At 46.6% G+C, this 554296-nt stretch overlaps 27 protein-coding genes, 3 long non-coding RNA genes, 5 other non-coding genes and 2 pseudogenes across 77 annotated transcripts; 25 read left to right on the top strand and 12 right to left on the bottom strand.

The window, feature by feature from the left end:
* The first annotated feature begins 3778 nt into the window (after window positions 1-3778).
* LOC126063087 (c-Myc-binding protein-like) lies at window positions 3779-4088 on the top strand (annotated as a pseudogene).
* A 73189-nt stretch (window positions 4089-77277) lies between these two features.
* TNFSF12 (TNF superfamily member 12) lies at window positions 77278-85774 on the top strand. Of its 2 annotated transcripts, none has more exons than XM_049860629.1 (7): window positions 77278-77654; window positions 77779-77829; window positions 78379-78460; window positions 79081-79131; window positions 79218-79253; window positions 84712-84836; window positions 85037-85774. In XM_049860629.1, exons 1-7 carry the CDS (start codon window positions 77496-77498, stop codon window positions 85286-85288), a joined length of 756 nt encoding a protein of 251 aa, XP_049716586.1. In that variant the 5' UTR covers window positions 77278-77495; the 3' UTR covers window positions 85289-85774. The 2 variants fall into 2 exon arrangements, with proteins under 2 accessions (XP_049716586.1, XP_049716587.1); XM_049860630.1 differs by having other exon boundaries at window positions 77280-77654; window positions 77782-77829.
* Window positions 85775-86527: 753 nt separating this feature from the next.
* Window positions 86528-89418, top strand: TNFSF13 (TNF superfamily member 13). 2 transcript variants are annotated; one of them, XM_049860628.1, is made up of 7 exons: window positions 86528-87114; window positions 87457-87535; window positions 87661-87708; window positions 87846-87964; window positions 88156-88294; window positions 88528-88651; window positions 88804-89418. In XM_049860628.1, exons 1-6 carry the CDS (start codon window positions 86866-86868, stop codon window positions 88635-88637), a joined length of 744 nt encoding a protein of 247 aa, XP_049716585.1. In that variant the 5' UTR covers window positions 86528-86865; the 3' UTR covers window positions 88638-88651; window positions 88804-89418. The 2 variants fall into 2 exon arrangements, with proteins under 2 accessions (XP_049716585.1, XP_049716584.1); XM_049860627.1 differs by having other exon boundaries at window positions 86529-87114; window positions 88528-89418.
* Window positions 89419-89831: 413 nt separating this feature from the next.
* Window positions 89832-98349, top strand: SENP3 (SUMO specific peptidase 3). Its single transcript, XM_049858776.1, has 11 exons — window positions 89832-90074; window positions 90898-91614; window positions 92392-92631; window positions 92729-92840; window positions 93205-93352; window positions 93482-93529; window positions 93968-94045; window positions 96037-96174; window positions 96352-96435; window positions 96550-96600; window positions 97222-98349. The coding sequence occupies exons 2-11, from the start codon at window positions 90909-90911 to the stop codon at window positions 97330-97332; spliced, it is 1716 nt and encodes a 571-aa protein (XP_049714733.1). The 5' UTR covers window positions 89832-90074; window positions 90898-90908; the 3' UTR covers window positions 97333-98349.
* A 320-nt stretch (window positions 98350-98669) lies between these two features.
* On the top strand, window positions 98670-104927 carry EIF4A1 (eukaryotic translation initiation factor 4A1). 2 transcript variants are annotated; one of them, XM_049858780.1, is made up of 11 exons: window positions 98670-98719; window positions 100124-100172; window positions 100545-100677; window positions 101119-101258; window positions 102164-102332; window positions 102677-102786; window positions 103216-103359; window positions 103449-103586; window positions 103735-103824; window positions 104068-104147; window positions 104257-104927. In XM_049858780.1, the coding sequence occupies exons 1-11, from the start codon at window positions 98697-98699 to the stop codon at window positions 104399-104401; spliced, it is 1221 nt and encodes a 406-aa protein (XP_049714737.1). In that variant the 5' UTR covers window positions 98670-98696; the 3' UTR covers window positions 104402-104927. The 2 variants fall into 2 exon arrangements, with proteins under 2 accessions (XP_049714737.1, XP_049714736.1); XM_049858779.1 differs by lacking the exon at window positions 98670-98719 and adding an exon at window positions 99289-99409.
* Window positions 100701-100824, top strand: LOC126063358 (small nucleolar RNA SNORA48). The gene has a single exon (XR_007514298.1). It is a non-coding gene; the product is annotated as a small nucleolar RNA SNORA48 (small nucleolar RNA).
* LOC126063357 (small nucleolar RNA SNORA48) lies at window positions 101528-101671 on the top strand. Its single transcript, XR_007514297.1, has one exon. It is a non-coding gene; the product is annotated as a small nucleolar RNA SNORA48 (small nucleolar RNA).
* Window positions 102459-102596, top strand: LOC126063370 (small nucleolar RNA SNORD10). Its single transcript, XR_007514310.1, has one exon. It is a non-coding gene; the product is annotated as a small nucleolar RNA SNORD10 (small nucleolar RNA).
* Window positions 103871-104012, top strand: LOC126063348 (small nucleolar RNA SNORA67). Its single transcript, XR_007514288.1, has one exon. It is a non-coding gene; the product is annotated as a small nucleolar RNA SNORA67 (small nucleolar RNA).
* An 818-nt stretch (window positions 104928-105745) lies between the features above and the next one.
* CD68 (CD68 molecule) lies at window positions 105746-107819 on the top strand. Its single transcript, XM_049858784.1, has 6 exons — window positions 105746-105867; window positions 105954-106393; window positions 106570-106689; window positions 106833-106905; window positions 107020-107190; window positions 107501-107819. The coding sequence occupies exons 1-6, from the start codon at window positions 105819-105821 to the stop codon at window positions 107632-107634; spliced, it is 987 nt and encodes a 328-aa protein (XP_049714741.1). The 5' UTR covers window positions 105746-105818; the 3' UTR covers window positions 107635-107819.
* Window positions 106849-108675, bottom strand: LOC126061923 (uncharacterized). The gene is made up of 2 exons (XR_007513937.1): window positions 108304-108675; window positions 106849-107919 (listed from the first exon to the last, which is right to left on the bottom strand). It is a non-coding gene; the product is annotated as an uncharacterized LOC126061923 (long non-coding RNA).
* Window positions 108676-109511: 836 nt separating this feature from the next.
* On the top strand, window positions 109512-114225 carry MPDU1 (mannose-P-dolichol utilization defect 1). Of its 2 annotated transcripts, none has more exons than XM_049858787.1 (7): window positions 109512-109760; window positions 111844-111909; window positions 112089-112221; window positions 112707-112792; window positions 112924-113042; window positions 113153-113263; window positions 113412-114225. In XM_049858787.1, the coding sequence occupies exons 1-7, from the start codon at window positions 109601-109603 to the stop codon at window positions 113535-113537; spliced, it is 801 nt and encodes a 266-aa protein (XP_049714744.1). In that variant the 5' UTR covers window positions 109512-109600; the 3' UTR covers window positions 113538-114225. The 2 variants fall into 2 exon arrangements, with proteins under 2 accessions (XP_049714744.1, XP_049714743.1); XM_049858786.1 differs by having other exon boundaries at window positions 112707-112811.
* On the bottom strand, window positions 114225-116175 carry SOX15 (SRY-box transcription factor 15). Its single transcript, XM_049858792.1, has 2 exons — window positions 115191-116175; window positions 114225-114517 (listed from the first exon to the last, which is right to left on the bottom strand). The coding sequence occupies exons 1-2, from the start codon at window positions 115709-115711 to the stop codon at window positions 114361-114363; spliced, it is 678 nt and encodes a 225-aa protein (XP_049714749.1). The 5' UTR covers window positions 115712-116175; the 3' UTR covers window positions 114225-114360.
* Window positions 116176-117166: 991 nt separating this feature from the next.
* FXR2 (FMR1 autosomal homolog 2) lies at window positions 117167-131986 on the bottom strand. Its single transcript, XM_049858774.1, has 17 exons — window positions 131490-131986; window positions 125718-125770; window positions 125266-125359; window positions 124767-124838; window positions 124504-124652; window positions 124203-124296; window positions 123426-123542; window positions 121344-121514; window positions 121067-121145; window positions 120576-120685; window positions 120075-120161; window positions 119540-119762; window positions 119133-119330; window positions 118839-119039; window positions 118649-118744; window positions 118410-118510; window positions 117167-118112 (listed from the first exon to the last, which is right to left on the bottom strand). The coding sequence occupies exons 1-17, from the start codon at window positions 131568-131570 to the stop codon at window positions 118017-118019; spliced, it is 2022 nt and encodes a 673-aa protein (XP_049714731.1). The 5' UTR covers window positions 131571-131986; the 3' UTR covers window positions 117167-118016.
* A 10495-nt stretch (window positions 131987-142481) lies between these two features.
* Window positions 142482-144219, bottom strand: SAT2 (spermidine/spermine N1-acetyltransferase family member 2). Its single transcript, XM_049858793.1, has 6 exons — window positions 143905-144219; window positions 143692-143743; window positions 143393-143476; window positions 143191-143292; window positions 143008-143048; window positions 142482-142855 (listed from the first exon to the last, which is right to left on the bottom strand). The coding sequence occupies exons 1-6, from the start codon at window positions 143968-143970 to the stop codon at window positions 142688-142690; spliced, it is 513 nt and encodes a 170-aa protein (XP_049714750.1). The 5' UTR covers window positions 143971-144219; the 3' UTR covers window positions 142482-142687.
* A 1891-nt stretch (window positions 144220-146110) lies between these two features.
* SHBG (sex hormone binding globulin) lies at window positions 146111-148789 on the top strand. 4 transcript variants are annotated; one of them, XM_049858790.1, is made up of 7 exons: window positions 146111-146154; window positions 146333-146522; window positions 146825-146986; window positions 147278-147377; window positions 147495-147631; window positions 148185-148392; window positions 148641-148789. In XM_049858790.1, exons 1-7 carry the CDS (start codon window positions 146126-146128, stop codon window positions 148787-148789), a joined length of 975 nt encoding a protein of 324 aa, XP_049714747.1. In that variant the 5' UTR covers window positions 146111-146125. The 4 variants fall into 4 exon arrangements, with proteins under 4 accessions (XP_049714747.1, XP_049714746.1, XP_049714748.1 ...); XM_049858789.1 differs by having other exon boundaries at window positions 147218-147377; XM_049858788.1 differs by lacking the exon at window positions 146111-146154 and having other exon boundaries at window positions 146386-146484; window positions 146879-146986; window positions 147218-147377.
* Window positions 148790-163502: 14713 nt separating this feature from the next.
* Window positions 163503-169992, top strand: ATP1B2 (ATPase Na+/K+ transporting subunit beta 2). The gene is made up of 7 exons (XM_049858785.1): window positions 163503-164185; window positions 165984-166112; window positions 166441-166545; window positions 166653-166858; window positions 167304-167360; window positions 168141-168239; window positions 168346-169992. Exons 1-7 carry the CDS (start codon window positions 164074-164076, stop codon window positions 168508-168510), a joined length of 873 nt encoding a protein of 290 aa, XP_049714742.1. The 5' UTR covers window positions 163503-164073; the 3' UTR covers window positions 168511-169992.
* Window positions 169993-175891: 5899 nt separating this feature from the next.
* Window positions 175892-187950, bottom strand: TP53 (tumor protein p53). Of its 2 annotated transcripts, XM_049858782.1 has the most exons (12): window positions 187867-187950; window positions 183007-183113; window positions 182281-182382; window positions 182085-182106; window positions 181734-181994; window positions 181101-181287; window positions 180906-181018; window positions 180542-180651; window positions 180085-180227; window positions 179909-179982; window positions 177471-177577; window positions 175892-176873 (listed from the first exon to the last, which is right to left on the bottom strand). In XM_049858782.1, exons 3-12 carry the CDS (start codon window positions 182352-182354, stop codon window positions 176792-176794), a joined length of 1173 nt encoding a protein of 390 aa, XP_049714739.1. In that variant the 5' UTR covers window positions 182355-182382; window positions 183007-183113; window positions 187867-187950; the 3' UTR covers window positions 175892-176791. The 2 variants fall into 2 exon arrangements, with proteins under 2 accessions (XP_049714739.1, XP_049714738.1); XM_049858781.1 differs by lacking the exon at window positions 183007-183113.
* Window positions 187951-188005: 55 nt separating this feature from the next.
* On the top strand, window positions 188006-203254 carry WRAP53 (WD repeat containing antisense to TP53). Of its 2 annotated transcripts, none has more exons than XM_049858777.1 (10): window positions 188006-189944; window positions 190077-190175; window positions 190594-190705; window positions 200921-201009; window positions 201200-201290; window positions 201398-201530; window positions 202089-202297; window positions 202489-202592; window positions 202739-202876; window positions 202998-203254. In XM_049858777.1, exons 1-10 carry the CDS (start codon window positions 189544-189546, stop codon window positions 203242-203244), a joined length of 1623 nt encoding a protein of 540 aa, XP_049714734.1. In that variant the 5' UTR covers window positions 188006-189543; the 3' UTR covers window positions 203245-203254. The 2 variants fall into 2 exon arrangements, with proteins under 2 accessions (XP_049714734.1, XP_049714735.1); XM_049858778.1 differs by having other exon boundaries at window positions 202739-202883; window positions 202998-203229.
* A 1624-nt stretch (window positions 203255-204878) lies between these two features.
* On the top strand, window positions 204879-210244 carry EFNB3 (ephrin B3). The gene is made up of 5 exons (XM_049858783.1): window positions 204879-205499; window positions 207665-207957; window positions 208116-208208; window positions 208320-208424; window positions 208828-210244. The coding sequence occupies exons 1-5, from the start codon at window positions 205378-205380 to the stop codon at window positions 209235-209237; spliced, it is 1023 nt and encodes a 340-aa protein (XP_049714740.1). The 5' UTR covers window positions 204879-205377; the 3' UTR covers window positions 209238-210244.
* Window positions 210245-216571: 6327 nt separating this feature from the next.
* Window positions 216572-354431, top strand: DNAH2 (dynein axonemal heavy chain 2). 8 transcript variants are annotated; one of them, XM_049859277.1, is made up of 88 exons: window positions 216572-216903; window positions 219380-219634; window positions 223672-223733; window positions 227319-227489; window positions 235447-235675; window positions 236227-236337; window positions 236499-236737; window positions 237346-237486; window positions 238117-238283; window positions 238769-238856; window positions 239170-239375; window positions 239823-239952; window positions 240228-240410; window positions 241256-241470; window positions 264010-264156; window positions 266157-266313; window positions 266548-266787; window positions 267059-267247; window positions 267461-267608; window positions 268170-268362; window positions 269820-270020; window positions 270121-270277; window positions 270660-270834; window positions 272331-272494; window positions 274083-274244; window positions 274348-274451; window positions 282661-282817; window positions 282966-283048; window positions 283163-283343; window positions 283720-283858; window positions 289025-289242; window positions 289500-289601; window positions 289949-290074; window positions 290379-290489; window positions 291224-291412; window positions 291853-291956; window positions 292053-292242; window positions 293144-293324; window positions 294305-294432; window positions 295024-295176; window positions 295452-295577; window positions 300711-300929; window positions 301181-301298; window positions 301509-301645; window positions 302195-302332; window positions 302419-302577; window positions 307687-307839; window positions 308018-308109; window positions 308442-308640; window positions 308796-309020; window positions 310512-310616; window positions 311418-311606; window positions 312025-312110; window positions 313590-313720; window positions 313878-314027; window positions 314393-314560; window positions 314797-314957; window positions 315630-315769; window positions 316398-316530; window positions 316653-316792; window positions 321248-321458; window positions 321798-321914; window positions 322106-322247; window positions 323313-323482; window positions 323630-323746; window positions 330324-330488; window positions 331048-331173; window positions 331323-331471; window positions 331545-331611; window positions 331835-331985; window positions 332216-332364; window positions 332552-332685; window positions 332802-332946; window positions 333068-333267; window positions 335492-335618; window positions 337131-337317; window positions 337534-337682; window positions 337829-338012; window positions 338213-338403; window positions 350775-350966; window positions 351143-351327; window positions 351571-351799; window positions 351875-352026; window positions 352147-352261; window positions 352926-353102; window positions 353201-353275; window positions 353488-353638; window positions 353760-354431. In XM_049859277.1, the coding sequence occupies exons 1-88, from the start codon at window positions 216693-216695 to the stop codon at window positions 353912-353914; spliced, it is 13788 nt and encodes a 4595-aa protein (XP_049715234.1). In that variant the 5' UTR covers window positions 216572-216692; the 3' UTR covers window positions 353915-354431. The 8 variants fall into 8 exon arrangements, with proteins under 8 accessions (XP_049715234.1, XP_049715233.1, XP_049715232.1 ...); XM_049859276.1 differs by having other exon boundaries at window positions 237295-237486; window positions 238117-238274; XM_049859275.1 differs by having other exon boundaries at window positions 237295-237486.
* Window positions 232954-233320, top strand: LOC126062144 (cytochrome c oxidase subunit 7C, mitochondrial-like). The gene has a single exon (XM_049859301.1). It carries the CDS (start codon window positions 233025-233027, stop codon window positions 233214-233216), a length of 192 nt encoding a protein of 63 aa, XP_049715258.1. The 5' UTR covers window positions 232954-233024; the 3' UTR covers window positions 233217-233320.
* Window positions 324707-325168, bottom strand: LOC126062145 (cytochrome c oxidase assembly protein COX20, mitochondrial-like; annotated as a pseudogene).
* A 98-nt stretch (window positions 354432-354529) lies between the features above and the next one.
* KDM6B (lysine demethylase 6B) lies at window positions 354530-376282 on the top strand. 15 transcript variants are annotated; one of them, XM_049859299.1, is made up of 24 exons: window positions 354530-354669; window positions 361426-361544; window positions 366409-366501; window positions 366778-366923; window positions 367015-367156; window positions 367382-367480; window positions 367595-367814; window positions 367900-367992; window positions 368077-368238; window positions 368327-368506; window positions 368596-368946; window positions 369053-371208; window positions 371315-371441; window positions 371564-371669; window positions 372465-372670; window positions 372793-372857; window positions 372936-373007; window positions 373120-373268; window positions 373441-373555; window positions 373641-373828; window positions 373993-374134; window positions 374527-374653; window positions 374731-374901; window positions 375013-376282. In XM_049859299.1, the coding sequence occupies exons 5-24, from the start codon at window positions 367020-367022 to the stop codon at window positions 375034-375036; spliced, it is 4890 nt and encodes a 1629-aa protein (XP_049715256.1). In that variant the 5' UTR covers window positions 354530-354669; window positions 361426-361544; window positions 366409-366501; window positions 366778-366923; window positions 367015-367019; the 3' UTR covers window positions 375037-376282. The 15 variants fall into 15 exon arrangements, with proteins under 15 accessions (XP_049715256.1, XP_049715255.1, XP_049715254.1 ...); XM_049859298.1 differs by having other exon boundaries at window positions 372933-373007; XM_049859286.1 differs by lacking the exon at window positions 354530-354669 and adding exons at window positions 356687-357701; window positions 357862-357934 and having other exon boundaries at window positions 372933-373007; window positions 374731-376282.
* LOC126062143 (uncharacterized) lies at window positions 354665-356663 on the bottom strand. The gene is made up of 2 exons (XM_049859300.1): window positions 356260-356663; window positions 354665-354823 (listed from the first exon to the last, which is right to left on the bottom strand). The coding sequence occupies exons 1-2, from the start codon at window positions 356509-356511 to the stop codon at window positions 354788-354790; spliced, it is 288 nt and encodes a 95-aa protein (XP_049715257.1). The 5' UTR covers window positions 356512-356663; the 3' UTR covers window positions 354665-354787.
* A 247-nt stretch (window positions 376283-376529) lies between the features above and the next one.
* On the top strand, window positions 376530-377577 carry TMEM88 (transmembrane protein 88). 2 transcript variants are annotated; one of them, XM_049859969.1, is made up of 2 exons: window positions 376530-376773; window positions 376973-377577. In XM_049859969.1, exons 1-2 carry the CDS (start codon window positions 376564-376566, stop codon window positions 377198-377200), a joined length of 438 nt encoding a protein of 145 aa, XP_049715926.1. In that variant the 5' UTR covers window positions 376530-376563; the 3' UTR covers window positions 377201-377577. The 2 variants fall into 2 exon arrangements, with proteins under 2 accessions (XP_049715926.1, XP_049715925.1); XM_049859968.1 differs by having other exon boundaries at window positions 376931-377572.
* Window positions 377578-378144: 567 nt separating this feature from the next.
* NAA38 (N-alpha-acetyltransferase 38, NatC auxiliary subunit) lies at window positions 378145-379081 on the bottom strand. The gene is made up of 3 exons (XM_049859345.1): window positions 378869-379081; window positions 378486-378669; window positions 378145-378331 (listed from the first exon to the last, which is right to left on the bottom strand). The coding sequence occupies exons 1-3, from the start codon at window positions 378947-378949 to the stop codon at window positions 378219-378221; spliced, it is 378 nt and encodes a 125-aa protein (XP_049715302.1). The 5' UTR covers window positions 378950-379081; the 3' UTR covers window positions 378145-378218.
* A 112-nt stretch (window positions 379082-379193) lies between these two features.
* Window positions 379194-381189, top strand: LOC126062160 (cytochrome b5 domain-containing protein 1). Its single transcript, XM_049859344.1, has 4 exons — window positions 379194-379746; window positions 379836-379912; window positions 380032-380250; window positions 380779-381189. Exons 1-4 carry the CDS (start codon window positions 379326-379328, stop codon window positions 381007-381009), a joined length of 948 nt encoding a protein of 315 aa, XP_049715301.1. The 5' UTR covers window positions 379194-379325; the 3' UTR covers window positions 381010-381189.
* A 653-nt stretch (window positions 381190-381842) lies between these two features.
* On the bottom strand, window positions 381843-409068 carry LOC126062163 (uncharacterized). The gene is made up of 3 exons (XR_007513984.1): window positions 408943-409068; window positions 407050-407142; window positions 381843-381930 (listed from the first exon to the last, which is right to left on the bottom strand). It is a non-coding gene; the product is annotated as an uncharacterized LOC126062163 (long non-coding RNA).
* Window positions 408578-433819, top strand: CHD3 (chromodomain helicase DNA binding protein 3). Of its 9 annotated transcripts, none has more exons than XM_049859339.1 (40): window positions 408578-408863; window positions 413375-413487; window positions 413932-414102; window positions 414354-414478; window positions 415749-416032; window positions 416281-416411; window positions 416559-416709; window positions 416897-417072; window positions 417393-417626; window positions 417831-418034; window positions 418542-418753; window positions 419453-419584; window positions 419952-420051; window positions 420477-420668; window positions 420857-421057; window positions 421464-421601; window positions 421876-421997; window positions 422150-422323; window positions 422461-422602; window positions 422834-422965; window positions 423617-423734; window positions 423956-424080; window positions 424270-424501; window positions 424816-424982; window positions 425474-425651; window positions 426118-426183; window positions 426685-426770; window positions 426926-427059; window positions 427630-427774; window positions 427940-428102; window positions 428226-428347; window positions 428451-428586; window positions 428702-428803; window positions 428991-429122; window positions 429528-429636; window positions 429831-429963; window positions 430208-430449; window positions 431467-431630; window positions 431871-431997; window positions 432529-433819. In XM_049859339.1, exons 1-40 carry the CDS (start codon window positions 408593-408595, stop codon window positions 432767-432769), a joined length of 6327 nt encoding a protein of 2108 aa, XP_049715296.1. In that variant the 5' UTR covers window positions 408578-408592; the 3' UTR covers window positions 432770-433819. The 9 variants fall into 9 exon arrangements, with proteins under 9 accessions (XP_049715296.1, XP_049715294.1, XP_049715295.1 ...); XM_049859337.1 differs by having other exon boundaries at window positions 414357-414478; window positions 416879-417072; window positions 432529-433818; XM_049859338.1 differs by having other exon boundaries at window positions 416571-416709; window positions 416879-417072; window positions 432529-433818.
* On the top strand, window positions 427199-427337 carry LOC126063363 (small Cajal body-specific RNA 21). Its single transcript, XR_007514303.1, has one exon. It is a non-coding gene; the product is annotated as a small Cajal body-specific RNA 21 (non-coding RNA).
* A 1705-nt stretch (window positions 433820-435524) lies between the features above and the next one.
* RNF227 (ring finger protein 227) lies at window positions 435525-436531 on the bottom strand. Its single transcript, XM_049860684.1, has 2 exons — window positions 436015-436531; window positions 435525-435913 (listed from the first exon to the last, which is right to left on the bottom strand). The coding sequence occupies exons 1-2, from the start codon at window positions 436529-436531 to the stop codon at window positions 435858-435860; spliced, it is 573 nt and encodes a 190-aa protein (XP_049716641.1). The 3' UTR covers window positions 435525-435857.
* Window positions 436532-441724: 5193 nt separating this feature from the next.
* KCNAB3 (potassium voltage-gated channel subfamily A regulatory beta subunit 3) lies at window positions 441725-448190 on the bottom strand. 2 transcript variants are annotated; one of them, XM_049859870.1, is made up of 14 exons: window positions 447949-448190; window positions 446421-446464; window positions 446293-446330; window positions 445975-446054; window positions 444375-444419; window positions 444246-444290; window positions 444031-444074; window positions 443732-443818; window positions 443370-443455; window positions 443108-443228; window positions 442928-443022; window positions 442709-442829; window positions 442431-442519; window positions 441725-442148 (listed from the first exon to the last, which is right to left on the bottom strand). In XM_049859870.1, exons 1-14 carry the CDS (start codon window positions 448188-448190, stop codon window positions 442071-442073), a joined length of 1215 nt encoding a protein of 404 aa, XP_049715827.1. In that variant the 3' UTR covers window positions 441725-442070. The 2 variants fall into 2 exon arrangements, with proteins under 2 accessions (XP_049715827.1, XP_049715828.1); XM_049859871.1 differs by lacking the exon at window positions 443732-443818.
* A 984-nt stretch (window positions 448191-449174) lies between these two features.
* On the bottom strand, window positions 449175-450890 carry TRAPPC1 (trafficking protein particle complex subunit 1). The gene is made up of 5 exons (XM_049859712.1): window positions 450838-450890; window positions 450630-450728; window positions 450406-450476; window positions 449869-450007; window positions 449175-449574 (listed from the first exon to the last, which is right to left on the bottom strand). Exons 2-5 carry the CDS (start codon window positions 450726-450728, stop codon window positions 449446-449448), a joined length of 438 nt encoding a protein of 145 aa, XP_049715669.1. The 5' UTR covers window positions 450838-450890; the 3' UTR covers window positions 449175-449445.
* A 118-nt stretch (window positions 450891-451008) lies between these two features.
* CNTROB (centrobin, centriole duplication and spindle assembly protein) lies at window positions 451009-476327 on the top strand. 3 transcript variants are annotated; one of them, XM_049860578.1, is made up of 19 exons: window positions 451010-452169; window positions 453223-453307; window positions 453543-453624; window positions 454279-454435; window positions 455358-455474; window positions 455691-455807; window positions 456133-456231; window positions 457273-457509; window positions 457826-457972; window positions 467372-467505; window positions 468031-468156; window positions 468380-468542; window positions 471668-471926; window positions 472977-473113; window positions 473385-473448; window positions 473593-473763; window positions 473897-474029; window positions 475484-475556; window positions 475804-476327. In XM_049860578.1, the coding sequence occupies exons 1-19, from the start codon at window positions 451897-451899 to the stop codon at window positions 475927-475929; spliced, it is 2700 nt and encodes an 899-aa protein (XP_049716535.1). In that variant the 5' UTR covers window positions 451010-451896; the 3' UTR covers window positions 475930-476327. The 3 variants fall into 3 exon arrangements, with proteins under 3 accessions (XP_049716537.1, XP_049716535.1, XP_049716538.1); XM_049860580.1 differs by lacking the exons at window positions 475484-475556; window positions 475804-476327 and adding an exon at window positions 474618-475108 and having other exon boundaries at window positions 451009-452169; XM_049860581.1 differs by lacking the exons at window positions 451010-452169; window positions 453543-453624; window positions 454279-454435 and having other exon boundaries at window positions 453224-453307.
* A 12648-nt stretch (window positions 476328-488975) lies between these two features.
* On the top strand, window positions 488976-503207 carry LOC126062721 (uncharacterized). Its single transcript, XR_007514123.1, has 3 exons — window positions 488976-489059; window positions 490620-490700; window positions 502450-503207. It is a non-coding gene; the product is annotated as an uncharacterized LOC126062721 (long non-coding RNA).
* Window positions 503208-534868: 31661 nt separating this feature from the next.
* Window positions 534869-552411, top strand: GUCY2D (guanylate cyclase 2D, retinal). Its single transcript, XM_049860506.1, has 19 exons — window positions 534869-535731; window positions 535813-536117; window positions 539262-539613; window positions 539914-539998; window positions 540251-540353; window positions 540739-540831; window positions 542386-542466; window positions 544170-544376; window positions 544462-544618; window positions 545267-545416; window positions 546086-546234; window positions 546730-546893; window positions 546975-547167; window positions 547637-547811; window positions 548075-548173; window positions 548307-548401; window positions 548535-548620; window positions 548792-548901; window positions 549333-552411. Exons 1-18 carry the CDS (start codon window positions 534996-534998, stop codon window positions 548883-548885), a joined length of 3324 nt encoding a protein of 1107 aa, XP_049716463.1. The 5' UTR covers window positions 534869-534995; the 3' UTR covers window positions 548886-548901; window positions 549333-552411.
* Window positions 552412-554296: the final 1885 nt, after the last annotated feature.

Here is a 554296-nt window from a genome sequence, read left to right as displayed (position 1 = left end):
AAAGGATTTGGGAATAATTTGATGTTTTTAGTGGTCTGGTTCATGTTTTCCTTCATTAGCACCTTCTTGTGGATGCCAACTTTGTACGCTCTCTGCAAGAGTTATTTCTGCTCTCCTTTAGATATTCTTAATTAATATTCGTATATTGCAGAAAATAGTCCAGAAAACGATATGGACAGCATCTGTTTATGACTAATACAGAGGATAGCATTTTGCTATATTCAATCGAAATCTTAAATTGTTTTTGAGAGAAGTGACTTCTGGTTTTTTTAATTAAAGAATTTTTTGTTGTTTTGTTGAAAATATACGCAGCAAAGCATACACCAACTCACCAGTTTCTACATGTACCGGAAACCCTGGTGGCACGGTGGTTAAGAGGTACAGCTGTTAACCAAAAGGTCAGGAGTTTGAACCTGCCATGCTCCTTGGAAACCCTATGGGGCAGTTCTACTCTGTCCTATCAGGTCGCTTTGAGTCGGAATCGACAGGAACGGGTTTTTTTTTTTTCCTACGCGTAACATTTAGTGACGTTGATGATATTCTTTGAGTTGTGCAGTCATTCTCACCCTCCTCTTCTGAGTTTTTCCTCCCTCGTTAATATAAACTCACTGCTCCCTAAGGTTCCGATCTAGTCTTTCGCGTTGCTGTTGTCAGTTTGATCCCATATAGTTATTAAAAGAGCATAAGGCTCAAGGCAGACCTTTTTTCACCAGCTAAGCTAAACTGTTGATCGGTTTTAAGACTTCAGGGGATATTTTTGGTTCACGTTTCAAAGATTATCTCAGGGCAATAGTTTCAGGGGTTTCTCCACTCTCCACGGCTCCAGAAAGTCCATGAGAATTAGAAATTTTGTTCTGCATTTTCCCTCTTCTGGTAAAGATTCTTCTATGGAAACGTGATCAAAATGTTCAGTAATGGTAGCCAGACACCATTCAGTTCTTCTGGTCTCATGGCAAAGGAGGCAGTTGTTCATGGAAGCAATTAGCCACATTCCATATCCTCCTATTCCTGGACTTCTGTTTTATAAAAAGAACATATGTTTATTATAAAAAATTCAAGCACTGTGGAAAGTACAAGGAAAAAAAAATCTCTAAATCCTACCACCTAGAAACTAGTGTTAGTTGGTGAACATAGTTCCTGAAATCTCATTGGAGGACATAGAAAGGTAGAAATTTTTATAAGGGGTTTTTCTTTACACGTTAGTTGCCGTCAAATTGCTCCAATTCATGATGACCGCGTGTACGACAGAATGAAACGTTGCCCAGTCCTGTTCCATCTTCACGATTGTTGGTATGTTCGAGTCCATTGTTGGGGCCACTGTGTGTTTTGAGTGACTCCTAACCTAAGGAGTTCATCTTCTAGCACTCTACTGGCCAATATTCTGTTGTGATTCATACAGTTTTCACTGGCTGATTTTTTGGAAGTAGATTGCCAGATATTTCCAATCTGTCTTAGTCTACAAGGTCCATTGAAGCCTGTCCACCATAGATGACTCTGCTGGTATTTGAAGTATTTTATGACACAGCTTCCAGCATCATAGCAACACACAAGCCACCACAGCACAACAAACTGACAGGTGGTGGGTTCTTTACATACTATTTAATAAAGTTCAGTAATTTTAAGAAGAAAACAATTAAGCTGGTGAACTTGCTGGATGTCATATCAGTGCTTTTTGTCTGTAAAAAATATTCCTAAGAGGTCCCACTCACTAAGAACCACCACTTGTCAGCATTTCTCAGTAAAATGAGAAATTTCAAGCTGAAAATACTAAAAAATTCAAGCCTCGAGTTGCAATACGGAAGGATTCTCTGGGGAAAATATTAAAAGACACAGGAAGCATCAAAAGATGAATACAGAGTCACTCTGCTAAAAAGAATTGGTTGGCATTCAACCGTTTCAGGAGGTGGCATATGATCAGGAACCGATGGTACTGAAGGAAGAAGTCCAAGCTGCACTGAAGGCATTGGCGAAAAACAAGGCTCCAGGAATTGACAGAATACCAACCGAGATGTTTCAACAAACGGATGCAGCAAAGCGCTCACTTGTCTATGCCGAGAAATTTGGAAGACAGTTACCTGGCCAACCAGCTGGAAGAGATCCATATTTATGCCTATTCCCAAGAAAGGTGATCCAATCGGATGCAGAAATTATAGAACAATATCATTAATATCACATCCCAGCAAAATTTTGCTGGAGTTCATTCAAAAACGGCTGCAGCAGTATATCAACAGGGAACTGCCAGAAATTCAAGCCGGATTTAGAAGAGGACGTGGAACCCGGGATATCATTGCTGAGGTCAGATGGATCCTGGCTGAAAGCAGAGAACACCAGAAGGATGGTTACCTGCGTCTTATTGACTATGCTAAGGATTCGACTGTGTGGGTCATAACAAGTTACGGATGACATTGCAGAGAACGGGAATTCTGGAACACTTGATTGTGCTTATGCGGAATCTGTACATGGATCAAGAGGCAGTCATTCGGACAGAACAGGGGTTACTGCATAGTTTAAAGTCAGAAAAGGTGTGCGTCAGGGTTGTATCATTTCACTATACCTGTTCAATCTGTATGTGAGCAAATAATCCAAGAAGCTGGACTATATGAAGAAGAACGTGGAATCAGGATTGGAGGAAGATTCATTAACAACCTGAGTTATGATACAACCTTGCTTGCTGAAAAGTAAAGAGGACTTGAAGCACTTACTGATGAAGATCAAAAGCCCCAGCCTTCAGTATGGATTACACCTCAACATAAAATCCTCATAATTGGACCAATGAGCAACATCATGATAAATGGAGAAAAGATTGAAGTCAAGGATTTCAATTTACTTGGATCCACAATCAACACCCATTGAAGCAGCAGTTAAGAAGTGAAAGGATGTGTTGCAAATCTGCTGCAAAAAAGTGTTAAAAAGCAAAGTTGTCACTTGAGGACTAAGTGCACCTGACCCATGCCATGGTATTTTCAATTGCTTCATATGCATGCGAAAGCTAGACGAGTAAGGAAGACCAAAGAAGAACTGATGTCTCTGAATTATGGTGTTGGCGAAGAATATTGAATATATCATGGACTGCCAGATTAATAAACAAATTTCTCTTGGAAGAAGTACAGCCAGAATGCTCCTTAGAAGCAAGAATGGCAAGACTTCATCTCACTTACTTTGGACATGTTATCAGGAGGGACCAGTCCCTGGAGAACAACATCATGCTTGATAAAGTAGAGAGTCAGCTAAAAAGAGGAAGACCCTCAATAAGATGGATTGACGCAGTGGCTGCAACAATGGGCTCAAACATACCATTGTGAGGATGGCACAGAACCGGGTAGTTTCGATCTGTTGTACGTAGGGTCAGTAGGAGTCGGAACCAACTCAATGGCACCTAACAACAACAACATTAAGAAAAAACCAACCCATTGCTGTCGAGTTGATTCCGACTCATAGCGACCCTATAGGACAGAGTAGAACTGCCCCATAGGGTTTCCAAGGAGCGCCAGGCGGATTTGAACTGCTGACCCTTTCGTTAGCAGCCGTAGCGCTTAACCACTAGCCACCAGGGTTTCCACATCAAGAAAGAGATAATGAAAACTCAAGAAGTTGGCGACATTATGCTGTTTTATTTAAAGTTTAAGTAATATGAATTGATTTGCTACAGGATTCTTATATGCTCCTATCCTTTTTAAAAAAATTTTTTTTGTTTAATGGGGTTTAAAAGATAATAAAACGGGTGATCAGAGCCTGCCAACCAGTCTCGGGCACCAGCTACGCTGCTGCCTCTGTCACTATGGCCAGTTACAAAGCAGCCACCTCAAGGAATGACCAGTTCTGGAGGTACTTGGAGAAGCTGGGGGTACTGGACTCACTGACCAAGGTGTTGGTAGCCTTATGTGAAGAACCAGAGAAACCTAAAAGTGCTTTGGATTTTCGTAAAGCATCGCTTAGGAGCTGCAACCCCAGAAAATATAGAAATAGAGCTACTTTGCCTAGAATTGGCAGAAATGAAAGAGAAATATGAAGCTATTAGAGAAGAAAATAAACTGAAAGCAAAGTTGACTCAATGTGAACCACTTCAGGAGGAGAAGCGTGCTGAATAGGATTCTTCTCAGTTGAAAAGACACTGAAAAACGCTTCTGTATGACTTGGAAAGGTTGTAGAGTATGTAATTTTTTCTAAACAGATCCTATAAAACTCAATATGTTCAATTTACTTGTCACTTTAGAAACACATACTTAGGACCATCAATAAAAACTCAATATAACTTTTTTTGCAAGAATCCAGAGTAAGTCCTGAAAAAGCTGAAGACAGCCATCTAAATACTCATTACCTTACAGGACGTTCTGTTTGCCAGTCTAGTTAGGAATGCTGGTACTGGTTGTATTTTAACCAGGGCTTTGAACCGGTTCGTTCCGGCTCGAGCTTCTGCGGAGAATTTGGATTACCATCCCAGACATACTGAATCAGAATCTGCATGTTAGCAATATCCCCAGGTGATTCCTATGTATAATAGATTTTGAGAACCGCTGTTCTACTAATGGTTCTCAGAACTGGTCCCAAACCATCAGTATTAGCATCGCTTGTGAACTTGTTAGAAATGCAAATTCTCAGCAGGGGCTCGAACCAGAATGAAGCCCTGGTGGTAACCAAGGAAGTGTAGCATGGCGCTGTTCCTTGGTTAGGTTCAGGATGTGAGCACAGGTACAGTCATTGTTTAAAATGAAGATGGCACTTGTTTATATTCCCTGCAGGCAGCTGGAGAGATCTGTGTGACATAAGATGCTTTTGTACAAGTTCCCATAAATCCCCTGCTCTTGTTTACACAATGCAGATGGAACGAATAACTCTTCTCTGCCACCACTTTGCCTTAGGTAACTGTGTGTGCTAGTTTGAACTCTGACTGACCCCACGTTTCCCTTCTACACAATCACGCCCTATGTGATAATGTTGCCTTGTTTCGCTCTGTGCTTCAGTGGGTCCTAGTTGCACATTGGCCTTTCTGTGTTATTTTTTGAATTCGCTATAACAGCTGTTACCTGGATTGTAATTTTTTTTGGTGGGGACATTTTATTGTTGTTTAGGTGAAAGTTTACAGAGCAAATTAGTTTTTCATTCAACAATTTAAAGACAGTTTGTTTCATGACGTTCGTTGCAAACCCCTGAATGTGTCGGCACTCTTCCCCCTTCCTCCCTGGGTTCCCCATGTCTGTTCACCTGACTTTCCTGTCCCTACCATCCTTCTGAACTTGGCTTTTGAGCAAATGCTGCCCTTTAGGTCTCCTATAGTTGCTTGTTCTGAGGTGTACATTCCTCTGTGGTGTTACCGTTCATTTTATAGGCCTGTCTATGGTATGGCTGTAATGTGATCTTTGGAAGTGATTTCAGTACCAAGTTTGAAGGGTGTCTGAGGGCTATAGTCTCGGGGGTTTCACCAGTCTCTATCAGACCAGTAAAATCTAGTCTTATTTATGAGTTTGAATTTTGTTCTGCATTTTTCTCCCACTCTGTCCATGATCTATTATTGTGATACAGGTCAGAGCATCAGAGTGGTCTGTAGTGGTAGCGGGGCACCATCTAGTTATTCTGGTCTCAGGCTAGTTGATGCTGTGATTCCTGTGGGCCATTAGTCCTTTGGACTAATTGGTTCCTTGAGTCTTTCATTTTCTTTGCTCTCCTTTGCTCCCAAAGAGACCAATAGTTGTGTTTCAGATGGCTGCTTGCAAGCTTTAAAGACCCCAGTTGTTATTCACCAAGATAGGATGTAGAACATTGTCTACATGGGTTATTATATGCCAGTTGACCTAGATGTCCCTTCAGACCATGGTCCCTAGTCCTCAAGCCCAGTATCTTAGTCCCAGGTGTATGGTGATGGCTAAGGAGTCTTCATGACTCGTGTCCCCTGTGCACACTATTGCATTTATTGTTGTTGTTAGGTGCCATTGAGTCAGCTCCAACTCATAGTGACCCTACATACAACAGAATGAAACACTGCCCAGTCCTGCACCATTCTCAGAATCATTGTTATGCTTGAGCCCATTGTTGCAGCCACTGTGTCAATCCATCTCGTTGAGGGCCTTCCTCTTTTTCACTGACTGTCTACATTACCTAGCCTGATGTCCTTCTCCAGGGACTGGTCCCTCCTGATAACATGTCCAAAGTATACATACATGGGCGTATTTGCAACATGTACACATACCTGTGTACATGAGTGTACTTCCGTATGCTCTCCCATCCCTGTTCAGCTTACATATCTGCCTATGTATCCACTGGTACATTATTGTTCACTATTACTGTTGTTGCAGGATTGTATACGTATTAGTATTTACCGTTGTTGCCTTTTACTCTTGTGTACCTTTCTGTGTCTTCCTTTACCTTGATTATATTGTGCTGACTTCCCCCATATTGTGTTCTGTCTCTTTTCACCAAAGTTAGTATATGTCTACTACCTAGTTGGTGGTTGTAGTTAGTAGTCCCCACCCCCCATCCCTGGTATCCATCAAATAATGTTTTTGTCTGTATGAAAATCTTTTCTTGACTTTTTTTTTTTAATTTTTATTGTGCTTTAAGTGAAAGTTTACAAATCGAGTCAGCTGACTTTTTATAATAGTGGTCTTATACAATATTTGTCCTGTTGTGATCGACTTCTGTCACTCAGTGTGATGTCCTCCAGGTTCATCTATGTTGTGAGATGTTTCGTTATTCTTTAAGTCGTGTGGTATTCCTTTGCGTGTATGTACCACAGTTTTTTTATCCATTCCTTCATTGATAGGCACTTAGGCTGTTTCCATCATTTTGCTATTGTGAATAATGCTGCAGTGAAGGTGGGTGTGCATATGTCTATTTGTGTCATGGTTATTCTTTCTCCAGGATATATGTCTAGGACTGGGATTGCTGAATCATACGATATTTCTATTTCTAGCTTTTTGAGAAAAATGCCATATCATTTTCCATAGTGGTTGTACCATTTTACATTCCCACCAAAAGTGTATGAGAGTTCCAATCTCTCCACAGCCTCTCCAACATTTGTTATTTTTTTGATCAGTGGCGTTATTCCTGGTGTGAGATGGTATCTCATTGTAGTTTTGATTTGTATCTCTCTAATGGCTAATGGGGAGCCCTGGTGGCACAGTGGTTAAGAGGTACAGCTGCTAACCAAAAGGTTGGTAGTTCAAATTCACCAGCCACTCCTTGGAAACACTGTGGGGCAGTTCTACTCTGTCCTATAGGGTCGCTATGAGTCAGAATTGACTCAGTGGCAACAGGTTTGGTTTTTTTGGTTTTAACGGCTAATGATTGCGAGCATCTCTTCATGTATTTGTTGGTTGTCTAGATGTCTTCTTAGGTGAAGTGTCTGTTCATGTCCTTTGCCCATTTTGTAATTGGGTTGTTTGTCTTTTTGTTGTTGAGTTGTTGGATTTTTCAGTAAATATTAGAGGTTAGCCCCTTGTGAAATATGTCATAGCCAATTTTTTTTTCCCAGTCTGTGGGTTCTCTTTTTACTGTTTTGGAAAAGTCTTCTGATGAGTGTATGGATTTGATTTTCAGGAGGTCCTAAGCATCTAGCTTATCTTCTGCTGTTTGTGCTTTTTTAGTTATGTTTGATAGTCTATTTATGCCATAAATTAGGGTTCCTAAGTTTGCCTGTATTTTTTCTTTTATGATCTTTATGATTTTAGGCTTCACCTTTAGGCCTTTGATCTACCTTGAGTTAGTTTTTGTGTATGATGTGAGGTATGGATCCTGCTTGATTTTTCTGTAAATGGATATCTAGTTTTGCCAGCACCATTTTTTTTTTTAATATTGTTTATTCTTCAGTTTTATTCACAGTTTTCAAGTAGTGGTTCATTTTGTATATTAATGAATTCATCTTTTTTGGCTTGTATAAATTGGAGGAAAATTTTTTAAATTGAAGAATCAAGAAATAAATTCCCAATCTGAGCCACAGAAAACTCACCTAAGAATTATTTGGGAACTCTTTTTTTTTTTTTTTTTATTGTACTTCAGATGAAGGTTTACAGAACAAACTAGTTTCTCATTAAACAGTACACATATTGTTTTGACATTGGTTAACAACCCTACAACATGTAAACACTCTCCCTTCTAGACCTTGGGTTCCCCATTACCAGCTTTTCTGTCCCCTCCTGGCTTCTCATCCTTGCCCCTGGGCTGGTGTGCCCCTTTAGTCTTGTTTTGTTTTATGGGCTTTTCTAATCTTTGGCTGAAGGATGAACCTCAGGAGTGACTTAATTACTGAGCTAAAAGGGTGTCCGGGGGCCATACTCTTGGGGTTTCTCCAGTCTCTGTCAGGCCAGTAAGTCTGGTCTTTTTTTCTGAGTTAGAATTTTGTTCTACATTTTTCTCCAGCTCTGTCTGAGACCCTCTATTGTGATCCCTGTCAGAGAAGTCAGTGGTGGTAGTCGGGCACCATCTAGTACTGGACTCAGTCTGGTGGAGACTGTGGTAGCTATGGTCCATTAGTCCTTTGGACTAATCTTTCCCTTGTGTCTTTAGTTTTCTTCATTCTCCCTTGCTCCCAAAGGAGTGAGACCAGTGGAGCATCTTCGATGGATGCTCACAAGCTTTTAAAATCCCAGAACAACGAAAGAATTTTAAGTCCGCGTTGATTTTTTTTTTAGTTTCTACATAACAGCTACATCATGTACAAATAATGGCAAGTTTGTTTCTTCCTTTCCAATTATAGCTTTTATTCCTTTGTTACTGTACTCCTAGGACTTTGAGTAAGTTGTCGAATAGGAGAATGAGAATAGGAGAATGAGCTATCATTCTCCTATTCGACAACTTACTCAAAGTCCTAGGAGTACAGTAACAAAGGAATAAAAGCTATAATTGGAAAGCTCATTCCTGTGGGCTCCTGATTTTAAAAAAGAATGCTTTTATTGTTTTGCCATTAATTATGATGTATGCTATAGATTTTTGTTTTTGAAATAAACTTTTATCAGGTTAAGGAATTTTGCTTAGTTTGCTAAGAGATCTTATTATGAATAAGTATTAAATTTTTAGGCTTTGTTAGCCTCAAAAGGTGTTTGGGATCGTTCCGTCATCTTCCATTCTTTGGCAGAGTATGTGTAGGACTGGGATTATCTGTTCTCTGAGTACTTGGTAATACTCATCGGAACTGCTTGGGGCCAGACGCGAGGTGTTTTCTTTGTGGAAAGATAGTAATGCACTGATTCAATTTCTTTAATGGTATAAGACTAGGCATGTTTTTGAAGGAGCCCTGGTGACACGACGGGTAAGCATTCAGCTGCACACTAAAAGGTCCAGAATTTGAACCCACCAGTCACTCCTTGGGAGAAAAGACCTGGCCATCTGCTCCTGTACGGAGTTGCTATGAGGTGGAATCAACTCCACGGCACACAACAACAAAGGAATGTTCTATATTTCTTCTTGACTTAGTTTAAGTAAATTGTATTCTTCTAGGAAATTACTTTCTAATAAAGTTGTTCGGAACCACTACCAGTTGCTTGCTATCAAGTTGGTCCCAAATCATGGTGACTCCATGTGTTTTAGAGTAGAACTATGCTCTTCAGGGCTTTTTTTCCTTCCTTTTGTTTAACAAATACATATTTTTATTTCATTAATTTTGTTGTTGTTGTTGAGAATAGACACAGCAAAACGTACACCAATTCAGCAGTTTCTACATGTATAATTCAGTGACATTGATTACATTCTTCAAGTCGTACAACCATTGTCACCCTCCTTTTCTAAGTTGTTCCTCGCCCATTAACATGAACTCACTGCCCCCTAAGGTTCTTATCTAATCTTTTAAGTTTCTATTGTCAATTTAATCCCATATAGATAGTTCTTAAAAGTGCATAATGCTCAAGACAGACCTTTTTTACTAGTTCAGCTAAACTATTCTTTGGTTTTAAGAAGACTTCAGAAGGGCGGGGGGCAGGAAACAGGCAACCACAGTAAATACTACAGCATATAAAACCCTACAGTAAAGACAAATAATAACTTACATGCACATACACGGGCAGATATGTATGCTGAATAGAGGAAGGAGGGGGTATAGGAGTATATTCACATACAGATACGTTAGGCTGTGGGTATTTTTACATATACATTTGTATGTACAGCATGTATATTCATGTCTATAAGAGAGCACAAAGGGCCCACAGTCACAGAAGCTTCTTAGACTCATCCAAACATCTTGAGGGACCAAGTTATGGGGCTGAGGGCTGGGGACCATGGTCTTGGGGACATCTAGGTCAGTTGGCATAATGTAGTTCATAAAGAAAATGTTTTACAGCCTACTTTGGTTCAGAGCATCTGGGGTCTTAAAAGCTTGCAAGTGGCCAACTAGGATACATCTATTGGTCCCATCCCATCCAGAGAAAAGGAGAATGAAGAAAACCAAAGACACAAGGAAAATATTAGTCTAAAGGACTAATGGACCACACGAACCACAGCCTCCATCAGAGTGAGCCCAAAAGAACTAGACAGTGCCCGGTTACCATCACCAACTGCTATGACAGGGATCACGATAAAGGGTCCTGGACAGAGCAGGAGAAAAATGCAAAACAAAATTCAAATTCACCAAAAAGACCATATTTATTGGTCTGATGGAGACTGGAGGAACCTCTGAGACTATGGCCCCCGGACACCTTTCTAACTCAGAACTGAAGCTACTCCTGAGGATCACATTTCACCCAATGATTAGACAGGCCTATAAAACAAAACAGTAACACATATGAGGAACGTGCTTCTTAGATCAATCAAGCATACGAGATCAAATGGGCAACACCTGCCCAAAAGCTAAGACAAGAAGGAAGAGAGAGACAGGAAATCTGGACAAATAGAAACTGGAAACCCAGGGTACAAAGGGGTAGAGTACTGACACATTGCAGGGATTGCAACCAATGCGATAAAACAATTTGTGTGTAAATTTTTGAGTGAGAAAAAAAAAGACTTGGGGATATTTTTGGATGGAGGTTTAAAGATTATGTCAGGACAATAGTTTTGGGGGTTCATCCAGCCTCCGTGGCTCCAGAAAGTCTAGATTCCATGAGAATATTAAATTCTGTTCTGCAGTTTCCCCCTTTTGATCAGGGTTCTTCTATAGAATCTTTGATAAAGTGTTTGATAATGCCAGCCAGGCACCATCCAGTTTTCCTGGTCTCATGGCAAGGAGGCAATTATTCATGGAGGTAATTAGCCACACGTTCCATATCCTCCTCCTCTTCCTGACTCTCCTTCTTCCTCTGTTGTTCAAGGTGAATAGAGACCAATGGTTGTGCCTTGGACGGCAACTTGCAAGCTTTTGAGACTCCAGGCCCTGCGCAAGGAACTAGGAGGTAGAACAGAAGCACTAAATGCGTTATTAGGACAATTAACTGGGTGTTCCATGAAACCATGATCCTAAAACTTCAAACCAAGGAACCGAATTCCATGAGGTATTTGATTGTACATAAGCAGCCTCAGCAGCTACTTTTTTTCGTTGTTGTTGTTGTTATAAATAGATCTATCACACAACTTTTGCCAATTCAACTTTTTACTGTTGTACAACTTATTAACAGCAATTATAATAATTGTCTGTACAACTCTACCCTTAATCAGTGTGATATTTCCCTTTTCCCCCTCCCTACCACCCCTGGCAACCACTAATAAGCTTTGATCTCTATATATTTGCCTTTTCTTGTCTTTTTATATAAGTGAGGTCATACAATATTTGTTCGTTTGTGACTGGCTTATTTTGCTCAGCATAATGTTTTCAAGCTCCATCCATACTGTAGCACGTATCAAGACTTTATCCAACTGGCTGAGTAGTATTCATAACTTATTGTATCCTTATCACATGTCCTTTTCCTCCAAATTTTGTAGACATTGCTTGATTTTTTTCTTGCATCGAACATTGCTTTGGAGAAATGTGAGACCATACTGATATTTTTCTTTATTTTTTCTGCCTGGATATTTGAGGATTATTTCTATATCCTTGAAGTTCAATAACTTAGCCAGACAATATTACATTAGATATCTATTGCTCTGTAACAAAGTGTCCCAAAATCTAGTTACTTAACAACACAATCTGACTTAACTCAATACTGGCAGGGGGTAGTATTACCCGGGGGTAGTATTACCCTGGGGTAGTTTCTGTGAGTCAGAAATCTGGGTGTTTTTGCATGGACCTTGACACAGTAAATTCTAAAATTTGTAGGGAAGAGAAAAGGGCCAAGAAAAGCCAAGAAGCTTATGAATAGAAGAGTATGAAAGGTGAGAATATTAAATATCAGGATTTATTATCAAAATATTATAATTAAAATGGCATAGTAGTTTCAAAGAATTAGACATACTGAACAATGGAATGGAATAGAGAGCCCAGATATGGAATGAGGTTCCTGGGTGGAGCAAGTGGTTTGTGATTGACCACTAACCTAAAGCTGGTGATTTGAACCCTCCCAGTGGCATCATAGAAGAAAGGCTTGGCAATCTGCTTCCATAAAGATTACAGTCAAGAAAACCCTATGGAGCAGTTCTACTCTGACACATATGAGGTCGCCATGAGTTGGAATCAGCTCAACAGCAATGGGTTTGTGTCTCAGTCATCTAGTGCTGCTGTAACAGAAATACCACAAGTGGATGGCTTTAACAAAGAGAAACTTATTTCTTCACAGTAAAGTAGGCTAAAAGTCCAAATTCAGGACGTCAGCTTCAGGGGAAGGCTTTCTCTCTTTCGGCCTTCTAATCAGTCTTCCCCTGGAGTAGGAGCTTCTCTGCGCAGGAACCTCGGATCCAAAGGATGTGCTGTGCTCCTGGCACTGCTTTCTCGGTGGTGTGAGATCCCAGCCTCTGCTCACTTCCCTTTCCTTTTTATCTCTTGAGAGGTAAAATGTGGTGCAGGCTACACCCCAGGGAAACTCCCTTTACATTGGATCAGGGATGTGACCTGGGTAAGGGTGGAATTACAATCCCACCCTAATCCTCTTTAACATAAAATTACAATCACAAAATGGAGGACAACCACAGAATGCTGGAAATCATGGCCCAGCCAAATTGATACACACATTTTTAGGGGGACATAATTCAATCCATGACAGTTTGGTTTTTGTAATATATGTGGAATTAACATACATGATAGTACTGGAGTGAGAGATCAGTGGGGAAGGGAGGAACTATTCAGTTAATACTAATAAATTATAATAAAATGTGGAAAGATCTGGAATTAGTAAACCAAAAGGGAAGAACATGCTGGACGTTTTTTAAGCTAAAAGAACTGAAGAAAAAATTCAACCCTCAGGTTGCAATTATTGAATGATTTTATACGCAAAAAATTGAATGATGCAGGAAGCATCAAAAGAAGATGGAAGGAATGCAAAAGTCACTGTACCAAAAAGAACTGGTCAAGGTTCAATAATTTCAGGAGGTAGCATATGGTTGGGAACCAATGGTACTGAAGGAAGAAGTCCAACTTACACTGAAGGCATTGGCGAAGAACAAGCCTCTAGAAATTGGTGGAATACCAGCTGGCATGCTTCACCAAACAGATGCAATGCTGAAAGCACTTATTTGTCTGTGCCAAGAAGTTTGGACGATAGCTACCCGGCCAACCGACAGGAAGAGGTCCATATTCGTGCCTGTTATGAATTGAATTATGTCTCCCCAAACTATGTGTTGTAAATCCTAACCTCTATGCCTGTGATTATAATCCCATTTGGGAATGGGTTGTCTGTTACATTAATGAGGCAGGATTAGTGTAGGGTATATCTGGAGTCACTATCTTTTGAGATATAAAAGAGGTTAAAACAAGAGAAAGAAGCAGAGATGAGGGAAGACAGATGCCAAGCCACATGAAGATCACCCAGGAGCAGAAGCTCAAAGAGTCAGGGACCTTCCTCCAGAGTCATCAGAGAGAGAAAGCCTTCCCCTGGAGCTGGCACCCTGAATTTGAACTTCTAGCTTCCTAAATTGTGAGAAAATAAATTTCTGTTTATTAAAGCCATCCACTTATGGTGTTTCTGTAATAGCAGCAGTAGATAACTAAGAATCTGGTACAGAAAGAAGGGGGTGTTGCTCTAACGGATACCTAAAATGTGGAAGCGGTTTTGGAATTGGGTAATGGGTAGAGGCTGTGTTAAAATGGCTTGGCAGAGGCTGCATCTGACCTCCAACTTCTCAAGGGGGAAGGGGAATCAATATCAATAGCCCAAGGCTGATTCCTATGAGGTGGAGGTCAGACATGCCTCCATCCTCCAACCTTTTTTACCAATTCTGACACAAATCATCCCTCCCAGGCCACTTCCTACTTCTCTACTGTGTTCAGTAAATTGTTGCAGTGGCCGCACAGAACTCACAGGCAGTACTCAAAATTTTTGGGTTTGTTAGGGAAGTACTCACTGGTGTTGAGTTGATTTCAACTCATAGTGACCCTATAGGACAGAGTAGAGCTGCCCTATAGGGTTTTAAAGGTAAGGCTAGTGAATTTGAACTGCTAACCTTTTGGTTAGCAGCTGAGCTCTTAACCACTGCACCACCAGGGCTCCATATTAGGGAAGTAGCAGGTTATAGTTCAGGTTCAGGAATGCTCGGGATACGCTTCTTCCATCAGGACAACCTCTTCTCAGCTGTGCCCGTAGGTATATGCTTCTCTCTGGCCCCTTAGCTCTGTCCTGCTTGGGCAAGTGTTATAAAGCTCTTTTAGCTCTGTTGACATATGTCCCGAGGCACCCCACTCCACCGGTAAGCCTTTGCCTGAAGGCACCCAGCTCTAGCCCTATGGGTTGGCATACCTAGCTCCACCAAGTACTTGGAGGCACCCTACTCTGCCAGCAAGCCTCTTGACTGAAGGCACTCAGCTCTCTCATTCCGTGGGCCAGAAAGCTCACTATGTCATCTTCTGCTGGTCTCCTGTCTCTGCTGCCACCATTTCTCTACCACTGCTTCTCGTTATCTTCAGTATTACTGTTCTCTCTCTTGGTTTCCTGGTTCCAGGAACTTCTGAGCACAGGGATTCCAGGTACAAAGGACACACTCCACTCCTGGCTCTTCTTTCTTGGTGGTGGTGAGATCCTCCCTCCCCACCTCTGGGATGGCTCATTTTAAGCCTAGCGGGATGGTAAAACTGACCAATCTTCTTGTTAGGGTTCCATACACCCTATTTGGTCTCACCCACAAAGGTGCCATGCACCTTATGTACATTATTAACAAGCTATCCAATCCCCTTTGGTGGACCACAAGCACCTCACTTGTATAGTACCATCCAGCCATTTGGTGGGAATTACAAAGACTATGGTTAAAAGGGCCATATTAAGTAATTCACTGCATGCAGGTTGGAAGAGTTTTAAGGTATCTAATGGTAAAATGCTTTGAAGAAACTGTTGATAGAAATTATGGACATCAAAGTCAATTCTGGTGACAGCTTAGAAGGAAGTGAGGAGAGATATAGAGAAAGTCTCTGCCATAGTCTTAGAGCAAACATATGCCGCCAGCAACAGAATGTTGCCAGAAATGTGGACGTTAAATGTGCTTCTGGTGAGACTTTAAAAGAAAATGATGAAAATGTGATTGGACGATGGAAGAAGAGTGACCTTTTCATTCAGAGGCAAAGGACTTGTCTGAATTATGTTCAAACGTTTGGTGGAAGGTAGAAGTTGTAAGTGATGAACTTGGATATTGGCTGAGGAGATATCTAAGCAAGATCTTAAAGGGGCCTCGTGGTTATTCCTTGCCTCTTGTAGTAAAATACGAGAGGAAAGAGATGGACTTAAAAATGAACTGTGCAAAATGAAAAGAAAACTTAAAGATTTGGAAAATTCAATTGAACAAACTAAGGACAAATGCCCTAGGCTTTTCCCAAGGATGTGTCTACACAATCTTTTATTAAAGAGATTAAGCGTGTGACTGATGGATCTAACCAACTACTACAGGAGAAAACCCATCAGCTTAGACTGAAAGGGACAGAAAAATAACAAAAGGAAAGAAGGCTGTCTGCCTCTTGGAATTCTACAGGCAGGAGGCAGGCAAAAGGAGATACATCAGTTGTCCTCCAAGAAAAGAAAAAGACAATACATGGGGCAATTTGGAGATAGAACTGTTGGAAGGAGCACAGGAAGCAGGACTGCCTCAATTTCAAAGGGTGGAACCATGGCTTGCTGGGTTCCAAAGGGTGGGGCCATGGCCTCCTAGGTTTAAAGAGTTGATCTTCACCATCTTGGTTCCAGAGTATGGGGCTGCTGCTCATGAATGGCAGGGGGATGGGGCCTCTGGTCAGAGCTGAGGGGGCTGGGCTGCCATGCCCAAGGGACAGATGAATGGGGCCTGCTAGGACCAAAGGGGTGGAGTCACCACTCAGATGGACTAGGAGAATGGGGCTGCCCAAAACTGAGGGAGCAGAATTACTATCCTAGTGAGCCTGGAAGGTGGACTTGAAGCCCAGGGCTGAGGGGCCTCCACCCAGAGTCCAGCAGGTATGACCAATACACCCAGAGTCTGGAGGACAGGACCATTGCCCAGATGGTCCCAAAGAACAGAGGATTGTTTTCAAGTCTTGAGAGCTAATGTAAATTGTTCTGTTGGGTTTTGGACTTGCACGGTGCCAGTTATCCCTTCTTTCCCTCCAATTTCTCCTATTTGTAACTGAAATGTCTACATTGTTCTTATTCCACCATTGCACTTTGGAAACAGATAACTTGTATTCTAGATTTCATAGGTCCACAAATGAAGAGAAATTTTGCCCCAGGATGGAATATGCCTAAAGTCTCACCCATATTTGATTTAGATGATTCTTGGGACTTGAGATGAGACGTGGGACTTGGAGTTGATTTAAGACTTTTGGGATGATGTGATGGGGTCAATGTGTTCTGCATGTGGCAAGGACAAGAATTTTGGGGGGGCCAAAGGGTGGAATGTTATGGATTGAATTACGGCTCCCAAAAATATGTGTTGTAAATCCTAACCTCTATGCCTGTGGTTATAATCTCATTTTGGAATGGGTTGTCTTTGTTATGTTAATGAGACAGGATTAGTATAGGGTGTATCTTGAGTCACTATCTTTTGAGATATAAAAGATTAAAACAAGCAAGTGAAAGAAGCAGAGATGGGGGAAGAGAGATGCCAAGCCATATGAAGATCACTCAGGAGCAGAAGTTCAAAGAGACAAAGACCTTCCTCCAGAATCCTCAGAAAGAAAAAGCCTTCCTAGATTTGGCACCCTGAATCTGAACTTCTAGCCTCCTAAACTGTGAGAAAATAGATTTCTGTTTTTAAAGCCACTCGCTTGTGGTATTTCTTTCTTTCTTTTTTTTTTTTGTTGTAATTTAGATGAAAGTTTACAGAGCAAATTATTTTCTCATTAAACAGTTAAAACGCATATTGTTTTGTGACATTGGTTGCCAACCCTGAGACATGTCAACACTCTCCCCTTCTTGACCTTGGGTTCCCCATTTCCATTTTTCCAGCTTTCTTATCCCCTCCTGCCTTCTTGTCCTTACCTTTGGGATGGTGTGCCCATTTAGCCTCATATACATGGCTGAGGTAAATGTATTATTGTTTGTTTTATGGGCCTGTCTAATCTTTGGCTGAAGGGTGAACCTTAGGAGTAAATTCAGTACCAAGTCAAAAGGATGTCCGGGGGCCATACTCTTGGGATTTCTCCAGTCTCTCTCAGACCAGTAGTAAGTCTAATCTTTTTTTATGAGTTTGAATTTTGTTCTACATTTTTCTCCAGCTCTGTCCAGGACCCTCTATTGTGATCCCTGTCAGAGCAGTAGGTGGTGGTAGCCTGGCACCATCTATTTGTGCTGAACTCAGTGTGGTGGAAGCTGAGGTAGTTCTTTTCCATTAGTCCTTTAGACAAATCTTTCCCTTATGTCTTTGGTTTTCTTCATTCTCCCTTCCTCCAGAGAGGGTGGGACCAGCAGAGTATCTTAGATGGCTGCTCATCAAAGTAGGATGTAGAACGTTTTCTTTATAAAATATGTATGACGGTTAAGGTTATGTGTCAACTTGGCTGGGCCATGATTTTCAGTGGTTTGGCAGTTATGATGTAGTTTGGCAGTCATATGATGATGTGATCACTTCCATGATGAGATTTGATATAATGTTATCACCTCCATGATGGGATCTGCTGTGAGTAGTCAATCAGTTGAAAGGAAGTCTCTTTGGGGGTATGGCTTGCATCAAACATGTAAGTGGACTTTCTGGTAAGAGTTGTGGACTTTTGCTCACTCTGGATCTTGCAGCTGGCTTCTGTTCATCTGACCTCCAGTTCTTGGGACTTGAGCCAGCAACTTACATGCTGTCCTGCCTGCCGATCTTAGGATTCATCAGTCTTCACAGCCTATGAGGAAGAGCCCTGCTGTCTGACCTGCTGATCCTGGGTTCACCAGCCTCTGTGGCAATGTGAATCAGGAGAAGCCTCCATCCTGACCCATGTACTTGATGTGTTCCAGCCTATACAATTGCATGAGTCATTTCCTTGATATAAATCTCTCTCTATATATACACTATACACTTTACTTATTTGGCTTGTCTAGAGAGCCCAGCCTAAGACATTTCATACCAAGAGTGGGGTCTAGAGAAACAAAAGTGTAAGGATGAGTTTTCTAAATTGGTTCTCAAGTCTGGTTAGTCTTAAAGATGTTGATGACTCTTCTTCTAGTGGTAAAGAGGGCACTGCTAATCCATGGCATGAGGTAGCAATACAAATATGCAAAATATTGCCACCAATAGGTAAGGTATTGGTGAAAGACAAGGCTCTGGGGTGACTGCATGTGTGATACCTTTCTACAATTTTGTCATAATGAGAAGTATAAGGAAGCTGGTTGGTTGGCCCTACTTCACTAGACAAACTGGTGAGAAAAGAGATGAGCTCAAGTGCTGCATAAACAACTACAAAGTTTCCACTTGTACCTTGAAAGAAAGCCTTATTTCTTGTAACAACAGAGTTGATCTTGCCGAAAACCAAACCTAGAGTTTTATCGTAAGAGTGGCTGAATTACAATGCCAACTCAACTACCAACCTCTAGAGGTGTCTGAAATTAACGTGAGGGCATGGAAATGAAATGAGATCCTGAAGCTTGGGATGGGGACATATGGGTAGGTAATCAGGAAGCTGGAGATACTGAGCCCCTAAATTTCATTGAATCACTCCTGCCAACAGAACCAGTCCTCTCACTTCCATCTGAAGAGATTACTCCATGTTTGTCTGCTAAGCCACCTTCCCCAGTAAAATCATTAGCTCCTCCACTCCCATCTAATGAGATTAATCCAGCTGTGTCTAAAGAGCCTTTGTCTGAGCCATTGCTGGGGCATTGCCTGAGGCAGATGCCTTACAAGACAATGCTTAATGTCTTCAGAGCACACCTTTACCACCGATTTGGGCTTCTATACCTACAACTAGACTTAAGACCCAGCAAGCCCCAAAAGGTGGAGCACAAAATGTAACCCGGGAGGTGGTAGGCTACAGTCCAAAGAACTGCTTGACTTTTCTAAAATGTACAAATCAAAACCTGGGGAATATATGTGGGAATGACTATTAAGGGTATGGGAAAATGGTGCAAGGAATATAAAGATGGATAAGTCTCAGTTTATTGATATGGGCCCAATAAGTGCAGATTCTTCATTCAATGTTTCAACTCGAGAGGTTAGGAAAGGGTCGAATAGTTTATTTGGTTGGGTCACTGAAGCATGGATTACACAGTGACCTACATTAAATCAAATTGAATTACCCGACCTGCCTTGGTAGACTATAGAAGAAGGTACCCAAAGGCTTAGGGAAATTGGCATGCTAGAGTGGATTTATCAGGTTAGATACACAGACCCACACATGGGGTGCCCGGAAGACACACCTTTTACCACAATGGTGAGCAACAAATTTGTGAAGAGAGCCCCAGCATCCTTGAAGACTGCTGTGATTACTATTTTATCTAAGTCAGATTTGACAGTGGGAACTGCCCTAACTGAATTAAGGCACCTAATTACAGTGGGGTTGATTGGACCCAGTGGTAGTAGGGGTCAAGTGGCAGCACTCAATCGACAAAGACAAGGTGGGCATGGTTACCGTAATGGGAGTCAAAGCAGCAACCAGAATGGTCTGACTTGTGTGGACTTATGGTGTTGGGTACTTAGTCACGGTGTCCCTAGGAGTGAAGCAGTTAGAAAATCTACTAAATATTTACTTGGTCTGTACAAGCGGATAAATTCTAGGACAAAGGAACAGCAGTCTAACTTGAATCACCAGAAGAGAGAGTCGTGGCCCCACAATCAATTCCTAGACTTGAGCGAGTTTAAAGACCCACAACCCCTTGGATGAAGGGGAGACCAGGTCCCCTTGAGGAAGGACTCCAATACACTGCCCAAAATTTATTCTGTTAATCTTTCTGCTAGCCTTTCCCAAAAGGATCTATGGCTTTTTATGAGAGTGACTGTTCATTGGGGAGAAAGAAATAATCAGATTTTTCGAGGATTACTGGATACTGGCTCTGAACTGACACGGATTCCAGAAGACCCAAAACGTCACTGTGGCCCACCAGTCAGAGTGGGGGGCATATGGAGGTCAGGTTATTAATGGAGTCTTAGCTCACGTCCATCTCACAGTAAGTCTCGTGTGTCCCCAAACCCATCCTGTAGTGATTTCCTCAGTTCCGGAATACGTAATTGGAATAGATATACTCAGCAACTGGCAGAGCCCCCACATTGGATCCCTGACAAATGGAGTAAGGGCCGTTATGGTAGAAAAAGCCAAGGGGAAGCCATTAGAACTGCCTCTACCTAGGAAAAGTGTAAACCAAAAGCAATACTCCATTCCTGGAGGAATTGCAGAGATTACTGCCACCATCAAAGGCTTCAAGGATGCAGGGGTGGTGATTCCCACCACATCCCCATTCAACTCACCTATTTGGCCTGTGCAAAGAACAGATGGATCTTGGAGAATGACAATAGATTATCAAAAGCTTAACCAGATGGTGACTCCAATTGCAGCTGCCATTCCAGATGTAGCTTCACTGCTTGAGCAAATTAATACATCTCCTGGTACCTGGTATGCAGCTATTGATCTGGCTAATGCCTTTTTCTCCACACCTGCTTCGAAGCAACTTGCCTTCAGCTGGCAAGGCCAACAGTATGCCTTCTGTTGCCCACCTCAGGGTTACATCAACTCTGTAGCCCTGTGTCATAATTTAGTCCACAGAGACTTTGATTGCCTTTCCCTTCCACAACACGTCACACTGGTCCATTACATTAATGACATTATGCTGACTGGACCTAGTAAGAAAAAAGTGTCGGTGACTCTGGACTTGGTAAAACATTTGCGTGCTAGAGGGTGAGAAATTAATCCCACAAAAATTCAGGTGCCTTCCACCCCAGTGAAATTTCTAGGGGTCCAGTGGTGTGGGGCATGCCAAGGTATTCCTTCTAAACTGAAGGATAAGTTATTGCATCTGGCCTCTCCCACAACTAAAGAGGAGGCACAACACCTAGTGGGACTCTTTGGATTTTGGAGGCAACATATTCATCATTTGGGTGTGCTATTTCGGCCTATTTATTAAGTGACTCGAAAAGTTGCTAATTTTGAGTGGGTCCCAGAACAAGAGAGGGCTCTGCAACAGGTTCCGGCTGCCGTGCAATCGGCTCTTCCACATGGATCATATGATTTGGCTGATCCAATGGTGCTTGAAGTTTCAATGGCAGATGGAGATGCTGTTTGGAGTCTCTGGCAGGCCCCTATTCGTGAATTGCAGCACAGACCCTGAGGATTTTGGAGCATAGCCCTGCTATCCTCTGCAGATAACTACTCTCCTTTTGAGAAACAGCTTTTGGCTTGTTCCTGGGCCTTAGTAGAGAATAAATGCTTAACCATGGGCCACCAAGTCACCATGCAGCCCGAGCAGCCCATCATGAACTGGGTGTTTTCTGATCCACAGAGCCATAAAGTTGGACGTGCACAGCAGCACTCCATCATTAAATGAAAGTGGTATGTACGAGATCAGGCCTGACCAGGACCTGAAGGTAAAAGTAAGTTGCATGAGGAAGTGGCCCAATGCCCATGGCCTCCACTCCTGTCACATTACCTTCCATATCCCAGTTTGCACCTATGATTTCATGGATAGTTCCTTATGATCAGTTGACTGAGGAAGAAAAAACTTGCACCTGGTTTACAGATGGTTCTGCGTGATGTACAGGCACCACTTGAAAGTAGACAGTGGCAACACTCCAGCCCCTTTCTGGGACCTCCCTGAAGGACAACAGTGAAAGGAAATCCTCCCAATGGGCAGAACTTTGAGCAATGCTCCTGGTTGTTCACTTTACTTGGAAGGAAATGGCCAGATGTGTGATTGTATACTGATTCATGGGCTGTGGCCAGTGGATTGGCTGGATGGTCAGATACTTGGAAGGAACATGATTGGAAAATTGGTGACAAGGAGGTGTGGGGAAGAGGTATATGGATAGGCCTCCTTAATGATCCAAAGAAGTAAAGCTATTTGTGTCTCAGGTGAATGCTCACCAAATGGTGACTTTGGCAGAGGAAGATTTTAACAATCAAGTGGATAGGGTGATACACTCTGGAAAACAGTCGTCCTCTTTCCCCAGCTACTCCCGTCATTGCCCAATGGGCTCATGAAGAAAGTGGGCATGGTGACAGGGGTGGAGGTTACGCATGGGCTCAGTACATGGACTTCCACTCACCAAAGCCGTCTTGGCTACACCCATTGCCGAATGCCCAATCTGCCAACAGCAGAACCAACACTGAGTCCCGAGTATGGCACCATTCTTCAAGGTGATCAGCCAGTAACTTTGTGACTGGTTGATTACACTGTACTGCTTCCATCATGGAAGAGGCAGCATTTCTTTTTTATTGGGATAGACACTTACTCTGGATATGGATCTGCCTTCCCTGCACACAATGCTTCTTCTAAAACTACCACCTGTGGACTCACACAGAATGCCTTATCCACTATCATGGAATCCCACACAGCATCACCTTGGATCAAGGGACTCACTTCACAGCAAATGAAGTGTGGCAATGGGTCTATGCTCATGGAATTCACTGGTTTTACCATGTTCCCCATTATCCTGAAGCAGCTGGCTTGATAGAACAATGGAATGCCCTTCTAAAGACACAATTACATGCCAGCTAGGTGGCAATACCTTGCAGGGTTGGAACAATGCTCTAAACCAGCATCCAATATATGGTGTTGTTTCTCCTATAGCCAGGATTCATGTGTCCAGGAGTCAAAGGGTGGAAATGGGAGTGGCACCACTCATTATCACCCCTAGTGACCCACTCACAAGAATTTCCCTTCCTGTCCCCACAACCCTATGCTCTGTAGGTCTAGAGGTCTTAGTTTCAAAGGGTGGAATGCTCCATCACTGATTCCATTGAACCGGAAGCTAAGAATGTCACTTGGCCATTTACGGTTCCCTTATGCCTCTGGATCAACAGGCAAAGAAGGGAGTTACCACTTTGGCTGATGTGATTGATCCTGATTACCAAGAAGAAATTGGGATTGATATTACATAATGGAGGTAAAGAAGAGTATGCCTGGAATGCAGGAGATCCCTTAGGGTGTCTCTTAGCACTACTATGCCCTGTGATTAAAGTTACTGAGTCACTCCAGCAATCCAACTCCAACATGACTACTAATGGCCTGGACCCTCCAGGAATGAAGATTTCCACCACCCCGCCAGGCAAAGAACCATGACCAGCTGAGGTGCTTGCTGAGGGCAAAGGGAATGCAGAATGGGTGGTAGAAGAAGGTAGTTCTAAATACCAGTTACGGCCACATGACCAGTTGCAGAAACGAGGAGACTGTAATTGTTTTGAGTATTTCTGCTTCTATGTTGTTGTTGTTGTTAGGTGCCATCGAGTCGGTTTTGACTCACAGCGATCCTATGCACAACAGAACGAAACACTGCCCGGTCCTGCGCCATCCTCACAACAGTTGTTATGCTTGAGCTCATTGTTGCAGCCACTGTGTCGATCCACCTCGTTGAGGGTCTTCCTCTTTTCACTGACCCTGTACTCTGCCAAGCATGATGTCCTTCTCCAGGGACTCATCCCTCCTGACGACATGTACAAAGTATGTAGGATGCAGTTTCGCCATCCTTGCCTCTAAGGAGCATTCTGGTTGCACTTCTTCCAAGACAGATTTGTTCGTCCTTTTGGCAGTCCGTGGCATATTCAATACTCTTCACCAACACCACAATTCAAAGGCGTCAACTCTTCTTCGGTCTTCCTTATTCATTGTCCAGCTTTCACACGCATATGATGCGATTGAAAGTACCATGGCTTGGGTCAGGCGCACCTTGGTCTTCAGGGTGACATCTTTGCTCTTCAACACTATGCGTGCATCAAATATTTTTGTTTTCTGCACTTATGAAATGTAAGATGTAAACAGTGCTTTTGCATATTTGGTGTGTTCATTGTATCATGTTAGGTGCAAGTATGACTTCATAATTGTCTTTATTCAGAGATTATGTATGATTTAAGGAGATGTGTACAGGTGCCAAGTTGACAAGAGGTGGCCTGTGATCGTTAAGGTTGTGTGTTAACTTAGCTGGGCCATGATTCTCAGTGGTTTGACAGTTAAGATATAGTTTGGTAGTCGTATGATGACGTGATCATTTCCATGATGAGATTTGATGTAATGCAGTCACTTCCACGATGGGATCTCCTATGAGTAACCAATCAGTTGAAAGAGATTTTCACTGGGGATGTGGACTGCATCGAATATACATGTGGAGTTCTGTCAAGACTGGTGGGCTTTCGCTTGCTCTGGATCCTGCAGCTAGCTCCTGTTCATCTGATCACCAGTTCTTGGGACTTGAGCTAGCAGCTGACCTGCCGTCTTGCCTGCCGATCTTGGGATTCACCGATCTTCACAGCCTATGAGCGTGAGCCCTGCTGTCTGACCTGCTTATCTTGGGGTCATTAGCCCCTGCAGCTACGTGAATCAGGAGAAGCTTCTATCCTGACCCATGAGCTTGGGACATTTCAGCCTCTACAATTGCGTGAGCCATTTCCTTGATATAAATCTCTCTATATACTTTTTTTTTTTTTCTATATATACTTATATCCTTTATTGGTTTTCCTTCTCTAGAAAACCCAGCCTAAGGCACTATGTCATGTCTGTTGACATAGAGCTAGGTGTCCCCGAAGACCATGCTCCCCAGCCCTCAGCCCACTTATTCAGTCCCTCAGGGAGTTTGAATGTGCCTGTGAAGCTTCTATGACCTTGCCTTGGTCAAGTCGTGCTGACTTCACCGGTATTGTGTACTGTCTTACCCTTCATCAAAGTTACCACTTCCCCTTCCTCATAACCATCAAAAAATGTTTCTTTGTGTAAATATTTTCATGAATTTTTAAAATAGTGGTCTCATACAATATTTGTCCTTTTGTGATTGACTTATTTTCAGCATAATGCCTTCCAGATTCATTCGTGTTGTGAGATGTTTCACAGATTCATCGTTGTTCTTTATCACTGCAGAGTATTGCATTGTGTATGTACCGTAGTTTGTTCATCTATTCATCTGTTGATGGGAACTTAGGTTGTTTCCATCTTTTTGCTATTGTGAATAATGCTGCAGTGAACATGGGTGTGCATATGTCTATTCATGTGACAGCTCTTATCTCTCTAGGATATATTCCTAGGAGTGGGATTGCTGGATCATATGGTATTTCTATTTCTAGCTTTTTGAGGAAACTTATCATTTTCCAAAATGGTTGTACCATTTTGCATTCCCACCTGCAGTGTCTAAGAGTCCCAATCTCCCCACAGCTTCTCCGACATTTGTAATTTTCTGTTTTTTTGATTCTTGCCAGTTATGTCGGGGTGAGATGGTCCCTCATTAAAGTTTTGATTTGCATTCTTCTAACGGCTAGTAGTCTCAAGCATTTCATCATCTGCCTGTTAGCTGCCTGAATGTCTTCTTTGGTGAAGTGTCTGTTCATATCCTTTGTACTTTTTTTTTTTTTGGTCATTCTCTCATGTAAAAATTTATATACACCTTGCTATTTTTTTTATATAGTCCTAGTTGCTCTTCCCCCAATGAGACAGCACACTCCTTCCCTCCACTTTCTATTTTCATGTCCATTTGGCCAGGTTCTGACCCCCTCTGCCCTCCCATCTCCCCTCCAGACAGGAGCTGCCCACACAGTTTCATGTGTCTACTTGATCCAAGAAGCTCACTCTTCACCAGTATCACCTTCTATCCCATAGTCCAGTCCAATCCCTGTCTGAAGAGTGGGCTTTGGGAATGGTTCCTGGATTGGGCTAACAGAAGGTCTGGGGACCATGGCCCCTGGGGTCCCTCCAGTCTCAGTCAGACCAGTAAGTCTGGTCTTTTTACGAGAATTTGAGGTCTGCATCCCACTGCTCTCCTGCTCCCTCAGGGGTTCTCTGTTGTGTTCCCTGTCAGGGCAGTCATTGGTTGTAGCTGGGCACCATCTAGTTCTTCTGGTCTCAGGCTGATGTAGTCTCCTATCTGTGTGGACCTTTCTGTCTCTCGGGCTCATAATTACCTTGTGTCTTTGGTGTTCTTCATTCTCCTTTGCTCCAGGTGGATTAAGACCAATTGATGTATCTTAGATGGCCGCTTGCTAGCGTTTAAGTCCTTTGTCCATTTTTTAACTGGATTAGTTATCTTTTTGTTGTAGAGGTATTGGATTTTCCTATAGATTTTAGAGATTAGGCCTTTACTACATATGTCATAGCCAAAATTCCTTCCCAATCTGTAGGTTCTCTTTTCGCTCTTTTGGTGAAGTCTTTTGATGAGCATAAGTTTTTAATTTTTAGAAGTTCCCAGTTATCTGGCTTACCTTTTGGTGTTTATGTATTTTTAGTTATGGTTTGTACCCTATTTATGCCATGTAATAGGGCCTCTAGCTTTGACCCTATTTTTTCTTCTATGATCTTTATAGTTTTTGGTTTTATATTCAGGTCTTTGATCCATTTTGAATTCACTTTTGTGTGGTTTGAGATATGGGTCTTGTTTCATTTTTTTACAGATGGATATCCAGTTTTGCCAGCCCCATTTGTTAAAAAGGCTGTCTTTTACCCTTTTAATGGACTTTGGGCCTTTGTCGATGATCCGGTCACCATAGGTGGATGGATTTACATCTGGGCTCTTGATTGGTCAGTGTGTCTGTCATTGTACCAGTACCAGGCTGTTTTGACTACCGTAGCTGTATAATAGGTTCTGAGGTCAGGTGGTGTGAGGCCTCCTACTTTATTCTTCTTCTTCAATAGCACTTTACTTATCCGGGGCCTCTTTCCTTTCCATATAAAGTTGACGATTAGGTTTTCCATCTGGTTAAAGAATGCTGTTGGTATTTGAATAGGGATTGTATTGTATTTGTAGATTGCTTTGGGTAGAACTGACATTTCACAATGTTGAGTCTACCTATCCATGATCACGGTATGTTTTTCCATTTGTGTAGTTCTCTTTTGGTTTCTTGCAGTAGTGTTTTGTAGTTCTCTTTGTTTAGGTCTTTTACCTTCTCTATTTGTTCCTAAGTATTTTATTTTTTTAGGGGCTGTTTAAATGGTATTGCTTTCCTGATTTCCTTTTCATAGTTCTCTTTATCGGCGTATAGGAGTCCAACTGATTTTTTATGTTTATCTTGTATCCTGCTACTTTGGTGAATCTTTCTAGTAGTTTCTGTAGTTTTCTTGCAGAGTCTTTTGAGCTCTCTATGTATGGTATCATAAAGCATCTGCAAATAGGGATATTTTACTTCTTTCTTACAATTTGGATGTACTTTATTTCTTTTTCTTGTCTTATTGCTCTAGCTACGACTTCCAGCACAATGTTAAATAGGAGTGATGATAAAGGCATTCTTGTCTTGTTCCTGTTCTGAGGGGGAATGTTTTCAGCATCTCTCTGTTGAAAATGATGTTAGCTTGTTGGTTTTGTATAGATGCGTTTTATTATGTTGAGGAATATCCCTTCTATTCCTATTTTATTGAAAGATTTTTTTTTAATCAGGAATGAGTGTTGTATTTTATTGAATGCTTTTTCTACATCAGTTAAGAAGATCATGTTATTATTTTATTTATGTGGTGGATTATGTTGATTGATTTTCTAGTGCTGAACCTCCCTTGCATACCTGGTATGAATCCCACTTGGTTGGTGTGTATTATTATTTTTTATATGATGCTGAATTCTATCACTTATGGTATTTCTGTTGTAGCAGCACTATATAACTAAGACAGAACTCATTCCAAAGAAAGGTGATCCAATGGAATATGGAAATTATCAAAGAAAATAATTTCACATGCAAACAAAATTTAGCTGAAGATAATTCAAATTTGGCTGCAGCCGTACATCAACCAAGAACTGCCAGAAATTCAAGCTGGATTCAAAAGAGAATGTGGAACAAGTGATAGCATTGCTGATATCAGATGGATCTTGGCTGAAAGTAGAGATTGCCAATGTGATGCGATGAATCACTTTATTTTATTTTATTTAAAAAAATTTTTTTTTATTGAGCTTTAAGTGAACGTTTACAAATCAAGTCAGTCTGTCACATATAAGCTTATATACACCTTACTCCATACTCCCACCCCCTCTCCCCCTAATGAGTCAGCCCTTCCAGTCTCTCCTTTCGTGACAATTTTGCCAGTTTCTAACCCTCTCTACCCTCCTATCTCCCCTCCAGACAGGAGATGCCAACACACTCTCAAGTGTCCACCTGATACAAGTAGCTCACTCTTCATCAGCATCTCTCTCCAACCCATTGTCCAGTCCCTTCCATGTCTGATGAGTTGTCTTCCGGAATGGTTCCTGTCCTGGGCCAACAGAAGGTTTGGGGACCATGACCGCCGGGATTCCTCTAGTCTCAGTCAGACCATTAAGTCTGGTCTTTTTATGAGAATTTGGGGTCTGCATCCCACTGATCTCCTGCTCCCTCAGGGGTTCTCTGTTGTGCTCCCTGTCAGGGCAGTCATCGGTTGTGGCCAGGCACCATCCAGTTCTTCTGGTCTCAGGATGACGTAAGTCTCTGGTTCATGTGGCCCTTTCTGTCTCTTGGGCTCATAGTTGTCGTGTGACCTTGGTGTTCTTCATTCTCCTTTGATCCAGGTGGGTTGAGACCAATTGATGCATCTTAGATGGCCTCTTGTTAGCATTTAAGACCCCAGATGCCACATTTCAAAGTGGGATGCAGAATGTTTTCATAATAGAATTATTTTGCCAATTGACTTAGAAGTCCCCTTAAGCCATAGTCCCCAAACCCCCGCCCCTGTTCCTTTGATCTTTGAAGCATTCAGTTTATCCCAGAAACTTCTTTGCTTTTGGTCCAGTCCAGTTGAGCTGACCTTCCGTGTATTGAGTATTGTCCTTCCCTTCACCTAAAGTTGTTCTTATCTACTAACTAATCAGTAAATAACCCTCTCTCACCCTCCCTCCCTCCCCTCCTCGTAACCACAAAAGTATGTGTTCTTCTCAGTTTATACTATTTCTCAAGATCTTATTATAGTGGTCTTATACAATATTTGTCCTTTTGCCTCTGACTCATTTCGCTCAGCATAATGCCTTCCAGGTTCCTCCATGTTATAAAATGTTTCAGAGATTCTTCACTGTTCTTTATCAATGCGTAGTATTCCATTGTGTGAATATACCACAATTTATTTAACCATTCATCCGTTGATGGACACCTTGGTTGCTTCCAGCTTTTTGCTATTGTAAACAGAGCTGCAATAAACATGGGTGTGCATATATCTGTTCGTGTGAAGGCTCTTATTTCTCTAGGGTATATTCCGAGGAGTGGAATTTCTGGGTTGTATGGTAGTTCTATTTCTAACTTTTTAAGAAAACGCCAGATAGATTTCCAAAGTGGTTGTACCATTTTACATTCCCACCAGCAGTGTATAAGAGTTCCAATCTCTCCGCAGCCTCTCCAACATTTATTACTTTGTGTTTTTTGGATTAATGCCAGCCTTGTTGGAGTGAGATGGAATCTCACTGTAGTTTTAATTTGCATTTCTCTAATCGCTAATGATTGAGAGCATTTTCTCATGTATCTGTTAGCTGCCTGAATATCTTCTTCAGTGAAGTGTGTGTTCATATCCTTTGCCCACTTCTTGATTGGGTTGTTTGTCCTTTTGTGGTTGAGTTTTAACAGAATCATATAGATTTTAGAGATCAGGCTCTGGTCGGAGATGTCATAGCTGAAAATTCTTTCCCAATCTGTAGGTGGTCTTTTTACTCTTTTGGTGAAGTCTTTAGATGAGCATAGGTGTTTGATTTTTAGGAGCTCTCAGTTATCTGGTTTCTATTCTGTTTGTGCCTTGAATTAGGGCTCCTAACGTTGTCCCTATTTTTTCTTCCATGATCTTTATCGTTTTAGTCTTTATGTTTAGGTCTTTGATCCACTTGGAGTTAGTTTTTGTGCATGGTGTGAGGTATGGGTCCTGTTTCATTTTTTTTGCAAATGGATATCCAGTTATGCCAGCACCATTTGTTAAAAAGACTATCTTTTCCCCAATTAACTGACAATGGGCCTTTGTCAAATATCAGCTGCTCATACGTGGATGGATTTATATCTTGGTTCTCAATTCTGTTCCATTGGTCTATGTGCCTGTTGTTGTACCAGTACCAGGCTGTTTTGACTACTGTGGCTGTATAATAGGTTCTAAAATCAGGTAGAGTGAGGCCTCCCACTTTCTTCTTCTTTTTCAGTAATGCTTTACTTATCTGAGGCTTCTTTCCCTTCCATATGAAGTTGGTGATTTGTTTCTCTATCACATTAAAAAATGTCATTGGAATTTGGATCGGAAGTGCATTGTATGTATAGATGGCTTTTGGTAGAATAGACATTTTTACTATGTTAAGTCTTCCTATCCATGAGCAAGGTATGTTTTTCCACTTAAGCAGGTCCTTTTTAGTTTCTTGCAATAGTACTTTGTAGTTTTCTTTGTATAGGTCTTTTACATCTTTGGTAAGATTTATTCCTAAGTATTTTATCTTCTTGGGGGCTACTGTGAATGGTATTGATTTGGTGATTTCCTCTTCAATGTTCTTTTTGTTGATGTAGAGGAATCCAAGTGATTTTTGTATGTTTATCTTATAACCTGAGACTCTGCCAAACTCTTCTATTAGTTTCAGTAGTTTTCTGGAGGATTCCTTAGGGTTTTCTGTGTATAAGATCATGTCATCTGCAAATAGAGATAATTTTACTTCCTCCTTGCCAATCCGGATGCCCTTTATTTCTTTGTCTAGCCTAATTGCTCTGGCTAGGACTTCTAGCACAATGTTGAATAAGAGTGGTGATAAAGGGCATCCTTGTCTGGTTCCCATTCTCAAGGGAAATGCTTTCAGGCTTTCTCCAGCGTTGAATCATTTTTATATGGTCTCTCTGGCCTTGATCTTGTAACTTCCACCAAATGACATGGCAGAACTATGCAGATGAGGTTCTTGTGGCCCATCAAGGGGACTGGACAGCTTGCTAATAATACAAATAAGGTGCATGGCACTCTTATGGGGGCAGGACAATGCAAATAAGGTGTGTGGAACCCTAATGAGGGGATTAGTCTGTTTTGCAATGCATCTAGGCTTAAAATGAGCCATTCCAGAGGTTGAAAGCGGAACCTCATTACTAAAAAGAAGTGAAGGGAACAGAACGTCCTTTGGACCCAGGGTCCCTGCACTGAGAACCTCCTAGACCCAGGAGGCAGAGACAGAAAGAGCTGTAACAACAGAGATGGCACAAGATGGCAAGAAGCATCAGCAGAGAAGTGGTGGCAACAGAACAAGGAGACCAGTGCAAGACAGCACAGTGGGCTTCCTGGCTCACAGAGCAAGGCAGTTACAGTGGGTAGCATGCTGACTCACAGAGTGAGACAGCTGAGAGCCTTCGGGCAGGAGGCTTGCTGGCAGAGTGGGGTGCCTCTGGGCACTCACCAGTGGAGTTAAAATGCTTTGTTAACACTTGCCTGAGCAGGGCTGAGGCAAGGCCAAAAGGTCAAGCCAAAGGACCTAGAGGCCAAGGGCAAGTGAGAGGCCTACCTGCAGGCATGGCTGAGAAGAAGCTGTCCTGATCAAAGAATTATATCCTGAATCATTCCTGATCCTGTCTTGTAACCTGTTACTTCCCTAAAAAACACCATAATCATTAGTACTGTCTGTGAGTTTTGTGTGGCCATTGCAACAAATTCTCAAACCCAGCAGAGAAATAGAGAGTTCCTGGGGATATACGGCTGGTGTCAAAATTTAAAAAGGTTGGGGGGTGAAGGTATGTCTGACCTTTGTCTCATAGGAATCAGCCTTGGGCGGTTGAAGGTGATAATGATTTTCCCCTCCCGTGAAGTCAGATGCTCCCACCATGCCATTTTCAGAACAGAAATACGTTTACCTGTGTTTTATTGCCTACACAAAGGCATTTGACTGTGTGGACGATAACAAATTATGGGTAACATTGGGAAGAATGGGAATTCCAGAAAACTTAATTGCGCTCATGTGGAACCTGTACATAAACCAAGAAGCAGTCATTTGAGCAGAACTAGGGGATACTGCCTGGTTTAAAATTGGAAAAGGTGTGCACCAGAGTTGTATCATTTCACCACCTATATTCAATCTGTATGCTGAACAAATAATCCCAGAAGATGGACTATGTGAAGAATACAGCATCAGGATTAGGGGAAGACTCATTAACAACGTGCAATATGTAGATGACACAGCCTTGCTTGTAGAAAGTGAAGACAACTTGAAGCACTTACTGATGAAAATCAAAGACCACAGTCTTCAGTATGGATTACATCTCAACATAAAGAAAGCAAAAATCCTCACAATTGGACCAATAAGCAACATCATAATACATGGAGAAAATATTGAAGTTGTCAAGGGTTTCGCTTTACTTGGATCCACAATCAACAACCATGGAAGCATCAATCAAGAAATCAAAGGATGTATTGCATTGTGCAAATCTGCTGCAAAAAACCTCTTTAAAGTATTAAAACGCAAAGATGTCAGTTTGAGGACTAAGTTGTGCCTGACTCGAGCCATGGTATTTTCAATCACCATGTATGCAAACACAAACTGGACAAGGAATAACGAAGACCGAAAAATTGATGCGTTTGAATTATGGTGTTGGTGAACAATATTGAATATACCGTGGACTTCCATAAGAACGAACAAATCTGTCTTGGAAGAAGTACAGCCAGAATAGAATGCTTCTTAGAAGTGAGGATGGTGAGACTTTGTCTTGCTTACTTTGAACATGTTATCAGGAGGGACCAGCCCCTGAAGAAGGGTACCGTTCTAGGTAGAGGGTCAGTGAAAAGAGAGGAAGACCCTTGACAAGATGGATCAACACAATGGCTGCAACCACGGGCTCAGATATACCTGCAATTGTGGGAATGGCATAGGACGGAGCAACATTTCCTTACTGGTTAAAAGTTGGAACCGACTCAACGGTCCCTAACAAAAACTACATTCAGCTAATGAGGTGGGGGGAAAAGGTTAACCAAATGAACAACTACAACCAAAAAATACTTGATTCTTATCTCGTTATCAAACATCAATTCCAGATGGCTTATGAACTTAAACGTCAAAAGAAAAAACTTAAAAACTTGTAGTAAAAATAGGTTAATTTTTTTTCTGAGTTTGGGCTAGGCAATAATTTATTAAATAAAAAAGTGTTACTAGTAAAAGAAAATATTGACAGATTTGAAAAAATAGAACTAAGAACATCTACTCATCAAAAGATACCATTGGAGAAAGTGGAAAAAAAAAAGGTTACAAACTGGGAAAAGATATTGGAAGCACATATAACTGACAAAGGATGAGTATAAAAAATATACAGTGAAACCTGTGAGAGCCAGAACTCCGTGGTACTGACTTGTTTTTCCAGGTCTTTCCGCCTTTGACAGGGTGCACTATTATCACTTTTCTATCACTCATTTTAGTGGAAAACATTTGAGTTTTCCTTCTCTGACAGGTATCCTCATTACATGGGTTCTGGATTTCCCAGCTTTTACTGTAAATAAATTAATTTTAAAAATGAAATAAAATGGAATATATAAAATAAAGTAAAATAAAATAAAACAGGGTCATGCATGGAACGACAATGATATTAACGAAGAAATGTGATAAATCCAATTTTGTGCACCCCCACTATGTTAGGCTGGGTTCTCTAGTGAGGCAAAACTAGTGAAGCATGTATATATATTGTTGTTGTTAGGTGCCGTCGAGTTGGTTCCAACTCATAGCAACCCTGTGTACCACAGAACAAAACACTGCCCTCTCCTGTGCCATCTTTACAATCGTTGTCATGCTTGAGCTCATTGTTGCAGCCACTGTGTCAATCCATCTCGTTGAGGGTCTTTCTCTTTTCCGCTGACCCTGTACTTTACCAAGCATGATGTCCTTCTCCAGGGACTTATCCCTCCTGACAACATGTCCAAAACATATAAGACGTAGTCTCGCCATCCTTGCTTCTAAGAAGCATTTTGGTTGTACTTCCGAGACAGATTAGTTCGTTCTTTTGGCAGTCCACGGTATATTCAATATTCTTCGCCAACACCACAATTCAAAGGCGTCAATTCTTCTTCAGTCTTCCTTATTCACTATACAGCTTGCACATGCATATGATGTGATTGGAAATACCATGGCTTGGGTCAGGCGCACCTTAGTCTTCAAAGTGACATCTTTGCTTTTCAACGCTTTAAAGAGGTCCTCTGCAGCAGATTTGCCCAATGGAATGCGTCTTTTGATTTCTTGACTGCTGCTTCCATGGCTGTTGATTGTGGACCCAAGTAAAATGAAATCCTTGACAACTTCAATCTTTTCTCCATTTATCATTATGTGGCTTATTGATCCCGTTGTGAGGATTTTTGTTTTCTTTATGTTGGGGTGTAATCCATACTGAAGGCTGTGGTCTTTGATCTTTTTCACTTTCAGCAAGCGAGGTTGTGTCATCTGTATAACACGGGTTGTTAATGAGTCTTTCTCCAATCCTGATGCCCCGTTCTTCTTCAGATAGTCCATCTTCTTGTATTATTTGCTCAGCATACAGATTGAAAGGATACAACCCTGACACACACTTTTCCTGACTTTAAACCACATGGTATCCCGTTGTTCTGTCGGAACAACCGCCTCTTGATCTATGTAAAGGTTCCTCACTAGCACAATTAAGTGTTCTGGAATTCCCATTCTTCACAATGTTATCCATAATTTGTTATGATCCACACAGTCAAGTGCTTTTGCATAGTCATTACGACACAGGTAAACATCCTTCTGGTGTTCTCTGCTTTCAGCCAAGATCCATCTGACATCAGCAATGATATACTTGGTTCCCTGTCCTCTTCTGAATCAGGCCTGAATTTCTGGCAGTTCCCTGTCCATATACTGCTGCAGCCGTTTTTGAATGATCTTCAGCAAAATTTTGCTTGTGTGTGATATTAATGATACTGTTGTATAATTTCTGCATTCAGTTGGATCACTTTCTTGGGAATAGGCATAAATATGGATCTCTTCCAGTCAGTTGGCCAGGTAGCTGTCTTCCAAATTTCTTGGCATAAATGAGCAAGCACTTCCAGCACTGCATCCATTTGTTGAAACATCTTAATTGATATTCCATCAATTCCTGGAGCCTTGTTTTTCGCCAATGCCTTCAGAACCGTTTGGACTTCTTCCTTCAGTACTATCGGTTCCTGATCATATGCTACGTCTTGAAATGGTTGAACGTTGACTAATTCTTGTTGGTGTAATGACTCTGTATTCTTTCCATACTTTCTGCGTCGTTTAATATTTTCCTCATAGAATCCTTCACTATCGCAATTCGAGCTTTGACTTTTTTCTTCAGTTCTTTCAGCTTGAGAAACACCAAGTGTGTTCTTCCTTTCTGGTTTTCTATCTCAAGCTCTTTGCATATGTCATTCTAATACTTTACTTTGTCTTCTGGAGCTGCCCTTTGAAACCTTTTGTTCAACTCTTTTACGTCATCATTTCTTCCTTTTGCTTTAGCTGCTCAACTTTCTAGAGCAAATTTCAGAGTCTCCTCTGACATCCCTTTTGGTCTTTTCTTTCTTTCTTGTCTTTCCAACGTGTATATATAGAATGAGATTTATCTCAAGTAAATCGCTCACACAATTGTAGAGGCTGGCAAGCCCTAAATCTGTGGGTCAGGTGTCAGATGGTAGGCTGCTGGCTCACGGCTGTGAAGGCTGATAAATCCAAGGTTGGGAGGTAAGACGGCAGGCAGACTGCTGGCCCAAGTCCCAAGAACTGGAGGTCAGATGCTGACGAGTCGAATGCAGGATCCAGAGCAGAGCAAAAGCCAGCGAGGTGTGCCAGAAAGTCCACATATATGGGATGCCAGCCACAGCCCCAAGAAAACTCTCTTTCTACTGACTGGCTACTCAAAGCAGATCTCATCATGAAGGTGATTATATCATTATATGACTTCCAGACTACACCAGAACCACCAATCAAGGCCCAGCCAAGTTGACACACAACCTTAATGATCACATCCAACTAATGTCAAAAACAAACTTTAAAAATGTAATTCACCACCTTAAGATTAAAGTAGAAAAATCAAATGGTTGCATCAATAAATGCAGAAAGGGCATTTGATGAATTCTGATATCCATTCATGATTAAAAAAACAAAACAAAACAAAAAAATACTATCAACTAGAATAAAAAATACTTTCTTTACCTGATAAGGAGCATCTATCAAAAGCATAGGAAATGTCATTCTTAATGGTTGTCTTAGTTTTCTAGTTATGCTATAGGAGAAATACCACAAGTGGGTGGCTTTAACATAGAGAAACTTATTCTCTCACAGTTTAGGATGTTAGAAGTCTGAATTCAGGGCACCCACCTCCAAGATGAAGGCTTTCTGTCTCTGTCGGTTCTGAGGGAAGGACCTTGTCATCAATATTCCCCTGGTCTAGGAGTGTCTCAGTGCAGGGACCCCAGTCCAAAGGACATGCTCTGCTCCCAGTTCTGCTTTCTTGGTGATAGGAGGTCCTCCTGTCTCTCTGCTCGCTTCTATCTTTTATATCTCAGAAGAGATTGACTCAAGATACAATCTAATCTTCTAGATTGAGTCCCGGTTCATTAACAGAACTGCCTGTAACTCTGCCTCATTAACATCATAGAGATAGGATTTACAACACATAGGATAATCATATCAGATGACAAAATGGTGGACGATCACACAATACTGGGAATCATGGCCTAGCCAATTGACACACATGTTTGGGGGACACAGGGCAATCCATAACAAGGGTGAAGCATGAGAAACATTCTTTTTAAGGTCTGGAATGAGATGACGATGACCTCTAGGGCCAATTTTCTTCATCTCTGTACTGGAGGTCCAAGAAAGGAAATCTGATCATTTTTGCAGATGACTCCTACTTTGGACAGCAGAGACAATCCAAAGGCAAGAATCACACAGACTTGAAGTGCCTTGGCTGCTTAAAAGTCTAAAACATATTCAATTTGTGAACTGCACGAAGCACCATTTGAATCTTAAAAAGCAGAGGGGCAACAACTGGGAAAGCCACACAGCCTGTCAGGATTGCCACTGACAGGTTCCCACACCTGGCTCCGTAGCATTACAAGTTCCCGCACCACCCACGAGCCCTCCACTGTTTGTAAATTCTGACCTGTCCTTTAATACAGAGTAGGATGATGGTAAACCTTGAGAAAGGGCCTATGTTTTCCACATTTGCGATGGCAGATTATCAGCTTTTTCTGGTGTAGAAACACATCTCAGAACATGCAGTAAAAACCCCAAGAATTTGCTTTGTCTGCTTTGTCTCAATACTTTCAAAATTGCCACACCCTCAATGAATCATTCTTGGAAGCAGAAAAAAGAGTCTTTCCTGGTTCTAAGTTCTGGCTACAGTTTTTAACCTTCAAGGAGAAAGTACAGTCCATGATCAAAGGCCCCCCAAAGTTTACAAAGCCCAAGCAATGAGAAGGATTGCCTTCTGAAACAAAAGCTGGTGTTCAAACTTCAGCTCTGCTGAGATTAAGAGGTATAGCATCCATGGACACCGAGCAACACTAACCCTCAGCCATCATCTGTCGGGACTCAGACTAGGTCTTCCACTCTGATTTGCAGCTAGGGTTCTGGATGAAAATTAAATTTACCAATATGTTGTCGCTGCAGACATGTTGCCTCCAGCTCATGGTGACCCCACGCACAATGGAGCAGTCTTGTACCACGGGGACCAGATTGTTGAGATCCATAGGGTTTTCATTGGTTGATTTTTCAGAAGTAAATCACCAGGCCTTTCTTCCTAGTCTGTCTTAACCTGGAAGCTCTGCTGGAGCCTGTTCAGCAACACAGCAGAGGGGTGATGGCCAGGAATTTAACCCAGGTCTCCAGCATAGCCGGTGAGAATTCTATCACCGAACAATAACTGCCCGCATCTACCAAGTATCCACCATCAGCTGCGATTGAGTTGACTCTGACTCATGGTGACCCCACGTGTGTCAGAGGAGAACTGCTTCACAGGGTTTTCAACGGCTGATTTTTCAGAAGTAGATGACCAGGCCTTTCTTCAGAGTCAGCTCTGGCTGGACTTGAACTTCCAATCTTTTGGTTAGCAGCTGAGCACGTTAACCATTTGCACCACCCAGGGACTCCTATACCAAATATGTTATTGTTGTTGGCAGGTGCCGTCGAATTGGTTCCGACTCACAGCGACCCTGTGCGCAACAGAACGAAACGCTGCCCGCTCCTGCGCCATCCTCACAATCGTTGTTATGCTTGAGCTCATTGTTGCAGCCACTGTGTCGATCCACCTCGCTGAGGGTCTTCCTCTTTTCTGCTGACCCTGTACTCTGCCAAGCATGATGTCCTTCTCCAGAATCTGATCCCTCCTGACAGCATGTCCAAAGTACGTAAGACCCCCGTCTCGCCGTCCTTGACTCTAAGGAGCATTCTGGCTGCACTTCTTCTAAGACAGATTTGTTCGTTCCATTGGCAGTCCATGGTATATTTAATATTCGTCACCAACACCACAATTCAAAGGCGTCAGTTCTTCTTCGGTCTTCCTTATTCACTGTCCAGCTTTCACATGCATATGATGTGATTGAAAATACCACGGCTTGGGTCAGGCGCACCTTAGTCTTCAGGGTGACATCTTTGCTCTTCAACACTTTGAAGAGGTCCTCTGCAGCAGATTTGCCCAATGCAATGCGTCTTTTGATTTCTTGACTGCTGCTTCCATGGCTGTTGATTGTGGATCCAAGTAAAATGAAATCCTTGACAATTTCAATCTTTTCTCCGTCTATCATGATGTTGCTTATTGGTCCAATTGTGAGGATTTTTGTTTTCTTTATGTTGAGGTGCAGTCCATACCGAAGGTTGTGGTCTTTGATCTTCAGGTCCTCTTCACTTTCAGCAAGCAAGGTTGTGTCATCTGCATAACGCAGGTTGTTAATGAGTCTTCCTCCAATCCTGATGCCCCGTTCTTCTTCATTTAGTCTAGCTTCTCATGTTATTTGTTCAGCATACAGATTAAATAGGTATGGTGAAAGAATACAACCCCGACGCACACCTTCCCTGACTTTAAACCAATCAGTATCCCCTTGTTCTGTCCAAACAACTGCCTCTTGATCTATGTAAATGTTCCTCATGAGCACAATTAAGTGTTCTGGAATTCCCATTCTTCGCAATGTTATCCATAATTTCTTATGATCCACACAGTCAAATGCCTTTGCATAGTCAATAAAACACAGGTAAACATCCTTCTGGTGTTCTCTGCTTTCAGCCAGGATCCATCTGACATCAGCAATGATATCCCTCGTTCCATGTCCTCTTCTGAAACTGGCCTGAAATTTTGGCTGTTCCCTGTCGATATACTGCTGTAGCCACTTTTGAATGATCTTCAGCAAAATTTTGCATGCATGTGATATTAATGATATTGTTCTATAATTTCCACATTCGCTTGGATCACCTTTCTTGGGAATAGGCATAAATATGGATCTCTTCCAGTCAGTTGGCCAGGAAGCTATCTTCCATATTTCTTGGCATAGACGAGTGAGCACCTCCAGCGATGCATCTGTTTGTTGAAACATCTCAACTGATATTCCATCAATTCCTGGAGCCTTGTTTTTCGCCAATGCCTTCAGAGCAGCTTGGACTTCTTCCTTCAGTACCATCGGTTCCTGATCATATGCCACCTCTTGAAATGGTTGAATATTGACTAATTCTTTTTGGTATAATGACTGTGTATTCCTTCCATCTTCTTTTGATGCTTCCTGCATCGTTTAATATTTCCCCCATGGAATCCTTCACTATTGCAACTCGAGGCTTGACTTTTTTCTTCAGTTCTTTCAGCTTGAGAAACGCCGAGAGTGTTCTTCCCTTTTGGTTTTCCATTTCCAGCTCTTTGCATGTGTCATTATAATACTTTACTTTGTCTTCTGGAGAGGCCCTTTGAAATCTTCTGTTCAGTTCTTTTACTTCATCAATTCTTCCTTTTGCTTTAGCTGCTCGATGCTCAAGAGCAAGTTTCAGAGTCTCCTCTGACATCCATCTTGGTCTTTTCTTTCTTTCCTGTCTTTTCAGTGACCTCTTGCTTTCTTCATGGATGATATCCTTGATGTCATTCCACAACTCGTCTGGTCTTTGGTCACTAGTGTTCAATGCGTCCTATCTGTTCTTCAGATGGTCTCTAAATTCAGCTGGGATATACTCAAGGTCATATTTTGGTTCTCATGGACTTGCTCTGATTTTCTTCAGTTTCAGCTTGAACTTGCATATGAGCAATTGATGGTCTGTTCCACAGTCGGCCCCTGGCCTTGTTCTGACTGATGATATTGAGCTTTTCCATCGTCTCTTTCCACAGATGTAGTCAATTTGATTTCTGTGTGTTCCATCTGGTGAGGTCCATGTGTACAGTCACCGTTTATGTTGGTGAAAGAAGGTATTTGCAATGAAGAAGTCATTGGTCTTGCAAAATTCTATCATTCGATCTTCGGCATTTTTTCTATCACCAAGGCCATATTTTCCAACTACTGATCCTTCTTTGTTTCCAACTTTCGCATTCCAATCACCAGTAATTATCAATGCATCTTGATTGCATGTTTGATCAATTTCAGACTGTAGCAGCTGATAAAAATCTTCTATTTCTTCATCTTTGGCCCTAGTGGTTGGTGCGTAAATTTGAATAATAGTCGTATTAACTGGTCTTCCTTGTAGGCGTATGGATATTATCCTATCACTGACAGCGTTGTACTTCAGGACAGATCTTGAAATGTTCTTTTTGATGATGAATGCAACAGCGTTCCTCTTCGAGTTGTCATTCCCAGCTTAGTAGACTATCTGATTGTCCAATTCAGAATGGCCAATACCAGTCCATCTCAGCTCACTAATGCCTAGGATATCGATGTTTATGAGTTCCGTTTCATTTTTGACGATTTCCAATTTTCCTAGATTCATACTTCGTACATTCTAGGTTCCGATTATTAATGGATGCTTGCAGCTGTTTCTTCTCATTTTGAGTCGTGCCACATCAGCAAATGAAGGTCCCGAAAGCTTTACTCCATCCGCGTCATTAAGGTCGACTCTACTTTGAGGAGGCGGCTCTTCCCCAGTCATCTTTTGAGTGCCTTCCAGCCTGGGGGGCTCATCTTCCAGCACTATATCAGACAATGTTCCGCTGCTATTCATAAGGTTTTCACTGACTAATGCTTTTCAGAAGTAGACTGCCGGGTCCTTCCTCCTAGTCTGTCTTAGCCTAGAAGCTCAGCTGAAACCTGTCCTCCATGGGTGACCCTGCTGGTATCTGAATACCGGTGGCACAGCTTCCAGCATCACAGCAACACACAAGCCCCCATAGTAAGACAAGCTGACAGACACGTGGGGGCTACCAAATATGCCCACTTCCAAAAGTTTATGCAGAAGTGAGGCTAGGCCATCTGTGACATTTGGCTATAGCTGCCAGCTGGCAATGTCATGGATATGGGAGGCTTTTCTCCATCAGCATCCAGTGGTAAGTTGCCTGCCCTCTGGTTAGGAAGCAGCCTGGAATTCTCTTTCTTGCCTGCCCCAGTCAATTTCCTTCAAAAGGTACCCACTATTCTGACCTCTATCACCACAGATTAATATTGCCTGCTTTTGAACTTTAAATAAAAGAAATCACATAGAAGTTTGTTATGAAAAATATCAAATATACAGAAGAGTTAAAAGTATTATACAATCAGTACTTACATATCCAACATCTAGATTTGCACCACCCAATAGCTGCTAGCTACCTGTGGCCACTGACCACCTGAAACGTGGTGAGTCAAACTGAGATCGGCTGCAATAATAAAATAAGCACTGGACCGCAAGTAGTATAAAAAAAATGTAAAATATATCATTAATTTTCTTGGAATGATTACATGCTGAAATGATAAAATTTGGGTGTGGTAAGTTTGACACAAAGGGGGTCTAAGGGTGCCTTTCAAGGTCTGTGAGGAATGGCCCAAGGAAACGAGACTCAGGCAGGAGGGCCAGAAAACAAATAGAATTTAGTACTCACAGGCCCCAGGGGAACCACAGCACGCCTGGAAGCAGGGCTGCACAGGGAGTTGCCCCTAGGGAAAAGGCAGCAAGTCGGAGCTGTAGGAGAGGGTTTATGCAAGGCAAGTAGGGTGGGGTTAGCTGGATTGCATGGGCTGAAGTCTTATTGGTCAGTGTACTGCATTAGCAAGGAAAAGGGAAAACTTTTCATTACAGGCGCCCACATGGGTCATGGCTGGGTGGGGCAAGGACTAACTACAACCGTTGAGAGACTAGGTTATAAGATAAGTAACGGGTTCTTATCATAGGAAACTATATGGGGCACTGCCAGGCGAGCCCCACAGCTGTTGAGAGGCTGGGTGAAAAGATAGGAACGGCATGTCAGAAACTAGGTCAAAGAGCAACTAGGAGGAATTAATAGACGGCAAGGCAGCAAACTATGTAAGCCACAAATAGGCCCTATGACAATGGGATACCAAAAAAAAAAAAAAAAAAAGACAATGGGTTAGGTTGGGTTAAATAAAATATATTATTGAAGTTAATTTTACCTGTTTCTTTTTTGCTAAATGTGGCTACAACTCCAGCCACACTGGCCTTCCTCCAGTTTCTCAAGGGCAGGGGACCCCGTTCACACCTCCAGGCCTTTGCACACACCACCCCTTCTGCCTGGAGAGCTCTTGGCCCTTGCTTCTTGCTAATCTCTCCTCCTCTCCTGCCTCCTCCCCTCCCTTTCCCCTCTTCTTCCCTGTTCCCCTCCTCTTTCTTTTCCTCCCTCTCCCTGTCCTTCTTTTGTTTTATTGAGATATAATTCACATAATAGACAATTCTCCTACTTAAAGGGTACACTTCAGTGGCTTTTAGCATAGTCACAGATTTGTTCATCCATCACCACAGTCAAGTCCAGAACATTTTCATCACTTCAAAAAGAAACTCTGTATCCCTAGGCAGTCACTCCCCATTTCCCCACAACCACCCCAGCCCTAGGCAACCACTAATCTATTTCTGTCTCTATGGATTTACCTATTCTAGACATTTCACATCAACAAACAAAAAAACCAAACCCATTGCCATCGAGTCATAGTGATCCTACAGGACAGAGTAGAACCGCCCCATATGGTTTCCAAGGAGCACCTGGTAGATTCAAACTGCTGACCTTTTGGTTAGCAGCTGTAGCTCTTAACCACTGCGTCACCAGGGTTTCCTTCATATCAATAGAATCATAAACTATGTGGTCTTTGGTGACTGGCTTCTCTCCTTTAGCATAATGTTTTCAAGATGCATCCACTTTATATCATGTACTTTATTCCTTTTTATTGCAGAATAATATTCCACTGTATTGGTATGTCACATTTTGTTGATCCACTCATTAGTTGATGGTCATTTGCGTTGTTCCTACTTTGTGGCCATGATGAACAATGCTGCTATGAACATTCTTATATAGGTTTTTATGGAGACGTGTGTTTTCAGTTATCTTGGGTATATACCCAGAAGTTCAATTCCTAGGTCATACGGTAACTCTTAGTTGAACATTTTGAGGAACTGTGCTTATTGGCCATTTGTATACCTTCTTTGGAGAAATGTCTATTCAAATCTGTCCATTTATGATTGGTTTGTCTTTTTATTGTTGTGTTGTAAGAGGTTTTTTTTTTTTTTAAATATATTCTGGATGTTGTTCTTAGTTTCATCTCATAGCGACCCCATGTACAACAGAACCAAATACTGCTGGGTCCTGTTTCATCCTCACAATTGTCGTTATGCTTGAGCCCATTGCAGCCACTGTGTCAGTCCATCTCCTTGATGGTCTTCCTCTTTTTCGCTGACCCTCGACTTTACCAAGCATGGTATCCTTCTCCAGAGACTGGTCCCTCCTGATAACATGTCCAAAGTACGAGATACCAGACGAGTTGTGGAATGACATCAAGGACATCATCCATGAAGAAAGCAAAAGGTCATTGAAAAGACGGAAAGAAAGAAAAGACCAAGATGGATGTTGGAGGAGACTCTGAAACTTGCTCTCAAATGTCGAGCAGCTAAAGCAAAAGAAAGAATTGAGGAAGTGAAAGAACTGAACAGAAGATTTCAAAGGGCGGCTCAAGAAGACAAAGTAAAGTATTATAATGACATGTCCAAAGAGCTGGAAATGGAAAACCAAAAGGGAAGAACAAGCTCGGCTGAAAGAACTGAAGAAAAAATTCAAGCCCCGAGTTGCAATAGTGAAGGATTCTATGGGGAAAATACCAAATGACGCAGGAAGCATCAAAAGAAGATGGAAGGAATACACAGAGTCATTATACCAAAACGAATTAGTCGATGTTCAACCATTTCAAGAGGTGGCATAGGATCAAGAACCAATGATACAGAAGGAAGAAGTCCAAGCTGCTCTGAAGGCATTGGCGAAAAACAAGGCTCCAGGAATTGATGGAATATCAATTGAGATGTTTCAACAAACAGATGCAGCACTGGAGGTGCTCACTCGTCTACGCCAAGAAATATGGAAGACAGCTTCCTGGCCAACTGACTAGAACAGATCCATATTTATGCCTATCCCCAAGAAAGGTGATCCAACAGAATGTGGAAATTATAGAACAATATCATTAATATCACACGCATGCAAAATTTTGCTGAAGATCATTCAAAAGTGGCTGCAGCAGTATACGGACAGGAAACTGCCAGAAATTCAGGCCAGTTTCAGAAGAGGACATGGAACCAGGGATATCATTGCTGATGTCAGATGGATCCTGGCTGAAAGCAGAGAATAGCAGAAGGATGTTTACCTGTGTTTTATTGACTATGCAAAGGCATTCTACTATGTGGATCATAACAAAGTATGGATAACATTGTGAAGAATGGGAATTCTAGAACACTTCATTGTGCTTACGGGGAAACTTTACATAGATCAATAGGTGGTTGTTTGGACAGAACAAGGGGATACTGATTGGTTTAAAATCAGGAAAGGTGTGCGCCAGGGTTTTATTCTTTCACCATACCATTTCAATCTGTATGCTGAGCAAATAATCCAAGAAGCTGGACTAAATGAAGAAGAACGGGGCATCAGGATTGGAGGAAGACTCATTAACAACCTGCATTATGCAGATGACACAACCTTGCTTGCCGAAAGTGAAAAGGACTTGAAGCACTTACTCATGAAGATCAAAGAACACAGCCTTCGGTATGGATTGCACCTCAACATAAAGAAAACAAAAATCCTCACAACTGGACCAATGAGCAACATCATGACAAAGGGAGAAAAGATTGAAGTTGTCAAGGATTTCATTTTACTTGGATCCACAATCAACAGCCATGGAAGCGGCAGTCAAGAAATCAAGAGATGCATTGCATTGAGTAAATCTGCTGCAAAGGACCTCTTTAAAGTGTTGAAGAGCAAAGATGTCACCTTGAAGACTAAGGTGCGCCTGACCCAAGCCATGGTATTTTCAATTGCATCATATGCATGTGAAAGCTGGACAATGAATAAGGAGGACCGAAAAAGAATTGACGCCTTTGAATTGTGGTGTTGGCGAAGAATATGGAATATACCATGGACTGCCAGAAGAATGAATAAATCTGTCTTGGAAGCAGTACAACCAGAATGCTCCTTACACGCAAGGATGGCGAGACTGTGTCTTACCTTCTTTGGACATACTGTCAGGAGAGATCAGTCCCTGGAGAAGGACATCATGCTTGGCAAAGTACTGGGTCAGCGGAAAAGAGGAAGACCCTCAATGAGGTGGATCGACACAGTGGCTGCAACAATGAGCTCAAGCATAACAACTATTGTGAGGATGGTGCAGGACAGGACAGTGTTTCATTCTGTTGTGCATAGGGTCGCTATGAGTCGGAACTGGCTCGACAGCACCAAACAACAACAACAACAACTTCCATGGGTGTTGATTGTGGATTCCAGTACAGTGAAATCCTTGACGACTTCAGTATTTTCTCCGTTTATCATGATGTTGCTCATTGGTCCAGTTGTGAGGATTTTTGTTTTCTTTATGTTGAGGTGCAATCCATACTGAAGGCTGTGGTCTTTGATCTTCATCAACAAGTACTTCAAGTTTCTTTGCTTTTAGCAAGCAAAGTTATATCATCTGCATATTGCAGGTTGTTAATGTGTCTTCCCTCAGTCCTGATGCCACGTTCTTCATATAGTCCAGTTTATCAGATTATTTGCTCAGCATACAGATTGAATAAGAATGATAAAAGGATAGAACCATGATGCACACTTTTCCTGACTTTAAACCACACAGTATCCCCTTGTTCTGTTTAAACAACTGCTGCTCTTGGTCTCATGAGCACAATTAAGTGTTCTGGAATTCCCATTCTTCCCAATGTTATCCATAATTTGCTATGATCCACACAGTTGAATGCCTTTGCATAGTCAATAAAACACAGGCAAACATTTTTCTGGTATTCTCCGCTTTTAGCCAAGATCCACCTAACATGAACAATGATATCCCTTGTTCCACAACCTCTTCTGAATCCAGCTTGAACTTCCGGGTCCCTGTCAATGTGCTGCTGCAACCTCTTTTGAATGATCTTCAGAAAATTTTACTTGTGTGTGAGATACTGGATACAAGTCCCTTATATGTGATCTGCAAATATTTTCTCCTTTCTCTGGGTTGTCTTTTCACTTTCTCAATGGTGTCCTTTGAAGTATAAACATTTTTAATTTTGATAAAATCCAATTTATCTATTTTTTCTTTGGTTATTTATTTGTCATATCTAAGAAATCATTGCCTAATCCAAGGTCACAAAGATTTAGGCCTATATTTTCTTCTGAGAGCTTTAAAGTTTTCGCTCTTACAGTTTGATCTATGAACTTTTTGAGTTGACTTTCACATATAGTGTGAGGCAGGAGCCCAACTTCACTCTTTACATGTTGTGCCAGCACCACTGGTTGAAAAGACTGTTCTTTCCCCATTTACTTGACTTGGCACCCTTGTCAAAAATTGGTTGACCATTGTCTTAGCTTGCCAGGGCTACCATAAAAAAATACCACAGAGAGATGACTTTAAAGAACAGAAATATATTTTCTCACAGTTCAGGAGGCTGGAAACCCAAATTCAAGGTGTTGGCCCTAGAGGAAGATCCTTCTTTGTCTCTTTCAGCTTCTAGCAGCTGCCAGCAGTCCTTGGCATTTCTAAGCCTGTAGATGCATCTCCCTCCATCGTCAGGTGCTGTCTTCCCCAGCATGTGTCTATGTCTGTGTCTGCACTCCCCTTTATAAGACACCACTCAAAAGAATTAGGTTTAGGGCTTACCCTACTCTGGTATGACCTCATTAACATAACAAAAGAAAACTCCTATTTCCAGTCAGGATCACACTAACAGTTACAGGGGTTAGAGCTTCAGCGTATATTTTTGGAGGACACAATTCAATCCGTAACAACCATAGTTTAAGGGTTTACACTTTGCTGTGTCTTACTCATCCTTCATGCCTTCCCTGACCAGTCTCCTACCCCTAGTGCCTGATTAGATAGGGCCCCTGGAATATGATCCCCAAATCCCCATTCATAGGCCTCTGCATACACATATCATTCTGTACCTGATTTTTGCTTCATATCTGTCTCTGCAGATTCCAGCTCCCATTGACAAAGATTCCATTTGCAGCCACTGTAGAATTTGAGTCCCCTACACCTGGTATACCATTCCTGGGCTCCCTGGAGCTCCCTCTCCCCCCTTTTTTGGTGTTTATGGGTGATTTTTTTTCCTCTTAAAAATTGTCTTTTTCAAACAACCCAATCAAGAAGTGGGCAAGAGATATGAACACGCACTTCACTAAAGAAGATATTCAGGCAGCTAACAGATACATGAGAAAATGCTCTCGATCATTAGCCATTAAGAGAAATGCAAATCAAAACTACGATGAGATTCCATCTCACTCCAACAATGCTGGCATTAATCCAAAAAACACAAAATAATAAATGTTGGAGAGGCTGCGGAGAGATTGGAACTCTTATACACTGCTGGTGGGAATGTAAAATGGTACAACCACTTTGGAAATCTATCTGACATTTTCTTAAAAAGTTAGAAATAGAACTACCGTACAACCCAGAAATCCCACTCCTTGGAATATACCCTAGAGAAATAAGAGCCTTCACACAAACAGATATATGCACACCCATGTTTATTGCAGCTCTGTTTACAATAGCAAAAAGCTGGAAGCAACCAAGGTGTCCATCAACGGATGAATGGTTAAATAAATTGTGGTATATTCACACAATGGAATACTACGCATCGATAAAGAACAGTGAAGAATCTCAAACATTTCATAACATGGAGGAATCTGGAAGGCATTATGCTGAGCGAAATGAGTCAGAGGCAAAAGGACAAATATTGTATAAGACCACTATTATAAGATCTTGAGAAATAGAAAAAACGGAGAAGAACACATACTTTTGTGGTTACAAAGGGGGGAGGGAAGGAGGGAGGGAGAGGGTTTTTTATTGATCAATCAGTAGATAAGAACTGCTTTGGGTGAAGGGAAAGACAGCACTCAATACAAGGAAGGTCAGCCTAATTGGACTGGACTAAAAGCAAAGAGGTTTCCGGGATAAAATGCAAGCTTCAAAGGTCAGCGGAGCCGGGGCTGGGGTCTGGGGAACATGGTTTGAGGGGACTTCTAAGTCAATGGGCAAAATAATTCTGTTATGAAAACATTCTGCATCCCACTTTGAAATGTGGCATCTGGGGTCCTAAATGCCAACAAGCGGCCATCTAAGATACATCAATTGGTCTCAACCCACCTGGAGCAAAGGCAAAGGAAGAACACCAAGGTCACATGACAACTAAGAACCCAAGAGACAGAAAGGGCCACATGAACCAGAGACCTACATTATCCTGAGACCAGAAGAACTAGTTGGTGCCCGGCCACAATCGATGTCTGCCCTGTCAGGGAGCACAACAGACAACTCCTGAGGGAGCAGGAGACCAATGGGATACAGACCCCAAATTCTCATAAAAAGACCATACTTAATGGTGTGACTGCGACTAGAGGAATCCCGGAGGCAATGCTCCCCCAGACCTTCTGATGGCACAGGACAAGAACCATCCCCGAAGACAACTCATCAGACATGAAAAGGACTGGTCAGCTGTGGGGAGAGAGATGCTGATGAAGAGTGAGCTAATTAAATCAGGTGGACACTGTAGAGTGTGTTGGCAACTCTTGACTGGAGGAGGGGATGGGAAGATAGAGAGAGAGGGAAGACGGCAAAATTGGAATGAAACGAGAGACTGAAAGGGCTGACTCAATGGGGGAGAGCAAGTGGGAGAAGAGAGTAAGATGTATGTAAACTTACATGTGACAGACTGATTGGAACGGTAAATGTTCACTTGAAGCTTAATAAAAATTAATTAAAAAAAAAAAAGTTAGAAATAGAACTACCATACAACCGAGAAATCCCACTCCTTGGAATATACCCTAGAGAAATAAGAGCCTTCACACGAACAGATATATGCACACCCATGTTTATTGCAGCTCTGTTTACAATAGCAAAAAGCTGGAAGCAACCAGGGTGTCCATCAACGGATGAATGGTTAAATAAATTGTGGTATATTCACACAATGGAATACTACGCATTGATAAAGAACAGTGAAGAATCTCTGAAACATTTCATGACATGGAGGAACCTGGAAGGCATTATGCTGAGCAAAATTAGTCAGAGGCAAAAGGACAAATATTGTATAAGACCACTATAATAAGATCTTGAGAAATAGTATAAACTGAGAAGAACACATACTTTTGTGGTTATGAGGGGGGGAGGGAAGGAGGGTGGGAGAGGGTTATTTACTGATTAGTTAGTAGATAAGAACGACTTTAGGTGAAGGGAAGGACAATACTCAATACACGGAAGGTCAGCTCAACTGGACTGGACCAAAAGCAAAGAAGTTTCTGGGATAAACTGAATGCTTCAAAGATCAGAGGAACAGGGGCAGGGGTTTGGGGACTATGGCTTAAGGGGACTTCTAAGTCAATTGGCAAAATAATTCTGTTATGAAAACATTCTGCATCCCACTTGGAAATGTGGCATCTGGGGTCTTAAATGCTAACAAGCGGCCATCTAAGATGCATCAATTGGTCTCAACCCACCTGGATCAAAGGAGAATGAAGAACACCAAGGTCACATGACAACTATGAGCCCAAGAGACAGAAAGGGCCACATGAACCAGAGACTTACGTCATCCTGAGACCAGAAGAACTGGATGGTGCCTGGCCACAACCGATGACTGCCCTGACAGGGAGCACAACAGAGAACCCCTGAGGGAGCAGGAGATCAGTGGGATGCAGACCCCAAATTCTCATAAAAAGACCAGACTTAATGGTCTGACTGAGACTAGAGGAATCCCGGCGGTCATGGTCCCTAAACCTTCTGTTGGCCCAGGACAGGAACCATTCCGGAAGACAACTCATCAGACATGGAAGGGACGGGACAATGGGTAGGAGAGAGACGCTGATGAAGAGTGAGCTACTTGTATCAGGTGGACACTTGAGACTGTGTTGGCATCTCCTGTCTGGAGGGGAGATGAGAGGATAGAGAGGGTTAGAAACTGGCAAAATTGTCACGAAAGGAGAGACTGGAAGGGCTGACTCATTAGGGGGAGAGTGGGTGGGAGTATGGAGTAAGATGTATATAAGCTTATATGTGACAGACTGACTTGATTTGTAAACGTTTACTTAAAGCTCAATAAAAATTATTTAAAAAATTGTCTTTTTATTGTGGCAAATATATGGGTAAATAGACATAAGCCATTTCAACACTCTTCACACGCATAAATTCAATGACATTAATTACGTTCATCATGTCGTTCAGCCATCACCCTTAACCGTTCCCAAATTCTTCCATCACCCTTAACACAAGCTCAATGTTCCCTAAGCATTGTGTCTTCCTTTCTCCCTCTCTCCCTGGTAACCAGTGATGAACTATGATCTCTATGCATTTGCCTGTTCTACATGTTTCATGAAAGTGTGATCATACAATATATGCCCTTTTGTGGCTGACCTATTTCATGCAGCATAATGTGTTCAAGGTTCATACATGTTGTAGCACGTAACAGGACTTCATTTCTCTTTATGGCTGAGCAATATTCCGTTATATGTATGTACCACATTTTATTTATCTACTCATCTACTGATGGACATTTAGGCTGTTTCCATCTTTTGGGTATTGTGAATAGTGCTGCTGCAATGAAAACTGGTGTACAAGTATCTGCTTGTGTCTCTGTTTTTAATTCCTGGGTAGTGCAAAGAACTTCTGCTCCACTCCTAACCTGAAAGTCGGCAGTTTGAACCTACTCAGTGGCACCGTGGAAGAAAGACCTGGCAACCTGCTTCCATAAGGATTATAGACAAGAAAACTCTACGGAGAAGTTCTACTCTGTAGCACATGGGGTGGCCATGAGTCAGAATCAACTTGCTGGTCATGGATTTGGTTTTGGTCTTTTGTACACCTAGGACAGGAATTGCTACGAGTTGGAACCGACTCGACGGCACCTAACTAACAACATGGTAATTCTATGTTTAACTGTTTTGAGGAACTGCCAAGCTATTTTTTATACCGGCTATACTATTTTACAATCTCCCCAGCAGCAGATGAGGGTTTCAGTTCATCTACATCCTTGCCAACAGCTGTTGTTTTCCGTTTTTTAAATCACAGCCAGCCTGGTGGTAGAGAAGTGATATCTTATTGTGGTTTTGATTTGCATTTTCCTAAGAACTAATGACGTTAAGCATCTTGTCATGTGCTTGTTGGCCATTCAATATCCTCTTTGTTGAAATGTCTGCTCATGTCCTTCGCCCATTTTTTAAATTGGTTCATTTGTCTTTTCATCATTAAGTTATTGAAGTCTTGTATATATTTTGGATATTAGCCCCTTATTGGGTATATGGTTCCTGAAAATTGTCTCCCAATCTGTAAGTTGTCTCTTCACTTTTTTGATAAAGTAGAACTGAATTCTTGATCTTAGTCCCGAACCTGTTCCTTCCTGGTCTTCCCATCTCAATATATGGAACACACACCCATCCAAATGCTCAAGCCATTCTGGCTGCCCTTGGTTCCTCCTCTCCCTTGGCTCTATTTCCAAATTGTATTGCTGTTCTGCTTTATGAACCCGTCTCAGGTCCTTCCACATCTCTACGTTTCCACCAGCTCCTCCCGAAGTCATCATCATCTCTCGCCTGTACAGCTGCAGAGGCCTCCAACCAGACTCCCTGCCTCCTCTGTTGCTAAAACCCAAGTTTCTTTCTAAAACCCAAAGTCTCATCTTTCCCCTGCTTAGCCCAGGTCTAATGGTTCCCCTCTACACTTAGGATAAACTCCAAACGTTCAATATGGCATCATCGGGGCCACTGTCCCCTCCTTACCATGCTCTGCAAGGCCTTTCCACCCCTGAGCCTTCATCCAGGGATACTGTCCCTCTGGCTAACTCCAACGTGCATTTCTCTGTATAAATGACCCTTCTCCAGGGAGGCCTTTTCTGAACCCGTCCACACCCCCATTGCCCTGTGACATCCTCTTGTGGCCAACTCAGTACCACCTCCCCTCATGGCCCTTGACACAAGTGCAGTTAGGTTTTTGTTTTATTATTAGAATTTTACTGTGGTAACTCTTGCGAAGGGTAAGACAGTATACAATAGTGGGGAAGCTAGCCTAACTTGTCCAAGGCAAGATCATGTGAACGCCATAGACCATGGTCTCTGGGAACATCTAGCTCAATTGGCTTAACATAGTTTATAAAGAAAATGTTCTACATTCTACTTTCGTGAGCAGAGACTGGGGCCTTAAAAGCTTGTGAGTGGCTGTCTAAGATATTCCACTGGTCTCACCCTGTCAGGAGCAGAGAGAATGAAGAAAACTAAAGACACAAGGGAGAGATTAGCCCAAAGGACTAATGGACCACAACTACCACAGCAGACTGAGTCTAGTTCAACTAGATGGTACTTGGCTACCACCACCGACTGCTCTGATAGGGATCATAATAGAGGGTCCTAGACAGAGCTGGAGAAAAATGTAGAAAAATTTCTAACTCACAAAAAAAGACCAGACTTACTGGCCTGACAGAGACTGGAGAAACCCCAAGAGTATGGCCTCCAGACACACTTTTAGCTCAGTAATGAAATTACTCCTGAGGTTCACCCTTCAGTCAAAGATTAGACAGATCCATAAAACAAAACAAGACTAAATGGGCACACCAGCCCAGGGGCAAGGATGAGAAGGCAGGAGGGGACAGGAAACCTGGTAATGGGAAGCCCAAAGTCAAGAAGGGAGAGTGTTGACATGTCGTGGGGTTGGTAACCAATGTCACAAAAGAATATGTGTACTAATTGTTTAATGAGAAGCTAGTTTGTTCTGTAAAACTTCATCTAAAGTACAATAATAATAAAAAAAAAATTTATGATGGTAAAATATATAAAAGTTTCCCATTTTAAAGTGTATAATTCAGTGCCGTTAATTACATTCTTCATGTTGTGCTACTGTCACCCCATCCATTTCCAAAAGTTTTCATCACCCTAGAGACTCAGTACCCCTTCAGCAAATTTGTCCTTTTATATCTGACTTAAGGAACCCTGGTGACACAGTGCTTAAAGTGCTTGGCTGCTAACCGAAACCTCATCAGTTTGAACCCACCAGCTGCTCTGTGGGAGAAAGATGTGGCAGTGTGCTTCTGGAAAGATTACAGCCTTGGAAACCCTACGGGGCAGTTCTACTCTGTCCTATAGGGTTGCTACAAGATGGAATCGACTCAACGGCAGTGGATTTAAAATAGGTCTGACTTATTTCACTCAGCATGTTTTCAAGGTTCATCCATTTTGTAGCATGTATCAGAACTTCATACTTCTTCATGCCTGAATAATATTCCATTGTATGATTGCATGTATAGACCACATTTTGTTTATCCACCCATCAGTTGATGGACATTTGGGTTGTTTCCACCTTTTGGCTATTGTGAGTAGTGCTGCAATGAACATTAGTGTACGTGTATCTGTTTGCGATCCTGCTTTCAAGTCTCTTGGGTATATACCCAGGAGTGGAATTGCTGGGTCAAATGCAGTTTGGTTTTTATTTGTCGGGTGTTTACCATGGAGGAGTCCCTTGGTGGCACAAATGGTTAAGTGCTTGACTACTAACTGAAAGGTCAGTGGTTCGAATCCATCCAGAGTAGCCTCAGAAGAAAAAGCTGGTGATCTGCTTCCAAAAGTCATAGCCATTGAAAATTCTGTGGAGCGAAATTCTCCTCTGCAACACATGGGGTTGCCGTGAGTATGAACCAACATGAGTCAGAACTGACACGAGTTAGAATCAACTTGACAGCAACTTTTCTTTTTTTTTAACCATTCAGTGCAGGAGCCTATCTTGGTCTCTCTGTAGCATCAGCACCTAGCACAGCACCTGGCACGTGGTGGGCCTCTGGACAGTTTCGTTGAATGAACGAGTGAATGAAATTGACCAAATGTTAGGTAAATAGGTGAGACGGTGAACACAGAGGAATTTAAAGGCTAATGGTCAGGCAAAGGTAGGGTCTAACCTCATTCCGGAAGGCTAGGTAGGACTTGAAGAGGAAAGTAGTTAGGGAAGGGTTCCTAGCTGGAAGAACAGCATATGCTCAGAGCTTCATATACTGAGCATCAGCTGGTGGCAGCCTGTCTAGAGCAGGGGCTGGTGCGGAGAGCAGGGGCTGGTGCAGAGAGCAGGGGCTGGTGCGGAGAGCAGCGGCCCAGAAGCTGGGTGGACCTAGCCAACACGAGGCACGAGATTCTAGACACAAGGATGAGGGGAACCAGCAAGGAGTTGGAACCACCTTGTGATATGATGAAAAGGCTGTTTTGGGAAGCCTCGTTTGGCATCAGGGTGCAAATGGATGTGAGCTGGGGGAGATACTGGAGATGCAGAGGGCAGCTTGGAAAACTCTGCTGACTGTTGGAGCCCCACAGCCTCCTCTTCCACACTCTGAAGACAGAAGCTCTTGGTTTAAGTGCTCTATCTTTCAGCCTTTTGCTAAGAACCTTTTGCTGTTGTTAGCTGTCATCGAGTTGGCCCTTGACTCATGGTGATCCCATACACAACAGAATGAAAGGTTGCCAGGTCCCATGCCATCCCATGATTAGTTGCAGATTGCACCATTGTGAGCCGTAGGTTTTCCACCGGCTAATTTTCAGAAGTAGAGCATCAGGTCTTTCTTCCTGGGCCACCTTAGTCTGTAAGCTCCTCTGAAACCACACAAAAACCTTCACCGACAGGTGGTGGCTGTACCTGAGGTGCCCTGGCCAGGAACTGAACCTGGCTTTTCTGCACGTTGGTGTTGTTAGTTGCTGTGGGGTCAATTCCGGCTCATGGCGACCCCATGTGTACATTGTAGAGCTGCTCCATAGGGTTTTCAAAGCTGTGACCCTTTCAAAGCAGGTCACCAGGCCTGTTTTCTGAGGTATCTTTGGGTGGTTGGAACCACCAGCCTTCCGGCTAGTAGTAGAGCATGTAACCATTTGTGCCGCCCAGAGAATTCCACCACTGAACCACCACGCCTCACGAACCTCTTAAGCAGAACTCATTAGCCTCTGCTCAGCTGCCTGGTGTCCACCTGTTTGCTGTGCTTGGCGCATAGGTGGGTTTGGCAGTGCACATGTATACCTGCTTTGTCCTCTTCATCCTGTGTCCCCACAAGCACATAGCCTGACACAGAGTAGGCTCTGCACTGACTGGTTGGGTGACTGAATGCTTTAATACAGACATTCTTTCTGCTGTCTGAGAAATGGGGCCTGCTCCTCCACCATAGTTCAAGACAGAAGCCCTTTACATTATCTCAAAATAATGCCTAGTCAGATAGAACACAGAGCACATCCAGACACAATTTCCTCTTTATATAATGAAAGTTGCTTTGCACAGTCTCTTGCATACAAGTGGGAGTGCAATAAATATTTGTTATCCATGAACAGATATCAGTGACTCAATAATTGTTGACTGGCCAACCCAAACATGACTTAAGAATACACAAAATATAAACAAGCCTTAGGATTCACCAAAGACCAAGGACAAAGCTGCCACTGCTGTGGCAGCTGGTGTCATTTGGCTGCCCAGGATCTGATCCCCATGTCTGGGGAGTTTTTATCATATGCGTGTTGGTAGGCGGTAGAGCTTCTGTACACTGTAGAGGCTCCTGGAGCAGACATTCACTGTTCCCAACATCTCTTGCAGCTGATGGGGGGCCATGGGACCCAGGTTAAGCCAGGTGGACCACTGCCTCCTCAGACTTTGATTTGAGGGCTAGCAAGGCAAAGCACCAAGATCAGCAGAGCATCCATCCTGGAGGCAGCAGCACCCCCAGCACCCAGGGCCATTGGTACGGGCTGTGTGTCTGTGTCCCGTGGGCCTGTGGCAGGCCTGTCGTCATCAGGGCAGATCCTGCAGTGTGTTCTGGCCCTGGGCCATGCTGCAGTTGCCTCAACCTGGCTTGTTTCCTGAGCCTGGTTATCCAGTCTTCCTGGTGATTCTGAGAGCTACCAATGGCCTTCCAATAAACTCCTTTTCTATTTAGTCATGCTATGAGTGGTTTTTATTGCTTTCAATTAAAACTCCTAAGGGCTCAGCCACAGACAAGGTCCCTGCCTGTCCGAGGGCCCTGCCTCAGCTTCAGGCCCAGAATCTGCCCAGCTGACTCTTTTAGCTGGCTTGAGGCAAAGGGACTGAGAACACTGTCCCTGTGGCAGAGGTCCCCAGGCCAGCCACAGCAGCACCTGAAATGCAAATTCTCCTCTCCAGATCCACTGAGTCAGATTACTCTGGGATAGATGGGGCCCAGGAATCTGTGTTTTATCAAAACCTCCAGTATTCAAATGCCCCCTAAAGTTTGCCCTAGAGCTTCAGGGAGGATCTATTTGTAGCAGAAGAAGCAACAGAGAGAAATCAGGAGACCCAGGCTCTAGCTCTTTGACTCGTTAGCTTGGAATCAAGAGTGCTTTACCTCTCTGGGGCTAGGTTTTTCCAGCTATAATATCACCATAGAAGTTTGTTGTGAGGATTACATTTAATAATACTGTTATGGATTGAATTGTGTACTCCCTAAAATATGTATTGAAATCGTAATGCCTATGCCTGTAAATATGACCCTGTTTGGAAACAGATTTTTTTTTTGTATGTTTTATGTTAATGAGGTCATACCAGTGAAGGCTGGATCCTAAACCTAATCACTTTGGAGTTATAAAAAGACCAGGATAGACACAGAGAAGGAAGAGGAAGACAGTTGACACAGACGTATCTATAAGTCCGAGGATTGCTAGTAACTACTAGAAGCTGCAAGAGACAAGGAAGGACCTCCCTCTAGGGCCGTGCCCTGAATTGGACATCTAGTCTCCTGAACGGTGAGAAAAATGCATTTCTGTCCTTTAAAAGGAAACCCTGGTGGCATAGTGGTTAAGTACTACGGCTGCTAACCAAAAGGTCCGCAGTTTGAATCCACCAGGCGCTCCTTGGAAACTCTATGGGGGCAGTTCTACTCTGTTCTATAAGGTCGCTATGAGTTGCAATCGACTCAGTGGCAATGGGTTTGGGTTTTTTTGGTTGGTTCTTTAAAGCTACCTGCTTGTAGTTTTTGTGTTATAGAAGCAAATAGCTTACTAAGACAAACGATATCCATTCAGCAACAAGCATGGTCCCTGGCACAGAGTAGAGGCCCAGTGAATGAATGACAGCCATCTCCATTAGGACTGTGGGCTGTTAGTAAACAGTTGTGTAAACCTGGGCATGGCTTCTACTTTCTCGGCTTCATTTTTTTTTCTGTAACATGTGGGTAACAGTCCTTCCCTCCCAGGCTTGTTTGGAGAATCAAGGAAGATAAAAATATAAAAGGGTTTAAAAAATATTTGACCTAGACACCAACGTGAGGTGAGAAGAGAGGCTCACTTGTTGGCTTGTCCACTTGGCAGACACTGGGTGCCTGTGTGGGCCAGCCACTGCCTCAAACAGCGGGGATTTGGCGGTGACCCAGACAGACACATTCTCTGCCCTTGAAGTTGCTCATAATTTAACTTTTCAAATCAATCAGACTTCAGTAAATTGCTCATATTTCTACAGTGAAACACACACATATACATGTATACACAGGAGTCCCTGAGTGGTACAACAGGTTAAGTTCTGGGCTACTAGCTGAAAGGTTAGTGGTTCAAACCCACTCAGAGGTGCCTTGGAAGAAAGGCCTGGCAATCTACTTCTAAAAGGTCACAGCTGTGAAAACCCTATGGAGAACAGCTGTACTCTACATGGAGCCACCATGAGTTGGAATTGACTCGACAGCAACTGGCTCTCTATGTATAGTAAAACCAAACCAAGCCCATTGCCATCGAGTTGATTCCAACTCACAGTGACCCCATGTGTTGCAGAGTAGAACTGAGCTCCATAGAATCTTCCTGCTGTAATCGCCATGGCACCAGCAGGTGGCTTGAAGTGGTTTAAACTGCTAACCTTTCGGTTAGTAGACAACCGCAAACCGTTTGTGCCACCCAGGGACCTTGTTATATGTATACATACACACATATACATATATATGTTAAATACATATGCATATAGATTTGAATTTAGAGTGAGGTGTTTTGAACACCCCCTTCTTAAAAATGTGTTGATAGTTCCCTTCTTTCTTGTAAAATGTTTACTTATTTATTTAGAATAAAAGGAACATGCATATGGGAAGAAGAGTATATGGTGAAAATGCCCTTTCTCGCCACAGAACCCCCAGACACCAAGTCCCCTGTCCCGGAGGAAACCACTGGCACCAGTTCCTTGTGTCACCTTGCAGAAGTACAGGCTGTGTGTACGTGTGCATGTGTGTATATATGTTTTGCATCTTGGTTTTTTCACTTAACAATATATCCTAGAGCTTGTTCCTTAAATGGTTGCATGATATTCCACTGTATGCATTAGGCTTTGTCTAATATTTTTGTACCACAAATAATTCTACCATGAAAAAATACACTGCTTTAAAGTGTGTCACAACGTGACCCCCAAGTCTCCAGTCCAGCAGGATCCCCCCACCCAGGCCTGATTTTTCTTGAGCCTATTTTCCCATTTGTGACCTAGAGATCTGGGTGGCCCATCCAAGACCAGATGGGCCAGAGGCTCGTGGAGACCGGAATTGAGATTTCTCATTTCCCAACCTACCATTGGTCAAGGACCTAATGGCTGTTGGCAGATGCTATATATATATATTTAAATGTGAGAATCTACATTTGACTCCCCAAAAGGATCTGAGATGGCTGCCATTGAGGTATCAGGACTTGTGTTTACTTTTACCACAGTCTCTCCTGCTTGGAGGGAGGCCAGATGGTCTGATCCATCACAGCTAAGCCAGAACTGAGTCAAACTGCAGCTCAGGGCCAAGGCTGAGGCAGGAGCCAAGGGCCAGGGGCCAAGCCAGAACCTATCACATTAGCCTTCAGGCAATGTGCCATGTTGACAAGAGAGCCAAGCCTAAGCTATATGCCAGAGGACCAGGCCAAGTAGGGGCTGCCCAATACACACACCACCCAGGGGAGTAAATATAGATTGTGGTCAGTGCAATGATGGAAACACACAAGGTGATGTGACTGAGAATAACCTGGGGGGATACAAATGTGGAATGGGGAAGGTGAGGAAAAACACCTTGTTGTCTTAGACCAAAATTAGAGAGAACTTGAATTTATTATATAATATTTACATATCCTAGCTTTGTTGAACAAAAAAAAAAAAAAGGTCTAAAAACAGTGACATTCCCAGTAATACTGAGCTTAACTAGTGCTTAGATCTTGGTTTCTAAATACCCTTCTCCATGAAAGGAACCAGAGTTCTTTGAAAAAATGACTGCTGATTGCAGGGCTGGGGCTGCAAAAGTACAGGTGTGCTTGAAACAACTTGTGCCAGGGAGAAAGGGCTCAAAAACTGAAGGAGACACTGGTGCCAGATTGAAAAGTCTCCCTCTGGACAAATCAGGAACAATGAATGAAAAATTTCTTTTATAAGGTTCAGCACAAAGTTGGTTCCTATGAGGCAGAGGTTAAAGATGCCCCAAATGTCCAACTTGTCCAAACTGCTGTCCCACTCCATCATCTCTCACATCAGCTACTCCTCCTCCCCTCAGTACTCTCCCTCCTGTCTTTGGGTTCCATAATTCACTGCAATGTCTCACAGAACTCACGAACTGTACCTCGAAGAAATGTCTCTCACAGTTGCGGAGGCTGGCAAATCCCAAATTCTTGGGTCAGGTGTGTCAGCCCAACTCACCTGGCTTCAGGGGCTGATGAACCCAAACAGGCAGCTCAGATGATAGGCCGCTGGCTCAACGGGCTGAGGAACCTGGCAAATCCCAGAATGGGCAGGTCAGGTGGCTGGCTGCTGGTTCAAGGTCCAAGAACCGAAGGTCAGGTGATCACAAGATGGATGCAGGATCCAGAGTGAGAGAGAGAGAACTTCCACAGAGCATTCATATACATTTGATGCTGACCACACCCTCAAGAAAATTCCCCCTAGTTGAGAAGGCTGTGACTGGAGAAAGGGTGGTGAGTTGAGTCATACCCTCTAGTAAAGTGGTGATTCAAGATACATCCCTAATCCTGCCTCATTAACACAATCTCAAGCTAGGATTCACAACACATCACAAAACATCAGATAATTACATCAGATCACAAAATGGAGGAAAAAAGCCCAAACCCATTGCCATCGAGTAGATTCTGACCCATAGTGACCCCAGTGGACAGAGTACGTCTTAGGCTGGGTTCTCAAAACCAATAAAGCATATAAATATATATATATAGAGAGAGAGAGAATTATATCAAGGAAACAGCTCACACGATTGTAGAGGATGGAACATCCCAAGTCTGTGGATCAGGATAGAGGCCTCTCCCAATTCACGAAGCTACAGAAGCTGGCGAACACAAGATCAGCAGGAGGCTGTGAAGATCGAGGAATCCCAAGATTGGCAGGCAAGACTGCAAGGTTGCTCCTGATTCATGTAGCTGCAGGGGCTGGAGAACCCAAGATCGGCAGGTCGGGGAGCAGGACTCTTGTTCTCAGGGTGTGAAAATCGATGAATCCCAAGACTGACAGGTAAGCTGCTGGCTCAAGTCCCAAGAACCAGAGGTCAGACAGCTGCTGGATCTAGAACAAGCCAAAAACCTTGCAAAGGCCAGCAAGAAGGGAATCAGGCAGCGGAGGGCGGAGAGATGAAGGCTGAGCGGGGCAGTGAGCCACCACAGGCCCCGATCTCACCGGTACCAACTCAGGAGATTCCATCATGGGGGTGATCACATATCAAATTTCAACAAGGAAGTGATCATAACATTATACAACTGCCAAAGCACTGAGAATCATGGCCCAGCCAAGCTGACAGACAATCTTAACCATCACAGAGTAGAGCTGCCCCGTAGGGTTTCTAAGGAGCAGCTGGTGGATTTGAACTGTCTATCTTTTGGTTAGCAGCTGAGCTCTTAACCACTGTGCCACCAGGACTCTCAAAATGGAGGATAACTTTACAATACTGGGAATCATGGCCTAACCCAGTTGACACATAGCCTCAACAATCATCGCAGGTTCCATACACCTTATTTGCATAGTCCCACTCAGTCACTGTGTGTGAGTCACAAAGGCTATGGCTAGAGGGCCACATTAAGTTATTCACTGCACTGCAACAACTTAAGCAATAAAATGGATAGTGACTTAATAGGTTATAATACACTAAATAAAAAACAATAATAATAATTCTAGAACACTTAACTGTGCTCACGAGGAACCTTTACATAGATCAAGAGGCAGTTGTTTGGACAGAACAAGGGGATACTGATTGGTTTAAAGTCAGGAAAGGTGTGCGTCAGGGTTGTATTCTTTCACCATACCTATTTAATCTGTATACTGAGCAAATAATACGGGAAGATGGACCATATGAAGAAGAATGGGGCATCAGGATTGAAGGAAGACTCTGTAACAACCTGCGTTACGCAGATGACACAACCTTGCTTGCTGAAAGTGAAAAGGACTTGAAGCACTTACTCATGAAGATCAAAGACCACAACCTTCAGTATGGACTGAACCTCAACATAAAGAAACCAAAATCCTCACAACTGGACCAATGAGCAACATCATGACAAACAGAGAAAAGACTGAAGTTGTCAAGGATTCCATTTTACTTGGATCCACAATCAACAGCCATGGAAGCAGCAGTCAAGAAATCAAGAGACACATTGCACTGCGTAAATCTGCTGCAAAGGACCTCTTCAAAGTGTTGAAGAGCAAAGATGTCACCTTGAAGACTAAGGTGCGCCTGACCCAAGCCATGGTATTTTCAATCACATCATATGCATGTGAAAGCGGACAATGAATAAGGAAGACCGAAGGAGAGTTGACGCCTTTGAATTGTGGTGCTGGCGAAGAATATTGACTATACCACGGACTGCCAAAAGAACGAACAAATCTGTCTTGGAAGAAGTGCAGCCAGCATGCTTCTTAGAGGCAAGGATGGCGAGACTGCGTCTTACATACTTTGGACATGTTGTCAGGAGGGATCAATCCCTGGAGAAGGACATCATGCTTGGCAGAGTACAGGGTCAGTGGAAAAGAGGAAGACCCTCAACAAGGCGGATTGACACAGCGGCTGCAACAATGAGATCAAGCATAACAACAATTGTAGGGATGGCTCAGGACCAGGCAATGTTTCGTTCTGTTGTGCATGGGGTCGCTATGAGTCGGAACAGACTCGACAGCACCTAACAACAATACATGCGTAATGAGTACCTGGTTGTACTAAAAATAAAAACAAGAAAGAAACAAAGAAGGAAGGCAAGCTCATTCTTACAGTAGGATGTAATTAATAAATAGAGAGGGAGAAGGTAGAAAATCAGTGTTCTGAAACCAACATAGTAATAACTGATTCAGGTAAAAATCAATAGATACTAAAGATCTGGATGAAAGTTTGCTGGGAGACCGGATATCTATAGAGTCTCACAATATCTTTCCACAAAGATAAAAAAGGTAACTCTGTTGCCAGTATAGTAGAGAAGCTTGGCAACATGACTTTAACCAAGCCGTCAAAGTGAACATCACGAAGAATGGGACGAATTGACATCACGTGGCTCCTGGTGCAGTGTACCAAGAAGAACACAACGTCCTTTCTATGATATTCTTGCAAGAAATGCATAACCTGAATTTACTCCTGAGAAAAAAATTAAGCCCAAATTTAGGGTCATTGTATAAAACAACTGGCCTATACTCAAAAATATCAATGTCATGAAAGAAAAAGAACTGTCCTGGATTGTGGTTCTATTTTGTTGCTGTTGTTAGTGGCTGTTGAGTCGCCCCATGCACAATGGAATCGGACTGTTGTGATCCATAGGGTTTTCATTGCCTGATTTTTTGGAACTAGATCACCAGGCCTTTCTTCCTAGTCTGTCTTAGTCTCGGAGCTCCTCAGAATCCTGTTCAGCATCATAGCGACCACTGACAGCCACTGGCCGGGGAATCAAACCGCAGTTGCCAGCATGGGAGGCGAGAATTCTACCACAGAACCACCACTGCCCTCTGCTCTAGATTGAGAGAGCCTAAAGGCGTAATGACTAAATACAATATGCGACCCTGGACCTGAAAAAAACAATTGATAAGAGGACATTTTTGAGATAACTGGGGAAATCTAAACACAGACGGTACACTAGATAATGGTATCATATAGAAGTTAAATATCCAGAATTGGATAACTGTATTATCATAAAGTAAGAGAAAACTCTTGTTCTTGGGATATAAAGTATTTAAAGATAAAAGGTCATGATGTCTGCCATTTACTCTCGCATGTTTCAAAAATAGCAATGTGTATATATACGCACTATACTTGCAACTTTTCTGTAGGTTTAATTTTTTTCAAACTAAAAAGCTTAAAACATTCAAAATTTAAAATACTTTTGCGTGAATTCAAAGATCAATTATAGAATTTCTGTATAAACTATATAAAAAACCAAACTCACTGCCATCCAGTTGATTCCTACTTATGGCGACCCTATAGGACAGAGTAGAGCTGTCCCCACAGAGTTTCCAAGATTTGAACTGCCGACCTTTTGGTTAGCAGCCATAGCTCTTAACCACTACACCACCAGGGTTTCCATATAAATTATATAGGTGATAACAAGTTTGGTAAAATAATGAATGAACCAACTTGAATATAGTACATTTATGTTCTTAAAATAACTAGTAGAAGGAACCAGAAGCCAACGAGGTGGAAGGCCAAGGAAAGCGAGTTTCAAATGGGAGTGGGGAGCAATAAGAGATGCTGCAAAGGAATGGGCCAGGGGAGAAGAAGAGTCCACTGGCTTTAGTGGAGGGAGGCCTCTGAGACTGTGAGGAGCACATTGCAGAGGACAAGCCCAGAGCGCAGGACTGAGATGTCCGTGGGTAGGCACTGAGCATCACCAGTGACTAGATGGTAGTTAAGGCCTGGGGGGAGGAGAGCAGCCGTGGAAACAGAAAAGGGCCCAGGACAGGGCCTTGAGGAATTCACTTGTTTTATTTTAATTTTTTTTGAAGTTCAAATAATGTTTACTAGTCTTGATAAAAAATGTGTGTGGTGGTGGCTTGTGAGGTGGGACGCTGGAAACCCAGCCCTTCCCTGGGTTTGCTACCAACTCGTCCTGGTTTGTCCGGGACTGTCCCAGTTTGGTAGTCCCTGGTGGGTGCAAACAGTTAATGCATTTGCTGCTGACTGAAAGGATGACGTTTCGAGTCCATCCAGAATCATGTTGGAAGAAAGGCCTGTCGATCTACTTCCAAAAAATCAGCCACTGAAAACCCTATGAAGTACAGTTCTACTCTGACATGCATGGAGTCGAGTCGATGGCAACTGGTCACTGGTCCTCGTTTTAGTGTGGCAAGTCCTGCGTCCTTGAAACCTCAGTTCCAGCAAACTGGGATGGTTGGGCACCCTAGATCTGGTTTCTGTCCCCTCCCCAGCTGCTACTGCCATTCAATATGCATTAGCCACTGCCAACCCAGAGAGGTTCAAAGAAAAAAAGCAGTTGTCGTTGAGTCAACTCCGGCTCAAGGCAACCTCGACTCGTGTGTCAGGGAAAAACTGCGCCCCATAGGGTTTTCAATGGCTGATATTTCAGAAGTAGAAAGTCAGGCTTTTCTTTGGAGGTGCTTCTGGGTGGACTGGAACCTATAACCTTCCTGTTAGCAGCTGAGCATATTAACTGTTTGCACCACTAGCTTGCTGGGCAGTGAGATACAATGTGAGAACGTACACACCCCCTACATTACAGACTCCATGAAATCCCTTGTTGGCATGTAAAGAATATTCATCGTAACTGGGCCTTTGAAGGAGCCCTGGTGGTGCAGTGGTTAAGAGCTCAGGCTGCTAACCAAAAGGTTGGCAGTTCAAGTCCACCAGCTGCTCCTTGGAAACCCTATGGGGCAGTTCTACTCTGTCCTATAAGGTCACCGTGAGTCAGAATTGACTCGATAGCAACAGTTTCAGGTTTTTTTTTTTTTTGTGGTTGGGGGCTTTGTAAAAACAACAACAGAAAATCTTATTTCCTTTCATTATTATGGTAGAAAATTTGAGAAGTAAGAAAAGTGTAAAAAGGCAGGAAAAAAAAATTACACTGGCATATTTCCTTTCAGTACTTTTCCTGCATATTTCCCAAGTCACTTCCGATCACTGTCCAAAAAAATGCAAGTTAATTTTAATTTTGGCCACAAACCAAGAACAAAAAGGCTAAGGGTGTTGAAGAAAGTTTTCAAGCCAAAGTTAAGGGATTTGAGGATGAGCTGCTGTCTCCAAGGGTCCCCTCCCTAGTTTTTTCCATTAGCAGGTGTGATCACAGGCCTGAGAAAAGCAGCTTAGGGCTTTCTAGCTCCTCACCAAGGCATCCTGCTTTACAATTCTTTCAACAAATAAAAATGCTGCATTCACCTGATAACACATCAAACAGAACAGAGGTGATTACAGTGAAAAACAATAGTACTTCACTCCTTCCCATCCTATCCCAACTCACCCTTCTCCCGTGACCTAGAGGCAACCCGTTTTAACCGGGTCTGGTTTTAGTTTTTCTGAAAGTTCTTTCCAAAATCCTCGTGAAAATGCTCATATATTTCTTTACATATGAACTTTAGTTAACATTGATTTTTCAAGATAAAACATGAGGTGTTTGGCCCACTTATGCTCCCTCTTACTCTCCTCTCAAAAATATTGTTTTTGTTTCTCTATTAATTATTTTGCTCATATAATTAAGCCCTTAGTGTTCCATCTACTTTAGTCACTGTCTCTTGCCTCTCTCCACCTTCTAATTCCTTTTTCTCTCCCCACTTCCATAGGCAACTTTTTCTCAGCCTCCCTTTCATAAAATCAAGACTGTATATACATTCTTCCCTGCAACCACAACCAAGTCTTCTGGACTTGCCTACAGGCTGCTTCTAAATAAAAGGTATTTACATTTTTATGGCCATGTGAATATTGGGTAAGATTAGGCCAAATGGTGAGCTATGGCTATACTTTCTTCTCTATGCACTCAATCTCACAATCCACATGTCACTCCAAGGAGAATGTTTCAACCATTAAGGTCATTAATTGATGCTGTGTCAATTAAATACAATCATGGTATAGCTTATTTTTCATTTAAGTCACGAATTTCTTCTTCAGTTTTAGAGTATTCCTAGAGATTCTAGTTGCTTTACCTTTTTTTTTCTTTTTTGCACTTTACCTGTATCTTTACTTTTTTTTTCAAATTATCAATTGTACCATTTATTTAATTCAAGCCCTGTTTTTCTCCTTTAATTAGAATGGTTATTCCCTAGGACTGCTCTATAGCTGTTATGTGACAGTTCCGTTCACTGATATTCTGCGTTAGAGCCACTGCTCTGGAATATTATTTGTCTTCTTCCACATTTTCTAGAATACCCCCTCAATTTCCTAAGAAAGGGTGTGTGGAGGCCAAGTTTGCATGTCTGAATAGGTCTTTATCCTGCCTTCACATTTGTGGGACAGTTTGGCTGGATATAGAATTCTAGGTAGAAGTTCTTTTCCCTCAAAACTGTGCAGGCACTCCTCCATTCAGTCATCTAGCAACCAGTTTACTGAAGAAAAATTTGTAGTCATTTTGATTTATGTTCTTTTGGAGATAAATTTTTTTTTTCTTTCAAAACTTTTAGAATATTCTCTTTATTCTTGATGTTCTGATATTTCATAAAATGTCTAGGTATGAATGATTTTTTATTCATTATCTTGGGCACACAATAAACTCTTTCAGAATGAAGATATGCCTTCCAGTTCTGGAATTTATCTTCTATCCTTTCTAAGATAGTTTCCTTTCCTCCATTTTATTCATTCTCATTTTCTGGGATTCCTAGTAATCATATATATAGTCCTTTTGGATTGCCTCCTGTGTTTCTTATCTTTTCTTCCTGATCACCATTTTTTCATCTTTGTGTGCTATATTTTTTAAGATTTTTTCCCAAACTCTATTTTTTAATCCTTCAATAGAACATTTTATTTTGGCAACCACATTTTTAGTCTCTGAGGAATATTTCTTGTTTTCTGATCATTCCTTTTAATACAGCCTCCAGTTCTTATTTTATGAATGCTTTGTCTTTTTAAATTTCTCTCTAAGTATTTTAGGTAGTTCTCTTTGTGCCCTAAACTGTGTCTGTCTCCTCTAATGTCAGTTTTTCTGGTGGTTTATCTTGATCTTTTCTATGCTGCTGGTTCTGCCCATAGGCATGGTAATTGTGATGGTTAAAGTTGTGTGTCAACTTGTTGGGGCCATGATTCTCGGTGGTTTGGCAGTTATGATGTAGTTTGGCAGCTATGATGTAATCACCTCCATAATGAAACCTGATATAATGTAATCACCTCCATGATGAGATCTGTTATAAGCATCCAGTCAATGGAAAGGGAGTTTCCTTGGGAATGTGGCCTGCATCCAGTATAGGTGGATTTTCTGGCCAAGCTCCCTGGCTTTTCATGATCTGGATCCTGCAGCTAGGTCCTGTTTATCTGACCTGTGATTCTTGGTACTTGAGCTAGCAGCTTACCTGCCGATCTTGGGATTGGTTGGTCCTCACAGCCTGTGAGCCAGAGGCCTGCTGTCTCATGCAGATCTTGGGCTCACCAGTCCCTGCAGTTACATGAGTCAGGAGAAGCCTCCAGCCTGAAGCACAGATTTGGGACTTTTCAGCCTCTACAACAGCGTCAGCCATTTCCTTGATAGAAATCTCTCTATACGTGTATTTTATATGTATATTTATACACTTCACTGGTTTTGCTTCTCTAGACACCCCAGCCTAAGATAGTAATCATTGGTAATATTTAATAAAGAACTACAGAGGTGTCCTGGATTTCCGCTGCTGGTATGTAAATTGTACTGTTTTTCTTCTAGGATTCTTGCCTGGTGGAAATTCTACCTACAAACTCTTTTTGGATCAGGATGGGCCATGCCTACTGAAAGGCTTAAATTTGGGTGGAAGAGAACTGATGGTAAACTGTCAGACTGTGGGCCGCACCAAATGCAAGAATAAGGAACACTTAGAACTATCAACAACAACCAGCATTTTTTACGTTTTGTTTTACATATTTTATTGTGTTTTCGGTGAAGGTTTACACAGTTGTTTAGGTTCACATTCAACAATTCCTACAGCAATCGTTCAGTGGCATTGGTTACATTCTTCACAGTGCGTGACCATTCTCATCATTTCTGTTCTAGATGCTCCATTTCCATTAGTCTAGTTTCCCTGCCCCCTTACATTCCCATCTCTGTTTTAAAGTAATTGTTGAGCATTTGGTCTCAGGCAGGATTTTTTTAAAGGAGCACAGTACTCATTATTTTGTGAGCCGTATGTTACTTAGCTAAAAGGTGATCTCAGGGTTAATTTTGGTCCAAGGTTTGAGGAGTATCTCAGGGCAATAATCTGGCTGAGTTCTCAGGTCTCAACAAGTTCAGTAAATCTAGGTATTTTTTTAGGAATTTGAGGTTCTGTTCCACATTCTTCTCCCATTCTCTCAGGGTCCATTTATTGTGGCCCTGATTCAGGACCACTCTTTTTTTTTGTTTTTCTTATTGTACTTTAGATGAAGGTTTACAGAGCAAACTAGTTTCTAACCAAACAGTTAGTACACACATTGTTCTATGATATCGGTTAACGACCAACATTTATACTAGGAACTTGGGCATCCCTCAGACAGTTGGTTCAGTTTCTTTGGAGAAGAGATGTCTGATGCTTTGCCTGAGGGTAAATGCCACCTGGGGAGGAAGGGATATGGGATCACCAACTGGTGCTGTTGTCCTATCTTTCAGGCCTTCATTCAACTCCAAGTTCTCTGTTTTACTTCTCCCACTTTGCTCTGTTTGCATACCAAGGACATTGCCTCTTCTTAGCAGCCCTACTTGGGGTATTTCAGACTTTGTTGGCACAACCCACCCTATCTTTGCTCTTTCATTTCGTATTGTATCTGTTATCTTTATTTCAGTGGGATCAGAGGAGGGATTGGAGGTAAAGGAGTATACCTGGTCTTGAATTAGAAATCCTGTTTTGTTTTCTAATTCTTCCACACATCCAGTGTCAAGATTGAAAGGGCACATGGTAATGGCTCAGTCATCAAGCTCAGTGGAAATCTAAGGACTGTTTACTGAATATCAGGGACATGTCTCAAACACAGAACTTGTGTGTTTATCTCTAGCCTCAAGGACCCTGGCCTCAGAGCTGAAGAGGGAGCTGGTAAACTGAGGAAGGAGGCTGAGTTACATCAAGGAAGACAAGCATTGCCTTTGTGTGGGTCAGGCTTTTCCAGGTGGGGAGTTGTCTGGTCACCTGAAAGAAGAAGGTTTATGGCAGGGACGATACTCATGGCTGAAAAATCAAGGCCTTCTGCTGTCCCAGTCCTCATGAGAAGCCAGAGCTAGCATCCCTCAGGGCTGTACATAAGCTTTCCTCTGCGTTTCTTCAGCTCTTCACCTGGCTCAGACAGTAGTCTTTGGTACCAAGCTGCATCTCACTGTTCTTTCCCTGATTTCTTCTACCTCTTGTCCAGTAACCTCAGAAAATCTTTCCACTCCATCATCTCTTTCTTCATTTCATTTGTATGCACCCAAATAGCCTTAACTATCTGCCAGGCGCTCCTTGGAAACTCTATGGGGCAGTTCTACTCTGTGTTGTAGGGTCGCTATGTGTCGAAATCAACTCTACGGCAGTGGGTTTGGTTTTGGGTTTATGAGTTGGAATTCACTTGATGGCAACAGGTGTTTTTGGTATGTCCGTATCTAAATCTATAGCTATCTGTACAGCTATAGCTATATCTATACTACCTATCTGTCTAATTTTGTTAATCCATTTGAGAATTACTTGGAAGAATTTTTTATAGCTAGTAAGCACAGAATCGTGCTAGGGAAATCCTTGTATCAAGGGAAAAGTCAAAGTCACAAGTTAGAAGTAAAATAACATTTAAGTCAGTACCATTAAGCTATATATCCTGAAGATGACCAGAACTTCTCCTGGGCTTTCCACCAAAGTCTCTTGTGCTTCTTCCTTTTCCACGTGTTAAATATCAACCACTAGAATTCCAAATAAAGTATTCATTCACTCAAGATATACTTAGTAACTGCTTTAAATTGAAAAAAATATATATTTATTGAATGCTCCCTGCTTGCCAGACACAGAGCTAGGCACTGAGCATAAAAGGCAAAGAAAACATATGTGGTCCCTGTCCTCTTGGAGCTTTCAGTTTACTGAGCATCTAATAGGTTGTAAGCACTGCTATAGATTGAGAACTGAAATCATCTACCCTCACACAGCTTACTGTCTACATTCCACTACTATTCTATTGTCTCATCGGCATAACTCTTGCTCATGAAGATGAACATTGCAATTAACTATTGCTTATGCCAGGAGCTTCGTGAAAGATCTATCAACTCTTCAACAGAAAGCATCAACTGACAGTTTGCACCCTGTCTTAGTTACCTAGTGCTGCCATGACAAATATGCCACAAATGGGTAGCTTTAAAGAGTAGAAATTTATTTTCTCACAGTTTCAGAGGCTAAAAGTCTGAATTCAAGGCATGGTTTTAGGGGGTGGTCCTTCCTTGTTGGTAGCTCTGGGAGTTCCTTGGTGGTCCTTGGCTTCTAGAGTATTCTCACCTAGTATCTATCTCCCCTCTGTGTGTGTGTCTCTTCTGCTCTTTTTATAAGATAGCCCTCAGAAGTAATTAGATTTAGGACCCACCCTACTCTGGTATGACCTCATTAACACCAGAAAACCCCATTCCCAAACAGAGTCATATGTACAGGTATAGTGGTTAGAATTTGAACACATATTTTGAAGGGACATAATTCAATCCCTAACACACCCTAAAACTGTTTGAATCCCTCACCTTGAAGCAGGCAGTCATGAAAGGGTCATCAAGGGTTATTAACCATCCCGTAATAGTTGTTTTTCAGGAAAGTTTACTCTTGCTACATTTTGTTACAACTTTTGCAGCACTTCACCATGATTGGTTGAATTACCAGGTTTCTAGTCTTCTCCTGGCAGGATGCCGAGACACAGGCACACTGACTCTGAATCGACCTGCTGTATGACCTTTCTGGGGTGGCAGTGGCCAGCTGTCACCATTTTTTCAGGGTTGTGTGCAGCATTTTTAGAGCCATGCACAAAAACCCATTCACTAAAATTACAGACTCTGCATGCCCCACAAGACTGAAGATCCTCCCCTCACTGTTCGTGTGTATGTATGTCACTCCCTGTAAAAGTAGCAAATCTACCCTGGTTAGGGAGCTGGCAGCCTTAGGTCACGAAACCCTTCGTATCTCCCAGTTTGCAAACTGTGAATAAACCTTTCTGTTCTTCCAACCCTGTGTCTGGCTGACTTCAATTCGCTAGTCTGCTTGGCAAGAACCTATTAGTTGATGGTTTCATTTGGCATCCCAGATGGGACTCAGAAGAGACTCCTGAAACCTCCTCCAAAGGGTGCCCTCAACCCTCCATTGGGTGGGGAGGACTTTCCAGGCAGCACCAACCCCAGCATGGACAACCTGTGAGTCCCCAGTTGGAGAACAAAAACATTCCAACAGCTCCATGAAACAGGTACCCATTTTAAGTTTCATTTTAGAGTAGCTACTAGGTGGTGGGTTGTGTCCTCAGTAAAGGGTGTTATTAGACTTTGTGGTGATCTTGTTGTGTCCTGGGGCTAAGTCCCCACCTGCATGAGGGCACAGGTGTCCATCTGGTCTTTTGTCTCGATCCCTGCATGGTTTTTTGGCCGGAATCTGACTACAGGATCTGGTTAATTGTCGTTGTGTTTTGGGCCCCTGTTTGTCTCGTGTTAGCTTGGAAGACTCGACTGGCTCGAGTCCAGGACCCTCCCTGCACAGGATGATTTTTATCTCTTTCTCTTCCCAGGGGTGTACTGAAACATTCTTTCTAATTTTAGATACTGAGTCTTGTATAAGACATTTACTTGGAACAAAATACACTCCTTAAAAATATTGGCTCTGGAAGATTTGGTACTTGAATTGTGCCGCCTGAGATTATTTATCAAGTAACCAAGCTCTGAACCTCCATATAGCCAAGGGCTTCTCGAACACATCCTTCCTCTGGCTTACTAATAGGAGGGATAAGATCTATGAACAAGATGGGCGAAGGTCAGTCTACCCTTAAACCTTCCCCCTTAGAGTGCATCTTGACCCATTGGGATTTTTTTTTTCCCAAACTGGTGACACCAGGAAGATGCATCTGAGGTTCCTCCGTGGCACAGCTTGGCCTCAATATAACTTAGAAGATCAGGAGACGTGGCCAGCCGAGGAAAGTTTGAATTATAATATCATTTTGCAGTTAGATTTATTAAAAAAAAAAAAAAAGTAAGTGGGCTGAGGTACCTTATGTTCAAATGTTCATGACTTTGTATCATAATCAGGGATTAGAAAAGCAGTGCAAATTAATGGTTCAGGTTAATCAGAAGTCTAAACAAGCTCTCAAGGCAGAGTCTGAGGTTGTGGCGAGACTGCCACCCCCACATAATCCTGTTTACCCTCAGATTCCCTAATGGTTCCAGCCAACCCCGGCCCCAGGGCCTCGGGAGTGGCCCCTGCCGATCCTGGGACTTCAGGAACAAGAATGGTCTCCCCACCTCACACCTGAAGTGGTGCTACAGTTGGCCAGGGACAGTCCGTTTCCTCAACTAGCCAGAGCACTGACAAGGAGGGTGATCCAAAAGTGGGCCAATTCCCTTTAAGAGAGGCACCAGCCAGAACAGGAGTGGATGGGAGAATTAGGAACACTTTGGCGCATGTCCCCTTCACCACTTCAGATTTGTTTAACTAGAAAAATAATCTCCCAACATACCATCAGAACCTTCAAAAGATTCATGACCTGCCTACAAGGCCCTGGCCAAGGCTAAAACCTGTGCAGGGACTGATTCCCAAGCCAACGGGCCAGGGCGTTCCAGGCAGGTAAATCATATCGGGGATTTCTATCCTATACAGAGGCTTCCAGTGGATCTTGAATGAACTCTTCACATTCTTTTATCACCCCAATCCACAGGGGCAATTGAGCACTTCAATGGACAAGTTTAAATGGCTGATGGGAGGGGACAAGACAACCCCAGACTGGACCATGCACCTCAGGCAGGCAGTCAAGGGTCTCAATGCAGCAGTTCCCTGCAAGGGCACTTCTTATTTGTCCCGTATGTTTGATTAACTGCCTATTCTATAAAATCTGTTTCTTTGGTATATGACTGTTCCTGACAAAAGATCTGAGTTCCCACAGAGGTCACTGGGTGGCTATACCCGGGCAACCCTCACCTCAAGTGCCATGGAACAAATAGGGGAGGCATTGGGCACTTAGCATTTTGTACTTGACTTGGCTAACTCTTTCTTTAGCATCCCTGTACACCCAGACAGCCAGGACCAATCTGCTTTCAGTTGAGAGGCGAGAGAGTAGACCTTCACTGTGCTCCCGCAGGGATACCTGCATAGCCCCACCATACGCCATGGCATGGTTGCTGCTGACCTCAAGTGGTAGACTCCCCCTACCAAGATGGCCATATTCTACTATAATGATGATGTCATGCTGACCTCTGACTCTGGCTCGTTTGCTTCTTTGCAGACTGCAGCTGGTGAGAGTCACAAACCTCCAGTCGCAGGGATGGGCGGTGAATGAAGGAAAAGTACAGGGGCCTGGCTTGTTGGTCAAATACTTGGGTGTTATCTGGTCAGGTAAGATGCGAGTGATGCTTGAAGCGGTGATAGAAGTCCAAGCCTACCCCCGCCAGAAACTGTGAAACAACTACAGACATTTGTCAGGCTCCTAGTGTATTGGTACCCCTTCATACCCCAGGTAGCCCACACCCTACAGCCCCATGTAGTTTAGTGAAAAAAGGAAGTAAAACTGAAGGGAAGAGAAACAAAAAGACTGGGTGAGAAAGTGATACAGGGGTCTAGAGAATGAGGGAGAGAAACAGGAAAAGATGAAGACTAGAGAGAGAGCGAGAAGGTGAGACTGGAGAGAGTTCTAGAAAGTGAGGGTGTGAGAAGAGAGCACCCATAAGAGAAGAGAGACAGAGACACAGAAAATGTAAAGAAAGGAACAGTGTGAGATTGAGAAACAAAAGATGGGGAGGCCAAGCTATTTGGTGGGCAGTGCTGGAGGCACTCCTGTCTATTACTTGGTTTCTACCCTTTTTGGGTCCTCTAGTTGCTAAACTTCTGATTTTTGAAACTTGTCTCCTGAAGGTTCTGATAAAGTTTGTGTCCTCTAGGTTACAACAATTCCAGGATGATGCAGGGTTTCCAGCCCATTCCTGATAGTGAGGCCGCCCACCCTTACAGGTCTTTAGGACAGAGGGATTTTTTACTGGGTTAGACAGGCCAGCGCCCACTGACAGCTTGAAGAAGTTACAGAAGAATGACCTTTGCCCCTATTCCCTTTAAGATTAAAGGGACCAGTGTTAGAGGAGGGAATGAAGCAGGCAAACATGAAAGGGTTATCAAGCATCCCATAATAGTTGTTTTTCAGAAAACTCTACTCTTGCTACATTTTTGTTGCAACTTTTACAGCACTTCACCATGATTGGTCCAATCCGCAGGAGGCCCAGGCACACTGACTCCCAATCTCCCTGCTATATGACCTTCTTCGGGTGGCAGTAGCCAGCGGTCACCATTTTTTTCAGGGCTGTGCACAGTAGTTTTAGAACCATGCACAAAAACCCATTCGCTAGAATTACGCAGCATGTGCACGCATGACAAGACTGAAATATCTGCCTGTCACTGTTCATGCATATGTTGCCCCTATAAAAGGAACAAATCTGCCCCGGTTCAGGGAGCTGGCAGCATTAGATCACAAGACACTGCCTATCTCCAGGGTTGTGAACTGTAAATAAACCTTTCTGTTCTTCCAACCCTGTGTCTGGCTGCTTGACAAGAACCTACTAGTTGATGGCTTCAAGCTCAAAATCCTCACTTCATTGTGTTCATCTTAAACTATTTTACCATGACCCTTACCCAATCCTAATCACTCTCTGCCCCTGCCCTGGCATTGAAAGACCCGCCTTAAACTAGACCTCATACTCTCAATAAATATCATGGCCTCGCCCTTCTCCCTATGCGACATTAACAGACTCTGTCGAGGGGTAAGGAGTCAACTCAGCTTTGTCTTATCAACAGGCTGTTCTAGCGATATTTTGGAGACCCAGCATTTCACAAGGAGTTGGGAGATGTAATGTCCTCCTAGAGTTTACATTCTAGAAACAGGCAACGAGGCACATAAATACAGTATTTTACAGTGTAGTTAGGGAGACAATACACAAGTAACCAAATACATCATTACAGTTTGTGATAAACAACTAAAAAAGAAATAAAGTGTACTGGGATAGAGAATGAGGGGTGTTTTCTACAAAGAGGACTTAAAACACCCCCTCTGAAGTGACTTAACCTGGAGGTGAGGGTGATTAGAGACTTCCAAGTAAGGGGAATACATGTACAGAGACCCTGCAGGGAGAAAGTAGTTCAGCAGGTTCCAGAAGCAGGAAGTCAGCAAAAGTGGAGTGGTATGAGAAAGAAGGGACAAGACTGAGCATAGGGACACAGGCAAGTGGCTCACAGCCTACTTTCCTTATTCAGTACTGCTGCTTTACCCTTTTAGTTTATTATTCCTCTTGCAACAGAATTATCTTCTAATACTTTCACTGCAAACGTGCAGAAGTGAGCATTAGAGGTTAAATGAACTTAAGAGGGTCGTAACTTTACAGAACTGTATCCATGACCAAAAAAAAAAAAAGCGCTCCATCTCTTACCAAGTTCATTTATGGAGAATTTGAGCTCTCTTGCACCCTGTCATTAGCTGAAGTGGCCCCCCTGTTTCCAGAGAAGTACATTCTGTGAATACATTGCCTGAGGATACCCTGGGAATCTAGCCCACAGGCCGCGCTGTAGTTGTAGGGCATTGAAGTTTAAATCAAGGACTAACTGGTTTGTGGAAAAAAATGAAAACATGACCCACGTTAATGAATGTCTTCATGCTCTTTTCTAGTTACTTCTAGGGAAGTTTTTTCTTGTGGGGCAGCTGATAAAATGCAAATGTTTCTAAAGATGACTAAGAAGACGGTGCCTTGGCCCCAACCATGTTGATGGAGCCACACGGCGGTGGGTTAGTTTGTCCCGGAGCCCTGAATAAACTCTCCGGCTTGAGTGGGACAGATCTGCAGCAGCAGGAGGCTCTCCCAGGCTCTGTGCGCTGCACCCCGGCCTGGGTCGAGTTCATGCTCTTTTCTGCTCTCCTCCTCCCTTCTGCTTGAACTCCCATCGGGTGTGCACACTCCCATCTCACCGGGTGCATGCTCACACAAACATCCGCTCCTGTCGTACACGCCCGGGCGGCTGGGGGCCTCTTCCCCGGGTCTCGCTGTTTTGGGCTCTCAAATCTGGCGCACGCTCCCCTCCCAGGCCCCGAGTTCATCTCACGATCGTCGTCCGGCTTCCTGTCCTCCGCCCCTCTCGCCCCGCTTCCCTGGCCCCTCCCTCTCCCCAGCCGGCCCGTCCGCCCGCCCCCCTCCCCGATCCCTCGGGTCCCGGGATGGGGGCGCGGTGAGGCAGACACAGCCCCCCGCCCCCATGGCCGCCCGTCGGAGCCCGAGGTGGAGGGGGCGCCGGGGGGCGCCGGACACCGCCCTGCTGGCCCAGCTCGCGCTGGGCCTGGGCCTGGCGCTGGCCTGCCTCGGCCTCCTGCTGGCCGCCGTCGGCCTGGGGAGCCAGGCGGCGCCGTCCGCCCAGGTGAGACCCTGCTGCACGCCTCCTGGGCACGCGGGGAGGAAGGCTGCGAGGAGGGAGGGCGCAGGGTGGGCAGAGGGCGAGCTGTCAGGTGGAGAAGGGTAGGGTGACACTGCCTCCTTCCCAGCAGGAGCCTTCCCACAGGGAGTTGATGGTAGAGGAGGAAGAGGACCCGCCGGTGAGTGGCTGTGGATGCTGTTGAAGGCTGCTGGGCTTTCGAGGTGTGTGTGTGAAGGCAGGTGTACATGACAACCACAGTGCGTGTGAGGATATGTGCCAGTTCTGTGTGTGTGTGTGTGAGACAGAGAGAGTTGTGTTAAGGGGTTTGTGTCACTTTGTATCAAGTAAATATGAAGCGTTGATTCACTGTAGGTGAAGCAGGAGTGTGAATATGTGAGCTAGCGTGGAAGAGGGCTGCTGGTGTGTGCACAGGGTGTGGAGCGTATGTAGTCTGTCAGTTGAGCACAGGTTATGAGTGGGTTCTGTTGGAAGTGGGGTGCGGGAGGGATGTGGCTGACCTGGGGAAGGGGTTGAAGGCTGAGACCTGACCCCAGGACCTCGCCTTCCCTTTGCCCCAAGTTGCACTTGGATGAGGGCTGCCTGTCTCCCTAAGATTTCTGAGCCTCTTGCTGGGTGGTGGCTCTCCTCTAAGCCTTGGTCTGTCTCAGTTTATATCCTTCAGGGGCCTTGACAAGATGCTGGTTTAACCTTGCCCTTAATCCCCTAGGAACTGAATTCCCAGGCAGAGGAAAGCCGGGGCCCCGTGCCTTTCCTGAACGGACTAGCTCGGCCTCGGCCTCGCAGAAATGGTGAGCGTTCCTCCTCCCCAGGCTCAGGAATAATCACCGTGATTGATCTATGGCTGCTTCTGGATTCATTATTGTTTTTGTTTATCATAGTAGTCCTGTGCAACAGGCAGAGCACGAACCACTATTCACCCTTCTGGATGGAGAAACTGGGGCTCAGAGAGTGAAGGGGAGGGGGCTCAGAGTCATGCAGGTTACCAGCAGAGATGGGGAGCAAGGGATTCTGACCCTCCCTCTGAAGCTCCTTCCACCACATGGACTTGTTTGTCACTTAAACCCCACCCTAACCATGAAGGGGGTGGCCAGGAATTAGGGGAGCCCTTGGGTCCTAATGGAGACAAGTTGGGGGAGTCAGAGGCCTGGACCCCAATAAACAAAGAGATGTATGCATAAGATGACCACGTGACCATTTATGCTGGTTTGCTGGGACTGTCCTGGTTTATATCCGTTATCTGGTTCACGTAGACACTTTGCTTATGGAGGACGGTGAAGTTATGAGGGCACAAATCTGGACAAAAACCCAGGTGCTAGGGTCCTGAAAGGGGAGTGGGGCTGGAAGAGGGGGCTCCTGGGCTCCCTGGAGGGCACTGTGTTGTCCATCTGTCTTTCCTTGACTCTCACAGCTAAAGGCCAGAAAACCCGGGCTCGCAGAGTGATTGCAGCCCACTATGAAGGTGGGTGATGGTGAGCCATGCCTGGGAGGAGGGGTGGCAGAGGGGCTGGGGGGCAGGCCTCACCAACCATTTCCTGCATCTTACAGTTCACCCACGGCCAGGGCAGGACGGAGCACAGGCAGGTGAGACCCTTTGCCTACCTCTAAGCTCCCTGTGACCCCCACAACACTGGTTTCCTGGGAAAGCAGCCCCACAAGACCTTTGGCTCCCTCCCTTTGGCCTGCAAAAGCCAGTTCATGAAGTCTTAAGGGCTTGGTTCTCTTAGCTCCCAAATCCGGTCTGTCTCTATGGCCCAGGCTTGAGGCCCCAGGAGGATCCCTCCCCTCCCCAGGACGGAGATTGGAGGTTGATGCCTCCACCAAACCACCTGCCCCACCTTTCACTTTCAGCCCTCACCTTTCTCCAAGAAGTACCTTTGGTTCTTTTCTCTTCTTTTTCCTCCATATTCTATTAGTTTTCAGGTCCTGTTCACTTTTTCTTGAAATGTTTCTAGTCTCTGCTCTTTTCTTATCCCTATCTTACACCTCCCCCGACCCCCCACCACCACCTCAGCACCATGCCCTTGGAACCTCAAACCCAGCCTCTAACCCCTTCCCCATTCCAGGCTCTCTCCAAGCCTTTGCTCTGTCCACCTGTGCTGCCAAGCTAAGCTCCCCTAACGTCTCAGCTCCCTGAAAATCTTCACATTGTCTGCACTTGTTGGGCTGACCTCCTCAACATGCCTCTGCTGGACTTTGTGCTTACTATTCTCTTACCTGGAATGCTCTGCTGTTGTAATAGATCAGTAGGCAGGACACGATGGTGGCTTGGTCTAAGGTGTTAGCAGCAGAGATGAAAAGCAGTAGATAGATTCAGCAGGTGTCTTAGAGACAGGGCTTGCTTGTGAGTTGGATGTGCAGAAAAGAAAAAGGGAACAAATGACTTCTAGATTTTTAACTTGGGCATCTTTGGGAATAACGATGTCATTTTTTGCTAAGATAGGACTGACCAAGGAAGAAATAGGTTGGCAGGGATGAATTAATACTTAAATTTTAGATGCCTAATAATAAACAAGTGCATTCCACAAATAGATAGCTCGACATACGAGCCCAGCTCAACGGCTAGGTCAGGACCTATGAAGTCAGGAGTCATCGCCATATAGATGGTATTTAAAACTATAGGATTGGATGAGACACCAGGGAAAAGTCTGTAACTGGCAAAGGAAGGGCCCGAAGAACAAAGCCCTGAGGCTCTTGGACATCTTGAAGGATAGTAGAGCAGGAGAACCCAGCCAAGGAGACTGAGAAGGAACAGCCAGAGAGAGGGGAAGAAAGCCAAGGGAGGACAGTGTCCTAAAATCTAAAAGACAAGGAGAATGTGACTCTGTTGAATGTGGCTGAGAGGTCACATGAGATGAGAACAGAGAAGTGACCACTGAGTTTGGTAGCATAAAAGTCAGCTGATGACCTTGACACAGGCAGTTTCAGTGGCAAGTTAGGGTGGGAGCCAACTTATATCGAATTGGGAAGAGAATGGGAGATAAGGAATTGGAGACCATGATAAGTCTTTCCAGAAGGTTCTCTCTGACAGGAGCAGAGAAATGGGTACAGGGGGATGGATGTAGGGTCAAGGAAAAGTTTTGTCCTTTTAGGGACAGGCAGTGCTGCATTAATCTCAGATGTCATTTATCTAGCACTCAGGTCTTCTAGTGCCTGCAAACCGTTAATGCACTCAGCTGCTAAGCAAAAGGTTGGAGGTTCAAGTCCACTCAGATGTGCCTCAGGAGAAAGGCCCGTCTATCTACTTCCAAAAAATCAGCCATTGAGAATCTTCTGGAGCAGAGTTCTGTTCTGACACAACATGGGGTCGCCATGAGTCTAAACTGATGCTGTGGCAACTGGTTTTCAGTGGCACCTGTTCTACCTCATCTAATCTTCACAACAGAAGAGAGTCTGATTTCCTCCATTTTACAGATGAGAAATGAAGCCCCGATGGCGCAATGTTTAAACGCTTGGCTGCTAACTGAAAGGCTGGTGGTTCAAACCCACCCAGCTGCTCCACGGGTGAAAAGACCTGGCGATCCGCTCCTGCAAAGGTGACAGCTTAGAAAGCCCCACGAGGCAGTTCTACTCTGTCAGTGTGAGTCGCTATGAGTAGAAAAAGGACTCGACGGCACGTAACAACAACAACAGATGAGGAAGTCAAGTCTCAGAGAGGTTATGTAACTTGTCCAAGGTCACGAAGAGTCAGTAACGGAGCCAGGATTTGAAGCCAGCTAGGGTGTGCTTGTATACCGGACATGGTTGGCATGAGAGGCGAGGCTGCTGGTGCAGGGGTGGGGGGTACCTGCAGGGGCATTGGCCAAGGTGGGAGGGGATGGGATCCAGAACCATCATTACAAGAGGGTCAGAGGAGAAGGTGAGAACAGGTGGGTTTGTGATTCGGTGAGGAGAGATGAGGTAGCCCTTGCTTTGTGACAGTTAAGTCCTCTGGAGAACTGGGGGGATGGGGCAGGAGATCTGAGGAGAAAATGTTCCAAATGCTTGTCTTGGTAGGCACAGAAGCAGGCTTGGGGGAAGAAAGTAGAAATGTAGCCAGGGAGTATGGAATTGTCACTTGAGGTATGTGGTTGTGAAACCGCAGCGACCCCACGTGTGTCCCAAGCACACCACGTTGTCAGAATAGAAGAGGTGTCTTCTGCCTCCACCTGCCTTTGCTCAGGCTGATTCAGTAGCCAGGAATGTCCTCCCTCTCTGTCCCAGGCCAGTCTTCCTCCCCTCAGTATGTACCACTTATTTAGCAGCTCCCCAGACATTCATTCAGTCATTGACTCAGCATATATGTCACATGCACTGAGACCCTGCTGCGTGTCAGGGACTGGGTAGGTCCCCATGGTGAGGAATACCCAGACCTATTCTCAAAGAGGCTAGGAGAGGAGACATGTATATAAATTTGCAATCACAGGACAAGATGACAAGTACAAAAATTAAAGTAGCCAAAGATACATGGTGGTCTAGAGGAGGACAAACTTAACTTTCCAGTGAAGTCAGGGACCCCTTCCTCAAGAGGATGTGGCTTTCCTGGGCCTTGAGCATGAGTTCAAGATGGACAAGGGGTGAGGGGCGTCCCAAGTAGAAGGAACTACTTGTATAAAAGCCCTGAGTTTACCAAGAGTCTGGAGGACTGCGAAAAGTTCTGTGTGGCTGAAGCAGAAAATGCTAGAAGGGCAGGATGGGGCATAAGGCTGGAGAAGAGGACAGGAGCCAGGTCACAGGTGGGATATGAAGTTAATCTAAGGTGAACCATTCGAAGGATTAAAGCAAAGAGAAGCAGCTCAGATCACTCTGACTGTGTGTAAGGAATAACCAGGAGGAGGTAAGGTTGGAAACAGGAAGTCCCAGTGAGAAATGGCAGGGACCAGGCTGGCAGGGGGGATGGGGCAGAGTTATGTAGGGGGCAGGATTGATAGGAGCTGGAGATCAATGAATAAAGTTGGTAAAGGAGAAGGAGGCTTGGGTACCCGGTGGGTGGAAGACTATGAGCTCGAAGTGGAATACAGACAGTAAAGCAAGTTTGAGGGGGATGGGGAGGAGACAAGTTCAGTTCGGGTCCAGATGAGTTTGAGGAGCCCATGGCTAGTCAGTTGTATGTAGCCTGTTGTACATAGGGTCTCTGTGAGTCAGAGCTGCCTCAAAGGCACCTAATAGCAACAACAACGTGGCTAGTCAAATGGTGGTATTAGCAGGAAGAGAAAGAACAAGAAATAATGGAGTTAGGCATCTGGAGTCTGCACGATGTAGATCATGGTAAACCCATGGGTGGGAATGAAAATGTCCAGTGAGAGTACCTGGCTTGAAAACATGTCAAGGACAGAGCCCAGGGGCTGGTAGAGGGAGAGGGGCTGGAGAAGGCAACTGCAGAGACTCCTTGAGGCCCAGCCAAGGAGAACCGGGAACAGGCTGTGGCCATGTCCAGCATGTTCCTAGCAGTGTTTACTGCGTGCCTACCTGGCGCCTTAGGGTAGACAGTGGTGAATAAGACAAGGTTGTCCCTGCCCTATGAGTCTGAATTGACTTCATGGCAGTGGGTTTGGTTTTTTGGTTTTGTCTCTGCCCTGGTAGGGGAATCACATCCCAACTGAACACATACATAAATGAAATAATTTCTGATGTTGATGACTGAGCTGAAACAGGGTGATGGGAAGAGATTAATGGAGGCAGGAGTGGGCCTGGCTATTTTATACTGGTGGCCACAGAAGGTCTCAGACCGGCTGACACGTGAGGGATAGAAGGTGCCAGCTCAGGGAAGAGTGATGTGGGGAGAGGGGAGAGTAGTAAGAAGCTCATTAGGGAGAATGGGTTTGGTGTCTGGCAGGTACAGAAAGGCGGCCAGAGTGTCTGGGCTATCGTGAATTGGGAAGTGTGTGAGATTGAACTGGAGAGGCTGAAAAGGGTGGACCATGGAAGACCTGGGAAGGCACTTCTTTTCTTGTAATTTACAATTACCCTAGCTCTAGATTTTTTTTTTTTTTTTTTTTTTGGGTGAGAGCTTTATTGAGAGAGAATTCATATCCCACACAGTTCACCTATTTTAAGTGTATAATTCAGGGGTTTTAGTTTTTAGTATAGTCACAGAGTTGTGCAACCATCACCACCATCAATTTTAGAACATTTTCTTCACCTCAAAAACAATCCCCATACCCTTTAGCTAGAGTCCCTGGGTGGTGCAGATGGTTAAGTGCTTGGTTACTAACCTAAAGGTTGGCGGTTCAAATCATCCCAGAGGCACCTCAGAAGAAATGTCTGACAATCTACTTCTGAAAGATCACAGCCATTGAAAACCCTATGGAGTGCAGTTCTACTCTGACACACATGGGGTCGCCATGAGTCAGAATTGACTTGACGCAGCTGGTTTGGTTTTTACCCTTTAGCTATCACCGTCCAATTCCCCTATTCCTCCCTACCCCAGGCCTACTTTCTGTCTTTAGGAAATTACCTACTGTGGGCATTTCGTACAGATGAAATCATACAACGTGGCTTTTTGTGACTGGCCTCTTTCACTCAGCATATTGTTTTCAAGGTTTACCCACGTTTGTAGCGTGTGCCAGTACTTTATTCCTTTTTATGGATGAATAATACTGTTTTCCACTGTATGAGTTTTTGACATTTCATTTATCCATTCATCAGTGGCAGACATTTCTGTGTCATTTTATTTGTAATTCTAATAATTCAAATAACGTATGAATATAATTTCAAGGTAAAAAGGCAAGCAATGTAGACATAGATGAGGTAAAATATAAAAGTCAAGTATTAACTATAAAAGTCCCCCCTCTTCTTCAATCCTACTCTTCTCCCCAGAAGTGACCACTGACGGTAACTTGTTCTGTATCTTTCCGGTCCTTTCGTCTGCATGTTCAATCATACACACGTTAGATTTCTACACAGAACTATTATACTTTGGGCTCCATGGGAATTGGCTCCTCCTTTTGCCCTGGGTGATCTTTTTATCTTCTGGGTAAAGTGGGCCCCAAATGTTTATAGAGTCAGCGGATCCCTGGGGAGTGTGGGGGAGCTTTCCTCATCTCTGAACATCGATGTTCAGGTGTGGACGGGACGGTGAGTGGCTGGGAGGAGGCCAAAATCAACAGCTCCAACCCGCTGCGCTATGACCGGCAGCGTGGGGAATTCAGAGTCACTCGGGCTGGGCTCTACTACCTGTACTGTCAGGTAAGCCCCACCTGGCTCCATGGCCAAAGCAGTAAATGAGGGAGAAGGTTTGGTTCCGGAGAGGGGGGGTAAGCTAGAGGCTGGAGAGGGAGAGCTTGGGGCTGGAGGCGGGGATGGGCTACCTGGGTCTCTCAGGAAATTTGAAACTGAGCTGAGGGCAAGCAAAGGCCTGGACTCTGCCTGCCCTCCCCCTGCCCCAGGTGCACTTTGATGAGGGAAAGGCTGTCTACCTGAAGCTGGACTTGCTGGTTGATGAGGCCCTGGCCCTGCGCTGCCTGGAGGAGTTCTCCGCCACCGCGGCCAGCTCCCTTGGGCCCCAGCTGCGCCTCTGCCAGGTGTCTGGGCTGTTGCCCCTGCGGCCAGGGTCCTCTCTTCGGATCCGCACCCTCCCCAGGGCCCATCTCAAGGCTGCCCCTTTCCTCACCTACTTCGGACTCTTCCAAATTCACTGAGGGGCTCTGGTCTCAAAGTTCTCCCAGGCTGCTGGCTCCCCACAGCACTCCAGCCCCAAACTGCTCCTCACTCCAGACCTCCTCCCTCTGGAGGCCTCGGGCTTGTTCACTTGTTGCCATCCCACATACATAGCCCCATTCTTCCCTTACAGTCTCGGGCTCTCCACCTCACAAAGCCCTGGCCTTTCTACTCCCCCATTTATCTCCTGACTCCCACCCTGACCACGGCCCCCAGGACACTGTGTTTACTGTACTCTCTGGGCAAAGATGGGTCCAGAGGACCCCTCTTCAGGCACTAATCGGGGCTGGACCTGGTGGCAGGAAACCGAAGCGACTGGGACAAGGCCAGGTGTCCCCAAATGTGAGGAGTAGGAGACCAAGACCAGCTCCACCTTGATGTGTCCCTGTGGATTTTTAGAACAGATATTATTTTATTATTATTGTGACAAAATGTTGATAAATGGATATTAAAGAAAATAAGTCATAGTCTCTCTCTTTATTGGGGCCTTGGGGGGGTATTCTAAGGGTAGCCGAAGACCATGGGAAGCGGTCTGGACTTCGGGGCCTACATGCCTCCTGCCCTGAGGCTTGAGCCAGAAGAAGAAAGGCCAACCGCCTAGGAAGAAATCACTCTATGCCAAGGTGCTGCCAAACTGGCCTCATTTGCCTAGGAGGCGGGCTTCCTCCTGCGGGGGAATCCCTGGCTGGGAGGAGCAGGGCCCTTCCTCTTGGCCATCTGGGGACCTTTGGCAGAAGCTGGCGAAGGTCCTGGCTGGGATTTGGGGTGGGAGCAGGCCTGAAGGGGGCCCAGGACACAGGCACACGGACCCTGGGTCCAGAGAGGAAGCCTACAGTGGCTGGAGTGCTTGTGCCTGTCTGTTTCTCTTTCTCTTTTCATCCATAGCATTATGTAAGAGTTTTTCTCAGGAAACAGGAAGTCTCTTGCTTGCCAAGTTCAGCACAGGGAGCAGTACAGGCCTTATTCCAACACACCCGGCCCGGCCTTAACCCCAGGGCTCAGCCAGTCTCTGGCTTTCGCGACCCTGGTTCTCCTCCCCACCCACCCATACCCCTCCTGCCCCACCTCAGTCACCTGTAGAAACTTCCCCAGAGATCTCCCCCACACCTTAGCCAGATGGTCTACTGTCCTCGCCCCTGACCCTCAACACTGCCAACTTGTCCCTCCATCCCTCCTCCTGGCACCATGCCCCAGAGCCGCCAGCCCTCCCTCCCCCACTTCTGGGGCCGCCCCGGGCTCCTGCGCTCAGGCCGCTCCCCCTGGGTGTCACTGGCAGCCCTGTCCTTCCGAGAGAGACCCACTCCAGATTCTCCTCAGGCTGGGGGAGGGGGATAGGGGTCTGAGAGGCAACACTGGCCCCACAGAGGGGTGCCAGGCGTACCAGACAGTACCCCTAGCTTGCTTTCCTCTTCCCTCTTTTTATCCTCACGTTGTTTTTATTTCTCCTTTGCGTAACACCCTTCTTCCCTTCTGCACCGGTGCCCGCACCCCCATCCTCGCTGTCACCTCCCTGCCACCCCACTTCTGAGGCCACGGCTGTCAGCAGTATCCCCAGCTCATGCTGGCCTCGTCTCCTTCCTCAGTAGCCCCCCGGGGCGACACGGGCGGCCCAGCTCGAGACCCGGCACTCTCAGTTGCCCTCTGGTTGAGTTGGGGGGCAGCTCTGGGGGCTGTGGCTTGCGCCATGGCTCTAATGATGCAACAAGCAGAGCTGCAAACCCTAAGGAGAGAGGTGAGCCGGCTGCAGAGGACCGGAGGACCCTCCCGGAAGGGGGATGGGCAGGCCTGGCAGAGCCTCTGGGAGCAGGTGAGTGAGGGGAGAAGGGTGTCTGGGAGAGAAAGATGGGTGGCAGAGGGTTTCCGGGCTTCTTCAGTCCTGTCTCCTGGTCTGCAAAGCTACAAGAGGGTGTAAGAGAGGGTCCCGGGTCTGGAAGTCAAGGGAGTGGCCATTCCAGGAAAGGAAACTGTTAAAGATTAATGGTTCTCATACCTAACAGATCCTGGAGGACAGCCAGCACCAAGACTTAGGGTGCTGGGGAAAGGTGCATGAAAGAAGTGAGGCATTCGTGGGGTGGGAGGGAGGGCTGGAAGGAAGGCTGGCTGGGACCCTTGCATCTTTGTCTAACCCTGACCCTCTTTCCATGAACAGAGCCCTGAGGTCCTGGAAGCCTGGGAGAATGGGGAGCAATCTCGGAGGAGGAGAGCAGTGCTCACCCCAAAACAGAGGAGTGAGGCCCCAGGGGTGCCGCAGGGGTGGGAGGTGATCAAGCAGCATGGAATGGGGAGAGGGGAGAATGAGAATAGGGCAGCAGGGGTAAGTGGGCCCTGCTGAGATTTCTTCTTCTCTCCTCAGAGAAGCACTCAGTCCTGCACCTTGTTCCCGTTAACATCACCTCCAAGGGTGAGCACTGTTTTAAATAATGGCTTTGCGGGAGAGGCAGGAACTGGGGGATTTGGGGCTGGCATCTGGGTCCAAGTGAATCCATCAAGTGTCTGAGACTGCACAGAAACCCTGACTGCCACACTTCTCACCTCCAGAGGACTCTGATGTGACAGAGGTGATGTGGCAACCAGCTCTCAGGCGTGGTAGAGGCCTGGAGGCCCGCGGATATGTGGTCCGAGTCTGGGAGGCTGGAATTTATCTGCTCTATAGCCAGGTAACTGGCATACCCTGTACCTCACCTGGGGATCCGGAGGTCTCTTCCCTGTTCTCCCACAGCCTGGATGGCCCGGTCCCTTTGTCCATTCCAAGCTTAGAAGACCGTTCTTCATTCCTTGCCTCAGGGCTCCTGAGACCTCCTAGACCTGGGCCATGCCATTCCGTTTTATCTCCTCCCTGCCCTACCAGGTCCTGTTCCACGATGTGACTTTCACCATGGGTCAGGTGGTATCTCGGGAGGGCCAGGGAAGGGAGGAGACTCTATTCCGATGTGTACGAAGTATGCCCTCCAACCCTGCCCGGGCCTACAATAGCTGCTACAGTGCAGGTGAGAAGCATGCAGGCAGGGGAGTGGATGAGAGGAGAGCGGGACAGGTCTCTGATCTAGTGGGACTGATGCAGGGCTCTATGATTGGGGTGGGAGCCCTAGGTGGAGAGGCAGTTGTGAGGTTCTTGCAGGAAGCAGAGGAAAGGTGGAGCTGCAGAAGGGAGGGGGAGACATCAGACCACATGGAACGATGGCTGTGCCTCACTGAGCATCATTTTTCTCCCCTTTCTTAGGTGTCTTCCATTTATACCAAGGGGATATTCTGAGTGTCATAATCCCCCGGGCAAGGGCCAAACTTAGCCTCTCTCCACATGGCACCTTCCTGGGGCTTGTGAAACTATGATTGTGTTATGAAAGGTGGGTCTGAGCTTGGAAGACCAGGGTGGGTATATGCTGGAGATAACCAAGAGCTGACCAGAGGACTGGGAATGAGCAGGAACAGAGGCCTTTTCCTGACTGTGACTTCATGACTCTCCGGTCCTCCCTTTTCCTTCCTTCCCCACTCCCAGGCCTATGATTTCTTGGATATTAAAGAGCTAGAAGATCTTGCTTTTATGCCCCGTCCAGGGGGGAAAGGGGTCAATCATTGTCCTGACCTGCTATGGGTCTCACTGGATGCTTCCGGAACGGCACCACCATCTAGCGGCAGTTTGAGGGAATCATCCTGCCTGTTGGTAGAGGTCCACGAAGCCTCTCTCCCAACACTTAGGAAAGCCCCTGGTGCCCTATGCCACACCCCTTTCGAGGTATCCTGCCTCTTCGCACCGTAAGAAGCCTCGTCCTTACACTACCGGCTACTACGTTCCATACACTTTCTCCTCTCCATCTACTGAGCATCAGTTTCCATCCCTATCTCCAGAGGTGCATTTCTTATGCACTCCTTTGCTGGGGGTACCCGACGACGGTCCCTTCGCAGCCACATTACTTTTCGGGTCCCAAATTTTAGCTTTCATGCTCTCCACTCCCTTGGCGTGACAGGCCACTCCAAGCCCCTTTGGCCTAGGGTGGGTCCCTGGGGAGCCCTGGATGGATCGCACGGCCGGGTGCTGGTCTTGCCTTACTCCTCGGAGCGGTTCTTTCTGCTCAAGCCTTGCTCAAAGTTAAATAAAAGACAATGAATGATAGATACCCCGGATTCATTTCCCCCACTGCCTCGCCTCAGTCCTATTCCTGTACCGGCATTTCCCTGTCCTCCCAACTTTCCTCTCGCGCGCCCTACTGGACGAAGGTATTGGGGGCCCCCAGGATCAGAACCCCACCAGCGCAGACAAAGTAGGGGTAAGTAGCGGGTCGTGAGGCGGTTTCTGGCACGCAGACGCAAAAGGGGGCGTGGGGAGCGGGTGCAGGCCGCCCAAGTCAGCGGTTGTGCGCAGGCGCAACCCTGGGTCGAGGCTCGGGAGCAGGACGGTCCCTTGGCGTCTGCATCCTTGGTAGGCGGGACTAGACGCGTGGTGCTCGCGCCGGCGCCGTTCGCCGGGTGTGACGTATTAATCGTGCGCCGCCACTGCCGGTGGGCCTGGGGCTCGCGGGAGGGGAAGGAGGAGGAGGAGGAGGGGGAGGCATTGGCGGTGGAGGCTGAAGCAGAGCAGGAGGCGGCCGCGGCGGGGCGGCTGGGCTGCGCGGCGCGCGGCCAAGGATCGTTGGAATCCTGAATTGAGGCAGCTGCGCCTGAAGACAGTAGGAGTGGCGGGAGCGCCACCGTCACCGGAGAGATGAGCCGGGAAGCCTGAGGCCGGAGACGCCCGCCCTCCGGCCATACCCCCCGGCTTCCCCGCTCCCGGTGAGGACGCCCCTCCCCCTCCCCCCATCCTTGCCGCGCGGCCTCTCCCATTCTGATACCTCGTTTTCACCTAACCAGGGTCTAGGAGGCCCGCGAAGGGGCTTCTTCAGGCCCTTGTGCTCCGAGCCGTCCTATCCTGTAGGACCGTACCGGTGCTGGGACGCATGCGGGGACGGGGCAAGAGGGGGGCTGCGCCAGCCTGGCTGGCACGCCTCAGTTCTGCTCCATCCCCTGCTTCTACTGCCTTAGCACCGATTCGGTTCCCTTTCAGTTGCCTTCAGAATCCTTCCGTTTTCATCAGACTCCATCCCCTGAACCATAGCCCTGGCATTCTTAATGCTTCCTGAAAGTACCTCAGCATGCCCACACCCCCCATTCATCCCAGGGTGGTATAGAGCTCTCTTCCCACTGTAGCCCATGGTCTCCTTCTCGAAGTTGGGTTTGTACATCTGTACCGCATCAAGATTCCCAGGCTGAGACACCCGAGTAAAGACATCACCCTTATTAGGCTTTCAGAGGTCATGGGTGGTGCTGTTAAAACAGAGCTAGGAAATACTGGGTTTGACTTAGAGATCTGAGAAATAAGACCTCTGAGGCTTGCTGCATAACCATCCTCCTTTGCTTCTACCTGGATAGAGGAGAATAATGGCAGTCTCTACATGACCCTTTGTGGAGTATGTTAACTGGAAAATCTGGAGTTACTTCGAATTTTTTCCTTCCTTAGTTTATTTGTATCCAAATATAGAGAAGGCACACTGAAGAAGAGAGGTTGGATCCAGGAGGCAGGATATTTGATTCTGAGACTGTAACCTTTGTTTTACAGGCTATTGGAAGATGAAAGAGACTACACAAGGGACTGGGTCTTGGGGGCCTGACCCTCCTGGACCTGGCATAGCCCCAGCTTACTCAAGTCCCAGGAGAGAACGTCTTCGTTGGCCACCGCCCCCCAAGCCCCGACTGAAATCAGGTGGAGGCTTTGGGCCAGATACTGGGGCAGGGACCACAGTGCCAGCCAGATGCCTCCCTGTCCCTCGGCCCTCCTTTGATGCCTCAGCTAGTGAAGAGGAGGAGGAAGAAGAGGATGAAGATGAGGAGGAGGAAGTGGCAGCTTGGAGGCTGCCTCCCAGATGGGGTCAATTGGGAGTTTCCCAGCGGCCTCGCCCTCCCCGCCCCAATCATCGAAAAACCTGCGCACAGCGCCGCCGACGAGCTATGAGAGCCTTCCGGATGCTGCTCTACTCAAAAAGCACCTCGCTGACATTCCACTGGAAGCTCTGGGGGCGCCACCGGGGCCGGCGGCGGGGCCTCACGCACCCCAAGAACCATCTTTCACCCCAGGAAGGGGGCGCAACACCACAGGCGCCATCCCCCTGTTGTCGTTTTGGGTCCCCCCGGGGGCCGCCCCCACCCCGGCTGGGTCTGCTAGGTGCTCTCATGGCTGAAGATGGGGTGAGGGGGTCTCCACCAGCGCCCTCTGCATCCTCCATGGAAGAAGATGGACTCAGGTGGACTCCAAAGTCTCCTCTGGACCCTGACTCAGGTAAGATGGGAAAGGAGATGGAGGGGAGAGGGAGGAGAGCTAAGAGCCTGAAGCAGCAGGGTCCTCTTGCTGGGGTGAGAACTGATCCTGAGTAATGGGGTCCAGGATAGCTATGAAATGTCTTAAGTCCCACTTGGAGCAGGAATTAAACCTGGGGTAGCACAACCCCTCAGCAGAGGTCCTATGGCCTAGGACACAGATGAGAAAGGGTGGTTTTGAAAAATCAAACAGTCTTGTCCACTTGAAATACCCTTCAGCCTCTCTGGACAAGGGCCCTTGTGTGTACATCTCCAGAGGGCACCAGTCACTTGGTCTGTGGGTGGGATCGCGCCTAACAGTGCAGTACACAACTTGTATGGTTGTGCATGATATTCTTCTCAGAGCACTTCTTTTTCAGAGAAACCCAACCGAGCGTAACATCAGGCCCTTTACGTCTTTATTAAGTATCCGAGTACCCGCACAGCCTTTACTATATACCAGCCACTATGCTAGGTGGTGGGCATACAACGCGATAGAGAGTTCTGAAACTTAAATCTCTCTGAATCCTAAACTTTTCTTGCTTTCTTCCTGTCTGTGGGTCGGTAACTCTTTACTCTTTCTTTTCATAATCTCTTACACATACTTATTTCATGTTTTGGGGCTTCCATTCCTTACAGTCTGTATTTTTACACTTCATTTTTCTTGTGGTTTTACGATACGTGTGCACCATTTAATTCTCCCATTGTCTCTTGCTCTTGGTATATTTCTCATCCGCATCCTTTTCTCCCTTTCCTACAGGTCTCCTCCCGTGTACTCTGCCCAATGGCTTTGGGGGACCACCTGGGCCAGAAGGGGAGCGCAGTCTGGCACCCCCTGATGCCAGCATCCTCATCAGCAATGTGTGCAGCATCGGGGACCACGTGGCCCAGGAGCTTTTCCATGGCTCAGATATGGGCACTGCGGAAGAGGCAGAGCGGCCTGGGGAGAAAGCTGGCCAGCACAGCCCCCTGCGAGAGGAGCATGTGACCTGCGTGCAGAGTAAGGCGCCCTAGAGGACCTAGGCTCTCTCCCTCAGCGGACTCCTAGATCAGAGTCTGGAGGCCTCACCCTACTCCTCTGTCCCTCCTCCACTCAGGCATCTTGGATGAATTCCTTCAGACGTACGGCAGCCTCATCCCCCTCAGCACTGATGAGGTAGTAGAGAAGTTGGAGGACATTTTCCAGCAGGAGTTTTCTACACCTTCCAGGTGAGGCTTGAAAGACAAATGCCCTTCAAAAACAGGCTGGAGGAAGGAAAGAGAATGCGGCTGCCTTTTCCCCATAGGGAGGTACTTGGGGAAGATACAGCTTGAGCCGAAGGGGAGGACTCTGCAGGCAAGGTACCAAGTCACTATAAGCTTATTGAGAGGGTCTTTACGTGGGATCATGAAATCCTGTGTATATCTAAGTATTCATGTGTTTCTTTCTGGAGAGTGAGCTTTTAGCAGTCCTTTAAAAGGACTTATAATCAAAAATCAATGAATCAGTTTAGACTCTTATTCTAGGCAGTAGAAGGTACTTTGTGTCCCAGCTCCCTCCTCTCTTGTGTGACTCCACCCTCGGCCTACTCAGGAAGGGCCTAGTGCTGCAGCTGATCCAGTCCTACCAGCGGATGCCAGGCAATGCCATGGTGAGGGGCTTCCGAGTGGCCTATAAGCGGCATGTGCTGACCATGGATGACTTGGGGACCTTGTATGGACAGAACTGGCTCAATGACCAGGTGAGAAGGGGTGGAGAAACAGCCCAAAGAGGGGATTCAGGGAGCAGGGTGTCTGGGGCCCTCTGCGTGGGGGAGCCCTGTGCCTATGCTGCACTCTCCATGGCAAGTTGTCTCCAATCTTCTCCCCAGGTGATGAACATGTATGGAGACCTGGTCATGGACACAGTCCCTGAAAAGGTAGGCCCAACCAGGACCTTCGGTCCCAGGACCTTTTCAGTTCTAAGTGCTTTTTCAGTCCTTTTTGTCTCTTCCATTTTACGTAACAAGAGCCTTGGGTTTGTTTTGTTTTGGCAGGGGGACGGTGGGAGATGGTAATTTGTTAAATTCAAAGCTGTAATCTTGATCCTGAATTTCTCAATTCTATTCTTTTTCCCTAGTCTTTAGAGTTCTTTTCCTATGGCTAACCCCAAGAGTTGGGATAGAAAGCTTTAAGATTAAAAGCAATCACTTGTTTTTCATTCTAAGTGAACTGGAGTCAGGGTTGTTGAAACCAATCCTCAGAGCCATGATGAAATGGAGTGGGCTGTTTGAAGGAGTGGGAGGTGTGGGTGGGCGATTTAGAGGGAGGGGCTGAGATCTTTTAATTCCATCAGCTCTTTTGTGTCATTGGGACAGGTGCATTTCTTCAACAGTTTCTTCTATGATAAACTCCGCACCAAGGGTTATGATGGGGTGAAAAGGTGGACCAAAAATGTGAGTTTTTAATTGATATCTACTTATATAACGTTTTTTCTTCAAAGAATTACAGTTTTGTTCTTTATGATCCCTTCCCCTGACCCCATTCATTCACTTTCAAATGTTAATTGAACGTCCTGTGTGCCAGGTGGAAACCCCGGTGGCATAGTGGTTAAGAACTATGGCTGGTAACCAAAAGGTCGACAGTTCAGATCCACCAGGTGCTCCTGGGAAACCCTATGGGGCAGTTCTACTCTGTGCTATAGGGTCACTGAGTCAGCATCAGCTTGACAGCAGGGGGTTTTGGTGCGCCAGGCACTATTCTAGGCACCAGGGACACAGTATTAAATAAGGAAAATTCTTTTCTCTATGGAACAAAAACAAGTAAACTAAAACAGAATAATGTAGTAGAGTGACTGGGAGGAGGGTGCTTTAGATTGGGTGGCCTAGAAAGGCCTCTCTTATGATGAGGAGCCAGCAGATCTGGGGGAAGAGTGTTCTAGGCGAGGGGAGCAACAAATACATGAGACCCAAGGTGAGAAACAGCATGCTTGAGGAACAGAGTGCCCACGTGGGTGGCCTGTGCGACTGCAGCAGAGCGAGCAAAGGGAGAACGGTAGCCATCAGGGCAGAGAGCAGATGACATACAGCATGTAGGGTAGGCTCAGGGGGTGAGTTTTATTCTATACGTACCAAGAAGCCACTGAGGGGTTTTAAGCAGGCCAGGAAGTGACTCATGTTTTAAACTCCTGTTTCAATAATAGAAGCAAAATGGGAAGTAGGCACACTGACTAGGAGGGTAGCACAGTAATCCACTAGAGAAACGGGGACCAGAGAAGTGGTTTTGTCTAGGACAAGTTTTGAGGGTAGAACTAATAGAACTTTCTGATGGATTGGATGTGGGGAATGAAGAAAAGATAGGAAGCAAGGATGATCTCTATATCTAGACCTTTGGCCTGAATAACTGGGGGAAGATTGAAGGAAGAGTAGATCTGGTGAGGAAAGGCAAGAGTTCTTTTCTTCCCTGGTTTCCCTGTCTTCTAGTTCACAGGCCAGGGAATTTCTACAGTGGGTAATACCATTGGCTCCAGCATCTGCTAATTTGTCTCCACGTTTGAAAGTTCATACCCTCGGGCAGGCCTGCTTCTAGTAGAGGTGGGGGTAACATACAGTGGAAAGAGCTTGGTCTTTTGTATGTCTGGATTTGAATCCCACCTCTGCCATTTCTTTTCTGAGCTGCAGTTTCCTCATTCGTTAGGTTGAAAGTGAGAGTTCTCATAGGATTGTTGTGAGCATTTACTTCATGCCAGAAGTTCTAAATGCATGTGCATATTAATTAGTTTAACACACTATCAAACATGAGGTAGGTACATTGATTTTCCTTATAGAGGAAAAAAGGAGCCCTGGTGGCACATGGTTGCTCAGCTCCTAACCAGAAGGTCCGTGGTTTGAACCATCAGCCACTCTGGGAGAAAGATGTGGCAGTCTGCTTCTGTAAAGATTACAGCCTAGGAAACCCTGTGGGGCAGTTTTACTCTGTCCTATAGGATTGCTGTGAGTCGGAAGTGACTTGATGGCAGTGGGTTTGGTTTGTTTTTGTTATTAGAGAAGGAAACTAAGATATAAAAGGTTATTAAGTAGCTTGCCCACAGCTGTAAACCAGTAAATGGAGAAGCTGGATTTGAACCCTGGCAGTTTGAGCCTGGGCTCCTATCTACTTGTCATTCTCCCTTTGCTCACTCTGCTCCATCAACGCGGGGCACCCACATAAGCACTTCTACTTTTCATGTGTGAAAAGCGCCTGGCCTGCCGTGGGCTTTCAGCGTTGTGTTCTGTTACCACCTCTTCCATCCTGCCTTTCTCCCTTACGAGAGTCTAGACTTCCAGATACTGAGGTCTTGTATTTTCCTACTCGGCTCCTTTGCTTGCCACTCCGTTCCTCTCAGAAGCCTCATGGCAGTAAACAGGAACCCTGTGCATCTTACCTGGCTCTGGCGCTGCCTCCCTAGGTGGACATCTTCAATAAGGAGCTGCTGCTGATCCCCATCCACCTGGAGGTGCATTGGTCTCTCATCTCTGTTGACGTGAGGCGACGCACCATCACCTATTTTGACTCGCAGCGCACCCTAAACCGCCGCTGTCCTAAGGTTTGAGGTGGAAGGGGAAGACGGACAAAGTGGGGAGAGCCAGTGGCAAAACATCCCAGGAAGAAGGGTGGGATCTGGGTCTCTGAGGAGTGACCTGGGTATGGTACCTACAGCCAGTATACCCTGGGGTCAGTTGGGAAATGAGCGTCACCTCTCTCCTTTTCCCCATCCACATAGCATATTGCCAAGTATCTACAGGCAGAGGCAGTGAAGAAAGACCGACTGGATTTCCACCAGGGTTGGAAAGGTTACTTCAAAATGGTGAGTTTACACAGGGTGTAAAGAGTGGCAGTGGGGGTAGTGGTAGGCGGCAGAAGTTGAGCCATGCCCCAGCGAGTCTCCAGATGAAGGGCCTACCTTCTTTCTGTTGTCTAGAATGTGGCCAGGCAGAATAATGACAGTGACTGTGGCGCCTTCGTGTTGCAGGTAAGCAGATGATTGGGGACCTTCCCTTCCGACTCTAGAGGCAGTTTGGGGCAAGGGATAGGAGGTAGGTGGGAGGCCGGATATTCCGCATTCCTCATTTGACTCATAGTTGTGGAGCAGAGAGTAACCTAATGTGTTAGAATGCAGAAACCCTGATTTCACTGTTTCTCTCCTGGCTTCGGGGACCTTGTGGTGCAGTGGTTAAGTGTTTGGCTGCTAACCAAAAGGTCGGCAGTTGGAATCCACCAGCTGCTCCTTGGAAGCCCTATGGAGCAGTTCTACTCTGCCCTACAGGGTTGCTATGAGTCGGAATTGACTCGATGGCAACAGGTTGGGTTTTTTGTTTTTTTTTTCTCCTGGTCTCTGGTCTCTGACTCTGATACAGCTCCCTCCCATCCCCTCTTAAACACTAGATATACCACACAGCAAGTAAGAGCACTAGCCTAGGTCAGACTTTTTTTTTTTTTTTAATCCTAACTTATGTGATCTTGGCTCCCTTTGTATGTGAAATGGGAAAATGCTCTGAAAGATCTAATACAGTACATCTCACATAAAATACATAGTATAGGCCTGGGGGATGCTCAGTGAATGGTTCTCATGGCCTGCTTTGTTAACACCCAGTACTGCAAGCACCTGGCCCTGTCTCAGCCATTCAGCTTCACCCAGCAGGACATGCCCAAACTTCGTCGGCAGATCTACAAGGAGCTGTGTCACTGCAAACTCACTGTGTGAGCCTTGTACCCCCGGCCCCAAGCCCTTTATTGGGCAGGGGGACACGGGAAAACCTTCCTTCCCAAGAAACTCCAACTCCTTTCTTGCCTTTCCCAACCAGTCTCCTTGGTTTTTCATATTTAAATGTTTTAATTGATTTCTGTATTTTTTTTTTTTTTGGAGAGAATACTTGTTGATTTCTGATGGGCAGGGGATGACCATGATAAAGCCCTTTTTTTCCTCTGTAAGGGAGTGTGTGGCCTTGTGGCCTGGGTGGGGCAGTCATCCCCCTTCCATGTGCAGGGGCAGGAATATAAGTGCTGGGGGAGGGGGGTTGGGCGGGCAAAGGGATTACTGCCTGCCAAATCTTCAAACTTTTTTTTTTTATATATATATATATATATATAAATGCCACGGTCCTGCTCTGGTCAATAAAGGATCCTTTGGAGATATGTAAGTGGTGGTCTTCCTTAAGGGGCCTCAAAGTATCTCAGGCCTTTCTCTGAGTGTTGTTAGCTAGCCTTTTTTGGGTCTTTAAACTTCAGGGGCCAGCTCCCCATCTCTGGCTCAGGTAGTGCCAACACCGAGTTTTCACCATCCAAGTGAATCGCCCAGTCAGGGGAGCAAAGGGCCCAGACGAGGAAAAGTAGGTACGGTACGCCGGAAAAACAAGGAAGCCTGAAAAGTGCTGAACCTGGGGAACTGAGAACTGAAGGAACTGGGGTGGGGGATGGCCAGGATTCATGACACCTACATAAACCGCTCTTAAGCCCAGCAGTAGCTTCTGCCATCCTTCCTCCTCCTTCTAGTCTTAGAAATTGTTTAGAACAGGACCTCCTCCCACCTTCTTGGGTATGGCTCTTGATGGGTACACGCGGAACACGTCGGGGCGGTATGGGATTTATCTATGCTCCACAGGGGAGAACATAAAATCTGGGTCCAGTGGAGACCTGGAGCGGACGTAAAGGGAAGTTGTAATCCCGGGAGCCCGGAAGTCCCTGGAGACTGAGACCTCGCCCCCCCCTTGCGTGATAGGACCTACTAGGCCACATGACTCAGGCACCATTGCCTCCCCACGTGTAAGGGTACAGGGCCCCAAGATGGCTGCCAGGCCTCGAGGCTTGACTTTTGTACGTCACTTCCGTACCGGCGAGAAGGGCGGGCCCTTCAGCCAATGAAGCCGCGGGGCGGGTCTTCTCCTTGACGAGCATATAAGTTGCCCAGTGGAGGCTGGGTACCAGAGCGACTACGCCCTAACGTCACGCTGAGTTGCTGAGCGCCGACAGGCGGGGCCGAGGCGGCCAAGCCAATGCGATGGCTGGGGCGGGGCCGAGCGCTCTATAAGTTGCCGATAGGCGGGCCCTCCACCCTAGTTCCTAAGGATCATGTCTGCGAGTCAAGATACCCGGTAAGAGAGACATCTGCAGGAGATTGTGGCTACTTACCCTTTCGTTATCTTCCAAGGGCCCCGCCAGGGGGAGCTGAGGCCCATCACCCTAGGTCCCCCGGGGTGGAGGGGGAAACCAAGCCGGGAGAAGCCGTCCGGGGGGGAGCCACTGAGAAGGAAGATCCGCGGCCGATGCTACCACCCAGGGCCTAGTCAGGACGGAGGGACAGGCCGGCTTTCGAGGCCTAGCGTGTGAGCTTCGTTAAGAGGCCGCGGGCCCGGAGCGGTGCCATGCTCGAACCCTCGGTGCTGAGTGATGAGACTAGGTCGCGACCCAGCGTGGGAGAAAGGAGGCGGCGCAGCCCTGCGTGGCTGGAGTCGGCCAGTCCAGTTGCCTCACTGCCGGGGGGAGGGCTCGCGCGCGTCTGCTGTTCCGCAGGGTTCTGACGGTACCACTCGTTAAAGGTGGGGGTGTCTGGGTCCTCAAGTCCAGGTGCTTCGCGGGGGAAATCTGGGTCGGGGGGAGAAGAAGCCAGCCGTTCAGTGTGCTGGTTTTCTTGACGGCCAGGACTGAGCCTAACCCCGAGGAGCGGTCGAGTGAGGCGCCAGGAGCCCACCCGGCGCCGGGCGGGCGGGTCCATTTTGCCGCACAAGCCGGGCAATTGGCAAACTGCGGATGGGCAGGTCCACTTCGGGGGTGAGCGGCTTGAGGTATGGGAGGGCGGCGCCATTCCGCGACGGGGGCGGGCGGGGTGTGGATTGTTCCGTGGAGGGGGGAGACGCCGCCGGGTGGTCGAGGGAGCGAGCACATGGCTGCCTGAGGCGTTCCCCTCCCCCAGTCTGCTTCGCTTCTGAGTGTTGTGCAATCGCCCCTTCTCGCCCGCTCGGCTGGGGCCTCATTGTGCGCGAGTCCGCCACCGCCCGCGGCCTCCCACATCCGGGCACCGCCAGGAGGGGGGTCGGCTGGAGGGAGTGGGGGAGGGCGCGGGCCTAGTGACGTGGGGAAGGGGGTGTCCTACTCCAATCTGGGAGGTAGAAGGCGGGACTTCCGGCGTGCTCATGCCGCGGTGGGAGGTGCACGCGCTTGGGCTTGGAGCAGGCCGGGCCCGGGACACGTGGACCCGGCGGCAAGCACCCTATTCGGGCGCTGTCAGCACGGCGGTGCGCATTCTAGCCTCTGGGTTTTCAAGGAGGGATACCCCACCTTGTGGGGGCGGCCTCGTGTGAGCCGCTCCCGGAATGGGACATAAACCTGACTCAGTTTTCAAGCATTGCCTCTGAGTCGTTTGGGAACTGGTGGGGTTTGGGTCGGGGAATGAAGACTGATAGCGTCATGCAGGGCCAGTTGCTCGTAGAAAGACCCCCAACTGTTGGAATTTCTGACCTGGTTCCGGCAGGGGACAAAACGTACCCTTTAATCGACAGATCCAGAGACAATGGCCCCGATGGGATGGAGCCAGAAGGCGTCATTGAGGTGAGACTGAATCCCTGCCATCACTTTTCATTTCTGAGAAAGGCAGTGCGTGGTCATTGAGTAACTTAAGTTTAAACTAAAACCAGAAACAGGGGATCGATGGAAGTACTTAAGTCCCATTCCAAGGGACGTCTGATTTTTTACAGTGGCCTGTTTAAAGTCTTGTGTTCCTAAGGGTATGCCATTCTAATTGGGTCCTGTCCTCTCTTGTTACAGTCCATATGTGGCTTTCTAGATTCTCAAGGCCAGGTGGTTTTCTTGGATGGACGAGGGGTTGTGACTCTGTATTGTCAGAGTGGACATGAGGTCTTTGCTTTAGTGCTGCTCCACCTTTTATTTATCAAGATTTTTTTTCCTTGTTGTTTTCTACAGAGTAACTGGAATGAGATTGTTGACAGCTTCGATGACATGAATCTCTCAGAGTCTCTGCTTAGAGGCATCTACGCCTATGGTTTTGAGAAGCCCTCTGCCATCCAGCAGCGAGCCATTCTTCCTTGTATCAAGGGTGAGTCTTAGAGCAGATTCTTGATTCCCCTCCCTGAACTGAGTGGTACCTGGTTGGGGATCCTTACATCATCTAGAGAAAAAACAGCTCCTTGTTTATCCCAGCTTGGTTTTTGCTCCATGCCTGGTTCATGCTGTAGACACATGGGTTGCAGGGGTTCTTGGCAGGGGGGGTCCCAATAAAGTTGTAGTTTAGCTCGTTTGTTTTTGTAGTAATACTTGTAGCCCAGCTCGGTACAGTGTTATGTAACCATGCTTCCAGACCTGTTGCCACTGTGCAGCTATCTTGTAGTGAGGTGAAACTTTGCAAAGTATTTAATGCTTGGCAGGTAGTTCCATTTATTGGTTGCTTGAATTCATTAAACAGGTACCAGGACTTTGAGTGTCCTGTGATCTTAAAACGTGCGCCCTGTACTACCATGTTCAATTCTATTTTGTCTAGGTTATGATGTGATCGCTCAAGCCCAATCTGGGACTGGGAAAACTGCCACTTTTGCCATATCAATTCTGCAGCAGATTGAATTGGATCTAAAGGCCACCCAGGCCTTGGTCCTAGCTCCCACTCGAGAACTGGCACAGCAGGTGAGAGGATGGCTTTTTCTCTTTCTAAAGGACTGATTTAGAAATGATTAGCGTAACCCAGAATGCAGAGAGGTGTGTTCCCAACTACCACCACCTTGGGACCCAGAACTGTAGGATAGCTGAGGTGAGGGAAGACAAGGGGACCTAACCTCAGGAAAATGGGTTGTCAGGTTAGTGTACCACTTTCTCCACCCATTTCCTGAGTCAGATGGGACAGCTGCTAGGTAGAGTCCAACTGGCTGGACAAGTTTAGTGGCTGTTCATGAACAAACCCCTGGCTATGGGCAAAGAGACACCTGATTGGTGGTGGTGCTCTTATATCAGTCAGGGGCAGAGCAGACTGGCAGTCCTTTGTTCATCCTAGCTTGATGCCTGGGTTGTGGCCAGAGCTGTTTCATGCCTAGGGCACATAAAATCCTAATACCAGACTCTTTATTTTCTGAGCAAAGATAATCAGGAATTTTTGATAGAACTCTGTTCTAGGGCTCTTGTGTCTATAAAGTGTGCTTTTTGAGAGAGAATATGTCACCTAGCTCAGGTTTTGTGGCTGGGGTGCAGTAGAACGTGGAAATATCATTTTAAGACTTGTTACTGTGTGGTAGATAAATGTATCACAATTGGCTTTCTGGAAATTAATTCAGGGGCCCAATTTTTTGCCTGGCATAAAAAACCATTAAGAGTTTTTCTTAGGTGTTATTCTAAATTTGGAATCAGAATGAGCTCAAATCACATCTGTGCTAGTTACTTGTAGCATGTCTATAGTGGATTTAATTTGTTTCCATTTCTCACGTGTAAAATTAATAGTGTTCATCTCAGGGTCGTTGGAAGGAATAAGTGAGAAACGCTTAAATGGGGCCTGGCACAGTTGTGGCTAATACTACAAGCACTTCTTTCTCTGGGTTCAGATACAGAAGGTGGTGATGGCATTAGGAGATTACATGGGTGCCTCCTGCCACGCCTGCATTGGGGGCACCAATGTGCGTGCTGAAGTGCAGAAGCTACAGATGGAGGCTCCCCATATCATCGTGGGTACCCCGGGCCGTGTGTTTGATATGCTTAATCGAAGATACCTGTGTGAGTACCTTCCAGATTTTCCAGTCTCCATAGTCACTTCCCCGTTTGTGAATCCTTTCCAGTCTTTCCCACCTTTGCCACAGTTACAGTCCCGAGGATGCTAGTTTTCCTTTCTCTGAAAGAGCTGCTCTGTGATGAACCCCATGCGTGTCATCTGAGCCTGGCATCCCTGTTGCCTCAGCCCAGGTAGTGTTCTACTTTCCAGGGCTGTTGTCTGACTTGGCAGGGGTCAGGGCAAAGGATCAATCTTTACGTTCTGAGAGCACACCACCACCTGTTCCCTCGTTTTTTGTTTGAAGTCAGGAAATGATATGTTTTATGTAAGTATTCCTTGTTTCTTCTAGCTCCCAAATACATTAAGATGTTCGTACTGGATGAGGCTGATGAAATGCTAAGCCGTGGATTCAAGGACCAGATCTACGACATATTCCAGAAGCTGAACAGCAACACCCAGGTGAGAAGGACCTTTATGAAGATGGGCATGTGTAGCCGATGAGTCCTATGCAGGTAATGGTGTGGTTGGGGTAAAGAGAGCACAGAAGGAACAGTGAAGAGTTCTGGAGTCTCACTTTAAGCCCTTATGTGCCCTGACTTCTGTTTTGTGTGTGACTAGGAAAGGGAGAGGGAGCCCTAGTTGTGCGGTGGTTAAGCACTTAGCTGCCAGCCGAATGGTGTTTGCAGTTTGAACCCACCAGCCACCCCGTAGGAGAAAAGACCTGGTGATCTGCTCCCATTCAGATTCTAGTTCGGGAAACATGGAGCAGTTCTACTCTTTTGTAGGGAGGGTTGCTGAGCTGGAATCTACTTGGCAGCACATGACAGGAAAAGGAAACAGACATCACATACTGTCTCCCAACCCCAAAGATGATCTTTTTTCCGACAGGTAGTTTTGCTGTCAGCTACAATGCCTTCCGACGTGCTTGAGGTGACCAAGAAGTTCATGAGGGACCCTATTCGGATACTTGTCAAGAAGGAAGAATTGACCCTGGAGGGTATCCGCCAATTCTACATCAATGTGGAACGCGAGGTGGGGCCTAGTACAGGAGGCGGGCCTGGTGATAGGTTGTTGGGTATAGCCCCTGACTGATTTTCTTCCCTCCCACCCCCACCCCCCAGGAGTGGAAGCTGGACACATTGTGTGATTTGTATGAAACTTTGACCATCACCCAGGCAGTCATCTTCATTAACACCCGGAGGAAGGTTGATTGGCTCACCGAGAAGATGCATGCCCGAGACTTTACTGTCTCTGCCATGGTCAGTTTTTTTCTGCCATGTCCTGGTTAGCACTTGGCAGATGTGTGTCTTTCAGTTTTCATATGTATCTGTCCCAGGGTCCCACTTAAAGCCAGTTTTCCCAGAACCCATGTGCCTACCTGCTACATCCTTCTCTCTCCTATTTTAGCATGGAGATATGGACCAAAAGGAACGAGATGTCATCATGAGGGAGTTCCGTTCTGGTTCTAGCAGAGTACTGATAACCACTGACCTACTGGTGAGTAGAGGGGAATCTGGAGAAGCCTGAGAAGGAAGAAGAGAGAATCCAAGGTGATTCCCTCTCCAAGGGGCCAGCTAGTGCCCCTCTCAGGAAAGTAGCAACTTGGAATAAAATCGGGCATGCCCAGGGTCTTCCGGGGAGAAGGGGATGTGTTTCCTTTTGCCTCCATTTGGCTGCCTACATAGATAACAAAGTCCTTTGCTCGTCCACATGCTGAAGTTGTCCTCTGCCTTGATTTAGGCCAGAGGGATTGATGTGCAGCAGGTTTCTTTAGTCATCAACTATGACCTTCCCACCAACAGGGAAAACTACATCCACAGGTAAGTGTAGATCTGAAATACGCAGCCCCTCATCTGTCCAGTTCTCCCTGGCCTGAAGCATCTGATTTTCCCACACATAACATCCTGAGGTGTCCTTGTTGACTTCCAGAATTGGTCGTGGTGGACGTTTTGGCCGCAAGGGTGTGGCTATCAACATGGTGACAGAAGAAGACAAGAGGACTCTTCGAGACATTGAAACCTTCTACAACACCTCCATTGAGGAGATGCCCCTCAATGTTGCTGACCTCATCTGAAAGAGGAGCTGTCTGCCCTGCTGCCTCGTCCTGGCCAGGCTTCAGTCCTGGGGGGCTGAGGAAGAGCAGGAGGGGGGAGGGAAGGGATCCAAGGGATGGACATCTTGTTATTTTTTTTTTTCTTTCTTTTTTTTTTTTTTCTTTGAATAAATGTCACTTTTTGAGGCAAAAGAAGGAACCGTGACCATTTTAGACACCCTTTTCTTTGGGGTAGGCTTTTGCCCCAGGCGCCGTCTATTCCCCCAAAAAACACTAATCCATTTCCTGAACCTAGTCACCTCCAGACTCCAGAGGCTCTCCCCACCTGAGCCAAATTCCTCTGAAAATGACTCAAGGGGCTATGTCATTCAGCCCCTGTTGCTGGACCAAATCTGGAGGGTGAACCCTTGAGTGAGGTGGCCCAGGGTTCTGTTCCTAGGTGGGGGGAGCAGGGGAGAGAACGGTAGCCATTTTTACATTGTTTTGTATAGTATTTATTGATTCAGGAAACAAACACAAAATTCTGAATAAAATGACTTGGAAACTGCCTGCTTGGGCTTCTCATTTCTTACCTCCCCTTCCCTCCCCCACCAGCTACTGGGTACATCTCAGTTCTCCCTTTCACCAGATAGTTTGATGTGTTATTTTGTTACCACCTGAGGTAACCAGACGAATACAAGACTGTTTTTTTCTCAGCCCTTAGAAAATGGTGATGTTAGCTCATAGGATAAGGTGATAACCCTTAAGGGGTTGGTTGAGCACTGTATGTAACATCTAAAGAGAAGCAGCAGATGGAGAATAATCAGTTTAAGGGAGGAAAAGAGTAGTTATATCCAGGGCTCGGAACTGGTTTGTTCTGACTGAAACCCCTCCTGAGAATTTGCAGCTCTAACAAGTCCCCAACTAATGCTGCTGGTTAGGGACCAATTCTAAGAACCACTAGGAGAGCTGTGGTTCCCAAAGTTCATTTTACAGTGAGAATCACTTGGATCTTGTTAAGATGTAGATTCTGATTCAGTATATCTGGGGGGAAATGCAAATCTCAGCTGGGTTTTGAACTGGAACCCCTATTGGAGAGGGCTCTTAGATTCTGAACTGCTCACCCTCACAACTACTGCACAAGTTTTGCTGAGGTAGACATTGGTCCCCAAGGACCAGCTGCCCAAAAGCTTTCTCTGTCGTATTTTATACCCATATGATACTCTCGACCCATTTTTGAAGCCAGGGCCAATCATGTAATTTAATGACTAAGAGATTGGTGGCTGGAGCTGAGGTGTCTGAGTCAGGTTTGGGGGTTGGTATTTTTTCAGTTACAGGAAGTAAGACTTTCATTTCCTCCTTTCCCAAAGAAGGCAGGGGGAATAGGGTTGATTGAGCAAACGACTAGTACTGGCAGAAGCTAGTTGGACTTTTGGACTTTGGGTGAGGCGGTTCTGCCATGAGGCTGGCGGTGTTTTTCTCTGGGGCCTTGCTGGGGCTACTAACAGGTAAGAAAGGGGGCTGAAGGGAGGGAGCGCCTGGGAAGGCATCTGCCTGTGGGTTGCTAACCAGCCTCTCCCCTCCATGCCGAAAGCCAAAGGATCAGGGAATGACTGTCCTCATAAAAAGTCAGCCACTCTGCTGCCATCCTTCACGGTGACCCCTACAGCTACAGAAAGCACAACAAGCCTTGGAACAACCAGCCACAGAACTACGAAGAGCCCTGAAACCACAAGTCACAGGACAACTACCACAGGCACCACCAGCCATGGACCCACCACTGCCACTCACAATCCTGCTACCACCACCAGTCATGGAAACACCACAGTTCATCCAACAAGTAACAGCACTGCTACCAGCCCACGAATCACCACTTCCCCCCACCCGGGACCACCTCCACCCTCTCCAGGGCCTAGCCCAGGCTCCAAGGAAGCTATAGGAGACTACACATGGCGTAATGGTTCCCAGCCCTGCGTCCGCCTCCAAGCCCAGATTCAGATTCGTGTCTCCTACCCAAGCCAGGATGGAGGAAAGGTAATGCTAGAATAAGGTGGGGGACGTGCGGGGAAGGTGGCAAGTCTTTCTGCTGTGGTTCAGAGGAGAGGAGGAATAGTAGGAAAAGAGACAAATAGAGGGTGGGGATGAGAAAATAGGGAACCACGGACAGCACGGCCATGTAGTCTCATGACACCAACCTTTAACTTCCGCAGATGTGGGGCATCTCTGTACTGAATCCCAACAAAACCAAGGCCCAGGGGAACTGTGAGGGCGCCCATCCCCACCTGCTCCTCTCATTCCCCTATGGACATCTCAGCTTTGGTTTCAAGCAGGTACAGCTCTAGGACTCCACCCTCATCCCCCACTCTGACCCTCCAAGCACCCATCCCTACCAACCCCTTACTGTGCTCCTTACTATGTGGACATGGGTATCATTCCCCACTGCTGCCCTGAGCCTCCCTGTTCCCCTCCGCAGGACTCAGTACAGAGTGTTGTCTACCTGAACTACCTGGCTGTGGAATACAATGTGTCCTTCCCCAAGGCAGCACGTGAGTAACCCTCCTTCCCTTCCTCACCGCTTGCACGAGATGGCTGCACTCCTGAGGGACCTAAGATGGGGGATACAGAGGGGATCTGGATCTGACCCCTCCTTGCCCTTTCAGAGTGGACATTCTCAGCTCAGAATTCATCCCTTCGAGATCTCCAAGCCCCCGTGGGCCAGAGCTTCAGCTGCAGAAACGCGAGCATCACTGTTTCACCAACTCTCCACCTTGATCTGCTCTCTGTGAAACTACAGGCTGCTCAGCTGCCCCCCACGGGGGTTTTTGGGCCAAGTAAGACCTACTATGTTCCTCCAAGAACGCTCTTCTTCACTGAAAGCCCCTTCTCCAGACCCATAAGCCAGTTGCCTCCATTCTTATACCCCTAAGTTCCCATGGCTATAGGGCATTTGCCTTCCCCTTTTGCTACAGCAGGCTCTGCCCTTCTACTTACTGCTCTGAGTCATCTTGGTAAGCTCCTTACCAATCTCATGCACACCCCTCCCAGATCCCTACCTCCCAACACCACCTACATTCCTCTCTCCCACCTCTTGAACCCAGACACAAACCTTTGCAGTGCTTACTTGCCCTGTCTTTCTGCTAGGTTTCTCTTGCCCCAGCGACCAGTCCATCTGGCTGCCTCTCATCATCGGGTTGGTCATCCTCAGCCTTCTCATCCTGGTGCTTGTTGCCTTCTGCATCATCTGGAGACGCCCGTCCACCTACCAGCCCCTCTGAGCATCTGCCCAACCCTTCCATTTCCTCACCATACAGCTGACTCAAAGACAAAGTCATCCTTCTTCCCTGTTTTGAGCAAAAATGGAGATAATGCAACTAGGAGGGGTGTGGGGATTTTTATTAAATATGAGAAATTTCCCCTTCCCCACCCCCAGTAGGAGAGTAATAAAACCTACTTAAATCTTTGTCCTTGGTTTCTCTTGTCCTGCCAAGATTAAAGGCCATGAGTTTCTTGTCACATCTTTCTGTGCCTTCCACAGTTAAGTCTCAGGAAGCCAGGAACTGCTGGTGAAGAGAGCTGAATATGTCAGTGTGTGACCAAATGCCCTCATGGGTCTGCCACCACTGGTGTTGAATCTGCCACACCTCCCCCCTTCCTTCTTCTTCTACTTCTGAGGCCACTGGCTGCTCCAGTTCACCCCACCAATCCAGTGGAGCCAGCCATCTGGGCAGCCTTCCAGACTCTCACATACAGCACAGGATGCAGCAAGCAGCAATAAGCGTGGGTGGGAAGGCCACAGCTGTGTCATTTCTTTTCCAAAGGTAGCACCAGCAGCCCCTGAGCCACCAGAATGCCCTGTCCATTGTGTCCGGGGCTAACTGAACAGCCTGACTAAACCATTGTTGCCCCCGGGATGCTCCTACCCCACGTGCAAAAGGTTTCATTACCTCCATACACACTTAGCCTCCGTGCTCCAGGGAACAGCATGCCCTCAGCCTGGGCCACCCAATGAGTCAGTCCCAATGCTCCCTGTACCTGGCAGAGGTAGGATGGCACCCTTAGGCAGTTTGTGTCCAGGTCCTCTCTAGAAAGGGCCTCCTGGACTGAGGGCCAGTAGTAGGCCGTGAGGCCATCGTTGGGGGCCACGATAGGGTGTGCAGGCATTCTAACAGCCCAGCGAGAGGCTACAGAAAACCACCACTGGGGCCAAACAGTTTGCACGTGACGGGGGGCCACACCACCGCCTCGAAAACATCTGTATGACGTTACAGACTGCGGGGTGGGAGGCACCAAAGTTGGGAACGACAGCGTCGAACTCGCAGCAGCCGTGATGGCTAGTCGCGCCTCCACCGCGATGGCGCTCCGCCTGTCGGTGTCCCAGAGCAGCGCTTCCACCCGGTAATCCAAGGTTGCCCTTCCCCCAGCGGGACTGTTCCACCCCTCGACTTCGCTCAAGTCCTTCCTCAGCTCGCGGTCCCAAAAAGCGCAGGAGCATGCCTTGGCTCACAGGCGGCGCCCTTGGGCCAATGGGGTGGAGACCGAACCCCGGGGCCGCCGCCGAAAAACTGGTCCGCTCCTGGATTTCACGGATGCTGCCAGCCCCGGACGTGGGGTAGTGACTCAGGGACTGGGCCCTGCAGGGGGCTGAGGGGACTTGGGAGGGCTGTCCTCCCCAGAAGCTAGGCTCTCCTGCCCCTTCTCATCTTCTGCACCACTGTCCTGGACCCCGTAGTTGGTGGCGCACCCACACTCCAAGGCCTGGGCGAACCAGAGGAGGGAGAAGCGTAGGGCCCTGCGCACAGCCCGGCGTCCATGGAGGGCTTCCCGGCGCAGACCGTCCTGCTCTCGCCGGTGCCATTCCCTCTGGAGACGCCGAGAGGACAGAAGACAGTGCCACAGCGCCCCCATCCAATGCCATTTTGGAAACTTATGTTCCTTCTCTCTCAACTTCGAAAGATATAAAGTTGGCTGAGAGAAGACAAGATGGCGCCGAGCCGGAGAAATTAGGAAAGGCAGGGGGATACATTATGCTTCGGAAATGAAAGCGTAAACAAAGGCACGAAAGGTGTAACTGCGCAGCCCTACAGCTTTGGCACGATTTAAAACTCCAACAGCAGGCTGCGGCCAAAACAAGGTCTCTCGAAGAGACCTACGCTATTCAAGGCGGGTGGTGGAAGACAGAACGGCAAATCAAGGTCTGCCCAGCTAAGTTGCGGGAAAAGAAGAGGCGTGCCCAGGGCGCGCATGCGCACAATAAGTCGATGGCGTTCTGGAGAGACTGGCGGAAGCAAGCTTTGCAATATGGCGGCCGAGGTGGATGGGGCGCTGAAACGAGTTCTGGTGCCGATTCTTCTACCTGAGAAATGCTACGACCAACTTCTCGTCCAGGGGGACTTGCTTCACGGTGAGTTCTATTCAGCATCAGATCAAAGCTCTGCTCGAGCGACCTTGGACCATAAATGGGGGAATGACTAGGGACCAAGTGACCGTGGACGCTGCTGCCATGCCGTACTGGGAGGAAGTCGCTTTCGAGAGGGGCGGAAGTATCTCGGCTCCACCGACGGAGGACGCCATAATTGAGCAGGAGGAGGAGTCACCGGGTGGGAGTGCTTCTTTGTGATGCTATTGCTGCTCTTTTGGTCTTTAGCAACAATGAAAAATGAAAAGATCATTCTACAAAACAAAGTACAAATCTGATCAAATCATTCCAAGCGTAAATCGCTAAACCTTAAGGAGCAAGATTAGATTTAATTCAAAACCTTTGAGGGGACCGTGGTCTCGGGGAACATCTAGCTCAATTGGCATAACAGTTTATAAAGAAAATGTCCTGCATTCTGCTTTAGTGAGTATTATCTAGGGTCTTAAAAGCTTGCGAGCTGCCATCTAAGATACTCCACTGGTCTTACCACTTCGGGAGCAAAGGAGAATGAAGAAAACCAAAGACACAAGGGAAGGATTAGTCCAAAGGACTAATGGACCACAAGTACCACAGCCTCAGTCCAGCCCAACCAGGTGATGCCTGGCTACCACCACTGACTGCTCTCACAGGGATCACAATAGAAGGTTCCCAACAGAGCTGGAGAACAATGTAGAACAAAATTACAACTCATAAAAGACCAGGTTCACTGGGCTGACAGACTAGAGAAACCCCGAGAGTATGACCCACAGACGCCCTTTTAGCTCAGTGATGAAGTCACTCCTGAGGTTCATCCTTCAGCCAAAGATTAGACAGGTTTTTTATAAGACAAAATGAGACTAAAGGGGCACACCAGCAGAGGAGCAAAGACTAGAAGGCAGGAGGGGACAGGAAAGCTGGTAATAGGGAACCCAAGGTCAAGAAAGGGAGAGTGTTGATATGTGGGGTTGGTAACCAGTGTCACAAAACAATATGTGTACTATTTAATGAGAAGCTGGTTTGTTCAGTAAACCATCTAAACTACAATATAAAAAAAAAGTTAAAAAAAAAACACAAAAACTGGTGAATCAAGCCTTAAATGGCGATGTCAAAGGCTCCAGCTACCCCGATCACCTTCGTTTAAACATCTACATTTGCTCATGGTCTAACTTTGGAATAACCTGCCTTCCTCTTTGTATATGCGAGGCAACTTAACAGGAAGGCTCACCTCAAACATCAGCCCCTTTAGGAAGCCTTTACAGTCTGCCCTTGTCACTTCATGGTGCCTCCCCTATGCTTGGGAAACACTAGCTGCATTCATGGTCCGCTGGAGTCTGATTCTCACTGGGTCAAGCTCATTGGGAGGAACGCTTCAGAGCTACAAGTATCGGGCGTGGAAATGTAGGGTTAAGTCCCTGAATAGGGGCCCGGGACAGACCCAGGCCTCTGATGGTGGAGGCTGGGGTTTAGGAATGAACAATACCGAGACCTGTCCTTCGGGAGAGAAGACATGTGAAATCAACCACCTAGTTGCTCAGTGAAGGGAAATAAAGGAGGGCCCTTGGGAATTGTACATGCCAAGGTGGCACCAACTGTTTGGACTCAACTACTAATCTGAAAGTTAGCAGTTTGAACCCATGTAGCAGTGCTGCAAAAGAAAGGCCTGTCTATCTGGTTCCATGAAGATTACAGACAACAGAACCCTATGAAGGAGTTCTACTCTGTAACACATGGGGTCACCATGAGCCAGAATCCACTTGATGGCATTGGGCTTCCCCCCGGCCTTGGGAATTGCTCGGCTTTATACAAGGTAGCAATTGAAGGCTTAAAAGTCAGGCCAAGGAGTTTAGATATTATCCTATAGGCAATGGAGTGTTGGGTGGGAGGGAAGGCATGGTGAAAACTTGTGACTGTGAGAGGATTTGGAGCATCAGGACTTTTGCCCTGCCCTGAGACCACCCAAAGCCTCCTTGAGTGGGTGTGTCAGGCCTCAGGGAAGGGTGGCCACCCATAGGAGTACTTAAGACCCATATCCCTGGGCTGCCTCCTCAAAGCCTGGAGGTCTCCTCCCTGTTTACCTTTTTCTTTTCAGTACCCTGCCTCAAGATTCTCCTCAGCAAAGGCCTGGGGCTAGGCATTGTGGCTGGGTCACTTCTGGGTATGTATCTTATCTTCTTTTTCTCCTGTTAAGATAGGGCGGGGTGCTGAGAGGCCATAAACTGGGTGGGTCATTTAACTGGAAGTGGGATTAGCATGCTCCCCAATTAGTTGTGTAGTTGTGTTGGGCTACCAATGGATGGAAGCACCTCAACCCTTCCCTTCTCATCCTTTCTTCAGTAAAGCTGCCTCAGGTGTTTAAAATCCTGGGAGCCAAGAGTGCTGAAGGGCTGAGTCTTCAGTCGGTAATGCTGGAGCTAGTGGCCTTGACTGGGACCATGGTCTACAGTATCACCAACAACTTCCCCTTCAGGTGAGGGGCCCACCTTCTGTCCCAAAGGGTAAATAACCAAAACCCTGCTGGCATAGTGGTAAAGAGCTACAGCTGCTAACCAGAAGATCGGCAGTTCGAACCCACCAGGCACTCTTTGGAAACTCTATGGGGCAGTTCTGCTCTCTCCCGTAGTGTCACTATGAGTCGGAATTGACTCAATGGCAATGAGTTCGTTTTGTTTTGTTTTGTTTCTCTAGCAGGGGTAGGGCGAGGGAGGTAAAAGGGTCAGAAAGCTTAAGCCCTTCTGGAAATCCAGTGATGGGGAGTTCCTTCCTATGGAGGCAACGAAAAGAGGTCAGCATCCCAAGATGCCCAGGATGCAGAGTGAGTCAATTAGGGGTGGGGGCTGCTGAGGAACCAGCAGGGCTGTGGAGGACCGCGCAGTCAGAATTGTGTCCCCAGATAGCGGAGGCTCTTCCTGCCCCTTTCCAGGCTGAGCTTTCTCCTAATTCTTGACTCTGCAGCTCTTGGGGTGAAGCCTTGTTCCTGATGCTCCAGACAATAGCCATCTGCTTCCTGGTCCTGCACTACAGAGGACAGACTGTGAAAGGTGCTGAGGATTTACCCGAGTAGGCTGCAGCTCTCGGGAGCCCTGGTGGGAACCCAGGCCTGGGGAGGCTGAGAGCTGGAATGGAGGACACTGACAGGTTGATCAGGACTCCTTGTCTCCCTGGCCCCCAGGTGTTGCTTTCCTAGCCTGCTACACCCTGGTCCTGTTGACACTGCTCTCACCGCTGACGCCCCTGGCTGTGGTCACCCTGCTCCAGGCCTCCAATGTGCCTGCTGTGGTGGTGGGGAGGGTGAGCAACGGGGGCAAGGGAGAGGGTGGGGGGGTGCTGGCTGAGGGGCATGAGCAACAAGAACATGGAAATTCAGATGAGGAAACCAACGGTCTCCACTCCACCCCTAGCTGCTCCAGGCAGCCACCAACTACCACAACGGGCACACAGGTCAACTCTCAGCCATCACAGTCTTTCTGCTGTTTGGGGGCTCTCTGGCCCGGATCTTCACCTCCATTCAGGTGAGTGTACCCTTTCCCTCTAGAGGGCACTAAAACCTCATCTTACCTACCCCAGCAAAGGCAATACCCTCTCTGGAACCTTTGTCCTCAGGGGAACCCTTCTTGGGTTATGCTGAAGGGTGACCTTAGCTCTGTCCTTTACACCTAGGAAACTGGAGACCCCCTCATGGCTGGAACCTTTGTGGTTTCCTCCCTCTGCAACGGCCTCATCGCAGCCCAGCTCGTCTACTACTGGAATGCAAAGGCTCCCCACAAACAGAAAAAGGAGCAGTAGGGCTGAGTCCATTCCATTCACCCATCCAACCTTAGGGTCTTCCGCGCAGCCCCCTCAACCACAATCAGAGCCAAGTCTGTGGGTGTGGTTTTTAAACACCCACCCACATACCCACACCCACACCCACACCCACACACAATTGCAGTGTCTTGGGCCAGGATTTGTTTTTAATGGAAACACACAGTTGGTGAGGCCAGATCCTTAAGAAGGAGAGGCTGGGGGTCAGGTGTTTCAAGCTGACGTTTTGACAGTTACTGAGTGCTGCTCCAAGCGCTGAACGTGCACTATTAACTCATTGAATCATTTGGCTGAGATTCCCCCTTTAGCAGCAGTTCCCAGCTACTTGGTTCTTCTGGACAAATGTCTTACCCTGGCCCCACACCTCCCCCTTCCCTTCTGGCCCCAGAGGGACTGAGGGCTTGCAGCTGCCTCCCTCCCCCATCCTGGCTGTCTCCTGGACCCCAGCGCTGGGCAGGAGAAGGGGGGACAGAAGATGACTAAGGCAGGGCCCCAGGGTGGGGTGAGGAGCTTCCTGCTGTGGCAGGTCCAGGCGGAAGGGAGTGGAGATGGCACTGGTTCCCATCGCAGTGAGGGGTGCAGAGATGGAATAAAGACTCAGAGACAGGATTTAATCATACAAAACTGTGTTCTTCATACAAAAAGCAGGACCAAGTGTTGTGTTGTTCCCCCAGCTTGGGAGGACGCAGCCTCCCTCTGAACTGTGCGGTCCGATGCGGGAAAGGTTTGCAGCCTCGCGGTGGGGAGTGGCTCTGGGTGGAAAAGGAGGGTGAGGCCCTTCCTGGGTGGTCCATGTCCATGGGAGTTAGAGGTAGGTTAGGGGAGGGCTGTAGGCAGTGGGAGAGCCTGGGGGTCTGTAGGAACGATAGGGGGTGAACAGCTCACCCTGGAGCATGGTGCCACTCTGAGATAGGGAGCATGCTGAGGGGGCCTCGGGGGCCTCAAGTTTGCAGTGGGAAGAGCTGAAAAGAGAGAAATGGGATTAGAGGGTAGGGTCCCCAAGACCATGTAGGGGGCAGGTCTGACCAGTTCTGGGCAGACAGGTGAAGCTTGCCGCCGCCCCCCTGGCTGTCACTCTGGATACAGTCAGGTATGGAACCAGACCCTGAGACACTTAGAGGCAAGCCCGTGTAGCCTTGTCGGGGCACGCTCGAGCAGCTTGTGTGCTGTGAGGCTGTTTTCCTCTTTTGGGTCGGGCGGCCAGGAAGGGGTAGAGTTGGGCTTGGCCTCTCCTTGCCCTGGAGGCTGGGAGAGGAAGCAGGGTCACATTTGGGCCATAGCAGGGGGGAACAGGGCATCCTGATAACTAGAACGTGGTCATATCCCGGAGGTCTGTTGTCTGCCCCTGAAGGGCCGTTACCTCCAGGCTGAGATAGAAATGGCCTCAAGGAAAACACTGAGCCATCAGAACCCTCCCGCCCCACCCTTCACAGGGGCACTGGGAGCCAGGGACATGGTGCCCTGACAGTCCTCAGCTGCAGCCCTCTGCCCCCAGACTCAGCCCAGTGTGGCCTCTGCTTTGGGTGGGCTCCGGGCCCCTGCCAGCCAGGCCCTCTGATATCTCCCCCCCGATCCAGGCTCCAGGAGGGGAGCACAAGCGTCTTCTCCCTCACCTGACACCCCCAGCCCACTCACCTGTAGCCACCAGGCAGGTAGGCTGTCGAATAGTTGGGGGGCTGATACCCAAAGCCTCTGGTCCCTTGGGTGGTCGCGTAGACCGGTCCGCCACCAGCCACGCCGCTGCCTCCCTGGCTGAAGTGGGGTGGCCTGGTGCCTGGGCTCTTGGTCTTGCGCCGGGGCCGGTACTTGTAGTCGGGATAGTCACGGAGGTGCCGGGCTCGGAGCCGCTTAGCCTCTTCCACGAAGGGTCGCTTCTCGTCCTCGCCTAGCAGCTTCCACTGTGCGCCCAGGCGCTTGGAGATCTCAGAGTTGTGCATCTTTGGGTTCTGTTGCGCCATCTGGCGGCGCTGGGCAGAGCTCCACACCATGAAAGCGTTCATGGGCCGCTTTACTTTCTCCAAGGGAAGCCCGGTGGAGGCCACAGGACTGCCCACACCCTCAGGCGCCTGAGACCCCAAAGACAGGGAGGAAGGGGCCATGGGAGCGGGGGGTTCCAGGCTCCAGGCCTGGTCCTGTGAGGAACCCGGTAGCGACATGGTGCACTGGGAGGAAACTTAAGAGGGTGTACTGAACGCCCTCCCCTCCAAAGTGAACCGTTGATCCCAAAATCCAGTATAGAAGTGTCTTCCTACTCTGGAGTTGTCACGGAGAAATTCGTGTCTTTAAAAAAAGTCCTCAAGTCCAGAGTCCTTAAAATGTAGCCCCTGCTGCCAACTAACCAGCCCACTGTGAAGAGCAGGATTCCAAGTCTGGTACCCTGAGGTGGAAGAGGCTCTGCTCTCCTTGTGTTCTCGCCTCTCGGATCTCCCAATCCACAGTCCCTCTCCTTCTACTCCCTGCTGGCGACCCGGCCTACCTTCAGGGAGGTGGTCAACCTTCCCTCTCTTGGTCTGGAGTTCCTGCAGCTGTGGGCGATGCAGCCCAGGGGCCACAATTCTCTCTGGGCTCAACAGTCTGAGGCTGGCAAACCAGACCTGGGAAGAGCTTTTAAAGAAAGACTCCTCCCTAGTCCCTCCCAGAAGACCACACCTCCTTAAGGGCGCCAACATTCCCTCCTCCCCTAGGCAAACCCAGGTGTCCTGTTCTTCCCAGTCCCCAACACTTGTCCTCAGGGTACCACGCCTCTCCCCACCCAACACCTAAATGTCAGGCCTTCCAGCACTGGTCTGGTCGCTAGAAATGTCTTCTCCTCCCTTCTCACCCATTGCCACGGAGTTGATTCCAATTCACAGCAACTCTGTGAGACAGAGAACTGCCCCATAGGGTTTCCAAGGCTTGTAATCTTTAGGGAAGCTGACTGCCACATCTTTCTCCCACGGAGCAGTTGTTGGGTAGACCTTTCTTGGCTAGCAGTTGAGCATTTAACTACTGCACCACTAGGGCTCCTTCCTCCCTTCTTAAGCATTGGCAATTTAAGTCAATTCCTTTCCACAATGAACTGAGGAACATCAGCCACTCACACTCCAACCCCTTTAGTGCCTATGGCTCCTCAAACCCCCGACCTGACCCTGGGGCTAGAAAGTTAAGCAATCAGGGAGGTAGGCCATTTTTGTTTCCTGAGTCATCCCAGCAGGTGCCTGGGAAGTGATTCAACCCCTCTCCAGGTGAGAAAACCCAAGCCTTCCTGGCTCCAGCCCCCAGACCTAGGTTTCTCCACCACCAAGGCATCCAATTATGGCCAAGTTTCTATCTCCAAACCTTGGAGTCTGGAGGCAGAGAGCCAGAAACCCCAGGAAAACTCCGAAGAGCTGAAAGGCAGGTGATGTGGCTGCTGGAAGAAAAAGCCAGAATCCAGAGAACCAGCAGGGAATGAGGGCTGGATGCCTGGCCAGGGTTGTCATGAGGGAACCCTGCTACCACTCTGCCCAAGCTCCAGCCCAAGCCTCAGGCCTCAAGTCATGGATTAAGCAGCCCGCCTTGGCTCTCACTCTGCAGGAAGAGCTCCAGCTTTGAGCAGCCCTACCTAGCCCATGCTGTGACTCAAGGTTTAGGAGTGGCCCATCTTGGGGGAGGAGAGGCACAAGCCACCATCCTCTGGACCAGGAAGGTACCTGGGCCTGGGGAATTTAGGAATGTCAGGAATTCCTAGAAGCTGGACCATCTTTGGGACACCAGGGAATAACAAGAAGCCAGGTGTGGGGGAACAGGAAACAAGAGCCAGGGCCCAGGATAGGTCAGTCCTAGAGAAACAAAAGGACTGACTGAACTGTAGACAAGGCAAGCACAGAACCCAGGAAGCCACTTGGATTTTTTTTATTCTCTTTTTAAATACTGTACAGTGAAAAATAAATACGCCTTCTCATCCATCAGACAAGGTTGGTCCCCCCTCCCCCTAGGGGACCTTGTCACCCCCCTTCGTACACACCCCTGGTTCTACTTGAAGACCTTCCCCATGCCTCCCACCCACTTATACCCTTACTATCCCCGTCTTCCACAGTGATGAGGCCCCAGAGACGGGGGGTACAGGATGGGAGGAGGGATAGCAGGGGAGCCCCCCTGAACTGTCAAATATGGGTGGGTCAAGGAGCACGCCCCCCCAACAGGCAGAGATTAGGGGTGTTCAGAGAGAGATTGGGGCGTTAGAGGATAAAGGCACATCCAGTCTGATGGGGAAGGAGAGGCTCCCCTCACCCTGGGGGCAGGGTGGACAAGAGGGAGGAGGGTATGACCCTGTTACACACCACTCCACCAGCTCCTGGAGGTTGGGGGGACCCAAGCTGCTGTGCCACCCCCCCACCCCCCTAGATAAGAGCAGCTCCAGCGCAGGTCAGTCAGGCCTGTGAGGGCCATGGTGTTGGGCAGCAAGCGAGATGGAGAAGGGAGGGATGCGAGCTGGAGGTTTTATGAAACCCCATTCACCAAACTACCCAACTCCAGGGGGGTGGAGAGCTCCCCATTCTCCGAGGGGCCCTTAGGAAGCTTGCTGACAGAGTCGCCCTGAGGGGGAAGTGGGAAAGAAAAAACAAAGCAGTAAGCAGACATTCAGGTGTATGACATGCCCTGCTATTTAAGCTCTCTTGGCATCTGGCTATGTGTCTCTATAGTGACTCTTACTGAGAGCCAGAAAATTCAAATCAAATCTTTCTCTCGACCACAACTCCAAATGCAATCTAAACTCCATCAGACACAGCCTTCTCTGCAATTCAGTATGAGATTTCTTTGAGAATTTTTTTGAAGCCCCTGGCCCCAGAATACAACAAAAAGGGGCAAGGGGTAAACATTCTGCCTGCCTACCTTCTGTCCTGAAAGAGAGTCTTCTGAGGGTTTAGTGCGTTCCAGGGCTGGCCGCTGGCGGCTCTGTGACTCTGCACGTGATATGTAGTCAGCCACAGTCACTGGGGGAGGCGGAGGCCAAGAGTTGGGTATCCAGCCCCTCGACGGCCACTCAAGCCCAACCCCTGGTTTCCAGAGGGAAGGAGGCAGCCCGCTCTCTCAGCTCTGAGGACGGACTCTGGCACTCCATGCTAGCTCACCTGGCTGGCGGTCTCCACTGATAGAACCATCAGTCCGATTACCACGGTTACGGCGACGGCGGCTCCGGTTACGACGCTGGGGTCTCGACTCATCTTCTATACAGGCAGGGAAAAATGAGTCATGCACCCAATCTCCCATCCCTCAGTTCTTGCCATCTCTAATTTTTCAGGCCACAGGCACAACCCTCACCCAAGCCATTCTCTGTCATGTTGGGCCCATCAGATTCCAGGCCTCCATCCATGACAGTCCTATCTTCGTCAGTACGGCGGCGGCGAGAACGGCGGCGCCTGGCACTTGCTGGGGGCGGCTCCCCCGGCTCTGAGTCAGCTGGGGGCTCTGGTTCAGACGTGTCCAATAGGCTGTAGGGGTTACTGTCTGGATCCTTCAGCACTGGTTAGACAAAGAAAGGAGCTGGGAGTCAGGTGTCCACCCTGCCCTCAACCGTCCTCTTGGCCCACACTCCTGAACCCAGCTGTCTGGTACCTGAGCTAATGGATGAAGAGTTGTATCTCGAGGTGGGCCGGGGGGCAGGTGGAGGTCCCCGACCCCGGCCCCCAGTTGGCCGCCGCCGGCTTTCTTCTCCCCGGGTTGGGGGGTCTCGGTCACCAGGCCCAGCTCGGTTGGGCTCCTCTCTCTTCTCTGACTCTGTCTCAGAAGCTGTGGATGGGTCTGAACCGGGGCCTGAAGAACACGATGAGGCTCCGTCAGGTCCACTCACGCCACCCCAGGATCCACCACAGGCCCCAACTTGGAAGACTTCTCCCACTCACTCAAGTCCCCCAGCCAAATCACCTCTTCGTCATATCCACTACCCTTTTTCCCAAGCCCCCACCCAGACCTCTCCGCACTAGCCTGCCTCTCTTCGCCTCCCCCTCCCATAGCAGCCTCACCATAGGCAGAACCGCCTGTCCTCCGGCCCCGGCCCCGGCCCCCATAGCTGCCCCCGTAGGTTCGAGTGGTGTGGAGGGAGGAGGAGGAGCTCTCATCAGTGGTATATCCAGCCTTGTCACTGCCACCGCTGCCCCGCCCACTCCCGGGAGGGCGAAAACCCAGCCCAATCTGCCGAAGCTGCTCATCAATTTGCAGCCTCTCCAAGCGGAGCTGCTCCACCTCCTGGTTGAGTAGAGGACAGAGGAAGGTAAAGAGGAGGATTAAGTATGGGATCTGCCGACAGTCCCCTTTCTTCCTGCTTTTCCATCTCGACCATTCCTACGTATCTAAGCTCTCAGAACATACACAGAAGAAAAATACCGGCTTAACAGGGAAAATTCTGGGATTCAGCCCCATAGCCCCTCATCTCCACCCCAGTTCTTGTTCTACTCAGAGAGACAAATGGGAGCCAGGTCTCCTAACTTTATGCACCAGCAGTCTTAGTCCCCTTGCTACAGCCCCATCTTTTCTCTCCCAGGCTTCGAGCTTGGGTACCTGCAGGTAGGAGAGGTGATATTCCAGCAGAGCCTGCGCATTACTGATATTCTCTCGGGTGCCAACAAATATGAAGGGAACCATTCCCTGGAGAACAGAGGGAAGGAAAGATGGATTAGGAAAGACAGTCAAAGGGAAGAATAACCCCCACCTTGTCTCCTAGGGGAAACCCTGGTGGCTTGGTAGTTAAGGGCTACAGCTACTAACCAAAAGGTTGGCAGTTTGAATCCACTAGGTGCTCCCAGGAAACTCTGTGAGGCAGTTCTACTCTGTTCTCTGGGTTGCTATGAGTTAGAATCAACTCAATGGCAACATGGTTGGTTTTTTTTTTTTTTGGTTTGTCCCCTAAGAGAGCCCGACCCCCACAATGGGCTCTAAATCTACTAGGACAAACAAAGTTTCCATGCCCTACCCCTTAGAAATTCCAGCCCTCTGAGAATGACTTTGAGAACAATCCCACCTACTCCTGAAAGCCATTCTGTAGGCCTAGGTTCCCCATACCTCCTCCCTGGGGTTCTTCTTGTCATTATCACCTTCCACTCGAACCCTCACCACACCAGATTTATCCACAATCTCCTGGATCACTTTCCCATTCTTTCCAATCACTTTGCCTGCATCGATAAAGAAGAAATTAGGCTTTTTTTAGTTTGTTTTGTTTTTAAATGAAAGAAAAGTATAAAAATAAAGTCTTCCAACCCCATCCCCTGTCTATGGAAGGATTCCATTTAATTCACCCTCCTGCTTCTAGGTTTCTGATGAATTTTCACAAGACAAAATATTACAATCCCTAGATATTTTTCTTCCATTTTTACTAATCCTATTACAGACTTTTTTTTAATTATTATTATTATACACTATTTGCTCAGTCCTTGTGAAACTTGAAGTCCATAGGGAGGTGCCAAATCCTGGCTACAAGCCTAGAATCACTTTAGAAACTCTCACATCTGGCCCCCAGCTGTATTCTCTCCTATACATACACACTGCCGACTCACCAACCATGTTCCTGGGCACTTGCACTGAGTCCTCAGAAAACTCGAGGTAGCTTCGGGCCTGCCGGCATGCCTCAGGAGTCTAAGGGAAGAGGAGTAGGAAGTAGTTACTAAGAGCACTTGGATCTCAAACACTGATCTACCTGACACTCATGTTTCTGGGAAAATATGCTGCCATCAAAGTCAGAGAGGAAGGTCAATGTAATTCAGGTTTCCTATCTACTCTGGCCTCTCTTCTCTCTATCGCCTAAGGGACCAACAACAGGCATCTTTTGCTGACCTCCCCGTAGATGCGGAAGGTGCAGGTCTCTTCGCCCAACTCAATGGCAGTCACCCCAGGTACTTTTCGGGCCTGCTGGATGTTGGCACCGTGAGTCCCAATTGCCAGCCCCATCAGGTCCTCTCGCACTGTGAACTCCTCCTGGAATGCTGCTGCCAACTGCTTGCTTGTCTGAAAGGAAAAGGCATGGTAGGAATCGCTTGGGTGGATGTGGGGGGAAGGGCAAGTCTAAATTTAAAAACACCTGTCCCAGGTACCTAACCCTTTGCATAACTTAAATACGGAAAAATGGATGAAAGGAAGCCAAGACCACCCTGGAGCCTGCTGACCACTAGGACCCGTGTGGAAAATTCAGGGACTTTTAATTCCACTCCTCCGTCTTCCAAATACCAATGGCTTGGATGGGGGTAATGAGGGCAGAGTTTGGGCTATGAGCCACCAAAGTTCTGGACTTGGCTCTCACACTGCCCGGCTGTGTGATCCTAAACAAAACATACTCTCTATTTTTCTGTTCTGTCATCTGCTGAATGATTCCATCTGGCCTAACTCATCCTCAGCACTATCAGGAGGATTAAACAAGGCTGGTATGAAAGCACTTTCCACAAAGTAAAATGCAAGTGTAAGGAAAACATCATCTTATTCAAACTAGTATCAACTCCTCCCAAAATAAAACCCAGGTTTCAAAAAATTGAATAGAAAGAACGGGATTAAGAAAAGTAGAAAGCAAGCCTCTAGAACACCGTAGGTAGATCCACTTCATTTCTCAGCCATTCCTGAGAGACTCCCTGTGCTCAGGGGCAGGAAGACATGAAAGATTCTGGAAAGTGAGTCCCAGATGGGAAGCACCAAATAGAAGGATATCTGAGGTGGACAGTGACCGACTGCAATCCACTACTTTCTACTTCCATGATGGATGGGGTTGAATTACGGCAAGGATTTACACAAGGCAAGAAGAGAAAACTGGAAAAAAAGAAGCTGGGTGTTCAAAATAACTGAGTAGGGGGGCGGGGGGGGAAACACTGTAACGATCTGCAAATGTTTTCTAGAAAAGGGGTTAAAAACAAAGGTAAGAATAATATTTATTTCCTAAATGACCCAATGGGTACAAAAACATTTGTTACAGTATTCTTTAACTTTATACACACTTTGTAACAATTCTTTTGTATTTATTAAACGTCTAATACTTCCTTTTAATGAAAATAAAAGCAGCTAAAGTTAAGACTTTTTGAAAAAAGACACGCCTCCATCCTTAAAACCTTGCACCTCTGGCTAACTTGGCTTATCTGGTACACTTAGCCATACAGATCACTACAGCCAAGTCCTAGAAGAGCTGACTGTTCTACCTTTGTCATCAGGAAACCTGCTCATCGGGAACTGGGGCAGACAGTTTGTATCATCTGGGGGTAATGGTGAATTTGTAACTGCCAGTGCACTGAGCAGTGTCCCTGGAGAAGTGAAAGATTACCACGATCCAGAATTTGCACAGGCTCAGAGAAAAGCTCCAGAAACAGATTGGTTCACTTGGTAATGTTCCAACATACACACACACAAAACCTCTACTCACTTAGAATGACATAAAACCTAGAAAAAGGGGGCCAATCATAGAATCTCAGAACTCAGAAAGACCTCACAGAAACTTCCTAGTCTAATTATCTCATTGCCATGGATGAAGATAAGATTTTCCAAAGGGTAATTATTTGACAAGACAAGACTTAGGATTCCGACTCCAGTGGTCTTTCCAGTATACAAATGGTTCTCAAACACCCTACAAAGCCCTCTGGCTTCCAGAGATGATCCGGAGGTAAAAGCCATCCCCCCTTCCACTTTAAAACAGCCGCTATGATTGATGTGCCTTACGCATTGTATAAGTAAAACAGCACTTGATTGAATGGTCCCGTGGCTAAAAAAAATTTGAAAATCATGACACTATAATGTGAAGAAGTTCTGCCACCTGAAAAAACCAACCAACCCAGGTTTAATGGCCCAGAAAGACTTTATAGGCTTCTGGCTCAGTAAACAAGAGAGTATGGACGGAGGATGTGGTGGTAAGAAGGGCAAACAACGATACCAGCCAAAACTTACCTCTAGGTGCTTGGTAGCCTCTTCATTGCGGGACATAAGTAGCAATTTGGTGCGTAGGCTCCGAAAATGCATATCACCCAGCAGAGATGCCCGCTTCACAGGGGCTTCGGTGGTTGACTGAGAGGAAACCAAAGGGTAAGTCATTCAAATTGCTTTGAATACACACCGGGGGAGAACCCACCCATTAAAAAAAAAACACTGCCGTCAAGTTGATTCCAAGTCATAGCAACCTATAGGACAGAGTAAAACTGCCCCACAGAGTTTCCAAGGAGTGCCTGGTGTATTCGAACTGCTGACCTTTTGGTTAGCAGTTGTAGCACTTAACCACTACGCCACCAGGGTTTCCGGGGGAGAACCCAGGGCCTGGGAATCAAGGGTGGGAGGTAAAAAATGAAGCCAGGGAGGAGGAAAACCACTACCAGTTTCAAAAGACCCTACTATCTGGGTGCCTAAGGGAAGTGGTTTTAGGGTGCAAGCAAGGAGCAAGTACAAGGGGAGAGCTATATTGTCTATTTTTGAGAATATAAAAATCCAAGGGAGGGTCCTCAGCCCAGACTGCAATATGGCTACAACCTAATAAAAAAATTACAGTCATACTTGAGGAAGTCAAAGGAAAAGTAGGACTACCTGGGTCAGTAGGGATCAGGAGCAATAAAGCTCTTTCTGACAAATAAATGCAAGTATGTTGTAGCTCCTCCCTTTCTGAAAAGGGGCTTAAAGGGAAAAAAGAAAATTTGTTGAATGGGCTTGTGTGAAATTCAGTCAGAATAAGCTTACCAGAATGAACAGCTCGCTATTCGTGATGTTGAGAAAGATGCAGTTAGCTCCCAGAGCTTTTTTGAACTCTTTATGGACGTTTTCGTTGGAGCAGCTGCAGAGAAGGAGTACAGTGCTCAGAGGGGAGTGGAAGGTCCAAGGGATAAAGGATAAGAAAATAAGAAAAGAGGAAGGGCTGCAGAAAAAGAACAGGGACAGGGAAAATGGAAGAACTGAGTGTACTGAGCAAGAAGGTCAGAGATTGGGAGTGTGAAGTGGGACAGTCGAGAGAGCCCCTGCTCCCAACATCCCCAAGACTCACGCTTCTCTCAGATCCTCGGGAACAGCCATGGTAACCTTGAAGAAGCTGCCTTTGGTTGCAAGGGGATTGGGATTGACTGGCCGAAGCCGCTCCAGGGTGACAATCTCGTTGTAAGTAGCATCACAGGCAGCATATTCAATGACATAGAACTGGCAAAGGGAAAGAAAGGAGAAATTGTAAGTGATCTGAGCTTCTATCTCCTACCTTTCTATGACCAGAAGATTTGCTTCAAAAGTTCTCCAAAGGCCTTCACAGTCACTCACGTCTCCCTTCATCATCCGCACCCGGGCCAGCCACCAGCCACAAGGTTCCTGCTCATTGGCTCGAGAATAAACCTGAAGAGAAGTTAAAAATAAAAGTGATACTGAGGACCATCTAAAGACATCAAGAATGGGATAAGCATTAAGATACCTGAGACCCTCCCTAAACCCAGGATAAAGGACACCAGAGGAAGGAGCTGCTAATTAAAAACCAGAAACCGTTGAACTCTAAATGCTGTTATCATAAATGGAAGAAAAGTGAATCCTCTGAAACTACGGTCACAACAGTGGTGGAAAGGGAACAGGTACGTGGACACTGAAAATCTGTCTGATCCGCACTTCACTTTTCCGTAGGCCACACTGCTGGGTGCGACAGCTTAGCTGGGGAACAGAGAAGTGTGAACCAACCAGAAAGGAGCCTAGGATCTAGGTTTTAGGGTAAGGGAGATGTAAAATCCTGGGGAAGGTAGCATACAGAAAGGGTGCCCTCCACAGCCCTCACCTCCACCTCATCCCCTTCCGTTATCTCCTTATTATAGTCAGCTGGAGGTGGCAGCCGGACATCCCCAAATGGAATTTGTCTCTCACTTTGCCAGCTGCAAGGAAAACAGTGATATGAAAGCTGTTCAGATTGATGGGGTTACCCATTTCTTCAGGAAGATGTCACTGCCTCAGCTGGGCAATCCCCACCTTTCCTGGTAATGAGAGTCTAAACCCCAGCTAGCTCCTTAAGGGTATCTTCCTTCTTTTGCTGGAATCTAAAGGCTGGGTGAAATTGCCCCCATTCTCATCAACTTCTCAGGCCCTTTCCTCTTCTGGGATCCTTCATAAGTTGCCCACCCAGCTCTCAGCTTTCCCCCACCTATTACGTGCCTCATAGGACTCAGCTGCCCCCCCTTGTCCACTCTCCTTCTAGGACCTAGTATGCTGGATTCTCTATTCCCAAGGTCTTACTTGTTTTCAAAGAAGATGGTGACAGAATCTTCATGGACATCCTTCACAAAGCCCTAGAATGCATTTTAGAAAAAAGGGGGAAGAAAAAAAAAAGTAAATGATTTACCACTACCTCAGCCATCCAGGGAACAGAGACATTTGGAAAACTAGAGTTTTAGATGGGGACACAAGCAATCTGAAGACAGGGCCAGGAAGGCTGTATTGTGGTAAGAAGAATACGAATGTTGAGGTAGAGAGAAGAGAAATGATAATGGCATGGAAAGAGATGCAAAAAAAAAAAAAAAAATCCAGAAATAAGATGGGACAAGAACTAACTAGAAGGGGAAGCATAACCTGCATCAGAACACCCTGGAAATTGGGGGGGCCTACTCTGGCTCTGACAGGGCCTCCCTATCTGTCTGCCTCCTGTTGTGCTGAGCAGCCTGCCAGAGTTCAATTAAAATACCAACAGCATTCAGCAAGGCTAAGAATATCCCATGAGACAGGGTGAGGCTGTCCTGGAACACCTAGAGGACAGGAGGAGCTGCCAGGAGAGAAAAGGGTCTAGCTCCCCATCGCAGCAAGAGACCTGAGCAAACTTGGTAACCTGATGCCTGAGTCCTAAGAGAGTCCTAAGAGAATAGGAAGTTCAAAATGAATACAACCTACAGAAGGAAAAATCAAGACTTGAGATGTCAGATGTCTACACACTAGAAAAACACTAGCTGAGAATTTGAAGAGGAGAATAAAATGTATAGAAGACTCCAATCCTGAAATCATGCTAAGGGGAGGATGAGGAATAAATAAAGGGCTGGGCCAGCCTCACTGAGGAGGCAGAGCTGTCCCCATCCCTATGTTGCCAATTTTTCTACCTTCTCTCCCTATTTTTTATACAGAATGAGGGGTTTCTAATTTTGATAAAGTCCAATTTATCAACTGTTCTTTTATGGATTGTGCTTTTGGTTTCACATCTAAGAAATCTTTGCGTAATCCAAGACCACAGGTTTTCTCCTAAAAGCTTAATAGCTTTTTGTTTTACATTTAGGTCTATGATCCATTTTGTGTTAAACTTTGTACATGGTGAGAGGTATGGATCAAAGCTCATTTTTATAAATAGGTATCTAGTTTTTGGCATCCAGTTTTTACAGTGCCATTTGTTGAAAAAACTATCCTTTCTCCACTGAATTGTTTTTCACCTTTGTCAAAAATCAGGAAATGCAAACCAGTGTATTATGACAGAAAGCAGATCACTGGCTGGTGGAAAGACATTTGGGAGTGATGGAAATGTCCGTTATCTTAATTGTGGTGATGGTTTCACAATTCTATACGTATGCCAAAACTTTATCAAATTGTGCATTTTAAATATGTGTACATCATTGTATGTCATACCTCAACAAAGCTGTTTAAAAAAAATTAGGGGTTTCAATACAAGGAACTATTCTTGAGCTTTGCAACTAGGGGCAAAAACCGAGCTTAGGAGAGAAAACACCAAAAACGTCCTCAAGAACACACTTTTGTTGCTTCCACCTCCCAGTATTGGTAAATCATAAACAATTACTATACTGTTGTTTCCTTATGTTGGAAAAACCTAAACCTAAATTTAACTCGTTACAAACCGTCTTCTCTTCTTTAGGGATAGGATCTTGTTATGAAGGCCCAGGTCTTTCTTAGAGCCTTACCACTGCACAACACATCAGTACTCCTGGTTCTTCCTGGCCTCTTTCTTACTCATGCTTTATCTCTCTGTCACTCTCTTCCCCAGGAATATTTTCTCTACTCTTCATTCAGATTTAACACCCATCCCTACTATTCCCAACTAAACCCTTCTGAAGCATAAAACTGCTCACTATTGCCTGAGTCCCTCTTTCCTTTTGAATTCTTCCCTTAGCTTCTTCTGAAGTGTCCTCCTCCCACAACCACTAATACTTTATCCCTTCCCTCTTCTCTCTCCCTTTCTAAGGGTCTGCTGGATTTCTAGGAACAATTCAAGCAGCCTCTTCATATGACCTTATTCTTTACCCAAAATGTCCATCTCCAAGCTTTAGAAATAGTTTATCAAGACAGAGTTAGCTATCCTCAAAATATTTTCAGGATGAGATAAAAGGAAGTGAAGAGACAGATGAAGAAGAAAAGCACTTGCCTGCCTCTTTTGTGAAGAGATTCCCACTCCTAAATACACTCGTTCACAAAAGCTCTAATCCGATTCTCCTCTAATATGTCAGGGTTGGCCCTAAGGGTGAGGTATCAATAGTACCCTGGTTTTTCTAGCAAGGCAGGAATGCAGAGCTCAGAATGGAGTTATCCCTGTCATTTCTCAGCAGTTCAACCATCACCTGCCCTTTTACCTCCAGGGTCTTTTTCTTTCAAATATCCTCCAAAAGGAGCTCTCTCTCCACCTGCACTTTCCAATCCAGTCACTGTTCCTTAATTCCATCTACATCACCCCAGAAACTATTTTTTCCTCCAAGGATACCAGTGGTGGAAAGTGAGCTCCTAGTTCTGCTCAGTCCATGCTCATTGGGAAGATGAACAGGTGAGGGCAAGACCAGGTGAATGAATCTGTGAGAAAGCCAGAAGCCAGGGAGCCAAAGGATGACTTGGTTCAGTGACCATGGGATACCCTGGCTTTGGCTTCTGGAGCCTACGACCCAGGAGAGGCAGAGAAGGGGAGAGAGGGAGAGAGTCCTAGGTTCCTTCCATTTGGTACTTCAGTTTCTTCAGATTAGAATATATGAAATTAGTCCCCACTTTCAACTTATGTTCTAGTCCTGCAGTCTCAAAAAAAAGAAGGGGAAAGTGCATATATAAAAATGGTTGAAATGGCAAATGTTTTATTATATATATTTTGCCACAATAAATTTTTTAAAAAGAAAGAAGAAAGTTCTAGGAGAAAAGCAGGGAGAGTCTGGGTAAAAACCATGTGTTGAAGCTCAGTATGCCATATTCTTTAAAAAAGGAATGGGAGTTAGCTTAACTAGTAAAAACAGGTCTGCCTTGAGCATTAGGATCTTTTAAGAACTATCTACGTGGGATTGGACTGACAACAGCAACTCCAGCGACTGGATAGGAACCTTAGGGGGCAGTGAGTTTCCGTTAATGCGGAAGGACGGCTCAGAGAAGGAGGGTGAGAATGGTTGCACAACTCGAACAATGTAATCAGTGTCACTAAACTACACATGTAGAAACTGTTGAATTGGTGTATGTTATACTGCATATATACTCAACAACAAAATAAACTTTAGAGAAAAAAAACAGAATAGGAATTAAGATATCAAGGCAAGATCTGGAAAGTTGAATGGCTATGCCCTGGAAGGTGAATAGGTATCTTATTTGGAAGAGTACAACTTTAAGAATAAAATACACTAAGTTCTGACAGAACAGGAAGGGTTGGTGGGATAGCTACAAGATAACTTAGATCCTAGATCTGACATTTGCGGCTCTATCTTTCTTAGAAGAGAATCAAAACAGTAGGACCCAATTCTTAAAGAGGAAAAACGGACCTCCCTAAGTTTATAGCTCTAGAAAAAGTGTAAATACTCCCTGACCCACACAAAAGTTTGCTGAGTCATGAATATTAAATCAGTAGCAAGGTCAAAATGGATAAGCATCTATATGGCACTGAGAACTGAGGAAAGATTAGTCTGAATTTAGGGATTTATTGTTTTTAACTGAGGCCTTGGGGCAACAAATGCTAAAGTAGCCACATCACCTGACTTCTAGCTCAAGTCCAAATTCTACTCTCTAAATCAAAGTATCCTGTCCCTAATTCACTCAAAAAGCCTGTCATTCCCATAGCCCACAGAAGAAGTGGGAAAGATCCAGAGACAGACTCTCTGTTGAACACTTGTATGTGGAAAGTGAAATATCTCCCTTTCCAACAATGTCATACAGTTAATTTGAACTGGATACTCAATCTTTCCCAGCTGTGCTTGGCTCCCACGCTTCCTAGAACAGAAACAGACATCACAGCTTCATCTCAGACTCAATTTAAGAATCACCTTTCTTGGAACCCAGAAAGGACCCAGATGAATGACTAGGGGAAGTGAGGCTAACATCTAATGAGGAAGGGTATTTCGGCAACGGTAATATGAATTCGGGGGAAAGAATATAAGAGGCAAGTATGCTCTATCAGAACCAGACAGAAATGAGAGACTTTCTGCCAAGGAAAACAGAAACGCTATTACAGGGGCAGGCTTGAAGAAAATGTCCCAAGAGTAGGCAAGTATGGAGAAAAAGATGACAGAAGAGATCAGCTGGAGCTTCCTTCCGCTGGCTAGGAATAAGGTGGTTCCTGAGGATAACGGAGGAGTATAGAAATGTTACAATAAAAGTCAAAAAAGTGAATTGAGAAAGTTAAGATAGACAAATAGGGGTACCCACAGTTACTGGATATAAAGAAATCTGGTGAAGGGAGTAAGGCAGAAATGGATAGGCATTTAGAGTGGGGACGTAATGAGTACACTGAACCTATCAATTGAAGTTGGGGCAGAAACCATCCACTCCAAGGGCAAATATGAGACCCTTTCCAGTTATAGTGAGATATGACTTCACAGAGGAGTTGGAGAAAGTCATTTCCAAGGGCATGAAGGTATAGATGTCTACTGTGGGAGAAAAGATTTGAGGGAAAGTGGAGCAAAAGAGGCTCTTTTCACTACAAGCGATGTCCTGAGAAGATATCTCTTCCCAGCTCTTCAGGGCGACATGAAAGATACAGACAGGAATCAGGGAAGTCTCTAGACAATCCCAGGCGTAAGGTCCAGAGAGGTTCAGAATAACAATGGTTACACAAAGAAAAATTCTTGGGAAGCAAAAAGGGTCTCCCTCTGGCTTAGTCTAAATGGGAAAAACTGAAAATTCAGAACTTCTGTGGAATCAAACTCTGGAAGAGGGGGAGTGGACTGAAATAAGCAAGGGTCTTTGAAAGCTAGTCCCCTTCTCCTTCCCAAAAAGACTGCTGTCAGATTCTCAAATTAGGAGAGCTGGCCAAAAGTCTTCTAAAAGTGGAAATCTTTAAGAAGAGGATAAACAGAAGGGACCCTTTTAGTGTTCATGAAGATGGAAAAACTACGGATGATCTAAACATACGTAAGGTCAAAGTGAAATAACTAATGCAAGTTAATTCCTGGTAGAAGAGTAGACCAACTGGCCCTAAGATAAATGGGTGGGGTGAGAGGCCTGGGAAAAGATGCCACCTTATGGCTGGGGGGCAACTGGATTGGAATAATCCAGAGTTCCTGAGGTCAAAGATGCCAAATACCATAAATGAATTTTGACCGTTTCTCCTCAGGCTGGCAACAGGAATACAAGGTGAAAATGGGTTGGGTTTCCCAGAGCCAGTGGGCAGAGGTCTCTCAGAGGAAGATGAAACGATCTAATATGGGACAGCCTTCCCATGGGGGAAGGAGGGAGAAGAAAGAGAATTCTACATGTGCTCAGGCTGTGGAGAAATGCTATTCTAAGGTCTGTCTTCTACTGTGAAACAGAAAAAGTCAATAAGCTGGGTAAACGGAGTTGTTTTCTGGGGGGAGGAGAGAGACACAAATTCAGACACAACAATGCCCTGACAGTCATTCTCTCTGACATGAGATAAAAAGCGGGTGTGATAGAGGGTCAAAAACAAGAGGAAGAGGGTTAACTCCCAGAGGTCTCCCCCTGAGAGCTGAGGGTGGGAGCGTGAGTCTAAGGTTCTAGGGGTCAGGACTCGGCTCCAGAGCTCGATCCCGCCCTGCTCTTCCCTGCTCTGGCTGGGGGAGGGGGTACAGGCAGGTGTCCCCGATCGGCGCGCCGCCTCACCTTGTAGAAGGCCCCGTTGGAGCCACGCACCTCGACGGGCAGTCCCGGCTCCACATCCCCCCCAGAGGCCAGGCCGCCCATGGCGCCGCCACCGCCTCCGACTGCCCCGGCGGCGGCTGCAGCAGTGGTCTGAGTCCGGGCCGGGCCGGGCCCCCGGCGTCTCCCCGGAGGAGGAGCCGGAGGGGGAGCCGCGGGGGGCGGGAGCCGGGCCGGCCCCACGGCGGCCCTGCCACAGCCAACGAGCAGGGGGCCGGGGCCGGGCCGCTCCCCGTCCGCCGCCGCCGCCTTGGTCTCCGCCACCGTGAGGGAAACGGCTGCCGCCGCCGCCGCCGCCGCTGCCTTCGTCACCTCAGCTTCCGCCCGCCGCCGCCCCCGCTGCCGCCTCAGTCCCGGGACCCGCTGTTGCCGCTGCCGCTCCACGGCCTCCACCTCCCTCTGCCGCCGCCGCCTACTGCGCAGGCGCACCGGGCACCCGCCCGCCGCGCGCGGGGCCGGGAGGGCCACGGCGCAGGCGTCAAGGCTGGCGACCCCGCTCGCGCTCGCCAGCGCATCGGGACTTCCACACTCCCTTTCACTCTCTCACGCCCCCTCCTGGTCGCTGACTTACGCTTGCGCAGAACGAGTTAAGCGTTCTTCACTGTCCCCGCCCCCCTCTCTTCCACACTCCATCTCTTCCTTTCCCCGCCCCACAACACTGAGAGCTAGCCAATCATGGGAAGGGAGGGACCAAGCTCACTCAGTCGGATTGGATTTCTGCTGGTTCTGGTCATACCACAGCCGCTTCACCACTAGGAGCCCCACTTGGCTTGGCTATGTTAGAGTTGGGCATGCGCCTGAATGACTGCTTGGTCATTTTCCCCACCTTTTGTCTTTCTTGGTGCGCACGCTCCAAAGGAAGAAAAAAAAAAAAAAAAAAAAAATGGGTCGGAATGCCAAAAAGTGCCTGATGCGCGTGCGCTGTCCACAAGCGTGTTTTGAATTTCTTTTACGCTCCTACAACTTTGTGCTATAGGAGACTTAAGAGTTACGGTTCTTGCCTTGAGAATACAAGGAGATCCTGGTCATGCATATAATGAAAGATTACAGAATAATTTCAGGGCAACACTGGGAAATGGAACTTAGATTGGCACAAAATCTTATATCTAAATGCTGAGAAAATTCAAAATAGGAAGAATTGCCGGGGAGTAAGGGTTTTTTTTTTTAAGGGTAGAATGAGGAAAACTTCGGATTCTTGAGCTGAGACAAGTGAGAAATTTAGGTAGAAGTGAGTTAAAGAGCACAGAAATTAGAGTCGTGCGTTGTGCACTTCATTATTTAGTGAACATTTATTTAGCCCCCACTGGGCAGTTCTACTCTATCTTATAGGGTCGCTATGGGTCCGAATTGACTCCATGGCAACGGGTTTTTCCTTTTTTTTTTAATGTATTGGAGCCCTGGTGGCACAGTGGTTAAGAGCTCGGCTGCTAACCAAGAGGTCTGCGGTTTGAATCCACCAGCCGCTCCTTGGAGACCCTATAGGGCAGTTCTACTCTGTCCTATAGGGTCACTATGAGTCGGAATCCACTGGACGGCAACAGGTGGTGTGGGTAAGTTTGGTTTAAGGTGGTGCTGTGGCTAAGCTTTCTACTGCTAACCAAAAGAGCAGTGGTTCAAACCCATCAGCCGCTCTGCAGGAGAAAGATGTGACAGTCTGCTTCAGTGAAGATTACAGTCTTGGAAATCCTATCCGGCAGTTCTACTTTGTCCTATGGTTGCTATTTGTCAGAATTGACTCAATGGCAACGGGTTTTGGGTTTTGGATGTTCAGTCTGTGCTCAGACTAAGCTAAAGGTTGATGATTCAAGCCCACCCAGCAGTACCACGGAAGAAACAGCCTGGCGAACGGCTTCTGCAAAAATTACAAAAGATAAAAAATTGCCAGTGAGTCAATTCTGACTCATAGCGAGCCCCAAGGGATATCCAAGGCTGTAGATCTTTACCAAAGCAAACTGCCACATCTTTCTCCCGCAAAACAGCTGGTGGGTTCAAACCACTGACCTTTCCCTTAGCAGCTGAGCATTTTAACCACTGTGCCACCAGGGCTCCCGTTACAGCTCTCTATCTCTGTCTCCTGGATCTAGGAGGTTCTCAGTGCAGCGGTCCCAGGTCCAAAGAACACACTCTACTCCTGGCTCTTCTTTCTTGGTGGTGGTGAGATGCTTCCTTCCCACCTCTGGGATGGCTCATTTTAAGCCTGGCAAAACTGACCAATCCCCTTGTTAGGTTTCCATACACCTTATTTGCATGGCCCCACCCACCACAAGGGTGCCATGCACCTGACTTAGTTATTAGCAAGCTATCCAATCCCCTTGGTGGGCCACAAGCACCTCATTTGTCCTCACCCAGTAATTTGGTGAGAGTTACAAAGACTATGGCTCCTCAAACTGATTCTTATCAATAGTGACCCTGTAGGACAGAGTAGAACTTCCCCATAGGGTTTCCAAGGCCATAAATCTTTCCAGAAACAGATTGCTACATCTTTCTCTTGTGGAGTGACTGGCGGGTTCAAACTGCCAACTTTTAGCAGCCTTGTGCTTTAACCACGGCACCACCAGGGCTCCTTCGGACTGTGGCTAGAAGGGCCATATTAAGTAATTCACTGCGCTGCAGACAAATATTTAAACAAATGCACAGAATGTGATTGAAGATGTGATAGAGATGAGGACTAGGTATAGAGGGAAGCCCCAGGAGACAATGGTCAGTTGTTCTTAAGAGTTGTCAGGGCAGACCACACAGAGGAGGTGATGCAAATTGAGATTCGAGGCATGAGTAGGAGTTTGCTAGAGGAAAAGTGTGTTAAGGGTATTCTTGACAGAATAAAGAATACAATGTGCAGAGGAGCAGAAAGAGCTTGTCCTTCAAGTAGCTTAAACTAGCATTTGGCGTGAAGTAGGGAACTGCAGGAAGCTATGCTGTAAAGGACTTGTAAGTCAGATTAAGGAGAACAGCTTTTATTTTATCAATAATGGTAGCCATTGAAAGAATTTAGGCGGTAGCATCAGGGCCGATTATCCAATAAGCAAGGTAAGCATGGTGCTTACCTTACCGACCAGATCATCTGTAGTGAACAATCTCACATGGGTTTCTCCACATTTGAATCTCATGTGAGATTGTTCACTATAGATTAGTAAGCAAGCACAAGTAAGCCCGTGCTTACCTTGCTTACTGGGTTATGCACCCCTGTCAGGGATTGTAATTTAAAAAGAGGCTTTGATTCTGTACAAAGTGCTGTGGGGTTGGGAGACAGATGCCAGCCATACCTAAAAGCAGACTCTTTGATGTGGCGAAAAAATGTAAAATTGTTCACTAAAGACGATCTGGTAAGGAAAGCAACACCATGCTTACCTTGTGTAGTCCACCCCTGAGTAGCATTATATGATAAGATTTGCATTTTACAACTGTGGTGAATGAATTGAAGTGTAAAGGTGGTCCTGAAAGCCCTGAGACCTGGAAGGAGCTGTTGCCAGTAAGAGTGATGAAGAAGACCTACCTGGATTAGGGCTATGGGCAACAGAGGTACAGGCTGTTAGGTACAACCTGTTAGATTTGAGGTAGAATCAACAAGAATTGGTGATGGAAGGTGGAGTAAGGTGTGGTCAGTGAAGAAGTGGCAGGAACACAGGACGAATCTCAGATTTCTAACTTGGGTTACATGCTGAATAGTGATGCCGACCACAGAAAAGAGAACACAGAGGCATTGGTTTGGAGAAGAAGGTGATGAGTTTAATGAATTTGGCTTTGAACTCCTTAAGTTTGAGCACCTGAGGGCCATCGAGGTAGAGATGTTCCCTTACCTTCAACAAATTTCTCTTTCAGATACCAGCTTAAATATAATTTTCTTAGCCTTCCACTATTGCCCACACTAGGTTAGGTCCCCTGTTTTACACTGTCGAAACATCCTGTACTACTTTATGGCACTCGTCATGGTTGTAATGTAATAATTTGGGCATTATTTCAGTCTCGTCTTTCTTCAGCCACCACACTGTAAGCTCTATGAGATCAGAGACTGGGTTCTATGTCTATTTGTCCCCACCATTGTATACCCTGTACAGGGAATCAATGTCCTGCAGGTAGACCTGGACTAGAGAGGTAGATGTGGGAATCATCACCATATTAGTCATAAAGTTGTAGGAGAAAATTAAAGTGCTTTCAGAAAGCACGGACTTCTAAATACATTTCAAGCCCTCCAAGCTCTAGTTCAAGCCAATCTTAACCATGCTTCCTCTCCAAGTCTGTTGCAGCCACATCAGATTCTTTTCAGTACCTCAAACGCACTACATACTGCCCTCTAGGCCTTCTGCACATGCCAGGCCCCTGTCTGAAATGCTGCTCTCCTTTTTCCCCACTCCCATCCTTTACCTGAATGAACAAAGACTAGAGCAGATAGAGGAAAAGTCAAACCTGAGAGGACCATTGGTGCCAGAGGCTTGGAAGTTGGCACTTGTGAAATTTCTATAACAAAATTCAGTCACTCCTTACTGCTTAACAGTCAAACCCAAACTCTTTAGTCTGACAGCCAGCACTCTTCTCTTGATAATCTGCCCCATTTAACTTCTCTAACTCCTCCTGCTTCTTATCAGAATCACTGATGACAGTCTTCTTACCATTTCTATCACCCTAGTTTCTGCTGTTCCTCCTCAGTTGCTCTCAGAAGCACCTCTTCTTTTGCCAAGCCTTTAAATACTGGTATAGTTCAGAGTTCCAACATGGACCCTATTAATTTTTCAGTCTATACACACACACAGTTTCCAATCAGTACTTTAGTGTTCTATTTTAAATACGAGCAGACAACTGAGGATTACCAGACATGAGAGGCCAAAATAAATAAAGAGAGAGGGAGAATAACTTAGAAGAAACGTAGACTATGCAAGGAGACTATGTAGACTATCATAAACATCCTCAGAAAGATAATAATGTATATCCATGAAACAAAAACAGAGTGTCTTAAAATGCAGAGAGCAAAAAAGAGCCCTGAGAAATTAAAAATATAAAAGCAGAAGTGAAAAAAATCTATAGAAGGGCTGAGAAATAAAACAGAAGAAATTTCTCAGAAAGTAAAGCAAACAATGAAGGAGAGAGAAAATATAAGAAAATTAAAGGACTAGTGTATGGGGTTCAACATCTGAATAACAAAAGTTTCAGAAAGAGACAATATAGATAATGGAGGGGAGAAAAATCATTAAAAAAAATAAACAAACTCAATTTCCCATAAATGAAGGACATTAGATTCCAGATTGAAAGGACCCACTGAGACCACACTAAGACATTTCAAGTAAGATTTCAGAATGCTAGGGAACAAGAGATGATCCTAAAAGCTGTGGTGGAGTGGGCAAGGAAAATAAAAACAGGCTTCAATCGAAGGATCCAGAATAAAAATGGTTTCAGGTTTTTTAACAGCAACACCAGAAGCTAGAAGGCAATGGAGGAATGCCTTCAAAATTGTGAGGGTAAGTAATTCTAGTATTTTATACCCAGCCACACTGTCATACAGTGTAGAATGAAGACATTTTCAGACTTATAAGTTCCCAAGAAATTAACCTCCCAGGTACCCTTTCTCAAGAAGCTCCATCAAAAGAAGAGTATACACCAAGAAAGATGAAGACATAGATTCCAGAAAACAGGAGATCAACGTAAGAGTCAGGCAAAGGGAATCTCCGGGATGGAAGTAAAGAGCGATCCCAACAGTGCAGAAGGCCTAGCAAACTCTCTGGACTGAAGCAGGTCTAAAGCCTTTGGGAGAGATGTCTTCAAGATGAAATAGATACAATTCCTTATGTGTCTGTATATTCTGAAAAGAAATTAACACAATTGAGGGGGAATTTTCAGACAAATTAGAATACTGTGCATAGAAAACTAAGCAAACAAAGAAGACAAGTATTAATTGCAGGAGAAACAAAAATAGTGCAAGAAAAACAAGCATAATCTACCACATGGCTCAGCCATAAAGAGTATATAATCATAATAAGGTAAACACTAAACACAGATCCAATTAGATCCAATTGGAATTATGACATAATACTACTGGAAGTACAGTAGAATAAGGAGCCCTGGTGGCACAGTGGTTAAAGCTCTTGGCTGCTAACTGAAAGGTTGGTGGTTCAAACCCACCAGCTGCTCTGAGGGAGAAAGATGTAGCAGTATGCTTCTGTAAAGATCTACAGCCCTGGAAACCCTGTGGTGGTTCTACTCTGCCCTACAGAGTCAGGATCGACTCCACGGCAACAGGTTTTTATTGTAGAATAAGAGGTGGGCTCAGGTGATGGGGGCATTAAAAGAGAGCTAGGACATCATGCTTGGTAAAGTAGAGCATCAGCAGAAAAGAGAAAGACCCTCAATGAGATGGATTGACACAGCGGCTGCAACAATGAGCTCAAGCATAACAACGGTTGTGAACATGGCGCAGGACCGGGCAGTGTTTCATTCTGTGGTATGTGGGGTTGCTATGAGTCAGAATCGACTCAAGAGCACCTAACAACAACAACAGCAGCTCGTTTTCAACCACGGGAAGTCAATAGCTAACACCCAAACCAGAAACATCAAGAAACAGCATTATTGCACGATACTTTGAGTTTGATATATGGAGGTAACTACAAAATAAAACATAAAAAAAAAACTTAATTGAAAGTGATTGTCTTTTAAGAGTGAGAGGAGTTGGGGGAGTACTGCTTTTTTATACAAGCCTTGTAGAACTATTTGACTCTTAAATAATATAATGCATATCTATAACTAAAAAAAAAAACAACAACACGGAAGGGGGAGTTATGGGAGGCTAGGAGATCCATTAGAAGGCCGTGGTAATTTTCCAAGAGAGGTGAGAGTGGAAACGGGGGTAGAGAGATATGGAGAAATTGTAATTGCATTTTCTTTTTGTTGTTGTTAGTTGCTGTGGCGTCAGCTCCAACTCATAGCTTCTCCGTGTACAACAGAATGAAATACTGCCTCGTCCTGCGCCATCCGCATAATGGTTACTATGGTTGAGCCAGTTGTTGCAGCCACTGTGTCAATCCATCGCATTGAAGATCTTCCTCTTTTTGGCTGACCTTCTACCTTACCACACATGACGTCCTTCTCCAGGGAATGGTTCCTTCTGATAGATAACATGTCCAAAGCTCGTGGGACGAAGTCTCAGCATCCTCATTTCCAAGGAGCACTCTGGCTGTACTTCCTCGAAGACTGACTTGTTCGTTCTTCTGGCAGCCCGTGGTATGTTCAATATTCTTCACCAATGCCACAATTCAAAAGCATTAAAAGCCTCCTTCCAGACCTCCCCTCTGTTCTCCCTACAATTGACAAAACCCTTATCACCCCGTACCAATCATGCCTGACACCTAATAAAAAAAAATAGAATCCCCTTATAGGAGGCTAATGAAGTGATCAGTGGACAGAAGCCTAAGGATGTGGACTAGGGAGATGTTGGAGTGCAAAGACGCCGAGAAAAGCTGGTAAAATCTGGGGCTAAGGTGAGAGAACTAACATAAGGCGTAAACTCTGAAAACCAAAGATAAAACAAGGTGGAGGCAAGATATAGATCTTGGAAATACTGTTTCCTAGTTTATATCCTTATCTTCTGCCTTAGTGTTTAAAGTTTTATTTATTCATATTTTGAAGAAACAATACATAGACATGGCACAAAATTCAGAAGGCCCAAAGTGGTATTTGGGAAAAGTAATCTCCCTCCTTCCCCTGTCCCCTGGCCACCCAGTTCCTGTCACCGGAGGTAACTTCTATCTCTTCTGTTTCATGCATCCTTTCAGAAAGTCTACTCTGCATTAAATTTTAAACTAAAAAAGTCCCATCACTAGATATATTATTCATGTTTAGAAGATATCAATCCCTGTCAGATTAGGATGAGTTGAGGGCATGAGTGAGACTGAATGTACCTCTGGCTTCTGCCTGGGGAAAAGGGCTCACCAGTCTGTCTCTCGATCAAGATGGTCCTAAAGGCTCATCAGCAGTAAATTGGTATCAAGGGTCAAACACTGGCAACATCAGGAAGAATTTGGGCCTCTGATGTGTTCTGTTTGGTTGACACTTTGCTTTTATTTTTAATTTGAATTTTAAGGTAGGCCTTCAGCTCTCTAGCATCTAGACTTCCACAGGTTCTTGTTTTTTTCTAATAGTACTTTATTGAGGTATAATTTCATACAATGAAAAGGCAGAAATCTTGTATACAGCTTGATCAATTTTGACAGATTATGCACTCATGTAACTATCACCTTCATCAAGATTGAAGTCAGATACAGGATTGGATTGTCAAATCAGGTGCAGAGATCTTACTCAGTGTCAAACTTTACCACTAATTTCAAGGACACAGGCACTCAAGAGGTTCAGATGGAACAAAGAGTTCTGAACATCAAGGGTAGACCCCAGATCCTGCCTTTCCACATCAGACGTGACCTCTGGTAACATTCACACAGCAATTATGACATATCTCATCTCCATTTTATATCCCAGAGAGTTGTGTATGTGACATTTTCCTGGATTCTTTGTCTCATAAATCCATAAATCATGAGTTCTTTTCATTGTAACTAATCCTTCAGACAGAAGCATCCTGCTAAGGGCATTTCGGAGATAAGTTCTCTTCTTCTTAGCAAAAACTCTAAGCAAATTACTAGAGGTCTAGTTGACAAGATTAGACTGGGCACCTGCCTTTTATTCTTCTCCCTGGAGGATTACTCTCTTTCTTTCTGTGAAGAGAGTAAATGGATTACTGGTTAAAGATATAGACCACTTCCTTCGACCCCAGAAAGTTCCCTTCCAGCTGATTCTCCCTTCTTCCCACCCAGGGCAATCACTATTCCATTTTATATCACCCTAGTTTAGTTTTCCTGGTCAAGACTTCATGTAAATGGAATCACATGACAAGGACTCTTCTGTGTTTGGCTTCATTTGCTTAATACAATGTCTGTGAGATTTATCTACGGCATAGGTTCTATTTCTTACAATTCACACGTTGTGTTACCTGCCTGTCCTCTTCCACTGTGCGAATTTTCTTCCCGCTGATATGACTATTTAATCAATTGTTAGTCCACGAAAGAAACAGTATTTCACCATTAAAAACAATGACATATATACTCAACAGCATGGGCAGATGTTTCTCACACACCGTTAAACAGGCTGCAAGAGTATGATCCCATAACCAAAACCAAACCAAACCCGTTGCTGTTGAGTCGATTTCAATTCATAGCAACCTTATAGGTGAGAATAGAACCGATCCCATAAGCCATATATATATGTATATATACATATATATAGTGAACCTGTGAGAGCCGGAACACGACAGGTTGTTGTTGTTAGGTGCTGTCGAGTCGGTTCTGACTCATAGCTACCTTATGCACAACAGAACGAAACACTGCCCGGTCCTGCGCCATCCTTACAATCCTTGTTATACTTGAGCTCATTGTTGCAGAGCTGTGTCGATCCGCCTCGTTGAGGGTCTTCCTCTTTTCCGCTGACCCTGTACTCTGCCAAGCGTGATGTCCTTCTCCAGAGACTGATCCCTTCTGACAACATGTCTAAAGTATGTAAGACGCAGTCTCGCCATTCTTGCCTCTAAGGAGCATTCGGGCTGCACTTCTTCCAAGACAGATTTGTTCGTTCTTTTGGCAGTCCATGGTATATTCAATATTCTTCGCCAACACCACAATTCAAAGGCGTCAACTTTTCTTCGGTCTTCCTTATTCGTTGTCCAGCTTTCACATGCATATGATGCGATTGAGCTGGAACATGACAGGTGTGCCTTGTTCTTCCAGGTCTCACAAAGTTTTCTGCCTTTGACAGGGTGCGATCTGACCACTTTTCCATTGCTCATTTAGTGAAAAATATTTGAGTTTTCTTCTCAGACAAGTTGTGCCTTACACAGGTTCCTGCTTTCGCGGGTTTTAGTGTGTGTGTTTGTGTGTCTGTGTATATGGCTTTTGGGGGATATATATAAAACCTGTTGCCATCGAGTCAGTTCCTACTCATACAGACCCTACAGGAGAGAGTAGAACTGCCTCATCCGGTTTCCAAGGAGCAGCTGGTGATTTGAACTGCCGATCTTTTGGTTAGCAGCTGAGTTCTTAACCACTGCAACACCAGGGCTCCATATACATATATGTACATATATATACATAAAACATCTTAAGAATCAATACCAAAGGGTTCATTCATAGTGATTATGTAAGTAAGGCTATGGACTCTATGTGTATGTTCTAATGTTTCTACAACAAACCTGCATTACTTGTACAATAAAATATCATGAAAGTTGGGAGAAAATGAACCTGTTTCTCTCTTTGTCTTCATGGATCCTAAGAGTTTGTTCTGGTTTTGTCGAACTATTTTTTTGTGAGGCATGTCACACTGTAAATAAAGACTTCGCGACACTGGGAAAGTCTTTATTGATTTTTAAAGTTGTGGTAATTGCTCCTTCCCAAACTCAAAAACCAAATCCATTGCTGTTGAGTTGATTCCGACTCACAGCGGCCCTATAGGACTGAGTAGAACTGCCGCAAAGGGCTTCCAAGGAGCAGCCTGTGGATTCGAACTGTGGACCTTCTGATTAGCAGCCAAGACCTTATCCACTGTGCCACCAGGGCTCCTTCCCAGTGCCCCTGAAATGCTACCACTAGGTGGCAGTCTGTTCTATTTAGTCCTCTGCCTGCCTTAGTCCTGGATCCAGGCACAACTCGATTCAGACACTGGATGCCTTTGTAGAGTTTCAAGCATGACAGATAAGGCTTATGTGCCAAGCTAGGCCCCTCTGGGGCTCTCCAGGCTCAGTCCATTCAGCTTTTCTTTTCCTTACATTTAACTGGTCAGAGCCAAGACTCTGAGCCACTAAGGTTGAAAGTCAAGTTGGGTCCAGCCTCACCCCCCAAGAGCAACAGTCACTGGTCAGAACACTCAGAAAAGGACTTGAAGTGGCTGATGCTTACCATTTCATCAACCCCTCTAGCCAACACCACAAGAGGACACAGCAATTATCATTTATTTTTCACTCTCAACAAAAAGGTGGAAAAGCCTCTCCCTCAATTCTGGTCTTTGAGTGCTTGAGGAATATTCACCCCCAACCCTCCTCCGTCTAGGGAGGTCGCTGACTGTGGAGATAATATCTGAGGACTCCTTGAGCTGGCGGGAAAGGAGAAGCTCAAGTAGAGAGAGCTTCCCAAGCGATGGCATCAATTTCCTGCCAACGCCCTCATAGCCTCTCTTTCAAAGCAAAAGGAGAGCCAGCCTTCCACTTCAGTCAGATTTTGGGCTCCTAGAGCCTTGTATAGTTCCATGGCCCTCTTGTTTGTGTCCAGTACTGACAGGCGAAACTGGGCACAGCCATTATCCAGGGCCACCTGTGGGAGAAGACATCATTCACTTTTCTGGGGTCAAAAAAAGGAAAAAGTTTTCTCATCCCTTTTAATCCAGGTGCCCCATATACACCCTTGCTGCTCCAGAGCCTAGCTTGCAACCCCCACCCTAGCCAGACCCACAGTGTCTTCCTCACCTTAGCCACCTTTTTGATTATTTTGGAACCAATCCCCTGACCTGTTGTGGGGAGAAAGAGGTGAAAAGAGTGGTGGTTTGAGTTGGAAGTGATCAGAAAAGGCCATAGGCTGGGATTAGGGGGAGGGGGATTATGGTGGGGTCCATGGGTTGCTTTGCTCCCACCACTGCTTCTGCCCAGTACCCCGATATTCTGGAATCACGTAGATGTCTTCCAGATACACACTGCGTCCCTTCCACGTGCTGTACGTGAAGAAGTACAGCCCATAGCCCACCACACGAGGCCCTGAGAGAGAAAGATAAAAGGGTAAGTCCTCCAGGAGTGTGGGTGAAAATGCCTCTGAGGCGCCTGGAGAGGTGGAGGTCTGAGGGTCAGGTGCTCCTACCTTGTGGCTCACCGTTAGCTGGAAGAATCTCTACCACCATACAGTGAAAGAAAGGATTCTCTCTAAAACCGTCTGCTCTCAGGTCTGTGCAATGGAGTTGTGACGAGAGAGAAACAGGAACTGAGTGTGTGCCCGCCCTGGAGTTGCTGACCGCCCTGGGGCTGCTGACCGCCCTGGGGCTGCTGACCGCCCTGGGGCTGCTGACCGCCCTGGGGCTGCTGACCGCCCTGGAGCTGCTGCCCGGAGAACCGGCCCCGACTTTCTCCCCGACCTCCTTGAGTACCCAGCTGTGCCCCCACCTTCTTCACTGATCTTCACCTGATGCGAGAGGTTCTCGTACTCAGCCAGTTCCTATGGCGTGGGGACAGAGGCTAGATGAAGGCAGCAGGTCCCAGCTGATCCCCGAGCGGGACCCCAAGGCCGCCCCTCTCCCCCCCTCCCCCTCCCACCCCGTCTCCAGCCGCGCTGCTCTGCCCCCCTCTGGGACCCTGGCTTCCGCCTGCGGCTTTCACCCGAATCATCCTCAAAATGTCTCCACAGTCTCCCTCCTCGGCCTCTCGGATCCGCACTGAAGCCATCCCGGTCCCCGCGATCGGAACCAAAGTCCAAGACCCCCACTTCCGTTCTACGGGATTGAGCGAAGGGCAACTGAGACCCTTTACAGCGCTGACGAGCTCGTAACCTGCAAAAGCCGGAAGGGGTGGGGGTGGGCGGGGCAGTGGGGCCTTCTCGCCCTGAAAAGTGGGGCGGCGGGCGGAGGGCGTGGCCCCGCGAGTGGGTCTCGGCCATCTCGGCCTCTAATTCTGCCCCTGCGGGCACACTCCCGCCTGTCCATCAGCTCGCAGGCTGGGCTCCTCCCGTCCCAGGCGCCGCCCCCGATGGTCTGGTCTTGTGACCCGGTCCGCTGACAGTGACCGAGGCTGGACTGACTACCGAGATGTTTTTGCTGTCGCTGTCTGTGCGTACCAACCTCCATTGGGGACACCCCACGGCTCGAAAGTCACCTCTGCCCCATCTTTTTTAAAATAATTTTTTTTTTTTTTTTTTGGTGATGAAGATATACACACCTAAGCAGTCACCGGTGCAACTTCCACATTTACAATTCAATGATACTGATGACATTTTTCATGTTGTGCCAACCATTACAGCTATTCTTTTCCAGAATATCCCACCACCATGAACATAAACTCAAGGTCCCCCAAACAAAACCCCCCAACCTTCTTTAATTGAAGTAAGCGGTGGATACCTGCTTTTCTCTTTCCTCTAACTCCCCCACCCTCCCAGGCCAGGGATGGACTCTAGGACCCTAGCCCCGAAAACCTTTTCCTCAGCTTTTTGTGTAGACCAAAGTGTGACCTCCCTGGGGGCCGTTTGCATTTTTAAACGGGTCAGAGAGGGAGTAATAGACTTCTAGTAGACTGTTAGCCCTTGTAACAAATGGATGGAGCCCTGGTAGCACAGCGGTTAAGAGTCTAGCTGCTAAGCAAAAGGTCAGCAGTTCAAATCCGATAGATGTAAAAAGAAAAAAATCAAACCTGTTGCCATCAAGTGGACTCCGACTCATAGTGACCCTATAGGAGAGACTAGAACTGCCCCATAGAGTTCCCAAGGCTGTAATCTTTTCCGAAGCTGACTGCTACGTCTTTCTTCTGTGGAGCTGCTGGTGGGTTTGAACTGCCCACCATTCCTTTAGCAGCCAAGAGTTTAACCACTGTGCCACCAGGGCTCCTCAACAAATGGATAAGGAAAGATAATTGGGAGTGGGGAGAAGGGGCAACAAAGTATCCACTGAATTGTACACAGAGAACTACTTTCCTGTGAAGCAAGCCTCAGAGGCCTGGGAAAACGCTGAGGGAGGCCCTCAGATCAGATACTAGGCACTGAGCCTGTATTATCTCAAGCCTCATTCCCAGTAACCCCATAAAGTAACGAATTATTTTCCCCATTTTGCAGACAAAGACTCTGAAGCACAAAGGTCACATGACTTGCTCAAGGCCACCCAGCTAAATGTTTGGGAATCCATGTCTCAACTCTTGCCCTGATGGATGTTACTTGGGGAGCAGGGCAGGACTGTTTGCTGACCTCAGGCCCACGAAGACAGCCTCCCCAGGTGACCAGAGGGCTTGGAGGGCCCTGGTCAGGTTCTAGAGGAGGGGAGGGGTAGCGGGGTGTCTTCCCCCAGCTCATAAACTTTCCCCACAGTGGGGGAGGATAGTGGAGGAATTCTGTTCCTCGCTCATCTGTCCCCAAAGGGGCTATGGGGTCAGTGCCTCTATCTCCTGCCCCCCTCCTTCCCCCGGGGCAACATTTAATCCTCCACCACTCCTTTGCACAACTGCCTGTCCCTACGCATTCTTCCTAGCATTGTGTGAGCCACAGAGAACAAAGCAGACTATGGAGGGCAGAGGCGCACAGGCCTTGGCGCTGCCGCATCAGCTGCTGTCGCTGCTGCTACTGCTGCTACCTCACACTCAGCAGGGACTGGCTGTCCCCACCCAGGTACAGGGGTGGGATAGGGCTCGCAGCCTCTGCTTGTGTTTACCTGAGCTGTGCTTCAGCTCTGCCCTCTTCTCTTCTCTCCTCTCCTCCTCTGGCCCTGTAGCAGGGCCTCCCCTTCTATCTGTCTGTATGTGTCCTTGTTCCAGCTTTTTTATTTTCTCTTTCCGATAGAGGCCCCAGGACTCTCCTGCCCTGCACCTCTGCAGTGGTCTGGGACAAGAACCTGTCACCGTGATGACTTTTGACGTCACCAAGATCACAAAGTATGGAGTCAACCCAACCCCCGACCCAACCCTCCGACCCTTCGACCTTATGCTGTTTCTCCATCAGCTCTTCTTTCCCTGTCTCCCTGTCCTTCTTTCTTTCTTTCTGAACTCCACCTCCCCAACCCCACATTTACCCTTGAAGTGCATACCCATACTTTCTTCTGTGCCCTTCCAGAACCTCCTCCTCCTTTGAACTTCAAACATGGGATCCAGAGGGAGTGATTTTTTATGGGGATACCAACCCTAATGATGACTGGTTTATGCTGGGACTTCGGGATGGCAGACCTGAGATCCAATTGCACAATCACTGGGCCCAACTTACGGTGGGCACTGGGCCCCCGCTGGATGACGGGAGGTGGCACCAGGTAAGCCAGTACTTATCCTAAGGGGAGTGGTGTCTTGAGCTGATCCAGCGAAGGAGAATGGAACCGAGTTATTAGGCATTCCTTTATCATTGACTTCTAACTTAAGCCGCACGATGCCCCCGTGAAGTAGCAACTCTTGTCCCCATTTTTCAGATAGGAGCTCTGAGGCTCAGTCTGCATGTAAGTGAGCCAAGGGTGCCAGCTGACTCTTAAAGAACATATTCCTTCTACAACACTAGGCTGCCTGGAAAGAAGGTGGTAGGGCCGGTCCCCTGATTCTGCTTCCGTCCCCCTTCCTGCAGGTGGAAGTGAAGATGGATGGGGACTCGGTGGTGCTCCTGGTGGATGGGGAGGAGGTGCTGCACCTGAGACAGGTCTCTGGGCCCCTGGCCAGAAAACCCCAGCCCATCATGAAGATTGCGCTGGGGGGGCTTCTCTTCCCCTCCTCCAACCTCCGGCTGCCGGTAAGATAACTGCGTCACAGGGGTGGGAACCGTGGCCAAGGCCGGCAATGTGTCACCCAGTGGGTGGCTGTGGGGGTCCTCATCCACATTTTGAGAAGAGGGGACGGGATGAGAGCTAGGTGGGCAGACACAAATGCTTGCATCTCTGAGGGCAAGAAACAAGATGGGGAGGCTGGGACTGGGCTCAGATGCCCAGATTCCAACATCCCCACACCTCCCCTCCTCCTCCAGCTGGTCCCTGCCCTGGATGGCTGCCTGCGCCGGGATGTCTGGCTGGACCGGCGGGCCCAGATTTCAGCCTCTGCCCCCACTAGCACCAGAAACTGTGCTGTGGAGTCCCAACCTGGGGTATTCTTCCCTCCAGGGACTCATGCAGAATTCAGCCTCCAAGGTAAGGGGCATTTTCCCCTCCGTGGCAAATTCCATGTCTGCCTTCCCCCATCCCCCTCCACTGCTAGCCCCCTCCCTCCATGAAGCCTCAGCCTGGAGGATCTTTTCTCCCCCGCAGACATCCCCCAGCCTCATGCAGAAACCTGGGCCTTCTCTCTGGAACTGGGGCTCCAGCTGGCAGCAGGCGCTGGTCGCCTCCTTGCTCTTGGGACCCTAGCGAACTCTCCTTGGCTCAGCCTCCACTTCCAAGATCAAGTAAGAGGGAACTGTGCCTGCCTTCAGTGGAGCTGGGAGGAGTGGGCGGAAACTGGGCCTCCAAATTTCAACACCGGGAGGGCTTAAGGGTGGCACCCTGGGGGCAGGTAAACATCTTGCAGCTACACAGAGCAAGCAAAAAGCTTTTACTTAGATTGTGTATTTACTTGGTGTCAGCGTGGTTTTATAGAGCGTGAATCAGTTGCTATCTAGCTGATTCTGACTCATGACGCCCCCTTGTGTCTCAGGGTAGAACTGTGATCCTGAAGGTTTTCAATGACTGAATTTCCAGATGTAGATTGCCAGGTCTTTCTTCCAGAGTACCTCTGGGTAGACTTGAACTTCCAACCGTTTGGTTAGTAGTCAAGTGCATTACCTGTTTGCACCACCCAGGGACGGTGAAGCCGGGGAAAATTGAGGCGGGATTTAGGTGGTGGGAATGACCAGTAGGTAGAGGATGTGGCTCAAGGGGTGATTAAGGCAGCTGGGGTGGGGCCATGATGAGAGGGCATGGCTCATTCTTTCCTTCCTCACTCTCCCCCACGATCTGCAGAAGGTGGTCCTGTCCTCTGGGCCTGGGCCAGGGCTGGATCTCCCTCTGGTCTCAGGACTCCCTCTTCAGCTGAAGATGGATTTGTCCAGGGTGGTCCTGAGCCAGGGGCTGAAGGAAGAAGTCCTTGCTCTGCCTCCCCTGGGTCTTGACCCTCTCTCCAACCTCTGGGACCAGACTCAGGGGTACCTCTTCTTGGGGGCTGTACCAGGTAAGAGAGGGTGATGTTCAAGGTCTTTAGCACACCATTGGAAACAGCTAAAGGGAGATGAGGAAGTGGGAAGGGGAGCATTTTGAGGGAAAGGGAACCTCTGAGTGGGAAGAAGAAAAGGCCACAAGAAAGGTAGCATGCAGGGGCAGTTGGAGGAAGGAGGCTGAAAATTTAGTTCGGGAGAACTGGAAAAGTGGGGAGGAGCTTTTGGCTGACCCTAATGCCACTTCCGTCCTACCTCCCTCTAGGACAGGCCTCTTCTTCCTCCTTTTGCCTGCATGACCTTTGGGCCCAAGGCCAGAGGCTGGACATGGACCGGGCCCTCAGCAGAAGCCAGGACATCTGGACTCACAGCTGTCCCCAGAGCTTAGGCAATGGCACTGACACCTCCCATTAAATCTCTACCTAAAAACTACTTTGACTATCTCTCATTTATTCAACAAATATTTACTGGGCACCTGGGGTAAGCACTGGGGTTATACAGATGAGCAAAACCAACCCTAGTTCCTGCCCTCTTGGTGCTCACAATCCCATGGGGGAGGCAGGCATCCACCCAAGACTAATAAAGAAGTGTGTAATTGGAAACTCTGTTAAGTGTGAGAGCTCGGAGATTAGGAGGCCCAGAACCTAGTCTGGTGTCAGAGAAGGCTTTCCTGAGGACATGGTAACTTCTCAGGTGAGATCCCAGCACACATGGACACAAACACACACCAACCCATTACCATTGAGTCAATTCCACCTCATGGCGACCCCATGTGTTACAGAGTAGAACTGCTCCATAAGGTTTTCTTGGCCGTAATCTTTATGGAAGCAGATTGCCAGGCTTTTATTCCACCTGAAAGTGTTTGAACCACCAACCTTTAGGCTAGTGGTTGAGCGCAAACTGTTTGTGCCACCCAGGAACCTTACACACACACATTCATATCAGATACAGGTCACTTCCTGGGAGCCAGGAGCCCACCTCCTTCCCCAGCACCCACTCCCTTTGGGACTCCAGCTTCCTTCCTCCAAGGCTGGTCCCAAGAGATTAGGAGGGAGGGGAAGAAATGGATTTTGTTGTCTCAGCTGATCTAGCCCTTTGAACTGGCCATTGCTGTCCAGAGAAGGAGCAGCAGGGGGCGTGAGAGGGTCATGGAGATATGGGGGCAGGGGTTCTGGGAAAAGGGGCGGAGGCTGGAGGGAGAAAGAAAAAGGGAGGGGAAAAGAGGGAGAAAGCTGCCTCTATCCCTCTCTCGGTCCACTTGCTGCATTCCCAGACGGATTTGTCTCTACTCCATTAAACAAGAGCTGGCTTGTGCTGGTCACAGCTGGGAAGAACTGACAGATTCTGGAATATGCCTGTCTTCAAAGAATACGGCGAACCAGCCCTCAGCCACCAGACCCCTGGAGAATCCTGGTGCCCTAGCCCTTCCCCCGGTAATCCATTTGCCTTATCCCCGAGCCCCCTGGGAAACCCTCATGTCCAAGCCCCCAGCTCCCAGCTCCCAGCTCCCAGCTCCCAGCTCAGTCCTCAGACCTCTTAGGAACCCTGGTGTCCTAGCCCAAAGCTCCCAGCCCCATAGGGAATGCTGGGGTTCCAGCCCTCAGCTCCACCTCTCAAATCCTCAGCCCTCTCAATAACTGTTAACCCCTTCTCCAGTCTCCAGCCTTCTCCTAGCTTCTTACAAAGATCTTCCCTACCAGAAACCCAGGCAACAGGGTGAGTTACTCATTGGACCTTCTGTCCCCTTCTGCAGAGATCAGCCAGGACCTAAATGACCCCAGAATAAGGAGGCTGCAGAAGACTCTCTGGAGTGGAAGACACAAGTCCCAGGCCTCTTTTTGTACTCTCCCAATCTCAAGTCTGCAGAGTCTACAGCTGCCTCCACTCAGGCAGCAGGGTTTTATAGAACAGTCTTCAGCATGGCCAGGGAGCCCAAACCCAACTCCGGACCCTAGGCAATGTTTAGTAACAGCCTAGGCTGCCTGGATATATTCATTCAACTGATCTTTACTGAACACCTACTATGTACCAGGCACTGTTCTTGACACGGAGGGTACATTGGTGAAAAGGGCAGACATACTCCCTGCTGTAATGGAGCTCTCAGTATAGTGGAGGGGATTGGGCAAACAGACCATAAACAAGAAAGGAAATAAATAAGCAGGATAAAGTCAGTAGCAGTTAGAGCTATAAAGGGAATAATATCTATAAGAGAGGGTGGTGGGGAAAGGGGCAATATTAGATGCATGGTAGGGCAGATCTCTCTGAGATAGCCTCTTTTGAACAGAGACATGAATCATGAAAAGAAGCCAGGCATGTGGAGTCCAAAAGAGGGTGTGAGCCAGTGGGGAGGGAGGCTAAAGGCCTGGAGGTACCAGGGTATCCACCAACGGGTTGTTAAGAGGGGCAACTTCCTGACCTTGTGTTTCCCAGGAATCTCCCCAGGCTGGCTTTGCTCTTCTTCCATCCCCCTCTTCAGGACCCCACTCCCAACCTCTTTTTCTCCAGCCTGCCCTAGATTCCAAGCTTCCTGATTACCATCCAGAGCTGTCTACACTCTTTCATTAAGATTGACTTTGCCTTGACACAGACTTTGCTGGACTCCCACCAAGGGCACCTATGATGCCTGCATAGTGTCCCTTGCCTCTCCGACATCCCCCAACATTTTTCCAGAGCTTGGCAACACACCTTGAAGCCTCCAGGCCTCACTCCACCATATCCACTGGCCCCTTATCTCTCCTGGTTTCTTTTTTTTTTTTTTAACTAACATTTATTGGTTACTGCTCAAAAAAAAAAAAAAAATTTTTTTTTTTCGTGTTAGGCAGTCCATAAGGACTCTAAAGAGGAATAAGACTTGGGAAAATTGAGGTGGGATTTAGGTGGTGGGAATGATCAGTAGGAAGAGAATATAGCTTAAGGGGCGATTAAGGCATTTAGGGAGAACTGGGGTCTTGGGAGAGAAGTCTGGTTGTTGTTAGGTGCCATCGAGTCAGTCCTGACTCATAACGACCCTGTGTACAACAGAGCAAAACACCGCCTGGTCCTGCACCAACCTCGCAATTGTTGCTACATTTGAGCCCATTGTTGCAGCCACTGTGTCAATCCATCTTGTTGAGGGTCTTCCTCTTTTTCAATGACCCTCTACTTTACCAAGCATGATGTCCTTCTCCAGGGACTAGTCCCTCCTGATAACATGTCCAAAGTATGTGAGACATAGTCTCGCCGTCCTTGCTTCTAAGGAGCATTCTGGTTGTACTTTCTTCTGAGACAGATTTGTTCATTGTTTGTTTGTCCATGGTATATTCAGTATTCTTTGCCAACACCGTAATTCAAAGGCATCAATTCTTCTTTGGTCTTCCTTATTCATTGTCCAGTTTTTGCATGCATATGAGGCAATTGAATATATCATGATTTGGATCCGGCGCACCTTAGTCCTCGAAGTGACATCTTTGCTTTTTAACACTTTAAAGCGGTCTTTTGCAGCAGATTTGCCCAGTGCGATACGTTGTTTGATTTTTTGACTGCTGCTTCCATTGGTGTTGATTGTGCATCCAAGTAAAATGAAATGCTTGACAATTTCAATATTTTCTCTGTTTATCATGATGTTCCACCATGTGTCTGTCAGTGTGTCGAACGGGGTGGCTTGCAGTTTGCTGTGATGCTGGAAGCTGTGCCACCAGTATTTCAAATACCAGCAGGGTCACCCATGGTGGACAGGTTTCATCAGAGCTTCCAGACTAAGACAGACTAGGAAGAAGGACTTGGCAGTCTACTTCTAAAAACAACTGTCTAGTGAGAACGTTATGAAAAGTAGAGGAACGTCATCAGATACAGCGTTGGAAGATGATTTCCTCAGGCTGGAAGGCACTCAAAATACAGCTGGGGAAGAACTGCCTCCTCAAAGTAGAGTCGACATTAATGACGTGGATGGAGTCAAGTTTTCAGGACCTTCATTCGCTGGTGTGGAACGACTCAGAATGAGAAGAAACAGCTGCAAACATCCCTTAATAATCAGAACGTGGAATGTACAAAGAATGAATATAGGAAAGTTAGAAGTTGTCAAAAATGGAATGGATAAAGAGCGATATCCTATGCATCAAACAGTGAGCTGAAATGGACTGGTATCGGCCATTTTGAATCAGACAATCATATGGTCTACTATGCCGGGAATGACATATTGAAGAGAAATGGCGTCACACTCATCGTCAAAAAGAACATCTCAAAATCTATTCTGATGTACAACACTGTCAGTGATAGGATAATATCCATATACCTACAAGGAAGACCAGTTAATGACTATTATTCAAATTTACATACCAACCACTAATGCAAAAGATGAGGAAACTGGAGATCTTTACTAACTTCTGCAGTCTGAAATTGATCAAACATGCAATCAAGATGCATTGATAATTACAGGTGACTGGAAAAAAAGAAGGATCTGTAGTTGGAAAATATGGTCTTGGTGATAGAAACAATGCCAGAGATCGCATGATAGAATTTTTCAAGACCAAGGACTTATTCATTGCAAATACCTTTTTTCAACAACATAAATGGCGACTATATTTTTTTTATACATGTGGACTTCACTGGACGGAAAACACAGAAATCAAATTGACTACATCTGTGGACAGAGATGATGTAAAACTCAGTATCATCAGTCAGAACAAGGCCAGGGGCTGACTGCGGAACAGACCAATTGCTCTTATGCAAGTTCAAGATGAAGCTGAAGAAAATTAAAACAAGTCCATGAGAACCAAAATGCAACCTTGAGTATATCTCACCTAAATTTGGAGACCATCCCAAGAATAGGTTTGACGCACTGAACACTAGTGATCAAAGACCAGACGAGTTGTGGGATGATGTCGTACATGAAGAAAGCAAACGGTCATTAAAAAGACAGGGGAAAAAAAAACAAACAAAATGGACTTCAGAAGAGACTATAAAACTTGCTCTTGAATATAGAATAGATAAAGTGAAAGGAAGAAATGATGAAGTAAAAGAGTTGAACAGAAGATTTCAAAGGGTGGGTCAAGAAGACAAAGTATTATAATGAAATGTGCAAAGGCCTGGAGCTAGAAAACCAAAAGGAAAGAACACACTTGGCATTTCTTCAGCTGAAAGAACCGAAGAAAAAAATTCAAGCCTTGAGTTGCAATATTGACGGATTCTATGGGCAAAATATTGAATGATGAAGGAAGCATGAAAAGAAGATGGAAAGAATACACAGTGTCACTGTGCCTAAAAAAATTGATTGACATTCAACTATTTCAGGAGGTAGCATACGATCAAGAACCAGTGATACTGAAGGGAGAATTCCAAGCTGCACTGAAGGCATTGGCGAAAAACAAGGCTTTAGGAATTGACAGAATATCAATTGAGATGTTTCAACAAACAATGCAGTTAGAGGTGCTCACTCATCTAGGCCAATGAATTTGGAAGGCAGCTACCTGGCCAACTAACTGGAAGAGATCCATATTTATGCCCATTCCAAAGAAAGGTGATCCAAAAGAATGTGGAAATTATCAAACAATGTCATTAATATCACATGCAAGTAAAATTTGCTGAAGATAATTCAAAACGGTTGCAGCAGTACATCTATCTATAGGGAACTGCCAGAAATTCCAGCCAGATTCAGAAGAGGATGTGAAATGTGGGATATCATTACTGATGTCAGATGGGTCTTGGCTGAAAGCAGAGAATATCAGAAAGATGTTTACCTGTGTTTTATTGACTATGCAAATGTATTTGATTGTGTGGATCATAACAAATTATGGTTTACATTGAAAAGAATGAGAATTCCAGAACACTTAATTGTGCCTAGGCAGAACCTGTGCATAGACCAAGAGGCAGTCATTCGAACAGAATAAGGGAATACCCCGTGGTTTAAAATCAGAAAACGTGTGTATCAAGGTTGTACATTTTCACCATACTTATTCAATCTGTATGCTGAGCAAATAATCCAAGAAGCTGGACTATACAAAGAAGAATGCAGCATCAGGATTGGTGGAAAACTCATTAGCAACCTGCGTTAAGCAGATGACACAACTGTGCTTGCTGAAAGCAGAGGACTTGAAGCACTTACTGTTGAAGATCAAAGACTACAGCCTTCAGTATGGATTACACCTCAACATAAAGAAAACAAAAATCCTCACAACTGGACCAATAAGCAACATCATGATAAATGGAGAAAAGAAAGAAGTTGTCAAGGATTTCATTTTACTTGGATCCACAATCAATGCCCATGGATGCAGCAGTCAAGAAATCAAAAGACACATTGCATTGGGTAAATCTGCTGCAAAAGACTTCTTTAAAGTATTGAAAAGCAAAGATGTCACTTTGAGGACTAACGTGTGCCTGACCCAAGCCATGATATTTTCAATTGCCTCATATGCATGCAAAAGCTGGACAATGAATAAAGCAGACAAGAATTGATGCCTTTGAATTATGGTGTTGGCAAAGAATATTGAATATACAATGGACTTTCAGAAGAATGAACAAGTCTGTCTTGGAAGAAGTACAACTAGAGTGCTCATTGGAAGGGAGGGTGTGAGACTTTGTCTCACATACTTTGGACATGTTATCAGAGCGGACCAGTCACTGGAGAAGGGCATCATGCTTGGTAAAGTACAGGGTCAGCGAAAAAGAGGAAGACCTCAGTGAGATGGATTGACACGTGGCTTCAACAATGGGCTCAAACATAGCAACGTTTGTAAAGATGGCCCAGGACTGGGCAGTGTTTCGTTCTGTTGTACATGGGGTTGTTATGAGTGGGAACATACTCGAGGACACCTAACAAGAACAATCATGATGTTGCTTATTGGTCCATTTGTGAAGATTTTTGTTTTCTGTACAGTGAAGTGTAATCCATAGAAGACTGTAGTCTTTGATCTTCATCAGTAAGTGCTTCAAGTCCTCTTTGCAGTCAGTAAGCAAGGTTGTGTCATCTGCATATCACAGGTTGTTAGTGAGTTTTCCTCCAATCCTGGTGCAGGTTCTTCTTCATATAGTCCAGTTTCTTGGATTATTTGCTCAGCATATGGATTAAATAAGTATGGTGAAAAGATATAACACTGGCACACACCTTCTCCGATTTTAAATCATGGGGTATCCCCTTGTCTATGTACAGGTTCTGCGTGAGTACAATTAAGTGTTCTGGAATTCCCATTCTTTGCAATGCTGTCCACACTTTGTTATGATCCACTCAGTCGAATGCCTTTGCATAGTCAAAGCAGACATGCAAAATGCTTTAATAGAGTTATCCATAAGTGGCAGGGAACCTGGTTGTTAGTTCTGTCAAGGATCATCAGGAAGAAGCAAATTATTAGACATGTAAACTTGAACAAATGACTCAAACAAGTTGCCGTCAAGTCGATTCTGACTATCGGCCACCCCATGGATGTCAGAGTTGAACTGTGCTCCATAGTATTTTCAGTGGCTGAGTTTTTGGAAGTAGATCAACAGTCCTTTCTTCCAAGGCACTAGCCAAGGGTACTAACTGTTTGCAGCACCCAGGGACTCTGAACAAATGACTCTTTAACGTTCAGTTTCCCCATCTGCAAAATGGGGATGTTGCCCTGCCCACAGGGTTGTTGGAAGGATTTGAGAAATCCTGTGTGCAAAATGTGTAGCACAGTTCTTGGCATATAGAATGTTCAATATATGAGAGATATCGTTATTATTATTAACCTCATGCTCAGTTCTTGAAATACAAGCCTGAGCTTGCCAGGTATAAAAGATGAGGATAGGCATGTGATGTGGCTGAGCCATGGGCAGGAAGGGATGGAATGAGGGCAGATGGGGAAGCTCCTGTGGCCACATGGTGAAAGGGCTTGTGTGTCTTTGGGCTTGATCTGGTCAGTGATGGAACATCTCCATTCCTGAGCTCTCTTCTTTGTTCTTCCTCTAAGTATTAGTTTCCTAGAGCTGTTGTGATAAAATACGACAAACTGGGTGGCTTAAAACAACAGAAATTTATTGTCTCATGGTTCTGGGGGCTAGAAGTCTGAATTCAGGATGTTGGCAGGTCCATGCTCTCTCTGAAGGCTCTAGGGAAATATCGTTCTTTGTCTTGTCTAGCTTCTAGTGGTCCCAGGCATTCTTTGGCTTGTGGTGTTGTTGTTGTTAGGTGTTGTCGAGTTGGTTCCGACTCATCGCGACCCTATGCACAACCAAACGAAACACTGTCCGGTCCTGCGCCATCCTTACAATCATTACACTTGAGCTTATTGTTGTAAACACTGTGTCAATCCACCTTGTTGAGCGTCTTCCTCTTTTCTGCTGACCCTGTACTTTGCCAAGCGTGATGGCCTTCTCCAGGGACTGATCCCTCCTGACAACATGTCCAAAGTATGTAAAATGCAGTCTCGCCGTCCTTGCTTCTAAGGAGCATTCTGGTTGCACTTCTTCCAAGACAGGTTTGTTCGTTCTTTTGGCAGTCCATGGTATATTCAATGTTCTTCACCAACACCACAATTCAAAGGTGTCAATTCTTCTTCAATCTTCTTTATTCATTGTCCAGCTTTCACATGCATATGCCATTGAAAATACCATGGCTTGGTCAGGTGCACCTTAGTCTTCAAGGTGACATCTTTGCTTTTCAACACTTTAAAAAGGTCTTTTGCAGCAGATTTACCCAATGCAATGTGTCTTTTGATTTCTTGACTGCTGCTTCCATGGCTGTTGATTGTGGATCCAAGTAAAATGAAATCCTTGACAACTTCGATCTTTTCTCCGTTTATCATGATGTTGCTCATTGGTCCTTTTGTAAGGATTTTTGTTGTCTTTATGTTGAGGCGTAATCCACACTGAAGGCTGTGGTCTCTGATCTTCATTAGTAAGTGCTTCAAGCCCTCTTCACTTTCAGCAAGAAAGGTTGCGCCACCTGCATAACGCAGGTTGTTAATGAGTCTTCTTCCAATCCTGATGCTCCCCCCCCCATTCTTCTTCATACAGTCCAGCTTCTCGGATTATTTGCTCAGCATACAGATTGAATAGGTATGGTGAAAGGATACAACCCTGACACACACCTTTCCTGACTTTAAACCAATCAGTATCCCCTTGCTCTATCCAAACAATTGCCTCTTTTTTTAATAAATTTTTATTGTGCTTTAAGTGAAAGTTTACAAATCAAGTCAGTCTGTCATACAAAAATTTATATACACCTTGCTCTATACTCCTAGTTGCTCTCCCCCTAATGAGATAGCACACTCCTTCTCTCCACTCTATTTTCATGTCCATTCGTCCAGCTTCTGACCCCCTCTGCCCTCTCATCTCCCATCCAGACAGGAGCTGCCCACATGTCTCATCCGTCAATTTGATCCAAGAAGCTCACTCTTCACCGGTATCACCTTCTATCCCATAGTCCAGTCCAATCCCTGTCTGAAGAGTTGGCTTTGGGAATGGCCAAACAACTGCCTCTCGATCTATGTAAAAGTTCCTCATAAGCATACAATGAAGTGTTCTGGAATTTCCATTCTTTGCAATGTTATCCATAATTTGTTATGATCCACACGGTTGAATGCCTTTGCATAGTCAATAAAACACAGGTAAACATCCTTCTGGCATTCTCTGCTTTCAGCCAGGATCCATCTGACATCAGCAATGATATCCCTAGTTCCACGTCCTCTTCTGAAACCAGCCTGAATTTCTGGCAGTTCCCTGTTGATATATTGCTGCAGCCATTTTTGAATGATCTTTATCATTTATGCCTATTCCTAAGAAAGGTGATCCAACCGAACGCGGAAATTATAGAACAATATCATTTATATCACACGCAAGCAATATTTTGCTGAAGATCATTCAAAATGGCTCGTGGTAGCATAACTCCAATCTTTGTGTCTGCCTTCACATATAGCTGTCTTCCCTGTGCATCTGTCTCTGTGCCTCTTTTCCTCTTTTTATAAGGACACCAGCCATATTGGATAAGAGCCCAACCTACTCCAGTTTGATATCATGCTTTTTCAAATAAGGTCACGTTCAAAAGTACTTGGGGTTAGGACTTCAACATATCTTTTTTGAGGGACACAATGCAACTCATAACACTCTGCAAAGACCCATCTTCTTGGGAACCCAGACAACTCCATCCCTGGTACTGTGTGGATTAGAGGTGGGGACCAAGGAGTACAGACCTCATGACTGTCTCTGCATGTGGGAAAGAGGGTGTGGGGGCTCTTGTCCCCTTCCTCCTTTCTAGAGATGCTAGTGGGGAGAGCTGGGTTCCTAAAACAAGTTGGAAGTTTGTAACAGCCCTCTGCCCCCATGCCCACAACAGACTTTTCCAGAATTCCCCTTCCTCACTTAAATTCCTCTGCTGCATTTAAGTGGGCTGCCCCCCTCCATCCTACCTGCCAACCTCCTCATGCTGATCCTATTCTACAGGAGAAGATGGCAAGGAGGCAGCAACAAGTGTCTCACCCTTACCTCGTAGCCATCCTGTAAGGCACAGAAGACATTCTTTGTTTCCTTTTTAAGTGAGTCTGGGATACGGGACAGAGATTGAGGCAGCAGGCTGGAGGCCACCCCCAGGCCTGGGTCTGCCAAGCTGCATCTGGAAGGTAGGTTCCAGATCTCATCTTCCTAGATCAGAGCTGGCCCATTTTGGTGCACTTCGCCTGATGAAGGAAAAGGTAAGTTGCCTCCCCAAGGTTTCTTGCTAAAGAGCCACATTACCTTGTAGCCAAATTCAGCAACCAGGCTTTATTATCTTCATAGCTCTGTGGGCTTGCCTGTGTATGGAGGATATACAAGAAGTATAAAACAAAGGCTGCTCTCAAACTTCTTACAATGCTGTTGAAAAAAATAAAACACAATTCAGTTTCTCAAGACAAAAACTTAGGCACCAGCCTTGATCTCTCTCTTTATTCCAACCTCCATGTTGACTCCACTCTACTTCCAAAATAGATCTGGAACCCAGCCTTTTAGCTCCACCTTCAAACCTGCTATCCTGGCCTAAGTCGTCCACATCTCTTGCCTGGACTGTTGCAGCTGGTCTCCTTGCTTCCCATGGCCCACCCTCCACACAGCAGACAGTGATTTTCATAAGATTTAATCATGTTGCTCTCCTGCTTAAAACCCTAGAATTTCTTTCATGATCGTTAGGTTAAAATCCAAACTACTCTCTTGGGTTTACAAGGACCTGTATGATTTGGTCCCTGCCTACCTCTTGGAAGGACCCTGGTGCCTCAGTGGTTAAAGCACTTGACTGCTAACAGAAAGATATATTGGTCTGCTTCCGTACAGATTTACAGCCTTGGAAGCCCTATAGGGTATGTATGTATGCTGCCTCTTGGAGCTCACAATGTATTAATCTTTTCTTCTCTCAGTAAATACCCCTAGGTGATAGAAATGGTTTGCACTTGACTACCAACCCACCCAAGAAGCCCTGGTGGCACAGTGGTTAAAGGACTTGGCTGCTAACCGAAAGGTTTGAACCCACCAGCCACTCCACAGGAGAAAGATGTGACAGTCTGCTTCTGTAAGGAATACAGTTTTGCTTACTGGCCTGACAGAGACTGGAGAAACCTCAAGAGTATGGCCCCTGGACACCCTTTTAGCTCAGTAATGAAGTCACTCCTAAGGTTCACCCTTCAGCCAAAGATTAGGCAGGCCCATAAAACAAAATGAGACTAAAGGGGCACACCAGCCCAGGGGCAAGGACTAGAAGGCAGCAGGGGACAAGAAAGCTGGTAATAGGGAGCCCCAGGTCAAGAAGGGGAGAGTGTTGACAGATTGCGGGGTTGGTGACCAAAGTCACAAAACGATATGTGTACTAACTGTTTAATGAGAAGCTAGTTTGTCCTGTAAAACTTCATCTAAAGTACAATAATAAATAAAAAAAGGGATTACAGCTTTGGAAACCCTATGGGGCAGCCCTGCTCTGTCCTACAGGGTCACTATGAGTTGGAATTGACTCAGTGGCAATAGTTTTGGTTTGCTTTGGGTACCAACCCACCCAGTGGTACCACGGAAGAAAAGGCCTGGCCATCTGCTTCTGTGGAGCAGGTCTACTCTATAATACATGGGGTTACCATGAATTGGAATTACCTAGATGGCAATGGTTTTTTTTTTTTTTTTGGCGGGGGGTGGCTCCCTCATTAAATCCCAGACTTTCCTTGTGCTATTCCTTGTTTCTGGAAGGCTCTTCTTCCACATCTCCCTATCACTCCTTCTGGTCATTTACCAACCCCAGTGCTGTCAAGTTGATTCTGACTCATAACAACCCCATAGGACAGAGTAGAACAGCCCTGTAGGGTTTCCAAGGAGCAGCTGGTAGACTCGAACTGCCAACCTTTTGGTTGGCAGCTGAACAATTCCGGTCATTTAGGTCTCACATTAAAATTCATCTCCTCAGTAAGACCATCCCTGACCTCCCAGGCAATCTCTATCTTATCACCTTGTTTTATTTTCCTGCATAATATTAACATTATTTTATTAGTTTTTAAAATTTTTGTTGTCTACTGAAACGGGAGCCGCAGAAGCACCGGGACCAGAATAGTGCCTGGCACTAATGAAATGCTCATTAGACATGCACCGGATGAATGAGCAGGGGTTGGGGCTGGACTCCGAGTGGCAGGTAGTCTTCCAGGATAGGGGGATGAAATGGACTAAGGTGTGAAGTCAGGAGCAATCACAGCTGCTCCTGGCTGACTCAGCTCTGACCAGGAAGTGATGGGGGAAAAAAAGGAGGTTGGAAATGTAGGCTGGGTCTATATCATGGAGTACCCTGAAGGTTAGACCAAAGAAGAATCAGGACTCCATCCGGCAGGGTAATGGAAGGCCATTGAAGACTTTTGAGCTGAGGAGTGGCTTAATTAAAGCTGTATTTTGAGAAGATTAACTCAGAGTCTGCTGCAGAATAGACTGACCCGATCCAGGGCCAACTGCATAATTTGTGGGACCTAATGCATTTTTTTTTTTTTAATGCAAAATGCAGAGCCCTGGTGGCACAGTGGATAAGAGCTTGGCTGCTAACCAGAAGGCTGGCAGTTGGAATTGACCAGCTGCTCCTTGGAAACCCTATGGGGCAGTCCTACTCTGTCCTATAGGGTCTCTGTGAATCGAAATTGACCTGATGGCAATGGGTTTTGTTTTGTTTTATGTCTCTCGTTAGATTTATTCCTGAGAATTTTATCTTCTTGGGGTCTATTATAAATGGTATTGCTTTGGTGATTTCCTCTTCGAAGTTCTCTTTGTTGGTGTAGAGGAATCCAACTGATTTTTGTATGTTTGTCTTGTACCCTGATACTTTGCTGAAGCCTTCTATTAGTTCCAGGAGTTTTCTTGTGGATTCTTTGGGGTTTTCTGTGTATAAGATCATATCATCTGCAAATAGAGATACTTTTACTTCTTCCTTACAATTTGGATGCTCTTTATTTCTTTTTCTAGCCTAATTGCTCTGGCTAGGACCTCCAGCACAATGCTGAATAAGAGTGGTGATAAAGGCCATCCTTGTCTGGTTCCCGTTCTCAAGGGGAATGGTGTGATGGTGTTTTTTATTTGCTATTTAATGTGCCTGTAAGTAAAGACCTATGGTTGCCCCATCTTTCCCTTTCCTTCTCTGTCATTTCCAGAATAAGTGGTTGGCTAATACAGGGAAGTAACATGACCAAAAAAGGATATGACAGGGTGTCTTGATCATCCGTGTTTCTCAGAATGCCCTTGTCTTCTTTCTGTGTCCAAAGCAAATTCTGGTTCAGATGGAAAGTGTGGCTTCTCGGCTGTCAGCAAGCCTACTTTTTCATTTGCAGACATTATGTATTTACCTTGAACTTGCTTTGGGTCTCGTTGAACGCCCAGCGTTCTGTGTTCATGGAGCATCGCAAACACTCTTTGTGAACGAGACAACATATTGTGCATATCTCCTTTGCTCACATGCATGCTCTATTGTCTCACTGGACTCCACTTAGAAAATCAAGTTCAAAGATAAACATACTACAAATTTCAAGGCAGCAACAGCAGAGCATTAAACCAAGCAGAGGGCCGTTCTGAGCACGGGGCCCTGTGCAACCGCACAGGTCACCCACCCATGAAGCCGAGAGAGACAGAGTTTGAACACTAGGGTGATAGTCTAGATGGAAATTATTGAGACTAGGGCCAAGGAGTTAGAGTGAGAGTTAAAAGGCCAAGAAAGGCCTCTCCAAGGAATAGTGACAAGAATAAAGAGAGATAGAATGATTCTTAACACATGGCATTTAGAGACTCTTCTACTCCCTACTAGACTGTGGGTCTCTTGAACCCTGTGAGAGCTCTGACCTTTGTCCCATGGATTTGCTAGACACGTGGTCTCTAATAGATGTTCAGTGTTTGTTGACCCAAATGAGGAGGGAAATTCAGACATGGAGAGGGTGGGGGGCAGGCAGAACACAGAAGCAGACCTGGCTGCAGGGCCAGGGTCTCAGGGCATTGCTGGCACTGGGAAGGTGCTGCTGGGAGGGCTTCACCAAGAGAGGCCTGGGAAGCCTTGCATCAGGATGAGAAAAGGTGGGAAAGCGCCTGGGTTGCGCTGTGTAGAGGACCAGGTGGTGAGAAGGGGCTGTGGGACTGCAGAAGGTGGTGGAGGGAGGACTGGTAGCAGCTCCTATGACAGGAATTTCCCTCTTGTGGTGGATCTGCCCTCTCGGAGATTCCTCCCTGCCTGCCTGCTCTAGCCTCCTCCTGCATCCAGGCTGGTCTCTTGGCTCCCAGTCTGTCTTGATCTCTGGCTCTTCTCTATTCCTCTCACATTCTTGTCCTGCCTGTCTCCCGGACTCCTTCGCTGTAGCTGTGTTGTCTCTTCCCAACTCCCTGCCTGAGGCCTCCCACCTGTGAGCATATATCTGCTTCCTCCTGGGTTTCTGAGTCTTTCTGGGATTATCTTTCCCTCTACTCCGCAGGACACGCCCTCCGCCTTCTCCTCCCATCCCGATGCAGTTCAGTACCTGGGGCGAGGGTAAGAGAGAGACTGCCTAGTCCCGAAGAGGCGACAGGGGGCGGGCCCAATGGTTTTCTCCATATCTGCATATGTATGAGGTCGCCTGGGCCAGCGACGGGGAGGCGGGGCTTCTGGGGGTGGGAAGGGGGCGGGCACCCCCAGAGCTGCCGACTATAAAGACAGCGCGCCACGGCAGCCGGCCCCGCACTGCTGAGGAGCGGAGCCTCGGTTTGGGGACCCCCATCCTTGGCTGTCCCCTAACTGCGCGTCTCCACCCCACCCCCGCAGCCGAGCTGTTGCGGTGGTCTCGGATCGGCGGAGGAACCTTGAGCAGTGGCTGGCCCCACTCCACAGCCTCCTTGCATCTCGGAATTCAGGGCGTCCCCCTCCCCCACCTCTCCCCGCCTCTTTGCACCCCGCTTTTTTCTTCGTTTCTCTCTGGTTTTGTAGCCGTCTATTTTTGCACCTTTTTACGTTTTGCTTCTAAGCTATTTGGGGGTGAAGCTGGATTCGTACCCCTATCCCTTTTTTATCCTTCCTTGCTCTGACAGCCCCCCTTTTCATTGCAGTCGGGGGGCCTAGGATCCGTGCATCCTCCGCGGCGCTGCCAGCACCCTGCAGCGCGTGGCTGTGCACCTCGGAATTTGCAGCAGCCGCATATCTGAGAGGGTCTCCCTCTCTCCCACCGCCTTTGCTCTGCGCGCGTTCTGGTGCGTGGGGGTCTTCAGCGCGCGGCGCTCCGGCTTCTCCGCAGCCCCCCGCCCCGCGCCAGGACTCGCCCCGCGCTGTCAAGATGGTCATCCGGAAAGAGAAGAAGAGCTGCGGGCAGGTGGTTGAGGAGTGGAAGGAGTTCGTGTGGAACCCGAGAACGCACCAGTTTATGGGCCGCACCGGGACCAGCTGGGGTACGTGGGGCTGGCGCGCGAGGGCCGGGGGCGCCGGGCCACGCCTCGTGGGCGCAGGGCTCGGTTGGCGCGGCCTCAGCGCCACTCCTGGGTCCCGGCGTCCGGCCCCGCTGCCGGGCTCTGGGCTGGGAGGGGGCCGATCACCAGTCTAATCTCCCAGGCTGGCCGCTGCGGAGGCGGAGAAAGTAGGTCACGGCCGCCTTCCCGCCCCCCGCGGAGCCCCTCGGGCGGGGGGTCTCCGGCTCTGAGCGCGTGTCCGCGCCGCGGCGCTCGCGTTCCCTCTCGGGGTCGGACAGCTTCACACCGTCGTCCCGGCTCTGAGAGCTCCCCTTATCTCCCCCCTGGCTCTGGATAGCTCGCCAACCCCGTCTATTTTTAGCTGGTGCCCACCCTCTGGACCCTGGGAACATTCACGAAGGGGCGGGTTTTGGAAAGGTGGGAGGCGGGATGCTGGAGGGGTAGCTGGTCAGTTGTCTGTGTACCACCGCTGAGCATTGGGAGCCCTCTGGCTGCTTTGTGGTGGCGGGCTGGTGGGGAACGGGGGCACTGTGTGGTGTCGGCGGCGGAGGGAGGAGTGGTCAGTGGTGGTGAGATGTGCACATCATCTGGCGGGTGTGTCTGTGGAGTTGGGGTGGCTCGTGGCTCAGGAAGTTCCCCACCCAATACCATGGTGGGACTCAGGGCATGTGGAGCGACTTGTGCGTGGCCTGGGGTCTGGGGATGGGCAGCAGTGCAGGGGAGAGGTGGAATTCTTTCAAAAGGGCTTGTCAAGCTGGAAAGCGGAAGCATAGGGGATACAGTGTGACATAGTTTACAACTCATCCAACTCTGAGGGAACACTGCCCTCATCAGCCCACCCATCTAGGAACCTGTAAGGCAGGTCCAATGTGGTGTTTGCCCTTAATCCAGCCCCTGGGATCTGAGAATGCTTGGGAGAACCTGAAGAGGCTTCCTGGAGGAAGTGTCTTCTGAGATGGAAGGAATGGGGGTCTGAGGTGGGAGAGAGGTGGAAACCGCAGGCACTTCCACCAGACTGAGTGAGTGGTGGAGTCATGGTGTCAAACGTCCATCCACAAGGACCTAACTAGATCAGGGAAGGCCTGTGGGAGATTCCACAGCATTCCCTGCCTCTGCCCTCGGTGCTGTGTGTGAGTTGGGGTGTGACTGTTGACGGTACTTGATAGCCATCACTCTCAGATTTTGTAACCAGTCTGGAGTGTAAGGTCCTTCATTTCATAAGCTCTGTTGAAGGTTTGATGTCTGTGGGGAACCAGGAGAGAGAAAATTTTGCTATTTAAGTGTGGTGTACAAATCCATGCTGTGAGGGTCCGGGCTCTGAAGGGGTGGTATAAATAAGAGCTTGATTGTGAATGGTGGCCAGTGCCAGCATAAAAAGTCACTAGGGTAGGAGTTTTAAGTGTGAACACCAAGGTAGTGGTAACAGATGTTGTGCCTATTTCAGGGCTACAGATGGTGAAGTTCGGAATGTGATTTGAGGCAAAATTACTTCAGCCTATACTTGGGGTTGTCCAAGCAACGAGAGTTTAGGTCTCTCATGACCACCATACAGTTGCGCTTCACTGTGCCCTAGGACCACGAGGGGGCTGGGAATCATGGCTGGAATCCAGGCACAACTGCCTCTGTTTCCAGCTTCTCATTTTGCTCCCAAGGGAGGGCTTTAGGACATCCTTGTGGACATCCCAGAGCAGAACTTCTGAGTGGGTAGAAGGGTGAATGGGTGTAGGTGAGGTCGTGGTGGGAGACTTGAAATTTACTGACCTTATTTCCTCTTCCCTAGCCTTTATCCTTCTCTTCTACCTCGTCTTCTATGGCTTCCTCACAGCCATGTTCACCCTCACAATGTGGGTGATGCTACAGACTGTTTCTGACCATACTCCCAAGTACCAGGACCGACTAGCCACACCGGGTGAGTGAGGAGGTGCCCTCTGCCAGCCACGCTAACCACTGTCCTGCCCCCCAAAAGGAACTCACAGGCTAGGAAAACTCACAGGAAGGTGTATGGTTCTGATGATCCAATTGCCTGTGCTGGGAAATTCTTTTTGAAGTTTTCCTTCCTTTCCATTGCCTGCACCTGAAAGCTGTGTTCTGGGGAGACAGCAGATGTTCATAGAAATCTCCCTCCTGAAGATCTTCACCCCTTCCCTCACTCTGGTTGGTGTTCCCTATCTCCACCTTCCTTCCTCTGTGTGTGGTCTCTCAGTTCACATATACCCCATGCCCCTACCCTTGTCTAGGCTTGATGATTCGCCCCAAGACTGAGAACCTTGATGTCATTGTCAACATCAGTGACACTGAAAGCTGGGATCAGCATGTTCAGAAACTCAACAAGTTCTTGGAGCGTGAGTGTGGGGCTCACTATGTAACTGTTTAAGGACCTTGAGCAGGGGATTGGGGTTCCTGGGGGCAGGACATCAGGCCTGTGACTCTCTCTCTCCCACCCTCATAGCTTATAATGACTCAATCCAAGCCCAAAAGAATGACATCTGCCGCCCTGGACGTTATTATGAACAGCCTGATAACGGAGTCCTCAACTACCCGAAACGTGCCTGCCAATTCAACCGGACCCAGCTGGGTGACTGCTCTGGCATCGGAGATCCCACTCACTATGGTTACAGCACTGGGCAGCCCTGTGTCTTCATCAAGATGAACCGGGTACACATGACCTTGGTCCTCAGGGAGAGCAGAGAAGAGGACTCTGCTCACAGTTGCTTCTTTTCCCTGGGGCTAATGAGGATTAGGGAGTCCATGGGTGGTGCAAAGGGTTAGTGCACTTGGCGGTTAACCGAAAGATTGGAGGTTCCAGTCTACCCAGAACATGCCCTCGGAAGAAAGCCCTGGTGAGCTACTTCCCAAAAATGAGCTATTGAAAACCCTGTGGAACACATTCTACTCTAACACACATGGGATTGCCGTGAGTCGGAGTCAACTCAAAGGCAGCTGGTTGGTTAATGAAGGTTAGAGAGATTTTTGGATATTTGAGCGAGAGAACAAGAGAGGTGGGGCCATTGGAGGATAAGGCCTGTAGCTAGAAGATTGGATACCTGTGTCTTTGACGACTTCTTCCTCTAACCCTCACCACCCTCCTTCTTCACTCCAGGTCATCAACTTCTATGCAGGAGCAAACCAGAGCATGAATGTTACGTGTGCAGGGAAGGTGAGTTTGGGGACCTTGTTCACCTGTCCATCTATATGCCCTTCATTGTTTCCATGTAATTCACTTGTCTCGCCTTGTCTTCTTTGGTCCCAGAAGCCACGTCACTATAGGGACAAGGGGGTAAGAGTGGGTTCCCATAAGACTTGAACTCCAACGTGCTCCCACCCCTCTTGACTCTCTCTAGGATACAGAAGCCTGCTCTGGTGTGGATAGAGACACCTCCCTCTCCTCCTCCACCAAAGCCCTGGTGTCTGGCGTGTCTCCCTAACCCTTCCACCTTCTTTATTCCCTGGTCGTCCATGTCTTCTGCTCTACCTTCCGCATCTCACCTACTCCTTAGTTCTCTTTAGGTGTCTGGTAGCTGCTGATTTGTTAGCACCTGCCACCAGTGAGAGGGCCTTGGAGCCCTGCTCCCCCAACCCTGTTCTCTCTAGGAATTTACTTCCCTCTGTGTTCACAACCCTTCTTGCATCCTACTGAGACCTTACTCATGTTATCTGTTCTCTCTTGGCTCTGCTCCAGAAACTGACTCTTGACAATGGGGTAAGAGCTTGGGGTGGGAGTGGTGTAGGAGGTTTAGTGTCATTAGCGCCCTTCAGGAGTTCCTAGTCTGATGAGACAGACAGGACATTTCCCCCCCTGCACACACACAGATCCACAGTTCAACAGGCAGAAACAATTTAGGAGTGAAGGAAGAGCAAAGGGAAGCCTGGGGAACGCTGAGCTTCTGGGCTCCTGCCCATAACATTCTCTCTTTCCTACCCTTCCGCATCCCTACAGCGAGAGGAAGATGCTGAGAACCTCGGCAGCTTTGTCATGTTCCCTGCCAATGGCAACATCGACCTCATGTACTTCCCATACTATGGCAAAAAGTTCCACGTAAGTCCCATGGGAGGCTGAGATAGTGGATCCTTGAGGGGAGCAGTTCTTGGGGAAGAGATTGAGTTGCCATAGCCTAGACCTTCACTCTCCCTCTCTGGCCCAGGTGAACTACACGCAGCCCTTGGTGGCTGTGAAGTTCCTGAATGTGACCCCCAATGTGGAGGTGAACGTGGAATGCCGCATCAACGCTGCCAACATCGCCACAGACGATGAGCGAGACAAGTTCGCTGGCCGCGTGGCCTTCAAACTCCGCATCAACAAAACCTGAGGCCCCTTCCTTCCACCCCTACCTCTCTCCCGTGGATGCTTCTGGAATGTCCCTGACCCTGCCTGATCCCTCCCTCACCCACCCCAAAGGTATTTTTTATAACAGAGCTATGACTTATCTAAGTCTCGCCCCTTTTCCTTCACTTGCCAGTCCAGCCCAGTGTCCATTGTGATTCCCTGGCTACACACGTGTTCCAGCCTGTTCTCCCAAATCTAGCTCCGTCAGATGGCCACAGAGGAGTTAGAAGCCTTTCTCATTCTGACTTAGCTGTGAGTGGAATGTCCTCACAGCTACCCACCTCTCCTGACCTCCTATTCCCAGAGAGCTGTGAAAATGCCCAGCCTTTGGCTTCCCAGAGATGAATGTAGTATCCGTACTTCCATTCCTAAGCTTCAGCCTCTGTTGCCTTTCTGTTCCCTCACGCTTTCACCCTTACCTACACAGTGGCTATCTTGATGGCTTCTGACTTAACTAGCTCCTCTGGCAAGTCTTCGCTTCCTCTCCCTCCGTAGTCCCTTCCCTGAAAAGAAACCATTTTTAATTGAGGACAAGGTGGTTCTGTGGCCTTTTCCCTATTTCCTCACATATTCCTTTTCTGCTTCTCACCCTGTGGTGACTGCATGAGCTGGGAAATGAGGTTTTCTCCCACGGGAGAGAATGGAAGAGAAGGCCGAGTTGATTCTTCTGGAACATCCTCTAGTGGTCCCCCACTCCAATTCCTTCTTGATCCTTCCCATCCCCCATTTAGCCACTACTCAGAGGGGTGGAGTTGATCTAGGCTGAATATTCACTTTGTTTCTACCAATGTCTCCCTTCCCCCTGTTAGCTTTCCCAGAATATCCTTCAAGTTCTACTTCCCAGGGAGCGCTGGGGGAGGGGCAGCCATTTTGGCTCTGTCCCCGGTGGCCACCTTGGAAACATCAGCTGGCTATGGGACTATTCCACCTTCTTCCCCTGGGCCCAGCTCTGCCTCCACCACCCTCTCTCTGGCTTCTCTTAGCCAGTTACCAATGAATCACTAACTCCGTCTCTTTCCTCCGCATGCCAGCCTGAAAGTTTCAAACACCCACCCGATGGAGGCTCTGAATTTCTTGGCTCCATCTCCATTTCTTTCAGACCCCTCTGCCATTTTTTTTCAAAACCCCAGGATGCCCATAGAATGTTAAATGAGGGGCCTTCCTGCTCGGAGTATGCTTTAGTTATAGAGGCATTTTAACTCTTTCTCCTCCGGTTTCCCTTCACGTCCTCACCCTCTCTTCCCTCCCTTTTAAAATGCTGCAGCAGCCCCCCACCCTGTCCACAGAGACCCTGCCCTTTTCTCTCTTGCCGGCTCTGTGTCTTTTCCCTTTGGGCCCCCCAGTTTTCCTGCTCCCTTTCCCCCCAGGAGTCTCTCTCTGCAGTTATTTAATGCCTGTGTCAGATCTACTGTAAAAAGAGGATAAAGTACAATAAAATGAGAGCAATTATATATATAAATATATATCATACACAGAGCCCTGCGTGCGGGTTGTTCCTTTCCCAGCACTTGGAAGAGCCCTGGGAAGGGGGTGGGTGGTGGATTTGGCTGATCCTGGTTTTTTTTCCTTTGGGGGTTACTCAGGTCTTGGGGATGACTCCCCACCCTTGATCTCTTCCTTCCAGAGTCTAGGTAGCTACCCCTTAGCTTACTCCTTTGATTATACTAATTTAATGCCTACCATCTTGAGATCGGAAACCCTGGTGGTGTAGTGGTTAAGTGCTACCTACGGCTGCTAACCAAGAAGTCAGCAGTTCGAATCTGTCAGGCGCTTCTTGGAAACTCCATCGTGCAGTTCTACTCTGTCCTATAGGGTCACTATGAGTCGGAATCGACTCGACAGCAGTGGGTTTGGTTTGGTTTTTGGGTATCTTGAGATCAGGAAACCCTGGTGGCATAGTGATTAAGAACTATGGCTACTAACCAAAAGGTTAGCAGTTTGAATCCACCAGGCGATCCTTGGAAACTCTATAGGACAGTTCTACTCCGACCTATAGGGTCGCTATGAGCCAGAATCAACTCGACAACAACGGGTTTGGTTTTGGTTTTTTGGTATGTTGAGATCAAGGAGCCCTGGTGGCGCAATGGTTAAGTGCTCAGTTGCTAACCGAAAGGTTGGAGGTTCAAACCCACCAGTTGCTGCACTGGAGAAAAGGCCTGGTGATTTACTCCTATAAAGATTACAGCCTAGGAAACCCTATGGGGCAGTCCTACTTGGCTCTATAGGGTCACTGTGAGTCAGAATTGACTTGATGGCCACACAACAGCAACAATATCTTGAGATCAGGAGTCCCTGGGCCCCACAGATGGTTAATCAATCAGCTACTGACTAAAAGTTTGGGGTTCGAATCTACCCAGAGGTGACTTGGAAGAAAGTCCTAGCAATCTACTTCCAAATGGTCACAGCCATTGAAAACCTATGGAGCGCAGTTCTACTCTGAAACACATAGAGTCACCGTGAGTCGGCATCAGAATTTTTTTTTTTAAATCTTGAGATCGCTCAATATGGGAGAGGCAGAAGGCCTGCATTCGTTTGTACATGTACAGTCATGCTTATAAAATGCCTACTATGTGCATTCTAGGCACCAGGAGGATACACTTATGAAAGAGACAGAGTTCGTGCCCTCAAGGAGCTCCCAGTTTAACAGGAGAGGTGAGGAGCACACAGAAACTCTCATACAAGGTAGATTTACACCTGCTTCAAGAAAGGGGGAGAAAGCTGTAGATGACAAAATTGAGAGTGGTCAGCCAGTTTCTGTTGGGGGTTCAAGGGGAAGACTTCTTAGAGGAGGTAGCATTTAAATTGGGGTTTAAAGGATGGGGTGGTTTCGGGAGAGAAGAGCGTCAGCAAAAGCCTAGAGACAGATGAGAAAACTTGAAGTAACATAACAATGTGAAATGTAAGATCCTGATTTGGTGGTAAAAAAAAAGTACACACACACACACACACACACACACACACACACAGAAAAAAGGATGGATGGGTATATACCGCGATGTTTATTTGTTTATGGGGGAAGAGGATGTATAGCTAATTTTTATTTTCTTCTTGGGGCTTTTTTCTTTTTTAATTTTTATTGTGCTTTAAGTGAAAGTTTACAAATCAAGTCAGTCGCTCATACAAAAATTTGTATACACCTTGCTATATACTCCTAGTTGCTCTCCCTCTAATGAGACAGCACACTCCTTCTCTCCACCCTGTATTCTCATGTCCATTCAATCAGCTTCTGTCCCCATCTGCCTTCTCATTTCCCCTCCACACAGCAGCTGCCCATATAGTCTCTTGTGTCTACTTGATCCAAGAAGCTTACTCCTCACCAGTATCATTTTCTATCTTATAGTTCAGTCTAATCCCTGTCTGAAGAGTTGGCTTTGGGAATGGTTCCAGCCCTGGGCCAACAGAAGGTCCAGAGACCATGACCTCTGGGGTCCTTCCAGCCTCTGTCAGACCATTAAGTCTGGTCTTTTTATGATTCTTGAGGCTTATTTCTCTTTTTTGCAATGAGTTTGTCTTAGAATTTGTCTTAAAACAGTTGTATTATATATGCATACATATATATACAATTTTACCACAAATGCAATATACACACACCCCACCATACACATAAGGATCATTGTTTTTTGGTCATTGTTATACCAAAATTTGATATTATACACTTTTGTGCATCATGCTTTTCTCAATAATTTCTTGTGCAAGTACTTTACCTGATAGAGCTCTATTTCGTTTCTTTAATGACTATATAATATTCCATTTACCCGTTGTTATTCCCGTCTTGTTAATTCGTTAGAGCTCCTTGACAATGGTAGAACTGTTTTCTGCATTGCACAGTTTCCCCCATGCTGTTGTTTGCCTCTTGATTTTGCCATTTAAAAAGCCTTTGTTTTCATATAGTCGAATACACTTAGTTGTTCTTTTGTAGTCTCTGGATTTCTGGTCTGGATCGGAAGATCCTCTTAGTCACTAGGATATACTCTTATTTTCTAGACTTTTTTGCAGGATTTAAATTTCTTTTAATTTTTTTAACAGACTTTATCTGCCTTATTTTTTGATGTGGTGTACACTGGGATACAATTTTATTTTTCCAGTTGTGCTAGCTTCATTTATTTAAAAAAAAATTATTCCTGCTGAAACTGAAATGCCAACTTTGTCCATAAATAAATTCTCCTATATACTAAAATCTATTTCTGGATTCATTCCTTGCTTTTCCTAGTTTGTCTACCATTCTGCTCCACATACCAAGCCATATTGATCTGATCCCAGTAGTTTTATAGTATGTTTTCTGATATCTAGCAAAGCAGGTAGGGTCACCGATTCTTTTTCTAAACAATTATTGGTTATTCTTGGGCATTTATTCTTCTCTATAAAATGTATTATGATTTTATCCAATTTATAAACACAAAAACACCAAAGCTTGTTCGATTCTAATGGGAACTGCATTATATTTATATATTTAGTTCAGGAAAATTGACTTTTTTAGGATATGAAGTTTTCGCATCTGAGAACACAATCTTTCCTTTTGTTTGGATCTTGGCTTATGTCCTTAAATAAGGTTTTACAGTTTTCTTTGTATAGATTATGTACCATTCTTACTTAGTCCTAAATATTTTGTTGCTTTTGTCATTATTGCAAATGGAATTTTTTTGCATTCACTTTTCTCAGTGCTTTTGTTAGAAAATAAAATTAATAGTTTTGTGTTTATCTACTACTATTCATCTGGCTTGGAAACCCTGGTGCCATAGTGGTTAGGAGCTATGGCTGCTAACCAAAAGGTTGGCAGTTCGAATCTACCAGGTGCTCCTTGGAAACCCTATGGGGCAGTTATACTCTGTCCTATAGGGTCGTTATAAATCAGAATTGACTCCACGGCAATGGCTTTGATTTTGGTTTATCCATCCATCTTACAAATTCTCTTAATTTCATAAAATTTGGATTTTAGGTACAAATAATCATATGAACAGCAAAAGATTTTTGCATTAGAACCACTAACTGTGATAGTGGACATCCCAACTAGGTCTTGATTTTAATTATCTTAGTGTTTTACCATTTAGGAAAATATTGACTTACTGGTATTCCATTACCAGCCTATTACTGTTTTAATTATTTTTAAGGGCTGATGAAATTTAATCAAATTCCTTTCAGCATCTATTGATATGGTCATATAATTTTTCTTCTTTGTTAATGTAATGGATTTTGCTTATAGATTCTCTGCTGTAACCAGCTTTGTGCTCCTGGAATAAGCCCCACTCAGTCATAGTGTAATTCATTGGTGCATTCTACTTGATAATAGTTTGAGATTTTGCAATTATATTTAGAAATATGGTTTACAGTTTAAAACAAGATCCCTGATGGCACAATGGTTAAAGCGCTTTGACTGTTAACTGATAGGTCAGCAGTTTGAACCCACCAGCCCCTCTGTGGGAGAAAGATGTGGCAGTCTGCCTCTGTAAAGATCAGTCTAGGAAACCCTAATGGACAGTTTTACTCTTTCCGATAGGATTACTGAGTCAGAGTTGACTTAAATGCAACTTAAAAAAAAAAAGTTTAAGATATATCGGGTTTTAATATTAATGAAGCTGGCATAATTTTAGATTTTATATAAATTGGAGTTTTTCCTTTTCCCTTTTTAAATGTACCTCATTTTTTTTTTTTTTTTTTAAGTCTCTGCTTTTGGATTTATTATTGTAACTGTTTTTCTTTTTCAATCATTTCAGTTTGTGTCTTAATTTTTAGAATGCATCCTAGGTTTCTTCTCTCATGTATTTTTAAATAAAAACACTTAAGCCTATACACTTTCCTCAGAGTACAACTTTTGCTGGGGCTTCATAGGTTTTGAGACCTTGTTCTTGAAATCAGGAAGAAAAATAATTAACTAAAAATATGACTTAAGGTTGTGGATTCCAAGCTATGAGAACATTAGGAGAGATGATTCCAGATGTCATGGGATAGGGCTTCGGCTGTGTGACCTTGAGGGCAGGGGTCAATCCGTCAGGATGCCTGGCACAGGGTCAGGTGCCAGGGAATACCCATTGACTAGATGGAAGTGAGCAAGTGGAACCAGAGAGATAAAGTACACACTGAAGGTCATGCAACTCACAGCAGAGCTGGGACCAAAACCAGCCCTCATAATTCTCAGCCTAGTGATCACCTCACAAAGAAGTGATCAGCAGAGCCAGAATGAATCTTTCTGGAGTACAGCAGAAATAAAAACAGAACAAGGGACACAACCTAGGGAAATGTTGAGGGTGAGGGGGTGTTGGACACTGGCCAAAAAGGGAACTCCAAGGTGACCCATCTACAAGAGCTGGGAGGATTGAGTTTCAAGAACTTTGGTTTGCCAAGGCCCCAGTGGGTGAAGGGAGATGGCTAAGTTAAAGGACCTTGAAGGAGGTGGTTCCAGGTCTTCTGGGGAGAGCGTTTGGCCAAGAAAGAGAAAAAACATAGTTGAGGCCAGGGAGGCTGATGGCTTCCCAGCCCTCTGGGATCCTTGAGGCAAGGCAAGGAACTCTCACTGGCATTTAAACGTGCTTGATTGGCTGAGATGACAGTGGCCTCAGAAGCCCCCCTGGACTTTACCATCTCCTCCTCCCCCACAGGGGAGGAGGCAGGATAGGCCATGTCCCCTGTCTGGTTGTCCCTCCGAGCGCTGGTGCAGGCAGCTGTGGGTGATGGGGAGAGCCTGCCCCCACCCCTCCTCCCTGGGAGCCAGCAGTACTGAAGAAGAGGATAAGGCGGGGGTGTGCTTAGGCCCCCAACTCTCTTCCCTACCCCAAGAAACCCTTTGAAAGGTTTTCCTGGCAGAGTTTAATGCTTCAATTCATTCAACTACCTGGCACAAGGCCTAGGATGAGAGGATGCTGGGAAGGCCCCAGCCTCACATCCTGGCCCTCACCTTAGCCACCCCCACTTCCCTGGAACCCTTACTGGCAGGCCTCCCTCTTCAACCAATAGTACCCACTCCTTTTCCCTTTGGGGACCCAGGTATCCTGTCCCTCTCCCATGGAGCAGATGGCCACCCCAGCAGCTGAGGCTTGCTAAATCAGACATTTAAATCCCATAATCCTTGGTGAGAGGGGGCAGCCACCCGACCCAAGCAGCAGAGGCGGGAGAGAACCTCATGCCAGCCCTGGCAGGAGGGGAGGAGGGACAGTTGGTTCCCGAGTTATGAATGGAGTCACCCCCCTCCCTTGTTGTCATGCAGCCTGCAGACTGACCCAGTCTCCAGCTTTTGTTCCCCTCCCGGAACCCAGGCATTGGGCCCCCAGCCCACACTCCCTGGAGGCTCAGGGGCTGCCTCCCAAATTCACCTCCTTAGTTACTCCTGCACCTGTGGGCCAACACTGGTACCCATTCCTCAGACACAGAGATGATAGCAAAATTTTATTGTAAAATAAGAAAGGTATAAAAATGGGATATAAAAAGGGAAGAGGGGAAGGCGTACAGGTGAAGAACACAGATGTGCCCTCCAGAGCGCAAAAGAAATTAGACCCTGAGCACCTGGGGGCAGTAAAACAGATGGAGGTGGATACAGACCCCACTAGGAGCCGGAATCCTCCAGCGAGAGTGATGGGGTGAGGTTTCCTTTAAGGTGCTGAGGTTTACCGACAGGCTAGACAGGAGCTGGCTAGGCCAGCAAAAAAGGGACTTGGAAACTCCCTCCCCTTAACCAGTTACCCCGTCAATCCACCAACCAACAGGGACAGGGGACTAGCACCCCCAAGGGGCCAAGGCCCAGATGCCATGTAACCTGAGGGTTCTAAGGCCAGGCAGGCTGATGACCTCCCAGCCCTCTGGGATTGTTGGGTCATAGATACATCATTTCATTAACCTCACAGCAAGCACCGTGAGGTAGGTATCAGCATTTTATAGATGTGTACATTGCTTTCAGGAGAAATTAAACACCTTGAGATAGCTTCCCTGGCTAGTCTGCTGGTGCTCTGGGCTTCCAACCCAGGTATGGCTGGTTCCATGACTGATTTTAAAATTTAACTCTTACATGCTGGAATATTATCCTATCTCTCCCAAGCATTCCTTATAGTAAAAACCTTAAAAATAGAAGCTGGAGTGTCCCAGCTGCCCTCACCCCATAAAAAACACCAGTGCAGGCCAACTTCTTTAGTAGAGGCCCAGGCCAAGGTAAATGATAAATTCCTGGGTGTTTCGGAGGCACACCTGTATGAAACCGGGTTCAAGCACCTGAGTTTCAAAATAGTAGGAAAGGAGGACAGGGGTGGGGTGTGTAAATGGGGGACAGGAAGGGAAGGACTTCAGTCTGAGTCAGGTCCCTCTCTCTTGAACATTGGTTTTTTATGGCGGGAGGTAGACTGTCCCTTCTTAGACTTCGAAGGGCTGTAGAGGAGAGAAAAAAAGGCGGGGGGGGGGGGTTCGGTGTGTGATGGCACATCATACCAGTGAGAGGGTTGGGCCCTTAGAACAAGGCTTTGAAGGGCCTCAGGCTGGAGCAAGAGGAATTGAAGTTACAATCGTAACCACCACCTGCAGCCACTTTTACTGAGTACCTTAGGGTACTCATGCATATTAATCTCTTAATCTTCACGTACCCCATTTCACAAATGAGGAAACTGAGGCAGAGAGGAGTACTGAAGTCACACAGGACTTGCCAGTACTCTCAGCTCTTCCTGACACTTTCACACTTATTAGGCCCCTACTTGAGACCCCCCAGCTCTGAGCTAAGGGTTTTTGGGAATGGCAAAGACCCACCCGCTACCATCCACGGGCTTGAAGGGTTCGTGGACCCCCTAAGGCAGGGAGGTGGCTGTATGATACAGGTGGAAGAAGAATTTAAAGGGATGTGCCAGTAGGCTGTGGACCCAATGGCTAGGGTTAGTTGTCTTTTACCATAAGGGTAGGATTTGAAATTGAATCTCATGGATTTCCAGCAAAGGAAGATAGGGCAGTGGCTGGGAGGGGGCCCAGGTCACTCACCTGGAGTGAGCCCGGCTCCCCTCTGGCTCCTTCCCAGCCTGGGCATCCTTCAGCTCCAAGGCCTCATTTAGCTCTAGGAACATCTTGAAGCGTTCACGCCCACGGATCTGCAGGTGTGAGGGAGGATAAAGAAGTATTGGCCCTCGGATTAAAAAAGTCAATATGGCCTTTTGTCTCTGGTTTCTGAAAATAGCCCTTGGAATCCCGGGCAATCAAGATGTCTTTTGTTTTCTAAAACAGCCAGGCAACACTTAAACATGTGCACATAATTGGGAGCCCCAAACTCTACCCTGACCACAGACCTCAGAAAGGGAGGGGGCATGATACAGTCAATCATGTATATTTATCAAGTCAAACATATGCATTAGGCCACAGTGACTCAGGTACCCTGAACCTGGGAGCTTCCTCTTTTGGGGCTTCCAGGAATGGGGAGAACTTCCATGCACAGGTGAGTGTGTCCCTTCATGGGGACAGTGGAAGTCTTGTGCAGTGAACTCTCCCATTAAAAAACAAAAACAAAAACATTGCCATGGAGTTGATTCTAACTCATAACAACCCTATGGGACAAATAACACATCCAAAGTATGTGAAATGAAATCTTGACGTCCTTGCTTCTAATGAGCATTCTGGTTGTACTTCTTCTAAGACAGATCTGTTCGTTCTTCTGGCAAGTTCACGGTATATTCAACATCTTCAGCATAACCATAATTAAAAGGTGTCAATTCTTCTTTTGTTTGCCTTTTTCATTGTTCAGCGTTCACATGCATATGAAGCAATTAAAAACACCATGGCTTGGGTCAAGCACACCTTAGTCCTCAAAGTGACATCTTTGCTTTTTAATACTTTAAAGAGATCTTTTGCAGTAGATTTGCGCAATGCAATGCATCTTTTGATTTCTTGACTGCTGCTTCCATGGGCATTGATTGTACATCCAAGTAAAATGAAATCCTTGACAACGTCAATCTTTTCTCCATTTATCACGATGTTGCTTATTGGTCCAGTTGTGAGGATTTTTGTTTTCTTTATGTTGAGGTGTAATCCATACTGAAGGCTGTGGTCTTTGATCCCCAACAGTAAGTGCTTCAAGTCCTCTTACTTTTAGCAAGCAAGGTTGTGTCATCTGCATATTACAGGTTGTTAATGAGTCTTCCTCCAATCCTGATACCACATTCTTCTTCACAGAGTTCAGCTTCTCGGTTTATTTGCTCAGCATATAGATGAATGCAATAGAATTGAAAGTCCAGGAATAAATGCATATATCTACGGTTAACTGATTTTCAATTAGGGCACTAAGTCCATTCAACAGGGAAGGAAGCGTATTTCTTAACTGATTTAAAAAACAACTCTATAAAACAATACGTATACAATTATATTGCTGGGTCCATAACATAGAAATATATTTGACAATAACAGCACATAGGAGGTAGGTGGGAGGCAAAGTTGTATTACCTGCTGCTGTCGAGTCAATTCCCACTTACAGAGACCCTACAGGACAGAGTACTACTGCCCCATAGGGTTTCCAAGGAGTGACTGGTGGATCGAACTGTCGATCTTTTGGTTAGCAGCCTAGCTCTTAACCACTGTACCACCAGGGCTCCTGAACTCTCCCAGACCTTCCCTTTATTCTTTCTGGTTATAATAAATGGGTAATTTTAAGTATAGGTAATAGTCTCTGAATTTTGTGAGCTGTTATATAGAATTAATGAACCTACCACAAGGGGCAGTGGGACTCTGACTTAGCTCAGGGTGGCTCAATTCAGAGAAAGGCTGTAAAGGCAGACAATGAAAAAAGACAGAGTCCTAGCTTGTGACCTAGCCCCAGGGAGCTGGGGCAGGAGGAAACGACAACTGCTAGTCTGAAGTGCAGGGAGTTGCACAGACTCCTGAGCCTATGGGTACCTGATGACCTGGACCTTGGTTGCTGGGGATGAAATCTGACCTAACCCTGGTGGTTAGGGTCAGGGAGAGGAAGTGCACCGAAGTGGCCAGTGATGACGAGAGATAAAAGTAGGGTTTACCCCTTTAGTAGTGCATGTAGCCAAGCACTGACAAAGTCATAGAACTATTTTAGCGATCTCTTAAACAAGTTTCTTTCTGAAAGGTGGTTCTCTAAAATGTACAATTGTACAAGCTGATATTCTGAAGTTATGACCAAAAGCCATTGTCTCTGAGCCACCACTGCCCCCTGATGGTAAGTACCCTAATTGCAGGCAAAGCAGCCAAGAAGAAAATAGCATTTTGTGTGTCAGACTTGAAACTTAAATCTTTTCCACTTTACAAAGTCAGAGCCATGAACAGAGAAAAGAGAGGATAGAGAAACTGCATCTAACAAAGAACAGTCAAACCTCACAGTCCCTATGTTTATACCTTTTCTGCCCTTACCCAATCCCACTGAGTAGGGATAAGAGATGACTATCTGTCTCCCCCAAACTTGGTACCTGAAGGGTGAAATATTCTTCATCCAGTGGCTTCTTCTTTGGCTGGGTAGAGGAGCTGGTGTTGGTGGGCAGTGCTGGGGAAATAGGCAAGGGGTGGTGAGAAAGGTACAGAGTGAATTCTGGACAGAATCGCACCATCTCGGTCTCTTCCACCTTTTCTTCTCCTGTCTGCTTACCTCGCTTAGTGCTCCTCCCAGGGGGTGGCGGCTCTGGGCAAGGCTCTCCCTTCTTGTGGAAATTTTCTTCTTCTGTCCGTCTGTCTCTTCCAGGACAGGCACAAATGCGCACCTCAAAGCTGTTACGTCCCAGCAGATTACCACTATCCAGGGTAAGAGGGAGGTAGGAGGCAGTAAGGAAGTTGGACCCTATGTTCTGCTGCAAACCAGGCCCCTCCTACTCCCAACTCCCCTCATCCTATCTGGGGCCTATGCTCCAGCTCCAGGCATATTGAGAAGCCATAGGCAAGAGAGGTTCCAAAGCCAGAGAAAAGAAAACTGGGAGGGAGCATATGGGTAGAGGGAAGAACGGGTGGTAGTCTGGGAGAAAATGGTGAGGGAGGGGCTTAGGGGACAGAGACAGACAGAAGGCTGGGGAGGAGTGTGCCAGCATGAAGGGTGGCATGTGGGTCCCCACCTGGAGTCTTCCAGTGTGATGATGGTGAGGATGGGCCGCCGGTTCATGCCCCCCATGCAGGAGCTGTTACACATGAAGTTGAAGTGGATGGTGGTACAGTCAGACCCGACCTGGGAGAGAATACAGGCCCAGGTTGAGGTTACCCAAACCTCAGAAGACCAGTAGCAACCAGGGGAGGCTTCTAGCCTCTGTAAGCCTCAGTTTCCTCAACTGTGGAATGGGAATAACCCACCTTCTCTGCATACCTCATAAGGTTGTAGGGAGGTCAAGTAAGAAGCAGGAGAAAGCCTCTGCCCCTACTGGATGGACCCTAACACCCCTTTCCGGGTCCCCTTTCCCAGAGAGCCCCATTGCCAAACCAGACCTCGGGCGGCTCGTAGGGCACCACCACACTGTGTCGGAGAGTGATGCTGTCCTCCAGATACTCAGCACGCAGGTTTCCTTCCACCCGGATGAGGTGCTGAGGAGGGGCCAGGCCTAAGAACAATTACAGAGAAATTAGGGGTTATGGGGCCCTGGGCAGCCACCCCTGTCCCATCGCCAGCCCCTGACCCCTCACCATCGCTAGAGTCAGAGCAGCGCTCATGGTGGGGGCAGCGCTTGACGACCTCCGTCATATGCTCTGACTTCTTGTAGATGGCCATGGTGCGAACACGGGTGCCGGGCGGGGGTGGTGAGGCGACCCACAGCTGCACTGGGCAGGTTTTTGCCAGCTGGCAAAACAGCTTGTTAAGGTCAGGGGAGTACTGTAGGAAAAAGAAGGAGTTGAAGGTCAGGGGGCAAGTGCCCAGGGGTCAAATGAACAAGCACTGCTGAAGCACCCACTGAAAGCCATGTACTATGTTGGGAGGGTAGCCCAGAGATGACAGGGTTGGGGTCTACGTCATAGCACCTTATATTCAAAAGGAAGGGAATAAATGTGAGAGAAGGAGGCAATTTTCCACATCCCTGTAAGAGACCATGCAACAGATATTTTGAGTATGATGAAATGGATGAAAGCCAAAGGTCAGCAGGGGAAATTCAACTTTGGGGTATGGGTCAAGGGTCATAGACTAAATGGGTGAAATTTAGAAAGATGGACAAGAAGCCACAGGCTGGAAAAGAAACCTAAAGTTCTGAACAACAAAACCCAGGGGGAAGATGGCCAGGTATCAAGAAGTCATGTATAAAACAGCCCCTCAGGACCACTGACCGTGCAGGTGACGGACTTGGCTGTCCCAGAATGTAGGAAGCCCAGACGGAAACCATAGGTGCCAGGGTAGGTCTTTTGGGAAGGGACGGAAGATGACAGGGTCCAGGAGGTGGCTGGTGCGGGGGCCACCGGTGTAGGGGTGGCTGGTGCAGGGGTTGTGGACATTCCCTGAGCCTCAACTTGGCTTTCTAGCCAGTTTGCAGTGTCTTCTGAGAGTAGCAGATCGTCCATGACCTCCACTGCCGGGGGTAGTGTGGGGGACTGCAATTGGGAGAAACGAGAATCAAAATGGCCAGGCTGCTAGCCCACTGGCCCTGCAGCCCCTGGTTCCTTCCCACCCCCAGTTCTTACCAGAACCGGATTCTCAGGAAGGCTGAAAGACAAGAGCAGAAAGTCAGTACTGGTTTTTGATAACTGATTACGACTCTGCTTCACACGCTTCTGCTAGGAGGCTGGGGATGGATGGGGTGTGGTGGGGTAGGCAGGATGGGGACAGCAACTGCAGGCTGGGCAGTGAACCTGGCCTTCCCACCAGGCCTTCACTCACAGTTCCCATAAGTATGAAAACGTCTCTTGACTCAGAGGGAGCTCGGTGCTGAGATCTGACTGGGGCTCCTCCATTGCAGCTCCAGGGAGGGCAATCTGGCCCCTATGGAGGAATAAGGGAGGGTCCAACATTAGACACGCCCAAACCCAGGTCCCCCAGCTGGGAGGGATCCCTCCCCCAACACCATCCAGGGTCTGAAGCACAGCCTATGGATCTGCTACTGGGCTGGGATACAGTGGGCTCCCCACCCGACTTCCTGGGGAGCAAGACTGCCTTTTCACATCTCCTCTCCTCAAACCTTTCACCACAACCCAGGCTGCTCCTGTCCCCCCGACCCCAGCTGATGACCCTGCCACTCCCTTCAAGGAAAACCTAGAGAGGGACTTCCAACCTCCCTACCACTAAATCTATAAGCCTCCCAGAATTTACACCTTACTTCTGCCCTCCTTCCCGTTAACAAAGATGAAGCAGCCCCAGCCCATAAGTCCCTGGGTGTTATAAATGGTTAACGAGCTTAGCTGCTAACTGAAAGGCTGGAGGACCAAGTCCACCCAGAGGTGTCTTGGGAGAAAGGCCTGGTGATCTACTTCAGAAAAACCAGCCATTGGAAACCTCATGTAACACAGCTCTAGTCTGCCACATGGGGTCACCGTGAGTTAGCTGGGACCCACTCAGTGGCAACTGGTGGAAGGGGTACATTAGTCTAAGGCTTTCCCTCTTACGTACCTAAGAGTTTGTAAAATCCTTTCACAGCGATTATCTTATTTGTCCTGAAAGCCACACCTGCCACTTTACAGGTAAAAAAGGTGAGACTCGGAGAAGGTTTAAGTGACCTGCCAAAGGTACACACAGGAGGGGAATGAATTTTATAAAAAATGACGCTTCAAATATCAAAGAGTGAGATGTTTACTTCTGTACAACCTACTCTGCAGGACTCTCTTTGTCATCAGTTAAGGCCTAAGGTGTAAATCTTAGCCAATAAGTTCTTCCAACTGAGGTTGTTTGGCAAAGGGTCAGTTATCACAGCCTCCACACAGTGCCGAGTAGAACAGGAAGAGGGCATGGACCACGTGCATGCATGGAGGGAGGCAGGAGAAGCAATCCCAAACATTTGTCTTGGGGAGAAAAACCAGGGTCCCTCCAGATCAATGACCAAAAAAAGACTTTTATGGCAGGGAGGGACTCAGAAGGCAAAAGCCCTAGATTAAAAAAAAAAAAAAATTTTTTTTGCCCATGACCTTAGACAACATACTTCATTTCTCTGGGTCTCACTTTTCCTCATCTGTAAAATGGAAACAATCACAATACCTATACTACAGGAATAATTTTTTGGCTTCCTCACTCACAGAACTTAAACTTTACTCATCTTTGTGGTTTCAGTGCAAAGTGCTCAGGAGCTGGGAAACACGGGCAGCCCCTGGGTGCAGGGGCTCTGAAGCAGGCAGGCTAGGCCTGCATCCCAGTCTAATAGCTATGTAACTTTAGGAAGTAACCTAACTTCGCTGTGCCTTAGTGTCCTTCACTCTAAAATGAGAATTAAAGTACCTACTTTATTCCGTTATTATGAGGAATAGAAAGAGTTGAGAAAAGTGCCTGGCACACAGTAAGAGCTCAATAACTATTCCAGCACCACCAGCTGCCATCAAGTTGATTCCAACTCGTGGCAATCCCACGTGTATCAGGGTAGAACTGCGCTCCCTAGGGTTTTCAATGGCTGATTTTTCAGAAGCAGATCACCAGGCCTTTCTTCCTAGATACCTCTAGATGGACTTGAACTTTCAACCTTTTGGATAGCAGTGGAGTGTGTTAACTGTTTGGACTACCCGGGGACTCCTCAATAACTGTTAAAACCCATTAACCCGTTGCCATCGAGTCAATTCTGACCCATAGCGACCCTATAGGACAGAGTAGAACTTCCCCATAGGATTTCCAAGGAGCAGCTAGTGGATCCCAATTGCCCACCTTTTGGTTAGCAGCCCGAGCTCTTAACCACTATGCCACTGTTTATATGATAATGATCCTTATTCTAGAATGAGAACTTTGTCATGGTGGGCTAGTGGGGCTTTTGCAGTACTGCCCCCACCCTGTTAATTCAAGTTCACCTCCTTCAGGGACCTGTTCAGTAAACACATCAGGAAGGGCTGTTCTGGGATGGGGGTGCTCAAGGTCTCAATTCCACTCAGAGATATACAACCTCATAGGAGGGCCCAAGCCAAGCCCATTGCCTTTGAGTTGATTCCAACACTTTAGTCCTCAGTAGCAACTGAATCTGCAATGTTTCTTTCTCTAAAGAGCAGGCCATCACTAGCAAACTTTCTCAGAGCAGGTATTCTCCACAGGTACCAGTGAGGTGGCCACGACACAAAATGTTCAGAAGTTGAAGAGGACTTTCCAAAGGGCTGGGGAGGCCAGACATTTATATGGGGGAGGAAATCAACACTGCTGGGACTCCAGGGAGGGGCAGGCCCCATGATAACAATGGCTGTTGTTTACAGGCACCCTCCAGGGCCCACTGCTTTCTGTGGCTTAAATCCTCTCAGAAAGCCCTTAAGGTAGGTATTATCACCAGATGAGGGGACCGAGGGTCAAAGGAATTAAGTCACTTTCCCAGGTTCATAAAGCTCCCAAGGGGCAGGGCCAGGGATTTGAACCTGGGCTGTCTGAAACCACATCCAAGATCTAATAATTATGTTGCTCAAGCTTCACCCAGAAGCTGGCACTTTTTTTTTTTTTTTTTTGCTGAAAGTTATTTGATTAGGAAAACAAAAAAGAAAAATCGATTCTGGAAAGGATCTGAAGCAAAGTACCAGTATCTGGAAAGATTTAAAATGCACACACCTTACTATTCAGCAAAATCACTCCTGGATCGACTCCATAAAATATATTTGCATGTGAGCAGCAAAAAGGAGTCTTACAAAAAATGTTCAGTGCTGTTCCTAATGGCAAGTGGCAGGAGACACATAATATCCATCAATAGAATGGCTAAATAAACATGGCATATTCACAAAAGAAGCTTACTGCAGTAGTTTACAGAAATTAATATATCTGTATGTATGTAAACGTATTATCTCAAAACAGATTGGGTGATAAATAAAATTTGTAGAAAAAAGCAAAACACAGTATTGTCAGAATCAAGTCGATTCTGACTCATGGTGATCCCACGTGTGTCAGTGTAGGACCGTGCTCCCTAAGGTTTCCAGTGGATGATTTCTTGGAAGTAGACTGCCAGGCTTTTCTTCTGAGGTGCCCCTGGGTAGACTTGAACTTCCAACATTTTGGTTAGCAGCCCAGCTTTAATGGTACCACCCAGGGACTCCATGTATCACAAACCACAAGGCAAATTAAAAGAAAAGAAAAAAAAAAAACACAAAACGACTATTTATTGCCTATAAACATATGCATGTAAAAGTGCGAAAGACAGGCCACAATTAACATTGACAACATTTTTGCTATGATCGCAACAGTTTCTGGGAGACAGGTATGTGTGCTCATGGGATTGGGAGTGACAGTCAAAGGGAGGTTTATGTATACTGCTGTTGCCACCCGTTACCCTGCTGTATTTATTAGCACTGGTAGCTTTTCATGAATTTTCTATGAGGATTTCTTATATACACAAAACTGGCTGTGAATAAAGCTATTTAAGTTCTTCTTTTGCAATCGCTATGATTTTTTTTTTTTTTGCTTGGTTAGGACTTTGTTATATCGCAGAAGCGATGCGAGTGGAATCTTTTCCTAGCTCCTGATTGTGGAGGAAAAGCATTCAGACTCTCACTATGATGTGTGCTGTTGATGGTAAACCGTCGTGGATTCCCTTTATCCGACTGAGGACACTACCTTGTTCTGTTTTTTCACATTTTTCTTTTTTTTTTTTTTTTATTGTGGTGCCCAATATAGCTACTTTATTCGTAAAAATAAACGTGTTTCCAACTCAATGGCCACCAAAAAGAGAATGGGTAAACGGTGAAATATATAAATAAAAATACTGAAACACCACTGATAAATGCAATGGATGAATTTCACACACATCATGCTTTAGGAAAGAAGCCGGGCATAAAAGAGTACATCCTGTATGACTCCATTTATGTGGAGTTCTCGAACAGGCAAAACTAGTCCATTATGGCAAAAATAAAAATAAAGGTGTGTGTGGAGGGTCCGAGATTGAGGAGGAAGAAGCATGAGAAAACTTTTCTGGGGTGATGAAAATGTTCTATATTTTCATGGACGTATGGGTTACATTCATCTTCCTGTACACTCGAAGTTGCACTATGTGTAGCTGCTACAAGTAAAGAAAACAAGAAACACATTAAATACCGCGCACAGTGCCTGTTCGTAGCAGGTGCGTGGTAACTGCTGAATGAACCAAGACCCTACGTGATGGAGATGCGGGAGAAATGGACTCTCTTTGGGCTTCAAGCGGGTCGCACCGCCTCCCTCCCACCAGCAAGAACCAGCAGGGTCCGAAGGGCTGGACTTGGGACCTCGGAGCCCGCCCTTCCCCTAGGCCCGCCCCTTCCGCTTTCAGGACGTTCAGGCTGCGTCCGAAATTGGAATTGCTTAGCCCAAAGCCAGGTAGAAGATAGATTGTTTCTCAGGCACAAACCAACGGCCCATTATTGCCACTTTTTCGCCCTTGATTTTCAAGTGTAAGCCTTCTCGGAAATATCCAGGTTTGCACTCTGCATTTTTATTTTTTAACCCATCCCACGCAGTGGTCTCGTCCGCCTCGATCGCAGGCGACCGGGGGTGGGGCACACCATTCAAGAGGGGGAGGGACTGAGCTTTGCATCAAAACAAATACCCCTTTTTTTTTTTATACAAAAGAGGTAACTAATAAGTCCTGGGAAAAAAGAAAGGGAAAAGAAAGAGCAGCGTTCCTCCGCAAGTAATACGAACTAGTCTGAAGTACATTTTCTGTTTCCTTCTACTCCCCTCCCATCGGGTGACTAGTGAGCTGCTCCGATTAAAAGAAACCGGAAATGCTATGCGAGCGGCAGAAATGCAAATGTAGAGCCAAACAATAACAGGACTCTCCTAACAGTCTTTAATTGAATTATCTCCACCTAGCAGCGCCGGGGCTGGCTGGAAAGACCACGCCAGGAAGGACAAAGGTCCGGAAGTTATGGACCCTTACCAGTTCGGGCTTGCTGTTATCACCTCAAATAATCTTTTGGGATGGAGCCTGAGAGTCCACCAGGATGCCATGGGCTCTAGTCTCGAGCCATGAATTCCCAATGTTCCGAGATCGGACAGACTCAGACCCCAACTCGTTGAGCGTCTTATTTCAGGATTCCCATACCTGGTACTTGGATAGGAAGGTAGGGTGGGGAAGAATCTCTTAGGCCGGCTCAAGTTTCCCCTAAAGCCCCACTCTCCCGCCCAGGTGTTAAAGCTCTAAATCTGCTGGTACTAACATCCTTTTACTCTACCCCCAGGGCTCGAAACATTGCACTCCTATGTTGATCCGTCAGCCAAACTCCAAAACTCGCTAAATCTCCAATGCCCCACCCCCAGCCCCTGCGATCTCCGAGCTGAAAATGCACGGAGCCGAAAGCTTAGAGAGGACTCATCAGGCTGTCAAGAGCTTACCCGAACCTCAGGCGAGCGTGTAACCGTCCTTGGAAGCACGCTCCGAGCCCGGACACCAGGTACCGCCAGAGCCCAGCAGCTAGCTGCAACCAGGATGGTGGCTTTGGGCTTTTGAAGAGCTGAAAACTTTTAGCGCCAGTGTGAGCACATGGGAAGGGAAACTCCCAATCCCAGCAACCACCGCGAGGCTTCTGGCACAAAGCTGGACAGTCGCCATGACAAGTAAGGGCAAGTAATTTGCCTGTAGGCAGGGGCGAAGCGGATAAGGAGTGGGAGAGGAGGGAGCGAAGAGAACCAGGATTTTGTGGTGGGGAAGTTCTACAAACTAGAGCTGCAAGAGTAGAATTGATGGAAAACATTTTGGAGTATTCAGGCCATTGTGTCAAATATGCAGTGTGGAAAAAAAAGAAAGCCTTTGTACTTGCTTTTCCTTCTCCCTAGAACGCTTCTCCAGGTAGTTGGATAAATTTCTTCTCATCAGCTAAAATGTCACCTGTTACGGAGGCCGTCTTTGATATCCCCATCTACCCTATTCTTTCAGATAATTTCCTTCACAGCCCTTGTCACTATCTGAAAAGATTTGTTCATTAACTTCAATACACAGCAACGTAAGCCTTTTAAGGGCAGAGACTTCGTCTACTGATAGAAAGTTAAAAAAAAAAAAAGCCAACAAGTAAAAACAAACAAACCTGTTGCTGTCAAGTCAGTTCTGACTCATGGCCACCCCATGTGTTGCACAGTAGAACCGTAGAACTGCTTCATCGGGTTTTCTTGACTGTAATCTTTACGTGGAGCCCTGGCAGTGCAGTGGTTAAGAGCTGACCGTCTAACCTAAAGGTTGGCAGTTCAGTTCCATCAGTCGCTCCTTGGAAACCCTATGGGGCAGACTTATAGGGTCGCTATGAGTTGGAATCAACTCCACGGCAACAAATTTGGATTTTTTGGTTTAGTGTTTATGAAAACAGATAGCCAGGCCTTCCTTCCATGGCACCACCGCTGGGTAGTTTTGAACCGCTAAGGAGCACAAGTTTGCACCACCCAGGGACCTGGGTAGCAAGAATATTTTTTTGATAAATGAAAAAAGAGGGAGGCTTGCGGAATTTGGCGACTGAGACGCAAAAGAGGTTCAAAAACTGTAAAGTCAAATACAGTGCTGGCGCCCACTGCAGATTACGTGGGTAAGCGCTTTAGTCTTTACGAACGACCGCTGGAGACGGCAGGGGGAGCTCGGGTACTTTCGCCGAGGCAAAAGCGTTCAGCCTACAACTCCCAGCAGCCATTGAGGGTCCCAGAGCTTAATGGGAACTGTAAACGGTCTGACGTACATCACCGCCCCGCTCCGCCCCTCCTGTGGGTCTCCCGGGAAATCTGATCTGGGATGCGGAGGCCCAATCGGAAGGTGAGGCCAAATCCCGCGAGAGCAAGTGGCGCGTAGCGACCCACGGAGCTAAGGAACGCTGTGGTTTCCACTTTGGTGTGCCCAGTTCGTCTCGCTTGCTGGAGATCTGCCCCCTCTCGGGAGAGGAAGGGAGGCACAGGTGGGTTTCTCCGGTCCTCGGTCCGGATCCCTGCGAAGTCTGAAGCTGCCCCGGCCGCTCTGCGAAGTAGGCAACCAGTAGCCAAACGGAAGAGGGTTGCCCGGCCCGAGGCCAGTGTCTGTCGCACTTTCTCTGCAGTATGCAGACGCCGGAGGCGCAACCGTTAGCTCCAGACTGCCTTCCTTCAGTCCAGGCCCCAGCTCCAGCCACTCTCTCGCCCCAGGCTTCCCCGATGGATAAAAATACGGACCCTGAACTAATACTGCTGCCACCCGAAGGGGCTGATCCGTCCAGGATATCCCCAGATCCCGTGGCTGTCTCAGCTGTGTCCCAGGAACTGGGTGAGGAGGGCCCAGCTTCTCTCTCCACTCTCTCGGAAACGGGATTTGGTACCCCTGGGGAGTTGAGTCCTCGAATCGAGGAGCAAGAACCTGAAAATGCGAGCCTTTCTGCAGAAGAAACGAACAGACCGGAGTTGGGGTCTGGAGAAGCCATGGAAGGTGTGTCCAAAGAGCCAGCTTTAGAGGATGAGGGAAACACGTAAGTTGACTCTGGGATCAGGAGTTTGGAAGTGTGAGATGTATGGTATCCTCCAGCCCTCACCTACTTCTCCAGCCCCATTTCCTCTTCGCTTTGGCGATCCAGATTTGTTGTCTCCTATCTTCCTTCCAGCACTTGGAATTACAGCTTCTCCCAGCTGCCTCGATTTCTCAGTGGTTCGTGGTCAGAATTCAGCACCCAACCCGAGAACTTTCTTAAAGGATGTAAATGGTAAGTAAGGATAATGAGACAGGGTCACTTGAAAACACCCCAGGTATATTAGTCCTGGTGGCACAGTGGTTAAGATCCCAGGTTGCTAACCAAAAGGTCGGCAGTTTGAATCCACCAGCTGCTCCATGGAAACCCTTTGGGGCAGTTCTTTTCTGTCCCATTGGATCACTCTGAGTTGGAATTGACTGACTGCAGTGGATTTGGTCTTGATTATCTGGGAGAAGGACCTGGTTGAGACAGAGATGGGGGAAAGAATAAGAATCCCTCTTAAGATTGAGCTTAAATTCCATGCAGGGCTTTGGGTCCTCCACTTCTCTCAAGAACTTAGAGTGCTTACCTATCCCAGAGGTAGGCTCAGCCGTAGCTTTACAGTTGGAAATCATGTGTCTGCCCAGCCTTGTAACTCTTTTGCTTTTAGGGCCCCTGACGGTTCCTGCATCTTGACCAATAGTGCTGATAACATCTTACGGATTTACAACCTGCCCCCAGAGCTGTACAGTGAGGAGGAGCAGCTGGAATATGCAGAAATGGTAAGGGCAGGGGCTAACTCTACCCCTTCCTCAGATACCTTGCATTTAACTCTTTGCACTTAGATGGAGAAAACATAGTCTACATGTCTCCTATTCACAAACGGGACCCTTCTGCACCATGAATTCCAGGCAGCATTTTCTGCCCTGAATTCTGAAGTATTTGAAGAGATCTTTGCCTCTTCTTCAACCAGGAATATATTTTTTATGAAAAATTAGTGGGTTTCTTGTGGTAGTATTTAATTTATCTACGGATATTTGTTGAGTGACTAACCAGTATGCCAGTCACAGTGTTTGGTGCTGGGATGAACTGGTGAACAAGACAGATGAAAAGCTGATTTCCTTTCTTGAGTGTGAGATAGACAGCAAACATGTAAACCTATAAGTAATCAGGATCATTACAGGTTATATATATGCAATGAAGGAAATGAACAGAACGAGAGACTAACTGGAGAATACCATTTTAGCTAAAATGGTGAAAAAGGGACTGTTTGTAATGGAGATGCTTGAGCTGAGACCTGAAGCCTGATAATGGGCCAGTCATGTGAAAAGCCATGGACAGTGCATTCTAGGAAGAGGCAATGACATTACAGAGATCAAGGACTAGGAAAGACTTCTGGGTGTTTAAAGAACAGAAGGTCAACATGGCTGGACTGAGGCAAGTGAGGGGAAAAGTGGGGTGAGGATGGTGGGTAACTAGGAGCCATGTCATGTAGAATCTTATTTTCTTTTATAAGGATACTCCTCATGATTGGATTAGGACCCACCCTATTCCAGTATGACGTCATGCTAACTCATAACAGTAGGGTCTTCAAAGACCCTAATTCCCAACAAGGTCACAGTCAAATGTACCAGGGTTTAGGATTTCAGTGTATCTTTTTTGGGAACTCAATTCAATCTACAACTGCCTCCACGGAAAGTGAGACCAGCAAGTTTAGTTTTTCTGTGTGTGAAATGAGGATAATAGTAGCACCCACCTCACAGAGTTGTGATAATTGGAAGAATTAAAAATAAATTAATGTAAAGTGCTTAAAACAGTTCCTGGCATATTGTAAGTGCTCAATAAACGCAGGTAGTTATCAGTGTTAGCTGAGTGAAGACAGGGAAATAGGAAGATAGTCCGGTTGGGTTTTGCCAAGAGAACAGCAAAGTTCACCAGGATTGTTGAGTGTGTCTGGAGGAAAATGCTTATACTGATGGATCAGAATCTAAGCTGAGTAAGGAGATGAATTGTAAATATGTTTTTTGTGGGGGTGAGAGTGAAAATATACACAATAAAACATTCTTCAATTTGATAATTTCTATATGTATAATTCAGTGGCACTGATTGCATTCTTCATGTTGTGCAGACGTTATGGCTGGACCTTTTCCACATTACTCCACCACCACTGACAAACTCAGTGCCCTCTAAGCAAAAATTCAGTCTCTTCCCATTCCTCCCACTCCTGGTAACCACTAATAATCTTTGGTTTCTATATATTTGCTTATTTGTAGATATGTTTTTGATGAAGCTGAATAGTTGTAGTGGGAATGGCTGAACAAATGAATTGCGTGGGGTCAGAGATGACTGTCAGAAATTGAAATTGAGGTGCACCCTTGCTGCTGATGTCCAGGCCCAGGACACAACCATGGCAGTGGGTGACAGGTAGAGTCATGGCAATGGTTGTGGGTGCTGAGGGGGGAGTCAAGGAATGAGAGAGGCCAGGGCGCTGGACAGGTGCATTCATTCTTTCATTGTCTCGTTCATTCAACAGATTTCTGTTGAGCACATTCTTACCTGCCAGGCACTGTTTTAGGTCTTGGGAATTAGTCAGGAACAAAACGTACAAAAGTTCCTGTCCTCATGAAGCTTATATTCTCATGTGGGGAGCAAGCAATAAAGAAATAACCAAGTATTTTAGTCATCTAGTGTTCCTGTGACAGAAATACCACAAGTGCATGGCTTTGACAAACAGAAATTTATTCTCTCATAGTCTAGTAGGCTAGAAGTCTGAATTTAGGGCACTAGCTCCTGGGGAAGGCTTTCCCTCTCTGTCTAGCTCTGGAGGAAGGTCCTTGTCAATCTTCCCCTGGTCTAGGAGCTTCTCAGTGCAGGAACCCTGGACCCAAAGGATGTGCTGTGCTCCTGACACTACTTTCTTGGTGATATGAGGTCGCCCTGTCTCTGTGCTTGCTGCTCCTGTCTCTGTTTTATATCTCAAAAGGGACTGTCTTAAGATGCAACCTAATCTTGTAGAAAAAGTCCTGCCTCATTAACATAACAGCCTCTAATCCTGCCTCATTAACATCATGGAGGTAGGATTTACAACACATAGGAAAATCACATCAGATGACAAAATGGTGGACAATCATACAACATTGGGAATCATGGCCTAGCCAAGTTGACATTTTTGGGGGACACAATTCAGTCCATGACACCAAGTAAAATGTCTGTCTGACCAGTGCCAGGGAGAAAAAGCAGAGAAGAGGATTAGGGGAGCAAGTTGCAATTTTAAAAAGGATGGCCAGGGAGGACTCACTATTAAGGTGACATTTGAGCAGGAATCTAAGGAAGTAAGGGAGAGAGCTGTGCAGATATCTGGGGGAAGTACGTATTGGCCAGAGAACAGCAAGTTCAAAGCTGTGTGGAAGTGTAAGATAGGAGATAATAGATAACAGGATGTTAACAAAAATGGTAATAAGAGTATCGGCGGGGAGAGATGTTGAACTAGGAGAGAAGGTCTCAGTGAATGAGGGAGGGTGACAAAAAGGGGAAAGCTGGTCTGATGGCAAGAGCTACAGAGGAGCTGCAGTCTTTGGAGATGAAAGATCTGGAAGTGACAGTGGGGAACAAAGTTGACACCCACCTATGTCCTGTCCCTGGGGTGCTGGTGAGGGAGAGTGAGGAGGAAGCCATCTTAGCCTGAGAGGACCGCAGGGGACAGCCAGACCCAGGCACGCCCAGGTGGGTGAATGGAGCATTCTGAGAAGAGGATAAGAAACAAGAGAGGCTTTGCTCCTAGAGTAGGAGTCTCACAGGTTGAGTTCAAGGATGTGGAGAGTAGGCAGTGTGTGGGGGGTTGAGGCAGGGTAGGGGATGTATAGAGTGATACACAGGTCGTGGGGAAAAGGGGTGACCCAGAAGGCAGGGACTTATAGTGCCTGAGGTCAGCTGGGATGAATCTTGATGGCTTACCCAAAGAAGAAGGATGACCAATTCTGGGGATGGCCTTGAACCTAACATGCAGCTCCTTAGATCCGAGGCCTGATCAGCTGCAGACATGAGTTCTCTGTACAGGAAATAAGGACTGTAAGCTCTGGTTCCTGGAACAGGAATCAGCTGTGCATCAGGGCCAGCTGGGCACGGTGCAGCCTTCCTGAGAGCTCAGGAGCAGAGGGGCCCTCTTGGGCACGGGTAGTTAGAGGCGGCTCTGGGAACGTGGGAGGCTCAGTATTGATTGCGCAGCTGCATTTAAGAGAAATGGAACATTAAAAGGGAAAAAGTCATCATTGCCTACCACTTTACAAAATTCAGCCTTTTGAGTTTTTCTCCACTTTTTCCAAGCCCTGTTCAGGTCCTAAAAGCTTTTTATGTGGTTGTAATCATATAGTGGATGGTTTTATATGCTGCTTTTTTCCCTTAACGGTGCCGTCCTAAATGCTTTTCACGGCGCTCCAGGCTTCAGAGTTACCAGGTTTAATGGTGTGTAAGGTTGCACTGAGTGCCTATGATCATTTTCTTATCTACTCCCCTCGTTTGGACATTTGGGTGGTTTCCAGGTTTTTTACATCATAAATTAATCTTCAGTGAACATCATGTATTTTGAGCGTTGGTTCTTTTTGAGAAATTTTATAGGAAAGAAATAATCTGGGATATTGTATGCTCCCACTTACATGAAACAGACAAATGTGTAGAGACCAAAGCAGTAAAACAATGAAAAGAAAAGAAATACCCTGGGTCAGACAATATCTGTCAATGTTTTTGAGACCTTGGGATATAGATAATCAACTTGTTTTCAAAGCTGTTTTTTTTTTTTTTTCTTCGCACCTGCATGAGTGTTTCAGTTCTATCACGACCTCACTCATAAGGCGTTTTCATTTTGAATATCTGCAAGTTTAATATTGGGAAATGGATAAAATTTATATAGACGGGGGAATTAGGGAGTCATTTTAGAAGCTATTTCCCTATGATGCTTCTCCCCAACTCCTCTTTTCCCTTCTCTATCTTCCACAGAGCTTTCTGGAAACCTATTTCTTTTGTTTTTTTAAAAATAGTTTTATTGTGATAAAAAAATATATACAACAAAACACTTACCAATCTACCATCTTTTAATGTGCAATTCAGTGACATTGGTTGTGTTCATTGTTTTGTACAGCCATCACCACTATTTGTTTCCACATTTTTCCGCCACCATTAACAGAAACTCAGTGCCCTGGAAGCTAAGACTCTCCTTTTCACCTCCCTCCCACCTCTGGTGGCCACTAGTGAACTTTGGTCCTATACATGGGAACTCCTATTTATAACTCCTCAGCCTGTTCCCTGAGTACTCTCCCTGCCCTGCAGCCCTTACCTGACGCCTTCACTTCCCTCCCTCTCTTTCCATCCAGCGGAGCCTTTGCATCCCCTGGGCCCTACATAGCTCAGGTTGAGGAGGAGGGCTCTTGTCCTCATTCCGAAATGCTATATCCAGACAGTTGCTTTTTCACCTTTGTGGAAACTTTTCCTTCAAGGTTATGCCATCTGATTCTGCTTCACTCACAGCCTTCCTGTGTGCCCCAAGTCCTTCCATCTTGGTGACCTCAGGCATTCAGACCAGAAGCTAGGATCTCATCCTTTAATCTTTTCCTTAAACCCTTCACATCCAATTAATTGCCAAATCCTAACTCATCCACCTAATCTAATTCATCCACTTCTCTCCATTCTGCTGCCTCTACTTCAATTCAAGGTACTGTTATTTTTTTTGGGTCTAATGTTACTGAAACAGTCTCCTATCTTTATTTGTTGATGAAAAAATTATTTGTTGACTATTATATATTTTTTAGGTGTTGTGGAAACAGTGGTGAGCAAGACAGACATGATTTTTGCCTCCTCAGACAGGTCGGATGCGATGAGTAGCACAGAGGGCTATAGGAACATCTAGCAGGGGCGCCTTGCTCAGCTTAGGGGGTTGGGGGAGACTTCCCAGAGGCAGAGGCTTCTAAGAGACCTGAAGGATGATTAGGATTTAAGCAGGAGGAGTTGCTGGGGGAGGTGAAGGAAGACTATTCCAGACTTGGAGACTAATACATTTGAAAACTTGCAGGTTGAGGGTAGGGTGAGTTGGCACCTTCTGGAAACAGAGAGTTAGAATGGTGGGATATAGAGGCTTTCAGGAGGTAAGTAGAGAGAGATGAGCCTTGAGAGGTTGGTAGGGAGTAGGAGCTCGGTGATGGAAAGCTGTGTAAGGAGTTTGGGTTTTATACTGAGGGTTACGTGGAGTCATTGGATGTATTAAGCAGGAGAGTGACACTGTACAGATTTTCAGTTTAACAAGGTCTCTAGGGCCTCAGTGTGGCTTCAGTGTGGAGAATAAATGGGTGGGTTAGAGTGTTGGGGAGCAGGGAGGCCCGAAGAACATGTAGAGTGTTGTAGAAATGCTGGCATGAAGGCAATGGCCTGTAACAGGGTCTTAGGAGTGGAGGCAAGGGGAGTGGGCAGATTCAAGAGAAACCTACAAGGTAGAATTGGCAAGACTTGGTGTTGGGTTGACCAGGAGGAGGGAGGTGAAGAGTATTAGTCAAGGCTGCTGTTAAAGTTTCAGGCTTGAAAATTGGATGTGGAGCCCAGGAAGAACAACAGGTTTGAGGGTGGAAAATGATAAATTGTTATGGAAAAATTAAGTTTGAGGTGCCTGTGGGACATCCAAGTGGAGCTGTCCACCAGGCCGTGGGATATTTGGATTTGGAGTGTAGAGGTGAGAAGTCATGGGTGGCTGGCACCACCCTGAGGATCTAACAAATAACCAACAAAGGATTGGTATCCACCCTATCTGAAGATTTTTTGCAAGTCAGTAAGAGAAAGATAACCAGTAGAGAAATGGGCAAAAATTATAAAAAGGTGTACTTACATTGCTAGCATACAGAAGAATGTTTAATCTCACTAGTAATGAGGGGAATAAAATTTATACCCTAACGAATACCATTTCACATCCTTCAAATTGAGAAGAATTTAAAAGCCCGGCAATACCAAGAGGGTACAGAGAACAGGCACTCTTACACCCTGCCGATGGGAGAGTAAATTGGAATAAGCACTTTGGAGAAAAATTTGACATTATCTAGAAAAGTTGGCAAAATGCATACCATACACACAGCCCAGTAATTTTCTCTTTAGCAGAGTCTGTAAAGAAACTCTACCACACGGATATAGAATGTTAAAGCACACTAACCCGAAATGGAAAAGCATGAACAACTGTGTCTTAGTTACCTAGTGCTGCTGTAACACAAGTACCACAAGTGGGTCGCTTTGTTGTTATTTGTTGCCATCGAGTCAATTCCAACTCATGGTGATCCTATGTGTGCTAGTTGAACTACTCCGTAGGTTTTTTTTTTTTTTTTTAATAATTTATTTGATTTTTTGTTGAGAATACACATAGCAAAGCATATACCAATTCAACAGCTCCTACACGGACAATTCAGTGACATTGGTTACATTCTTCAAGTTGTGCAACTGTTCTCACCCTCCTTTTCTGAGTTGTTCCTCCCTCATTAACATAAACTCACTGCCCCCTAAGGTTCCTGTCTAATCTTTTGAGTTGCTGTTGTCAATTTGGTACCATGTAAGATAGATCTTCAAAGAGTATAATGCTAAAGGCAGACATTCTTTATTAGTTAAGCTAAACTATGGTTTGGTTTTAAGAAGACTTCAGGGGATATTTTTAGTTTCAGGTTTAAAGATTATCTCAGGGCAATAATTTTTGAGGTTGTTCTAGTCTCCATGGCTCTAGGAAGTCTGGATTCCATGAGGATTTGAAATTCTGTTCTGTATTTTTACTCCTTTTGATCAAGATTCCTCTATAGAATCTTTGATCAAAATGTTTGGTAATGGTAGCCGGCACCATCTAGTTCTTCTGGTCTCACAGTAAAGTTCATGAAGGCAATAAACCACACATTCCATTTCCTCCTCCTATTCCTGACTTTACTTCTTCCTTTGTTGCTTCACGAAAATAGACACCAACAGTTGTGCCTGGAATGGCCATTTGCGAGCTTTTAAGACACCAGGTGTCATGGATTGAATTGTGTTCCCCAAAAATATCTGTCAACTTGGCTAGGTCATGATTCTCAGTATTGTTTGATTATCTACCATTTTGTCATCCTATGTGATTTCCCTATATGTTGTAAATCCTATCACTGTGATGTAATAAGATGGATTAGTGGCAGTTATATTGATGAGGTCTGCAAGATTAGTGTCTTTTTTTCTTTTTTAACTTTTATTGTGCTTTAAGTGAAAGTTTACAAATAAAGTCAGTCTCTCATACAAAAATTTATATATACCTTGCTATATACTCCTTATTTCTCTTTTTTAATGAGACAGCACACTCCTTCTCTCTACCTTGTATTTCCATGTCCATTCAGCCAGCTTCTATCCCACTCTGCCTTCTCATCTCCTCTCCAGACTGCAGCTCCCCACATAGTCTCATGTGTCTACTTGATCCAAGAAGCTAACTCCTCACCAGTATCATTTTCTATCTTATAGTCCAGTCCAATCCCTGTCTGAAGAGTTGGCTTTGGGAATGGTTCCTGTTTTGGGCTAACAGAAGGTCTGGGGACCATGACCTCCGGGGTCCTAGTCTCAGACCCTTAAGTCTGGTCTTTTACGAGAATTTGAGGTCTCCATCCCACTGCTCTCCTGCTCCCTCAGGGGTTCTCTGTTGTGTCCCCTGTCAGGGCAGTCATTGGTTTAGGAAGCATCTTAACCCAATCTCTTTTGAGATATAAAAGAGAGGAGTGAGCAGAGAGACGTGGGGACCTCATACCACCAAGAAAGCAGCGCTGGGAGCAGAGCGCATCCTTTGGACCTGGGGTTCCTGCGCTGAGATGCTCCCAGACTAAGGGAAGACTGATGACAGAGACCTTCCTCCAGAGCTGACAGAGAGAGAAAGCCTTCCCCTGGAGCTGGCACCCTGAATTTGGACTCGTAGCCTACTGGACTGTGAGAGAATAAATTTCTGTTTGTTAAAGGTGTCCACCTTTGGTATTTCTTTTACAGCAGCACTAGATGACTAGAACACCAGGCACTACACAACGAACTAGGGGGTAGAACAGAAGCACTAAAGACATTGTTAGGCCAGTTAACTGGGGTGTCCTATGAGACCATGACCCTAAACCTCCAAAGAAGGAACCAAATCCCATGAGGTGTTCGGTTGTACCTAAGCAGCCTCAGCAGCTGCTCCCTTTTTGTTGTTGTTTTTGTAAATCTATCCATCATACAGCGTTTGCCGATTCAGATTTTTGCAAGTGTACAACTTGTTGACAGCAATTATATTAATCAGCTGCACATCCATAGCGTTTTCAAGACTATGACCTTTCGGAAGCAGATCCTCAGGCCTGTCTTCCAAGGCACCTCTGGGTGGGTTCTAGCCACCAACCTTTCAGCTAAAAATTTATTTTCCCATGGTTCTGGGGGCTAAAAGTCCAAGCCATGATCTCAGTTATGTCAATTCCTTCCTTGTCGGTAACCCTGGCCATTCTTTGGTTCTTTAGAGCTCTTGGCTTGTTGATAATCCTCACATGGTGTCTGTCTTCCCCCATGTATCTGTCTCCCTGTCTATTCTGGCGTTTTTATAACTCAAAAGTAATTAGGTTTAAGATCTGTCCTACACTGGTGTGACCTTGACTGATTGAGTGATTGTAGTATGGAAAGCAATTACATTACATTAGATAACAGTATGGAGGGCGATTACATTACATTAAATGGCATTATGGAAAATAATTACATTATGTTATGGAAGATAATTTGCACTATTCATGGCCAACTAATTTAATCACATGTAGCTGCTCCCTGACAACAATTAGACTAGTGTTTGGCCAAACATTTGCAAACCACAGCCTAGCCTACTTGATGCATAAAATTAACCATCACAGATGGTCAAGAGAAGGATAGACCAGTCCAGATACATTCACAAGTGGAGTTGTGTCCAGCAGTTGAAAATGCATGCCATAGAGCTAAGTGGATCAATATGGTTGAGTCTCACAAGTACAGTTGCAGAGGGGCACATTAATACAAAGTTTGAAGACATGCAAGATAATGCTGTATATATTTTTTCTCTGAATATATTCCTAAGGAAATCCATGAGAATGATAAGTTCAGGACAGTGTTTATCTCTGAGGGAGGATTTCTGTAGGGAAGGGATTTTAATTGTTTTGTATAATACTTTAAGGAACCCTGGTGGTGTGAATGGTTAATCAATTGGCTGCTAACCCAAGAGTTGGCAGTTCAGACCCACCCAGTGGCTCCATGGTAGAAAGATCTGGCAATCTGCTTCTGTAAAGATTATAGCCAAGAAAATCCTATCGAGCAGTTCTGCTATATCACACGGGGTCGCTGTGAGTGGAAATCAACTTGACGGCACTGAACGACAATAACAATATAATACTTTATTAAGCTGGGTGGAAGGGTCATGGGCTTTTTGGTTTTGTTTTTTTAAAAAACATTTCATTTGTTTGAATTGTCGACTAAGTTTTTAAAGGATCATATGGCGCGCCTACTTGGTGCTCAGTAAATGCTCGTTTCATAGGTTGGCTCTTTATCTCTGGTCTGGATGTTGTTTTGTTTCTTTCTCGCTGTTTAAAAAAGATGAGTCTATTTGGCGCCCTGATGGCGCAGTGATTAAGAGCTCAGGCTGTTTACCAAAAGGTTGGCAGTTCAGATCCACCAGCTGCTCCTTGGAAACCCTGTGGGGCAGTTCTACACCATTCTGTAGGATTGCTATGAGTCGGAATCATCTTGATGGCAACAGATTGGGTGTTTTTTTTTTTTTTTTTGGTTTATATGGCTTTTGGTGGCCTAAATTTGACATTAAAGTCTGAGTTGACCCTTGAACACTGAGATAAAGATTCTGTTCTTTGTATTTACCCCATCTGCCGTCTCCTTCCTGGTTAAATGCCTACAGTCTCCATCTCTGCTGTAAAACTACTAGAGACGTGCGCTTCTGACTCCTTTTCCCTCTTAGTGACCTAGGCATCCCCCCCATCTCTTTCCAGGCCCCTGTTCTTCGAATGGTGGAAGGTGACACCATCTATGACTACTGCTGGTATTCTCTGATGTCTTCAACCCGGCCAGATACCTCCTAGTAAGTAATGTCCTTCGAGCCCCTCACAGTTCCAGGGGGGCCCTCTTCAGAGGACAAGTCAAGGGCAGCCAGGGGTCTTGAAGAGAGGGAAGCTGGTGTGCCCTTCAAGTGGGAGCTGAGAGGGCTGGTCAGTTGGCTTCCTTCCCTTCCTTTGACAGCACTGGGGCCTCAGTATCCATGTCTCTCTCAGCGTGGCCAGCAGCAGCCGGGAGAACCCAATTCACATCTGGGATGCATTCACTGGGGAGCTCCGGGCTTCCTTTCGTGCCTACAACCACCTGGTATGGACCTGCCAGCTCAGCCCCAGCTCTCCTCCTGGCCCAGCTTTACTCCCCTGAGGATGGCTGGGGCCTCGAGAGGCCTGTTTTGAGCCCTTTCCTGCCCCCAGGATGAACTGACGGCAGCCCATTCACTCTGCTTCTCCCTGGATGGCTCCCAGCTCTTCTGTGGCTTCAACCGGACTGTGCGTGTCTTCCATACGGCCCGGCCAGGTCGTGACTGCGAGGTCCGGTCCACGTTCGGTGAGCATGTGTGCATCCAAAGGAGGATGGGGAAGGGGACTGCCACTTGCAGAGGGGCCTTCTGGGAGCCAGGTGCCACCACACATGGGGTTCCATTTCTTCCTCAGCACGACATGGGGAGGCAATTTGATGTACAGTTGGCAGAACAGAAAACAGACTGAGAGAGGGGAAGAAACTTTCCCAAGGTCAACCAGCTGGGTAGAAGAGTTGGTTTACTCTGTCAGCGGTGTACCTTTTGGCCTCCGAATCTTAGTATCTCTGGGAAATATGAGGTGAAGCTGATTTCATTTTCCTGTAGGCATTCAGATATCCATCCCTTCGAGGAAAAACTGAGATTTGAAAGGGAGGAAGCAAGACTTGGGCATTTAGTCATTTTGGGGGGAGGAAGGATCTGGGGAGCAACAGATATCTTTATGCTGCTTGTGGTGAATGGGGTGGGGGAGACTTTGAGGCACAGCATATTGGCTTGGGGACAGGAGACAACAATATGCCTCTGAATAGCCTGGTTGATGCCAGGTCTCCTTGCCCTCTCCCCTACCTTGTTCCTTCTCTCTCCAGCAAAGAAGCAGGGCCAGAGTGGCATCATCTCTTGTATAGCCTTCAGCCCCACCCAGCCCCTCTATGCCTGTGGCTCCTATGGTCGCTCCCTGGGTCTCTATGCCTGTGACAGTGGCTCTCCTCTTGCCTTGCTTGGGGGGCACCATGGGGGTATCACCCACCTCTGCTTTCATCCTGATGGCAACCGCCTCTTCTCAGGAGCCCGCAAGGTAGGAGGGCTCGTCCTGAGATCCTAAGGCAGGTAGGCAGTTGGGCAGGAGTGGAGGTGTAGTCTGTGATGTGTTGGGGGACAGGGGGTGGGAAAATCAACCCCAGCCAGAGGAGTGCCTGTAAGCCTTGAGGGGAAGCAAGGCTGTCTAGGGGAGTAGGAGGACTTCAGTTCCCCATTCGGTGTCTTCAGGATGCTGAGCTCCTGTGCTGGGATCTCCGGTGGCCTGGTCATCCACTGTGGTCCCTGAGTCGGGAAGTGGCCACCAATCAGCGCATCTACTTTGATCTGGACCCGTGAGTGGCCATGACTTCTTCCTCCCCAGGGCCCTGATGCCCCGAGGAATGCCAGAGCCCAGCTATGGGTCTCAGCCTTTGAGGCGAGGGGTTCCTGCCGCAGGGGTGATGCCTCTATGCTAGCAGGCCTCTCCTCTCTCTGCCAGGACTGGGCAGTTCCTCGTGAGTGGCAGCACTGGTGGAGCCGTCTCTGTGTGGGACCTTAGTGGGGCTTTGGAGGACAGCGGGAAGCCAGAGCCAGTTCTGAGTTTTCTGCCCCAAAAGGACTGCACCAATGGAGTGAGGTCATCAGTTCAGTTCCACAGATCTAGGGGCTTGGGTTGGGGAGGGAGCTGACTTCCTGAGGGAGTGAGCATCTCTGGGAGGGGGAGGTTGCCAACACACCCTGTCTACCTTTCCCTTCAGCCTGCACCCCAGCCTGCCCCTGTTGGCCACTGCCTCTGGTCAGCGTGTGTTTCCGGAGCCCATGGAGAGTGGGGACGAAGGGGAGCAGGAGCCGGACCTTCCCCTGCTCTCCACGCGCCACGCCCACCTTGATTGTAGGCTTCAGCTCTGGTGGTGTTGGGGGGGCCCAGACGCCAGCAGCCCTGAGGATCACCAGGGTGAGAAAGGACAGGGAGGACCAGAGTGCGGTGGGGATGAGTTTATATAAAAATGTTTTATATGGTACTGGAGTCTGTGTGTCTCTTTGGGGAGGTGAATGATGGAGGTGGGGGCAGGGGAGAGGGCTAGCGGGATCTCTTTTCCATCAGCAGTGGGCACTGGAATATTGTTTCTGAAACCAGGGTTTGAGAGGTGGGACTATGCAGGAGCCAATGGGGCAGCTGAGCTTGGTGTGAAGTCAAGTGGGGGGGGGTGGGGCTTCATGCCATTGACTGGCTGGTTGCTAGGCAACTTGGTAAACTGAAGGGGGAAACCTGTTTGAAATCTCACTCCCCAGGTGGGGGTAGCCACAGGGGTCAGGGTGAGCAGGGCTGAGCAGTAACGGCAGGAGCTCTGTGTCAGACTGTTGGGTGTGACTGTGTGAGACTGTGCAGTGACAGACAAGACACCCGCTCGGCTCAACACTATTTACCATCACCCAGCAGCAGAGGACCGTCACTCAGCTCTGGGGGAAGGCGAGCAGGGACACTCGCCTCCCCTCCCCTGGACTCCCCCAGGAGGCAGGTGGCTGAGAGTAGCCAGAGTCAAGGACACACATGAAAGAGTAAAGGTGCCCCAAAATGCAGACATCACATTGAGTTTACTGTTAGGTGCAGGACAAGGGTGAGGGGCTTATTCGCTCAGCAGCTGTCGTTGCTTTCCTTGTTTCTCCATTTATGTCTGCTCTTTGGTGGTGGTGGTGGTGGGGGTTGTTATTTAGAGCAATGACTCCTTCCCCCACCACCTTGCCAGACACTGAGAAGGAGGGCTTTGAAGAGACCCAGCTGTCAGGGGAGGTGATTTTGAACGTTACAATCAAAGGGAAGGGATAGAAGGCCTGCGGAGGCATGAGAGGGAATGAGGAATGTCACCTCTGCCCAGAGGTGCTGAAAGCCAGGGTTCTTACACCCAACAAGGCAAATCCTCCCTTCCCCCAGGATAATTGGAAACAGCCCTTCCGGCCTAGTGAGGTTTGGGGCTTTCCTTTCCCACCCCACTTCTCTCCACAGCCATCCAAGAAGGGCCTAAGTTTACCCCTAGTCTCTTGCTTTCACTCAACCGCCAGAATCAGTGAAGGGTCAGGGAGGCTATGACAAAAGAGACCCAGGATGGGAGTTCAGCAGGCTAGGTTTAGTTGCAGGCTTTATCCCAGACTTCCTGTGTGACCTTGGGCAAGTCACTGGGCCTCCCTGACCCTTAGTTTCTTCGTCACTGCAGTGGGCATCGTTAGTTAGCTCTGCCCCTCCGACTTCACACAGGTAGTCGTGCCGTTCGACTCGGCTGCACTTTGCAAAGTGCGAAGCTTTCAGGGTTATTGCTATTCTCTCTAGACCTCAGGGGAGCCGCGGTGTTATTTGGGGATGGAGGGGGAGGAGGCTGCGGGAGCGAAAGGGGCTTGGTTCCGCGGGTGGAAAGGGCGAGCACCTTTCTGAAGGATCTGAGAGAGGAGGATGGCAGCCGCTCAGGCGATCTGAGGGCAGCAGGGGTGACGGGCCGACACTAGGGCCGAGATAGAGACTCGGAGAGACAAAGGGGCGTGAGAGCCGGCGCGAGGGCGTGCGTCGGGGCGGCGGGCGAGGCCGCGGCGGCGGCGGCGGCGGGAGGTGCGGAGGTGAGGGAGGTGTGGGGGGCGTGGGCTGGGGACGCGGCCGCCCGCTCCCGCTCGGGCTCCAGCTCCGGCTTTTCCCTCCACCAGCCTCTCCCCCTCCCCGCCTCTCCTTTAACTCCCCCTCCTGAGCTCCGGACTGGTTTCCTCCCTGAGCCCGCTGCCCTCAATCCCGGCGAGGCTGGGGCTCCGGCGCGGCGTCCCCTTCCTCGGTCCCTCGTCCCGGTCCCCATGCCGCCCCCACCTGGCCTCCGGCTCCCCCATTCCCCCACCTAGGCCCCCTCCCAAATTCCGGGGTGCTGGAGCGTGGGCCGGGAGGTGCAGGGCGCTTGCAGACGGCCCCTGCAAGGGCTCTCGCGGGTCTGAGCTCTTCATAGCCGGGGCGCAGGCAGAGCAGGAAGGGGGTCCGCGTGGGAGCGGGGACGTCAGCCACTGGGGTGGTTGGGGCGGAATAGCCAGGGGAGCCAAGGCAGTCACCCCAGAAGGTGAGCGACTTTGGGGGAGTTGGTGCCCCGCCCCCTAGGCCTTGGCGGGGTCATGGGGGCCCCCCATTCTGGGCCGGGGGGTGTGCGAATCGGGGCCCTGCTGCTGCTCGGCTTTTTGGAACTGGTGTCTGGGCTCAGCCTAGAGCCTGTCTACTGGAACTCGGCGAATAAGAGGTGAGCGGCCTGGGGAGACCCCACACCCCAGGGAAGCGTTGGGGGCTTTGAGGGTTAGGTTCTCAGCAGGGAGGAGACTGGAGGGAGAGTGCTGGCTTCCTGATGGGAGTTGATGGATTACCAGACAGCGGTGGTCTTGGGACTGGGTAGTCAGACTCCTGGGTCCCACACACGTGGGTGTTGATGTTGAGGTGTTAGGAGTTTGAGAGACCCCAAAGGGGCAAGGATAAGAAAGTTCACGGGTAGCTGGGGAGGGCGTTGGAGTGGTTATTTGGATTTGTGGGAGATTTGTATGGGGGCTGGGCTTGGAGGGAGCCTGGTTAATGTCAGCTCTCAGGAGAGGGCCCTTGAGTAGGTGCTGCTGAGGCGCTGAGGGGAAGGCAGGGTTCCTCCCAACCGAGAACGGACTCAGTGTTGGAGATAGGAGGGAAGGGGGCCCAGTTTGGGGGCCCCCAGGCTTCTTGACCCTCCTCACAGTCTGTGTCTCAACTCTTGCCCATAGCAAGAGGGTCAGAGAGTCCTTGGCTGAACAATTTTCCAACCAGAAGACACTTTTCTATTCCTGCCTCCCTGGCTTGGGCACTTCTTTCTGGAGGAAACCTTGAGCCCCCTGAAGCCTCCTTTCCCTCTTAGATCTGGAGTCCTGAGAACCCTTCCTCCCTCTGCCCTCACCCCCCCCCCCATCCTTGCTGCAAGATTTTCCATGGCCCTCCGTTCCCTGGCATGCTTGCTTTGCTCTGAAAAGAGGCCAGGGGTCAGATGAAACTTCAAGCCATGCAGGCTAGGACAGAACCTCTGAGAGGTCATCTGGGTCCCTTGCCTCCATGTCTGTCCCACCCCCCACCAGCAAAAGAGTTCTGTGGTTTGAAAACTTCCTACTTCTCTGGGAGGCTGTCTGTCGGAAGCCATGGGAAGAGGGTGGGCTTTGGAGTTCATCAAATCCTAGGTTCTCATCCTAGCTCTGCTGCTTTCTGCTGTGTGGTCTTGGGCACATCACTTAACCTTTCTGGGTTGATATCCTTTTGCCTTTGTGGGGATTAGAGGTAAGGCGCTTGAACAAAGTATATGTTCACTAAAGGAGAGCTAGGATGATTGTTCTTCCTCTTGACTTCACACCCTCCCTCACACATCCTTGTCCTTGCATCCCTTCCTCCCATAGCTCTTTGGGCAACATCTCAATGTCTTTTCTGTACTCAGCCCCCCACCCGCCAAGCCCAGCTGCAGTGTGAGTATCAGGTATAGCTTGAGGATGTAAGTTAGGCTTGTTCTGATAGGGTGGAGAAAAGGGAGCCTGGGTGTTCTGGGGGCTCTCTTGAATGTTGGATGGGAGGGAGTGAGTCATTTGGGCTCTGTTGAATGTTAGGTGGGAGGGAGTGGGTCAGAGCAGCAGCAGTGCCCAGGGAGGGGCTGCAGGGGCCATAGTGGCTGAGCCAGTGGAGTGGGGCCAAGGGAGATGTGGAATGGTGCGTGTTGTGGTCAAAAAAGTCAACTCCTTCAATTGCAAAGCTATAGGGTACTTTCCCTAGGAAGCCTGAGGCCTGGGGTGAGGGGACCGAGCAGGGGAATGATCGGGGCAGCTGGCGCTCAGACCCTGGTTCCCAGTAGCCCCATTTAGGACCATTTTCAGACCTGTCATATTGCCAGGCTAACTTCGGACACTGGCCTGGCTCACCTTTCCCAGCCCCTCCTCTGCCCCATGGCACCCTCTTAGCCCTGAATCCCCTGAAATTCAGTGGTGGTCTGGAGGAGTGAGGGCTTTGCCCCCTGGTTGACTGCCATAGAATGGTGAAATCACCTGGGAGGGGTGGGCTGTGTGGTTCCAGAGAGGCCAGCTCCTTGGTAACTGGCATCCTGTTGCCATGGCAACGGGGCTGGTGATGGAGCCAGAGATGGCAGTGTACATGTGGTGAGGGCGGGCTGAAGAGTGCATTTGGGCACACCAAGGGGCAGGAGACCTCTGAGCCTGGCTTCCTGCTGTTTCCCATGTGAGCTCGTGGAGTCCTTGGTGCAGCTCTGGAAGAACGGACTTTTTACTCAGACAAAGGCAGGCTGGCCGAGAGCTGAGAATTCCTGACCTGGAGGGATATGGGGCTAGTGGGGGGAAAGCTCTGGGGCTGACCTCTGACACCTCATCCTTCCTGTCTACCTTGCTCTCCTCCCCATAGGTTCCAGGCAGAGGGGGGTTATGTGCTGTACCCTCAGATCGGGGACCGGCTAGACCTGCTGTGCCCCCGGGCCCGGCCACCTGGTCCCCACTCCTCTCCCAATTACGAGTTCTACAAGCTATACCTGGTAGGAGGGGCCCAGGGCCGGCGCTGTGAGGCACCCCCTGCCCCAAACCTCCTCCTCACTTGTGATCGGCCAGACCTGGATCTCCGCTTCACCATCAAGTTCCAGGAGTACAGCCCTAACCTCTGGGGCCATGAGTTCCGCTCGCACCATGATTACTACATAATTGGTACTGGTGGGCAGGCCAGGCTAGAGCGGGGAGGTCCTCTGGGATCGAGGGCTGATGAGGGAGGGGGACCACTTGGGCCCGGAGGCAGACCCCTATGCCCTCAGGTGGTGGTTGGGCCAGGACACAGGGACAGGATCCCTTTGGCTTCTCTCTCCCAGCCACATCGGATGGGACCCGGGAAGGCCTGGAGAGCTTACAGGGAGGTGTGTGCCTAACCAGAGGCATGAAGGTGCTTCTCCGAGTGGGACAGAGTGAGTGAGGTTGGGGGACACCTCCAGGAGCTGAGGGAGGTTGGGGCAGTGGGTGGCATCATGGTCGGGGACAGCTGTCTCAGCCCCCTCTTGGGTCTCCCCCATCTCCAGGTCCCAGAGGAGGGGCTGCCCCCAGAAAGCCTGTGTCTGAAATGCCCGTGGAGAGAGACGGAGGGGCAGCCCACAGCCTGGAACCTGGGAAGGAGAACACACCAGGTAGGTCCAGCCTCCCACCTTCCCCAGCCTTCTCTGCTCTTGGACGGCAGCTGCCCTGCCTTCACCCTCTCCCCTCCCTCTTGAGTATAGGGGGTGGCGACACAGGAAAGAGAAGAGTGGATGGGAGGGTGGGAGGGGAATGGAAGCCAGATGAGGAAAAGGCTCAATTAGAACTAATTAGCCAAGTCAGTGCTTCAATCAGCGCTGTCAGAGAAGTGGGAGGACTTGGTGGCAGGGAGCTGGAGGGCTGGACACCTGGATTCTGAGCCAGGCTTGGAGGGTAAGGAAGGTAGGGTTTCCAAGGGGCCTGGGCACTGGTGGGGAAGCCTGTGGGGACCCTCAGATGCCCAGGTGGCTCCTTCAGCCCCTCCCCCTCTTTCCTCCTTCACCCCTTCCCTGCCAGGTGACCCCACCAGCAATGCAACCTCCCGGGGTGCTGAAGGCCCTCTGCCCCCTCCCAGCATGCCCGCAGTGGTCGGGGCAGCGGGGGGGCTGGCGCTGCTCTTGCTGGGCGTGGCAGGGGCTGGGGGTGCCATGTGTTGGCGGAGACGGCGGGCCAAGCCTTCGGAGAGTCGCCACCCTGGTCCTGGCTCCTTTGGGAGAGGAGGGCCTCTGGGCCTAGGGGGTGGGGGAGGGATGGGACCTCGGGAGGCAGAACCTGGGGAGCTAGGGATAGCTCTGCGGGGTGGTGGGGCCGCAGATCCCCCATTCTGTCCCCACTATGAGAAGGTGAGTGGCGACTATGGGCATCCTGTGTACATTGTGCAGGATGGGCCCCCCCAGAGCCCCCCAAACATCTACTACAAGGTATGAGGGATCCTCCCATCAGCTCTCCTGGATCCAGCCCTTCGTGGGGTGGTCCCTCCAATTGAATTTGTGGTTTGAGGGCTGCCTCCAGCATCTCCTTGGCCCCCTTTGCCGCACCACCTCCATTGTCCCTCCTGGCTATTCCCCTGTTCTCCACTTTTAGGATTCCTTAAGGCTCCCACTGAACCACCTCCTGCCCTCCTGTCTGGCCATGTGTGCCCCTCTCTGTGTCTGTATTCCTGGGTTCTGTTCCCTTGAGGAGGGGAGCAGAAGCTCAGCCTCCACTTCTGATCATGACCCAGGTGTCCTAGCCTCCCTCATCCACTGAGAGTTGGGGTAGGAACAAGTCTGTCTTTTGGTTGGCATCTCTTTCTGCCTCTCACTGTTTTTCTCTTCTTTTTTCTCCCTCTCTTTCTATCTCTTGTTCTCTTTATCTTTCTTCTGTCTCTAGGTCTGTTCCTCTTCCTTAGCACCCTCCTCCTTCCATCTCCTTTTACCTTCTTGGCTTCTTATCCTGTGCCTCTCTCATTTCCTGGGTGGGGACATCAAGCCATGTCTCCTCTCAGCTCTTGGCCCCTCTTCCGACCTCTCTTACCAACCACTCCCCTCAGCCCGCCAAAAATGGGGGCCTTACGGGGAAGGCTCTGGCTCCATCTCAGTGCAGGGCACGGGCAGCAGGGCCTCCTCTGCCCTGCCCCAGGCCTCTCCATACTTGCTCCATCTATCTGGGGTGGTTGGGTCACAACAGCTACCATGAGAAGTGTCCCATTCTGTCCAGGAGTGGCCAATGACAAGATATGAACCAGTCAGGACATGTATGGACTTGGTCTGATGCTGAATGGACCACTTGGGACAGGAAGTGACTTGATCCAGACAAGAAGTGACCAGGCTGGGACAGAAATGGCCTGGAAAGTGGCAGAAGCAGTGCAGCAGGAACTGGAAGTGCCTTCATCCAGGACAGGAAGTAGCACTTCTGAAATAGGAAGTGGTCTGGCTGGAACTCAAGTGGCTTAGTCTGGGTGGGTGGGTGGGGTGGGAGGTGGATGGTTCTTACTCTGTGGAGAAGGGAACAGGAAGAACTTCCTGTTTCGGGAGGAAGCTGGAACTTACTGACTGTAAGAAGATAGAGGTGGACTGAGGAGGACTTTCCTAGTCTTCAGTGGCACTTCCCAAGATTTCCCTTCCCTTGTGCTCTGTGCTGCTTTTAGGACAGCTAAAATGACCGCCATCTACTGTGGCAGACCCAATATGTCTTGTACTTCTTCCCTTCCTATATCCAAATATTATCTCTGTTAATCAACAGGATTACCCCAAGAACCCATGTGTTCTTCCCCAGTAACCCAGATGACTGTCTTGTTCATCGCATCCTCCATTCCCTACTCCCTTCAAACTCAACACAACTCCCTTCTTAGTGACCAAAATGGTGGCCTACTGACTGGTCTAGTTGACAGTGGTACTTAGCAACTGCCACCGTTTCCATAGTGACCAGCTTATACCTCTTCCTGCCCTCTAGTGCACAAATGGGTGTTGCCTCAGTTCCCTCCCAGCTCAGTTTCATTAGATCAGAGCTGCCCTTGAGCACCAAGTTGGCCACCTCAATTACCAGCCAAGATGGTTGCTTTGTCCACCAGAGGCCAAGTCATCTCTCTGGTACTGTAGTTCCCAGCTCCTTCCTGATTTTTCTAAACCCTCCTTCCAGGGAACAGGAAGTTGATATTGCCATGGGGAAGATGGCGGGGTATGGCCGTCACCTCAATAGTTTTACTGTAAAAGGGAAATTTGAACAACAAAAACCAAAAAAAGAATAAAAAACTTCAAAAGTTGTGGAGAAGGCTGGAGAATGACTGGACATGAATTGGGAGGGAAAGAACTGGCTTTCAAGCTGAGGGCTGGTGGACTGAGAAAACCAAGGGGAATGGGTAGGGAGAGGGTTGGTTCGGAATGATGAGGTGGGCAGAGCATGAGGAGGGGATAATGGGCTCTTGAGGAGGCTGGAGAAGGTGGAAGCTCCACTAGGCAATCCCCTGCGGTGGTGGGAGGAGAGAGGAACCCAGGCAAGAATGGGAGTTGCTAATACATTTAAATGACTAGAAGGTGGCCACATGTGGGAAAAGTTGGAGTGTCTATTGCTAAACTAAAGCGCCTGTGTGTCAGGCAAGTCACAGTCAGAAACAGAGTGGTGAGAACATGTGCATGTGTTAAAGTGTACTCCCTAGCACCCTACCTAAGACACCTCTGGCTTGGGGAATTCTGCTGTTTGGTACTCAAGTGGGAAAAGAGATGTGATTGACCAGAAGAAAGAGGAAGGACTGAGGGAGTCAGGCGTTAACTCCCTGTGCAGGGGCTCCCTGTAGACCCACAACCCAGGCTCCTCTCCCCTCAAAAGCCCAGGTGCCCAGCCCCCTAGACTCAGCCCCATTCTCCATCCACAAAGGCAGCCATCAGGAGCATCACTGGAGCAAGTCAGCAAGGGTCACAACCTCTGCCCTGCCCGCCCCTCCCTGACTTTAGGTCCTCTCCCGCTGTCTCCCATTTGCCTAGAGGTCAAGGGGTCCCCCCCTTCTCCTCTTCTGTCCGCAAGGACCCTCCCCCTCCGCCAGCCTGAGCGAGATGCCTGGGTCCTGGGAGGTGCAGGCACTGGGAGGGGAGAGGGGGGGTTGAAAGCTGGGAAGCCAGGTGCTGGACTGTCTTCTGTCCTGGAATTCGCTCCTGCTTTCCGAACCGGCACTGGAGCTGCCCAAGGTGGGGAGGGTTGAGGGGGGTTGAAGGGCTGGTCCCTGCCCCTTAGTGGGGGTTGGTTGACATGGCAACATCCCCTTCTCCACACAATGGGAAGCCCCTCTCAGCCTCCCGCGTGGATGGAGCCGACAGCCCCATCGCTGGCTATCAGCCTCAGGGACTTGGCAACCGTCACTATAGCAACTCAGAGCCCAGCAACAGGGCCCACCGAGAAAGGGAGGGTCCAAGACTAGGGTAGGGCTGTGTATGTGAGGGGGCAAGGGAGCTGAGGGAGACTTCCCCGCTACACATACATCTAGAGGCACAGGTGGAGAGACAGGAACGAAAAGAAGTGGAGATAAATACTCTCCGTGACAAACACCTCACCAAAGCCGCCAAGATGTTAGAACATGCTTAGAGACAGGAAGACACCTGGGGACAGATGCCCAGCTGGGGAGGTGAAAGGCACACACTACAGAGCACCCTGGGACACACCCCCTCAGAGCACTGGCATCTCTAGACGCCCACCAACCTGCAACAGGAACAACACAAAACCTCCAGCCTTTCTCAAGTGTAGCGATTTATGTGCCTATTGAGCTATTTGAAAGCCCCGGTGATTTCCACACAGAATAACACAAGCCATCCGTTCACTCCTAGGGTAACAGCTACAACAAAACTCACAAAGGGGCCGAAGACACTCGTTTGTTCACTTGTCCGTTCATTCACTCATTCACTCAATATCATATTAAATGCTTACCTTGTGCCAGGCACTGTTGCAGGCATTAGGGGTATAGGGTAAGTAAGGCAAAGTCCCTGCTTTCATGAAGTCCACGTTTTGGTGGCGAAAAACATCATAACATTCTAGATAGCGACAGGTCATATGAAAAAAACAGAGAAGATTGAGAATCACAGGGTGATGCTTTAGAGTAGGAGGTCAGGAAGGTCCCTCTGAAGAGATGATATTTGAGCAGAACCTTGAATGAGGATTAAGCTATGTCATGGTGAAGGGCATGCGAGACAGAGGGAACGGTAAGTGCAAAGCATAGAGGTGAAGTCTTGTGTTTGGAAAGAGCAAGGCGTGCTTCCTAACCACACCTATGTTCCAGATGTGTCCTGTCCTTCCCCAGCCTCAGCCTGTAGGAAAGCAAGCACTTAGGGTCTAGAATCCACATTTAGGAAGATGATCTAACTCAGTCTTCCATTCTTCCTCGTTTCTTGTTTTGTATGTATGTGTGGTTTAGGTATATGTGTGTCTTCAGCTAATCATAAGCTCTGGAGGGCAAGGGTGACACCGTGAGTTCTTTGGGGCTGTGGCACGTCTGCTGGCACAGAGCCTAGAGCACTCAGGCAGAGCTGAAGTAAAGGATCTAAGAGGCCTGGGGACCACAGAAGTAAAGCTGCCCCCCCTCTGCCGCCACCTCGATTGGCAAAGGAAAGAGGCTATCCTGTGGGCCGTGCTACAGACAGAAGCTCAGACTTTACTATTCTTCAGAAGCAGCTGAGGGATACAAATTAGACCTGATTTGTGTGTGTATGTGTGGTTTGTGTTGGGCATTTTGAGGAAAAGGGAGTGGGAGAAGGGATTGCAGTGGGAATTCCTGGTAGGGGAATGGTTGATGTCAACAACTGGAATTTCAGTTGGAATAAAAACTGGAGCTTCCTGAGAGGCAATGTTGGAAGCCACGGATGTGGGGGTCCCACATCCCCTGGGGAGAGTTTCAAGATCTGTAGGCAGGCTCGGAGAAGTGTTGCAGGTTGGTTTGGAGTCAGGGGACTGGCTGGGAAGGGCCCAGAGATTTGGGTGGGGGTAGGAAAAAGGCTGCAGAATAAAAGGGAATGAGAATTAGGTAGCGGGAGAGAGACGTTTGGAAGGTGGAGTCCCGAAGGTAGTTCTGAGGGGACCAGGGGTACCCCTTGATTCCACAGGGAATGGAACCATTTGGTTTCCTGGTTTTCCCTCATCCCTCAGTTACTGTCAGAAACCCAGGCATCAGCTCCCCGACCCCAGTGGCTGGTAGGGGTGGGGAGAGGATAGAGAAGCCTCAGGGGGCAGCAGCTGGTGAGTGGGGAAGAATCTGTGTGCTCAGCAAACAGCAGCCTCAGTGCCCAGTGGCTGCCTCCTCCCTCATCAATCAGCCCCAGCCAAATGTCCTTGCATTCCCACCACCCCAAGGGGACTGGGGCTGGGCCAGTGTCCCCAGCAGAGTGAGATGGGGATGGGTGGGGGGAGATGGGGGTGGTGCTTGGCTTCCCATCCCTTGGCCTCTGTTCTCTCCCCTGGAAGCTCTCAGCTCTTGGTGTCATGGAATGACTCAATCCTGGCCCCTACAATCGTGGGAGCATCAGCTACAAATCACCTGTGGGGGTCTGTTGGGGGATAAGAGGGGAAGAGGGATGAGTCAGGGCTGAAGAGGAATTCACTCTGGTTCTCACGGGATGGCTCAGGGCACGGTCAGCAGGGAGTATGCTGGCACAGAGGTCGCACCCCCCTCCCCCCCGCCCACCGCTGGGATTTCTGTCCCTGATGGATGCTTCGGACAGGAGACTCAGACCTCGAGCCCCTGAAACGTTCTCTCTCTTTCCATTTTCTCCTAGTCCCCAGGCCTCATCTCCTACCTCCTGCCACCCCAAGAGGTCTGGTCCTCAGCTCACCCCAAATCTTCTGCTTCCAGTTGGGGATCAGATCGAGGCCTCTCGACCTCAGCCTCTGGTTCGCTCTCCCCCTCCTCAGCCCCTGCTCCCCTCGGGGACCCAGGCGTCCTGCCCACTCCCTTCACCATAACAACCATTCTTTTGGAGTTGCTTAAGACTTTAATATCATTTCATTAAGTCAGCAAATTCAGAGAAGGTTGGGGGCACAAAAGAAACTGCGGGGTGGGCAAAGGAGGGCCAAGGTGGGGGGCGGGAAGCAAAGGAAGAGGCCCCCACTCTCCTCTCCGTGGAGATGGCTCTGAGAAATCAAATATTGACAGTGAGAGAACAGAACTTATTAAATCCGGGACAGGGGTGTGTGTGGGGAGCTGTGGGAATGGCCGGATGCCTGGGTTCTGAGAGTAATGAAGGTTCTGAGAGGAGGGACAAGCCTGGGGCCGGGAAGACCCTGTGAGGCTAAGGGTCTTGAGGGTACAACTCTTCTGCCTCTTCCGTTTGAGATGTGCTGAGTCTTGGTACCCTGGCTGTTTCTCAGCTGTCCCCTTGAGCCCCTGGGGACCAGACCCCCATCACAGCTGTGGTTGCCTCCCCATCCCTTCCTCCTTCCTCCACCTCTGTTGATGAGCTTCAGCAGCGTTTAATCTGATCGAGCAGTAATTAGCAAAGCGAGAGGTTTGATTACCTATTTAGCATAATGTAGGGGGCTGGGATCCCCAGGCACAGCCAAGGTTGTGTGTGGGGGCGAGTCAAAAAAGAATGGGGTCTGGGAACCCTTCTTTTCCTGAGGGAAGCCATGAGCCCTGCCCAGGAGACTGTCCACCCCATGCTAGCTCTCAAATTTCCACTTCTTTGGGGCTTTCCCCTGGGGGTTCTGACCAATCACCTGGCCTCTCTCTGCCACCCACAGCCTATTTGGTTAGAGGATCACTCACATGTCCCGGCTTAGCCCTACCTGTCAGGCAGCTGGCTTTGCGGCATGGTAGGACTCCCTCTCCTTCAGTTTCCGTCCCTTGGACGGGGGTCTTGGGCTGGGCAGCAGGCCACAGGTTAGAGCCCAGAAGCCCACCTTAATGATAATGGAGGAAGAAGGGCAAGAGCAGGGTGCCACCAATTCTGGAAATACGGGTAGGAATGGTGGGATGGTGAGGTCAAGGTTGGGTCAGAGCGTGGATTAATTCGCCAGCCCTTCAGGAGTGCCAGGGACTGCCATTCCTCACAGGGCCAGACTGGCATAACAAGACCTGCCAGGTGTGAACACCGACCAAAAAAGGGGGAGCAGAGGAGGCAGCTTCTCCCCTCCCATCCAGCAAAGAAAATGTCATCAGTTTAGCTCCTCATGGAAATGTAATCAGTGGGCTCGCTGCTGGCTTTGTCTTAATTAGGCACTATTGATGGAAGCAGGGAGGGCGCCTCCCCAAATCCCTCACTCGGCTTCCTCCCAGTATTTCCCAGGCCTCCCCGGAGCTTCTCCCCGCCCATCTTCCAGACGCCTAGTCTTGCGTCCCCGGCCGGTGGCGCCCCCTAGCACTCTTTGAGGTCTGCCCCTCCTCTAGTACCCTCTTCTCTCGCTCTCCCAGAACGCAGTCTTTGTTCCTATGGAGAGTGAAGCCCCTCCCCAGCCTAGTCACCTTCCCCAGGGAGTCCCCATCTTCTCTTCCCCCCAAAACGAGCGACGCTCTCCAAAGCCAATCCTCAGATTCCAAAAATTCCAGTTCCGTTCTTCCCTCCCTTCCCCCGCCCCGCGCAGCCGGGAATCCTAGATCCCAGTCCGAACTAAAAAGAGGGAACAAGCGGGAGGGCAGGGGTGTTCCAGCCCCGGTTTTCTCCCCCGCCCCAGCTGCAGCCCCGGCTGCCTCAAAATCCTGGAGCGCCTTTTAGATCTCGAAGGAGCCGCGCAGGATGGACCCTGCAGGCCCGGGAGCGGGGGTCGGGCGCTTGGGTTCCGCCTGCCTTTTCCTGGGAGCGCAATGCTTCCAGCCCCAGCCTTTCCAGCGGGGTCCTCAGACCAGGCCCCCGCACTCTCCAGCTCGCCAGACGGAGTCCGCTTCCCCTTTGCTCCCAGCCCTCCTGCCCCCCGGCGCTGCGGGGGTGATGGGGCGGGATGGGGCAGCAGAGCGGGGCTTCCAGCGCCTGCGCCCAGAAGGCTACTCCGCCGGCTCGCGCAGCGGCCGCTTCCCCCTTCCCTGCCCAGGGTTGCTGTGGCGACGCGTGCAGGCGCGGGCCCCAGAGGGCCACGCGGGGCAACTCCTTAGCTGGAGTGGCCCATCGGTCGGCCTAGGGAGGAGAGGGTCGCCGAGGCGAGGTGTGTGTCGGGGGCAGAGGGAAGGAGGGAAGGGAGGCTGAGCCAAGTGGGAAGCTGCGGGGAGAAGGGGCAGCAGTGAGCGGGTAGAAGGGGACAGTTGTGGGAGCGTGGGGGAGAAGAAAAGTGGTCGTGGCCGAGGGGAGGAAGGAACAGTTGTGGGGGGAGGGGAGAAGGGGCAGTTGTGGGGGAGGGGAGAAGGGGCAGTTGTGGGGGGAGGGGAGAAGGGGCAGTTGTGGGGGAGGGGAGAAGGGGCAGTTGTGGGGGGAGGGGAGAAGGGGCAGTTGCGGGGGGAGGGGAGAAGGGGCTGTTGTGGGGGGAGGGGAGAAGGAGCAGTTGTGGGGGGAAGGTAGAGCAGGGGGCAATTGTGGAGGGAGAGAAGGGGCAGTTGTGGGAGGAGGGGCAGAAGTGGTGGGAGGGGATGGAGCAGTTGTGGGGGCAGGAGAAGAAGAGACAGTTGTGGGACGAAAGGGGAGAAGTAGGGGCAGTTGGGGGTGAAATGAAGAAGAGAGGACAGCTGTAGGGCGAAGCTGTCGGGAGGGGAAGTTTGCCCACTGGTAACCGCCTTGAGGAAACCCTGGTGGCGTAGTGGTTGAGTGCTACGGCTGCGAACCAGAGGGTTGGCAGTTCGAATCCTCCAGGCGCTCCTTGCAAACTCAATGGGGCAGTTCTACTCTGTCCTGTAGGGTCGCTCTGAGTCGGAATTGGCCCGACGGCGCTGGGTTTGTTTTTTTTTTTTTAACTGGTTTGAGGAGAGAGCTCGGCCCCTGTGGTGTTTCCTGAGTAATAGAGTGAGTCCCAGACTAGCAGACAGGCCCTCCTGGGGTCTGCGGTGAGATCTTGGGGTGAACCTGGTGGTGAAGGCCCCCCTTCCCCTGCCAGCGGGATGCTCCTGAGGCTGCAGTTTGAGGCGGCCTGAGCTGGTGCTTCCCTGGAGACTCCTGGGGGAAGCCATGCTGCTGAAGTTGGTTTTATTGATGTCTTGGCCTAACAGAATGCTTTTCCTTGGAGCAAAGTACAAATCCTTCAAGTTGGAAATTCATAACAAATGATCAATGCCTGTGGCAGCCTGTGGGGATGAAGAAGGAGAGCCACAGGTGGCCGTCAGGCACTAGCTGAAGGAAGAGGGAATGCCCAGTGAATTAAAGTTGTCAGAGATGCCCCTGCTTCTAGCCATCCTGCTTTTCTGAGACAGGCTCCACGGTGGCTTCACATATTCCCCCATTTCCTTCTCCCTGAGACACAATTCAAAATTCATTATTGAATGACTTGTGTCCTTCCTGCTTTGGGTCTGTTTTCAGGGCATTTGGGGTCAAATGATGCTGATTTTCTTAATCATTTAGCACCATGTTACTCAGCCAACTATGCTAAGAGATCTTTTCAGTCCACACAAAGCAGGGTTCCTGTCCCTCAGGAATGAAAAGCTATAAAGTCAAGTGGCAAATACTGTTTTTTCTTTGTTTAAGGAGGTTGCAGATTTTAGTATGGGTAGGAGTAAATTTTAGGGAGTAACTTGGGAGGAGAAGAGCTGCATAGACAATTCATCTTTGTTTACCTCAGCGACTTGACACAGTGACAAAGGGTGGGAACCTGGGACAGTCTTCCCTTCCCTGAGCCTTTTCCCATTGGTCCATAGCCATATGGAGTAGAGTGGCTGAGGGTCTGGCCAACTGCACCTCAGCTTGGTAGATCTTTTCCTGATTATTTTAAGTTCTCATACCCTCGGGAGGGATTAAAAAAAAAAAAAAAGTTGCCGTCAAGTCAACTCCGACTCGTGGAGTCCCCATGTGTGTCAGAGTAGAACTGTGTTCCATGGAGTTTTCAATGGCTGGTTTTTCAGAAGCACATCTCCAGGCCTTTCTTCCGAGGCATCTCTGAGTGGACGCAAACCTCGGACCTTTCAGTTAGCAGCCAAGCACATTAACTGTTTGCACCACCCAGGGCAGAGATAAGGGGTTCCTAAACCCTCATAAGGTCCCTGGGTGGCACAAACAGTTCACACTCAACTGCTAACCTAATGGTTGGCTGTTCGAACCCGCTGGACAGTAGCATGGAAGAAGAGGCATTGGTGATCTACTTCCATTAAGATTGCAGCCAAGAAAACCGTATGGAATGGTTCTACTCTGTAACGCATGGGGTCACCATGAGTCAGAATCAACTCATGGCAGCTAATAACACCAAAGCCTCATTAATGAGTCTGTGGGGCCACCACCTTTACCTTCTATTTCTTCCTAATGTCATGAGGGAATGAATGACTTTAATTTTTAACCAGTGCCCTGAAGGAAGTGTGGTATCCCAGAGAGAGCAAAGACTCCGAGGCACCTGTTGGACACAGGTACCTTGTGATTAATGGAGCAGGGAGTGGGCACCCCCAGATAAGATTATGATATCAGGGTTCTCTGTCAATTTGTGAATTCCAAAGAGATTACACGTATCAGGAAGCTGGGTTGGGGACTCCCAACTTTTAGTGTCTCTTCAGGTGTTGCCTACACCATGTCCAGCAAAGCTGAGAAGAAGCGGCGAGTGAGCAGCCGGCAAGGCACCCGGGGAAACCGGGCAGGGCGAGCCGCTCAGGCTGCTCAGGCTGTGCTGGCTGCACAGGCCACCGTAGAGAGCACCCTGCCCAGTGAGCAGGAGCAGGAGCAGGAGCAGGAGCAGGAGCAGGAGCAGGAGCAGGAGCAGGAGCAGGAGCAGGAGCAGGAGGCGGAACTGGAGCCTCTCAAGGAGGAGCTTGGTGGGTACATGCTGGAGGAGGGGATGCTTAGAGATGGAGAGAGTGGGGAAAGCAGGAGGGGCTTGGAGGCTGAATATTTGTGTATTTAAGGAGAGCCTCAAGGCTGAGGGGTAGGTTCTTTTGGTTCTGGGCAAGAAGCAGGTGGTAAGTGACTTCCGTCTTGGGGATCCAGCAGTCTCAGGCCTGCTCAGGGTCACTTTTTTATGTCTTGCTCCTGGCTAGCCTCATACTTGTCCTTTCTGTCTTAAAATTTCCCACCAGTGCATCCAGAGTTCATCAGCCAATCCTTGCGCTAGCCCCTTCCTCCTCTTTTCAAGTGTTCTGGTTGCTCCTTTCCCACTTAAGAGGGTCTGATCTCTTCCTTTTTCCTGTTTTCTCCCTGGGTGGCAAAATAAATAGTGTTTTTCTCCCATTAAGCACATCACCATGGAGACTCAGCCTGCTTTGCCACCCTTTGAATCCTAAGCCCGACTGATGCTCTCTGCCATCTGTTTAAGGCTCTTGTGTCTCCGCCCTCATTTGGCAGGAACTTGGTAGGCTAAGGAGGTCCAGGTTCAGGGCCACAGGAGAAGAAGCCTGACATCTTACATTGAGGGAGAAAAGAGTTGAAGGAGGCTGTCTTGTGTGGCTTTGATCGGCAGGATTCCTTTCCTGTGGATGAGTGGGAGCCCATAGGGTTGGAAGGTTTTTGGTAGCTGTTCCTGTCACTGGACTGTCCCTTTAGTGCACAGGCAGAGTGGACATGGCTGTGAATTATGTGTATACCCCCTCTTCCACCTGGGGCTTCACTGTGAGCAGCCGGTCAACATGGAGGGCGATAGAACCCCCTTTTAATATTAAAGACTGAGAGATGAAGTGTGGGTGTGGAGAAAGGTCCAGGGTACGTAGGATCCAGGATACTAGAAAACATGCAAAATTTTTTTCTTCTAAAGGGAACTCATTGCTTAGAAGACAGTGAGCTTCTTTCTGTTAAGGGTGATGGAAAAAATTGGAAACGAATAATGGTGATTGTCGTACAACTTGATGAACACCATTTCATTAAATTGCACATGTGAAAAATGTTGAAATGGCAAATGTTTTGTTACATACATATTTACCACAATTAAAAACAAAAGACTATTGTCTTGGTCCTCTAGTGCTGCCATAACAGAAATACCACAAGTGGATGGCTTTAACAAGGAGAAATGTATTTTCTCACAGTCTAGTAGGTTACAAGTCCAAATTCAGGGCGTCGGCTCCAGGGGAAGGCTTTCTCCCCCAGTCGGCTCTGGAGGAAGGTCCTTGTCCTCAATCTTCCCCTGGTGGAGGAGCTTCTCAGGCGCAGGGACCCCCAGGTCCAAAGGATGCACTCTGTTCCTGGTGCTGCTTTCTTGTTCGTATGAGGTCCCCAACTCTCTGCTTGTTTCCCTTTCCTTTTTATCTCTTGAGAGATAAAAGGTAGTGCAGGCCCCACCCCAGGGAAACTCCCTTTACCTTGGATCAGGGAGGTGACCTGAGTAAGGGTGGTGTTACAATCCCATCCTAATTCTCTCAGCATAAAATTACAATCACAAAGTGGAGGACAACCACACAATACTGGGAATCATGGCCTAACAAAGCTGACATATTTTTGGGGGGACACAATTTAATCCATGACAACTGTATTAATTTTTTTTTCTCCTGAGTTCTCCAATGCTCAGTTGAAAGCAGTTTAAAATGGGACTGGTTCCTAGGAGCTGGAAATGGGGAGGGAGAGGGGAAGGCTGTGAGGTATAGCTTGGAGAATCTTCTGGGAAGAAAGGGAGGCTTCAGAATGAACACATTGGCCTCCCAACGCCAAGGATCTCTGTCTCCCCCAGCTGTAAACCTTATTATTGTTTGATATGGCACCCTCCAGCTGACCTGTAATCAACCACGCAGCCTTGAAAGAACAATCTCTGTAATCTTTGGAATTGGGGACGGAGTGAGGCCTGTCTTACGGAAGCCAAACCAAAACCAAACCCTTTGCAGTTGAGTCAATTCTGACTCATAGTGACCCTATAGGATAGGGTAGAACTGCCCCGTGGAGTTTCCAAGGAGCACCTGGTGGATTTGAACTGCTGACCTTTTGGTTAGCAGCTGTAGCCCTTCTTCACCACTTCGCCACCGGGGTTTCCAGAGTAAGTGTATATGCCGTATAATATATAGCATATATAGCTGTTGGAGCCCTGGTGGCATAGTGGTTAAGAGCTTGGCTGCTAACCAAAAGGTCGGCAGTTCAAATCCACCAGCCACCCCTTGGGAGCCCTATGGGAAAGTTCTACTCTGTCCTATGGGGTTGCTATGAGTCAGAACCCCTTGATGGCACCTAACAACAACAGCAATATATATACCTGTTACTGGCAGTTGATTCTGACTCATGGCAACTCCACGTGTGTCAGGTAGAACTGTGCTCCATAAGGTGTTCAGTGGCTGGTTTTTTGGAAGTAGATGCCAGGCCTTTCATTAGAGGTGCCTCTGGGTGAACTCAAACCTCCAGTCTTTTGGCTAGCAGCTGAGCAATTCGCAACACCCAGGAACTCCCCATACCATATATACTCTATTACAATTCTAAATTCTGAAATATTCCTGACCCCAGGGGTTTTGGATAAGGGATTGTAGACCTGTATTTCAGGTAAAACAGAAAAATATGGAGCATAATACAATGTAATGAAGGCCCATGTACCTACCACTCGATGTAAAAAATAAATCCTGATAAATGGATCCCTCTGGCCCCCCAATCCCTTCTCTCCTCCAGAGGGCACCACTGTCTGGAAGTTGGTGTTTATCATTCTCAAGCTTGTTTTTATATTTTCACTACATGTATCCATAAACATCATACACTAGTATCTTACTGCATGTTTTTAGACTTTATGTAAATTGTCTTTAGAAGACACACCCAGTTTACTCTTGAAACATCTCAGTCTTTCTCCTCCCTCCCCTGGCCTAGTTCCTGTCTGAAATCTTGAATGCCAACACTTTTCTCAAGGAAGTGATCTTTCTTACCACTAAGCTCCTGGAATTGACTATTATTACATCTCCTTGCCCACCCAACTTTTTATGATTTCCTTCCTCGACCTCTGTGCCTCGCTCCCGTCTCATTTTTTCTTCCTGCTCCCAAGGTCTTTTGGTTCAATGTCATTTGTTCCTTCCTCTCTTCGGGCCATGGGGGATGGGAAGTCTACTAGTTTTACTCCAGTCTCCCGTGTGAGCAGCAGATCAGGAGGGAGAGAAACAGACCCTCCTGGGTTTTACAGAATCCACAGTGGGTGTAGTAGAAATGAGTCCCCAGCAGCCAAGTTCTCTTGAGAAGGGCCTATTGCTGTAGGCCTCAGCTGCTCCATGTGCTAAGAGGATTGGAGGATGAATGGAGACCAGAGTCTGAATGCCTAGAATAACCTTAGTACAAACTGCTTTTATTTTTTCCCTCCAGTCAGTTTTTCAAAAAATTGAGATATGATTCACTTACTATAAAATTTCCTTTTAAAATGTATAATTCAGTGGTTTTTAGTGTATTCAAAAAGCCGTACCACCATCACCACTTCTAATTCCGGAACATTTTCAGCACCCCGGAAAGAAACTACGTACCCACTAGCAGTCGCTTCTTTTTTCCCCTCAACGTCCTCAGCCCTAGGCAACCACTAATCTCCTTTCTGTCTCCATGGATTTGCCTATTCTGTATTATACAGTATATGGTCTTTTGTGACTGGCTTCTTTCACTTAGTATAATGTTTTAAAGGTTCATCTATGTTATAGCATGTATTGATACTTGATTCCTTTTTATGGCTAAATAATATTCCATTATGTGGATATATGACATTTTGTTTATCCATTCATCAGTTGATAGACATTTGGATTGTTTCCCTTTTTGGCTATTATGAATAATGCTGCTATGAACATTCATGTACAAATTATTGATTGAACACCTCTTTTCAGTTCTCTTGGGTATATACCTAGGAGTGGAATTGCTGGGTCATATGGTAACTCTATGTTTAACTTTTTGAGGAATGCTTTCAATTGTGTATCTTTATTCTCCCCAGAGACAGTATCTGAGGAACCTGAAGAACCGAAACAAGAATTAGAGGCTGCTGAGGGGGATGTGGTAGGTTTGGGTGTTCACTGAGAAACATTCCTTCCCAACAACTGGTGAATCGAAAGATAAGTTGCAGAATGGTATACCAGGAATTCTCTCTAATTTGTCACTTCCTTCTACTTATTCTCTACTGGTAGCCTGCTCAGTAAGAGTCCAGTTCATTGAGTAAAGGACAAAGTCACCCGGGTCCCTCTCCTCCAGGAGAGGAGGGGTTTAAGTGAGGACCAGGTCTCCCAGCTGTCCCCCCCTTCCCTTGGGTCAAACTGCGACAAGCTTTGTCAGTTGTATTGGCGAGCATCTGAACAAGTTGGCAGCTGTTTTCCTAACTGAATACTAATTTCTCAGACTTTCACTTTCCTCCTTTCTTTCATCTCTGTCTTTTGGCTGAAAATGTTACAGAAACCACCTTGAGAAATTGGCACTAGATGACTCCTACACCTTTACTTCCAAGTTGCATCACAGCCTAGCCATCCCCACAGTTACCTGGGTTAGAAGAGTAGAGCTGTGACCTTGACATTTAAAAAAAAGGGTGGGCACTTTGAAATGTGGCGTCTGGGGTCTTAAATGCTGACAAGCGGCCATCTAGGATGCATCAATTGGTCTCAACCCACCGGGAGCAAAGGAGAATGAAGAACACCAAGGTCACACGACAACAAAGAACCCAAGAGACAGAAAGGGCCACGTGAACCAGAGACCTACATTATCCTGAGACCAGAAGAACTAGTTGGTGCCCGGCCACAATCGATGACTGCCCTGACAGGGAGCACAATAGAGAACCCCTGAGGGAGCAGGAGATCGGTGGGATGCAGACCCCAAATTCTCATAAAGGGACCATACTTAATGGTCTGGCTGTGACTAGAGGAATCCTGGCGGTCATGGTCCCCAAACCTTCTGTTGGCACAGGACGGGAACCATCCCCGAAGGCAATTCATCAGACATGAAAGGGACTGGACAGTGGGTGGGAGAGAGATGCTGATGAAGAGTGAGCTAATTATATCAGGTGGACACTTGAGACTGTGTTGGCATCTCCTGTCTGGAGGGGGAATGGGAGGATAGAGAGAGTTGGAGGCTGGCAAAGTTTTCACGAAAGTAGAGACTGGAAGGGCTGACTCATTAGGGGGAGAGCAAGGGGGAGTAAGGAGTAAGATGTATATTAACTTATATGTGACAGACTGACTTGATTTGCAAACGTTCACTTGAAGCTCAATAAAAGTTAATAATAAAAAGAAAAAAGGGTGGGGAAAGGGGAGAGAAAAGTAACAACTACTCATTAAAGAAAAATTGGAAGAGGCAGAAAAGAAAATGAAAAAGGGGAAAATAAAACTCATTGCATTATGACCCAGACACAAACAATATGAATATTTTGGTAAATGTCTTTCCTGTCAGTTCATAGGTTTGGGAGTTGTTTATATTTATATATATATATATATTACAATTTTGTATTAAGCTTTTTCACAAAACATTTTATCATTCTTCATGTTAGTATATACTTTTTGTAAACACAATTTTTAATGGCTGGTGTTCCACTAGATCTATGTTAAACCATTACTCTTGGGCATTTTGCCATTTCTAATTTTTCACTCCTATAATAATATGTGAAGGAGCCCTGGTGGTACAATGGTTAAGTACTTGGCTGCTAGCCCAAAGGTTAGTGGTTCAAACCCACCAACCTCTCTGCTTCAGTAAAGATTTACAGCCTTAGAAACCCTAGGGGACAGTTCTATTCTGTCCTATAGGGTTGCTATGAGTCAGAATTGACTCAGTGACGGTGAGTTTTTTTTTTTTTTTTAGTTTTTATTGTGCTTTAAGTGAAAGTTTACCAATCAAGTCAATCTCTCACACAAAAACTTATATACACCTTGCAACATACTCCCAATTACTCTCCCCCTAATGAGACAGCCCACTCTCTCCCTCTGTTCTCTCTTTTTGTGTCCATTTCGCCAGCTTCTAACCCCCTCTACCCTCTCATCTCCCCTCCAGGCAGGAGATGCCAACATAGTCAGCAACAATGAGTTTGAGTTTAGTTTTTGGGTATAGTAATACTGTGATGAATATTATAAATAAAACTAACATTTTAAGATAGATTCCTATACATGGAGTCACTGAATCAAAGGGTAAAGAACATTTCTAGAGGAGAATGAAGAACACCAAACACACAAGGTAATTATGAGCCCAAAAGACAAAAAGGGCCACGTAAACCAGAGACAACATCAGCCTGACACAAGAAGAACTAGATGGCACCCGGCTACAATCGATGACTGCCTTGACAGGGAACACAACAGAGAATCCCTAAGGAGCAGGAGAGCAGGGGGATGCAGACCTCAAATTCTTGTAAAAAGACCAGACTTAAGGGCCTGATTGAAACTAGAAGGACCCCAGAGGTTATGGTCCCCAGGCCTTCCGTTAGCCCAAGACAGGAACCATTCCCAAAGCCAACTCTTCAGACAGGGATTGGACTGGACTATGGAATAAAAAATGATACTGGTGAGGAGTGAGCTTCTTGGATCAAGTAGACATATGAGACTATGTGGGCAGCTCTTGTCTGGATGGGAGATGAGAGGGCAGAGGGGGTCAGAAGCTGGACTAACGGACACAAAAATAGAGAGTGGAGGGAAGGAGTGTGCTGTCTCATTAGGGGGAGAGCAACTAGGAGTATATAGCAAGGTGTATATAAATTTTTGTATGAGAGACTGACTTGATTAGTAAACTTTTACTTAAAGCACAATAAAAATTAAAAAAAAAAAGCATTTCTAATACTTTGGGTACATAATGCCAAGTTGCTTTCCAAATGAATTGTACTTTTTAACATTCTCACTGGGAACAAGCCCTTTCCAGGACTGGGTGTTACAAATTTAGCAAGGACTTAAAAAAATTACAGACATAATTTTTTTTTTGTTATTTTTATTTGCATTTCTTAGATTTCAAGTGAAATTGGCCTTTTTTTCACATTTGCATTTTCTCTTTTTTTTTAACGACATGACGTGTATTCATATCCTTTTGTCCCTTTATGTACTGGAGTCTTAGTGTTTTTCTCATTGGTTCATCTATGTCTTTACATAGGAAAGATTTTAGATCACCGTCTCTTATTATTTTCTTGACCTGGAAACTTTCAATAAGAGATTCCTTCTTTTCTTCCAGGAATACTGGGGGAAGGACAGGTTGACTTCTCAAGTTCACTGGGCTATATTTTTTAGTGTCCTTAAGTTATTTAGTAGAGTACTACAGGATTAATTTTTTTTTTTTTAGCTACCAGTTATAATTAATCTTCCACCTAACTGATTTGATATTGAAGGTTGGCTGAAAATACATGTTTACAACCACACGTGTAAATGAAATGTCTTGGGAAGATTATACCTATAGTTCCCCTCTATGATCGTCTTTCTTTTACTCTTAGAGCCAGGAGAATCTTACAGTGTTGTCCTTCAAGTCTGGAAGCCTATCTATCAGTTCATACTCAGCTTTCTCTTCACCATCCTGAACCTATCTGGTTACTAGTCTCGTCTCCCTTGTCCTCACATGCGATCGTGGGTGGGAGCGGTGACTCATCCTCACAGCCGTAACTACTTTGGCTCTTTGTCTGCTCTCCTTCTGTAGAAGCCCCTTTTCATCTCTCGAACTGCACTGACGGGACTGGCGGGTGCCACATGGACAGAGGAGCATGATGCCATTCTGGAACGCTTTGCCCAGGACCCTTCAGAGCCCATCCTCACCATCTATATCGACCCCTGTTTTGGGCTGAAGTTAGATATGGGCATGCCTGTGCAGGTGGGTACTCCACTTTCCCAGACTCAAAGGTGGTCTCTCAGGCAGCTGAGGGTTGTGTGCATTTCTGTCATCCTCAAGACTTGTTACCTCCTGTCCTCAAGGCCTGTTGAGTCCCACAGTGTGTCAGGGACTGCACTTGGCAGCACAGATACAGAGAATGATGATATAGGGTTTTGCTTTTGGTGATCTCAGTCTGGTGGGGAACAGACATATAAACAAATATTTATAATATACTGTGATGCCTGGGTAGAGCTTTGTGGGAGCAGCTAATGTAGCCCGTGGAACTCTGAAGGTTTTGTGGGGGAGGTGACATCTGAGCAGGGATAAAGGGTATGCAGAATTTCATCACGGCTGGGTAAGAACTATTCAGGTGAAAAGCATTTATATATAAAGAAAAGAGGAATAATGGGAAATGACACTGAAAATGTAAGTTGTGGTCAGCTTGTAAAGGGCCTTATATGTTATGCTAAAGAATTTTGCCTCTATCCCAGAGGGGGCTATTGAAGACTTTTATGCTTTAAATTGGTAAGTATTTCAACCATGTGGAGGATACGTTACCACTAACACAAGTTGCCATTGAGTCGATTCCAACTCATGACAAACCCCATGTGTGTCAGAGTAGACTGTGCTCCACAGGGTATTCAGTGGCTGATTTTTTGGAAGTAGATTGTCAGGGCTTTCTTCCAAGGTGCTTCTGAGTGGACTCAAACCTGCAATCTTTTGGTTAGCAACTGAGTTTCTTAACTCTTGCACCATCCAGGGAGTCTGGAGAATAAAAAAAAAAATACGTTAGAGTAAACCAAGGGTAGGGAGAGAGTTAAAAGACATCTATATAGTGAGTTGTTAACGGTAGAAGTTGGGTGGTGGGTTTTCAGGTGAATGTTGTAAAATTCTTTTCACTTCTCTGTCTGTCTGAAAATTTTTCAAATAAAATGTTGGAAAAGAAAAAAGCAAGTGCTTTGTGCTCATTGGCAGCACAAATACAGAAATTGGAATGCTAATGAAGATTTGCATGGCCCAACAGTGACAGTTTGTGAGGCATTCCACGTTAAACAAAAAAGATTTCATTTGCAAAAGAGACAAAATTTGCAAAAAATATGCAGGATTTATATGAAGGGAAACAACTTGCAGGCCATGAGAAAATATTTGAGTAAATGGTGAACCAGTTTCTGGGCAGGAATCTTAATATTATAAAGATAAGTTCCTTTAAAAAAAAAAAAAGTATCATTTTAATGAAACTTGAGTCAAAGTGCCCACATGCCACAGACCCTAAATCCCTTGTGTAAAGGGTTTAAAATATATCCAGAGAAATGCCTAAAAATGGCAAAGAAAATGATGAAGAAAGAAAATAATGGAGGAGACTTGTCAATATGAAAATCTTTTATTATCCTATAGTGGTTAAGACGTGGTGGTACTGGGGAGGGATATACAGTATAAAGAACCAAATAGAAAGTACAAAACCATACATGTAAGCATTTTCTACAAAAAGTGACCTTTAAAAATCTGTGGGGAAGAATGATTATTCAATGAATAGAACTGAGAAGCATATGGAAAACAAAGTTTTTTTCCATAGGGAAAAAATCTATTCAGCATGCTGGAATGCATTCTAAATAGATTACAGACTTAATTGTATCCTTCTGAGTTAAGATGGCCAGGTGAAACTTCCTCAAAGAATTATTACCCTTCAATATCTGATAAGATGAACAAAAAATAGAAAACAAAAACAATAGTAAAACAAGGAAAGAAACAATTCTTCTAATAAATTTTCTCAAAGCGAATGATCAGTGAAAGGCCTATATACACTGAACCAAGGAAACCATCCCCCAACAGTACTGGTGCACCTAGGTCTAGGTGAAGTGAGTCATATATATTGTAGAGCATCTAACAAAATCTCAGAAGAGAGAAAAGAACCCGGGTATTATAACAAAGATTTTACACTGCCTCAACGTAGTCTTACCCACCTGCCCATCCCTCATTCTTAGGCTAGAGAAAAGTGAATAAAACATAAAATACCCAAACTTTTCACTTTGGCTTTGAGGGGAAAATAAACTGGTCTCTCACAGTGGGATGTTGCGGAGTTACCCACACTACATCAGAACAAAAAAGGATGAATTCACAGAGCCACAAAGCAAGAACAAAATGAAAAGAAATTGCATGACAACTGCAAGCATATTACCAAAAAAAAAAACCAGGCCCACTGCCGTTGTCGAGTTGATTCCGACTCATAGCAACCCTGCAGGACAGAGTAGAACTGCCCCATAGAGTTTCCAAGGAGCACCTGGTGGGTTCGAACCGTCAACCTCTTGGTTAGCAGCCGTAGTACTTAACCACTACGCCCCCAGGGTTTCCAAGCATATTACATCAAGGGGGAAAAAAAAAAAAGGAACAAAGCATGCAAAAGAGGAAAACATAACGGAATGAACAGAAGGAAATTCCTCATAACAGCATCGTACTATAGTACAGCTTAATAAGAAGGAAATTTAATTTTTTTAAAAAGCTGAACAACGAAATGATAAGACTACAGAATGAGATAAAGGGGAGATTGCAGAGTAAAGGAAACAAAGCAGCATATTACAAAACTAGTAGATTAGAAACAGCAAGGAACTGAACAGCTATCACTGAAAATCTGATCATTGATATAGAGGACAATCTTGAGATAATCACAATGTGTGCAGAAGAAAAAACCAAAGACATTAACACAATTAGAGAGAAGCTAATAGATACGAAAGACAGACATAGATGATTTAGTATAGAGACCCCCCCTATCAAAAATAAAGAAAATAAATATAAACTTAAAAATACAAAGAATTTCCCTGAAATGAAGAAGAAACTGATTTTGGGAATTAAAAAGCAAAATTTGTTATACAATGTCTAACATCAATACACATTTTGGTTAAGCTACTGAATTAAGAAAATTAATTCTTTCAAAACATCACATGTAGCATCCCTGCCAAGAATATTTAACTTGAATCTAATAATGAGGAAACAATCAGACAAATCCAAAATTGAGGGATATTTTGGAAAGCAAGTGGCCTAGACTATTTAGGAATAGCAATGCTGTGACAGAGAGAGAGAGAGAGAAAGAGAGCTAGATAACTGTTCTAAATTAAAGGAAACTAAGGGGACATTTTTTTTGACTCCATGGTTATGTGTAATCTTGGATTCACTCCTTTATGAGGAAAAAAAAAATAGCTATAAAGGACATTATTTGGGCAACTGGAAAAAATTGAATGATGGACTATAAATTATGTAAAGTATTATATTAAATTAAAATTTCTGAGTATGATAATTATAGTGTGGTTATGTTGGAGAATATCCTCCTTTGTTAGGAGACATATGCTGAAGTATTTAAGGATGTCGTATCATGATGCTGGTGTAGAATATAGAATATACCATGGACTGCCAGAAGAGAGAATAAATAAATCAGTCTTAGAGGAAATACAACCAGAATGCTCCTTAGAAGTGAGGATGGTGAGACTCCGGGTTACTTACTTTGGACGTATCATCAAGAAAGACCAATCACTTGAAAAGCACATCATGTTTCATAAAGTAGAGGGTCAGCAAAAATGAGGAAAGTCCTCACTGAGATGGATTGACACAATAGTCAGTTAATGGACTCAAACATACCAAAAATCATGAAAATGGCAGAGGACCAATGTTTCATTTTGCTACATATAAGGTCCCTATGAGTCAGAGCTTGATTCCATTATGACTCGATGGTACCTGTGATCATTAAGATTGTGTGTCAACTTGGCTGGGCCATGATTCTCAGTGATTTGGCATTTATGATGTAGTTTGGCAGTTGTATGATGATGTGATCACTTCCATGATAAGATTTGACATAATGTGACCACTTCCATGATGGGATCTGCCATGAGTAGCCAATTAGTTGAAAGGGTGTTTTTCTTGGGAGTGTGGCCTGCATTGAATATAAGCAGACTTTCTAGCAAGGCTTGTGGGCTTTTGCTCCCTCTGGATTCTGCAGCTGGCTCCTGTTCCCCTGACCTCCAGTCCTTGGGACTTGAGCTGGCAGCTTACCTGCCATCTTGCTTGCCAATCCTGGGATTCATTGGTCATTGCAGCCTGTGAGCAAGAGCCCTGTCTGTCTGATCTTGGGTTTGACAGCCCCTGTGGCTATGTGAATCAGGAGAAGCGTCCAGCCTGACCCATGTTCCATTCTCTAGAACCATGTGAGCCATTTCCTTGATATAAATCTCTCTGTTATATATATACTTATACAGTTTACTGGTTTTGCATCTCTAGAGAAACATATCCTAAGACGGCACCTAATAACAACATGATGTCTGCAACTAACTCTGAAATGTTTTAGCCTATTGATAGATAAAAAAATTGATAGATAAAGAGAGAGTAATTAAAACAAATGTAGCAAAATATTAATAATTAGTGAATCTAGATGAGGGATATGTCATTATTCATTGTACTTTTATTGCAACTTTTCTATGGATTTGGATTTTTTCCCAAAATAAAAAATTGGGAAAAAATTCATTAGTCCTTTAGTCAGAAAAGGCAAATTACTTACAAGGGGAAACATCAGGCTGGTCTCATACTTCTCTGAACTCTCAGTGAAACCATACTTACAGAGTCCACTGGGAAAGGTAATGAGACCATAATTATTATTCCCAACTAAGATGTTGTTCAATTATAAAGGCAACAAATAGGCAGTCATTTCAATCTTGGAAGAACCCTACTTTAAAAACACGAAACCAAAAATAGCAGCATCAAGTGAAACCCATCAATCAAGAAACGAATCAGACTCCAAGGTACAACTGGTCTCTATTTGCTTGGAGCAACAGAGGAAGAAGGAGAGTCAGGAATAGGAAGAGAAAATGAAATGTATGGCTAATTGCCTCTATGAACAACTGCCCCTTTGCCATGAGACCAGAAGAACTGGATGGTGCCCAGCTATCATTACTGAACATTTTGATAAAAGATTCTATCGAATTCTTTTATAAAGGGATAAAAATACAGAACAGAATTTCAAATTCTCTTGAAATCTAGACTTTCTGGAGCCATAGAGGCTGGATGAATTCCTGAAACTATTGCCCTGAGATAATCTTTAAACCTTAAACCAAAAATACCCCCTGAAGCCTTCTTAAAACCAAGCAATAGTTTAGGTTAACTAATAAAGAATGTCGGTCTTGAGCATTGTGTTCTTTTAAGATCTATATGGTATCAAATTGACAACAGCAACTCAAAAGATTAGATAGGAAATTTAGGGGGCAGTGAGTTTTTGTTAATGGGGGAGGAAAAATTTGGAAAAGAAGAGTGAGAATGGTCGCAAAGCTTGAAGAATGTAATCAGTGTCACTGAATTGTACAGGTAGAAATTGTTGAATTGGTGTATGTTCTGCTGTGTGTATTCTCAACAACAACAAACATAAAATAAACTCTATACATATATATATAAAAGAAATGAATCAGACACAGGGAAACTAGGTCACGAAAGCAGGAATTGGTGCTGCCTATTTCTTCGGCCTTTGATGTCTGTGCCATTTACAGAATTTCCAACAGCGCCATGTTGGGGGAGAACATCGGGAAGTTCACCACATCTGTGGTCTGTAGGAGTTACTGTGAGGAGGGCCCAGGGAAGAATTTGCCATTTTCAGTGGAAAATAAGTGGCGGTTACTAATTATGATGACATTGTACTTTGGGTCTGGATTTGCTGCACCTTTCGTTATAGTAAGACAACAACTGCTTAAGGAATAAGGATCTTTAAGTTCATCTGTGAAACAGATAAGAAGAGCTTTTTAAGAAGGCCAGCCTCTGAGAAATGGATCAAACTCTGTTGAACTCATATAGCGTGCTAGATATCTTCCTAAATAAACTTATTACGTGTCCAAGAAAATAATTAAAAAAGAAGAAGAAATGAATCAAATGACCATCTCAGGAATAGAGAATCTATGATCATTCAACTCATTTAAATAAACCGCCATAGGAATTATAATTATGCTATAGAATGTGAATATTACAAACCTGGGCAATATAAAAACATTATAACAGAAATTAGGCAGTGGCGGGGAAATGAGAAACGAGTATGAGGACATCAGTGCTCTTGTCTTTCGATATCTAATCTTTCAATAGAAGTTAAAATTGAAATGTAGTGATAAAACTAACCCCTTATTTCTTTATTTTTAATAATTTCTCTTTTTTATAACCTTAGTGATCTTTACTCTCGTGGGTGAAGAAACATTTATTTGAAACTCCACAACTCCTTTATACTCATTGTAATTTTTTAAAATTCTATTAACTTCAAGTAAAATTAAATTTAATAGTTTTAATTAAAATAACACAGTCCTATTTTAAAAGGACTATTTAAATATATGTATATATTTACAGAAAGATGTCTGGAATAATGTTTTCTCTAGTGTTAAGGACAATAATTTCTGGGTGGTGGGATATTTTTACTTCCCTCTTTATACTTTTCTGCAGTGTTTCAAGGATTTACAGTAACATGTATCATTTTAACAAAAATAATAGTTGTTAGTATTTTAAAAAAATGGACACAAAATGCCAAAATTTAATTCTGGATAGTGGGAAGATGGATGATTACTCACTTCTTATTTGTGCTTTATTTTCAGTTTTTTAAATTAAATAAATTGTAAACAGTAGTTACAAAAGTACTAACGAAAAAATAGGTGAATTTGATTTTAGGTTGGGAATGGCCTTTCCAAGCATGTAGGAGTCAGAAACCTTAAATTTAAAAAGTCTGGGATTTAACTACATGAAAGTTACACATTTATGAATGTAAACAACAACAAAAATTCACAAGTAAATGAAAATCAGGGAAAAGGTGTAAGTATAGATGTATATATATTTTATATATATATATAGTAGTAAGTTGTATATACTTACACCTTTTCCCTGATTTTCATAAGTATATACAACTTAAGGATTTCATTTTACTTGGATCCACAATCAGCCATGGAAGCAGCAGTCAAGAAATCAAAAGACACATTGCATTGGGTAAATCTGCTACAAAGGACTTCTCAAAAGTGTTGAAGAGCAAAGATGTCACCTTGAAGACTAAGGTGCGCCTGACCCGAGCCACAGTATTTTCAATCACATCATAAGCATGTGAAAACTGGACAATGAATAAGGAAGACTGAAGAAGAGTTGACGCCTTTGAATTGTGGTGTTGGCGAAGAATATTGAATATTCCATGGACTGCCAAAAGAACGAACAAATCTGTCTTGGAAGAACTGCAGCCAGAATGCTCCTTAGAGGCAAGGATGGCGAGACTGCGTCTTACATACTTTAGACATGTCGTCAGGAGGGATCAGTCCCTGGAGAAGAATATCGTTCTTGGCAGAGTACAGGGTCAGCGGAAAAGAGGAAGACCCTCAATGAGGTGGATTGACACAGTGGCTGCAACAGTGAGCTGAAGCATAACAACGATTGTAAGGATGGCGCAGGACCGGGCAGTGTTTCGTTCTGTTGTGCATAGGGTCGCTATGAGTTGGAACCGACTCGGCGGCACCTAACAACAACAATATACAACCTAAATGGGAAACTCTGGACAATTCTGTCTTACTTTCAGTCCTTCTCCTTTCTGCTTTCCCCATAACTGAAGTGCTTCATCCACTCCATCATTTTCATTCCATCCATCATCCATCCAACATTTATTGAGCATCTGTTATATGCCAGGCACTGTGCTAGGCTCTGTAGCCAAGTTGGACAAAATAAACAATCCCTACCCTCAAGGCATGCTCCCTACATTTCCTCCCCCCATCTCTGCATATGGAATCTATTTTGTCCCTGAAAAGGACAGGAAGAGCCTCATGGCACTTACTTTTGCAGAATGATCAGAATATGCTAAGGGAATATGCCAAAGATCTCAGCTCCCACCTGAGCCAGTCTTTCCTGCTTAGAGTCTCAGATTTGTTTGGGTCTCATAACTGGGCCTGGAGACTGAACTGATCTACTGTCTTTTGTGCAGACCCAGAACCAGATTGTCTACTTCATCCGCCATGCACCAGTTCCCATCACTCCAGAGAATTTTCAGACAACCGTACAGTTTGGGACAGTGCGGGGTGCCTACATCCCAGCCCTGCTCCGGCTGCTCAGTGGGGTCTTCGCCCCTCAGATCTTTACAAACACCACCTGGCCTGAGAGCATTCGAAACCATTTTGCTTCTCATCTGCACCGGTTCTTGGCCAGTCTGACAGGTGAGCAGCAAGGCTTGAGTGCCTGGTTTCCCCTCCAATCCTGCACCCGCAGTAGTGGGGCAGGTGGGAGATTCCTTCTCGGTGCCTGCATCGCCCAGCCTGGGTAGGTCCTCAGTGTGTTTGCTGACTGAGCGGATCAAGGTGCCGAATCCGCTTTTGAATGCAGATACAGCTTTCTGCTGGTAGAACTGATCGGCCAGACCTGTTCAAGGTGGAAATTTCTGAGTAATGTGGAGTAAGGGGAAGTGTAGGTGGCGTGGGGGCCCTAGACGGGTTTGCATGTATCATAGTAGAGAGCGTTGAGGGCACGGTATGGATCTTTGAGCTTATTCTATGACGAACAATCTCTTGTTCTACTGTCATGAGGTTTCTCTCTTGCCGTCTGAGTTTTTCCTCTTGACAACAAAAAAGAATCCAAATCATAGCTTCTCCTGCCTGCCCTCCTGGAGTGCATATACTTCCTGGGCCCCGATCGTCAACCACGATTGGAACTGGGGTGGCAAAAACTCATCCCCCTTCTGTGAACTTCCACGGACCTTTCCTTTCCTTAGATACTCGGTATAAACTGGAGGGGCACACCGTTCTTTACATCCCTGCGGAGGCCATGAACATGAAGCCCGAGGTGGTGGTGAAGGACAAGGAGTTGGTGCAGCGACTGGAGAGTGAGTGGCTGGCATTGCCAACATCTAGTGGGATGTTGAGAGGAAAGGGGCAGCCTGGAGGCTAAGAAGGGAGTTGGGTTAGAAGGGCCGTGTAGGGGGAGGGAAGGACAGATGGGGAGCAATGTAAAGACTTGCAAGAGGTTTTACACTCTCGCCTGCAGCCTCCATGATCCACTGGACCCGGCAGATAAAGGAGGTGCTCAGCGCCCAGGAGACAGTGGAGACAGGAGAAAGTTTAGGCCCTCTGGAGGAGATTGAGTTCTGGCGCAATCGATGTATGGACCTGTCTGGCATCAGTAAACAGCTGGTGAAGCAAGGAGTGAAACATATTGAGAACATTCTGCACCTTGCCAAGTCATCCTACTTGGCGCCCTTTATGAAGCTGGCCCAGCAAATCCAGGTTTGTGAGTAGATCACCAGATGGAGGCTTAGCAGAAAGTGGGCAATGGTTGGGACAATGTAGGAGGCTAAGAGCTCAGTAATTAAGGACCTTGAACCACAGATAGGTGGAGAATTCTGAAAAGCTGGGTGAGAACAGGGCAGTGAAGAGGATTGGATGGAAAATCTGGGAATGAGTGGGAGTAATGCCTAGTCCTGTGACCAAGAACTGTTGAGTACCCATGTAGGGCAGAGTTGTGAATTCAGATGGAGAAAACAGAGGAATAGACACATATGGTGGATCCGGGGAGTTCCCAGTCTAATTGGGCAGATGAGACTCACATGAGAAAAGACATGAAAACACTTTCACAGAAACTAGTAAATGAACACAGGTTGGCATGTGCAAACTCTGGTCTGAGGGGTCACAGAGATCTGAAACGGTTGGAAACGGGTGGGGTGAACTGGGGAAGCTTCCTATCACAGGTGAGTCAAGATGGGATTCAAGATGGATAAAATGTACTAGCTTTGAGCTACATCTTTCTGCTGGTTAAGTCTGCTCCTGGTTTTCCTTCCTGCCAGGATGGCTATTGTCAAGCACAGTCAAACCTGACCTTTTTGTCAATCCTAAAGGAACCTTATCAGGAATTGGCTTTCATGCGGCCTAAGGACATCTCTAGTAAGCTCCCTAAGTTGATCAGTCTCATCCGGGTCATCTGGGTCAACTCTCCCCACTACAACACTCGGGAGAGACTGACCTCCCTCTTCCGCAAGGTGCGTGTGGGCAGAGGGTGAGGCAGAGGGTTTAAGAAGGTGGCCAAGTTGACAGACCTCAGGTTTTTTGAAGAAGCTGGAATTCACTTAGAAGCCCTGCGGGTAAAAAGAGAGTGAGGCTTGCCCCTCAGGTACCTGCATTGTCAGCTTTAGCTGTGCCCTGAGGTGGTGCTGGGCTGGACTTTGTCTCCTGAGGGAAGGTGCTCAGGCAGGAAGAGGGGCTTTGAGAAGAAGAGTTGATAGAACTTGGGGAGGGAGGCAGAATGGCGGACTCCCAGGCTGAGGTGTACAGAGAGGGGAAGACCCTCTTTTTCTCATTTCCAAGGGTGGACATTGAAATGGGGAGGGGGGAGTTAGGAAGGGACTGGTGCGTTTTATTTGGGATAACAGCCAAAGAGTGGGCGAAGGGGCGGAGCTGAGAGCTCACTGGGAGGTGCAGCTGTAGAGCCCGTGCTGAGGCAGAGTAAGGGGCCACCTAGGTTGAGGAGGTAAGGGTAGACGACAGAGGTGGGTGACAGGAGTCAGAAGGAGGAGTAGGAGGCAGAGACCTGAGGTGTGTCAGGGAGATTCTGAGAAGGGACTGGGTGTAAATAAGGGTGTGGATTGAGGCTGTTGGGATGGCTTCCGTAGATGAGCAATGAGATCATCCGCTTATGCTGCCATGCCATCTCTCTGGACCGAATCTTTGAGGGCTATGTTGCCTCCAGCAAGGAGGATCTACAAGGCTGCATTTCCTGTTGTCATGCCTGGAAAGATCATTACCTGCGGGCCGTGCAGATGCATACCCAGTACGACAGGTCTTCCCTAACGTCCCAACCCTGATAGTGGCCCCTGCCATTCCTTAGAGGGGAGGCTGTCACTGACTCCTTTCACTTGAGCTCTGCTTTTTTTTCTTTTAAACCTATAGTTTATATTTTTCTAGACCTAGGAGTTTCTACATTGGGCCAAGTTCTCTCTCTGGACGGTATTCTAGCTTCTAGCCCTAGGTCTCCTTACTGTAATAACCTCTTACTGATACCAGGAATCCTTCCCGGTCTTTTCCTCCTATCTTGGCCCCAAAGTCTAAAATTCAATTATGTTTAAACCTAGAGCTTAGATGCTATGTCTCCTCTCTGGTTCTTCTCATCTTGAGTTTCTTCCCTCAGAGTTGGAGGAAACTTCTTGGGGTCTCATTTTTCTAAGGCTCTCCTGGAACGCAGGAGTCAGGGTTCTAGCTTTGCATAGGCAGCTTCATACCTAGTATGCCCACTTTTTGATTCAGTTAATTTTTCTGCTAACACAGGTTCTCCAGCCGGGGCTGGGTCCTAGACCAGACCAGCATATTTGCTCAGGTCGACGCCTTTGTGCAACGCTGCAAGGATCTTATTGAGGTGGGAAGACTGGCAGGGATGGAGAAACAAAGTCCACAGCAGACCCTCCGAGTCCCCATCCAGGAACAAGGGAGATGGGGCAAAGGCTCCTATTAAGAGACCAGAGAATGTACCCTTTTGCCACTCCTGTTCTTTTCTATTTGTGCCTGTTATTATTGCCTTCGTAGCTCATATTTCACTCAAATTCATCCCAGTAACCCCCTGCATCTGGCTGATCCTCCCCAGGTTTTAGAGATTTTAAGCTAAACCAAAGAGCTTAGGACTTTCAAGTTCAGAAGGGGAAGCAGGAGCCCTCACGCTGAGTTCTTTTTAGGTATGTGACTGTCAGTACCACTTTGCCCGCTGGGAAGATGGCAAGCAAGGTCCCCTTCCTTGCTTCTTTGGCGCTCAGGGGCCACAGATAACGCGGAACTTACTGGAGATCGAGGACATCTTTCATAAAAATCTGCACATGCTGCGAGCTGTTCGAGGGGGCATCCTGGATGTCAAGAACACGTCTTGGCATGAAGACTACAATAGGCAAGAGAATCGTGGGTCCAGCAGGGAGGGGAGCAGAAAAGGAACAGGGTGAAGTGGCAAGAGTATGTCAAGGACTCGGCCAGAATCAGGGTGGGGAGGGGCAGGGGAGAGTGAAAGAGAGGGAGGTGGCTGGCCGGATCAAGACTTCCTAAATTAGACTTTCAGGGTTTGAACCCTGATCCTGTCATGTACTAGATTTGTGACTTAGGCCAAGCGCTCTACCAGTCTGCACCTCAGTGTCCTCACCTATAAAATGAGGTTAGTAATAGAGCCCATCTCATTTGCTTGTTCTGAGGATTAAATGAACGAATGTGTGTGAAGCACTCAGTCAAGTGCCTGGCCCCTAGGAAGCCCTCAGTACATAATAACACATGATTTCTGTATGGGGATGTCCTTAGGGGCTGGTGAGGGCAGTTGCAACTTCAACATACTTCCCTAATGGCACAGGTTTCGCGCTGGAGTCAAGGACCTGGAGGTGATGACTCAGAATTTGATCACCTCAGCCTTCGAATTAGTCCGAGATGTTGAGCATGGAGTGCTTCTGCTGGACACTTTCCACAGGCTTGCAACCCGTGAGGTGCTGGCTCATTCAGCTGCTCCCTCAACCCCTGGTTCTCTTTGGCTTTCTTTCAGTTCCTCCTATTGCTTCCCATCTTACCTCTATCCGTGCTTTCTGCCACGTCCCAAGTCACCAGTGCCTCTTTTCTTCCTCTGTTGCCTTAGTTTCAAGATCGCTAAGGGGCATGACTCCCACTGTAGAGGTGTGAGGTGTAGCTTTCCTCTAGGATGAGGAAGTGGAGGGAACTGGAGGGAGTGGGCATCCCTGGGGCATGTCTTCCACTTCTTCCACAGGCTATAAAGCGAACATATGACAAGAAAGCGGTGGACCTCTACATGTTGTTCAACAGCGAACTGGCCCTCGTGAACCGTGAGTTAAACAAGAAATGGCCATACCTGGAACCCTACATGGCCAAGTATTCCGGACACGCTTACTGGGTTCGGATCCTTCGGCGTCGCCTCGATAGAGTCATGAATGTAAGTGGCTAGCCTTTTCCAGAATTTGTCGTCCGTGGGATGTCAGGCTTTGCAGGCTGTGCCCCGTGCTGGAAGGGATGGCAGTCCCTCCAGAGAGTTTCCCTAGAGAGTTTTAATTATCAGAGGCTAGTCGGACCAGGGGAGTGGCAGATTCCTTCTGTGAGGTAGGCCAAGGCTTTGGACCTGAGAGACGGTGAGTGTGGCGGCAGCACCTGAGTCATTGTAGGAATTCCATGTTAAGGTGAAAGAGAGGAGGAGTAGGGCCAACACCCAGGAAGTGGGGTCAACAGAAAAGTAATATAACCTCATCATCCAGAGACCCGGATGGGTGAGGTCTTTATAGGGCCTGGTCTCCCTGGAAAAACAGGTACAAAGAAACAGAAAAAAAAAAAAGAAAATTAACTTTTGGGGAACGTAGGTCTTAAGCTATTGAGGTATGCACTAACCTGCTGTCATCTAACCGGCTCTGGAAGGGGATGAGGCGGCCTCCAGATAGCCGGAAGCCTATAAAGAACCAGCGACTAAGACTGAGGCTGATACTAGTTTTTAACACTGAATCTCTTAAATCCTTTGGCTCCTATAATTTACTTTCTTCTCCAAGCTTTTTTTTTTTTTTTTTGTCTTGAGCTGAATCTTTGTGCTTCTCTTTCTTCATTTTGACCCCCTTTCTCAGTGTGCCTTATTCTTGCCCTCTCACCTTTCTATTTGGCTTCACCTTCCCTGTATGTCATCAAATCAATCACCCTCCATAGCAACATGTTTGGGGGGTATGTGTCTCCGGGAGATGGGAGCATGGGGGAATGCATCAAGGAGGCTCTACCCATCTGCGGTTCTTTGCCCCTCAGTGCCTTTCTAATGCTCACTTCCTGCCCCATATTGGCACTGGAGAGGAGACTGTGCACACCTATCAGCAGATGGTTCAGGCCATTGATGAGATGGTTCGAAAAACCTTCCAAGAGTGGACATTGACCCTGGACAAGGACTGCATCCGGCGGCTGGATACTCCGTTGTTACGTATCAGCCAGGAGAAGGCGGGCATGCTGGATGTCAACTTTGACAAGTACAGGACCCACCCCGACTCCTTCTTTCCATACTTGTTCTATCTCTGGTGCCATTCCCTTCCCCCTTTCTCCCGAGATCTTAACTCCCGTATCTTTGTCCCTCTTTCCATTCTTCTCCCTAATTCTTTCTTATGTTGTAATTTATTTGTTATCACTTCTTAATTTTCATTTTACAGCCTGTCCTTTAAAAAAACTGATTAAAAAAAAACCTACTAACCCACTGGAGTCCCTGGGTGGGGCAAACAGTTAATGTGCTCTACTGCTAAAAGAAAGGTTGGTGGTTTGAGTCCACCCAGAGGCCCCTTGGAAGAAAGGCCTGGTGACCTGCTTCCAAAAAATCAGCCATTGAAAACTCTGTGGAGCACAATTCTACTCCAACACACAGGATGACCAAGAGTCGGACTGGACTGGTTGGTAACTGGGGGTGCGGCGGTAACCTACTAAACCAGTGGTTTAGGTGTTCTGCCACTAGATGGCTGTGAAAAAAAATGAAGGCTCAGCTAAATCCTCCAAACCCGGGACCATGGTGTGAGCCTCCTTGAGATTTGGCGGGGCTGTTGGATCCTGTTCTCTCCTACAGCTTTATGGTGACTTTTTCATATTATAACTATTTAAAATCTAATTAATTCTTTACTAGTTTATTCAACAAATATATTAAGAGTGCCTTCTGTCTTAGGAACTGAGACAGACACAGGGAATCCCTAATATGGCGCAGTCCCTGCCTCCAGGAGGCGAGCGAGGTCTGACTACTGTCTGTGAACAGGTCTGCCATTGGAGCAGCAGAAGAGAACAACAAGGAAGGAACTATGTAAGGCATCTGTTTGCAGAGATTACAGACCCTCTGGTGACAGTTTTTTCCGAATCAGAAGGAAATAGCTTTCCACTTGATTGGCTTTGGTTCCCTTTTGTCTTCAGCTATGGCCTGTAATGAGAATTGCTTCCCATGCTTCTTGTTACTCGCATTGGCTTTGAGTCATAAAAACTCCGTGTCTGTTGGGGCACGTGTAGAAGGGGCTTGGCCAGAGAAGGCCTGTTTGAAGATGTGGGGTCTCAGGGACAGAAGAGACTGAGTGTGTCCAGGGTAGCGAAGGCAGCCTCACCAGGGGAGACAATTATGGCTGAGGAAGGGAGTAAAAGAAACAAGATGGAGGAGTAGTGCTGGGTGTCAGATAAGAGGGGTGAGGTGGAGGCGTTAGTGAGAGGAAAGACATGTTAGAAACCACACAGATGATGAAGCACTTGAAGAGCAGAGTGTAAAGGAGGTGAGGGTAAGAGTTTTGAGATAAGGCTTTGGCCAGTGAGATGCTGGAGTGCAGCTTTGGCAGGGCTTGTGGTTTTGTGAGGTATGGCTTGAAGGAGCCAAGCAGGACCATACAAAAACTGTTTCATGAAACCTGGCGAACACAATATTTTAAAAATAAACTTAGTAAGGTGGTATAACTGTTTTAGTTTTTTTTTTTAATACTAACCTTTTAGAAGGGGTTACATGTATACATGGTACGAAACTCAAAAGTTACGAAAGGATAGAGAATGAAAAGTAGGCCTCCTTTCTACTGCTATCCCCCAGTGGCCCAGTTTTTGTCTGAAGGACTAGTGTTAGAAGTTTCTAGAAGTACCATTCTAGTCATTCTATACACCTATAAGCATATATGGCTGTGTAAGTATTCTTTTTTTATATAAATAGTAGCACACTGTACACACCATTATATACCAAGTGTATAAATGATACACTTACTTTATCATTTTAGAAAATGTACAACACGCAGAAAGTAGAAGGGAGAAAAAAATTCCCCATAAGATAACCACTTTTAATGATTAAGAATTTCTTTTTGGAAGTCCAAATATGTGGTTTATTAATGCATATAAAGTTAAATTTACTTTTACCAATTGACATTTTAGTGAACAGTTATTTTATTATTGTGCTTCAGATGAAGGTTTAGAGAACAAATTAGTTTCTCGTGAAACAATTGATACACATGTTGTTTTGTGACATTGGTTGCCAACCCCGCGATGTGTCAACATTTCTCCCCTTCTTGACCTTAGGTTCCCCGTTACCAGCTTTTCTGTCCCCTCCTGCCTTCTCATCCTTGCCCCTGGGCTGGTGTGCCACTTTAGTCTTTAGTTTTATTTTATGGGCCTGTCTAATCTTCAGCTGAAGGGTGAACCTTGGGAGTGACTTCGGTACTGAGTTAAAAGGCGTCCAGGGGCCATACTCTCAGGGTTCCTCCAGTCTCTGTCAGACCGGTAAAACAAAACAAAACACAACACAACACAACACCAAACCCATTGCCGTCAAGTTGATTTCTACTCATAGCAACCCTATAGGACAGGGCAGAACTGCCCCATGGGGTTTCCAAGGAGCACCTGGTGGATTTGAACTGCTGACCTTTTGATTAGCAGCCATAGCTCTTAGCCATTATTCCACTAGGTTTTCATCAGACTAGTAAGTCTGATCTTTTTGTGTGAGTTGGGATTTTGCTCTACATTTTTCTCCAGCTCTGTCCGGGACCACCCTCTATTGTGCTCCCTGTCAGAGCAGTCAGTGGTGGTAGCCGGGCACCATCTCATTGTGGATTTGGAGTATTTTTTTATAATTATTTTTTCCTGTTTCATATTGTTGGTTTTTTTTTTTTTTAAATCGTTTTCATCTTTACTGGGGTATTTTTAAATTACAAAAGTAGTAAATTCTCATTGTTAAAAAAAAAAAAGATTGATACAGAAGTTTATGAAGGAAAAAGTGACAGTCCAGCGCACAGCTCCGCTCCCTAGAGGTAACCATGATTACCATGCAGTCAGAAATATACATTGCACACATAAAATTGTAAACATGGTTTTGCAACTTGCTTTTTTTAAGGTTAATAATATGTGTGGCAGATTTTCTACTCTGTACGTACCAAAAAAACTCATTGATTTCAACTCATAGTGACCCTATAGGTCAGAGTAGAGCTGCCTCCTAGGGTTTCCGAGCAGGAGCTGGTGGGTTGGAGGATTTTTTGGTTAGCAGCCAAGCTCTTAACCACTGTGCCAGCAGGGCTCCTCTGTATGTACAGAGCTACTTAATTATACTACTCCATAGTATGGCTGTTCCGTAAATCTGTCCACTACTGATAAACTTGTAAGTTGTCCAGTTTCTGTAAGGTTTCTGCATATTCCATCCCGGAGGATTTAAACTAGACTTAGTGCACCTTGCTCCTGTCCCTCTACTAGTTAACTCCAACTCATGGAGACCCCTGTGTGTCCAAGGAACTGTGCTCCATATGGTTTCCAATAGCTGATTTTCCAAAAGTGGAACGCCTGACTTTTCTTCCAAGGCGCCTCTGGGTGAACTTGGACCTCTAACCTTTCGGTTAGCAGCTAAGCACGTTACCTGTTTGCACCACCGAGGGACTCTTCTCCCTCTAGTTGTTGTTGTTAGTTGCCATCCAGTTGATCCTGACTCATGGCAACCCCATGTGTGCAGGCGTGTGGAGAGTAGAACTGCTCCAAAGAGTTTTCAAGGCTGTGACCTTTTAGAAGCAGATTGCCAGGCCTGTCTTCCGAGGCGCTTCTGGGTGGATTTGAACTGGCAACCTTTTGGCTAGCAGTCAGGTGTGTAACCATTTGTGCCACCCAGCTGCCTTGAGGTATGCTCATCTCAAGTTAGAACACAGTGTCCATCTATTTAGGATAAATGTACGAAACAACCTTTCTGCCTACTGCCATCATCTGTTGTCGAGGAACACATTAAATATTTATCTGGAGTACCTTTTACATAATCTTTACGCTAGGGCTTGATAAGGCAAATTTGGGCCAAGTGTTTATGGCCTAGATTTATCCGAACCTCAAATAATGGCTATACACTTCTTCCAGATAGAGGAGGTGGGCCTGTCCTTTGGCACTTGTTTTCTGGAGAAATATGTTTTACATTTTTTTGGTTTTAGATAAAACTGTCTCCATCCAATCAATAATGGGTGGGAAAGAACATGGTCATAGTGAAGGATTTTGAAAAGTCTGGGCTTATCAAACCAGTAAAGAAATCCAGGACAGTTTTACCTTTTCCAAAACTTCTAAACACTCCAAGGAGGGGCAGATAACTTTATCAGGTTTCCTTTTATGTTCAAGGTCTGGTTAAGATCTTGAAAGAAGCATACTTTTTGAATGCCCTGATGGTCCTCAGAATTACCTGACTCTCTCTGAGTTCTGGGAGCCTTCCAGTCCCTAATAGCACCTATTTTATCCCACGAGGGGCTTTGGTGTCCTTATCCCACCTTGTATCCAAATATTTGAACTCTGAAATCTAAATTGACTTTTACCAAGTTTTACTGCCAGACCGGCTTTACAGATTGCACTTAATACAAACATATTCCAGATGTTGTCTATGCCCTGGCTGAACAGAGCTGTTACCAATCTGTGCAGAGAAAATTCCTCTGTGTAGTGGAATTTCCGCACAGCAGAATAGGGACGCTAATGCCTCTTTATGTTTTGTTTCTAGGGCTTTCTCCTCGTTCTTGTCCTCCAATCAGAAGGTACTTTCCCCACTGGATCAGTTTCCCTTGGGCTGTTAGCTCCTAACTCAGCTAGCCTCACTTTTCCTTTCCCACTGCCTGACCACTTGTTTGTGGTTAAGTTTTTAAAATTTTACAAAGTAATTTCCCAAACTGGTTTCTTTCTTTCTTTTTTTAGAAATCATGTTTGTCAATAAAATAAAATTTGCATTCCAAAAATTTATTGACAAACTTCTGGCAAAAACTGAACATCGTGAGAAAGGCTCCTCATGGGAGTTTTAGCTCAACATCAGAAAAATGTCTGACCGACAAGTTAAAATTTGATAATTTGCCTTAAAATTATTTTGAAAATCTTGTCAAGATGAAAAAATGAAGAAACCTTTTGGTGCAATGTGGGTACCAAGTGGGCTGGCCCAAATGTTTAGGAACAGAGACAAGTTCAAGGCCTCGAGCTTGAAGAACATGTATGTTTATATTACTAGAAATGTTGCTGTATTCACACCCTGCCACCCTCCCAGTGCAGCTATAACACAATTTTGATTTAATCAGTATTCAGTGTTTACCTTATTACCATTTTGTTAGTACTATTTACTGCTTGTACAATGTTTTGTTCTTTTGGGGATTAATAACTTCCTCACTACTTTTGTTAGCATACTATTCACTATCATTAATTCTTCCAAACCAGCCAATAAAGCTTTCCTTACTATCTGACATATCAGATATGTTATCAGTTTCATGTTTTTCTTGGAGATACTCTTCCAGGAGCACTCATCCTTCTGTCTGGGGAGATCAGGTGGGTTTCCAGACCTCCCACACAGCTGTCACGTAGAACTTCTCTGAGCCTCTTTTCTTGTTCCACTCCTTATTTCCTTTTGCCTTTTTTTATTTCTTGGTTTATGCCCTTGTTTTGGTGGAGTGCATCCTGTAGTAGTTTTCTGAAAATGATGCATAGAAGGTATACTTTTTTAGCTCTTGTATGATTGACAACATCTGTTTTCTGCCTTCCACCGTTGGGTATTTGGCTGGGTTTGTAACTCTAGGTTGGAAGTAATTTCCCCTTTGTTTCTACCTCAGAGGCTTTCCTTAAATGTCTGGTGATCCATTGCTCATTCCTATTTGCGAGAGGCTTATTTACATGGAAGAATTTTGACCCAGTTTTAAAAATACCACATACTTTAGTGGAGACCTTCAAGGTTTGAAAAAGCAGCATTTCTTCTTCCATGATCTCTAGAGCCTGTATCACAGATACACGAGAGCTTGAAAATAATTTCCTTCATTGAAAGATTCCTCCCCAATAAAGAAGGTGAAAGTATAATCCTTTGCAGAACTCAGAATGTGATATTTTCTCCTAATTGTTAGTTCAGCGCTTGCCTACAGAACACACAAAAAATATCCTGGAATTTTCGCCCTAGTATCCTTTCCCAGTGACGTTTCAGGATGCGGTTTCATGAGAGCCTCTCCAGGTTGTAGGAGCTTTTGTGTGTGTGTGTGGTGAAAATATATACAATAAAATATACAGCAATTCAACAACTTCTGCGTGTGTAATTCAGTGACAGTGATTGCAATCAAGTTGTTCAAGATCCTCACCACCTTTTCCAAAGTATTCTACCACCGTTGATAAACACCCAATGAACCCTCAGCAAAAATGCCTTCTTTCCTCCTCCTTCCTATCCCTGTTAGCCACTAATAATCTCTGGTTTCTATGTAGTTACTTATTTCATATAAGTGAGATCACACAGTATGTATCCTTTTGTAACTGACTTATTTTGTTCAGCATAATGTTTTCTAGGTTCACCCATGTTGTTGGACGTTTCATTCTTTGTGATTGAAAAGTACAATTTCATAGAAACTTTCCTAGCTTTTGCAGTTTTGAGAATACGTCCTAGTACACTTCCACTTCATAGGATGCGGAAAATCATACTTTCCTTGAAAAAAAAAGTCACAGATTTAAAAAAATGGTTCAAGTGATTTGATTCAAGTTTTTTTTTTTTTTTTTTAGTTTAGAAAAAAATCTTCCGTATTTTCTTCCGATATCTTCATGACTTTATCCTTTACATTTAGATCTTTGATCCATTTGGAATTTATTCTGGTGTAGGAGAGATGTGGAGAAGCAACTTGAGTTTTTTCTCAGATGGCTAGTCACTTGACCCAACCTCATTTTTTGAATTGCTATCTTTATCATATAACAAATTCCCAAGTGTGTTTGTGACTATTTTGGGACTCCCTATTCTGTTCTGGTCTGTCTGTCTATTCATGCGCAGGAACCACACTGTTTCGTTATTGTCCTCATTACTCTCCTTTTTCAGAATTTTCCTGGTTATTCTTAACATTTATTTCCCATAAGAACTTTAGAATAAACTTGTTTAGTTCCAAAAATAGCCCTGTTCTTATTTTTATAGGAATAGGGACTGGGTACAATTTATAGGTTAATTTAAGAAGAATAAACATCTTTGTAATTTTGAGTCTTTTTCTCAAAAAATAGCATTTTTCTTTCAATTCATTTAAATGTTGTTTTATGTCCATGTGTCATTTTTTTCCATACCTGTGTATGTGTACATAAAGATATAACCAAAACACCAAACCCATTGCTGTCGAGTGATTGCAACTCATAGCGACCCTGTAGGACAGAGTAGAACTGCCCCATAGGGTTTCCAAGGATAGGTTGGTGGATTCGAACTGCCGACCGTTTAATTAGCAGCCGAACGCTTAACCACTGTACCACCAGGGCTCCACATAAAGATACGCACACACGTGCACACACACACACACACACATACGCATGCATATATGATTTCTTGTTAATGTTGGTATTTTATTTTTATTGTTTTAATTATCATTGGTCTCTTTTCTTCCACTGTAATGTCTAATTGGTTATAATTTTTATATTGGAAAGCTTTGCTTTTCGTAAATTAATTTTGTACACAGCTACTCTTACAAATAATCTTATTGTTTAAAATAGTTTTACCTTTAAAAAGTGTTTTTATTATGAAACATATGCACAGAAAAACACATAAAGCTTATATGTTCGGTTTAACAAAAAGTTCTAAAATAAACACCCTTTTAACTATCAGGTCAAGAGATAGAACATTGCCAGCAGTCCAGAAGTTCCCCATCCCCCATAATTATTTTTTAAATAAATTAGTTGTCAACATTTAAAATTCAGGAGATTTTATATAAAAATTGATTTCCTGGCTTCTCTTGAAAAATACAAAAATGTGGTAACATTGGGCCCACATTCCCACACGGCACCATTATCTGGAACTTGGTAGCAGTTGGCTTTTGAGATGGATCAGGTACTCTTCAGCTCAACTTTAGGCTAAGTGTCAGTTGTCATTTATCATCACACTTAAACTACGCTTGCCTTGGAGATAACCGAATTTATGGTTTTGAATGTAAAACCATAAGGAATTGGTAGTCGGTGAGATGTTGAAGAGTAAACTGAGGAAGGATACTTAGTTCTGGTTTAGGCAATGGGATGATGCTACTCCCTGTGATAGGAGCTCTAAGTTTGCAGACAAGACGATGAATCCATTTTTGGACACATTGAGCTTGAGGAGTCTGTGGGACAACCAGGGGGAGATGTCCAGTAGACAGTTGGACATACAAGTCTAGAACTCAGATTAGCAATTTATGTTTGGGAGTCTTCAGCATATAGGAAGCAACTGAAGCCTTGAGAGTGAATGAGATCACCCACGGAGAGGCGTGCTGGGTGAGAAGAACCTTGAGGAACCAGCATTTAAGGGACCTGCAGAGAAAGCAGGTTCTTTATTGTGTTTCTGGTGTCTAGCTGAATGAAACTTCCAAGGAACAATGGAGAGAGAAGGATATTTCTACTGAAGGGAAGGCTAGAGAAGAGGAAAATTGTGGTCCAGCATCCAGGGACAGTGTGTCTTAAGGAGGGGAGTAGTTCACCATATTAAAATCTAGAGCGATCAAGGGGGATAAGGCCTGAGAAGTGTCCACTGCATTTAGCTATAAGAAGAGCTTGTAAAGAGCAGTTTTAGAGGTGAGGGGGTGAGGGTAGGGGGTGGAAGTTGGTTTTTCAGAGATTGAGGAGTGAATGGAAGAAAGGAAGTGAAGGGAATTTTTGAGAACAATCCTCTGAAGAAGATAGGTTGTGAAGAGGAGGACACAGTATGGTACCTGTAGAAGGATTTGGAGTCAGGGCAGGACTGTTTTTATTTCTTTTTAAATTGTAGAGACCTGGGCACATTTAGGAAGGAAACCCTGGCGGCGTAGTGGTTAAATGCTACAGCTGCTAACCAAAAGGTTGGCAGTTCAAATCCGCCAGGCGCTCCTTGGAAACTCTATGGGGCAGTTCTACTCTGTCCTATAGGGTGGCTGTGAGTCGGAATCAACTCGACAGCAGTGGGTATGGTTTTGGTTTGGGGCACATTTAGATGTTGATGAGAAGGAACCAGTAGGTTGGAGGTATAGGAGAGCAGGAGAGACAGTATCTGAGAAAGCAGGAGGAAACAGTATCAGAACATAGAGCCTAGGAAGAGGGTTTAGCTTTAGTGGGAGGAGGGACTCTATTATCATAAATGGAGGAAGCATAGGTGTGGAGACAGGTAAGTTTATGGGTTTTATAGCAGGAAATAGACAAGTTTTCGTATGATGGCTTTTTTATTTCTGTGATGTAGGAAGGTAAGGCTTTTTGTTGAAGGAGAAGACCAGGTTTGAGAAAATAGAGGAGATTTACCTGTAGTCGCTGTGAGGACAGGAGAGAAAGCAGGTTAGGGAAACCCCAGGAGTGTGGCGGGGGGCCCAGTTGAATTCATAGTGGTTGCGGGATTTTCTCCAGCCTTGCCTTGCTGCCTTCATATTATATGGGCTCCGCAGGCGGTCGGTTAGATTAGCCAGGGTCGAGGTTTTGCCAGGTGGTTTAGACAAAGGAATGAGGCAAGAGAGTGAGGATTGGCAAGAGAGAGGTACACGTGAGGACTGTAGCGTCTGCGGAAAAGGAAGTGAAAGTGGAGGGGACGGAGCAGGAAGAAAGACCAGGGTCAGTGGCCTGCAGGGCCCATGAGGTCAAAGAACAGGTAGATTGGGAGAACAGAACATGAGTGCAAGTGCTGGGATGGTGGGTGGAAAGCTGGGCTCGGGGAGTGTGCCGTCTGAGGGGTTATTTCAGGTGTGGAGACTTTGGGCTGGCCACAGGCTCCTGAGTGAGTTGACCACAGGTTCCCAAGTGTGCATGGAAGCAATGCTGAAATGCAAAGGAGGAGAATGTCACTGGGTGTGAGGTGACAAAGAACACTTAAGATGAGGGCCACATAAGTAATTTAAAATTTTCTGGTATCCACATTTAAAACAAGAAAAAAGAAACAAAGGAAAGTAATTTTGACATTTTACCCAACAGCCAACAACCAGTTGCCATGGAGTCAATTCCAACTCAGTGACCCTGTAAGACAGAGTAGAACTGCCCCATAGGGTTCCCGCAGGTGGCTGGTGGACTCGAACTGCCAGCCTTTTGGATGGCAGCTGTAGCTCTTAACCAGAGCGCCACCAGGGCTCCATTATTTTACCCAGTATTCCCAAAATATTATCGTTTCAGCATGTAATCAATATGGAATTGTTAATGAGGTATTTCCTATTCCTTTTTTCATACAAAGTTCTCTCTACCTTCCATCTTTGTGTCTTTTCTCTACTTTCTGAGAGATTTCTGCCAACGTTAACTCATATCTTTCTTTTATTTAACTTCTGCTATCATTGTTAACTTCCAAGAGCTCTTTAGTGTTCCTTGGTAAAGCATTTTGTGCTTGGTTCATGGACGTTCTTTTGATTCTCTTATTTTTCGGAAGATATTAGTCACCAGTTTGTTTGTTTGTTTTTCTTATTGTCTTTTTTTTTTTTTTTTTTTCATTCCTGCCTGGCATCTGTTCCCCCTCTTTCTTTTGAGTTGCTTTTTCCTTTTTTTGGCTTCCATCTTCTGTGTTAGGAAAATAGAGACCAATGTGTCTTGCTCCTTGGCTTTCTATTTATAGTTTCAAGAGGGAGCTGGAAAGCTGACTGGAAGCTGTGGTGAGCAGGTCAGTGGACTTATCCACTATGAGCCTCGCTGTAGGGTTATCTCGTGGACAATTTTAGGGGGAACTCCAGATGTCATTACCATTAGGACTATTCTTAGGCTGGTCAGAAGCCACAGAAAAGGATCATTCAAAGTTCCTCCTGACAGTGTAGATCCAGTGGCTGGGGTTCTGGTTTCTGGGTGCGAAAAGAAAGCTGGGCTTTTAACATCCTCTATGTATATGGTCACCTAACCCCCTTGCTCTCAGTACATTAAACTGGACCAGGGATCCACAGTCTAAAGACCCTGTCTTCTCTCTGTGTTGCCTTCTCCAGACGGTAAGCCTTTGGTCTTTTGCTGGGGTGAGAAAAGGTGTCTTAGTTACCTAGGACTGCCATAACCCAAATACCACAAGTGGGTGGTATTAAAGAACAAGAGTTTATTTTCTCACAGTTGTGGAGGCTAGAAGTCCCAATTCAAGGTGTGACTCTAGGGGGAAGTCCTTCCTTGTGTGTTTCAACTTCTAGTGGTTGCCAGCTTATGCCTTAAACCAACAAAAAAACCCTTTACTGTTGTTTTAGTAGTTTTGGGGGGGAATAAAAGTAACTGTGTTCAATAACTAATGTCACTGAATTACACATGTAAAAATGGCAAATGTTTTGTTTTATGTGTGTGTGTGTATATATATATATATTTTACCACAATAAAAAAAAGTGCTTAAGGATAAACAAAACAGAACTCTGGAGAGTTACCTGGTCATTTGTTCCACAAGTGCCTCTGGCACAAGGGTCATGATCAAAACCTACCTTAATATTCTAAACTCTCTTCTCACAGATACCACCTGTGGTATATTGAACTACTTAATATAGCCTTTGTAAGTCCCACCAAATGACCGGGTAGGACTATGCAAATGAGGTGCTTGTGGACCATCAAGGGCATTGGATAGCTTGCTAAAAATGTAAATAAGGTATATGGCACCCCTGTGGGGGTGGACCATGCAAATAAGGTGTGTAGAGCTCTAACACGGGGATTGGTCAGTTTTGCCATCCTGCTAGGCTTAAAAGAACAGTTAATCCCAGAGCAGGGGGAGGGGTGGCCTACCACCACCAAGAAAGAAGAGCTAGGAGTGAAGGGTGTCCACAGGAACTGGAACCCCTGTGCTGAGAACTCCTAGACCCAGGAGACAGAAAGAGAGAGAGCTGTAATACCAGAAACAGTGAGAAATGGTGAGAAGTAGCAGCAGAGAAATGGTGGCAGCAGAGGCAGCCGAAACAGGAGACCAGCAGGAGATGGTATGGTGGGGTTCAGCTTCCTGCCCCACAGCGCAAGGCGGTTACAGTGGATATGCTAACCCATGGAGCAAGAGAGCTGAGCGCCTTCAGACAAGAAGCTTCCTGCCAGAGTGGGGGTGCTTCCAGGCACTCATTGGCAGAGCTAAAAGAGCTTTGTAACACTTGCCTGAATAGGGCAGAGGCTGAGGGTGCAGAGAGAGGTGTGCCTACTGGCGCAGCTGAGAAGAGGCTGTCCTGATTGAAGGACATTGTCTGATACGTATCGGAGGATAACCCCCCAGGTTGGAAGGCACTCAAAAGATGACTGAGGAAGAGCTGCCTCCTCAAAGTAGAGTCAACCTTAATGACGTGAATGAAATCAAGCTTTGGAGACCTTCATTTGCTGATATGGCACAACACAACTGTATTCTGAGTGCTCCTGAACCCGAATTGTAACCTGTTACTTCCCTAGTAACCCCGTAATTGTGAGTATTGTCTGTGAGTTCTGTGTGGCTGTTGCAACAAGTTATGGAACCCAGCAGAGAATGCCATGGGAAGGACGGTTGATGTCAGAACTGGTGAAAAGGTTGGAGGGTGGAGACATGTCTGACCTCTGCCTTATAGGAATCAGCCTTGGGCTGTTGATCTTGATTCTCTTCCCCGCTTATGAAGTTAGAGGAGGTCAGACGCTGCTGCCACACCATTTTACCCCTTCATTGGATCCAATAGCAATGAAAGCCACTTACATTTATAATCCTTTGTGGTTCCATGATGTTTATCTCAGGTATTGTCATGCATTGAATTATGTCCACCCAAAATATGTGTCCCCCATGTGTCTGTCAGTTTGTCATATTGTGGGGGCTTGTGTCTTGCTGTGATGCTGGAAGCTATGCCACTGGTATTCAGATACCAGCAGGGTCAGCCATGGTGGACAGGTTTCAGCTGAGCTTCCAGACTAAGACAGACTAGGAAGAAGAACCTGACAGTCTATTTCTGAAAAAAAAATAGCCAGTGAAAACGTTATGAATAGCAGTGGAACATTGTCTGATACGTGTCGGAAGATAACCCCCCAGGTTGGAAGGCACTCAAAAGACGACTGAGGAAGAGCTGCCTCCTCGAAGTAGAGTCAACCTTAATGACGTGAATTGAATCAAGCTTTGGAGACCTTCATTTGCTGATATGGCACAACTCAAAATGAGAAGAAAAAGCTGCAAACATCCGATAATAATTAGAACGTGGAATGTGTGAAGTATGAATCTAGGAAAATTGAAAATTGTCAAAAATGAAATGGAATGCATAAACATCGATATCCTAGGCATTAGTGAGCTGAAATGGACTGGTATGGGCCATTTTGAATCAGACAGTCATATGGCCTACTATGCTGGGAATGACTACTTGAAGAGGAATGGCATTGCATTCATCGTCAAAAAAAACATTTCAGGATCTATCCTGGAGTACAACGCTGTCAGTGATGAGATAATATCTGTATGTCTATAAGAAAGACCAGTTAAGATGACTAGTATTCAAATTTACGCACCAACCAGTAAGGCCACAGACGAAGAAATTGAAGATTTTTACCGGCTTCTGCTCTGAAACTGATCGAACATGCAAACAGGATACATTGATAATTATTGGTGATGGGAATGTGAAAGTTGGAAACAAAGAAGGATCGGTAGTTGGAAAATACGGCCTTCGTGATAGAAATGACACTGGAGATTGCATGACAGAATTTTGCAAGTCCAATGACTTTTTCATTGCAAATACCTTGTTTCGCCAGCATAAATGGCCACTGCATGCATGGAGCTCACCAGATGGAGTACACAGGAATCAAATCGGCTACATCTGTGGAAAGAGACAATGGAAGACCTCAATATCATCAGTCAGAACAAGGCCAGGGGCTGACTGAGGAGCAGACCATCAACTGCTCAAATGCAAGTTCAAGTTGAAACTGAAGAAAATTAGAACAAGTCCACGAGAGCCAAAGTATGACCTTGAGTATATTCCACCTAAATTTAGAGACCGCCTCAAGAATAGATTTGATGCTTTGAACACTAATGACCAAAGACCAGACGAGTTGTGGAATGACATCAAGGACATCATACATGAAGAAAGCAAGAGGTCATTAAAAAGACAGGAAAGAAATAAAAGACCAAGGTGGATGTCAGAAGATACTCTGAAACCTGCTCTTGAACGTCAGGTAGCTAAAACAAAAAGAAGAAATGATAAAGTCAAAGAACTGAACAGAAGATTCCAAAGCGAGGCTCGAAAGAAAAAGTGTTATAATGACATGTGCAAAGAATTGGAGATAGAAAACCAAAAGGAAAGAACACACTCGGCATTTCTCAAGCTCAAAGAACTGAAGAAAAAATTCAAGCCTCGAGTTGCAATAATGAAGGATTCTATGGGGAAAATATTAAACGACGCAGGAAGCATCAAAAGAAGATGGGAGGAATATACGGAGTCAATACACCAAAAAGAATTGGTTGACATTCAACCATTTCAAGAGGTACCATAAGATCAGGAACTTATGGTACTGAAGGAAGAAGTCCAAGCTGCCCTGAAGGTGTTGGTGAAAAACAGGGCTCCAGGAATTGATGGAATATCAATTGAGATGTTTCAACAAATGGATGCAGTGCTGGAGGTGCTCACTCGCCTGTGCCAAGAAATATGGAAGACAGCTTCCTGGCCAACTGACTGGAAGAGATCCATATTTATGTCTATTCCCAAGAAAGGTGATCCAACTGAATGTGGAAATTATTGAACAGTATCATTTTACAGGCAAGTAAAATTTTGCTGAAGATCATTCAAAAGCAGCTGCATCAGTATGTTGACAGAGAACTGCCAGAAATTCAGGCCAGATTCAAAAGAGGACTTGGAACCAGGGATATCACTGCTGATGTCAGATGGATCCTGGCTGAAAGCAGAGAATACCAGAAAGATGTTCACCTGTGCTTTATTGACTATGCAAAGGCATTTGACTGTATGGATCATAACAAATTATGGATAACACTGTGAAGAATGGGAATTCCAGAACACTTAAATGTACTCGTGAGGAACCTGTACACAGTTCAAGATGCAGTCATTTGAAAAGAACAAGGGGATACTGATTGGTTTAAAGTCAGGGAAGATGTGCTTCAGAGTTGTATCCTTTCACCACACCTATTCAATCTGTATACTGAGCAAATAATCCAGGAAACTGGACTATATGAAGATGAATGGGGCATCAAGATTGGAGGAAGATGCATTAACAACCTGCGTTATGCAGATGACATAACCTTGCTTGCTGAAAATGAAGAGGACTTGAAGCACTTACTGATGAAGATCAAAGACCACGGCCTTCAATATGGATTATGCCTCAACATAAAGAAAACAAAAATCCTCACAACTGGACCAATAAGCAACATCATGATGAATGGAGAAAAGATTGAAGTTGTCAAGGATTTCATTTTACTTAGATCCACAACCAACAGCCATGGAAGCAGCAGTCAAGAAATCAAAAGACGCATTGCATTGGGCAAATCTGCTGCAAAAGACCTCTTTAAAGTGTTGAAAAGCAAAGATGTCACCTTGAAGACTAAGGTGCGCCTGACCCAAGCCATGCTATTTTCATTCACTTTGTGTGCACGCAGAATTCTTTGTATGCACAAAGAATAAGGAAGACCGGAGAAGAATTGATGCCTTTGAATTGTGGTGTTGTCGAAGAGTATTGAATATACCATGGACTGCCAAAAGAAGGAACAAATCTGTCTTGGAGAAAGTGCAGCCAGAATGCTCCTTAGAAGCAATCATGGCGAGACTGCGTCGTACATAATTTGGATATATTATCAGGAGGGATCAGTCCCTGGAGAAGGACATCGTGCTAGCTAGAGTGTCAACGAAAGAGAGGAAAACCCTCTGCGAGATGAATTGGCACAGTGGCTGCAACAGTGGGCTCAAGCCTAACAATGATTGTGGGGATGGCGCAGGATCTGGCAGTGCTTTGTTTTGTAGTACATAGGGTCGCTATGAGTTGGAACCGATTCGGCAGCACCTAATAATAATAAAACATGGTCAATTTGGCAAGGCCATGATTCCCAGTATTGTATGATTGCCCACCATTTTGTCATCTGATGTGATTTTCCTATGTGTTATAAATCCTACCTCTATGATGCTGATGAGGCAGGATTAGAAGAAGTTATGTTAATGAAGTAGGACTCAATCTACAAGATTAGGTTCTGTCTTAAGTCAATCTCCTTTGAGATATAAAAGAGAGAAGTGAGCAGAGAGACATGGGGATTTCATACCACCAAGAAACAGGAGCCAGGAGAATAGCTTGTCCTTTGGACCCAGGGTCCCTGCACTGAGAAGCTCCTTGACTGGGGAAGATTGATGACGAGGACCTTCCCCACGAGCCTACAGACAAAGCCTTCCACTGGAGCGGGCACCCTGAATTTGTACTTCTAGCCTCCTAGATTGGGAGAGAATAAAGTTCTCTTTGTTAAGCCATTCACTTGTGGTATTTCTGTTATAGCAGCACTAGATAACTAAGGCAGGTATCGTTACAGAGATAGAAACAGGTTGACGGAGGTCTTGGGTCTGATCTAATGCCACATAGCTATTAACTAGAGGAGTCATCATTCGAAATCAGGTGTTCTGGCCCCAAACCCAGGATTTCTTTCATGCTATCTGCTCTAAAGTGATACATATTTTATAAAAAGAGCTTTGCAGTAATCTAGACTTCAATATTAGTTTTCTGTAAAATAGAGAATTTTTAGAGAGGTCATGAGTATGTATGGTACCAGAGATTTGTCATTTCAGTAAATTAAAGGAATTATAGAGGATTCCATTTTTATATACTGGAAGGATTTAGGAAATTCAGGTAATCACCGTCAAATTATAAAAAAAGCAATATTTAATTGTAATTTTATAAAAAACAATTAAACTTGAAAATGAAGCCTTTCATAGCCTTTTCCACTGCACTGTCTTTGATATATTTTTATGCCTACTGAATGTAAAAATGGTGGAGTGGTATCATCAGACCTCCTCATCTAACTTTACAAAGAAGGAGGAGAATCAAGATCTGCATCAGCCCAAGGCTGATTCCTATCAGGTGGAGGTTAGACTTACCTCCTTTCTCCAGCCTTTCTACCAATACTGACACCAGCTGTCCCTCCTACAGTACTCTCTATAACTCTCCTGGGTTCGATAATTTGCTGCAACGGCCACACAGAGCTCACAAACAATACTTACAATTATGGGGTTTATTAGGGAAGTAACAGGTTACAACTCGTGATCAGGATTAACAGGCTACACCTTGGGATCAGGATCAGGAAGCATGTAGGCAAGGTCTCCCTTCAGTTCAGGACAGCTCTCTTGGCCCCCTGAAGACAGGCCTCTTCTTTCGGCATCAGCTTGGGCCTAGCATCTGCCCAGCTCAGGCAAGTGTTACAAAGCTCTTTAGCTCCACAGATAAGTGCCCAGAAGCACCCTACTCTGCCAGGAAGCCTCCCACCCGAAGGCTCTCAGCTTTGTAACTCCATGGGTCAGCACGCCCACTGTAGCCACCTTGCTCTGTGGGCTGGGAAGCCTATCGTGCTATATCACGTTGGTCTCCTGGTTCTGATGCTGTTTCTTTGCCACTGGTGTCTTGCACCTTCTCCGTTGTTACAGCTGTCTCTCTGTCTCCTGGGTCTAGGAGCTTCTCAGCACAGGAACACAGAGTCCAAAGGATAAGCTCCACTCCTGGCTCTTCTTTCTTGATGGTAGTGAGGTCCCTTCTCTGCTCTGGAATTGTCTCTCTTTTTAAGCCTAGCAGGATGGCAAAATTGACCAATCCCCTCATTAGGGTTCCATATTTTTTATACCTTATTTACATGGTCCCACCCCCATAAGGGTTCCATGTGTCTTATTTCCATTGCTAGCAAGCTGTCAAATCCCCTTGGTGAGTCACAAGTGCCTTATTTTCATAGTCCCACCTAATCATTGTCGGGGGGGTTACAAGACCATGCATGGCTAGTAGGGTCATATTAAGTAATTCACTGCACCACAGGCTACCCTCTGGCTCTTCTAGCCATTGGCCTCCTCTCTCAGCCCTCTGCCACTAGCCCCCTTTAGGCCTGGCCTCTCTGGCTCGGCCAAGTGTTACAAAACTCTTTAGCTCCACCAATAAGTGCATGTCAGAAGTGTCCTATATAAAACTTATAAAATCAGTATTTGTTTAAAAAAAAAACGAAACGAAATTGTTCAGTCTGCCTTCTTTACCTGGAAATCTTCGTTTCTTTTTTAATTTAGTTTTATTGTGCTTTAGGTGAACGTTTACAGTACAAATTAGTTTTTCATTCAAAAACTTATACAGAAATTGTTTTGTGACGTTGGTTGCAATCTCTGCAGTGTGTCAGCAATCTCCCACTTTCCCCTTCCACCCTGGTCCATGTTCATTTGCCCAGTTTTTCTGTCCCTTCCTGCCTTCTAGTCTTTGCTTTTGGGTGAGTGTTGCCCATTTGGTCTCGTATACTTGATTGAACTAAGAAGCCCATTCCTCACGTGTGTTATTGTTTGTTTTATAAGCCTGTCTAATCTTTGGCTGAAAGGTAGACTTGGGGAGTGGCTCCAATTCTAAGTTAGTACAGTGTTCGGGGGCCATAGCCCTGGGGGTTCCTCCAGTCTTTGTCAGACCAGTAAGTCTGCTCTTTTTTTGTGAATTTGGATGTGATTCTACATTTTTCTCCCGCTCTGTCTGGGACCCTCTATTGTGATCTCTGTCAGAGTGGTTTTTGGTGGTAGCCAGGCACCATCTAGTTCTGGGCTCAGACTGGTGGAGGCTGTGGTTCATGTGGTCCATTAGGCTTTTGGACTAATATTTTCCTTGTGTCTTTAGTTTTCTTCCTGTTCCTTTGCTCCAAAAGTGATGGGACCAGCAGATATATCTTAGGTGGCCGCTTGTAAGCTTTTAAGACCCCGGATGCTATTCATCAAAGCAGGATGTAGAACATTTTCTTTATGAACTACATTATGCCAATTGACCTAGATGCCTCCCGAGACCATGGTCTCAGCCCTCAACCCCAGTAACTTGGTCCCTCAAGGTGTTTGGACGTGTCTACAAAGCTTCTATGGCTTTGCATTTGTCAAGTTGTGCTGACTTGCCCCGTATTATGTGTTGTCATTCCCTTCACCAAAGTTAATACTTGTCTACTATCTAGTGATTTCCCCTCCCTATCCCACCCCTTCTTCATAGCCATCAACGATTATTTTTTTCTGTGTGTAAACCTTTTCTTGTTTTTTTTTTTTTAATAGCAGTAGTCTCATACAATATTTGTCCTTTCGTGATTGACTTATTTCACTCAGCATGATGCCCTCCAGATTCATCCATGTTGTGTGATGTTTCATGGATTCATCATCTTAGTTACCTAGTGCTACTATAACAGAAATACCACAAGTGGTGGGTTTTTTTTTTTTTAATTGTGCTTTAAGTGAAAGTTTACAAATCAAGTCAGTCTCTTCTACAAAAATTTATATACACCTTGCTATAGTTGCTCTCCCCCTAATGAGACAGCACACTCCTTTCCACTCTCTATTTTCGTGTCCATTCAGCTAGCTTCTGACCCCCTCTGCCCTCTCATCTCCCCTCCAGACAGGAGCTGCCTACATAGTCTCATGTGCCTACTTGATCCAAGAAGCCCACTCCTCACCAGTATCATTTTCTATCCCATAGTGCAGTCCAATCCCTGTCTGAAGAGTTGGCTTTGGGAATGGTTCCTGTCTTGGGCTAACAGAAGGTCTGGGGACCATGACCTCTGGGGCCTTCTAGTCTCAGTCAGATCATTAAGCCTGGTCTTTTTACTAGAATTTGAGGTCTGCATCCCCCTGTTCTCCTGCTCCCTCAGGGGTTCTCTGTTGTGTTCCCTGTCAGGGCAGTCATAGGTTCTAGCCGGGCACCATCTGGTTCTTCTTGTCTCAGGCTGCTGTCTCTAGTTTATGTGGCCCTTTCTGTCTCTTGAGCTCATAATTACCTTGTATCTTTGGTGCTCTTCATTCCACAAGTGGCGGTTTTAACAAACAGAAGTTTATTCTCTCACAGCCTTGGAGGCTAGAAGTCCAGATTCAGGGTGCCAGCCCCAGGGGAAGGCTTTCTATCTCTTTCGGCTCTGAGGGAAGGTCCTTGTCATCAGTCTTCCCACTCCCCTCCTGGTTCTTTATTCTTGGTGGCATGAGGTCCCCCTCTCTCTCTGCTGGCTTTTCTGTTTTATATCTCAAAAGAGATTGAGTCAAGATATAACCTTATCCTGTAGATGGAGTCCTGCCTCATTAACATAACTGCCTCTAATTCTGTCTCATTAACATCGTCGAGGTTAAGACTTACAACATATGGGAAAAGCACATCAGATCACAAAATGGTGGACAACAACTCAATACTGGGAATCATGGCCTAGCCAAGTTGACACACATTTCTGGGGGACACAATTCAATCTATAACATTCATTATTGTTCTTTATCGTTGTGTAGTATTCCGTTGTGTGTATATACTGTAATTTGTTTATCTATTCATCTGTTGATGGACTCTTAGATTGTTTCCATATTTTTGCTATTGTGAATAATGCTGCAGTGAACATGGATGTGCATATGTCTACCCGTGTGATGGCTCTTATTTATCTAGGATATGTTGCTAGGATTGGGATTGCTAGATCATACGGTATTTCTATTTCTAGCATTTTAAGGAGGCTTCATATTGTTTTCCGTAATGGTTGTACCATTTTCCATTCCCATCAGCAGTGCGTAAGAGCTCCAGTCTCCCCACTACCTCTCCAACATTTGTTACTTTCTGTTTTTTGATTAGTCCTAGTAATGTCAGGGTAAGATGTAGCTCTTTGTAGTTTTGAGATTTCTCTAATGGCTAATGAGCCCGAGCATTTTCTCATGTCTGTTAGCCACCTGAATGTCTTCTTTCGTGAAGTGTCTGTTCATATCCTTTGCCTATTTTTTAATTGGATTATTTGTCTTTTATTGAGGTGTTGAAGTATTCTATAGATTTTAGAGATTAGACCCTTGTCAGATATGTCATAGCCAAGCATTTCTTCCCAGTCTGTAGATTCTCTTTCTACTCTTTTGGTGAAGTCTTTTGATGAGCATAAGTGTTTAATTTTTTGGAGCTCCCAGTTATCTAGTTTATCTTCAGGTGTTTGTACATTGTTAGCTGTGGTTTATATTCTCTTTATGCCATGTGTTAGGTCCCCTAGTGTTGTACCTATTTTTTCTTCCATGATCTTTATAGTTTTAGGTTTTATATTTAGGTCTTTGATCCATTTCAAGTTAGTTTTTCTGTATGGTGTGAAGTATGTGTCCTGTTTCATTGTTTTACAGATGGACATCCAGCCTTGTCAGCATCATTTGTTAAAAAGACTGTCTGTCTTAGTTATCTAGTGCTGCTGTAATAGAAATACCACAAGTGGATGGCTTTAACAAAGAGAAATTTATTTTCTCATAGTCTAGTAGGCTGGAAGTCCAAATTCAGGACGTCAGCTCCAGGGGAAGACTTTCTCTCTCTTTTGGCTCTGGAGGAAAGTCCTTATCTATCTTCCCCTGAACTAGGAGCTTCTCCATGCAGGAACCCCACATCCAAAGGACATACTCTGCTCTTGGTGCTGCTTTCCTGGTGGTATGAGGTCCCCCTGTCTCTCTGCTCGCTATTCTCATTTATATCTCAGAAGAGATTTCCTCAAGACACAAGCCAATCTTGTAGATTGAGTCCTGCCTCACTAACGCAACTGCCGCCACTAACACAACGTCATAGAGGTAGGATTTACACCACATAGGAAAATCATATCAGATGACAAAATGGTGGACCATCACACAATACTGGGAATCATGGCCTAGCCAAATTGGTACACATATTTTGGGAGGACACAATTCAATCCATGACACTGTCTTTTCCCCATTTAATGGACTTTGGTCCTTTGTCAAAGATAAGCTGAACATCCCCTGTTGCCATTGAGTCAATTCTGACTCATACAGGACAGAGTAGAACCACCGCACAGGGTTTCTAAGGAGTGGCTGGTAGATTCAAACTGCCGAACTTTTGGTTAGCAGACAAACTCTTAACTACTGCACCACCAGGTCTCCCAGCTGACCATAGGTGGATATATTTACATCCGGGTTCTCAATTCTGTTCCATTGTTCTATGTGTCTGTGGTTGTACCAGTACCAGGCTGTTTTGACTACCGTGGCTGTATAATATGTTCTGAGATCAGGTAGTGTGAGGCCTCCTACTTTGTTCTTTTTCTTCATTAATGCTTTGCTGACCTCTTTCCTATAAATTCGATTATTTTTTCCATCTCATTGAAGAATGCTGTTGGTATTTGTGTCGGGGTTGCATTATATATGTAGATCAATTCGGGTAGAATTGACGTTTTCACAATCTTGAGTCCTCCTGTCCGTGAGCAGGGTATGTTTTTCCATTTATGTAGGTCTCTCGGTTTCTTGCAGTAGTGTTTTGTAGTTTTCTTTGTATAGGTCTTTTACATCCCTGGTTAGATTTATTCCTAAGTATTTTATGTTTTTAGGGGCTATTATAAATGGTATTGTTTTCCTGATTTCCTTTTCTAAATTCTCTTTTTTGGCGTATAGGAATCCAACTGATTTGTGTGTGTTGATCTTGCATCCTGTTACTCTGCTGAAATCTTCATTTTTTATCTCTAAATTTCTTCTTGCTTTCTAGCCCCAGACCTCTTTTCTGTTTTTGATTTTATTTTATCCCCTTGAGCAACCCCCTTAACTGCTTTAATTTTCTTTTTCTCAAAGGTTCCTGCTGATTCTTTTCGTGGAGATTGACTACTGGGAGCGGCTGCTGTTTGAGACACCCCATTATGTGGTGAACGTGGCTGAACGGGCAGAAGACCTGCGCATTCTTCGTGAAAACTTGCTACTTGTTGCTCGAGACTACAATAGGTAGGTTTCCAGTCCTCACTGCATCCCTTCTACATGCTGTTTTTCTTCTTTGTCTTACCTACCCCATGGTATTGTCTGTTTCCTACACTATTCATCCTTTATGTTAGTCCATTCCTAGCAGTGGTTTCGAATACTCTTTCCTGTGGCCCTACATGTATTCTTGACCCGTGTGTTTTTTCTTTTTTTAGATTGGCCCAGTTTATTTTTTAATTTTTTTAGTATGCTTTAATTTCTCTTGGGTATATACCTTGGAATTGCTGGGTTATATGGTAAATTCATGTTGAATTTTTTTCTTCCTGTAACCAAGTTGAGATTTTTTTCTTTTTTTTTTTTAATTGTACTTTAGATGAAGGTTTACAGAACTAGCTTCTCATTAAACAGTTAGTACACGTATTGTTTTATGACATTGGCTGACAACCCCACGACATGTCAGTACTCTCCCTTCTTGACCTTGGTTTCCCTATTACCAGCTTTCCTGTCCCCTCCTGCCTTCTGGAACTTGCCCCTGGGCTGGCATGCCCCTTTAGTCTTGTTTTGTTTTATGGGCCTGTCTAATCTTTGGCTGAAGGGTGAACCTCAGGAGTGACTTCATTACTGAGCTAAAAGGGTATCTGGGGGCCATACTCTCAGGGTTTCTCCAGTCTCTGTCAGGTCAGTAAGTCTGGTCTTTTGTGTGTTAGAATTTTGTTCTACATTTTTCTGCAGCTCTATCAGAGACCCCCTATTGTGATCCCTGTCAGAGCAGTCGGTGGTGGTAGCTGGGCACCATCTAGTTGTGCAGGACTCAGTCTGGTGCAGACCATGGTAGTTGTGGTCCATTAATCCTTTGGACTAACCTTCCCCTTGTGTCTTTAATTTTCTTCATTCTCCCTTGCTCCCGAAGGGGTGAGACCAGTGGAGTATCTTAGATGCCTGCTCACAGACTTTTAAGGCCCCAGAAGCTACTCACCAAAGTAGAATATAGAATACTTTCTTTATAAACTATGTTATGCCAATTGAGCTAGATGTTCCCCGAGATCATTGACCCCTGTATTTTTGTCTTATAGCTTCAGGGTAGAGAGTAAGAGCAACCCAATCTACCTACCCCACAGGGCGCTTGGACTGTATATATTATAGGGCTGGACTCTTTTCTAGGAATGAAACTGAGTAAAGTTAAGATTATTGGCAAACAAATAACACCAGATCATTGAACCAGGGCCAAGCTGGCCCACTATCTCTGAGCTCTCTTGGTACTTATCTCTGGAGGAGGCTCTGTTCTATTCTTTCTTATCCCAGTTAAAGCCCATGGGGTGGAACCAACACTCTCATTTGGGTGTCTGAAACTGTATTGTCCATTTTATGGTAGCTACTAGCTACATCAGCTTATAGAGGGCAACTGAAGCAATGGGAGTGAATGAGATCACCCAAGGAGAGTGGTGCTGTGTGAGAAAAACTTCGAGGAGTTCCAGCATCTAGGGGACCACAGAGGAAGCAGGTTCTTTACTGTATCTCTGGTACCTAGCTGAATGAGACTTCCAAGGGATGTTGGAGAGAGACGGATACTTCTATTGAAGGGAAAGGCAAGAAAGAGAAGAATTGTGGTCCAACGACCAGGCACAGAGTAGTCCACCATGTTGAAATCTAGAGAGATTAGGAAGATAAGGCCTGAGAAGTGTTCATTGCATTTAGCTATAAGAAGAGCTTTTTGAGAGTAGTTTTCGAGGTGAGCAGTTTTAGCTGCATGTGGGTATTTCAATTTAAATTATAAAAATTAAATAAAATTAAACACCAAGTTACTTATTTGCACAGGCCACATTTCAAGTGCTCCATAGCCACATGTGGCTGGTGACTATGTATTGGACAACACCAGTTGTAGGACATTTCCATCATGGCAGAGAAGTTTTACCAGACAGCACTAATCTAGAATAGTGAGCTTTCGGATTTCTCCATGAAGTTTTTTGGTGGCAAGGAGAGGTCTTCAGAGCTTGTCCCACCAGCGACCAGTCCTCTCTTATACACAGGATTATAGCCATGCTGTCCCCAGATGAGCAGGCCCTATTCAAAGAGCGAATCCGGTTCCTGGATAAGAAGATACACCCTGGACTTAAGAAACTGCATTGGGCCTTGAAAGGGGCCAGTGCCTTCTTCATTACAGAGTGTCGCATCCATGCCAGCAAGGTGGGCCACAGTCATTAGACCCTGAAGGCTGACCAACAAGCTGGCGTGTGGTAAAGAATACCTGAGTCTTAGGTAGAGGTGGGAAAACCTGGGAGTAGTATGACAGAAACTAAGTGTGCTTGGGGAAGGACTTTATGTTGGTCACTCTAGCTGGAAGACAGGTGGGAGGGTAGAATTAGGCCCAGGGGTTTCTTCCCAAACTGAAACTTTCCCACGGGTGGGGCCTGACTCCAGGTGCAGATGATTGTGAATGAGTTCAAGGCCTCCACCCTTACCATTGGCTGGCGAGCACAAGAGATGTCAGAGACACTGTTGGTACGCATTAGTGGCAAGCGAGTATACCGGGACTTGGAATTTGAGGAGGACCAAAAGGAGCATCGGACAGCTGTGCAGCAGAAATTGATGAGTCTGCACCAGGATGTGATTGACATCATGACCAACTCCTATGAGGTCTTCAAGAACGATGGTTCTGAGGTACAGGTCCTACGCCTGGGGCTTTGTGGTTGGACAAGCCCCTAGTTCCCAATTCCGTTAGACTGTTCTCTTGCTCTTTTCCCTTTCCCCCCAGTGTGTGCTTCTCAAACATCCTGCTGTCCTCTCAGGTTCAGTCACCCTTTGGCGTTTCAGACCTTTCTTCAGGACTCAGGCTCTGCCTCTCTGTTTAACCAGCCTGTTCCTTTACTGTTGGCTGGTTCCCATCTCCCAGGACCCACCTTGTCTCTTTCTCCCCATCTCTTCCCTCCAGATTCAGCAGCAGTGGATGCTGTACACAATTCGGTTGGATCACATGATGGAGGATGCCCTGCGCCTGAATGTGAAGTGGTCATTGCTGGAACTGTCCAAGGCCATCAATGGAGATGGGAAGACCACGCCAAACCCACTCTTCAGAGTCCTTGTCATTTTGCAAAATGACATGCGGGGGTGTGTGGCACAGGTCAGGACTACTTTGCCCCTAACACTCCAAAACTATCACACCCTATTTATCAGTTTCCCTCAATTCCTAAGCTTGGTCCTTGGCCCTGACTTTATCCTAAAGCCTCCAGGGCTTTTCTCAAAGCTCTGGTCCTAAAATGTCCTACGTTACCATTCCTGAGACTCATCTCCTCCATGGCCTGTGCTAAAGCCTTTCCCACTGTGTTCTCCACAGGTGGAATTCTCACCCACCCTACAGACTTTGGCAGGTGTAGTCAATGACATTGGCAGCCACCTTATCTCCACCATCTCTGTCTTCCGCCACCTCCCTGAAATTCTCATCAAGCGCAAGTATCATCGTGAACCCATCCATGTACTTGTGGGTGAGTGGTCAATGGGGAGGGCACTCGATACATCGTTATCAGAGACTTAGGAGTGGGCAGAGCTAGGAGGAGAGACTAGGGCTGCTATTTCCAGACATTCTGTGCCAGTCATCTCCATTACTGGTAGAAAACACAGGTTGAGGGGCTAGCTTGAGGGAGGGAGCGAGGGGACAGGGATGGCTGTTGAAATTAGGTGACTGATACTCAAGAGCTTTGGGGCTTGAGGTGTGAGACTAGGGTTAAGAAAGACAAATTTGAGACTGGGCTGGGATATAAGAGGCCTAGATACCTATAGGGTCGCTGTAAGTTGTAATCAACTTGACGGCAATGGGTTTGGTTTTTGGTTTAGATACCAACAGGTGAGATGTCTGAGTCCTATGGAAGAGACGCTAAGAGTTCTACTTATATTTTCTGCCACCTTTATTTTTGTATCCTCATGTTTGAGCTGCATCCTTTAGGGATCGGGTGTTGTAGTGGAGGGTTTGGGGTAGCAGCCAGGAGCTAGTGTGAAGGTTGGGTTGGGGTGGAAGTCAATGGGAAGCATTTGCTGGGTCCTTGAAGAGCGAGATGAGGACATCAAGAAGATCCAGGCCCAGATCAGCAGTGGTATGACAGCCAATGCAAGCCAGCTGCAGAACTATCTCAAGACCTGGGATATGTATCGCGAAATCTGGGAGATCAACAAAGACTCTTTTATTCGTCGCTACCAGCGCCTCAACCCTCCTGTCTCTTCCTTTGATGCCGACATTGCCCGGTAGGTGGTAAAGGTATATATGAAGGTCTGTCTCTAAAAGGTATAGAGTTCGAGGAGGAGGTCTGGGCCTAGAGATTTGGGAAGGGAGGATGGGGGTACACAAAATGTGGGTCCTAGGCCCTAGGAAAAGAATAGGACCTAGGTGGGGCATTGGGCCTTTGTATCTCAAAGGGATAAATATCAGATAAGAGCTGGACAAGATTTAGGGAAAGAGCAGTCATTTTCAGGAGTACTACAGAGTTCTGTTGGGAAAAAAGAAATGCTACGGATCTGAAAGATGAGAGGTGAACACTTTGATTTTAAGAAGGCAGGTTGGAGTTAAATTATAGAAAATTTCAGTGACCTTGACATCTTGAGGTGGGTTGAAACCCAGGTCCACCACTTACTAGTTGTGTTATCTTAGGCAGGTTACTTATATTCTCTGGGCCTCAGTTTCCTGTAAAATGGCTATTGTAATACCTACCTTATAAGGCTGTGAGATTATTTCATATATGTGAAAGCACTTTGTAAAGTATAAAATACTGAGCTAATGTACTTATTATACAAGCTTCGATGTGATAAGTATCATGATGAAGCTATACAAGGTACCAGGGGAATTCAGAAGGAAGGGGAATTTCTCGCTGGGAACATTAGGAAAGGCTTCATGAAGGAAGTGACATTGGGGCGGGGCTTTACAGGATGGTTAGGAATTCAAGAGGCTGAGATGGGGAGTGGGGAAGGCAGTCCAGATGGAGGCAATAGCATAGCAAAGGCTTAAAGATGGGAATGCATGAGCATGTTCACCAGATACAGAGTGGTCTAGAACATAGGTACAGGAAAAGAAGTGTGCAAGCTAACTTAGTTCTCCCAACAACCTTGTGAGGTAACCTCTATTATTATCACCATGTTACGAGTGAGGAAACCGAGGCTCAGGACCGTTAAGTAGCTTGCCTGAGGTCACAGGGTTAGTAAGTAGCCCTTCAGTGTGAACCCAACCCAGATCTATGTGACTCTAAAGCTTCCAATGCCAAGCTAAGGGATTTGGCTGATATCTCGTAGGCAGGCAGTGGTTGGGAAAATGATGTGATCCAGCTATAGTGCTTGGGATGGATGGAAATGGAAGACACCTGAAAGTAGAGGAGCCACTTAGAGCTGCTGCACAGGATGGTGGAGGGAACAAGGACTTGAGCTGGGCGGGAGGCTGTGGGCAGGTGTGAGAAGGAAAAAAATACATCCTAGTAGGGATATGGAATCCCTGGGTAGTGCAAACGATTAATGCATTTGGCTGCTAACCTAAAGGTTAGAGGTTCAAGTCCACCCAGATGTGCTGTGGAAGGAAAGTGATCTACTTCTGAAAAATCAGCTATTGAAAACCCTGTGGGGCACAGCTCTACTCTGACACACATAGGGTTGCCATGAGTTAGAATCTACTTGACAGCCACTGGATTTTCTTGAATGAGGATCTCTGGTCCTTACAGCTACACAGAGGTTGCCAATAACGTGCAGAAGGAGGAGACCGTCCTCAACATCCAGTTTGTGCTGCTGGACTGTTCGCACCTCAAGTTCTCGCTGGTGCAGCACTGCAATGAGTGGCAGAACAAGTTCACGACGCTGCTTAAGGAAATGGCGGCCAGGCGCCTGCTGGAGCTGCACACCTACCTGAAGGAGAATGCAGAGAAGTACGGGGTGTTCAGTACAGACTGGGGGGAGTACTGGGAACCAAGCGTAGTCTGGGGGGTGCATCCTTTCCACTACAGCCTTCTCTCTGCCCATCTTCAGAATTAGCCGCCCACCTCAGACGTTGGAGGAACTGGGGGTCAGTTTGCAACTCATGGACACCCTACAGCATGACCTGCCCAACCTGGAGAACCAGATCCCCCCCATTCATGAACAATTCACCATCCTTGAAAAGTACGAGGTGTCGGTTCAAGACAGTGTGAGTCCTAGTGGTGTTGGGTCCACCCAAATTGGGCCATGCTAGCATCAGATTGTGGGGGGGAACTGACTTCCCACATGGTAGACCCTTGTGTTGTCAGGGAGGAAGAGCAAAGAGAGACAGGGAGAAGACTCAAGGCTCAAAAGACTTGGCTTTCCAGGCCCCTCTGAAAGCCAGAGCTAGTTCAGATGATATTTCAAGTCAGCTGATGGACAGGAATTTCTTTCGGGCCCAGCAGCCCACTGCTTGGTTTCTTTGGGCCTCATCACTTGTAAAACTTGCCAGTGGACTCCGGCCTGGAGGATCAGGGTCATTGGAAGCACTGTTGAGGAGGCCTAGATATCCTACTCATAGGGCATCCTTCCCTCTTTGATGTCCCCAGGTATTGGAGATGCTTGACAGTCTAAATGGGGAATGGGTCGTTTTCCAACAAGTTCTGTTGGAGAGTGAACAAATGCTGAAGAAACACAAGGAGAAATTCAAGACAGGTCTTATTCACTCAGCCGACGATTTCAAGAAGAAAGCACATAATCTTCTAGAAGATTTTGAATCCAAAGGTAGCCCTTTCTCAACATTTTCCCCTTCTGTAGCCTTTTGTGTGTGCATGTGTGTGTAGTTTTATATATAGATCTATATATATAAAACATAAAATTTGCCATTCTAATCATTTTTAAGTGTACAGTTCAGTGGCATTAATTATAGTCACAACCTTGTACCCCTATCAGCACTATTTGTTTCGAAAATTTTTCATAACAAAAAACAGAAACTGTATCCATTAAGCATTAACTCTCTGCCCTAGTCCTCTAGCACTGCTATAACAGAAATACCACAAACAGATGGCTTTAACAAAGCCAAAACAAATTCTCTCCCAGTCTAGGAAGCTAGAAGTCCAAATTCAGAGCACCAGCTCCAGGGGAAGGCTTTCTTTCTCTGTTTGCTCTCAGGAAAGGTCCTTGTCATCAATCTTCCCCTGGTCTAGGAGCTTCTCAGCCCAGGGACCCCAGGTCCAAAGGTCGAGCTATTCTCCTGGCTCTTGTTTCTTGGTGGTATGAGGTTCTCCTGCCCCCACTGCTGGCTTCTCTGTTTTACATCTCAAAAGAAATTGACTCAAGATAGAACCTAATCCTGTAGATTGAGTCCTGCCTCATTAACATAATTGCCTCTAATCCTGCCTCATTAACATCATAGAGGTTAGGATTTACAACACATGGGATAATCCCATCAGATAACAAAATGGTGGACAGCCACACAATACTGGGAACCATGGCTTAGCCAAGTTGATACACATTTTTGTGGGACACAATACAATCCGTAACACTCACCGTTACCTCTTCCCCCCAGCCCCAGGTAACCACTAATCTTTCCATCTCTATGCATTTACCTATTCTATATATTTCATATAAGTAGGATCATACATTTGTCCTTTTGTGTCTGATTTATTTCACTTAACATAATGTTTTCAAGGTTCATCCCTGTTGTAGCATGTAGTAGAACCTCATTTCTCTCTATGTCTGAATAACACTCTATTGTGTGGATATACCCTATTTTGTTCATCCATTCATCTGTTGAGGGACACTTGAGTTGTTTTTACCTTTGACTGTTGTGAATAATGCTGCAGTGAACACTGGTGTACTTTGTTTTGACCCAGTGTTGCCAGAATTGGAACAAGGACCAAAGGTATGGGAAGGTGAGGACAAAGACAAGGAAGAAGGGTGGGTACTGGGGAAGGGTGTGAGCTGTGGCACTTGGGGTTTCTGTGAGAAACAAGGAAGATGAGTGCAGTGTTACGGGCTATTTTCAGCGTGAAGGCAGCAGTCCCACTCACATTTCCAGTTTTCTTATACCAACTTCCCATGTCCCACCTATTGCTGATTCTTGAACCACATTTAGTAGTTTTTGCTAAGATTAACCATCATTCTTTCTAGGGAATCTCTTTTACTCTTCTTCCCTTCCCTTTCCCACACAAAGAGGTTGGGGAGTCATTATAGTCCTCTCAGGAGACCCTGCACGTGACTGCAAATCTGAGCTTCACTTTGCCTTGAATTCCCCACAGGTCCTTTCACCAGCAACGTGGGGCATGTGTCTGCCCTAGATCAGATCGCACAAGTGAGGGCGATGCTGACAGCCATGCGGGATGAAGAAAACTCTCTCCGTGCCAACCTGGGCATCTTCAAGATTGAGCAGCCAGCCTCCAAGGACCTTCAGAACCTGGAGAAGGTGGCCTACTGAGCCAGGCCCCCGTGTAGCCAAGGCTAAGGGGCAGGGAACAGGAGAAGGGGTCCTGAGGGCCTGGGAAAAACAGCTGGGACCAGAGAGGTGGGCCCTGAGGAGCTTTTCTTTTTAAAGTGAGTCCCAGGGGTGTTGGGTCCAGCCAAACTGGGCCCGTGCTAGCGCCAGATTGTCGGGGGGAGCTGACTTCCTACATGGTAGACCCTTATGCTGTCAGGGAGAAAGAGCGAAGAGAGATGGGGAGAAGGCTGGAAAGACTTGGCTTAAATATATTTTACCACACAAGATAAAATTAACAATTTTAAAATGTGTAATCCATCAGCATTATTATATTCAAAAATGTGCAATCATTACCGCTGTCTAGTTCCAGAGCGTTTTCATCAAAAGAAGACCCCATAACCATTCAATACGCATTTCCTTTTCTGCCCTCCTCCCTGCCCTGGCAACCACTAGTCTGCTTTCTGTCTCTGTGGATTTGCCTATTTGGACATTTCACATAGGTGGAATCATACAACATGTGTTCTTTTGTGTCTGACTTCTTTCACTCAGCGTAGTCTTCAAGATTCGTCCATGCCGTAGCATGTATCAGAACTGTTCTTTTTTATAGTGAATAACGTTCCATCCTATGGATACAGCCTATTTTGTTTAACCGTTTATCAGTTTATGGGTACTTGGGTTGGTTCTACCTTTTGGCTATTGTGAATAGTGCCGCTATGAACATTGGTGTACGAGTACCTATTTGAGTACCTGCTTTCCATTCTTTTGGGTATATACCCGGGAGTGAAATTGTTAGGTTATATGGTAGTTCTACATTTAACTTTTTGAGGAGCTGCCAGACTATTTTCCAAAGTGGCTGCACCCTTTTACATTCACACACACATTGTGTAAGGGATCCAATTTCTCCACATCCTTACCAAGTCTTATTATTTTTTGTTTTTCATTTACTATAGCCATCTTGTAACCCATTGCCGTCGAGTGGATTTCGACTTATATTGACCCTATATGACAAAGTGGAAGTGCCCCTTTGGGTTTCCAAGGCTGTAATCTTTACAGAAGCAGTCTGCCACATCTTTCTTCTTTTGGTTAGCAGCCAAGCACTTAAGCATTGTGCCACTAGGGCTCCATAGCCATCCTAAAAAAAAAAACCCAAAACCAAACCTGTTGCCGTCGAGTCAATTCCGATTCATAGTGACCGTATAGGGCAGAGTAGAACTGCCCCCATAGGGTTTCCAAGGAGTGGGTGGTGGATTTGAGCTGCCAACCTTTTGATTAGCAGCTGGTTAGCAGCCAAGCTCTTAGCCACAATGCCACCAAGGCTTAGTGGGTATAAAATAGTATCTCATTATGCTTTTGATTTGCATTTCCTGAATGACTAATTATGTTGAGCATCTTTCTGGGTGCTTTTGCTTCAGGAGCTTTTAAGGCAAGGGAGTGGAGGAGAGTTGTGAACAGACAGCTCTATTATCTGGAGGGAAGAACTCAGAATGAGAGGAACTAATTGCCAGAGCATCTGTCAGGGAGAAAAAGGACAAGAGCCCTTAACTGTTATCTCACCTTTCTCCTCTTGCCCACGTAGGAGCTTGATGCTCTCCAGCAAGTCTGGGAGATCACACGGGACTGGGAGGAGAACTGGAACCAGTGGAAGACTGGCCGGTTCCTGACCCTACAGACGGAGGCCATGGAGACCATGGCCCATGGGTTGTTCCGTCGCCTCACAAGACTAGCCAAAGAGTATAAGGTATGTGGAGAGTGAAGGGAGTCAGCAGGAGATAAGCCTATTGAGGAAGGGGCACCATGGAGAGGAGATTTCGGGTCTTCTGATGCTGCCCACTTTTGCTCAGGACCGAAACTGGGAAATTATTGAAACCACTCGATCGAAAATCGAGCAGTTCAAGAGGACCATGCCTCTCATTGCAGACCTGCGGAATCCAGCCCTTAGGGACAGGTAAGGCTGTTCTTCCGCTCCTGGGGGGTGACTACTTTGTCTGCCTTGGCCTGCACCTTCACCTGGCTTTTCAGCCCCTTCTAGTGTTCATAGCTCTCTCTTCCCCTCTGTCCACAAACGAGCCTTGAAGAAGCCTTCCCTAGGGCCTGCTCCCGTCCCGTTCCTTGCACTGTCATAGGCTATCCTGCCTTTCTGATGGCTGCTCTCTGCCTGCCTCTGTCTGTTCTGCCTTTATGTTGTCTATGATAACTAAAATCCCTAGGTGGTGCAAACGGTTTACACTTGATTACTGATCCAAAGGTTAGCAGCTTAAACCTATGCAGCGGTGCTATGGAAGAAAGTCCTGGCTATCTGATTCCATAAAGATTATAGCCAAGAAAACCCTGTGGGTCTCAGTTCTACTCTGTAACGCATGGGCTCACCATGAGTCAGAATCGACTCTACGGCAACAGGCTTATGATGGCTGAGCTTTGTGTCTCGTCATATGGAAGTGTTCATTTTGCTATAGTCAACAGTATAACTTTCCTTCTTTACAGCCTTTTGCTTTTGTGCCCTGTTTAAGAAGACCTTTCCTATCCCAAGGAGCCCTGGTGGCACAGTAGTTAAGAGCTCGGCTGCTAACCAAAAGGCCAGCAGTTTGAATCCACCAGCTGCTCCTTGGACACCCTACGGAGCAGTTCTCCTCTGTCCCCTCTAGGGTCGCTGTGAGTCAGAATCAACTCGACAGCAACGGGTTTGGTTTAGCTTGGTTTCCCTGTCCCAAAGCTATAATGACGTTCTCTCAATACTTCCTTCTAGTATTTTATAATTTTGTTTTTCAAATTTAATTCTTTCAATGCCCATGGAATTTATTATATGATAGAGGGGGCATTTCAAACCATTGGAAAATATCAAATAGAATCAACTGCTTTATAGATGGTTTTTTTTTTTTTTTAATAACTTTTATTAAGCTTCAAGTGAACGTTTACAAATCCAATCAGTCTGTCACATATAAGTTTACATACATCTCACTCCCTACTCCCACTTGCTCTCCCCCTCTTGAGTCAGCCCTTTCAGTCTCTCCTTTCTTGACAATTTTGCCGGCTTCCCTCTCTCTCTATCCTCCCATCCCCCCTCCAGACAAGAGTAGCCAACACAATCTCAAGTGTCCACCTGATATAATTAGCTCACTCTTCATCAGCGTCTCTCTCCCACCCACTGACCAGTCCCTTTCATGTCTGATGAGTTGTCTTCGGGGATGGTTCCTGTCCTGTGCCAACAGAAGGTCTGGGGAGCATGGCCGCCGGGATTCCTCCAGTCTCAGTCAGACCATTAAGTTTGGTCTTTTTATGAGAATTTGGGGTCTGTATCCCACTGATCTCCTGCTCCCTCAGGGGTCCTCTGCTATGCTCCCTGTCAGGGCAGTCATCGATTGTGGCCGGACTCCAACTAGTTCTTCTGGTCTCAGGATGATGTAGGTCTCTGGTTCATGTGGCCCTTTCTGTCTCTTGGGCTCTTAGTTGTCGTGTGGCCTTGGTGTTCTTCCTTTTCCTTTGCTCCAGGTGGGTTGAGACCAATTGCTGCATCTTAGATGGCCGCTTGTTAGCATTTAAGACCCCAGACGCCACATTTCAAAGTGGGATGCAGAATGATTTCATAATAGAATTATTTTGCCAATTGACTTAGAAGTCCCCGCAAACCATGTTCCCCAGACCCCCGCACTTGCTCCGCTGACCTTTGAAGCATTCATTTTATCCCGGAAACTTCTTTGCTTTTGGTCCAGTCCAATTGAGCTGACCTTCCATGTATTGAGTGTTGTCTTTCCCTTCACCTAAAGCAGTTCTTATCTACTGATTAATCAGTAAAAAACCCTCTCCCACCCTCCCTTCCTCCCCCCCTCGTAACCACAAAAGTATGTGTTCTTCTCAGGTTTACTATTTCTCACGATCTTATAATAGTGGTCTTATACAATATTTGTCCTTTTGCCTCTGACTAATTTCGCTCAGCATAATGCCTTCCAGGTTCCTCCATGTTATGAAATGTTTCAGAGATTCGTCACTGTTCTTTATCGATGTGTAGTATTCCATTGTGTGAATATACCACAATTTATTTACCCATTCATCCGTAGATGGACACCTTGGTTGCTTCCAACTTTTTGCTATTGTAAACAGAGCTGCAATAAACATGGGTGTGCATATATCTGTTTGTATGAAGGCTCTTGTATCTCTAGGGTATATTCCTAGGAGTGGGATTTCTGGGTTGTATGGTAGTTCTATTTCTAACTGTTCAAGATAACGCCAGATGGATTTCCAAAGTGGTTGTACCATTTTACATTCCCACCAGCAGTGTATGAGAGTTCCAATCTCTCCGCAGCCTCTCCAACATTTATTATTTTGTGTTTTTTGGATTAATGCCAGCCTTGCTGGTGTGAGATGGAATCTCATCGTAGCTTTAATTTGCATTTCTCTAATGGCTAATGATCGAGAGCATTTTCTCATGTATCTGTTGGCTGCCTGAATATCTTCTTTAGTGAAATGTGTGTTCATATCCTTTGCCCACTTCTTGATTGGGTTGTTTGTCTTTTTGTGGTTGAGTTTTGACAGAATCATGTAGATTTTAGAGATCAGGCGCTGGTCGGAGATGTCATAGCTGAAAATTCTTTCCCAGTCTGTAGGTGGTCTTTTTACTCTTTTGGTGAAGTCTTTAGATGAGCATAGGTGTTTGATTTTTAGGAGCTCCCAGTTATCGGGTTTCTCTTCATCATTTTTGGTAATGTTTTGTATTCTGTTTATACCTTGTATTAGGGCTCCTAGGGTTGTCCCAATTTTTTCTTCCATGATCTTTATCGTTTTAGTCTTTATGTTTAGGTCTTTGATCCACTTGGAGTTAGTTTTTGTGCATGGTGTGAGGTATGGGTCCTGTTTCATTTTTTTGCAAATGGATATCCAGTTATGCCAGCACCATTTGTTAAAAAGGCTATCTTTTCCCCAGTTAATTGACACTGGTCCTTTGTCAAATATCAGCTGCTCATATGTGGATGGATCTATGTCTGGGTTCTCAATTCTGTTCCGTTGGTCTATGTGTCTGTTGTTGTACCAATACCAGGCTGTTTTGACTACTGTGGCTGTATAGTAGGTTCTGAAGTCAGGTAAGGTGAGGCCTCCCACTTTCTTCTTCTTTTTCAGTAGTGCTTTGCTTATCCGGGGCTTCTTTCCCTTCCATATGAAATTGGTGATTTGTTTCTCCATCCCCTTAAAATATGACATTGGAATTTGGATCGGAAGTGCGTTAAATGTATAGATGGCTTTTGGTAGAATAGACATTTTTACTATGTTAAGTCTTCCTATCCATGAGCAGGGTATGTTTTTCCACTTAAGTATGTCCTTTTGAATTTCTTGTAGTAGAGCTTTGTAGTTTTCTTTGTATAGGTCTTTTACATCCTTGGTAAGATTTATTCCTAAGTATCTTATCTTCTTGGGGGCTACTGTGAATGGTATTGATTTGGTTATTTCCTCTTCGGTGTTCTTTTTGTTGATGTAGAGGAATCCAGGTGATTTTTGTATGTTTATTTTATAACCTGAGACTCTGCCAAACTCTTCTATTAGTTTCAGTAGTTTTCTGGAGGATTCCTTAGGGTTTTCTGTGTATATAATCATGTCATCTGCAAATAGTGATAACTTTACTTCTTCCTTGCCAATCCGGATACCTTTTATTTCTTTGTCTAGCCTAATTGCCCTGGCTAGGACTTCTAGCACAATGTTGAATAAGAGCGGTGATAAAGGGCATCCTTGTCTGGTTCCCGTTCTCAAGGGAAATGCTTTCAGGTTCTCTCCATTTAGAGTGATATTGGCTGTTGGCTTTGCATAGATGCCCTTTATTATGTTGAGGAATTTACCTTCAATTCCTATTTTGGTAAGAGTTTTTATCATGAATGGGTGTTGGACTTTGTCAAATGCCTTTTCTGCATCAATTGATAAGATCATGTGGTTTTTGTCTTTTGTTTTATTTATGTGATGGATTACATTAATGGTTTTTCTGATATTAAACCAGCCTTGCATACCTGGTATAAATCCCACTTGATCAGGGTGAATTATTTTTTTGATGTGTTGTTGGATTCTATTGGCTAGAATTTTGTTGAGGATTTTTGCATCAATGTTCATGAGGGATATAGGTCTATAATTTTCTTTTTTTGTAATGTCTTTACCTGGTTTTGGTATCCGGGAGATGGTGGCTTCATAGAATGAGTTGGGTAGTATTCCGTCATTTTCTATGCTTTGGAATACCTTTAGTAGTAGTGGTGTTAACTCTTCTCTGAAAGTTTCGTAGAACTCTGCAGTGAAGCCGTCCGGGCCAGGGCTTTTTTTTGTAGGGAGTTTTTTGATTACCGTTTCAATCTCTTTTTTTGTTATGGGTCTATTTAGTTGTTCTACTTCTGAATGTGTTAGTTTAGGTAGGTAGTGTTTTTCCAGGAATTCATCCATTTCTTCTAGGTTTTCAAATTTGTTAGAGTACAATTTTTCATAATAATCTGAAATGATTCTTTTAATTTCATTTGGTTCTGTTGTGATGTGGTCCTTCTCATTTCTTATTCGGGTTATTTGTTTCCTTTCCTGTATTTCTTTAGTCAGTCTAGCCAATGGTTTATCAATTTTGTTAATTTTTTCAAAGAACCAGCTTTTGGCTTTGTTAATTCTTTCAATTGTTTTTCTGTTCTCTAATTCATTTAGTTCAGCTCTAATTTTTATTATTTGTTTTCTTCTGGTGCCTGATGGATTCTTTTGTTGCTCACTTTCTATTTGTTCAAGTTGTAGGGACAGTTCTCTGATTTTGGCTCTTTCTTCTTTTTGTATGTGTGCATTTATTGATATAAATTGGCCTCTGAGCACTGCTTTTGCTGTGTCCCAGAGGTTTTGATAGGAAGTATTTTCATTCTCGTTGCTTTCTATGAATTTCCTTATTCCCTCCTTGATGTCTTCTATAACCCAGTCTTTTTTCAGGAGGGTATTGTTCATTTTCCAAGTATTTGATTTCTTTTCCCTAGTTTTTCTGTTATTGATCTCTAGTTTTATTGCCTTGTGGTCTGAGAAGATGCTTTGTAATATTTCGATGTTTTGGACTCTGCAAAGGTTTGTTTTATGACCTAATATGTGGTCTATTCTAGAGAATGTTCCATGTGCGCTAGAAAAAAAAGTATAGTTTGCAGCAGTTGGGTGGAGAGTTCTGTATAAGTCAATGAGGTCAAGTTGGTTGATTGTTGTAATTAGATCTTCCGTGTCTCTGTTGAGCTTCTTACTGGATGTCCTGTCCTTCTCCGAAAGTGGTGTGTTGAAGTCTCCTACTATAATTGTGGAGGTATCTATCTCGCTTTTCAATTTTGTTAAAATTTGATTTATGTATCTTGCAGCCCTGTCATTGGGTGCATAAATATTTAATATGGTTATGTCTTCCTGATCAATTGTCCGTTTTATCATTATATAGTGTCCTTCTTTATCCTTTGTGGTGGATTTAAGTCTAAAGTCTATTTTGTCAGAAATTAATATTGCTACTCCTCTTCTTTTTTGCTTATTGTTTGCTTGATATACTTTTTTCCATCCTTTGAGTTTTAGTTTGTTTGTGTCTCTAAGTCTAAGGTGTGTCTCTTGTAGGCGGCATATAGATGGATCGTGTTTCTTTATCCAGTCTGTGACTCTCTGTCTCTTTATTGGTGCATTTAGTCCATTTACATTCAGGGTAATTATAGATAAATAAGTTTTTAGTGCCGTCATTTTGATGCCTTTTCATGTGTGTTGTTGACAATTTCATTTTTCCACATACTTTTTTGTGCTGAGATGTTTTTCTTAGTAAATTGTGAGATCCTCATTTTCATAGTGTTTGACTTTATGTTAGTTGAGTCGTTACGTTTTTCTTGGCTTTTATCTTGAGTTATAGAGTTGTTATACCTTTTTGTGGTTACCTTATTATTTACCCCTATTTTTCTAAGTAAAAACCTAACTTGTATTGTTCTATATCGCCTTGTATCACTCTCCATATGGCAGTTCAATGCCTCCTGTATTTAGTCCCTCTTTTTGATTATTGTGATCTTTTACCTATTGACTTCCATGATTCCCTGTTATGTGTATTTTTTTTTTTTTAATTAATCTTAATTTGTTTGTTTTTGTGATTTCCCTATTTGAGTTGATATCAGGACGTTCTGTTTTGTGACCTTGTGTTGTGCTGATATCTGATATTATTGGTTCTCTGACCAAACAATATCCTTTAGTATTTCTTGTAGCTTTGGTTTGGTTTTTGCAAATTCTCTAAACTTGTGTTTGTCTGTAAATATCTTAATTTCGCCTTCATATTTCAGAGAGAGTTTTGCTGGATATATGATCCTTGGCTGGCAGTTTTTCTCCTTCAGTGTTCTGTATATGTCGTCCCATTCCCTTCTTGCCTGCATGGTTTCTGCTGAGTAGTCAGAACATATTCTTATTGATTCTCCCTTGAAGGAAACCTTTCTTTTCTCCCTGGCTGCTTTTAAAATTTTCTGTTTATCTTTGGTTTTGGTGAGTTTGATGATAATATGTCTTGGTGTTTTTCTTTTTGGATCAATCTTAAATGGGGTTCGATGAGCATCTTGGATAGATATCCTTTCGTCTTTCATGATGTCAGGGAAGTTTTGTGACAGGAGTTCTTCAACTATTTTCTCTGTGTTTTCTGTCCCCTCTCCCTGTTCTGGGACTCCAATCACCTGCAGGTTATCCTTCTTGATAGATTCCCACATAATTCTTAGGGTTTCTTCATTTTTTTTAATTCTTTTATCTGATTTTTTTTCAGCTATGTTGGTGTTGATTCCCTGGTCCTCCAGATGTCCCAGTCTGCATTCTAATTGCTCGAGTCTGCTCCTCTGACTTCCTATTGCGTTGTCTAATTCTGTTATTTTATTGTTAATCTTTTGGATTTCTACATGTTGTCTCTCTATGGATTCTTGCAACTTATTAATTTTTCCAGTATGTTCTTGAATAATCTTTTTGAGTTCTTCAACAGTTTTATCAGTGTGTTCCTTGGCTTTTTCTGCAGTTATCCTAATTTCATTTGTGATATCATTAAGCATTCTGTAAATTAGTTTTTTATATTCTGTATCTGACAATTCCAAGATTGTATCTTCATTTGGGAAAGATTTTGATTCTTTTGTTTGGGGGGTTGGAGAAGCTGTCATGGTCTGCTTCTTTAAGTGGTTTGATATGGATTGTTGTCTCCGAGCCATCACTGGGAAACTAGTTTTTCCAGAAAATCCGCTGCGTCCAGTCCAAATCCCTGCAGGACGGTTCCCCGGCTCGGACGCTGCTCTTTCTGCTCCAAGACCAGTCACTGCCTCCCGGGGACTTCTCCTACCAGCTGCGTCCCACGCCGCCCGTGGAACCGGCTGGTCCCCCTCCCGGGGTTAGTTCAGGGGGGTGGAGCAGCTCTCTGTGCTTGTGCCGTACCTGACTGGTACGCTGGCTCCAGGCTCTGGAAACAATCGCTGCTTCCCCGTATTAGTTCGTTCTCCGTCTCTAAATCTGTGTTTGTTGTTCAGGGTTCGTAGATTGTTATGTATGTGATCGATTCACTTGTTTTTCCGAGTCTTTGTTGTAAGAGGGATCAGAGGTGGCGTCTGCCTAGTCCGCCATCTTGGCTCCGCCCCCCTATAGATGGTGTTTTAATAATTATCTATCCATTTAGGAGAAAATAAGTATTTCTTTGGCATCGCGTCCAGTGTGATGTGTTTTGGAATGCTTCTAAGGTTTCACTTTTAAGTATTACGTGGTCAAGTATATCCCTTTATTTGCTTAAGCTACTTAACCTCTCTAAGCCTCAGTTTCTTCATCTATAAACGGAGTCATGCTAATCCCTAATTTATAGGCTCGTTGTAGGGTTTAAATCAGATGGTTTCGCGTGAAGCTTTTAGCTCAATGCACGACCCGTAGGAAACCTGCATTCATTGAACTGTTAGGTGTTTTGTATGCATACCTGTCTTAACCCCCTCTCCAGAGAACCACCTCTTGGAGGAAGTCAGCTCAATCTTTGTATTCCCCATAGAGCCTAAAATTGCATCTTTGAGACTATTTAGTGATTATCTGTTGAATCATGAATTAATAAATACACGGGATTATAGTATCCCAGTGGGAGAAGACATGTGGAGTGATGTTAATACTTCCTGGGAGACCCTGGAGTCTGGCCTCCTGCTCAGACTTTCTGTCCCTGCCTACAGGCACTGGGATCAGGTCAGGGATGAGATCCAACGAGAGTTTGACCAGGAATCTGAAAGCTTCACCTTGGAGCAGATCGTGGCACTCGGGATGGATCAGCATGTAGAGAAAATCGGGGAGATCTCTGCCTCAGCAACCAAAGAGTTGGCTATAGAATTGGTAAGACAGAATGCTTTCCCACACTTCCCCACTTCCTGAGCCTCTAGAGCAAAGGCTTCAGCTTTTCCTTATCTGAGAGCCTCTCCCAGCCCCTGTTAACCTTGGGGCTAATTACCTCATTGCTCTGTCCACTGATGTCTCCCCACAGGCATTACAGAACATTGCCAAGACCTGGGATGTGATCCAGCTAGACATAGTACCCTACAAGGACAAGGGCCATCACCGACTCAGGTAGAGAGCAGCGCGGGGCTCCAGGAGAGGGAGCGATGCATGACCTGGGCTGCGGAGTGGGGACCAAGCTGTGGCACCTGGGATGGACTGTGATGTCGACTCCTTCCACCCCAGAGGTACAGAAGAAGTATTCCAGGCACTGGAGGATAACCAGGTATCTCTGTCTACCATGAAGGCATCTCGTTTTGTCAAGGCTTTTGAGAAAGACGTGGATAACTGGGAACGCTGCCTCTCCCTCATTTTGGAAGTTATTGAGATGGTGCTCGTAGTGCAGCGTCAGTGGATGTACCTGGAGGTCAGGATGCAGAGCTAAGCTCTTCCTACATTCTGTCCCCACTCCCTTATTTTCTTAAGACCTGGATTTCTGCCCTGCTATCCACCACCTTTTCCCACCTCTAAAATTACTCTTCTTCTAGGGCCCAGGCACCTGACTCTTATTTATTAACTCTCATCTTAAATTCTCTCCCTGACAAGCTTTTGTTCTTCTTCCCAGACTCTCATTCGGTTCTTCTTCTTGGACCCAGACACCTGGCCTCTCAAGCCCAGCTTCCCCTCTAGTGCTTCTCATACTGCTTATGTTCTACTCAACTGTCACCCCCAGTCTGGGAGCAGGGAGCAGAGGGTGGACAGTGTGTGAAAACAGATTCTTGCCCCAATCCTTGGCCCCTTAGAATATCTTCATGGGAGAGGATATCCGAAAGCAGCTGCCCAATGAATCAGCCTTATTTGACGAGATGAATGCCACCTGGAAATCCATCATGGACCGGATGAGCAAGGACAACAATGCTCTCCGGAGCACCCATCATCCAGGTTTGGGCTCCATGGCCTCTTGATCTGACATAGCCTCACTTGGTGCTACGTATAGGTGACATCATGGCCACGTGTTTCATTTATTGAAAGCTTGCCTGTTACGCTTGGCTGTCCTAACACCCCCCATTACCATTAGCACTTATAAGCATTAAGTAATAATTCCACAAATTAAATCCAACAAATATTTGAGTGGAGTATAACATAGTGGTTAAGAGTCTGGGATATGGAATCAGACAGACTTGAGTTCAAAATCTGACTCATGCCTTACTGGCTGTATGATCTTGGATAATTTGCTTCCTCCAAACTACAATTTCATCTGTAGTAGGGGGATAGTGGTAGTTATCTCATAGGGCTTTTTTTTTTTTTTTTGGTAAGGATTGTAAAGGAGTATGTAACACTCACGTGCAATGTCTAGCATAAACTAAGTGCTTAATTAATAGCACTGTGCCTTAGCAAGCCCTGACTGGGGAATCATTCTTCTTCCCTAGCTGATATTAGTACATGAAATGAGATAATGCAGGTAAATGAAATAATGTGAACAAAGCACTTATCATGTTGCCTAGCAAATAGTAAACCCTTGGCCGCTGTAAGCTATTGTTATTATTCCATTGGTCTTAATTAGTTTATCAGACTAACTGGTCTTTATTGTAGATACTCTGGAGGCACAGAAAACCTAAGGGATGAGGAAGACAGGGATGAGGTGGAGAGAGGTACATAGAGCAAGGCCTGGTTGATTGGGGTGAAGAATCAGGGAGTCAGGCTTGGCGACAGGCACCTAGAATGGATGTCCTAAGAAGAAAAGTTCTGGCAGTGGGTATGGAGGACTTCTTTATTTTGCTTAGGGACAGTCTACCAATTCTTTATTTTCTGAGAGTTTTGAGCATACACATTAAAAAGAAAACCTTATAATTTTAAACATTTTGATAACATTTAAATGTTAGGACATATAAAGTTGGATGACAACATGTATTATATAAATAATATTTGAGATAATCGAAAAGATTGGAGCACCTTACAAGCAAAGGCCTAAAAACAGTTATCCCTTTGTTGAACACACAAAATAAATCCATCTTATCCACTGCTGTGAGTCTCCCTGTGGTCTGCAGGGGTCACCCAGGCGGTCATTCAAAGGCATAACATCCTGTTGACTCTGTACTTGAAGACGAGGGTCACCTCAGAGTTCAGAGTTACAGACAGCCATACTGTCTTCAGAATGCTGGAAACTGTGAAGACAAGGGAATAAACTGATCAAAACCTAAGGTACGGGGTTGGAGACGGAGAGGAAACTAGGATTGTTGAGAACCTAAAAATGTGAATACATAGTATCTAATATCCTGAATTGTTCTTTGAGGTGGATCTTATTACCAATTTACAGACAAAGAGATGAAAGCTCAACGAAGTTAAGTGATAGGCTAGTAAATAAAAGAACTGCAATGTGAATGGTAGTCTTTTAGCTCCTGGTCTACTGTTCTTTTTGCTGTGTCATGAGGGATGCTGGCAACCCCAGTTGTTGCAGCCCACTTTTATTGTGTGCAAGTGATGTGTATTTAAATGTAATGATCTAACTTGGATTATGTAAGTACAGAATGATCTCTAATTTTCAGAAGTCCTTGGGATGACCAGCACAGCACCAAGTTCTTTGGCAGAATGAGACCGTTGTTCCAAAGAATGGTGGGAAATGTAGTTAAAGTAATGAAATCATGTATAATGTATAATTAATATATTGTTGTTGTTGTTAGGTGCCATCAAGTCGGTTCCAACTCATGGCGACCCTATGCACAACAGAACAAAACACTGCCCGGTCCTGTGCCATCCTTACAGTCGTTGTTATGCTTGAGCTCATTGTTGCAGCCACTCTGTCAATCCACCTTATAGAGGGTCTTCCTCTTTTCTGCTGACCCTGTACTCTGCCAAGCATGATGTTCTTCTCCAGGGACTGATCCCTCCTGACAATATGTCCAAAGTATGCAAGACGCAGTTTCACCATCCTTGCCTCTAAGGAGCATTCTGGTTGTATTTCTTCCAAGACAGATTTGTTCGTTCTTTTGGCAGTCCATGGCATATTCAATATTCTTTGCCAACACCACAATTCAAAGGTGTCAACTCTTCTTCGGTCTTCCTTATTCATGGTCCAGCTTTCACATGCATATGATGTAATGGAAAATACCATGGCTTGGGTCAGGTGCACCTTAGTCTTCAGGGTGACATCTTTGCTCTTCAACACTTTGAAGAGGTCCTTTGCAGCAGATTTACCCAATGCAATGTGTCTTTTGATTTCTTAACTGCTGCTTCCATGGCTGTTTATTGTGGATCCAAGTAAAATGAAATCCTTGACAACTTCAATCTTTTCTCCGTTTATCATGATGTTGCTCATTGGTCCTTTTGTAAGGATTTTTCTTTTCTTTAGGTTGAGGTGTAATCCGTACTGAAGGCTGTGGTCTTTGATCTTCATTAGTAAGTGCTTCAGGTCCTCTTCACTTTCAGCAAGCGAGGTTGTGTCATCTGCATAATGCAGGTTGTTAATGAGTCTTCCTCCAATCCTGATGCCCCGTTCTTCTTCATATAGTCCAGCTTCTCGTATTATTTGCTCAGCATACAGATTAAATAGGTATGGTAAAAGAATACAACCCTGACGCACACCTTTCCTGACTTTAAACCAATCAGTATCCCCTTGTTCTGTCCAAACAACTGCCTCTTGATCTATGTAAATGTTCCTCATGAGCACAATTAAGTGTTCTGGAATTGCCATTCTTCGCAGTGTTATCCATAGTTTGTTTTGATCCACACAGTCGAATGCCTTTGCATAGTCAATAAAACACAGGTAAACATCCTTCTGGTATTCTCTGCTTTCAGCCAGGATCCATCAGACATCAGCAATGATATCCCTGGTTCCACATCCTCTTCTGAAACCGGCCTGAATTTCTGGCAGTTCCCTGTCGATATACTGCTACAGCCATTTTTGAATGATCTTCAGCAAAATTTTGCTTGCATGTGATATTAATGATATTGATCTATAATTTCCACATTCGGTTGGATCACCTTTCTTAGGAATAGGCATAAATATGGATCTCTTCCAGTCAGTTGGCCAGGAAGCTGTCTTCCATATTTCTTGGCATAGACGAGTAAGCACCTCCAGCGCTGCATCTGTTTGTTGAAACATCTCAATTGATATTCCAACAATTCCTGGAGCCTTGTTTTTTGCCAATGCCTTCAGAGCAGCTTGGACTTCTTCCTTCAGTACTATCGGTTCCTGATCCTATGCCACCTCTTGAAATGGGTGAATATCGACTAATTCCTTTTGGTATAATGACTCTGTATTCCTTCCATCTTCTTTTGATGCTTCCTGCATCATTTAATATTTTCCCCATGGAATCCTTCACTATTGCAACTCGAGGCTTGAATTTTTTCTTCAGTTCTTTCAGCTTGAGAAACTCCGACCATGTTCTTCCCTTTTGGTTTTCCATCTCCAGCTCTTTGCACATGTCATTATCATAGTTTACTTTGTCTTCTCGAGGGGCCCTTTCAAATCTTCTGTTCAGTTCTTTTACTTCATCAATTCTTCCTTTTGCTTTAGCTGCTCGACGCTGAAGAGTAAGTTTCAGAGTCTCTTCTGACATCCATCTTGGTCTTTTCTTTCTTTCCTGTCTTTCAGTGACCTCTTGCTTTCTTCATGGATGATGTCCTTGATGTCATTCCACAACTCGTCTGGTCTTCAGTCACTAGTGTTCAGTGCATCAAATCTATTCTTCAGATGGTCTCTAAACTCAGGTGGGTTATACTCAAGGTCATATTTTTGCTCTCGTGGACTTGCTCTGATTTTCTCCAGTTTCAGCTTGAACTTGCATATGAGCAATTGATGATCTGTTCCACAGTCAGCCCCTGGCCTTGTTCTGACTGATGATATTGAGCTTTTCCACCGTCTCTTTCCACAGATGTAGTCAATTTGATTTCTGTGCATTCCACCTGTGAGGTCCATGTGTGTAGTCGCCGTTTATGTTGGTGAAAGAAGGTATTTGCAACGAAGAAGTCATTGGTCTTGCAAAATTCTGTCATTCGATCTCCGGCATCGTTTCTGTTACCAAGGCCTTATTTTCCAACTACTGATCCTTCTTCCTTGTTTCCAACTTTCACATTCCAATCACCAGTAATTATCAATGCATCTTGAATGCATGTTCGATCAATTTCAGACTGTAGCAGCTGATAAAAAGCTTCTATTTCTTCATCTTTGGCCCCAGTGGTTGGTGCATAAATTTGAATAATAGTCGTATTAACTTGTCTTCATTGTAGGCGTATGGATGTTATCCTATCACTGACAGCATTGTACTTCAGGATAGATCTTGAAACGTTCTTTTTGACGATGAATGCAACACCATTCCTCTTCGAGTTGTCATTCCCAGCATGGTAGACTATATGATTCAAAATGGCCAATACCAGTTCATTTCAGCTCACTAATGCCTAGGATATTGATGTTTATGCGTTCCATTTCATTTTTGACAATTTTCAATTTTCCTAGATTCATACTTCATACATTCCAGGTTCCGATTATTAATGGATGTTTGCAGCTGTTTCTTCTCATTATGAGTCGTGCCACATCAGCAGATGAAGGTCCCAAAAGCTTTACTCCATCCACGTCATTAAGGTCGACTCTACTTTGAGAAGGCAGCTCTTCCCAAGTCATCTTTTGAGTGCCTTCCAGCCTGGGGAGCTCATCTTCTTGCACTATATCAGACAGTGTTCCGCTGCTATTCATAAGGTTTTCACTGGCTAATGCTTTTCAGAAGTAGACTGCCAGGTCCTTCTTCCTAGTCTGTCTTAGTCTGGAAGCTCAGCTGAAACCTGTCCTCCATGGGTGACCCTGCTGGTATCTGAATACCTGTGGCATAGCTTCCAGCATCACAGCAACACACAAGCCCCCACATTATGACAAACTGACAGACATGTATATAAGGATATATATATAAAATGTATAATTAATAATGACTTAATGAAGAGAATGGGATAAGCATGATGGAAGATTAGGAGCACTTCTCTGCTTCCAAAAACTATTATGGCAGTCTGTACCCCAAAATTCAAGAGCTGACAAAGTAGATCTAGTTGGAGACTCTAGATGTACTCAGGGCAAAGATAAAAGGGTCATCAAATGCCATTCATTGCTCCTTTTCCCAGGCCTCTTGGAAAAATTGATAGAAATGAACACAATCTTGGAAGATATTCAGAAGTCTCTGGACATGTATTTAGAGACCAAGCGCCATATTTTCCCCCGCTTCTACTTCTTGTCCAATGATGACCTCCTGGAGATTCTGGGCCAGTCTCGCAACCCAGAGGCTGTGCAGCCACACCTCAAAAAATGCTTTGACAACATCAAATCACTGAAGATCCAGAAGGTCAATAGAAGTGGCCATGACGGGATGGAGGGCAGGGGAGGGATGGCGATGTCCTGGCATTCAAGGCTTTGAGGGGAAGGGAAAGGAATGTTAATTAGTGATTCTGGGTTATCATGGGATAGGACTTTTTAGAATTGGTAAATATCAAGGGGAAGGGAGAGGATCAGAAGTTACCCTGAAGAGTCTTCACTGCCCTCTATGGTAGGCAGATACCAAGAGTGGGCAGGCTGGGCCATTTTAGCTTCTCTTTTCTACAGGTTGGGGTGCCCAGCAGCAAATGGGAAGCTGTGGGAATGTTCTCGGGTGACGGCGAGTATATTGATTTCCTCCACCCAGTAATTTTGGAAGGGCCTGTGGAGGTGAGTTGTGACAAGAATCTAAGAACCAAGCTGATTCTCTTTCCTCTTAGAAAGTTTTCCTGGCTCCATGAAGAGAGAACATCTGTGAAGGGACCTTAGAAGTTTTTTTCCCCCTCCTACCTGCCATTCTTGGGAATTATAACCTCTGCCTTGAAGCTTTCTCCTGAAAATCAGACAGTCTGCCATCTAGCCTCCATTTCCCTCAGGGACTCAAGCCACCTCCTGCCCAGTTCCTGCTTTCCTCTTGGGCCCCAAACCCTGGAGTCTGCTTTCTTAAGTACCTTTTCTCTTGGGAATCTTGTCTCTGGGCCTAAGGCCAACATGTCCTGTTCTCTTCTCTCCCCCAGTCCTGGCTTGGTGAAGTGGAACGGACCATGAGGGTGACCCTGCGGGACCTTCTCAGGAACTGCCGCCTGGCCCTTAAGAAGTTCCTTAACAAAAGGGACAAATGGGTGAAGGAATGGGCAGGACAGGTGAGCTGGGATCAATAGAAATGGAGGAATAAGAAAGACAGAGTTGAAAGGGGAACAGCAGATATAAAGACAGAACCTTGGCTCTTACAAAATGCAGGCTTCTTGACCCCCTTCTGGGCTTTGGCCCTAGTATCCTACATCCCTGGACCCTTAGTTCCTGACCTTAGGGACATGCCCATTCTTCAGAGCAGATTAGGCATATTGAGAGAGGCCTGGAAGAAGCTGGGATTTGGGAGCTGGGCTGTGTGGGTGGCCAAGGATGGGGCTTTGGAATACAACCTCTCATCTGCCTCACATGCCCCAGGTGGTGATCACGGCCAGTCAGATTCAGTGGACAGCTGATGTCACCAAGTGCCTGCAGACGGCTAAAGAGCGGGGAGACAAGAAAATCCTCAAGGTCATGAAGAAGAAGCAGGTAGGGAGCCCTACAAGTATGGAATTGGCTTGGAGTTAGACTTGGAGGGAGGGAGGTGATAAATGGAATCAGAATTAGAGATGAGCTGGTGGAATAGGGTCAGAATGAGGGCACTTTATAGTAGAAGTCCAGTGAGGTGCTGATGTGGGTGTTTTATAATCATATGATATTAGGTGTGATGATAAATTCTTTGGATGACAGGACACAAAGACACTTGGATAAATGAGAAGCAGACTTGTTGTTACTTATAGTTCCAAAGAGACATGCAAGGCCATATAGGGTGTTGTACTCAGTGATAGGATAACAGCAAGCTGGAGTTGTAGGAGATGCCTTATGTATGGCAAACAGGGAGGGCTTCCTGTGGATTGAATATTTTGAATAATTCTGTAGGTTCCAGGGCAGAGGGGCTATCCCTAGTTGTTTGGTACCTTGTGGTTTGGCCCTAGGGCAATTAGGGCAGGTGCATAGTGGCCCTGGAGTATGAGAGTTCAATGAGGGAAGTGTTGGAGTGTAGACTTAATCAGCTCTTCATGAAGGGGAACTGACCTGCCTCCAGCCAGGGCCTCAAAACTGGGTCAAGACAGCATTTGTGAAATACATACAGTTGGGTGTCAGGAGTTAAAATGGGTTGGGATTAGCATTGGAGTGAAAGTAGTGCGAGGTTGGAATGACGTAGGATTAGGCTTTCGTTGCACTGCTCCATCTGCCTTCTTCCCCACTGCCTCGTTCCACAGGTGTCAGTACTGAATAAGTATTCAGAAGCCATTAGGGGGAACTTGACCAAGATCATTCGGCTTAAAATTGTAGCTCTGGTGACAATAGAAATTCATGCCCGGGATGTGTTGGAGAAGCTTTATAAGAGCGGCCTCATGGATGTCAGTTCCTTTGACTGGATTAGCCAACTTCGGTTCTACTGGGAGAAGGTGCACATGGGCCAACTACCCACTCTCCTACCCTAAAACCAATCCTCATGCTCTAATTAAACTCATGTTCTCTAAATACAATATCTTAACCCAACTCTTAGTTCTATCGGTACCCTAATCCAGTTCTTAGCTCAGGCTCAAATATCCTAAGTCAGGAATGAAATGTAATTTTTCCAATCAGTGCTCACTATGGATGTCACTGACCCTTGATCAGGACTCAGGACTCTTGGCACCTGCCACCAATGGATTGGAATGGTCATGCGGTATAAAACCCATTCTCCATCTTTGCCATAAACAATTCCCTCCTTCTAACTCTAAAAGTGAACTCCTAGTCTTCTAACAATAACCTCCCTGCCGTCTCTGTGCCTTACTCTCAGTCATCTCCCCAGCTCTAACTCTTTCTCTGTGCCCACCTTTCTCCTACCCGCCCTGTTTCCCAGGATCTTGATGATTGTGTGATCCGCCAGACCAACACACAATTCCAGTACGGTTATGAATACTTGGGTAACTCTGGCCGGCTTGTCATCACCCCCCTTACAGACAGGTGTGCTTTGTGGGATGGACCAGGTGGTTGGGGTAGGGGAGCGAATGCTGAGAGAAGGCTTCCAGGAATGACTCAAGTCCTGTCCTCAATTCCCAGGTGCTACATGACACTGACCACAGCATTACACCTGCACCGAGGGGGCTCCCCCAAAGGCCCAGCAGGCACAGGAAAGACTGAGACCGTCAAAGACCTGGGCAAGGCCCTCGGCACATATGTCATTGTGGTTAACTGCTCAGAGGGCCTGGACTATAAGTCCATGGGCCGAATGTACTCAGGTCTGGCCCAGGTCAGTATTCTCCTGCCCTGTCCCACGAGCCCCTTAAATGTCTTTTAGTCTCAGAAAATCAACTGAAGTCAAAATCTGGTTCAGTGTTTTGTAGCTTATAGATTGCATTACCTTGGTTAATTCTTAAAATTAGGGAAGTCCCTTCATCTCCCCGAACTTCATTTTGCTATTTGAAAAACCAGTAGATTATATTTGCAAATCCAGTAGATTATGCCAGGGTTAAATAAGATAATGGATGTAAACTGTCTGGCACATCATAGATGTTCAATATACGCAAGTCCCTACCCCAGTATCTTCCCCACCCAAACTTTGTCTCTAGACAAAAGTTTCGTGGAAAGATCAGACCAGAAACTATAACTGTGCTACCCTGGTACTTCTCCCGCCTATTTTAGAGGCTTCCTCGTCTACCAAAACATTTTAAGGAAGGGATCTTAGCTGTCTAGTGCTTCTGTAACAGAAATACCACAAGAGAGTGGCTTTAAAGAACAGAAATTTATTTTCCACAGTTCTGGAGTCTGAAATTCCAAATCGGGGTCTTGGCTGTGTTGATTCCTCCCTTGTCAGTAGTGTGGGCATTCCTTGGTGCTTTGGTTCCTTGGAGACGCTTACGCGGCATTTTTCTTCCCCTGCGTCTGCTTCTGAGTCTGATCTGTTTGTTTGTAACTCAGAAGTGATTAGGTTTAGGATAAACCCCACACTGATATAGTCTCATTAACATAACAAAGAAAACCCTACTCCCAAATAGGGTTACATACAAAGGTATAGGGGTTAGGATTCCAACACATATTTGGGGGGCACATAATTCAATCCATAACAGAAGGGTGTGTTACTCAAGCTTCTAGTTCCTCCCTATCCCAGGATACCTCTCTTGCTCCCAGTGACTCTACCTCCCACCCCACAGACTGGAGCCTGGGGCTGCTTTGACGAGTTTAACCGCATCAACATCGAGGTGTTGTCGGTGGTGGCCCAGCAGATCCTGTCTATCCTCTCGGCCTTGGCTGCCGGGCTCACTCGTTTCTATTTTGAGGGTTTTGAAATAAATCTGGTGTGGTCCTGTGGGATCTTCATTACCATGAATCCTGGTAAGGGTCAGGAAGTAGATGGGGCTGGGGGGTGGGGTGGGCAAGAATTGAGTGTCCAGGGCAAATAACAGTGCGTTCTCCCCTTCCCCTCACCCCCGCCCCCCCCACCAACGTATTTAGCTACCTGGAATCTGGCTAAAGACAACAAGGGTGGGAGAAGGATTCAATGTACAAATTTCTGGGAGAAAGGGAGGAGACCTTATTGCTCTGACTTGATAAAGGGATTAACAACTGCTTATGTGTTTTTTTGTGTGTGTATATGTAGCCCCAGGTCCCTGGTGGCCCAAATGGTTAAGTGCTCAACTACTAGCTGAAAAATTGGCTGTTCGAACCTACCCAGAGGTGGTGTAGCAGTTAACATGCTCAGCCTGGCAGGCTACTTCCAAAAGGTCACAGCCTTGAAAGCCCTATGGAGTAGTTCTAGTCTGCACACATGGGGTCACCGTGACTCAATAGCAATTAACGACAACAAGCAATGTTCTCCCATTGGGCCATCTCCCGGAGTTCTGGTCTGTCTGCCATCCCTTTTGCTTAATGGGAGAATGTCCCCAAAGTGCAGGGCCTAGGGCCTCTCATTACTGTTCCCTGGAAACAGCTCTGGGAAGGGTCTAGGGGAGAACAGGCATAGGAAAGGGTTTAAGTATTAAAGAATCAGAGAAACAGCTGGGATTTCTATTAGGACTGTTGTAGAGTTATACATAGAACTTGGGGAGATGAGAAATCAAGAATTCTGTGATTTGAGTTTGAAAAGGGGCCATGGAGAAAGTAAGGAGAGGGCTAGAGATAGGAAAGCAGACCAAAGTGGAATGGGAAGAGCCAGGGCTGAGATGAGAAAGGAAGCCATTTTGGAGCCGGAATTAGGGAGAAATCTAAGATCTGGACTTAGCGATGGAGCTAGGGTTAGGGAAAATGGGAGTGATTGGGAAGCAAGTCAAGATGAGGAAATATATAGATTCTAAATAAACGGCATTGTTTTTTAGGCTATGCTGGTCGCACAGAGCTTCCTGATAATCTTAAATCCATGTTCCGTCCAATTGCCATGGTGGTGCCGGATTCTACCCTTATTGCAGAAATAATTCTCTTTGGGGAGGGCTTTGGCAACTGCAAGGTATTCGTATAATTCTTTTCTCTAATTATTTTATTTCCCTTTCCACCGTTATTCCCTGGCTAGAGGAACCCCCCTGAAGGCCTCACAATTAACGTATTCTACTAGGAATTTAGAATGTTCTCAGTGGGATATGGACAAAAAAACCAAAGAGACAGAGGAATTTAGAGGAGGGAGGTGTTCTCTCTAAGGATGTCACTAATCAATAATGGTACAAGAAGACTGGCAAGATCTTTTCTTGAGGATTGTCCACCAAGCACCTCCTAGCTGCTAAAGGGAGCCCCTGGGTGGTGTAACAATTAACATTTTCCACTGCTAACCAAAAGATTGGTAGTTCAAGTCTGCCCAAAGACACCTTGAAAGAAAGGCCTGGCGGTGTACTTCCAAAATATCAGCCATTGAAAGCCAGATGGAGCACAGCTCTACTCTAACGCACATGAGGTCACTATGAGTTGGAATTGACTTGAAGGCAAATGGTTTGGTTTTACCTACTTAAAGTCCCAGGACCTAGCTTCTTGTATTCGTCGCTGTCCCAGGATGAACAGAGGGATTTGTGGGGAGACAGGTTCTTTCTTTCTCTGTTTTGGTCCCTAGATTCTGGCCAAGAAGGTGTACACGCTTTACTCACTGGCTGTGCAGCAGCTCTCCAGACAGGACCATTATGACTTTGGCCTACGTGCCCTCACTTCCCTCCTGCGCTACGCTGGCAAGAAGCGCCGCCTACAGCCGGATCTGACTGATGAAGAGGTGGATCAAGGACACGGCCCTTGGACCATAACCTCCATTGTCACTAGTCCTATGTGCCTTCACTGAAGTTTTTCCGGTTTTTACTTTCCCCAGATTGGGATTCCCACCCTTCTGCCTCGTCTCCTGTCTTGCCTTAGTTCTACCTGCTGTATTGTAAAGACTAACTCTGGCGTATCCATTATTCTTAGCTTCTTCCTCTAGCCCCTTTGGAGAGGAGGGCCTAGTGAGTACTTAGGCACTGGTTTCTTAAGCCTGGGTCTGTCTTTGCCATCTAGGTTCTGCTGCTCTCAATGAGAGATATGAATATTGCCAAGCTAACTTCAGTTGATGTGCCACTGTTCAATGCCATCGTACAAGATCTGTTCCCCAGCATTGAGCTGCCTGTCATTGACTATGGAAAGGTATTTGTTCCTTAATACTCTCTCTAATCTCGTATGTGAGGGTGGCTTTGGGAACAGGAAACTTGGCTTCTAGGCTTTGTTCTGCCATTCACTAGACAGTTAAACTCTCTAACTTCCTTATCTATAAAACGATATGTTGTTGTTGTTGTTGTTGTTGTTACTTGCCGTCAGGTAGATTCCAACTCATAGCGACCTCATGTGTGCAAAGTAGAACTGCTCTATAGGGTTTTCAAGGCTGGGACCTTTTCAGAAGCAGATTGCCAGGACTGTCTCCTGAGGTACCACTGGCTAGGTTTGAATCACCAACCTTCCAGCTAGTAGTAGAGTGCTAAATCATTTGTACCACCAAGGGACTGTAAAATGATGTAGACCTATTCAAACATTCTACCCTCTGACCACAACTTCCTACCCCCCTGACTTAACTGCTCAAGTACTTCCACTCAATAGTCCTTTGACTTCATTAAGACCGCTAATCCATTGGCCTTTCCACTTTTCCTATACCCATTAGCCTTCTCCTGCCTCTACTTCCCTCCTTTTTCAGGAGAGACTGGTAGGAGTTGCCTGAAATGTGAGAACAGTGGAATCGAAGGGTGGAAAGGAGGGCTTTAGGAAGTACAGGAACTTTCTTCTCTGGCAGCATGGTAATCTAGATATTCTGGATGAGTCTTTCAACTGAAACCACTAAAAATATAAAAATACATCTTGTAAAATGCATTGCTAAGCTGGCAAGAAAGAAAGAATTCTGGGGTGGGGAGTGGAAGTAAAAACAGGGACTCTGGGAGGTAAGTGAATACCAAATCTAGTGTTCTCCCTGAAAATTTTTGTTGAACTTAAGGCTCTGGGCATAGGAGGTAAAGCCTAGGGACAGCCCAAGTTTAGAGGTGTAACAGGAAACCTCCGATTAGACCTCAGTGCGCAAGGTGAAAACACTCACAGTAAATGGGAAAATGAGACACCGCCCTGCCATTAGAAGGTTACATATAATAAAGAAGGGGTAAAAATCTCCTCTGAGATTTCTTAGCCATAAGCCAACCCTCGCATGGTTTATGGTTATAAATTTTCCTGTTTAATCAAAAACAAAGAAAAACAAAACCTTTCAAGCTTAGAATTTCTACTGTATAATCCAAACAAACTCAAGCTTAGAATTTAATTTTAAGTATTTCCAAGTTGGTAGTGCCCCCTAGGTGACTGGCAGAGAATGCAAATGATTTCTGGAGGAATGCTACTTCCACTTCAGGAGACAAAAAAACGACTTCCCACAGGTAAAAGTCCAAGAAAAATGAGCAGCTTATGGTAAAAAAATCACAAAAGGAAACAAGATACCATGAATGGAAGCCAGAACAGCAGACACCAAAAAAAAAAAAAAAAAAAATCCACAAAGACTTCAGATATTGCAACTAATAACCACAGAATTTAAAAAATAACTACTTTGCTTTCATTCAGCTTTTTAGTTCTTCACCTTTATATATGAGCAGAAAACTAAGGCTGACCAGACAACTGAGGAAAGCCTCTAACATGAAAGAAGTGGAAAACAAATAGGAAAAAAATTAGAGAAAATAGATAATGCAGAGATGAGAAAATTTTCTAAAAAATCTACCACTAGTATTCTCAGAGATAAGATTAATACATTGTATTCGTGATACAAGTGAAATGCTATTTAAAAAAGAAAAAAATATTCCAGAGAATAGAGCAAAAGGGGAAAAGAGATAAGACTGAAAATCCAGTCTAGAAAGGACAATATCCAAATAATAACCCACTGCCGTCGAGTAAATTCTGACTCATAGTGACCCTAAAGGACAGAGTAGAACGGCCCCGTAGAGTTTCCAAGGAGTGCCTGGTGGATTCGAACTGCCGACCTCTTGGTTAACAGCCGTAGCACTTAACCACTATGCCACTAGGGTTTCTAAAAAGGAAGAACAGAGAAAATGGAGGGGAGTGAAAGATAAAAAATAATTCCTGAAGAATCTGTAGAACTGAGGATATAAGTTTCCAAGATTAAAGGGTCCACAAATGATCTCTGACGAGCACAGCAAATGGATAAAATAAATCGTTCCCAAGGTCCATCATTGTGAAATTTCAAAACGGTAGGACAAGGAGAAAATTTAACAAGCTTCCAAAAAGGGTTACAAAAAAAAAGAGGTGACATACAAAAGATCAAGAATCAGAATGTTGCGAACTTATTGGTCTGACAGAGACTGGAGAAACCTGGAGAGTATGGCCCCCAGACATCTTTTTAACTTAGTACTGAAGTCACTCCTGAGGTTCACCCTTCAGCCAAAGATTAGACAGGTCCATAAAACAAAACGAGACTAAATGGGCACATCAGCCTAGGGGCGAGGATGAGAAGGCAGGAGGGGACGGGAAAGCTGGTAAGGGGGAACCCAAGGTCAAGAAGGGGAGAATGTTGACACATCATGGGGTTAGCAACCGATGTCACAAAACAATATGCATATTAATTGTTTAAGGAGAAACTAATTTGCTCTGTAAACCTTCCTCTAAAGCACAATATAAAAAAATGGCAAAAAAAATCAGAATGTTGAACTTCTCAATAGCAATATTGAATCTATAAACAATAGGGAAGCTTTCAAAATTCTGAAGCAAAATAATTTCTAACCTTGAATTCTATACCCAGCCAACCTGTCATGTAGGAGATAAGATCAGAGACATTTTTAGATATTCAGACTGTCTCGCTCCAAAAGGAAAAAAAAAACCCTCCAATATATCCTATCTTAGAAAGCTACTAAAGGATGTGCTCTATCAAAATGCAGGAGCATACCAAGAAAGAAGAAAATAGAGGGCACAGAAAACAGAAGATTTGGTATAAGGGAGAGGCGAAAGTAATTCTTAGAATGACAATTGTGCACTGGGCAAAGAGAGAAAACAATCCAAGTTGGAGCAAATCCAAAGGCTTTGGGAGGACTTCCTTAAGAAGAAGAAATAGATACCTGATGTGAATAAACATTTTGAAAGATTTAGTCAACTTGCAGACAGTTTGAAGTTGAGTTAGTTATAACTATATTAAAAACCAAGCAAACAAAAACACAGCCACTGTTAAACCTTAGAGAAGAAAAAAAAAAAAAAAGGCTATGCAGGAAAGGAACGGTAATCATAGCATACATTGAATAGTATACGTTATTATCATAATACTAAGTATTGTTTACATGAGACACACCTAACATATAAAGCAAAGGGTTAAGAGTCAAAGGTAGAAAAGACATATTGGGCAAATAATAATTAAAGGAAAGCTGGGGTAGCAATATCAGCAAAATAACTTTAAGGCAAAAAACATTAGTAGAAATAAAGAGGTCATTTTGTACTAATAATAAAATGATCAATTCACCATGAAAATAAAACAATTAGTAATGTAGCCTCAGACTTCTGCAGACTTTTGCAGAATTACAAAGAGGAAAAGACAAATCTACCACCATGGTGGAGACCTTAACACATTTCTCTCAGTAACTAACTGATTGAGCTGACTAAAAATCAGTTAGGTTATAGAAGATTTGGACAATACAATTGCCAACCTTGATTTAATAATAGTATATAATAATAATAATATAGATCATTGCATTCAAAAATCTTTCGGCTCAAGTGCAAATGGAACATTTATGTCAAGGCCATAAATCTGCCTCAAAAATTGCAAAGAAGTTTTTTGAACCACATTTTCTGATCAAAATGTTGTAACTATACTGATACCAGGCAAAGGCTAGGGCAAAAAGAAATATCAAAGGTAAAGGAGGGTATTTCCTAATGATAAATGGGCGAATCCATAGAAAGATAGAACAACTCTAAATTTATGTGGACTTAATAATACAGCTACAAAATGCATAAAACAAAATTGACAGAATGAAATGGCAAAACAGATAAATCCAAAATCCTAGTGGGAGATTTTAACATACTTCTCTCAGAAACTGATAAAGCAAGCAGACAAAAAATTCATAAAGATATAGATTTGAATACTTTTAACAGATTTGACCTGACACATATAGAACCCTGCATCCAGCAATTGCAGATACACACCTTTTTCCAGTGCACATGGAACCTTTACCAAAACTGACCACATGCTGGGTTACTAAGTGTTTAAGTCTCATTTCAAATGATTGAAGTTATCCAGAGCAGGATCTCTGACCTCAGAAACCAGTAACAAAATATAATTAGAAAAAGCCCAAATATTTGAAAATTAAGTAATACAATTCTAAATAACTCATGGGTCAAAGAAGATATTAATTAGAAAACATTTTAGCTGAATGAAATAGAAAATGTGACATATTAAACTGGTGGCGTGATGGTAAACATGCATACACACACGTACACACGTACCAGTAAAACGAATTCTCACACAGCGGGAAGAAGTAGTAATGGTGAGTCCTCTTAGTGGTGTTTGTGAGATACAAGATCTTGCATCTATTTCAAATTAATTTAGTTGTATTGACTATATGTTTATAAATGTGGGACTGATCTAAATCCGTCATGGTTCTATGTTATTATTGTTAGGAGAGAGCCTATGTGACAGAGTAGAACTGCTCCATAGAGTTTTCTAGGCTGTAATCTTTACGAGAGAAGATGGACAGGTCTTTCTCCTGCAGAGCCACTGGGTGGGTTCAAACTGCCAACCTTTCGGTTAGCAGCCTAACACGTCTTAGTCCTACCAGGCTAAGCGCACAACTGAATGAACTCTGTTGTTCTCAGCTGTATCCCCAGCACCTAGCACAGTGCTTGGCAGGTACCGTAGAGGGTTAATGAATATTTGTTGATTAATAATAGAAAAAATGTTTAGAGCTACATGTCAGATGTTGTGCTTTATATTGACTATCTTATTTAATACAACAACCCTACAAGGAAAGTATCATTACTTCCATTTAACTGATGCAGAAGCTGAGGCTCAGAGAGAAGTCACTTTCTCAGGGTCACATAGCTGAAAGCTGGGGACCCAGGCTGGCTGACTCCAGAGCCCAATCTCTGCACCATGCAATTGGCCAACTTCCAGTGAATGAACAATTACTACTGTTCAAGGGGCCCTGGTGCCATTTTTTAACAATTTGAACATTATCCTCCTGCACATTGGGGAGATTTTGAAGTTCTTCGCAGGTCGCACCCTTTGTCTTCTACTTCCTTCATTTTCTCTTCCTTCAGCTACGGGAGGTCATTGAGCAGGAGGTTAGAGATATGGGCCTGCAGCCCACACCATTCACCCTCACCAAGGTTATCCAGCTGTATGAAACCAAGAACTCCCGCCACTCCACGATGATTGTGGGCTGCACGGGCAGTGGCAAGACTGCCTCTTGGCAAATTCTGCAGCTGTCCTTGACTTCCCTCAGCCGCGCTGGAGACCCCAACTTCAACATTGTTAAAGTATGGAGCTAGGACAATGAAGCCAGTGGCAGGGACTTAAGTAGCAGGAAGACTGTGGGGGTTGGGGGCAAGAATCCCCAGGTGTGAGGGCGGGGAGTGCAGGCTAGGTGGGATGTGCCTTGTTTCCAGGAGGCTGTGAGAAAGTAGAAAGAGAAGGGCTGAACACCTAAGAGGAGGGCTAGAAGTATCAGGACATCTTGGAAGTTTTGCCTGCCAGCAGCTCAAAAACCCCCTTCCTATGCCATTTTTAGGAGTTCCCGTTGAACCCCAAGGCCTTGTCCCTGGGGGAGCTCTATGGGGAATATGACCTCAACACTAATGAATGGACAGATGGTGTCTTGTCCAGTGTCATGAGGACAGCATGTGCAGGTACCCAAAGGACCATTGGGTATGGAGGGCAGATGCCTGAATCTTCTGAGGGGGTGGGAAGCTTGGGGATGAGAGGCTCAAATTTGGGTGAGGAAAGCTTGGGGAATGCTGGGCATGAGCAGCCATGTGCTGGCATCTTGAGGAGCCCCAGTGTGGAGGGAGGGCTAGGTGATGAGGCTCTTGGGTTTGTATCATCCATATTCTGCTTAGATGAGAAACCTGATGAGAAGTGGATTGTTTTTGATGGCCCTGTGGACACACTGTGGATTGAGAGCATGAACTCAGTCATGGATGATAACAAAGTGCTGACCCTCATCAATGGAGAGCGCATTGCAATGCCTGAGCAGGTATGGGGTACAGTCGGCCAGCCATGGCCCCACAGCGGTAGCAGCTGGAGGGATAAGCTGGGGACCGAGGGGAGGAGCACCAGAACTCTACGAGAAGAGTAAGTGCTACAGGAGAGAGCTGAAGAGGAGGATGCCTGGATTCAGGGAAACTCATGGCTGAAGGAAAAACACTGTCTGTGATGGATGTTGAGAACCATCATGTAGAAAAGTACCTTGTGTACTAAGAAGCACTGTGTAGACGAAAGCAGCTCTCAGCACCGTTCTGCTGACGTGTGTACCAGGGTTATGAATCCACTGCCTGTGAAGCCAACTCTTTTCCTCCCACTCAAACAGGGCAAGTAAGAGAGTGATATTTTCAGGTTAACCTTGAATATGCTCTCATTTATTTTAAAAAGCAAATCATCTGCGAACCTCAGGTCTTAATTCACCATGCCGCACTTTGTAGTTGATAGAGACACCTTAGGACGTCAGAGTTCTGTAGAGTTTTTATTAGTAGTGCTAGGTGGGGGATGAAGGGAAAGATGAGGTTCTGACAAACTGTGTCTTTAGGTTTCTCTCCTGTTTGAAGTGGAGAACTTGGCAGTGGCTTCTCCGGCCACTGTATCGCGCTGCGGGATGGTCTATACCGACTATGTTGACCTGGGCTGGAAGCCCTACGTTCAGTCGTGGCTGGAGAAGAGGCCAAAGGTAGGAAGGGAATTGAGCAGAGGGGAAGTAATCAGGGTGGCCTATGGGGCACAAGAGTGAATAAAGAGTTCCTTATTTAATACTAGGCTGAGATGGAGCCCCTTCAGCGCATGTTTGAGAAGTTCATCAACAAGATGCAGGCCTTTAAGAAGGACAATTGCAATGAGCTGGTGCCAGTTCCTGAATACAGTGGCATCATCTCCCTCTGCAAGCTGTACTCGGCCCTGGCCACACCAGAGAATGGGGTAAGCAGAGGAACACAGACCAGAGCCAGGGCAGAAAGGGATCATGGCACCTCTCAGGGAAGGTGTCAGAGAACGGGGATATCTGAGACACAGACTGAACACCAGGCTTGTGTGGAGCAGACTCCAAGGAATAGACAGATGGGCGTGGAGGCAGTACGGCGGGGGTCTGTGTGTGTGTGTGTGTGTGTGTCTGGAAGGCCAGATTAAGGATTCTAAATTGAATAGAGTACACAGTGGGAACTCACTATAATCTCCCGCCCATATTTTGGGAGCCGAGGATAGTTCATTTGGTTCTTCATTTCTCCATTCTTTCAAAATGTAAATATTAAGCCTTAGTATATGTGAGGCCTTGGATACAGTTTCTGCTGGAAGGAGTTCCCAGTTTAATCTGATGAGGGGTTTTAGAAAATGTCATATTAATTTCTATTGCAGGCCCAAATTTTGTTCAGTTTAGAATTACGGACTAAGGATCAAGAATCCATCTTTTCTGTTGAGATTAAATCACTACCTAAAACTGGTTTATATTGTTTTTAAATATATTGCTTGATAAATAAAACAATAATATGTAATTAACAACTATGATGATCTATAGCAGTTTATGTTATCCCTTGTACAGTTAATATAAATTAAAAATATGTAGATGAACTTGCAAGGTAATGTGTTGAAAAAGGACATTAATGCAAGTGCTATTGGCACAAAGGTACTAAGGAGGGCTGGCTGGGTAGGGGAAGGCTTCCTGGGTGAGCAGCAACTACAGCAGGATTTTCAAGAAGGTGAAGAACACTGATGGACAGAACAGAGAGAGGAGGGCGTTCCTGCTAAAGGGAATGGCCTTTGCAAAAACACAGAGGCATGTCCGTCAGTCCTGGGTGGGCAGGACAGGGTGGTGATGTTCCTGTGCAGCAAAGACGCCAAGGAGAGCACGCAACCATGGGGGTGGTGAGCTGTATAGTGTGTTGGGGTGAGCTGGAAGGACAAGCTAAGGATTCTGTGTAGAATATGGTAGACGATAGAGCCTCAACATCGTTTCCTACCAATATTTTGAGGATTGAGGCTTACTCTAAGACCAAGTCCAGTATTCTAGATTAGACAGCATCCTGGATACCACATTAATTACAGTTCTAGGTATCTTAACTCAGAGCCCATCCTCAGGAGTTCCTCGCCCACAAGTCTGTGGCTGTTTCACACAGTAGGTTAGAGATGATACACTTAGTGCTGAGTTAGTTGTCTGTTGGCTGTTTTTCCTGAGGAGGCCTGGCAGGGACTAGAAGGCCCCATGGGCTCCATGTACCCATCAATAAGAAGACAGCATCTCTCCTGTGTCCTTTGAGTTAGGGGTGGAGAACATGAGCTCTAAACATGCTGTTTCTTTTAAGTTGGTATATTTTTAATTATCAAGTGATAGTTGAACCTACTTTCCTTTCTAAAAATTAAAATATTTCATATAAAGCTAAAATCCTTTTTGATCACTCTTTCCCCCAATCCTGGTATACTCCTGGATTGTAGAATTGTATCCTGGGTTCCCAGTGGAGTGGGGGCTGAGCCTATAATGCGAGAGAACAGAGGCCTGAAGAGCAGACTGTTGGGATGCTTACTCGAATCTGCTTGATGGTCTGTTTCAAAAGATCGTACCAAAAGTCATAGTCAATCCAGAGGCGAATCAGCTTCACGGGTGGTTGGGACCCAAATATGTCCTTGGCTGGCAGATTCAGGTTATCCATGACGGTGATCATGCTTTTGCCCCCAAATGGCACATAGACACCCTTGGTTCACATCTCCACCCTGCTCTCGATGATGCCCTGCACGTTATTGGATGTAGTCTGGTGAAAAAGGGACAGAATGAATGCTTGGGTTCTTCAAGAGGAATCTGGGTTTATAGAGGAGCTCAAAGCAGGAACTTGGACCCCAGAGGCAAGTAGAAGGCAGGGAGAGAGCAGGGAGCTGGCGGTTTGGCTCCCCGGGTCCTGTAGCACACCTGAGCAGATGTGTTAACAATGAGCGCTGACCACAGCTTTTTTTGTTTTAAATCCGTGCCATTATTACCGGCGTGAGATGGTATCTCACTGTAGTTTTGATTTGTGTCTCTCTCCTTGGAATTCTATGGGGCAGTTCTACTCTGTCTTATAGGGTCTCTGTGAGTTGGAATCAACTTGACGGCAGTGGGTTTGGTTTTTTGGTTTTAGAATGGCTAATGGTTGCCAGCATCTCTTCATGTATTTGTTGGCCTCCTGAATGTCTTTTTCGGTGAAGTATCTGTTCATGTTCTTAGTCCATTTTTCAGTTGGGTTGTTTGTCTTTTTGTTGTTGAGGTGTTGAAATTTCCCATAAATTTTAGAGATTAATCCCTTGTCAGACGTGTTGTTGCCAGAAGTTTTTTTCCCAGTCTGTAGGTTCTCCTTTTACTGTTTTGGAGAAGTCTTTTAATGCACGTTAAGTATTTAATTTTTAGGAGGTCCCAGCCATCTAGTTTATTTGCTGCTGTTTCTGCATTTTTAATTATGTTTGATAGTCTATTTATGTGATAAACTGGGGCCCTTAGGTTTGGCCCAATTTTTCCTTCCACGGCCTTTATAGTTTTAGGTTTTACATTTAGATCTTTGATCTATCTTGAGTTAGTTTTTGTGTATGGTGTAAGGTATAGATCCTGTTTGATTTTTCTGCAAATAGATATCCGGTTTTGCCAGCACCATTTGTTAAAGAGACTATCTCTTGCCCCATTTAATGGATTCCAGCCCTTTGTTGAAGATCAACTCTCCATAGGTGGATGGATTTATTTCTGGCTTCTCAGTTCTGTTCCATTGGTCTATATGTCTTTCGTTGTACCGGTGCCAGGCTGTTTGACTACTGTGGCTATAAGGCAGATTCTGAGATCGGGGAGTGTGAGGCCTCCTACTTTGTTTTTCTTCTTCAGTAGTGCTTTGCTTATCTGGGGCCTGTTTCTTTTCCATATAAAGGGTGATTAGTTTTTCCATCTCGTTAAAGAATGTTGATGGAATCTGGATAGAGATTGCATTATATCTATAGATTGCTTTAGGTAGTATTGACATTTTCACAATGTTAAGTCTTCCTATCCATGAGCATGGTATATTTTCCCATTTATGTAGGTCTCTTTTGGTTTCTTGCTATAGTGTTTTGTAGTTTTCTTTGTATAAGTCTTTTACATCCATGGTTAGGTTTATTACCAAGTATTTTCTCTTTTGGGGGGCTATTGTAAATGATATTGTTTTCCTGATTTCCTTTTAGGAGTTCTCTTCATTAGTGTAGAGGAATCCAACTGATTTTTGTATGTTGATCTTTTACCGTACCACTTTGCTGAATCGTTCTATTAGTTCCCATAGCTTTCTTGTGGAATATCTGGGATTTTCTACGTATAGGATCATATCATCTGTAAATGGGGATAGTTTTACTTCTTCCTTACAAATTTGGGTGCCTTTTAATTTCCCTTTCTTGTCTTATTGCTCTGGCTAGGACTTCCAGTACAATGTTGAATAAAAGCAGTAAAAAAGAACACCTTTGCTGGTTCCTATTCTCAAGGGAAATGCTTTCAGTCTCTCTCTCCATTGAGAATAATGTTGGCTGCTGGTTTCGTATAGATTCACTTAATTATGTTGAGGAATTTCCCTTCTATTCCCATTTTGCTGAGTGTTTTTATCAGGAATGGGTATTGGATTTTATCAAATGCCTTTTCTGCATTGATTGATATGATCATGTGGTTCTTTTGTTTTATTTATGTGGTGGATTATGTTTATTGATTTTCTGATGTTGAACCATTGTTGCATACCTGGTATGAATCCCACTTGGTCATGATGTTTTTTTTTACATGTTGTTGGATTCTATTGGCTAGGATTTTGTAGAGAACTTTTACGTCTATATTCATGAGGGATATTGGCCTATAATTTTCTATCTTAGTGGTGTCTTTGCCTGGCTTTGGTTTCAGAGTTATACTTGCTTCATAGAATGAATTTGGGAGCATTCCATCCTTTTCTATGTTCTGGAATAGCTTGAGTAGAAGTGGTGTTAGCTGTTCTCTGAATGTTTGGTAGAATTCTCCAGTGAAGCCATCTGGGCCAGGGCTTTTGTTTATTGGAAGTTTTTTTTTAATGACCTCTTCAATTTCCTCTTTGGTTACGGGTCTGTTCAAATTTTCTACCTCAGTTTGTGTTAGTTTAGGTAGGTAGTGTGTTTCTAGAAATTCATCCATTTCTTCTAGGTTTTCAAATCTGTTGAAGTACAGTTCTTCATAGTACTCTCTTAAAAAAAAAAAGGCAAACCCACTGCCGTTGAGTCGATTTAGACTCAAAGTGACCCTATAGGACAGAGAGTAGAACTGCCCCATAGAGTTTCCAAGGAGCACCTGGTGGATTTGAACTGCCAATCTTTTGATTAGGTGCAGTCACACTTAACCACTACGCCACCAGTTTCTAGTACTTTCTTATGATCCTTTTTATTTCACTTGGTTCTGCTGTAATGTCACCCATCTCATGATTTGTGTTATTTGCATCTTGTTCTTTTCCTCTGTCATTTGGGCCAGTGGTTTGTCGATTTTATCAATCCTTTCAAAGAACCAACTTCTAGTCTTGTTGATTCTTCTATTGTTTTTCTGTTTCATTTATTTATCCTTTAATCTTTATTACTTCCTTTCTTCTAGCGACTCTGGGCTTTTTTTTTTTTTTTTTTTTTTTGCTGCTCTTTTTCTATTTGCTGGAATTGTAAGGTTAAACTACTGCTTTTAATGGCTATATGCTATTCCACAGCAGAACAGACATTTTATTTTTCATTCCTCTACTGATGGACATTTATGTCATCTCCAGTTTTTTTTTGCAAGTACAAAGAAGTCTACCACAAATGTGTTTGGACTTGTCTCCTTGATGACACATGAGCACTTCTCCACATTGGAAATGGTGTGGCTGGATCTCTGCTGTGTCTTTAACATTTCACAGAGAGGAAAGTCAGGGCAAGCACTGAGCTACAAGGAGTTTCAAGTTTATCTAAATCTTTTAGATTCAGGTTTATTTATACCATGTGGTTTTCCAAATAGAACCAGGGAGGGAGAAAAACCCGGAACCTTTGTGATGATCTGCCAAAGTATTTTCTCTTCTTCCTTCCCAGGTAAACCCAGCTGATGGTGAAAACTATGCCTCCATGGTCGAGATGACATTTGTGTTCAGCATGATCTGGTCTGTGTGTGCCTCTGTGGATGAGGAGGGCCGCAAGAAGATTGACAGTTACCTCCGAGAGATTGAGGGCTCCTTTCCCAATAAGGTCAGGGCACCCAGAGACCCAGATGTTCTATTTTTCCAGAACTCACAGGTATCCATGATCCTTAGGCCCTGTTCAAGTTCCAGCCTCCCTTTCTTCCAGCCATAGCTTGGGAGTCCTTTATTGGGCTGAGGACAGCTAAAGGAAGGCTTTGTTACCTGACACACATACCTCTCCTCAGGACACTGTGTATGAGTATTTTGTGGACCCCAAGATGCGGAGTTGGACATCATTTGAGGAAAAGCTCCCTAAAAGTTGGCGCTACCCTCCAAAGTGAGAGCACGGCCTGGGCTGTGGGTGGGGCTTGGGTCTGTGGTGGAGGGGAGATGTGGCAAGAGAGAGAGGGCCAAGAAACCAAAGTGAGCTGTAGAAAGGAAAGACTGGATCTCAGAGAAGAGATGATTCTTGGGTACAGGAAGTAGGATCTAGGGTCCTTAAGGAGAAAGCCTGATCCTTGGGCCCCATGGGAGGCAGGGTTGGTGATTAGAGAGCTGTAGTACCAGAGATAATGGCTTTTTAAAATTGTTATTGGGAGGTAGAATGAAGTGGGAGTTAGAAAGGAGTGAGCCAGTGATCCTTGAGAAACAGTTCCTTTCCTTTCCTAGCGCCCCCTTCTATAAGATTATGGTGCCGACCATTGACACTGTTCGATACAACTACCTGGTGAGCGCTTTGGTGTCCAGCCAGAATCCCATCCTGCTCGTTGGTCCTGTGGGAACTGGGAAGACATCCATTGCCCAGAGTGTTCTGCAGTCCTTGCCCTCTAGCCAGTGGTCAGTGCTTATTGTCAACATGTCTGCTCAGGTGAGTTGCAGGACCCAGGGAGCCAGACCACCAGCTCCCTGCTCTCTCCCTGCCTTCTACTTGCCCCTGGGGTCCAAGTTTCTGCCTTGAGCTCCTCTCTAAACCCAGATTCCTCTTGGAGAACCCAAGCATTCATTCTGTCCCTTTTTCACCAGACTACATCCAATAACGTGCAGGGCATCATCGAGAGCAGGGTGGAGAAGCGAACCAAGGGTGTCTATGTGCCATTTGGGGGCAAAAGCATGATCACCTTCATGGATGACCTGAATATGCCAGCTAAGGACTTGTTTGGGTCCCAGCCACCCCTGGAGCTGATTCGCCTCTGGATTGACTATGGCTTTTGGTACGATCGTTCGAAACAGACCGTCAAGCACATTCGAGTAAGCATCCCAACAGTCTGCTCTTCAGGCCTCTGTTCCTTCTCATGACAGGCTTAGTCCCCACTCCACTGGGACTACAGGATAAAAACCCTATAATCCCAGTTTTCCTCACCATGCGGGGTATCCTGCCTCTTCCTCAGGACCCAGACATCTGGCTCCTACGTCATCATCTCCTTTTATTAACTTTCCCCACTGGCCCTGCCCTAAATTTAATGCCCAAAGGATCCTGTTCTCCAACTTCCACCCCTTTTTCAGGTCCCTTACACCACGCTTGCATACCAACCTGATTCTCACCCCAGAACTTCTAGGAGCCTGGGTCCTCTGACTCCCCGTCTTGGTACCTCTCTGCCTCCCATTATTGGGGTGACCATCTCCGTGGTATTGGTTCTGTGCTCCCACCCAGGACCCAGGCAGTTCCCTTCAGGCCCGGCACTTCCCCGGTGGATTTTTTTTTTTTTTTAATTTTTATTGAGCTTCAAGTGAACGTTTACAAATCAAGTCAGTCTGTCACATATAAGTTTATGTACACCTTACTCCATACTCCCACTTGCTCTCCCCCAGTGAGTCAGCCCTTCCAGTCTCTTCTTTCGTGACAATTTTGCCAGCTTCCAACCCTCTCTACCCTCCCATCCCCCTCCCCCAATGGATTTTTGAGCATTTTGTTTATTTCTCATTCCTTAACCAAGGGGCAGCTGCTATCCCATCCTGATTTCTGTGGTGCACCTCTGTCTGGCCCTCAGGGTGAAAAGCCCGCTCAACAATATATTCATATGTTTCTAAGAAAGAATGTGTGTGTGTGCATGCGTGCACACGTACACACATAAAAAAGAGAAAAAGAGAAAGTCTAGAAGACATCATCAAAATGCTTTTTTTTTACTTATCTGTATTTTCTAATTTGGGTTACATGGATTACAATGATAAAATGAAGATAAGTGCATTACAGGTAGTCCCTGACTTATGACGGGGTTCTGTTCTGATGACTCCATCGTGAGTCAGTTCTGATATAAATCAGATACCTCATTTTTCTTTTCCTTTTCATTATTATTGCCACAGCCTGCTACGCAGCAGTGTTTTGAGCAGTAAATCATAACACTGAGCATCTGCAGGTGAGCATCTGAGAATGATAACCTCAGCGAACCACCTGCTGCAACCATGTATGTGGTAGTATATTTACTACCAGTAAGATGTACCAAAAAAAAAAAAAAAAACAAGATGGTCTTAAGTGTGGTTTGTCCTAACTCAAATATGTCACAAGTCGGGGACTACCTATACTTTAATAATTTAAAAAACAAAGCACCATTTCCTAATTGCTTCCCTCACTTCTCCTTTCCCTGCCCTTCTCCCCCCATTATTTTTCTGTCCTGTCCCTCTTCCCTTTTGTCCCTCATTTACTGTCTTCCCCCTGGCTCCTTTAACATCCTGCCTGTCTTGGGCCTCATCTCATTCCTCTGCCCATCTCTTTCTCTGCCCCAACCTGTCTTTGCTCTCTAGGACATGTTCCTGATGGCTGCCATGGGCCCTCCAGGTGGTGGACGGACTATCATCTCCCCAAGGCTACAGAGTCGTTTCAACATCATCAACATGACCTTCCCCACAGTGAGGGTGGACCAGGGCTGGCGGGGGGAGGTGGGGCTGACGGGGGGAAAACAAGGTGGGCCTGGAGGAGATGCATGCAGAAGGCAGAACCATCCCTGTTGCCCAGAATAAGGGGGTGGAGCAAGGGTGGTGCTGAGAGACCCCTGAGAAGAGTTGTTACAAGGAGCTACAGTGTATGGAGGTGAGGCTGCTATCTGTAAGAGACTTGACTGTCTCCTGAGCTGGGACAGCTGCAGGGTGCAAGCGTAGATTGCTTCCTCTGGATGGATAGATGGAGGATGCAGTGGGGCCCACACAGACGAAGAAGTCGAGCCTACAAAGCTGGGAGCTGAAAGCAGTGCCAGGACTAGGGAAGGCAAGAGAGGCACTCACCTTAGGCACAGAATTGAAGGGGACACCAAAAAACTCAGTAACCAAGATAAAAAATATTTTAACGCAATATTTTTTTTAAATCAAAGTTAGTGCAAAAAATTGACAAGCAAAATACCAAAGTTTTAAATAAATGCAGGATGAGTGCAGCACTGTGCCGAGCCATTCAGGAGCCTGAGGCAAAAGGAAAAATCAAAAATAATACTGGTCTTGCCTTCATTTAAAATGCTATTTTGTTCATGGATTTTTTTTAGGCATTATTATTATTATTTTTTAATATTGCATTACATTATTATTTACCTTGACTACCGAGTTTTTGGGGCTCCCTTAAATTTTATGTGGGAGGTGAGTGCCTTGCTGGCCTCACCCTAGTCCTGGCCTTGGCTGAAAGGCCAGGAACCTTGGAAAGTGAATCTGAGGGCCTCTTTCTAGGAATCCCAGATCATCCGAATATTTGGCACCATGATCAATCAGAAGCTTCAGGACTTTGAGGAAGAAGTGAAGCCCATTGGGAATGTGGTGACTGAAGCCACCTTAGATGTGTACAACACTGTGGTACAACGCTTCCTGCCCACGCCCGCCAAGATCCATTACCTCTTCAACCTTCGAGACATCTCCAAGGTGAAGCTCAGTCTGACTTGCCCTCGGGCCCTGGCGTAGCCTCCGTGGAGCCTTCTCTTCTCAAAATAAGCCTTGGGATTTAAGGTCATATTTAACCACCAGCTGCTGTTGAGTGCACTCTGACTCACGAGGGCCCTGTGTGTGTCAGAGCAGATCTGTGCTCTGTAGGGTTTTCAATGGCTGGTTTTTCAGAAGTAGATCACCAGGCCTTTTTCTCTGAGGTGCCTCTGGATGGATTTGAATTGCCAGCCTTTCAGTTAGCAGTTAACCATTTGCATCACCCAGAGACCCCCAACAGCGTGTCATACCACGAAAACCACCCCCATCCTCGAATGCCACTTTCCCTGGCTTTAGTGTGAAAACTTGTGGAGGGAATCCCTTCCCTCTCTCTATCCCAATGGTCACTTCTCTCCCCCAGGTGTTCCAGGGCATGCTGAGAGCCAACAAGGACTTCCATGACACCAAGTCCAGCATTACGCGCCTGTGGATCCATGAGTGCTTCCGGTGAGATGCCCAAGCCCTGGCCAGACGCAAGCTTCCTCAGCTTTGCCTCTCCAACCCCTGCCTTCCCCCACTGGCCCGACACTCCCTTCTGCAGGGCCATTCTCTCTCTCCCTCTTTCTTTTTTATTCAATTGTTGGAAAAATGTACATAACAAAATATTTTCCAACTCAATACTTTTTTTTTTGAATTTTTTTTTATTAACTTTTATTGAGCTTCAAGTGAACGTTTACAAATCAAGTCAGAGTGTCACATATAAGTTTATATACACCTTACTCCGTACTCCCACTTGCTCTCCCCCTAATGAGTCAGCCCTTCCAGTCTCTCCTTTCGTGACAATTTCGCCAGCTTCCAACTCTCTCTATCCTCCCATCCCCCCTCCAGACAGGAGATGCCAACACAGTCTCAAGTGTCCACCTGATATAATTAGCTCACTCTTCATCAGCATCTCTCTCCTACCCACTGTCCAGTCCCTTTCATGTCTGATGAGTTGTCTTCGGGAATGGTTCCTGTCCTGGGCCAACAGAAGGTTTGGGGACCATGACCGCCGGGATTCCTCTAGTCTCAGTCAGACCATTAAGTATGGTCTTTTTGTGAGAATTTGGGGTCTGCATCCCACTGATCTCCTGCTCCCTCAGGGGTTCTCCGTCGTGCTCCCTGTCAGGGCAGTCATCGATTGTGGCCAGGCACCAACTAGTTCTTCTGGTCTCGGGATGATGTAGGTCTCTGGTTCATGTGGCCCTTTCTGTCTCTTGGGCTCTTAGTTATCGTGTGACCTTGGTATTCTTCATTCTCCTTTGCTCCAGGTGGGTTGAGACCAATTGATGCATCTTAGATGGCCGCTTGTTAGCATTTAAGACCCCAGATACCACATTTCAAAGTGGGATGCAGAATGTTTTCATAATAGAATTATTTTGCCAATTGACTTAGAAGTCCCCTTAAACCATGGTCCCCAAACCCCCGCCCTTGCTCTGCTGACCTTTGAAGCATTCAATTTATCCCGGAAACTTCTTTGCTTTTGGTCCAGTCCAGTTGAGCTGACCTTCCATGTATAACTCAATACTTTTTACACTGGTTACATTCTTCATGTTGTGCAACTATTACCACCATCCTTTTCCAAATTACTGCACCACCATTAATGTAAACTCAGTGCTCCCTAAACAGTAACCCCTCCCCCCGACTCCCTACCACCCCTGGTAACCTCTAATAAGCTTTGGTTTCTATATATTTGCCTGTATGTGAGTTCACGCAGTATTAGTCCTTTTGTGATTGAATTATTGCACTCAACGTAATGTTTTCAAGGTCCCTCCATGTTGTGACATGTATCAGGACTTCATTTCTCTATATGGCTGAGTAATAAATAGTCCATCGTATGGATGTACCACATTTGGTTTATCCATTCACCTGTTGATGGACATTTAGGTTATTTCCACAAGGCCATTCTCTTTAATCCAAGATCATATTCCACCTCCCTCCCAACAGAGTCTTCTCTGACCGGCTGGTTGATGCAACAGACATGGAAGCTTTCCTAGGCATCATAAGTGACAAGCTTGGCTCCTTCTTTGACCTCACATTTCATAATCTCTGTCCCAACAAACGTTCTCCCATCTTTGGTGAGCCAGGAGCTGGGGCTAATGTATGCTGGAGACTCTCAGGATACTGGTGTTAGAACGGGAGTCGGGGCAGGGAGTCCCAATTCTCAGGACCCTGAGGGGAGGTCTGGGGAGTACTAGGTGTTTCAGGCTCTGACTCTCTCTTCCTATGGCCCAGGGGACTTCCTGAAGGAGCCCAAGGTATATGAAGACCTGACTGACCTGTCAGTACTGAAAACAGCCATGGAGACGGCCCTCAATGAGTACAACCTGTCACCCACTGTCGTGCCAATGCAGCTGGTGCTCTTCCGAGAGGCTATTGAACACAGTGAGCACTTTCTACTCCCATCGCTGCCCCATCCTCCCAGTTGTGGGACGGGATAGGGGGGGTGGTGTTTCTAAGGAATGGAGATCCCTTCCCAGGTTTCTCCCAAGTCAAGTCATGGAGGTTGCCTTCCTCCCTGGCACCACATGCCCTTATGGCAATGGGTGGGGCCTTTCCTTGACAGCCGTGTTTAATGGATATGGTAGAGCTTACCTGTTGAAGTGCTACAAGGACCTTAGGCACTAACCTCTTCCCACACCTCTGGGTTCTGCTACTGCACTTGTGGGCCTCCCTGCCCCTAGCCTAGGGTCTGGAGGTCCCCTGAGGCTGCTCAGCCAACTCCTTGTCCTCATGGCTTCTCCACGCAGTCACTCGGATAGTGCGAGTAATCGGACAGCCTCGGGGCAACATGCTCTTAGTGGGCATTGGGGGTAGTGGGCGCCAGAGTCTGGCCCGCCTGGCTTCGTCTATCTGCGAGTACATCACCTTCCAGATCGAGGTCACCAAACATTACCGGAAGCAGGAGTTCAGAGACGGTAAGCCTGGGTTTCTGAAATAGAGAGGGGTTTGGGGCTAGGAATGAATGACCAGAGAAGTCAGATGGAAGATGTGCCAGGCCTGTGTTGGGTGTAGGATGATGTTGGGTGTGTGTTGGGGACTGGTGGGGGCAGGGGGAGGATTCCTAAATCTTGGGAGAGGACTAAGGGACAGGATGGGGCATCTGAAGAAGGTCTGTTCTGTTCCTTCTCTTTCCTTCCCTCATCTGCCCCAGATATCAAGCGTCTGTACCGCCAGGCTGGGGTAGATCTCAAGGCCACATCCTTCCTCTTTGTGGACACCCAAATTGCTGATGAGTCATTCCTAGAGGACATCAACAATATCCTCAGCTCAGGAGAGGTCCCCAATCTCTATAAGAGCGATGAATTTGAGGAGGTATGATCCCTTCCATGCCTACTACCGATTGACTCTTTGGTCTTCTCAGGCTAACCCCTGAAGAACCATGGACCTCTGAATATGCTACCCTAAAAGCCAACCAAAAAAAAGAAAAACCAAACCCAGTGCCATGGAGTCAATTCTGACTCATAGAGATTCTATAGAACAGAGTAGAAATTCCCCATAGGGCTTCCAAGGAGTGGCTGGTAGATTTGAACTCCTGACATTCTGGTTAGCAGCCATAGCTCTTAACCACTGCCCACCAGAGCTCTGCTCTAAAAACCAGCTGCTGGCAAGTCAACTTTGACTCTAGGACCCCATGTGTGTCAGAATAGAACTGTGCTCCGTAGAATTTTCAATGGCTGATTTTTCAGAAGTAGATCACCAGGCCTTTTTTCCAGGGTGCCTCTCGGTAGACTTGAAGCTCTAACCTTTCAGTTAACAACAGCCAAGGACATGAACCATTTGCACCATCCAGTCGCTCTAGCACCCCCACCCTCCCCCAGTGGGTTGAAGAGATGCTGCTCTTCATCTGTCTTCCTTCAAGGGAGGAGGACTCTACGGGGCAGGGCTGCTTTCAAACCCATCCCTTGTCAGCCCTGCCTCGCCTGCTGCCCCCTCTGATTCAGCCTTTGACACTCCATCCTCTGATGCTGTGTGGCTTCCTTACAGATCCAGACACACATCATAGAGCAGGCCCGGGCAGAGCAGGTGCCGGAGACATCTGACAGCCTCTTCACCTATCTCATCGAGCGCGTGCGGAACAACCTGCACATCGTGCTCTGCCTCAGCCCCGTGGGGGACCCCTTCAGGTGAACCCTGCTGTATCCTCCCCTGTGTGCCCCAGCACTCTTCAGGTCGTCTTCCTCCCTCTTTTGGCAACCCATTTCCTCCTAAATTAGTCTCACAAATAACACCCCATCTTTCCATAGACTGTCTGTTTTCAGGAAGTTCTCGCTGCTTACGTAGGAGTCATTCATTCCTTTTTGGTTTGGCTGAAAGCTAGATGGAGGGCAAAGGGCTGTGTGAAGAGGCAATGTGGGTCACTATTTTATTTTTTTAGTATGTATGGTAAAAAAAAAATGGTACAGATGATATATTTAGTGTTCTGCAGGCATCTCCTCATTGATTCCCCCCACCTCCCTAGTTAGTATGTGTTGTCACACCCATTTTACAGATGAGGAAACTGACATTAAGAGAGGTTAGATCACTTGCCTAAAGTCCACCTCTGGAAAGCGTGGAACCAGGTCTTTCTGATCCAAGAAACTGATTTGTAATACTCTACTGAAGTAGCTCTGAGGGAAGCAGAACCTGGATAGGAAGATACAGGAGCAAAAGGAGGGGCACTTAGGTTTCTGGGAAGTGGGGGAACGTGGGGTGAGGTAACTGGAGGCTGAGTCTGTGGATAGACATTGCTGCCTCTCAAAACCTCCTCTCCAGGAACTGGATCCGCCAGTACCCAGCCTTGGTGAACTGCACTACCATCAACTGGTTCACAGAGTGGCCCCGTGAGGCCCTGCTAGAGGTGGCTGAGAAGTACCTCATTGGCGTAGACCTGGGAACTCAGGAAAATGTGAGAGCCCGCTCCCCGTCACTAATCACACACCCCAGGCCCCCTTCCCCTCTGCTCTGCCAGCTTGCTCATTCTCCACCTGCTTTTACTCTCTGACTTACATCCTGTATTCATTGGTCCAGATCCACAGGAAGGTAGCCCGGATCTTTGTCACCATGCACTGGTCAGTGGCTCAGTATTCCCAGAAGATGTTGTTGGAGCTGCGAAGATACAACTACGTCACACCCACCAACTACCTGGAGCTTGTGTCTGGTTATAAGAAGTATGTAGAAGAGTAGAGGACTTGGAGGGCCAGAAGCTTGTTGTCTTAAGAGGGCACTGGTGAAATGATATGAAGGAAAATGCCCAGGAGCAGGCCAAGGGGACTGGCTCAACAACCTGGAACTTCCTTGTAGAATGTAGATGCAAGGGGGTCTTAGTTTTATCCAGAAAATTAAAAAGAGAGATGGGAGTTCCATGGGGAGGGACCTCTCTAGAGCCCTCTGACTGTGTTCTTTAGGCTCAAACCCCTCTAAACCTCTCTGTCCTAATTTTCTGGAATGATGTTTCTCTGTCTCTTTTTCCAACCATAAGATGCTCGGACATTGCCATAACACGTTACCTTTCCCCTCTGCCATTAGTGTCTCCTAGACTTTCCACTGTTCCCAAGAATTTTATATTCGTTCACTCAGTAATTTCTTATTGTCTTTTTATGTGTATAACACTATTTGCTATGAGGGATATAAGAGAAATGTAAAAAAAATTTCAGTTATACAGATTTAGTTTTTTTTTCCCTTTTTCTTTGACTGTGCTTTAGATGAAGGTTTACAGAGCAAATTAGTTTCAAATTAGTTTTTCATTAAACAATTAATACACGTATTATTTTGTGACGTTGGTTGCCAACCCCACGACCTGTCAACACTCTCTCCTTCTCAAACTTGCTTTCCCCATTTCCATTCTTCCAGCTTTCCCTCCTGCCTTCTCATCCTTGCCCCTGGGCTGGTGTGCGATTTAGTCTCCTATACATGGTTGGTTGTGTTGTTGTTGTTAAGTGCCGTCCAGTTGGTTCCGACGCATAGTGATCTTGTGTATCACAGAATGAAACAACACTGCCTGGTCCTGCGCCATGCTCACAAGCATTGTTATGCTTGAGCCCATTGTTACAGCACTGTGTTAATCCATCTTGTTGAACGTCTTCCTCTTTTTCACTGACCTTCTACTTTACCAAACATGATGTCCTTCTCCAGGGAATGATCCTTCCTGACAACATGTCCAAAGTATGTAAAATGCAGTCTCGCCATCCTTGTTTCTAAGGAACATTCCGATTGTACTTCTTGCAAGACAGACATATTCATCCTTTTGTCATTCCACGGTATATTCAATATTCTTTGCCAACACCACAATTCAAAGGCTTCAATTCTTCTTCGGTCTTCCTTATTCATTGTCCTGCTTTCACATGCGTATAATGCGATAGAAGATACCATGGCTTGGGTCAGGCGCACCTTAGTCTTCAAGGTGACATCATTACTTTTCAACACTTTAAAGAGGTCTTTTGCAGCAGATTTACCCAATGCAATACACCTTTTGATTTCCTGACTTCTGTTTCCATGGCTGTTGATTGTGGATCCAAGTAAAATGAAGTCCTTGACAACTTCAATCTTTTCCCCATTTACAATGATGTTGCTTATTGGTCCAGCTGTGAGGAATTTTGTTGTCTTTAGGTTGAGGTGTAATCCGTACTGAAGGCTATGGTCTTTGATCTTCATCAGTAAGTGCTTCAAGTCCTGGTTTAGCTACATGTATTATTGTTTGTTTTATGGGCCTGTCTAATCTTTGGCTGCAGGGCGAACTTCAGGAGTGACCTCAGTTCTGAGTTAAAAGGGTGTCTGAGGACCATACTCTGAGGGTTTCTCCAGTCTCTCTCAAACCAGTAAGTCTGGCCCTTTTTTGTGAGTTTGAATCTTGTTCTACATTTTCTCCAGCTCTGTCCAGGACCCTCTATTGTGATCCCTGCCAGAGCAGTTGGTGGTGGTAGCCGGGCACCATCTAGTTGTGCTGGACTCAGTCTGGTGGAGGCTGTGGTAGTTGTGGTCTGTTAGCCCTTTAGACTAATCTTTTTCTTGTGTCTTTGTTTTTCTTTATTCTCCCTTGCTCCAGCCGGGGTGGGACCAGTAGAGTATGGCCGCTCACAGACTTTTAAGACCCCAGACGTTACTCACCAAAGCAGGATGTACGACACTTTCTTTATAAACTGTGTTATGCCAATTGACCTAGATGTCCTCCTAGACCAGGTCCCCAGCCCTCAGCCCAGCAGTCGAGTCCCTCAGGAAGTTTGGATGTGTCTATGAAGCTTCTATGACTTTGCCTTGGTCAAGTTGTGCTGACTTCCCAATATTGTGTACTGTCTTTCCCTTCACCAAAGTTACCACTTACCTCATATCTAGTTAGTGTTTTCAGCTGCAGTATTTTAATCAAGGCGAAGAAAAAACCATTTGTAATAATAATGATAGTCACCACATTCCTTCACTTAACATACACTGTTAAAATTTTTTTCCTTTTTTTATTGTGCTTTAGGTGAAAGTTTAATTTCTCATACAAAAATTTATACACACGTTATTATGTGACACTAGGTGCAATCCCTATAATGTGACAGCACAGCTCCCCTTTCCGCCCCAGGTTTCTTGTGTCCATCCAACCCACCCCTGTCCCTTCCTGCCTTCTCATCCTGCCTCCGGACAGGAGTCGCCCATTTGGTCTCATGTATCTGCTTGAATTAAGAAGCACAGTCTTCATGAGTATTATTTTACGTTTTATAGTCCAGTCTAATCTTTGTCTGAAGATTGGGCTTCAGGAATGATTTTAGTTCTGGGTTCACACAGCATCTGGGGGCCGTGACTTTGAGGGTTCTCCCAATCTCAGTCAGACCATTAAGTCTGGCCTTTTTTATGTGAATTTGAGTTCTGCTCCATACTTTTCTCCTGCTCCATCAGGGTCTCTGTTGTGTCCCCTGTCAGGGCGGTCATTGGTGGTAGCCAGGCACCATCTAATTCTTCTGGTCACAGGCTGAAGGGATCTCTGGTTTTTGTGGCCCTTTCGTCTCTTGGGCTAATATTTTCCTTGTGTCTTTGGTGTTCTTCATTCTCCTTTGCTCCAGGTGGGTTGGGACCAATTGATGTATCTTAGGTGGCCACTCACAAGCTTTTAAGACCCCAGACGCCACTCACCAAAGTTGGATGCAGAACATTTTCTTTTTTATATTTTTATTTTTGTTGTGCTTTAAGTGAAAGTTTACCAGTCAGTCTCACATAAAAGCTTATATACACCTTGCTACATACTCCCAGTTGCTCTCCTCCTAATGAGACAGCCTGCTCCCTCCCTCCACTCTCTCTTTTTGTGTCCATTTCGCCAGCTTCTAACCCCCTCTACCCTCTCATCTCCTCTCCAGGGAGGAGATGCCAACATAGTCTCAAGAGTCCACCTGATCCAAGAAGCTCACTTCTCACCAGCATCCTTCTCCAACCCATTGTCCAGTCCAATCCCTATCTGAAGAGTTGGCTTTGGGAATGGTTCCTGGGAATGGGCCAACAGAAGGTCTGGGGCCATGACCACCAGGGTCCTTCTAGTCTCAGCCAGACCATTAAGTCTGGTCTTTTTACGAGAATTTGGGGTCTGTATCCCACTGCTCTCCTGCTCCGTCAGGGGTTCTCTGTTGTGTTCCCTGTCAGGGCAGTCATCGGTTGTAGCCGGGCACCATCTAATTCTTCTGGTCTCAGGCTGATGTAGTCTCTGGTTCATGTGGCTCTTTCTGTCTCTTGGGCTCATAATTACCTTGTGTCCTTGGTGTTCTTCATTCTCCTTTGATCCAGGTGGGTTGAGACCAATTGATGGGATGCAGAACGTTTTCTTAATAAACTTTGTTATGCCAGTTGACCTAGATGTCTCCGGAAACCATGGTCCCCAGACCCCTGCCCCTGCTACTCTCTCCCTCAAAGTTTTAACACATATTTTTTGAGCACCTACTAGCTGGTAGGCACTATGCTAGATATTCACAATATACTAGTGAACAAAATTAAGTCCCTCTCCTTGTGGGGCTACATAGGCTTACATCCTATTTACTATTTGCCAGTCACTGTGCTAAGCCCTTCACGTGTATTTTCTCACTTAGTCCAGAAAACAGCTCTATGTAGACTTTTTTTTTTTTTTTGCCTGTACAACATGGAACAGATTTTTAAATGAGTTGCCAACATTTGAAACTCGGAAGCCTTAGGGAAACCTGGATTCCCAGCTTCTCTTAAAAAATCAGAAATTGTAACAGTGCAGGCCCACACTCCCACAGGTGAAAAGCAGGTCGGCGCTGGGTGCCTCTTCCCCCTTTAGGCAGGCACATGTTTTCTGTTTTGCCCTTGTTCCACCTGGCCTGCTGCACAGCAGGGAACAACCAACAACCAGAAGATTGTCAAGTAGGGGAAGTGGTATGATGAAAACAGCATTTAGCAAGCTGATTGTGCCAGTGGCATGCAGAGGACAAGGGAGGGAGAAGCCCTGGAGGCAGGGAGACCAGTTGGGAAGCGATTGGCAAGGCTTCAGGTGGGATTCAATAAAGACCTGAGAAGGTGGTGGCAGCAGCAACAGCAAGGAAGACAGGACTCAAGAGGCATTGGAAGGGGAGACTATCTAGGACGCTCCCCATGGTGAGACCCCAGCCTCTCAGACCACCTGGCCCTACACTGTCCTCCAGGTTGCTGGGAGAGAAGCGGCAGGAGCTGCTGGACCAAATCAATAAGCTGCGGACAGGATTGTTTAAAATCGATGAAACCAGGGAAAAGGTGGAGGTGATGTCGCTGGAGCTGGAGGATGCCAAGAAGAAGGTGGCCGAGTTCCAGAAACAATGTGAGGAATATCTGGTCATCATCGTGCAACAGAAGCGGGAGGCAGACGAGCAGCAGAAGGTCGGGGATCCCATACCAGCCTTCACCCCCCTGCCTACCAGTGCCCACTGGGAAGAGCCTCCTGGCTCTCCACCAGTTCCTGCTTCAGGGGACACAGCTTTCAGTCCTTACATTTTCTTTAGCTTTATCTTTCACCTTTCCCACCAACATTACCATCCCTCCCTTTGCCCAAGGCAAAGACAAAACCCTGGCCCTTTTTCAAGTCTGTAATCTTTACAGAAGCAGACTGCCACATTTTTCTCCTGAGGAACGGCTGGTGGGTTGGAACTGCTGACCTTTCGGCTAGCAACCGAGCGCTTAACCACTGTATCACCAGGGCTCCTTTCTTTTCATCCCTAGGCAGTGACAGCCAACAGTGAGAAGATTGCAGTTGAGGAAATCAAGTGTCAGGCCCTGGCTGACAATGCCCAGAAGGACCTAGAAGAAGCCCTGCCAGCTCTGGAAGAGGCCATGAGGGTAACAGGGACAAGTGCAAGGATGGGTTCCAGGAGCAGAAAGGCCCAGGGAAAGGGATGGGGCTTCTTTACCCTCAAAGTCCCTGGGGAACTGGGAAGAAAAGGTGGTACCTGTCTTCAAACAGGGCCTGCCTTACCACCTCAGTTGGCCCTGGCCCTGGCCCTGCTCCCTAAGTTAATCCCTCTTCCCAGGCCCTGGAGTCTCTGAACAAGAAGGACATAGGTGAGATCAAGTCCTACGGACGGCCACCTGCCCAGGTGGAGATAGTGATGCAGGCAGTCATGATTCTCCGAGGCAATGAGCCCACGTGGGCAGAGGCCAAGAGGCAGCTAGGTAAGCCAGAGAGCCGAGAGATAGCTGAATTCAGTTCACCAATGTTTAGTAATCCTCTGCTGTGCACCAGGGGCTGGGAAAGGCAGATGAATGAGACATTGTGCCTGCCCTCAAGGAGCATAGAGCCTAGTAGGAAAGAGAAGACGTATACATCAGTTAAGATTCTTGGGTTGTAAGTAAAGAAAACAACTCATCCTAATCTAAGCAAAAAAAAAAAAAAACTATTGTAAAGATATAGGAATGTCTAGCAGAATCTGAAGGTAGGAATGTCCTCAAGGGATAAGAATCAGAAAATGGAAAACAGAGCTCTTTCTCTTTCCTTCTTGTGAGTTCCCATGGTATGAATATAGCCTGCAGGCCATAGTTGGCCAACCCCTGTCCTAAAAGGAAGTGCAAAGCATATATAAAGAATAATATGTAGCATGGTTTGGCTGAGATATTAGAGGTAAGTGATGGGAGGTAAGGCTGGAAGACTGTGGAATGCTCTGGGGGCTGAGAGGTCACTAGGAAGGGAGCAAGACCCAAGGCTGAGGTCAGATATTTTGGCCTTGGGAACTGAGCCCGGAAAAACATGGCTATGCCTAAGCTGTTATTAGTTGCCATTGAGTCAGCTCTGCTCGTGGTGATGCCATGTACGATAGAATGAAACGTTGCCTGGTCCCGTGCCCTCTTCACTATCGTTGGTATGCTTAAGTCCATGGTTGCGACCACTGAGTATATCTTGAGAACCATTCGACCTAGGGGGCTCATCTTCCAGCACTATATCAGACGATATTCTGTTGAGATCAATAGGGTTTTCATTGGTTAATTTTTGGAAGTAGATTGCTGGGGCTTTCTTCCTAGTCTGTCTTAGTCTGGAAGCTCCACTAGAACCTGCACATCATAGCTGACCTGTTGGCATTTGAAATTTCAGTGGCATGGCTTCCAGCATCACAGCAACATGCAAGCCACCATGATTGGACAAACTGACAGATGGGTGGTGAATGCAGCGGAAGTGAAACTTGGAGAAGGAAGATGGGATTAGCCCTCTGGCTAAGGCGCCCCCCTCCCCTTTTCATCCCATAGGGGAACAGAACTTCATTAAGTCCCTCATCAACTTTGATAAAGACAACATCTCAGACAAGGTGCTGAAGAAGATTGGGGCCTACTGTGCCCAGCCCGACTTCCAGCCTGATATCATTGGCCGTGTCTCCCTGGCTGCCAAGTCCCTCTGCATGTGGGTGCGGGCCATGGAGGTAAGCAGGGCCTTGGGAGCAGCGAGGGCAGGCCTGGAAGCAGAAAGCTGAGTAAGGGGGAGATCAGATGGGTAGGAAGACTGTCTGGTGGACGAGTGTGCCGGTGGGTTGGTGGGCAACTCCCAAAGCCTGACTGTCTCCTTTCAGCTGTATGGGCGGCTGTATCGGGTGGTGGAGCCCAAGCGGGCCCGAATGAACGCTGCCTTGGCCCAGCTTCAGGAGAAGCAGGCCGCACTAGCTGAAGCCCAAGAGAAGCTTCGAGAGGTTAGCCGTGCACACCTCTTTCCTCTGTGCTCCCTCTCCCTGACTCCAGGGATGCCTCATCACCATTTATCCCCCCTCATCTGTTTCTACTCTCTTCTTTCATGTCCTACATAGTTATAGTCCTGTTTAGATAGAGTGGCCTCTGGCTCAGGAAGCTAAACCCATCGTAGAGGGTTTAAAAGGCATAAATGGTACTGTCACTGATGAGCTCTTCCCAAGACTGATGGGGAGTTGACATTGTCTGTCATGACCATTGGAGGTGGGCCCTGAGATAGTAATGGGTAAGGTCTGTGTGGCAAGTTGGTCTTTGCCAGGGCCCTGGCGTAGGAGTGTAAACATAGCCGCTGTGGCCCAAGAAGACTGTGTTTGTTTGTGCCTAAGAGGAGGCTGGGGGGGGGGGTCCCAGAGTGAGGGGGGAGCTCTAGGGAGCAGGACAGACACCCCAAAAGGTGACTTCCTACAAGACACATTACAAAGTTACTCTAAAACAAGGCAGAATGTTAAAGTGCTGTTATCAAGAGGTCCAGTCTCTTCCAGTCTATCATTTGATTTTTTTAGCATTGATTTAATAGATTACTAGATTAATTCACATGGTTTGAAATTCAGAAGATACAAAAGAATATGCAGTAAGAATTCTCCTTCCTGCCTTCTGTCCTCCAGCCACCCAGTTGCACTCTCTGTAGGCAATCAGTATCACCTGTTTCTTGTTTCTCATTTATCCATCCAAAGGGGTTCTATGCTTAAGTAAATGCATATTTTTTCTTTTTTTAATGTTATACACACTGCTCTGCACCTTTTTTTTTCTAGTTTAACAACTTACACGTACTTTATTTACTTGACTGAAAGCTTTCTTACTGTACATAAAAAGTTTTGTGTAACTGATCTCAGCCTCGTTCGCGATGATTTCATCGAGTTGTTTTCTCACCTTAAGACTGCTCATTTGCTGCCGTTGCTGTTAGTTTATTTTTTTTCAAGATCAAGGTGGGTGCTTTCATGTAAAACCTCGTTTTTTATTTCTCTCCTGGATTCTTAGCTTCGCATAGTTCTGCCTACAATGGAATCAGCATCCTGAAATCACCAGAGTAAACCCCCTACTCCAACATCACATCCCCTTTTAATTCTACTACCCAGTGACCCAGTGCCGTTGAGTCGATTTCGACTCAAAGCGACCCTATAGGACAGAGTAGAACTGCCCTGTAAAGTTTCCAAGGAGCGCCTAGCAGATTTGAACTGCCAACCCTTTGGTTAGCAGCCGTAGCACTTAATAATTCTACTAGTTAATAAAAAATGTCCAAGGCCAGCCACAGCAGACTGTAATGTAATATCAAATCCTGTGCACAGACAATGTTTTCGATCAGAAATTCCTACGAGCTTAAAGGGCTTCCCCTTCCTGGGCTCGCCAGGCTCTGGCTCGGTGGCCATGGGGACCAGTGTGCACCTGCCTTCTTATTTACCTGTGCACTGAAGATTGTTCCACATCAGTGTATAATGAGCTTCTGCCTCTGTTTATCACTACGTGATATTCCAGTGTATGGCTCCACCATGATTTAACCATTCCTCTTTTGATGGACATACCCATTGCCTCCAATCTTTCCTTTTCATTTGTCCTTTAATCTTGTTGATGCTGTCTTCAACAATATACCCCATTGCCACTGAGTTGATTCTGACTCATATTGACCCTATAGGACAGGGTAGAACTGTCCCATAGGGTTTCCAAGGCTGTAATCTTTATGGTAGCAGACTGCCACATCTTTCTCCTGCAGAGCCACTGGTGGGTTCGAACTGCTAACCTTTTGGTTCGCAGTTGAGCACTTTAACCACTGCACCACCAGGGCTCCTTTTTAACAATATGGAAGTTTTAAATTTCTATACAATCAAAGCTGGTCATAAGATTCCAAAATGTTTTAACTGAAACCAACTATGGAGAACATCCAGGCCCAACCTTCTCAAATTGGACGAGGACCCCAAGGCTGTGAGATCCAGTGGCTTTCCCAAGGTCCCTGGCTAGTTACAGAGCTGGGGCTAGAATTGGCGTTTCCTGACTCCCCTATCGTGTGGCCTCCGTAGCTCATCCCTCTCCCTTCCTTTACATCTGGAAGTGAAGCTGCCCTTGAGGCGTTTTCCCTTCCTGTCTGTGCAGAGAATTCAGCCAGGCTGGGTGAATGGGCTTCTGTCTACACACGGTGATCCGTTGCTAAATCCTTGTTGCTATTGCCACTCCCAACCTCTCATCAAACCTTCCCCTTTTGCTCCCTCTTTTTCGAGAGTGAATAAGCAGACATGTGGCAAATCCATTGGGTAACATTGCTCACACCTGGATGAATCATATCATACCCTGGGCCAAGAAATCAGGGGTTGTTCCCTTTACATATGAAAACATGGGACCTCTAGGATCAGCTGCCAATAATGTCTTTCATTGGACAAACACTTATAGAGCACCCAATGTCAGGGGTCTTGGGGGCGGGCCCGAACCCTTACTTGAGAGCCCCTATTGAGAACTGAGATAAGAGTAAGCAGATAAAAAAAAAAAAAAAAAAAAAAAACTAGTGCCATAAAGGGAACCAATATTTCCCCTCTGGTTTACAGGATGCAGCTGAGTGTAAGAGCTAAATGAGCCTTTCAACAGAACCTTAGAACTAGGCAGACTTATCCACCTGGTTGCAGATAGCATTGTACCTGGGCCAATTAAATAAGAATCTTGGGTAGAGCCTGGGAATTAGCATTTTGAAAGCTTTCGTGATCAGAGCCAACCAGAGGTGGGAAAGCCAATATGTACTACTAGGGCTCAGAGGTCTGGAAAGAGGCCCAGAGCCCAATGATATTGCATATCAATAAAAATCTTGAGTAAATAGTTTTAACCCTGAAAATATATTTTTGGAGGCCCTGAAAAAAATTTTTTTCCCAGACTCAATTCTGATGTACAGCCAGGGTTAAGAACTGCTAGTTTAGATGACTAGAAGACTCTGGAAGACTCTGAAATGAGCCAGAACAGAATGTAAATCTACTTCAAGGCAGCTGTACACCCAAGGTGGAAAATTCATTCTCTTTTCTATTTCCTATCCCAAAATACCTAATCACATTGACCAACATAGCTTATGTTATGGATTGAATTGTGTCTTCCAAAATACGTGTTGTAAATCCAACCTCTAAGCCTGTGGTTATAATCCCATTTGGAAATGGGTTGTCTGTGTTATGTTAATGAGGCAGGATTAGTGTAGGGTATATTTTGAGTCAATCTCTTTTGAATTATAAGCCAAGCCCATTGCTGTGGAGTTTATTAAAGCCACCCACCTGCGGTAGTTCTGTTATAGCAACACTGGGTAACTAAAACAGAATTTCAGAAGTTATGCAGTGAGATTAAATGACAGCATTAAAATACTACAATAATTAACAATACCCAGTTAGTCCACAAATTTAAATGTACTGCATTACGCAGCTCCGCAGGTCCCTGGGTGGCGCGGATTGTGCTCAGCTGCTAATCTAAAGGCTGGTGGATTGGATGTACCTAGTGGCACTTCCGAAGAAGGGCCAGGCTATCTGCTTCCGTAAGGATTACAGTAAAGAAAACCTCATGGAGCAGCTCTACTCTGTAACACACGGGGTTGCTGTGAATCAGAATCAACTCAACCCCAAGGGGCTTGGTTTTGGATGCAAGTCCTGGAGTCCTTGGGTGGTGCAGTTAATGCACTTGGCTGCTAACTGAAAGACTGGAGGTTCGAGTCCACCCAGAGGCACCTTGGAAGAAAGTCTTCTCAGTCTGCTTCTGACCAATCAGCCATTGAAAACCCTGTGGAGCACAGTTCTACTCTGATACACATGGGGTCACCATGAGTCAGGGCTGACTTGAAGGCAACTGGTATGCAATTCCCAGAGAGAAATTAAAGTTTCGAAGATCAAAATCCCATTATAAGAATAAGCTCAAAGAAATTAGTCTGAAATCAAATTATTTTGCTTTTGTGAGTTAAAAAAAAAAAAAAAAAGCTAGAATTCAACATTCTGAAAGTCCCCATGCCATTCTCCCCACTTTCTTACCCTGCTCAGCCTCAGCTGCTCGGGGATGGGAGGAAGACTAGCTCTTCCCGATATACCCTTTTTCTGTTTTTGGATTTTGATTCAGGTGAATGTATTCACTATTCAAAAAAAAAAAAAAAAAAAAAAAGACATAAATAGCACAAATTATTTTTAAGAAACAACACATTTTGTTAGGTGTGATAATGGTGTTATGTTTATGTAGGAAAATGCTCTTTTTTTTTTAGAGGGTGAAGTATGGGAAACCCTGGTGGTGTAGTGGTTAAGTGCCACAGCTGCTAACCAAAGGGTCGGCAGTTCGAATCCTCCAGGGGCTCCTTGGAAACCCTATGGGGCAGCTCTCTTCTGTGCTGTTGGGTTGCTGTGAGTCAAAATCGACTCGACGGCAACGGGTTAATTATGAAGTATTTAGGCTTGGAATTTCATGTAAGTGTCTGTGGTTTACTTTAAAACATTTTGGCAAAAAAAAAAAGTAGATGAAATAAATATAGCAAAATGTTAATTGTGAAATCTAAGTGATAGACATTCACGATACTATTCTACTCTTTTCTAGGCTTGAAAATTTTTATAATAATTTCTTGATTAAAAAGATTGAAAGAAAAATTTTAAATTACGAAAAAATTAAAATGGCAAATTTACGATATATTTTAAAAGAGTGGTATAAGAATATTGTTCTGCAATACAGGCATGAACTAACCAGAAGAAATAAAAACAGAATTGCTCACAAAATAATTAGCCACTGAAGAACGGGATTTGGGGTGGGATAGGACAGGTGGGCTTTTACTGTAACCCCTTTTATATTATTTAGGTTCTTAACCTTGTGCATATGTTTCTTGTATTATAAAGAATAAATGCAAAAAAAGCAAAAACACCACACACAAAATAAATAAATATTGAACTGTCAGGTGGGCTGGATAGCTTCCCGTGGCGAATCTCCATGGGAAGCCAAATTATAATCAGAATCTTGCTAACGAGCAGGACTCCCAGTGCAAGGAGGTGTCAGGTGATGCTGATGATGTCACCGAGCAGAGCTGCCTGTGCTTTGGCTCCGTCAGGGTTGGACAGACACACGTGTCACAAGGGTCAAGGCACTCCTTCGCTGTAGGCCCTCAGTCAGGGCTTCCTGGGAGTTGCCAACTCACAGCTGACTGACTACACCCCTTCTGAGTGAAACCTTTCTTTCCATGCTAATTGCCTTCTCACCTATTGAGCTCTATGAGTCCTCTTGTCAAGAAGATGACCTTTTGAGTCCCCACTTTGTTTTCAAGAACACCTCTCGGAGAGCTATCTATTCCATTTCTGAGTTCTTGGCTCTCACCTCATTGCTGTGCTCAGGTACTGCCTGTTTCCCAGGTGCTGAGTACTGAGTTACAATCCTCGTTTACCCTTACAACAAGCCTGGATGAGGTTCTGAAAGGTTGAAGCTTCCCCAAGCTCACTCAGTAAAGGTAGAACAAGCATTCGAACACCAAAGCCCACACTCTGTCCGCCATGCAGGCTGCCTCCCCCAGTGGGAATGGCAGCAGGAAAGTGAGCGCACGTTTATTGGATGCACACTATGTGCAAGGTACTTAGGTAACCCCAGCCCCGTATTTCTCATCATGAAAAGGGCAGGTGATACAGCCTGTACTTACTAACGCTTACTCTTAGCAAGTCAGGCACGCGTATGGGATTTTGGAAAAGGCTTGAGCAGTCCTCTACTGAAGATTCAAGTGATCCATTCCAACCCAAGCAAAGCCCAGAGTCCCTGGGTGGTGTAAACAGTTAATGCACTCACCTGCTAACCAAAGGCTTGGTGGTTCAAGTCCACCCAGAGGTGCTTCAGAGGAAAGGCCTGGTGATTTACTCCTGAAATATCCGCCATTGAAACCCCCGTGGAGCACAGCTCTACTCTGACACACGTGGGGTCGCCACGAGTCGGAGCCAACTTGGCAGCAGCTGGCTGTACAGAGCCTGCGGGGTAGCAGTGGTGTCCCTAGTAGATACGGCTTTTCCCAGGTTCCCATCACTGGTGTCAGGCCTTGGTCCTAGACTATCAGATCCTACCACCCCCCGGTTGCAGAGAACATCTTCCCTGGACCCTTTTCTTGAATGGATCCCTCTTCTTCCCCCCAGCAGCTCCTTGGTTCATTTTCTTTTTCTTCCTCTCTCAAGGTCCCACTTTAGGGATGGCGTCTGGCATGGGGCGTTAGTCGTTCTTGTGCTATCTGAACCCCTCTTGCCAACGTATCTTGTATGGTTAATCATCATGCTACAAGAGGTCTGCCTCCACGCAGCCTTGAATTTCATTACCAAGTAGTTACAGGCTCTAGGAAAGGGCAGTGGAGGAAAGGGAAAGAAAAAGCCTATCACACATATTTAATCTCACCTACTCCTTACAACAACCCTATAAGGTAGATATTATTATTATACACATTAGGAAACTGAGGCTCAAAGAGATGAATTTACCCAAGGCCATGCAGCTACAAAATGGCAGAGTCTCGATTTGAGCCCAAACGGTGTGGCCTCAAGCCCTGTGTTTGATGCCCTGTACTCCGGCCCCTCCCAGGTGGCTGAGAAACTGGAGATGCTGAAGAAACAGTACGATGAGAAGCTGGCACAGAAGGAGGAACTTCGAAAGAAGTCTGAGGAGATGGAGCTGAAGCTGGAGCGAGCCGGGATGTTGGTATCTGGGTTAGCTGGTGAGAAGGCCCGGTGGGAAGAGACAGTGAAGGTGAGATCGGCTGTACCACCTGGCTCTCCTTTCTCTCTGTTCACCAGTTCCCTTTAGGTTGAGGCACACCCAGGGAGGATGGGGACACCTGGGTTTAGGAAAAATCTAAGTTAGGGGATGGGAGTTCTTCCCCTGCCCCTCCTCCAGAGTTCTCACATCTACCAAGGATAGTGGAAGGCCAGACTCTGTACCACTAGGGATCTGCTGCAGTGTTTAGGTAGGATTGCTAAGTACATGTAAAGACTCTATATAGCCCTCTGACTGGATTACAACAGACACGGGACAGCTGAAGGAAGGGGCACTGGCTCTGCCCTCCTGGCCTAATGTGCTCCCTGCCTAATGAAGGAGTGAGGCCTTATCATCAGAATGTAAACATTGCTGTTAAAGATGGGGAACTCAAAAGTAATTAGAGCCAGGTTAGAGCTCTCCTGGGTGTGAAGGCTTGGGAGAGGGAAAGAATCTCTTTGATTTAGATAGTGTCCATAGGAGAGTACCTTCAAAAGCATTCTGAGTGTCCTCAGAAGTGCTGGGCCTCAGGCAGGCTCCCACCTTCCTCCAGGGCTTGGAGGAAGACCTGGGCTACCTGGTAGGTGACTGTCTCCTGGCTGCTGCCTTCCTGTCCTACATGGGACCCTTCCTGACCAATTACCGGGATGAGATTGTCAACCAAATCTGGATCAAGAAGGTGAGATGAGGCTCAGATGAGATGAGTGAGATCGTTGGGCTCTGAGACTGGGGGTCAGGGCAGGGCCTTTGGGGATAACAAGAAATAAGGGAAAGGGCAGGAACTGCTGGACTCAGGCTGACATTGGGGGCTCCCTCTCCCCTTCCTAGATCTCGGAGCTACAAGTTCCTTGCTCACCTCGCTTCACCTTCGATAACTTCCTGTCCAACCCTACCAAAGTCCGAGACTGGAACATCCAGGGGTTGCCCTCGGATGCCTTCTCCACTGAGAATGGCATCATAGTCACCCGTGGCAACAGGTGAGGATGCTGCTGGGCGTGAGAGGCAGAGGAGGAACAGAGCTTGTCTTCTGACCGATGCTTCCCCCTCCAGGTGGGCACTGATGATTGACCCTCAGGCTCAGGCCCTGAAGTGGATTAAGAACATGGAAGGAAGCCAGGTATGGGGTTGGGGGACTGGCTTTGAATCTCTTCCCAAGCCCTATCTTCCTGAGATCCTATTTTTAGGCAATTTTTTTCCTTGTATCCCTCAATGGGAGCCGTTCTCCTCTTCAACACGTGAGGTCGCCATGAGTCAAAATTGACTCAACAACAACGGATTTGTTTTGTTTTGGTTTGGTTTATTCCTCAGTGTTTCTTTCATCTTTTTCCTTGGTCCGTTAGGGCCTCAGGATCATCGACCTGCAGATGACTGATTACCTTCGAATCCTAGAAAACGCCATCCAGTTTGGATACCCAGTGCTGCTACAGAACGTGCAGGAATATCTGGACCCCACACTCAACCCTGTGCTCAACAAATCTGTAGCTCGAATTGGTCAGGGCCCAGACTTATCCTGGGGTTGTACTGTGGGACAACTCCTAGGGACTGGTTGGGTAGGGCACTGGTGAGGAAAGGGCTGGCCCTTTGGCTGTGCCCTCTATGTACCGCCCCTCCATCCAGGCTGACCTGGCACGGGGTCATTAGGGCAAGCTGAGATGCTGCCATTGAATGCTGGTTTGGGAACAGGTTAACCTACTACGTCTGGTTCCATGGGGTCTTTGCAGGTGGTCGGCTGCTGATGCGTATTGGAGATAAAGAGGTGGAATACAATCCCAATTTTCGTTTCTACATCACCACCAAGCTCTCCAACCCCCACTATAGCCCAGAGACCTCAGCCAAGACCACCATTGTCAACTTTGCTGTTAAAGAGCAGGTGGGTGTGGGCTGATGCCTAGACCCTGCTTGGGTAAAGCAGGAAGGGCTGTTGAGTTGGGAAGGATCTAGAAAGAAGCAAAGCGTGGCTTGAATAGTTGGTGATGAGGGGCTTGGGAGATGGAAAAGGATGGAAAGGGTGAAGTTTGCAGGAGTGAGACTCTTACCATGAGTACTGGTGGTCCCAGGGCCTGGAGGCTCAACTATTGGGCATTGTGGTCCGGAAGGAGAGGCCTGAGCTGGAGGAGCAGAAGGACTCACTAGTCATCAACATCGCTGCTGGCAAGAGGAAGCTCAAGGAGCTGGAGGATGAGATCCTTCGGTGAGACCCTGACTGCACCTACCCACCCCACCATCCCACTGGCCCACTCCCCAACAGGCACAAGGCTGCCAAGGAGTCCCTTCCCCCAGCCCATGTGCCTCTTGACGTCCCTCTAGGCTGCTGAATGAGGCCACAGGCTCCCTGCTGGACGATGTGCAGCTGGTGAACACCCTGCGGACCTCCAAGATAACTGCCACTGAGGTGACGGAGCAGCTGGAGACCAGTGAAACCACAGAGATCAACATAGACTTGGCCCGTGAGGTGAGCTCCTGAGGCCTCCACCCCTGCCCCCAGCCAGCCATCAAGAAGCAACTGGAATCCCTCCCTCAGCCCCTGCTCCATGCTGTGTCCTGCAGCAGTTCTAACTCTGCCCCATCTGCAGGCTTACCGCCCGTGTGCCCAGAGAGCGTCGGTACTGTTCTTCGTGCTCAATGACATGGGCCGCATCGACCCCATGTACCAATTCTCGCTGGATGCCTACATCAGCCTCTTTATCCTTAGCATTGACAAGAGCCACCGCAGCAATAAGCTGGAGGACCGCATTGACTACTTGAATGAGTACCACACCTACGCTGTCTACAGGTCTGAGTGCTCCGGCCCCTGCCCCATAGGCAGGAGACCACATGACCAGCCTCTATTGCTGACTCTGCTTGCTACTTCTATCTTGGTGCTTCCCCACGCCACCAGTTTTGTCCAATACTCTTCTCTGGTGGCACAGTGGTTAAGCACTCAACTCTTGGCTGCTAACCAAAAGGTCGGCAGTTCAAACCCTCTGGCCACCCTGCGGGAGAAAGATATGGCAGTCTGCTTCCATAAAGATTTACAGCCTTGGAAACCCTGTGGGGCAGTTCTACTCCGTCCTGTAGGGTCGCTATGATTTGGAATCAACTCGACGGCAATGGGTTTGGCTGTCCACACACCTTCCCTGGGCAGCTCTTCCACCACCATGGTTTAACTACCACCTATGGGTCGATTATTCCCAATTTCATACCTTCACATGGGACTTGTACCTACAGCTGTCTACTACACCAGCACTTCTCAAATCTTCACGTGCGTACAGAGCACTGGACATCTTGTTAAAATGCAGATTCATGTGCAGTGGGTCTGAAGTGGGGCCTGAGATTCTGCATTTTCAACAAGCTTACAGGTGCTGAGGAGTCCCTGGGTGACGCAAAAGGTGAAGAACTCAGTTAGTAACTGAAAGGTTGACAATTCAAATCTACCCAGAGGTGCCTCAGCATTTCCGAAAGGTCATAGCTATGAAAACCCTATGAAGCACAGATGTGGTGAAATACACGGGGTTGTCATGAGTCGGAATAGACTCAATGGCAACAAGTTTGGTTTGGGTTTTTCCAGGTGCTGGTCTGTGTACCATAGTTGAGTAACAGGATACTTCGGGGCCCCTCTTGCCTGTAACCCACTGATTGGCATGATCTTGCTACTTTTTCACTGTCTCAAGCCACTCCTTCTCCAGTCTAACTTCTCTATCTGGACAGCCTACAAAAGCTCATAATCGAACCCACTGCCATCGAGTCAATTCCGACTCATAGCAACCCTGTCCTAACAGAATAGAACTGCCGCATGGGGTTTCCAAGGAGCAGCTGGTGGATTTGAGTGGCCATCCTTTTGGTTAGCAGCCAAATGTTTCACCACTGTGCCAGACATCCCACAGACCCCTCAAACTCATCTTGCTTCAGATCAAACTCATTTTCTTTTCTCTTCCTTTGAGGGTCCTCATCCCTGAATGGCACCAATACCTACCACCTAATCACCCAAGCCAGAAATTGGGAATTGGGAGTGATCTTTGACTCCTCCCTCTCCCTTACCTCTCAGGTCAATCAACATGTTTTGCCAATAAGTATTTCTCCAAACTGTTCCCTCGTCACCATCCCCACTGCTACAGCTATACCAGAGCTCAGGCCTTCATGGTCTTTTTTCTGAGCTACATGATAACCTCCTAGAAGGCCATCCTGCCTTTCACTTTGTCCCTCTCCAGCCTACCCTCCTGTGTTTGCCAGTACGGGCCTTCCAAGCCTACCAGTCTGACCATCTCTTTCCCCCATGTGAACTCTTTCGTGGTTGTCTTGTCTCCAGGAGCCCACAAAGCCCTCCCTGTCTCTCCAGCCTCATGCCTCACCTTCCCTCTCACCTACACTGGATGCCTGAGCCACACTGACTGTCCTGTGTGCCAAGCTTTTCTCACCTTCTGCTTCTGCTCATGCTGTGGCCTCCACCTGGAGTGTTCTCCCTTGCTCCCTCTTCTGTCTCACTTGATAACTCCTCTGAGCCTTGGGAGTCAGCTGCTCTCAGAAACTTCCCTGTAGTCCACCAGGCAGAGCTGGGCCCCGTGCTCCCGGACCACCTTCCCACTCCCACCCTTACCCCCCACCCCCTACCCCTGCTACCTGCTTATAGGACTCGCTATGCCATGTCATTATCGGTGGCTTCTATGTATGTCCTCTCTGCCCTATCATGACTTTTGCAAGGACTGAGACTGGCTTGTTCATCCTTGTGGCTTCGGGACCTAGCAGAGTGCCTGGCATATAGTAGCGGGTCCAATCAATGTGAGTGTTTGTGTGTTTTAATATGAGTGACTGATTACCAGTGTGCTCCAGGAAAATCACTTCTTCTCTCTCTGTCTCTGAGTCTTTGGCTCTTTAGAGAAGGTTTGGATTAGATGAAGACTAAGGTCCTTCTTCTACCCAAGGCTCTGTGATTGTCTGGTCTCCACTCAGGAAGCATTCATATTAGCAGCCTGCCCCTGCTTCATGCTGCTTCCTCCATCCCCTCTGTCTCCTTCTTCCAGGTACACCTGCCGCACCCTTTTTGAGCGCCACAAGCTGTTATTCAGTTTTCAGATGTGCGCCAAAATCCTGGAGACTTCTGGCAAGCTCAACATGGATGAATACAACTTCTTTCTACGTGGGGGTGTGGTAAGTTGGGCAGAGGGCAATCGGAGTAAGGGGTGGTCAAGGTTGGGGATCTGGGCAAGTATGATGAGGACTCCATACTCAGTGGTTAGACCCAAGGCTCCAGTGAAGGAGCTGAGGAAACCAGGCCAGGAGCAGGTGCATGACGAGCTCCTGGGCTATGGGGGGTGACTGGCCTTTTGTTCTCTTGCTTGTGTTAAAGGCTGGACTTTGAAGCCCCTCTTACCTGTGGCCCATGATCTTGCCACTTTTTAACTACCTCTCAAGCCACTCCTTCCCCACCCTAAATTTCCTGGTCACCATTACAGTCTCTCCCTAGCAGACCCCTCAGCCCCTGACCCCTCCATCTCAGCATTACATTTGCTTGGCCAAACTAGCCCCTGGTTAGATCCAGCTCTTCTTCTCCTCTGTCCCTGTGTGGCCCATGCAACTGAACATGGATGGAGAAAAACACACAATCATACCACCTGGACTCGCTCTAAATTCATGATTGTGAACCCCAAGGGGGCCCTTAAAGCTGCAGGACAGCCATACTACATTTCCTTGGGGCAGTCATTCTCCCATCTCTTGGACAACAACTTCATTCTTTTTACTACCTTCACTTCATCTCTCATCTGGATTTCAGCAATAGCCTCCCAAGAGCTCCTTGCCACCCCCAGCAATCTCAGCACAGCAACCAGAGTGATCCTGCTCAATGGGTGCCATTTTGACTGGTATCCCCCATCACCGAACGTAACCTCCCACTCTTCTCCTCACTCCGCTCCAGCTGTACAGGCCTCCTGCTGTCCACGCAGGCATAGCCCACCTTAGGGCCTGTGTTCTGGGCCTTCCCTCTTCTGGAACACTGTTCCCCCACGTGTCCACTTGGCCCTCTCACCTCCTTCAAGCCTCGATTCAAATCTCAACTCAGTGTGACCTCTCACGTAATACTTCAAACTACCCCGCAGTACTTGCCTTTATTTACCCTGTTTACCCTGTTCCATTTTCCTATAGCGCTGTCATCTTCTATCACGCTCAATTATTTATTTGTTATGCTTTTGATTTCTTAACTGCCCTCCCATATTGGAAAATAAGCTCCTTAAGGGGAGAGATGTTTGTTCATTTTGTTCAGTCATGTGTCCCAAGTGCTTAAAATACTTAGTTGGTGGACTTTTTTTTTTTTTTAGGAATAATTAAGTGAATGAATGAGCAGTTGATGCATCTGAGGGGCAGGCTACCAGTGAAAGTCATTAGGGTTTGAGATGCTGGGAGAAATTGTTACCAGATATCCACCAGAGGGCGCAAGCTTCCTAAATTTGAATGTGCTATTTCTGCATGGTGTCAAGAGTCTTACCTGGATCCTCAAGTTTATTTCCCGCAATAAAGGTCAATTCCAACCTATTTCAGATTCCTGGATTCATCTTTTTACTCTGTTTCATGCAAGACGGCTCTCCCACCCAGGCGAGTGGGGCAGGAAAAAAGATAACTCTTTTGAGCTGTTTCCAACCAATCCCTTTTTCCTCTCCTTTCCCCCAGGTCCTGGACCGGGAGGGCCAAATGGACAACCCATGTACTAGTTGGCTTGCTGATGCCTACTGGGATAACATCACAGAGCTAGACAAACTGACCAACTTCCACGGACTCATGAACTCCTTTGAGCAGTATCCTCGTGACTGGCACCTGTGGTATACCAACGCTGCCCCGGAAAAGGCTATGCTGCCAGGTACCTGGCAGCTGAGCCTCCCTCTCCCTGCCCTTCTCCTCTCCTCCTGCCAGCCCGTACTTTCTCTTCTCTTCATCCTTGAGCCCTTCTCCCCAGTCCCCCTCTTCCTCGAGTGTGTCTCTGCGCCCCGCCTCCAGCACTCCCTGCAGGTCACCCTTTGTCTAGATGCCCGGCTCCTCCAGACTCACCCTCCTGGCACTTGTTCTACCATCCCAGGTGAGTGGGAGAACGCCTGCAATGAAATGCAGCGGATGTTGATTGTTCGCTCCCTGCGCCAGGACCGAGTGGCATTCTGTGTGACTTCTTTCATTGTCTCCAACCTGGGCTCCCGCTTCATCGAGCCGCCTGTGCTAAACATGAAGTTGGTCAGTAGCTGGGCTTCCTTGCCCACACCAGCCCAGGGCCTCCCTGTGGCCTCTCCCCGTTTCTGTCTATCACATGCATGTCCTCACTCTGTCTCCCCTCTCAGTGATGTGGTCTTCCACTAAGGCCATTCCCTGTGCTCTGGCAGGTGATGGAGGATTCAACCCCACGAACCCCACTCATATTCATCCTGTCCCCGGGTGTAGACCCCACCAGCGCCCTGCTCCAGCTGGCAGAGCACACAGGCATGGGCCAGCGCTTCAATGCCCTGTCCTTGGGCCAGGGCCAGGCCCCCATCGCCGCTCGGCTCCTCCGAGAGGGTGTGATTCAGGGTCAGTGTCTATCCTGTTCTTCCACCCCCGTCCTGGTCCTGGTCCTATTCCCCAGCACCTCCAACCCCAATCACACCACTGTAACTGCAGCTCCCATTTCTCCAGGCAGACCCAGAAGTGGAAGACCTGAGCATTTGGAAAGTGTGCGGACAGGTGGGGCTTAGGGCGTGATCACCACTGAGCCCAGCATCTCCTTGCAGGACACTGGGTGTTCCTGGCTAACTGCCACCTGTCACTGTCATGGATGCCGAATCTGGATAAGCTGGTGGAACAGCTGCAGGTGGAGGATCCTCATCCTTCCTTCCGCCTCTGGCTCAGCTCCAGCCCCCACCCGGACTTCCCTATCTCCATCCTGCAGGCCAGCATCAAGATGACCACGGAGCCACCAAAGGTATGGGTGGTCGTAGATGTATCAGAGAGAGCTCTTCTCTGTCTTAACAACAAAACAGCCTTGTTTGATTCTATTTTCCAAAAGGCCTAAAAATTCAAATTCATTTCTCTCCTCCTTTGGTCAAACTCTTAGAACATAATGGTAATAATAGCTGACATTTTTTGTTGCTTTGTTCGTTTTCTCTTTTTTTTTTATTGTACTTTAGATGAAGGTTTACAGAACAAACTAGTTTCTCATCGAACAGTTGGTACACACATTGTTCTATGACGTTGGTTAACAACCCCATGACATGTCAGCACTCTCCCTTCTCAACCCTGGGTTCCCTATTACCAGCTTTCTTGTTCCCTCCTGCCTTCCAGTCCCTGCCCCAGGGCTGGTGCGCCCCTTTAGTCTCGTTTTTGTTTTGTTCCATGGGCCTGTTCAGTCTTTGGCTGAAGGGTGAACCTCAGGAATGGCCTCGTCACTGAGCTGAAAAGGTGTCGGGGGCCATACTCTCAGGGTTTCTCTAATCTCTATCAGGCCAGCAAGTCTGGTCTTTCTTTTTGAGTTAGAATTTTGTTCTACAGTTTTCTCCAAATCTGTCTGGGACCCTCTATTGTGATCCCTTTCAGAGCAGTCAGTGGCGGTAGATGGGCACCATCTTGTTGTACTGACTCAGTCTGGTGGAGGCCGTGGTAGATGTGGTCCATTAGTCTTTTGGACTAGTCTTTCCCTTGTGTCTTTAGTTTTCTTCATTCTTCTTTGCTTCCGAAGGCAAGGGGTGAGATCAGTGGAGCACCCTAGATGGCCATTCACAACCTTTTAAGACCCCAGATGCTATGACCAAAGTAGAACGTAGAACATATTTTTAAACTCTGTTATGTCGATTGAGCTAGATATTCCCCAAGACCATGGTCTCCGCAGCCCTCAGTCCAGCAATTCGGTCTGTCAGGGAGCTTGGATGTGTCTATGGAGCTGCCATAGCCTTGCCTTGTACAGGTTGTGCTGGCTTCCCCAGTATTGTGTACTGTCTTACCCTTCACCAAAGTTTCCACTTATCTATTGTCTATTAAGTGTTTTTCCATGCCCACCCCTTCCCTCCCTCATAACCATCAAAGATTGTTTCTTTTTGAATGTAAACCTTTTCATGGGTCCTTATAGTAGAGGTCTCATACAATGTATGTCCTTTTGTGATTGACTTATTTCCCTCAGCATAATGTCCTCCAGATTCATCCATGTTGTGAGATGCTTCACAGATTCATCGTTGTTCTTAAATATTGCAGAGTACTCCATTGTGTGTATGTACCACAGTTTGTTTATCCATTTATCTGTTGATGGGCATCTAGGTTGTTTCCATCTTTTTGCTGTTGTGAACAATGCTGCGATGAACATGGGTGTGCATATGTCTGTCCCTGTGATGACTCTTTATTTCTCTAGGATATATTCCTAAGAGAGGGATTGCTGGATCATATGGTATTTCTATTTCTAGCTTTCTAAGGAAGCGCCATATCGTTTTCCAAGATGGTTGTATCACAGCTAACATTCCTTGAGTTATTATTATGTGTCTGGCACTGTTCTAAGTACTTTACATTTATTAATGCATTTAATCTACACACAAACACCCTATCAGGTAAGTACTACTATCACCCCCTTTTTACATATAAGGAAACGGAGGCATACAAAGAGTAAATAACTAGTCCAGAGCCAGAATTTGGGTAGTTGGGTTCCCAGATTAATTCTCTTAACTAGTGAGCCTTGCTGCTTCTCAACATTTCCTTACATTCTCTTGTGCCCACAAAAGTAATCCTGTAGTCCTTTTAATAATGCTGAACAGTCCAGAAATGTGTCATCAGCATAACAGATTTTTTTTTTTTTTTTTCATTTTTAAGAAACGTTTTTTTTTGCCTTCTAAGAGAGGAATGTGCCTTGGTAACTATAGAGGGCCTTCGTTGGTTGTGCATCCTGTGACGGGTAGAGTTATGTAAGCTCGGAGTCAGACACTCTCTAGCTCTGTGTGGTACAAGTGGGAGGCCATGACGCATCTGAGGGGAAACCTCGGAGGAGGAAGAGAGAAATCAGAGAGGGTGACTGTGTGGTGGGGAGGGTCCAGACGGGACAGGTCCCTCAGTAGTTCTGGCCCAACCTGGAAGAGATTTATGTGAAATGCTGCTTGCTGGTTCTGCAGACCCTTCCTGGGATCTACCAGACCTTCGGTGAAAGGAGAAAATCCAGGGTATACTTGGTACAACTAGATTGCTTTTGGAAGCTGACAAACAGGCCAATGTAATTTTCTTTTTTAAATCATTGTAAAAATAGATATAACACAACATTTGCCAATTCAATGTTTTTCCCACATACAATTTAGTGACACGAATTATATTAATCATGTAGTGTAACCATTACTAATAATCATTGCCAAATTTTTATCACCATAAATAGGAACCTAAGGCTTCGAAGCAATGACTCTCCCTTTCCCCCCTCCCTCCCACCCCTGGTGAGCACTACTAAATTTTGGTCTCCGTACATTTGCCTAAGAAGCCCCGGTGGCACAGTGGGTTAAGCACTTGGCTGCTAACCGAATGGTTGGCAGATTGAACCCGCCAGCCTCTCCAGGGAAGAAAGATGTGGCAGTCTGATCCCATAAGGATTTATGGCCTTGGAAACCCTATAGGGCAGTTCTACTCTGTCCTACAAGGTCGCTATGAGTCAAAATCGACTTGACAGCAACAGGTTTGATTATACATTTGCTTATTCTAGATATTTCATATAAGTGAGATCATACAATAGCTTTCCTTTTGTGATCGATTTAATTCACTCAGCATAATGTTTTCAAGGTTCATCCATATGGTGGCACATATCAGGCCGTCATTTTTTCTGAAAATAATTTTTCGCTTACAGAAAAGGTGTAAAAGAAAACCAAAGACACAAGGGAAAGATTAATGCAAAGGACTAATGGACCACAACTACCACAGCCTCCACCGGACTGAGCCCAGAACAATTAGATGGTGCCAGGTTACCACCACTGACTGCTCTGACAGAGATCACTATACAGGGTCCTGGACAGAGCAGGAGAAAAATGTAGAACAAAATTCAAATTCACATACACGCACACACGCGTACACACACACACACACACACACACACACACCCCAGACTTGCCGGTCTGACAGAGACTGAAGAATCCCCGAGAGTATGGCCCCTGGACACGCTTTTAACTCAGTACTGAAGTCACTCCTGAGGTTTACCCTTCAGCCAAAGATTAGACAGGTCTATAGGGCCAAAAGTAACACACGTGAGGAATGCGCTTCCTAGTTCGATCATGTATAGGAGACTAATGGGGACACCAGCCCAAAAGCAAAGACAGCAAGGGACAGGAAAAATGGATGAATAGAAACAGGGAACCCAGGGTGGAGAAGGAGAGAGTGTTGACACATCGTGGGGTTGGCAATCAACATTACAAAACAATTTGTGTGTTAACTGTTTAATGAGAAACTAATTTGCTCCACAAACATTCATTTAACTCACAATAAAAAAAAAATTCAATTTGAACAACAAAAAGTTGTAAAAATACTGCAAAGAACACCCATATATGTTATTCAGATCCATCTACTGTTAACATTTTGCCCCATTTGTCTTATCATTTTCTCTCTCTCTGTCTCCTTCTATATACACACACACACACACAGACACACACACGCATGCATTTTCCTGAGCCTGAGAGTAAATTGCATACACTGCGGCTCTTTGTCCTTAAAAATTTCAGTGTAAAGGGTTCAATCTTAAGAATAAGGATGGTCTCTTACATAACTGCAGTACAGATGCCAACTTTAATAGATTTAGCATTGATACAATATTTTAAATGAACAGATATGTCTTGGAAGAAGTACAACCGGAATACTTCTTAGAAGCAAGGATGGTGAGACATGTCTCACACACTTTGGACATATTATCAGGAGGGATCAGTCCTGGAGAAGGACATTATGCTTGGTAAAATAGAGGGTCAGTGAAAAAGAAGAAGATCCTCAACAAGATGGATTGACACAGTGGCTGCAACAATGGGCTGAAGCACAGTAACGATTGTGAGAATGGCACAGGACCAGGCAGTGTTTCATTCTGTTGTACATGGGGTTGCTACGAGTCGGAATCCACTCAACGGCACCTAACAACAACAACATTTCAATTTAATCTATTATACATATTCTGATTTTGTCAAATGATCCGATAATGTCCTTTATAACATTTCCCACAGCACAGGGTGCATTCCAGAATAAGTTTTTCAATTTAGCTGTCTTGAGAAAGAGGCCAATTTTTGCATCAGGATAGACCAAGTCAGTCCAAATAGTTAAGAGGACAGTTGTTCATCTGAGCTTTACTTCAGTTAGGAAAGTCTTCATAATCACAGCCCCCAGTTGCCAGCTAGAGGTATAGTGCTGGAGTATATTCCTGGATCACTGCCTTCTCTCCTGTCTTTTCAAAGAATTAAATATTAAGTAAATACAAAAGAATATAAGATATATGCAAGATAGAAAGAATAATGATTCAATGAATACCTGTGTACCCATCATCCATTTATTTATTTTTTTTACCGCTTATCTTTTGCCTGTTAAGTGTTTTTCCATCCCCACCCCTCCCCTCCCTCATAACCATCAAATATTGTTTCTTTTTGTATGTTTTTTTTTTCATGAGTTTTTACAGTAGTGGTGTCATGAAATATTTGTCCTTTTGTGAGTGACTTATTTCACTCAGCATAATGTCCTCCAGATGCATCCATGTTATGAGATGCTTTGCAGATTCATCTAACGTTTTTCTTCCGTCCTCTCACTCTCCTGTGCTGAGTTCCTTCTGTTTGTGGATTTCTTTTGTTTTTGTAGATTTTGTTTTTATTGAGACTTTATGTTTTTCTTCTTTATTTTGATGAGTAGATTTGTTAACTTTCTTTGTGGTTACCTTTTGAAATTTACCTTTATCTTCCTAGGTTTGAACCAGTCTATTATTACTTGATATTGCCTTGCTTTCCTCTCCGTTAGAGAGTTCTATACCTATGCTGTTTAGTCCCTCTTTTACTGACATTGCTGTTATTTACAGATTAACCTCTCTGGTTCCCTGTTGCAAGTGTTTTGATTTTGGATAGTCCTTGAGAGTTCATTTCCTAGGTTTATATCTGGCTGGTACTATCTGCATCCTAGATTCAGGCTGAGGTCTGATGTTGTTTGTTCTCAGACCAAAGGACTCCCTTTAATAATTCTTGTAAGTTTGGTTTGGTTTTTACATATTCCCTTAATTTCTATTTATCTGGGAATGTCCTGATTTCACCATCAAATTTGAATGAATGTTTTACAGAATATATTTTTCTTGGTTTTCTTTCAAGGTTTTATATATGTCATCCCATTGCCTTCTTGCCTGCATTGTTTCTCCCGAATAATCAGAGCTTAGTCTTATTGTTTCTCCTCTGTATGTGGCTTTTTGTTTTTCTGAAGCTGCTTGCAGGATTTTTTTCTTTGTCTTTAGTTTTTGTGAGTGTGCTTATGATATGCCTTGGTGTTTTTCTTTTGGGGTCTATCCAATATGGGGTTCACTGAGCTTCTTGGATGGTCAGCTTTTCATCATTCATGATATTAGGGATGTTTTCCGTCAGCAATTCAATGATCCTCTTTGTGTCTTCCGTTTTCTCTCCCTGTTCTGGAACTCTGATCACTTACAAATTTTTGCTTTTGATTGTATCCCACATAATTCTCAGAATTTCTTCATTTATCTTCATTCTTTATTCTGATTTTTCCTCAGAGTTGTATCCAAGTGTTTGTCTTCAATTTCGCTGATTCTGTCTTCTATCGTTTCAAACCTCCTCCTCAGTCGTTCTATGACACTGTCCATTTCTGAAATCTTGTTTATCTTTTGGATTTCTAATTTTTGTTTTTGTATGATTTCTAGTTATGAATTAATTTGGCATTTTGTTCCTGTATTACTTTCCTGAATTGTTCCATTTTTTGTCTGTATTTTTCATGAATTTGTCTGCCTTTTCCAAAAATTTGTCTATTTTTTCCTCATTTTTTTGTCTACTTTTTGCTTCAACTCTTAGATTGCTCTGAATATTAGAGATTTGAACTCCCTGTCAGGTAGTTTAGTGCCTTTTCTTCTACTAAAAAGTCACCTGGTGTTTTGTTTTGGACACCTACTGGACCCTTCCTGTCTTCTTTTTTAAATATGTTTTGGTATTGTCTGCTGTCTTCGGGACATTCAGTCGTTATTTTCTTCATTTCTTGATTGTAGATTTGTTTGTTTCATCCTGCTTTTTTATTTGGTTTTGTCTGAGAAGGCGGGCTGTGCATTCTTTGTTGTTTGCTCATCTGTAGTCACGATACTTTAGTCACACACCTCCTTGTCCAATGGGCAGGGCCAGTCATTCAGCTGTGGTGCAGGAGGAGAGGTCCAGCAGGTGCTCTGTCTCCTGCTGGGAACTTTGTGAAGCTGCTTTCCCATACTCCCTGTACACCGATCTCCAACGTGAGTGGGCGAATCCAAGCAGCATGGATGCTGCACTTCCCGGCCGGCTGAGCCACTACAGCCAGCCAGGAAGCCCAGAGGAAGAGCAACGAGGAGAGGATGGGGAGTGGGAAAGCATGTATCCCCAGTTACCGGGTGCTCTGTCTCCTGCTGGGAGTTCTGCAAAGCTACTTTCCCATGCTCCCTGTCTGTCGATCCCTGACTGGAGTCCAAGATCGTGGATCTGTGCTGCATTAGGTGATGGGGCCCTCTGCATGTATCTCTCTTCACTCTCAATTTCTTATTCCATTCAGTGCTTGGCTGAATTCTCTGTCTCTTCATTTGGCACATCAGGTTCCAGGAATGACATTTGTCTGTTTTACTTAGTTTTTTGGTCTTTGCTATGGAGAGATGGTGTAGTGCTTCTGTCTATGGTGCCATGTTGGCCAGAAGTAGCCCACCATCCAATTTAAAAAAGACTGTTACTGTTTTCTTTTTTTCACATTTGTAATGTTTTTATTAATGTATTTACAATCCATTTTCTTGTAAGTCTAGGTCATGCCTCTCCCCAGTCATGTTGTTGTCCCTCCCCATTTGGAAGAAGTCACTATTCTCAGTGTTGTATTCTTCATTTTCTTTATAATTTTAACACAAAGTTTGTATCGCTAATGGAATCATGCTGGGTACATTCCTCTGTAACTTTCTTTTTTCATTCAACGTTATGTGCTTGACATTCATTTATGCTGTTCTTCATGTTTCGTGCTTCTTCATACATTCCAGATTCTAATCTTTTTTTTATGTGTTTTGTGGTTTGTCTTTTTTTCTTTAGGCCATTCTTCTAGTGAACAGAAATGCTTAATTTTCATGAGGTTGCATTTGCCGTTGTTGTTGTTGTTAGGTGCCGTCGAGTCGGTTCCGACTCATAACGATACTATGCACAACAGAAGGAAACACTGCCCTGTCCTGTGCCATCTTTACAATTGTTGTTATGCTTGAGCTCATTGTTGCAGCCACTGTGTCAACCCACCTTATTGAGGGTCTTCCTCTTTTCCGCTGACCCCGTACTCTGCCAAGCATGATGTCCTTCTCCAGGGACTGATCCCTCCTGACAACATGTCCAAAGTATGTAAGACGCAATCTCGCCATCCTTGCCTCTAAGGAGCATTCTAGCTGTACTTCTTCTAATACAGATCTGTTCTTTGTTTTGGAAGCCCATGGTATATTCAATATTCTTCACCAACACCACAATTCAAAGGCGCCAACTCTTCTTCGGTCTTCCTTATTCATTGTCCAGCTTTCACATGCATATGATGTGATTGAAAATACCATGGCTTGGGTCAGGCGCACCTTAGTCTTCAGGATGACATCTTTGCTCTTCAACACTTTGAAGAGGTCCTTTGCAGCAGATTTACCCAATGCAGTGCATCTTTTGATTTCTTGACTGCTCCTTCCATGGCTGTTGATTGTGGATCCAAGTAAAATGAAATCCTTGACAACTTCAGTCTTTTCTCTGTTTGTCATGATGTTGCTCATTGGTCCAGTTGTGAGGATTTTTGTTTTCTTTATGTTGAGGTGTAATCCATACTAAAGGCTGTGGTCTTTGATCTTCATTAGTAAGTGCTTCAAGTCCTCTTCACTTTCAGCAAGCAAGGTTGTGTCATCTGCATAACTCAGGTTGTTAATGAGTTTTCCTCCAATCCTGATGCCCCGTTCTTCTTCATATAGTCCAGCTTCTCAGATTTGCTCAGCATACAGATTGAATAGGTATGGTGAAAGAATACAACCCTGACGCACACCTCTCCTGACTTTAAACCAAACAGTATCCCCTTGTTCTGTCCAAACAACTGCCTCTTGATCTATATAAAGGTTCCTCATGAGCACAATTAAGTGTTCCGGAATTCCCATTCTTCGCGATGTTATCCATAGTTTGTTATGATCCACACAGTCGAATGCCTTTGCATAGTCAATAAAACACAGGTAAACATCCTTCTGGTATTCTCTGCTTTCAGCTAGGATCCACCTGACATCAGCAATGATATCCCTGGTTCCACATCCTCTTCTGAAACCGGCCTGAATTTCTGGCAGTTCCCTGTCGATATACTGCTGCAGCCACTTTTGAATCATCTTCAGCAAAATTTTGCTTGCATGTGATATTAATGATATTGTTCTATAATTTCCAAATTCGGTTGGATCACCTTTCTTAGGAACAGGCATAAATATGGATCTCTTCCAGTCAGTTGGCCAGGAAGCTGTCTTCCATATTTCTTGGCATATTTCTTGACGAGTGAGCACCTCCAGCGCTGCATCTGTTTGTTGAAACATCTCAGTTGATATTTCATCAATTCCTGGAGACTTGTTTTTCACCAATGCCTTCAGAGCAGCTTGGACTTCTTCCTTGAGTACCATCGGTTCCTGGTCATATGCCACCTCTTGAAATGCTTGAATATCGATTAATTCTTTTCAGTATAATGACTCTGTGTATTCCTTCCATCTTCTTTTGATGCTTCCTGCGTCGTTTAATATTTTCCCCATGGAATCCTTTGCTATTGCAACTTGAGGCTTGAATTTTTTCTTCAGTTCTTTCAGCTTGAGAAATGCCAAGCGAGTTCTTCCCTTTTGGTTTTCCAACTCCAGCTCTTTGCACATGTCATTATAATACTTTACTTTGTCTTCTCGAGAGGCCCTTTGAAACCTTCTGTTCAGTTCTTTTATTTCATCAATTCTTCCTTTTGCTTTAGCTGCTCGACGCTCAAGAGCAAGTTTCAGAGTCTCCTCTGACATCCATCTTGGTCTTTTCTTTCTTTCCTGTCTTTTCAATGACCTCTTGCTTTCTTCATGGATGATGTCCTTGATGTCATTCCATAACTCATCTGGTCTTCGGTCACTAGTGTTCAATGCGTCAAATCTATTCTTCAGCTGGTCTCTAAATTCAGGTGGGATATACTCAAGGTCATATTTTTGCTCTCGTGGACTTGCTCTGATTTTCTTCAGTTTCAGCTTGAACTTGCATATGAGCAATTGATGGTCTGTTCCACAGTCGGGCGCTGGCCTTGTTCTGACTGATGATATTGAACTTTTCCATCATCTCTTTCCACAGATGTAGTCAATTTGATTTCTGTGTGTTCTATCTGGGGAGGCCCATGTGTATAGTCGTCGTTTATGTTGTGAAAGAAGGTATTTGCAATGAAGAAGTTGTTGGTTTTGCAAAATTCTATCATTCGATCTTCGGCATTGTTTCTACCACCAAGGCCATATTTTCCAACTACTGATCCTTCTTCTTTGTTTCCAACTCTCGCATTACAATCGCCAGTAATTATCAATGTATCTTGATTGCATGTTCGATCAATTTCAGACTGGTGCAGCTGATAAAAATCTTCTATTCATCTTTGGCCCCAGTGGTTGGTGCATAAATTTGAATAATAGTCGTATTAACTGGTCTTCCTTGTAGGCGTATGGATATTATCTTATCACTGACAGCGCTGTACTTCAGGATAGATCTTGAAATGTTCTTTTTGACGATGAATGCAACACCATTCCTCTTCGAGTTGTCATTCCCAGCATAGTAGACTATATGATTGTCTGATTCAAAATGGCCAATACCAGTCCATTTCAGCTCACTAATGCCTAGGATATCGATGTTTATGCATTCCATTTCATTTTTGACGATTTCCAATTTTCCTGGATTCATACTTCGTACATTCCAGGTTCCGATTATTAATGGATGCTTGCAGCTGTTTCTTCTCATTTTGAGTTGCACCACATCAGCAAATGAAGGTCCTGAAAGCTTTACTCCATCCACGTCATTAAGGTCGACTCTACCTTGAGGAGGCAGCTCTTCCCCAGCCATCCTTTGGGTGCCTTCCAACCCGGGGGGCTCATCTTCCAGCACCATATCAGAGAATGCTCCACTGCTATTCATAAGGTTTTCACTGGCTAATGCTTTTCAGAAGTAGACTGCCAGGTCCTTCTTCCTAGTCTGTCTTAGTCTGGAAGCTCAGCTGAAACCTGTCCTCCATAGGTGACCCTGCTGGTATCTAAATACCGGTGGCATAGCTTCCAGCATCACAGCAACACTCAAGCCCCCACAGTATGACAAACTGACAGACACGTGGGGGGAGGCTGCATTTAGCTATCTTATTTTCTATGTTTTGTGCTCCTTCTGTCTTTTTCAAGAAACCTTTACCTACTTCCAGGTCATAACGGTGCTCTTTTTTATTTGTCTTCAAAATTTTTTATAGTTCAACTTTCACATTTAGGATTTTAACACACTTAGAATTGAGTTTTATGAAGATGATATGACATAAAAGTCCACTTTTATTTTTTTCCACATGGATAATCAATTTTGCCGGTACCATTTATCAAATAGTCCACAGTTATCCCTCTGATCTGTAATGCCTGCTTAGCGTTAAATCATGTTTCCATGTATGTGTGGGTTTCTGGGCTCTTCTGTTTATAGCTTCAGATGTTTCTACTGGGTTCAATACCATCCTGTCTTAATTACCATATAGATTTATAACAATTCTTCATAGCTGGTAGGGCAAGTCCCCTAACCTTGTTCTTCAGGAGTGAATTGGCTGCTCTTGGCCTTTTACTCTTCAACATAAATTTAAGAATTGGCTCGCCAACTTCCACAAAGAAATTATATTGATCAGTTTGGGGAAAATTTGTATATTTAGAATGTCAAGCCTTCCAGTCCATGAATATAGTATATCTCTCCATTCATTGTTCAATATATTTCAATAAAGTTTTGTAATTTTCCCTATATAGATTTGTACACTTTTATTAGATTTATTCCTACATACTTTGCATATTTTGATGCCATTACAAGTGCTATTACACATGTTCTTTTTGCCATTGGTCTAGTCAATATTCGTACTTCACATTTCTCACTATGCCATTCTGTACCTCATAGGTGAGTCTACTTAAAGCATTATTTCAGCATATCACTGCCCTATTCAGGACAGAGCGTGGTTCCATGATTCCTCATGAATCAAGTCCAGTTGGCTCAAACTACCATTCCAGGCCTTCTTATTGAATGTCCATCTGTCCATGGCCTTTCTTACCCTACTAGAGCACTTGCACTTGACTTCAGCCAGGCCCATCATCTCACTTATTCTCCTTTTTGTGCTTTGATTTCTTTAATTCCTCAATCTCCAGGGAACCAAAGCCCTCCTCTCAGCCTAGTCATAAATTTCTCATTTTTAAGACTGAATTCAAATCCCAACTGGTTCATGAAGCCTGATGAATCCAATCACCTACAATATTCCCCCTTGATGAGTTGCTGTGGGCTTTTTAACCTACACTGAATCATTACACATAATTGTGTACATTTTGTTGGCTGATAGCTGCATGTATATGTCTTTGTTCATAATTTCTGGCACTCCCAAATTGATTTGGCCTACTCACAATTGGAATTCCCTGGGTGGTACAAATGGTTTACATGTTTGGCTGCTAACTGAAAGGTCGGAGGTTCGAGTCCACCTAGAGGCGCTTCAGAAGAAAGCCCCGGTAATCTACATCTGAAAAATCAGCCATTGAAAACCCTGTGGAGCACAGTTCTACTCTGACATAAATGGAGTTGCTGTGAGTTGGTGTCAACTCAATGGCAACTGGTTTACTGGTTTATCCACAATTGAGAACATCATGGCTGAAAAGAGCAAAAGTGGGGGGCGGGGACAAGAAGTAGGGCTACCACTAGCCCATACAATGCCTGTACATGAATTAGATGGAGAAAGTACCCAACCCTGTGAATGAGTGTACATTTTGGTATGTAGATCAAGGGCTGCATTTCAGCTTGCTCCTTTAGCCATTACCCTGTATAAGGAATAACCTCTGCAACTGTACATGGTGGTCCTGATGGCAGGGCTGAGCATGATGCTTCATACCCCACCTCTGTACTTCATTGTCCCCAGGGCCTAAAGGCCAATATGACACGTCTTTACCAACTGATGACGGAACCACAGTTTTCCCGCTGCTCCAAACCTGCCAAGTATAAGAAGCTGCTGTTTGCACTCTGTTTCTTCCACTCTGTGTTACTTGAACGCAAAAAGTTCTTGCAGCTTGGCTGGAACATCATCTATGGCTTCAATGACTCAGACTTCGAGGTTTGTGCTAACCAGGGGTCCCTTATCCAAGCCCTTCCTCCTTACTTTTCCTACCCCATGACTCCTCTTTGGGAAGATCCCACTGACAGAAAGTCTGTGTCAAAGCCCATTGAAAGAAGTCCTGCCATAACTGTGGGTGGGGCTGGGGCTGGGGCTGGGGCTGGGGTCGTACACAGGTGTCAGAGAACTTGCTGAGCCTCTATCTGGATGAGTACGAGGAGACGCCCTGGGATGCGCTCAAGTATCTCATTGCTGGTGTCAACTACGGCGGGCATGTGACGGATGACTGGGACCGGCGCCTGCTCACCACCTACATCAATGACTATTTCTGTGACCAGACTCTATCAACCCCCTTCTACCGGTGAGGGGGAGGAAGTATTGAGCAGGGGGCCAGAGGACACAGACTAGGTAGCTGGATCGGGACTAGGGGAAGTGTTTGAGGAGAAAATATGAGACTGCAGGAAGGCAGAGTTTGTGAGATAAGGGTGGGGAGCAAGAGCAGAGGGTTGGGCAAATGGGACAAGCATAGAGACTGGGGTCTTGGCCTGGCATTGAAGCCCCAGAGTACCTACAACATGCCGACAATTATGCTGTGGCTTCCCAGGTTGTCGGCACTGGAGACCTATTTTGTCCCAAAGGATGGGAGCCTGGCCTCTTACAAGGAGTACATCAGCATGTTGCCTGGCATGGATCCCCCTGAGGCCTTTGGCCAGCACCCCAATGCTGATGTGGCCTCCCAGATCACCGAGGCACGGACTCTCTTTGAAACTCTGCTTTCCCTGCAACCCCAGATCACACCCACTGGGGCTGGAGGCCAGAGCCGGGAAGAGAAGGTAAGAGGACAGCACCTGGGGGTGAGAAAGTGATGACAAAGAGAGACCTACACTCTAGAGCTCCTGCCTACGCAGGTCCTTGAGTTGGCTGCTGATGTGAAGCAGAAGATCCCAGAAATGATTGACTATGAAGGGACCAGAAAACTTCTGGCTCTGGATCCTTCCCCACTCAATGTGGTCCTTCTGCAGGAGATTCAGAGATACAACAAGCTGATGGAGACCATCCTGTAAGGCGAAGACAGGCTCTGAGGAACATTGGGAGGGGCAAGGGTAAAGGCCCTCCCTACTACCTGGGATGACTCTCCCAGCCCCATGTCAGCTCTAACCCTCTACCTCTTCTTACTCAGGTTCTCACTGACAGACCTAGAAAAAGGCATCCAGGGCCTCATCGTCATGTCTACAAGCCTGGAAGAGATTTTCAATTCCATCTTTGATGCCCATGTTCCTCCACTCTGGGGAAAGGCAAGATTACACCACTGCAGCATCGGTCCTATTCCAGCAATGAGTTCTCCTCTCACCCCTGTCCCCCACGGCCTGGTTCTCGGGAGGCCCAGAACAAACAACAATGAGCCTGGGCTTCAGAGCCAGACAGGCTTAAGATTGACATCTGGCCCTGCCATTCACTGGCCAACTTAACTTACTAAATTACAGACTTACTCAGGGCAAGTCACTAACCTCTCTAAGGATATTTTAAGGATTCCCAGCACTGAGCATAACACTTAGTAGGTGCTTCATTAGTGGCCGCTGGTTAGTATTACCATTACTGTTGTTATTCATGTTATCATTTTATGCTTCTTTCCTGGATTTGGAAACCCTGGTGGCATAGTGGTTTAGAGCTACAGTTGCTAACCAAAAGGTTGGCAGTTTGAATCCACCAGGCGCTCCTTGGAAACTCTACGGGGTGGTTCTACTCTATCTTATAGGGTCACTATGAGTCAGAATGGACTTGACGGCAATGGGTTTGGTTTTTGGTTTTCTCTTGGATTTGATTTTGGAGAGCTTTGCCCAACTGTAGTTGGGGAACAGGGGCCGACACCACATATTTTTCTTTTCATATCTGCCCCAGGTACTCAAAATATGGGTTTGAATGCATGAATGAATAAATACACACTGCCTCCTTCCCCAGGGATATCCCTCACAAAAACCGTTGGCTGCGTGGACCCGGGACCTGGCTATGCGTGTGGAACAGTTTGAGTTGTGGGCCAGCCGTGCCCGGCCGCCTGTGATCTTCTGGCTGTCTGGCTTCACGTTTCCCACTGGCTTCCTCACCGCTGTGCTTCAGTCTTCAGCTCGCCAAAACAATGTGAGCAATGTGCAAAGTGTGATGGGGGATGGATGCTGGGGACATATATTTACCTCCCTTTTTTGGGGTCCTCCCTCATTCCCACCTTCCACCCCCAGGTTTCAGTGGACAGCCTCTCCTGGGAGTTTGTTGTTTCCACCGTGGATGACAGCAACCTAGTGTATCCGCCTAAGGTGCGAGCCAGATATGCTCAGGGCACTGAGCAAAGGAAGAACTGGTGAAGAGGCTGGATGCAAAGGCGGGAAATAACTGGTCAAGAAGGGAGGAGAGAGGAGGCGGGATGCAAAGGCGGGAAATAACTGGTCAAGAAGGGAGGAGAGAGGTGGCAGGTCAGGAGTTCCAGTACATGAAGACTTCCCCCAAACTTGCCCCTGTCTCTCCCCAGGATGGTGTCTGGGTTCGGGGCCTGTACCTGGAGGGGGCCGGCTGGGATCGGAAGAACTCCTGCTTGGTGGAGGCAGAACCCATGCAGCTTGTCTGCCTCATGCCCACGATCCATTTCCGGCCTGCAGAGAGCCGCAAGAAGACTGCCAAGGGTGGGACAGATTCCCAGTGTGGATCCTAACCCATCCTCTGCTCATCCGCCCCCCCACCTGCATCTGTCCTGCTTTCCCAGCAGCCCCAGGGCCTAACTCCTTTTCTTCTCCTTTCCCCCAGGCATGTACTCCTGTCCCTGCTATTATTATCCCAACCGAGCAGGCAGCTCAGACAGATCCTCCTTCGTCATTGGCATTGACCTCCGGTCAGGGGCCATGACAGCTGATCATTGGATCAAGAGGGGCACTGCCTTACTCATGAGCCTGGACAACTGAGGCCTCCTCTTCTACCTTGCTTGAGAGAGGGCGGAGACTCTAGGAGCCCAGACCTCACTCAGGCCTTGACCTTGGCTGAATGTGGAGTAATGGGGCCCTGAAGATACCCTGTGTGCTAGCCATAAAGGTGGAAAAGCTGTACTGGAGCTGAGTGCAGTAAAACACACGTAACCACAAGTCCTGAGTCTCTCAGTGGAACGGTTTGGAGAGGAAGTCTCATATAGTTGGGAGATACAGTGGGCTGCTACTAGCGAGGAAGTGGGGCGACCTTGAGAGTAAGGGAGGCGTGGTCTTGACCAAATGGGCTGGGCGGTGGGGCCTAAAGAGTATGGCTAATTCTCGGGGCGCGACTCGAGTGGGTGAGGCGGGGCTTACTCTGGAAGGGCGCGTGTTCCAAATGGAAACGGGGGTTTGTAAGATAGAACTCAAAGGGCTGGACCTCGCATGCTGCACCCCCAATCTGGCACCCTGCACCCAGCATCCTACCCGGCATCCTACCCGGCACGGGCGCTGAGAAGAGGGGGACAGGGAGAGGCGGAGCGGAGCCGAAGACAGGGACTTCGGAGCTAGGAGGGGCGGGACCACAAGGAGGGGGCGGGGCTGCGGACGGAGGGGGGGCGGGTGTTTGTGTTGGAAAATCCAACTGCGCCACGGGGCAGAGCGGCCCCCCCAGCCCCGGCCTGGGAGAGGGGGGGGCCGCTCGACCCCTGGGGGACCTTGGGGAGCCTGAACACCTGGGACCCCCCCAGAACCAGGTAACGGGGAGTTGCGTGGGCGTCCGAAACGAAGGAAACCATCTCCGCGCAGGGGGCGGGACGCCTGAGTCGCAGGAAGGGTAGAGCTGGGGATGGACACTGGGTCTCGCGAAAGCCGCTAGGAGGACGACTGGGACTCAGGAATCCAGATCTCCTATAAAAATAAAAACAAGGATGGGTGTGGGGTAAGAGCTGGAAGGCAGATGTCTTGGGTTCCAGATCTCAGCAGGGGCTTAGAAACACTCTCAGCCCCCTTAAACTGGGATTCCCCTTGCCGATCTTAGGGCGGGGCGCGGCGATGCCTAATTGAAGGACAGGATTAAAGGTCAGAGTTAACAGATAGGTCAGTGCGATGGCCCACTGGGGTCAGATGTGGTCAGATAGGGCTATGTCTCAGGTCTGGGGGTTTACTCCAGTTTTTCCCACGAGTGAGGTTGGGCGACGTGTAACCTCTGCCCTGACCTTCATACAGGGAGCCCCGATAACCTCCTAGCAGCATCCTTCACCCCCATGCCCACAGAGCCCACCTCGCCTCACATCACGCTACCTCACCCCGCTAGTTTCCTCATCCCTGGTCCCGCCCCCACTCTGCAGTCTCCTGTTGCCTAGCCTTCGCCCCGCTCGGGCCCTTCTCCGGGTGGAACCTTCCCAACGTCGCCGCGAGATGGCAAGGGCGAGACACACGCTCAGAGCTGAGAGACGTGTGGAGGGCTGTGCCTTGAAAGCAGCCAAAGCCCCCTACTTCGGCCTGAGGGAGAAATGGCTGAGACCCTCATTTGGCTTCCTGTCACCCCAGCACCCCCACAGGAAACTGGCAGGGAGGGCAGAGGGCATAGGTGGGGAGGGGACTGGGAGCCGAATCTCCGCCTCTCGGGGCTGGGGTAAATAGTGGGCAGGGGGCAAGCGGGTTGGTTGCTAAGCAACGCAGATTTGCTTCCTGTGTGCTGTGGCTTGTGGCTGTGACTTGGGGCGGAGGTCGGCGAAAGTGGGAGGCCGGGACCAGGGCTGGACGCCTGGGTCCCGGGAAGGAAGGCAGGGACGCTGCGAGCTGCCCCGTGACAGAAATGGCCACAATTGCAGTCCCGAGGGAGGCGAGACGCGGGCGCTCCGCTGCGCTTCCCTCCCTGGGGCTGCTTGCCCTGTTGCCTGAGTAACTGGAGAACCAGACTCCGCAGCTGGATTCCCGAACTCTCGCGTCCGCCCGGTCCGCTGGGGTGGACGTTCCTAACAGCGGGCCCTGGCAGCCAATGGGGAGGAAGCACTATAGGGCCACAGGAAGAGAAGAAGGGGAGGGCAGGAGGTGGAGGAAAGGAGGGGGCAGCTGCCGGGGACCCGCACGTGCACTCCCACACGCTCGCGCCCACCTCCCCGCCCTCCGCCGCACGCGCCGGAGGACTCCCCTGCGCCTGCGCAGCGAGTCGTATCCCCCACCCCCACCGCCCTCCGGCGAGTCTGGGGTCTGTGCTTGCAAACGAGTCCTGGGCTATGCTCCTCAGCCCCTCGGGACCTAGACGTCTGGGTCGGCCAGCGCTCTTTCGCGAGGTGTCAAACCCTAACCGCCCAGCCTTGCGTGGGAGGGGCCAGCTCTACCTGTTCCCCCTTCCTCCCCAGCTGGCGCCCCACGCTGCCAGGTGGGCTGGGCGGAGCTGTGGTTTCCGGCCCCACATCCACGGCCACTGCGTTCCCGGGTTCTGGCTTAGGTTGCCTCCCCGAGGTGAACGGACCCGGTACCAGCGCCCCTTCCCAGGCTGCATCCTCCCGGGCCCGGCTGCTGTTGGTGGCGGGGGAGGGGCGCTGCGGGGACGCTCCGGACTGCCTCAGTGACTCTTCCCGGGTCTTCATGTCCCTTCTTCGAGTGAATTCCCCCTCTTTGATGTGCCTCAAAACCCTTCCAATCCCTAACGCTTCCTCCCCACTCGCTCTCTGCGCCTCCCTCGGCTCCTTTCGGGCTCTGTGTCCCCGTCTCCACTCGTCCTTCTGTGCCTCTCTCGGTTATATAACTCTTCCTCTCGCCGTGTCCTTGTTTCAACTCCACAGACTCCGCCCTGGAACTGCGCGGGGAGGGGCGGGAGAGTTAGGGACCCAGACAGATCCGGGCAGGCGGCCGGCTGGGGCACGGGGATCCTTCAGATAGGAAACGGGGCCCCGCGGGACCCGGCGCCCCTGTCCCCCGCCCGCGATCTCGCCCGGCAGAAAGAAAGCACACTATCTCCGAGAGGCGTCAGGACTCCAGTCAGAAATGTGGGTAGTGAGGTCAAGGCTGGAGGCGGAGAGAAGGAAACGAGAGGCCCGAGTCTCTGGGATCGGAGCTGTATTGGGGGTAAAGGAGATACAACCAGGACGCCTGGGTTCCTTCCTTCTTTCCTTCCTTTTTGTTTAGGGCTCCCAGATTTCCTAAGGCTATTTCCCAGGAAGCTTAGCCAGCAGCCCCCTTTGCCCCGTTGGGGTCAAAGGTCTGTGTTAGAGGTGGCCTGGGATGATGTCACCAGTGCATGTGCCCCAGGATGGTTGCCAGGCAATGACACCTCCTCCTCCGTTCATCCCCACTCTCTCCCCCCTCCCCGCCCCAAGTCCAGTTCCAGTCCCGTGCCATCTCTTTCCCTTCTCCCTTCCCTGGCCTTACCATCCTGCAGGTGGGAAACCCCGGCCTGGAATTTTGTGAGGGGGAGGGGCGCGGATGTGCTGTATTGAAAGACTTTGCCCCTTTGCTGGGCTGAGAGAACTCTGGATCACTTTTCCCTACACTGGGCCAGAAGAGCTTCCCTTCCAGGCACCCTCCCACCCCCCCTTGAAAGGTCCTCCCAGAAATCTCCTTACTTTCCACCTGCTGCCTCGTCTAGTAACTAACCTATTGCTCCACTTTCCCATTTTGAGTTGAAGTGGAAGTGGTTGCAAGATAGTTACCCCCATAGAAGAGCTGTGTGCGGTATGCGGGATTCACTGGACGTCGACTCACCTCTGACCTCCCCTTCTTCAATGGCGACACCCCCAACAGTGAGGAAAAGCGTCAAGAAACAACACTAGACTGAAATGTTAGGGTCTTTATTCTATGTCTGTGGGTGGAGCAGTTTGCACATGATATTTGGGGGGGGGGGACTCATTTGATAGCTAAGAGTGCCTTCCCTGTTAAGTCCTGGAGTTGGTGATGGTATTGAAAAAAAAAAAATTGGTTTCTGCTTTTATGTACCTTAGAGCTTGGACTGTCAGATCGGACCTGGATTCCATTCCCAGTCCTACTACTTAGTGACTGCTGGGACTTGGAGAGGTAACAGCTTCTCTCAGCCTCATATTCCTAACCTGGAAAATTTAAATATCAATACTTACCTTCAAGACAGTAAAAAAAAAACAAAGGTAGGGAGAAAAAAAATGAGATAATTTATGCAAAGTACTTAGCACAGTGCCTGGCACAGAATGAATGCTTGTCTTTATGAAATACTTGTTATTAAGTGGTGTTCCTTATTTTTATTACTATAGTTGGCGGGCCTGCTCCAAACTGGTCAGGACCTTCGGAGTTCATTAGGAAGAAGTAGAGAGTTTGTATTAATTTGGTAGTGATGGTGATAGGGGGGTGGCTGGGGATTAGCCTGGACTGCTGTGTAGGCTTTACTTAATGAGAGCTTTAGTCAGATATTTATTGCTTTCTTCCCCTTCTTGGAGAAGAAACAGCTAAGACTGTTCCTTTAGCTGTGAAAATAAAATAATTGTATTGTGCTTCTTAATTTTGAAGCAAGACCCCAATCCCCTCCCATGCTCTTCTCTGGAGCCTTTTAATTTTGCAAAGGGACTCCACAGTTTCTCTTGCGGGGACAGGACTGGGCTGAGGAGTGTGTAAAAGGTGGGGGTAGGTGGGTGGAGAGAGACTAGTGCTGGGGGCTGGGGGGGCGGGTAGTTAAAGGAAGAGACCGGAAGGGAGGAGGAGGGAGCCTGTTGGTGGGGAGGGAGGGAGGGGAGGAGGAGGTGGAGGAGGAGGAGGGAGGGGGTTGGGGAGAGCCTGCTACAGTTCTTTGTTTGACTCCGGGACTCAGGGACGGGGAGGAGGAGGGAGGGAGGCAGAGGCTGCAAGCGCCGGGGCAGGCCCAGGAGGCAGAGGAGGGACCGTCTCCCCGCCCCCCCAGCCCCCACTCCCCCCCCGCTGCTCCCCCCCTCCCTACCCGGACTCCGGGGGCACCGCCGGGGGACAGACACCCAGCAGGTAACCCCGGCCCGGCTCTCCCTCCCTCTCAGATTTTTTTCCCCACCTCCCGGATGACCCCTTTCCCCTTTTCCGTCTCCCCGTTTTCCTCCGGCCTTGCCTCTTTTCCCTGGCCCTCCTTGTTCCATCTCCCCCAATTGGACTTGTAGCCCGCTGGCCGCGCCGCCGTCTCGTGCAGCCCGACTGCCCTCCCCTCGCCCGACAGCCTGTGCGCCCCAGGTCTGCCCGCAGCACCTTTCGGGGCTCTGTCTCGCTGCTTCTCCGGGCCCTTGCTTCCCCTCGGACCTGTCCCCTGGGGCTCCGGGGAAGGAGGGAGTCCCTGTCCTTCCCTGGTTCCCCCCAGTTCCCCGCCCCCTAACTCTGGCCCCCTTTCTCCTTTTAGCAGTCTCCAGGGGTGGGGAGAGAACCGGAATTTGGGGGGCCCGCTGGAGGGGCAGGGGGCTGTATGTCGCTGGGGAAAGGGACTGTGAGTGTGTGTGAAGTGGGGGTGGGGGGCGATTAGAGAGCCAGCCTTTTCTCTCTGTTGTCCCTTTAAATGGCCCTCACGTTTCTGGGGACTCGTGTAGGGGAGATGGCAAGCCGCCTGCCTGGGGGGGCAGGGCCCTCGGTTTGTCCACACAATCAGGGGTGGTAATGATTTAAAGGGACAGCCTCGTGTGGCCACTGCCACCCTGTGCCGGCAGGAGGGGGAGCCGGCAAGCCGAGTCAGGGGAGGCTGGGCTGGCTGGCAGAGCCCTGGAGGCTGAGTCTGTTGTGGGGCCTGCCAGGTCTGGAACGGTACAAGGAGGGGTGACAGCCTGTCTGGGGGACACTCAGACTGGGCTTTCTCCACAGCCCCGCCTTTGGGTTCATTGACTCCTCGACCAAGAATCCTCGAGTCCAAACTACAGAGTCTAGCAGCCACCAGGTGGGGGCCTTAGGCATGTCTGTTGGTCAGCAGCTTGGCCTGGGCACTTTGGAGCTGGCCCTTCAGCTTCCCCTTTTGTTGTTTGGCTCTGTGCACAAGAAAGCCCCAGCCCCTCCCCCAGCTCCCCCTTCCCATCCACTTGCCCCCCCCCACCCCACACACACACCCACCCCAGCTGTTGGGCAGATGAATTACAGCCTGCGGCTCAGGGCCAGGGCTGGTGAGGGATTAAAGCTCTGGGGCTGGTTCTTTAAATGGCTACTGGCCCCTCCCCCACTCTGATGTCCAGGCACCCCCACACCCCTCTGGTCCTCCTTGGCTTTCCCCCACTCCTCCTCTTGGTTGTCCTGAGGCCCGCCCACTCCCCTCTCTCTAAGCCAGACCCTCCCTACCGCCCCCCCAACCACATACACAAATGCTAAGGACTACACACACACACACACACACACACACACACACCTCTCACATTCTCTCTGGTCCCACATTCTGAGTGTCCCCGACCCTGAGGGTTCCAGCCTCAAGCTCCCTTCTCCAGCAGAAGGGCTTGCCTGTGTGGCCTCCTGAGCGAGCGTGCAGCTGACCACTGCCTCTGGCCTGGTGAGGGGCCTTGCCTGGGTCAGAAATAGCACCTCCCTAGGGGCAGTGTCATCAGCAGTTGGGAAGCTTGCAGCACATTGCATCATGGAGGCTGGGGGCCAGAGGCCTGAGCCTCTGGGGCTTGAAGAAGAATGGGGGCTGAAGGCCAGGGGAATGGAGAGACTAGACTGGGAGCCCAAGTATCTGGGTCCTTAAAGAAAGAAAACTGTGGTTAAGGGAGCAGAAAACTCAGGTCCCCAGGTCCCGGAGGAGTGAGCCTGAGGTGAGGGCAGGCTTCAGTCTGAGCCCTGGACGCCCTGGACGGACACCTGGTTCTTGGCTCTGAACTTATGTTAAAAGACCTATCTTCTCATACTTGATGGCTAGAAGGGGAGGGGGGAGGCCTCTGTCACCTTTTGGGGCCACATAGAGGAAGGAGGTGATGGGGAAACAGGATATGGCCTTGGGGGGATGGGATAGAGGGGAGGCTTGCAGCAGAGGCCACTTCCAGGCCCAGGCCCAGGCCCAGAGTCACAGTCCTTGCTGGGTCAGAAAGGCTCCTCCCTGCTGGGCCCGTTCATCTAGTCTGGCTACCTCTGCTGCACACCAAGGCCTGCCTGGGGGAAGAGGAGGGAGCAGAGTCCAGAGGGTGGGGTTGACTGTCTGGTGTCTTGATAAGGTTGGGGAGGAGGCAAAGCTGAGGAAAGAAGTGTCTGCATGCCTGGGGCTAGGACAAAGGCTGACTTGGGTACAGATGTCAATGGCAGGTGGGCCTACCTCGGGGTCAGGGAATCTCATCAGGAGGGTCCAGTCAGAAGAGGGATCCTGGACTGGGTGTCCACACTGTGGGCTTAGGCAGATGCCATAGCATGCCCCTCCCCGTTACCACCTGGTTCAGGCTCCCTCCTGAAGGCAAAGGTTGGAGGACCACTTTGGGGATGGCTTTTTCTGGTTACCATGGAAACAGATTCTCCCATCCCATCTGACCCTGAGCCAGGTTTCTCCTCATTGAGAAGGCAGGGAGCGTAGGGGAATTCTCTAACCTGGAAGACCTTTCCTCTAACTGGCTGATTTCTTTTAGGTTCCCCCAGGCACCATGCCAGCCCGGTAGCACCACCAGCCCCACCCACGGTGGTCTGCTGCACCCCATTGCTGGGGGCACTGGTTCCAATGAGACAGGGGCACAGCAGACTCCAGCTGGTAAGTTCAGCCCTGAGTGATCCTTACCCCCAACAGTCCATCTCATCACACCATATGCTTGAAGAGTGGTATGATCTGGATTATGCCCACTCCTCAGAATGGTCCAGTCCAACTCTGAGTATCCCCCCGCAGGGCTTGAGTGGTTCAGCCTTCCTAGTTTATGGAGCTCCCCTCTGTCTCCTATGAATGGTTGAGCCCTGTACTTCACCAGCTTCTTTGCTACCACCCAAAAAACCTTCCTCAGTGCTACAGTTCAGTTGTGTATTGAATTGAATTATGCTAGGGTTTGCAAGGTGGAAGGTAGACATGAGATACCCTGGAGTAGGAGGAGGACTTTGCCCCTGTAAGAGTTGTTGAACAACCTGATTTATAGAGGGTGATTAGAATTGAGCTGGGGATATACTGGAAACCATTGCTACAACAACCTGTTGTTGCCATGGCAATCTTGGCACCTCATCATTCCTTCCAGATCCTTCTGCCCTATTCACTCCCCTTTGCACTACTGCATTTGCCCCCCATACTTTAAGTCTTAACTCCTCTTTCACTCTCTTCTTCTGCCAGTTTACTGCCTGAGACCCTCTGCCATCCCTTTCCCATTCCTCTGTAGGAGAGGAGGGAAATGAAATCTCAGCCAGGTACTTCAGTTCTCTTAGTGTTTCTACCTCGTCCCCACTGCTCACTGAGGTTCTTGAGAGTGGGGACTGTGTTCTTCCATGTATCTCTATTCGGCATGATGGTTTACATATCGGGTGCCTCAGTGGATTTGTGTTGAATGAATATGTGGACTGAATGAGCTTCTTTGCCAGGAAACTAAGCTACATAGTTCACTCAGAGATGGGAGGCACAGCCTCCTGCCCACACCTTCTCTAGAGGGCATGGGGTACTTGGGGTGGTAAGATGGGGTAGAGCGGAGTGGCAGGCTGACCCAGAAAATAGCCTGTGAGGATAAATCCAAGGTAGAGAGAATGGCACAGAGGCAGTACAGAAGTGTGGTAAGAATGTGGCTCTAGAAGGAAGCCTGTTTCTTCCACTCACTTGCAGAATGACCTTGGCCACGTTACCTAACCTCTCTGAGCCTCAATTTCCTCATTTGTAAAATGGGGAAAAAAAGTACCCCCTACATCAGGATTTGATAAGGAGCTAAAAAAGAAAGAAAGAAAGAAAAAAAGTAAGTTACTTAACACAGTGCCTGACATGTAATGTGTTCAGTAAATGCTGCAGTTATTGTCATAATGGGAGCTTCCAGTAGCCGTGAGGATAAGCAAAGATGTTGCAGAATGGCACAGAACTTGCCTGAAGGCAGACAGCACCCTTCCCCCCTCCCGGCCCCCGCCCCCCCTCGCCCCAAATACTTGACTCAAGCAGAAGGAGCACTGATCCAGCAAGAAAGATATTGAGATTCAGGGGAGTGAAGCGAGCAGTCAGCAGGGTCAGACTGCTCCAGGTTTCCCTGACTCTGTTCAGGAACATGAAGGCAAACACAGAAGGGCATGTGCAGAGACACACGTGATCACGCAAGTGATGCAGAGGCAGACCCAGACAAAAGACCGAGACAGGAGCCAGGCAGACACACAGACAGAGACAGCCCTGCGGAGTCATGTAGACTGGGATAATGACAGGAACGCGTCAGACACAGGCAGTGAGGAAGACAAGATGAGCAGATATGCTGGTACACACGGAGACAGACACCGGGACTTACACACAGCCGACCTTGTCAGACAGACTGGTGAACACAGCGCCCAGTCAGAGGCAGACACAAGGCCCGCAGTGACACATAGCGGGCCGGGGCCGGCACTGTCACTTCTCAGTGGGGGGCGGGGAGGGGCCGGTAGCGGGGGAAGGCTGGGGAAGGGAATCCCGGGCGGGCGGCCTGCCCGGGTGGCTGAGTCACAGCGGCGCTCCTGCCGGCGGCCTCCCCTCCGCCTCCCCCTCCCACAGGTAAGAAGCTAGCCTGTCACTCCTCGCTTCCTAGAGGCAGAATGAGGCCAGGCTGGGAGCGGGAAGCGGCGGGGGGTCTAGGTCCCGCCCCACCTCCCCGCGCGTGGAGCGTGCCGGCTGACTGCTCGGCAAAGCCCCGTCTGCGGGGTCTAGTCTCTGGCCGTCCTGTGAGTCTGTGTGCGCTCGTCTGACCCCTTACCTGCCCCTAACCCGCGTCCCGCGCGGCTGGGGCCGTGGGCGGAGGGGCTCCTCCGGCCTCTAGCCCGGGGAGAGTTAAGTGTCTGTGATTGATGGAGTGGGTCTCTCCCGGGGCTCTGGGGGGTGGGCGGTGGGGGGGGTGGGTTAAAGTCCCGGAGTCTAGAGCCCGGATGGAGAGGGCGGAGCTGAGCTTTGCTGGGAGAGCCCGGATACAGGGGGCGTGGCCTCAGCCGGAGAAGAATTAACCCTTTCAGAGTGGCTCATTCTCGGGATTGTGGGTCGGGCAGGGAGAGGCTGGAATGTCTCTCGGTGGAGTATACTGTCCTGTCAGCCTGGCTGTGGTTGCGTGCGCCTGTCTTTGAGGAGTCTGTGGGTGTGTGTCGTGACCGTGTTTGTCCCCCCACCTTGGGTAGTACGGACACTGGGAGTCAGTGCTATTCCTGCCCCGAAGCGAGAGTGAAGGTGAGAGTGGACTGCGAGCCAGCCGCCGCGCATGGGGAACAGGTGTGAGCGCGGTGTCGGCGCTGCCGGGCGTGGGGAGGGGCCGCCGTGGGGACTCGGGAGGGGAAATTCCGCGGGCCCGGTGGTGAGCGGTGTGTGGGCTGCGGAGTTGTGTCTGTCTCTGACTGTGTCTGTGTGTACTCAGGCAGGCGGGGGCTGAGCCAGTGAGAATAGGGGAAGGTTTTCTGGTGACTCACGCTCCCCCACCCCAAGCCTGAATCAGACCCCGGGGGAGGGCTTTGTACGGAGGCGGACGGGGGAGTCAGGCGCCTGGGACCCGGGTGGGGGGACAAGGATCCGAGATGACTGGCGAGAGTGAATGTTTCACGTACAGGAAGTTTTTGTCCTCAATGAGGGCTGTTGTATTCCTGGGTACCGGCGTGGGGGTTTGTGGATGAAGGTAGAGGGCCGGGGGACTGGAGAGGCAGGGAAAGCTGAGTCAGTTCCCCGTGGGAAAGGGGAAGTGGCAGAGGGGAAGTGTCATCATCACAGAAGGGGAAGCTGCATTTCCTGGTAACTGGCAGCGCCCTCGGCACCACTTCCCAAGCAGAGATCTGCTCCTTGATGTCTCCCGGCTCCCCTGTGCCCATGTCTGGTCCGTGGGTCCCGGGACTTGGGTGGGGGCAGCCGCCCGAGCTCTCCTTGGCCGCAGTCAAGCGCTGTAGTTGTCCCAGGGCTTGTAACTGGTAGACAGGCTGTCTCTGGTAAGGACAGAGAATTCTGACAGAAACCCCGCGTGCAAGAGCCGCGGCGCCGAAGCGCTCACCGGGGCACGGGACCCGTGGGATCCAAGGCGCTTCGGTACAAACCGACGGCCTTGGCCTTGCGGCGGGAGGCCTGATTTCACCAGAAACCCTCCTGCCCTTGTGGGAAGGGTGGAAATTTCCCCGCAGCGCAGACTTCTCTCGGCGAAGGTGAACTTTCCAGCCGCCCCCAGCCGCTGGCCGCGCGCTCTCCCCCGGCTTCCTGCTCGGCGCTCGCTCCAGCTGGAGCGCTGGCCCCGCCCCCGCCGCTTTGTACTCGACACTCGCCTCTCGCCGCTCTTTGTACTCTAGACTCTCAATGGACCGATCCCGGGAGCGGAGCCGGCTCCCTACCTGCGGGGACGCCGGGTAGGCACGGAGCAGGCTCAGGCACAGAGCTTCTGGGCTCAGATAGGCGAACAGGAAGACTGGGGCTAACGGGAAGGTGCCCAGGATAGGAGAGCGCTGCGCCTGTCGTGGGTCGAGCCAGCACCGACGGGACGGGTTGGGGGTGGGGGTGGGAAGGAGGAAGTGAAACGGGTTCTGGGTTCTTTAAGGTTGTGGGCGGTGAGAGTGGGACAAGGGTGATGTCACCGCCTGTCGGGCCCCGCCCTCCCTCCATCCCGTAGGACCCCCCCTACACTTACACACACCGCTTCCGCTGCGCAAGTAGCCACGTCACGGGCAACCCCCGAAATCCCCCCCTCCCTTGGGGGGCGGGGGCCACGTGGGCCGTGGGGGAACCGCGTGGCCCCGGCGGGGAAGGGCATAGAGGATACCGGAGCCACACGAGAGGGGTCATTCGGGACCGCGGTGCGCGACTTCTCAGAAGTTGGAGAGTTAAAGAGGGGCTTGAGTTTTGGGGTCTGTCGGTATCGAAGACCTAGAGAGCCAAGGAAGGTGAAGGAACTGGAGGAACTGAGTATGAGGCTGGGGGTTTGGCCAGACTTTGAAATGGGGGGGGGGTCTCGGGGGCGCTCAGATAGCGGCGAGGGTGGGTTAGGTGCCGAGGAAGTCGCCGTGGCCGGCTGGCTCTAAGCAATTCCAAAGGGTGCCCGGGGCGGGGAGGTCAGGCACTGGGCGACGTGAAATAAGGAAGGGGAGAGGCGCCTTTGTCTGGGTTCTGCATCTGTCAGCCTGTCTGTCTGTCCTGCGGCGGCGGGGTAAGGGGTGTCTCGGGCGATCTGGTCGGGGCCACCGGCGGCTCTTTGGGTGCGTGGGGATCTCCGTGGCTACAGCCGACCCCCAAGCCGCCCCGAACTGTGCGACTCGCCTCCCTCACCCGCACTGGTTACGAGCTTCACTCGTTACGAGCTCCGCTTGCCCCGCCGGCTAGGGTGTCAGGTCCCAGATGGGGACCCTGGGTGGGAGCTGCGGGGTCACACCGGGGTCACCCGGGCCGAGCCCGTCTGACCGGCTCCGTCGCCCCTCCTCCCACGGTCGCAGCCTGCCGGGCTCACCTCCCTCCCATTGGTCCCCGGCAGGCTGTTACTGAGGCGGAGACACGAGTGATGATTGGCTTCCAGGAGAGAGAGGAAGTCCTGTGATTGGCCCGATCCCTGGAGCTCGCAGACGCAGTAAGTGAGAGGACGCTCCCACGGAGGCCGGGTAAGCGGCCCTAGTCGCTCCCGAGTGGAAGACAGGCGACGCAGCCGCCCTGTCTCACCCATCGCCACACAGCTTCCTGCCGTTTGTCGCGGCTCCGAGCCAATCTCCTGGGCCTCTAGGTGGGGTCCCCTCAGAGAAAGCCAAGGCTCAGCGCCCTGTATGAATGACAGAGTGAGGGCCAGGCCAGCCCTGTGGCCCTGTGTGCTGGCCAGTGCCCCTCATCCGTTTCCCCCTTCTTGCTGTAGAATTGGCTGTGAAAGATCCTGGACATCCATCTGGGGACAGTGGCACTCTTGTCAGAGCGAGCGGCTGGAGCCGGACCATCGCCCCAGAGAGCTGGGGCAGGGGGCCGTGCCCAATCACCAGGGCTCCTGGGGCCACTGCTGACCTGGTGAGGGAAGGACAGGCTGGGTACGCTGGGCGCGCACCAGCCGCTCTGGCCAAGTCCCCAGTAAGATCATGGTCTCTTCTCTCTGACTCAGGCTGGATGCATCGGGCAGTGGACCCTCCAGGGGCCCGCGCTGCACGGGAAACCTTTGCCCTTGGGGGCCTAAGCTGTGCTGGGGCCTGGAGCTCCTGCCCGCCCCATCCCCCTCCACGTAGCGCATGGCTGCCTGGAGGCAGGTGAGAACGTGGGCTGTTTTTTCTTTTGTCTCTAGGTACTTCTGTTCCCAACTTCTGTATGCCTTTTCCATTTCCTGTACTCCTAGTTTTTTGCGTCATCCACTGTGGGTTTCTGCCTCAGTACAGACTTCAGATGCTTTTCTTCATCCTCATAGTTCTCTCTTTTCTAGGTGGGCATAAGACTATTCCATTTTGTTGTACATAACAGACCTATTGTTTCTCCAGGTGCTCAGCCAGCATCGGGCAGCCCCCGCTCTCTGCTCCCCTACCCCCTTCACATGGCAGTAGCTCTGGGCATCCCAACAAATCGTATTATGTCCCAGGGTGAGTGGGGGAGTCAAAGGGGCTGAGGGTAGGAGGTAAGGCCGGGTCCTTGGGATCCTCCCTTACTCCCCAAGCCTGACCCTCCCCATCCCCCCATCCCCTCCTACTCTGTAGGACACCCACCCCGAGACCCCTCCATGGGAAGCTGGAATCCCTGCATGGCTGCGTGCAGGCATTGCTGCGGGAACCGGCCCAGCCAGGGCTTTGGGAACAGCTCGGGCAGCTGTACGAGTCAGAGCACGACAGTGAGGAGGCCATACGTTGCTACCACAGTGCCCTTCGATATGGAGGAAGCATTGCAGAGCTGGGGCCCCGCCTCGGCCGACTACAGCAGGTGTGATGAGGCAGGACATAGGGGGCTGGGATTGCGCCTCTTGGCTTGGCCCCCGCCTCACACCTGTCTCTGCCCTGTCCCCCAGGCCCAGCTCTGGAACTTCCATGCCGGCTCCTGCCAGCACCGAGCCAAGATCTTGCCCCCTTTGGAGCAAGTATGGAACTTGCTGCACCTTGAGGTGAGGCTGGGGCTGGGTGAGCTAGGGTGGCGGGCCAGGCCAGGCCTGCACCTGTGTCATCCTCTCTCCTCTTTCTGTCCTCAGCACAAGCGAAACTACGGGGCCAAGCGAGGGGGTCCCCCAGTGAAGCGAGCTGCCGAACCCCCGGTGGTGCAGTCTGTTCCTTCTGCAGCTCTCTCAGGCCCCTCAGGGGAGGAGGGCCTCAGCCCTGGAGGCAAGCGCAGGAGAGGCTGCAATTCTGAGCAGGTATGGTTACAGGTGGGCAGGCAGGCAGGTAGGCAGTGAGCAGGCAGGACCACGCAAGAGGGGATCCTTACACCCTCTTCTCTCCTAGGCTGGCCTTCCCCCAGGGCTCCCGCTGCCACCGCCACCATTACCGCCACCACTGCCACCACCCCTGCCTGGCCTGGCCACCAGCCCCCCATTTCAGTTGCCCAAGCCAGGGCTGTGGAGTGCCCTCCATGGAGATGCCTGGGGCACCGAACGCAAGGGTTCAGCACCCCCAGAGCGCCAGGTGGGCCACTCTCTGTCACTGCTCACCTCTTACCCATAAGCTCCTGTATCCTTGCCTCGTTACCGCACGTCTTCACTTGTTTTCTGTAGGAACAGCGGCACTCGCTGCCTCACCCATATCCATACCCAGCTCCAGCCTACACCGCACATCCCCCCGGGCACCGGCTGGTCCCGGCTGCACCCCCAGGCCCGGGTCCCCGCCCCCCAGGAGCAGAGAGCCATGGCTGCCCGCCTGCCACCCGTCCCCCCGGAAGTGACCTTAGAGAGAGCAGAGTTCAGAGGTCGCGGATGGACTCCAGCGTTTCACCAGCAGCAACCACCGCCTGCGTGCCTTACGCCCCTTCCCGGCCCCCTGGCCTCCCCGGCACCACCAGCAGCAGCAGCAGCAGCAGCAGCAGCAGCAACAATGGTCTCCGGGGCGTGGAGCCGAGCCCAGGCATTGTGAGTGATGACAGCTGTGGTGGCGGAGCGGGGCCGGGGGTGGGGCATGGAGCTCCTCCGAGGTGGCCAGAGCAGCCCTCTGACCACACCTATCCTGCGCTTACAGCCCGGCACTGACCATTACCAAGCTCCAGCGCTGGAGGTGTCCTCTCACCAGGGCCGCCTGGGGCCCTCGGCACACAGCAGTCGGAAACCATTCCTGGCAGCCCCCGCTGCCACTCCCCATCTGTCCCTACCGCCTGGCCCCCCCTCACCACCTCCACCCCCCTGTCCCCGCCTCTTACGCCCCCCGCCCCCTCCTGCCTGGCTGAAGGGCCCGGCCTGCCGGGCAGCTCGAGAGGGTGGTGAGATCTTAGAGGAGCTCTTCTTTGGGGCTGAAGGACCCCCTCGCCCTCCACCCCCACCCCACCCCCACCGTGAGGGCTTCTTGGGGCCTCCGGCCTCCCGCTTTTCTGTGGGCACTCAGGATTCGCACACCCCTCCTACTCCCCCAACCACCAGCAGCAGCAACAATGGCAGCCACAGCAGTAGCCCTACAGGGCCTGTGTCCTTCCCCCCACCTCCCTATCTTGCCAGAAGTATGGACCCCCTTCCCCAGCCCCCCAGCCCATCACTGAGCCCCCAGGACCCACCCCTTGCACCCCTGACTCTTGCCCTGCCTCCACCCCCTGCCTCCTCTTGTCACCAAAATACCTCAGGAAGCTTCAGGCGCCCGGAGAGCCCCCGGCCCAGGGTCTCCTTCCCAAAGACCCCCGAGGTGGGGCCGGGGCCACCCCCGGGCCCCCTGAGTAAAGCCCCCCAGCCAGTGCCGCCCAGGGTCAGGGAGCTGCCTGCCCAAGGCCCGCGGCTCTTTGATTTCCCCCCTACCCCACTGGAGGACCAGTTTGAGGAGCCAGCCGAATTCAAGATCCTACCTGATGGGCTGGCCAACATCATGAAGATGCTGGATGAATCGATTCGCAAGGAGGAGGAGCAGCAACAGGAGGAGGCAGGCGTGGTCCCCCCACCCGGCATGAAGGAGCCCTTTGCGTCCCTGCAGCCTCCATTCCCCACTGATTCAGCCCCAACCACCACAGCTGCTGCCACCACCACCACCCAGGAAGAGGAGAAGAAGCCACCACCAGCCCTACCACCACCACCGCCTCTAGCCAAGTTCCCCCCACCCCCCAAGCCACAGCCACCACCACCACCCCCACCAGCCCCACCAGCCAGCCCAGCCAGTCTGCTCAAGTCCTTGGCCTCCGTGCTAGAGGGACAGAAATACTGTTACCGGGGGACTGGAGCAGGTGTTCCCACCCGGCCTGGGCTATTGCCCACTACTCAGTATTCCCCCAGCCCCCCATCAGGTGCTACCGCCCCACCGCCCACCTCAGTGGCCCCTAGTGCCCAGGGCTCCCCACAGCCTTCCGCTTCCTCGTCATCTCAGTTCTCTACCTCAGGCGGGCCCTGGGCCCGGGAGCGCAGGGCGAGCGAAGAGCCAGCCCCGGGCCCCACGACCCCCACCCCACCACCCCCACCCCTGCCACTGCCCCCTGCCCGCTCTGAGTCCGAGGTGCTAGAAGAGATCAGCCGGGCTTGTGAGACCCTTGTGGAGCGGGTAGGCCGGAGTGCCACAGACCCAGGAGATACAGTGGACACAGCAGAACCAGCGGACAGTGGGACTGAGCGGCTGCCACTTCCCATCCAGGCCAAGGAGGAGAGTGGTGGGGTGGCTGTGGCAGCAGGGCCAGGCAGCAGCAAGCGGCGACAGAAGGAGCACCAGAAGGAGCACCGGCGGCACAGGCGGGCTTGTAAAGACAGTGTGGGTCGGAGGCCCCGTGAGGGCCGGGCCAAAGCCAAGGCCAAGGCTCCCAAAGAAAAGAGCCGCCGGGTACTGGGAAACCTGGACCTGCAGAGCGAGGAGATCCAGGGTCGTGAAAAGGCCCGGCCTGAGCTTAGTGGGGCCTCCAAGGCCAAGCTGCCCACAGCCCCTGCCCCTTCACTGGCTCCTGCACCCTCTGCACAGCCCACTCCTCCATCAGTCCCTGTCCCTGGGAAAAAGGCTCAGGAGGAAGCCCCAGGGCCACCGGGTGTCAGCCGGGCTGACATGCTGAAGCTGCGCTCCCTTAGCGAGGGGCCCCCCAAGGAGCTGAAGATCCGGCTCATCAAGGTAGAGAGTGGTGACAAGGAGACTTTTATCGCCTCTGAGGTGGAGGAACGGCGGCTGCGCATGGCAGACCTCACTATCAGCCACTGTGCCGCTGACGTTGTGCGTGCCAGCAAGTGAGTCAGGGGCTATCACCCAGGGCGGCCCCAGTGTGGCCCCAGCGATAGGCTCTCTGGCCTTACCACCCCAGTGTTTTGATCCTCACTCCACTGTCCTCCCCAGGAATGCCAAGGTGAAAGGGAAGTTTCGAGAGTCCTACCTTTCCCCTGCCCAGTCTGTGAAACCGAAGATCAACACTGAGGAGAAGCTGCCCCGGGAAAAGCTCAACCCACCCACACCCAGTATCTACGTATGTGTGCCACCTGGGCTCAGGCCCACCCCTGCCAGAGGGTTCTGGGACAGGGTAGAGAGGCAGCTGGGGGCTCCAAGCCTGGGGCAGGGCTCTGACCCAAATCTCTGCTGATTCCTCAGCTGGAAAGCAAACGGGATGCCTTCTCCCCGGTGCTGCTGCAGTTCTGTACAGACCCTCGAAATCCCATCACCGTGATCCGGGGCCTGGCAGGCTCCCTGCGGCTCAGTGAGTGTGGAGGGCAGAGTGGTGTCGGGAAGACTGAGGCTCTGGGGCTGTGGGACCCTCAAAGAGAGCTCCTGCTTGAGAAGAGCCTGAGAAGTGCTCGGTTGCTGGACCAGCATTGCACTTTTCTCTTGTCCATCTCCAGAAGTGGCCAAGTGGGGAGGGGATGTGTGTCAGGGCCTGTTCAGAGTCACTTTTTGGTTTTCTGGAAAATCAAACAGGAGAAGCATACAGACTGTAGAAAACCTCTAATTAGGGGCTTTTTCTCTTAAATCTTTTATGGTACAAAATTTCAAATACGTGCAGAAGTAGAAGACAGTACGAAAACAAAATTTATCTCGTTTTTCTTATACCCATGGCCTTCTCTATACCGATAGCCACTCCTCTCCCCCAGTGAATTATTTGAAGCACATTCTAGGCTCTCACTTTAATGCAACCCAGTGATAGTTTAAAGAAGCTGCCATTCATTGAGCTCCTATTGTGTGACAGGTGCTGTGCCCACGTGGCATCATGCAGTCCTGAGGACTCTGGTAGAGGGGCTGAGGCCTGGGGCAGCTTTGGGAGGGGCATGAGGGGTTGAGGGAGTGAGGATCCAGGTAGACTGGGTCCTGGGAGGACCAACTCCCAGCTGCATGTGGGGCTGGGGTCTTCACCTGTTCTTCCTGGGCTGAGCTGCGCTGAGCCTGTGTCTGCCCTGCCAGGGGCAGCTGGGAGTCAGAAGGGAAAGGATAAGTTGGGTCCTTGCCCCCCTGCCCTCTCTGCCTCTGCCCTGATGCCCTGCACGGCCCTCCCTCGCAGACTTGGGCCTCTTCTCCACCAAGACGCTGGTGGAGGCGAGCGGCGAGCACACCGTTGAGGTGCGTACCCAGGTGCAGCAGCCCTCAGATGAGAACTGGGACCTGACGGGCACAAGGCAGATCTGGCCCTGTGAGAGTTCCCGTTCCCACACCACCATTGCCAAGTACGCGCAGTATCAGGCCTCGTCCTTCCAGGAGTCCCTGCAGGTGAGTGGCAAGGCTGGGCAGAGGCTGAGGTGCTGGGGCCAGGGGTGTTGGAACTGAGGGCACAGTGGGAGGGCTCCTGAAAGGCCACTGACCCAGCCCTGGCTACTCCTCTGGCCGAGCAGGAGGAGAAGGAAAGTGAGGATGAGGAGTCGGAGGAGCCGGACAGCACCACAGGAGCCCCTACTAGGTACGGTTTTGTCCATCCCTTTTATGACTCCTTCCCTTCCTTTGCTTCTCCACCAACCTGTGCTCTCCACCCTAGCAGCAGCGCACCAGACCCGAAGAACCATCACATCATCAAGTTTGGCACCAACATCGACCTGTCTGATGCCAAGCGGTCAGTGTGGCCGGGTCGAAGCCAGCCAGGTTGGGGCAACAGTGCTGCTGGGCTTGCCGAGCTGGGGGCAGCCCAGGCCCCTCTCACCTTTGCTTCCTCCTCATCACTGCAGGTGGAAGCCCCAGCTGCAGGAGCTGCTGAAGCTGCCCGCCTTCATGCGGGTAACGTCCACAGGCAACATGCTGAGCCACGTGGGCCACACCATCCTGGGCATGAATACGGTGCAGCTGTATATGAAGGTCCCCGGCAGCCGAACGCCAGGTGCGCTCTTGGAGCGCGCGCGCCAGTGCGGGAAGCGCGCGAGGGGAGGACTGGTGTCCGCACCCAGAGCTGACCGTCTCTGCGGTCAGCCAATGAGGGGCGAGGGGTGGGGTTGTCGCGGAGCGCCGGCTCCGATCTGGCCAGCCATGCCGCTCGCTGTTGCCCCCCGCAGGCCATCAGGAGAACAACAATTTCTGCTCTGTCAACATCAACATCGGCCCAGGCGACTGTGAGTGGTTCGCAGTGCACGAGCACTACTGGGAGACCATCAGCGCCTTCTGTGACCGGTGCGCCCCCCCCCGCCGCCAGTCGCCCCGCCGCGTCCTGCCCCTGGGTCCTCAGGTTTTCTCCTGACCCTGTTGCCATCCGCAGGCACGGCGTGGACTACCTGACGGGCTCCTGGTGGCCAATTCTGGATGACCTCTATGCCTCCAATATTCCTGTGTACCGCTTCGTGCAGCGCCCCGGGGACCTCGTGTGGATCAACGCGGGGACCGTGCACTGGGTGCAGGCCACCGGCTGGTGCAACAACATTGCCTGGAACGTGGGGCCCCTCACTGGTGAGAGGATAGGGTAGTGCAGAGCCACTCAGCCATGAGGGGCAGACTTGGGAGGAAGCCCCTTGGGGCGTGGGCTTGAAGGTCCCCAGCTGTGAGGGGGCGGGCTTGGTCTCAAGTGGCTGGGGGCTTTTCAAGAATCCTGTAGTGACCCCTCTGGCCCACAGCTTATCAGTACCAGCTGGCCCTGGAACGATATGAGTGGAACGAGGTGAAGAACGTCAAGTCCATTGTGCCCATGATTCACGTATCCTGGAACGTGGCTCGCACTGTCAAAATCAGCGACCCCGACTTGTTTAAGATGATCAAGTGAGGACCGTATTTGGGTGGGAGCTCATCTCTGCCTGTCCCAGGCCCTGCTCGTGTTCTTCCTGTCTGATTGTCCCCCGTGCTCATCTGTTTCTCCGTTTTGTTCACTGTGTGTCCGGGCAGTGTGTGCTGAGAGTAATGCCGTGAAGGAGGCTGACAATGCCCCCGGTCTCAGGAGCTTTACATTTTCCAGTGGCAAATAAAAAACCAAATTAAATGTCAACTGTGGCAGAGCTCTGAAATGCAGAGACCCAGGACAGGGGATCGGAGCCAGGCATGAAGTGTGGGAGGCCTTAGGAGGGCTACAGAGCTGAGATCTTGGAGGCAGGGGGGCTGTGCCCACCTGCCGCCTGTTGGCAGTCCTGCCTCACCACCACCTCTCCGCTTCCCAGGTTTTGCCTCCTGCAGTCCATGAAACACTGCCAGGTGCAGCGGGAGAGCCTCGTGCGGGCTGGGAAGAAAATTGCCTACCAGGGCCGGGTCAAGGACGAGCCGGCCTACTACTGCAATGAGTGCGATGTGAGTGCTGTCCCCTCTCCCGCTGCCGCCCACCTCTGCCGCCACTCCTCCTCACTGCCTCCTCCTCGCTGCCCTAGGTGGAGGTGTTCAACATCCTGTTCGTGACCAGTGAGAACGGCAGCCGCAACACGTACCTGGTGCACTGCGAGGGCTGTGCCCGGCGCCGCAGCGCGGGCCTGCAGGGCGTGGTGGTGCTGGAGCAGTACCGCACCGAGGAGCTGGCGCAGGCCTACGACGCCTTCACGCTGGTGAGCCCCGCGTGCGTGGGGCCCGAGAGGAGGGCGGAGCGGACCGGTGGGCGGGTCGGGACGGCTCTCCTGGCGCCCGTCCGGAGCCACCCACCTGCCTTCTCCCTGCAGGCCCCCGCCAGCACGTCGCGATGAGGCCGGACGCCCCGCCCGCCTGCCCACCCGCGCAGGGCGCCGCGGGGCCACCAGCACACGCCTGGGCTGGACCTAGGTCCCGCCTCGGGCCGGGAAAGGGGGTCGGGCCCAGCCCTTCCACCCCATTGGCAGCTCCCCTGACTTAATTTATTTAAAAAAATAATTTTTTTTTTTTTTTTTAACAAATAAGAGGAAAAAAGAAAAAAAAAAAAAAAAAAGGGAGGCGGGGAGGGGGCTGGCAGCCCCTCGCCCGCCAGCGCCTCCCCTCACCGACTTTGGCCTTTCTAGCAACAGACACAAGGACCAGGCTCCGGCGGCGGCGGGGGTCACATACGGGTTCCCTCACGCCTGCCAGCCGCCCGCCAGCCCGCGCACGCGGCTCCTGTATGTACATAGACGTTACGGCAGCCGAGGTTTTTAATGAGATTCTTTCTATGGGCTTTACCCTTCCCCCAGAACCTTTTTTACTTCCAATGCTAGCTGTGATCCCTGTACATGTCTCTGTTTATTCACTTGGTTATGATTTGTATTTTTTTGTTTTTTGTTTTTAATTTATAACAGTCCCACTCACCTCTATTTATTCATTTTTGGGAAAACCCAACCTCCCTCACCCCTAAGCCATCCCGCCCGCCCCTCCTGGGACCGCCCGTTGCCGGGCCCTCCCCAGCGCCCCAGAGTGTGTCCGGGCCCGGCCTGTCCCTCTCTGCCCGTGCGGCCGCCCGAGGCTCCAGCCGGGTTCTCATGGTGCTCAAACCCGCTCCCCTCCCCTACGTCCTGCACTTTCTCGGACCAGTCCCCCCAGTCCCGATCCGACCCCAACCCCGCCTGAGGGTGAGCGACTCCTGTACTGTAGGGGAAGAAGTGGGAACTGAAATGGTATTTTGTAAAAAAAATAAAATAAAATAAAAAAATTTAAAAGTTTTAAAGAAAGAACTATGAGGAAAAGAAACCCCACCTTTCCCAGCCCCGGCCAGTTTTAAACACGGACTTTAGTTTTGAACAGCCCAGGGCGTGTTCCCCCTGGGGCAGGGACACCCGGGGTGAGTTTCTCTGGGGCTTTATTTTCGTTTGGTGGTTTTTTCTCCTCCACGCTGGGGCTGCGGAGGGTTGGGGGGTTTACAGTCCCGCCCCCTCGCACTGCACTGTCTCTCTGCCCCAGGGGCAGAGGGGTCTTCCCACCCTATCCCTATTTTCGGTGATTTTTGTGTGAGAATATTAATATTAAAAATAAAAGCAGAAAAAATCCTGTTTTGATAACGTGCTGGTGATAGCAGGGAGGGTACTGGGAGGAGGGCGGCAAGGCCTTGATTGATGGGGAGGGACTGCGCAGACCCCGGAGAGGGCGAGCCCCTCCCTGGCGGCGCCTATGGAATGTCCAGAGCTCTGGTCCGCTCCTCGGCATGGGGGGGTGCCTAATCCTACAGCCGCATTCCAGGATGAGGGGGGTGGGGAGAGGCCGGGCCGGGGGAGGGGCAGGAAAGAGGGCTATAAGGGCTGCGGCCCAGGCGGGCGGGAGCCAGGCAGGCCATGGCGGATGTTCTCGGGGCGCAGCGACCGGTGCCTGGCGGCGGCCCAGAGCCCCGAGACCCCCTGGACTGCTGGGCCTGTGCTGTGCTGGTAACGGCCCAGAACCTGCTGGTGGCAGCTTTCAACCTGCTCCTGCTGTCAGTGGTACTGGGGACCATCCTGCTACCCGCTGTCACCATGCTGAGCTTCGGCTTCCTCTGCCACTCCCAGGTGAGCGTGTGCCCCGGGTGTGCGAAACTGTGTGTGTGTGTGTGTATACTGATGATGATGGGTCTCTGGGCCGTAAGCTCTCCCCTCCTGTGCTGTTCCCGCCCAGTGCAGTGTCCCACCCTGGTCCGCTTGGGCCTTAGACCACCTTCTCCCACAGTTCCTGCACTTCACGGCACCCCCTTGCCCCGCGCATCTGCAGGATCCGGGCTTCACGGCCCTGCTGGTCACCGGCTTCCTGCTCCTCGTGCCGCTGCTCATACTTGCCCTGGCCAGCTACCGCCGCCTCTGCCTGCGCCTCCGTCTGGCCGACTGCCTCGTGCCCTACAGCCAAGCCCTCTATCGGCGCCGGCGTGCCCCGCAGCCGCGGCAAACCCGAGGCTCGCCTGGGGCCCAGGCTCTTCCCACGTCAGGGAAGGTCTGGGTCTGAGGACCCTCGAGTCAAGAACCACTCTGACAAGTGCTGTCCCTTCCAGTCGGTCCAAGAACTTGAAGCCCGGAAATCTCCCGATCTGCCCCCATCCCTGCTTCAGCCAGGTTGCAGCATCCCTCTGGGAACAGCAGAGTCTGTGGACCCAGCGCTGGTGACAAGTCAACACATCCTAGAAAACCCACTTTCCTCTCACTACCCCACACCTGAAAGTAAACATCTGGGCTGGACCCTGCACACCTTACTCCCCCTCTTGGCCCTTTTTATCGTTAATAGGAAAACTGAATCTTGTGCCCTCTTTTACTGAAGTAGCTCCGCCAGCATTTAAGGGACTGGGGTGAGGGGACTGGGGGTCGGGGCTGGAGTAATTACATATCAATAAAGGATTAGTGAACTGAGTATCTCCTGGTATCCTGTGACCAAAGAGGGGGCAAAAATATTATCCCTGCCCAGTGTCCAGAAGCAGGAAAAGTGTGCCGGGGGAAAGCAAACAGGAGCATCCTTCTTCAGCCTCCTGGCCTTCCCTTATCGCAATAGCAGGCTCTTCCTGGCCAGACCCCAGAGCTCTGTCCCTGACCCCAGAGTCACCTCCCCATCAACTAAGTGAAGAGGCCCGGCCTAGGCCTCCTGCCCTGCTCCCCTTGGGGACCTGAGCCCATTCTCTGACCTCAGCTCAGAGGAACTCGGTGTTGCCAGGCCGGGGAGGGAAACAATGGGCCTTCCGGAGCAGGATGACACCCCTCCCGCCACAATTCTGGAGCAGCAATGTGGGAAGAACGATGCAGGAGTCCACCCTAGGGACTGTTTGTCCCTAGCTCTGCCTGCCCCAAGCCCCCCACCCCTTCCGAACCCGAGGGACATTTGGCACCCCCTGGACGTTCAGGTTGGCACAGTCTGGATCTCAGAATAAACCTTTTGCTCTAGGGATGGGCGTGCAATCCCTGTCCCAGTTCCACACAGACACAGGCCACTTCGGTCACGGGTTTAATGAAGTCTGATAGGCATGCGCGATCCGCGGTCAGAGATAGGGAGGCCCCGCCAGGCTGTCCCTTTGCACCTCAATAGAAACGATGTGGTGTCCGGGTACCATAGCCAGACCCAGCACACGGGGTTCCCCGGCAGAAAAGGAATCTGGAAAGAAGAGTCAAAGCATCAGGGAGGCAGGACTATGACAGGCCTGCCCCTTCTGAACCACCACTTCGAGCCCAATAAAACAAGTGGTGCAACCAGGGCCTGAAGGGGAAGTGCCTTGCGTTAGGCCCCGCCGCATTCCCCGGGCACTGACCCGACGGCTTGAGGAACTCCTGCGCCGAACCGAGGATGACATTGCAGTCGCGGTCGGTGCAGAGGAAGCAACCGACTAGAGTCCGCCCGTCCGTCATACGAATGCGCATTGTCTTGTTAAGCAGCGCCTCCAGCTGCTGCCGTGCGCGCGCAGCCGGCGAGTCTTCGCGCTCCCCATCCGAGTCCTGAGAGGGGCGGAACACGCGCTCAAACGCAGCTCCGACGGGCCTTAGGCTCGCGAAACCACAGCTCCCGGCAGCCCGCGCGACGCTCACTCGAAGCCCAGAGGCTGCCGGGAGCTGCAGTCCCCCCCCCCCCCAACCCCCGCTCTCCCATCTTGCTACCCGACTGCTCCTCAATCCCAGAACCCGAGCCCGCGCTAACCCCAGCGCTGGAGCTGCTTTGACGCCGGCTACAACAGCCATTCTCCTCTCGTAGCAGCATTGCTGGCCCAGCTCCGGCCATTTGCCCCGGGGCCTCGTCCGGGCCCTTCAACTTCCTGAGAACCTTTCGGGTGGGTGCTCTGAGATCTCGCGAGCGCTTCCGACCTTTTTTGTTTCGCGAGATCACCTCGCCTTCTTCTCTGCCTCCTAGTCTCCTGGGCAACTGCAGAGATCTCGCGAGCTTCTACTTTTCTGGCGCTGTGGCTGAGGCCTATTACACAGGAGTCTTAAGATATCGCGAGAAATTTATCTCTAATTTGTTAAACATATTTTGGGAAACGTGGAATTTAGCGAGAATATCTTCTTTTCATAACCCTCTGCCTCCTTTTTTTCTGCCTGATGAGATATTCTGTTCTAAATATCCCCAGTCGCTAGGAATCAGAATTGACTCCACGGCAATGGGTTTGGGTTTTTTTTTTTTTAATGTGCTAGATTACCAAATCGCGCTACATTTCCCGCGGGCACGTGCAGCCCAAGCACCACCCCGTGCGTATGCATGGCTGATCTCCGTCTACGGTGGCCGAGAAGGGACAATGGTTTCCATGTCAGCGGGTAAATACGCTCCGCTGAGCTCCTGCACCTTGAGTGGATGTAGTCGTGAACGTTTGCTGAGGAGCAAAGAAGCAACTGAGGAGACGGTGGCCCATAGAGCTAGAGTCATGCCGCGCCGGGGCCTAGTGGCCGGGCCAGACTTTGAATTTTTCCAGCGTCGCTATTTCACGCCGGCAGAGGTGGCCCAACACAACCGGCCCGAGGACCTTTGGGTGTCTTACCTGGGCTACGTGTATGATCTAACGCCGTTGGCACAGAAGTACAAGGGTAAGGGCCACACGTCGGACGAGGGCCGGGGCCGGGGTGTGTGTCTGGTTCGTGGGTGGTTGGCAGTGACAGCGGCTGCTCCTTTCCAGGGGACTTGCTGTTGAAACCCATCGTGGAAGTTGCAGGCCAGGACATCAGCCACTGGTTTGACCCAAAGACCAAAGACGTGAGTTCTGCTGGAACCTGGGGTTGGTGAGAGAGGCGCTGGAGAGCGGAGGTGGGCAGGAAAAGCCCGAGCCCGCGAGTGACTGCTCTGACCTCCGCTCCCCCTACCCTGCTTTAAAGATCCGCAAGCACATAGATCCCCTGACCGGCGCTCTGAGGTACCGCACCCCGCGGGGCCGCTTCTTGCACGTCCCTCCTCAGCTACCCCGTTCGGACTGGGCCAATGATTTCGGCAAGCCCTGGTGGCAGGGGTCGCATTACGAGGTAGGGCGACTGTCTGCGAAGACCCGGCACATCCGCATCATTAACACGCTCACTTCGCAGGAGCAGACATTGGAGGTGAGAACTGGGGGCTGGGGGCTGTTTAGAGGGAACTGGGGATCCTGGCGGATCTCCAGGCCATCAGCTCTTCATAGCTGGTAGGAACTGTGTTTTTTCACTTCTTAGGGGCCCCGACCACCTAGGTTCCAGGGTTGGGAATCCCAGGAGCGACTGGTCACATAGTGTCTGGGTCTTTACAGGCCCAGGGCGGCAGTTATGAAGCTTGGTGATGTGGTCCTTGGAAGCTCTTACATGCTGTTTTAGACAGCAGTTGGACTCTGCTATTGGTCTATTCTAGTGTGAGGATGAGGTGAGTGGGGAGTGGCTTTGACCCTCTAGGGCCATCTGTTTGTTAGAAGTGGCTCCCATGAAGATAGGTTGGAGTTTTAACTTCATTTCTGGGACTCTGGAGTGCCTGAAGCTACTCTCTGCCCAGAGAGGAACTCTGATCCCAGCTCTATCATCTTTTGGGCTCTGGGTCTTAGCTTGGCCTGGGTGTGTGTTCCATTTAGAATTCTGGGGGTGGGGTGCTTCTATGTTCTCCAGGTGGGAGCCCTGGAATCAATGTGGGAAATCCTACACCGCTATCTCCCCTATAACGCACACGCTGCCAGCTACACATGGAAATATGAAGGGAAGAACCTGAAAATGGACAGTACCCTGGAGGAGAATGGGATCTGGGATGAAGACGAAGAATTTGACTGGCTCAACATGGACAGTACACTCTACACACCTGCATTACTGCTGTACTTCAACGATGATCTCACTGAGCTATAAGGAGGGATTTGTATGCTTATGTACACTTGAGACATACTTTGAGTTTGGCTGTTTCTGTGCTCTGAAGAGGTGGGGTGATCAGTGCCTGGACCTAGATGTCCACTCCTCTCTGAGAACTGACCTATCCAGTTCAAAAAAGGTCCTCTTCCCCAGCTCCATTACAATCTGCTCCAAGAAAATTGAGAACTGTAGAAATGAATTAACTAATTAATTTTTAGTGATACAAGGATATGAAGATATCTTGGATCAGGAAGGTGTAGAAAAGGATGTCAGGTAGAGCTCGGGTGGAACTTTTTGATAGTAAGGGAAGTCCTACATGTATGGAAAATATTTTGGTAATGATGGAAATAACGGGTTGGATGCAGGAAGATCAGAATTACAAAGACAGGAGTAGGAAGTGTCTATTGACTGTACAAAACAGGCTTATTTCCCTTCTACAATAGTATCTGGCACCTGAAGCCCCAGGGAAAGAAAGGAAGTGAATGGTTACTAGGTAATTCAAGCTAGATATTATGCTCAGTGCTTTATACATCCTCTTTAATACAACTACCAAATAAGGTGGATACTACTACCGCTATTTTACAGATGTCTTCTGAGGCTTAGAAATACTTAATAGCACAAAGGCATACAAGTTAGTAACTATCAGAGCCAGAATGTAAGCCCGTCTGTCCAACTCCAAAGCCTTTATTCTCAATGTGAAGGCAGTGTCTCAAAGTCTAATTCATGTTAACATTTGTAACCACTGCTCTCAGACCAAGTGTTTGGGATGAGTTTGTCCTAGGTCAGTTGCACAATGGGGCACTGTTATGTAGTCAGTCACTCTTCTTTTTGCAGTTACAGCCTTTGGGAGGAAGTTAGCAGAGTTCTCCAGTGGCAGAGAAGACTCAGGGGAGGGTGTCAGCTAAGCAGTAGGTAGTGAGGCTAAAAAAAAAAAAAAAAAAATTTTTTTTTTAGTTCCTAGTTAATCCCATAGCAAAATTTTTCTTCTGACTTTTTGAGGCAAATTGATGGGTATTTACTCCAGGTAAAAAGACAAGAGTGGGGAAAGGGCCTGGGGATTGAGACATTTTGAATGGGGGAGCAAAATGGGGCAAGAAGTACAGTATGTTCAGGATGAGCACAGCCTTAGGGAAGGTGAGGAAGACAGGGTTGAGTTTGCAAAGAGGAGGCTTGAGAGGGAGGGGTAATGTACAAGAGAGGAGCCAAGTATCAGAAAACTCTCCTGGTGACCAAGAGAATAACCATGGGGGGCCGTGGCCAGATTTGATAGCCTTTAACCTAAGCTTGGGAGTTTTCTGAGGGGCTATGAGAGGTATGAACAAAGGTAGAGCTATCCCTACTGGCTTCAGCAGAATCTGAGGGCTTCCCTTCAATCCCATGAAATGCAGAGTCCATGAATTATCTGAACCAATCATTTTGATGATTGATTAACTCGGGAGTTGTTTCACGTGTATCTTGTTTGCTCAATTAAACCCTGTTTGAGAACTGAAGTGAACTGTTCTCTGCACCAGCCTTGGGGCTGTGTCTGCAGGATGTGCTCATGTTCCTGCCTGAACCTGTCCCTCTTCCAATTGCCTACTTCTGTACTTCTTGCCAGAAACACGTCCCTCTCCCCACACACCCGGCAGATTCTACCTCCTAAATATCTTTGGAATCTATTTTTTCTTTCTTCCAAGCCACCCTACCTCTTGACTGGACTGCTCTGGAAGCTTCCTAGCCTGTCCCCCATTTCCACTTCTGCCCTCCACACACCACAGAGTGGTCATTGGAAGACAAGCATAATCATCAAACTTTACTGCCTCAGGTTCTTCAGTGGCTTCAAATTGTTTTGGGGATAAAGTCCTAAATCCAAGACTTTGCATAATTCAAGCCTTGCCTACCTTGCATATCCCATCTCCTGACAGTCCTCTTTATTCCCTGTGCTCCAGTGACACTGGCTGGCTTTCAGCTCCTTAAATGTCTTCTTGCTTCAGAGGCTTCACATAGACTATTCTCTCTGCTTGGGACACTCTTCACCTAGCTGATCCTAAATATTTCATCCTCAGGGAGGCCTTCTGATTTCTTGGTCTAGTTCAAGAACCAAAAAACCAACTGCCCTTGAGTCGACTCTAACGCTCACTCATGGCAACCCCAAGAGTCCCTGTTAAATCTTTTCTTATCGCCAAGCATTTTTCGTTCAGAGTACATACTAACTGTAATTTTAAAATTATGGATGTAATTGGCTGGTTGGCTGCTAGACTGTAAGCTCATAAGGGCAGAGATCTTATCCATCATGTTCACTGCTGTATTCCTGGTGTTGGGCACACAGTTGCTGCTCAATAAATTTTCTTTGAATGAACTGAATTGTTAAGTGAATTCATCTGTCTGTGGACAGGATGTTGTGTCCTGGGAGACAAGGTGGGACCAAAAAATAGGATGTCTGGATCCTGGCTGCAGTCTCTATCTACAGGCTTCTCTTTCCTTGCTTCCCCTTAGATCCAAGACCAAAAATTACTTAGTAGAGGTTCTTCCTCTCATCAGAGATTTTTGGGGCAACCCACCTGTCATTTCCCCCTATGGCCACCAGGTGGCTGTAGTGGCTTATGGAGTCAGAGAGAAGGGCCCAGAGGAGGGAAACCCTATTGGAAAGTGTCCCTTTGAGATTTATAGCAGGGAGGGAAGGGTCAGAAAAAAGGAAAATCCACATGGCCAACATTCTATTAATATTAGGTTTATTCCTGCTTTCAATTTTTTCCACAAGAACATGCCAACGAAAGGGCAGTTTCAAAAGTAAAGCTCATGGGCTACGACAAGTAGGTCTTAATTTCAGAACTGAGTGTGTATGAGATGAAGGCACAGAGCTGAGGAAAGAAGAAAGACACCACAAATTTTTAAGAGAGTACATCCATTTATTAATATTTACTTTTTAGCTTTATAATTTTGTTATTGTACTTTAGATGAAGGTTTACAGAGCAAACTAGTTTCTCATTAAACAGTTACTTTCTGTGACATTGGTTGCCAACCCCACGACATGTCAACACTCTCCCCTTCTCAACCTTGGGTTCCCCATTACCAGCTTTCCTGTCCCTTCCTGCCTTCTCATCCTTGCCCCTAGGCTGGTGTGCCCATTTAGTCTCGTTTTATGGGCCCAATTTGGCTGAAGGGTGAACCTCAGGAATGACTTCATTACTGAGCTATAAGGGTGTCCAGGCCATACTCTTGGGGTTTCTCCAGTCTCTGCCAGACCAGTAAGTCTGGTCGTTTTGTGTGTGCGTGTGTGAGTTAGAATTCTGTTCTACATTCTTCTCCAGCTCTTGTCTGGGACCCTTTATTGTGATCCCTGTCAGAGCAGTTGGTGGTGGTAACCAGGCACCATCTGGTTGTCCTCGACTCAGTCTGGTGGAGGCTGTGGTACTTGTGGTCCATTAGTCCCTTGGACTAATCTTTCCCTTGTGTCTTTGGTTTTCTTCGTTCTCCCTTGCTCCAGCCGGGATGGAGCCAGTAGAGTATGGCCACTTACAGACTTTTAAGTCCCCAGACGCTACTCACCAAAGTAGGATGTAGAACATTTTCTTTATAAATTATGTTATGCCAACTGAGCTAGATGTTCCCCCAAGACCATGGTCCCTACGGCTCTCAGCCCAGTAATTTGGTCCCTCAGGATGCATCTATGGAGTTTCCATGACCTTGCTTTGGACAAGTGCTGGCTTCCCCAGTATTGTGTACTGTCTTACCCTTTACCAAAGTTACCATTTTATCTGTTGTCTATTTAGTGTTTTTCTCTCTCCTCCTTCATAAACATCAAAGATTGTCTCTTTTTGTGTACAAACCTTTTCATGAGTTTTTATAATAATGGTCTCACACATTGTCCTTTTTTGACTGACTTATTTCACTCAGGATGATGCCCTCTAGATTCATCCATGTTGTGAGATGCTTCGCAGATTATCATTCTTTATTGCTGTGTAGTATAATCCATTGTGTTTATGTATCATGGTTTATCCATTCATCTGTTGATAGGCACCTAGGTTATCTCCATCTTTTTGCTATTGTGAACAATACTGCAATGAACATGGGTATACATGTCTATTCGTGTGATGGCTCTTATTTCTCTAGGATATATTTCTAGGAGTAGGATTGCTGAAATCATATGGTATTGCTATTTCTAGCTTTTTAAGGAAGTGCCATATTGTTTTCCAAAATGGTTGTACCATTTTGCAGACCCATCAGCAGCGCATAAGAGTTCCAATCTTCCGGCGGCCTCTCCAACATTTGTTGTTTCTGTTTTTTTGATTTGTGCCAGTAATGTTGGGGTGAGATGGTATCTCATTGTGGTTTTGATTTGCATTTCTCTAATGGCTAATGGCTAGTGACCACGAGCATTTCCTCCTGTATCTGTTAGCTGCTTGACTGTCTTCTTTGGTGAAGTGTCTGTCCATATCCTTTACCCATTTAATTTGATTATCTGTCTGTTTGTTGTAGAGGTGTTGGGTTTCCTTGTAGATTTTAGAGATTAGACCTTTGTCAGATTTGTCATTGCCAAAAATTTTTTCCCAGTCTGTAGGTTCTCTATTGGCAAAGTCTTTCAATGAGTGTGTTTAATTTTTAGAAGATCCCAGTCATCTAACTTATCATCTGTTGTTTTGTCGTATTGTTATGGTTTATATCCTATTAATACCGTGTATTAGGGCCTCTAGCATTGACCCTATTTTTTCTTCTATGATCTTTATAATTTTTGGTTTTATATTTAGGTCTTTGATCCACTTTGAATTAGTTTTGACTTTTTTTTTTCCTGTATAAAGCTTTCCACTAGGCCCTGCCTTGTTCTCTAACCGTCCAAGACTGGTTATTTGCATGAGGGGTATGTAAACAATGCCTTGGCCTAAAACCTAAAATGTAAATAGTACATGAGTATGGGGTCTAAGTCCTCTTATAGCGATCTCTTTTGGTTTGGAGGGAGGTAGTACTGAAAGGAAAGCTGCCTGTCCTTAGTAAACCACAGCAGCTTCAAAGGACCCAACCAGTAAATACTTCCTACAAGCTAGGGTCCCTATATGTACATATCACTGGGAGGAGATATAGAGGCATAAAAGGTCTCAATTCCTAGACCTTTGCAGGAAGCCTGCCCGCTCACTGGGATAAATCATACACACATAAAAAGGTAAATGAAAACAGTAAAGGACCAAATATATGGTACTGAAAGTTTCTACCTTCATGGCAGGTCACAGGTGGATTTGTAACCTGGGCCTTCTGAAACTGTTTCCACATGTGTGTGTGCACACATACCTGTGCTTGCAGATGTGTATCATTTTAGAGAAAGGTGCTAAAATTTCCATCAGATTCTCAAAATGGCCCAACTCCTTCCCCTTGAAATAGTACATACATACTTAAATAACAATAAAGGCCCTCGAAAGTAAAATATCAAAAGTGATACTATAATGTAGTCCAAGGATTCCTGGCACCTGACTCAACGGTCTGTCTTCACTTGGCTTATACCCACCATGTCCCTGTGGCAGAACTTCCTAAAGCATTAAGGGCTAAGTTTCTGACTAGTCTGACTGATTTTACCGTTGTTCCAAATTTTGATATGGATATACCTTGGAGCTGAGTGAGGAGATCCGTCATTTGGGCCTGGGACCCTAACACCCAGTCAGGATACCAGGATACGATCAGTGCACCCAGCCCCCCAGCTCCGTTTAGGAAGACCACATAGATGTGATATTGGTAGAACGGCCTCTTTATGACTGATCCGCAAGAGCACATGGAAGTTTACTTGTAGGAAAGGCACACAAAATTTGAAACCTGAATTAATCTTTATCAGGGAAGTCAAAGATCAGGCATTCAAAATACAAACTTATGTAGCCCAAGTACTGGGTATTCTAGGCACGTGGGAAGCACTCGAAAAGAAAAGAAAAAAAAGATGGTGAATGAATAAGTGAAGTGAGGTGTAGGTGGTAAAGACGGGTGAGATGAGGAACAAGATGGCAGAGGTAGAGAGACTGCTAGAATTACACCTCTCCCTTATTGGGAAGCAGCATAGCTCCTGCCCTTTGGGAGCTTAATTAATGTTCAGTAGGAACTCAGGCATCCAGCTTCAGTCATTTGACTTAATCCTCACTATAGTCCCAATGGAAACCCTGGTGGGTAGAAGTTAAGCGCTACGGCTGCTAACCAAAGGGTTGGCAGTTCGAATCCGCCAGGTGCTCCTTGGAAACTCTATGGGGCAGTTCTACTCTGTCCTATAGGGTCGCTATGAGCCAGAATTGACTCGACGGCACTAGGTTTGGTTTTTTTGGTTACAGTCCCAATAAGGAGCCTTGCTCTGTTGCTAACCAAAAGGTTGCAATTCAAACCCACCCAGTGGCTCTTCGGGAGAAAGACCTAGCAATCTGCTCCCGTAAAGATTAGTCTTGGAAACCCTGTGGGGCAGTTCTACTCTGTTCTATAGGTCACTATGAGTCGGAATCCCAATACCCATATAGTGTCTGGCATAGGGTGGCAAATAAATGTTTACTTCAGGAATGAATAATACAGGTAACCTGCACTGCTTGAAATCTCACTGTCTGAACTCAGGAGCCAAACAGATTTAGATAATGCAAAGTCCCCTGCTACCTGAATCCATTCACTATTTGAAGAGAACTGAAAAGATCTGGCAAGTGAGTGGTATCTGTGCTGCTAAATTCTTCCGATGCTCCTATACAGTAGTAAGGAAGATGAAATATATAAGCTTGTTCCTAAGGGACAGGCTAGAGGGGTAGATAGTACTCTACCATACCATATTAGGTGAGACGTATTTGGCTGCAGGTAACAAAAGCCTGACTGCTGTGGCCAAACTACAAAGGGTTAATTTTCTTACAGAACAGAGGTCTGGAGTTAGTGGTGTAGCAACTCCACTAGAACAACAATGTCTCAGACTTCTCCTGTTTCTCATTTTTGTCCTCTTCCTTATCACCTTGACTGCTCTACTTCCAGCTTGTACTGCAGGCAAGGAGGAGGGAAAGTATAGGGAAAAAAGAACAGTGCCTACCAACAAGAAGGCAAAGATTTTTCCAGATATGCTTAGCAGACCTTTGATTGTATTTCACTGATCAGAAATGCGGTACATAACCACCACTAGCTGCAAAGAGTCTGGAATAGTATTTTATATTGACACCCAAAACAAAAGCACGGTCAACTGCTATGGAAGGAGTGGAAGGAGAGAATGGATACTGGGTAGGAGCTAACGATGTCTTCCACAAGTGTGTGCAAAGTGCTATTCATCCATTCACCGAAAAAAAAAAAAATGTAAGCACTTTGTGCCAGGCACTGTTCTGGTTACTAGGCATGCAGCAGGAAATGGGACAGGCAAGGTTGCTGATTTACTGGAGTATATACACTCTGGTGGGATAAAAGAGACAATAAACAAATAAGTTGACACGATTATTTCAGACAGCACTAAAAGCCATAAAGACAGAGTCATATGAGAGACTAACGGTCAAGTTATCAGAAGCCTGTCAGAGGAGTTGATCACAGGGTAGCTCTGCATTATCATCCTCCCAACCAACTTAAGAAGTACGTACCATTTCTATAATCTGTGAAATAAGGGAATTGGGGCACAGGATGGTTAAGCAACTTGCCAAAAGTCATGCAACTAGTAAGTAGCAGAGCTGGGCTTTGAACCAAGGCCACTGTACTCTACAGTGCACTCAACCACTGAGTTATGCCAACCTCTCTGCATGACAAACAGGAAGCTGTTCCAGTTATCTATCGCTGCTTAGCAAACACCCCAAAATTTAGCAGCTTGAACAGCCACTAGCATTTATTTTGCTAACGAATCTGCACTTTGGGCTGGGTTCAGTGGGGACAGCTCATTTCTACTGCAAAAAGTGTTGGCTGGGGTGAACTGAGTGGGAGCTAGAGGATGTACTTCCAAGAGGGCTCACTGAGATGGCTGGCAAGTTGCTGCTAGCTACTGGTTCTCCACATGGGCCTCTCCACTGGCAGCCTGGTTTTTCTCACACAGTGTCTGGGTTCCAAGAGTGAGTATCCCAAGGACCAGGAATAAGCTGAATCACCTTGTATGACTAGGTATCATTTGATTAGAAAATTAGTAGACCATATGTGTGAACACAGATTTCCAACCTAACAATAGTGTTTGTACCTTCAGGAGGAGAATTATTTGAGTCTAGTACAATGCGGTTTGGCTCGGGTTATGCCAGAGATGAGCTTACATAAGGTGGGGGAAAGCAAGGAAACAGGGCCAACTATTGGGAGCAATCAGCCCTTTGCTACTTACGTTTAAAGTGCTATTCATAACTCAAGCTGTGAATCCTCTCATCTTGGAATCAACTCAAAAATGAATCTCTCTGAGAAATGGTTATACAGTAAACCTGACTGTTTGGAATAACAGCTACCAATTATCAACTGCCTCATTATAGCCAGTGCTTTATGTAAGTCAGCTCACTCAGTCCTCACAACTACGTAAGGCAGGCATAAATAACCCTGATTTACATTTGAGGAAGCTGAAACTTGAAGGATAAGTAGCTTGCCCAGGGTCACAGTTATTAAGCAACAGAGCTTGGATTCCAGGCGCAACCTGTCTAACTCCAAAGCCCAAACTCCTTCTCTAATGGAGGGAGTGGTCTACAGGAAATCTGAAACTAAAACACTGTATTATTTGGCTCTGAAATACACTTTAGAAATTACACAGTTTTGGAATATGCCAGAAACTTAAAAAAATTAACTTACTAATTATGTCTAATTTAGTCTGAAATTACAATAACACTCCTTGCAAGGAGAGCTAGGTGGTGAAAGGGCCAAGGTCAAGGAGCAAGAGGAAGCCAGCTTCCGCTTAGTGTTTACCATCACATATCTATACCCTGAAAGATAGTTAATCGCTAGGAAGGGTGTCGGGATGATTCTGCTGGAACAACTGAGGCCTGAGAATAAATGGAAAGCAGGGTATTTCTAGTTGGCTAGCTGATAAAAAAAAAAAAGATCATGAAATTGTTAAAAGGCAACAAAAGTTTGGCTTTTACCATTTTGTACAGGAATATTATATTCAGTCTCCATCATAGTGGTCAATTAAAGTAGATCTAAAAGAAACTGAGAAAAAGCAAAGACAAAAGATTTGGGGCTTAAATCTTCCTCTTTTTATTAACGTATTCCCTTAGTGCAGGGCAGGGGAAGGGATTTAGTTAAAAGGCAGCAATAGTAATTTAAGGTGCAATTGAGCAGACTAGATTAATAAGATCCTTTAATTGAGAAGACAGAGCAGTGTATGAAAGCCCTGGTGGCTTAGTGGTTAAGAGTTCAGCTGCTAACCACATGGCTGGCAGTTTGAATCCACCAGGTTCGCCTTGGAAACCCTATGGGGCAGGTCTACTCTGTCCTATAGGGTCACTGTGAGTTGGAATCGACTTGACAGCACTGGGTTTGTTTGTTTGTTATATTGCGGAATATGGATTCTTTATCAGGTACTAGAGGTACAGAGGACTCTCCCACAGCTCAGAAAGCTATTTCTAAAAGGACATGACTCTATTTTATCAAGCTAAACAACTTAGAAACAAACTCATCATGCCCTCTTTAAGTCAGTTTCTTTCTCAGGTCCCCTGATTTTGGCAATGGCACCCCAATTCTTGAGTCATAGTATCACCTGATTGTCTCATTTTCTTTATCAAATCCATTGAGGTACAAGAGAATCGAAAGAGCTTGGGCATAAATGCCTGTTCTTCCTTTCAACTGCTCCGACCTTGGACAAATTATTTAACCTCCCTTTGCCTGCTTCCTCATCTGTAAGATGGAGATTATTGTTTCTACATCATAAGATTATTGGACGGGTCAACTGAGTTAGTGCATATTAAGTCCTAGGTTAGTTCCCAGACACAGAACAAGACACTCGACAAAGATTAGTAATCACATGAAGACTGGCCAGGAGCAGGAGCCTCAAAAGAGATCAGCAATTTCCCCCAGACCCAACAGAGAGAGAACACCTTCCCCTAGAGCTGACACCCTGAATTCAGACTTCTAAACTGTGAGAAAATGTTTGCTACAGTAGGAAAAAAAAAAAAAAGCAATCATCATTTTATTGCTCATTTATTTGCACATTTTAATTTACTTACTTTTGTATTACTTGATTCTGTTGATCTTTTTATTGTTGATTTTTATGAGTTCTTTCTTTTATCAAGAATACTAACACTAGCTCACTATCTTCCTTTCCACTCCCTTACTCCTGTCCCTACCCAATGTTGGCATATTCTGGAGCCAGCACCTTCCAGATCAGCTCTCTGATTACAGCAGAGGTAGGCAGCAGATCTTTGGTGGGACAGTTCTACAGTGTTCTCATTCCTGGAAGCCCAGACTACAGTACTTCTCTGGCCCTTCCAACAAATTTGTAAGCCTTAATTTCCAGGATAAAATGCCCTTCTGCTTAAGACAGCAAGAGCAAGTTCTATTATCGCCAACTCTGACATGACACACAATATTTGTTGAATGAATAAACGGTTTGTCAGAAATGGTACAAATATTTTCCTGGTTTGTCTTTTAATTTTGTTTTCTCACATAATTTTTTATTGATGTAAATCAATATTTTCCTTTATAGTTGTTGCTGCTTGTTTAAGGCCTTTTTTTTACCTCCAAGATCAAGAAAATATTCATGTATATTTAATTCTAGTTTTCTTGAGTTTTTAATTTAGTGCTTTAATCCATCTGAAACTCTTTTGGTAAATGGTACGAAGGACCTGATTTTCATATTTTCCTAAGTAATTTTTCATTTATCAATGATACATTTTTGCCCCATTGATTTAAAATATTACCTTTACCATATATTAAATACTTGGAGCAGCCAACAATAATATGTGCCTGGCAATATGCTGGATTGACACAATAATGAGCAAGGTAAACACAGTCTGATGAGAGAAAAAGGGTAGTATGGTAGCACAAAGGAAGGGCGCCTCTCATAGGTTTGGAGAGTCAGGGAAGTTTTGTTTGCTTACTGTATGTCAAACACATGCTAAGGACTTTACATGTATAATTTCATTGACTTCACACTATGAACCTTCACAAAAATAAGGCTTACTTTTTTGTACTTATAGCCATATTAATTGAGGAAACTGAAACCCAGAGAAGTGGAGGTAGGATATGGACCCAGATCTCTCTGACTCCTGAGTCCAAGCTCTTAAGTAGTGTCTGACCACTAATCCAAGCAATATAGCCTCCTTGAAGGGGAACTGAGGAGAAGCCAGATAAGGAGGAGAAAAAACAGGAATGTGAAGCCACAGAAGCCAAGCAAAGCCTATTTCAAGAAGGGAGTGGGCAAGTTAAGAGCTAAGAAATACCCTCTGAATTCACCAAATGAGAGGTTATTGGTCATCTTGGTGAAAGCAGTTTCAGTGGAGTGGTGGGGTCAAAGGGTTGGAAAACGAGTGCACACGTAAAGAAGCAGACAGAGAATGCAGGTAATTCTTTCAAGAAACTTGGCTGTGAATGGATGTAGAAAGCTAGGGTAGCAGCTAAAGAAGCCCAAAAGATTTCTTCTGCAGATAGGGAGATACAAACATTTACATATTATTGAAGGAGCCCTGGTGGTGCAGTGGTAAGGCACTTGGCTGCTAAGTGAAAGATCAGTAGCAGTCTGCTTCCGTTAAGATCACAGCCTTAGAAACATTATGGGACAGCTCTACCATGTCCTATAGGACCACTGTGAGTCGCAATCAACTCAATGGCAACAGGTGTGGTTTGGTTTTGATAAATGTGATTGGGAAGGAGCAAGTTGAATGGGAGATAAAGGAGGGTTAGGAGATCACTGACTGATAAACAGTCCCTGAAAAGATGGAAGGGTTTCTGGGCAATATATAAGAGCCTCAGTGGCACAGGGGTTAAGTGCTTGGCTGCTAACCAAAAGATTGGTGGTTTGAACCCACCAGCTGCTCCTTGGAAGAAAGATGTGGCAGTCTGCTTCCATAAAGATTACAGCCTTGGAAACCCTACAGGCTGTTCTACCCTGTCGTGTAAGGTCTCTGAGTCAGAATCAACTCAACGGCAACACGCTCTGGAATGGGTTATACATCTGTACTGACGCCAATTTGAAGGATCGTGGTGTTTTCTTCAGCAACAATTACATCCTAGGAGTAAATGGACAGACAAGTGATCCAAGGCTAGGGGTTTTGAGGAAGGAAAAAAGAAGAGGAAACAGGCATTGGCAGAAGAGTGGTTGAGATGATAGACCGCTGATGTGGAAACTACACTGGATAGGAAAAGAGGTGAAGACAGGGTGGAGCTGATTAGGAGAAAATGAAAGAGTTAAGGGATTAGAGTGTCTCATGGATCCAAAAATGGTAAAATAAAAGAGAGGTGGAAAAAGGTTGTGGCCAAAGTAGGGGGCTTAATTTTAGTATTGGAGAGGTGGTAAATCCAGAGGTAAGAACAAAGTGGAATGGAGAGAAAGGTCTCTGCAAATTAGGGAGCTGAGGGGCTGACAGATCTGGGTGATGAATTCACGTGGATTCTACCATTCCCCAAGATGCAGGACTGAGCCAGGTGTCAGCCTTCAGTGAATGAGGGGAAGGATCGGGGGAGAATGAGACGTACTGAATGCGGGAGCCTTAAAGAAACAGGGTTTTGTTTTTTGTTTTTTTTTACACAGGATGAGGGAATGTGGAAGAAACCCTGGAGATAAAGAGTTAGATTCTACCTCATAACCCTGAGGTATGTGGTCTGCTTCCAGGTTTACCCTCCTGCACATTTTGAACTATTCGGAATACCAAACTTCATGATACTGTCTTCTCACTCTCACTCTATGTATTCATTTATTTTTTAATTATAGAATACATGCTCTTTACGGAAAATACCAGGTAGAGAGTATATTGTGTTGTTAGGTGCCATTGAGTCACTTCTGACTCAGTGACCCTTTGTACAACAGAACGAAACATTGCTGAGTCCTGCGCCATCCTCAAAATTGTTGCTATGTTTGAGCCCAGCGTTGCAGCTACTGTGTCAATCCATCTTGTTGAAGGTCTTCCTCTTTTTCGCTGACCCTCTACTTTACAAAGTATGATGTCCTTCTCCAGGGACTGACCCCTTGTGACAACATGTCCAAAGTACATGAGACAAAGAAAGAAGAATAAAGATATAAAAGCTATAGGAAAAAAAAAATCATTCTTACTCCTATTGCTCAGCAAAAACCATTATCAACACTTTAACAATTTTTTTCTAGTATTTTTCTACATGTCTGAGATTTTACCACAGGTATGATTTTATACTGTTTTGTTCACTTAACAGTAGATCGTAAGCATTTGCTCATACCATTAAGAACTTTTGTCAATGAGGGAAAAGGTTAACAACCTACGTCTAAGTGAAGAGTACATGGGTGTTCATTGTACTCTTTCGACTTTTCTGTAGGTTTGAAATTTTTCAAAATTAAGTTACAAGTGGAGAGGGAACTAATCTCAAAGAAAAAGAAATGGAATGATAAGCACAAAACTCAGGATACTGGTTGGGGGAGAGAAGAGGGAACCTGATATACAAGGACCACATAAGGGTTTAAAGATATTACTAATTTTATATTTATTAAATTGGATGAGTACACTTTTTCAATTTTTTTGTAGTTAACATATATTATATACATTCTTTTGACCGTGTGACATAGTTCTCAGTAATAGATAAAATTTTAAATTAAAAAACTCTGTAAATAATATCTTAATGGTTGCTCATAATCTGTTATTTAACTTCTTTAAGAAAACTAGCTTTAAAGGTGACCAACTGCCAAACCCAGGACTTTTCTCAGTTCACACTCTTCTTTTACTCACGGGTTTTTAGCATGTGCACAAGGTTGTGCACCCATCACCACTAACCAGTACCGGAACATTACCATCCCTGCAAAAAGAAACTCCATTCCCATTCACAGCCATTCCCCACTCTCCTCTCCCCTAGACCCTGGCAACCGCTCATCTACTGTCTCCAAGGATTTGCCAGTTCTGGCATTTCATATAAATGGAATCATACAATATGTGGCCTTTTGTGTTTGGCTTCTTTTACTTAGCGTAATGTCTTCCAGGTTCATGCACGTTGTAGAATGTATCAGTATTCCATAAACTTTTATGGCTAATATTCCACTGTATGCGTATACCACATTTCGTTTATTCGTTCATCAGTTGATGGACATTTGGGTTGTTCGCGTTTTTTGGCTATTATGAATAATGCTGCTATGAAGATTCATGTACAACTTTTTTGTATGAACATGTGTTTTCGATTCTCTTAGGGATACACCTAGGAGTGAAACTTTTGGGTCATCTGGTGATTCTAACTTTTTGAGAAAACCTCAACATGCAAGCCATCACTGTATGACAAATTGACAAATGAGTGATAGGAGGTCCACATGCTTTCTGCTAAATACTTCCTTATTTGACCTAGTCTGCCCTTTCTCCTCCTATTATATAAATCCTAGTTATCTTTAGAGGCCAACTTCATATATGTTGTTGTTGTTAAGTGCCATCAAGTCAGTTCCAACTCACAGTGACCCTGTGTACAAAAAAGTCCTGTGCCATCCTCACAATCTTTGCTATGTTTGAGCCCATTGTTGCAGCCACTCCGTCAATCCATCTCGTTGAGCGGCTTCCTATTTTTCGCTGACCCTCTACTTTACCGAGCATGATGTCCTTCTCCAGGGACTGGTCCCTTCCGATAACATGTTGGAAGCATGCAAGACAAAGTCTCACCATCCGGGCTTCTAAGGAGCATGATGGCTGTACCTCTTCCAAGACAGACTTGTTCTTTCTTCTGGCAGTCCATGCTATATTCAATATTCTTCACCAACATCATAATTCAAAGGCATCAATTCTTCTTCAGTCTTCTTTATTCACTATCCAGCTTTAGCATGCATATGAGGCGAATGAAAAACGATGGCTTGGGTCAGGCACACCTTAGTCCTCAAAGTGACACCTTTGCTTTTCAACACTTTCAAAGTGATCTTTTGCAGCAGATCTGCCCAATGCAATATGTTGTTTGATTTCTTGACTGCTGCTTCCATGGGCATTGATTGTGGATTCAAGTAAAATAAAATTCTTAAAAACTTCAATATTTTCTTGTTTTGGCATGATGTTGATTATTGGCCCAGTTGTAAGGATCTTTGTTTTATGTTGAAGTGTAATCTGTACTGAAGGCTGTAGTCTTTGATGTTCATCAGTAAGTGCTTCAAGTCTTCTTCACTTACAGCAAGCAAGGTTGTATCATCTGTATATCGCAGGTTGTTAATGAGTCTTCCTCCAATCCTGATGCCACGTTCATCATATAGTCCAGCTTCTAAGATTATATGTTCAGCATACAGACCGAATAAGTATGGTGAAAGGATACAACTCTGATGCACACCTTTTCTTATTTTAAACCATTCAGTAGCCCCCTTGTTCTGTTCAAACAACTGGTCTACGTACAGGTTCCTCAGGAGCACGATTAAGTGTTCTGGAATTCTCACTCTTCGCAATGTTATCCAAAATTTATTATGATCCACACGGTCAAATGCCTTTGCATAGTCAATAAAACACAAGTAAACATCTTTCTGGTATTCTCTGTTTTCAGCCAGGATTGATCTGACATCAGCAATGATATTCCTTCTTCCACACCCTCTTCTGAATTCGGCTTGAGTTTCTGGCAGTTCCCTGTCAATGTACTGCTGCAACCGGTTTTTGATTATCTTCAGCATGATTTTATTTGCATGTGATATTAATGATATTGTTCTATAGTTTCCACATTCTGTTGGATCACTTTTCTTCGGAATGGGCTCAAATATGGATCTCTTTCAGTTGGTTGGCCAGGTAGCTGTCTTCTAAATTTCTTGTTATAGACAAGAGAGCTTCCAGCATTTGCATCCCTTTGTCGAAACATTTCAATTGGTATTCCCTCAACTCCTGGCGTCTTATTTTTTGCCAATGCCTTCAGTGCAGTTTGGACTTCTTCCTTCAGTACCACTGGTTCTTGATCATATGCTACCTCCTTAAGTGGCTGAACATCCACCAATTCTTTTTGGTACAGTATTCCTTCCATTTTCTTTTGATGTTTCCTCCATCATTCAATTTTTTGCCCATAGAATCCTTCAATGTTGCAACTTGCAAGCTTGAAGTTTTTCAAGTTCTTCCAGCTTGAGAAATGACAAGCGTGTGCTTCCCTTTTGGTTTTCTATCTCCAGGTCTTTGCACATTTCATTATAATGCTTTGTATTCTCGAGCCGCCCTCTGAAATCTTCTGTTCAGCTCTTTTACTTCGTCATTTCTTCTCTTGGCTTTAGCTACTCTATGTTCAAGTTTCAGAGTCTCTTCTAACATCCACTTTGGTCTTTTCCTGTCTTTTTAATGACTTCTTGCTTTCTTCATGTATGATGTCCCTGATGTCATCCTACAACTTATCTGGTCTTCAGTTATTAGTGCTCAATGTGTCAAATCTATTCTTGAGATGGTCTCTAAATTTTGATGGGATATACTCAAAGTCATACCTTCGCTCTCATGGACTTGTTTTAATTTTCTTCAGCTTCAACTTGAACTTGCATATGAGCAACTGATGATCCATTCCACAGTCAGCCCCTGGCCTTGTTCTGACTGATGATAATGAGCTTTTCCATCGTCTCTTTCCACAGAGGTAGTCGATTTGATTCCTGTGTACTCCATCCAGCAACGCTGCTGTTCATGTTGCTAAGAAAGGTTATTTGCAATGAAGAAGTCACCGGTCTTGCAAAATTCTATCATGCAGTGTCCCGCATCGTTTCTATCACCAAGGCCGTATTTTCCAAGTACTGATCATTCTTCTTTGTTTCCAACTTTTGCATTCCAATCACCAGTAATTACCAGTGAACCTGGATTGCATGTTTGATCAATTTCAGACTGCAGAGTTGGTAGAAATCTTCAATGTTTTCATCTTTGGCATTAGTGGTTGGTGCGTAAATTTGAGTAATACTCGTATTAATCGGTCTTCCTTGTAGGTGTATGGCTATTACCCCATCACTGACAGAGTTGTATTTCAGGGTAGTTCTTGAAATGTTCTTTTCGATAATGAACGTGACTCCATTCCTCTTCGATTTTTCATTCCCATTATAGTAGACCATATGATTGTCTGATTAAAAATGGCCAATACCAGTCCATTTCAGCTCACTAATGCCTAAGATATCTATTCTCAAACGTTCCAATTTTCCTACATTCATATTTTATACATTCCATATGCTGATTATTAATGGATGTTTGCAGCTGTTTCTTTTCATTTTGTCGTGCCACATCAGCAAACGAAGGTCTCAAAGGCTTTACTCCATCCACATCATTAAGGCCAAGTCCACTTTGAGGAGGCAGCTATTCCCCATTCGTATTTTAAGTGTTTTCCAACCTGAGAGGCTCATCTTCCTGCACTATATCAATGTAATGCTGCTATTCATAAGGTTTTCACTGGTCAATTTTTTTTTTAATTGTTATACACACCTTGCCGTGCACTCCTAGCTGCTCTCTTCTTAATGAGATAGCACGTTCCTCCTCTCCATCGTGTATTCCCCATGTCCATTCAATCAGCTCCTGTCCCCCTCTTCCTTCTCATCTCGCCACCAGAAAGGAGCTGCCCACATAAACTCAAGTGTCTACTTGAGCCACGAAGCTCACTCCTCACCAGCATCATTCTCTATCTTATAGTCCAGGCCAATCCCTGTCCGTAGAGTTGGCTTCAGGAATGGTTCCAATCTTGGGCTATCAAAGGGTCCGGGGAGCATGACTGTCAGGGTCCCTCTAGTCTCAGTCAGACCATTAAGCCTGGTCTTTTTATGAGAATTTGAGATCTACATCCATATCCCACTGTTCTCCTGCCCCATCAGGGATTCCCTATTGTGTTCCCTGTCAGGGCATTCACTGGCCAATTTTTTCAGAAGTAGATTGCCAGGTCTGTTTTAGTCTGGAAGCTCTGCTGAAACCTGTCCATCATGGGTGACCCTGCTGGTATTTGAAATACCACTGGCATAGCTTCCAGCATCACAGCAACCAATGAGCCACCACAGTACAACAAACTGACAGACGAGTGGTAGACTTCACATATAACCACATACAAAAATTCTTCACTGACCTCCCCTCCCCAAGATCTCTCTTCTCCGAATTCAGATTTGACAGCCCACAGCATTCGTCACTATCACATACTGTTAATGAACTTTCATATTACTTTAAAAAAATGCACAATGAAAAAATAAGTCTCCCTTCCCAGTAGCAACTACTGTTACAGTTTCTTGTGTATTCTTCCGTGAGTATTCTATGGAATTCACAGTTTTTCCTTCATAAATGGTAGCACATTTTGTATGCTCTTCAGTACAAAATACAGTACCCTCCCCCCCTCATATTTTAGCCTTTAAATTGAAACCCGATTAATGTTTTAAAAGCTTAAATATATTATATCCACTGATTATACTTTGCTTACATGTTTTTCTCCTCGAATAACTAGAAATTAGTGAGATAGTTTCTTTAGAGAAATCATACTATCTTTTGTCCCATTTGACTCCATTTGCTAATGTGATCAAATTGTTTACAAAGATATAAAATGAATACTTTTTCATTGTAAAAACTCATAATTATCAATGACGTTAAAAATCCTCCTTAACTATTCCTTCCCAAAAGTAACTACTATTAGCAATTTGGTATATATATTTCCAGAATTTTTAAAGACATTTCTATAAATATATTTATAGAAATACATAGTAGTTTTTAATTTCTTTAACCATAAGTTAAATGATACCATAATGTATATACTGTTCTGCAGCTTACTTTTTTAATTTTGTTGTTGTTGCTGAGAATACAGACAGCAAAACACACACCCATTCAACCGTTTCTACATGTACAAGTCAGTGACACCAATCAATTCTTTGAGTTATGCAACCATTCTTACCCTCCTTTTCTGAGTTTTTCCTCCCCCGTTAACATAAACTCACTGCCCCCTAAGGTTCCTATCTATTCATTCGAGTTACTGTTGTCAATTTGATACCATACAGATAGTTCTTAAAAGAGTATAATGCTCAAGACAGATATTTTTTACTAGTTAAACTAAAATATTGTTTGATTTTAAGACTTCAGGGGATATTTTTGGTTTAAGTTTTAAAAATTATCTCCGGGCAATGGTTTCAGGGTTTCATCCAGCCCCCTTGGCCCCAGAAATTTCAGAGTCCGTAAGAGTGTAAAATTCTATTCTGCCTTTTCCCCCCTTTTGATTAGGATTCTTCTACAGAATCTTTGACCAAAATGTTTAGTAATAGTAGCCAGGCATCATCTAGCTCTTCTGGTCTCATAGTAAAGGAGGCAGTTATTCATGAAGGCAATTCGCCACACATTCCACATCCTCTTCCTATTCCTGACTCTCTGCTTCCTCTGTTGCTCCAGGCAAATTGAGACCAACTATTGTGCCTTTGATGGCTGCAGCTTGTTTTTTTCCATTTAACAATACATTACAGGATCTTACCATGGCCGTACACATAACTATAACTCATTTTTCTTAATTGCTACATAATTTATTTAGTTATTCCTTACTGGTGGAGATTTAGGGTGTTTCCAATTGTTTTGCTACTACAAACAATGCTGTAATGAACATTTTCGTGTATGTCATCTTATGCACAAGTGTGATGACTGTTTCTCTAGGGCAGATGGTGAGAGGTGGAATTCTGTGTCAGAAAACATGTAAGTTTAAAAATACAGTAATAAATACCCAGCTGGAGCTGGGCTCACAAGGACCCATCAATTGGGTCCTGAGGTATAAAGACAATATCTAGGACAACCTTGGAAAACATCTTTTAGGGAACCTTCCACATAAACTAATAAAACACCACAAAAGACCCACATACTTTCCACTCTTATTTTTTTCTATTAGCATTTAGCAAATAGTAAGATTTGTTGGACCAGTGAAGACCCTCTTGACTGTCGTTACTGAAACCTGTACCAATGATTTTTAAGAAAGATAATTCAAAATGTAGTATCACAGTTTCTAGCCAATCTGTGAAAAGATGAAGCTTTCAATGGTTTTACCCACTTGTAATGTTAATATATACTGGCGATTCTGTAACATTCCTTGGACAGACATGGCTGTGACAGCATGCTTGTCCGCTTTCCCATTCTTGCCTATTCTGTAGTATTCCCTTGGACTTGGGCAGACATGGCTCTAACAGTATGCTTGTCTGTTTCCCACTTTTGCCTCTTTGAATACATGCCGGAATGAAACTGTTTTTTGCTTTACTAAAAAAAAAAAAAAAAAAAGTAATAAAAACAATTAAATTTGCCTTTGCTAGTTCTACAGTGTAGTTGTTATAAATAATTGTTATATGACCTTCAATTTCACATATTAGTTCCTTTAAAACCTAGGACATCCCATTGATTTAGAAGTTGTGTAGTATATAGTAGAAAAAACACCAGACTACTTGACCCCTAACTACTACTTGATCTTAGGCAATCCTCTCAACATCTCGGCCCCAGTTTCTGAACCTATAAAACTGAATTACATTGATACTTCCCAAAATATGGTACCTATACTACTGGTTGCAAGCAGGATGCTTTTATTCTTTTACTGATTTTTATTTTAGTAATTATTTGTATTTTAAAATAAATTAGGAAAAATATAATTACCATATCAAATCAGGGATTTGTGGATATTATTTCTTAGGTATTATAAAATTTACTTTCTTTATGGGACATTCATTTAAGTTAATGAAAATGAGTCAATTTAGAGAAAAATATTATACACATAAGTGGTATAAAGATATGATAAATCATCAGTACGACATATGAAGGACTAAAATTTCCTTTTATAAAATCAAGAAGTTAGATAAAAGCAGTAGATCTTATCTCAAATTTTTAGATTTCAACAACCAGCAAAATGTAAAATGTCAAAAAAAAAAAAAAAAAATGTGAGTGATCAACATGGGGTTGCCGAGTCTTTAACTGTGCCAACTAAGAATGTTAAAAGCAACAATAAAACACAAACCTATATACCCATCACCATTATTTCATAAAAAGATATTTAAAATGTTTTGTAATTATAAAAATAGTACATGTTGAAAATATTTCAAATTCAACAGAAGTATAAAAAGTTGCTCTATCTCTAATATCTATCACAGACATCCTTCCATACAGATCTACCTAATTTTTAGAAAACACTTTTCCAAAGAAGTTTTATTTCATTGTGGTAAAAATATAGGTAACAAAACACTTGACAATTCAGCGATTTTTACACATACAAATCGGTGATACTGATTACGCTCATCCTGTTGTGTAATTATTACCACTATCCTTTGCCAAATTATTCCACTCTCATCAACAGAAATTGAGTGCCCCCTAAGCAGTTACTCCCACTCTCCCCCTCCCTCTTGTGCCTGGTAAATACTAATAAGCTTTGGTCTCTATACATTTGTCGATTTCATGTAAGTGGGAGCACATAACATCTGTTGTATTGTGATTAACTTATTTCATGAAAAAAGACATTAAAAAAAAATACTGTTAAATATATAATGAGTGTGCATAAAAAATACTTATGTACATATTTATTTGTTACATATATTAAGTATACATAAGAAATACATAATCTCAGAATAAAAGACAGACTTTCCCAGGAAAGGACAATCTTACTTAGCTATCTGGGAACCACCGGTTTGGATGATTTTCTATGTCTCAAATTCCATGATTAGATCTTGGATATCCTGTGCATCTATGACTTTCATTAATTTCACTAACCTACAGATTTCAAAAAACAATTAAGAATATCTTTGTAACATCTCCTTGGGTAGAGAATCAGAGATTGCAAAGTCTCTTTTCAGTCCTTCAGTCTGCTTGCTGCATGCAGACATGTCTGTACTTTATCAATCATTCTCACTGGGTTCTCTATATAAGAGTTAACCTGAGGTCCATAGACTTCAGGATATTCGTAACATCATGAACACACATGTACATACTTTGCTCCTGGGGAAAGGATTATAACTTTCCATGATTTGAAAAAATCAGAAACTATTGCTTTATATAAGTTTCTTATTTTTCCTTTAAATAAATAATCTCGTTATTGGCTTTAGAGTCTCTTAAAGGTTTTTTCTAGTTCTTTTTTCAAGGGCCCATCTAATTTCTGGTTTCCATTTGACAGGTGCCATTTCTGAGTTCCCTGTTCTCACCTGAAATCTTCTTATTAAAAAAAAAGTACTCTTCTCAAACAATTAGTCATATGGACTTTTAATTTTTTATTTGATTTTTATTTTTTGAAGTACAGAAAGACAGAAAAAGGCAGAGAGTAATGCCCATATTGAAACTGACAGGCAGGGAGACAAGCAGCTAGAGAGTGAGATACACAGGCACAGATAAAAGGCCTAAGAGAGAGAATAGACAGGCAAGAGAAATGTAGAGAAACCTGGGAACACAGGAGGAGAGATGCAATAACTGAGCAGATAAAGAAGCATGGCAAAAAAACAGACAGGCTGCCAGGGAGAGAAAGCATGACTGACAGAGAGGTAGGCAAGATCTCCGATAGGAACACAGACAGGCAAGCAGAAATGGGTGGAGAGAGAGAAGGAGGGCAGACAAAGGCAAAAAACAAGGAAGAAAGGAAGGCAGAGTGATAATAATGTTTTATATTACACAGCGCTTTATAATTTATAAACTGCTATCACATACATAAAGAGTCCTAATGGCATAGTGGTCACACACTTGGCTGCTAACTGAAAGGTCAGCGGTTCAAACCTACCAGCTGTTCTGTGGGAGAAAGATGTGGCAGTCTACTTCTGTAAAGATCACAACCTTGGAAACCCTCTGGGGCAGAACCGCTCTGTCCTAAAGGGTTGCTATTGACTCGATGGCAATGGATTTAGATTACATACATTACTGCAAGCAGACAGATGGGGTGATGAAGGAGTACAGGCCAATTGGACAGAGAGAGGGAAGATGGCCCATCGGAAAGGGACACAAGAATGAAGATCAAGACAGACAAGAGGAAAGACAGAAACAAGAAAAGAGAAGTGAGATAGGGAGAGAGGGAAAGAGAGGAGAGAGAGACAGAGGTTGAAACAGTTATACTCAGGAATACGGGCAGTTGAAAAAGCAGAAATGAAACAACAGTGCATTGTGTGTAGCAGTTTTATCATTATTTCTCTGGAAGAGATCTGGATAGAGACTGTGTCTTTGTTTGCCCCAAAGAGTTGTAAAATCTCTAAGGTGGGATTTAAGAGGAGCCAAAAGGAAGGGTGAAAAAGGAGACAAGTTGTAGTAAGCAGCAAAAGTTTTTAAACTAGGAGGAAGACAAACTTCTTCCGCAGGCCTACGTCAACAACCTAAAAGGATCTAGATTCATATGCCTTTAAAGAATTCATATAGACTAAGCGGGAAAAGAAGGATAGGCCTCTGTCTACCCTATGTATGTGTGATAGATCAGCTTAGAAACTATCTGTACTTACTAACTATAGCTATGTCTGACAGCGCTCTCACATTTTTTCTCAATTAATACATACCTCAATGATGAAGAGACCAACAAGGGTGTAAGACAACTGTCTAAGAGGAATAGACTAGATTAGGAGAGAACAAGCCCTTCCTAAGTTCTTCTCAGATACTGGTATTAAAAGCATGAAACCAGCAACTAAAAATCAAAACCAAACCCACTGCCACAGAGATAATTCCAACTCATGGTGACCCCCACATGTTATAGAGTAGAAACTGCTCCATAGGATTTTCTTGGCTGTAGCCTTTATGGCAGCAGATTGCCAAGCCTTTCTTCTGTGGCACTGCTGGGTGGATCTGAACCACCAACCTTTAGGTTAATAGTTGAGTATAAACCATTTGCACTAGAAACTAGAATTCTACTAAAGTAGAATAAAAAAAGACAAGAGGCAAGAGATGGCAGTCCCCCTAAAGTAGGAAGGGATACTGACTGACAGAGGAATAAGCATGCCACTAAACTGGGAGGAGTACAGTGAAAAGCAAGTAAACTTGTGTGTTTGTGTGTATATTTTTCACTGGAAAAATGTCCATGAGATGTGAAATAGTGGCTGCCTCTGGGGAGAGGAACTGGAGGACTGAGGGAAAGGGATAGATGGGAGTCTTACTTTTCACAGTAAAGCTTTTATACTTTAAAAATTTTGTACCATGTGTATATACTACCTATTCAAACACTGACTAGAAAAACAAAGAAGAAAAAAGAAAAGCAAGCAGGATGTGGACAGCAAGAGCCAGCCAGGCAAAGGGTAAAAGGCAGGAAGACAGTGAAGATCCTAGGAGAATGGTGAAAAGACTGAGGCAGGCAGGCTAACTGCCTGGGTAGCCAAAAAGACAGACAGAAAGAGACAACTGAGAATGAAGGCAGGTGCTGAGAGAAGGCACGGTAGTGTACATGGCAAGAACACAGATAAAGAGTTTGGGGCCAGGGAGGAGAGACCATTACCATTGGTGGGGTGTTGGCATAGAGGGAACCAAGAGAGAAACAGCTGGTTAAGTGGAAAGTCTAAAAGACACAGGTATTAAACAGTGGGATACTAGCAGGCAAGTAGACAGACATAAAAGGGAGGTAAGGAAAAATCATGAACATAGCAAGTATAAATAAAAGAAGTGAATAGACAAAAAAGTAAGATAAGAGGCAAATGGAGATAGGGAACCATGGCAGGGCCTGGAAGGTAGATAAACCAAAAGAAGCAGGCTAAAAAAGTGATAGAGACAGGGAAGTGAGGAGACAGATGGCTAGAGAGAGTGTGGTGGGCAAACAGCCAGAGAAGCAGACAGACAACCAGAGAGAGAGAAAGAGGCTGCCAGCCAGTCAGGGAGGAGCAGACAGGCAGGCAGGCACCATGATAGGAGCAAGCAGGTAGAGAAGCAGATGGAAACCAGGATAGAAGAAGAAAAATCAAGAGGTCAATAGGAAGCAAGAACAGGAGAGAATACAGACTTGCAGAGCGGGGGAAGGACAGGGGAGAGAGAATCAGGCAAATTAACAGATCTGTATACAATGCCCACTCAAGGGACAGCAGGACTAATGTTTGTACAGAGATGCACACAGCCACCCAAAACCCATCTTTAGTCACCCACACCTGCAGATCATGGCACATGTGGCAAGCAGGCAGAGACACTCACCAAGGAGGGAGAGGGTCACAGAGCCAGAAAGGCTGCGATGCACATGATGCGCAGCGTGGCCCACACACACACGTGGAGACGTTCTTCCCAGACACAGTATGATCCACAGACTATCCATGAGGTAGGGCAGAAAGAGGAGAAAGCCAGGCACACGTGAGGAAGAGGCATACAAAGAGACCAGAAAACAGAAGGAAACAGAAGACAGAGATGGAAAGTCACTTAGAGGTGACAGAGCCTGAGAGTCCAAGGGATGAGAAACGGTCTTAGTGAAAAATAAAGACGTACATACAGAGAAGCCCATATACAGAAAGAGAGGGAAACCCAGATAGACTAGAACAGAGACTGAGAGAGAGGACAGAAGAACAAAATCTGGTAGAAGAATAGGAATTGGACTCAGTACAGGAATGATATGAAAGAAGCAAGAGAATTCCAAAGCTCATATTAAGAAAGGGATAGCAACTAATGCTCAATAAAGTGTGTTGGGGGTGGAACAAAGAATATTTTAGCCTCTTAAAAATTTGTGTATTATTCTCCATCACTAATACCTTCTGGTTGCTGCCTACCCGTCCCTCCCTCTTAGGTTGCTCCTGAGCACTGCAGAGGCTGAAGGGCTAGCAGCTCTACTTAACAGGTAGAAAAATAATCCAGAGAGAAATGATTCCACAGGCTTGGGGTGGAAGCAAGGAGCTAAGTGAAATCAAAAGGATGGGAGAAAACAAGAGTAAGAAAAAAGTGACAAGAATGAATAAGGGAAGAACTGAGCTATTTACCCTCCTTCTTTGCTAGCACTGCTTGTTGGTAGAAAAGGTACAAGTGTTCCACCTCCAACTGGCAAGTCTTGTTTTTTGTGTAGACCTTTCTGGTCAAGTCCCTGGAGGAGGACGCTACTTTTGGATTCCTTTCCAACCTTCCATCTGATTACTGGAACCATTTTATGATAAACACTGGAGTACAGGTGGAAATCATATGTTAGAAAGTCAGATGAAAACACCTGAATGTGACCCCCTACCTCTTTCTCTCAGTCCCAGTTACTTTTCTCTTTCACAGCACCTCAGTTTCATCCACTTTGTCAGTGTTGGAGATCGTGGAGGAAGGAAATGTACTGAAATGGGAGAAAAGAGAAAATAATTTCACAATCGTCAGACTTGACTCTTTCCCCTTTATTCTAAAAATCTGTTCTATTTACCCCAAATTAATTTCCTAAGTCAGATGAATTTTATATTCAATTAATGGCAGGGAGGGGGGAAAGGGGAAAAGAGTGAAGATAAAATTTACAGCAATTATAAATCACCGAAAAGGCTGGGCGAAAGGGAGAATCAAACATGGACTCCTTTGAAAAAAAACTCAATCATCATATCTATTCATATCTCTCTCCCAAAAGTCACTAGAATTTCTATCACTTTTTTTAAAGAAAGAAAAAAATTCAGTACCACTTCTCGCTTAAAAGATACGTACACGATTAAATGCATTCTGACTTCAATGAGGTATGCAGAAACAGATTTATATATAAACATATATTTCATCTTTTCCTTTTCAATGCCTGAAGGGGAAAAAAACCCTTCACATCAAACCACTCCCTTCTGAAGTATTCAGAAAAAAAAAAAAAAAAGCTTTTCTTTAGAGAAGGGAGGTGGGGAGGAAGAGACTAGTAAAGAAAAGAAAAAAAAATTAAATCTGGTTGGACTAGTATTTAACTAGTTAACCTTTAACAATTTATGCTGATGTCAGACTGAGCATGACTACTGATTAATGCCCCCCCTCAAATATTTTTTATAAGGGGTGAGTTAGTCACAGCAGCCATTTTTGTTTTATGCAGAAATCCTTCATGCCCCCCCAAAACACACACACACACACACATACACACAGTTCAGTACACAAGGAAAATATCTCTATTAATCTGTGCACTAATCAGTTATGAAAAAAGGGAGAAATTTCTGGGTTTCTGGGTAAAAGCTTGGAGATGGGGGTGTAACAGGGAGGAGAATGGGGGGGTGAAAAATGAAATATTAAGCCAGCCATTTTGTTTTAAAAGGGGATTTTTCCCCCTCTCCCTTTCTTCATGGAGGGGGTGGCGGTCCTGGAGGGGGGGTTGTTTTAAAAATAATTTCAAGGCGGCCATCTTAGTGCCTCAGCTCTGAGAAATATTTCTGAGCGCCCCCCTCAGAATTTAAATATATTTAAGGCAACGGAGAGGGGGGTAGAGAGAAGTCGAAAACTTTTATATATATATATATATATATAATTTTTTTTAATCCCCCTTTCTTGTTCTCTTGGGAGGAGAGAGGCAAAAAAGTCTCTCCTCTCCTGAAAATTTTCCAAGAAAATTTTTGGGGTGGTTTGGCCCCCCTCCTCAGACGGCGGCCCCGAGGGTGGGGGTTTTAGAGGGGGGTGGCCCGGGGGTTTTGGGGGCTGGGGGAGGCGGTGAGGAGGAGGACGCCGCCGCCGAGGAGGAGGAGGAGGAGGAGGAGGAGGAGGAGGTGGTGGTGGTGGTAGCGGTGGGGGAGGCGGGCGGGCGGTGGGTGGGGGGGTGGTGGGGGGGCCAGAGCCACAGGATGGCTTCCCCTCTGAGGGACGAAGAGGAGGAGGAGGAGGAGATGGTGGTGTCGGAGGAGGAAGAAGAGGAAGAAGAAGAGGGCGACGAGGAGGAGGAGGAGGTGGAGGCGGCCGACGAGGACGATGAGGAGTACGACGACGAGAGAGTACTCGGGCGCGGGCCGGACCACGACCGGGGCCGCGACCGCCACAACCCCCCCGGCTGCCACCTCTTCCCGCCGCCGCCGCCACCGCCGCCGCTGCCCCCGCCGCCGCCGCCCCCGCCTCCAGGTAAGCGGCCGCTTCGACCTCCCCCAGCCCCCAGCGGGAGCCGCGGGCGCGAGAGGCCGAGCGGGGGCGAGACACCCACCGCGCGGCCGAGGCGAGGTGAATCCGGGGCGCGGGGCGCCGTCTCGGGCCGATCGCCCCGCGGCGGTCCGACCGGGCGATCCGGGCGGCGGCGGGGCCAGGCCTCCTCCCCTCCCCCGCCGCACCCCTCCCCCGTCGCCGCCGCCGCCGCTGCCGCCGTCGCCCGGGCTGGAGAGCGCTGGGAGCGAGCTGCGCGCGCGGACCGGGCCACTTGGTCGCGGCTTTCGGGGGAGGAGGAGGAGGAGATTTTTTTTTTACCCTCGGCGGGGAGGGGGTAGGCAGGAAACGGCCGAGGCGAAGCCAGGGCCCCCTCCCTGGCCGAGCGAGGGACCGCGGAGACCCTGGCGGCCGGACGGCGGCGTGGGGGGGAGGGGCGCGTGGGGGAGGGGCGGCCGCGCGGGCGCCCCTCGGGCTTCGGCCCCGGTGGGGCTGGACTGAGGGAAAACTGGGTTTTCGCGAGTGGTGTTCTTAAGTCTCCCTCCCCTGAGGAGTTGGGAAGGCAGGGGGGATAATGGCGCCCATTGGACCCCCCCCCGAGTTGCGGAGACTTTTGTGTCCGCTTAGGGGCGTGCAGTGGCACGTGGGGAGGGGTCGTGGGCTATTCGTGGGCGGCTGAGGACTAGGGGCAGGTGGTGGCCACACTCCAAGCAGAACACTTCCCGGAATCAGACTTGATCCTTCCCCCCCTCCCCGCAACTTGTACTGGGGGGGCGGCGCCACTGAAGACTGGGGAGCGAGAACAGAGTGCAGGGGGAAACCGAAGTCCTCCCCCCAACTCCTCCCCCTTTGTCACTCCCCTGCCCTGGGCTCTTTTGTGTCAAGTGCGCCCCCCCATGACCCAGTCAGTCTGGGGTGGCCGAGCTGCCCAGCTGTGACTCTCACGTGGCTGCCGTTCCCTGTCACTCACTCTTCAGCTCAAACCGCCCGCACCCAGACCACGTTGGGGGGCGTGAACTGCCCACTCAGCTGTTCTGCAGCTTGACCATCACTCAGAACCTCTCCCTCGGGCTGACGAGTCACCCGGCACTTCTGGGTTGCTCCACCAGCCGTGGAGGGGACACACCGCTGCCTCGCTTCGGGCGCCCCGCCGGTGGGCCCACAAAGACCATCTTCTAGTTGGTTTATTTCTAGTCTTTTTATAGGATAGGTGAGCGAGGGCAGTGCTCACACTGCCTGCTTGGGAATTGAAAGGGGGGACATCCACACCCCCAGACCTCTGGGTGCCATGCAGCACAAATGCACCCAACTTCAAATTTTCTAACATCATTCTCTTCGTAAAACTGCCGTATTGATCTTTGTGCCATATGTGGCAAACTTTTCTGTCTTGCTGAGGCAACCTTTGAAGGAGGGAGTGTGGGGAGCTTTCTAAATTTGGGGGGGGGGTTGTGTCTAAGGGGAAAGAAAATAGTCTTTTTTTTTTTTTTTGCCTAGGCTTGTCTGAAAAAAGGAAAAGTTTTTTTTTTTTTAATGTTATTCTAGAGCCCCCACTGATTTTGCATGAGGGAAAGGAATAAAGAATTGGGGTAGGGGTTGCTTGGAAAACAGCAGAGGTGCTAAATAAAGGGAAAGAAAGGATGACAGGTTTAGTTAAGAAATTGGCAACTCTCACCTACTTGTATTCTGAATTTGGGTTGTGGTATTTGGGAGGTTTTGAACTCGGATATGGGTACGTGAGAGAGAGGAGCAGGAAGAATCTTAGGTTGAGGTGGGTCTTTGTGTCGATATTCCCTCCCCCTCTCCCTCTTTGCTTTCTGAATAGATATGTCAAATGCTTTTAAATTTTTATTTGAAATGAAAACCCGCCTCCCCTCTCTCCCAGGGCAATTTTATCTCCCTTTCAGCCCTCCAAGTCAAATGAGTGACCCAGATACACCCCCTCAGATGACTTTCTGAGGTAAAACTTTGAGAAAATATTTTTAGTCTGCTAATTATTTCTGTTTAAGTGTGGGGAAAATAATCCTCCTCTCAGGAAATTTGTTCAAGTTGTCCTCCCTCACCCTTTTCTAGAATATGAATTTTAGATATTAGAGGCTTGTATTGTTTTTCATTCTGACCGCTTTGGTTCTCACCATTTTGTTTTACATTCTTACCCAAGACCGATTTTATCCCTTCCCCCTCTTCTCCAGTCTCCTTACATTGTTAAACGTTTAAAATAATAGCACTCGTGTTGATGGGGGAAGGGAGCAGGAAGCCAAAAACTCGTTTCTTCTCCCTCCCCCTTCTGGTAAGTCTGGAGAAATAATATAACATAATATATAGATGTGATTCCTCGGAGGTGGGGGTGGGGAATGATTGTGGGTGGTGCGGAAAATTCTGGTAGTTTCTTTGCAAAAGGCCTGAAAATACAAACCCACCCCCTGCATGCAATACGCATGTGCAACAGACCTATTATGGTGGTTCGTTGTGGGGGAGGGAGGGGAATTTGAGAAAAAATAAATATATGTGTGAGAGATTGATGGTAGATTAGAAGAAGAGGGGGCGGGCGGGAGGCGAGGCTTTCCCAGAGACTCCGCCTCCTTTCTCTGACTGCCAGGCTCCGCCCCCCGCTCCTCGCCCGCCCCCCTCCCGCCCCGTCTTCCCCAGATCCGAGCCGGAGATGTGGGAGAGTCTGGGCTCCAGGCCAGCATTGAGTGGCTGGTGAGACAGAGGTTGGGACTTAAATTTGCTTTATTTTCCTCCTCTTCCTTTCTTCGCCCTTTTGCTTTTGCGTCTTCCCACTACCGGTGCCTTCCCAAGTTCGGGAACCTCCTGGTAGAGCGGGGAGAGGAGTTAACAGGCTGTGAAGTCCCAGGGCGTGTGTCCCACCTCCAGCTGGTGGTGACCGAGGCCATTTTCCTGAACCTTAGCCAATTGGCCTGCCCTTGCCACTGCCCCGGCAGCCTCCGTTTCCATGTTCATATTAACCGAAATCCCTGGGGTTAGGGAGAGCTGGCTGCTGGAGCATGGCGCCTTACCGACTTCCTATTACAGTCCCCACTCTGTTTTCACAACCCACGGCTCCCAGACAGACAATCCTACAGTGCCTCCCTGCGCAAGAGGACAGGATGCTTGAGTTCGGAGGAAAGGTAGCACTGAAGGAATGAGATGCCTGGATTCTGAGGCAATGGAAACCGAGGCCGCTGGTGTTAATATGTGGCTAATTTTCTGTTGGATCTCGAGGGAGGAAGGATTGTGTGTCCTCAAGCAAGAGGCTGGGCCAAGCCTAGGCTCTCCCCTCCTGCAGCAGCTGCCTCTGCCTGAACAGGACAGGTCTGGCTGGTTAGTCTAGTGCTTGGTGTGGGAGGGAGGCCAACCAGGGCTCCATTTCTGTGTGGCATCTGTGCCTTCTTCCACAAGGGGTAAGGGCCCCCAAGCCTTCACAGACTGGTAGGGGTCATGGAGAATGGAGTGGGGGGACATCTGGGAAGAACCCGACCCAGGCCTTCTGACAGAGACATTTAGGAAGAAAGCCAGGGACCTAACCCTGCTGAAAGCGGGTACACGCTATCGTCTGTATTCACATTCATGAGTATGTGTATAGGTGTGCATTTGAGAATGTCAGTGCTACGTGTGTCTGTGCCTGTATCTTCATTCGGGTCTCCCTTACCGCACCCATGTGAATGGGTAAGAATTTTTAGGTCTAAATGTGGACATGAAGATTGAGACTAGGGGATAAAGGGAGCAGGGGTATGAGAATAGATTTGAAGAGAAATTAAAGGATACTTGGGAGAAGGAGCAAGGTTTCGGTAATTGTGGAGACTTTCTCCCGTAGGGTCAGAGTGTGATGAAGGAGCCAGACACTATGATCCTGTGGGCAAGAAGTGAAAATGACCAGCTAAGGCTTTCTTTTCCTTTAAGGCCATGTTGTGATGACAGGAGGCTTGGTGATTATCTGAAGAAATATAAATAGAGGCTTCCCTGATTCCAAAAAGGATGTCAGGGCCCCAGGGTGTTAGTGTGAGAACCCAGGTGTCCAGCCTTTGGCTCGCCCTTCTCAGCATCTGGCTTAGGGAGCTGCCAGTTTGTGTCTCCCCACTCCAAGTTCTGGGGTCAGGCCAGGCCAGCAGCTGGGCATGGCTTCCCCAGTTCCTGGGCAGGATGCCAGCTGGCGAAGAGAGGGGGAAGGCAGAAGGCGCCCTGGCGGCGACTGAAAGGACCTGCCACAGTCAGAGCCCGTGGCCTAGAGCCTGGTCCCTTGTTAGTAGGAGGAGAGGAAAGGGAGTGGTTTGGCTTCTCTTCCCTTCTGACCCCTGACCTCCCATTCAGAACCAGAGCATCCCAGAGTACTAGAAACACTCTCTGTTTGCATCCAGTGAAGGGAGGCAGGGTTTGGAGGAGTTAATGCCCGATTTCCTAGAGAGTGGAAACTGAGGAGGTGAGAAAGGCTGAGACTGAGGGGCTGCAGAGACTCAGAAACCAGAGGCTTAGGTTTTCTGGTGCTCTCTGCTTCAAAGATAAGGATGACATTCGGCTACTGCCTTCAGCATTGGGTGTGAAGAAAAGAAAACGAGGACCCAAAAAACAGAAGGAGAACAAGCCAGGAAAACCCCGAAAACGCAAGAAGCTTGTAAGTATCAAGGACTCCTGTCTCTACATCAAGGTTCAGGAGGACCATTCCCTGTTTTCCCCAGCTCCTTCTCTGAAACCGTCAGGGTGCTCGTTGGGTTCCCTAAGTCGTGATGCAGAGATATTCTCTCTGGTCCCGATTACTAGCAAGGGGTGAGGTGGGGTGGAAGGGTTCCTGGATTCAGGAAGGCCTGAGCCCCTGCCCTTCCTACTGGCTTTTATCTAACCTCACTACAACCTAGTGAAAAGGCCAGTTGTCAGATGTGCGGTGACTTCCCAGGAAATAGAAGTGGTCGAAAGCACAGGCTCTGAGGTAGACTGCATGAATTCAGGGCCTGGCTCTATGTGCCTCAGTTTCCTTGTGTGTAAAAAGTGTGCTAAGAACAGTTTCTGGTACATGGTAAGTGCTGAATAAAATTTTTTTTTTATTATTTTGACTTACTAGGACAGTGAGGAAGAATTTGGCTCTGAGCGAGATGAATACCGGGAGAAGTCAGAGAGTGGGGGCAGTGAATATGGAACCGGACCAGGTCGGAAGCGGAGACGGAAGCACCGAGAAAAAAAGGAGAAGAAGACAAAGCGGCGGAAAAAAGGGGAGGGAGACGGGGGACAAAAGGTGACTAGAGTTAGGGAGCAGGGGTGAGAAATTAGTATTACAGACAGGCATGAGGAGGATGGGAAAGCCCCAGGTGGGTGGTACTAAGTGAAGAGGCCCTAGTTTCATGAGGGGTGGAGCCAGGTTCAGAGAATGGAGCTGGAAGCAAGAGAGCCCAAGCAGGCTGGTAGGGTAAGTGGAGGGGGATGTGCAGGAGCCCCAGGATAGGGACAGGAGGAGCACCCACCTCACTGAGGACATATCTTTTCCAGCAGGTAGAACAGAAGTCATCAGCTACTCTGCTTCTGACCTGGGGCCTGGAGGATGTGGAGCATGTGTTCTCTGAGGAGGATTACCACACGCTCACCAACTACAAAGCCTTTAGCCAGTTCATGAGGTGGGGTAGGACGGGGGGTTCCTCTCAAACTAACACTCTTAATTTTGGAAAGGCCCTGGACTCCTCTGGAATCTGATGAGAGCTAATAAAAGGTTCTCCAGAGAAATTCACAGAACAAACACATGAAGTTCTGTATGTCATTTCAAGCAGTTCCTCATCTTCTGAGGATCCTTCACAGAGGGGTTATGATTCTAGTGCTAGGTTGGAAAACTCTCTACCAACAGAATATAGCCGTGACTAACTGTCCTTCCCTGCTCCAACAGTTCCTTTTTTTCCCAAATGACTTCTCTCTAAATTGTAGCTGAGAGATACCATCAGGGTTTCCAAATTTCCTTTTGTCAGTTATCAAGTCCTCTGCTCCTTATTTAGGCACCCATAATAATGGAGGATGAATTGCTGGCAGCAGGACCTGAGCTTCAGTGATTTGCAAAGTAGAGTAGAGAACAGCAGAGATGCCTTTTTGGAAGGAGACACTTTAACATAGCCACAGTTCAAGGCTCTGGAGGCAACCTCCTGAGGTTCAGGTCCTGTCTCTATCATTTACTAGCTGTGTCATCTTAATCCCTTTGACCCTAAGTTTCCTCATCTGTAAAATAGGAAGGATAACAGTACGTACCTCATAGGAGTCTTCTGTGGACTTAATGGAATAATGAATGGAAAGTACAGTACCGTCAGTGTAGGGAGTGTTCAGCAACTTGCAGCTGGCATTAACAACATTTGTCTCATCTACCTCACTTGTAAAAGCAACACTTTTGTCAGCAAAACCTAGGAGGCATGCATGAGCCGAGGGTTACCCATGTCCTCACAAGAGCTTAACATCCCACCCCAGAGCAGAACCAATATGGTCCATCTCTTTCCAATTCCAACTGATGGGACCTTTCCTCAGAGACCACGGAACTTACTAGTAAAGCAGAGAATCATAACGACTCTTAGGGGTATTGTGAGGGTGGAATAAGATAAAGCACGTGAAAGGGTTTTATAAACCGTTAAAGTAGGCTATGAAAAAAGTATAACAGTTTATTGATGTTATTTTTTGTCTCTCTTACTCATGTTTTGGTTTTCCAGTTTTTTTTCTTTTTTAACCCGTTCTTTAAAAAAAAAAAAATTTGTTTCTGTTTATTTATTTTTTTTAGTTGATGTTATTCTTAATGGGACATATTTTCACCACCCAGGCGTCCTGGCTTGTCCATAGACTTAATGGATGAGGGGAGGTGGCGGTATTCCCAGGCCATCTGTGAGGGGTCCAAGTCCTTTGCTTCTCTATTTCCAGGCCTCTAATTGCTAAGAAGAATCCTAAGATCCCAATGTCTAAAATGATGACCATCCTTGGGGCCAAGTGGAGAGAGTTCAGCGCCAACAACCCCTTCAAGGGGTCAGCAGCTGCTGTGGCGGCGGCGGCGGCGGCGGCGGCAGCAGCTGTAGCTGAGCAGGTGTCAGCTGCTGTCTCATCGGCCACCCCCATAGCACCTTCCGGACCCCCTGCCCTTCCACCACCCCCTGCTGCTGATACCCAGCCCCCACCCATCCGAAGAGCCAAAACCAAAGAGGGCAAAGGTAAGGAATCCTCCCCTTCCAAGAACTGTCACCCCACCTTCCACACCGCATGCTCTCAAATTATAGTCTAGAACTCTTGTCTTCCCAGCCCTGATTGCTGAAGGAGAAACGTTTTCCGGGGCTGGTGGGGGCGGGGTGGGGTGTCTTGCTAAAACCATAGTCCTCAGAGAAGAGTCCTGAGACCTCTCTTATTCCAGTGTGCATCGTAACCTCTGCCTTTTCTCTCCCCGCCCCGACTCCTCATTCAGGTCCAGGCCATAAGAGGCGGAGTAAGAGCCCCCGAGTGCCTGACGGACGGAAGAAGCTCCGGGGAAAGAAGATGGCACCACTCAAAATTAAACTAGGGCTGCTGGGTGGCAAGAAGAAGAAGGGAGGCTCGGTGAGTGGCCCTTCCCTGTCCCCTAAACTCAGGGGCTGGGGTCCAGACACATGGACCACAAGGGAAGATGGAACAACGGGGGGCCTAATGCCTGGGAAGGGAGCAGAATCGTGTTGGCCTCCCTGACAGCCACGGGGCTATGGGCAGTATGTTTTGCAGAGTGATGAGGGCCCCGAGCCAGAGGCTGAGGAGTCAGACCTGGATAGTGGCAGTGTCCACAGTGCCTCAGGTCGACCCGATGGGCCTGTTCGCACCAAGAGACTAAAGAGAGGCCGGCCAGGAAGGAAGAAGAAGAAGGGTAAGGGGTGTTAACTGTGTTACCCTGCCTGCCCTCTTCTCGTTCCTTCATTGTCTTTCTTATTTTCAATTTTGATTTCTCTGTTCAACCCTTCTCTCTTTTTATCTCTCGCCCTCTGCCTCTCTCCCTCTCTCTCTCTTGCCTTTGCCTCCACTGGGGTATGTGACAGTCCTGGGCTGTCCTGCAGTGGCCGGGGAGGAGGAGGTTGATGGCTACGAGACGGATCACCAGGATTACTGTGAGGTGTGCCAGCAGGGTGGGGAAATTATTCTGTGCGACACCTGCCCTCGTGCCTACCACCTCGTCTGCCTTGATCCTGAACTTGACCGGGCTCCTGAGGGCAAATGGAGCTGCCCTCACTGTGTGAGTACCTGGCGTCCAACATCTTTTAGCCCTCACAGACCCACTCGTTATTTTCTCTTTGATTTCAGTTGTCCTCTTCCTACCCCCAGACGCCTGGTCTTCTCAGTAGCAGATGCCTGAGTGTCCAGGATCCTACGTTGCACCTTTCTCCCATCCCTTTACCCTCAGAATCAATGTTTTTAGAGATGGAGGTGTTTGGTTCCTTAGCTCCCACTAGTTTTCTCTGCACTCCTAGGATTTAGGTGTTCTGTCTTTGTCTCTGTCTCCTAGTCTAGCTCCTAATCTCTTGTCTGTCTCTGTGTCTGTCCCTGGCCTCCCAGGAGAAGGAGGGAGTACAGTGGGAGGCCAAGGAGGAGGAAGAAGAATATGAAGAGGAGGGAGAGGAAGAAGGGGAGAAGGAGGAGGAGGATGATCACATGGAGTACTGCCGTGTGTGCAAGGATGGGGGGGAGCTCCTCTGCTGTGACGCCTGCATCTCCTCCTACCACATCCATTGTCTAAACCCTCCCCTGCCTGACATCCCCAACGGGGAATGGCTATGTCCCCGATGCACAGTGAGTATAACCATCTCCTGTCACTGTTCACTGTCAGGCCCTGACCTTCCCCCACCTCTGGGGCCCAAATGCCCAACCCTTCTTTCTCTACTCTCCTCCACACCTAACCTTTGATTCCCCTGGGGGACCCTGATCCTCCTGCTCTAATGATGGGCTCCTTCTGCCTCTTTTCTTTCCCTTGTCTTGTGTGTGTTCATCCTGAAGTGCCCTGTGCTGAAGGGCCGTGTGCAGAAGATTCTGCATTGGCGGTGGGGGGAGCCACCTGTGTCAGTGCCAGCCCCTCAGCAGGCAGATGGGAGTCCAGATGCCCCAGCCCCTCGCCCTCTTCAAGGCAGATCAGAGCGAGAATTCTTTGTCAAGTGGGTAGGCCTGTCCTACTGGCATTGCTCCTGGGCCAAGGAGCTTCAGGTACAAGTGCCTCTCCTGTCCCTACCCGCTGTGACCCCACTCACTACATTCTCACTCTTATCTCACCCTGTTATTCCCTGGTCTTATATACCCTTTGCTTTCCCTCGTTTCATGCCTCTGACTCGCAAACCCTGCCTACTTCCTTAGTTCCATATATGCCTCTCCTGGCCTCTAGTCCTCTTTCAGCCTCTTCTGTCTTCCCTGAGATCTAACTTAGCCATCTTTTTCCTTATCTTTTTTTTTTTTAACCAATACTCTCAATCGTAGTAACCCTATTCCCTGCCTCCTTTTGTTTGTTACACTGCCACCCAGTCCCATCTTCTGATTCTGTTCTTCCTATTTCATTGTATTCATCCTCCTGTTCCAGCTTTCACCTGCTACATCTCTCGTGCAACCTCTTTAATGCTTCTCTTCCCCCTCCGCTCCCCCTGCTGGCCTCTTCCTTATCCCCTTTTGTCCTCTCTGGATGTTGGGACTATCTCTTCCCTCTCGTCTGTGCCCCATCAGCTGGAAATCTTCCACTTGGTAATGTATCGAAACTACCAACGGAAGAATGACATGGATGAGCCCCCACCCCTGGATTATGGCTCTGGCGAGGATGACGGGAAGAGTGACAAGCGCAAGGTGAAAGATCCACACTACGCCGAGATGGAGGAGAAGTACTATCGCTTTGGAATCAAGCCAGAGTGGATGACCGTCCACCGCATCATCAACCACAGGTTAACCTTGGCCTGTGGAAGGGCCTGGTGATGGGACGCTGCCCTTGCTGCAGTTACTTGCCGATTAACAGAATAATTGATCCAATCTCGATAACCCCAGCTGACAGCCCTGGCCCTTCTGGCCTGGTTTCCTTTGTGGCCTGAGCGAAGCTGAGAGGGACGTCTGGCCCAGCCCAGGCACTTCGGTTGTTGATTCCTCTGCTGTTCGGTAGCATAAGACGTGACACAGGAGTCAGAGGATGCAGGCATGAAGGCAAAACATAAGAAACATGATTCATCCCGATCCGTGCTACTAGAATGTCCTTCTTCATAGTGCTTGTTACTGCCTGACATTATGCCCTGTGTTTATCTCTTATTTCATTGCCACCTTCCCGAGTAGAATGTGAGCTTCGTGAGTATAGGCTCATCTGTCTGTCTCATTTACTGCTGAATCTCTAGTGCCTGGAACAGTGCCCAGCACGTAATCGATGTTTAGTAAATACTCACTGAACAGTCGAATGACAGCAAAGCCAGATGTTGTACTGTGACAACTAATTTTCAGTATATTGTCGTGAAAAGGTTAGAATAGTACTTTAGCCATCCTATGCTCCCTTCCAGTAGCTCACTGTTGAGAATTAGGTGACAGATTCTGCGTGTTGGTTTATCGTTAATAGGATGATTTTTCTCCTTCTCCTTCTCTTGCCCCCCCGCGCCCCACAGTGTGGATAAAAAGGGTAATTACCACTATTTAGTGAAATGGAGGGACTTGCCATATGACCAGTCCACATGGGAGGAAGATGAAATGAACATCCCTGAATATGAAGACCATAAACAAAGCTACTGGAGACATCGGTGAGGGGGCCAGGGCATGGCTTAGAGGGAGACTGGGGAGAGAGGCATGAAAGCAAAACCCCTATCATCAAGTGAGATGCAGTAGGGACATACCCAATCTTGAGTTCAGGGTAATGGGGGCTTGGGGCTGGCTTACTGGGGTGAGTTTAGTAAAGAGGCAGTATAAGGGAACAGAAGTCAGATACGGCCTGAGTGATGAGGACGGGGATGCTCAGGAACCGAGAGGGTTGGCTCTGAAGGTGAAATCCAAGAGGTGAGTGTAAAAGAGCCTGGGAGAAGATCTAGATGATGGAAAGTAGAAGGTAGGTCTGGAATGAGTTCAGAGGGGAAAAGAGCTTCCTAAAACTCAGGCCCACTCTCCTCCCAGAGAACTAATTATGGGGGAGGATCCTGCCCAGCCCCGCAAGTATAAGAAGAAGAAGAAGGAGGTGCAGACTGATGGGCCTCCCAGTTCTCCTACTAACGATGTAAGTCCTCTCATTTGGACTTTCTCCCATTTCTGGAGCCATGGTGATGGAAGCTTTCCCTGGGTCTACTGACAGAACTTCCCAGAGTTTCAACAACCTCTTTAAGCAGTAGCTCTTCCTTCAGTATTTAGCCTTGCCCCAAGAGTGGCTAGGAAACTTAGCATAAGAGTCAGAGAGCCAGTGGAGGTGGCAGCATACATGGGGCTCTTCCACCAGCTGGGCCTTTTCCACCAGCTGGGCCTTCCCCATGCTGGGTATTATTTTAAGGAATGGGGAGGGGTGACTGAAAACAAGAACTTTCATAAGCTCAGATCAAAGTTGAGAGAATTGTAATCCAACCTGGTCACAGTGCCAGGGAAGAGGAGATTGAGACCAGAGGAGCTACTGACGGTTCCCTTGAACTTTCTGACTTCTTGACTCTACAGCCTACAGTGAAATATGAGACCCAGCCACGGTTTATCACAGCTACCGGTGGCACACTGCATATGTATCAGCTGGAAGGGCTGAACTGGCTACGCTTCTCATGGGCCCAGGGCACTGACACCATTCTGGCTGATGAAATGGGGCTGGGCAAGACCATACAAACCATCGTCTTCCTCTACTCACTCTATAAGGAGGTGCTGGCTTCTAGGGTGCCTAAGCGGGACAGCTAGGCTGAAGCCTAATCTGGCCTGGGGAGGGCGGAGGCGGGTGGTGGAGGATGAAAGTAGAGAATGGGAGAGGGGGGTGGCAGCCAGAGGACTGAAGTATAATACAAACCGTAGCCTGGACTAATGGTCCCCTTTTTCCCCCCATTGACTCCCAGGGCCACACAAAAGGTCCCTTCCTGGTGAGTGCCCCCCTCTCTACCATCATTAACTGGGAGCGGGAGTTCCAAATGTGGGCACCTAAGTTTTATGTGGTGACATACACGGGTGACAAGGACAGCCGGGCCATCATTCGTGAGAATGAGTTTTCCTTTGAGGACAACGCCATCAAAGGTGGCAAGAAAGCTTTTAAGATGAAGGTAAGCCCCTTTACCTCATTGCCTCAAAGGCACTCAAATCTGCCATTTTTTTTATCCAGACCAGGATTTCAGTTCCTTTATTCCCTGCTCAGCTCTCTCCCTCCTTTCCTCTACCTGTCCTCATGCCTTTTGCACTCTAGTCCTGGAGAGTGGAGCAGGTACTCCCAGGTGCATACACACATCTGTGTGTCTCTCAATTCGTGTCAGTACTGGACATAAGGGGAAAGTTTGGGGACCAAGTTCAGTAATGCCTGTGTGGAGTCAAAGTTGGAGGACAAGATAATTGGTTCCCTTTGGGGGTCCCAGTCAGGACAAGGTATCTGGGTAAAGAATGAGGACTGGAGGTCAAGGCACATGGGTGCAGGGTGGCAGCCAAATGGGCAATGGGCAATGGTTGTGTTGGCAGAGGGAGGCACAGGTGAAGTTCCATGTTCTCCTGACTTCATATGAGCTGATAACCATTGATCAGGCAGCACTGGGCTCCATCCGCTGGGCCTGCCTCGTGGTGGACGAGGCCCATCGGCTCAAGAACAACCAGTCCAAGGTAAGTGAGCGTTCCAGCCCCCAGAAACGTGAAGTCTGTGGACTCCCACTTGCCCTGATCCTAAAAAATGGTTCTGGAAGCTTCCTAAAGTCTGGAAGGCAGGATGGCAGGGAATCTCTGGGGAGAAACACAGGTTGGCAGAGGGAGGAGACTAGGGGTCTGGGGCCTCTGATCTGGAGGGAAATGGGAGCTGGGGGCAGGGAAAGGTTGATGTTGGCCAACCATTTGCCACTAACGGGCTCTTTCTCCTGGCTTTCCTTGCACCATCATCTAGTTTTTCAGGGTCCTCAATGGCTATAAGATAGATCATAAGTTACTGCTGACAGGGACCCCTCTGCAGAATAACCTGGAGGAGCTCTTCCATCTGCTGAACTTCCTGACCCCCGAGAGGTTTAAGTAAGTAGTTGTAGCTCTGTAGTTGCCTAAGTGTAGAGCATCAGGCTGAAAGGGTGATGAGATGAGCTGGTGGAGAATTAATCAGAGTAATGCCCGCCGTCGAGCAGACGACCTGACAGCCTGTTCATTTCCTGTGTTGTTCTGGCTGCTAGCAACCTAGAGGGCTTCTTGGAGGAATTTGCTGACATATCCAAAGAGGACCAGATTAAGAAGCTGCATGATTTGTTGGGGCCACACATGCTACGGAGGCTCAAGGCTGACGTCTTTAAGAACATGCCAGCCAAGACAGAGCTCATTGTTCGAGTGGAGCTGAGCCCTATGCAGAAGTGAGATCCAGGGCGGGCTATCTGGGCTCAGGGCTGGGGATTTAGTGGCACTTTTCCAAGAGCTGGTGACCAAGTGCCTCATCATCGCCCTTGTCTCCTGTATTATGTTTCTTCTGTGCCCTGACCCTGGCCTTTAGGAAATACTACAAGTACATCCTGACTCGAAATTTTGAGGCCTTGAATTCACGAGGTGGTGGGAACCAAGTGTCGCTGCTCAACATCATGATGGATCTCAAGAAGTGCTGTAACCACCCGTACCTCTTTCCTGTGGCTGCTATGGTGCGTACAGAGCGCCGGGAACTAACCAAATGCCTGGTTCTCGGAAAAGCGGGAGAGTTGAGCACAGGGGTGGAGCTGGGCTCGGAGGCCAGTGACCGACCGGACCCCTGAGAGGAGTAGGAATTTGACAGGTGTGGAGGCTGGATTTGGACTTTCAGCTTTCTAGGCACAGTAACAGTGGGGGTACATTTTATGACCCTCTCCTCCTCCTTTCTTTCCCCTTCTTTTCAGGAGTCCCCAAAACTCCCCAGTGGGGCTTATGAGGGTGGGGCACTAATTAAGGCGTCTGGGAAGCTTATGTTGCTGCAGAAGATGTTGCGGAAGCTGAAGGAGCAAGGACACAGAGTGCTTATTTTCTCGCAGGTGACCAACCCCTTAGCGCTTTCTTTATTGTCCCTGCCTTTCTGTTCCCTCTCCTCACCATCCAGACTTTAATTCCTGGGCACTGAGAGATTAAGAGATTACTTCCTTAAGAGTTTCTGGTGTAAATGGTTCATTGCTGGCTTCTGATTCCTCCTTTTAAGGCTGTGGGAAGCTGTAGTTCAGCTTCTTTTAAGCGGAATGGGAGAAGGGTGAGCCACCTGCCTCCTCAGGGAGAGCTGTGGGACTGGTGTTATTTCTTGACTCTATTGAGGGGCGGGGAACGGGAAAGCACAGATCCGTTGGAAATCCGATGACATCTATGGGTCCACCCTCCAAAAAAAAAACACCACCATACAATTTTGTACAGGTTTTCAGGGGGTTCAGAGTCCCCTGAAACCTTTACATGGGTATCAGAGAAGACCCTCGTCTTAAGAGAAGTAATCTTAGACCAAGAGAGTATGAGAAGAGTGTGGGATAATGAGGAGCTGGGGCCTGGGGGCAGAGAATGGGGGCAGCACCAGGGAAGCTGAAGGCAGGGCAGGGGTCCAAGTGTAAGGATTGGGGTTGAGTTAGAGTAAAGGGATATTGCAGTGGACAGGGTCCTTCTCACTGCCTCATTAGTCTAGACTTCTTTCTTTTTTCTTGCTCTAGATGACCAAAATGTTAGACTTGCTGGAGGACTTCTTAGACTACGAAGGCTACAAGTACGAGCGCATTGATGGTGGCATCACTGGTGCACTGAGGCAGGAGGCCATCGATCGGTTCAACGGTGAGGGGGGGAAATGCCTCAGTCCCTGATCAGTATGGAAGCCTGAAAAACATGTGTCTGAGTCCTTGGGGAAGAGAGTAGGGGACACTGGCACAGGGGATATTGGACACCTAGGCTTTTGAGTTACGGGCATGGCTGTTTGTAGTCAGGGAACACCTAGGAGTAAGCGGACAGAACTTCTGGGTACGGAAAAACCTGATTCCCTAACGCTTGCCTCCTAGCTCCTGGGGCCCAACAATTCTGCTTCCTCCTGTCCACCCGAGCGGGGGGCCTGGGCATCAATCTGGCCACTGCTGACACTGTCATCATCTTCGATTCTGACTGGAACCCTCATAATGACATCCAGGTGGGAACTCAAATCCTGGGGGCCCCACACCACCTGGCAGGGAGACATGGGGTCATGGAGGAGGATGCCATCCTCTGGGGTCAGAAGTAAACCTCTTCAGGGGTAGATGATCCTTCCTTAACGGCCTCCTTTCCCTAGCACGTGGGCAGCTTCTCCTCTGACCACCCTGTCTTTCTCCTGCCCCTGCAGGCCTTCAGCAGGGCTCATCGGATCGGCCAGGCCAACAAAGTGATGATTTACCGGTTTGTGACCCGCGCGTCAGTGGAAGAGCGAATCACACAGGTGGCCAAGAGAAAGATGATGCTGACGCACCTGGTGGTGCGGCCTGGACTAGGCTCCAAGGCAGGCTCCATGTCCAAGCAGGAGCTGGATGACATCCTCAAATTTGGCACCGAGGAGCTGTTCAAGGATGAAAACGAGGGTAAGAACCTTCTGCAGTTCCCTGTGTGCTCTCATAGGCACTTCTCCTCTGAAACTCCCTGCAGGAAAGCTCTTCTCTACAGCCTTTGAAGGAAGAAGAGCCTGTTTTTCAGTAGTCCGTAGAGGAAGGCTGGCCTCTTTCCTTGCCTCGAGAGGTTTAAAAAAAAAAAAAACCCTCCCAAGGAAACAGCCTTTTTTCTCCAGAGCTCCTGTGAGAAAGAACCAGAGTAGAGGGCTTTCTTCTGACCTGTCTAAAGTTCTGCCCAGGGTTCTGGTTGGAGGCCACCATTTCTTCTTATTCCCTGTCTCCACCAGGAGAGAACAAGGAGGAGGACAGCAGTGTGATCCACTATGACAATGAGGCCATCGCTAGGCTCTTGGACCGGAACCAGGATGCAACTGAAGACACCGATGTGCAGAACATGAATGAGTATCTCAGCTCCTTCAAGGTGGCACAGTATGTTGTGCGGGAAGAAGACAAGGTGAGAGGCTTTGGGGCTTGACACTGGTCTATCTGAGGCCATTTCTCAAGGTCCTTTACTGGACCCTGGAAGTAGGACGATCCCACTTTGCACTTGTTTTTCATTTAGTCTCCTATCCCATACCCAGCAAAGAGTAAGGGTGGCCCTGAAACAACTTCCTGGTGTAATAGCTGAGGCTGGACTTTGGAGATAGACATAGGCACAGGAAGGTACAGATGAACACGAAAGAGTATCTCCTGAGTTAGTGCAGGAAGAACGCAGAGGGGATTGGAAGTGAGGTTTAGAAAAAAGCGTGAGCACAAGAGGCATAAGAATGTTTCAGGTAAGACATACGAAAAACATGCCACGTCCGGAAAATGTATGCCGCTTCGAGAAGGAGATGTCAGAGCAGTGAGACTGGACGTGGGTGAGGTAGGAGTAGTAAGGCTTTTGTTGCGGTAGAAGGATTGGGTGAAGAGGGAGCCTGCCATGTTCCTTCTGCTGCCCTTCAGATTGAGGAAATCGAGCGAGAAATCATCAAGCAGGAGGAGAATGTGGATCCTGACTATTGGGAGAAGCTGCTGAGGCATCACTATGAGCAGCAGCAGGAGGACCTGGCTCGGAATCTCGGCAAGGGCAAGCGTGTTCGGAAGCAAGTTAACTATAACGATGCTGCTCAGGAGGACCAAGGTGAGGGCTGCCCCAGCTGCAGGAAATGAGAAGGGAAGACGTGATAATGAGTAGGTGATTAGAGGCTGGGGGAATCTGGAGAGAAAGAGAGGCCTAGAAATCAGGACCCTGATAAAGGGGGGAGAAGAGACCAGGAAGGGTCAGTAGGAGCTCCCTGGAGGCTAGGTGGGTTTGCAGGCAATTTAAATTATCCAGTGGTTGCAGAGGGATCAGGGTAGGCACCTAGGGATCCTTGCCTAAAGTAGGTTACACAGGAGTCAGGGTGGCAGCGTAGGAGCTGCCCAGAGGCTGAAGGTGTGTGGGGAGTGGAGATAGTTCAGGATCTGTGACTGAAAAGCCAGACTGAGAGCGGTGACGGAGCATCCCCAGGATGGCCACGGCCAGAGGGAAGGTACATGAGTCTCAGCGGAAAAGGCTTCAGTATAGGCCTACCCAGGGAGTCACCACTGACCTCTGATCCCTACAGATAACCAGTCAGAATACTCAGTGGGATCAGAGGAGGAGGATGAAGACTTTGACGAACGTCCTGAAGGTGGGATCTGTTTTCCTGCCTGTCTGCCTGAGTTCTTCCTATTTTATTTCTTAGCATTCTTTAAGCCTACTCTTTTTGTACAAATTATACATGTTTTTTTAAGGAAAATTAAAGATAGCAGATAAGCACAAAAGAACAAATACGCATCATCTCTCCACCCAGAGATAACCAAATGCTGTTAACATGTCAAGTATACGTAACCACAGAGACTTAGATGCCCAGATGAAAGATAAAGACGATCATACCATTTTACATTCCCACCAATAATTTTGATTTCATCCACTATTTGCTACTGATTTTTCAATCTGACTTGATTATTTTAGACTTGCTGTGTTAGTAGTTCTGAAAGTGTTGGGAAGAAAACGAGAAGCGCCTCAAACCTGATACAGGCCTTTCCTGTGTTCTGTATTTGTGGAAATTGGGCCTGGGGGTGACTGAGGGGTAGAGGAGGGTGGATCCGCTAAACTGGTGTTTTGTGCTTCTGCTCACGGCTACCCCCAGGGCGTCGTCAGTCAAAGAGGCAGCTCCGAAATGAAAAGGATAAGCCACTTCCTCCGCTGCTGGCTCGAGTTGGGGGCAACATTGAGGTGAGAACCAGGCCCAGGCCCCCATGAATTCTCTAAGGAGAGAATGAGGGCCACAAGGTTTGGAAATTGAGGCCTGAGTCACTGAGAGTCGAAAGGACCAAGAAATGAGATCCCTTGACACTCATCCCCTGCTCCTCCCTTACCCCCATCGTCAGGTGTTGGGGTTCAACACGCGTCAGCGGAAGGCTTTCCTGAATGCTGTGATGCGCTGGGGGATGCCACCTCAGGATGCCTTCACCACTCAGTGGCTGGTGCGGGACCTGAGGGGCAAGACTGAAAAGGAGTTTAAGTGAGTGTGGGTGACACGGGGCAGAGTGGATTAATGGGTAAGAGCTTTGGGGGTTGGAAAGTTACTTTCTTCCTCTTGGCCACCATATGATGTGACCTTACTCAACTGATCATCACACTCCCTGCCATACAATGTTTCCTGGCTCTGTTTCCTGGGTGGTGGACTTAGCCTTTTCCACCTCCCCTCAGATGAGCCTAGAGTAGACAGGCCAGGCGTCCCCTCTGTGGAAGAGGAGTTCAAGAAAGGAGCCTTCCCCGGGCTGTCCTAGCCTCACATTTACTGGGCCACAATTACCTGGCAGGGGGAGCTGGTGAACAGGATGAAGAGCTGACTGATGGGGCCTAGGAACAAAGTATCAAGGTCAAGGAGACAGTGGGAATACAGGGGGAGGGGTAGATGGGGAGTTAGGATTTGGAGGGCTGGGAATGGAGAGATTGAGAAGCCCAGGGGAGGACCCTGGGGGCACTGGGGAATTTAGGGCTCAGGGGTTCTGTAAGCCCTGTGCCTCCCTCACCAGCCTGTGCCCCTTCTGAGGCTCCCCTAATCCTCTCCCCACCCCATGTTCCTTAGGGCCTATGTGTCACTGTTCATGCGCCATCTCTGTGAACCTGGGGCAGATGGCTCTGAAACCTTTGCCGATGGAGTCCCTCGGGAGGGACTGAGTCGTCAGCAAGTGTTGACCCGCATTGGAGTCATGTCTCTGGTCAAGAAGAAGGTATCGGTTTTCCCTGCATCCCAAAGCTGACCACCTACACCGTCCTCCCTCAGCCTTCCGTCCCTGAGTTCTGGACTCAGGCTAGTGTGAAATTGAGGGGAATGGAGCATCCTAGATGTCCAGTCCCGGGAGCTGATCTCTGTCCCTACAATCCCTTCCCCTCAGGTACAGGAGTTTGAGCACATCAATGGGCGCTGGTCAATGCCAGAGCTGATGCCTGAGCCCAGTGCCGACTCAAAACGCTCGTCTAGAGCCTCCTCTCCAACCAAAACATCCCCTACCACTCCTGAGGCTTCCGCTACAAACAGTCCTTGCACCTCTAAACCTGGTAATTAGAAGTCAGGAAATGGTGGGAGAGCCAGCCATGGGGCCAGAGTGTTTATCAGATCAGAGGGGTTGGAGTCGAGGTGCCTTCTTACTCTGCCTTCCCCACTTCACCTTCCCCCTGCAGCTACTCCAGCTCCAAGTGAGAAAGGAGATGGGATAAGGACACCTCTTGAGAAGGACGAAGCCGAAAACCAGGAGGAGAAGCCAGAGAAGGATAGCAAAACTGGGGAGAAGATGGAGACAGAGGTGTGGATGCCTGGCTCCCCACGAGGGGAAGGAATACAGGGGTCTTAGAGGCCACATACCTGGGAGCCCACTAGTTCATCCTGCCACCATTGTTTTCTTCCAGCCTGATGCCCCCAGCCCAGCCCCTTCGCTTGGGGAGAGGCTGGACCCAAGGAAGATTCCTCTAGAAGATGAGGTGCCAGGGGTACCTGGAGAGTTGGAGATTGAACCTGGGTACCGGGGGGGCAGAGAGAAATCAGGTGGGTGCATGGCCCTAGGGGTGGTGGGAGAGGATTAGAATCTGGGAGTTCCCTCTTCTGGGGTCAGGGATTGAGAGTGACATCCTCCCTTCCTGTCCCCTACCGCCTCCCACAGCCACGGAGTTGACGCCAGGAGAGAGGGGAGAGGAGAAGCCGTTGGATGGACAAGAGCACAGGGAGAGGCCGGAGGGGGAAACAGGGGATTTTAGCAAGAGAGGTAATGGGTGGAAGATTGGACACCTGGGCCCCTGAGGGAGTCAGGGGTGGTGGAGTTTGGGGGCTAAATGCCCGGGTCCTGGGTGGTTAGCTTTTCAGAGGACCAGTACAGTATAGGTAGTAGTCTTGGGACCTGAGGGGAAACTGTCCTGAGGTGTGAGCCATGCCCCTTGCCCCATCTGCCCTAGCAGAAGATGTAAAAGGGGACCGGGAGCTTCGACCAGGACCTCCTCGAGATGAGCCACGGTCCAATGGGCGACGTGAGGAGAAGGCAGAGAAGCCACGGTTCATGTTTAACATCGCAGATGGTGGTTTCACAGGTATGGGAGCTTCTCGCTACTATCTGCTCCCACTGGGATTTGCTTAGCTTTGTGGACTTTCTCATTTTGCCTGAGGTTTAATAGGCCTTCTACTAGCCCGTGCCTGCCCCTTCTCATTCCAAGTATCCTCCAATGACATAGTACATGCAGACTCTGATCCTTGCCCTAAATCTTCTTTAAGTGGACCTTCTGACTCCAAAGCCATCTTTAATCCCACTTCATGCTTAATCCTACCATGAACCTTGTTCACAGCTAATTGTATTCCTAGCCTCTTATTCCTTCCTCTCAAGGAGCCTTTCCTCTTTTACCGTCTTTGCCTTTTCTTCCTCTTTTACATTTAACCTGTTGGGCTGGATGTGGTTCACAACCCCCTGAGGCCCCTTCTGTCTACTGGCCTTTTTTCAGAGCTTCACACGCTGTGGCAGAATGAGGAACGGGCAGCTATTTCCTCTGGGAAACTCAATGAGATCTGGCACCGAAGACATGACTATTGGCTTCTGGCTGGGATTGTCCTGTATCCTTTGATACAAACGCAAGAACAAATGGTTATGTCAGTGTGGAGAGGGGGACTATAGGGAAGCAGAGTTCCCGCCCAGGGAAGGGGAGACCGTGCCACACCGTGGGGAAGTCAGGCCAAAGGGAAGACGTTTTCATAGCCAAGCCCATTCCTATTAAATTCCTTGATGGCTCCCTTTCCTTCATCGGCAGCCATGGTTATGCACGGTGGCAGGACATCCAGAATGATGCTCAGTTTGCCATTATCAATGAGCCATTTAAAACCGAAGCCAATAAAGGGAACTTTCTGGAGATGAAAAATAAGTTCCTGGCCCGGAGGTTCAAGGTGAGGAGGATGAGGGAGGAAAGAACTGGGCTGAAGAGGGGCTTGGGTCAGATTTGGTTAGAATCTGGGGAAGGTTAACACTTGGAGGGTCGAGGCTACACTTGAGGACAAGACCAAAGCGTGACCTTGCATTTGGGGCTGTGGTCTGGATTAAGGCTGATGCTGGGGTCACAGTCAGTCTTGGTGTGGAGCTGGGGGTCCTCAGCTGTGTCACCCACCCTCACCCCCACCCCCGTGCCCTCAGCTCCTGGAGCAGGCGCTGGTGATCGAGGAGCAGCTGCGGCGGGCGGCCTACCTGAACCTGTCACAGGAGCCGGCGCACCCCGCCATGGCCCTCCACGCCCGCTTCGCCGAGGCCGAGTGCCTGGCCGAGAGCCACCAGCACCTCTCCAAGGAGTCGCTGGCGGGGAACAAGCCGGCCAACGCCGTCCTGCACAAGGGTAAGGGCCGCGGCGGCCCCGCGCGGGGGAGGGCCCACAACGCTGCGTAAGTCTTCACCCCGCATCCCTCAAAATCTTCCCACCCCTGTGACCCCTTTACCTTCTGAACCATCCCCCTCTGACCTCTAACCCCACCCCTCACCCACCTGGCACCCTCTTGGTTTTTAGCCTCTGGGAATTGTGCAAGCCAACCCTTGTCCTTATGTAATAGCATTCACACCAGTGTCTGATAGAGGGACCTGCCCCTCAGACTGTATGGAACTGTACCCACGTCCCCTACATACACTGGGACCTCCTCACTGACCCACACACTACCGTACTGCTGAGAGCACCCTCTCCGGGGCCTTGGCCTACGTGTGCTCCACAAAATCTCTTACCCCTGACTGCACAAATCACATTCCCTTACATCCCAGTCACCCCATGAGGCAGAAACTACCACCCATCCAACCCTCTGACCCTCCCCCATGAAACTTCCCTTTGACCTCAGCCCTTCCTCCCAAATCCTCTTACCTTGATAATAATAGAAATTCTAAAGCCCTCTAACCATCTAATCCTACTTGATGTAGTGACTGACTCCTGATCCCTTTGATTCCTGTTCTAATTCCTTGAATCTATAATGCTGACCCTCTGCGTTCCCTTCCCTTTACATATTAAAACCTTGATTCCTTAATCTTTGATACCACTTACAACCTCCCATGACTGTTTCCTCCCCATCATCCCCAACCCCCAAACCTCACTCTTCCAATATGGGATGTTCTGACAACTCCCCGCCCCCATGTCTTCCAATGTCCTCCCCTGTCTCCCTTTTCTCCATATTCCCTTGTTCTTTTTTCTCTCTCTCCATCTGTCCTCTGGTGATCTGGTCTCTGTCTCTTCACCTGACACTTTCCTCTTTTTCCCTGAGTTGCTGTCTTTTTCTGTCTACTTCTGTCACTTTCTTGGTCTCTGGATCTTTGCCATCTGTGTCCTCCTCTCTTTTTCTGTCCGTCTCACTCCTTGTCTCTTCTCCTGGCTCTATCTCTGTCTTTCCCTTGCTCTTCTTTCTCCGTGGCCCGGGCCCCAGTTCTGAACCAGCTGGAGGAGTTGCTGAGCGACATGAAGGCGGACGTGACCCGCCTGCCAGCCACGTTGTCCCGAATACCCCCCATCGCAGCCCGCCTTCAGATGTCCGAGCGCAGCATCCTCAGCCGGCTGGCCAGCAAGGGCACAGAGCCTCACCCCACACCGGTAACCCTCTTTGCCCCTAACTCCAGTTTCCCCTGTTGGTATTCCTCTTGGCACACATTAATACACCTTCATCAGAATCCTATACAATGTGGAAAAACACCTTGCTAGAACACACTCTTCACCCTGTGTGAGTCCCTGCCTACATGTCATACTCCTCATAGTTCTGGAGTTTGGCCCATAATGGTTCCCCTACAGCTTTTCTCTGTGGACCCTCTAACTTCAGCCTGCTCTCTCCTTCAGGCCTTCCCTCCGGGTCCGTACGCTACACCTCCGGGGTACGGGGTAGCCTTCAGCGCCGCACCCGTAGGGGCCCTGGCCGCCGCAGGCGCCAATTACAGCCAGATGCCGGCAGGGTCCTTCATCACAGGTCAGCTGCTGATTTTCCTGCTCTCTGCCTCCCACTCCTCCTCCTTGTCTAAGATCATCCCTGTTCGGCTACCTTTTTGCTGCTCCAGTCCCCCTTGTTTTCTCGGAAGTATACAGTGTTTTGTCTTTCTCTCTCTTTTTTTTTTTTTTACCTATCTCAATCACCTATGGAATGGAGTTGTTCTGGGCATCATTCTTCCCATCTTTCTTAACCCCTCTCCCATTCCCATCATCAAAACCCTTGTCTAGGGTTTTAGTGGCTCCATGGCTTGGTATCTCCTACCCGAGCTGTCTCCATCAGGGTTACTTCAAGGGGAATAGAATATGACCTCGAAAGAGATCTTCTGAGAGTTGGCACATCACGAGGCACAAAGGGAAATCTCGGAGAGGAGTTCTCCCTGGTCTTCCCCCCCTTACCCTGGGAGACCTGAAGTGACAATAGGTGTTCTGGACGTAAGATTGTACTGTTGTCAGAAAGTAGTGTTTGGGAGTGATGTGGCAATTGACCCCTCCTTACCCACTTCCCACACAGCCGCCACCAACGGCCCTCCAGTGCTGGTGAAGAAGGAGAAGGAAATGGTGGGGGCAGTGGTGTCAGACGGGCTGGATCGGAAGGAGCCCCGAGCCGGGGAGGTGATCTGTATAGACGACTGACCGGATCCCAGGCCTGCCCTTCACCCAGGCCCCGCTCCCGAGGCCGGCCTCTAGCCCAGGCTCTGGGGGCTGCTGCCAATCCTCCACCTTCCCCACCCCTTGGGCCACCGTTGGGCTAGGAGCCCCTTCGCCCTTCTCTACAACTCCTCTCTACAAGAAAGACCCTTCGTCTTTCTCCACTCCCATGCACCTTTCCTGCCAAGCTTTGAAGAATGTGCTGGGGAGAAGAGGGCTGGGTGGGAGATGGTTAACAGGGTCTTCCAAGAGCCTTTATCCCCCACCTCCAAACATACACAGCTTCCCAGTAAATGGTTGTGGGGGGGAAAGAGGTGGAGCCTCCCCAGTCTTTTTTTCCTGCAATATAAGCTCCAGCTCCTGCAAAAGTGGGGGATGAGCCTGCCTGGCCTTTAGGAACTTTTGGGAGGAAAGAGATTTGAAGAGAGGAGGAGAACCCTTAGAGAGGGATAGAAAACGAGCCCTGGGAGGGAGGAAGGGAAGAGGAGGGGTGGCTGCATGTTCCCTTCCCCTGCCTCTCCCCAAATTGAGGGGGGAGAATAAAGGCGCCATTCACTGGCTCAGTACCTCCTGTGTACCGGCATCTTGTGTTGGGCATCTTCCCCCCTCCCTAGGGACCAAGGACAACCCCTACAAAAAGAGTAATGGTTGGGCGATACTCCCTCAAGCCAAAGAGGAGCTCCCCAACCTGTTCTAGGGACCAGGTAACCTAGAAAGGGTGGGAGAGAACACAACAGGCCAGATGTAGGGGGGTGGTCCCCAGCTTGGGTTCACATCCCTAGAGGGCTTTGACCTTCCTCAAGGCCTAGATACAGACTAAGTCTGAGTGGGTCAGACAGGGGGCCTAGGCAGGGGACAACCTTGCCTCTTGACACCTCTGGAACCAGAGCAAAGAAGTGGAGGAGGGCAGGCTGGGGAGACATGGGCACATTCCCCTTCCCAGGAGGGGCCGGGGAGAGTGGCAGTTTGCATGGCGAACCCCCCACTTCCTCTTCGCTGCCCCTTCATTTTCTTGCTGCCCCTTTCCCAATCTCTCTTCACACCCACTCCTGGTCTGTCCCAAACCCTTCTTCTGTATCAGGTTTATTGGTTGTACATATAAATTATACTTTCCTTTCTGTGTGCTGTTATTTTTGAGTGGGGGAGTCTTTTGGTTTGGGGGGAGGAATAAGGAAAGAAAGGGTGTTGCTTTCTGCCGTTTCACATTCGTCTTTTTCTCTCTGTTTTTGTAATCTTGTGACTTTTCCCTCATTTTGATCTCTTGGATCATCAACTAAAACTGTCTCAGGTTCTTCCTTTTCCAACCCCAACTGTGTGCCACTCAGTGCAGAGATGGGGTTGAGTGGGAGGGTGGTGAGAAGCAGGGGTTACTACACAGGGTTGAGAGCGGGAGATGGCCAGGCTTACTGCACAGGACTGTAAAGGGAGGAGTGCGTGACAGGACTCAACTGCTTTGCATTTGTCCTCTGGATCACCCTGTCTACCTTCAAGTTACCTAGTTCCCCTGTGAGTCAGTAGAGGCCACTACAGCCCCACAGGTTCAGTTCCAGTATTACGCAGACAGTATTTTTTTTTTTTTTTTGAGGGCTCGGGGTTTAGACCTGCATGGCTTGCCAAAGATTTGAACTCCTAGACTCTTCCATTGACATGTACTATTCACTATGAGAGCCTCTCAGAGGCTGAAAAGAGGCCAGACACTTAGTTTGTGAGGCTGTTACATCAAAAAATAAAATGTAAACGCAGCATTTTTGAGTACATATTCTACATCAACACTGTTGTTGGCCCTGGAGATAAGACAATCACGAGTGAGATGTTGTGCTCATGGAGCTGACACTCTGGGGGGGGACACCACAAAATAATTTTCAGAAGATAAAACAAGGCATTGTGGTACAGAAGGTGGGGAAAGGGGCTACACTACATTAAATCCTAAAAGGCCCTTCAAAAGAGATGACATTTGAGATTGAATGACAGGAAAGTACCAAAATATGGTCACAAAAATAGAAGTTTATACTTAAGTTCACATTTTTTAACTCAGAAAAATGCAGTAAGTTATGTACACGAAGGACTAACTGGAGATTTCTTCAATAATAGACTCACTTTAGAACTTTGAGTAAGATACTATGTCAATCATACCAATTGTTTTAAATATATTCCATCCACAGATAATGATCTTAAGAGGGTCTAGGGCCTAGTGCAGTGCGTCTTAAATTTTTAGGTTAAATTTTTATGTGCACACAAATCACCTGGGATTCTTGTTAAAATGCAGATTCTAATTCAGTAACTCTGGAGTGGGGTCCTGAGATTCTGCGCTTCCCATAAGCTCCAGGTGGTGCTGCTGCTCCTTGACTGTGACTGTACTATCATAAACTAATCCGATATTAAGACAGAAGTCATGGTATTCAATAGGCGACATCCAGTTATGGGACACAAGTTTAAAATTGTACAACAAACTTTCAGTAATGCCAGTGTCTCTTGTAACTGTAAAGATAACAGATAAAATCAGATTAAAATTTAATGCTTTTACCAGATAGCTCTCCCCTATATCCTTGATAGGCCCTAATTAGGTGCCTCAGATAAATGCCCTTTGGACCTTCTGATACCTGCCCTAGCAGACTGAAAAGAGATTCAGAAATGAAGCAAGGCTCCAGCTAGGCAGGGAGGCATCCCAATAATTTAGGGAACACAGTGCTGGGAGTGGGGAGACAGTAGGTATACTAGTACTGGGGGGAAAAATTTTTCCCAGCTCCCTTACATGCCAGAGAAGTGAGATTAACATGACACGAAAATTAGCCTCTTCTCCCGTTTCATCCTTTTAAACATTCCATACCATTGACACAGAATTGCTATAATGGGACCTGTTGCTCCCACCCACTAGCGCTGTCCTGGCCAAAAGCCAAAGCCACAGCTAAGGAAACTGCCCACGGCAACGTAGGCTTTGTTTACATCAGCCCTGGGCCACTCCATCCTAAATAGTAAGGCTGGTACAGTCGGTAGATGGGGGCGAGTTCCTCTAGGAGCCTCCCCACCTCAGCATCGGCACTTGCCAGGGCGTTCCCTCCTGCCCCCGGCTCAAGTGCCGCATCGCGTGCCCATCCCGGTATCTGGGAGTCTTAACATGAGCCCCCTGTAAGAAAGCATGACCCCAGGCTGCAGCTCCCACCTTCCTTATGCCACAGCTCCCGGCTTCCTCGGTTACAGCCTGCAGCGCGTCATGTGGGCAATGTCCTTGATCTCTGGACAGTACAGCACTGGGGGGGGGGGAGGAGAGTTAGTGGCAGCAGACTAAGGCACCCGAACCCTGGCGTCCCTTGGGTTCTCTCCCCTACAGCCTTCGCGGGCTGCCCCTCACCGTTGCTAGGCAGCGGACGCCGCCAGCGGCGCGCGGGCGCTAGAACCTGGTCCCAGAGCCGCCGGAGTGCGCACCACCCCGCGCTCCTAGGCTCCGCCCCCTGCTCGCTCTCGTTCTCTCCGTCTGTCTCTACGTCAGCGTCGCCTCTCTCCCTAACCGGGCTCCCCGCCTCCTCTTGTTCGCACTCGGCCCGCGCTTTTTCCTCCAATCGCGACCACAAGTCCGGGTCGACAGACATCTCCGTGACCCCGCCGCGCGGGAGGGCGGAGGGGGCGCGGCAGAAGGGGCACCTAACGACCCGGCGCAGGCGCACCACGCGCGCGGCGGTCCCGGTGCCGTCGCCGCGCGCCGCCAGCTCGCGCAGGCAGGCGGTACAGAGCGTGTGGCCGCAGCGGGCGCGCGCCGTCCCGGGCAGGCGGCGAGGCGTGCGGCCCGCGAGGTTGAAGGGCCGGTAGCAGACGTTGCAGTCCAACTCGCCCCGCTCCGGAAGAGAGGGCACCCTCACCAGGAGCTGCATCGTGTCCGCCGTGGACTCGAGGGCAGCCGGCTCCGTGCACAGAACGAGCTAGCTTTGCCCTTGGCCTGGGTCGGCTACTGGGGCGGGGGCCCTGGCTTCTTGGCCCTTTTAATAGTGGGACCGCGCCCTTCCATGCGTAACGCGGTGGTGATGCCGCTCCCTGAAGCGGTACGAGTGGGGGCGGCGAAGGCGCGAGGCCCGGAATGCCAGTGATGGCGAGGCGGGGCAGGCGGCCCATGTGATGCCAGGACTGGGGTCATGGGGCACACTACCCAACCCTCCCTCCACTCCTTCCTTCATCCCCTACCACAACGCCCACGACCCTTAGTTCTACCATGTTCGTATCTCCAGATCCCTTCCTGGGCCCCAGCCCTCAGCCGCAGGTCTCTAAAGCCCTCTGGGCCTTTTCAATGAATTGCCCACATTCTTGCACAAGCCTACCCAAACGGACTTTCGAGGCCAGTGACACTGCCCATTTTGCTCCTGGACGTTTGAACAGATGCTGCCGGCCAGTAACTTCAATCTGCTCTGTCAGCTCTCATTATTGTACAGTACCTCCCTGTATTCTCCTAAGGTTGGCTTCCCAAATGCCATCCCCCCCCAATCTGCTCAATTCTCAGCTGGCATCTCAGTTTAAGGAGGACCTAGATTCCAGGACCATGGCATTAGGGATGCCAAGAATCCTTTTCTTCCAGAGTAGCTAGGCCTGGACACCCACACACCATGATGGCTCCAGCAAAGCAACCCAGCCTTAGGTGTGACTCAGGGGTCTGACTTCCCCCACAGGTAAACAGGACATGGCGCTCACAATCCACATTCCCTTATGGTGCCACACCCAGAGCCAGCTGCCTCCTCATCTTCATCTCCTGGACCTACGGTCTGGATTCTGTTGTGGAGGTTAATAGCACAGACTCTGGAGTCAGCTGGCTTGAGTTCAAATGCTAGCTCCACCACTAACCAGCTGTGAAATTTTGAACGAGTTCCTTAACTTCTCTGGACCTTGGTTTCCTTATCTATAAAATGGGGACAATAATAATATCTATAAAATGGGGACAATAATAGCGAGGATTAAATAGTGCCTGGCACACAGTAAAACACCACGTATTAGCTATTATTATCCTGTCCTCCCAACCTATGCTGTGTTCACTTTCTCAATAGAATTTCAATTTTTGTCTCTCTTGGTCAATACAAAATGGGCTCCTCTACCCCCACACCATTTACTGGCTCTACCAGGGAAAATAGAGTTTGTTTTGTTTTTTTTAAATAAATTGTTAGAACCTAGAAGGTAATCTTTTGTTAGGAGGTATACCACAGGAGAATAATCATTTTTAAGCAAACGTCTAAGAACTTCTGTGTTGTATCGCCTTTACAGTCACTTGGGGGAAGCTATCTACTTATTCCAGTGATGCTATCATAATTAAAAACTTGTTTGGAACTTCTCTTTGGAATGGTGTTCAGAAGTCTCCTTACATCTTTTAATATCTTCAGTTGGTAAATCTTTTTTCATTTAAGGTGGATTTGATTATATAGATGCTCCCAAAGTGTTGGACAACCAAGGACCCTTTAAGCTTTCAAACTTGTACATCCAGTTGCCTGCTCAGCATCCTCACTTGTTTGTCTTCCAGAAACCAAACTGATGATCTCCATGTACAACCAGCATCTCTTCTAGTGTTTCTTACCCTTTCGTTTGCCCAACTTCAGAAGCCTAGGTGTAATCCTTGACCCTGTCACCCTTGCCTTCCTTTCCCAACTCATCACCAAGCTTGGTTCATTATGCCTCTAAATATCTTTCTCATCCTCCTGCTCCTCTCTACCTCCAGCACACCACCCTAGTCCAAGCTGCCGTTATTTCTTGCTTAGGTTCCAGCAGGAGCCTCCTAAACAGTCTGTCCCCAGCCACTCTGGCTTTCTGCTTCTCGCCACACTCACAGTGATCTTTCCAAATCCCAAGCCCGACCCTGTCCTACCACACACTTCTTCCACTCTTGCTTAAAAACCATTTAATGTGGTTATAGTTTAATGAACCCAGATTCCTTTGCAATGTGACTTTGCTGCTTCTCCCATCAAGAATTGGAGTTATTGCCTGTATCTCTTGAATCTGGGCTGGCCTCGTGACTTGGTTTGACCAATAGAACGTGGCAGAAGTAGTGCTGTGTGTGAGTGCTGGTCCTTAGGAGACCTTGCAGCTTCTGCCTTTTCTCTCTTTGAACACTGCCCTGAGACCACTATGTAAGGGAATAGATTTAGACTACTGAGGATGAGGCCACATGGAGAACTGAGGAGCTCCTGCCGATAAAAAAAAAATAGCCAGCACTAACTGCCATACATGTGAGTGAGGCCATCTTGAATTGCCCAGTTCAGCCCACCTTCCACCTGAATGTAGCCACATGAGTGAGGCCAGGTGACAAGGGCAGAAGAACCTCCCAGTCAGCCCTCAGAAGCATGAAAAAATAATAGTTACTTTAAGCTACAAAGTTTCGGGGTAATTTGTCGTATAACAGTAGATAACTGATATAATGGACTTCTTTCTGTCCTTAGGATGATAGTATTCTCTAGTGTTCTTTAAAGCCCTGTATGTTTTGAACCCACCCATGTCTCACATTCTATTTCCATTCCTTCTCTAGTCATTCTTACTTCAGAGACCTTTGGCTTGCATGGTCCTTTCTGCCATAAAAGATCTGAACATCGTTTCCATAACTGTCTTGCTTTCAGCTTATTAACACTCACTTCATCCTTCAGCTGTCAGTCAAATACCCATATAGACTCTGGAAGCACCATGTGCTTGCCTCTGGACTTTGGAAAACTGAAGTTTGTGTTTGTTTGGGTGGTTATTGATTGTCTTTTCCACCAGTAAGCTCCATAAAGGTAGCTCTGGGTCTGGTTTTGTTCACCACTCTGTGTCCTGTTGACGTCGAGTTGATTCTAACTCATAGCAACCCTATAGTACAGAGTAGAACTGCCCCATAGGGTTTCCAAGGAGCGGCTGGTGGATTCAAACTGCCGACCTTTTGGTTAGCAGCCATAGCTCTTAACCACAATAAATATGTATTAAATGAATGAATAAGGTTAGAGATAAATATGGCAAATGTTTTTATACAAATAGTAGGGTGATAGTAAAGGAAGGTTTTTAACAAGGTTTTTTTTAAAACTACCTCTGCAGGTAATTCTAAGAGGAGTTTTTAAAATGTTTTGAGCAATAAGGGAGGTAATTATTAAAGCATGTAACCAACCCTTCAGGGTGACTACTTAAGGGCAACACTATTTTCAGTTGATAAATTCTCATATGTTTGTTACTGAATAACTAATCATAGTTTAGTCATACATCGTACTTCTTCGTTTCCTCCAGTTTTCTAAATATGTGGGAGATGATAATGGTGGATGCAAGTTCTCATTGGTTGGTCCTGTTGGTTGCTAATCTAGTAAATGGCATGCTGCTGACTTTTCTCTTTTTGAAATGGTTTTACTCTGCCCTTCCAGCTTGGGGATCAAGGAAGCGTGAGGATGGGTAGAAGGGAGATGGTGAGGGTGTAATTAAGGAAGGCAGAGAAGCTTATCCTCTGCTGTGTCGAGATCTTTAAAGATTGTAACTTACTTGACCCAGGGAAATTCAAGTTCTTTGAGGAAGAACAAGGGCGATGTCTGAAAAAGCCCCTTGTGATTCTGCCTCTCTGCCACCCTACACCTGAGCTTTTACTTGCTTTCTGTTTTTCCTTTAAAATTGTAATTCCTTTCCCTCTCTCCGTATCACTTCAACCATAGACCTCTTCATCAAATTCCAAAGCCTCAACCTCAGAGCAGCTCCTCCCACCCAGTCACCAGAAAAACCACCCAGGTAGTTCCGTGGCATAACCGTGGGTCTCAGTTGAGATAAAAGTGAGAAGTACAAGGTAAGGAAGAAGGGTAACGTTGTTGTTGACAATGGCCATGGAGTTGATGCAGACTCCTGGCGACCCTATGTGTGTCAGAGTGGAACTGTGCTCCACAGCATTTTCGACGGCTGATTTTTCAGTAGATCACCAGGCCTTTCTTTTGAGGCACCTCTGGGTAGACTGGAACTGCCAACCTTTTGGTTAGCAGCCAAGTGCGTTAACTGTTGAACCACTCAGAGGCCCCATAGGTTTTTTTTTTTTTTTTCTTACACATAGAGGAGCAGTAAAACTAGTAAACCACGTTTCTGGGTTCTGAAGAATGTAGGAACCGAGGGAAGGGAGGAAACTGGGGCCTGGACTGCCTGGTATCTGGGTCCTTGGTGGGAGTAATGACTAGGAGCACAATGCCTGGGTCACTGAGGTAACTGAACAATGGAGAGAAAGCTGGTATTAAGAATTTATTAATCCCAGGAGGGTAGTTATTGTTGTTAGGCGCTGTGCTGTTGAGTCGATTCCAACTCATTGTGATCCCATGTGACAGAGCAGGGCTGCCCCATAGGGTTTTCTAGGCTGTAATCTTTATGGGAGCAGATTGCCAAGTCTTTCTCCCACTGAGCCACTGGGTGGGTTTGAACTGCTAACCTTACAGTCAGCAGCTAAGCTCTCAACTGTTGCACCAGCTGGGTAGAGGGCCAGGTATCTGAGTCTGAGACTCTGTCCCCCACGCCCCTGCAACTTCAGACACTGTGAGGATCAAGCTGAGATTTTATTTACAGTTCCCTGGGAAGTCTTACAGAAAAGGGGCCATCATTATTGCTTTAGGATTATTGCCAGGAGGAAGACTGCAATTCTCCACTACCACGCAGGAAGTCTTGCTGAGGGCATAAGTCTATCCCCAGACCTTTTCGTGTCAGCCCCACATCTCTGCCTGTGACCCAAAGGCTGTAGCTATTTACTGTGAAGCACAGCCCAACTTAGTTTTCCAAGCCCCATCCTGCCCACTTTTGCCAGGCCACGCTACACTTCTACCATCAAATTTCCCTCTACCTTGTCAGTGCTGTGTCACTGTATTCTCCATACTTACCCCCTCCCCACAAGAACAATGTATTAGTATTTAGTTCCAGTTTTATGCCCCCTTCTCCACCTCCTGGCTGGGAAGCAGGGTCCTGGATTCCCAAAGATCATCATTTACTTCCTGCCAGGACCAGCCTGGCTATCTTTGTTCCGAAAAACGCAAGAACCCCATTTCCTATGTCCCAGGTGACGTCACAACTCATTTCTTATTAGGTTATTACCCTCTTGATGACATCTCGAGGGTCACTTTTGAGGTTTTTTTCTGGGCCTTGGCGATAGGTGGAAGAGAGAAGGGAGCAAGACCAAGTGGCAGAGAAGGAAAGGCCCAGTAGCTCATGCCCGGGTTTAGCAAGTGGGCCTAAGAAGACCGCCAGCAGAGGGCAGGTGGACTACTTTCTTGCTCAAGCGCCACTGCGGAAGGATATGGCTTTGTTAATGCGTCTCGCTACTCGAAGCCGGGACTCTTTGGCGGGCGGGGCTTCCCTGGCCTTGGCCGCTGCTTGGAGGGATCCCGAGCTGGAGAGAGGCGGCAGCGAGGAAGCGGTTCCTGGGAGGGCTCAGCGGCTTAGGGTTTGGGTCCCCGCGCTCCCGACGGACTATTTCGTAGAAAGTGGTTTGTTCCCCAAGAGCCCGTCTATCTCCATCACCGTTTGCGGGGTCAGTTGGCTCAGCACCTGGAGAAGAATGGGGTGGTAGAGAGAGCAGTACATGCTGGGTCGCTCCCTGAAGAAGGGCATGGGGTTCGAGGACCAGGGGTAGAAGCACAGCTGTGCCAACGGCCGAAGAAAGAATCGCAGCAGTGCCCCTGCCTCGCCTTGTCGCCCTGAGACCTCGCCTGCACTGTGAGGACCTGTAGTGAGTGGGTGACCTTAAAGGGCCATTCTGGCTTGGGCAGCGAGGCACTGACTCCTTGGGAGGGCGCAGAGAGGGACTCTGCCCCCGAGTCCCCAGCTTACCTGTAGGGCACCCAAGTGTTCTATCAGCTGCTCTGCACTGGACACCCCCAGTAAGACCGAGCTGACACCCTCACCGCGGAGACACCACGCTGGGGCCAGAGAAGGAAAAAGAGACAACCAATGGGGAAGAGCGACCACCAAGCCCTCAGAGGCATCTCTGAGGAAGAGGATCCTGCCTAGGGGCAAACCACTCTTAGGGTAGATTTGGGAACATCTCAGGAGAAGACAGGGCCCTTGTGGGGGGTGGGAGGGGGGAGGCAGGGCTGGTGGCATCTCACCAATAACAAGCTGGGCCACAGTGCAGCCCAGCTGGTGAGCAATGGGGAGAAGATCCATGACTTTGCCTTGTTGCTTCTCACCATCCTCACTCTGCACTTTGTCCTTGAGCCACTGGTACCCCTGGAGGCCAAGGAGAGTCAGCAAAAGACCCATTTCCCCAGAAAACATAGAGCAGCCCAGACAGCCCAGTCCTGCCTTCCTAAGCCCCCAGATCTCACCTTGATGGTAGCCCTACATTTATCTGGGACTCGTCCATCACACTTGCTAGTAATGAGGCCACAGGCCAGAGGGGACCAGGTGACAGAGCCAACACCTAAGAGGAAGAGGGTTGGATGTGGGGGAAGGAATCTAGGCCAAGAATGAGGCTGAGGGGAAGGTAGGGCTAAGGAGTTGCGAACCAATCTTGTGGTAGAGCTCTGGCAGCTGCATCTCCACCTTCTCCCTCTGAAACAGGTGGTGCTCAGCTTGTTCACACACCGGAGGAATCAGATTGAACTGTCTGGCCATGGAGTAGGCTTCCTGGGTTGGGGTGAGGAAGAGATAGGGGTCAGAGCATTCCCTCTATTTCTTTCCACCCCCTCCCCCAGTACAGTGGGGATTGGAGTGGTTGTGTGAAAAGTGGGGACTGGTTGTGGGGGAGGGGGGTGATGGCACACTCACCATGATTTCTGCAGCCCCCCATCGGGATGTCCCCCAGTATAGGGCCAGGCCTTGGTTAATGACGTATGTCATGGCTCGCACAATCTCTAGGCACATGGGAGAGGAAAAGCCTCACTGTCAGACCCGTGGAATCCAGAGCTCCAGTTCTGCAGGCTCTGCCTGCCTTGCCAAGACCCCAGACATCTCTGTGGAGTCAGAGAGGTTGGTATCTGTTCTTCACCTCCCTCCCTGTCCGAGCCCTGAGATCTCAGCCTCCACTGTGGAGCTTGGCAGGCTTCCTTAGTAGGGCTTGGCTTCCTGCTGAGCATTTGGAGGAAGCGATCAGTTTGGAGGACTGTCAGGGTTGGGGGTATTGCTTTTACCCTCCATGGGACTGTTGGGGTCTGAGCAATTGGCGAAGACGATGTCCACATATCCCAGCTGGAGCCGTTCCAGAGATCCTCGCAAACCTGGGGTTGGGAGTGGGTAGAGGTAGGTAAGCACCTCAGCCCTAGTTTTCTGAGAATTCAGACCTTACCCCTTGCCATGGCTGCCTAAGCCCCAGCTCCTGTATTCAGGGTTTCCAATCCAGAGCCTCAGAGAATGTTCCCAACTCTTCTGGGTTTCACTCCCAGACTTTTCATTACCAAGCCACTTCAGATTCCAAGCCCCTAACTCTCACCCTCAATGATGTGTTTGCGGCTCAAGCCTTTCTCCGTTTCTGCCCTGCAGGAAGAGGTTAAGACAAAGATGAGGTGTGACAAAGATTGGGGACATGAGGAACTGGGACCGTATGGGCCCTCACTGGCAGGAGGGAACAGCTGGCCCCAGCCCCATCCCATACACCTTCACATATTCTTTGTAGGTCTTCTCAGCTGTAGTGGGGCAGTCACTTACTGTCCTCCCCAAAAAATCTTGGTGGCGATGACATAGCTTGATCTCCTGAAAAAAAGGAAATGGGAGAACCAGCAAGAAAAGGATTTTTGAAAGATCATGTATCAGTATCCCTCCCAAACACAATCTCACCTCCAACCTTTGCTCTTGAGGATGTTGCCTAGGGTTCTTTCAGCCCTGGAAGAAAGACAATGCAGAGGCACTAACCCCTCCAGGGTGAATCAGTTCCCTCCCTTTCTTCTCACCCTTCCTTTCAAATAATTTCTTCTCTTGTAAAGTAAACGTAAACCAGGAATCCATTGAGCACTCAGCCCATCTTGGACTAAATAAGAGGAGTTCCCAGAACTAGGGGTGTAGGGGTATAGTTTTCATTCATTCAACAAATATAACGCATCTACAACAATTGTGAGGATGGCATAGGACTGGCAGTGTTTTGTCCTGTTGTACATAGAGTCACTATGGGTCAGAATCGACTCAAGGACACCTAACAACAACAACTATGTACCAAGCCCTGTTCTGGTGCTGAAAAGATATAATTGGATGAGGGGAGAGAGACAAACTGTGGTGGAGCCAGGGAGGACACTGCCTTGCCTGGTTCCAACCATCTAGGTTGCTTTCCCCCTTCTTCGAGCCTCTGAGAAGTTCACCCATCCTCCAGTTTAGCTTGGATTCTGCCTCATCCATGATATAGCCTCGGGTTGTCAAAGTCTATGGTCAGTCCTTCTTGGCAGCTTCCATAGCTGATTGGCTACACAATTCTTTGGCACTTAATTTGAGCTACCTTGTGACTCGTAGGGTCACTATGAGTCGGAGTTGACGGCAGTGGGTTTTTTTGGTGTGACAAGTCTTGGAGCCCTGGTGGCACAGTGGTTAAGAGCTCAGCTGCTAACCAAAAGGTTAGCAGTTCAAATCCACCAGCTGCTCCTTGGAAACCCTATGGGGTAGTTCTACTCTGTCCTGTAGGATCGCTATGAGTCGGAATTGACTTGATGGCAATGGGTTTTGTGTGATAAGTCTTAACTTGTTATTGTGAACTGTTTCTGAAATGTTTTACTGTGGCTTAATCTTTCATATCTCCCTATCTTGCTTGTTTAGCCACTTAGACTGTGCACTTTTTGAGAGCATGTTGATTCGTCCCACAAGCAGTACCTGCTCTGTGCTAGGCTCTTTGTAAGCATTTAGGGTGACATGGGGAAGAGCATGACATGTTCCATGGAGGGAGGAGCCTCAGAGTTGAGCAGCAAATAGAGGGCAGTATGATGTGCTTTGGGAGCTCATGGGAGGGGACAGTGACCAACTTTGGGGAGTTGGGTGAAGGCTTCTTGGAGGAACTCACATTTGAGCTAGGTTTTGAAGATGTGCAGAGGTGTTTGCCAGATGAAGAGGCAGGGCTAGGTCATCCTAGATTTTAGCTACTCCCTGTGTGAAGCCACGGTGGGTGATGTGGTGTGGTATGTTTGGAAATTCAGCTTTGTAATTCTCACATAAGTGCACATAACTGACGCCCAGGATATATGTGTTGGTTTTATTTTATTTTGACTGCACAGTATGTGCATTGCCTCTAAACTGGCATTGGGACTACAATTCCCATAATGCTTTGGGGGGCCCATCTGCTGGAAGGATGGAATTCAGTGTTCTCAGAATTCCCAGGGTTCCTTGGAGGGAAAACAAAAAAACCCTGATGTCCTCTCAACCTCCCTAGTGTAAGTTAGCTCTTTCACTCCGTCCTTACTTTCCTGCTGCGTACACTTCAGCGGTGTCAAACAGGTTTATGCCATGCTCATAGGCTACTGTCAGGACATCCTCTGCTGTCTGAGGAGAAGAGAAAGAGTTAAAGTTCAGCCACTGGCCCCTCAATCACATCCCTCACTGCACTCTACCCCACTGAACCCCAGCCCTGGTCTCCACATTGTCTCCCCTTTCCCATCCTCCAGGCTGAGGTTCACCATTCCCCATGCTTATTGTCCAACCCCCTATCCAAGTGTACTTCCCCTTTTTTTCTGGTTCCCTCACACCCTCTCACCCTGATCCTAGGTCCCATCACTTATACCTCATCAGAGATCTGAGAACCAAATGTGACCCAGGTACCTGCAGGAGAGAAGCGAGGCATGTGAGAACTGCGGGAGGCAGCTGTGAAAGAATACCCTCTCCCCTTAATGTCTTTTCTCTCTAACTCACCCAGGCCAAGACAGGATACTCGGAGACCAGACTTTCCCAGGTTCCTATAGGACACAGAAGAAGCAGGAAGGGGTGGAGCCCCCGCTAGGGCCCCATTGCCATGGAGTCGATTCTGACTCATGGAGACCCTAAAGGACAGAGTAGAACTCTCCCATAGGGTTTCCAAGGAGCACCTGGTGGATCTGAACTGCCAACGTTTTGGTTAGTAGATGTAGCGCTTAACCACTGTGCCACCAGGGACCCATATTATCAGTTCCCAGCTCCTTTCCTCCCACACCGAGAAGCCCTCAGAGCGTCTCAATCCAAAGAAAGCAGACCCAGTGGGCCTACAGGATTGGGCAGTGCTATGGCCACAGCAGAGTTCCCAGGAATATTGTTGAAGGAACAAGTGAACAGAGAAATGAACACCCCCCTGGAGCTCTGTCCAATGCCTCTGTTCCCTCCTAGCACATTTAAGATAGACTGCCTGGTTTGTTTGCCCCTTGTGTCTCTTCTGGGTGGGGTCTTGTCTATGTTTGAGTCATGGCTGGGATGTGTGTAGTGGGGGGCTGGTAGGGATGTGACTGGCAAGTTAGAGTGTGTTTGTAAGAACAGACACTCAGATGGAGAGTGCTCTGCTAAAGAGTGGACACCAGGTGGAAGGGGTAAACCAAGTCAAGTTCAGGCACTCAGGGAGGCAAGGGTCCCTGGGTAAGCTAGGTAAACAGGAGGATGGGCTCCTAGAAAAGGCAGGAGACCCTAGCAAAGTAGGAGACCCAGGTGGGGAGTGTGGCAGGAAAGGCCAGTTACCCCTGCCCTTTCAGCTCCCTCCTCTACCTTGTGAAGTGTCACTCCAACCCAGTAAACCCCCTCCTCCTCCCAGGCCCCCAACCCTCCTAGTCATCTTCCCAATCAGGGCTGCCCCATGGAAGGGATTGGATTCCTCAGGTGACAAAGCCAGGTCGGACCAGGGACCTCCATGGCTCACTCCCTAGCGGCCCCCCCCCGCCCCCGCTGCGAGTTCTGAGAGCAGTTCACTGAGATAAAGTCGGCTGCATTTCAGTCCACCTTCCCTACTCGGACCCTCAGCGTGATGTTGAGAGATGTGGTCTATCCTTCCCCAGGCCCCAAGTACCACTCCCATCTCACCCAAGAAAGGTCGTAGGAGACGGATCCCTTGGGGCAGGTGGGGGCAGTATCTGGGTCAGGTGCCGGAACAGGCCAGAGCGAGAAGCCATTTCCCTCCCTCTCCCTCCTCTCTCCAGGACGTCAACCCAAGGACACTCGACCCGAGCGGGATGCAGCCTGGGGATGCATGCATCCTCTGCCCTCCTCGGGGTAACAACCTTGGTGAACTGGCTTGTCTTGTACTCAAGGGTATCGACGGAGATCAAGAGAGGGACCAAGTAAGACAGTGCCGCTGATGGGCGGAAGAGTGGGAATGAACCGAGATCTTCTTAGCGAAGTTTGAGGGGGCCCTGGCGACCATTCCAGGAAACCTCAGGGGTCTGGGAAGAGGATGGGGCGGACTGCCCAGCCACCCCCGTACCTGTATTTCATGCCAGTGTTCCGGCCGGTGCTCTCTCGGAGGGCCTCAGACTGCGCTGGGGGTCGGGGGACCGGCGTGGCTCGGGCCTTGGGGCGGGACCCTTCTCCCCCCGGAGGATTCAAATGCCCCCCACCGACTGGCCCGCCATTACCGCCCCCAGGGCCTGGCCGGGGCCCGCACAGACGGTCCTCGCTGCTCCGGCTGCGAAGGTTCTGCTCGGTACACGCGATCGACACCTGCATGCCGGCTGGCCAGGGCGGGGAGGGGGCTGGGAGGGGCGGGGGGCTGGGGGCGGGGAAGCCCGAGGGCGGACGCCCGGGGGCTCAGTGGGGCGAACCCCTGCAGAGCTAGAAGGCTGAGGGGGCTGCGGCGGGAGCAGTGGGACAGGAGCGGGCCCGCGGGGGCGGGCTGCTGGAGGTCGCGGGGTTTGCGGCGGGAGGGGGTAAACGCAGGGGGCGCCAGGATATTGGGGTGCAGGGACACTGGGACAGGAAGCACGGGGTGAAATGGGTGGAGGTGAAGGTCGAGAGCGGTCCTCGGAGAGTAGGAACCCGCAGACGAGGGGGACCTGAGAGGGGAGCCACCTCTGCCCTACCGCAGCGGGACCTGCTAGGCTCCCAGCCGAGTCGGCAGCGGGCCCAGCTCATCAACATGCAGGCACCGCCCTCTTATCTGCATAGGGCCGCCCGCCTCCCGGCCAAGCCTGCCGCTCATCAGCATAAGCCCCGCCTGCTGAAGGCGCTGGCCGCTACTCCCGTTGGCTCAGAGCAGGCAAGCCATGGACCCCGGAGAGTGGTTCCCACATCTCCGCCGCCCGAGGCAGCTCCGTGTTCCTCCAGCCCAGTGGTTCTCAACTGAGAGCGATTTTGCTCCCCAGGGGACTTTTGGCAGGGTCTGCTGACGTTGTAGGGCGGCTATGAGTCGGAATGGACTCGACGGCAATGGTTTGGTTTGCTCAACTTTTTGATCGTCTTGACTGGAAGGATGTTACTGGTATATAGTGAGTGAAGGCTAGGGATGCTGCTAAAATCCTACAATGTACAGAATAGCACCCACCACCCACCCCGCCCCAACAGAGAATTACCCAGCCTAAAAAGTCTTTAGTGCCGCTGTTGAGAAACCCGTGGCAAAGCCTCTTTGCAGGCCTCACTGGGTGTGGCCACCCTCGTTCCCGCCTTCCTGGGTGGAATGGACCGGGACCGCCCGCTCAAATGACAAACTCAGGCTAGAGAGGGTAACAAAAATTTATTCTGTGCCTCTTGCAGGGTCAGGAAGGGAGGGGATAAAAACTCTCCAGGAGAAAGGGCCTGGTTTGCAGGTGCAGGGGCTCCTATGGGCGTCCTTCCGGTATCGGGGAGGGCACCAGAGAGAGGCTTAGGCTGTTGCCCTTGGAGGGTTCTGAGGTGGGGGCGGCTTTCAGTGGGGCCCTTAGGTGGCACAGTTTAGAAAGGTGCCCAGGCAGTCATGGATTCTTCTCAGGGTGAGCCGGTGCTTCCATCAGCCAGCCCGGGCGGAAAAGAAGGGCAGAGAACGTACGTAGGAGTCCAGTCGGGAGCGGAAGAGCTCACTTTGCACAGTTTGGCCCAAAGGGCATAGGGGATTCTTTACCACCAGTTCCACGTACAGCTATGGAGAGGGAGGGTGTTAGAGCCAGCCTTTGAACACTGGTTTCCAACCCCAAACCTAGCATAACCTGTGGGCATGTAAATGCACAAGGTTCAAGGTTTGGGAGGTAAGCCCTCAATGGGGAGAAACTGATGGTGGGAGTGTTTAAGGACTTAAAAGTCCCCTAGAAAATTCTGACTTCAATAGAGATATAATACAATAGGGTTAGAGGGAACGCTGAGAGAGTCTTGGGGGCTCTAAGTGGCCATAGCTGTTGAGGAGCTTTGGGGAGGGTCCCCGGGGGCTAGCACTGACCGCACTGTAGATGTGGTGCAGGACATCCCGGATGGGTCCCACGCCCAAGTCAGTATTCATGACAACCTTGATCCCAGTGGGCGTCTCGTAGTAATGCAGTTTGTAGCGGCTAGTTTGGAAGGCCAGGAAGCCGTCCTTCCTGTAGAGATGAGGAGAATTTTAAGGAATGGGAGTAAATCTCTCCCAAAGAGATACTTCTGATCCCCTCAAGGTCATCTATACGCATCTATCTATATTTGTAGGAGATTAGTTTAGTAAAGATACCTCTGTTTGTAGATTGGTTTAGTAAAGACACTTCCCGTCCTCGCCTCTCAATTGAGCCCCCTCCCCCACCTCTCTTCCTTTTAAGTCCCAGTTCCTTCAGACCTTCCCCACCGCCACTCCTGCCAGCTCCCGCACTCCCTTCCCTAACTCAGCCTCTAAGTCCCCTTCCCCTTTCTGGAGAACAATGCCCCTTTCCCTCCAGAAAGTTTCCCCCACTCCAAAATGCCCAAGGCTAGCCCTCCTTCTCTCGACATCCCCTCCGGCTGTGCGTACATGTCCAGCGGGGACATCTTGCTGACAAACGATCGGATAGAGAAGAGCATTCCGTACATCAGCTTGTACTCCTGTAGGGAGAGGGGCAGGGTTAGCTCTCGGTTGTTGAGGGAGACGAGGCGGGGATGGGGATGGGCCGGGGTCTGGAGAGGAGGGCCTGGGCTGGGACTGTATGAGTTCGGAGATGCGAAGACATTCGGTTTGAGCCGGGACCCCTGCGTCACCTCCTCCTTGGGGATCCCCGCTTGCTTCTTGCGGTGCCACTCGCTGTAGTGCAGACACACTCCATTCCGGTCAAACAAGTACAGGTTGTGGACCGTCATCTGCAGGGCAGGGAGTATGAGCCTCGCTCCGGGACCGTCCCCACTCTATCGTCCCAGAACTCTCAGCTCGGGATCCCTCCACCCAGGGAAGACCAGTCCCCGGACTCACCGGAATTGCTCCTAGATCATGTCACTAGCCACTTCCGGTTTTGGCAGAGCCCCGCCCCGCCGGGTCCTCCAGAGGCCTTTTCAGGGCAATAACTCCGCCCCAATTCCCCATGTAGCCAATCTGTGGCCGCCGGAGTCGCGCACGCGCGCCTAGGCTCCCGGGCTCCAGAAGCAACCGGAGCTGCAGCGAGTGCGAGTTTGCGGCCCGGTGACGTCATCGAACCGAGGCGGGGCTGCGGACGGTGGGCGGGAGACAATCAACGGTTTTGAGGGGACAGCGCGAGGGGACTGGCTGGCGGCTAGGTTTTCCCGAACTGGGGCAATTCCCTGTCCCCTCCTTGGCAAATCGGGGGTGAAGGGGGAACTGGGGGTGTGGAGATCGTTCGAGGTTAGAGGATTTCAGACTAGATTTGAGGGCGGCGTTCGTTTTGGAGACGTCTGAGGGCGGTGAGGGTTCAGACGATTTCTTTGTGGGTGGCGGGGAGAAAGCCCTGTTTTGGTTCTTTCGCCAGGAGGGGTAGGAGGGAGTATGCAAGAGAGTTGATCCTATGTAGAACTGGGTGAAGGAGCGCGCCGCTCCAGCCTGTCTCAGAGTAGAGCCAGTTGGGGGGCAAATAAGGCAGCTAGACAGAAACTAGGCCCCTGCTGGAGTTGGGTCCGTTTCACTTGGCACGTTCTGGGTGTAAGAATTAAAGAGCTCAGTTGACGATGGATAGATAGCCTGTACCGAGGTTTGTCTCCCTGAAGCTTCCACCACTCCTAGTTGGGAAGAGGTGCTGTTGCCGGTCTTCTGTCCTCACCTCCTCCGTTCTGCATCCTCCAACTCCCCTTCCCAAAACGTATGAAAAGGAATGCTTTTGCCCTCTCTCATGGCCTCTGGAATCCTTGGAAACCTTTCCTTTAACCATAAACTCTCCATACCCTTGAATCACCAAGGATCCTTGTCTTGCACTCTTTCATTCTCCCAAATCTTCCTTCTTGTGCTTTACCCCGGCTCTCCTAAAGCAGAACCAGGGGTTCCCAGCTCTTTGCTGTCTCCAGTTATCTCTTCCCTGTACTCATGGCGACATCAGCTCCCAGCCCCAGTTCACCTTTCCATTCTGAGGATCTCCTGAGTGATTCATCAGACCCCCCTGTACTGAACCAAGCGTCCTCTGAGGTGACCTCCCAGCTCTATGCGTCTTTGCGCCTCAGCAGGCAGGCAGAGGCCACCGCCCGAGCCCAGCTATATTTACCTTCCACCTCCCCACCTCCTCATGAGGTGTTAGGGGGCTTGGCCCAAGAGCTGAATCGAAGCTTGTCAGTCGGATTGGAGAACAACTTGAAGAAAAAGGTGAGGGATGTGTGTCTTGGGGACTTTTAGGGTACTAGACTCCAGAGTCTTGGGGTCGGGGGTGGTAAGAAAAAAAACTGTTGAGATTTGAACTCCTGTTAGTGGATTTCAAATTCAGTCATGCCTTTTTCCTGGCAGCAAATGTTTATGAGGGAGAGAGTGGCATGAGACATCAAATTTGGAAAATTAGGTATTTTTTGTTGTTATTGCCGTTAGAGACACCTGCACTGTGCAGTAGGTTAATGTGTCGTGACTGGGATGTAGGCACTGAGAGTAGGGTTAAGGTTTCTCAATCTCAAGAGGGAACTAGGTACTTAAGAACAGCAGCAACAGCAGCAGAATACGCTAAAATCCTTCCAGGTCAAAACTTATAATTGTATGATTTGAAATTTGCCATGTTTTTTTTAATCATGAAAACATAGTTTAATCAGTTACACATACTACAGAGAAGATAGTTATTAGTGCTGGATAGAAAAGATGTCATCACCAATTTGCAGACTGGTGTTAAGTCTTCCAGAATTTGAAAACCGATGGGCTACGGTCTTTAGGCAGAATATTTGCTCTCTAGTTGGCAAAAATCCCCAGTATTCTTGCCTTATACGTGCCACATTTACTCATTTACACCATCTGCCTGCTTCTGTAGGTATTTGAATTTCTGATCAAGGTTACGATATCTGTTATTAGATCAATTCTGTTTTGGCTTTCCCAGATGCTGAGACAAAGATTCTTGGCCTAAGGGGGGACTGAGTGCTATCTAGAAGTCCCTGGGTAGTGCACATGGTTAAGTGCTCAGCTACTAACTGAAAGGTTGGTGGTTTGGAGCCAGCAGAGGTGCTTCCGAAGAAAGGCCTGGCAATCTGCTTCTGAAAGAAAGCCATTAAAACCTTATCGAGTGTAGTTCTATTCTGTGACACATGAGGTCACCATGTGTTGGAATCTAGTCGATGGCAACTGGTTTGTTTTTCTGGGTATTTTTGAGTGCCGTCTACCCTGGCAGTAGGTAGACTATAAATTACACAGGTTGCATCTGATTTCTGCATTGCTTTTTCCTAGGATGGTTCCAGGCATATCTTTGAGATGGAAAATGTCCGGGGTCAACTCCAGAGCATGCTCCAAACCTCACGTGATACGGCCTATCGTGAGTAAACCCCTTCCCTAGAGCTATGAAGGAAAACCTAGATTGAAGGACTGGGAAAAAGTAGAGAGAGGAAACAGGGAGGAAAACCTAGACCTGTGAGAGAGATGAGATTTCAAGAGAAGAGGCTTCATGCTTTTGGTAGTGAGGTAGAAAGACCTCTTCTCTCCTTCAAGTGGTCCCTGTTCCTGTCCTTACCTGACCGTGGCTGTTGGGTGGTCCCTCTGGGTGCTTGCAGGGGACTCCCTTACTCCGCGTGCTGGCTCCGAGAGGCGGGAAGAGGACTCTTTTGACAGTGACAGCACAGCCACCTTACTCAAGTGAGTTCCCCTTGAGGTTCTCCTAGCTTGCTTGTTTTCTCAGAAATCCAGCTGTTCTATTCCCTAGTTCTCCCTTTACTGTTTGTATACCTCTTGGGAACCTAAGAATCTTGTCCCTTAGCTTTCAGTTTTCATTTGTTCTCTTCTGTCTTCTCGCCCCTTCAGGAACATGGGCATTTTCTTTCTAATACCTGCCTTTTTCTCAAATTCTACTCCTTCTTCCTCCAGAAGAATTATTTTGTGTCTGCTGAGATCTTTATTGCAGGGAGTGTGGTACCGAGGAGATAGTGCTATTGAGTGAATCAGTGAACTTATGTTCTCCTTATGGCTCTCTCACCAGCTGACTTTATGACCTTGGGCAAGTCTCTGGCCCTTTCTGGATTTTAGTTTCCTCATTTGTAAAAGGAAACCCTGGTGGCGTAGTGGTTATGCACTACACCTGCTAACCAAAAGGCCAGCAATTTGAATCCACCAGGCGCACCTTGGAAACTATGGGGCAGTTCTACTCTGTCCTGTAGGGTCACTATGAGTCGAAATCGACTCGACGGCAACAGGTTTAGTTTTTTTGTTTTTGTTCATTTGTAAAATATCACAGTTGGACTGTGGATCTCAAAAACTTTCCCAACCCTAACACTCTTTACCTGATTTGCTTAGCACCCGGCCTCTGCAAGAGTTATCTCCATCTAGCTCAGCCCAAGCGCTAGAGGAGTTGTTTCCCCGCTACACCAGCCTTCGGCCAGGGCCCCCACTCAATCCTCCGGATTTTCAGGGCCTGAGAGATGCGTTGGATTCAGAGAATACCCGCCGCAAGGTGAGATAGGGAACCAGAGTGCTGAAAAGGGCTGAGAGTTAAAGACCTGAGAGCTGGGACTTTGCTCAGCTATCTCTTCAGGGAGACCTTCTTTGACCACTCTTATCTAAAATGTCACACGAGGTCACTATGAGTCAAAAATTGACTCGATAGCACCTAACAATGAAACGTCTAAAATGACACCACCTCATCTCTAGGTATTCAGTCAAATCCCTCTGTTAATTTCCTTCATATAGTTTATCAAGTCTGGTATGTCTAGTTTGTTTCTCCCCTCTAAAATCTAAGCTCCATGAGGGTCACTACTTTGTCTGTCTTGTTCAGCACTGTCTCCTTAGGGTCTGGAAGATACCTAACTCATAGAAGCACTCCATAAGTGTTTGTGGAACGAACAGTGAACTTTGCTAGCTGGTGCAGAGGCTTTATAGCTATTGGTGTGAGCCCCAGCCTTAATGTCTGAAAGGGACAAGGCAGAGGAAATGGCAAAATCATTGGCTGTCATTCTGGAACCCACTCTTTTGCTATTTTAAACTTCATGGGCATGAATGAGAGGCTTTTCCCTTTTTCCTTACTATGTTCAATGACCAAGTCCAGTGAGCTGCTTAAGGTAGGAGTACCTTCCCACTCTTTGCAGCATAGGCTACTGCACCCCTGCCAAAGGGTTTATGGGAATTTTTCTCAGGAGATTCAGGAAAGGGAAGAGCCTGGAAGCTGAGCACCTGTTTCCTGAGAAGGTAGATGAAAGTGTTGGATATCTTAGGCTATCTGCTCCAGAATCCCTGATTTTCCCTGTCCAACTGTATTCTGTTTCTGGGGGCTGGAGACGCCCTATCTCCAGCCATTTCCCTGTAGAGGAGCTGGAGAGTCTAGGGCTTTGGTCAGACTAAGGATGAACAAGACCCAGACTCCTCACCCTTCTTCCCAGCATTGTGAGCGCCATATTCAGAACCTGCAGACCCGTGTGCTAGAGCTACAGCAGCAGTTAGCCGTGGCTATAGCTGCTGACCGCAAGAAAGACATCATGATTGAACAACTGGACAAGGTACCAGGGTAGCAAGATGTGGGTGAGCCTTTTCATGGAGGACATAAGGAACAGTAAATTAGAGGGTGGCCTACCCACATTTCATTGTATGTGCTAGGAGCTGGGATAAGGGGTGTGTCTACCAACTGTTGGAAAAAGATGATTGTTGACCTTGCCCCTTTGGGTGGAAGGAGGGATGAGTTATTTTGAAATTCCATCTTACTTGTCCTTCCTGAGACCCTGGCCCGCGTGGTGGAGGGCTGGAACCGGCATGAAGCTGAGCGGACAGAAGTGCTTCGGGGACTTCAGGAGGAACGCCAGGCAGCTGAACTCACCAGAAGCAAGCAGCAGGAGGTGAGCAACCTGGGTCACATGGCATTAGAACCTAGGTCACAGGTCACTAGATGGAAAGGGGCAGAAATAGCTCTGGAGTTAGAGTTCCCAACAGATTGACCTTGATCTCACTGTAGCTGTCCTGCCAACTCTTTTACTCCCCTGTTTCCCTTCACTGTTTTCTGCTGTCATACTTTCAGAGTTGACACATTGCAAGTTTTCCCAATACCGTGTAGTCTTCTCATTGGCCTCCAAGTCATTTAGTTAACTTGTTAATGCTTTTTAACATATTATATGCAGGGATTTCCTGCAGTTCCTCTGTCCTATGTTCCTCTCTCCCTGAAAGACAGTAACCCGCCTGGAACAAAGCCTTTCTGAAGCCATGGAGGCCCTGACTCGTGAGCAGGAAGGTGCCAGACTGCAGCAACGGGAAAGAGAGACACTGGTGAGAATGCTGGAGTAGGTTGATTCCATTGGAGACTGTTAGTTGCTTTCACAGACCTGTGGGCTGTTGGTAGCTGGGGGAAGTTTATAGTGTGGGTTGCAGCAGGGCAGTGTTTCCAAAGTACACTCCTCAGAAGACTAGTCCTGTTAGACACTCTACAATAAATGGGCTCTGGGACCAAGAAGTTGAGAGACTCTGCAAATTGTACCCTCAGAGCATTAGAATCACCTGAGGAATTGTTTTAAAGTCCAGATTCCTGGGACCCATCCCTAGAGTCTTTGATTCAGTAGACATATGGTGAGACTGAGACCCTAAATATTTTTGGTTTTCCAAGTTGTTTGGTTCAGCCAGGTTTGGGAACTCTGGTCTAGGGCAGAGCCTAAAACGGTGTGGGAAAAGGCTTAAGTTTCTTGGAGCTGAAATGATAAGGTGATTACCCATATGAGTTAGTAGCCAGGTTTGGAATTTGTTGCATGCGTGACATACGCTTGCTATGTGCATGCTGGTACTGATAGTCTTAATGGGCTACATTCAACAGTGATGATGATGGAGATTTGCTAATTGATTACATGATTGTCAGCTGGCTCTGTTAGTCCTCATAGAATCTCTTTTGATGATGATTGTGATAGCTATTGTATACTACTGTGTGTATTCAGTACTTACTATGTGCCAGACACTGTGCCAGATGCTTTACATACATTTTTTTAACTTTAATCCTCATATTATCATCTCCATTAAGATAATTTTTACTTTATTTAACACTTTTTACTTTAATCCTCGTATTATTATCTCCCCCAATGAAGATGTTTGCCTAAGAGCATACAATAAATGACAGAACTGGCATTCAGACTGAGATTTGAACCCAGGTCTGTCTGACTCAGGTACAGGAGCTCTTATCTGCTGTATTATACTTACAGTCCTGTGGGCTTGTTATTGTATCTTAAGGGGCGTGATTCTTAGCAGGCACGTTGTTTGGGAGGGGGCAGATTGCTGGACTCTTGAGAGCGTGCTGAGGATCTTGGTTTTCTCCTGGGGCTGTAGGAAGAGGAAAGGCAAGCCCTGACTTTGAGCTTGGAGCTAGAACAGCAGCGGTGCCGGTCCCTGCAGGAAGAACGGGATGAGGCTCGGGCGGGTCAGCTCACTGACCATCGACAGTTGGAGATGCTTCAGGCTGCCCTAGAAGTAGAGCGACAGACGCGAGCCCAGCAAGAGCTTCAGCTTAAGGAACGCTACCAGGCGCTGCAAGAGGAGGGCCAGGCCCAGCTGGAAAGGGAGAAGGTAAAAGCAGCAGTTGGAAGCATTGGGGAGTGGGAACAGATGAAGGACAAAATAATTGAATGGGATGGGATGTTGGAAGCTGTGGGGACAAGGATGGAGAGAGAACTATATGTGAGAAACAAGATTGAGAGTGTAGGGCCAGCAGAAAGGACTAGGGCGTCCCATACACGGAAGGCCACAGAGTGGCATTAAACAGAGATGGGGAGTTTGGACAAATGTGAGTAGCAAGAGAGAAATGGGGAGATGAATTGAGGAACAGAGGTAACCAGGAGACAGGAAATGAGGTATGTACTTGAGTTTGATTTCTCTTTCTCAGGGAAACACCCAGAGGGAAGCCCAGGTAGCCCGGGAAGCCCAGCAGCAGTTGGCCTTGGTGCAGTCTGAGATGCGGCGCTTGGAGGGAGAGCTGGACACAGCTCGGAGAGAGCGAGATGCCCTGCAGCTGGAAATGAGCTTGGTGCAGGTCAGGAGCAGGGCTCATACGAGTTTTTCTGGTTGAGAGAGGTAGTTCCGGGGCGGAACAACCTCTCAGTCAAGGCAAACACTACCATTTCAGATTTAAAAAAGTTGTGGGTTTATTCCATCAGCAGTTTCTGTGTAGTGTGGATAGTGTTCTGTCTTAAACTCAGAGACAGTTCTCACCGACTGACAGTTTCCCATGATGTGTTAGACTGACCTAATGTTACTTTTAGGGGAAAATGGACTAAATCTATTCAAGGTATCTTACGTTATTTTTGAAGAAATGACACCACACTCAGACACCTCGCACATGGTGAGTATGAGCAGGTGAAAATTTTTGTCAGAGATTTGATTCCAATCTTGATAGCCTGCTTTGTAATTCTCATTACTTGAATAACTTGTATTCTGACTCCTGGTGACCCTATAGGACAGACTAGAACTGCCCCATTGAGTTTCCAAGGAGCGGCTGGTGGTTTTGAACTGCCAGCCTTTTGGTTAGAAGCCTGAGCTCTTGATCACTGTACCGCCAGGGCTCCGGAATTATTTGAATAACTTGTGTTTATTCCTCTGAGGGAGCCCTGGTGGCACAGTGGTTAAGCGCTCAGCTGCTAACCAAAAGGCTGGCTACTTGAACCCACCAGCCACTCTAATGGAGAAAGATGTGACAGCCTGCTTCTGTAAAGATTTACAGCCTTAGAAACCTTGTGGAGCAATTCTCCTCTGTTCTATAGGGTCACTGTGAATCAACTCGATGCTGACAGGTTTGGTTTGGTAATGCCTTGAGTAGATGGGGACCCAGGAGGCTAATTTTTGTTTTATTTCCTAATGAAATCACCATAATGGCACATGGTCTGGCACAGAACAATACTCAAAATTATTTGTCAGATATAATTATACTTTGAAAATCATTTTCCATCTTGCTAGCCCTTTGATTTTTTTTAATTGAAGTAAAATTCACATAAAATAAAATTCATCATTTTACCTGTATTTAATCCTCTGTTTTCTTCCAAAAGTCTTAAAGTTTTGTTTTTTGCATTTAAGTCCTCAATTTATGTAGAATTAAATTTTGTGATGATGAGAAGTAGACATCAAATTTATTTACTTTTTATTGTAAAATTCACACAACATAAAATTCACCATTTTAAATTTCACAGTTCAGTGGCATTTGGTACATTGACAGTGTTGCATCACCATCACCACTAACTATATAGTTCCAGGACACTTTCATCACTTCAAAAGGAAACACTGTACCTACCAGCCAATGGCAACCACTTACCTACTGTCTTAGTCATCAAGTGCTGCTATAACAGAAATACTACAAGTGGATGGCTTTAACAAAGAGAAATTTATTTCCTCACAGTCTAGTAAGCTAGAAGTCCAAATTCAGGGCGTGAGGTCCAGGAGAAGGCTTTCTCTCTCTGTTCGCTCTGGAGGAAGGTCTTTGTCATTAATCTTCCCCCAGACTAGGAGCTTCTCTGCACAGGAACCCCGAGTCCAAAGGATGCGCTCTGCTCCTGGTGCTGCTTTCTTGGAGGTATGAGGTCCCCAGCTCTCTGCTTGCTTCATTTTCCTTTTATCTCTTGTAAGATAAAAGGTGGTACAGGCCACACCCCAGGGAAACTCCCTTTACGTTGGATCAGGGATGTGATCTGAGCAACGGTATTACATCCCACCCTAATCCTCTTTATCCACAGGCAGAGATTATGATTTATAACACATAGGAAAATCACAAAATGGAGGATAACCACACAATACTGGGAATCATGGCCTGACCAAGTTGACACATATTTTGGGGGGACACAAATCAATCCATGACACCTGCTTTCTGTCTATGAATTTGCCTGTTCTGGATATTTCCTATAAATGGAACCATACAGTATTTGTCCTTTTGCAGCTGACTTATTTTGTTCAGCATAATGTCTTCAAGGTTAATCCATGTTGTGGCATGCATCAGGACTTCATTTCTCTTTATGGCTCAGTTGATATTCCATTGCATGTATATACCGTATTTTGTTTATCCATTCATCTGTTGGCTATTGTGGAAAGTGCTGCAATGCACACTGGTGTACAGGTCTCTGCGTTCCTGCTTTCACTTCTTCTGGGTTTATGCCTGGGATTGAGATTACTGGGTCATATGGTAGTTCTATGTTCAACTTTTTGAGGAACTGCCAATCTGTTTTTCACAGCAGCTATACCATTTTACATTCTCACCAGCAATTGCCTGTTTTTTATTGCATTATTTGTTTTCTTATATTGAGTTTTGAGAATTCTTCATATATCCAGATATAAGTCTAATATCAAATATATGATTTGCAAATATTTTCTCCCAGTCTTTGGCTTGTGTTTTCATTTTCTTAATGGTGTCTTTTAAGGAGGGTTTTTAATTTTAATGAAGCCCCACTTATCAATTTTCCTTTTGATGTTATATTCTGAGAACTCATTGCCACAGTTATGGATACTTCTAGACGCAACCAAACACCTCACAGGATTCATCTAGTGGGTTTGATGGCTTAGGACCATAGTCTTGTGGGGGCAGCTCAGTCACTGGCAAAATATAATCCATAAAGACAATATTCTACATCCTAGTTTGGTGAGTAGCACCTGGGGTCTTAAAAGCTTGTGAACGCCCATCTAAGATACAACTATTGGTCTCTACTTGTCCTGAGCTAAAGATAAAAAGGATACCAAAGACTCAAAGAAGAAACTAGTCTATGGATACACAAACAACAACATTACCTACTTTGAGACCAGAAGGACTAGATGGTGCGCAGTTACCACTACTGACCATTTGGACCAGGTTCTCAATAGATGCTCCCAGAAAGAATGGGAGAAAAATATAGAACAAAACTCAAATTCCTAAAAAAAGGCCAGACTTACTGGACCAGTAGAGACTAGATGAACTTCTAAGACTCTTGCCCTGAGATACTCTTTAAACTTGGAACTCAAACCACTTCCAGAGGTCACCTTTCAGTCGAGTCACAGATTGGCCCATAAAATAAATAATATCACCTGTGGGTACTGTGCTTCTCAAAATAATCATCTAGGTAAAACCAAATGGTTAATGCTTACCCAAGACCAAAGATGAGAAGGCTAAGGAGGACAGGGAAGCTAAATTAATGGAAACAGAACAGCCAAAGTAGAAATAACGAGAATGCTGATACTTTGTGAAGGATGTAACCAATGTCACTGAACAGTTTGTATAGAAATTGTTAAATGAGAACCTAGTTTCCTGTGTAAACTTTCACCAAAAACACAATAACATATTTAAAGTAAATAACAATTAATTGCCAAGCCCAAGGTCACCTAGATTTTCTTATTTTGCATTTTACATTCAGGTCTATAATCCATTTTGAGTTAGTTTTGTTAAAGCCTAAGGCCTGTGTCTAGATTCCTTTTTTTTTTTTAAAAACATGTGGCTCTACAGTTGTTCCAGGATCATTTGTTGAAAAGAATATCCTTTCTCTATGGAATTGCCTTTGCTCTTTTTGTCACAGATCAGTTGACTACATTTATGTGACTCTATTTATGGGCTGTCTATTCTGTTCCATTAATCTGTCTATTCTTTTGCCAACACTACCCTGTTTTGATTACTGTAGCTTTATAGTAAGTCTTGAAGTTGAATAGTGACTTTCCGATCATTTTACTTTTTTTTCCTTGCTTTAATTGCACTGGCTCAGGTCTCCAATACAGTTTTTAATAGTGGCAATAGGCATCCTGGCTTTGTTTCCAGCTTTAGTGGAAATCATTCAGTATTTCATCATTAATCATTAAGCATGATGTTAGCTGTAGGATTTTTGTAGCTGTCCTTTATCAGGTTCCCAGCTTGTATGTTCAACTTTTTTTTAGTTTTCCCATGAACAAGTCCTGAATTTTATTAAATAATTTTTCTGCATATCTTGAAATGATCATATGGTATTACTTCTTTATTCTGTTAAGGTGTGAATTATATTGATTGATTTACAAATGTTAAACCAACCTTGCATTCCTGGAATAAACTGTAGTTGGTTATAATGTATTAAATTTTGTTATATATATTGCTGGATTCTATTTGCTAATATTTTGTTTTGATATTCATAAAGAATTTTGGCCTGAAATTTCTTTATTTAAAATGTCCTTGTCAGGTTTGGATAAGGATTATGTTAGGCTCATATGAGTCGGGAAGTAGTCCCTCTTTTTCTGTTCTCTGGAAGGATTTGTGTAAAATTGGTGTTAACTCTAGTTATTCCTTAAGCTTTTAGAAGTATTTACCAGTGAAGTCATCTGGGCTTTGCATTTTCTTTGTAGAAAGGTTTTAAATTACAGTTTCTATTTTTAAAAACAAATCTAGCACAATTCAGATTTTATATTTCTTCCTCTGTCAATTTGGTAAATTGTGTTTTTCAAGGAATTTATCTGTTTCATCTAAGTTATCAAATTTATTGGCATAAAAAGTTAAATAAATACGTAAATAAATCTATTGGCATAAAATTGTTCATAATATCCCTTTGTAATATTTTTAGGACCTAGAGTAATATTCCCTTTTTCAATCCTGATGTTGTTAATTTGCCCTTTCTCTTTTTTTAACGCCCCCCCCCCAAAATTAATGAAAAACCTGATCTTAAAATCCTTATCTTTTAACTAATATTTAGTTCATTTACATATGATATAATTACTGGTCTATTTTGATCTTAATTCTACCATCTTACTTTGCCCTTTCTGTCCCATTCTTTCTGTGTTTCTTTTCTCTCCCTTCTTGTCTTATTTTGACCTTCTTTTTTTTTTTTTTAAATCATTTTCCCCCTCTTCTACTAGTTTGGAAATCCTGGTGGCATAGTGGTTAAGTGCTATGGCTGCTAACCAAGAGGTCGGCAGTTCAAATCTGCCAGGCACTCCTTGGAAACTCTATGGAGCAGTTCTACTCTGTCCTCTAGGGTTGCTATGAGTCAGAATCAACTCGATGGCAGTGGGTTCTGCTAGTTTGGATGCCATACACACTGCTTCTCTGGGTGGTTGCCTTAGAAATTACAACATGTATTGTTAATTCAGTGAAGCCTAATGATAATCAATACCATTAGCCTCCTTTGAGAATAATTATAAATATCATGGAACCCTTTAACTCTATTTTCCCCCTTCCAAGTTAACCATATTTTTATGCAAACAACTTGCACCTTCTACATTTGCTTGCCAACTGCTTCCTCCCACCGTGAGGTATTTTTGTAAGCACATTTGATAATTTTTTTACAACAACATGTACAGTGGTTGGCAAAAAAACATAGACAGCACATGTTATTTGCAGAAAAATATGGTATATACTATTATGTCATGTGTTTTAATTATATTTTAAAAACAAAAACCTCCATAAACCCAAAAAGAAACCCATTACCATCAAGTCAATTGTTTTAGAAAGTCAATATTTATTTAGATTTATCTGCTTATTTTACCACAAATAAGGGACATCCTTATTTTACATTCAATTTTGAAAGGATTTCCTGAGTGTAAAATTCTAGGTTGGCAGTGATTTAAACATATTAAAGATATCATTGTTGCTGTTGAGAAGTCAGCTGTCAGTAGGTCACTTTTGTTTTTAAAGTTTTCTCTTCATAGTTTTCATTAGCTTTACTTGGATGCACTTGGTGTGGATTTTTGGAAGAATTATTTTTGGGGGGAATTTTTTGGGCTTCTTGAATTAGAGGAATGGTGTCTTTTATCAGTCTCAAAAATGCTGTCATATCTCAGCATATTGCCTCTGCTCCATTGTCTCTGTCATCTCTTTCTGGAATCTGATTAAATATGTTAGACCTTCTCCCTGTATGTATGTCACTTATCCTCCATTTTATATTTTCCATCCTTCTGTGTTTTCATGCCCCCTCTGAATAATTTCTTCTTACCTTTCTTCTACTTCACTAATTCTCTGTTCAACTGTGTCTAATCTACTATTAAATCCATCCACTGAGTTTTTTATTTTATGTATTTTTTTATTTCTAGATGTACTATTGTGTCTTTATTTTCAAATCATAGTTTTTCATAGTTTTTTGTTCTCTGATATTTTCAAACTTATCTTTTATTACATTAAAAACAATAAACATAGTTTTATTATCTGTGAATGATAATTCTAATATCTAAACTATTTAAGAGTCTTTTTTTGTTTCTTGTTTTGCTGGCTTTCATGGAGTCTAGCTTCCTTAGGTACTAATTACTTTTGATTGTGTGCTAGACCTTTTTTTTGAAAAATTATTGGAATAATTTGAGGCCTACCATGAAAATACTTGGCTCCAGAAAATATTTGCATTTGCCTCTGCCAGGCCTTGATGGATACTACCGGTCCAGGAGCATTTTAAAGCAAAATTTCAAAGGTTGAGATTCCTAGATGATTCAAATGAACTTTAATTTTGTGTGGGCCATTTTACTTCTGGTTCACCTTCACTCTGAGGATGAAACTTATTGGAGGTTCTAATTTATTGTGTGGAGGGTCTCCTGTTAACTTTCCACTTTATGTGAGCCTTAGACTTTGATTTCTGTTTCTTTGCCCTGAAAGGCAGTCAAAACAAAGCTTTTAATTTTGTAGGGTAGGCAGATGCCTTCAGGGCAAAAGTGGCTAGCTACCGGGCTTGCTAACCTGCTGAACTGTCTAGGTTCTCATTTTCCTTTTCCTTTGGCCTAATGATACCTTACAGTTTTGTTATCTCTTTGATGCTTTTTAGGAAGATTTATTTAAAAAAAAAATTTCAATTCATTTCATTGTTTTCAGCAGGAAAGTTAATCATTTAATTTGCCATTGCTAGAAATATGAAAATTTACTTCCTCTCTTCTTATACTATGGAATAGTTTGAAAGATTGAATTAATATGTTTCTTGACTATTTTATGGAATTCATATGGATATTCTTTGTGGGAAGATATTTAACTAACAGGTATATGTCACTTAACGTCTGTTCAGGCAAAGTCCGACCGTATATACCTCTGTGGTCTCATAAGGTTATAATAGAGTTCGGGAATCCCTACTAGCTGACATGCTTAGCTAAGTATGGAGATCTGATCTGTCTCTCACTAGCTATCCAGGGCTGCTTCTGCCCTAGCTCCAGGGTGGCAGGGGGAGGGTTTCCAGCACCCATCTGTGTTCCCTATCCCACTGTGCTTGGCTCCGGCAGGGACCAGGCAGATGCTGCTGGAGCCACCGGGGTGTTGGGAGGCGGGAGAGTGGCGTTAAGCAGTTGGTGAACCTCATCCCAGTGCGCCTGTAGCATGGCTTGGAGTCGTTCTATCAGCTCCACCCGCTGTTCCTCCAGCTGTTGGTTCCCACTCTGCAGGTCCTGCACTCGTGCTTGCTCTCAGGCCAGTCTGAAGAAAAGAGGGGAGAAGTAACTTGGGGCTTTAAGGAAGCAGGAACTTAGGGAATAAGAAGAGCCAGAGTAGAAGGTCAGACATCTGAAATTTTGAAAGGAGCTAGGACAAACTGAGCAGAGGACAGTCTGCCAAGGGCACAGCTCTTCACCACTCCCTGCTTTGGCTCTACCCACGGAAAGGGGCTGAGGCCTAAAAGGGAGACTCCAGGGACCAGGACCTGAGCTCATAGTCCTGAGCCACCTGCTGCTGCCGTTCCTCTCGTTCTGCCGTTTCTACCTTGTACTGAGTTAAATGAGTGGACAGGATATGGTATTGTTATATTGTTTAAATTCTCTGAAAAATTTTGAAACTTATTTTGTGGTTTAGTATATGGTCAAATATGTATTTTATAGTTCCTGGGTGCAGTTTTGCTATGTGTCTATTGTTTTGGTAATTGTGCTGTTTACTCATCTTATATCTTTATTGATTTTTTCCTGTTAAAATTTCACTGAGTATGGATTTGTCTATTTATCCTTTTAGTCTGTTGATTTTTGTTTTATACATTTTGGGACTATGTTAAATGTTATATTAGGTGCATATAAATTTTTAAATTGCTGTATCTTTCATGGTAAATTTCATGTTTCATCCTTATGAGGTGTCTATCGCTAGTAATGCTTTTTGGCTTGGAGTCTATTTTTGCCTGATAGTAATAGAGTTATGCCAACCTTTTTTTATATAGTTTTCCTGGTAAATATTTTACCAACTTTGTTACTTTTAGCCTTTATATACTTGCCTTTTAATTGGAGCATTACATTCATTTACATTTATTTATTCATATCTGAATTAATATCTTATTTTGTGCTAAATGTTTAATTTCCTCTTCTTCTTGTCATCTTTTATGTTTAAGTGTAAAAAAACCAAATGAGCTTAATTTAGATATGTTCCATTTGAGGTGTATCCAAATAGAGTAGGTTAGTAGGTTAGTAGGTTACTGGGTATATGGGCTTAAAGCTTGAATGAAAGATGTTGACTAAAGAGAAAGAGGAAGTAGTGTGGTATAAATGGTAGCAAAAAACATGGCCTAAATGCCCAAAGTTTATGATACACATGTAAAAGCATCAGTGACTAAGCGTGTTAGCATATGGCAGAAGAAAGGGCTAAGGACAGAAGTCAAGGAAACATTCCACCTTCATGGGTAGCTGGAAGAGCAATCAGCCGAGACTGAGAAGCAGTTAGAGTAGAAGGAGAACCAGGAGATGGTGGTGTCATGGAAAGCCAAGAGAAAAATGTTTTTAGAAGGAAGGATGATGTAGGGTGTCAAATGCTACAGTGAAATCACATAAAATAAAGACTGAGAAATAACCACTATTAGATTTAGAAATTAAGGTTTTGCAGTAAAGTACTATAAGTAGAAATCAGATTTCAGTGAGTTGAAGAAGGAATATGAGGTAAGAAAATGGCAACAGTAATTATAGACTGATTGCGCTTAAGGAAGAAGTCGTTGTTATTGTGTGCTGTTGAGTCGATTCCATCTCCTAGTGACTCTGTATGACTGAGTGGAGCTGCCCCATACGGTTTCCTGGGCTGTAATCTTTATAGTAGTAGATCACCAGGTCTTTTCTCCCGAGGAGCAGCTGGTGGGTTCAGACCACTGACCTTTAAGTTAACAGCTGAGTGTTTAACCATTGTTCCACAGGGCTCCTTTAAGGAGAAAGGGACGCTGACATTTATGGAGTGCCTACTCGATTTCAGGTGCTGTACTAGAGACTCTCTATGATGTTATCTCAGATACATGTAACAGATTTGATTGTTACATCTAACATCTCTTTGAGTTAAAACATTTTTTTCTTTCGTTAAAATCATTTCCACTTTTGTGTACATATAAGATGTGAGTACTTTGTGGTTTAATAAGGAAAGGAAACCTCTTTCACTCCTTGTGGCAAAATTCTTGTTCTTTATCCCTTTTGACTCGACGGCACTGGGTTTTATCCCTTAGACATATGAGAGGGAACAATGGTACACGGATTTTGTCTACATTGTACCCTCCATCATCTAAGCCCAAACAAAAGGCTGTAATGTTATACCACCTTCCTTCACTCCCAGGCTCGGTATGAAAGCCAGCGGATCCAGATGGAGTCAGAGCTGGCCGTGCAGCTGGAGCAGCGGGTGACAGAGCGGCTGGCACAGGCTCAGGAGAGCAGCCTCCGGCAAGCAGCCTCCCTGAGGGAACATCACAGGTACTTGGGACTCATTGGCTGCCGCTCCTCCCCAGCTTCAGCGGGTAATGTAAGGCCTGCCCATGTCCCCTTGCATCCCTTTGCCATTGTCAAGTACTCGAACTTCCATTTTACTCTCTCTCGCATAAGCCATCACTTAAGTCTCTCTGTGGGAGGGCTGCCTTCAGGCGGGCAGGAATATAAATTTTCCTTGTTGGGGACAATGCTGAGGTGTGTCCTACACTATCTCTAGAGCTCCCCTGTGGGATTGAGCCCTTTCCCTTTCTGCTCTTTTTCTCATTCCTACTCCCCTACCAGTTTTTTTCTGAAAATGCTTCTTAAAAAATTGCTTTCCATAAATCATCATCTTGGTCTCTGTTTCTCATCCCAAGACACCAGCTTTGTCCTTACCTCTTCCCTGAACCCACGTGTGCCATGGCCTGACTGGCTGACTGACTGTCTGGCTTGCTCTCACATGTGTACATTGTCTTTTTCTTGCTTGATTACTTCTGTCTCCAGACTCAGTACTCTTTTCTTCCCTCCTAGGAAGCAGCTGCAGGAGCTAAGTGAACAGCACCAGCAGGAACTGTCCACTCAGTTGACTCAGTACAAGGTGGAGATGGCAGAACGGGAGGAACGGCAGCAGCAGGTGGCTCAGGACTATGAGCTCAGGTCCTGGTCCCTGGAGTCTCCCTTTTAGGCCTCAGCCGCTTTCCGTGGGTAGAGCCAAAGCAGAGAGTGGTGAAGAGCTGTGCCCTTGGCAGACTGTCCTCTGCTCAGTTGTTCCCAGCTCCTTTCATAATTTCAGATGTCTGACCTTCTACTCTGGCTCCTCTTATTTCCCAAGTCCTTGCTTCCATAAAGCCCCAAGTCACTTCTCCCCTCTTTTCTTCAGACTGGCCCGAGAGCAAGCACGAGTGCGGGACCTGCAGAGTGGGAACCAACAGCTGGAGGAACAGCGGGTGGAGCTGATAGAACGACTCCAAGCCATGCTACAGGCGCACTGGGATGAGGCCAACCAACTGCTTAACGCCACTCACCCACCTCCAAACGCCCCGGTAGGCCTTGCCCCTTGAGCTAAGTGTCCCAGAGTTGTTGTATTGCAGATTCTTTCCTTGGTAGTGCGACTCCCTCTTAAGGAGGGCACTGTTATTGGCGTCTTGCGTGTCTTCGTAGCCTTCTATGGATTGTTGGGTAACCTTTCATTTAACCAAGTACTTATTGTGGACAATTTAAGTTGTTGCCTATGTTTTGCTTGTATAAACAGTGCTGCCGTAAATATTATTAATATATGTCTTTGTGCAAGTATATGTATAAAACTTCTGGAAATGGAATTGTAAGGTAAAAGATATGCATTAATTTTTTTATTGTGGTAAATATAACAAAACTGTCATTTTAAGTGCACATTTCCGTGGTATTAATTATATTCACAGTGTTGTGCAGCCATCACCACTATTTATTTCCAAAATTTTCATTACCCCAAACAGGAGCTCAGAGCCCATTAAGCAATAACTCCCTGTTCCCTCCTCCCTCAGACCCTGGTAACCACTAATCTACTTTCTGTCTATGTAATTGTCTATTCTAGATATTTCATATTAGTAGGCTCATACAATATTTGTCCTTTTATTTGTCTGGCTTATTTCATTTCGTACATTTTCAGTTTTCATCCATGTTATAAACGTGTATCAGAGCTTAATTTCTCTTTATGGCTGAATTGTATTGTACCTATATACCACATTTTGGTTATCCATTCATCTGTTGATGGATGCCTGGGTTGTCTCCACCTTTAGGCTATTGTGAATAATGCTGCAATGAACATTGGGTGTACAAGTATCTTTTTGAGTCTCTGCTTTCGGTTCTGTTGTGTATATACCTAGGAGTGGAATTGCTGGGTCATAGAGTAATTCTAATTTTTTGAGGAACAGCCAAATTGTTTTCTACAGCAGCTGCACCATTTTACATTTCCATCAACAGTACATGAGGGTTCCAGTTTCTCCACATACTTGCCAACACTTGTTATTTTCTGTTTGTTTTTTTTTAATAATAGTCAATCTAATGGGTGTGAAGTGATATATCGTGTGTGTCTTTTTTTTTTTTGCAAAAAATATACACAACAAAACATTGACCATTTCAACTTTTTTTTTATGTTCATTGTGGTTTTGATTTATATTTTCCTAACTACTAATACATTTAAAGTAAGGTTGTTATTAAGGGACCCTGGTGACTCAGTGGTTAAGTGCTCTGCTGCTAACTGAAAGGTTGGTGATTCTAACATACCAGCTGCTCCGTGGGAAAAAGATGTGGGGCAGTCTGCTTCCATAAAGATTACAGCCTTGGAAACCCTATGGGGCAGTTCTACTCTGTCCTATAGGGTCACTGTGAGTTGGAGTTGACTCGACGGCAACAGGTTTGGTTTTTTTGGAACAACTAATGTTGAACATCTTTTTAAGTACTTATTAGTCATTTTTATTTTCTTTGGAGAAATGTCTATTCAAGTTCTATGCCTGATTTTGAATTGGGTTGTTTGCCTTTTTGTTGTTGAGTTGTAGGATTTCTTTATATATTCTGGATGTTAGACCCATATCAGATACATGATTTATAAATATTTTCTCCCATTCTGAAGGTTGTCTTTTCACTTTATTGATAATGTCATTTGATGTATAAAAGTTTTTAATTTTGATGAGGTCCAATTTTTCTATTTTTTCTTTTGTTAGGCTGTGAGTGTCACATCTAAGAACCCATTGCCAAGTACTGAAGATTTACCCCTGTATTTTCTTCTAAGAATTTCATGGTTTTAGTGTTTATATTTAGATCATTGGTCCATTTTGAGATAATTTTCATATATGGTATGAGGTAAGGGCCCTACTTCATTCTTCCACACGTGGAAATCCAGTTGTCCTAGCACCATTGATTGAGGAGACTATTCTTTCCCCATTGAGTAGACTTGGCAACCTTGTCATCAATCACTTGACCATGGATGTGTGGATTTACTTCTGGACTCTCAGTTCTATTCCATTAGTTTATATGTCTGTCCTTATACAAGCACCTCACTGTTTTAATTACTGTAGCTTCTTAGTACATTTTGAAATCGGAAAGTGTGAGTCCACCAATTTTGTTCTTTTTCAAGATTGTTCTGGCTATTTGCAGCCAAAACAATGTGAATTTGAGATCAGGTTCTCCATTTCTGCAAAAAAGACTATTAGAATTTTGATAGAGATTGTGTTGAATCTGTAGTTTGCTTAGGGAGTAGTATTGACATTTAAACAATATTAAATCTTCCAGTTCATGAACATGGGATGTCTTTCCATTTATTCAGCAGTCCTTTAATTCCTTTCAGCATTATCTTAGAACTTTCAGGGTACAAGTCTTTCAGCTCCTTGGTTAAATTTATTCCTAAGTGATTTATGCTTTTAGATGCTATCGTAAATGGAATTGTTTTCTTAATTTCCTTTTCAGATTGTTCATTACTGGTGTATAGAAACACAACTGATTTTTATGTGTTGATATTGTACCCTGCAACTTTGTTGAATTCATTTATTAGCTCTAATGTTTGTTTGTGTGTGCATATATATTTTAGGATTTTCTCTCTATACAGTCATGTCATCTGTGAACAGAAACAAGCTTACTTCCTTCTTTTCAGTTTGGAAGCCTTTTGTTTTCTTGCCTAAATTGCTCTGGCTAGAGCTTCCAGTGCAAAAGTTGAATAGCAGTGATGAAAGCAGGCATCCTGGTCTTGTTCCTGATCTTAGGGGCAAAGCTTTCAGTCTTTAACCATTTAGTATGATGTTAACTATGCGTTTTTCATATATGCCCTTTATCGTGTTGAAGAATTTCCCTTCTATTTCTAGTTTGTTGAGTGTTTTTATCAGGAGAGGGTGTTGGATTTTGTCAAATGTCTTTTCTCCATCAATTAAGATGATAGTGTGATTTTTTCCTTTATTCTATTAATGTGGTTATTACATTGATTGATTTTGTTATGTTGAACTACCCTTGCATTCTTGGGATAAATTCTGCTCAGGTATAATTTTTTTAATATGCTGTTGGATTTGGCTTGCTAGTATTTTGTCGAGGATTTTTGCATCTATATTTAGTCTAGTTTTCTTTTCTCATGGTATCTTTATCTGGCTTTGGTGTCAGGGCCTACTGACTTTGATCCTTCTTTCTGCCTCTTCCTTCTGCACAGGTCCCTACCACTGGTCCCTCCAGCCCTGGGCCTCAGGAACCAGAGAAGGGGGAGAGGAGGATCTGGACTATGCCTCCTGTGGCTGTGGCCCTGAAGCCTGTATTGCAGCAGAGCCGGGAAACAAGGGATGAGCTACCTAGGGTGCCTCCTATTCTCTGCAGCCCCTCCCCAGATCTTAGCCTCCTGCTGGGTCCCAGTTTCCAAAGTCAGCATTCCTTCCAGCCCCTGGAACCAAAGCCAGATCTTACTCCATCCACAGGTAACTGGGAACAGAAGTCATTGGAGTTCTCCTTACATCCACTAATTGGTTCCTTTCTGTCTGGGACTTGATCATTTGATTTCCCAGATGTCTTAGTGATCATAGATTGCAAGGAGCAGATACCCACTAAAGTTAGTTCAAATAAAGGGAAGAAGATCTCATGGAAATGTGACGCAGCTGGACTTAATGAGAACTAGAGTTGGTAACAGAGGGACTCTCTCTCTTTGGGCCTGCATGGTCTTTTGACTGCTTCTACCTGCATATTGCACCTTTCTCTTGGTAGACAAGCATTCTCTGCTCACTCAAGTTTTTCGCTCCCTTGCTCCACATGGCTTTGACCATCCATGCCACTGACTCCGTCCAAGACGCTGAAACCTTATTGAGACATTGGTGTCTGTGTTTCTTAGATCCAATTTGAAGAAAGGCGGTCAGATGGGTTGGTAACCATCCACTGGATTGGCTGACTTTGGGTGTGGTATCCTCCCCTGGTTTAGTCAGCTCTGGCATGGGTGGGCGAGGGGTGTTCTCTGTGGCACAAATGTGACTATCTAGGTTGGATCAAGAATGAGAGGTAAATTATATCACAATTTAAAATTCTTAATTATGTAGTAATAATTAAAAGAAAGAGTGAACGTGTGTTCTAATGAAGGGGCCAAAACATATCTATTAATCCTAAAATATTCTGAATATTGGTTTCTTCTTTAAGGAGTTTATGGTGTATTTATTATTTAGAGTCTGCTTACTACAGCTTTCTCCTTCTGTCTGTACTTCTGTCTTAGAATTTAGCTGTGACACCTCCAAGTGTCCTTCAACTCTTCCTCCCCCAGCTCTTTTAAAATTTCTTTTTCTTCTCCTATCTGTGACATCCCTTTTATATTTAATGGGCCCATTTTTTCTGGGCATCTGTTGAGTTAGTTGGCAGAGAAACCTCCTTCTCCACAACACACGTGTGCATGTGTACGTGCATACGCGTGCGCGCATGCACACACACACACACACACACACCTACACCCCTATCTCACCTTATAGCTGGGGCCCTTTCCTCTGCAGCTGGGGCCTTCGATCATGATCACAGGGCAGAACGGCCATTCCCTGAAGAAGAGCCTGGAACCGATGGGGATGGCTTCCTAAAGCAAGGACTGCCACCCCCTTCTCAGCTGGATGGCCTCAAGCATTTTTTGCACCAGGTAAGGGAGGGTCCACCCAGATCATCTTTTTTTTTCCCCCTTCCTCATTTCTTTCTACTCTAGGAATCTAGGACTCTGCCTTCACTCTCTTTTCTAGTACTAATACTTTGTTCCACCTTCTTACTGTCCCAGTCTTTCTTATTCTAGAATTCCCTTCTAGAACATAGGCAACCAACCCTAGCTCTTACTTCACCAGCCTCTACTTCCCTTAGATTCCTAGGTCTCTTTCTTTACCAGTCCTCTAGGGAACCTTACTATCTTATCTCCCCAGCTGCTGGAGACAGTACCTCAGAACAGTGAGAACCCCTCTGTTGACTTGTTGCCCCCTAAGTCTGGTAAGTTCCAACTCTGAAGAAGGTTGGGGTTGGGGCCTGGAAAAGATGAGAACTGGTTATCTAGATGAATTTTCAGTAGGCAGTAGGGCTTCCTTGGCCCTTTTCCCCCAGTGCCTTATTCTTGAATCTGTTTCCTTTTGCTAGGTTCTCTGTCTGTCCCATCTTGGGAGGAAGCCCCTCAGATGCCACGCCTTCCACCCCCTGTCCATAAAACTAAAGTTCCCTTGGCCATGGCGTCTAGTCTTTTCCGGGTACCTGAGCTTCCTTCAACCCATTCACAAGGCAGTGGTCCCAGCGGTGGCTCTCCAGAGAGAGGTAAGCAGCTCGTGGTTTACTGGGTGTGGCACGAGTATCTGGAATCTCGGGCTCTTCCAGACTCCTAGGGAGACGGGATGAGGGCTGGGGAGAGCAGCTGTAGGGTAATGCCCATTATTTATATGCCTCTCAGGTGGAGATGGGCTGCCGTCCCCAAGGCAGCTGATGGAGATATCTCAACTGTTGCGACTATACCAAGCTCGGGGGTGGGGGACACTGCCTGCTGAGGGTCTGCTGCACTACCTGAAGAGGCTGGAACACAGCGGGTACATGCCCGGGAGGGAGGAGGAAGGGTTAGGAGAATGGAATCTGGATTATGGGGAGGGAAATGGATCGGGCAGGGAAGAGTGGAGTGTGGTGTACTATTCACTGGGTCGATCCTTTTCTCTGTTTATAGAGAGGAAAATGAGTGAGACACATATCAACAAGTTTCCTTCTCTTCTACATCTCTCATTGCTTGCCACCTTTTGTCTCTTCCTTTTTACTGCTTTTTTTTTTTAATTGAGGTACAATTCACATAACATAAAATTCAGCATTTTAAAGCGAACAGTTCAGTGGCATTTAGTACACTCACAATGTTGTATAACTGCCACCTCCATCTAGTTCCCACACATTTTCATCACCCCAGAATAAAACCTCATTAAGAGTTATTCCCCACTCCCCTCTCCCCCAGCCAATGGTAGCCACTTTCCTGCTTTCTGTTTCTGTGGATATTTCCTATAAATGGAATCATACAATATTTCTTTTATGTCTGACTTCTTTCACTTAGCATAGTGTTTTCAAGGTTCATCTATGTTATAGCATGTATCTAAACTTCATTTCCTTTTTTTAAAAATTTTATTTATTTGTTGTAGGTGTTGAAAGTATACACAGCAAAACATACACCAATTAAACAGTTTCTACAGGTACAATTCAATGACACTGATTACATTCTTCGAGGTGTGCGACCATTCTCACCCTCCTTTTCTGAGTTGTTCCTCCTCCGTTAATGCAAACTCTCTGCCTGCTAAGGTTCCTACCTAATCTTTTGAGTTGCTGTTGTCAGTTTGATCCCACATAGATAGACCTTGAAAGAGCACAATGCACCAGGAAGATATTCTTTATTACTTAAGCTAAACTATTGTTTGGTTTTAAGAAGACTTCAGGGGATATTTTTGGTTTGAGGTTTAAAGATGATCTCAAGACAATAATTTTAGGTGTTCATCCAGCCTCCCTGGCTCCAGAAAGTCTGGAGTCTCTGAGAATTTGAAATTCTGTTCTGCATTTTCTACCTTTTGATCAGGATGATTCTATAGAATCTGATCAAAATGCAGAACTGCATTCCTTTTTATGGCTAAATAATATTCCATTATATGGATATACAACATTTTGTTTATCTGTTGATGGATGTTTGGGTTGTTTCCACCTTTTGGCTATTGTGAATATTGCTCCTGTCTTTCTACTGCTTTTTTCTTTCCTACTTTTAAGACAAAAAAAAAAATCTCTTCTCCATGTCTTCCTACTTCGGTTTTTTCCTCTCTTTATCCTATAACTCAGAACTCAGGATCCTAGGATTGTAACTATCTAGTACAACTCATTATTTGCTTCTACTTAAGTCTCCCATTTCATCCTCAGGTCTTATTCTTAAGAGACAGAATTGGGGAATAGTTCTTCTATCCAGAGCTGGGTAGAGTGGGGGAAATAGCTCCGCCAATCCCCATACCCTTGATTTGTGTGGCAGGGCTGATGGCCAAGTGGATAATGTTCCCCGAAGGAACACAGACTCCCGCTTGGGCGAGATCCCCCGGAAAGAGGTGAGGGAACGGTGGGCAGGGACTAGGGAAATAAAAGGGCTCTTACTGACCATTCCTTCAGCTGTGTGCATTCGCTGCCTGGCTTTGTTTCTCCGTTGCTTGACCTCCAGTTCCTGTTCCCATTTTCTGCAGCATGTTCTTTCCCTTTTGTCAATTCTGGGTCTCTCCATGCCCTGTGCCTTTCCTCAGTGGAGTTGGGGATTGCGATGACACTGACTTTTTCTTCTTTTTTTCCCTCAACTCTCAGATTCCCTCCCAGGCTGTCCCTCGCCGCCTTCCTACAGTCCCTAAGACTGAAAAACCTCCAGGACGGAAGAAAAGTGGGCACCCTGCCCCTACTAGCGTGAGGAGTCGGGGAGGAATCTGGAGATAGCCCCTTGCCCTTTCTTCTCTTCTCTGTTCTATTATTATTTTAATAAATGCTTGTTGGTCTGTATTAGAGTCTCTGACGCATGGGAATTTGGAAAATGGAAATTTTGTAGGAAACTGCTTTGTAAAGAAATTTCTGTATGAGTATGTTTTTGTATGTTTTATTCTGTGGGAATAGACTTGAATGCTTTGAAAGAAGGCACTCTGTGTTGTTGACTAGGCTGTAGATGGTTTGGTAGGCTCAGGCTTCATGTGTAAAGAGTAAAGCCTATAGCGTGATTAACTCTGGCTGGTGTGGAATTATGAGTGTATTTATTTTCTTTTTTATATACTTCTATATTTTTCGAGTGTTCTAAAATGAGCATGTATTATTTTAATAATCAGAAAGAAGAAACTTAATAAAAGGATATGTTATTGTATAAAATTTTGAGTAAAATCTTGATTGTTGGGGAGAGAGTTTTCTCTTTGGAGAGCAGATAATTCTTTCAGTCACACTCAGCAGACTCTGATTTACAGATTCTGCTACAGCCAGCAGACATGTTATGGCTGTAATCTTCACTCTCTTCTGGCTTTAAACATGTGACAAAAACTAGGGTGCTGGTGAGAAATAAGAGCCATGTTTACAAAACTTCCACCCTAGTGCTCACCAAAATGAACAAATATTAGAGGAGAAAAGGACATCCTCATGAAACTGAGAAAGGCCCCAACCTCATAGTACACACACTGAGAAGCAGAGGGTAGAATTTAAGAGAAACTGAAAGACGGCGCCTTGGGACCCACACACAGTCCTCCAGCTTGTGAGGTGGTGATGGTAAAGACAGTTCGGAAGGGCTTGTCCTAGATGGGTGTTTAAGGGACAGAGCGCATTGGATTCTGTGAGGAGGGGGAGGCCCTTCTATTTGATCCTAATTATTTGATGAGATCCAGAATAGACCTGGATAGGATATAGACTTACCCACAATGTTGTATATTAATAAACTTTTAGCACTTATTCACTCCCACCTAAAAGTACCTTTTTAGCCCCCAGGGGAAGGGAAAAGGAAAAAAAGATAGACTTATGATCAGCAATTGTGAGGGTTTTCCTGGCCCAACTATGTCCAGGAAAACTTGGTCATCAGTTTTGCTTAGGATTGTGCTGTCTGGCAAGTATAAGCAAAGAAGCAAAAGGCAAACTGCTGCAGGAATAGCTCTGGGCTTGGTGGACTCTTCGAGCCCTGTTTACCCACCTATGGAAATTTTAGCTTTTCTATTTTTACTTCAAGTGCATAAAATTGATTTGACCAAACCCTTCCAGTTTATGACACAGTATTATCATTGAGAGGAGATAGTTTTATACCTTTTTAAAAAATTGGTAAAATGAATACCCACTCTTATCTCATTATCCTCTGGATTCCAGTCTGCCTCCATTTTTCTTGATGTGAAGGACAGTTTGGAGAATATTTCCCCAAACCACTCTCCAGAACAAAATCAGAAAAGAGCACAAAGCTGACTATCCATTTTGTGAATTAATTATAGTAAGACAATTTTTATTTATTTATTTATTTTACCCACATTAAAAAGAGTCTGTTCCTTCACTGAAGACTACCAAGAAGGCCGGGGAAGAAGAGAGAACACATAGCCAAGCAGTCCTTCACTTTTTTACTCCTGTATTAGTTATCTAAAAAAAAAACCCAGTGCCGTTGAGTCGATTCCGACTCATAGCAACTCTACAGGACAGAGTAGAACTGCCCCGTAGAGTTTCCAAGAAGTGCCTGGCGGATTTGAACTGCCGACCCTTTGGTTAGCAGCCGTAGCACTTAACCACTATGCCACCAAGGTTTCCTAGTTATTTAGTGCTGCTATAACAGAAATACCACAAGTGGATGGCTTTAATAAAGAGAAATCTATTCTCTCACAGTTAGGAGGCTAGAAAGTCTAAATTCAGGGTGCCAGCTCCAGGAGAAGGCTTTCTTCTTCTGACAGCTCTGGGGGAAGGTTCTTCTCACCAATCTTCACTTGGTCTAGTTGCTTCTCAGCACAGGTACCCTGGGTCCAAATGACACGCTCTGTTCCCAGCTCTGCTTTCTTGGTGGTAGGAGGTCCCCCTCTCTCTTTGCTCACTTCTCCTTTTATATCTTAAAAGTGATTGGCTTAAGACACAACCTAACCTTTCAGATTGAGTCCTGCCTCATTAACATAAAAAACTGCCATTAATCCCACCTCATTAACATCACAGAGGTAGAATTTACAACACAAAGGAAGATAACATCAGATGACAAAATGGTGGACAATCACCCAATACTGGAAAACATGGCCCTGCCAAGTTGACAGATATTTTTGGCAGACACGAGTCGATCCATGATATTCCACCCTTTGGCCCCCAAAAATTCGTGTCCAACTCACAGCAACCATACGCACAACAGAACGAAACACTGCCCGGTCCTGAGCCATCCTTACAGTCGCTGATATGCTTGAGCTCATTGTTGTAGCCACTGGGTCAATCCACCTCGTTGAGGGTCTTCCTCTTTTCTGCTGACCCTGTACTCTGCCAAGCATGATGTCCTTCTCCAGGGACTGATCCCTCCTGACAGCATGTCCTAAGTATATGAAACGCAGTCTTGCCATCTTTGCCTCTAAGGAGCATTCTGGCTGCACTTCTTCCAAGACAGATTCGTTTATTCTTTTGGCAATCCATGGTATATTCAATATTCTTCATCAACACCACAATTCGAAGGCCTCACCACTTCTTCAGTCTTCCTTATTCATTGTCCAGCTTTCACATGCATATGATGCGATTGAAAATACCATGGCTTGGGTCAGGCGCATCTTAGTCTTCAGGGTGACATCTTTGCTCTTCAACACTTTGAAGAGGTCCTTTGCAGCAGATTTACCCAATGCAATGCATCTTTTGATTTCTTGACTGCTGCTTCCATGGCTGTTGATTGTGGATCCAAGTAAAATGAACTCTTTGACAACTTCAATCTTTTCTCCATTTATCATGCTGTTGCTCATTGGTCCAGTTGTGAGGATTTTTGTTTCCTTTGTGTTGGGGTGCAATCCATACTCAAGGCTGTGGTCTTTGATCTTCATTAGTAAGTACTCAAGTCCTCTTCGCTTTCAGCAAGCAAGGTTGTGTCATCTGTATAATGCAGGTTGTTAATGAGTCTTCCCCCAATCCTGATGCCCCGTTCTTCTTCATATAGTCCAGCTTCTCGTATTATTTGCTCAGCATACAGATTAAATAGGTATGGTGAAAGAATACAACCCTGACGCACACCTTTCCTGACTTTAAACCAATCAGTATCCCCTTGTTCTGTCTGAACAGCTGCCTCTTGATCTATGTAAAGGTTCCTCATGAGCACAATTAAGTATTCTGGAATTCCCATTCTTCGCGATGTTATCCATAGCTTCTTATGATCCACACAGTCGAATGCCTTTGCATAGTTAATAAAACACAGGTAAACATCCTTCTGGTATTCTCTGCTTTCAGCCAGGATCCATCGGACATCAGCAGTGATATCCCTGGTTCCATGTCCTCTTCTGAAACCAGCCTGAATTTCTGGCAGTTCCCTGTCGATATGCTGCTGCAGCTATTTTTGAATGATCTTCAGCAAAATTTTGCTTGCGTGTGGTATTAATTATATTGTTCTATAATTTCCACATTCGGTTGGATCACCTTACTTGGGAATAGGCATAAATATGGATCTCTTCCAGTCAGTTGGCCAGGAAGCTGCCTTCCATATTTCTTGGCATAGACGAGTGAGCACCTCCAGTGCTGCATCTGTTTGTTGAAACATCTCAATTGATGTTCCATCAATTCCTGGAGCCTTGTTTTTCGCCAATGCCTTCAGAGCAGCTTGGACTTCTTCCTTCAGTACCACCAGTTCCTGATCATATGCCACCTCTCGAAATGGTTGAATATTGACTAATTCTTTTTGGTATAATGACTCTGTGTATTCCTTCCATCTTCTTTTGATGCTTCCTGCATCATTTACTATTTTCCTCGTGCAATCCTTCGCCAGTGCAACTCAAGGCTTGAATTTTTTCTTCAGTTCTTTCAGCTTGAGAAACGCCAAACGAGTTCTTCCCTTTTGGTTCTCCATCTCCAGCTCTTTGCACATGTCATTATAATACTTTATTTTGTCTTCTCCAGTCGCCCTTTGAAATCTCCTGTTCAGTTCTTTTACTTCATCAATTCTTCCTTTTGCTTTAGCTGCTTGACGCTCAAGAGCAATTTTCAGAGTCTCCTCTGACATCCATCTTTGTCTTTTCTTTCTTTCCTGTCTTTTCGATGACCTCTTGCTTTCTTCATGGATGATGTCCTTGATGTCATTCTACAACTCGTCTGGTCTATGGTCTCTAGTGTTCAATGCATCAAATCTATTCTTCAGATGGTCTCTAAATTTAGGTGGGATATACTCAAGGTCATATTTTGGCTCTCGTGGACTTGTTTGATTTTCTTCAGTTTCAGGTTGAACTTGCATATGAACAATTGATGGTCTGTTCCACAGTCGGCCCCTGGCCTCGTTCTGACTGATGATATTGAGGTTTTCCGTCGTCTCTTTCCACAGATGTAGTCAATTTGATTTCTGTGTGTTCCGTCTGGCGAGGTCCGTGTGTATAGTCGCTGTTTATGTTGGTGAAAGAAGGTATTTGCAATGAAGAAGTCGTTGGTCTTGCAAAATTCTATCATTCGATCTCTGGCATTGTTTCTATCACCAAGGCCATATTTTCCAACTCCTGATCCTTCTTCTTTGTTTCCAACTTTCGCATTCCAATCGCCAGTAATTGTCAATGCATCTTGATTGCATGTTCGATCAATTTCAGACTGCAGCAGCTGATAAAAATCTTCTATTTCTTCATCTTTGGTCCTAGTGGTTTGTGCATAAATTTGAATAATAGTCATATTAACTGGTCTTCCTTGTAGGCGTATGGCTATTATCCTATCACTGACAGCGTTGTCCTTCAGGATAGATCTTGAAACGTTCTTTTTGATGATGAATACAACACCATTCCTCTTCGAGTTGTCATTCCCAGCGTAGTAGACTATATGATTGTCTGATTCATAACGGCCAATACCAGTCCATTTCAGCTCACTAATGCCTAGGATATCGATGTTTATGCATTCCATTTCATTTTTGACAATTTCCAATTTTCTTAGATTCATACTTCGTACATTCCAGGTTCCGATTATTAATGGATGTTTGCAGCTGTTTCTTCTCATTTCGAGTCACACGGCATCAACAAATGAAGGTCCTGAAAGCTTTACTCCATCCACATCATTAAGGTCGACTCTACTTTGAGGAGGCAGCTCTTCCCCTGTCATCCTTTGAGTGCCTTCCAACCTGGGGGGCTCATCTTCCAGCACTATATCAAACAATGTTCTGCTGCTATTCATAAGGTTTTCACTGGGTAATGCTTTTCAGAAGTACTCTGGCAGGTCCTTCTTCCTAGTCTGTCTTAGTGGAAGCTCAGCTTAAACCTGTCCTCCATGGGTGACCCTGCTGATATCTGAATACCGGTGACATAGCTTCCAGCATCACAGCAACATGCAAGCCCCCACAGTACGACAAACTGACAGACATGTGGGGGATATTCACCCTATCATATCATAACAAAAGTCTTAAATTAGCTCCAAGTCCAAAATCCAAAAAATTCCTCTTCATCTGTGAATTCTAGAATACACATTATCTGCTTCCAAGTACAATGGTGGAATAGGCACGAGGGAGACATTTCCATTACAAACGGAAGAAACTGGAAGGAAAGAAGGGGTAACAGGCTCCAAGCAAGTCAGCACAACACATTACATTAGCCCTCAAGTCTTGAAAATAACCCTCTGTTCTCTGAGACCATTTAGACAATGGACTTGCCCTTCAGATTCTAGCTATTGGCCACACTCTCTGGATTCTGAGTGAAGGCCCCTTGGCCCTGGGCTTCAGCTCCGCCTCCCAGGCTCACTGGAATGGCAACTCTGCTCTCTCAGTTTTGAGCCCCATTCTCTTACTGCATCTGAGTGGCAACTCCATCCTTTGAGACCCCAGAGGTCATGGCTATACTGAGGCAGCTCTGCGTTCTGTCCTCCTTGTCTCTTCAGCTTCTGCTTTCTTGTTCCTGGGCCTCTCAGGTCCTTGGGCCTTGCTGCCTATGTATGCCCTCCTGGGACACGTGTTCCAAAGCTTTGTAGCTCCACTGATAAGTGCCTAAAGGCACCCCACTCCACCAGACTTGAAGGCACTCAGCTCTCTTGCTCTGTCGGTCAGAAAGTCTAGTTCCACTGATAAGTGCCCAGGGACACCTCACTCCGCCAGGAAGCCTCCTGCGCAAAGGCACTCAGCTCTCTCGCTCCGTGGGTCGGCTGTAGCTCTGTCTGGTACAAGTCTCCTGGTTCTGCTGCTGCCATTTCTCTGCTGCTGCTATTTTCCTGGTGCTGATTCTTGCCATCTGTGCCATCTCCAGTGTAACAGCTTTCCTCACTTCCATCTGAGTCAGCACCAGAGTTGACTTTAACATCCATAATTCCACCAACAGTCTCTTCAGGATAATCTAGCCTTTTACTATTAGACACTTTAAAACTCTTTCAGCCTCTATCTATTCACAGTTTCAAAACTGCTTCCACATTTTAGATATCTGTTAGAGCAAAACCCCATGCCCGGTACCAAATTCTGTCTTAGTCATCCAGTGCTGCTATGACAGAAATACCACAAATGGATGGCTTTAACAAAGAGAAATTTATTCTCTCACAGTCTAGGAGGCTAGAAGTCCAAATTCTGGGTGCCAGCTCCAGGGGAAGGGTTTTTCTCTATGTTGGCTCTGGAGGAAGGTCCTTGTCATCAATATTCCCCTTCTCTAGGAGCTTCTTGGGGCAGGTATCCTGAGTTCAAAGGATGCGCTCTGCTCCCAGCTCTGCTTTTTTGGTGGTAGAAGGTCCCCCTATCTCTGTGCTCATTTCTCTTTTTTATACATAAATACACTCACACACAGCCTTGGTGATAGAAAACCAAAAGTGAAGAACATACTCAGCATTTATCAAGATGAAAGAAGAAAAAATTCAAGCCTCAAATTGCAATATTGACGGATCATATGAGCAAAATATTGAACAATGCATGAAGCATTACAAGAAGATGGAAGGAATACACAGTCACTGAGCCAAAAAGAATTGGGTGACATTTAACCATTTTCAGGAGGTAGCATATAGTCAAGAACTGATGGTATTGAAGGAAAAAATCCAAGCTGCACTGAAGGCACTAGGGAAAAACAAGGCTCCAGGCACTGGTGGAATTGAGATGTTTCAACAAACAGATGCAACGCTGGAGGCATTCATTCATTTATGCCAAGGAATTTGGAAGACAGCTACCTGGCCAGCCAACTAGAAGAGATCCATATTTGTGCCCATTCCAAAAAAAGGTGATCCAACAGAATGCAGAAATTATTGAACAATATCATTAATTTCACACATAAGTAAAATTTTGCTGCAGATAATTCAAAAGCAGTTGCAGCAGTAGATCAACAGGGAGCTGCCAGAAATTCAAGCTGGATTCAGAAGAGGACATGAAACGATGGATACCTTTACTGATGTCAGATCCATCTTGGCTGAAAGCAAATACCAGGAAGATGTTTGCCTGTGTTTTATTGACTATGCAAAGGCATTCGACTAGATCATAACAAATTATGGATGACATTGGGAAGAATGGGAATTCCAGAACACTTAATTTTGCTCATGTTGAAGCTGTACATAGATCAAGAGGCAGCCATTTGAACAGAACAAGGGGATATCACGTGGTTTAAAATCAGGAAAGGTGTGTGTCAAGATTGTATTCTTTCACCATACTTATTCAATCTGTATGCTGGGCAAATCTGAGAAACTGGACCATATAAAGAATGCAGCATCAGAATTAGAGGAAGACTCATTAACCTGTGATGTGTAGATGACACAACCTTGTTTGCTGAAAGCGAAGAGGACTTGAAGCACTTACTGATGAAGATCAAAGACTCAGCCTTCAATATGGATTACACCTCAACATAAAGAAAACAAAAATCCTCATAACTGGACCAATAAGCAACATCATGATAAACTGAGAAAAGATTGAGGATGTCAAGGATTTCATTTTACTTGGGTCCACAGTCAATACCCATGGAAGCAGCAGTCAAGAAACCAAACGACGACGTATTGCGTTGGGCAAACTTGCTCCAAAAACCTCTTTAAAGTGTTCAAAAGCAAAGATGTCACTTTGATGACCAAGATGTGCCTGACCCAAGCCATGGTATTTTTAATTGCATCATGTGCATGGGGAAGCTGGACAATGAATTAGGAAGACCGAAGAAGAATTGATGCATTGAATTATGGTACTGGTGAAGAATATTGACTATACCATGACCTGCCAAGAGAACGAACAAGTTTGTCTTGGAAGAAGTACAGCCAGAATCCTCCTTAGAAGTGAGGATGGCAAGACTTCATCTCACATACTTTGGGCATGTTATCAGGAAGGACCAGTCCCTGGAGAAGGACATCATGCTTGATAAAGTAGAGGGTCAGCAAAAGAGAGGAAGACCCTCAAGGAGACGGATTCACACAATGGCTGTCAATCCAAGATCACGAGGATGACGCAGGACTGGGCAGTGTTTCTTTCTGTTGTACATAAGCCGGAACCGACTCAACAGCACCTAACGACAACACATATATTTATATACACACAGAGAGATAGATATGGAAATACATATAGATGTACATTGGTATGTGTATGTACATTCTGATATTCCCTGTTGTTAGTTGTCATCAAGTTGTCTCCAATTTATGGCCACATTATGTTTAAGAGAATGAAATGTTGCCCAGACCTGTGGCATCTTCATGATTATTGATACGTTTTAGTCCACTGTTGTGGCCATTGTGTCAGTCCATCTCATGGAGGGCTTCCCTTGTTTTCACTGACCCTCTTCTTTTCTAGTGATTGGTCTTTTCTGATGACATGTTCAAAGTAAGAAAGCCAAAGTTTTGCCATTCTCACTTCTCTGGAGTATTCTGGTTGTATTTCTTCTAAGACTGATTTGTTCATTGTTCTGTAGTCTATAGTATAGTCAATATTCCTCATCAACACCACAGTTTGAATGTATCAGTTCTTCTTCTACCTTCCTTCTTCACTGTCCAGCTTTTGCATGCATATGAAGCAATTAAAAACACCATGTCTTGGGTTGGAAGCACCTTAGTCATCAAAATGACATTTTTTATTTTAAAGGGGTCTTTTGAAGCAGATTTGCCCAATGCAGTATCTCATTTTATTTCTTTAAAAAAATTTTTTTTTCTTTTCTATTGAACTTAGATGAAGGTTCATAGAACTAGTTTCTCGTCAAACAATTTAGTACACACATTGTTGTATGACATTGGTTAACAACCCCATAACATGTCAACACTCTCCTTTCTCAACCTTGGGTTCCCTATTACCAGCCTTCCTGTTCCCTCCTGCCTTCTAGTCCTTGCCCCAGGGCTGGTGTGCCCCGTTAGTCTTGTTTTGTTCCATGGGCCTTTTCAATCATTGGCTGAAGTGTGACCCTCAGGAGTGGCCTCATTACTGAGCTGAAAGGTGTCCAGAGACCATACTCTCAGGGTTTCTCCAGTCTCCGTCAGGCGATCGAGGCTGTTCTTTCTTTTTGAGTTAGAATTTTATTCTACATTTTCCCCAGCCCTATCCGGGACCCTCTATAGTGATCCTTGTCAGAGCAGTCAGTGGTAGCCGGGCACCATCTTGTTGTACTGGACTCAGCCTGGTGGAGGCCATGGTAGAGGTGGTCCATTAGTCCTTTGTTCTAATCTTTCCCTTGTGTCTTTAGTTTTCTCCATTCTTCCTTACTCCCGAAGTGGTGAGACCCGTAGAGTATCCTAGATGGCCACTCACAGGCTTTTAAGACCCCAGACACTACTCACCAAAGTAGAATGTAGAACATCTTCTTTGTAAACTCTGTTATGCCAATTGAGCTAGATGTTCCCTGAGACCATGGTCCCCACAGCCCTCAGCCCAGCAATTCGGTCCCTCAGGGAGTTTGGATGTGTCTATTTTTTATGGAGCTACCATGCCCTTGTCTTGAACAGGTTGTGCTGGCTTCCTCAGTATTGTATACTGTCTTACCCTTCACTAAAGTTACCACTTAGCTTTTGTCTATTAAGTGTTTTTCCATCCCCACTCCTCCCCTCCCTTGTAACCATCAAATATTGTTTCTTTTTATGCGTAAACCTTTTCATGAGTTTTTACAGTAGTGGTCTCATACAGTATTTGTCATTTTGTGATTGAACTTGTTTCACTCAGCGTACTGTCCTGTGCTGAGTTCCTTTTGTTTGTGGATTTCTTTTGTTTTTGTAGATTTTGTTTTTATTGAGACTTTGTCTTTCTTCTTTATTTTGATGAGTAGGTTTGTTAACTTTCTTTGTGGTTACCTTGAAATTTACCCTTATCTTCCTAGGTTTCAACCAGTCTATTATTACTTGGTATCGCCTTGCCTTCCTCTCCATTAGAGAGTTCTATACCTCTACCGTTTATTCCCTCTTTTATTGTTCTGACTTTGTTGTCATTTACAGATTAAACTCTCTGGTTCCCTGTTGCAAGTGTTTTGGTTTTGGATAGTCCTTGAGAGTTCATTTCCTAGGTTGGTATCTGGCTGGTACAATCTTGCATCCTAGATTCAGGCTGTGGTCTGATGTTGTTTGTTCTCAGACCAAAGGACTCCCTTTAATAATTCTTGTAAGTTTGGTTTGGTTTTTACATATTCCCTTAATTCCTATTTATCTGGAAATGTCCTAATTTCACCATCATATTTGAACTAAAGTTTTGCAGGATATATTACTCTTGGTCGGCAATTTTTTTCTTCCCATGTTTTATATATGTCATCCCATTGCCTTCTTGCCTGCATGGTTTCTGCTGAATAATGAGAGCTTAGTCTTATTTTTTCTCCTCTGCACAGGACTTTTTGTTTTTCTTGAGCTGCTCACAGAATTTTTTGTCTTTGGTTTTTGTGAGTGTGATTATCATATGCTTTGGTGTTTTTCTTTTGGGATCTATCCTATATGGGGTTTGTTGAGCTTCTTGGATGGTCAGTTTTTCATCATTCATGATATTAGAGAACTTTTCTGTCAGCAATTCTTCAGTAATCCTCTCTGTGTTTTCCATTCTCTCTCCCTGTTCTGGAACTCTGATCAATTGCAAATACTTGCTTTTGATTGTATCCCACATAATTCTCAGGGTTTCTTCATTTTCTTTCGTTCTTTTTTTGATTTTTTCCTCAGAGTTGTATCTGAGTGTTTGTCTTCAATTTTGCTGATTCTGTCTTCCATCGTTTCAGACCTGCTTCTCAGTCCTTCTATGATACTGTCCATTTCTGAAATCTTGTTGTTTATCTTTTGGATTTCTAATTGTTTTTGTATGATTTCTAGTTGTGAATTTATTTTGGCATTTTGTTCCTGTATTACTTTTCTGAATTGTTCCATTTTTTGTCTGTATTTTCCATGAATTTGCCTGCCTTTTCCAAAAATTTGCCTATTTTTTTCCTTATTTTTGTCTGCTTTTTGCTTCAACTCTTGGATTGCTCTGAATATTAGGGATCTGAATTACCTGTCAGGTAATTCTAGCGCCTTTTCTTCTACTGGAAAGTCATCTGGTTTTTTGTTTTTTGTTTTTTGGATGCCTACTGGACCCATCCTGTCTTTTTTTTTTTTTTTCAATATGTTTTAATATTGTCTGCTGTTTTCGGGACATTCAGTAGTTATATTTTCTTCATTTCTTTATTGTAGATTTGTTTATTTTGTCCTACTTTTTTGTTTTATTTGGTTATGTCTGATATGAGCTGGTGGGCGGCGAGTTCTTTGTTGTTTGCTCGTCTGAAGTCATGATACTTTTCACCTCCTTGTCCAATGGGCAGGGCCAGTTGCTCAGCTATGGTGCAACAGGGCAGGTCCAGCTGAAGGGGAGGGGCTGGGATGGATTGTTGGAGGCACCTATTGGGGCCAACAGGGCAGCCCAGGAGTCAGTGCTGGGCAGGTTCCAGTAGGCCATGCCTGTGCTGCTTGGGTGTGTGATGCTCAGTGCATGGTACAGGTAGGCAGGAAAGAGGGGGGAGGTCTCTGTGATGTGTGGAGCTAATACGGGTGTGAGAAAGAGGAGAGAGAGGAGAAAAAAATAGGAGCCAAAAACAAACAAGAGAATAAGAGAAGAAAAAAAGAAGAGTACTAAGGGAACTTGCCGTTGGAATGATAAGAAACCAAGAAATGGAGAAAAGAAAAAGGGAAAAAGAAAGAAAAAAAGAAAAGCCCCCAGGAGTCCCGGAGTCCCACCGGTGGGTCTGCTAAGACCGGGAAAGCGGCTCCCGCACTGCGCAGTATAGCTTGGCTAGAGGGGATATAGATGTCACACAGTACCAGGTATTCAGAAGAAAGGAAAAGAAGATAAGCGTAGGGAGACTAGAACTGAGACATGAAGACAAAAAGGGAAAAGAGAAAGAAAAAGAAAAAAAGAAGAAGAAGAAAAAAAAATCCCCCCAGGGATCCACTTACACCGCTGCGCAGATTGGGGGAGTGGCTCCTAAGCTGAGCAGTGCAGCCTGGCTAGAAGGGACTCCCAAGCTGTGAAAAGAAAAAAACAAAAAACAAAACAGAACAAAGCAAAGCAAAACAAGATGAAAAAAAGCCCCAGGGATCCCACCAAGCGTGGTGTCACAGGCTGGGGGAGTGGTTCTCCAGGCAAGGGTGGCTTCACAGCCTTTCAAGGAGAAGCAAAGATGACACACAGAGTCAGGTGTTCCAGAGAAAGGAGGGTGAGGTGGTAGGAGGCACAGAAGAAAACAAAAGAGATGGAAAGAACGAACAGCAGCTCAGGGGCCCCACCAGTGTGGGCAGGGCGAATCCAAGTAGCCTGAGGCCAAAGCAGTTGCCTCCCGGCCAAGACACGGCCGCTGGTAGGAAGCAGAGGAGGCTGAAGGGGGAAGGGAAAAGGGGGAGGAGGGTTGGGAAAGCATATATTGCTCGTTATCAGGTGTTTGGTCTCCTGCTGGAAACTTCATGAAGCTGCTTTCCCATACTCCCTCTCTGCTGATTTCCGAAGTGGGTGGGATGAGTCCAAGTGGCACGGAGGCTGCACTTCCCAGCGAAGCCACAGCAGCCAGCCAGGAAGCTAGGAGGTAGAGGAGCGGGGAGAGGATGGGGGGTGGGAAAGCATGTATCCCTGGTTACTGGGTGCTCTGTCTCCTGCTGGGAGTTCCAGGAAGCTGCTTTCCCGTGCTCGCTGTCTGCCGAGTCCCCTACTGGAGTCCAAGAGGGTGGATCCATGCTGCGTTAGCTGATGGGGCCCACCGCACGTGTATCTCCTCGCTCTCGTACTCTGTCAGTTTCTTATTCCATTCTGTACTTGGCTGAGTTCTCTCTATCTCTTAATTTATCTGGCACTTCAAATTCCAGGAATGATGTTTTACTTAATTTTTCGGGTCTTTTCTGTGGAGGGACAGCATGGTACTTCTGTCTATGGCGCCATGTTTGCCAGAAGCCTCCTCTTATTTCTTGACTGCTGCTTCCATGGACAGTGAATTGTGGATCCAAATAGAATGAAATCGTTGACAACTTCAACTTATCATGATCTTGTTTATTGGTCTAGTTGTGAGGATTTTCATTTTATTCACATGCAGGTGTAATCTATACTGAAGGCTGTAGTCTTTGATCTTCATCTTTAAGTTCTTCATAGTTGTGTCATCTGTGACGGTGGATACTGAGGAGTGGAATTGCTGGGTCTGAAGTAAGCATAGGTTTAGCTTTAGTAGAGAACTGCCAAATGGTTTTCCAATGTGGTTGAACCAATTTATATGCTCACCAGTAATGTATGAGAGTTCATACATCCTTCCCAACCTCTGGTATTATTGTTTTTTTTTTTTTTTTTCATTGTAGCCGTCCCGGTAGGTGTGTTGTGGTGTCTCACTGTGGGTTTAATTTGGGTACACACATTTTTATTATGAAAGTAATACATTTTTATGTATGTCATCATTTTGGAAAGTACAAGAAAGAAGAAACTAAAAACATTTATATCCTACCCTCTTCTTTTCGTCTCCTGACTTTTTTGGATTGAGGTATTACATATAATTTTTTTTTTAATTTATTTTCTTGTTGTTGAGCATATTCACAGCAAAACATACACCAATTTGACACTTTCTACATGTACCATTTAGTGACATTTATTACATTCTTCCAGCTGTGCAATCATTTTCACCCTCCTTTTCTGAGTTGTTGCTCCCCCACTAACGTATATATTCATTGTCCTCTAAGGTTCCTATCTAATCTTTAGAGTTGCTGTTGTCAGTTTGACCCCACATAGGTAGATTTTAAAAGAGCATAAGGCAGATATTTTTTTACTAGTTAAGCTAAACTATTGTTTGGTTTTAAGAAGACTTCAGGGGATGTTTTTGTTTTAAGGTTTAAAGATGATCTCAGAGCATTAGTTTCAGGGGTTCATCCAACCTTCATGGCTCCAGGAAGTCTGGAGTCCATAAGAATTTGAAATTATATTCTGCGTCTTCCCCCTTCTGATTAGGATTCTTCTATAGAATCTTTGATCAAAATGTTCAGTAATGGTAGCCTGGTATCGTCCAGTTCTGCTCTCATGGCAAAGGAGGCAGTTGTTCATGAAGGCAATTAACCACACATTCCATGTCCTCCTCCTATTCCTGACTCTCCTTCTTCCTCTGTTGCTTCAGGTGAATGGAGGCCCATTGTTGTGCCTTGGGTGGCCACTTGCAAACTTTTAAGACCCCAGGCCCTGCGCAAGGAACTAGCAGGTAGGACAGAAGCACTAAACATGTTACTAGGCCAATTAACTGGGAGGTTCCATGTAACCATGATCCTATATTACAGACAATTTTAAGTTTGCACTAATTTATACAGCCACCAGCAATGCATGAAAGTACCTCCCTTTTTTTTCTGAACTGGGATTTTAAAACTCATTGCCAATTTGTCATTTTAGAATCTCATTATGGTTTGATTTAGCGTTTCTTTTTTTCCCAGAGAGGTTGAACTTTAAAATTTTTAGTTGTTATTTATATTACTGATTTTGTTAATTATTCTATGTCCTTTGATGAAACAGATTTTGACCATCACATCTAACAAGAATGCAGGCACTCCCCAGGTAGGACATCTGACTAAAGGGACATCTGGTACTTGCCCTTTAATATTAAGTAAATTTGCTCTCACTTTGAAACAGTTGAATCAATGCCTACTCCCAACAAATTCTTCATCACAATCACCCTCACTTGCCGCACAAAAAAAAAACAAGCAGCCTTTATATCACTGAAACTATTTCGAGCCTTTTCTTGCGCTAAAACCAAACCTGTTTCTGTTGAGTCGATTCTGACTCATAGTGACGCTATCCAACAGAGAACTGCCCCATAAGGTTTCCAAAGAGCGGCTGGTGGATTTGAACTGCTGACCTTAGAAGTCAAGCTCTTTAACCATGTGCCTCGTGAGGCCAAATAAGCACTGCTTGCTCCTGTTCTGACTTACCACAAATTCTTAAAGATACACTTAGGAATGAATCTTGTTGGTAACCCAGGGAGTGCCTGTGACATCAAAAGAGAAGTTTATATGATAATCTCATGAATTAAGAGACATGCAAAAATTCTAGATATAATTTCAGCAATCAGAATATAATAAAACTTTAAAAGGAATATATACTTCCGTAATTTCTCTTTTTTCCATAAAACTCAAGTGTCAGCATAACTAAAAATATTAGGAAAAATTATAAAAATTCATGTAATTATTTCCACAAATGCCAAAAGGAAATTCTTCACTGAAACTCTTTCTAAAAGCGATGATGCCTTCAACACAACAAAAAGGCTCTACTGAAAACCAAAAGTCAAAATTACACTTAATGGAGAAATATTAATTGTTCCTCTTTAAAACAGGGACAAGGACATACTATTATCACTATTGAGCTTTAGGTCTAAAAATTCTGACAAAGCTATTTAAGAAGAAAAAGATGTGCATAAAGAAAGAACAGTAATAAAACTATCATGTTTTGTAAATGACAAAAAGCATCTCAGAGTTATTAGAGATAATGGGTGAATGCAACAAAGAAACAAGATATAAATAATTTAGAAGAAATTTCATCTTTGGAATAGTTCATCTCTCATCTTTCTTATTTCTCTCCATTTATCCATTTCTTTTTTTTCTTTTTTAGTCAAGCTTCCTAATTTTATTCCTGTAGATCCTGTACATTTCTTATTAAATTTTCATAGCAATTTTTTTTATTGCTATTGTGAATGGAATTTTTTCCCCCTTTTGGTCATTATATTCACTTTTTTTGTTCTTAAATGTTTAAAATAAGGCATTTCTTATGTGCATTGATTATAATATTTGAACTTACTTGGAATTGTCTTTCATTTTCATTTGACTGTCACTTGTAAGTATCAGCTATTCAGTGCCTAATGATAGAGGTACCAAAACCAAATAAAACCCATCACTGTCAAGCTGGTTCCAACTCATAGCAGCAGCCCTGTAGGACAGAGTAGAACTGCCCCATAGGGTTTCCAAGGAGCAGCTGGTAGATTTGAACTGCCGACCTTTTGGTTAGCAGCTGAGCTCTTAACCACAGTGCCACCGGGGCTCCAATAGAGGTATATCACATGAATATAGTGATAAAGTCTTGTTGAAGAAATTTAGATGTTTATTTTTCTGGCTTTCATGTTGTTAAGCCGTTCCCATTTTTTTGTCATTCTTTTCCTTCCCTCATTTTCTTTTGTGATCTTTTGAGCTGGGTAACTGCCTGGGAGGCATATTAAAGAGTTTTTAATTTAGATAATAAATCACTGGTTCCTGTGTACAGTACTACACTAATTATTATACGGTTACAGAATTTTTGCTAACCATAACCTCTAATTTCAGGTAGTTGTCAGGGGACTGGTCTCAGGTTAACACATTCTGCTGGTTATATATTGCTGCATAACAAACCACCCTAAAACTTCATGACTTAAATTAACAAACAGACAAAAGTATTGTCCCTTATTGTTCTGTGGGTTGACTGGGCTTAACTGAGCAGTTCTCACCTGGAATTTGCAGTCAAGTGGCACTGGGGCTGGAAAAATCTAAAGCTTCAACTAGGCTGTACGTACAAGACAGCTACCTTACGTTGCTGGTAGTTGATGCTGACTGTTGACTGTGTTGACTGGAGCTTGGCTGGCCTTGAACTTCTTGCACCATGGTGGCTGGGCTCTGAGAGGGAGTATGCCAAGTATGAGTGACTCCAAGGGGCCCAGATAAAAGCTACAAGGCTTCTTAAGACCTAGTCTTGGAAATCCCAGAATATCACTTCTGCCACACTGTATTGGTTAAGTTACTAAGTCAAGCCTAGACTGGGGGAGGGAATGGCTCCACCTCGTGATGTGAGGTGCCCTGTGTTTGTAGGGAAGGAAAGAACTAGGGCCGCCATCTTTGGAGACTACCTACCACACTCGTACAAGTTGCAGAAATTCTCCAAACAGAAGCAGGCCAGTAAGGGGCGGTGTTTTATTTCCACTTTATGGTATTATTTGCTCCGCTGCTTCTCAGTCTTAAATGTGAATACAAATTGCCTATGGATCTTGTTCAAATGCAGATTCTGATTCTGTATTTCTGGGAAGGGTCTGAGGTCCTGCATTTCTAACAGGCTCTCAGGTGATGCCCAAACCTCTCATCTTTGAGCTGCACTTTGAATAGTGACCATCTCTACTTCAGCCAAAGTAAGACCAGTTTCTATTTTGTCAGTTATGTATGTTTTCCGTTTTGTCTAGTGAGTATTTATTGTCCCTTATAGATTGGTGCTCAGGAGGGCCCATTTTCTAATTGGTTATTCTGGGTTCACAGGAAAACTATTGATTTTTGTATATTTATCTTAGCTCTGACCTCCTTTTTTATATTGTATCTGACCAGTTCATCAGTTGATTCTCTTGAATTTTCTAGGTGGACAATTATCATTGCCTTTTCTCATTGTCATGGACTCAATTGTGTCCCCCAGAAATATGTGTGTCAATTCAGCTAGGCAATTATTCCCAGTATTGTGTGATTGTCCACCATTTTGTCATCTGATGTGATTTTCCTATGTGTTATAAATACTGCCTCTATGATGTTAGTGAGATGGGATTAGTGGCAGTTATGTTAATATATGCAAGACTTAATCTACAAGATTAGATTGTGTCTTCAACCAATCTCTTTTGAGATATAAAAGAGAGAAGCAAGCAGAGAGACATGGGGACCTCATACTACCTCATACCACGCTGGGAGAAGAGTATGCCCTTTGAACCTGGGGTTCCTGAGAGGAGAAGCTCCTAGAACAGGGGAAGATTGATGATAAGGACCGTCTGTCATAGCCAACAGAGAGAAAAAGCCTTCCCATGGAACTGGCGCTCTGAATTTGGACTTCTATCCTACTAGACTGTGAGAAAATTAATTTCTCTTTGTTAAAGCTATCCACTTGTGGTATTTCTGTTATGGCAGCACTAGGTAACTAAAATGTTCACCAATATTGTAATATATATATATATTTTTATCTTATTGTGATGGCTAGAACCTTCGAAATAGTAGGAACTAAGAAGGGTGATAGTTGGCCTTCTTGTTTTTTCCTGACTTTAATGGAACCACCTCTAATGGTATGATGTTAATTTTTGAATTATGATGTTACTGATTACTTATGGATAATCTTTATCAAGTTAAGAAATCATTTCAACAAAACAATATGTGTACTAACAATATGTGTACATTTAATGAGAAGCTACTTTGTTCTGTAAACCTTCATCTAAAGTACAATTAAAAAAAAAAAAACCATTTCAGAACACTTTGGCAACAAGTGCCACTTTTGGTATTTTCTTTTGCTTCTCCAGAAACTCTTTTATTTGCATCAATCAGAAGACATGAAATAAATGCTTGATCATTCCTAGATTTCTCTTCTAGAACTTTCTGTTCCTGCTGCCTTCCCCTCCCACATACACACACCTTTCTTCATGAAAGTTCAAGTAAGAAAAGAGATAGAAAACAAACTGCCAGCTACCCTGCTTGTGTGTGTATTTCTCAACCAGGAGATTTTGTTATTGTTGTTGTTCCTAAATAAGAAAGCCACACTCCTGTTCACAACTTTTGTTTTTTTGGAGGCTTTGCCTTCGGAAGGTACCCTCCAGGCACTATTTTTTTATGTACAGGTATATGTATATATATGTATACAGCTTTTTTTTAATTGTGCTTTCAGTGAAAGGTTACAGCGCAAATTAGACACTGAATTTGGGGGGGTGCTGAGTAACTGCTTTATTGAGATATAATTTACATACCATTCACCTATTTAATTGCATACAATTCAGTATTTAGTATACTTGCAGAGTTGTGCAACCATTACCACAGTCAATTTTAGAATATTTTCATCACCCCCCAAAAAAAGCCATTATCCCCTAGTGTCCCTACCCCCAGACCCCATCAACTGTAGGTAACCACTAATCTTCTTTCTGCCTGTTAAAAAGGCTGTGGCATAGGCCTCTGACCCCCTCTAACTTCACGAAGGGGAAGGAGAATCAAGATGAACAGCCAAGGCTGATTCCTATGAGGCAGAGAACGTTTTTACCAATTCTGACATCAACTGTCCCTCCCACGGCACTCTCTGCTGCTCTGTTGGGTTCAATGATTCATTGCAGTGACCACACAGAATGCAAAGACAATACTCATATCATGGTGATTATTAGGGAAGTAACAGGAAGTATTCAGGATACAGTTCTTTGATCAGGGCAACCTCTTCCCAGCCGTGCCCACAGGCATACTTCTCTCTGGCCCTCGGAGCCTCAGCCCCACGCCCCGGGCCTCAGCCCTTCTAGGGCAAGTGTTATAAAGCTCTTTATCTCTGCCAGTAAGTGCCTGCAGGCACCCAACTCTATCCGTAAGCCTCGGCCTGAAGACGCTCAGTTCTCTTGCTCCGTGGGTTGGGAAGCCTAACTCCATCGTCAAGTGCCAAGAGGCACCCTACTTCGCCAGCAAGCCTCCTGCCTGAAGTTGCTCAGCTTTCTCGTTCTGTTGGCCAGGAACCTCACTGTGCTGTCTCCTGGTTCTACTGCCACCATTTTTCTGTCAGGCTTCTCACTGTCTTGCCATCTCAGTTTTACAACTCTCTGTCTTCTGTGTCTAGGAGGGTCTCAGCACAGGGACCTCAGGTTTAAAGGATGTGCTCTACTCCCATCTCTTCTTCTTGGTGGTAGTCAGGTCCACCTTTGGGATGGCTCATTTTAAGCCTAGCAGTAAGACTGACCAATCCCCTTGTTAGGCTTCCATACACATTATTTGCCTGGTCCCACTCCCACAGGGTTCCATGCTCATTGTTTGCATTATTAGAAAGCTATCCAATCCCCTTGGTGGGCCACAAGCCCCTCACTTGCATAGTCCCACTCAGTCATTTGGTGGGAGTTACAAGACCATGGTGAGAAAGGCCATATAAAAATGATCCATTGCACTGCATTGTCTCTATGTATGCCTGTTTGGGCATTTCATATAAATGCAGCTATGCAATATGCAGTCTTTTGTGACTGGTGTCTTTCATTTAACATAATGTTTTCAAGGTTTATCCGTGTTATAGCATGTATCAGTAATTCGTTTCTTTTTATTGCTAAATAATATCCCATTGTATGGATATACCACATTTTGTTTGCTCACTCATCGGTTGATGAACACTTGGGTTGTTTCTGTTTTTTGGCCGTTGTAAGTAATGCCACTATGAATATTTGTGTACAAGTTTTTGTGTGGGCATGTGTTTTCGTTTCTCTTGAGTACATACCTAGAAGTGCTGAGCCATATGATAACTCTATGTTGACCATTTGAGGAATTTCCAGACTGTTTTCCAAAGTAGCTGCACCATTTTACATTCCCACCATCGGTGTATGAGGGAGGGTTCCAACCTCTGAACAACCTCAACAACACTTGTTATTTTCTGTCTTTTTTTATTATATATCTCTCTAGTGGGTGTGAAGTGGTATCTCAGTGTGATTTAGATTTTCAGTTCCCTGATGGCTAATGATGTTGAACATCTTTTCTTGTGCTTATTGGCCATTTGTGTATCTTCTTTAGAAAAATGTGTGTTCAGATTCTTTGCCCGTTTTTAAATTGGGTTATTTGTCTTTTCATTATTGAGTTGTATCACAAAAATTCTAAAAAGAACAAACTGTTAACTTCCTGAACTGCCAAGAAGTTAACTTTTTGCTCATTTCCAAACATATTTTTGAATGAGGCTAGATTATTTTTTCCCTTATGGCGACATTTTTAAAAATAATATTTTATTGTGTTTTTGATGAACCCTTATAATTGCATTTTAACATTCAGGTGAGGAGAACACAAGCGATTTTAAAAACAGGAATTTCCTCCATTCTGAATAGGCTAGGACAGATGAAGGCAAAGAAAAGCAATGTTTTATAAACCTAAACCAAATCCATCCCTGGTGAGTCGATTTCCAGTCATAGTGACTGAATAGGACAGGATAGAATTGCCCCATGGGGTTTCCAAGGCTGTAAATCTTTATGGAAGCAGAGTGTCACATCTTCCTCCCACAGAGCAGCTGGTGGGTTCAAAATGTCAGCCTTTTGGTTAGTAGCCAAGCACTTAACCACTGCACCACCAGGGCTCCTGGTAACGTTCTATAAACCAAAAACCAAACCAGTTGCCATCAAGTTGATTCTGACTCAGGAAGAGCTCAGCTGCTAACCAAAATGTTGGCAGTTCAAATCTACCAGCAGCTTCCTTGGAAACCCTATGGGGCAGTTCTGCTCTGCCCTATAGGGTCACTCTGAGTCGGTAATGTTCTATAGGATCATGTAAAGAAGTGGCGTTTAAAAGGTGTCAGTTGGTTCTTGACTATTTAAACTTACAGCCTCAACTCAGAGAGCCCTAGGCAGAAACAGGGACTAGATGAATAGCATAGAGAGTTGATCTTTCATTCAATTAGACTGAATCAATCTTGTCATTGAGTTCCCAAGGAAATTCAATTACAGGTCAAGTGTAGGAAGCCCTGTAATTGCGGCTTAAGCAGCAGAAATGATGGGCAATCAATAGCAGCCTGGGGATGTTTGGCTTCAAAGCCCCTGAATTTGTAATGGGGAAAAAAAGGCAGGAGAATTGGCGGGAGGAAGAGGCTCATGGAGTTGAAGAGGAACTAACCTTTGAGAGATTTGCCCCAAGCCAAGGGGACACTGGATAGACAGGGTTCTAGAAATGGCAGTGCTACCCATGTCCACCTACCCAGTTTCTCACCCTGAATGTGGTGACTGTGGGAGACTCATGGCACAGAGAGGCTCATGGGAGAGACCACAAGGCCTGGGTAGGATCCTCTAGCACCAGTGCCTCAAGCTGAGTGGAGTTGCCTGTGTGGCCAGAAACTATTACCTAGGCCAAGGTCAAGGGTGGGGCTGCGAGAACTGGGCTCTGTGGGGAGAGCAGAGGTCATGATGTGAGCCTAGAGACAACTCTAAGGGAAATAGCGTATCTAGGAGCCCCTTCCTGGCTAAACTAAGTATGTTAAGATATTCATGAAATAGCTGCTCTTTCCAGTGGGGACGCAAATATTCTAAGTGGGGCTTTTTCTTTTTTTTTTTACTGTACTTTAGATGAAGGTTTACAGAGTAAATTAGTTTCTCAATAAACAATACACATATTGTTTTGTGACATTGGTTGCCAACCCCATGACATGTCACTGCTGTCCCTTCTCGACCTTGGGTTACCTATTACCAGCTTTCCTGTCGCCTCCTGCCTTAGTCCTTACCCCTGCCCTGGTGTGCTCCTTTAGTCTTCTTCTATTTTATGGGCCTATCTGATCTTTGGCTGAAGGGTAAACCTCAGGAGTGACTTCAGTACTGGGTCAGAAAGGTGTCTGGGGGGCCATATTCTAGGGGTTTCTCCAGTCTCTGTCAGACTAGCAAGTCTGGTCTTTTTTTGTGAGTTAGAATTTTGTTGTACATTTTTCTCCAGCCCTGTCTGGGCTCTCTCCTGTGATCCCTGTCAGAGCAGCTGGTGGTAGTAGCCGGGCACCATCTAGTTGTGCTGGACTTAGTTCTGGTGGAGGTGTGGTAGTCATGGTCCATTAGTCCTTTGAATTAATCTTTCCCTTCTGTCTGGTTTTCTTCATTCTCCCTTGCTCCAGATGGGGTGAGACCAGTGGAGTATCTCAGATGACTGCTCACAAGCTTTTAAAATCCTGGACACTACTCACCAGAGTAGGATGTAGAACATTTTCTTTATAAATTATGTTACGCCAGTTGAGCCCCCAAGACGATGGTCACCAGTCCTCACCCCAATAATTCGGTCCCTCAGGGAGTTTGGATATGTCTATGACGCTTCCATGACCTTACTTTGGTCAAGTTGTACTGGCTTCCCTAGTATTGTGTACTGTCTTACCCTTCACCAAAGTGGAAGATCCTCAAGGAGATGTATTGACACAGTGGCTGTAACAATGGGCTCAAACATAACAATAGTGAGGGTGGTGCAGGACTGGGCAGTGTTTCGTTCTGTTGTACACAGGGTAGCTGTGAGTTGGAACTGACTTGACTGGTACCTAACAACAACAACAACATAGTGGCTTCTTACGGAAGAAAGAGGAGGAATGTATTTGTAAAACTGGTTATCTCTAGTGAATGAGGAAAAGGAAAGGTGAAGGAGGCGAAGGTAGAAGCAAGGCTTTTCTGAGATAGCTTTTTTTAAAAAATTTTTTACTGTGCTGTAAGTGAAAGTTTACAAATCAAATCAGTCTCTCATGCAAAAATTTATAAACACCTTGCTATATACTTCTAGTTGCACTCCCTCTAATGAGACAGCACACTCGTTCCCTCTACTGTCTATTTTCATGTCCATTTCGCCAGCTTCTGACCCCCTCTGCCCTGTCATCCCCTCTCCAGACAGGAGCTGCCACATAGTCTCATGTGTCACTTGATCCAAGAAGCTCACTCTTCAGCATCGTTTTCTATCCCATAGTCCAGTCCAATCCCTGTCTGAAGGGTTGGCTTTGGGAATGGTTCCTGTCTTGGGCTAACAGAAGGTCTGGGGACCATGACCTCCAGGGTCCTTCTAGTCTCAGTCAGACCATTAAGTCTGGTCTTTTTATGAGAATTTGAGGTCTGGATCCTACTGTTCTACTGCTCCCTCAGGGGTTCTTTGTTGTGTTCCCTGTCAGAGCAGTCATCGGTTGTAGCTGGACACCATCTAGTTCTTCTTGTCTCAGGCTGATGTAGTCTCTGGTTTATGTGGCCCTTTCTGTCTCCTGGGCTCATAATTACCTTGTGTCCTTGGTGCTCTTCATTGTCCTTTGGTCTAGGTAGGTTGAGACCAATTGACACGTCTTAGATGGCCGCTTGCTAGTGTTTAAGACCCCAGATGCCACTCTCCAAAGTGGGATGCAGAATGTTTTCTTAATAGATTTTATTATGCCAACTGACTTGGATATCCTCTGAAACCAAGGTCCCCAAACCCCCACCCCTACCACGCTGGCCTTCAAAGCATTCAGTTTATTCAGGAAACTACTTTGCTTTTGGTTTAGTCCAGTTGTGCTGACCTCTCCTGTATTGCGTGTTGTCTTTCCCGTCACCTAAAATAGTTCTTATCTACTATCTAATCTCCCCCTTCCCCACTCTCGTAACCATCAAAGAATATTTTCTTCTTTGTGTCAACTATTTTTCAAGTTCTTATAATAGCGGTCTCATACTATATTTGTCCTTTTGCAACTGACTAATTTTACTCAGCATAATGCCTTCCAAATTCCTCCGTGTTATGAAATGTTTCACGGGTTCATCATTTTTCTTTATCGATGCTTAGTATTACATTGTGTGACTATAGCATTATTTATCCATTCATCCATTGATGGGCACCTTGGTTCCTTCCATCATTTTGCTGTTGTAAACAGTGCTACAATGAACATGGGTGTGCATATATCTGTTTGTGTAAGGGCTCTTATTTCTCTAGGATATATTCCAGGAGTGAGATTGTTGGATCGTACAGTATTTCTATTTCTAGTTTTTTAAGGAAGCGCCAAATCGATTTCCAAAGTGATTGTACCATTTGACATTCCCATCAGCAGTGTATAAGTGTTCCAATCTCTCCACAGCCTCTCCAACATTTATTGTTTTGTGTTTTTTTGGATTAATGCCAGCCTTGTTGGAGTGATTTGGAATCTCATTGTAGTTTTGATTTCCATTTCTCTAATGGCTAGTGATATGAGGATTTCCTCATGTATCTGTTAGCTACCCGAATGTCTTCTTTAGTGAAGTGTCTGTTCATATCCTTTGCCCATTTTTAATTGGGTTATTTGTCTTTTTGTAGTTGAGTTTTTGCAATATCATGTAGGTTTTAGAGATCAGGCGCTGATCGGAAATATCATAGCTAAAAACTTTCTCCCAGGCTGTAGGTAGTCTTCTTACTCTTTTGGTGAAGTCTTTGGATGAGCATGAGTGTTTGATTTTTAGGAGCTCCCAGTTATCTGGTTTTTCTTCTGCATTCTTAATAATGTTTTATATACTGTTTATGCCATGTATTAGGGCTCCTAACGTTGTCCCTATTTTTTCTTCCATGATCTTTATCGTTTTAGATTTTATATTTAGGCCTTTGATCCATTTTGAGTTCATTTTTGTGCATGGTGTGAGGCATGGGTCTTGTTTCATTGTTTTGCAGATGGATATCCAGTTATGCCAGCACCATTTGTTAAAAAGACTGTCTTTTCCCCATTTAACTGACTTTGGGCCTTTGTCAAATATCAGCTGCTGATATGTGGATGGATTTATGTCTGGATTCTCAATTCTGTTCCATTGGTCTATGTATCTGTTGTTGTAGCAGTACCAGGCTGTTTTGACTACTGTGGCTGTGTAATAGGTTCTAAAATCAGGTAGAGTGAGGCCTCTCACGTTGCTCTTTTTTAGTAATGCTTTACTTATCCGGAGTCTCTTGCCCTTCCATATGAAGTTGGTGATTTGTTTCTCCATCTCATTAAAAATGTTGGAATTTGGATTGGAATTGCATTGTATTTATAGATTGCTTTTGGTAGAATAGACATTTTTATAATGTTAGGTCTTCCTATTGCGGTAGCTTTTTATATAGCTGTGATTTAAAAAAAATTGTTTTTGAATTGTGGTAAATACAAATATAACAAAACATCTGCCATTTCAGCAATCTTCACATGTACAGCTCAGTGACATTAATTGTGTTTATCATGTTGTTCTTATAATTGACTTTTAACCCTATAAATATATTACTTTTCTTTTTAATTTATATTAGCCATTAAAAAAAATATTCCCAGAAGTTTAGAGATGGCCAGCAGAAGAGGGTAGAATGGAACTCGTCACCATCCTTCTGGATGGCAGACATGCACAGGAACTCAGGGATCCATAGTTGGACTAGTAGAACTTGGTAATATTGGGGAAAGAAGTGACCTTAAAAATCACCAGGCACCCCTTGGGAACTCTGTCCTATAGGGTCGCTGTGAGTCAGGGTCGCTGTGAGTCAGAATCGACTCAACAGCAGTGGATTTGTTTTTTTGTTTTTGTTTTGTTTTTTATACAGGTGAGGGACACTGAGGCCCAGTGAGAATTTTCTTGCCTGAGGATTCATCGTGAACAGTGTGAAAATAAATTTTGGAATCCAGATCACTTGATTTTTGAGGAAAGTAGGTTTTCAGCAATTCGAACTACTGGTCACTGAAGAAGAGGAAAATGAATAGGGTGAGGAAAATGGGTTGCTTTGATTACAGCCACCCAGAAGCCGGATGCTCTCCAAGTACCCATCATCCATGGACTCATGGGTTCTGCATCTTGTCATTTAGGACTGTCAGATGTTACTGAATGGCCATACCCTTGGGGTGACAGAGCACAGGAGTAATTCTTCCAGCTCCAGCAAGACTAGAAAGGTCGGTAGGGTAGAGGGGACAGTTCTGGCTCCTCACCCACTCGCAGGGGAAAAGGAGCAAAGACCACTCCTCAGGGAAGGAGGTGAACGGTCCAGGTTACTGACGGTTGTTTATTGTTATTACTAGCTGCCATCAAGTCAGGCCCCCACTCATGGCAACCCCATGCACAATGGAATCGAATGATTGTGATCTGTAGGGTTTTTGTTGGCAGAATTTTTCGGAACTACATTGCCAGACCTTTCTTCCTAGTTCATATTAGTCTGGAAACTCCACTGAGACCTGTTCAGCATCCTAGTAGCACATAAGCCTCTATTGACAGACGACAGTGGTTGGTGCACATGAAGTGCCTTGGCCAGAAATGAAACCTGGGTCTCCCGCTTGAAAGGCGAGAGTTCTACCACTGTTATACATGTTGAATAATTTTTTAATTGGAACTGTTTCTAAAATCCTTCCTTTCCTGAAAAATCAGAGCCCACTGAAAATAACTTTCCCCAGTGCTCAGGGCCATCATTGTGAAAATAAGCTGCCCTGAATGTGGCAGAGGGCGGCCCCCAGGGACTCCAGCAATATGAAGGTGAGGTTTTTGCCCCTCACACTAATAGGTTTCAGACTGCTCTTCTTCCTGAAATCTTACATTTGCTTTTTATAGCCTGCCCATCCTTTCTGCTGCCATCAGCCTGGGCTGTGGAGTCTCAGACAGCTCCTCCCAGTGCCCCTGTCACTCCTTATAGTCCCTGGGGGTTGGCCAGTGAGACAGTCTGTGCAAAGCCTGTTCTCTCAGGGCCTTTCTCAGAAGCACAGCTTCCGCAAAGCCTCTCCATCCCCCTTGCTCAGGATGCATTAGTCCCTTGCTTTGCTGTCCTTATGACTTGTTCATGGCAAATGCAAGCCCCAGTCCATCGTCTCTTCTCGCTCATACTCTCATCCCCCTACTGATTTGTTCCTTGCCCCTGGTCTGCTTTGCCACTGCCCTCCTCTCTTCCAAACCCTTATGCTGTGGCCTCTGAAATCCCACCTAAGATAAAGAAACTTCTCAACAGAGACTTAAAAAATCAATTCTATTCTTAACAAGTAATGCACACGTACAGTTAAAATGATCAAATGCCTGAAAGGATTCATAGTTTAAAATGGCAGTGTTCCCTTACGTACTTCCTGCCCCCGAGGCTGACTGCTCAGAGGGAGTTCTCTTTTAGCTGCTGCTGCTGGTCTTTGCTTTCTTGATTTTAAAAAATACACAGTGCTGCTATTTTTTAGTTTTAGAAACGATCTGTTGACTTCCTAACATGGCACATGACAAATAATTTCTCCTACAAACACGTTCACACACGCATGCATGCACACACACTCGCACATACACACATTGATTTCTATCTCCTCTTCTTCCCCAGTTAGTTACGTTGTTGTTGTTGTTAGGTGCCTTTGAGTCAGTTCCAACTCATAGCGACCCCATGCACAACAAAACGAAACACTGCCCGGTCCTGCGCCATCCTTACAGTCGTTGTTACGCTTGAGCTCATTGTTGCAGCCACTGTGTCAGTCCGCCTCGCTGAGGGTCTTCCTCTTTTCCGCTGACCCTGTACTCTGCCAAGCATGATGCCCCTCTCCAGAGACTGATCCCTCCTGACAACATGTCCAAAGTATGTAAGACCGATCTGGCCATCCTTGCTTCTAAGGAGCATTCTGGTTGTACTTCTTCTAAGACAGATTCGTTCGTTCTTTTGGCAGTCCATGGTATATTCAATATTCTTTGTCAGCACCACAATTCAAAGGCATCAATTCTTCTTTGGTCTTGCTTATTCATTGTACAGCTTTCACATGCATATGATGTGATTGAAAATACCATGGCTTGGGTCAGGCGCACCTTAGTCTTCAAGGTGACATCTTCGTTCTTCAACACTTTGATGAGGTCCTTTGCAGCAGATTTACCCAATGCAATGTGTCTTTTGATTTCTTGACTGCTGCTTCCACGGCTGTTGATTGTGGATCCAAGTAAAATGAACTCCTTGACAACTTCAGTCTTTTCTCCATTTATCATGCTGTTGCTCATTGGTCCAGTTGTGAGGATTTTTGTTTTCTTCGTGTTGAGGTGCAATCCATACTCAAGGCTGTGGTCTTTGATCTTCATTAGTAAGTGCTTCTAGTCCTCTTCGCTTTCAGCAAGCAAGGTTGTGTCATCTGCATAACGCAGGTTGTTAATGAGTTTTCCTCCAATCTTGATGCCCCGTTCTTCTTCATATAGTCCAGCTTCTTGGATTATTGCTCAGCATACAGATTGAATAGGTATGGTGAAAGAATACAACCCTGGCGCACACCTTTCCTGACTTTAAACCAATCACTATCCCCTTGTTCTGTCCGAACAACTGCCTCTTGATCTATGTAAAGGTTCCTCATGAGCACAATTAGGTTTTCTGGGATTCCCATTCTTTGCAATGTTATCCATAGTTTATTATGACCCACATAGTCGGATGCCTTTGCACAGTCAATAAAACACAGGTAAACATCCTTCTGGTAGTCTCTGCTTTCAGCCAGGATCCATCTGACATCAGCAATGATATCCCTGGTTCCACGTCCTCTTCTGAAACCGGCCTGAATTTCTGGCAGTTCCCTGTCGGTATACTGCTGCAGCCGTTTTTGAATGATTTTCAGCAAAATTTTGCTTGTGTGTGATATTAACGATATTGTTCTATAATTTCCACATTCGGTTGGATCTCCTTTCTTGGGAATAGGCATAAATATGGATCTCTTCCAGTCAGTTGCCCAGGAAGCTGTCTTCCATACTTACTGGCATAGACAAGTGAGCACCTCCAGCGCTGCATCTGTTTGGTGAAGAAAAATCAGATAAAAGAATTTAAAAAAATGAAGAAACCTTAAGAATCATGTGGGACTCTATCAAGAGAAATAACCTATGAGTGATTGGAGTACCAGATCAGGGAGGGATGACAGAAAATACAGAGAGAATTGTTGGCAGAAAACTTCCCTGATATTGTGAAAGATGAGAAGATATCTACTCAAGATGCTCATCGAACTCCACATAAGGTAGACGTTAAAAGACAGTCACCAAGACATATTATAATCAAACTTGTCCAAACCAAAGATAAAGAGAGAATTATAAGATCAGCAAGGGATAAGCGAAAAGTCACCTACAAAGGAGAGCCAATAAGAATAAACTCAGACTACTCAGCAGAAACCATGCAGGCAAGAAGGCAATGGGATGACATATTTTAAAAATTGAAGGAAAAAAATTGCCTGCCAAAATCATATATCCAGCAAAACTGTCTCTTAAATATGAAGGTGAAATTAAGACATTTCCAGAGAAACACAAGTTTAGAGAGTTCGTAAAAACCAAACCAAAACTGCAAGAAATACTAAAGGGAGTTCTTTGGTTAGAAAATCAATAATATCAGGTATCAACCCAAGACTAGAACACTGGGCAGAGCAACCAGAAGTCAACCCAGACAGGGAAATAAAAAAAAAACAAAGCAAGAATTAAAAAAAAAAAAAAGCTCAAAACAGGGCAACAGTGATATTATTATATAAAAGAAGACAACATTAAAATAATAAAGAGGGACTAAGAAATGTAATCATACACCTTCCATATGGAGAAGAAGATACGGCGATACAAAGAAATAAAAGTTAGGTTTAAATTTAGAAACCACAAAGGAGACAAACTATCCTACTCATCAAAATAAAATACAAGAAAAAAATAGAGACTCAGCAGAAACAAAATCAACAACAACAAATATGAGGAAAGGACGGTATATAATCTACTCATCACATAAAATTAAGTGGGAAAAAGAAACTGTCAACAACACACAAAAAAAGACATCAAAATAATAGCACTAAATTCATACCTATCCATAATTACCCTGAATGTAAATGGACTAAATGCACCAATAAAGAGACAGAGTGGTAGAATGGATTAAAAAACAAGATCTGTCTATATGCTGCCTACAAGAGACACACCTTAGACTTAGAGACACAAACAAACTAAAACTCAAAGGATGGAAAAAAATCTATCGAGCAAACAATCAAAAAAGAGCAGGAGTGGCAATATTAATTTCTGACAAAATAGACTTTAAAGTTAAATCCATCAGAAAGGATAAGGAAGGACACTCTATAATGATTAAAGGGACAATACACCAAGAAGATATAATCATATTAAATATTTACGCACCCAGTGACAGGGCTGCAAGATACATAAAACAAACTCTCATCAGCATTGAAAAATGAGATAGCTCCACAATAATAGTAGGAGACTCCAACACACCACTTTTGGTGAAGGACAGGACATCCAGAAAGAAGCTCAGTAAAGACAGAGAAGATCTAAATGCCACAATCAACCAACTTGACCTCATAGGCTTATACAGAACACTCCACCCAACAGCAGCCAGGTATACTTTCTTTTCTAGTGCACATGGAACATTCTCTAGAATAGACCACATATTAGGTCATAAAGCAAGCCTTAGCAGAATCCAAAACATTGAAATATTACAAAGCATCTTCTCTGACCATAAGGTCACAAAAGTGAAAATCAATTACAGGAAAAGCAGGGAAAAGAAATCAAACACTTGGAAACTGAACAATACCCTGATCAAAGAAGACTGGATTATAGAAGACGTTAAGGATGGAATAAAGAAATTCATAGAATCCAATGAGAATGAAAACACTGCCTATCAGAACCTTTGGGACACACCAAAAGCGGTGCCCAGAGGCCAATTTATATCAATAAATGTACACATCCAAAAAGAAGAAAGGGCCAAAATCAAAGAACTATCCCTACAACTTGAACAAATAGAAAGAGAGCAACAAAATAAACCCAGAGGCACCGGAAGAAAACAAATAATAAAAATTAGAGCTGAACTAAATGAAATAGAAAACAGAAAAACAATTGAAAAGAATTAACAAGACGAAAAGCTGGTTGTTTTTTTTTAATATAATTTTTATTGTGCTTTAAGTGAAAGTTTACAAATCAAGTTTGTCTCTCACATAAAAATTTGTATACACCTTGCTACCCGTTACTCCCAATTACTCTCCCCCTAATAGGTTAATGAGACAGCCCGCTGTCTCCCTCCACTCTCTCTTTTCGTGTCCATTTCGCCAGCTTCTAACCCCCCCTACCCTCTCATCTCCCCTCCAGGCAGGAGATACCAACATAGTCTCAAGTGTCCACCTGATCCAAGAAGCTCACTCCTCACCAGCATCACTCTCCAACCCATTGTCTGGTCCAATCAATGTCTGAAGAGTTGGGTTTGGGAATGGTTCCTGTCCTGAGCCAACAGAAGGTCTGGGGGCCATGACCATCGGGGGTTCTTCTAGTCTCAGTCAGACCATTAAGTCTGGTCTTTTTATGAGAATTTGGGGTCCGCATCCCACTGCTCTCCTGCTCCCTCAGGGATTCCCTGTTGTGATCGGTGTCAGGGCAGTCATCGGTTGTAGCTGGGCACCATCTAGCTCTTCTGGTCTCAGGATGATGTAGTCTCTGGTTCATGTGGCCCTCTCTGTCTCTTGGCCTCGTAATTACCTTGTGTCCTTGGTGTTCTTCATTCTCATTAGATCCAGGTGGATTGAGACCAATTGATGCATCTTAGATGGCTGCTTGGTAGCGTTTAAGACCCCAGACACCACTCTTCAAAAGCTGGTTTTTTTTAAAAAATCAACAAAATTGATAAACCACTCACCAAACTAACAAAAGAAAAACAGGAGAGGAAGCAAATAACCCAAATAAGAAATGAGATGGGTGATATTACAACAGGCCCAACTGAAATTAAAAGAATCATATCCGATAACTATGAAAAATTGTACTCTAACAAATTTGAAAACCTAGAAGAAATGGATGAATTCCTAGAAACACACTACTTACCCAAACTAACACAGAGGTAGAACAACTAAATAGACCCATAACAAAAGAAGAGACTGAAAAGGTAACCAAAAAACTCTCAACAAAAAAAAGCCCTAATTCCAATGTCATGTCATATTTTAAGGGGATAGAGAAACAAATCACCAATTTCATATGGAAGGGAAAGAAGTCCCGGATAAGCAAAGCACTACTGAAAAAGAACAAGAAAGTGGGAGGCCTCACTTTACCTGATTTCAGAACCTATTATACAGCCACAGTAGTCAAAACAGCCTGGTACTGGTACAACAACAGGCACATAGACTAATGGAACAGAATTGAGAACCCAGACATAGATCCATCCATGTATGAGCAGCTGATATTTGACAAAGGACCAGTGTCAGTTAATTGGGGAAAAGATAGCCTTTTTACCAAATGGTGCTGGCATAACTGGATATCCATTTGCAAAAAAGTGAAACAGGACCCATACCTTACACCATGCACAAAAACTAACTCCAAGTGGATCAAAGACCTAAACATAAAGACTAAAACGATAAAGATCATGGAAGAAAAAATTGGGACAACCCTAGGAGCCCTAATACAAGGCATAAACAGAATACAAAACATTACCAAAAATGATGAAGAGAAACCCGATAACTGGGAGCTCCTAAAAATCAAACACCTATGCTCATCTAAAGACTTCTCCAAAAGAGTAAAAAGACCACCTACAGACTGGGAAAGAATTTTCAGCTATGACATCTCCGACCAGCGCCTGATCTCTAAAATCTACATGATTCTGTCAAAACTCAACCACGAAAAGACAAACAACCCAATCAAAAAGTGGGCAAAGGATACGAACACACATTTCACTAAAGAAGATATTCAGGCAGCCAACAGATACATGAGAAAATGCTCTCGATCATTAGCCATTAGAGAAATGCAAATTAAAACTACGATGAGATTCCATCTCACACCAGCAAGGCTGGCATTAATCCAAAAAACACAAAATAATAAATGTTGGAGAGGCTGTGGAGAGATTGGAACTCTTATACACTGCTGGTGGGAATGTAAAATGGTACAACCACTTTGGAAATCTATCTGGCGTTATCTTAAACAGTTAGAAATAGAACTACCATACAACCCAGAAATCCCACTCCTGGGAATATACCCTAGAGATACAAGAGCCTTCATACAAACAGATATATGCACACCCATGTTTATTGCAGCTCTGTTTACAATAGCAAAAAGTTGGAAGCAACCAAGGTGTCCATCAACGGATGAATGGGTAAATAAATTGTGGTATATTCACACAATGGAATACTACGCATCGATAAAGAACAGTGACGAATCTGTGAAACATTTCATAACATGGAGGAACCTGGAAGGCATTATGCTGAGCAAAATTAGTCAGAGGCAAAAGGACAAATATTGTATAAGACCACTATTATAAGATCTTGAGAAATAGTAAACCTGAGAAGAACACATACTTTTGTGGTTACGAGGGGGGGAGGGAGGGAGGGTGGGAGAGGGTTTTTTATTGATTAATCAGTAGATAAGAACTGCTTTAGGTGAAGGGAAAGACAACACTCAATACATGGAAGTTCACCTCAATTGGACTGGACCAAAAGCAAAGAAGTTTCCGGGATAAAATGAATGCTTCAAAGGTCAGCGGAGCAAGGGCGGGGGTCTGGGGAACATGGTTTGCGGGGACTTCTAAGTCAATTGGCAATATAATTCTATTATGAAATCATTCTGCATCCCACTTTGAAATGTGGCGTCTGGGGTCTTAAATGCTAACAAGCGGCCATCTAAGATGCATCAATTGGTCTCAACCCACCTGGAGCAAAGGAAAATGAAGAACACCAAGGCCACACGACAACTAAGAGCCCAAGAGACAGAAAGGGCCACATGAACCAGAGACCTACATCATCCTGAGACCAGAAGAACTAGTTGGTGCCCGGCCACAATCGATGACTGCCCTGACAGGGAGCACAGCAGAGGACCCCTGAGGGAGCAGGAGATCAGTGGGATACAGACCCCAAATTCTCATAAAAAGACCAAACTTAATGGTCTGGCTGAGACTAGAGGAATCCCGGCGGCCATGGTCCCCAGACCTTCTGTTGGCACAGGACAGGAACCATCCCCGAAGACAACTCATCAGACATGAAAGGGACTGATCAGCGGGTGGGAGAGAGACGCTGATGAAGAGTGAGCTAATTATATCAGGTGGACACTTGAGATTGTGTTGGCAACTCTTGTCTGGAGGGGGGATGGGAGGATAGAGAGAGAGGGAAGCTGGCAAAATTGTCACGAAAGGAGAGACTGAAAGGGCTGACTCAAGAGGGGGAGAGCAAGTGGGAGTAGGGAGTGAGATGTATGTAAACTTATATGTGACAGACTGATTGGATTTGTAAACGTTTACTTGAAGCTTAATAAAAGTTAATAAAAAAAAAAAAAAAAAAGCCCTGGTCTGGACAGCTTCACTGCAGAGTTCTACCAAACCTTCAGAGAAGAGTTAACACCACTACTACTAAAGGTATTTCAGAGCGTAGAAAAGGACGGAATACTACCAAACTCATCCTATGAAGCTACTATATCCCTGATACCAAAACCAGGTAAAGACACCACAAGAAAAGAAAATTACAGACCTATATCCCTCATGAATGTGATGCAAAAATCCTCAACAAAATTCTAGCCAATAGAATTCAACAACATATTAAAAAAATAATTCACCATGACCAAGTGGGATTCATACCAGGTATGCAGGGATGGTTCAACATTAGAAAAACAATATAATCCACCACATAAGTAAAACAAAAGACAAGAATCACATGATTTTATCAATTGATGCCAAAAAGGCATTTGACAAAGTTCAACACCATTCATGATAAAAACTCTCACCAAAATAGGAATAGAAGGAAAATTCCTCAACATAATAAAGGGCATTTACACAAACCCAACAGCCAACATCACCCTAAGTGGAGAGAGCCTGATAGCATTCCCCTTGAGATCAGGAACCAAACAAGGATGCCCTTTATCACCGCTCTTATTCAACATTCTGTTGGAGGTCCTATCCAGAGCAATTAGGCTAGATAAAGAAATAAAGGGCATCCAGATTGGCAAGGAAGAAGTCAAAGTATCTCTATTTGCAGATGACATGATCTTTACACAGAAAACCCTAAGGAATCCTCAAGAAAACTACTGAAACTAATGGAAGAATTCAGCAGAGTATCGGGATACAAGATAAACATACAAAAATCAGTTGGATTCCTCTACACCAACAAAAAGAACATCGAGGAGGAAATCACCAAATCAATGCCATTTACAGTAGCCACCAAGAAGATAAAATACATAGGAATAAATCATACCAGAGATGTAAAAGACTTATGCAAAGAAAACTACAGTACACTTCTGCAAGAAACCCAAAGAGACTTACATAAGTGGAAAAACATACCTTGCTCATGGATAGAAAGACTTAACATTATAAAAATGTCTATTCTACCAAAAGCGATCTATACATTTAATGCGATTCCGATCCAAATCCCAGTGACATTCTTTAATGAGATGGAGAAACAAATCACCAACTTTATATGGAAAGGAAAGAGGCCCCGGGTAAAGAAGAGCAAAGTGGGAGGCCTTACTTTACCTGATTTTAGAGCCTATTATACCTCCATAATAGTCAAAACAGCCTGGTACTGGTACAACAACAGATACATAGACCAAGGAACAGAATTGAGAATCCAGACATAAATCCATCCACATATCAGCAGCTGATATTTGACAAAGGCCCAAAGTCAGTTAAATGGGGAAAAGACAGTCTTTTTAACAAATGGTGCTGGCATAACTGGATATCCATCTGTAAAACAATGAAACAAGACCCATACCTCACACCATGCACAAAAACGAATTAAAAATGGATCAAAGACCTAAATATAAAATCTAAAACGATAAAGATCATGGAAGAAAAAATAGGGACAACGTTAGGAGCCCTAATGCATGGCATAAACAGTAGAGAAAACATTATAAAGAACGTAGAAGAAAAGCTAGATAACTGGGAGCTCCTAAAAATCAAACACTTATGCTCACCCAAAGACTTCACCAAAAGAGAAAAAAGACTACCTACAGACTGGGAAAAAGTTTTTAGCTATGACATTTCTGATCAGCGCCTGATCTCTGAAATCTACATGATACTGCAAAAATTCAACTGCAAAAAGACAAATAACCCAATTTAAAAATCGGCAAAAGATATGAATAGACACTTCACTAAAGAAGACGTTCAGGTAGCTAACAGATACATGAGGAAATGTTCATGATGGTTAGCCATTAGAGAAATGCAGATCAAAACTACAATGAGATTTCATCTCACTCTAACAAGGCTGGCATTAATCCAAAAAACACAAAACAGTAAATGTTGGAGAGGCTGTGGAGAGATTGGAACACTTATACACTGCTGGTGGGAATGTCAAATGGTACAACCACTTTCGAAATCGATTTGGTGCTTCCTTAAAAAGCTAGAACTAGAACTACCATACGATACAGAAATCCCACTTCTCGGAATATATCCTAGAGAAATAAGAGCCTTTACACGAACAGATATGCACACCCATGTTCATTGTAGCACTGTTTACTATAGCAAAAAGATGGAAGCAACGAAGGTGCCCATCAACAGATGAATGGATAAATTATGGTGTATTCATACAACGGAATACTATGCATCAATAAAGAACAGTGAGGAATCTGTGAAACATTTCATAACATGGAGGAACCTGGAAGGCATTATGCTGAGTGAAATTAGTCAGTTGCAAAAGGACAAATACTATGTAAGACCACTATTATAAGAACCTGAGAAATAGTTTAAACTGAGAAGAAAACATTCTTCTGTGGTTACAAGAGGGGGGAGGGAGGGAGAGTGGGAGGGGGGTACTCACTAATTAGATAGTACATAAGAACTACTTTAGGTGAAGGGAAAGACAGCACACAATACAGGGGAGGTCACCACAACTGGACTAAACCAAAAGCAAAGAAGTTTCCTGAATAAACTGAATGCTTCGAAGGCCAGCGTAGCAGGGGCAGGGGTTTGGGGCCCATGGTTTCAGGGGACATCTAAGTCAATTGGCATAATAAAATCTGTTAAGAAAAAATTCTGTATCCCACTTTGAAGAGTGGCATCTGGGGTCTTAAACGCTAGCAAACAGCCATCTAAGATGCATCAATTGGTCTCAACCCACCTGGATCAAATGAGAATGAAGAACACCAAGGACGCAAGGCAATTACAAGGCCAAGAGACAGAAAGGGTCACATGAACCAGAGACTACATCAACGTGAGACCAGAAGAACTAGATGGTGCCTGGCTACAACTGATGACTGCCCTGACAGGGAACCTAACGGAGAACCCCTGAGGGAGCAGGAGAGCAGTGGGATGCAGACCCCAAATTCTCATAAAAAGACCAGACTTAACAGTCTGACTGAGACTGGAAGGACCCTGGTGGTCATGGCCCCAGACCTTTTGTTGGCCCAGGACAGGAACCATTCCCAAAGCCAACTCTCCAGACATGGATTGGACTGGACAATGGGTTGGAGAGTGAGCTTCTTGGATCAGGTGGACACTTGAGACTATGTTGGCATCTCCTTCCTGGAGGGGAAATGAGAGGGTAGAGGGGGTTAGAAGCTGGCAAAATGGACACGAAAAGAGAGAGTGGAGGGAGAGAGCAGGCTGGAGAGTAATTGGGAGTATGTTCTGGGTACTGGTAGCAGGGTGTGTGTAGATTTTTGTGTGAGAAACTGACTTGATTTGTAAACTTTCATTTAAAACACAATAAAAATTATAAAAAGAAAAAAAGTAGGGGGAGGCTACGACACATGTTATGAGTTAAATTGTGTCCCCCTGAAATACGTGTTGTAAACTCTAACTCCTATACCTGTGGTTAGCCCTGATGGCACAGTGGTGAAGCTCTTGACTGCCATAGAAAGGGTCAGGGTTTGGACTCACCAGTTGCTGTGCTGGAGAAATATGTGGCAAAATGCTTCCATAGAGGTTACAGCCTTTGAAACCCGATGAGGCAGTTCTATTCTCTCCTGTAGGGTTGCTGTGAGTTGGAATTGACTGGGTGGCAATGGATTTGGTTTTGTACCTGTGGTTAATATTCCCGTTTGGGGATTGTTTTTCTTTGTTATGTTAATGAGGCAGTATTAGTATAGGGTGTGTCTTAAGTCAATCTCTTTTGAGATATAAAAAGAGCAGATGGACCAAGCAACTGAGCAAGCGAGCACAGCTGGGGGAAGATAGATGCTATGCCACAGGAAGATCACTATGATGGCCAAGAAATGGAGGCTGAAAAGAGACAAGAACCCTCCCCCAGAGCCAACAGAGAGAGAGAGACTTCCCCTTGATCTGGCACCCTGAATTAGGACTTCTAAACTGTGGGAAGATAAATTTCTGTTTGTTGAAGCCAAAAAAAAAAAAAAATTAAACCCATTGCCATTGAATCAATTCCAACTCACAGTGACCTTATAGGACAGGTTAGAACTGCCCCATAGGGTTTCCAGGGAGAAGCTGGTGGACTCAAACCACCAGCCTTTTGGTTAGCAGCCTGAGCTCTTAACCACGGCGCCACTGGTGGTTTTTACTAGTTCAGCTAAAGTATTGTTTGGTTTTAAGAACACTTCAGGGGTTGTTTTTGGTTTAAGGTTTAAAGATGATCTCAGGACAATAGTTTCAGAGTTCATCCAGCCTCCATGGCTTCAGAAAATCTGGAGTCCATGAAAATTTGGAATTCTGAATTTTCCCCTTTTGATTCTTCTACAGAATCTTTGATCAAAGTGTTCAGTAATGGTAGCCAGGCACTATCCAGTTCTGGTTTCATGACAAAGGAGGCTGTTGTTCATGGAGGCAATTAGCCACTCATTCCATTTCGTCCTTCTATCCCTGACTCTCCTTTCTCTGTTGCTCCAGGCAAATAGAGACCAATTGAATGTACTTGGTTGGCCCCTTGCAAGCTTTTAAGACCCCAGGCACGACATTCTGAATTTGGAGGTAGAATAGAAGCACTAAACACATTATTAGGCCAATTAACTGGGATGTCCCATGAAACCATGACCCTGAACCTCCAAACCAAGGAACTAAATCTCATAAGGCATTTGACCATACATAAGAAGCCTCAGCAGCTACTCTTTTTGTTGCTGTTATAAATATATCTCACAACTTTTGTCAATTCAACTTTTGACAGGTGAACAACTTATTGAGAGCAATTACATTAATCAGCTGTGCAACTGTACCCTTAATCAATGCAATTTTTCTATTACTGTAAACCGAAACTCAATACTCCATAAGCAATAATACTCCTCTTTCCCTCTCCCTCCCACCCCTGGTAACCACTAATAAACTTCAGTCGCTATACATTTGCCTGTTCTTTTCTTTTTATGTAGATGAGGTCATCCAATATTTGTCCTTGCGTGATGTATTTCACTCAGCACAGTGTCTTCAAGCTCCGTTCATATTGTAGCATGTATCAAGACTTCATTTCTTTTACTGGCTGAGTAGTATGCCATGGCATGTATGTACCACATTTGTTCATCCGTTCATCACTTGATCAGCATTTAGGTTGTTGCCACCTTTTGGCTATTTATGAATAGTGCTGCAATGAACATTGGTGTACAAGTCTCTGTTCGAGTCTCTGCTTTCAAGTCTTTTCGGTGTATACCTAGGAGCAGAGTTGCTGGGTCATATGGTAGTTCTGTTTTCAGTTTTTTGAGGAACAACCACACTGTTTTTCATAATGGCTGTACCATTTTGCATTCCTACCAGCAATGGATAAGGGTTCAGATTTTCCCACATTCTCGCCAGCATTGGTTATTTTCTGGTTTTGTTTTGTTTTAATCTTAGCCATCCTAGTGGGAGTGAAATGGTATCTCATTGTGGTTTTGACTTGCATCTCTTTGATGTCTAATGACATTGAGCATCTTTTCAAAATGGTGGCCCTTTTTTTTGTACTTTAGATGGAGGTTTACAGAACTAACTAGCTTCTCATTAAACAGTTAGTGCACATAGTGTTTTATGACATTGGTTAACCCCATGACATGTCAACACTCTCCCTTCTCAACCTTGGGTTCACTCTTACCAACTTTCCTGTCCCCTCCTGCCTTCTGGTCCTTGCCCCTGGGCTGGCATGCCCCTTAAGTCTTGTTTTGTTTTATGGGCCTGTCCAATCTTTGGCTGAAGGGTGAACTTCAGGAGTGACTTCATTACTGAGTTGAAGGGGTAGCTGGGTTATTTTGTCCTTTTTCAAACTGGGTTGTTTATTTTCTTATTGTTGGATTTTAAGTATTCCTTATATATTCTGGATACAAGTCCTTTATCAGATATATGTTTTACAAAATATTTTCTCACTCTGTGTCTTCACTTTTCATTTTCTTAATGGTACCTTTAGATGATGTCATGTATTGAATTGTGTCCTCCAAAAGTATGTGTATCAATTTGGCTAGGCCATGATTCCCAGTATTGTGTGATTTCCACCATTTTGTCATCTGATGTGATTTTCCTATGTGTTGTAAATCCTATCACTACTATGTTAATGAGATGGATTAGTGGCCATTATGTTGATGGGATTTACAAGATTAGATTGTGTTTGAAGCCAATCTCTTTTGAGATATAAAAGAGAGACTCAAGCAGAGAGACGGGGGATCTCATACCACCAAAAAAGTAGCACCGGAAACATAGCACGTCCTTTGGACCCGGGGTCCCTGCACCTGAGAAGCTCCTTGACCAGGGGAAGATTGAATGCAAGGACCTTCCTCCAGAGCTGACAGAGAACATTCCCCTGGAGCTGATGCCCTGATTTGGGACTTCTAGCCTACTAGGCTGTGAGAGGATAAATTTCTCTTTTTTAAAGCCATCCACTTGTGGTATTTCTGTTATAGTAGCACTAGATAACTTAGATGAGAAGTTTTCAGTTTTGATGAAGTATATTTTTCAGTTTTTGTTTCTTTTTATGGTTCATGCTTTTTGTGTTCTAAGAAATCTTTGCCTACCCCCAGGTTGCAATTAATTTCTCTTATGTTTTCTTCTGAAAGTTTTACATTTAAATCTATGATCCGTTTCCAGTTAGTTTTTGTGTATGATGTAAAAGCCAAGATTCATTGATTAAGTGCTCGGCTGCTAGCCAAAAGATCAGGCGTTCAAACCCACCAGCCGCTCAATGGGAGAAAGATATGGCAGTCTTCTTCCCTAAAGATTACAGCCAAGAAAATCCTATGGGGCAGTCCTAATCTCTCCTATAGGGTTACTATGAGTCAGAATTGACTTGGTGTCACCCAACATTAACAACAAAAGATATCCAGTTGTTCCAGCATCATTTATTGTGAAGATTATCTTTTCCTTATTGAAGCCTCTTTGGGTATATTTCTGGACTCTCTATTCAGTTTCAATGATCTGTATATCTACCTTTGTGCTAACACCACACTGTCACGATTACTATTTTGAGACCTTACATGTCTGAAAATTTCTTTATTCTGCCCTCAAAGTTGTTCATTTGGTCGGTTATAGAATTTTAGGTTGAAGATAATCTATCAGAAATCTGAAGGCATTACTTCATTGTTTTCTAACTTAGGATGTTTCTGTTGAGAAGTTTGATGTTATTTTAATTTCCTGGCCTTTTTATGTACCTGCTGCTCCTCCCCCCACCTCCCAGATTTAAAGCTTTTAGGATCCTCTTTTTGATTATTGTTTTATTGTGATAAAAATATATATAACAAAGCATTTGCTAATTCAACATTTCTTACATGAACAATATAGTGACAGTGATTACATTTATCATGTCAGGCAGCTATCACTCTTATCTGTTTCCAAATTATTCCGTCACCCTTAACAGAAATTCGGTGTCCCCTAAGCAATGACTCCATCTCTTCCCCTCCCTCCCACCCTGTAACCACTAATCGGCTTTGGTCTCTATACATTTGCCTATTCTAGGTATTTTATATAAGAAGGATCATATAATATTCATGCTTTTGTGACTGACTTATTTCATTCAGCGTGATGTTTTCAGGGTTCATCTATGTTGTAGCATGCATTAGGGCTTCGTTTCTCATTACAGCTGAGTGATATTCCATTGTATGTATGTACCACATTTTGTCTATCCATCTGTTGATGGACATTTAGGCTGTTTCCACGTTTGGGCTATTGTGACTAGTGCTGCAATGAGCATTGGTGTACAAGTTTCTGTTTGCATTCTTGCTTTCAATTCTTTTTGGATTGATATTGCCGGGTCATATGGTAGTCCTATGTTTAACTTTTCACGGAATCACCAAATTGTTTTTCACAGCGGCTGTACCATTCTGCACTTCCACCAGTAATGGTGAGGGTTCCAATTTCTCTGCATCCTCACCAACACCTATTGTTTTCCCTCTTTTTTTTTTTTCAATCATAGCATCCTAGTGGGGTTGATGGGTGTCACGGCTTGAATTTGGCCCCCCAAAAAGATCTGTCAACTTGGCTAGGTCGTGATTCCCAGTATTGTGTGATTGTCCACCATTTTGTCATCTGATGTGATTTTCTTGTGTTGTAAATCCTACTTCTGTGATGTTAATGAGATGGGATTAGTGGCAGTTATGTTAATGAGGCAGGACTCAATCTACAAGATTACATAGTGTTTTAAGCCAATCTCTTTTGAGATATAAAAGAGGGAAGTGAGTAGAGAGACAGGGGGACCTCATACAACCAAGAAAGTAGAGCCAAGAGTGCACATCCTTTGGACCCGGGGTCCCTGAGCTAAGAAGCTCCTAGAGCAGGGAAAGATTGATGACGAGGACCTTCCACCAGAGCCAACAGAGGGAGAAAACCTTCACCCTGAATTTGGATTTCTAGCCTTCTAGACCATGAGAGAATAAACTTCTGTTTGTTAAAGCCATCCACTTGTGTTACTTCTGTTATAGCAGCACTAGATAACCAAGACAATTTGTGTATCATTTTGGTTTTGATATATATATATACTATAGAGAAAGAGAGAACCACTCTTGGTACCAAATGTCTTAGGCTGGGTTCTCTAGAGAAGCAAAACAGTAAAGCGTGCAGGTATTATATGTATGTATAGAGAGATTTATCACAGGGAAATGGCTCTTACATTTGTAGAGGCTGACAAGTCCCAAGTCCATGAGTCAGGTGTCAGGCGTCAGGCTGGGGCTTCTCCTGACTCACAGCCACAGGGGCCGATGGGCCCATAATCCACAGGTCAGGTAGCAGGCACTGGCTCATGGCTGTGCAGGCTGATGAATCCAAGATTGACAGGTAAGGTGGTAGGCCACTGACTCAAGGCCCAAGAACCAGAGGTCAGATGCTGATGTGCCAAATACAGGGTCGAGAGCAGAGCAAAAGCCAGAAAGCTTTGCCAGGAAGTCCCCGTTAGATGCAGGCCACACCTTCAAAGAAACTCCATTTCAGCTGATTGGCTACTCAGCAGATCCCATCATGGAGGTAATCACATTATATCAGATCCCATCATGGAGGTGATCACATTATATCAAATCTCATCATGGAAATGATTGCATCATTATATGATTGCCAAACTACATCATAACTGCCAGGTGACTGAGAATCATGGCCCAGCCAAGTTGACACACAACCTTAACGATCACAGGCTTCCTGATATGATCCTCTAATTTACTTATCTTTTCTCCTTTATTTGCCATCTCTTTGTCTTTTTGCAAGATTTCCTCAATCTTATCTTTCAACCCTTGTACTGAATTTTTCTTTTTAGCTATCTCAGTTTTAATTTCCAAAAGCTGGTTCCTATTCTCTTCTCCAATTATTTCTTTTTATAGCATCATGTTCAATTTATGCAATCTTTTCTCTATCTCTAGTGTTATTACTTAGAGTTTTTCGAAGTTTTCTTCTGCTCCTTGCATTGTGTCTGCTCTTCTGTATTCTTTCCCACTCCCCAGTTTTTTGTTTTGGTCTCTTCCTTGAGAGGCTTTCCTCAAATCTCTGGCAGTCTTTGGCTGCCCATTCTCATTGAATACGATAGTAGGTGTAAAAATGGTGTGGCATAGGCTTTTGACCTCCTCTAACTTCACACAGAAGTAGAATCAATACCAGCAGCCCAAGGCTGATTACCATGAGGTGGAGGTCAGATATGCCTCCACCCTCCAACCTTTTTACCAATTCTCACACTAACCGTCCCTCCCATGGCACTCTCTACTTCTCTGCTGAGTTCGATAATTCATTGCAATGGCCACACTGAACTCATAGACAATACTCACAATTATGGGGTTTATTAGAGAAGTAAAAGGTTACAACTTAGGTTCAGGAATGCTCAGGACACAGTTCTTTGATCAGGACAGCCTCTTCTCAGCTGTATCAGCAAGCACGCCTCTCTCTGGCCCCTAGCGTCTGCCCTGCTCAGACAACTGTTGCAAAGCTCTTCTAGCTCTGCAGATAAGTGCCCTGAGGTACCCCACTCTGTCAGAAAGCCCCAGCCTGAAGGCACTCAGCTTTAGGTCTGTGGGTCAGTAAAACTAGCTACACCAGTGCCCAGAGGCACCTACTCCACCAGCAATCCTCCTGCCCAAAGGCACTCAAGTTTCTCACTCCCATGGGCTGGGCCATCTCCTGCCGGTCTCCTGGTTCTGCTGCCGCCGTTTCTCTGCTGCCACTTCTCACCATCTTCAATGTTACAACTCTCTTTCTCTCTAGGTCTCCTGGTTCCAGGAGCTTCTCAGTGCAGGAATACGTGATCCAAAGAATGTGCTCCACTCCTGGCTCTTCTTCCTTGGTGGTGGTGAGACCCTCCTGCTTCTGGAATGGCACAGTTTAAGTCTAGCAGAATGCCACAACCGACCTATCCCCTTGGTGGGCCACAATTATCTTATTTGCATAGTTCCACTCAGTCATTTGGGTGGGACTTACAAGACCATGGCAGGAAAGGCCATATAAAAACAATTCATCGCACTGCAGTAGGGCTTCAAAATACTGACAGGGGTTCTTGGGCATGAGCAGGCCTTCAGCTTTCCCAAAGAGTGGAGATCAGCCAGTTCCTTGGGTTTTGGTATATGGGGGACTTTTCTCCAGGAATGGTCAGTTTTCCTGGAGAGGAATCCTTCAATTTTCTGCCAGAATGTGGGAAAAAATCTAGGGATCCTTCTGATTAGTTTGAAGAATTATACTCAATTCTCCCATCTCTCTCTGGTTCAGACTTTCCAGGTATTAAACCCTCAGTCTCCTGAACAGAATAGTTGTTCAGCTTTATAGGATTTACGGTTTAACTCTCTTTTGAAAGTCTTGCTATCAATCCTCCTGTTGTCAGCTGTATTCTGTCCCCAGGGATACACGGTGTGGTGGATTAAAGATGGCCACAAATCCTTTGCCATGCTTTCCATTGAGAGGGGGGTTCTATTTGCCTCCTCTTGATCTCTTTTGAGCAATAGAATATGATGGAAGAGACACTGTGGAACTTTCAAGGCTGGACCTTAAATTTATATATATATATATATATATATATATATGATACACATGGTTAATGCACTCTGCTGCTAACCAAAAGTTTGGTGGTTTGAGTCCACCCAGAGGTGCCTTGGAAGAAAGGCCTGGTGATCTATGTCTGAAAAATCAGTCACTGAAAACCATGTGGAGCACAGTTCTACTCTGATACACATGGGGTTGCCATGAGTCAGAATCAACTCTTGGCAGCTGATACTAGTAGCTTCCACTCTTGTCTGTTCGACATGTTCCCAATTGGAATCCAGCCACCAAGCTGTGAGAAGCTCAAGTCACTTGGAGACACTACATAGAGAAGTAAAGAGGTCCCCAGTGGACAGCCCCAGCTAAGCTATCAGACAACAGCAGCACTGATGGCCAGGCATGCCAGTGAGCCATCTTAGATGCTTTGGCCCAGATGCCTACAGCCCTGCCAGTATCATACAGAGCAGAAGAACTGCCCAGGTGAGCCAAGTCAATCCACAGAATCATGAAATTATAAATAATTGTTGTTACTTCAAGCTACTAAATTTTGGAGTATTTTACCACTAAACAATAAACAGATAAAACGCCTGATATTTCCAATTCCCAGGGCTTCCAGGATTGTGCTGCTTTTTGATGGCCCCATCCCAGTAGGCACGTGGGCTCTAGCTCTCCTTGCCCTGCTGAGTCAATCATTGCTCATCCACTCTCTCCCTAGTATCCAGAATGCTAACTTGTCTGCTGTCATTTCCTCCCCCGTTCTTCTTGTCCTTGCCCCTGTTTATGCCTTTTTTACTCCTTTATTGTAATTTTGGCAGGGTTTTGAAAGGGAGTAGAGATAAATAGACCTGCTTAATCATAGTTTCTCCTGTATTCTTAACATAGTCACAGAATTCTCCCTCCACCTGTGCCTTTTCTCAAGATCTGGCTGTGCTCTGAGGTTGCTCCCTGACTCCTCTTGCCCCAGAAATGGGAGGTTGGGGTTAGTGTCCTTTGCTCTCCCCAGTGCCTCTTTGAGGGGCAGGCCATTCAACTCTTCCACCCTTCATCCCTGGTGAACACCACCATCCACTAACCACTGAGCCATGCCCTCTTCTTCATCAGCTCTCAGTTTCTGATTCTGGTGACTTTGACATCCCATGATGGATCCTGGCATCACCTGGTCTCTCAGTTCCCTGACCTCCTTGTCTCATGTGACCTCTTTCATCTCCTTCAGCCACCTTCCCTCAGGACCAAACCTCAGTGTGTCATCATCTGGAACTGCCCCCCCCAAAGTCACCACCCATTCATCACACTGGCCAAACACAGTGGTCTCTCCTCCTGTCCAAAGCTGACCCCTCAAGGTGTGCTCTGTATCTCTTGCCCCACATCTTCACTTGACCTCATTCCATCCATTTTCCTGTCTCCCTGGGTCTTTACTCTCTCTGTTACATTTTTTCTGAGGAAAAACCCCCATTTGCTCAGCTTCCAGTAGCAGAGCCTGGCTGTCTGTAGACCCTCTGGCCTCCCCTCAATCCACATCATCTGTGTCGAGCTGGCTCCACCCTCAGCCCCATGTGACCCAGGTCTTGCCAATCCATCACATTACCTTGGTGACTGAGTAAGTTCAGGGCTGGACACCTGACCAAAGTCAGTTTGATCAAAATTAATGACTCAATCCTCGGACTTTTGTTTAAGCCATTAAGTAATTGGGGTCTTTGCTTGTTGGATTTAAAGCTGGAAAGATTGGAGGCCAGAGCTGCTGCAGCCGCTTTGACACTATGAGAGCAGGGCCGTTTGGACAATAAAGCCAATCAGAGAGGAAAGCAAAACCTAGCGGAGACCTGGATTTGTCTATCCCTGAATCCAGCGGTACCTGATGTTGGCCCTATCCCTCAATTTTTCAGTTACATGAATCCATTAAGGCTTTATGCCTTAGCCCATTTGGTCGTGTGGTCCTCACTGAACCTGCTATCAGGAGAATCACGTTTAAAAGTGGCACAAGACAAAAGAAACATTTCTCTGAAAAAAGTCTTCGGACATAGTCGACAGCGGCCCCTGGTGGAAACTATCGTTCTTTGCTTATAGGCCTTAATTTCAATCCTCTGTGTGTCGCAGTAATTTGTATATATTTAGGCAGTGGCCTTTTCTTTTAGGTCAATTTAAAACATATTCCCAGTTCAAAACAGAAAAAAAAATTAATTGCTGGTATTTATAATCCTGATCACGGCCCATTCAGATACTACTTTGTCGTTCAGAAATGTAATGTCCAGCTAAACGTGTACCAAAAGCATGTAGTGAATTTAGAATGTGCTAGAACAGAACAGGAGAGGAGCCCTGGTGGTGCAGTGGTTATGAGCTCAGGCTGCTAACCAAAAGGTCGGTAATTCAGATCCAACTACTCCTTGGAAAGCCTATGCGGCAGTTCTACTCTGTTCTGTAGGGTCACTATGAGTCGGAACCTACTCAACAGCAGTGGGTTTGGTTTTTTGGGGTTTTAGACCATTAGAAATCAATCATTATCATTATCAAAAAAGAGGAAAATAAGAAGGAAGAAAGAAGAGAAACAGAAAGCTGTAATGCAGTAGAATTTTAAAATCCAATCAAATATGACTTCACTGATTTCTGGTTTCAAGAAAGAGAATTGATCCCACACCTTCCACCCCTCTTTTCACCCCACATCCCACATGAGGTAATCAAACAAAGAAATCAAAAATAAATGATCTGTTTCGGCATCAAAAAACTGGACTGAATGTCATCCACATAACTAAATACTTAAAAAATTTGAGGAGATGTATTCTTCTCTGTTGAGAGAAAAGTCTAGCTTGAGGGCTCACCCCAAAGGAGGGGTTCCGGGAAAAAGGTGGAACGGTTTCTCCAGCACACCACAGAGCAAGCCCTCGCTCTGAGCAGAGTCGTGCCTACACGCCCAGGCAGCAAGACATTGGTTTGTGAGCTGTGCTGGCACCAAGTGCCGATTGCTCTGTCCTTTCACTGTCACCAAGTGGGGGGACTTGCCAAGGCTGGTGCAGAAGTGGGTGGTGCGGCCAGAGAGGGACCCAGCACAGCGCTCCAGCAAATTCCACCCACCACCCCAATCCAGCCACTCCGCAGCTACCCGCCCGCTGCACAGACAACTCTTGAGGTCCGCCTGCTGGGGAAAGAGTGGCCCGGGCCTGTCAAGTTCTCCACTGAGCAATGGGCAGAGTAGCTCCAGGTGATCTTGGTGTCTGTGCGGCTCCAGCCCCCCACAGACCCGCACTTTATCCTTGGGAAGGCCAAGTGGGCTGCTCCGTTCTCTACAGGAAAATGTGCCTGCAGCCCCATCTCTACTCATACAGCCCCCAGGGTGCCGACAGCCCAGCCTGGGGCCCCTGCCCTCTGCTGCGCTAAGGCTGGTACCAAGGAGGGAGAAGGCTTGATGGAGGAAGCAAAAGATGGTTTGCGCAAATACTGAGGGAGAAGACCAGGTCAGCTTCTGCAGGTACTCCCAAGTGTGAGCAGATAAACGCGAATTATTCACAAGTAAGGACAATCCAAAAACTAGTTGTGTGGAGTTGATTCCACCTCATGGCGCCCCCATATGTGCCGGGGTAGAACTGGGCTCCACAGGGTTTCAATGGTTCATTTTTTGGAAGTAACCTCTGGGCGGGACTTGGACCTATTAGCAGTTTAGCGCGTTAACCATTTCAGCATCCTGAAAAAGGTGGATAAGGAATGACAACAGGAAAAAATGGCCACCAGCAGAAAGGTGGAAATAGGAATGTACTTAACATATTCAAATTAATATCTTCAGTAATATTTGAGAGGATATTGCATCCATAAAGGAAGAACAACCTGTTATAGAAAAAGGAGCAGAGAACAAGAAGTTCTTGAAAATTCAGATATATGACAAAAACGAATAACTGAATAGAAGCAGGAAATAGCAGAATGGACATTGCTGAAATGGGTTGTGATTTAGAAGGCCAACCAAGGAATTCTCTTAGAAAATTTTTTGAGCACTCTATTTGGATTTATAATTATTTCTTTCCTTAAAAAAATACCAAACCAAACCTGTTGCCGTCGAGTCCAGCTTACACAGAGACCCTGTAGGAAGGACAGAGAAGAACTGCCCCATAGAGTTTCCAAGACTTGTAATCTTTATGGAAGCAGACTGCTACATCTTTCTCCCAAGGAGCAGCTGGTAGGTTCAAACAACCAACCTATTGGTTAGTAGCCAAACACTTAACCACTGTGCCACCAGGGCCCCTTATTTCCATCCTTAGTATGTCCTATTTCCTAACAAGGTGTTTACTATTGGAGCAGTCCCTCCGAATTGCTGCCGTTTGGTTGGAGAACCCAGAAAACTTTCCTAACATCAACTCAATAAAACTGAGCAATGGCACCTTCCTTGGGTCTACCCACTTGACACAGGCTCTTTTGGTATTACCTCTACTTTCATCCTTTCCCACAAGCCTTTGCCTCTAGCTGGCTATGGTACAGTTTCTGTGGGCCTCCAGAAGCCCCGCATGCACATAAAGAGGCCTGCCAAGAATGTTCGTGGCTGTATAATATATAACAGAAGAAAACTAAGAACAACCTAAATGTCCATGGCGGATTGATTAGATAAATTCAAATGTGCCCATGCTGTAGACTACTGGGCAACCATTAAAAATGATAAAGTAGACCTCATACAATGCTCTTCCAGACACATTGTTAAATGAAGAGGACAAGTTGGAGAATAATAAATATACGTTCATGTTCCAGTTGTGTATTTCTGTGTAGCAAATCTCCCTGAAACTTAGTGGCTTAAAACAACAACAGTTATTTTAGTATTTCTCATGGTTTCTGTAGGTCAGCTATTTGGAAAGAGTTGAGCTGGGCAGTTCTAGTCAGGCCTCTCATACGGTAGCAATCAATGACTGGAAATAGAACAGGGTTATGAAACAGACTGGGAAGGGATCTCTGCAGACTCAGGGCTTTCTCTGTGGTCTCTCTGTGCAGGCTAGTTTGGGCTTCCTCACAGCATGGTGGCTTCAGGGCAGTCAGACTGCTCACTTGGTGGATTTTATGATCTCACTTCGGAAGCCACAAAGCATCACTTCTGCCATAATCACAAGCCTACCCAGATGCAGGGGGTGGGAACATAGATACTGCTTCTCAGCAAAAGGAGTGTCCAAGTCACACTGAAAGAAGAGCACAAGGGATATTTTTGTGGCCATCTTTAGAAAGTATAATCTTCCACAGCTTACCCTCTGGCCACAACAGTTCACCTTTCTCCCACATGAAAATATACTTCCTTCCTTTCCCAGAGGAGTCCCTTGGTGGTGCAGACATGAATGTGCTCGGCTGCTAACTGAAAGGTTGGAGGTTTGAGTCTACCCAGAGGCACCTGGAAGAAAGGCCTGGTGATCTACGTCTGAAAAAGCAGCTATTAAAACCATAGGGAGCATTGAGTTTTTGGTAAAAATGGTGAAAGGATTTGGAAAAGGACAGCGAGAATGATCGCACAGCTTGAAGAATGTAATCAGCGTCACTGAATTGCACTTGTAGAATTTGTTGCGCTGGCTTAGGTTTTCTTATGAATATTTTTACAATTTAAGAAAAGAAAAGAAAACCTTATGGAGCACAGTTTTACTCTGGCACACATGGGTCGCCATGAGTTGGAATCAAATTAACGGCAACTGGTTTCCTCTCCCAGTAACCCCAAGTCTCATCGCATTATAACATCAACTCAAAGTCTAGGATTTTATCGTCTAAATCAGATGCAGATGATGCTCATAAGTACAGCTCACTTATTTTCTACAGCTCTCAGAATACCTGTTTTGAATTAAAAATGAATGGCCCCCGCCCTGTGGGGGTGGGCAAGAGCTCCCCTAGCAACCATGGTCTCAGGGAACATCTAGCTCAATTGGCATAACAGAATTTATAAAGGAAATGTTCTACGTTCCACTTTGGCGAGTAGCATCTGGGGTCTTAAAAGCCTGTGAGTGGCCATCTGGGACACTCCACTGATCTCACTCCTTTGGGAACAAGGAAAAATGAAAAAAACTAAAGACACAGGGAAAGATTAGTCCAGGGGACTAATGGACCCCATCTACCACGGCCTCCACCAGACTGAGTCCAGCGCAACTAGATGGTGCCCAGCTACCACCACTGACTGCTCTGACAGGGTTCACACTAGAGGGTCCCAGACAGAGCTGGGAAAAATGTAGAACAAAATTCTAACTCACAAAAAAAGACCAGACTTACTGCCCTGACAGAGACAGGAGAAACCCCAAGAGTATGGTCCCCGGACACCCTTTTAGCTCAGTAATGAAGTCACTCTTGAGGTTTACCCTTCAGCCAAAGATTTGATAGGCCCATAAAACAAAACAAGACCAAAGGGGCACACCATCCTCGGGGCAAGGACTAGAAGGCAAGAGGACAGGAAAGCTGGTAATAGGGAACCAAAGGTCCAGAAGGGAGAGTGTTGACATGTTGTGGGTTTCTTAACCAATTTCATAAAGCAGTATGTATACTAACTGTTTAAGGAGAAGCTAGTTTGTTCTGTAAACCTTCATCTAAAGTACAATAAATGCATGCACACAAACATGGTCTTCCCTACTGGGAATTGATTCTATCTGGATCCCAGGGATAACCCATTAAGGTCTTACCAGGGCATTCATCCCTTCTTGTACCCTGACAATTCTTATCTGAAGGAAAAAGGAGCCAGTCTTTTTATACATGACCTCTAAGCTGTTATTGTTGTTGTTAGGTGTGGTCGAATCAGTTCTGACTCATAGCGACCCCATGTACAACAGAATGAAACACTGCCCAGTCCTGTGCCATCCTCACAATTGTTGTTATGCTTGAGCCCATCGTTGCAGCTACTGTGTGAGTCCATCTGGTTGAGGGTGTTCCTCTTTTCAGTGACCTTCTACCAAGCACGAAGTCCTTCTCCAGGGGCTGATCCCTCCTGATAACATGTTCAAAGTATGTGAGACGTAATCGTGCCATCCTTGCTTCTGAGGAGCATTCTGGTTGTGCTTCTCCCAAGACAGGTTTGTTCGATCTTTTGGCAGTCTATGGTATATTCAATATTCTTCACCAGCACCACAGTTCAACGTTGTCAATTCTTCTGCAGCCTTCCTTATTCATTGTCCAGCTTTCACATGCGTATGAGGCAACTGAAAACACCATGGCTTGGTTAGGTGCACCTTAGTCCTCAAAGTGACATCTATGCTTTTCAACGCTTTAAAGAGGTCTTTTGTGCCCAATGCAATGTGTCTTTTGATCTCTAAGCCAGAAACCAAAAAGGGAAATTGTGGCAAATTTCAGCCACATAAAAGTGATCATGTATGGCAAAAGACGACATAACTAAAGTAGAGGGATAAAAGAAAAACTGGGGGGAAAACGTTTGCAATATATGGGACAAAGTGCAAAGACAGATAAATCTATTTTAAAATTGGAAGCTTAAAGGAACAGACAACACCTGGAGAAAGGAATGCAAATGGCCAATAACATAGGAAAAATGATTAACCTTTTTAATAATTAAAGAAATTAAAATTAAAGCAAGGATCTTATTTGCTCATTAGGGTAGGAAAGATGATAAGGAACAGTAACACGCCCCTGTTGTAAGCCTGACGGGACACAGCATCCTCCTTCGTTAGGTGAAGTATGACTTCGTGTAGCCTTTGGGAGGGTAATTTGGCAGAAAGGGTGGGAATTTTAAGTGCCCGAGCCTTTAACAGGAATGCCACGTCTAGAAACCTGTGCTCCCTCCTCACTGTTCTTTAACTGTTACAAACTGCATTTTAATCGAATCCTGGCTTTCCTTCTTTATTTTTTAGATTCTAACTCAACTTGAATCATTTTTATTTTAGAATCAGACTCCCCCAGGATTTGTCTGCTACCCTGAGATTCAGGCTTAATTGGTTTCAAAAGCAGTTTTGCCTCGTTTAAACTTTAGGCATCTTTTTTTTCCTTATCTGCTGCTACAGCGATTCCACAGACAGAAACTTCCAATTCTTTCTGTCAACTCCGCCAAATTTCATGACTGTTAGGGGCTGGGGGAAAGACTAAAAATTCCTGAAGAGAGGCACTTTCCGTTTCTCCCTGAAAGAAGAGAGAAACTAAGGCCTTCCAAAGGGAGCGCTCCCCCTGTACCCGAGCTGATTTAAATATAATTCTGCCCTGTAGTAACCCAACAGACTGCTACTTTAGAGGCTGGCCCCGCCCAGATTGAATACAAATTTAGCAGGCAATAGATAAAAATGTGAACAAGCCCTGGCTCGGGCCACTGGCAAGGTGCTGGGGCAGAATGGTGGCTGGAGTCTGGCTCTGTAACCTTGGCATGAGGTCCAGGACTGAATGAAAACATTCTGCCCGTGGTCCCCGTCTACAGAATTCAATACTTGTCTGTGCACCGCCCTAAAAGAAAATCAGAAGATTATTCATTTACCCAGATCATTATCCACTCTGGGCCTCAGTCTTACCATCTGTTAAATGGAAGGGTTGGCTGGGGTTTCCAGGATTCCAACTAGAGATGTTGTATCAGAAGAGATATGTGGGGGTGGTGGGGGGGGTAACCCTTACGGAAAGCGATCCCCACAGGCCTATGTAAATGAACAGTGACACCTACTGGACTTTGAGACTACTACAGGCCAGACATTTAAATTTTTTATTTAAGAAAATAATTTCAAAACTTTATAAAATATTCCAAATGTGTCCACCACCAAAAATAACAGATTTTAATATTTTGCAGATAGATAGATAGGTAGACAGATAGACAATAGATACCGGCTGCCGTTGAGTTGATTCCAACTCATAGTGACCCTATAGGACAGAGTAGAACTGCCCCATAGGGTTTCCAAGAAGGAGTGCCTGGTGGATTCAAACTGCCAACCTTTTGGTTAGCAGCCGTACCTCTTAACCACTATTCCACCAGGGTTTCCAGGTGATTGGTAGAGAGGAGAAATAGATAAATGACATCAAATCGACTGTGCCTCGTGGAGACCTTATGTACAACAGAACTGCAATTTTGCCAGTCCTGCACCATCTTCACGATCGCCAGCATGTCTGAGTCTATTTTGGCAGCTATTGTGCCAATCCATTTCACCGAGGGTCTCCCACATCCTCACTGGCCTTCTGCTTCACCAAACATGATGCCCTCCTTGAGTGACTGATCCCTCCTGATGACGTGTCTAAAGCAAGCGAGTCGGACAGTGCTTTATTGTGATCCATAGGGTTTTCATTGGCTAATTTTCAGAAGTAGATTGCCAGACCTTTCTTCCTAATCTGTCTTAGTCTAGAAGCGCTGCCAAAACCTGTCCACCATGGGTGACCCTGCTGGTATTTGAAATACCAGTGGCACAGCTCCAGCATCACTGCAACATGAAAACCACCACAGTGTGACAACCTGTGATATATGTATGTCTCCACGAGAGCAGGGATTTTCACATTTTAATCACAGCTTTATGCCCAGAGCCTAGACCAGTGCCTGGCACATGGTAGAATATCAGTGTTTTTTGAGTGAATGAATGACTCTTTGTGTAGTTCTCCTCATACACAAATGCTAATCTCTCTAGGGTAGATTCTTGCAATTGCTTCACGTCTACTAAGTGTTGCCAAATTGCCCACCTGTTTACACTGCCACCACCGATATGTAAGGGTTGTTGTTTCCCCATTTCTACACCAACATTTGGTGTTGTTACACTTTCTTATTTTTGCCAATCTGATGGGTGTGAATATTTTCTTGTTTTATTTTGCATCTCCTTGTTTGTTAGTGAAGTTGCGTGTTTTTTCTTAGACTTACTCATTTTCCTGTGATTTGCCTGTTCATATTTTTTGTCCAGTTTTCTACTGAGCTGTTATGTGTGTAATGTCAACGTATATGTAAATTAGAGACAAACCCTTTGTTAATGTTTTGCAAATATCTTCTTCTAGTCTGTGGCTTAGGTTTTCTATTTATGATGTGCTTTCTTTGCCAATTCTTTTTTTTTTTTTTAAAGAATTGGCATTCTTTACCAGAAATTTTTTATTATAATGTTTTCAAATTAATCGGTCTTTCATTTATGGTTTGTACTTTATGTGTTTTGTTTAAGAAATCCTTTCCTACCCTGAATTGATAAAGATACCCTCTTTTTTTATCTACAAGTTTTGTATTAATTTTTTATGGATAATTTCAAACTTGAAAAATGTTGTAAAAATAAAAACAGTACAAAGAACACTCATATACCTTTTACCCGAGTTCATCTATTGTTAACATTTTACCCCATTTGCGTATCATTTGACATACATGTGACATATACCTATGTGGTATATACAATTTTTTTTTTCCTGAACCATTTGACAGTAAGCTACATACATCATGGCTCTTTAACCCTAAATACTACAATGTGTATTTCCTATAAAGAAGGAGCATAACTACACTATAATTATCAACTTCATAAATTTATATTGACAAAATACTTTTATCAAATCTATTTGCATTCCAGTTTTGTCAGCTGGCAAATTTAGTGTTGATGTTGCTATCCGTTATAGCATTTTTTTTTTTTTTTTATAAGCCAGACAACCTTACAGCATTTTTTAAGCCTATAGTACAGAATCCCACCCGGGGCAGGTATCACATTTAATTGGCATGTCTTTTTAGCTTCCTTTAATCTGCAACAGTTCCTCAACCTTTGTTTCTTTTATGACTTTGACATTTTTGAAGAATACAGTCCCCTCCTTTTTTAGTAAAACACGCCCCATTTTGTGTCTCTCTGATGTCTCTTCATGATTAGATTGAAGCGATGCACTTTCAGCTGGAATACTGCATGGGCGATATATCCTTCTCAGTGTAGCACATCTGGTGACATACATTGTCTGTTTCTCATTGGTTACTATTGTTCACCTGGTCAGGGAGCTGGCTTATTTCTCCACTGGATCGGTACTGCTTCCCCCCTCCCCCTTCCAAATCATAGGTAATCTGTAGGGAGACACTTTAAGACCATGAACTATCCTGCTGCTCATCAAAATTTTCCTTTTGCTTTAGCTTCCACTGGTGATTCTTGCCTGATCCAATCTTTGCCATGATAGTTGCAAAATGATTTATTCTAAAGTTTTTAAGTTTCTTTTTTCACATGTAGGTCTTGAATCTGGAATTAATTTTGTATATGGTGTGAGATAGGGATCTACCTCCATAATGACCTGGTATGGCTGACTAGATAACTAGGTAGATATATAGCTAGATAGCTGCCATTGAGTTGACTCCAAGTCATGGTGACCTTATGTACAACAGAATGAAACAATGTTCTATTGTAATCCACAGGATTTTCTTGGCTCATTTTCAGAAGTAGATCGTCAGGCCTCTCTTCCTCATCTGTTTTAGTCTAGAAGCTCTGCTGAAATCAGTCCACCATGGATGACTTTGCTGCTATTTAAAATACCAGTGGCATAGCTTCCATCATCACAGCAACACGCAAGCCACCACAGTACGACAAACTGACAGATGGGCAGTAGGTATGGCTAACTAATCACCTCCATTTATCAAACAGCTCGTTCTTTTCCCACTGATAAGAAATGCCTATTTTTTCGTGCACCAGATTTCCATTTTTGCTGGGTTTCGTTCAGTGTTCTCTACTCTGTCCCCTTGGTCTATTCATTTATCCCTGTGCCAATACCACAGTACCTCCATTTCTAGAGCTTTGTAATAGATGTTTATGTCTGGTAGGGCAAGTCTGCTACCTTATTCTTCTTTAAAATTGTCTTAGCCATTCTTGCCATAAGGGAATTACATTCATTGTCACAGGCAATTTTCACAACAACCCTCAGAGAGATTAAGCAACTTTCTCAAGGTGGTAAAGCCAGTAAGGAGGAATTTGAACCCAGGTCTGCCAGAAGCCAAGCGCTATCTTCACAAGGCCAGCTAGTAAACCTGTTGCTGTTGAGTCAATTCAGACTCATAGCGACCCTACAGGACAGAGTAGAACTGCCCCATAAGGTTTCCAAGGAGTACCTGGCTGATTCCAACTGCTGACATTTTGGTTAGCAGCCATAGCTCTTAACCACCATGCCACCAGGGTTTCCTCACAAGGCCAGAGGGATGGCTTTCTAGGCATGAAGAGCTGGAGGTAGAGGGAATCAAGTATGGGCAGGTGAGAGAAGGAGGCAGGTATCGGTAGAATGGTTTGGGTTTGGTCTCTGGGGAATAGACTTGTCATCCAGGGGATGGGGCTTGGATGGCAGAACTGGGAACAGTGGTGGGGGGAGTGGGACAGAAAGATGCCCCACCCCAGGACTGATCACCTATAGGCCTCCATGGGCACAACTTGTCGTTTTCCAGGCAGAGAAGGGCAGTGTGCAGCAGCCTATAAGGGGGACCTGAGGCCACTTTTGTGCTGGGGGTTGGGGGGATGGTTGGGAGTCACGGAGGAGAAAGGGGCTGCCTGGCACCGGGATTCCGGAGGCGCAGTCCAGGCTCCCTTCCTCCGCCAACCCCTCCCTGCCCGATTAGAGGCCCTAATCAGCTTGGGGAGATTAAGGGCTCTGGCCGGCTGTTCCCACACCCTGGCCCTGTGCCCCTGTGTCGGGCTGGCAGAGGAGACCTGGGCAGGCTTCAGAAGGGGGCTCAGCCTGTGAGCCCTCACCCCAGCCCTGGGCCCCAGTCCCGGACTTGCCGGTGAGTGGCAAAGGCCCTTCCCTACGGACCCGGGTCCCACCTGCCAGGATGGACCTGAGGAGGGCATGGATGTGTCCCCACCGACCCCGGATGGGTCTGACCAGGGGGAAGGAGAAGTCATGGGGAAGAGGGAGCAGGAAGCCTGCGAAGCAGGAGGGGGCTTCTAGGCCGTGCCTTTGACACTCATCTAGTGGTCTTAGCCTGTGGAGGGGGCTGCGGAAGCAGAGAAGACCCCCAGGGTAATCGGGAAAAGGCCTGTGCGGGGAGAGCCCTAGGGGAGTTCTGGGGGTCTCGGCGGCTCCTTCTGCTCCGTCTGTGTTCACAGATGCCGGCAATAATCGCCCGCACCCTCCTGGCGGGTGGGCTTCGGGACCCGCAGCTCTGCGCAGGCAAGCTGGGGGCTCGGTTCACCCCCGCGGCGCCCAGGCCCGGGGCTCGGCTCCCGCCGCTGCTGCTGCTGCTGCTGCTGCTGCTGCCGCCCCCCGCCCGCTCCGCCGTGTTCACCGTCGGGGTGCTGGGCCCCTGGGCCTGCGACCCCATCTTCGCCCGTGCCCGCCCGGACCTGGCCGCGCGCCTGGCCGCCGCCCGCCTGAACCGCGACCCGGCCCTGGAGGGCGGCCCCCGCGTCGAGGTCGAGCTGCTGGCCGAGCCGTGCCGGACGCCGGGCGCCCTGGGGGCTGTGGCCTCGGCGCTGGCCCGCGTCTCGGGCCTCGTGGGCCCGGTGAACCCTGCCGCCTGCAGGCCGGCCGAGCTGCTGGCCCAGGAGGCCGGGGTCGCGCTGGTGCCCTGGGGTTGCCCCGGGACGCGGGCGGCGGGCACCACGGCCCCCGCCGGGACGCCGGCCGCCGACGCCCTCTACGCCCTCTTGCGGGCCTTCCGCTGGGCGCGCGTGGCCCTGGTCACCGCCCCGCAGGACCTGTGGGTGGAGGCTGGCCGCGCGCTGGCCGCGGCGCTCCGGGCCCGGGGTCTGCCCGTCGCCCTGGTGACCTCCATGGAGCCCTCGGACCTCGCTGGCGCCCGGGAGGCCCTGAGGAGGGTCCGCGACGGGCCCAGGGTCAGAGGTAGGCTCCCCTGGAGGGTGCGGGTGGCCGCGGGGCCCGCGGGTGGCAGCGCCGAGCGGCGAGCTGAGCCTGTGTCCGCAGCAGTGATCATGGTGATGCACTCGGTGCTGCTGGGCGGCGAGGAGCAGCGCCGCCTGCTGGAGGCCGCCGAGGAGCTGGGCCTGGCCGACGGCTCCCTGGTCTTCCTGCCCTTCGATACGCTCCACTACGCCTTGTCCCCAGGCCCTGAGGCCTTGGCTGCACTCGCCAACAGCTCCCAGCTTCGTAGGGCCCACGATGCTGTGCTCACCCTCACGCGCCACTGTCCCCCGGAAAGCAGCGTGCTGGACAGCTTGCGCAGGGCCCAAGAGATCAAGGAGCTGCCACCTGACCTCAATCCACAGCAGGTAGAGGGACCAGGGAGGAGGGAAGAGGAGAGGAGAACCAGGGAAGAGAGAACCCAAAACAAAACCAAACCCATCGCTATAGAGGTGATTCTGACTCATAACGATCCTGTAGTACAGGGTAAAACTGCGCTGGAGGGTTTCGAAGAAGTGCCTGGTAGATTCGAACTGCCAGCCTTTTGCTTAGCAGCCCTAGCTCTTAACCACTAGGCCACCAGGGTTTCCAGGAAGAAAGAAGAGGATAGCTAAAGCTGAGAGAGGAGACTGGGGTCTATTGGGAAAGAGGAGGATGGAGCCTATAGGAGAGACGAGGATAGAGTCAACGGCAAGAGAAGGATAGAGGCAATGAGAAGTGGATAGAGCCAATGGAATAAGGGAAGATGGAGTCAGTGGGAAGGAGGAAGATGGAGTCAGTGGGAAGGAGGAGGATGGAGTCAATGGGGAGAGAATTACTAGCAGCTCTAGCTGTTCTGGAGTTTTCTGGATAATGTAGAGACTCTGGTCTGTCTTGGGGCATCTTTGTGTATTGGGAGTGCCTCGGGAGAGTAGGCAATGCCACCTCTCAAACTCAGCTCTAAGGAGCAAACACCGATGAGCTCTAAGTTGCAATGTCTTTTGCAATCTGCTTCAAAGCAAACCCATTCTCATCACCACAGCAACATACAGCCTGTAATAAACATCTAGTGTTCTCAAAAGGAAGTTTCTGGGAGGTACAAATGGTTAACAAGCTAGGCTGCTAACTGAAAGGCAGGACGTGGAGGTTCAAGTTCACCCAGAAGCACCTTGGATGAAAGGCCTGGCAATCAGCCATTGAAAACACTATGGAGCCTAGTTCTACTCTGACACACAAGGGGTTGCTATGTGTTGGAGTCCAGTCAATGGCAGTTGGTCTGGTTTTGAGTTTTTTTGGTTCCCAGGAGAGCAGGGAGGAGGGAAGATGCAGACCCAACCTTCCTGCCTAGAGCAGAGGTATTTATCCTCTCGGGCCTCATCGGGTAGTCTTAACTTGTTGAGGGCCTTGACATCTTGTGAGAAACAAAAAGGTCTCTAGCTAGAGCTAGGGACTCCTACAATCACTTAGACCCATAGCTTGTTCCCAGCATCCAGCTAACACCAGGAATCTCTGTGTCCCAGAATCCCGGTTTAGACCATCTAGCTCCATCTCAGTGACAGTATGAGGGCTTGAAACCACTAAGATACAGGGGACTCTGAATGTTATTGGGCAGCAAATTAACCACCATAAAGGCCCTACCCAAAGGGTACATGCGATAGGGCTATGAGTCAGTGGGGTTTGAAATATAATTCCCAAACAGCCTCCTGCCCAAGAAGAGCCCACCAATTCCCCTGTGCCTCCTCCAGGAGGGTTTGGAGTAGCCAGTGTGGAGAAAGGATGGGAACAGTCAAGAAAACAAGAGTTAGAAACAGTGGTGACATGGGAAAAAGAATCAAGAAAGAGGGGATGGAGGGTGGGTCAGTCAGTGGAGAAAGAGGGGGCAGAAAATTGAAATTCTCAAGTAAGTAGCACAGCCTTCTACCCAGCTGCCTAAGCTAGACCCCTGAGAATCACCCCTGATTCCCCTATTCGTCTTCCCCCACATCCAGACATCAAGTCTGTCACTTTTACTTCCTCGAGATCATTTGAACCTATCCACTTTTTCTGTCTGCACTGCCACCGCCCTGTATCAGGCCACAACACCTCGGCCTGAATCCAGCAACAGATAGTCACTCAGGTGGTCTCTGCTTCCAATCTCACCTACTCAGCAACCAGAGCGAACTTCTAAATGCAAACGTGGCTATGTCATGCCCCCAGTGGCTTCTCTCACCCTGGATAGATGCAGTCTCTTCACATAAGCCTCATGTCCTCCTCTCTTGTGCTTTGGCCAGAAGGAGTGAATACTGGTTCTCTAAATGTGTCCTTTTCTTTTGCCTCTGAGTTGCTGGGTGTGCTGTTTCCTCTCTCCTGTCCTGGCCCTCCCTTGACCACCTGGCTATTCTGACTTGTCCCTCGGGTCTCTGCTTGGTGGTCACTTCCTTTAGAAGCCTTCTTCCCTCTTCCTCCTCCTCCAGCCTGAGTTAGGACCCCTCTTTTTCATCTTGCAGCTCACTCAGTTTCCCCTACCATGTCACTCATTGCACTAGCTCAACATTTCTGCCTGTCTCCCCACAAACTGAAGGCTTCTTGAAGGCAGGCACTCAGTCTTGCCCACCCATATATCCCTAGTGCTTCGCATGGTGTCTGGTACATAGCCAGTTAATATCTGTTAGCCTTTGAGAGATGGGAACTGGGAATAATAGAGAGATGTGATGAGATCAGGTGGTAGCCTTGGGGGAAGAAAAGAAAAAAAAATAAGAAGTAGTCAATCAAAGTGTGGGAAGAAAGGCTTTTGGGTGAAAGGTAGGCCCATTGCCAGTTGCTGTTGACTCAGAGGCCTTGTGACCCCGTGTGTCAGAGCAGGACTGTGCTCCAAAGGGTTCTCAATGACTAATTTTTCAGAAATAGATCGCCAGGCCTTTCTTTTGAGGCACCTCTGGGCAAATTCAAACTGCCCACCTTTTGTTAAGCAGCCAATCATGTTAACCATTTGGACCACCCAGGGAGTCCTGAGTAGTAGATAACCCAATGCCATTGAGTTCACTCATAGTGGCCCTATAGGCCTATAGGACAGAGCAAAGAACTGCCCCCTGGGGTTTCCCAGGCTCTAATCTTAACGGAAGCAGACTGCCACATCTTTCTCCTGCAGAGCAGCTCAGGGGTTTGAGCTGCCCACCTTTAGGTTAGCAGCCTAGCTCTTAACCACTGCGCCACCAGGGCTCCTTTGTAGGTAAGGAGATTAAACATATATGCAGGGTAACCAAAAAGAAGAAGAAGAAGGGCTGTGGGTGATGGAAAGTAAGTCAACCCGTGGTGAGAAAAGCCTGAGAGTCCTGAAAAGAGGGATAGTCGGTGCGGAGAAAGGGTGAGATAGGGAATGGGGAGAGAGGAAGAGGTAGTCAATGCGGAGGAATATCGCGAGCCACTAACTAGGAAAGATGGGAACAGTCAATACACGGAGGACTTGGCCCGTGAGCAGATAGGCGTGACGAGCGAGTTCACATCTGTCCGTGGGCCATGGCCCGGACCCTGAGCCCCATACTCTCCTTCCCCAGGTGTCCCCGCTGTTCGGCACCATCTACGACTCGGTCTCCTTGTTGGCGCGAGGCGTGGCGGGAGCGCGGGCAGCGGGAGGTGGCGGCTGGGTGTCTGGAGCAGCTGTGGCCCGTTACGCCCGGGACGCCCAGGTCCCTGGCTTCTGCGGGACCCTGGGAGGAGTCGAGGAATCCCGGTTTGTACTGCTGGACACGGACGCGGCGGGGGACCAGCTGTTCGCCACGCACACGCTAGACCCCGCCCAGGGCTCCCTCCGCTCGGCTGGGAACCCGGTGCACTTCCCTCGCGGGGGACGGGGGCCTGGGCCCGACCCCTGGTGCTGGTTCGACCCGGAGGACATCTGCAACGGAGGTGAGGCCGTGCCCCTGAACTCCCGTCCTGTAACTTCTCTTCCAGACCGTTCCAGGTCCTCCTCTGAACCTGGCCTGTGCAGGACCTCTCTCTTGCTGAGCTCCCAAAGCTCTCATTGGAACCTCTGCGGAATTTTCAGACCCTCCCCTTTTAGGAATCCATGACCTTCGCCTGGACCCGGTCCTGATTCCCCCCTCCTTTCCTGGAGCCCCCAGGGCTGGACAGGATTCTGTACCTCCCTAGAGAGGGTGCATCCCCTTTGCCAGGGTCCTGAGCATCTCTCCCCCACTGCCCCTCCAGGAGTGGAGCCCGGCCTCGTCTTTCTTGGCTTCCTCCTGGTCGTTGGGATGGGGCTGACCGGGGCCTTCCTGGCCCATTACCTGAGGTGAGTAGCGGTGAGGTGAGTGGGAGGGGAGCTTGGCTGTCCACCTGCCAGAAAAGCTCCTGTGCAGCGAAGACAGTAGGGCCCTCAAGAGTGAAGAGGGAGGATGGGAGCCCTGGAGGGGTGGCAGTGCCAAGGGATATCTGCCCTCCAGTGCCCCTCCCCCGAGCCAACATTACCCACGGGCATCTCCCTACTGGCTTCTTCTCATGGCCCCTGGTCCCCTTTTCTGAGATGACCTCCTTCCCTCACCAGACACCGGCTACTTCACAGCCAAATGGCCTCTGGCCCCAATAAGATCATCTTGACTCTGGATGACATCTCCTTCCTCCACCCGCAGAGAAGCAGCTCCAGAAAGGTGGGGGAGGCAGGGAGCTGGGATCCAGCTGTCCTTTCCCTGTATACCTGGTCCCCTCCCTGGGACAGTCCTCATCCCAACCCTCACCTGGTGAGGCCTGGGTTCTGCCCCAGCCCTGCCCCAAGTCTGAGCTCTGGGCATCAGTAACCTCATCTGCACAACAGTAGTAACAGCCCCTGCTTTCCTGGGGGGTTGTGAAGTTCCAGCAAGAAAATCGACATGTTTGTTTTATAAACTGTAAAGTGCCATACACTTGGGAACCAATGTCATTATCACCTTCCCTAACTGATATTCCTTCCCTCTTTAATCTCTAGAATTCACCCTAACCTCTGGACTCTGATCCCAGACCGTATTTTGAACGTTTGCACTCATCTCTGCCCCCCAGGTAGTCCGGGGGAGTCGTTCAAGTCTGGCTGCCCACAGCGTGGCAGACATTCGCAGCCAGCCCCCTGACAGCTCCAACATTGGCCTCTATGAGGTGAGCCTGACCCCCTGCCAGGCCAGGCTCTACAGGACCTGGGCACACTCTCTGGGGAGACATGGAGATGTGTCAAATCCTGGAGGCTCCAGGAAGGAGGGACGGGGGTCTGGATGAGATCTGGGGGAGGGTCATGGATTCCTCAACAGGTACGTCTGGGGATTTTCCCATAGTCACTGTCCAAGTGAGTACTTCTCGGCAGCCAGTCACAGTGGTCCAGATTCTTGAGGTCTGAGCTGGGGGGTGTGGGGAGAAGAGAAGAGAAGGGAGCCTATCCTGCAATAGGTGTGGCCACTAAGGCCATCCCCTACCTTGTTGGAAACCTCTGGGCCCTGCCCCCCCAATGATCCAAGCCTTCAGATTACTGAAGGGGGCGGCCTTTCTGGAAAGACGGGCAGAGAGAGGTCTGAGATATGGTCTTCTGCTGACGTAGAAGACACGTCCTAAATGGGGATTGTGCTGGATGGGGAGCTTCCCAATGGGGCATCCCTGACTCAGGCCAGACCCACGTCTTAGCCCATCCAGCCTTTCTACCCAGTTCAGATCAGACTCAGGAACAGCAAGCCTTGGAGGGGGAGAAAAGTCTTGAAGGGCATTAGGACATTAGCTGTGGGGTCAACAAATCTGAATGTGGTGGGACGGGTGGAAGATAATGAGCGCAGTTTTCAGACAGAGCTCAGCTAGTCAAGGGGAGAATCAGAGCGGGGAAGCTCAGGTCATGCTGGGAATGCTGAGGGCCCTGGTGTGTCCCTTAGAGATGATCACAGCTGTTCTTCAGTTGGGACACTACCGCCATTTTGGGCAGGATGTTCTTGGTTGAGGTGTGAGACTACCCTGTGCATTGCAGAAAGTTTAGCATCTCTGGCCCTGTCCGCTAAATACAGCCTCCAGTTTTTATGACAGCTAAAAAATTCCCACTTTATTTCAAAATGCCTCTTCGGGGTCAGTACTGAATCTCCAGAATTCCCTTCTAGTCCAAATCCGTCACTAACAGACAGGACCAGCTACATAACAGTTTGCGGGGCCGGATGAAAAATGAAATGAGGAGCCCCTTGTTCATTCAACACAATGACACAGCTCATTTAACCAAGATTGGGGCCCTTCTGAGTGTGGGGCCTTGTGCAACTGCACAGGTCCTATACCCATGAAGCCAGCCCTGCCAACAGCTGAGGAAAATGAGGCTCAGAGCCCAGAGGGGAGCTGCCTATGCTTCACAGTCAGTTTACAACATAGCCTGATCTACCTGGAGTCTTGACTTCCAGCACAGCGCTCTCTCCTGGCAGTAGATGGTGACAGTTGTGATAACAGCTCAGCTGGCTGTAATAGGGCTGTCGGTGAGCCCATCTGGGGTGGTGACAGCCATACGGGCCTTCTGCACATCTCTCACCAGCTGGCTGTGAAGTGGACTGGCATTAGACTCCTTGCTTCTGAGTCTTTTTCACGTGGGAGATGTGTTCTGAGGCAATGGGCCAATGGAAATGTGGGGCTCTAGAGTTCCTCACATCATGGGGCTTCTAAGAGACTGAGTTTCCACCCTCATCCTCTCTGCTCCAGGGAGACTGGGTGTGGCTGAAGAAATTTCCAGGGGATCAGCACATAGCTATTCGGCCAGCAACCAAGACAGCCTTCTCCAAGGTGAGGGTTGGGCCCGTGATGGGTACCGAGTGGCCATCAGTTCATCCCCTCCATGCCTTCTCTTTGCAGCTGGGTACGGAGCTAGACCCTAATGTAGGAGAGACAGAGAGGTCTTGGTTCAGTGTTACCTCCTCTCTGGAGCAGGTTTGCCATCATTCTCTGTCTTTACTTTGGTGTTCTTATCGCAGTTTGTAGTTGGGTGTGCATCTGTGTGCTTGCTTATTTGTTATCTGCCTCCTTCGCTGAGCTGTAAGCTCATACACTGTATCGCTAGCGTCCCGCAGTATATGCAACACTATACAGATCAGTGAATGCTGCGTGAATGAGGTTAGTTGCAGTTAAGTTAGCTCCAACTCACATCGACATTATGTATAACAAATGAAATGTCACCTGCTCCTGTACTACCTTCATGATCACTGGGATGTTTGAGTTCACGATGAGTGAATGAGAGAAAATTAAAAAACGTGTTACCAGTTTTATCAGACCACTTGTGCAGAATGGCCCTCCCTGGATTGATGCATACTGGAGGGTCGCTATGAGTCAGAATCGACTGGACGCCACTGGGTTTTTGGTTTGGAGTGGAAGGTTGGGAAAAAGACTATTAACTGGCCCTTCCAACCTGATTGCCCGCTCCCCATGGTACCATGCACTGTGGCCTAGCCTCCTTCCTGACCCCTTTGCAGGAGCTCTTGGACACAGATGCAGAATTACTTAGTTGGTCTACCTGTATGGCTTAACAGACTAACCACTACCGTTGTTGCCGGTGAGTCGAGTCGATTCCGGCTCATATAATAAAAACCCACTGCCGTCGAGTCGATTCCAACTCATAGCGACCCTATAGGACAGGGTAGAACTTCCTCATGGAGTTTCCAGGGAGCACCTGGTGGATTTGAACTGCCGACCTCTTGGTTAGCAGCCGTAGCATTAACCACTACACCACCAGGGTTTCCGGCTCATATAATACTGGGCGTTTCAAGTTAAAAGAAGCCTCTTTACTGACGATCTGTGTGAAAGAAAAGCTAGAAAGGGCACCAGTCACCAATCTAGCCCCCATTTTCCCAGCATGCCTAGATTGGGAGAGCGGAGTGGGTGTGGCCTTGTCTATGGCTCTTCTGGGTTCTTGGCTGCACTGCTCAGTGTGGGGTGGGGGTGGGGGTGGGGGTGGGGGATAAGGGGGATGGGGGGGTTGAACTCAGACGCACTTGACCCAGTGGATGCAACACCAAGCAGAGCAGCCCCTGGCTGGATTGAGAGGACAAGCCTCCGTTTCTGGAGTTCCCCGACAGCAGCGCCAACTTCTCCCTGGTTCTTCCCCAAAAGGCCGTTACACCTGAAGGGGAGGCTTCTCCATCATGAGGTGTTTTTCCTTAACACCTGGCAGTGCAAAATTTCACGGTCAACACGTCAGAACCCGCCTGGGTTCTGATTACCGGTACAAGATTGTCTTTTGGTTCATAAATTTAAGCGAAGCCATACCCAATATCTGAACAGGGCCTTTGACGATACTGCCTTTTCCAAAGAGAGAAATATCACCTGCAGAAAAAAGCCCCCTTTATGCCCTACAATTTCGTTCACCTTTTTTTTTAATCACGTTTTCCGAGTTGGAGACTTAGCAAGGGACCCCTGAATACGGCCGCCTCCCCACCGTGCCCCCAGAGTAGGAAAAGAGTAGGAAGTACCCAGTAACTTCCCTCCTCTCTCAGCTCAGGGAGCTGCGGCACGAGAACGTGGCCCTCTACCTGGGGCTCTTCCTGGCGCGGGGCGCGGATGGAGCCGTGGCGCGGGGGGAGGGCATCCTGGCTGTGGTCTCGGAGCACTGTACCCGGGGCTCCCTCCACGACCTCCTTGCCCAGAGAGACATAAAGCTGGACTGGATGTTCAAGTCCTCCCTCCTACTGGATCTCATCAAGGTGTGTGTTGGGGGAGGCGGGCATGGAGGGCTCCTGGAGGCAGGGAGCCGCGCAGGCTGAGGCTGCCCGTACCCGCCCCTTCCAGGGAGTGAGATACCTGCACCATCGAGGCGTCGCTCACGGGCGGCTTAAATCCCGGAACTGCGTGGTGGACGGGAGGTTCGTGCTCAAGGTCACCGACCACGGCCACGGGCGACTGCTGGAAGCGCAGAGGGTGTTACCGGAGCCACCGAGCGCGGAAGGTAGGAGCTCCGGGCAGCCTCCCACGGGGACAAGCATCCCCCGGGGTCCCTAGCATTTTAAGGGCTCCTCGCTCCTTCCCTGAGGGCGTAGTGGTGAAGAGCCACAGCTGCTAACCAAAGGGTCTACAGTTCGAATCCACCAGGCGCTCCTTGGAAGCTCTATGGGGGAGTTCTACTCTGTCCTATAGGGTCGCTATGAGTTGGAATCGACTGGGCAGCAACGGGTTTGTTGGTTGGTTTGGTTTTCCCTTCTTTCCTCTGTCCTCCCTCGCGCTCTCATATCCCACATCCACTGGACACGACTCCTGCTCCCAAAAAGGAGCTTTGACCTCAGAAGAGATGCGGGGGGTGGGGTCTGCTCGGGGAAAGCCGGGTGTGCCCCGGGGAAGGAGCCTGTCGGGGGGCGGAGCCTGGGCCCAAGGGGGAGGGTTCTCTGCGGGCATCGCCTTGTCTGCGGGGCAGTGAGAGCTGGGGTTCCTCTGAGATGGCGTTTCTCTGAGTTGCAGGGCTCCAGGGCCAGAGTCTGGGCCAGGCGTGGGGGAGGGATAGCGGGTCTCTGGGGGCAAGCCCAGGCTTTCTGAGAGGTGGGGTCTGTCCCCATCGCCCCCATGGTCCTCCGCGTGCCCATGCCCCCTTCCCCACCCACAGACCAGCTATGGACAGCCCCAGAGCTACTTCGAGACCCTGCCCTGGAGCGTCGGGGGACGCTGGCCGGCGATGTCTTCAGCCTGGGCATCATCATGCAAGAAGTCGTGTGTCGCAGCGTCCCCTACGCCATGCTGGAGCTGACTGCCAAGGGTACGGCCTCCCCTCAGCTCTCTGGAGTTCGCATCAGAGGGGCAGCCTGCGGTTAGGGCAGAGTCAGGCCAGACTCAGCCTCGTTCTTTTCCCAAAAGCCCAGGGATAAGACTTAACGATGCGGAGCTCCCCCAAAGCTGGGGTCTGAAGGGTCAGGGCAGTGGAGAGTGAAGCTTCAGGATCTGGTGAGGGGCCCTTCCCTGTCCTATTCCTGGATGCCCAACAGAGCAGGCTCCTCTCTGGTTCTCAGGGGCCCAGGGTGAAGGGGAGAAAGATAACGAAGACAACATAACACCTACTCATTTCTGAGGGTTATAACGAAGACAACATAACACCTACTCATTTCTGAGGGTTATAACGAAGACAACATAACACCTACTCATTTCTGAGGGTTAAGAAGAAAATATCTGTAAAGGCCTGGCACACAGTGGCTGTGCAATAAATACTAGTCTCTGCCTGTGTCACCTCTGGCTGAACCCTCCCACCCTCCAGGGCACCCCCCAGGGCTCAGGGTTCGCTTGTTACTCCCAGCACTCTCCCTCCCACTGAGTTCTAATTTAAGGGATACCCCTGCTATTCTCCCCATCTTGGGCTTCAACAATCAGGCCAAGGTCAGAAGTGGCTTCTGTTCTGGGGCGCCCACCCCTCATGGTCCCCTCATGCCCCCAGAGGTGGTGCAGAGGGTGCAGAGCCCCCCTCCGCTGTGTCGGCCTTTGGTGTCCATGGACCAGGCGCCCATGGAGTGCATCCAGCTGATGGAGCAGTGCTGGGCAGAGCAGCCAGACCTTCGGCCCTCCACGGACCGCACCTTCGACCTGGTCAGGGGCTGGGGCTGGCAAGGGCTGGGCTGGCTACTGGGACTGCAGACTCTTGTCGGCAGCCTGAGGAGGCTCCAGGCAGGCAGGCTGGCAGGACCTCTGACTTTCCAGATGACCTCTTAAGGAGTAGCCTGAGGTCTGGGGCTTTGGTGGGGGCTGTAGAGGCCTTCGGAGTGGGAGATAGACCTCCGGGTGGGAAAATTTTAATTCAATTGAGTTAACATTTATTGAAAACTAATATGTGCTTGGCAGAAAGACACTTGGCCTGGGAGTCCAAAGCCTGGGCTGGTTCCAGTGTCCTGACCTCTCTGAACCCTCATTTCCTACACACCTCCTAATAATATCTGGAAACACAGTGCCTGGCACCCTAAGTGCTTGATAAGTAGCAGATGAGTGGTGGGGGATGGGGGGAGGATCAGGCATCATCCAGCCTCGTGGGAGAGGCGCCGACAGCCCAGACCCTCAGGAGTCCCACCAGCTTCCCCCCACTGCTAGTTCAAGAGCATCAACAAGGGCCGAAAGATGAACATCATCGACTCCATGCTGCGGATGCTGGAGCAGTACTCAAGCAACCTGGAGGACCTGATCCGGGAGCGCACGGAGGAGCTGGAGCTGGAAAAGCAGAAGACAGACCGGCTGCTCACACAGATGCTGCCTCCGTGGGTGCCAATCGGGAGGGCAGCCCATGTCCAGCCAGACTAGGGTGGCCTCCAGGTGTTCTTACTGTGTGCCACCCCCAGGTCAGTGGCTGAGGCCTTGAAGATGGGGACACCTGTGGAACCTGAGTACTTTGAGGAGGTGACGCTGTATTTCAGTGACATCGTGGGCTTCACCACTATCTCAGCCATGAGTGAGCCCATTGAGGTGGTGGACCTGCTCAATGACCTCTACACTCTCTTCGATGCCATCATTGGAGCCCACGACGTCTACAAGGTAGAGTATGTAGGGGGCAAAGGTCCTGACTTCCAGTTTAGTTTCACCTGCCTCCAGCCCAGTGCTTACTGCTCAGCCCTCAGCCCACCTATACCATGCCACCAGTTCAACCCTCTTCCCCAGCCCTCCTGTCCCTTAGCTCCTCCTCCAGTCCCCAGCTCAGTTCCCCAACTCCCAGTCTGGCTGCCCAGGACCTCTGCACTGACCCTAATTTAGGCCTCCTGCAGCGCTGGTGATGCAGTGGTTAAGCATTTGGCTGCTAACCAAAAGGTCGGCAGTTTAAATCCACCAGACCTCCTTGAAAACCCTGTGGGGCAGTTCTAATAGTGTCGCTATGAGTCGGAATCGACTGGACCGCAACGGGTTTGGTTTTGGGTTTTGACAAGGGAGAATCACTATGTGCGGAGCGCGCGGAGGGTGGTGGTGGTGGGGTGCCCAGTACTGAATGTGCACAACCCCTCCCCCCCAGGTGGAGACAATTGGGGACGCCTATATGGTGGCCTCGGGGCTGCCTCAGCGGAATGGGCAGCGGCACGCAGCAGAGATTGCCAACATGGCGCTGGACATACTCAGTGCGGTGGGCTCCTTCCGCATGCGCCACATGCCCGAGGTGCCTGTGCGCATCCGCATCGGCCTGCACTCTGGTAACTCCCAGCCCTCCCGGGCTCCTGCCCACCTTTTTTAGGGCCCGCTCGCTGCAGATTCCCTGCATAGGAGGCTTGCCTTGAAGCTGCCCTTGCGTGCCAAGTACTTGGTTTTAATAGAGAGGTTATGCTTAGCAGTGTGTGTTTATTTGGGGAGCTGGTGGAGATTATAGGGTGCTTTGGTCCCCCCAAGGCCTGCCCAGCCGCCGGGCACAGACAGCTGTAGCCCAGGCCCGGCCAGCCAACCCTGCGCATCTCTGCAGGCCCGTGCGTGGCGGGCGTGGTGGGCCTCACCATGCCGCGGTACTGCCTGTTCGGGGACACAGTCAACACCGCCTCGCGCATGGAGTCCACCGGGCTGCGTGAGTGTGACACTGGGGCGAGAGGGGCTGCGAGAGGTGGGGAGAGGCCCCGGGCCAGAGGAGAGATGGCCTGGGAGGGGGAATGCACGAGGTTCACTGCAACCCCACCCCCACCCCCACCCCGTCGTTCCAGCTTACCGTATCCACGTGAACATGAGCACCGTGCGGATTCTCCGCGCCCTGGACGAGGGCTTCCAGGTGGAGGTGCGAGGTCGCACCGAGCTGAAGGTGAGGCCCGGCCCGGACCCGTCCTGCCGCCGAGCCCGCCCCACTCCGCCCGGCTCCGGGTTCCATTTAGACTTTGAGACCCCCCCTTCACCCAAATCTGCTCAAGTCCGCTCGCGTCCCCTGTGTCTCCCAGGGCAAGGGCGTCGAGGACACGTACTGGTTGGTGGGCAGACGCGGCTTCAGCAAGCCTATTCCTAAACCGCCGGATCTGCAGCCGGGGTGAGGGCCGGGCGTCTGCAGCGGGGCGAGGGACCAGCACCAGCCAGGTCGTCCCCTTACCTCCTTTTCACTGCCTCCTGCCGTCTATCCGACCCCAGCACAAAGCAGTGCTGACCTGGGCCCTGCCTCGCCGCATTCCCCTTCCCTGAGACTGCTGCCCCCTCCCTACAGGGCCAGTAACCACGGCATCAGCCTGCAGGAGATCCCCCCTGAGCGGCGCCAGAAGCTGGAGAAGGCGAGGCCGGGGCAGTTCCTGGGAAAGTGAGGCCACCGCGGGGCAGGTGGGCCAAGTCACATGCCCAGCTCTGTCTCCCCGCAGACTCCAGGGCCCTCATGCCTCTGGAGGATGCAGCCTGAGGGCCTAGTGTTGCCTGCTGAACTTTCGGCTCACTAAGTCAGATTTCCCCTGAGATGGGGGCGCTCATTAAAAATGCAGGTTTCCAGAGCACCAACTGCAGGATTCTGGTTCAGTAGATCTGGAGTGGGTCCAGGAGTCCAGGCTGGACTTGTGACCCTGCAATCATGACTTCCCTTGATCCCTCCAACCCACATCAACAGGCCTCATGAGCTGTGCATTGTAAGGGGCAACATCTACCAGACAAGCCTGACAGATGTCTCCTCTAGGGTAGAATCCTGCACACACCCTCCTAGAAACTCTGATCCATGACCCTCCTCTTCCTTGGTAAACCTCATCCATTACTTTTTTCCTCAGGGTTATTCTGGAAGGTCCTTTTCCTGAAAGTTGCTGCTGTGGGTGACCAAAAGTCTGGCTAATCCTGGTGGCTTCTGTCCAGCTCTGCCTCAAAGAATTCTGGGCCTTTACAAGAGTTGGTTGCAAACCAGCTGTGCTGTGTGACTTCGGGAACGTCTTATGCACTATCTGGGCTTGGGTTCCCCTCAATGGTCAAACGAGGGGTGGCCTAGGTGGTTTCCACAGCCCCTTCCAGTCTTAACAGCTGGGCTTCAGAATGGCTGGACTCAGGATATGGGGCACTGTGGTATCTGGCCACCAGCCCCTAAGGACCCTGAGCTCATCAAGGGTTGTTGGGGGGTGGGAAGTGTTTCTCCACTTTTCAGGGCCCTTCAAGGCCCCAGAAGGGAGATCTGGGATTGGGTGCTCCAACCCCAGAGGAAGTGGACACCTTGTGTTCCACCTAGTAGGGTTTGTCCAGTGGCCTGAGGAGGAAAGGGTTTCTGTGTAGCCTCAAGCCTCCTTCTCAATTCTATTTCTCACTAGCCGGAAACTGGCTCCTTGTCATGTAGGTGTAACCAGGTTACTTTCCCAAGTGCAGAGAAAAGCTTGTTTCAAGGCTTTGGGTAAAGAAGTTACACAAACCGCACCAACCTTTACTAACCAGAGCTCCCAAGGTATAGTAACAGGGCCCTGCTGAGCAGGTGGCTGGACAGAAAAGCCTCTCTGCCTAGACCTTTGTAACAAGTGTCAGCCCTCTGTCCTGGCAAGTCCCCAATTGAAGTTTCCTTTGTGGAACTCTGACGTTCCAGACACTGGGCCTTGAAACATTTTTGACTCTTGGTGCCCTTTGCCATCGCTGGGGTCCCTGGAAGAAGTTAGCAGCAGCTGTGGCCACCTAGGCTGCCACCACGTGTGGTGAGCGTCGAGCACCTGGAGGTGTACAAGCAAGGGGACATCATTGACCAGAGATATGACAGTCAGAGGGCAGTCCTAGGTGGAAGGATGAACTAAATTCTTAGACCAGCAACATTGGCCTCACCTGCAGGGTTGTCCAAAATGCTGAGTCTCACACCCTGTTCCCTGAGTCAGTATCTGCATTTTAACATATTCGCTCAAGGTATTCCTGTGCACGTTAAAGTTTTCAAAGCATGAAACTAAATGATCCTACGATCTCTAAAATCTTAGAATCTCTAAGATTTCATAAAAACCAAGCTGTAAACTAGCTATATCAGACTTGCTTTCTTTAACCTATGGAGTGGGGTTTTTGGTTTGTTTTTTGTTTTGAGCTAACATTTAAAAGTCAAGAGATACCACATTTTCAAAATCTGTACTAGATTTCCTTCTTGAAATCCAAAGAGCTCGCCACACAGGGCTTGCACAACCCCTCAACATTGCCCTGCTGGAGCTGAAGAGGGACAGTCCCCTTCATCCAGGACTTTTCGCCTCTCAGTTCTCAGTCCCCAGCCCTCCTTGTTGCTCTAAGACACTAAGATTTTTGGACCGCTTGTTATGAACCGATAAGGCAGCGGTAGGCATTTGAGCACAGGACTCCTGGATTAGGCTTTTAAGCGCCCCTGGAGGTTGCTTTGCCCTTTTTTTTTTTTTTTAAACTGGTAAAATCAGCAAGCTTAGTGACCTTCCCCTTCTTCCTAAAGGTAAAGAGTGTATAAGAAATCTAAAACTCAGCACTTGCAGGCTCTGGTTATTTAAGGTGGTGCAGCTATAGTGAGTAATTTAGTGCAATTTTAAAAAATATTTTTAATTGAGTTCAGAGATGATGAATTAAATAAAACTGACACTTTAAAAAATAATGAGAACATTATTTAAGCTCTTAAATTTAAGATTTTCTCTGTACTTCGGTCCCGGGAGTTGAAGGGCAGATTCTACATTTTTAGCATTAGGCCTAGCTGTGTGGAGAGGAGTGCCTCTCCCTGCCTGTCCCACCCAACCTTGTAATTCTCCCTCCCTGACTCCCTGCATGCCTGGGGGCAAGGGAAGGTCATGGTGTGTAATTCAGGAAGCCTCAAGGAAGTACAAGACCTGAGTTAGATGCAGGGAGATTAGCGTGACAGGGTCGGGCAGGGCACCCTCAAGAGGAAGAGGAGGACCAGCCAGGGCACTGGCACCAGATCTGCCTAGAGTAGGGATGGAACAAGCAGGACTGAGCCTGTCCCTTGAGTTTCTAGGCTGGGGCCCTTGAGTTTCTAGGCTGGGCTGCCTCAGTGTCAAGTCAGCAGATATGACTGAGGGAGGAGCCTGTGAAGGAGAGTCCCGTTCTCTTCCCCAGCTAGAACTCGGGGACATCACACCCCCAGAGCTCACAGAGATGTGCAGAGCTAAAGAAGAGAGAAGATTAAGCCTGTCTCCTCTTTGTCCCCCTGTCTCCCCCGCTCAACCTCAGTCTCCCCTTCTCTCTCTGTCTCCTTTCTGTTCCTCAGTCTCACTCTCTCTCTGCCTCAGTCTCCTCTTTCTCTGTCCCTCAGTCTCCCAGCTGTCTGTCCCTCAGCCTTCTTCTCTTTGCCCTGCAGTTTCTCCCTGCCTTCCTCTGAAGTTTCCCCCATTTCTGTGAAACCTTCTTCCTGAGCCCAGCCAACTATCCAGCCTTAGAGCCTGTTACTCCCCACCCACTGACCCCGTCATTCCTGGGACCCAGGTAACTCCTAGCCCATGCGAGCACCTGGCTTGGTCATTAGGCACCCCGTCCTCAGATGTGTTTACACTGCCTCTGCCAGCTGGCCTACCCTAGGAGCCCACGCTTGAAGCTGCCCTTGCCTTTGGGATGGCTCCTCGGCTGGGACTGGCGACAGCTGAAGAAGGAGCCTTCCACAACCACTGCAGCAGTCCCATAGCAGGGATCCACATCTGTCCTGGGGCTCAGCTGGCACCTTTCTCTGTTCTGCTCCTTGGGGCTGGGCCCTGCCCCCACCCCCATCTGCGGTGGGCCCAGGCACCTTCCTTCTGGGGAGGTGGGGTGAGCTGCTCCTTGGTGGGGATTTGTGACACTGCATTGCTAGGCTGTGTTTCCCAGACCCTCTGGACCATGCACTGTGGGCACCAGGCCGTAAAGTATGCTGAGGTGGCTGGGTCCTAGGAGGGTGGGGGCTGAAATAAAGCTGTGCTTTCCTCCATTTCATGGTGTGTGGTGCTTTTGGCCTAGAGAGGTGATCTGATCGTCCCCATTCCTGGAATGTTCAAACCTGGCATTGCCCAGGAGGGTTTCAGGTAGGATGACCCCTCGAGATGACCTGGGGGGTGGGGGGCAAGAGTGAGCTGGGGCCAGCAATCCACAGGATCTTCTCTGCTCAAGGGGCTCTGCTATAAGGGGGCCAGGCAGGGAAACCTTAGGCCTTCAAGCTTCTGGAAAAGACCAGAAGCTCTGGAAAAGTGTGGTGCGGCCTCATCCCTTGGTCATAGGCATGACAAAGAGGGGAAGATAAGGGCAGAGCTTGGTTGGGGCCATGGTCCGTGACCCATGGAAGCCAGTGTCCAAGAGACAGGGCCCTTAGATAGAGAAGTTGGGGTCCACAAAGAGGGGATTATTCAATAGGCAAGGTAAGCACAGTGTTCACCTTGCTTACCAGATCATCTATAGTGAACAATTTCACTTTTTTTCACCACATCAAAGATTCTGCTTCTAGGTGTGGCTGGCATCCATCTCCCAAGCCCACAGAACCTTCCTACAGAATCAAATTCTCTCTTTAAATTTATACAATCCCTGCCAGGGGTGGGTTACCCAGTAAGCAAGGTAAGCATAGGCTTATTTTTGCTTACTTGCTAATCAAAGATGTGGTGAAACCCATATGAAATTGATCTCTACAGATTAGTAGCTTACTGGGTAATCTGTCCCCGGGTCCACTAGTCTCTGGGCAGGACTTCAGCAGCACCCCGCACTCCACCTTCCACCCACAAGTGCCTGCCATTGGGGCATTAATGTAGGGCCGGCCATTTCGAAGCCACCAACAGGTGACCAGCTCATAGATTTTCTTTGAGCTCAACTGTCCCTGACCTGCAACCCAATGTTTCTGACATGATGACTCCATAACAGACATCAACTGTACTATCCGTTCTGTGGGTATGATGGGAAACCATCCTTGCCCCGTTCCCCACCTATGTGCTCAGTCCTGCCCGACCATTCCATTCCTCTGGCTGCAGGGATTGCTTCAGGGCAGGCAGGTGACCTGGACCAGGCCAATGAGGCTCACCGCTAAGATCGAAGTCGTACAAAGAAGTTGGCTGTTTTCTTTGGGATTGCTGAGAGGATGGGACTTGAGCTGTCTTGCCACCACAAAGACAGGAGAGCAGAAAGAAGAGATGGAGCGAGACTAGGTCCTGGTGCTATTGTCTGAGCCTCCACATCCAGCTGGGTCTAAACCCATATCCGCTGCTGAAGTAACATCCTCCACCACTTGCTGTCGAGTCGATTCCAACTCAGGGTGACCCCATGCGTGACAGAGTAGGACTACGCTCCGTAGGATTTTCAATGTTAATTTTTCAGAAGTAGATCACCAGGCCTTTCTTCCAAGGTACTTCTGGGTGAACTTGAACCTCCAACCTCTTGATTAGCAGTCAAGCTGAACATGTTAACTGTTTGCACCACCCACGGACTCCTGAAGTAATATGGGTTGGCAAATTGATTTCTTTGCTTCAGTCAGATTGAATTGGGTTTTCTGTTTTTGCAGCCACGTCCCAAAAGCATTATGGAATGCAATAGGGGTTAGACTGGTTTACCTATAAAGAAAAGAAGAAAACCCTGGCTGGGGGAGCGGGGAGAGAAGAGCAAATGACCAAGCCCTGATTCCACTGACCGTCAGACTGTACCCTGCCCCGTATTATGACCACGCCTGAAAATTTCTGTGTGCCAGGAACTCAAGCCGTGGAAAGGTTAGAGCCCGGCATGAGAAAACGAGCACAGCCATGCGCCATTGTCAGAAGGACTCTTGTCCTGGCTTGTCAGTTATAAGTTAAGGGGATAATCCAGGCCC

Source organism: Elephas maximus, chromosome 19 (assembly GCF_024166365.1).
Source record: "Elephas maximus indicus isolate mEleMax1 chromosome 19, mEleMax1 primary haplotype, whole genome shotgun sequence".
NCBI classification, from domain to species: domain Eukaryota; kingdom Metazoa; phylum Chordata; class Mammalia; order Proboscidea; family Elephantidae; genus Elephas; species Elephas maximus.
This window is presented reverse-complemented; position numbering and strand designations above follow the sequence as displayed.

Coding starts and splice junctions, on each gene's coding strand:
- RNF227 (XM_049860684.1), bottom strand. CDS start 436,531: ATGCAGCTCCTGGTGAGGGTGCCCTCTCTTCCGGAGCGGGGCGAGTTG. Junction 435,914..436,014: donor GCGTCCGCTGCCTAGCAACG/GTGAGGGGCAGC, acceptor CCCCCCCCCCAG/TGCTGTACTGTCCAGAGATC.
- ATP1B2 (XM_049858785.1), top strand. CDS start 164,074: ATGGTCATCCGGAAAGAGAAGAAGAGCTGCGGGCAGGTGGTTGAGGAG. Junction 166,113..166,440: donor GGACCGACTAGCCACACCGG/GTGAGTGAGGAG, acceptor ACCCTTGTCTAG/GCTTGATGATTCGCCCCAAG. Junction 166,859..167,303: donor TCTTCATCAAGATGAACCGG/GTACACATGACC, acceptor TCTTCACTCCAG/GTCATCAACTTCTATGCAGG.
- SENP3 (XM_049858776.1), top strand. CDS start 90,909: ATGAAAGAGACTACACAAGGGACTGGGTCTTGGGGGCCTGACCCTCCT. Junction 92,841..93,204: donor GAGTTTTCTACACCTTCCAG/GTGAGGCTTGAA, acceptor CGGCCTACTCAG/GAAGGGCCTAGTGCTGCAGC. Junction 96,436..96,549: donor GGAAAGGTTACTTCAAAATG/GTGAGTTTACAC, acceptor TCTGTTGTCTAG/AATGTGGCCAGGCAGAATAA.
- GUCY2D (XM_049860506.1), top strand. CDS start 534,996: ATGCCGGCAATAATCGCCCGCACCCTCCTGGCGGGTGGGCTTCGGGAC. Junction 536,118..539,261: donor CTGACCTCAATCCACAGCAG/GTAGAGGGACCA, acceptor CTCCTTCCCCAG/GTGTCCCCGCTGTTCGGCAC. Junction 540,832..542,385: donor CCAACATTGGCCTCTATGAG/GTGAGCCTGACC, acceptor TCTCTGCTCCAG/GGAGACTGGGTGTGGCTGAA.
- SHBG (XM_049858789.1), top strand. CDS start 146,126: ATGACTTTTGACGTCACCAAGATCACAAA. Junction 146,155..146,332: donor GACGTCACCAAGATCACAAA/GTATGGAGTCAA, acceptor GTGCCCTTCCAG/AACCTCCTCCTCCTTTGAAC. Junction 146,987..147,217: donor CCTCCAACCTCCGGCTGCCG/GTAAGATAACTG, acceptor CTCCTCCTCCAG/CTGGTCCCTGCCCTGGATGG.
- EIF4A1 (XM_049858779.1), top strand. CDS start 99,375: ATGGGCAGGTCCACTTCGGGGGTGAGCGGCTTGAG. Junction 103,587..103,734: donor ACTTTACTGTCTCTGCCATG/GTCAGTTTTTTT, acceptor CTCCTATTTTAG/CATGGAGATATGGACCAAAA. Junction 104,148..104,256: donor AGGGAAAACTACATCCACAG/GTAAGTGTAGAT, acceptor GTTGACTTCCAG/AATTGGTCGTGGTGGACGTT.
- CNTROB (XM_049860578.1), top strand. CDS start 451,897: ATGGCGACATCAGCTCCCAGCCCCAGTTCACCTTTCCATTCTGAGGAT. Junction 473,114..473,384: donor TCAAGCATTTTTTGCACCAG/GTAAGGGAGGGT, acceptor TTATCTCCCCAG/CTGCTGGAGACAGTACCTCA. Junction 474,030..475,483: donor AAGAGGCTGGAACACAGCGG/GTACATGCCCGG, acceptor TTTGTGTGGCAG/GGCTGATGGCCAAGTGGATA.
- EFNB3 (XM_049858783.1), top strand. CDS start 205,378: ATGGGGGCCCCCCATTCTGGGCCGGGGGGTGTGCGAATCGGGGCCCTG. Junction 207,958..208,115: donor CCATGATTACTACATAATTG/GTACTGGTGGGC, acceptor TCTCTCTCCCAG/CCACATCGGATGGGACCCGG. Junction 208,425..208,827: donor TGGGAAGGAGAACACACCAG/GTAGGTCCAGCC, acceptor CTTCCCTGCCAG/GTGACCCCACCAGCAATGCA.
- TRAPPC1 (XM_049859712.1), bottom strand. CDS start 450,728: ATGACGGTCCACAACCTGTACTTGTTTGACCGGAATGGAGTGTGTCTG. Junction 450,477..450,629: donor CGGGGATCCCCAAGGAGGAG/GTGACGCAGGGG, acceptor CTCTCCCTACAG/GAGTACAAGCTGATGTACGG. Junction 450,008..450,405: donor AAGATGTCCCCGCTGGACAT/GTACGCACAGCC, acceptor TCATCTCTACAG/GAAGGACGGCTTCCTGGCCT.
- LOC126062143 (XM_049859300.1), bottom strand. CDS start 356,511: ATGAAGACCCGGGAAGAGTCACTGAGGCAGTCCGGAGCGTCCCCGCAG. Junction 354,824..356,259: donor TGGGGAGGAAGGGGGAACAG/GTAGAGCTGGCC, acceptor TTATTTTTATAG/GAGATCTGGATTCCTGAGTC.
- LOC126062144 (XM_049859301.1), top strand. CDS start 233,025: ATGTTGGGGGAGAACATCGGGAAGTTCACCACATCTGTGGTCTGTAGG.
- MPDU1 (XM_049858786.1), top strand. CDS start 109,601: ATGCGCACAATAAGTCGATGGCGTTCTGGAGAGACTGGCGGAAGCAAG. Junction 112,222..112,706: donor ACCAACAACTTCCCCTTCAG/GTGAGGGGCCCA, acceptor TTGACTCTGCAG/CTCTTGGGGTGAAGCCTTGT. Junction 113,264..113,411: donor GGATCTTCACCTCCATTCAG/GTGAGTGTACCC, acceptor CTTTACACCTAG/GAAACTGGAGACCCCCTCAT.
- SAT2 (XM_049858793.1), bottom strand. CDS start 143,970: ATGGCTTCAGTGCGGATCCGAGAGGCCGAGGAGGGAGACTGTGGAGAC. Junction 143,477..143,691: donor GGTGAAGATCAGTGAAGAAG/GTGGGGGCACAG, acceptor TCCATTGCACAG/ACCTGAGAGCAGACGGTTTT. Junction 143,049..143,190: donor CGTGATTCCAGAATATCGGG/GTACTGGGCAGA, acceptor TCCCCACAACAG/GTCAGGGGATTGGTTCCAAA.
- DNAH2 (XM_049859275.1), top strand. CDS start 216,693: ATGGGGCGGGATGGGGCAGCAGAGCGGGGCTTCCAGCGCCTGCGCCCA. Junction 240,411..241,255: donor GCCTCGATAGAGTCATGAAT/GTAAGTGGCTAG, acceptor TTTGCCCCTCAG/TGCCTTTCTAATGCTCACTT. Junction 316,793..321,247: donor CTTGTGTCTGGTTATAAGAA/GTATGTAGAAGA, acceptor ACTGTCCTCCAG/GTTGCTGGGAGAGAAGCGGC.
- LOC126062160 (XM_049859344.1), top strand. CDS start 379,326: ATGGGTTTGGGTTTTTTTTTTTTTAATGTGCTAGATTACCAAATCGCG. Junction 379,747..379,835: donor GTTGGCACAGAAGTACAAGG/GTAAGGGCCACA, acceptor GCTCCTTTCCAG/GGGACTTGCTGTTGAAACCC. Junction 379,913..380,031: donor TTGACCCAAAGACCAAAGAC/GTGAGTTCTGCT, acceptor CCTGCTTTAAAG/ATCCGCAAGCACATAGATCC.
- NAA38 (XM_049859345.1), bottom strand. CDS start 378,949: ATGGCCGGAGCTGGGCCAGCAATGCTGCTACGAGAGGAGAATGGCTGT. Junction 378,670..378,868: donor AAAGCAGCTCCAGCGCTGGG/GTTAGCGCGGGC, acceptor CGCCCCTCTCAG/GACTCGGATGGGGAGCGCGA. Junction 378,332..378,485: donor GGAGTTCCTCAAGCCGTCGG/GTCAGTGCCCGG, acceptor TCTTCTTTCCAG/ATTCCTTTTCTGCCGGGGAA.
- CD68 (XM_049858784.1), top strand. CDS start 105,819: ATGAGGCTGGCGGTGTTTTTCTCTGGGGCCTTGCTGGGGCTACTAACA. Junction 105,868..105,953: donor CTTGCTGGGGCTACTAACAG/GTAAGAAAGGGG, acceptor CCATGCCGAAAG/CCAAAGGATCAGGGAATGAC. Junction 106,690..106,832: donor TCAGCTTTGGTTTCAAGCAG/GTACAGCTCTAG, acceptor TCCCCTCCGCAG/GACTCAGTACAGAGTGTTGT.
- TNFSF12 (XM_049860629.1), top strand. CDS start 77,496: ATGGCCGCCCGTCGGAGCCCGAGGTGGAGGGGGCGCCGGGGGGCGCCG. Junction 77,655..77,778: donor AGGCGGCGCCGTCCGCCCAG/GTGAGACCCTGC, acceptor CCTCCTTCCCAG/CAGGAGCCTTCCCACAGGGA. Junction 84,837..85,036: donor TCTACTACCTGTACTGTCAG/GTAAGCCCCACC, acceptor CCCCTGCCCCAG/GTGCACTTTGATGAGGGAAA.
- WRAP53 (XM_049858777.1), top strand. CDS start 189,544: ATGCAGACGCCGGAGGCGCAACCGTTAGCTCCAGACTGCCTTCCTTCA. Junction 190,706..200,920: donor AGCTGGAATATGCAGAAATG/GTAAGGGCAGGG, acceptor ATCTCTTTCCAG/GCCCCTGTTCTTCGAATGGT. Junction 202,298..202,488: donor TCTTCTCAGGAGCCCGCAAG/GTAGGAGGGCTC, acceptor CGGTGTCTTCAG/GATGCTGAGCTCCTGTGCTG.
- KDM6B (XM_049859284.1), top strand. CDS start 367,020: ATGCATCGGGCAGTGGACCCTCCAGGGGCCCGCGCTGCACGGGAAACC. Junction 367,815..367,899: donor GCCTCGGCCGACTACAGCAG/GTGTGATGAGGC, acceptor CCTGTCCCCCAG/GCCCAGCTCTGGAACTTCCA. Junction 373,556..373,640: donor ATCAGCGCCTTCTGTGACCG/GTGCGCCCCCCC, acceptor TGCCATCCGCAG/GCACGGCGTGGACTACCTGA.
- TNFSF13 (XM_049860628.1), top strand. CDS start 86,866: ATGCTGGCCTCGTCTCCTTCCTCAGTAGCCCCCCGGGGCGACACGGGC. Junction 87,536..87,660: donor GCTCACCCCAAAACAGAGGA/GTGAGGCCCCAG, acceptor TTCTCTCCTCAG/AGAAGCACTCAGTCCTGCAC. Junction 88,295..88,527: donor CAATAGCTGCTACAGTGCAG/GTGAGAAGCATG, acceptor CCCCTTTCTTAG/GTGTCTTCCATTTATACCAA.
- SOX15 (XM_049858792.1), bottom strand. CDS start 115,711: ATGTCGCTACCGGGTTCCTCACAGGACCAGGCCTGGAGCCTGGAACCC. Junction 114,518..115,190: donor TACCTGCCTGGTGGCTACAG/GTGAGTGGGCTG, acceptor CTCTCTTTTCAG/CTCTTCCCACTGCAAACTTG.
- TMEM88 (XM_049859968.1), top strand. CDS start 376,564: ATGGCGGATGTTCTCGGGGCGCAGCGACCGGTGCCTGGCGGCGGCCCA. Junction 376,774..376,930: donor GCTTCCTCTGCCACTCCCAG/GTGAGCGTGTGC, acceptor CTTCTCCCACAG/TTCCTGCACTTCACGGCACC.
- FXR2 (XM_049858774.1), bottom strand. CDS start 131,570: ATGGGCGGCCTGGCCTCTGGGGGGGATGTGGAGCCGGGACTGCCCGTC. Junction 124,653..124,766: donor TGCGGATGATGAAGGGAGAC/GTGAGTGACTGT, acceptor TCCCTTTGCCAG/TTCTATGTCATTGAATATGC. Junction 119,763..120,074: donor ATCACCTCTCCTACCTGCAG/GTACCCAAGCTC, acceptor CTACTCAACCAG/GAGGTGGAGCAGCTCCGCTT.
- TP53 (XM_049858782.1), bottom strand. CDS start 182,354: ATGGAGGAGCCCCAGTCAGATCTCAGCACCGAGCTCCCTCTGAGTCAA. Junction 181,288..181,733: donor CCAAGTCCGTCACCTGCACG/GTCAGTGGTCCT, acceptor TTTTTCCTACAG/TACTCCCCTGACCTTAACAA. Junction 181,019..181,100: donor CTGCTCTGACTCTAGCGATG/GTGAGGGGTCAG, acceptor AATTGTTCTTAG/GCCTGGCCCCTCCTCAGCAC.
- CHD3 (XM_049859334.1), top strand. CDS start 408,593: ATGGCTTCCCCTCTGAGGGACGAAGAGGAGGAGGAGGAGGAGATGGTG. Junction 417,627..417,830: donor GGCTATGTCCCCGATGCACA/GTGAGTATAACC, acceptor TTCATCCTGAAG/TGCCCTGTGCTGAAGGGCCG. Junction 420,669..420,856: donor TCTACTCACTCTATAAGGAG/GTGCTGGCTTCT, acceptor ATTGACTCCCAG/GGCCACACAAAAGGTCCCTT.
- KCNAB3 (XM_049859870.1), bottom strand. CDS start 448,190: ATGCAGGTGTCGATCGCGTGTACCGAGCAGAACCTTCGCAGCCGGAGC. Junction 444,291..444,374: donor CTCAAGAGCAAAGGTTGGAG/GTGAGATTGTGT, acceptor CCTTTTTTTCAG/GAGATCAAGCTATGTCATCG. Junction 442,149..442,430: donor AACACTTGGGTGCCCTACAG/GTAAGCTGGGGA, acceptor ATTCTTCTCCAG/GTGCTGAGCCAACTGACCCC.